Source organism: Astatotilapia calliptera, chromosome 16, assembly GCF_964374335.1.
Source record: "Astatotilapia calliptera chromosome 16, fAstCal68.1, whole genome shotgun sequence".
In the NCBI taxonomy this organism is placed as follows: Eukaryota; Metazoa; Chordata; class Actinopteri; order Cichliformes; family Cichlidae; genus Astatotilapia; species Astatotilapia calliptera.
This window is the reverse complement of record NC_137437.1, coordinates 20933914-21510629: the sequence shown is the minus strand read 5'-3', so window position 1 is coordinate 21510629 and position 576716 is coordinate 20933914. Positions and strand designations below refer to the sequence as shown.

The window sequence follows — 576716 nt, the reverse complement described above, 5'->3', positions numbered from 1 at the left end:
CCAACTCCTTAAGGCTTTCCTGGAGAAATTTGAGGCTGCAGATGTCACCCATCACTATACTGTACCCCAAAGTGTAAAACATGACATTTCCTGTTCCCACTAGGTGGCGCTGTCCTTCGTGTCAAATATGGCAGTTGAAATATGTTCAGGGGCGGAGCCTTATCATATGTGTTCACTTTGGTCAAGGTCAGAAAATGTATGACAAAATGAGAGGCAATAAGATTTTCATGGCGAGTCATCGAAATTCGCCATGGCGCCACGGCCTCATAGTATTGTGAAAACTCAAAAGCTCCGCAATTTAACATGGCACAAGGGTGTAGTTGACACTGACCAAATTTGAAGTTTATGGGACCAAATCCCAAGGAGGAGTTCGTTAAAGTACAAGGCATGGAAACAGTAAAATCAGAGCCAAAATGTCACCTTCAATCCAAAATGGCGGACTTCCTGTTGGGTTTAGGACATTGCCATAATAGACTTTTTTGTTCGACTCTGAACGTTATATAGGTGTACCGACTTTCAAACTTGTAGGCCATACCCATACCGGGGGCTCGCGTTTTTCATTTTTCTAGGTGGCGCTACTGAGCTAATTTTCCCTGGCCATGTCTGAGAACATTAAAATACGTAAATTTTCACCAGACCTGACGCGTGTGCAAAATTTCATGAGTTTTCGAGCATGTTTAGGCCCTCAAAAAGCCGATTCATTTGCCGGAATAATAATAATAATAATAATAATAATAATAAACGGAGCAATTACAATAGGGCCTTCGCACTGTCAGTGCTCGGGCCCTAATAATAATAATAATAATAATAATAATAATAATAAGAAACGGAGCAGATACAATAGGGCCTTCGCACTCTCAGTGCTCGGGCCCTAATTAAAGCTGCAAGCAGCATTATGAGGGCCCTCGCACCCCCGGCGCGTCGAGCCACGCCCAACACCTAAAACCAGCACGTCCGATGTGATGTCACATTGATGGAATTCATGCATTTAACCACCAGTTAACATTTCATTTGGTTCAACCATGAGTATAGTCGTCCCACTAGGTGGCGCTCTAACCATTATAGACAAAGGGCATAACAAACATTTCCGAGCTCGAGTCTCATCACGCCTGCGACCTTTGGGAAAGATTGGACTTTGTGTCTTTGAGTGACAGCATATTACTGCTTTTTGGCGAGTGATTGAAACTCTACGTGCCGCCATGACCACCCCGTTTCCTTGAACGTAAAAAGCTTCGCAATTTAACATCACAAAGGTCTTTAGATTCCACACACTGGAGAATGGTTCAATATGATGAAATCCCTTGGAGGAGTTCGTCAAAGTATGAAGCCTGAAAAGAGGGGAAAATGTCGCCAAAATTACACATTAATTTTAAAATGGCTGACTTCCTGTTGGATTTGGGATATTGCTCCAAGAGACTTTTTTGTACATCTTGATATTTTCCATAAGCTTACCAGGTTTCAGACTCATACATGAAACACAGAGCAGGGGCTGACTTTTTGAAATTTTGTAGGGGGCGCTGTGGAGCCATTTTGCGCTATTCAATGAAAATGATCACATAACAACAAAGCCTTCATACATTTGGAGGTGTGTGCCAACTTTCAAGCCTCTATAAACTTTCCAAGCCCCTCAAAAGCCACTTCATCTGTCATGGTGGACTGCGTTGGCACCAGGGTGCGCCGTTCAGTTTAAAGTCACAATTTTTGCACTGAAGCATCACGAGGGACTGATGGTGATATTCACCGCTTTTGAGGTGGCCACGATGAACCTGTAAAAATCAGTACAACAAAATTAAAGCCATGACATTTCCTGTTGCCAGTAGGTGGCGCTGTCCGTATTTCCGACAATGGGCACATCAATCTGTTCAGGGCGGGTCTGACATCATGCCTGTAAAGTCTGGTACTGATCAGACTGGATTTCATTGAGTTATACTAATTTGTTTCTTCATGGCGTGACATCAAAGTTCGCCATGCCGCTGGCGTCACACCCTTTTGCGAAAACTCACAGTTTTCACTGTAACCCAAGACCAACTCCTTAAGGCTTTTCTGGAGAAATTTGAGGCTGCAGATGTCACCCATCACAATACTGTACCCCAAAGTGTAAAACATGACATTTCCTGTTCCCACTAGGTGGCGCTGTCCCTGGTGTCAAATATGGCAGTTGAACTATGTTCAGGGGTGGAGCCTTATCATATGTGTTCACTTTGGTCAAGGTCAGAAAATGTATGACAAAATGAGAGGCAATAAGATTTTCATGGCGAGTCATCGAAATTCGCCGTGGCGCCACGGCCTCATGGTATTGTGAAAACTCAAAAGCTCCGCAATTTAACATGGCCCAGGTGTGTAGTTGACACTGACCAAAGATGAAGCTTATACGACCAAATCCCAAGGAGGAGTTCGCAAAAGTTCGAGGCATGGAAACGGCAAAATTAGAGCCAAAATGTCACATTCACGTCCAAATGGCGGACTTCCTGTTGGGTTTGCGTCAATGGGCCCACTGACTTTTTTGTTCGTCTTGGCATGATACACATGTGTGCCAAATTTCATACATGTAGCCCAAACGATGTGGTCGTAGGGCTGCATTTTACAAGGCATAGGTGGCGCTGTAGAGCCATTTCCCAGTGCTCATATGTAAAACCATTAAAATACAAAATTTTTCACCAGACCTGGCATGTGTGCAAAATTTCATGAGTTTTTGAGCATGTTTAGGCCCTCAAAAAGGCCCTTGTTTGGGGTGAATAATAATAATAATAATTAAAGCTGCAAGCAGCGTTACGAGGGCCCTCGCACCCCCGGCGCGTCGAGCCAAGCCCAACACCTAAAACCAGCACCTCCGATCTGATGTCACATTGATGGAATTCATGCATTTAACCACCAGCTAACATTTCAACTCATTCATTCATGATTAGTTAGTCGTTCCACTAGGTGGCGCTCTAACCATTATGTACAAATGGCATAACAAACACTTCCGAGCTCGAGTCTTATCACACCTGAGACGTTTGGGAGAGATTGGACATTGTGTTTTTGAGTGACAGCAGATTACTGCTTTTTGGCGAGTGATTCAAACTCTAAGTGCCGCCATAACCACCCCGTTTCACTGAACGTAAAAAGCTTCGCAATTTAACATCACAAAGGTCTTTAGATTCCACACACTGGAGATTGGTTCAATATGATGAAATCCCTTGGAGGAGTTCGTCAAAGAACGGTGCCTGGAAAGAGGGGAAAATGTTGCCAAAATTGCACATTAATTTTAAAATGGCTGACTTCCTGTTGGATTTGGGATATTGCACCAAGAGACTTTTTTGTACATCTTGATATCTCCTATAAGCTTACCAGGTTTCAGAATCATACATAGAACACAGAGCAGGGGCTGTGGTTTTGAAATTTTGTAGGGGGCGCTGTGGAGCCATTTCGCGCTATTCAATGAAAATGATCACATAACAACAAAGCCTTATGCACATTGGAGGTGTGCGCCAAATTTCAAGACTTTTTAAACTTTCCAAGCCCCTTAAAAGCCACTTCATTTTTCATGGTGAACAGCCTTGCCACCAGGGTGCGCCGTTCAGTTTAAAGTCACAATTTTTGCACTGCAGCATCACGAGGGACTGATGGTGATATTCACCGCTTTTGAGGTGGCCAAGATGAACCTGTGAAAATCAGTACAACAAAATTAAAGCCATGACATTTCCTGTTGCCACTAGGTGGCGCTGTCCGTATTTCCGACAATGGGCACATCAATCTGTTCAGGGCGGGTGTGACATCATGCCTGTAAAGTCTGGTACTGATCAGACTGGATTTCATTGAGTTATACTAATTTGTTTCTTCATGGCGTGACATCAAAGTTCGCCATGCTGCTGGGGTCACACCCTTTTGCAAAAAGTCACAGTTTTCACTGTAACCCAAGACCAACTCCTTAAGGCTTTCCTGGAGAAATTTGAGGCTGCAGATGTCACCCATCACTATACTGTACCCCAAAGTGTAAAACATGACATTTCCTGTTTCCACTAGGTGGCGCTGTCCTTGATGTCAAATATGGCAGTTGAAATATGTTCAGGGGTGGAGCCTTATCATATGTGTGCTCTTTGGTCCAGATCGGAACATGTATGACAGAATGAGAGGCAATAAGATTTTCATGGCGAGTCATCGAAATTCGCCATGGCGCCACGGCCTCATAGTATTGTGAAAACTCAAAAGCTCCGCAATTTAACATGGCACAAGGGTGTAGTTGACCCTGTCCAAATTTGAAGTTTATAGGACCAAATCCCAAGGAGGAGTTCGTTAAAGTACAAGGCATGGAAACGGTAAAATCAGACCCAAAATGTCACCTTCAATCCAAAATGGCGGACTTCCTGTTGGGTTTAGGACATTGCCATAATAGACTTTTTTGTTCGACTCTGAACGTTATATAGGTGTACCGACTTTCAAACGTGTAGGTCATACCCATACCGGGGGCTCGCGTTTTTAATTTTTCTAGGTGGCGCTACTGAGCTAATTTTCCCTGGCCATGTCTGGGAACAGTAAAATACGTAAATTTTCACCAGACCTGACGCGTGTGCAAAATTTCATGAGTTTTCGAGCATGTTTAGGCCCTCAAACGGCCAATTCATTTGCCGGAATAATAATAATAATAATAATTAAAGCTGCAAGCAGCGTTATGAGGGCCCTCGCACCCCCGGCACGTCGAGCCAAGCCCAACACCTAAAACCAGCACCTCCGATCTGATGTCACATTGATGGAATTCATGCATTTAACCACCAGCTAACATTTCAACTCATTCATTCATGATTAGTTAGTCGTTCCACTAGGTGGCGCTCTAACCATTATGTACAAATGGCATAACAAACATTTCCGAGCTCGAGTCTCATCACGCCTGCGACCTTTGGGAGAGATTGGATATTGTGTTTTTGAGTGACAGCAGATTACTGCTTTTTGGCGAGTGATTCAAACTCTAAGTGCCGCCATAACCACCCCGTTTCCCTGGACGTAAAAAGCTTCGCAATTTAAAATCACAAAGGTCTTTAGATTCCACACACTGGAGAATGGTTCAATATGATGAAATCCCTTGGAGGAGTTCGTCAAAGTATGAAGCCTGAAAAGAAGAGAAAATGTCGCCAAAATTGCACATTAATTTTAAAATGGCTGACTTCCTGTTGGATTTGGGATATTGCTCCAAGAGACTTTTTTGTACATCTTGATATCTCCTATAAGCCTACCAGGTTTCAGATTCATACATAAAACACAGAGCTGGGGCTGTGGTTTTGAAATTTTGTAGGGGGCGCTGTGGAGCCATTTTGCGCTATTCAATGAAAATGATCACATAACAACAAAGCCTTAAGCACAATGGAGGAGTGCGCCAAATTTCAAGCCTCTATAAACTTTCCAAGCCCCTCAAAAGCCACTTCATTTTTCATGGTGAACAGCGTTGCCACCAGGGTGCGCCGTTCAGTTTAAAGTCACAATTTTTGCACTAAAGCATCATCAAGGACTGATGGTGATATTCACCGCTTTTGAGGTGGCCACTATGAACCTGTGAAAATCAGTACAACAAAGTGTAAGACATGACATTTCCTCTTCCCACTAGGTGGCGCTCTTCATATTCCTGACAATGGGCACATCAATCTGTTCAGGGCGGGTGTGACATCATGCCTGTAAAGTCTGGTACTAATCAGACTGGATTTCATTGAGTTATACTAATTTGTTTCTTCATGGCGTGACATCAAAGTTCGCCATGCTGCTGGGGTCACACCCTTTCACGAAAAGTCACAGTTTTCACTGTAACCCAAGACCAACTCCTTAAGGCTTTCCTGGAGAAATTTGAGGCTGCAGATGTCACCCATCACTATACTGTACCCCAAAGTGTAAAACATGACATTTCCTGTTCCCACTAGGTGGCGCTGTCCTTGATGTCAAATATGGCAGTTGAAATATGTTCAGGGGTGGAGCCTTATCATATGTGTTCACTTTGGTCCAGATCGGAACATGTATGACAGAATGAGAGGCAATAAGATTTTCATGGCGAGTCATCGAAATTCGCCATGGCGCCACGGCCTCATAGTATTGTGAAAACTCAAAAGCTCCGCAATTTAACATGGCACAAGGGTGTAGTTGACACTGTCCAAATTTGAAGGTTATGAAATGAAACCCCAAGGAGGAGTTCGCAAAAGTTCGAGGCATGGAAATGGCAAAATTAGAGCCAAAATGTCACCTTCTCTTCCAAATGGCGGACTTCCTGTTGGGTTTGCGTCAATGGGCCCACTGACTTTTTTGTTCGTCTTGGCATGATACACATGTGTGCCAAATTTCATACATGTAGCTGAAACGATGTGGTCGTAGGGCTGCATTTAACAAGGCATAGGTGGCGCTGTAGAGCCATTTCCCAGTGCTCATATGTAAAACCATTAAAATACAAAATTTTTCACCAGACCTGGCATGTGTGCAAAATTTCATGAGTTTTTGAGCATGTTTAGGCCCTCAAAAAGGCCCTTGTTTGGGGTGAATAATAATAATAATAATAATAATAATAATAATAATAATAATAATAATAATAATTAAAGCTGCAAGCAGCGTTATGAGGGCCCTCGCACCCCCAGCGTGTCGAGCCATGCCCAACACCTGAAACCAGCACGTCCGATCTGATGTCACATTGATGAAATTCATGCATTCAACCACCAGCTAACATTTCATCTCATTCAATCATGATTATAGTCGTCCCACTAGGTGGCGCTCTAACCATTACTGACAAATGGCATAACAAACATTTCCGAGCTCGAGTCTCATCACGCCTGCGACCTTTGGGACATATTGGACATTTTGATTTTGAGTGACAGCAGATTCCTGCTTTTTGGCGAGTGACTGAAACTCCACGTGCCGCCATGACCACCCCGTTTCCCTGAACGTAAAAGCCTTCGCAATTTAACATCACAAAGGTCTTTAGATTCCACACACTGGAGATTGGTTCAATATGATGAAATCCCTTGGAGGAGTTCGTCAAAGTATGAAGCCTGAAAAGAGGAGAAAATGTCGCCAAAATTGCACATTAATTTTAAAATGGCTGACTTCCTGTTGGATTTGGGATATTGCTCCAAGAGACTTTTTTGTACATCTTGATATCTCCTATAAGCCTACCAGGTTTCAGATTCATACATAAAACACAGAGCTGGGGCTGTGGTTTTGAAATTTTGTAGGGGGCGCTGTGGAGCCATTTTGGGATATTCAATGAAAATGATCACATAACAACAAAGCCTTCGTCACATTGGAGGTGTGTGCCAAATTTCAAGCCTCTATAAACTTGCCAAGACCCTCAAAAGCCACTTCATCTTTCATCGTGAACAGCGTTGCCACCAGGGTGCGCCGTTCAGTTTAAAGTCACAATTTTTGCACTGAAGCATCACGAGGGACTGATGGTGATATTCACCGCTTTTGAGGTGGCCAGGATGAACCTGTGAAAATCAGTACAACAAAATTAAAGCCATGACATTTCCTGTTGCCACTAGGTGGCGCTGTCCGTATTTCCGACAATGGGCACATCAATCTGTTCAGGGCGGGTCTGACATCATGCCTGTAAAGTCTGGTACTGATCAGACTGGATTTCATTGAGTTATACTAATTTGTTTCTTCATGGCGTGACATCAAAGTTCGCCATGCTGCTGGGGTCACACCCTTTCGCGAAAACTCACAGTTTTCACTGTAACCCAAGACCAACTCCTTAAGGCTTTCCTGGAGAAATTTGAGGCTGCAGATGTCACCCATTACTATACTGTACCCCAAAGTGTAAAACATGACATTTCCTGTTCCCACTAGGTGGCGCTGTCCTTGAGGTCAAATATGGCAGTTGAAATATGTTCAGGGGTGGAGCCTTATCATATGTGTTCACTTTGGTCAAGGTCAGAAAATGTATGACAAAATGAGAGGCAATAAGATTTTCATGGCGAGTCATCGAAATTCGCCATGGCGCCACGGCCTCATAGTATTGTGAAAACTCAAAAGCTCCGCAATTTAACATGGCACAAGGGTGTAGTTGACACTGTCCAAATTTGAAGGTTAAGAAATGAAACCCCAAGGAGGAGTTCGCAAAAGTTCGAGGCATGGAAATGGCAAAATTAGAGCCAAAATGTCACCTTCTCTTCCAAATGGCGGACTTCCTGTTGGGTTTGCGTCAATGGGCCCACAGACTTTTTTGTTCGTCTTGGCATGATACACATGTGTGCCAAATTTCATACATGTAGCTCAAACGATGTGGTCGTAGGGCTGCATTTAACAAGGCATAGGTGGCGCTGTAGAGCCATTTCCCAGTGCTCATATGTAAAACCATTAAAATACAAAATTTTTCACCAGACCTGGCATGTGTGCAAAATTTCATGAGTTTTTGAGCATGTTTAGGCCCTCAAAAAGGCCCTTGTTTGGGGTGAATAATAATAATAATAATAATAATAATAATAATAAGAAACGGAGCAGATACAATAGGGCCTTCGCACTCTCAGTGCTCGGGCCCTAATAATAATAAACAGAGCAATTACAATAGGGCCTTCGCACTGTCAGTGCTCGGGCCCTAATTAAAGCTGCAAGCAGCGTTATGAGGGCCCTCGCACCCCCGGCACGTCGAGCCACTGCCAACACCTCAAACCGGCACGTCCGATGTGATGTCACATTGATGGATTTCATGCTTTTAATCACCAGCTAACATTTCATCTTATTCAACCAGGATTATAGTCATGCCACTAGGTGGCGCTCTAACCATTATTGACAAATAGCATAACAAACATTTCCAAGCTCGAGTCTCATCACACCTGCGACCTTTGGGAGAGATTGGACATTGTGTTTTTTAGTGACAGCAGATTACTGCTTTTTGCGAGTGATTGAAACTCCACGTGCCGCCATGACCACCCCGTTTCCCTGAACGGAAAAAGCTTCGCAATTTAACATCACAAAGGTCTTTAGATTCTACACACTGAAGAATGCTTCAATATGATGAAATCCCTTGGAGGAGTTCGTCAAAGTATGAGGCCTGAAAAGGGGGGAAAATGTCATCAAAATTACACGTTAATTTTAAAATGGCTGACTTCCTGTTGGATTTGGGATATTGCTCCAAGAGACTTTTTTGTACACCTTGTTATCTTACACAAGCTTACCAAGTGTCAGACTCATAGATGAAACACAGAGCAGGGGCTGATGTTTTGAAATATTGTAGGGGGCGCTGTGGAGCCATTTTGCGCTATTCAAGGAAAATGGTTACATAACAACAATGCCTTCATCCATTTGGAGGTGTGTGCCAAATTTCAAGCCTCTATAAACTTTCCAAGCCCCTCAAAAGCCACTTCATCTTTCATGATGAACCGCGTTGCCACCAGGGTGCGCCGTTCAGTTTAAAGTCACAATTTTTGCACTGAAGCATCACGAGGGACTGATGGTGATATTCACCGCTTTTGAGGTGGCCACGATCAACCTGTGAAAATCAGTACAACAAAGTTAAAGCCATGACATTTCCTGTTGCCACTAGGTGGCGCTGTCCGTATTTCCGGCAATGGGCATATCAATCTGTTCAGGGCGGGTCTGACATCATGCCTGTAAAGTCTGGTACTGATCAGACTGGATTTCATTGAGTTATACTAATTTGTTTCTTCATGGCGTGACATCAAAGTTCGCCATGCTGCTGGGGTCACACCCTTTCGTGAAAAGTCACAGTTTTCACTGTAACCCAAGACCAACTCCTTAAGGCTTTCCTGGAGAAATTTGAGGCTGCAGATGTCACCCATCACAATACTGTACCCCAAAGTGTAAAACATGACATTTCCTGTTCCCACTAGGTGGCGCTGTCCTTGATGTCAAATATGGCAGTTGAAATATGTTCAGGGGTGGAGCCTTATCATATGTGTGCTCTTTGGTCCAGATCGGAACATGTATGACAGAATGAGAGGCAATAAGATTTTCATGGCGAGTCATCGAAATTCGCCATGGCGCCACGGCCTCATACTATTGTGAAAACTCAAAAGCTCCGCAATTTAACATGGCACAAGGGTGTAGTTGACACTGACCAAATATGAAGGTTATGAAATCAAACCCCAAGGAGGAGTTCGCAAAAGTTCGAGGCATGGAAATGGCAAAATCAGAGCCAAAATGTCACCTTCAATCCAAAATGGCGGACTTCCTGTTGGGTTTAGGACATTGCCATAATAGACTTTTTTGTTCGACTCTGAACATTTTATAGGTGTACCGACTTTCAAACATGTAGGTCATACCCATACCGGGGGCTCGCGTTTTTCATTTTTCTAGGTGGCGCTACTGAGCTAATTTTCCCTGGCCATGTCTGAGAACATTAAAATACGTAAATTTTCACCAGACCTGATGCGTGTGCAAAATTTCATGAGTTTTCGAGCATGTTTAGGCCCTCAAAAGGCCGATTCATTTGCCGGAATAATAATAATAATAATTAAAGCTGCAAGCAGCGTTATGAGGGCCCTCGCACCCCCGGCACGTCGAGCCACTGCCAACACCTCAAACCGGCACGTCCGATGTGATGTCACATTGATGGATTTCATGCTTTTAATCACCAGCTAACATTTCATCTTATTCAACCAGGATTATAGTCATGCCACTAGGTGGCGCTCTAACCATTATTGACAAATAGCATAACAAACATTTCCAAGCTCGAGTCTCATCACACCTGCGACCTTTGGGAGAGATTGGACATTGTGTTTTTTAGTGACAGCAGATTACTGCTTTTTGCGAGTGATTGAAACTCTACGTGCCGCAATGACCACCCCGTTTCCCTGAACGGAAAAAGCTTCGCAATTTAACATCACAAAGGTCTTTAGATTCTACACACTGAAGAATGCTTCAATATGATGAAATCCCTTGGAGGAGTTCGTCAAAGTATGAGGCCTGAAAAGGGGGGAAAATGTCATCAAAATTACACATTCATTTTAAAATGGCTGACTTCCTGTTGGATTTGGGATATTGCTCCAAGAGACTTTTTTGTACATCTTGATATCTTACACAAGCTTACCAAGTGTCAGACTCATAGATGAAACACAGAGCAGGGGCTGATGTTTTGAAATATTGTAGGGGGCGCTGTGGAGCCATTTTGCGCTATTCAAGGAAAATGGTTACATAACAACAATGCCTTCATCCATTTGGAGGTGTGTGCCAAATTTCAAGCCTCTATAAACTTTCCAAGCCCCTCAAAAGCCACTTCATCTTTCATGATGAACCGCGTTGCCACCAGGGTGCGCCGTTCAGTTTAAAGTCACAATTTTTGCACTGAAGCATCACGAGGGACTGATGGTGATATTCACCGCTTTTGAGGTGGCCACGATCAACCTGTGAAAATCAGTACAACAAAGTTAAAGCCATGACATTTCCTGTTGCCACTAGGTGGCGCTGTCCGTATTTCCGACAATGGGCACATCAATCTGTTCAGGGCGGGTCTGACATCATGCCTGTAAAGTCTGGTACTGATCAGACTGGATTTCATTGAGTTATACTAATTTGTTTCTTCATGGCGTGACATCAAAGTTCGCCATGCTGCTGGGGTCACACCCTTTCGCGAAAACTCACAGTTTTCACTGTAACCCAAGACCAACTCCTTAAGGCTTTCCTGGAGAAATTTGAGGCTGCAGATGTCACCCATCACTATACTGTACCCCAAAGTGTAAAACATGACATTTCCTGTTCCCACTAGGTGGCGCTGTCCTTGATGTCAAATATGGCAGTTGAAATATGTTCAGGGGTGGAGCCTTATCATATGTGTTCACTTTGGTCAAGGTCAGAAAATGTATGACAAAATGAGAGGCAATAAGATTTTCATGGCGAGTCATCGAAATTCGCCATGGCGCCACGGCCTCATAGTATTGTGAAAACTCAAAAGCTCCGCAATTTAACATGGCACAAGGGTGTAGTTGACACTGTCCAAATTTGAAGTTTATAGGACCAAATCCCAAGGAGGAGTTCGTTAAAGTACAAGGCATGGAAACGGTAAAATCAGGCCAAAAATGTCACCTTCAATCCAAAATGGCGGACTTCCTGTTGGGTTTAGGACATTGCCATAATAGACTTTTTTGTTCGACTCTGAACGTTATATAGGTGTACCGACTTTCAAACATGTAGGTCATACCCATACCGGGGGCTCGCGTTTTTCATTTTTCTAGGTGGCGCTACTGAGCTAATTTTCCCTGGCCATGTCTGAGAACATTAAAATACGTAAATTTTCACCAGACCTGACGCGTGTGCAAAATTTCATGAGTTTTCGAGCATGTTTAGGCCCTCAAAAGGCCGATTCATTTGCCGGAATAATAATAATAATAATAATAATAATTAAAGCTGCAAGCAGCGTTATGAGGGCCCTCGCACCCCATCGCGTCGAGCTACGCCCAACACCTACAACCAGCACCTCCGATCTCATGTCACATTGATGGAATTCATGCATTCAACCACCAGCTAACATTTCATCTCATTCAATCATGATTATAGTCGTTCCACTAGGTGGCACTCTAACCATTACTGACAAATGGCATAACAAACATTTCCGAGCTCGAGTCTCATCACGCCTGCGACCTTTGGGACATATTGGACATTTTGATTTTGAGTGACAGCAGATTACTGCTTTTTGGCGAGTGATTGAAACTCCACGTGCCACCATGACAACCCCGTTTCCCTGAACGGGGGGGGGGGGGGGGGGGGGGGGGGCAAGTGACACTGTTGAAAAGGTTAGACTGAGACAAAAGATCATTTGAAGTTTTTTGAATGTCCCTCATGATTTCAATAAATACCTGTGCCACTGGTTTGTAAGCCACTTTGCTTTTAGCAAACGAGAAGAGGAGAGCTTTGGATTTTAACATTCTGAGGATTCGAGGACATTATTTTAGACCACTATAACAAACATCACAAGAGATTATTTTTGAAAAACCCTGCCCTTGTGCAATTCTTGGTAAGTTTTATTTGTTGTAAATTGAATTTTATTTTTGGTGTAAAACCACATTTTAAATTTCAGTAACAGAATTTACTTTGTATTTAAGTTATTTTTTTATTGTTTGTGGGAGGGGTACCGGTGAAAAGTCTTTGGTTTGGTTTTCTGTTTTAGTGAATTTGGGCCATTAAGCCATTTTGTGGTCTTTTTTGAAAGACTGAAATCTGTGAAAGCTAGGCCGGGTAATTAGCCACTGATTTCTTATTACAAGTAAAGCACAACATGAATATAATGAAATACATGAAGTGTGGAACATTTTTGGCTGGTTTATGTGTGTTTAGCAGATTTTAAGCAGTTTAGTAACTGCTATTTCAATCATGCTTGTTTCTGCTGTCTTTGGTAGTTTTAGAAATGGTTTATATGACCATTTAGCTAAAATTATAAGGCTTCTGTGGATACTACGTGATATTTGCATGGAGGTTTTTGCATAACTCTTGAGCCACAGTACTGGTGGCTATAGAGCGTAAGAGGATAATTGTAATTTTTCACATAGCTGTGATTTGTTGTGCGTTCAATCCTTTTCTTTAAGCAAATTTGAGCAGCAGACAGCAAGAGTTGGTGAGCATTATCTTAATGTCATACATTGACTAATTTACACCTTCATTCTGGATGTGTAAAGCGCTTTGGGGTCCTTAGGGACTAGTAAAGCGATATAGAAATACAGGCCATTTACCATTTATATATATGTTTTGTGTTTTTTGAATGAATGTAATTGCATTACTGATCATTATTGTGAACTAACTACATGTTTATGTGTAAGTAAAGTCTCTTTGATGCTCTCATGTTTGTATATTGTTTGAATGTTGTGTAAAATGTAACTAATTAACCTCATACTTTATCATAAATAGAGAATGGCATATGCTTCCCCAACGAAGTTTGCTGGGATTAATGATCCTGAAGTTGAATCATTGCGTCAAGAATTTCAACTATCAACTGTAAGTAACAAATATTTCTTAAATTTTATTTATAGTGTAGAAAAATTTGTTTTTACGCTACATTACCTGTTACAGAGCTGGGCAGGATGCTGTGTTTAGTGTTTCTTGTGTTTGTTTGTTTGTTTGTTTGCTCTTTCATATAAGTCACTGTTAACCCTTGTGCCATACTGGGGCCTTTTTGGGTCCCCAGGGTGATCAACGTAAGTTTTTTAAAGGATGGCACAAGGTTAAGCTGAGACTTTTATACAGCTGTTGTTGTGATCTGGCACTACAAACATTACATTGTAGCGGCAGCATAGATTGAAGCGAATAACTGTTTTCTAATTTTGTTATGATCCAAAATATTTTGTAATTTCAGTATGCCTGCTTGGACCCAGGGGTCAGCAGAGAGGATCTATATACAAGGTGCTTGCAACTTCATGCCAAGGCAATGGACCTCTTGGTTCGGCAGGTGCGGCTCAGGCGTGCAGCCGAAAGAAAGATTTCTGTTTTAAAAGAACAGCTGGATGCTGAAAAAGAAATGCTGAATAACACTGCCCAGGAGCTGGATGCATTGCAAGCTTCGATTACATTCGCACGTGATGGTAAGTCTTAATGTATTGTTTGGATGGTATAAACAGTGAATGTTGGCTTCAGTGTCTTATTTTAAGAAATGGGACTTAGAAAAAATACTCTATGAATTACTATTGAACGACTGTCTACATACAAATAAACATGAATGCGAATTATTTATTTTAGTTTATGATAAATCATTTGGAGAAAATATTAAATCCATGATTAGTATCATGTTTTGTTTTCTTCATTTGTGATTTTATAAGGATTAGATATATGCAAATGTCTGTTTTACCCATGTATATTTGTTAAAGTTGTTTATAAATACTAACTGTCAAAAAATATTATTTGTTTTTGTTTTGTTCAGATGTGACAGAGGCCACCACTCAGACAGACGAAGACTTGTGACAGATGTTTTATAATAATGCTAAGTTTTCTTAGATTAATATATTTTTTCACATTTGACCCAAAGTGGCATGTTTTAGGTCACTTTGGGTAATTTTTAATTCAGAAATAGGTGTGGTGAGACAGTTAGTGGTAAAGACTATCAATGGCTGTCTTTTGTTTTCATGTGTGAAGGGGAAGCAAGGGGGGGGGGGGGGCAAACTTGAGGTCACACTGTTGAAATGAATAAGTTGTAAGGCTGTGAAACCAAGGTGAGACTGAGTCTCACCTTGGTTTCTTTTGGCAAGGCCATCTTTTGGCAAGGCCAAGGGTGTGGACAACAGCTATGGAAATTAGTGTACTGCTGAATAAAGATTTTAACTACTCAATTCTTTTACAATTGCTTTATAAATACTGTGAATACTCAACTGTGAAAAATATTGTTTTGGTTTGTTTTGTACATATGTGACAGAGGACTCCAGTCAGACAGACAAAGAGTTGTGACAGATGTGTAAATATTTTATAATAAATGTTCCTGTTTTAAATTTTGGTTTTCTTTGACTGTTTATTCATCCTTATGGTATATGTGTTATTAGTTTAAATTCTACAACTCTACAAGTTTAAAAAAAAGAGATGTATGAAGACTAAGAGGAGGATGAAACTTTTTCACATTAAATGTTTAATAATAACAAGTATTGTGAATAGGAAATAAGTTTCTAACATAATTGTTTATGAATCAAGATTTATAAAACACTAGTGGTGTCACTGGTGTCATTTTGGCTTTAAAATAAAAAAAAGCGAACTTATGTTTTATGAACAATTTGATGTTTTGATAATAACTAATAACTCCTTTCAATGTCACTGATAGTTTTAAAGACATTACTATTAAAATGTATAAATTACACTTGAAAGCTGTACACTAGTTGATTGTCAGTGTTTGTAAGTTTTTCAAGCTTTCTCTTTCTTGAAAGCTACTTCCTTTTCCATGTCGAATGGCTATGTTGCAACACAACAGAGAGGAGAAGCTGAAATATATTTTTTCATATTTATGTATTCTTCTCATTCTCTAGTTGTTCTATTAAGATTCCTGTATTTTGTTGATATAAACCTAAACACTATGCTATTGCACTGCCAATGTATTAAACAGAAGCTCAATATGAACAGTAAGGAACAAGACTTGCCGTTAATCCTTAGAGCTATGGAAGATTTGTGTAGATAACTCGTGCTGGTTTTTCACCAGAATGAACTATTCTTCTTTGTTTGTCATTGACATCAATGAAGATGCTAAATAACAGTCTTTTGCTACCAAATTGATTTAACCTTCGTTGTGTCTATTCGTTGTGGGCCTTTCAATGATCTAGCAGTTTGGCAGATTCAGCCTGATTAACTGACAGAAAAACACAGAGACCACACGATAAAATCCACTGCCAATTATTCCAACAGTCTTTCACCATTCTCTGATACTGTACTTCTGAAGGAACTTTGGCTTATGCTGCTTTTTCATTTGACTGTTTTGGTTTTACGATATTTCTGCTAATTTCTTATGATTTGACAGCATCAGGTACTTGCTAAGCTTTCTTACTTTTATATGCTGTCACCCACTGGGACTGTGACCTAAAGTGACCCAAAAGTTTTAGGTCACTTTGAGTAATTGTTAATTCAGAATTAGGTGTGGTGAGACAGTTGGTGGCAGAGACTATCAATGGCTGTCTTTTGTTTTCATGTGTGAAGGGCAAGCAAGGGGGGGGGGGGCAAGTGACACTGTTGAAAAGGTTAGACTGAGACAAAAGATCATTTGAAGTTTTTTGAATGTCCCTCATGATTTCAATAAATACCTGTGCCACTGGTTTGTAAGCCACTTTGCTTTTAGCAAACGAGAAGAGGAGAGCTTTGGATTTTAACATTCTGAGGATTCGAGGACATTATTTTAGACCACTATAACAAACATCACAAGAGATTATTTTTGAAAAACCCTGCCCTTGTGCAATTCTTGGTAAGTTTTATTTGTTGTAAATTGAATTTTATTTTTGGTGTAAAACCACATTTTAAATTTCAGTAACAGAATTTACTTTGTATTTAAGTTATTTTTTTATTGTTTGTGGGAGGGGTACCGGTGAAAAGTCTTTGGTTTGGTTTTCTGTTTTAGTGAATTTGGGCCATTAAGCCATTTTGTGGTCTTTTTTGAAAGACTGAAATCTGTGAAAGCTAGGCCGGGTAATTAGCCACTGATTTCTTATTACAAGTAAAGCACAACATGAATATAATGAAATACATGAAGTGTGGAACATTTTTGGCTGGTTTATGTGTGTTTAGCAGATTTTAAGCAGTTTAGTAACTGCTATTTCAATCATGCTTGTTTCTGCTGTCTTTGGTAGTTTTAGAAATGGTTTATATGACCATTTAGCTAAAATTATAAGGCTTCTGTGGATACTACGTGATATTTGCATGGAGGTTTTTGCATAACTCTTGAGCCACAGTACTGGTGGCTATAGAGCGTAAGAGGATAATTGTAATTTTTCACATAGCTGTGATTTGTTGTGCGTTCAATCCTTTTCTTTAAGCAAATTTGAGCAGCAGACAGCAAGAGTTGGTGAGCATTATCTTAATGTCATACATTGACTAATTTACACCTTCATTCTGGATGTGTAAAGCGCTTTGGGGTCCTTAGGGACTAGTAAAGCGATATAGAAATACAGGCCATTTACCATTTATATATATGTTTTGTGTTTTTTGAATGAATGTAATTGCATTACTGATCATTATTGTGAACTAACTACATGTTTATGTGTAAGTAAAGTCTCTTTGATGCTCTCATGTTTGTATATTGTTTGAATGTTGTGTAAAATGTAACTAATTAACCTCATACTTTATCATAAATAGAGAATGGCATATGCTTCCCCAACGAAGTTTGCTGGGATTAATGATCCTGAAGTTGAATCATTGCGTCAAGAATTTCAACTATCAACTGTAAGTAACAAATATTTCTTAAATTTTATTTATAGTGTAGAAAAATTTGTTTTTACGCTACATTACCTGTTACAGAGCTGGGCAGGATGCTGTGTTTAGTGTTTCTTGTGTTTGTTTGTTTGTTTGTTTGCTCTTTCATATAAGTCACTGTTAACCCTTGTGCCATACTGGGGCCTTTTTGGGTCCCCAGGGTGATCAACGTAAGTTTTTTAAAGGATGGCACAAGGTTAAGCTGAGACTTTTATACAGCTGTTGTTGTGATCTGGCACTACAAACATTACATTGTAGCGGCAGCATAGATTGAAGCGAATAACTGTTTTCTAATTTTGTTATGATCCAAAATATTTTGTAATTTCAGTATGCCTGCTTGGACCCAGGGGTCAGCAGAGAGGATCTATATACAAGGTGCTTGCAACTTCATGCCAAGGCAATGGACCTCTTGGTTCGGCAGGTGCGGCTCAGGCGTGCAGCCGAAAGAAAGATTTCTGTTTTAAAAGAACAGCTGGATGCTGAAAAAGAAATGCTGAATAACACTGCCCAGGAGCTGGATGCATTGCAAGCTTCGATTACATTCGCACGTGATGGTAAGTCTTAATGTATTGTTTGGATGGTATAAACAGTGAATGTTGGCTTCAGTGTCTTATTTTAAGAAATGGGACTTAGAAAAAATACTCTATGAATTACTATTGAACGACTGTCTACATACAAATAAACATGAATGCGAATTATTTATTTTAGTTTATGATAAATCATTTGGAGAAAATATTAAATCCATGATTAGTATCATGTTTTGTTTTCTTCATTTGTGATTTTATAAGGATTAGATATATGCAAATGTCTGTTTTACCCATGTATATTTGTTAAAGTTGTTTATAAATACTAACTGTCAAAAAATATTATTTGTTTTTGTTTTGTTCAGATGTGACAGAGGCCACCACTCAGACAGACGAAGACTTGTGACAGATGTTTTATAATAATGCTAAGTTTTCTTAGATTAATATATTTTTTCACATTTGACCCAAAGTGGCATGTTTTAGGTCACTTTGGGTAATTTTTAATTCAGAAATAGGTGTGGTGAGACAGTTAGTGGTAAAGACTATCAATGGCTGTCTTTTGTTTTCATGTGTGAAGGGGAAGCAAGGGGGGGGGGGGGGGGCAAACTTGAGGTCACACTGTTGAAATGAATAAGTTGTAAGGCTGTGAAACCAAGGTGAGACTGAGTCTCACCTTGGTTTCTTTTGGCAAGGCCATCTTTTGGCAAGGCCAAGGGTGTGGACAACAGCTATGGAAATTAGTGTACTGCTGAATAAAGATTTTAACTACTCAATTCTTTTACAATTGCTTTATAAATACTGTGAATACTCAACTGTGAAAAATATTGTTTTGGTTTGTTTTGTACATATGTGACAGAGGACTCCAGTCAGACAGACAAAGAGTTGTGACAGATGTGTAAATATTTTATAATAAATGTTCCTGTTTTAAATTTTGGTTTTCTTTGACTGTTTATTCATCCTTATGGTATATGTGTTATTAGTTTAAATTCTACAACTCTACAAGTTTAAAAAAAAGAGATGTATGAAGACTAAGAGGAGGATGAAACTTTTTCACATTAAATGTTTAATAATAACAAGTATTGTGAATAGGAAATAAGTTTCTAACATAATTGTTTATGAATCAAGATTTATAAAACACTAGTGGTGTCACTGGTGTCATTTTGGCTTTAAAATAAAAAAAAGCGAACTTATGTTTTATGAACAATTTGATGTTTTGATAATAACTAATAACTCCTTTCAATGTCACTGATAGTTTTAAAGACATTACTATTAAAATGTATAAATTACACTTGAAAGCTGTACACTAGTTGATTGTCAGTGTTTGTAAGTTTTTCAAGCTTTCTCTTTCTTGAAAGCTACTTCCTTTTCCATGTCGAATGGCTATGTTGCAACACAACAGAGAGGAGAAGCTGAAATATATTTTTTCATATTTATGTATTCTTCTCATTCTCTAGTTGTTCTATTAAGATTCCTGTATTTTGTTGATATAAACCTAAACACTATGCTATTGCACTGCCAATGTATTAAACAGAAGCTCAATATGAACAGTAAGGAACAAGACTTGCCGTTAATCCTTAGAGCTATGGAAGATTTGTGTAGATAACTCGTGCTGGTTTTTCACCAGAATGAACTATTCTTCTTTGTTTGTCATTGACATCAATGAAGATGCTAAATAACAGTCTTTTGCTACCAAATTGATTTAACCTTCGTTGTGTCTATTCGTTGTGGGCCTTTCAATGATCTAGCAGTTTGGCAGATTCAGCCTGATTAACTGACAGAAAAACACAGAGACCACACGATAAAATCCACTGCCAATTATTCCAACAGTCTTTCACCATTCTCTGATACTGTACTTCTGAAGGAACTTTGGCTTATGCTGCTTTTTCATTTGACTGTTTTGGTTTTACGATATTTCTGCTAATTTCTTATGATTTGACAGCATCAGGTACTTGCTAAGCTTTCTTACTTTTATATGCTGTCACCCACTGGGACTGTGACCTAAAGTGACCCAAAAGTTTTAGGTCACTTTGAGTAATTGTTAATTCAGAATTAGGTGTGGTGAGACAGTTGGTGGCAGAGACTATCAATGGCTGTCTTTTGTTTTCATGTGTGAAGGGCAAGCAAGGGGGGGGGGGGCAAGTGACACTGTTGAAAAGGTTAGACTGAGACAAAAGATCATTTGAAGTTTTTTGAATGTCCCTCATGATTTCAATAAATACCTGTGCCACTGGTTTGTAAGCCACTTTGCTTTTAGCAAACGAGAAGAGGAGAGCTTTGGATTTTAACATTCTGAGGATTCGAGGACATTATTTTAGACCACTATAACAAACATCACAAGAGATTATTTTTGAAAAACCCTGCCCTTGTGCAATTCTTGGTAAGTTTTATTTGTTGTAAATTGAATTTTATTTTTGGTGTAAAACCACATTTTAAATTTCAGTAACAGAATTTACTTTGTATTTAAGTTATTTTTTTATTGTTTGTGGGAGGGGTACCGGTGAAAAGTCTTTGGTTTGGTTTTCTGTTTTAGTGAATTTGGGCCATTAAGCCATTTTGTGGTCTTTTTTGAAAGACTGAAATCTGTGAAAGCTAGGCCGGGTAATTAGCCACTGATTTCTTATTACAAATAAAGCACAACATGAATATAATGAAATACATGAAGTGTGGAACATTTTTGGCTGGTTTATGTGTGTTTAGCAGATTTTAAGCAGTTTAGTAACTGCTATTTCAATCATGCTTGTTTCTGCTGTCTTTGGTAGTTTTAGAAATGGTTTATATGACCATTTAGCTAAAATTATAAGGCTTCTGTGGATACTACGTGATATTTGCATGGAGGTTTTTGCATAACTCTTGAGCCACAGTACTGGTGGCTATAGAGCGTAAGAGGATAATTGTAATTTTTCACATAGCTGTGATTTGTTGTGCGTTCAATCCTTTTCTTTAAGCAAATTTGAGCAGCAGACAGCAAGAGTTGGTGAGCATTATCTTAATGTCATACATTGACTAATTTACACCTTCATTCTGGATGTGTAAAGCGCTTTGGGGTCCTTAGGGACTAGTAAAGCGATATAGAAATACAGGCCATTTACCATTTATATATATGTTTTGTGTTTTTTGAATGAATGTAATTGCATTACTGATCATTATTGTGAACTAACTACATGTTTATGTGTAAGTAAAGTCTCTTTGATGCTCTCATGTTTGTATATTGTTTGAATGTTGTGTAAAATGTAACTAATTAACCTCATACTTTATCATAAATAGAGAATGGCATATGCTTCCCCAACGAAGTTTGCTGGGATTAATGATCCTGAAGTTGAATCATTGCGTCAAGAATTTCAACTATCAACTGTAAGTAACAAATATTTCTTAAATTTTATTTATAGTGTAGAAAAATTTGTTTTTACGCTACATTACCTGTTACAGAGCTGGGCAGGATGCTGTGTTTAGTGTTTCTTGTGTTTGTTTGTTTGTTTGTTTGCTCTTTCATATAAGTCACTGTTAACCCTTGTGCCATACTGGGGCCTTTTTGGGTCCCCAGGGTGATCAACGTAAGTTTTTTAAAGGATGGCACAAGGTTAAGCTGAGACTTTTATACAGCTGTTGTTGTGATCTGGCACTACAAACATTACATTGTAGCGGCAGCATAGATTGAAGCGAATAACTGTTTTCTAATTTTGTTATGATCCAAAATATTTTGTAATTTCAGTATGCCTGCTTGGACCCAGGGGTCAGCAGAGAGGATCTATATACAAGGTGCTTGCAACTTCATGCCAAGGCAATGGACCTCTTGGTTCGGCAGGTGCGGCTCAGGCGTGCAGCCGAAAGAAAGATTTCTGTTTTAAAAGAACAGCTGGATGCTGAAAAAGAAATGCTGAATAACACTGCCCAGGAGCTGGATGCATTGCAAGCTTCGATTACATTCGCACGTGATGGTAAGTCTTAATGTATTGTTTGGATGGTATAAACAGTGAATGTTGGCTTCAGTGTCTTATTTTAAGAAATGGGACTTAGAAAAAATACTCTATGAATTACTATTGAACGACTGTCTACATACAAATAAACATGAATGCGAATTATTTATTTTAGTTTATGATAAATCATTTGGAGAAAATATTAAATCCATGATTAGTATCATGTTTTGTTTTCTTCATTTGTGATTTTATAAGGATTAGATATATGCAAATGTCTGTTTTACCCATGTATATTTGTTAAAGTTGTTTATAAATACTAACTGTCAAAAAATATTATTTGTTTTTGTTTTGTTCAGATGTGACAGAGGCCACCACTCAGACAGACGAAGACTTGTGACAGATGTTTTATAATAATGCTAAGTTTTCTTAGATTAATATATTTTTTCACATTTGACCCAAAGTGGCATGTTTTAGGTCACTTTGGGTAATTTTTAATTCAGAAATAGGTGTGGTGAGACAGTTAGTGGTAAAGACTATCAATGGCTGTCTTTTGTTTTCATGTGTGAAGGGGAAGCAAGGGGGGGGGGGGGGGGGGGCAAACTTGAGGTCACACTGTTGAAATGAATAAGTTGTAAGGCTGTGAAACCAAGGTGAGACTGAGTCTCACCTTGGTTTCTTTTGGCAAGGCCATCTTTTGGCAAGGCCAAGGGTGTGGACAACAGCTATGGAAATTAGTGTACTGCTGAATAAAGATTTTAACTACTCAATTCTTTTACAATTGCTTTATAAATACTGTGAATACTCAACTGTGAAAAATATTGTTTTGGTTTGTTTTGTACATATGTGACAGAGGACTCCAGTCAGACAGACAAAGAGTTGTGACAGATGTGTAAATATTTTATAATAAATGTTCCTGTTTTAAATTTTGGTTTTCTTTGACTGTTTATTCATCCTTATGGTATATGTGTTATTAGTTTAAATTCTACAACTCTACAAGTTTAAAAAAAAGAGATGTATGAAGACTAAGAGGAGGATGAAACTTTTTCACATTAAATGTTTAATAATAACAAGTATTGTGAATAGGAAATAAGTTTCTAACATAATTGTTTATGAATCAAGATTTATAAAACACTAGTGGTGTCACTGGTGTCATTTTGGCTTTAAAATAAAAAAAAGCGAACTTATGTTTTATGAACAATTTGATGTTTTGATAATAACTAATAACTCCTTTCAATGTCACTGATAGTTTTAAAGACATTACTATTAAAATGTATAAATTACACTTGAAAGCTGTACACTAGTTGATTGTCAGTGTTTGTAAGTTTTTCAAGCTTTCTCTTTCTTGAAAGCTACTTCCTTTTCCATGTCGAATGGCTATGTTGCAACACAACAGAGAGGAGAAGCTGAAATATATTTTTTCATATTTATGTATTCTTCTCATTCTCTAGTTGTTCTATTAAGATTCCTGTATTTTGTTGATATAAACCTAAACACTATGCTATTGCACTGCCAATGTATTAAACAGAAGCTCAATATGAACAGTAAGGAACAAGACTTGCCGTTAATCCTTAGAGCTATGGAAGATTTGTGTAGATAACTCGTGCTGGTTTTTCACCAGAATGAACTATTCTTCTTTGTTTGTCATTGACATCAATGAAGATGCTAAATAACAGTCTTTTGCTACCAAATTGATTTAACCTTCGTTGTGTCTATTCGTTGTGGGCCTTTCAATGATCTAGCAGTTTGGCAGATTCAGCCTGATTAACTGACAGAAAAACACAGAGACCACACGATAAAATCCACTGCCAATTATTCCAACAGTCTTTCACCATTCTCTGATACTGTACTTCTGAAGGAACTTTGGCTTATGCTGCTTTTTCATTTGACTGTTTTGGTTTTACGATATTTCTGCTAATTTCTTATGATTTGACAGCATCAGGTACTTGCTAAGCTTTCTTACTTTTATATGCTGTCACCCACTGGGACTGTGACCTAAAGTGACCCAAAAGTTTTAGGTCACTTTGAGTAATTGTTAATTCAGAATTAGGTGTGGTGAGACAGTTGGTGGCAGAGACTATCAATGGCTGTCTTTTGTTTTCATGTGTGAAGGGCAAGCAAGGGGTGGGGGGCAAGTGACACTGTTGAAAAGGTTAGACTGAGACAAAAGATTGAATTGTGTCTTTTGGCAAAGCCAAGGGTGTGGACAACAGCTATGAAAATTAGTGTACTGCTGAATAAAGGTTTTAACTACTCAAGGGAAAAAAGGTGTTGAGTACTGTTTATTGCATTGTAACTTCACTGGTTACTTTGTGACAGTCCCTCCCCTGTTGGCTTCTGTGATTGGATCATTTGAAGTTTTTTGAATGTCCCTCATGATTTCAATAAATACCTGTGCCACTGGTTTGTAAGCCACTTTGCTTTTAGCAAACGAGAAGAGGAGAGCTTTGGATTTTAACATTCTGAGGATTCGAGGACATTATTTTAGACCACTATAACAAACATCACAAGAGATTATTTTTGAAAAACCCTGCCCTTGTGCAATTCTTGGTAAGTTTTATTTGTTGTAAATTGAATTTTATTTTTGGTGTAAAACCACATTTTAAATTTCAGTAACAGAATTTACTTTGTATTTAAGTTATTTTTTTATTGTTTGTGGGAGGGGTACCGGTGAAAAGTCTTTGGTTTGGTTTTCTGTTTTAGTGAATTTGGGCCATTAAGCCATTTTGTGGTCTTTTTTGAAAGACTGAAATCTGTGAAAGCTAGGCCGGGTAATTAGCCACTGATTTCTTATTACAAGTAAAGCACAACATGAATATAATGAAATACATGAAGTGTGGAACATTTTTGGCTGGTTTATGTGTGTTTAGCAGATTTTAAGCAGTTTAGTAACTGCTATTTCAATCATGCTTGTTTCTGCTGTCTTTGGTAGTTTTAGAAATGGTTTATATGACCATTTAGCTAAAATTATAAGGCTTCTGTGGATACTACGTGATATTTGCATGGAGGTTTTTGCATAACTCTTGAGCCACAGTACTGGTGGCTATAGAGCGTAAGAGGATAATTGTAATTTTTCACATAGCTGTGATTTGTTGTGCGTTCATTGTGAGTTGTTAAATTTGCATCATGCTAATTATGCAGGTATTGAGAAAATTTTGTTATTGTCTCACATTTATTTTAGCCTTGTGAATCTGATGTTTAATTATTTTTGGTAGGTGCACAGGTATAGATTTTAACCTGAGCATAACTGGTCATTAAAAAAACCATGCCATTTATGGGTGGGGTTTTGTCTTTGTCACAATTTTAATTGCTAGGGTTAAGGTTTCTTTATTTCTGTTTCAGTCTGAAAATGACCTTTTTCTGATCTTATGTCAATAATGTTTAATTGTACAATATCTTTTTTGTATTAGGAGATCAAACTTCCTAAGGGACATCACGTACAGATACTTCAGAAGGCTTGCTGTGAACTTTCAGCAGAACAGCTGGATTTGGTGTGAACCAAGGTAAGTTATTAAAAATGCTGACTATAGCCTTACATGCTTGAGGTTTTAACAAGGGTTTTTTGACGTTTTTTGATGCTTCCTGTTAAGAGCAAAAAGTGGAAAGAGAAGGTTTAAAAAATGTTCTCCAGTATTGTTCAGTGGGTCGTTAAGTAGTCGTTCAGTGGGCTATTCAGTCGTTTGTTCAGTCAATGGCAGGGGGGGTGAGATTCTAATCTCAATGCACTCACCCCCCCCACATCACTTGTATAAGTTAATAGTGTGGAGAATCTCATAAAGCCTTTAGGCAATCAAATGTAAATGACAATATTTATGAGTGTCTTAAGTTTTAAAATGGTCAGGTTTGATTTGAACATGACTGGAAGGTCATGTTCCACCCCCTTACTTTAGTGTTCGTAGTCATAATAGAGATTGACAGACCACATGACTTTCATGCATTGCATGCCGGGCACTAGTGGCAAAACAATTAAAGCAATGCATCAAATGCAAGCATTTGCAGCACCGCAAAACATTCATTCTCCGGTTCTAATACCTTCTTGCTTTTACTTTGCCCCCCAAAAGAGGTATGTACAAAAACGAAGGAGAACAATACCGCTCCGTACAAAGACAAACTTGATGAAAAGTCAAAGAAAAGATACGAGGAAAAAAATCAAAAGAGTGAAAGGGTTAGACCCTTACGAGCACACAGAGTGGACAAAAGAGTTAGCGAGAGCCCAACTTTCACCACGCTCAAATTGATAATCATACGGTTCTTGGAGTGAGTGCATACACTCATGAAGTTTTTAGTAACTTCAGGTCACTTTAACAAGCCCAGGTCTAGTTTACCGACAGATGGGTACAGGACCTTGAAATGCACCGTGTAGAATGAAAGACCATCGTACCTATCATAAGTTTACCAGTCTCACAAATCGTCTTCATAAATACACATTCGTTAACCATTTATTAATAGGACCTTTAAGCTCAACGGTAATTAATTAGTAGTGGAAATATTTTCTGGTTCATTACAGAAATGTAGCAGTGACAATAATATTGTATGCTGTAATCGTACTGCGCAATTAGTGATACAAAAAAAAAGTTTTATCCTGTGAATAAAAGTATATGTTTTTGTTAATGTACCATGGTAATAAAAGAAACGAAACGCAATATTGTGTCAGGACAATTCAGTATTTATGCACAATAAACACAGGCGCATAGTGCGACAATTTCTGTTCAGCGCCAGACTTGCTTGTAACCTATATCAACAATTCTGTTATGAAGAATGACATATTAGCTACTACAAAACACTGACCTTTGTGTAAATGCTTGGAGCAAACTAACATGTGAGCTGGAGTGTGGATGTTTGTTTAATATATTTTTTTTCTCTTTTTATTGTAGATGCCAAGAAAAAAGGGTTTTCGCATGCGGCGCACACCAAGAATCACCTCTGGTAAGTCCAATGCTAACCCAAATGTTTGCATTTGTGCAGAGAAGTTGCAAGCATCCATTGTTGCTGGGACTGCTGTTCAATGTGCACCATCCACTTCAGATGTGAATGCCTTAATTGCCTGCAGTGTTGTGGCTGCAATCAAGCATATGATAGCTCCAGTGTGTACATGGAAACCAGAGGATGTTGATGATATATGTGTAGAGGGGTGCCAGTTAGGTAGGTATATAGCTAAGGCAAGACAGGACATTGGCAGCAAGCATAGCGTTTGCAGGCTGATTGGGCAGCACACTGTGTTTGGCCAAAGATGGAAAGTTGATATTGGCCCGCCAGTTTACATAGATTTTGGGCTGTCGGAAGGGGAAGCTGTGTTGTATGAAAAGCTGCAGGAACATCTGTTGAGGGATGGCATGTGTCTGTTGGATCTTCACACTGCAGTTAGTGTCATCATTCATCACAAGAATTATTTTGTTGTTGTTGATTGTGGCACACGTAATGCAGCTGGGCTGGCATCTGAGATTGGCACAGCTGTGGCTGTTTTTAACACATGCCTTGACGACCTGATGCTTCACATCAGAAATTTACAGACGTCTTTAGATGCACAATGGTATGCTGTTAGCAGCATTTCTGTGCAGGCAGGTCAAGTTGATGTTGACGTGGAGAGCAGTGCAGTGTTTGTGGACAGGGATGTTGACACGAATCTTACAGCTAAAGTTGATAACACTTCTGTCAACCTTGAAACTGTTAATGCTGTCACGGGAGTTGGAGCAGAGGATAGCTGTTGCATTATAAAGAGTGTGAGAGGATCATTTCACCAGGCTGATGATCGATTTAAATATGGAGGAGTTCAGTGTATGGCTATAGGTCTGGTTAGCCTGGCAAAACATAAAGTTGATAGCGTCTTTTCATGGGAGACAAAAGTTCTTGACAGAGTTGTAGTTTTAGGTGACCTTTTGTACACCAATTTGAGAGACGGCAACATGATAAGCAACTCATCCAGTGTGTTGTGTGTCCCTGATTTGCCTAAAAAGTATTGTATTGATGGGCAAAACTTTGAGTTTGAGTATGGAGATTTTGTCAGTGGGGATGTTGATGTGCTTGAAGGGGAACTCATTGAGAATGGTGTCTACACTACCCTGCAGACTGGGCTGCAAAAGATCTGTGCCATGTATAATACATGTCTTCTGACATTGTGTGGCAGTACATGTGCAGTCATTTCTGAGAATGGACAATATGCACTAGTTGATTCTCATGCACGCAGTGCTGTGGGTTTGGTCAGTGAGCAGGGAAGAAGTGTTGTTTTGTGCTTCAGGTCACTTGAAGATGTGGTCAGACACATCTGCCAGCTGGCAACGGGCCTGAGTCAGAAGCAAAAGCCTTTTGAAGTAGCTGGTGTTTGTGTTAGGTACCTTATGGTGTCTGATAGTGCCACACCCAAAGACAGTTGTGAAAAAACGTGCAAAACCTTTACACCAGAATCAAGTTGTGATTCAATCCAGAATGAACCAAACATCAGTGATGTTATCATCGTGGAGTCTTTAATAGAGGCAGAGAGTTGCAAAATGTCTGGAAAGACCTTGAGTTGTTCTGAGTATAATTTGGGGTTATTATGTAATGATGCAACAAGAAAGCGCAAGATTTCAGTGGGTCACAGTGAAGCTAAGAAGTTAAAACAGTATGATGTGTCTCAGGTGAATTCAGATGTTGAATTTGTTAGTGAAGTGACAAACAACAAGCTGGTGTTTAGTCCCATTTCTGAGTGGGTTTGTCAGGCTTTGTGCACACAGTTAAATGTGGAGTTTGAAAAAATTAGTGTACCAGCGTCTACATGTGTTGGTTTGTTAGGTGTTCCATGCAAAAATGAAAGTATAGTGGCTGATGGGAACTGTTTCTTCAGAGCTATTTCTCAGGTTGTGACTGGCACACAAAAGCACCATCGCAAGATAAGACTTGCCATTGTGAAAGAGTTGGAGAGGAATGCTGCAATATATAGAAATATTTTAAGATCAGAGTATTCAACAGTTGCAGACTACATTCAGAAATCTAAAATGAGAAATGTTAACAGCTGGGCTACAGAAGTTGAAATCCAAGCAACTGCTAATTGTTTAGGAGTTGATGTATTTACATTTCATGATGAGCGTTGGCTAAAATATGGCTGTAATGGCAAGCTTTTGTCAGAAAAGGGAATCTATTTAGAAAATCGTCATGGGAATCATTATGAGACGGTGGTTTGTGTTCTTAAGCCCGAAGAGCAGACCTGTTATGGCTACTGCAAAACCAGTCCATCTGTTATCGGAAGATACAGCACTAGGTCTCACAGTAAGGATAAAAGTACTTTTGAGAAAACACAGGATCACACATTTTGTGCAGATGCAGTAGTACTAGATACAGATGCTGATGTTGAGGTTTTGAATGATGAAGGTCAGAAAAAGATTAGCTTTAGTCCTCTTTCTAATGGAGTTGCACATACTTTATGCTGCAAATTTAATGTTGAATTTGAGAAGCAGGATAAAAATGTTCATTCTGTGTATGGTCCTTTAGGTGTTGTTTGTGAAACAGATAAGGTTGTAGAGGATGGAAATAGTTTCTTCAGGGCTCTGTCTCATATAATCAGTGGTTCTCAGAAGAGTCATAGGAAGATAAGGCTTGCTGTTGTAAAGTATATAGAGAATAATGGTGAAAAGTACATGAAGTTTGTGGGAAAAGATTATGCTTCAATATCAGAGTATGTTTTAAAGTCAAAGATAAAGTATGTTGGACATTCTGCTACTGACACAGAATTTCAGGCTGCAGCAAATGCTTGTGGATTGGACATATTAATATATAATGGTGACAAATGGAAAAAGTACAGCTGCACGACTCCTGTTGTCATAAATGAAGGGATATATTTAACGTGTCAAAATGGTCATTTTGAGCCAGTAATTTGTGTGCAAGATGTTCATAAGGCTGTTTGTTTTGGTTTATGTAGCAAGACTAATTCATCTGCACAACAGAATATGTGTAGAATAAAAACAAAAGAACAAGCAAAGGATAATTCAGATACCTTTAGTTCAAATACTAACTATTGTTTTTCAAAGTATTTAAAAACTAAACGATGTTTACACAGTCAACTGACCTACAATGAACATGTCATGTGTAAAGCAAGATCAAAACAAAAAAGCATTAGTAAATATAAACAAAACATGTCGCATAAAGAAAAGGTAAAACAAATGAGCATTAGTAAATATAAACAAAACATGTCACATAAAGAAAAGGTAAAACAAATGAGCATTAGTAAATATCAACAAAACATGTCGCATAAAGAAAAGGTAAGGCAAATGAGCATTAGTAAATATCAACAAAACATGTCGCATAAAGAAAAGGTCAAACAAATGAGCATTAGTAAATATCAACAAAACATGTCGCATAAAGAAAAGGTCAAACAAATGAGCATTAGTAAATATCAACAAAACATGTCGCATAAAGAAAAGGTCAAACAAATGAGCATTAGTAAATATCAACAAAACATGTCGCATAAAGAAAACGTAAAACAAATGAGCATTAGTAAATATCAACAAAATGTGTCACATAAAGAAAAGGTAAAACGAATGAGCATTAGTAAATACAGATCAAATGAGTTGCACAGGAAAAAAATAAATGCAATGGCAGCTAGAAAGTATCATGGAAATCCAGAACATAAGATGCGTGTTATTGCTGGTGTCAAATTAAAAAGGCAGCAAATGAAAGAAAAGGCAGAGCAGTTTGATTTTGTGATGGAATTTTTTTTAGATAAAGTAAAAGATGGACCAGATTTTGTTTGCTGTGTCTGCCATAGGTTGTTATTTAGACATCAGGTGTTACATTGTCAAAAAAACTATTATAACAAAACTAAAACTGCAGTACTGATTGCAGAAAAATGTATAACTGAAGACTATTTACACAAATGTAATAAAGATTGTATAAATCCATGTCACTGGTTGGACACAGCTAAAGCTAAACTGTGGATCTGTTATACATGCCATTATAAAATTAATAAAAATGAAGTGCCTCCAGAGTCTGTAAAAAATAATTTAGAAGTGCATCCAGTTCCACCTGAATTGGCATGTTTAAATAGCTTAGAACAACATTTAATAGCTTTACATATACCATTTATGAAAATGCTAGCCTTACCTAAGGGTGGACAAAATGGAGTACATGGACCAGTGACATGTGTTCCAGCAAACATTGTAGAAACCACCAATGTCTTACCCCGTTCTAGCATGGAAGGCTCTTTATTACCAGTAAAACTGAAGCGCAAGTTAACTTATAAAGGCCACTATCAATACCAGTTTGTTGACACTATCCACATAAGACAGGCTTTGCAATATTTAAAAGGGTCAAATGTGCATTATAAAGATGTAGAGTTCAATAAAAGTTGGCAAAATCAGTTTTGTATGCAGCAAGAGGAAGCTGTGGAAGAGGAGAGTGATAAAAATGCAGTAAGCGGTGTTGCATCTTCAAATGTTGATGATGAGCTTTTGCATGACAGACAGCAGCACTGTATGTTTCAGGACACATGTCTCATGCCTGTTGATATTGGACAGGAAGCACTAGATCAATATTTTACTAACATATTAAATCTAGCTCCAGCAGAAGGGAATAATCCTGTAAAATTACTTTCAGATCATGCAAATGAAGCCAAATGTTTCCCCGTGTTGTTTCCAAATGGGTTGAATACGTATCATGAAAACAGAGAGAAGCGTTTGACATTGTCCCGTTATTTTAATAACCGGATTTTACACGCTGATGGTAGGTTTGCACAAAATGTCGAATATATCTTTTTTGCTCAGTATATGTCTGAGATTGAACAGGTTATCTCAAATGTTTCAATAGCATTGCGAAAAGGAAAAGGTGATTGTACATATCAGAATGTTAGCCATGAGTTGTTGAAAGATGAAGAGTCTTTGAAGAAGTTGTTGGAGTTTGATGATGGGTACCGTTTTCTTAAGCCTATTAGAGGTACTCCAGCTTTTTGGCAGGCAGCACAGCGTGACCTCTTAGCTTGTGTTCGTCAGCTTGGTATCCCCACTTGGTTTTGTTCATTTTCGTCAGCTGACATGCGATGGACAAATCTTCTTTATAGTATTTTGAATCAGCAAGGTAGAACAGAAACAGTTGAACAGTTAGAGTGGGCAGACAGGTGTGATTTGCTGCGTCGAAATCCTGTGACTGCAGCAAGGATGTTTGACTTTCGGTGGCATTGTTTTCTGAAGGAGGTACTCATGTCTCCATTGCATCCGATTGGTAAGATTAAGGATTACTTTTACAGAGTGGAATTTCAACAGCGAGGTTCACCACATGTGCACTGTCTGTTTTGGATAGAGAATGCTCCGCAGATTGATAAAAATACAGATGAAGAGGTGATTCAGTTTATAGATGAATATGTAACATGTGAATTGCCTTCACGAGATGAGACTTTATTGGACATTGTCTCATCTGTACAACAGCATTCAAAGCGGCATTCTAAAACTTGCAAAAAAAAGAACACAGTTTGCCGGTTTAATTTTCCCAGGCCACCATCTAGTCGAACATTTATATGTCGTAGGAAAAGTGATGTTTCCGAGCAAAAATGCAAGTGTCAAGTCGATAAGAGAGAAGATGATTTACAACAATGTGCCTGTGAAAGTCAGCGTCAGCAAGACTCTATTAAGATGAGAAGAAAGCAGGCAAGTGATATCTTAACAACAATCAAGAAGGCTCTTTCAGATGAGAGTAGGAGTTTTGAAAGTGTGGAGCATTTGTTTCAGAGTTTAGGTATGAATCAGGCAACTTTTGAGGAGGCATACAAATGCTTTAGTCGAAATACACATGTTGTGTTGAAAAGGAAGTTAAACGAGGTTTGGATAAATCAATATAATAAGCCACTGTTGAAATGTTACAATGCTAATTTGGATATTCAATTTGTAATTGATGCTTATGCCTGCTGTGTTTATATAATTTCTTACATGTCAAAATCTGAAAAAGAGATGGGTTTGTTGTTAAGTAATACTCAGAAGGAAGCATATAAAGATGGAAATGTTAGTGCAAGGGAGGCTTTGAAGTCATTAGGCAGTGTATACCTTCATAACAGAGATGTTAGTGCTCAGGAGGCTGTGTATAGATTAACAAATATGCATCTAAAAGAATGTTCTAGGAAAGTTGTGTTTGTGCCAACAGGGGACAGTGTAGTTAAAATGAGTTTGCCCTTAAAAGTGTTAAGACAAAAAGCAACATCACAGGATTTAACAGCAGAGGACATGTGGATGACTAGTATTGTAGACCGGTATAAGAATAGACCAAAAAACATTGATTTTAATGATATGTGTATGGCCACATTTGCCTCCGAATATCGTGTTTTGAGTAAAAGTGAAAAATCCACTAAGCCAATACAGTTGAACAATAGATGTGGTTTTGTTACTAAGAGAACACGGTCACAACCTGCAGTTGTTCGTTATGCGCGATTTTCAGAGACTAAAAATGCTGAATTGTTTTATCATAGTATCATGCAGTTGTTTTTGCCATATCGTGTAGATCAGGAACTAAAGCCTTCAAACTATACAACATTTGAACAGTTTTACAAGAATGGCGTTGTGAAGTTTAGCGATGGATTTCTGCATTCAGTGAAATCAGTTGTTGATGCAAATAGACGTAAGTTTGAAATAAACGCAGATAAACTGGATAACATTCAAAATACAATTGATTTGGATGGTGTAACAGAAGATGCCTGGTGTGAGCTTTGTCCAGAACAGGAGTTGGAGCGTTTAGAGTGTGAGCAGGAATGGAAAGATAAAGAGCAAATAGGGGAAGAAGACAATGAGAATATTCCAGATTTAGCTGTGTGCAGCCAACAGGTTTCACATTTAGAAAAGAGAAATGACATTATGCCCAGAAGAGACGGTTTGGCTTTAATTAGATCTCTAAATGAGACACAGCTTTCAGTCTTTTATCAGATTAGGCAGTGGTGCTTGGATAAGACAGTAGGCAAAAACCCAGATCCATTGCATGTATTTATTACTGGAGGTGCAGGAACAGGGAAAAGCCATTTGATTAAAGCAATTCACTATGAAGCAGCAAGGTTATTGTCACCAATGTGTCGTCATCCTGAAAATGTTTGTGTTTTATTAACTGCGCCTACTGGGATTGCTGCATATAACTTACATGCAACAACAATCCACAACACATTTAGCATTGGTAAAGATGTCCGCTTACCTTACACCCCTCTGGGTGAAGAAAAGTTAAATTGCCTACGTGCTAAATATTGTGATCTGCAGATCCTGATAATTGATGAAATCTCCATGGTTGATCAGAGACTAATGGCTTACATCCATGGTAGATTAAGACAGATTAAACAAATTGGAGATTTTTCGCCTTTTGGAAATGTTAGTGTTATTACTGTTGGAGACTTTTTTCAGTTGCCTCCAGTAAAAGGAAAACCCCTGTATGTTGAGGATGTTGGTATGAACTTGTGGTCTAGTCTATTTAGGGTTGTTGAACTAAATAAAATAGTAAGGCAGAGCGATGTTGGGTTTGCAGAATTATTAAACAGGTTAAGAACTCACATTAAAGGGGCTCCATTATTAGAAAAGGACATTAAAAGCTTGAAGCATTGTGAAACTGGTGAAGTTAGCTCAGCTTTACACATTTTTCCAACAAACAAACAAGTAAATGAGCATAATATGCAGCAGTTGTTTAAGTTGTGTCCTGATTATGTTGAGATACCTGCTCAGGATTTTGTCAATAGTAAGAAAACAGGGAAACTGGAGTTAAAAACTGGACATCATGCCAAAACATATAACACGTGTTTGAATGAAAAGCTTCTCTTGGGGAAAGGTGCCCGTGTAATGTTGTGTAAAAATGTAGATGTAATGGATGGTCTTGTTAATGGTGTATGTGGTACGGTAACACACATAGTTTATGTTACTGAGGACAAGAAGCTTCCCAAAACCATTTATGTAAAATTTGATGACAATCATATAGGTGCACAAAGGAGGAAAAACTGTGTGTATTACCCAGCAGTTGAAATAGGCTCTACAGGTATTGAAGCAGAAGAAGAAAAGGTAACTGAGAAAGGTGGATTGCGACGGCAGTTTCCACTGAAACTTGCATGGGCTTGTACAGTACATAAGGTACAAGGAGTTACTGTTGATGATGCAGTAGTGTCTCTTAAAAATGTGTTTGCTCCAGGACAGGCATATGTTGCCTTAAGTCGTGTTAGGAGTCTGTCAGGTTTAATAATTCAAGATTTCAATGAAAAAGCTATTTACTCTAAAGGTGGTGTAAAGGATGTAATCGAAAGAATGCCCCAATTTTTGTCTGAAAATACAGCATGTACTAAGACACGTGATTTCACAGTAGTGTTAATGAATGTGCAGAATTTAACTCTACATGTAGCTGATCTGGTATTGTGCACACAGCATTTGCAGCCTAACTGTATTGCTGTTACAGAGACATGGATGTCTGCCGATTCTTCATTAGACACTGTAAAAATTGACGGTTATGGGTTTCAGCATAATCCACGAAGTGCATCTTACACTAGAAGTAACCCAACATTTATTGAAATACAAAGCCAACAGCATGGTGGCGTTGGCATGTATACTGCAGACAGTTTGACATCTGAAATTATAGCTATACCAGATGCCAATTTAGAATGTTTACTTTGCAACTATTGTACATTGAACATTTTAATAGCAGTTATTTATCGGCCTCCTTCTTATACCATGGCACTGTTTAAACAAAACCTAGGAAAGTTACTTGATTGGCTAGATAAAAAAAGTAATACAGTAGTAGTAATGGGAGATTTTAATGACAATGTTCTAAAATCTTCAAGTATTTGCAAGTTTGTCACAGACAAAGGATTCATTCAACATGTAACACAGCCCACCACAGAGAAGGGCACATTAATTGATCATGTGTATGTTAAAACAACACATTATAATGTAAAAGCTGTAGTCTTTCCAACATATTTTAGTGACCATGAAGGGATTTTTTGTACGTTTAAATCCAAGACTCCTACATGACAAAAGGGCAGTGAGCAGCAGTGTGTGTGTGTGTGTGTGTGTGTGTGTAAATTTATGTAAATAATGACCTAAAAGTACAAAAAGCACAGCTAACCATGAGAGAAAAGAAATATTCCGCTCTTCTCCTCTCTTCTCTTCTTCCCTTTTCTGGAACGCAGTGGGGAGGTAGAGCGTACAGCCTAAACCGGCGGGGAGGTGTGGGAAGCCAGACCAGGCGCCCCCCTTCTAGCTCTCCTCTCTGCTCTCTCCTATCTTGTCCCTTTTGTCTTACTTCTCTCTATCACCTATTCTATCCCGTTGAAGAAGTTATCCTCCGTAAATGCTAAAGAGAAAAGAAATATTCCGCTCTTCTCCCCTCTACTCTTCTTCCCTTTTCTGGAACGCAGTGGGGAGGTAGAGCGTACAGCCTAAACCGGCGGGGAGGTGTGGGAAGCCAGACCAGGCGCCCCCCTTCTAGCTCTCCTCTCTGCTCTCTCCTATCTTGTCCCTTTTGTCTTACTTCTCTCTATCACCTATTCTATCCCGTTGAAGAAGTTATCCTCCGTAAATCCTCCGTAAATCATGAAGCAGATGTGAGGAAGCAGTTTAAGAGTCTGAATGCTCGGAAAGCTCCCGGCCCAGACGGTGTGTCTCCTGCCACCCTCAGACACTGTGCAAACGAGCTGGCCCCAGTGTTTTCTGGCATCTTCAACTCCTCACTGCAGGCATGTCATGTGCCTGCCTGCTTCAAGTCCTCTACCATAATCCCTGTCCCCAAGAAACCTAGGATCACTGGACTAAATGACTACAGACCCGTGGCTCTGACATCTGTGGTCATGAAGTCATTTGAGCGCCTAGTTCTCTACCATCTCAAGACCCTCACGGTCCCCCTCCTGGACCCCCTGCAGTTTGCATATAGAGCCAACAGGTCTGTAGACGACGCCATCAACATGGCCCTACACTTCATCCTGCAGCATCTGGACTCCCCAGGAACCTACGCCAGGATCCTGTTTGTGGACTTCAGCTCTGCCTTCAACACCATCCTTCCAGACCATCTCCGAGACAAGCTTTCCCAGATGAATGTGCCTGATCCCATCTGCCGGTGGATCACTGACTTCCTGACGGACAGGAAGCAGCATGTGAGGCTGGGAAAGAATGTCTCGGACTTCCGGACCATCAGCACCGGCTCCCCTCAGGGCTGTGTTCTTTCTCCTCTGCTCTTCTCCCTGTACACCAACTGCTGCACCTCCACCCACCAGTCTGTCAAGCTAATCAAGTTTGCAGATGACACCACCACCCACCAGTCTGTCAAGCTAATCAAGTTTGCAGATGACACCACCGTTATTGGACTCATCTCGGACGGGGACGAGTCTGCCTACAGGAGGGAGGTTGAACGTCTGGTGTCTTGGTGCAGCCACAACAACCTGGTGCTGAATGCCCAGAAGACAGTGGAGATTATTGTGGACTTCAGGAAGCACACAGCCCCACTCCCCCCCATCATCCTGACTGACACCCCCATCACCTCTGTGGACTCATGGCATCTTCAACTCCTCACTGCAGGCATGTCATGTGCCTGCCTGCTTCAAGTCCTCTACCATAATCCCTGTCCCCAAGAAACCTAGGATCACTGGACTAAATGACTACAGACCCGTGGCTCTGACATCTGTGGTCATGAAGTCATTTGAGCGCCTAGTTCTCTCCCATCTCAAGACCCTCACGGCCCCCCTCCTGGACCCCCTGCAGTTTGCATATAGAGCCAACAGGTCTGTAGACGACGCCATCAACATGGCCCTACACTTCATCCTGCAGCATCTGGACTCCCCAGGAACCTACGCCAGGATCCTGTTTGTGGACTTCAGCTCTGCCTTCAACACCATCCTTCCAGACCATCTCCGAGACAAGCTTTCCCAGATGAATGTGCCTGATCCCATCTGCCGGTGGATCACTGACTTCCTGACGGACAGGAAGCAGCATGTGAGGCTGGGAAAGAATGTCTCGGACTCCCGGACCATCAGCACCGGCTCCCCTCAGGGCTGTGTTCTTTCTCCTCTGCTCTTCTCCCTGTACACCAACTGCTGCACCTCCACCCACCAGTCTGTCAAGCTAATCAAGTTTGCAGATGACACCACCACCCACCAGTCTGTCAAGCTAATCAAGTTTGCAGATGACACCACCGTTATTGGACTCATCTCGGACGGGGACGAGTCTGCCTACAGGAGGGAGGTTGAACGTCTGGTGTCTTGGTGCAGCCACAACAACCTGGTGCTGAATGCCCAGAAGACAGTGGAGATTATTGTGGACTTCAGGAAGCACACAGCCCCACTCCCCCCATCATCCTGACTGACACCCCCATCACCTCTGTGGACTCATGGCATCTTCAACTCCTCACTGCAGGCATGTCATGTGCCTGCCTGCTTCAAGTCCTCTACCATAATCCCTGTCCCCAAGAAACCTAGGATCACTGGACTAAATGACTACAGACCCGTGGCTCTGACATCTGTGGTCATGAAGTCATTTGAGCGCCTAGTTCTCTCCCATCTCAAGACCCTCACGGCCCCCCTCCTGGACCCCCTGCAGTTTGCATATAGAGCCAACAGGTCTGTAGACGACGCCATCAACATGGCCCTACACTTCATCCTGCAGCATCTGGACTCCCCAGGAACCTACGCCAGGATCCTGTTTGTGGACTTCAGCTCTGCCTTCAACACCATCCTTCCAGACCATCTCCGAGACAAGCTTTCCCAGATGAATGTGCCTGATCCCATCTGCCGGTGGATCACTGACTTCCTGACGGACAGGAAGCAGCATGTGAGGCTGGGAAAGAATGTCTCGGACTCCCGGACCATCAGCACCGGCTCCCCTCAGGGCTGTGTTCTTTCTCCTCTGCTCTTCTCCCTGTACACCAACTGCTGCACCTCCACCCACCAGTCTGTCAAGCTAATCAAGTTTGCAGATGACACCACCGTTATTGGACTCATCTCGGACAGGGACGAGTCTGCCTACAGGAGGGAGGTTGAACGTCTGGTGTCTTGGTGCAGCCCCCCTTCTAGCTCTCCTCTCTGCTCTCTCCTATCCTAAAGCAATGCATTATCAGGGACTGTAATATCTAGTCCTTTAACTGAATCACAATGGCTGAGTAAGGGAGGGAAGTGGAAAGGTTACACCTCACTTCTAGCTATGCTTTATATGTTAGTCAGCCCAATTCTGTGCACACTCATTCTTAATGACTAACCTCAGCCAATTGCTATTACAGTGGTTTTTTTTTCCTGCATTAAGTGACTTTACCATTAATTAATAAACGCAATATTTTAAAGTTTTTTGTAGATATCTTTGGGTATTTCACAATAATTTACTGGGTTCTTGTGCACATGAGGAAATTCTGTCCATAGACTTCTAAATAACTGTAACTGTTTTTTCATTCATCTTTCAGATACAATGTATGCATCACACATAGAAAAATAAAATGTACAATTTGCTAAAGATAGCAGTAAATATTCACTTTTAAATAGCACATAGTACAGTTGTGCTATCAAACAGAGTAGTCATGCTCACATGTTGTTAATGCAGGTTTTGCTTTATCCACTTAGCCTTAAAAAGCAAAAAGACACTGGTAATGGTACTCCTGGTTTACTGGGATAGGGTTCGACTCCCTGTGGTGTCCTTGCTTATGGCTATAACGGACTAATACATGCTATTGACCATTACATTTACATTAAAGTAATAAACAACCATGTCGATCCAGTTACATCTATATCGAGGGTGCTTCTGATTGATGATTAGTGCTTCGAGTTTGGTTTGTAGCTTGTAATTAGCTTTCTGGTCTGGGCAAATAAAGTCTAATAGCAAAGTGTAAAGTAGGGTTAAGTGATATGTAAAAATTTGCCAACCAACAATTTTAAGTCCAACAATCAACAATATAAGATATATATACATGCATGTGCATACTTTTTGATGGGCGGGGCAATGTAATCATGCACAGACTGATTTGAACGTTTACAACAAAGAAGTCCAAACTAATTGCCATAAAAAATAAAGTCACCAATTTAGGATTTTATTTGACTACCAAAACAGTGTGCTACTTGTGCAGATGTATAATGCAAGCAAAGGAATCAAACACGACTAACTTGCATGAGCATGTATGTGTCCACCATCCAAACATTTTTTCTAACATAGGCTCGTGCCTTTCTTTGTGTCTGTTTTGAATTTCAGTAATTAAATCACTGCACTTCGGCACACTCTGAGGAGAGTGCAAAAAAGGTGGTGTGCAAACAGTGCTGTAATTTCTATCCTGTTAACTGCTTCTATTAGCTCCATCATTATTAGCAAACTTACTTATGGGCAAATAAATAAATCGCCCATATCATCGAATTGCGAAACCTTAGCAGACAGATGGAGAGGAATGACGTAAGAATGCACCAGCAGAACTTTATTCCTTTTGAGGCAGTGAACACAATATACAGCTGAACACTAATATTTCACCCAAAACGGGCTCTTGAGAAACTCTACAGTAACTTTTCTTTTTGTCACTCTCTGTAAACTTTAACTGCAAACTCTCACTCGCTAATGTGCAAACACCACACAAAGAGAGGTTGTCCTTGTCTTCTCTACCACATTGAATCTGTGGCACAGATTATATTATGTTTCAAGGCTATTAATTAATTTGTTTTTTATTTGTTTTTATGTTTTTCACCCAATTCTTGTAGAAGCCACAGCTGAAAGGGAAAGGAACTCCATGTGACTCGCAGACCTCTACAATGAGTACAAAAGTATACAACCTGGAAATTGCAAAAATGTGTCATATTGACCAAAAAAATTCCAAATGGAACACTAAATTCTGGTTGAGGGCACATTTCTAACACAATTTTGTGTGTGTTAGGATGTTACATGAGGGAAATTACAAGGCCTAAAATGTGAAAGAGAATGCTGAAAGAATCACATTTTAAAGTCAAAAACATGCAAAAATGTTTGCATGGATCCCTGACATTAACCATAAAAGATGAATAAAATAGGAAAACAGATCATTTGTATGGCAATATATCAAAACTCACTGTGGCACCATGGCCAAACCACTAGCTAACATTTAATCTCATTCAACAATCATTATTTTTGTCCCACTAGGTGGCGCTCTAACATTACTGGCAAATGGCATATCAAATATTTCTGAGCTTGACTCTCGACTCATGCCTGGGATGTTTGGGAGAGATTGGACATTGTGTTTTGGAGTGACAGCAGATTTCTGCTTTTTGGCGAGTGATTGAAACTCTACGTGCCGCCATGACCACCCCGTTTCCCTGAATGTAAAAAGCTTCGCAATTTAACATCACAAAGGTCTTTAGATTCCACAAACTGCAGATCGGTCCAATCTGATGAAATCCCTTGGAGGAGTTCGTCAAAGTACGGTGCCTGAAAAGATGGGAAAATGTCGCCAAAATTACACATTAACTTTAAAATGGCTGACTTCCTGTTGGATTTGGGATATTGCTCCAAGAGACTTTTTTGTACATCTTAAGATCTTCCATAAGCTTACCAAGTTTCAGACTCATAGATAAAACACAGAGCAGGGGCTGTGGTTTTGAAATTTTGTAGGGGGCGCTGTGGAGCCACTTCGCGCTATTCAATGAAAATGATCAAATGCCAACAAAGCGTTCATCCATTTGGAGGTGTGTGCCAAATTTCAAGCCTCTATAAACTTGCCAAGACCCTCAAAAGCCACTTCATCTTTCATGTTGAACAGCGTTGCCACCAGGGTGCGCCGTTCAGTTTAAAGTCACAATTTTTGCACTGAAGCATCACGAGGGACTGATGGTGATATTCACCGCTTTTGAGGTGGCCAAGATGAACCTGTGAAAATCAGTACAACAAAATTAAAGCCATGACATTTCCTGTTGCCACTAGGTGGCGCTGTCCGTATTTCCGACAATGGGCACATCAATCTGTTCAGGGCGGGTCTGACATCATGCCTGTAAAGTCTGGTACTGATCAGACTGGATTTCATTGAGTTATACTAATTTGTTTCTTCATGGCGTGACATCAAAGTTCGCCATGCTGCTGGGGTCACACCCTTTCACGAAAAGTCACAGTTTTCACTGTAACCCAAGACCAACTCCTTAAGGCTTTCCTGGAGAAATTTGAGGCTGCAGATGTCACCCATCACTATACTGTACCCCAAAGTGTAAAACATGACATTTCCTGTTCCCACTAGGTGGCGCTGTCCTTGATGTCAAATATGGCAGTTGAAATATGTTCAGGGGTGGAGCCTTATCATATGTGTGCTCTTTGGTCCAGATCGGAACATGTATGACAGAATGAGAGGCAATAAGATTTTCATGGCGAGTCATCGAAATTCGCCATGGCGCCACGGCCTCATAGTATTGTGAAAACTCAAAAGCTCCGCAATTTAACATGGCACAAGGGTGTAGTTGACACTGACCAAATTTGAAGGTTATGAAATCAAACCCCAAGGAGGAGTTCGTTAAAGTTCGAGGCATGGAAACGGTAAAATCAGAGCCAAAATGTCACCTTCAATCCAAAATGGCGGACTTCCTGTTGGGTTTAGGACATTGCCATAATAGACTTTTTTGTTCGACTCTGAACGTTATATAGGTGTACCGACTTTCAAACGTGTAGGTCATACCCATACCGGGGGCTCGCGTTTTTCATTTTTCTAGGTGGCGCTACTGAGCTAATTTTCCCTGGCCATGTCTGGGAACATTAAAATACGTAAATTTTCACCAGACCTGACGCGTGTGCAAAATTTCATGAGTTTTCGAGCATGTTTAGGCCCTCAAACGGCCAATTCATTTGCCGGAATAATAATAATAATAATAATAATAATAATAAACAGAGCAATTACAATAGGGCCTTCGCACTGTCAGTGCTCGGGCCCTAATAATAAACGGAGCAATTACAATAGGGCCTTCGCACTATCAGTGCTCGGGCCCTAATTAAAGCTGCAAGCAGCGTTATGAGGGCCCTCGCACCCCCGGCACGTCGAGCCACGCCCAACACCTCAAACCGGCACGTCCGATGTGATGTCACATTGATGGATTTCATGCTTTTAATCACCAGCTAACATTTCATCTTATTCAACCAGGATTATAGTCATGCCACTAGGTGGCGCTCTAACCATTATTGACAAATAGCATAACAAACATTTCCAAGCTCAAATCTCATCACACCTGCGACCTTTGGGAGAGATTGGACATTGTGTGTTTTTAGTGACAGCAGATTACTGCTTTTTGCGAGTGATTGAAACTCTACGTGCTGCCATGACCACCCCGTTTCCCTGAACGGAAAAAGCTTCGCAATTTAACATCACAAAGGTCTTTAGATTCTACACACTGAAGAATGCTTCAATATGATGAAATCCCTTGGAGGAGTTCGTCAAAGTATGAGGCCTGAAAAGGGGGGAAAATGTCATCAAAATTACACATTAATTTTAAAATAGCTGACTTCCTGTTGGATTTGGGATATTGCTCCAAGAGACTTTTTTGTACATCTTGATATCTTACACAAGCTTACCAAGTGTCAGACTCATAGATGAAACACAGAGCAGGGGCTGATGTTTTGAAATATTGTAGGGGGCGCTGTGGAGCCATTTTGCGCTATTCAAGGAAAATGGTTACATAACAACAATGCCTTCATCCATTTGGAGGTGTGTGCCAAATTTCAAGCCTCTATAAACTTTCCAAGCCCCTCAAAAGCCACTTCATCTTTCATGATGAACCGCGTTGCCACCAGGGTGCGCCGTTCAGTTTAAAGTCACAATTTTTGCACTGAAGCATCACGAGGGACTGATGGTGATATTCACCGCTTTTGAGGTGGCCACGATCAACCTGTGAAAATCAGTACAACAAAGTTAAAGCCATGACATTTCCTGTTGCCACTAGGTGGCGCTGTCCGTATTTCCGACAATGGGCATATCAATCTGTTCAGGGCGGGTCTGACATCATGCCTGTAAAGTCTGGTACTGATCAGACTGGATTTCATTGAGTTATACTAATTTGTTTCTTCATGGCGTGACATCAAAGTTCGCCATGCTGCTGGGGTCACACCCTTTCGTGAAAAGTCACAGTTTTCACTGTAACCCAAGACCAACTCCTTAAGGCTTTCCTGGAGAAATTTGAGGCTGCAGATGTCACCCATCACAATACTGTACCCCAAAGTGTAAAACATGACATTTCCTGTTCCCACTAGGTGGCGCTGTCCTTGATGTCAAATATGGCAGTTGAAATATGTTCAGGGGTGGAGCCTTATCATATGTGTGCTCTTTGGTCCAGATCGGAACATGTATGACAGAATGAGAGGCAATAAGATTTTCATGGCGAGTCATCAAAATTCGCCATGGCGCCCCGGCCTCATACTATTGTGAAAACTCAAAAGCTCCGCAATTTAACATGGCACAAGGGTGTAGTTGACACTGTCCAAATTTGAAGCTTATAGGACCAAATCCCAAGGAGGAGTTCGTTAAAGTTCGAGGCATGGAAATGGCAAAATTAGAGCCAAAATGTCACCTTCTCTTCCAAATGGCGGACTTCCTGTTGGGTTTGCGTCAATGGGCCCACTGACTTTTTTGTTCGTCTTGGCATGATACACATGTGTGCCAAATTTCATACATGTAGCTCAAACGATGTGGTCGTAGGGCTGCATTTAACAAGGCATAGGTGGCGCTGTAGAGCCATTTCCCAGTGCTCATATGTAAAACCATTAAAATACAAAATTTTTCACCAAACCTGGCATGTGTGCAAAATTTCATGAGTTTTTGAGCATGTTTAGGCCCTCAAAAAGGCCCTTGTTTGGGGTGAATAATAATAATAATAATAATTAAAGCTGCAAGCAGCGTTATGAGGGCCCTCGCACCCCCGGCACGTCGAGCCACTGCCAACACCTCAAACCGGCACGTCCGATGTGATGTCACATTGATGGATTTCATGCTTTTAATCACCAGCTAACATTTCATCTTATTCAACCAGGATTATAGTCATGCCACTAGGTGGCGCTCTAACCATTATTGACAAATAGCATAACAAACATTTCCAAGCTCGAGTCTCATCACACCTGCGACCTTTGGGAGAGATTGGACATTGTGTTTTTTAGTGACAGCAGATTACTGCTTTTTGCGAGTGATTGAAACTCTACGTGCCGCCATGACCACCCCGTTTCCCTGAACGGAAAAAGCTTCGCAATTTAACATCACAAAGGTCTTTAGATTCTACACACTGAAGAATGCTTCAATATGATGAAATCCCTTGGAGGAGTTCGTCAAAGTATGAGGCCTGAAAAGGGGGGAAAATGTCATCAAAATTACACATTAATTTTAAAATGGCTGACTTCCTGTTGGATTTGGGATATTGCTCCAAGAGACTTTTTTGTACATCTTGATATCTTACACAAGCTTACCAAGTGTCAGACTCATAGATGAAACACAGAGCAGGGGCTGATGTTTTGAAATATTGTAGGGGGCGCTGTGGAGCCATTTCGCGCTATTCAATGAAAATGATCACATGCCAACAAAGCGTTCATCCATTTGGAGGTGTGTGCCAAATTTCAAGCCTCTATAAACTTTCCAAGCCCCTCAAAAGCCACTTCATCTTTCATGGTGAACCGCGTTACCACCAGGGTGCGCCGTTCAGTTTAAAGTCACAATTTTTGCACTGAAGCATCACGAGGGACTGATGTTGATATTCACCGCTTTTGAGGTGGCCACGATGAACCTGTGAAAATCAGTACAACAAAATTAAAGCCATGACATTTCCTGTTGCCACTAGGTGGCGCTGTCCGTATTTCCGACAATGGGCACATCAATCTGTTCAGGGCGGGTCTGACATCATGCCTGTAAAGTCTGGTACTGATCAGACTGGATTTCATTGAGTTATACTAATTTGTTTCTTCATGGCGTGACATCAAAGTTCGCCATGCTGCTGGGGTCACACCCTTTCGTGAAAAGTCACAGTTTTCACTGTAACCCAAGACCAACTCCTTAAGGCTTTCCTGGAGAAATTTGAGGCTGCAGATGTCACCCATCACAATACTGTACCCCAAAGTGTAAAACATGACATTTCCTGTTCCCACTAGGTGGCGCTGTACCTGGTGTCAAATATGGCAGTTGAAATATGTTCAGGGGTGGAGCCTTATCATATGTGTTCACTTTGGTCAAGGTCAGAAAATGTATGACAAAATGAGAGGCAATAAGATTTTCATGGCGAGTCATCGAAATTCGCCATGGCGCCACGGCCTCATAGTATTGTGAAAACTCAAAAGCTCCGCAATTTAACATGGCACAAGGGTGTAGTTGACACTGACCAAATATGAAGGTTATGAAATCAAACCCCAAGGAGGAGTTCGCAAAAGTTCGAGGCATGGAAATGGCAAAATTAGAGCCAAAATGTCACCTTCTCTTCCAAATGGCGGACTTCCTGTTGGGTTTGCGTCAATGGGCCCACAGACTTTTTTGTTCGTCTTGGCATGATACATATGTGTGCCAAATTTCATACATGTAGCTCAAACGATGTGGTCGTAGGGCTGCATTTAACAAGGCATAGGTGGCGCTCTAGAGCCATTTCCCAGTGCTCATATGTAAAACCATTAAAATACAAAATTTTTCACCAGACCTGGCATGTGTGCAAAATTTCATGAGTTTTTGAGCATGTTTAGGCCCTCAAAAAGGCCCTTGTTTCGCCTGAATAATAATAATAATAATAATAATAATAATAATAATAATAATAATAAGAAACGGAGCAGATACAATAGGGCCTTCGCACTCTCGGTGCTCGGGCCCTAATAATAATAATAATAATAAACAGAGCAATTACAATAGGGCCTTCGCACTGTCAGTGCTCGGGCCCTAATAATAATAATAAGAAACGGAGCAGATACAATAGGGCCTTCGCACAGTCAGTGCTCGGGCCCTAATAATAATAATAATAATAATAATAATAATAATAATAAGAAACGGAGCAGATACAATAGGGCCTTCGCACTCTCGGTGCTCGGGCCCTAATTAAAGCTGCAAGCAGCGTTATGAGGGCCCTCGCACCCCCGGCACGTCGAGCCACTGCCAACACCTCAAACCGGCACGTCCGATGTGATGTCACATTGATGGATTTCATGCTTTTAATCACCAGCTAACATTTCATCTTATTCAACCAGGATTATAGTCATGCCACTAGGTGGCGCTCTAACCATTATTGACAAATAGCATAACAAACATTTCCGAGCTCGAGTCTCATCACACCTGCGACCTTTGGGAGAGATTGGACATTGTGTTTTTTAGTGACAGCAGATTACTGCTTTTTGCGAGTGATTGAAACTCTACGTGCCGCCATGACCACCCCGTTTCCCTGAACGGAAAAAGCTTCGCAATTTAACATCACAAAGGTCTTTAGATTCTACACACTGAAGAATGCTTCAATATGATGAAATCCCTTGGAGGAGTTCGTCAAAGTATGAGGCCTGAAAAGGGGGGAAAATGTCATCAAAATTACACATTAATTTTAAAATGGCTGACTTCCTGTTGGATTTGGGATATTGCTCCAAGAGACTTTTTTGTACATCTTGATATCTTACACAAGCTTACCAAGTGTCAGACTCATAGATGAAACACAGAGCAGGGGCTGATGTTTTGAAATATTGTAGGGGGCGCTGTGGAGCCATTTTGCGCTATTCAAGGAAAATGGTTACATAACAACAATGCCTTCATCCATTTGGAGGTGTGTGCCAAATTTCAAGCCTCTATAAACTTTCCAAGCCCCTCAAAAGCCACTTCATCTTTCATGATGAACCGCGTTGCCACCAGGGTGCGCCGTACAGTTTAAAGTCACAATTTTTGCACTGAAGCATCACGAGGGACTGATGGTGATATTCACCGCTTTTGAGGTGGCCACGATCAACCTGTGAAAATCAGTACAACAAAATTAAAGCCATGACATTTCCTGTTGCCACTAGGTGGCGCTGTCCGTATTTCCGACAATGGGCACATCAATCTGTTCAGGGCGGGTCTGACATCATGCCTGTAAAGTCTGGTACTGATCAGACTGGATTTCATTGAGTTATACTAATTTGTTTCTTCATGGCATGACATCAAAGTTCGCCATGCTGCTGGGGTCACACCCTTTCGCGAAAAGTCACAGTTTTCACTGTAACCCAAGACCAACTCCTTAAGGCTTTCCTGGAGAAATTTGAGGCTGCAGATGTCACCCATCACAATACTGTACCCCAAAGTGTAAAACATGACATTCCCTGTTCCCACTAGGTGGCGCTGTCCCTGATGTAAAATATGGCAGTTGAAATATGTTCAGGGATGGAGCCTTATCATATGTGTTCACTTTGGTCAAGGTCAGAAAATCTATGACAGAATGAGAGGCAATAAGATTTTCATGGCGAGTCATCGAAATTCGCCATGGCGCCACGGCCTCATGGTATTGTGAAAACTCAAAAGCTCCGCAATTTAACATGGCATAAGGGTGTAGTTGGCACTGACCAAATATGAAGGTTATGAAATCAAACCCCAAGGAGGAGTTCGTCAAAGTTCGAGGCATGGAAATGGTAAAATCAGAGCCAAAATGTCACCTTCAATCCAAAATGGCGGACTTCCTGTTGGGTTTAGGACATTGCCATAATAGACTTTTTTGTTCGACTCTGAACATTATATAGGTGTACCGACTTTCAAACATGTAGGTCATACCCATACCGGGGGCTCGCGTTTTTCATTTTTCTAGGTGGCGCTACTGAGCTAATTTTCCCTGGCCATGTCTGAGAACATTAAAATACGTAAATTTTCACCAGACCTGACGCGTGTGCAAAATTTCATGAGTTTTCGAGCATGTTTAGGCCCTCAAACGGCCAATTCATTTGCCGAAATAATAATAATAATAATAATAATAATAATTAAAGCTGCAAGCAGCGTTATGAGGGCCCTCGCACCCCCGGCACGTCGAGCCACTGCCAACACCTCAAACCGGCACGTCCGATGTGATGTCACATTGATGGATTTCATGCTTTTAATCACCAGCTAACATTTCATCTTATTCAACCAGGATTATAGTCATGCCACTAGGTGGCGCTCTAACCATTATTGACAAATAGCATAACAAACATTTCCAAGCTCGAGTCTCATCACACCTGCGACCTTTGGGAGAGATTGGACATTGTGTTTTTTAGTGACAGCAGATTACTGCTTTTTGCGAGTGATTGAAACTCTACGTGCCGCCATGACCACCCCGTTTCCCTGAACGGAAAAAGCTTCGCAATTTAACATTACAAAGGTCTTTAGATTCTACACACTGAAGAATGCTTCAATATGATGAAATCCCTTGGAGGAGTTCGTCAAAGTATGAGGCCTGAAAAGGGGGGAAAATGTCATCAAAATTACACATTAATTTTAAAATGGCTGACTTCCTGTTGGATTTGGGATATTGCTCCAAGAGACTTTTTTGTACATCTTGATATCTTACACAAGCTTACCAAGTGTCAGACTCATAGATAAAACACAGAGCAGGGGCTGATGTTTTGAAATATTGTAGGGGGCGCTGTGGAGCCATTTTGCGCTATTCAATGAAAATGGTTACATGACAACAAAGCCTTCATCCATTTGGAGGTGTGTGCCAAATTTCAAGCCTCTATAAACTTTCCAAGCCCCTCAAAAGCCACTTCATCTTTCATGATGAACCGCGTTGCCACCAGGGTGCGCCATTCAGTTTAAAGTCACAATTTTTGCACTGAAGCATCACGAGGGACTGATGGTGATATTCACCGCTTTTGAGGTGGCCACGATGAACCTGTGAAAATCAGTACAACAAAATGAAAGCCATGACATTTCCTGTTGCCACTAGGTGGCGCTGTCCGTATTTCCGACAATGGGCACATCAATCTGTTCAGGGCGGGTCTGACATCATGCCTGTAAAGTCTGGTACTGATCAGACTGGATTTCATTGAGTTATACTAATTTGTTTCTTCATGGCGTGACATCAAAGTTCGCCATGCTGCTGGGGTCACACCCTTTCGCGAAAACTCACAGTTTTCACTGTAACCCAAGACCAACTCCTTAAGGGTTTTCTGGAGAAATTTGAGGCTGCAGATGTCACCCATCACTATACTGTACCCCAAAGTGTAAAACATGACATTTCCTGTTCCCACTAGGTGGCGCTGTCCTTCATGTCAAATATGGCAGTTGAAATATGTTTAGGGGTGGAGCCTTATCATATGTGTTCACTTTGGTCAAGGTCAGAAAATGTATGACAAAATGAGAGGCAATAAGATTTTCATGGCGAGTCATCGAAATTCGCCATGGCGCCACGGCCTCATAGTATTGTGAAAACTCAAAAGCTCCGCAATTTAACATGGCACAAGGGTGTAGTTGACACTGTCCAAATTTGAAGCTTATGAAATGAAACCCCAAGGAGGAGTTCGTTAAAGTTCGAGGCATGGAAATGGCAAAATTAGAGCCAAAATGTCACCTTCTCTTCCAAATGGCGGAGTTCCTGTTGGGTTTGCGTCAATGGGCCCACAGACTTTTTTGTTCGTCTTGGCATGATACACATGTGTGCCAAATTTCATACATGTAGCTCAAACGATGTGGTCGTAGGGCTGCATTTAACAAGGCATAGGTGGCGCTGTAGAGCCATTTCCCAGTGCTCATATGTAAAACCATTAAAATACAAAATTTTTCACCAGACCTGGCATGTGTGCAAAATTTCATGAGTTTTTGAGCATGTGTAGGCCCTCAAAAAGGCCCTTGTTTGGGGTGAATAATAATAATAATAATAATAATAATAATAATAATAATAATAATAATAATAATAATAATAATAATAATAATAATAAGAAACGGAGCAGATACAATAGGGCCTTCGCACTCTCAGTGCTCGGGCCCTAATTAAAGCTGCAAGCAGCGTTACGAGGGCCCTCGCACCCCCGGCGCGTCGAGCCAAGCCCAACACCTAAAACCAGCACCTCCGATCTGATGTCACATTGATGGAATTCATGCATTTAACCACCAGCTAACATTTCAAGTCATTCATTCATGATTAGTTAGTCGTTCCACTAGGTGGCGCTCTAACCATTATGTACAAATGGCATAACAATCACTTCCGAGCTCGAGTCTCATCACACCTGAGACGTTTGGGAGAGATTGGACATTGTGTTTTTGAGTGACAGCAGATTACTGCTTTTTGGCGAGTGATTCAAACTCTACGTGCCGCCATGACCACCCCGTTTCCCTGAACGTAAAAAGCTTCGCAATTTAACATCACAAAGGTCTTTAGATTCCACACACTGGAGAATGGTTCAATATGATGAAATCCCTTGGAGGAGTTCGTCAAAGTATGAAGCCTGAAAAGAGGGGAAAATGTTGCCAAAATTACACATTAATTTTAAAATGGCTGACTTCCTGTTGGATTTGGGATATTGCTCCAAGAGACTTTTTTGTACATCTTGCTATTTTCCATAAGCTTACCAGGTTTCAGACTCATAGATGAAACACAGAGCAGGGGCTGTTGTTTTGAAATTTTGTAGGGGGCGCTGTGGAGCAATTTCGCGCTATTCAATGAAAATGATCACATGACAACAATGCCTTCATCCATTTGGAGGTGTGTGCCAAATTCCAAGCCTCTATAAACTTTCCAAGCCCCTCAAAAGCCACTTCATCTTTCATGGTGAACCGCGTTACCACCAGAGTGCGCCGTTCAGTTTAAAGTCACAATTTTTGCACTGAAGCATCACGAGGGACTGATGTTGATATTCACCGCTTTTGAGGTGGCCACGATGAACCTGTGAAAATCAGTACAACAAAATTAAAGCCATGACATTTCCTGTTGCCACTAGGTGGCGCTGTCCGTATTTCCGACAATGGGCACATCAATCTGTTCAGGGTGGGTCTGACATCATGCATGTAAAGTCTGGTACTGATCAGACTGGATTTCATTGAGTTATACTAATTTCTTTCTTCATGGCGTGACATCAAAGTTCGCCATGCTGCTGGGGTCACACCCTTTCGCGAAAACTCACAGTTTTCACTGTAACCCAAGACCAACTCCTTAAGGCTTTCCTGGAGAAATTTGAGGCTGCAGATGTCACCCATCACTATACTGTACCCCAAAGTGTAAAACATGACATTTCCTGTTCCCACTAGGTGGCGCTGTCCCTGATGTAAAATATGGCAGTTGTAATATGTTCAGGGTTGGAGCCTTATCATATGTGTTCACTTTGGTCAAGGTCAGAAAATGTATGACAGAATGAGAGGCAATAAGATTTTCATGGCGAGTAATCGAAATTCGCCGTGGCGCCACGGCCTCATAGTATTGTGAAAACTCAAAAGCTCCGCAATTTAACATGGCATAAGGGTGTAGTTGGCATTGACCAAATATGAAGGTTATGAAATCAACCCCCAAGGAGGAGTTCGTTAAAGTTCGAGGCATGGAAACGGTAAAATCAGAGCCAAAATGTCACATTCAATCCAAAATGGCGGACTTCCTGTTGGGTTTAGGACATTGCCATAATAGACTTTTTTGTTCGACTCTGAACGTTATATAGGTGTACCGACTTTCAAACGTGTAGGTCATACCCATACCGGGGGCTCGCATTTTTCATTTTTCTAGGTGGCGCTACTGAGCTAATTTTCCCTGGCCATGTCTGAGAACATTAAAATACGTAAATTTTCACCAGACCTGACGCGTGTGCAAAATTTCATGAGTTTTCGAGCATGTTTAGGTCCTCAAACGGCCGATTCATTTGCCGAAATAATAATAATAATAATAATAATAAACGGAGCAATTACAATAGGGCCTTCGCACTGTCAGTGCTCGGGCCCTAATTAAAGCTGCAAGCAGCGTTATGAGGGCCCTCGCACCCCCGGCGCGTCGAGCCACGCCCAACACCTAAAACCAGCACCTCCGATCTGATGTCACATTGATGGAATTCATGCATTTAACCACCAGCTAACATTTCAACTCATTCATTCATGATTAGTTAGTCGTTCCACTAGGTGGCGCTCTAACCATTATGTACAAATGGCATAACAAACATTTCCGAGCTCGAGTCTCATCACGCCTGCGACCTTTGGGAGAGATTGGACATTTTGATTTTGAGTGATAGCAGATTACTGCTTTTTGGCGAGTGATTGAAACTCCACGTGCCGCCATGACCACCCCATTTCCCTGAACGTAAAAACCTTCGCAATTTAACATCACAAAGGTCTTTAGATTCCACACACAGGAGATTGCATCAATCTGATGAAATCCCTTGGAGGAGTTCGTCAAAGAACGGTGCCTGGAAAGAGGGGAAAATTTTGCCAAAATTGCACATAAATTTTAAAATGGCTGACTTCCTGTTGGATTTGGGATATTGCTCCAAGAGACTTTTTTGTACAACTTGATATCTGCTATAAGCTTACCAGGTTTCAGACTCATACATAAAACACAGAGCAGGGGCTGATGTTTTGAAATATTGTAGGGGGCGCTGTGGAGCCATTTCGCGCTATTCAATGAAAATGATCACATGACAACAAAGCCTTCATCCATTTGGAGGTGTGTGCTAAATTTAAAGCCTGTATAAACTTTCCAAGCCCCTCAAAGGCCACTTCATCTTTCATGGTGGACCGCATTGCCACCAGAGTGCGCCGTTCAGTTTAAACTCACAATTTTCGCACTGAAGCATCACGAGGGACTCATGGTGATATTCACCACTTTTGAGGTGGCCACGATGAACCTGTGAAAATCAGTACAACAAAATTAAAGCCATGACATTTCCTGTTGCCACTAGATGGCGCTGTGCGTATTCCCGACAATGGGCACATCAATCTGTTCAGGGCGGGTCTGACATCATGCCTGTAAAGTCTGGTACTGATCAGACTGGATTTCATTGAGTTATACTAATTTGTTTCTTCATGGCGTGACATCAAAGTTCGCCATGCTGCTGGGGTCACACCCTTTTGCGAAAAGTCACAGTTTTCACTGTAACCCAAGACCAACTCCTTAAGGCTTTCCTGGAGAAATTTGAGGCTGCAGATGTCACCCATCACAATACTGTACCCCAAAGTGTAAAACATGACATTTCCTGTTCCCACTAGGTGGCGCTGTCCCTGATGTCAAATATGGCAGTTGAAATATGTTCAGGGGTGGAGCCTTATCATATGTGTTCACTTTGGTCAAGGTCAGAAAATCTATGACAAAATGAGAGGCAATAAGATTTTCATGGCGAGTCATCGAAATTCGCCGTGGCGCCACGGCCTCATGGTATTGTGAAAACTCAAAAGCTCCGCAATTTAACATGGCCCAGGTGTGTAGTTGACACTGACCAAAGATGAAGCTTATACGATCAAATCCCAAGGAGGAGTTCGAAAATGTTCGAGGCATGGAAATGGCAAAATTAGAGCCAAAATGTCACCTTCTCTTCCAAATGGCGGACTTCCTGTTGGGTTTGCGTCAATGGGCCCACAGACTTTTTTGTTCGTCTTGGCATGATACACATGTGTGCCAAATTTCATACATGTAGCTCAAACGATGTGGTCGTAGGGCTGCATTTAACAAGGCATGGGTGGCGCTGTAGAGCCATTTCCCAGTGCTCATATGTAAAACCATTAAAATACAAAATTTTTCACCAGATCTGGCATGTGTGCAAAATTTCATGAGTTTTTGAGCATGTTTAGGCCCTCAAAAAGGCCCTTGTTTTGCCTGAATAATAATAATAAGAAACGGAGCAGATACAATAGGGCCTTCGCACTCTCGGTGCTCGGGCCCTAATTAAAGCTGCAAGCAGCGTTATGAGGGCCCTCGCACCCTGGCGTGTCGAGCCACGCCCAACACCTAAAACCAGCACGTCCAATGTGATGTCACATTGATGGAATTCATGCATTTAACCACCAGCTAACATTTCATCTCATTGAACCATGATTATAGTCGTCCCACTAGGTGGCGCTCTAACTATTACTGACAAATGGCATAACAAACATTTCCGAGCTCGAGTCTCATCACACCTGCGACGTTTGGGAGAGATTGGATATTGTGTTTTTGAGTGACAGCAGATTACTGCTTTTTGGCGAGTGATTGAAACTCTAAGTGCCGCCATGACCACCCCGTTTCCCTGAACGTAAAAAGCTTCGCAATTTAACATCACAAAGGTCTTTAGATTCCACAAACTTCAGATCGGTCCAATCTGATGAAATCCCTTGGAGGAGTTCGTCAAAGTATGAAGCCTGAAAAGAGGGGAAAATGTCGCCAAAATTACACATGAATTTTAAAATGGCTGACTTCCTGTTGGATTTGGGATATTGCTCCAAGAGACTTTTTTGTACATCTTAATATCTTCCATGAGCTTACCAAGTTTCAGACTCATAGATAAAACACAGAGCAGGGGCTGATATTTTGAAACTTTGTAGGGGGCGCTGTGGAGCAATTTCGCGCTATTCAATGAAAATGATCACATGACAACAAAGCCTTCATCCATTTGGGGGTGTGTGCCAAATTTCAAGCCTCTATAAACTTTCCAAGCCCCTCAAAAGCCACTTCATCTTTCATGTTGAACCGCGTTGCCACCAGGGTGCGCCGTTCAGTGTAAAGTCACAATTTTTGCACTGAAGCATCACGAGGGACTGATGGTGATATTCACCGCTTTTGAGGTGGCCACGATGAACCTGTGAAAATCAGTACAACAAAATTAAAGCCATGACATTTCCTGTGGCCACTAGGTGGCGCTGTCCGTATTTCCGACAATGGGCACGTCAATCTGTTCAGGGCGGGTCTGACATCATGCCTGTAAAGTCTGGTACTGATCAGACTGGATTTCATTGAGTTATACTAATTTGTTTCTTCATGGCGTGACATCAAAGTTCGCCACGCCGCTGGGGTCACACCCTTTTGCGAAAAGTCACAGTTTTCACTGTAACCCAAGACCAACTCCTTAAGGCTTTCCTGGAGAAATTTGAGGCTGCAGGTGTCACCCATCACTATACTGTACCCCAAAGTGTAAAACATGACATTTCCTGTTCCCACTAGGTGGCGCTGTCACTGGTGTCAAATATGGCAGTTGAAATATGTTCAGGGGTGGAGCCTTATCATATGTGTTCACTTTGGTCAAGGTCAGAAAATGTATGACAAAATGAGAGGCAATAAGATTTTCATGGCGAGTCATCGAAATTCGCCATGGCGCCACGGCCTCATAGTATTGTGAAAACTCAAAAGCTCCGCAATTTAACATGGCACAAGGGTGTAGTTGACACTGACCAAAGATGAAGCTTATACAACCAAATCCCAAGGAGGAGTTCGCAAAAGTTCGAGGCATGGAAATGGCAAAATTAGAGCCAAAATGTCACCTTCTCTTCCAAATGGCGGACTTCCTGTTGGGTTTGCATCAATGGGCCCACAGACTTTTTTGTTCGACTCGGCATGATACACATGTGTGCCAAATTTCATACATGTAGCTCAAACGATGTGGTCGTAGGGCTGCATTTAACAAGGCATAGGTGGCGCTCTAGAGCCATTTCCCAGTGCTCATATGTAAAACCATTAAAATACAAAATTTTTCACCAGACCTGGCATGTGTGCAAAATTTCATGAGTTTTTGAGCATGTTTAGGCCCTCAAAAAGGCCCTTGTTTCGCCTGAATAATAATAATAATAATTAAAGCTGCAAGCAGCGTTATGAGGGCCCTCGCACCCCCGGCGCGTCGAGCCACGCCCAACACCTAAAACCAGCACGTCCGATCTGATGTCACATTGATGGAATTCATGCATTTAACCACCAGCTAACATTTCAACTCATTCATTCATGATTAGCTAGTCGTTCCACTAGGTGGCACTCTAACCATTATGTACAAATGGCATAACAAACATTTCCGAACTCGAGTCTCATTATGCCTGCGACCTTTGGGCGAGATTGGACATTGTGTTTTTGAGTAACAGCAGATTACTGCGTTTTGGCGAGTGATTGAGAGTCTACGTGCCACCATGACAACCCCGTTTCCCTGAACGTAAAAAGCTTCGCAATTTAACAACACAAAGGTCTTTGGATTCCACACACTGAAGAATAGTGCAATATGATGAAATCCCTTGGAGGAGTTCGTCAAAGAACGATGCCTGAAAAGAGGGGAAAATGTTGCCAAAATTGCACATTAATTTTAAAATGGCTGACTTCCTGTTGGATTTGGGATATTGCTCCAAGAGACTTTTTTGTACATCTTGATATCTCCTATAAGCTTACCAGGTTTCAGACTCATACATAAAACACAGAGCAGGGGCTGTGATTTTGAAATTTTGTAGGGGGCGCTGTGGAGCCATTTTGGGATATTCAATGAAAATGATCACATAACAACAAAGCCTTAACCACATTGGAGGTGTGCGCCAAATTTCAAGACTTTTTAAACTTTCCAAGCCCCTCAAAAGCCACTTCATCTTTCATGGTGAACTGCGTTGCCACCAGGGTGCGGCGTTCAGTTTAAAGTCACAATTTTTGCACTGAAGCATCACGAGGGACTGATGGTGATATTCACCGCTTTTGAGGTGGCCACGATGAACCTGTGAAAATCAGTACAACAAAATTAAAGCCATGACATTTCCTGTTGCCACTAGGTGGCGCTGTCCGTATTCCCGACAATGGGCACATCAATCTGTTCAGGGCGGGTCTGACTTCATGCCTGTAAAGTCTGGTACTGATCAGACTGGATTTCATGGAGTTATACTAATTTGTTTCTTCATGGCGTGACATCAAAGTTCGCCATGCTGCTGGGGTCACACCCTTTTGCGAAAAGTCACAGTTTTCACTGTAACCCAAGACCAACTCCTTAAGGGTTTTCTGGAGAAATTTGAGGCTGCAGATGTCACCCATCACTATACTGTACCCCAAAGTGTAAAACATGACATTTCCTGTTCCCACTAGGTGGCGCTGTCCTTCATGTCAAATATGGCAGTTGAAATATGTTTAGGGGTGGAGCCTTATCATATGTGTTCACTTTGGTCAAGGTCAGAAAATGTATGACAAAATGAGAGGCAATAAGATTTTCATGGCGAGTCATCGAAATTCGCCATGGCGCCACGGCCTCATAGTATTGTGAAAACTCAAAAGCTCCGCAATTTAACATGGCACAAGGGTGTAGTTGACACTGTCCAAATTTGAAGGTTATGAAATGAAACCCCAAGGAGGAGTTCGCAAAAGTTCGAGGCATGGAAATGGCAAAATTAGAGCCAAAATGTCACCTTCTCTTCCAAATGGCGGACTTCCTGTTGGGTTTGCGTCAATGGGCCCACAGACTTTTTTGTTCGTCTTGGCATGATACACATGTGTGCCAAATTTCATACATGTAGCTCAAACCATGTGGTCGTAGGGCTGCATTTAACAAGGCATAGGTGGCGCTGTAGAGCCATTTCCCAGTGCTCATATGTAAAACCATAGAAATACAAAATTTTTCACCAGACCTGGCATGTGTGCAAAATTTCATGAGTTTTTGAGCATGTTTAGGCCCTCAAAAAGGCCCTTGTTTCGCCTGAATAATAATAATAATAATAATAATAATAATTAAAGCTGCAAGCAGCGTTATGAGGGCCCTCGCACCCCCGGCACGTCGAGCCACTGCCAACACCTCAAACCGGCACGTCCGATGTGATGTCACATTGATGGATTTCATGCTTTTAATCACCAGCTAACATTTCATCTTATTCAACCAGGATTATAGTCATGCCACTAGGTGGCGCTCTAACCATTATTGACAAATAGCATAACAAACATTTCCAAGCTCGAGTCTCATCACACCTGCGACCTTTGGGAGAGATTGGACATTGTGTTTTTTAGTGACAGCAGATTACTGCTTTTTGCGAGTGATTGAAACTCTACGTGCCGCAATGACCACCCCGTTTCCCTGAACGGAAAAAGCTTCGCAATTTAACATCACAAAGGTCTTTAGATTCTACACACTGAAGAATGCTTCAATATGATGAAATCCCTTGGAGGAGTTCGTCAAAGTATGAGGCCTGAAAAGGGGGGAAAATGTCATCAAAATTACACATTCATTTTAAAATGGCTGACTTCCTGTTGGATTTGGGATATTGCTCCAAGAGACTTTTTTGTACATCTTGATATCTTACACAAGCTTACCAAGTGTCAGACTCATAGATGAAACACAGAGCAGGGGCTGATGTTTTGAAATATTGTAGGGGGCGCTGTGGAGCCATTTTGCGCTATTCAAGGAAAATGGTTACATAACAACAATGCCTTCATCCATTTGGAGGTGTGTGCCAAATTTCAAGCCTCTATAAACTTTCCAAGCCCCTCAAAAGCCACTTCATCTTTCATGATGAACCGCGTTGCCACCAGGGTGCGCCGTTCAGTTTAAAGTCACAATTTTTGCACTGAAGCATCACGAGGGACTGATGGTGATATTCACCGCTTTTGAGGTGGCCACGATCAACCTGTGAAAATCAGTACAACAAAGTTAAAGCCATGACATTTCCTGTTGCCACTAGGTGGCGCTGTCCGTATTTCCGACAATGGGCACATCAATCTGTTCAGGGCGGGTCTGACATCATGCCTGTAAAGTCTGGTACTGATCAGACTGGATTTCATTGAGTTATACTAATTTGTTTCTTCATGGCGTGACATCAAAGTTCGCCATGCTGCTGGGGTCACACCCTTTCGCGAAAACTCACAGTTTTCACTGTAACCCAAGACCAACTCCTTAAGGCTTTCCTGGAGAAATTTGAGGCTGCAGATGTCACCCATCACTATACTGTACCCCAAAGTGTAAAACATGACATTTCCTGTTCCCACTAGGTGGCGCTGTCCTTGATGTCAAATATGGCAGTTGAAATATGTTCAGGGGTGGAGCCTTATCATATGTGTTCACTTTGGTCAAGGTCAGAAAATGTATGACAAAATGAGAGGCAATAAGATTTTCATGGCGAGTCATCGAAATTCGCCATGGCGCCACGGCCTCATAGTATTGTGAAAACTCAAAAGCTCCGCAATTTAACATGGCACAAGGGTGTAGTTGACACTGTCCAAATTTGAAGTTTATAGGACCAAATCCCAAGGAGGAGTTCGTTAAAGTACAAGGCATGGAAACGGTAAAATCAGGCCAAAAATGTCACCTTCAATCCAAAATGGCGGACTTCCTGTTGGGTTTAGGACATTGCCATAATAGACTTTTTTGTTCGACTCTGAACGTTATATAGGTGTACCGACTTTCAAACATGTAGGTCATACCCATACCGGGGGCTCGCGTTTTTCATTTTTCTAGGTGGCGCTACTGAGCTAATTTTCCCTGGCCATGTCTGAGAACATTAAAATACGTAAATTTTCACCAGACCTGACGCGTGTGCAAAATTTCATGAGTTTTCGAGCATGTTTAGGCCCTCAAAAGGCCGATTCATTTGCCGGAATAATAATAATAATAATAATAATAATAATAAACGGAGCAATTACAATAGGGCCTTCGCACTATCAGTGCTCGGGCCCTAATAATAATAATAAGAAACGGAGCAGATACAATAGGGCCTTCGCACTCTCGGTGCTCGGGCCCTAATAATTAAAGCTGCAAGCAGCGTTATGAGGGCCCTCGCACCCCCGGCGCGTCGAGCCACGCCCAACACCTAAAACCAGCACGTCCGATGTGATGTCACATTGATGGAATTCATGCATTTAACCACCAGCTAACATTTCAACTCATTCATTTATGATTAGTTAGTCGTTCCACTAGGTGGCGCTCTAACCATTATGTACAAATGGCATAACAAACACTTCCAAGCTCGAGTCTCATCACACCTGAGACGTTTGGGAGAGATTGGACATTGTGTTTTTGACTGACAGCAGATTACTGCTTTTTGGCGAGTGATTCAAACTCTAAGTGCCGCCATAACCACCCCGTTTCCCTGGACGTAAAAAGCTTCGCAATTTAACATCACAAAGGTCTTTAGATTCCACAAACTGCAGATCGGTCCAATCTGATGAAATCCCTTGGAGGAGTTCGTCAAAGTACGGTGCCTGAAAAGATGGGAAAATGTCACAAAAATTACACATTAACTTTAAAATGGCTGACTTCCTGTTGGATTTGGGATATTGCTCCATGAGACTTTTTTGTACATCTTAAGATCTTCCATAAGCTTACCAAGTTTCAGACTCATAGATAAAACACAGAGCAGGGGCTGTGGTTTTGAAATTTTGTAGGGGGCGCTGTGGAGCCACTTCGCGCTATTCAATGAAAATGATCAAATGCCAACAAAGCGTTCATCCATTTGGAGGTGTGTGCCAAATTTCAAGCCTCTATAAACTTGCCAAGACCCTCAAAAGCCACTTCATCTTTCATGTTGAACAGCGTTGCCACCAGGGTGCGCCGTTCAGTTTAAAGTCACAATTTTTGCACTGAAGCATCACGAGGGACTGATGGTGATATTCACTGCTTTTGAGGTGGCCAAGATGAACCTGTGAAAATCAGTACAACAAAATTAAAGCCATGACATTTCCTGTTGCCACTAGGTGGCGCTGTCCGTATTTCCGACAATGGGCACATCAATCTGTTCAGGGCGGGTCTGACATCATGCCTGTAAAGTCTGGTACTGATCAGACTGGATTTCATTGAGTTATACTAATTTGTTTCTTCATGGCGTGACATCAAAGTTCGCCATGCTGCTGGGGTCACACCCTTTCACGAAAAGTCACAGTTTTCACTGTAACCCAAGACCAACTCCTTAAGGCTTTCCTGGAGAAATTTGAGGCTGCAGATGTCACCCATCACTATACTGTACCCCAAAGTGTAAAACATGACATTTCCTGTTCCCACTAGGTGGCGCTGTTCTTGATGTCAAATATGGCAGTTGAAATATGTTCAGGGGTGGAGCCTTATCATATGTGTGCTCTTTGGTCCAGATCGGAACATGTATGACAGAATGAGAGGCAATAAGATTTTCATGGCGAGTCATCGAAATTCGCCATGGCGCCACGGCCTCATAGTATTGTGAAAACTCAAAAGCTCCGCAATTTAACATGGCACAAGGGTGTAGTTGACACTGACCAAATTTGAAGGTTATGAAATCAAACCCCAAGGAGGAGTTCGTTAAAGTTCGAGGCATGGAAACGGTAAAATCAGAGCCAAAATGTCACCTTCAATCCAAAATGGCGGACTTCCTGTTGGGTTTAGGACATTGCCATAATAGACTTTTTTGTTCGACTCTGAACGTTATATAGGTGTACCGACTTTCAAACGTGTAGGTCATACCCATACCGGGGGCTCGCGTTTTTCATTTTTCTAGGTGGCGCTCTAGAGCTAATTTTCCCTGGCCATGTCTGGGAACATTAAAATACGTAAATTTTCACCAGACCTGACGCGTGTGCAAAATTTCATGAGTTTTCGAACATGTTTAGGCCCTCAAAAGGCCAATTCATTTGCCGGAATAATAATAATAATTAAAGCTGCAAGCAGCGTTATGAGGGCCCTCGCACCCCCGGCACGTCGAGCCAAGCCCAACACCTAAAACCAGCACCTCCGATCTGATGTCACATTGATGGAATTCATGCATTTAACCACCAGCTAACATTTCAACTCATTCATTCATGATTAGTTAGTCGTTCCACTAGGTGGCGCTCTAACCATTATGTACAAATGGCATAACAAACATTTCCGAGCTCGAGTCTCATCACGCCTGCGACCTTTGGGAGAGATTGGATATTGTGTTTTTGAGTGACAGCAGATTACTGCTTTTTGGCGAGTGATTCAAACTCTAAGTGCCGCCATAACCACCCCGTTTCCCTGGACGTAAAAAGCTTCGCAATTTAAAATCACAAAGGTCTTTAGATTCCACACACTGGAGAATGGTTCAATATGATGAAATCCCTTGGAGGAGTTCGTCAAAGTATGAAGCCTGAAAAGAAGAGAAAATGTCGCCAAAATTGCACATTAATTTTAAAATGGCTGACTTCCTGTTGGATTTGGGATATTGCTCCAAGAGACTTTTTTGTACATCTTGATATCTCCTATAAGCCTACCAGGTTTCAGATTCATACATAAAACACAGAGCTGGGGCTGTGGTTTTGAAATTTTGTAGGGGGCGCTGTGGAGCCATTTTGCGCTATTCAATGAAAATGATCACATAACAACAAAGCCTTAAGCACAATGGAGGAGTGCGCCAAATTTCAAGCCTCTATAAACTTTCCAAGCCCCTCAAAAGCCACTTCATTTTTCATGGTGAACAGCGTTGCCACCAGGGTGCGCCGTTCAGTTTAAAGTCACAATTTTTGCACTAAAGCATCATCAAGGACTGATGGTGATATTCACCGCTTTTGAGGTGGCCACTATGAACCTGTGAAAATCAGTACAACAAAGTGTAAGACATGACATTTCCTCTTCCCACTAGGTGGCGCTCTTCATATTCCTGACAATGGGCACATCAATCTGTTCAGGGCGGGTGTGACATCATGCCTGTAAAGTCTGGTACTAATCAGACTGGATTTCATTGAGTTATACTAATTTGTTTCTTCATGGCGTGACATCAAAGTTCGCCATGCTGCTGGGGTCACACCCTTTCACGAAAAGTCACAGTTTTCACTGTAACCCAAGACCAACTCCTTAAGGCTTTCCTGGAGAAATTTGAGGCTGCAGATGTCACCCATCACTATACTGTACCCCAAAGTGTAAAACATGACATTTCCTGTTCCCACTAGGTGGCGCTGTCCTTGATGTCAAATATGGCAGTTGAAATATGTTCAGGGGTGGAGCCTTATCATATGTGTTCACTTTGGTCCAGATCGGAACATGTATGACAGAATGAGAGGCAATAAGATTTTCATGGCGAGTCATCGAAATTCGCCATGGCGCCACGGCCTCATAGTATTGTGAAAACTCAAAAGCTCCGCAATTTAACATGGCACAAGGGTGTAGTTGACACTGTCCAAATTTGAAGGTTATGAAATGAAACCCCAAGGAGGAGTTCGCAAAAGTTCGAGGCATGGAAATGGCAAAATTAGAGCCAAAATGTCACCTTCTCTTCCAAATGGCGGACTTCCTGTTGGGTTTGCGTCAATGGGCCCACTGACTTTTTTGTTCGTCTTGGCATGATACACATGTGTGCCAAATTTCATACATGTAGCTGAAACGATGTGGTCGTAGGGCTGCATTTAACAAGGCATAGGTGGCGCTGTAGAGCCATTTCCCAGTGCTCATATGTAAAACCATTAAAATACAAAATTTTTCACCAGACCTGGCATGTGTGCAAAATTTCATGAGTTTTTGAGCATGTTTAGGCCCTCAAAAAGGCCCTTGTTTGGGGTGAATAATAATAATAATAATAATAATAATTAAAGCTGCAAGCAGCGTTATGAGGGCCCTCGCACCCCCGGCGCGTCGAGCCACGCCCAACACCTAAAACCAGCACGTCCGATCTGATGTCACATTGATGGAATTCATGCATTTAACCACCAGCTAACATTTCAACTCATTCATTCATGATTAGTTAGTCGTTCCACTAGGTGGGGCTCTAACCATTATGTAAAAATGGCATAACAAACATTTCCGAGCTCGAGTCTCATCACGCCTATGAGCTTTGGGAGAGATTGGACATTGTGTTTTTGAGTGACAGCAGATTACTGCTTTTTGGCGAGTGATTCAAACTCTACGTGCCGCCATGACCACCCCGTTTCCCTGAACGTAAAAAGCTTCGCAATTTAACATCACAAAGGTCTTTAGATTCCACACACTGGAGAATAGTTCAATATGATGAAATCCCTTGGAGGAGTTCGTCAAAGTATGAAGCCTGAAAAGAGGGGAAAATGTTGCCAAAATTACACATTAATTTTAAAATGGCTGACTTCCTGTTGGATTTGGGATATTGCTCCAAGAGACTTTTTTGTACATCTTGCTATTTTCCATAAGCTTACCAGGTTTCAGACTCATAGATGAAACACAGAGCAGGGGCTGTTGTTTTGAAATTTTGTAGGGGGCGCTGTGGAGCAATTTCGCGCTATTCAATGAAAATGATCACATGACAACAATGCCTTCATCCATTTGGAGGTGTGTGCCAAATTCCAAGCCTCTATAAACTTTCCAAGCCCCTCAAAAGCCACTTCATCTTTCATGGTGAACCGCGTTACCACCAGAGTGCGCCGTTCAGTTTAAAGTCACAATTTTTGCACTGAAGCATCACGAGGGACTGATGTTGATATTCACCGCTTTTGAGGTGGCCACGATGAACCTGTGAAAATCAGTACAACAAAATTAAAGCCATGACATTTCCTGTTGCCACTAGGTGGCGCTGTCCGTATTTCCGACAATGGGCACATCAATCTGTTCAGGGTGGGTCTGACATCATGCATGTAAAGTCTGGTACTGATCAGACTGGATTTCATTGAGTTATACTAATTTCTTTCTTCATGGCGTGACATCAAAGTTCGCCATGCTGCTGGGGTCACACCCTTTCGCGAAAACTCACAGTTTTCACTGTAACCCAAGACCAACTCCTTAAGGCTTTCCTGGAGAAATTTGAGGCTGCAGATGTCACCCATCACAATACTGTACCCCAAAGTGTAAAACATGACATTTCCTGTTCCCACTAGGTGGCGCTGTCCCTGATGTAAAATATGGCAGTTGTAATATGTTCAGGGTTGGAGCCTTATCATATGTGTTCACTTTGGTCAAGGTCAGAAAATGTATGACAGAATGAGAGGCAATAAGATTTTCATGGCGAGTAATCGAAATTCGCCGTGGCGCCACGGCCTCATAGTATTGTGAAAACTCAAAAGCTCCGCAATTTAACATGGCATAAGGGTGTAGTTGGCACTGTCCAAATTTGAAGGTTATGAAATGAAACCCCAAGGAGGAGTTCGTTAAAGTTCGAGGCATGGAAACGGTAAAATCAGAGCCAAAATGTCACATTCAATCCAAAATGGCGGACTTCCTGTTGGGTTTAGGACATTGCCATAATAGACTTTTTTGTTCGACTCTGAACGTTATATAGGTGTACCGACTTTCAAACGTGTAGGTCATACCCATACCGGGGGCTCGCATTTTTCATTTTTCTAGGTGGCGCTACTGAGCTAATTTTCCCTGGCCATGTCTGAGAACATTAAAATACGTAAATTTTCACCAGACCTGACGCGTGTGCAAAATTTCATGAGTTTTCGAGCATGTTTAGGTCCTCAAAAGGCCGATTCATTTGCCGAAATAATAATAATAATAATAATAATAAACGGAGCAATTACAATAGGGCCTTCGCACTGTCAGTGCTCGGGCCCTAATAATAATAATAATAATAAACAGAGCAATTACAATAGGGCCTTCGCACTGTCAGTGCTCGGGCCCTAATAATAATAATAATAATAATAATAATAAGAAACGGAGCAGATACAATAGGGCCTTCGCACCCTCGGTGCTCGGGCCCTAATAATAATAATTAAAGCTGCAAGCAGCGTTATGAGGGCCCTCGCACCCCCGGCACGTCGAGCCACTGCCAACACCTCAAACCGGCACGTCCGATGTGATGTCACATTGATGGATTTCATGCTTTTAATCACCAGCTAACATTTCATCTTATTCAACCAGGATTATAGTCATGCCACTAGGTGGCGCTCTAACCATTATTGACAAATAGCATAACAAACATTTCCAAGCTCGAGTCTCATCACACCTGCGACCTTTGGGAGAGATTGGACATTGTGTTTTTTAGTGACAGCAGATTACTGCTTTTTGCGAGTGATTGAAACTCTACGTGCCGCAATGACCACCCCGTTTCCCTGAACGGAAAAAGCTTCGCAATTTAACATCACAAAGGTCTTTAGATTCTACACACTGAAGAATGCTTCAATATGATGAAATCCCTTGGAGGAGTTCGTCAAAGTATGAGGCCTGAAAAGGGGGGAAAATGTCATCAAAATTACACATTCATTTTAAAATGGCTGACTTCCTGTTGGATTTGGGATATTGCTCCAAGAGACTTTTTTGTACATCTTGATATCTTACACAAGCTTACCAAGTGTCAGACTCATAGATGAAACACAGAGCAGGGGCTGATGTTTTGAAATATTGTAGGGGGCGCTGTGGAGCCATTTTGCGCTATTCAAGGAAAATGGTTACATAACAACAATGCCTTCATCCATTTGGAGGTGTGTGCCAAATTTCAAGCCTCTATAAACTTTCCAAGCCCCTCAAAAGCCACTTCATCTTTCATGATGAACCGCGTTGCCACCAGGGTGCGCCGTTCAGTTTAAAGTCACAATTTTTGCACTGAAGCATCACGAGGGACTGATGGTGATATTCACCGCTTTTGAGGTGGCCACGATCAACCTGTGAAAATCAGTACAACAAAGTTAAAGCCATGACATTTCCTGTTGCCACTAGGTGGCGCTGTCCGTATTTCCGACAATGGGCACATCAATCTGTTCAGGGCGGGTCTGACATCATGCCTGTAAAGTCTGGTACTGATCAGACTGGATTTCATTGAGTTATACTAATTTGTTTCTTCATGGCGTGACATCAAAGTTCGCCATGCTGCTGGGGTCACACCCTTTCGCGAAAACTCACAGTTTTCACTGTAACCCAAGACCAACTCCTTAAGGCTTTCCTGGAGAAATTTGAGGCTGCAGATGTCACCCATCACTATACTGTACCCCAAAGTGTAAAACATGACATTTCCTGTTCCCACTAGGTGGCGCTGTCCTTGATGTCAAATATGGCAGTTGAAATATGTTCAGGGGTGGAGCCTTATCATATGTGTTCACTTTGGTCAAGGTCAGAAAATGTATGACAAAATGAGAGGCAATAAGATTTTCATGGCGAGTCATCGAAATTCGCCATGGCGCCACGGCCTCATAGTATTGTGAAAACTCAAAAGCTCCGCAATTTAACATGGCACAAGGGTGTAGTTGACACTGTCCAAATTTGAAGTTTATAGGACCAAATCCCAAGGAGGAGTTCGTTAAAGTACAAGGCATGGAAACGGTAAAATCAGGCCAAAAATGTCACCTTCAATCCAAAATGGCGGACTTCCTGTTGGGTTTAGGACATTGCCATAATAGACTTTTTTGTTCGACTCTGAACGTTATATAGGTGTACCGACTTTCAAACATGTAGGTCATACCCATACCGGGGGCTCGCGTTTTTCATTTTTCTAGGTGGCGCTACTGAGCTAATTTTCCCTGGCCATGTCTGAGAACATTAAAATACGTAAATTTTCACCAGACCTGACGCGTGTGCAAAATTTCATGAGTTTTCGAGCATGTTTAGGCCCTCAAAAGGCCGATTCATTTGCCGGAATAATAATAATAATAATAATTAAAGCTGCAAGCAGCGTTATGAGGGCCCTCGCACCCCCGGCACGTCGAGCCACTGCCAACACCTCAAACCGGCACGTCCGATGTGATGTCACATTGATGGATTTCATGCTTTTAATCACCAGCTAACATTTCATCTTATTCAACCAGGATTATAGTCATGCCACTAGGTGGCGCTCTAACCATTATTGACAAATAGCATAACAAACATTTCCAAGCTCGAGTCTCATCACACCTGCGACCTTTGGGAGAGATTGGACATTGTGTTTTTTAGTGACAGCAGATTACTGCTTTTTGCGAGTGATTGAAACTCTACGTGCCGCCATGACCACCCCGTTTCCCTGAACGGAAAAAGCTTCGCAATTTAACATCACAAAGGTCTTTAGATTCTACACACTGAAGAATGCTTCAATATGATGAAATCCCTTGGAGGAGTTCGTCAAAGTATGAGGCCTGAAAAGGGGGGAAAATGTCATCAAAATTACACATTAATTTTAAAATGGCTGACTTCCTGTTGGATTTGGGATATTGCTCCAAGAGACTTTTTTGTACATCTTGATATCTTACACAAGCTTACCAAGTGTCAGACTCATAGATGAAACACAGAGCAGGGGCTGATGTTTTGAAATATTGTAGGGGGCGCTGTGGAGCCATTTTGCGCTATTCAAGGAAAATGATCACATGCCAACAAAGCCTTCATCCATTTGGAGGTGTGTGCCAAATTTCAAGCCTCTATAAACTTGCCAAGACCCTCAAAAGCCACTTCATCTTTCATGTTGAACAGCGTTGCCACCAGGGTGCGCCGTTCAGTTTAAAGTCACAATTTTTGCACTGAAGCATCACGAGGGACTGATGGGGATATTCACCGCTTTTGAGGTGGCCACGATGAACCTGTGAAAATCAGTACAACAAAATTAAAGCCATGACATTTCCTGTTGCCACTAGGTGGCGCTGTCCGTATTTCCGACAATGGGCACATCAATCTGTTCAGGGCGGGTCTGACATCATGCCTGTAAAGTCTGGTACTGATCAGACTGGATTTCATTGAGTTATACTAATTTGTTTCTTCATGGCGTGACATCAAAGTTCGCCATGCTGCTGGGGTCACACCCTTTTGCGAAAAGTCACAGTTTTCACTGTAACCCAAGACCAACTCCTTAAGGCTTTCCTGGAGAAATTTGAGGCTGCAGATGTCACCCTTCACTATACTGTACCCCAAAGTGTAAAACATGACATTTCCTGTTCCCACTAGGTGGCGCTGTCCTTGATGTCAAATATGGCAGTTGAAATATGTTCAGGGGTGGAGCCTTATCATATGTGTTCACTTTGGTCCAGATCGGAACATGTATGACAGAATGAGAGGCAATAAGATTTTCATGGCGAGTCATCGAAATTCGCCATGGCCCCACGGCCTCATAGTATTGTGAAAACTCAAAAGCTCCGCAATTTAACATGGCACAAGGGTGTAGTTGACACTGTCCAAATTTGAAGCTTATACGACCAAATCCCAAGGAGGAGTTCGTTAAAGTACAAGGCATGGAAACGGTAAAATCAGAGCCAAAATGTCACATTCAATCCAAAATGGCGGACTTCCTGTTAGGTTTGCGTCAATGGGCCCACAGACTTTTTTGTTCGTCTTGGCATGATACACATGTGTGCCAAATTTCATACATGTAGCTCAAACCATGTGGTCGTAGGGCTGCATTTAATAAGGCATAGGTGGCGCTGTAGAGCCATTTCCCAGTGCTCATATGTAAAACCATTAAAATACGTAAATTTTCACCAGACCTGACGCGTGCGCAAAATTTCAAGAGTTTTCGAGCATGTTTAGGCCCTCAAAAGGCCGATTCATTTGCCGGAATAATAATAATAATAATTAAAGCTGCAAGCAGCGTTATGAGGGCCCTCGCACCCCATCGCGTCGAGCCACGCCCAACACCTACAACCAGCACCTCCGATCTGATGTCACATTGATGGAATTCATGCATTTAACCACCAGCTAACATTTCATCTCATTCAATCATCATTATAGTCGTCCCACTAGGTGGCGCTCTAACCATTACTGACAAATGGCATAACAAACATTTCCTAGCTCGTGTCTCATCACGCCTGCGACCTTTGGGAGAGTTTGGACATTTTGATTTTGAGTGACAGCAGATTACTGCTTTTTGGCGAGTGATTCAAACTCTAAGTGCCGCCATGACAACCTCGTTTCCCTGAACGTAAAAAGCTTCGCAATTTAACATCACAAAGGTCTTTAGATTCCACACACTGGAGATTGGTTCAATATGATGAAATCCCTTGGAGGAGTTCGTCAAAGAACGGTGCCTGGAAAGAGGGGAAAATGTTGCCAAAATTACACATTAATTTTAAAATGGCTGACTTCCTGTTGTATTTGGGATATTGCTCCAAGAGACTTTTTTGTACATCTTGATATCTCCTATAATCTTACCAGGTTTCAGACTCATACATAAAACACAGAGCTGGGGCTGTGGTTTTGAAATTTTGTAGGGGGCGCTGTGGAGCCATTTTGGGATATTCAATGAAAATGATCACATAACAACAAAGCCTTAAGCACATTGGAGGTGTGGGCCAAATTTCAAGACTTTTTAAACTTTCCAAGCCCCTCAAAAACCACTTCATTTTTCATGGTGAACAGCGTTGCCACCAGGGTGCGCCGTTCAGTATAAAGTCACAATTTTTGCACTGCAGCATCATGAAGGACTGATGGTGACATTCACCGCTTTTGAGGTATCCACAATGAACCTGTGAAAATCAGTACAACAAAGTGTAAGACATGACATTTCCTGTTCCCACTAGGTGGCGCTCTTCATATTCCTGACAATGGGCACATCAATTTGTTCAGGGCGGCTCTGATATCATGCCTGTAAAGTCTGGTACTAATCAGACTGGATTTCATGGAGTTATACTAATTTGTTTCTTCATGGCGAGATATCAAAGTTCGCCATGCTGCTGAGGTCACACCATTTCGTGAAAAGTCACAGTTTTCACTGTACCCCAAGACCAACTCCTTACGCCTTTCCTGGAGAAATTTGAGGCTGCAGATGTCACCCATCACAATACTGTACCCCAAAGTGTAAAACATGACATTTCCTGTTCCCACTAGGTGGCGCTGTCGCTGACGTCAAATATGGAAGTTGAAATATGTTCAGGGCTGGAGCCTTATCATATGTGTGCTCTTTGGTCCAGATCGGAACATGTATGACAGAATGAGAGGCAATAAGATTTTCATGGCGAGTCATCGAAATTCGCCATGGCGCCACGGCCTCATAGTATTGTGAAAACTCAAAAGCTCCGCAATTTAACATGGCACAAGGGTGTAGTTGACACTGTCCAAATTTGAAGTTTATAGGACCAAATCCCAAGGAGGAGTTCGTTAAAGTACAAGGCATGGAAATGGTAAAATCAGACCCAAAATCTCACCTTCAATCCAAAATGGCGGACTTCCTGTTGGGTTTAGGACATTGCCATAATAGACTTTTTTGTTCGACTCTGAACGTTATATAGGTGTACCGACTTTCAAACGTGTAGGTCATACCCATACCGGGGGCTCGCGTTTTTCATTTTTCTAGGTGGCGCTACTGAGCTAATTTTCCCTGGCCATGTCTGGGAACATTAAAATACGTAAATTTTCACCAGACCTGACGCGTGTGCAAAATTTCATGAGTTTTCGAGCATGTTTAGGCCCTCAAACGGCCAATTCATTTGCCGGAATAATAATAATAATAATAATAATAATAAACAGAGCAATTACAATAGGGCCTTCGCACTGTCAGTGCTCGGGCCCTAATTAAAGCTGCAAGCAGCGTTACGAGGGCCCTCGCACCCCCGGCGCGTCGAGCCAAGCCCAACACCTAAAACCAGCACCTCCGATCTGATGTCACATTGATGGAATTCATGCATTTAACCACCAGCTAACATTTCAACTCATTCATTCATGATTAGTTAGTCGTTCCACTAGGTGGCGCTCTAACCATTATGTACAAATGGCATAACAATCACTTCCGAGCTCGAGTCTCATCACACCTGAGACGTTTGGGAGAGATTGGACATTGTGTTTTTGAGTGACAGCAGATTACTGCTTTTTGGCGAGTGATTCAAACTCTAAGTGCCACCATAACCACCCCGTTTCACTGAACGTAAAAAGCTTCGCAATTTAACATCACAAAGGTCTTTAGATTCCACACACTGGAGATTGGTTCAATATGATGAAATCCCTTGGAGGAGTTCGTCAAAGAACGGTGCCTGGAAAGAGGGGAAAATGTTGCCAAAATTACACATTAATTTTAAAATGGCTGACTTCCTGTTGGATTTGGGATATTGCACCAAGAGACTTTTTTGTACATCTTGATATCTCCTATAAGCTTACCAGGTTTCAGAATCATACATAGAACACAGAGCAGGGGCTGTGGTTTTGAAATTTTGTAGGGGGCGCTGTGGAGCCACTTCGCGCTATTCAATGAAAATGATCACATGCCAACAAAGCGTTCATCCATTTGGAGGTGTGTGCCAAATTTCAAGCCTCTATAAACTTGCCAAGACCCTCAAAAGCCACTTCATCTTTCATGTTGAACAGCGTTGCCACCAGGGTGCGCCGTTCAGTTTAAACTCACAATTTTTGCACTGAAGCATCACGAGGGACTGATGGTGATATTCACCGCTTTTGAGGTGGCCAAGATGAACCTGTGAAAATCAGTACAACAAAATGAAAGCCATGACATTTCCTGTTGCCACTAGGTGGCGCTGTCCGTATTTCCGACAATGGGCACATCAATCTGTTCAGGGCGGGTGTGACATCATGCCTGTAAAGTCTGGTACTGATCAGACTGGATTTCATTGAGTTATACTAATTTGTTTCTTCATGGCGTGACATCAAAGTTCGCCATGCTGCTGGGGTCACACCCTTTTGCAAAAAGTCACAGTTTTCACTGTAACCCATGACCAACTCCTTAAGGCTTTCCTGGAGAAATTTGAGGCTGCAGATGTCACCCATCACTATACTGTACCCCAAAGTGTAAAACATGACATTTCCTGTTTCCACTAGGTGGCGCTGTCCTTGATGTCAAATATGGCAGTTGAAATATGTTCAGGGGTGGAGCCTTATCATATGTGTGCTCTTTGGTCCAGATCGGAACATGTATGACAGAATGAGAGGCAATAAGATTTTCATGGCGAGTCATCGAAATTCGCCATGGCGCCACGGCCTCATAGTATTGTGAAAACTCAAAAGCTCCGCAATTTAACATGGCACAAGGGTGTAGTTGACACTGTCCAAATTTGAAGTTTATAGGACCAAATCCCAAGGAGGAGTTCGTTAAAGTACAAGGCATGGAAACGGTAAAATCAGACCCAAAATGTCACCTTCAATCCAAAATGGCGGACTTCCTGTTGGGTTTAGGACATTGCCATAAGAGACTTTTTTGTTCGACTCTGAACGTTATATAGGTGTACCGACTTTCAAACGTGTAGGTCATACCCATACCGGGGGCTCGCGTTTTTAATTTTTCTAGGTGGCGCTACTGAGCTAATTTTCCCTGGCCATGTCTGGGAACATTAAAATACGTAAATTTTCACCAGACCTGACGCGTGTGCAAAATTTCATGAGTTTTCGAGCATGTTTAGGCCCTCAAACGGCCAATTCATTTGCCGGAATAATAATAATAATAATAATAATTAAAGCTGCAAGCAGCGTTATGAGGGCCCTCGCACCCCATCGCGTCGAGCCACGCCCAACACCTACAACCAGCACCTCCGATCTGATGTCACATTGATGGAATTCATGCATTTAACCACCAGCTAACATTTCATCTCATTCAATCATCATTATAGTCGTCCCACTAGGTGGCGCTCTAACCATTACTGACAAATGGCATAACAAACATTTCCTAGCTCGTGTCTCATCACGCCTGCGACCTTTGGGAGAGTTTGGACATTTTGATTTTGAGTGACAGCAGATTACTGCTTTTTGGCGAGTGATTCAAACTCTAAGTGCCGCCATGACAACCTCGTTTCCCTGAACGTAAAAAGCTTCGCAATTTAACATCACAAAGGTCTTTAGATTCCACACACTGGAGATTGGTTCAATATGATGAAATCCCTTGGAGGAGTTCGTCAAAGAACGGTGCCTGGAAAGAGGGGAAAATGTTGCCAAAATTACACATTAATTTTAAAATGGCTGACTTCCTGTTGTATTTGGGATATTGCTCCAAGAGACTTTTTTGTACATCTTGATATCTCCTATAATCTTACCAGGTTTCAGACTCATACATAAAACACAGAGCTGGGGCTGTGGTTTTGAAATTTTGTAGGGGGCGCTGTGGAGCCATTTTGGGATATTCAATGAAAATGATCACATAACAACAAAGCCTTAAGCACATTGGAGGTGTGGGCCAAATTTCAAGACTTTTTAAACTTTCCAAGCCCCTCAAAAACCACTTCATTTTTCATGGTGAACAGCGTTGCCACCAGGGTGCGCCGTTCAGTATAAAGTCACAATTTTTGCACTGCAGCATCATGAAGGACTGATGGTGACATTCACCGCTTTTGAGGTATCCACAATGAACCTGTGAAAATCAGTACAACAAAGTGTAAGACATGACATTTCCTGTTCCCACTAGGTGGCGCTCTTCATATTCCTGACAATGGGCACATCAATTTGTTCAGGGCGGCTCTGATATCATGCCTGTAAAGTCTGGTACTAATCAGACTGGATTTCATGGAGTTATACTAATTTGTTTCTTCATGGCGAGATATCAAAGTTCGCCATGCTGCTGAGGTCACACCATTTCGTGAAAAGTCACAGTTTTCACTGTACCCCAAGACCAACTCCTTAAGGCTTTCCTGGAGAAATTTGAGGCTGCAGATGTCACCCATCACTATACTGTACCCCAAAGTGTAAAACATGACATTTCCTGTTCCCACTAGGTGGCGCTGTCCTTGATGTCAAATATGGCAGTTGAAATATGTTCAGGGGTGGAGCCTTATCATATGTGTTCACTTTGGTCCAGATCGGAACATGTATGACAGAATGAGAGGCAATAAGATTTTCATGGCGAGTCATCGAAATTCGCCATGGCGCCACGGCCTCATAGTATTGTGAAAACTCAAAAGCTCCGCAATTTAACATGGCACAAGGGTGTAGTTGACACTGTCCAAATTTGAAGGTTATGAAATGAAACCCCAAGGAGGAGTTCGCAAAAGTTCGAGGCATGGAAATGGCAAAATTAGAGCCAAAATGTCACCTTCTCTTCCAAATGGCGGACTTCCTGTTGGGTTTGCGTCAATGGGCCCACTGACTTTTTTGTTCGTCTTGGCATGATACACATGTGTGCCAAATTTCATACATGTAGCTGAAACGATGTGGTCGTAGGGCTGCATTTAACAAGGCATAGGTGGCGCTGTAGAGCCATTTCCCAGTGCTCATATGTAAAACCATTAAAATACAAAATTTTTCACCAGACCTGGCATGTGTGCAAAATTTCATGAGTTTTTGAGCATGTTTAGGCCCTCAAAAAGGCCCTTGTTTGGGGTGAATAATAATAATAATAATAATAATAATAATAATAATAATAATAATAATAATAATAATAATAATAATAAGAAACGGAGCAGATACAATAGGGCCTTCGCACTCTCAGTGCTCGGGCCCTAATAATTAAAGCTGCAAGCAGCGTTATGAGGGCCCTCGCACCCCCGGCACGTCGAGCCACTGCCAACACCTCAAACCGGCACGTCCGATGTGATGTCACATTGATGGATTTCATGCTTTTAATCACCAGCTAACATTTCATCTTATTCAACCAGGATTATAGTCATGCCACTAGGTGGCGCTCTAACCATTATTGACAAATAGCATAACAAACATTTCCAAGCTCGAGTCTCATCACACCTGCGACCTTTGGGAGAGATTGGACATTGTGTTTTTTAGTGACAGCAGATTACTGCTTTTTGCGAGTGATTGAAACTCTACGTGCCGCCATGACCACCCCGTTTCCCTGAACGGAAAAAGCTTCGCAATTTAACATCACAAAGGTCTTTAGATTCTACACACTGAAGAATGCTTCAATATGATGAAATCCCTTGGAGGAGTTCGTCAAAGTATGAAGCCTGAAAAGAGGGGAAAATGTCGCCAAAATTACACATTAATTTTAAAATGGCTGACTTCCTGTTGGATTTGGGATATTGCTCCAAGAGACTTTTTTGTACATCTTGATATCTCCTATAAGCCTACCAGGTTTCAGATTCATACATAAAACACAGAGCTGGGGCTGTGGTTTTGAAATTTTGTAGGGGGCGCTGTGGAGCCATTTTGGGATATTCAATGAAAATGATCACATGACAACAAAGCCTTCGTCACATTGGAGGTGTGTGCCAAATTTCAAGCCTCTATACACTTGCCAAGACCCTCAAAAGCCACTTCATCTTTCATGGTGAACAGCGTTGCCACCAAGTTGCGCCGTTCAGTTTAAAGTCACAATTTTTGCACTGAAGCATCACGAGGGACTGATGGTGATATTCACCGCTTTTGAGGTGGCCACGATGAACCTGTGAAAATCAGTACAACAAAATGAAAGCCATGACATTTCCTGTTCCCACTAGGTGGCGCTGTCCGTATTTCCGACAATGGGCACATCAATCTGTTCAGGGCGGGTCTGACATCATGCCTGTAAAGTCTGGTACTGATCAGACTGGATTTCATTGAGTTATACTAATTTGTTTCTTCATGGCGTGACATCAAAGTTCGCCATGCTGCTGGGGTCACACCCTTTTGCGAAAAGTCACAGTTTTCACTGTAACCCAAGACCAACTCCTTAAGGCTTTCCTGGAGAAATTTGAGGCTGCAGATGTCACCCATCACTATACTGTACCCCAAAGTGTAAAACATGACATTTCCTGTTCCCACTAGGTGGCGCTGTCCTTCATGTCAAATATGGCAGTTGAAATATGTTCAGGGGTGGAGCCTTATCATATGTGTTCACTTTGGTCAAGGTCAGAAAATGTATGACAAAATGAGAGGCAATAAGATTTTCATGGCGAGTCATCGAAATTCGCCATGGCGCCACGGCCTCATAGTATTGTGAAAACTCAAAAGCTCCGCAATTTAACATGGCACAAGGGTGTAGTTGACACAGTCCAAATTTGAAGCTTATGAAATGAAACCCCAAGGAGGAGTTCGCAAAAGTTCGAGGCATGGAAATGGCAAAATTAGAGCCAAAATGTCACCTTCTCTTCCAAATGGCGGACTTCCTGTTGGGTTTGCGTCAATGGGCCCACTGACTTTTTTGTTCGTCTTGGCATGATACACATGTGTGCCAAATTTCATACATGTAGCTCAAACGATGTGGTCGTAGGGCTGCATTTAACAAGGCATAGGTGGCGCTGTAGAGCCATTTCCCAGTGCTCATATGTAAAACCATTAAAATACAAAATTTTTCACCAGACCTGGCATGTGTGCAAAATTTCATGAGTTTTTGAGCATGTTTAGGCCCTCAAAAGGCCGATTCATTTGCCGGAATAATAATAATAATAATAATTAAAGCTGCAAGCAGCGTTATGAGGGCCCTCGCACCCCCGGCGCGTCGAGCCACGCCCAACACCTAAAACCAGCACGTCCGATGTGATGTCACATTGATGGAATTCATGCATTTAACCACCAGCTAACATTTCAACTCATTCATTTATGATTAGTTAGTCGTTCCACTAGGTGGCGCTCTAACCATTATGTACAAATGGCATAACAAACACTTCCAAGCTCGAGTCTCATCACACCTGAGACGTTTGGGAGAGATTGGACATTGTGTTTTTGACTGACAGCAGATTACTGCTTTTTGGCGAGTGATTCAAACTCTAAGTGCCGCCATAACCACCCCGTTTCCCTGGACGTAAAAAGCTTCGCAATTTAACATCACAAAGGTCTTTAGATTCCACAAACTGCAGATCGGTCCAATCTGATGAAATCCCTTGGAGGAGTTCGTCAAAGTACGGTGCCTGAAAAGATGGGAAAATGTCACAAAAATTACACATTAACTTTAAAATGGCTGACTTCCTGTTGGATTTGGGATATTGCTCCATGAGACTTTTTTGTACATCTTAAGATCTTCCATAAGCTTACCAAGTTTCAGACTCATAGATAAAACACAGAGCAGGGGCTGTGGTTTTGAAATTTTGTAGGGGGCGCTGTGGAGCCACTTCGCGCTATTCAATGAAAATGATCAAATGCCAACAAAGCGTTCATCCATTTGGAGGTGTGTGCCAAATTTCAAGCCTCTATAAACTTGCCAAGACCCTCAAAAGCCACTTCATCTTTCATGTTGAACAGCGTTGCCACCAGGGTGCGCCGTTCAGTTTAAAGTCACAATTTTTGCACTGAAGCATCACGAGGGACTGATGGTGATATTCACTGCTTTTGAGGTGGCCAAGATGAACCTGTGAAAATCAGTACAACAAAATTAAAGCCATGACATTTCCTGTTGCCACTAGGTGGCGCTGTCCGTATTTCCGACAATGGGCACATCAATCTGTTCAGGGCGGGTCTGACATCATGCCTGTAAAGTCTGGTACTGATCAGACTGGATTTCATTGAGTTATACTAATTTGTTTCTTCATGGCGTGACATCAAAGTTCGCCATGCTGCTGGGGTCACACCCTTTCACGAAAAGTCACAGTTTTCACTGTAACCCAAGACCAACTCCTTAAGGCTTTCCTGGAGAAATTTGAGGCTGCAGATGTCACCCATCACTATACTGTACCCCAAAGTGTAAAACATGACATTTCCTGTTCCCACTAGGTGGCGCTGTTCTTGATGTCAAATATGGCAGTTGAAATATGTTCAGGGGTGGAGCCTTATCATATGTGTGCTCTTTGGTCCAGATCGGAACATGTATGACAGAATGAGAGGCAATAAGATTTTCATGGCGAGTCATCGAAATTCGCCATGGCGCCACGGCCTCATAGTATTGTGAAAACTCAAAAGCTCCGCAATTTAACATGGCACAAGGGTGTAGTTGACACTGACCAAATTTGAAGGTTATGAAATCAAACCCCAAGGAGGAGTTCGTTAAAGTTCGAGGCATGGAAACGGTAAAATCAGAGCCAAAATGTCACCTTCAATCCAAAATGGCGGACTTCCTGTTGGGTTTAGGACATTGCCATAATAGACTTTTTTGTTCGACTCTGAACGTTATATAGGTGTACCGACTTTCAAACGTGTAGGTCATACCCATACCGGGGGCTCGCGTTTTTCATTTTTCTAGGTGGCGCTCTAGAGCTAATTTTCCCTGGCCATGTCTGGGAACATTAAAATACGTAAATTTTCACCAGACCTGACGCGTGTGCAAAATTTCATGAGTTTTCGAACATGTTTAGGCCCTCAAAAGGCCAATTCATTTGCCGGAATAATAATAATAATAATAATAATAATTAAAGCTGCAAGCAGCGTTATGAGGGCCCTCGCACCCCCGGCGCGTCGAGCCACGCCCAACACCTAAAACCAGCACCTCCGATCTGATGTCACATTGATGGAATTCATGCATTTAACCACCAGCTAACATCTCAACTCATTCATTCATGATTAGTTAGTCGTTCCACTAGGTGGCGCTCTAACCATTATGTACAAATGGCATAACAAACACTTCCAAGCTCGAGTCTCATCACACCTGAGACGTTTGGGAGAGATTGGACATTGTGTTTTTGAGTGACAGCAGATTACTGCGTTTTGGCGAGTGATTCAAACTCTAAGTGCCGCCATAACCACCCCATTTCCCTGAACGTAAAAAGCTTCGCAATTTAACATCACAAAGGTCTTTAGATTCCACAAACTGCAGATCGGTCCAATCTGATGAAATCTCTTGGAGGAGTTCGTCAAAGTATGAAGCCTGAAAAGAGGGGAAAATGTCGCCAAAATTACACATTAATTTTAAAATGGCTGACTTCCTGTTGGATTTGGGATATTGCTCCAAGAGACTTTTTTGTACATCTTAATATCTTCCATGAGCTTACCAAGTTTCAGACTCATAGATAAAACACAGAGCAGGGGCTGATATTTTGGAATTTTGTAGGGGGCGCTGTGGAGCCATTTTGCGCTATTCAAGGAAAATGGTCACATAACTAGAAAGCATTCATCACATTGGAGGTGTGGGCCAAATTTAAAGCCTCTATAAACTTTCCAAGCCCCTCAAAAGCCACTTCATCTTTCATGGTGAACAGCGTTGCCACCAGGGTGCGCCGTTCAGTTTAAAGTCACAATTTTTGCACTGAAGCATCACGAGGGACTGATGGTGATATTCACCGCTTTTGAGGTGGCCACGATGAACCTGTGAAAATCAGTACAACAAAGTGTAAGACATGACATGTCCTGTTGCCACTAGGTGGCGCTGTCCGTATTCCCGACAATGGGCACATCAATCTGTTCAGGGCGGGTCTGACATCATGCCTGTAAAGTCTGGTACTGATCAGACTGGATTTCATTGAGTTATACTAATTTGTTTCTTCATGGCGAGACATCAAAGTTCGCCATGCTGCTGGGGTCACACCCTTTCGCGAAAACTCACAGTTTTCACTGTAACCCAAGACCAACTCCTTAAGGCTTTCCTGGAGAAATATGAGGCTGCAGATGTCACCCATCACAATACTGTACCCCAAAGTGTAAAACATGACATTTCCTGTTCCCACTAGGTGGCGCTGTCCTTGAGGTCAAATATGGCAGTTGAAATATGTTCAGGGGTGGAGCCTTATCATATGTGTTCACTTTGGTCAAGGTCAGAAAATGTATGACAAAATGAGAGGCAATAAGATTTTCATGGCGAGTCATCGAAATTCGCCATGGCGCCACGGCCTCATAGTATTGTGAAAACTCAAAAGCTCCGCAATTTAACATGGCACAAGGGTGTAGTTGACACTGTCCAAATTTGAAGCTTATGAAATGAAACCCCAAGGAGGAGTTCGCAAAAGTTCGAGGCATGGAAATGGCAAAATTAGAGCCAAAATGTCACCTTCTCTTCCAAATGGCGGACTTCCTGTTGGGTTTGCGTCAATGGGCCCACAGACTTTTTTGTTCGTCTTGGCATGATACACATGTGTGCCAAATTTCATACATGTAGCTCAAACCATGTGGTCGTAGGGCTGCATTTAACAAGGCATAGGTGGCGCTCTAGAGCCATTTCCCAGTGCTCATATGTAAAACCATTAAAATACAAAATTTTTCACCAGACCTGGCATGTGTGCAAAATTTCATGAGTTTTTGAGCATGTTTAGGCCCTCAAAAAGGCCCTTGTTTGGGGTGAATAATAATAATAATAATAATTAAAGCTGCAAGCAGCGTTATGAGGGCCCTCGCACCCCATCGCGTCGAGCCACGCCCAACACCTACAACCAGCACCTCCGATCTGATGTCACATTGATGGAATTCATGCATTTAACCACCAGCTAACATTTCATCTCATTCAATCATCATTATAGTCGTCCCACTAGGTGGCGCTCTAACCATTACTGACAAATGGCATAACAAACATTTCCTAGCTCGAGTCTCATCACGCCTGCGACCTTTGGGAGAGTTTGGACATTTTGATTTTGAGTGACAGCAGATTACTGCTTTTTGGCGAGTGATTGAAACTCCACGTGCCGCCATGACAACCCCGTTTCCCTGAACGTAAAAAGCTTCGCAATTTAACATCACAAAGGTCTTTAGATTCCACACACTGGAGATTGGTTCATAATGATGAAATCCCTTGGAGGAGTTCGTCAAAGAACGGTGCCTGGAAAGAGGGGAAAATGTTGCCAAAATTGCACATTAATTTTAAAATGGCTGACTTCCTGTTGGATTTGGGATATTGCTCCAAGAGACTTTTTTGTACATCTTGATATCTCCTATAAGCTTACCAGGTTTCAGACTCATACATAAAACACAGAGCTGGGGCTGTGGTTTTGAAATTTTGTAGGGGGCGCTGTGGAGCCATTTTGGGATATTCAATGAAAATGATCACATAACAACAAAGCCTTAAGCACATTGGAGGTGTGGGCCAAATTTCAAGACTTTTTAAACTTTCCAAGCCCCTCAAAAACCACTTCATTTTTCATGGTGAACAGCGTTGCCACCAGGGTGCACCGTTCAGTATAAAGTCACAATTTTCGCACTGCAGCATCATGAAGGACTGACGGTGACATTCACCGCTTTTGAGGTATCCACAATGAACCTGTGAAAATCAGTACAACAAAGTGTAAGACATGACATTTCCTGTTCCCACTAGGTGGCGCTCTTCATATTCCTGACAATGGGCACATCAATTTGTTCAGGGCGGGTCTGATATCATGCCTGTAAAGTCTGGTACTAATCAGACTGGATTTCATGGAGTTATACTAATTTGTTTCTTTATGGCGAGATATCAAAGTTCGCCATGCTGCTGAGGTCACACCCTTTCGTGAAAAGTCACAGTTTTCACTGTACCCCAAGACCAACTCCTTACGCCTTTCCTGGAGAAATTTGAGGCTGCAGATGTCACCCATCACAATACTGTACCCCAAAGTGTAAAACATGACATTTCCTGTTCCCACTAGGTGGCGCTGTCGCTGACGTCAAATATGGCAGTTGAAATATGTTCAGGGCTGGAGCCTTATCATATGTGTGCTCTTTGGTCCAGATCGGACAATGTATGACAGAATGAGAGGCAATAAGATTTTCATGGCGAGTCATCGAAATTCGCCGTGGCGCCACGGCCTCATGGTATTGTGAAAACTCAAAAGCTCCGCAATTTAACATGGCACAAGGGTGTAGTTGGCACTGACCAAATATGAAGCTTATACGACCAATTTCCAAGGAGGAGTTCGTTAAAGTTCGAGGCATGGAAACGACAAAATTAGAGCCAAAATGTCACCTTCACTTCTAAATTGCGGACTTCCTGTTGGGTTTGCATCAATGGGCCCACTGACTTTTTTGTTCGGCTCGTCATGATACACATGTGTGCCAAATTTCATACATGTAGCTCAAACTATGTGGTCGTAGGGCTGCATTTAACAAGGCATAGGTGGCGCTCTAGAGCCATTTCCCAGTGCTCATAAGTAAAACCATTAAAATACAAAATTTTTCACCAGACCTGGCATGTCTGCAAAATTTCATGAGTTTTTGAGCATGTTTAGGCCCTCAAAAAGGCCCTTGTTTGGGGTGAATAATAATAATAATAAGAAACGGAGCAGATACAATAGGGCCTTCGCACAGTCAGTGCTCGGGCCCTAATAATAATAATAATAATAATAATAATAATAATAATAATAATAATAAGAAACGGAGCAGATACAATAGGGCCTTCGCACTCTCGGTGCTCGGGCCCTAATAATAAACAGAGCAATTACAATAGGGCCTTCGCACTGTCAGTGCTCGGGCCCTAATAATAATAAGAAACGGAGCAGATACAATAGGGCCTTCGCACTCTCGGTGCTCGGGCCCTAATAATAATTAAAGCTGCAAGCAGCGTTATGAGGGCCCTCGCACCCCCGGCGCGTCGAGCCACGCCCAACACCTACAACCAGCATGTCCGATCTGATGTCACATTGATGGAATTCATGCATTTAACCACCAGCTAACATTTCAACTCATTCATTCATGATTAGTTAGTCGTTCCACTAGGTGGCGCTCTAACCATTATGTACAAATGGCATAACAAACACTTCCAAGCTCGAATCTCATCACACCTGAGACGTTTGGGAGAGATTGGACATTGTGTTTTTGAGTAACAGCAGATTACTGCTTTTTGGCGAGTGATTGAAACTCCACGTGCCGCCATAACCACCCCGTTTCCCTGGACGTAAAAAGCTTCGCAATTTAACATCACAAAGGTCTTTAGATTCCACAAACTGCAGATCGGTCCAATCTGATGAAATCCCTTGGAGGAGTTCGTCAAAGAACGATGCCTGAAAAGAGGGGAAAATGTTGCCAAAATTGCACATTAATTTTAAAATGGCTGACTTCCTGTTGGATTTGGGATATTGCTCCAAGAGACTTTTTTGTACATCTTGATATCTCCTATAAGCTTACCAGGTTTCAGACTCATACATAAAACACAGAGCAGGGGCTGTGATTTTGAAATTTTGTAGGGGGCGCTGTGGAGCCATTTTGGGATATTCAATGAAAATGATCACATAACAACAAAGCCTTAAACACATTGGAGGTGTGCGCCAAATTTCAAGACTTTTTAAACTTTCCAAGCCCCTCAAAAGCCACTTCATCTTTCATGGTGAACCGCGTTGCCACCAGGGTGCGGCGTTCAGTTTAAAGTCACAATTTTTGCACTGAAGCATCACAAGGGACTGATGGTGATATTCACCGCTTTTGAGGTGGCCACGATGAACCTGTGAAAATCAGTACAACAAAATTAAAGCCATGACATTTCCTGTTCCCACTAGGTGGCGCTGTCCGTATTCCCGACAATGGGCACATCAATCTGTTCAGGGCGGGTCTGTCATCATGCCTGTAAAGTCTGGTACTGATCAGACTGGATTTCATTGAGTTATACTAATTTGTTTCTTCATGGCGTGACATCAAAGTTCGCCATGCCGCTGGTGTCACACCCTTTTGCGAAAAGTCACAGTTTTCACTGTAACCCAAGACCAACTCCTTAAGGCTTTCCTGGAGAAATTTGAGGCTGCAGATGTCACCCATCACAATACTGTACCCCAAAGTGTAAAACATGACATTTCCTGTTCCCACTAGGTGGCGCTGTCCCTGGTTTCAAATATGGCAGTTGAAATATGTTCAGGGGTGGAGCCTTATCATATGTGTTCACTTTGGTCAAGGTCAGAAAATGTATGACAAAATGAGAGGCAATAAGATTTTCATGGCGAGTCATCGAAATTCGCCATGGCGCCACGGCCTCATAGTATTGTGAAAACTCAAAAGCTCCGCAATTTAACATGGCACAAGGGTGTAGTTGACACTGACCAAATATGAAGGTTATGAAATCAAACCCCAAGGAGGAGTTCGCAAAAGTTCGAGACATGGAAATGGCAAAATTAGAGCCAAAATGTCACCTTCTCTTCCAAATGGCGGACTTCCTGTTGGGTTTGCGTCAATGGGCCCACAGACTTTTTTGTTCGTCTTGGCATGATACACATGTGTGCCAAATTTCATACATGTAGCTCAAACGATGTGGTCGTAGGGCTGCATTTAACAAGGCATAGGTGGCGCTCTAGAGCCATTTCCCAGTGCTCATATGTAAAACCATTAAAATACAAAATTTTTCACCAGACCTGGCATGTGTGCAAAATTTCATGAGTTTTTGAGCATGTTTAGGCCCTCAAAAAGGCCCTTGTTTGGGGTGAATAATAATAATAATAATAATAATAATAATAATAAGAAACGGAGCAGATACAATAGGGCCTTCGCACTCTCGGTGCTCGGGCCCTAATAATTAAAGCTGCAAGCAGCGTTATGAGGGCCCTCGCACCCCATCGCGTCGAGCTACGCCCAACACCTACAACCAGCACCTCCGATCTGATGTCACATTGATGAAATTCATGCATTCAACCACCAGCTAACATTTCATCTCATTCAATCATGATTATAGTCGTCCCACTAGGTGGCGCTCTAACCATTACTGACAAATGGCATAACAAACATTTCCGAGCTCGAGTCTCATCACGCCTGCGACCTTTGGGACATATTGGACATTTTGATTTTGAGTGACAGCAGATTACTGCTTTTTGGCGAGTGACTGAAACTCCACATGCCGCCATGACCACCCCGTTTCCCTGAACGTAAAAAGCTTCGCAATTTAACATCACAAAGGTCTTTAGATTCCACACACTGGAGATCGGTTCAATATGATGAAATCGCTTGGAGGAGTTCGTCAAAGAACGGTGCCTGGAAAGAGTGGAAAATATCACAAAAATTACACATTAATTTTAAAATGGCTGACTTCCTGTTAGATTTGGGATATTGCTCCAAGAGACTTTTTTGTACATCTTGATATCTCCTATAAGCTCACCAGGTTTCAGACTCATAGATAAAAAACAGAGCTGGGGCTGATGTTTTGAAATATTGTAGGGGGCGCTGTGGAGCCATTTTGCGCTATTCAATGAAAATGATCACATAACAACAAAGCCTTAAGCACATTGGAGGTGTGTGCCAAATTTCAAGCCTCTATAAACTTTCCAAGCCCCTCAAAAGCCACTTCATTTTTCACGGTGAACAGCGTTGCCACCAGGGTGCACCGTTCAGTTTAAAGTCACAATTTTTGCACTAAAGCATCATCAAGGACTGATGGTGATATTCACCGCTTTTGAGGTGGCCACGATGAACCTGTGAAAATCAGTACAACAAAATTAAAGCCATGACATTTCCTGTTGCCACTAGGTGGCGCTGTCAGTATTTCCGACAATAGGCACATCAATCTGTTCAGGGCGGGTCTGACATCATGCCTGTAAAGTCTGGTACTGATCAGACTGGATTTCATTGAGTTATACTAATTTGTTTCTTCATGGCGTGACATCAAAGTTCGCCATGCTGCTGGGGTCACACCCTTTTGCGAAAAGTCACAGTTTTCACTGTAACCCAAGACCAACTCCTTAAGGCTTTCCTGGAGAAATTTGAGGCTGCAGATGTCACCCATCACTATACTGTACCCCAAAGTGTAAAACATAACATTTCCTGTTCCCACTAGGTGGCGCTGTCCTTGAGGTCAAATATGGCAGTTGAAATATGTTCAGGGGTGGAGCCTTATCATATGTGTTCACTTTGGTCAAGGTCAGAAAATGTATGACAAAATGAGAGGCAATAAGATTTTCATGGCGAGTCATCGAAATTCGCCATGGCGCCACGGCCTCATAGTATTGTGAAAACTCAAAAGCTCCGCAATTTAACATGGCACAAGGGTGTAGTTGACACTGTCCAAATTTGAAGGTTATGAAATGAAACCCCAAGGAGGAGTTCGCAAAAGTTCGAGGCATGGAAATGGCAAAATTAGAGCCAAAATGTCACGTTCTCTTCCAAATGGCGGACTTCCTGTTGGGTTTGCGTCAATGGGCCCACAGACTTTTTTGTTCGTCTTGGCATGATACATATGTGTGCCAAATTTCATACATGTAGCTCAAACGATGTGGTCGTAGGGCTGCATTTAACAAGGCATAGGTGGCGCTGTAGAGCCATTTCCCAGTGCTCATATGTAAAACCATTAAAATACGTAAATTTTCACCAGACCTGATGCGTGCGCAAAATTTCAAGAGTTTTCGAGCATGTTTAGGCCCTCAAAAGGCCGATTCATTTGCCGGAATAATAATAATAATAATAATAAACAGAGCAATTACAATAGGGCCTTCGCACTGTCAGTGCTCGGGCCCTAATTAAAGCTGCAAGCAGCGTTACGAGGGCCCTCGCACCCCCGGCGCGTCGAGCCAAGCCCAACACCTAAAACCAGCACCTCCGATCTGATGTCACATTGATGGAATTCATGCATTTAACCACCAGCTAACATTTCAACTCATTCATTCATGATTAGTTAGTCGTTCCACTAGGTGGCGCTCTAACCATTATGTACAAATGGCATAACAAACACTTCCGAGCTCGAGTCTTATCACACCTGAGACGTTTGGGAGAGATTGGACATTGTGTTTTTGAGTGACAGCAGATTACTGCTTTTTGGCGAGTGATTCAAACTCTAAGTGCCGCCATAACCACCCCGTTTCACTGAACGTAAAAAGCTTCGCAATTTAACATCACAAAGGTCTTTAGATTCCACACACTGGAGATTGGTTCAATATGATGAAATCCCTTGGAGGAGTTCGTCAAAGAACGGTGCCTGGAAAGAGGGGAAAATGTTGCCAAAATTGCACATTAATTTTAAAATGGCTGACTTCCTGTTGGATTTGGGATATTGCACCAAGAGACTTTTTTGTACATCTTGATATCTCCTATAAGCTTACCAGGTTTCAGAATCATACATAGAACACAGAGCAGGGGCTGTGGTTTTGAAATTTTGTAGGGGGCGCTGTGGAGCCATTTCGCGCTATTCAATGAAAATGATCACATAACAACAAAGCCTTATGCACATTGGAGGTGTGCGCCAAATTTCAAGACTTTTTAAACTTTCCAAGCCCCTTAAAAGCCACTTCATTTTTCATGGTGAACAGCCTTGCCACCAGGGTGCGCCGTTCAGTTTAAAGTCACAATTTTTGCACTGCAGCATCACGAGGGACTGATGGTGATATTCACCGCTTTTGAGGTGGCCAAGATGAACCTGTGAAAATCAGTACAACAAAATTAAAGCCATGACATTTCCTGTTGCCACTAGGTGGCGCTGTCCGTATTTCCGACAATGGGCACATCAATCTGTTCAGGGCGGGTGTGACATCATGCCTGTAAAGTCTGGTACTGATCAGACTGGATTTCATTGAGTTATACTAATTTGTTTCTTCATGGCGTGACATCAAAGTTCGCCATGCTGCTGGGGTCACACCCTTTTGCAAAAAGTCACAGTTTTCACTGTAACCCAAGACCAACTCCTTAAGGCTTTCCTGGAGAAATTTGAGGCTGCAGATGTCACCCATCACTATACTGTACCCCAAAGTGTAAAACATGACATTTCCTGTTTCCACTAGGTGGCGCTGTCCTTGATGTCAAATATGGCAGTTGAAATATGTTCAGGGGTGGAGCCTTATCATATGTGTGCTCTTTGGTCCAGATCGGAACATGTATGACAGAATGAGAGGCAATAAGATTTTCATGGCGAGTCATCGAAATTCGCCATGGCGCCACGGCCTCATAGTATTGTGAAAACTCAAAAGCTCCGCAATTTAACATGGCACAAGGGTGTAGTTGACCCTGTCCAAATTTGAAGTTTATAGGACCAAATCCCAAGGAGGAGTTCGTTAAAGTACAAGGCATGGAAACGGTAAAATCAGACCCAAAATGTCACCTTCAATCCAAAATGGCGGACTTCCTGTTGGGTTTAGGACATTGCCATAATAGACTTTTTTGTTCGACTCTGAACGTTATATAGGTGTACCGACTTTCAAACGTGTAGGTCATACCCATACCGGGGGCTCGCGTTTTTAATTTTTCTAGGTGGCGCTACTGAGCTAATTTTCCCTGGCCATGTCTGGGAACAGTAAAATACGTAAATTTTCACCAGACCTGACGCGTGTGCAAAATTTCATGAGTTTTCGAGCATGTTTAGGCCCTCAAACGGCCAATTCATTTGCCGGAATAATAATAATAATAATAATTAAAGCTGCAAGCAGCGTTATGAGGGCCCTCGCACCCCCGGCGCGTCGAGCCACGCCCAACACCTAAAACCAGCACGTCCGATCTGATGTCACATTGATGGAATTCATGCATTTAACCACCAGCTAACATTTCAACTCATTCATTCATGATTAGTTAGTCGTTCCACTAGGTGGCGCTCTAACCATTATGTACAAATGGCATAACAAACACTTCCAAGCTCGAGTCTCATCACACCTGAGACGTTTGGGAGAGATTGGACATTGTGTTTTTGAGTGACAGCAGATTACTGCTTTTTGGCGAGTGATTCAAACTCTAAGTGCCGCCATAACCACCCCGTTTCCCTGGACGTAAAAAGCTTCGCAATTTAACATCACAAAGGTCTTTAGATTCCACAAACTGCAGATCGGTCCAATCTGATGAAATCCCTTGGAGGAGTTCGTCAAAGTATGAGGCCTGAAAAGGGGGGAAAATGTCATCAAAATTACACATGAATTTTAAAATGGCTGACTTCCTGTTGGATTTGGGATATTGCTCCAAGAGACTTTTTTGTACATCTTGATATCTCCTATAAGCTTACCAGGTTTAAGACTCATACATAAAACACAGAGCTGGGGCTGATGTTTTGAAATTTCGTAGGGGGCGCTGTGGAGCCATTTTGCGCTATTCAATGAAAATGATCACATAACAACAAAGCCTTATGCACATTGGAGGTGTGCGCCAAATTTCAAGACTTTTTAAACTTTCCAAGCCCCTCAAAAGCCACTTCATTTTTCATGGTGAACAGCGTTGCCACCAGGGTGCGCCGTTCAGTTTAAACTCACAATTTTTGCACTAAAGCATCATGAAGGACTGATGGTGATATTCACCGCTTTTGAGGTGGCCACAATGAACCTGTGAAAATCAGTACAACAAAGTGTAAGACATGACATTTCCTGTTCCCACTAGGTGGCGCTCTTCATATTCCTGACAATGGGCACATCAATCTGTTCAGGGCGCGTCTGACATCATGCCTGTAAAGTCTGGTACTGATCAGACTGGATTTCATTGAGTTATACTAATTTGTTTCTTCATGGCGTGACATCAAAGTTCGCCATGCTGCTGGGGTCACACCCTTTCGCGAAAACTCACAGTTTTCACTGTAACCCAAGACCAACTCCTTAAGGCTTTCCTGGAGAAATTTGAGGCTGCAGATGTCACCCTTCACTATACTGTACCCCAAAGTGTAAAACATGACATTTCCTGTTCCCACTAGGTGGCGCTGTCCTTGATGTCAAATATGGCACTTGAAATATGTTCAGGGGTGGAGCCTTATCATATGTGTGCTCTTTGGTCCAGATCGGAACATGTATGACAGAATGAGAGGCAATAAGATTTTCATGGCGAGTCATCGAAATTCGCCATGGCGCCACGGCCTCATAGTATTGTGAAAACTCAAAAGCTCCGCAATTTAACATGGCACAAGGGTGTAGTTGACACTGTCCAAATTTGAAGCTTATACGACCAAATCCCAAGGAGGAGTTCGTTAAAGTTCGAGGCATGGAAATGGCAAAATTAGAGCCAAAATGTCACCTTCTCTTCCAAATGGCGGACTTCCTGTTGGGTTTGCGTCAATGGGCCCACAGACTTTTTTGTTCGTCTTGGCATGATACACATGTGTGCCAAATTTCATACATGTAGCTCAAACGATGTGGTCGTAGGGCTGCATTTAACAAGGCATAGGTGGCGCTCTAGAGCCATTTCCCAGTGCTCATATGTAAAACCATTAAAATACGTAAATTTTCACCAGACCTGACGCGTGCGCAAAATTTCAAGAGTTTTCGAGCATGTTTAGGCCCTCAAAAGGCCGATTCATTTGCCGGAATAATAATAATAATAATAATAAACAGAGCAATTACAATAGGGCCTTCGCACTGTCAGTGCTCGGGCCCTAATTAAAGCTGCAAGCAGCGTTATGAGGGCCCTCGCACCCCCGGCGCGTCGAGCCACGCCCAACACCTAAAACCAGCACGTCCGATGTGATGTCACATTGATGGAATTCATGCATTTAACCACCAGCTAACATTTCAACTCATTCATTTATGATTAGTTAGTCGTTCCACTAGGTGGCGCTCTAACCATTATGTACAAATGGCATAACAAACACTTCCAAGCTCGAGTCTCATCACACCTGAGACGTTTGGGAGAGATTGGACATTGTGTTTTTGACTGACAGCAGATTACTGCTTTTTGGCGAGTGATTCAAACTCTAAGTGCCGCCATAACCACCCCGTTTCCCTGGACGTAAAAAGCTTCGCAATTTAACATCACAAAGGTCTTTAGATTCCACAAACTGCAGATCGGTCCAATCTGATGAAATCCCTTGGAGGAGTTCGTCAAAGTACGGTGCCTGAAAAGATGGGAAAATGTCACAAAAATTACACATTAACTTTAAAATGGCTGACTTCCTGTTGGATTTGGGATATTGCTCCATGAGACTTTTTTGTACATCTTAAGATCTTCCATAAGCTTACCAAGTTTCAGACTCATAGATAAAACACAGAGCAGGGGCTGTGGTTTTGAAATTTTGTAGGGGGCGCTGTGGAGCCACTTCGCGCTATTCAATGAAAATGATCAAATGCCAACAAAGCGTTCATCCATTTGGAGGTGTGTGCCAAATTTCAAGCCTCTATAAACTTGCCAAGACCCTCAAAAGCCACTTCATCTTTCATGTTGAACAGCGTTGCCACCAGGGTGCGCCGTTCAGTTTAAAGTCACAATTTTTGCACTGAAGCATCACGAGGGACTGATGGTGATATTCACTGCTTTTGAGGTGGCCAAGATGAACCTGTGAAAATCAGTACAACAAAATTAAAGCCATGACATTTCCTGTTGCCACTAGGTGGCGCTGTCCGTATTTCCGACAATGGGCACATCAATCTGTTCAGGGCGGGTCTGACATCATGCCTGTAAAGTCTGGTACTGATCAGACTGGATTTCATTGAGTTATACTAATTTGTTTCTTCATGGCGTGACATCAAAGTTCGCCATGCTGCTGGGGTCACACCCTTTCACGAAAAGTCACAGTTTTCACTGTAACCCAAGACCAACTCCTTAAGGCTTTCCTGGAGAAATTTGAGGCTGCAGATGTCACCCATCACTATACTGTACCCCAAAGTGTAAAACATGACATTTCCTGTTCCCACTAGGTGGCGCTGTTCTTGATGTCAAATATGGCAGTTGAAATATGTTCAGGGGTGGAGCCTTATCATATGTGTGCTCTTTGGTCCAGATCGGAACATGTATGACAGAATGAGAGGCAATAAGATTTTCATGGCGAGTCATCGAAATTCGCCATGGCGCCACGGCCTCATAGTATTGTGAAAACTCAAAAGCTCCGCAATTTAACATGGCACAAGGGTGTAGTTGACACTGACCAAATTTGAAGGTTATGAAATCAAACCCCAAGGAGGAGTTCGTTAAAGTTCGAGGCATGGAAACGGTAAAATCAGAGCCAAAATGTCACCTTCAATCCAAAATGGCGGACTTCCTGTTGGGTTTAGGACATTGCCATAATAGACTTTTTTGTTCGACTCTGAACGTTATATAGGTGTACCGACTTTCAAACGTGTAGGTCATACCCATACCGGGGGCTCGCGTTTTTCATTTTTCTAGGTGGCGCTCTAGAGCTAATTTTCCCTGGCCATGTCTGGGAACATTAAAATACGTAAATTTTCACCAGACCTGACGCGTGTGCAAAATTTCATGAGTTTTCGAACATGTTTAGGCCCTCAAAAGGCCAATTCATTTGCCGGAATAATAATAATAATAATAATAATTAAAGCTGCAAGCAGCGTTATGAGGGCCCTCGCACCCCCGGCGCGTCGAGCCACGCCCAACACCTAAAACCAGCACGTCCGATCTGATGTCACATTGATGGAATTCATGCATTTAACCACCAGCTAACATTTCAACTCATTCATTCATGATTAGTTAGTCGTTCCACTAGGTGGGGCTCTAACCATTATGTAAAAATGGCATAACAAACATTTCCGAGCTCGAGTCTCATCACGCCTATGAGCTTTGGGAGAGATTGGACATTGTGTTTTTGAGTGACAGCAGATTACTGCTTTTTGGCGAGTGATTCAAACTCTACGTGCCGCCATGACCACCCCGTTTCCCTGAACGTAAAAAGCTTCGCAATTTAACATCACAAAGGTCTTTAGATTCCACACACTGGAGAATAGTTCAATATGATGAAATCCCTTGGAGGAGTTCGTCAAAGTATGAAGCCTGAAAAGAGGGGAAAATGTTGCCAAAATTACACATTAATTTTAAAATGGCTGACTTCCTGTTGGATTTGGGATATTGCTCCAAGAGACTTTTTTGTACATCTTGCTATTTTCCATAAGCTTACCAGGTTTCAGACTCATAGATGAAACACAGAGCAGGGGCTGTTGTTTTGAAATTTTGTAGGGGGCGCTGTGGAGCAATTTCGCGCTATTCAATGAAAATGATCACATGACAACAATGCCTTCATCCATTTGGAGGTGTGTGCCAAATTCCAAGCCTCTATAAACTTTCCAAGCCCCTCAAAAGCCACTTCATCTTTCATGGTGAACCGCGTTACCACCAGAGTGCGCCGTTCAGTTTAAAGTCACAATTTTTGCACTGAAGCATCACGAGGGACTGATGTTGATATTCACCGCTTTTGAGGTGGCCACGATGAACCTGTGAAAATCAGTACAACAAAATTAAAGCCATGACATTTCCTGTTGCCACTAGGTGGCGCTGTCCGTATTTCCGACAATGGGCACATCAATCTGTTCAGGGTGGGTCTGACATCATGCATGTAAAGTCTGGTACTGATCAGACTGGATTTCATTGAGTTATACTAATTTCTTTCTTCATGGCGTGACATCAAAGTTCGCCATGCTGCTGGGGTCACACCCTTTCGCGAAAACTCACAGTTTTCACTGTAACCCAAGACCAACTCCTTAAGGCTTTCCTGGAGAAATTTGAGGCTGCAGATGTCACCCATCACAATACTGTACCCCAAAGTGTAAAACATGACATTTCCTGTTCCCACTAGGTGGCGCTGTCCCTGATGTAAAATATGGCAGTTGTAATATGTTCAGGGTTGGAGCCTTATCATATGTGTTCACTTTGGTCAAGGTCAGAAAATGTATGACAGAATGAGAGGCAATAAGATTTTCATGGCGAGTAATCGAAATTCGCCGTGGCGCCACGGCCTCATAGTATTGTGAAAACTCAAAAGCTCCGCAATTTAACATGGCATAAGGGTGTAGTTGGCACTGTCCAAATTTGAAGGTTATGAAATGAAACCCCAAGGAGGAGTTCGTTAAAGTTCGAGGCATGGAAACGGTAAAATCAGAGCCAAAATGTCACATTCAATCCAAAATGGCGGACTTCCTGTTGGGTTTAGGACATTGCCATAATAGACTTTTTTGTTCGACTCTGAACGTTATATAGGTGTACCGACTTTCAAACGTGTAGGTCATACCCATACCGGGGGCTCGCATTTTTCATTTTTCTAGGTGGCGCTACTGAGCTAATTTTCCCTGGCCATGTCTGAGAACATTAAAATACGTAAATTTTCACCAGACCTGACGCGTGTGCAAAATTTCATGAGTTTTCGAGCATGTTTAGGTCCTCAAAAGGCCGATTCATTTGCCGAAATAATAATAATAATAATAATAATAAACGGAGCAATTACAATAGGGCCTTCGCACTGTCAGTGCTCGGGCCCTAATAATAATAATAATAATAATAATAATAATAAGAAACGGAGCAGATACAATAGGGCCTTCGCACTCTCAGTGCTCGGGCCCTAATAATAATAATAATAAACAGAGCAATTACAATAGGGCCTTCGCACTGTCAGTGCTCGGGCCCTAATAAGAAACGGAGCAGATACAATAGGGCCTTCGCACAGTCAGTGCTCGGGCCCTAATAATAATAATAAGAAACGGAGCAGATACAATAGGGCCTTCGCACAGTCAGTGCTCGGGCCCTAATTAAAGCTGCAAGCAGCGTTATGAGGGCCCTCGCACCCCCGGCACGTCGAGCCACTGCCAACACCTCAAACCGGCACGTCCGATGTGATGTCACATTGATGGATTTCATGCTTTTAATCACCAGCTAACATTTTATCTTATTCAACCAGGATTATAGTCATGCCACTAGGTGGCGCTCTAACCATTATTGACAAATAGCATAACAAACATTTCCAAGCTCGAGTCTCATCACAACTGCGACCTTTGGGAGAGATTGGACATTGTGTTTTTTAGTGACAGCAGATTACTGCTTTTTGCGAGTGATTGAAACTCTACGTGCCGCCATGACCACCCCGTTTCCCTGAACGGAAAAAGCTTCGCAATTTAACATCACAAAGGTCTTTAGATTCTACACACTGAAGAATGCTTCAATATGATGAAATCCCTTGGAGGAGTTCGTCAAAGTATGAGGCCTGAAAAGAGGGGAAAATGTCATCAAAATTACACATTAATTTTAAAATGGCTGACTTCCTGTTGGATTTGGGATATTGCTCCAAGAGACTTTTTTGTACATCTTGATGTCTTACACAAGCTTACCAAGTGTCAGACTCATAGATGAAACACAGAGCAGGGGCTGATGTTTTGAAATATTGTAGGGGGCGCTGTGGAGCCATTTTGCGCTATTCAAGGAAAATGGTTACATGACAACAATGCCTTCATCCATTTGGAGGTGTGTGCCAAATTTCAAGCCTCTATAAACTTTCCAAGCCCCTCAAAAGCCACTTCATCTTTCATGATGAACCGCGTTGCCACCAGGGTGCGCCGTTCAGTTTAAAGTCACAATTTTTGCACTGAAGCATCACGAGGGACTGATGGTGATATTCACCGCTTTTGAGGTGGCCACGATGAACCTGTGAAAATCAGTACAACAAAGTTAAAGCCATGACATTTCCTGTTGCCACTAGGTGGCGCTGTCCGTATTTCCGACAATGGGCACATCAATCTGTTCAGGGCGGGTCTGACATCATGCCTGTAAAGTCTGGTACTGATCAGACTGGATTTCATTGAGTTATACTAATTTGTTTCTTCATGGCGTGACATCAAAGTTCGCCATGCTGCTGGGGTCACACCCTTTTGTGAAAAGTCACAGTTTTCACTGTAACCCAAGACCAACTCCTTAAGGCTTTCCTGGAGAAATTTGAGGCTGCAGATGTCACCCATCACTATACTGTACCCCAAAGTGTAAAGCATGACATTTCCTGTTCCCACTAGGTGGCGCTGTCCCTGGTGTCAAATATGGCAGTTGAAATATGTTCAGGGGTGGAGCCTTATCATATGTGTTCACTTTGGTCAAGGTCAGAAAATGTATGACAAAATGAGAGGCAATAAGATTTTCATGGCGAGTCATCGAAATTCGCCATGGCGCCACGGCCTCATAGTATTGTGAAAACTCAAAAGCTCCGCAATTTAACATGGCACAAGGGTGTAGTTGACACTGTCCAAATTTGAAGGTTATGAAATGAAACCCCAAGGAGGAGTTCGCAAAAGTTCGAGGCATGGAAATGGCAAAATTAGAGCCAAAATGTCACCTTCTCTTCCAAATGGCGGACTTCCTGTTGGGTTTGCGTCAATGGGCCCACAGACTTTTTTGTTCGTCTTGGCATGATACACATGTGTGCCAAATTTCATACATGTAGCTCAAACGATGTGGTCGTAGGGCTGCATTTAACAAGGCATAGGTGGCGCTGTAGAGCCATTTCCCAGTGCTCATATGTAAAACCATTAAAATACAAAATTTTTCACCAGACCTGGCATGTGTGCAAAATTTCATGAGTTTTTGAGCATGTTTAGGCCCTCAAAAAGGCCCTTGTTTGGGGTGAATAATAATAATAATAATAATAATAATAATTAAAGCTGCAAGCAGCGTTACGAGGGCCCTCGCACCCCCGGCGCGTCGAGCCAAGCCCAACACCTAAAACCAGCACCTCCGATCTGATGTCACATTGATGGAATTCATGCATTTAACCACCAGCTAACATTTCAAGTCATTCATTCATGATTAGTTAGTCGTTCCACTAGGTGGCGCTCTAACCATTATGTACAAATGGCATAACAATCACTTCCGAGCTCGAGTCTCATCACACCTGAGACGTTTGGGAGAGATTGGACATTGTGTTTTTGAGTGACAGCAGATTACTGCTTTTTGGCGAGTGATTCAAACTCTACGTGCCGCCATGACCACCCCGTTTCCCTGAACGTAAAAAGCTTCGCAATTTAACATCACAAAGGTCTTTAGATTCCACACACTGGAGAATGGTTCAATATGATGAAATCCCTTGGAGGAGTTCGTCAAAGTATGAAGCCTGAAAAGAGGGGAAAATGTTGCCAAAATTACACATTAATTTTAAAATGGCTGACTTCCTGTTGGATTTGGGATATTGCTCCAAGAGACTTTTTTGTACATCTTGCTATTTTCCATAAGCTTACCAGGTTTCAGACTCATAGATGAAACACAGAGCAGGGGCTGTTGTTTTGAAATTTTGTAGGGGGCGCTGTGGAGCAATTTCGCGCTATTCAATGAAAATGATCACATGACAACAATGCCTTCATCCATTTGGAGGTGTGTGCCAAATTCCAAGCCTCTATAAACTTTCCAAGCCCCTCAAAAGCCACTTCATCTTTCATGGTGAACCGCGTTACCACCAGAGTGCGCCGTTCAGTTTAAAGTCACAATTTTTGCACTGAAGCATCACGAGGGACTGATGTTGATATTCACCGCTTTTGAGGTGGCCACGATGAACCTGTGAAAATCAGTACAACAAAATTAAAGCCATGACATTTCCTGTTGCCACTAGGTGGCGCTGTCCGTATTTCCGACAATGGGCACATCAATCTGTTCAGGGTGGGTCTGACATCATGCATGTAAAGTCTGGTACTGATCAGACTGGATTTCATTGAGTTATACTAATTTCTTTCTTCATGGCGTGACATCAAAGTTCGCCATGCTGCTGGGGTCACACCCTTTCGCGAAAACTCACAGTTTTCACTGTAACCCAAGACCAACTCCTTAAGGCTTTCCTGGAGAAATTTGAGGCTGCAGATGTCACCCATCACTATACTGTACCCCAAAGTGTAAAACATGACATTTCCTGTTCCCACTAGGTGGCGCTGTCCCTGATGTAAAATATGGCAGTTGTAATATGTTCAGGGTTGGAGCCTTATCATATGTGTTCACTTTGGTCAAGGTCAGAAAATGTATGACAGAATGAGAGGCAATAAGATTTTCATGGCGAGTAATCGAAATTCGCCGTGGCGCCACGGCCTCATAGTATTGTGAAAACTCAAAAGCTCCGCAATTTAACATGGCATAAGGGTGTAGTTGGCATTGACCAAATATGAAGGTTATGAAATCAACCCCCAAGGAGGAGTTCGTTAAAGTTCGAGGCATGGAAACGGTAAAATCAGAGCCAAAATGTCACATTCAATCCAAAATGGCGGACTTCCTGTTGGGTTTAGGACATTGCCATAATAGACTTTTTTGTTCGACTCTGAACGTTATATAGGTGTACCGACTTTCAAACGTGTAGGTCATACCCATACCGGGGGCTCGCATTTTTCATTTTTCTAGGTGGCGCTACTGAGCTAATTTTCCCTGGCCATGTCTGAGAACATTAAAATACGTAAATTTTCACCAGACCTGACGCGTGTGCAAAATTTCATGAGTTTTCGAGCATGTTTAGGTCCTCAAAAGGCCGATTCATTTGCCGAAATAATAATAATAATAATAATAATAAACGGAGCAATTACAATAGGGCCTTCGCACTGTCAGTGCTCGGGCCCTAATAATAATAAACAGAGCAATTACAATAGGGCCTTCGCACTGTCAGTGCTCGGGCCCTAATTAAAGCTGCAAGCAGCGTTATGAGGGCCCTCGCACCCCCGGCACGTCGAGCCACTGCCAACACCTCAAACCGGCACGTCCGATGTGATGTCACATTGATGGATTTCATGCTTTTAATCACCAGCTAACATTTCATCTTATTCAACCAGGATTATAGTCATGCCACTAGGTGGCGCTCTAACCATTATTGACAAATAGCATAACAAACATTTCCAAGCTCGAGTCTCATCACACCTGCGACCTTTGGGAGAGATTGGACATTGTGTTTTTTAGTGACAGCAGATTACTGCTTTTTGCGAGTGATTGAAACTCTACGTGCCGCCATGACCACCCCGTTTCCCTGAACGGAAAAAGCTTCGCAATTTAACATCACAAAGGTCTTTAGATTCTACACACTGAAGAATGCTTCAATATGATGAAATCCCTTGGAGGAGTTCGTCAAAGTATGAGGCCTGAAAAGGGGGGAAAATGTCATCAAAATTACACATTAATTTTAAAATGGCTGACTTCCTGTTGGATTTGGGATATTGCTCCAAGAGACTTTTTTGTACATCTTGATATCTTACACAAGCTTACCAAGTGTCAGACTCATAGATGAAACACAGAGCAGGGGCTGATGTTTTGAAATATTGTAGGGGGCGCTGTGGAGCCATTTTGCGCTATTCAAGGAAAATGATCACATGCCAACAAAGCCTTCATCCATTTGGAGGTGTGTGCCAAATTTCAAGCCTCTATAAACTTGCCAAGACCCTCAAAAGCCACTTCATCTTTCATGTTGAACAGCGTTGCCACCAGGGTGCGCCGTTCAGTTTAAAGTCACAATTTTTGCACTGAAGCATCACGAGGGACTGATGGGGATATTCACCGCTTTTGAGGTGGCCACGATGAACCTGTGAAAATCAGTACAACAAAATTAAAGCCATGACATTTCCTGTTGCCACTAGGTGGCGCTGTCCGTATTTCCGACAATGGGCACATCAATCTGTTCAGGGCGGGTCTGACATCATGCCTGTAAAGTCTGGTACTGATCAGACTGGATTTCATTGAGTTATACTAATTTGTTTCTTCATGGCGTGACATCAAAGTTCGCCATGCTGCTGGGGTCACACCCTTTTGCGAAAAGTCACAGTTTTCACTGTAACCCAAGACCAACTCCTTAAGGCTTTCCTGGAGAAATTTGAGGCTGCAGATGTCACCCTTCACTATACTGTACCCCAAAGTGTAAAACATGACATTTCCTGTTCCCACTAGGTGGCGCTGTCCTTGATGTCAAATATGGCAGTTGAAATATGTTCAGGGGTGGAGCCTTATCATATGTGTTCACTTTGGTCCAGATCGGAACATGTATGACAGAATGAGAGGCAATAAGATTTTCATGGCGAGTCATCGAAATTCGCCATGGCCCCACGGCCTCATAGTATTGTGAAAACTCAAAAGCTCCGCAATTTAACATGGCACAAGGGTGTAGTTGACACTGTCCAAATTTGAAGCTTATACGACCAAATCCCAAGGAGGAGTTCGTTAAAGTACAAGGCATGGAAACGGTAAAATCAGAGCCAAAATGTCACCTTCAATCCAAAATGGCGGACTTCCTGTTAGGTTTGCGTCAATGGGCCCACAGACTTTTTTGTTCGTCTTGGCATGATACACATGTGTGCCAAATTTCATACATGTAGCTCAAACCATGTGGTCGTAGGGCTGCATTTAATAAGGCATAGGTGGCGCTGTAGAGCCATTTCCCAGTGCTCATATGTAAAACCATTAAAATACGTAAATTTTCACCAGACCTGACGCGTGCGCAAAATTTCAAGAGTTTTCGAGCATGTTTAGGCCCTCAAAAGGCCGATTCATTTGCCGGAATAATAATAATAATTAAAGCTGCAAGCAGCGTTATGAGGGCCCTCGCACCCCCGGCGCGTCGAGCCACGCCCAACACCTAAAACCAGCACGTCCGATCTGATGTCACATTGATGGAATTCATGCATTTAACCACCAGCTAACATTTCAACTCATTCATTCATGATTAGTTAGTCGTTCCACTAGGTGGCGCTCTAACCATTATGTACAAATGGCATAACAATCACTTCCGAGCTCGAGTCTCATCACACCTGAGACGTTTGGGAGAGATTGGACATTGTGTTTTTGAGTGACAGCAGATTACTGCTTTTTGGCGAGTGATTCAAACTCTAAGTGCCACCATAACCACCCCGTTTCACTGAACGTAAAAAGCTTCGCAATTTAACATCACAAAGGTCTTTAGATTCCACACACTGGAGATTGGTTCAATATGATGAAATCCCTTGGAGGAGTTCGTCAAAGAACGGTGCCTTGAAAGAGGGGAAAATGTCATCAAAATAACACATTAATTTTAAAATGGCTGACTTCCTGTTGGATTTGGGATATTGCACCAAGAGACTTTTTTGTACATCTTTTTGTATCTCCTATAAGCTTACCAGGTTTCAGAATCATACATAGAACACAGAGCAGGGGCTGTGGTTTTGAAATTTTGTAGGGGGCGCTGTGGAGCCACTTCGCGCTATTCAATGAAAATGATCACATGCCAACAAAGCGTTCATCCATTTGGAGGTGTGTGCCAAATTTCAAGCCTCTATAAACTTGCCAAGACCCTCAAAAGCCACTTCATCTTTCATGTTGAACAGCGTTGCCACCAGGGTGCGCCGTTCAGTTTAAAGTCACAATTTTTGCACTGAAGCATCACGAGGGACTGATGGTGATATTCACCGCTTTTGAGGTGGCCAAGATGAACCTGTGAAAATCAGTACAACAAAATTAAAGCCATGACATTTCCTGTTGCCACTAGGTGGCGCTGTCCGTATTTCCGACAATGGGCACATCAATCTGTTCAGGGCGGGTCTGACATCATGCCTGTAAAGTCTGGTACTGATCAGACTGGATTTCATTGAGTTATACTAATTTGTTTCTTCATGGCGTGACATCAAAGTTCGCCATGCTGCTGGGGTCACACCCTTTTGCGAAAAGTCACAGTTTTCACTGTAACCCAAGACCAACTCCTTAAGGCTTTCCTGGAGAAATTTGAGGCTGCAGATGTCACCCATCACTATACTGTACCCCAAAGTGTAAAACATGACATTTCCTGTTCCCACTAGGTGGCGCTGTCCTTGATGTCAAATATGGCAGTTGAAATATGTTCAGGGGTGGAGCCTTATCATATGTGTGCTCTTTGGTCCAGATCGGAACATGTATGACAGAATGAGAGGCAATAAGATTTTGATGGCGAGTCATCGAAATTCGCCATGGCGCCACGGCCTCATAGTATTGTGAAAACTCAAAAGCTCCGCAATTTAACATGGCACAAGGGTGTAGTTGGCACTGACCAAATATGAAGGTTATGAAATCAAACCCCAAGGAGGAGTTCGTCAAAGTTCGAGGCATGGAAATGGTAAAATCAGAGCCAAAATGTCACCTTCAATCCAAAATGGCGGACTTCCTGTTGGGTTTAGGACATTGCCATAATAGACTTTTTTGTTCGACTCTGAACATTATATAGGTGTACCGACTTTCAAACATGTAGGTCATACCCATACCGGGGGCTCGCGTTTTTCATTTTTCTAGGTGGCGCTACTGAGCTAATTTTCCCTGGCCATGTCTGAGAACATTAAAATACGTAAATTTTCACCAGACCTGACGCGTGTGCAAAATTTCATGAGTTTTCGAGCATGCTTAGGCCCTCAAACGGCCAATTCATTAGCCGAAATAATAATAATAATAATAATTAAAGCTGCAAGCAGCGTTATGAGGGCCCTCGCACCCCCGGCACGTCGAGCCAAGCCCAACACCTAAAACCAGCACCTCCGATCTGATGTCACATTGATGGAATTCATGCATTTAACCACCAGCTAACATTTCAACTCATTCATTCATGATTAGTTAGTCGTTCCACTAGGTGGCGCTCTAACCATTATGTACAAATGGCATAACAAACATTTCCGAGCTCGAGTCTCATCACGCCTGCGACCTTTGGGAGAGATTGGATATTGTGTTTTTGAGTGACAGCAGATTACTGCTTTTTGGCGAGTGATTCAAACTCTAAGTGCCGCCATAACCACCCCGTTTCCCTGGACGTAAAAAGCTTCGCAATTTAAAATCACAAAGGTCTTTAGATTCCACACACTGGAGAATGGTTCAATATGATGAAATCCCTTGGAGGAGTTCGTCAAAGTATGAAGCCTGAAAAGAAGAGAAAATGTCGCCAAAATTGCACATTAATTTTAAAATGGCTGACTTCCTGTTGGATTTGGGATATTGCTCCAAGAGACTTTTTTGTACATCTTGATATCTCCTATAAGCCTACCAGGTTTCAGATTCATACATAAAACACAGAGCTGGGGCTGTGGTTTTGAAATTTTGTAGGGGGCGCTGTGGAGCCATTTTGCGCTATTCAATGAAAATGATCACATAACAACAAAGCCTTAAGCACAATGGAGGAGTGCGCCAAATTTCAAGCCTCTATAAACTTTCCAAGCCCCTCAAAAGCCACTTCATTTTTCATGGTGAACAGCGTTGCCACCAGGGTGCGCCGTTCAGTTTAAAGTCACAATTTTTGCACTAAAGCATCATCAAGGACTGATGGTGATATTCACCGCTTTTGAGGTGGCCACTATGAACCTGTGAAAATCAGTACAACAAAGTGTAAGACATGACATTTCCTCTTCCCACTAGGTGGCGCTCTTCATATTCCTGACAATGGGCACATCAATCTGTTCAGGGCGGGTGTGACATCATGCCTGTAAAGTCTGGTACTAATCAGACTGGATTTCATTGAGTTATACTAATTTGTTTCTTCATGGCGTGACATCAAAGTTCGCCATGCTGCTGGGGTCACACCCTTTCACGAAAAGTCACAGTTTTCACTGTAACCCAAGACCAACTCCTTAAGGCTTTCCTGGAGAAATTTGAGGCTGCAGATGTCACCCATCACTATACTGTACCCCAAAGTGTAAAACATGACATTTCCTGTTCCCACTAGGTGGCGCTGTCCTTGATGTCAAATATGGCAGTTGAAATATGTTCAGGGGTGGAGCCTTATCATATGTGTTCACTTTGGTCCAGATCGGAACATGTATGACAGAATGAGAGGCAATAAGATTTTCATGGCGAGTCATCGAAATTCGCCATGGCGCCACGGCCTCATAGTATTGTGAAAACTCAAAAGCTCCGCAATTTAACATGGCACAAGGGTGTAGTTGACACTGTCCAAATTTGAAGGTTATGAAATGAAACCCCAAGGAGGAGTTCGCAAAAGTTCGAGGCATGGAAATGGCAAAATTAGAGCCAAAATGTCACCTTCTCTTCCAAATGGCGGACTTCCTGTTGGGTTTGCGTCAATGGGCCCACTGACTTTTTTGTTCGTCTTGGCATGATACACATGTGTGCCAAATTTCATACATGTAGCTGAAACGATGTGGTCGTAGGGCTGCATTTAACAAGGCATAGGTGGCGCTGTAGAGCCATTTCCCAGTGCTCATATGTAAAACCATTAAAATACAAAATTTTTCACCAGACCTGGCATGTGTGCAAAATTTCATGAGTTTTTGAGCATGTTTAGGCCCTCAAAAAGGCCCTTGTTTGGGGTGAATAATAATAATAATAATAATAATAATTAAAGCTGCAAGCAGCGTTATGAGGGCCCTCGCACCCCCGGCGCGTCGAGCCACGCCCAACACCTAAAACCAGCACGTCCGATGTGATGTCACATTGATGGAATTCATGCATTTAACCACCAGCTAACATTTCAACTCATTCATTTATGATTAGTTAGTCGTTCCACTAGGTGGCGCTCTAACTATTACCGACTAATGGCATACCAAACATTTCCGAGCTCCAGTCTCATCACACCTGAGACGTTTGGGAGAGATTGGACATTGTGTTTTTGAGTGACAGCAGATTACTGCTTTGTGGCGAGTTATTCAAACTCTAAGTGCCGCCATAACCACCCCGTTTCCTTGAACGTAAAAAGCTTCGCAATTTAACATCACAAAGGTCTTTAGATTCCATACACTGGAGAATGGTTCAATCTGATGAAATCCCTTGGAGGAGTTCGTCAAAGTATGAAGCCTGAAAAGAGGGGAAAATGTCGCCAAAATTGCACATTAATTTTAAAATGGCTGACTTCCTGTTGGATTTGGGATATTGCTCCAAGAGACTTTTTTGTACATCTTGATATTTTCCATAAGCTTACCAGGTTTCAGACTCATAGATGAAACACAGAGCAGGGGCTGTGGTTTTGAAATTTTGTAGGGGGCGCTGTGGAGCAATTTCGCGCTATTCAATGAAAATGATCACATGACAACAAAGCCTACATCCATTTGGAGGTGTGTGCCAAATTTCAAGCCTCTATATACTTTCCAAGCCCCTCAAAAGCCACTTCATCTTTCCTGGTGGACCGCGTTGCCACCAGGGTGCGCCGTTCAGTTTAAAGTCACAATTTTTGCACTGAAGCATCACGAGGGACTGATGTTGATATTCACCGCTTTTGAGGTGGCCACGATGAACCTGTGAAAATCAGTACAACAAAATTAAAGCCATGACATTTCCTGTTGCCACTAGGTGGCGCTGTACGTATTCCCGACAATGGGCACATCAATCTGTTCAGGGCGGGTCTGACATCATGCCTGTAAAGTCTGGTACTGAACAGACTGGATTTCATTGAGTTATACTAATTTGTTTCTTCATGGCGTGACATCAAAGTTCGCCATGCTGCTGGGGTCACACCCTTTTGCGAAAAGTCACAGTTTTCACTGTAACCCAAGACCAACTCCTTAAGGCTTTCCTGGAGAAATTTGAGGCTGCAGGTGTCACCCATCACTATACTGTACCCCAAAGTGTAAAACATGACATTTCCTATTCCCACTAGGTGGCGCTGTCCCTGGTGTCAAATATGGCAGTTGAAATATGTTCAGGGGTGGAGCCTTGTCATATGTGTTCACTTTGGTCAAGGTCAGAAAATGTATGACAAAATGAGAGGCAATAAGATTTTCATGGCGAGTCATCGAAATTCGCCATGGCGCCACGGCCTCATAGTATTGTGAAAACTCAAAAGCTCCGCAATTTAACATGGCACAAGGGTGTAGTTGACACTGTCCAAATTTGAAGGTTATGAAATGAAACCCCAAGGAGGAGTTCGCAAAAGTTCGAGGCATGGAAATGGCAAAATTAGAGCCAAAATGTCACCTTCTCTTCCAAATGGCGAACTTCCTGTTGGGTTTGCGTCAATGGGCCCACAGACTTTTTTGTTCGTCTTGGCATGATACACATGTGTGCCAAATTTCATACATGTAGCTCAAACGATGTGGTCGTAGGGCTGCATTTAACAAGGCATAGGTGGCGCTGTAGAGCCATTTCCCAGTGCTCATATGTAAAACCATTAAAATACAAAATTTTTCACCAGACCTGGCATGTGTGCAAAATTTCATGAGTTTTTGAGCATGTTTAGGCCCTCAAAAAGGCCCTTGTTTGGGGTGAATAATAATAATAATAATAATAATAATAATAATAATAATAATAATAATAAGAAACGGAGCAGATACAATAGGGCCTTCGCACTCTCGGTGCTCGGGCCCTAATAATAATAATAATAATAATAATAATAATAATAATAATAAGAAACGGAGCAGATACAATAGGGCCTTCGCACTCTCAGTGCTCGGGCCCTAATTAAAGCTGCAAGCAGCGTTATGAGGGCCCTCGCACCCCCGGCGCGTCGAGCCACGCCCAACACCTAAAACCAGCACGTCCGATGTGATGTCACATTGATGGAATTCATGCATTTAACCACCAGCTAACATTTCAACTCATTCATTTATGATTAGTTAGTCGTTCCACTAGGTGGCGCTCTAACCATTATGTACAAATGGCATAACAAACACTTCCAAGCTCGAGTCTCATCACACCTGAGACGTTTGGGAGAGATTGGACATTGTGTTTTTGACTGACAGCAGATTACTGCTTTTTGGCGAGTGATTCAAACTCTAAGTGCCGCCATAACCACCCCGTTTCCCTGGACGTAAAAAGCTTCGCAATTTAACATCACAAAGGTCTTTAGATTCCACAAACTGCAGATCGGTCCAATCTGATGAAATCCCTTGGAGGAGTTCGTCAAAGTACGGTGCCTGAAAAGATGGGAAAATGTCACAAAAATTACACATTAACTTTAAAATGGCTGACTTCCTGTTGGATTTGGGATATTGCTCCATGAGACTTTTTTGTACATCTTAAGATCTTCCATAAGCTTACCAAGTTTCAGACTCATAGATAAAACACAGAGCAGGGGCTGTGGTTTTGAAATTTTGTAGGGGGCGCTGTGGAGCCACTTCGCGCTATTCAATGAAAATGATCAAATGCCAACAAAGCGTTCATCCATTTGGAGGTGTGTGCCAAATTTCAAGCCTCTATAAACTTGCCAAGACCCTCAAAAGCCACTTCATCTTTCATGTTGAACAGCGTTGCCACCAGGGTGCGCCGTTCAGTTTAAAGTCACAATTTTTGCACTGAAGCATCACGAGGGACTGATGGTGATATTCACTGCTTTTGAGGTGGCCAAGATGAACCTGTGAAAATCAGTACAACAAAATTAAAGCCATGACATTTCCTGTTGCCACTAGGTGGCGCTGTCCGTATTTCCGACAATGGGCACATCAATCTGTTCAGGGCGGGTCTGACATCATGCCTGTAAAGTCTGGTACTGATCAGACTGGATTTCATTGAGTTATACTAATTTGTTTCTTCATGGCGTGACATCAAAGTTCGCCATGCTGCTGGGGTCACACCCTTTCACGAAAAGTCACAGTTTTCACTGTAACCCAAGACCAACTCCTTAAGGCTTTCCTGGAGAAATTTGAGGCTGCAGATGTCACCCATCACTATACTGTACCCCAAAGTGTAAAACATGACATTTCCTGTTCCCACTAGGTGGCGCTGTTCTTGATGTCAAATATGGCAGTTGAAATATGTTCAGGGGTGGAGCCTTATCATATGTGTGCTCTTTGGTCCAGATCGGAACATGTATGACAGAATGAGAGGCAATAAGATTTTCATGGCGAGTCATCGAAATTCGCCATGGCGCCACGGCCTCATAGTATTGTGAAAACTCAAAAGCTCCGCAATTTAACATGGCACAAGGGTGTAGTTGACACTGACCAAATTTGAAGGTTATGAAATCAAACCCCAAGGAGGAGTTCGTTAAAGTTCGAGGCATGGAAACGGTAAAATCAGAGCCAAAATGTCACCTTCAATCCAAAATGGCGGACTTCCTGTTGGGTTTAGGACATTGCCATAATAGACTTTTTTGTTCGACTCTGAACGTTATATAGGTGTACCGACTTTCAAACGTGTAGGTCATACCCATACCGGGGGCTCGCGTTTTTCATTTTTCTAGGTGGCGCTCTAGAGCTAATTTTCCCTGGCCATGTCTGGGAACATTAAAATACGTAAATTTTCACCAGACCTGACGCGTGTGCAAAATTTCATGAGTTTTCGAACATGTTTAGGCCCTCAAAAGGCCAATTCATTTGCCGGAATAATAATAATAATAATAATAATAATTAAAGCTGCAAGCAGCGTTACGAGGGCCCTCGCACCCCCGGCGCGTCGAGCCAAGCCCAACACCTAAAACCAGCACCTCCGATCTGATGTCACATTGATGGAATTCATGCATTTAACCACCAGCTAACATTTCAACTCATTCATTCATGATTAGTTAGTCGTTCCACTAGGTGGCGCTCTAACCATTATGTACAAATGGCATAACAATCACTTCCGAGCTCGAGTCTCATCACACCTGAGACGTTTGGGAGAGATTGGACATTGTGTTTTTGAGTGACAGCAGATTACTGCTTTTTGGCGAGTGATTCAAACTCTAAGTGCCACCATAACCACCCCGTTTCACTGAACGTAAAAAGCTTCGCAATTTAACATCACAAAGGTCTTTAGATTCCACACACTGGAGATTGGTTCAATATGATGAAATCCCTTGGAGGAGTTCGTCAAAGAACGGTGCCTGGAAAGAGGGGAAAATGTTGCCAAAATTACACATTAATTTTAAAATGGCTGACTTCCTGTTGGATTTGGGATATTGCACCAAGAGACTTTTTTGTACATCTTGATATCTCCTATAAGCTTACCAGGTTTCAGAATCATACATAGAACACAGAGCAGGGGCTGTGGTTTTGAAATTTTGTAGGGGGCGCTGTGGAGCCACTTCGCGCTATTCAATGAAAATGATCACATGCCAACAAAGCGTTCATCCATTTGGAGGTGTGTGCCAAATTTCAAGCCTCTATAAACTTGCCAAGACCCTCAAAAGCCACTTCATCTTTCATGTTGAACAGCGTTGCCACCAGGGTGCGCCGTTCAGTTTAAACTCACAATTTTTGCACTGAAGCATCACGAGGGACTGATGGTGATATTCACCGCTTTTGAGGTGGCCAAGATGAACCTGTGAAAATCAGTACAACAAAATGAAAGCCATGACATTTCCTGTTGCCACTAGGTGGCGCTGTCCGTATTTCCGACAATGGGCACATCAATCTGTTCAGGGCGGGTGTGACATCATGCCTGTAAAGTCTGGTACTGATCAGACTGGATTTCATTGAGTTATACTAATTTGTTTCTTCATGGCGTGACATCAAAGTTCGCCATGCTGCTGGGGTCACACCCTTTTGCAAAAAGTCACAGTTTTCACTGTAACCCATGACCAACTCCTTAAGGCTTTCCTGGAGAAATTTGAGGCTGCAGATGTCACCCATCACTATACTGTACCCCAAAGTGTAAAACATGACATTTCCTGTTTCCACTAGGTGGCGCTGTCCTTGATGTCAAATATGGCAGTTGAAATATGTTCAGGGGTGGAGCCTTATCATATGTGTGCTCTTTGGTCCAGATCGGAACATGTATGACAGAATGAGAGGCAATAAGATTTTCATGGCGAGTCATCGAAATTCGCCATGGCGCCACGGCCTCATAGTATTGTGAAAACTCAAAAGCTCCGCAATTTAACATGGCACAAGGGTGTAGTTGACACTGTCCAAATTTGAAGTTTATAGGACCAAATCCCAAGGAGGAGTTCGTTAAAGTACAAGGCATGGAAACGGTAAAATCAGACCCAAAATGTCACCTTCAATCCAAAATGGCGGACTTCCTGTTGGGTTTAGGACATTGCCATAACAGACTTTTTTGTTCGACTCTGAACGTTATATAGGTGTACCGACTTTCAAACGTGTAGGTCATACCCATACCGGGGGCTCGCGTTTTTAATTTTTCTAGGTGGCGCTACTGAGCTAATTTTCCCTGGCCATGTCTGGGAACATTAAAATACGTAAATTTTCACCAGACCTGACGCGTGTGCAAAATTTCATGAGTTTTCGAGCATGTTTAGGCCCTCAAACGGCCAATTCATTTGCCGGAATAATAATAATAATAATAATAATAATAATAAACAGAGCAATTACAATAGGGCCTTCGCACTGTCAGTGCTCGGGCCCTAATAATAAACAGAGCAATTACAATAGGGCCTTCGCACTGTCAGTGCTCGGGCCCTAATTAAAGCTGCAAGCAGCGTTATGAGGGCCCTCGCACCCCCGGCACGTCGAGCCACTGCCAACAACTCAAACCGGCACGTCCGATGTGATGTCACATTGATGGATTTCATGCTTTTAATCACCAGCTAACATTTCATCTTATTCAACCAGGATTATAGTCATGCCACTAGGTGGCGCTCTAACCATTATTGACAAATAGCATAACAAACATTTCCAAGCTCGAGTCTCATCACACCTGCGACCTTTGGGAGAGATTGGACATTGTGTTTTTTAGTGACAGCAGATTACTGCTTTTTGCGAGTGATTGAAACTCTACGTGCCGCCATGACCACCCCGTTTCCCTGAACGGAAAAAGCTTCGCAATTTAACATCACAAAGGTCTTTAGATTCTACACACTGAAGAATCCTTCAATATGATGAAATCCCTTGGAGGAGTTCGTCAAAGTATGAGGCCTGAAAAGGGGGGAAAATGTCATCAAAATTACACATTAATTTTAAAATGGCTGACTTCCTGTTGGATTTGGGATATTGCTCCAAGAGACTTTTTTGTACATCTTGATATCTCCTATAAGCTTACCAGGTTTCAGAATCATACATAGAACACAGAGCAGGGGCTGTGGTTTTGAAATATTGTAGGGGGCGCTGTGGAGCCATTTCGCGCTATTCAATGAAAATGATCACATGCCAACAAAGCCTTCATCCATTTGGAGGTGTGTGCCAAATTTCAAGCCTCTATAAACTTGCCAAGACCCTCAAAAGCCACTTCATCTTTCATGTTGAACAGCATTGCCACCAGGGTGCGCCGTTCAGTTTAAAGTCACAATTTTTGCACTGAAGCATCACGAGGGACTGATGGTGATATTCACCGCTTTTGAGGTGGCCAAGATGAACCTGTGAAAATCAGTACAACAAAATTAAAGCCATGACATTTCCTGTTGCCACTAGGTGGCGCTGTCCGTATTTCCGACAATGGGCACATCAATCTGTTCAGGGCGGGTCTGACATCATGCCTGTAAAGTCTGGTACTGATCAGACTGGATTTCATTGAGTTATACTAATTTGTTTCTTCATGGCGTGACATCAAAGTTCGCCATGCTGCTGGGGTCACACCCTTTCGCGAAAACTCACAGTTTTCACTGTAACCCAAGACCAACTCGTTAAGGCTTTCCTGGAGAAATTTGAGGCTGCAGATGTCACCCATCACTATACTGTACCCCAAAGTGTAAAACATGACATTTCCTGTTCCCACTAGGTGGCGCTGTCCTTGATGTCAAATATGGCAGTTGAAATATGTTCAGGGGTGGAGCCTTATCATATGTGTGCTCTTTGGTCCAGATCGGAACATGTATGACAGAATGAGAGGCAATAAGATTTTCATGGCGAGTCATCGAAATTCGCCATGGCACCACGGCCTCATAGTATTGTGAAAACTCAAAAGCTCCGCAATTTAACATGGCACAAGGGTGTAGTTGACACTGTCCAAATTTGAAGCTTATAGGACCAAATCCCAAGGAGGAGTTCGTTAAAGTTCGAGGCATGGAAATGGCAAAATTAGAGCCAAAATGTCACCTTCTCTTCCAAATGGCGGACTTCCTGTTGGGTTTGCGTCAATGGGCCCACAGACTTTTTTGTTCGTCTTGGCATGATACACATGTGTGCCAAATTTCATACGTGTAGCTCAAACGATGTGGTCGTAGGGCTGCATTTAACAAGGCATAGGTGGCGCTGTAGAGCCATTTCCCAGTGCTCATAAGTAAAACCATTAAAATACAAAATTTTTCACCAGACCTGGCATGTGTGCAAAATTTCATGAGTTTTTGAGCATGTTTAGGCCCTCAAAAAGGCCCTTGTTTGGGGTGAATAATAATAATAATAATAATAATAATAATAATAATAATAATAATAATTAAAGCTGCAAGCAGCGTTATGAGGGCCCTCGCACCCCCGGCACGTCGAGCCAAGCCCAACACCTAAAACCAGCACCTCCGATCTGATGTCACATTGATGGAATTCATGCATTTAACCACCAGCTAACATTTCAACTCATTCATTCATGATTAGTTAGTCGTTCCACTAGGTGGCGCTCTAACCATTATGTACAAATGGCATAACAAACATTTCCGAGCTCGAGTCTCATCACGCCTGCGACCTTTGGGAGAGATTGGATATTGTGTTTTTGAGTGACAGCAGATTACTGCTTTTTGGCGAGTGATTCAAACTCTAAGTGCCGCCATAACCACCCCGTTTCCCTGGACGTAAAAAGCTTCGCAATTTAAAATCACAAAGGTCTTTAGATTCCACACACTGGAGAATGGTTCAATATGATGAAATCCCTTGGAGGAGTTCGTCAAAGTATGAAGCCTGAAAAGAAGAGAAAATGTCGCCAAAATTGCACATTAATTTTAAAATGGCTGACTTCCTGTTGGATTTGGGATATTGCTCCAAGAGACTTTTTTGTACATCTTGATATCTCCTATAAGCCTACCAGGTTTCAGATTCATACATAAAACACAGAGCTGGGGCTGTGGTTTTGAAATTTTGTAGGGGGCGCTGTGGAGCCATTTTGCGCTATTCAATGAAAATGATCACATAACAACAAAGCCTTAAGCACAATGGAGGAGTGCGCCAAATTTCAAGCCTCTATAAACTTTCCAAGCCCCTCAAAAGCCACTTCATTTTTCATGGTGAACAGCGTTGCCACCAGGGTGCGCCGTTCAGTTTAAAGTCACAATTTTTGCACTAAAGCATCATCAAGGACTGATGGTGATATTCACCGCTTTTGAGGTGGCCACTATGAACCTGTGAAAATCAGTACAACAAAGTGTAAGACATGACATTTCCTCTTCCCACTAGGTGGCGCTCTTCATATTCCTGACAATGGGCACATCAATCTGTTCAGGGCGGGTGTGACATCATGCCTGTAAAGTCTGGTACTAATCAGACTGGATTTCATTGAGTTATACTAATTTGTTTCTTCATGGCGTGACATCAAAGTTCGCCATGCTGCTGGGGTCACACCCTTTCACGAAAAGTCACAGTTTTCACTGTAACCCAAGACCAACTCCTTAAGGCTTTCCTGGAGAAATTTGAGGCTGCAGATGTCACCCATCACTATACTGTACCCCAAAGTGTAAAACATGACATTTCCTGTTCCCACTAGGTGGCGCTGTCCTTGATGTCAAATATGGCAGTTGAAATATGTTCAGGGGTGGAGCCTTATCATATGTGTTCACTTTGGTCCAGATCGGAACATGTATGACAGAATGAGAGGCAATAAGATTTTCATGGCGAGTCATCGAAATTCGCCATGGCGCCACGGCCTCATAGTATTGTGAAAACTCAAAAGCTCCGCAATTTAACATGGCACAAGGGTGTAGTTGACACTGTCCAAATTTGAAGGTTATGAAATGAAACCCCAAGGAGGAGTTCGCAAAAGTTCGAGGCATGGAAATGGCAAAATTAGAGCCAAAATGTCACCTTCTCTTCCAAATGGCGGACTTCCTGTTGGGTTTGCGTCAATGGGCCCACTGACTTTTTTGTTCGTCTTGGCATGATACACATGTGTGCCAAATTTCATACATGTAGCTGAAACGATGTGGTCGTAGGGCTGCATTTAACAAGGCATAGGTGGCGCTGTAGAGCCATTTCCCAGTGCTCATATGTAAAACCATTAAAATACAAAATTTTTCACCAGACCTGGCATGTGTGCAAAATTTCATGAGTTTTTGAGCATGTTTAGGCCCTCAAAAAGGCCCTTGTTTGGGGTGAATAATAATAATAATAATAATAATAATAATAATAATAATAATAATAATAATAATAATAATAATAAGAAACGGAGCAGATACAATAGGGCCTTCGCACTCTCAGTGCTCGGGCCCTAATAATAATAATAATAATAAGAAACGGAGCAGATACAATAGGGCCTTCGCACTGTCGGTGCTCGGGCCCTAATAATAATAATAATTAAAGCTGCAAGCAGCGTTATGAGGGCCCTCGCACCCCCGGCGCGTCGAGCCACGCCCAACACCTAAAACCAGCACGTCCGATCTCATGTCACATTGATGGAATTCATGCATTTAACCACCAGCTAACATTTCAACTCATTCATTCATGATTTGTTAGTCGTTCCACTAGGTGGCGCTCTAACCCTTATGCACAAATGGCATAACAAACATTTCCGAGCTCGAGTCTCATCACGCCTATGAGCTTTGGGAGAGATTGGACATTGTGTTTTTGAGTGACAGCAGATTACTGCTTTTTGGCGAGTGATTGAAACTCCACGTGTCGCCATGACCACCCCGTTTCCCTGAATGTAAAAAGCTTCGCAATTTAACATCACAAAGGTCTTTAGATTCCACACACTGGAGAATGGTTCAATATGATGAAATCCCTTGGAGGAGTTCGTCAAAGTATGAAGCCTGGAAAGAGGGCAAAATGTTGCCAAAATTGCACATTAATTTTAAAATGGCTGACTTCCTGTTGGATTTGGGATATTGCTCCAAGAGACTTTTTTGTACATCTTGATATCTCCTATAAGCTTACCAGGTTTCAGACTCATACATAAAACACAGAGCTGGGGCTGTGGTTTTGAAATTTCGTAGGGGGCGCTGTGGAGCCATTTTGGGATATTCAATGAAAATGATCAAAGCCTTCGTCACATTGGAGGTGTGTGCCAAATTTCAAGCCTCTATAACCTTGCCAAGACCCTCAAAAGCCACTTCATCTTTCATCGTGAACAGCGTTGCCACCAGGGTGCGCCGTTCAGTTTAAAGTCACAATTTTTGCACTGAAGCATCACGAGGGACTGATGGTGATATTCACCGCTTTTGAGGTGGCCACGATGAACCTGTGAAAATCAGTACAACAAAATTAAAGCCATGACATTTCCTGTTGCCACTAGGTGGCGCTGTCCGTATTTCCGACAATGGGCACATCAATCTGTTCAGGGCGCGTCTGACATCATGCCTGTAAAGTCTGGTACTGATCAGACTGGATTTCATTGAGTTATACTAATTTGTTTCTTCATGGCGTGACATCAAAGTTCGCCATGCTGCTGGGGTCACACCCTTTCGCGAAAACTCACAGTTTTCACTGTAACCCAAGACCAACTCCTTAAGGCTTTCCTGGAGAAATTTGAGGCTGCAGATGTCACCCATCACTATACTGTACCCCAAAGTGTAAAACATGACATTTCCTGTTCCCACTAGGTGGCGCTGTCCTTCATGTCAAATATGGCAGTTGAAATATGTTTAGGGGTGGAGCCTTATCATATGTGTTCACTTTGGTCAAGGTCAGAAAATGTATGACAAAATGAGAGGCAATAAGATTTTCATGGCGAGTCATCGAAATTCGCCATGGCGCCACGGCCTCATAGTATTGTGAAAACTCAAAAGCTCCGCAATTTAACATGGCACAAGGGTGTAGTTGGCACTGACCAAATATGAAGCTTATACGACCAAATCCCAAGGAGGAGTTCGTTAAAGTTCGAGGCATGGAAATGGCAAAATTAGAGCCAAAATGTCACCTTCACTTCCAAATGGCGGACTTCCTGTTGGGTTTGCGTCAATGGGCCCACAGACTTTTTTGTTCGTCTTGGCATGATACACATGTGTGCCAAATTTCATACATGTAGCTGAAACGATGTGGTCGTAGGGCTGCATTTAACAAGGCATAGGTGGCGCTCTAGAGCCATTTCCCAGTGCTCATATGTAAAACCATTAAAATACAAAATTTTTCACCAGACCTGGCATGTGTGCAAAATTTCATGAGTTTTTGAGCATGTTTAGGCCCTCAAAAAGGCCCTTGTTTGGGGTGAATAATAATAATAATAATAATTAAAGCTGCAAGCAGCGTTATGAGGGCCCTCGCACCCCCGGCGCGTCGAGCCACGCCCAACACCTAAAACCAGCACGTCCGATCTGATGTCACATTGATGGAATTCATGCATTTAACCACCAGCTAACATTTCAACTCATTCATTCATGATTAGTTAGTCGTTCCACTAGGTGGCGCTCTAACCATTATGTACAAATGGCATAACAATCACTTCCGAGCTCGAGTCTCATCACACCTGAGACGTTTGGGAGAGATTGGACATTGTGTTTTTGAGTGACAGCAGATTACTGCTTTTTGGCGAGTGATTCAAACTCTAAGTGCCACCATAACCACCCCGTTTCACTGAACGTAAAAAGCTTCGCAATTTAACATCACAAAGGTCTTTAGATTCCACACACTGGAGATTGGTTCAATATGATGAAATCCCTTGGAGGAGTTCGTCAAAGAACGGTGCCTTGAAAGAGGGGAAAATGTCATCAAAATAACACATTAATTTTAAAATGGCTGACTTCCTGTTGGATTTGGGATATTGCACCAAGAGACTTTTTTGTACATCTTTTTGTATCTCCTATAAGCTTACCAGGTTTCAGAATCATACATAGAACACAGAGCAGGGGCTGTGGTTTTGAAATTTTGTAGGGGGCGCTGTGGAGCCACTTCGCGCTATTCAATGAAAATGATCACATGCCAACAAAGCGTTCATCCATTTGGAGGTGTGTGCCAAATTTCAAGCCTCTATAAACTTGCCAAGACCCTCAAAAGCCACTTCATCTTTCATGTTGAACAGCGTTGCCACCAGGGTGCGCCGTTCAGTTTAAAGTCACAATTTTTGCACTGAAGCATCACGAGGGACTGATGGTGATATTCACCGCTTTTGAGGTGGCCAAGATGAACCTGTGAAAATCAGTACAACAAAATTAAAGCCATGACATTTCCTGTTGCCACTAGGTGGCGCTGTCCGTATTTCCGACAATGGGCACATCAATCTGTTCAGGGCGGGTCTGACATCATGCCTGTAAAGTCTGGTACTGATCAGACTGGATTTCATTGAGTTATACTAATTTGTTTCTTCATGGCGTGACATCAAAGTTCGCCATGCTGCTGGGGTCACACCCTTTTGCGAAAAGTCACAGTTTTCACTGTAACCCAAGACCAACTCCTTAAGGCTTTCCTGGAGAAATTTGAGGCTGCAGATGTCACCCATCACTATACTGTACCCCAAAGTGTAAAACATGACATTTCCTGTTCCCACTAGGTGGCGCTGTCCTTGATGTCAAATATGGCAGTTGAAATATGTTCAGGGGTGGAGCCTTATCATATGTGTGCTCTTTGGTCCAGATCGGAACATGTATGACAGAATGAGAGGCAATAAGATTTTGATGGCGAGTCATCGAAATTCGCCATGGCGCCACGGCCTCATAGTATTGTGAAAACTCAAAAGCTCCGCAATTTAACATGGCACAAGGGTGTAGTTGGCACTGACCAAATATGAAGGTTATGAAATCAAACCCCAAGGAGGAGTTCGTCAAAGTTCGAGGCATGGAAATGGTAAAATCAGAGCCAAAATGTCACCTTCAATCCAAAATGGCGGACTTCCTGTTGGGTTTAGGACATTGCCATAATAGACTTTTTTGTTCGACTCTGAACATTATATAGGTGTACCGACTTTCAAACATGTAGGTCATACCCATACCGGGGGCTCGCGTTTTTCATTTTTCTAGGTGGCGCTACTGAGCTAATTTTCCCTGGCCATGTCTGAGAACATTAAAATACGTAAATTTTCACCAGACCTGACGCGTGTGCAAAATTTCATGAGTTTTCGAGCATGCTTAGGCCCTCAAACGGCCAATTCATTTGCCGAAATAATAATAATAATAATAATAATAATAATAATAATAATAAACAGAGCAATTACAATAGGGCCTTCGCACTGTCAGTGCTCGGGCCCTAATTAAAGCTGCAAGCAGCGTTATGAGGGCCCTCGCACCCCATCGCGTCGAGCCACGCCCAACACCTACAACCAGCACCTCCGATCTGATGTCACATTGATGGAATTCATGCATTTAACCACCAGCTAACATTTCATCTCATTCAATCATCATTATAGTCCTCCCACTAGGTGGCGCTCTAACCATTACTGACAAATGGCATAACAAACACTTCCAAGCTCGAGTCTCATCACACCCGAGACGTTTGGGAGAGATTGGACATTGTGTTTTTGAGTGACAGCAGATTACTGCTTTTTGGCGAGTGATTCAAACTCTAAGTGCCGCCATAACCACCCCGTTTCCCTGGACGTAAAAAGCTTCGCAATTTAACATCACAAAGGTCTTTAGATTCCACACACTGGAGAATGGTTCAATATGATGAAATCCCTTGGAGGAGTTCGTCAAAGTATGAAGCCTGAAAAGAGGAGAAAATGTCGCCAAAATTGCACATTAATTTTAAAATGGCTGACTTCCTGTTGGATTTGGGATATTGCTCCAAGAGACTTTTTTGTACATCTTGATATCTCCTATAAGCCTACCAGGTTTCAGATTCATACATAAAACACAGAGCTGGGGCTGTGGTTTTGAAATATTGTAGGGGGCGCTGTGGAGCCATTTTGGGATATTCAATGAAAATGATCACATAACAACAAAGCCTTCGTCACATTGGAGGTGTGTGCCAAATTTCAAGCCTCTATAAACTTGCCAAGACCCTCAAAAGCCACTTCATCTTTCATCGTGAACAGCGTTGCCACCAGGGTGCGCCGTTCAGTTTAAAGTCACAATTTTTGCACTGAAGCATCACGAGGGACTGATGGTGATATTCACCGCTTTTGAGGTGGCCAGGATGAACCTGTGAAAATCAGTACAACAAAATTAAAGCCATGACATTTCCTGTTGCCACTAGGTGGCGCTGTCCGTATTTCCGACAATGGGCACATCAATCTGTTCAGGGCGGGTCTGACATCATGCCTGTAAAGTCTGGTACTGATCAGACTGGATTTCATTGAGTTATACTAATTTGTTTCTTCATGGCGTGACATCAAAGTTCGCCATGCTGCTGGGGTCACACCCTTTCGCGAAAACTCACAGTTTTCACTGTAACCCAAGACCAACTCCTTAAGGCTTTCCTGGAGAAATTTGAGGCTGCAGATGTCACCCATTACTATACTGTACCCCAAAGTGTAAAACATGACATTTCCTGTTCCCACTAGGTGGCGCTGTCCTTGAGGTCAAATATGGCAGTTGAAATATGTTCAGGGGTGGAGCCTTATCATATGTGTTCACTTTGGTCAAGGTCAGAAAATGTATGACAAAATGAGAGGCAATAAGATTTTCATGGCGAGTCATCGAAATTCGCCATGGCGCCACGGCCTCATAGTATTGTGAAAACTCAAAAGCTCCGCAATTTAACATGGCACAAGGGTGTAGTTGACACTGTCCAAATTTGAAGGTTAAGAAATGAAACCCCAAGGAGGAGTTCGCAAAAGTTCGAGGCATGGAAATGGCAAAATTAGAGCCAAAATGTCACCTTCTCTTCCAAATGGCGGACTTCCTGTTGGGTTTGCGTCAATGGGCCCACAGACTTTTTTGTTCGTCTTGGCATGATACACATGTGTGCCAAATTTCATACATGTAGCTCAAACGATGTGGTCGTAGGGCTGCATTTAACAAGGCATAGGTGGCGCTCTAGAGCCATTTCCCAGTGCTCATATGTAAAACCATTAAAATACAAAATTTTTCACCAGACCTGGCATGTGTGCAAAATTTCATGAGTTTTTGAGCATGTTTAGGCCCTCAAAAAGGCCCTTGTTTGGGGTGAATAATAATAATAATAATAATAATAATAATAAGAAACGGAGCAGATACAATAGGGCCTTCGCACTCTCAGTGCTCGGGCCCTAATAATAATAATAATAATAATAATAATAATAATAATAATAATAATAATAATAAGAAACGGAGCAGATACAATAGGGCCTTCGCACTCTCAGTGCTCGGGCCCTAACAAGCAGCGTTATGAGGGCCCTCGCACCCCCGGCACGTCGAGCCACTGCCAACACCTCAAACCGGCATGTCCGATGTGATGTCACATTGATGGATTTCATGCTTTTAATCACCAGCTAACATTTCATCTTATTCAACCAGGATTATAGTCATGCCACTAGGTGGCGCTCTAACCATTATTGACAAATAGCATAACAAACATTTCCAAGCTCGAGTCTCATCACACCTGCGACCTTTGGGAGAGATTGGACATTGTGTTTTTTAGTGACAGCAGATTACTGCTTTTTGCGAGTGATTGAAACTCTACGTGCCGCCATGACCACCCCGTTTCCCTGAACGGAAAAAGCTTCGCAATTTAACATCACAAAGGTCTTTAGATTCTACACACTGAAGAATGCTTCAATATGATGAAATCCCTTGGAGGAGTTCGTCAAAGTATGAAGCCTGAAAAGAGGGGAAAATGTCATCAAAATTACACATTAATTTTAAAATGGCTGACTTCCTGTTGGATTTGGGATATTGCTCCAAGAGACTTTTTTGTACATCTTGATATCTTACACAAGCTTACCAAGTGTCAGACCCATAGATGAAACACAGAGCAGGGGCTGATGTTTTGAAATATTGTAGGGGGCGCTGTGGAGCCATTTTGCGCTATTCAAGGAAAATGGTTACATAACAACAATGCTTTCATCCATTTGGAGGTGTGTGCCAAATTTCAAGCCTCTATAAACTTTCCAAGCCCCTCAAAAGCCACTTCATCTTTCATGATGAACTGCGTTGCCACCAGGGTGCGCCGTTCAGTTTAAAGTCACAATTTTTGCACTGAAGCATCACGAGGGACTGATGGTGATATTCACCGCTTTTGAGGTGGCCACGATCAACCTGTGAAAATCAGTACAACAAAGTTAAAGCCATGACATTTCCTGTTCCCACTAGGTGGCGCTGTCCGTATTTCCGACAATGGGCATATCAATTTGTTCAGGGCGGGTCTGACATCATGCCTGTAAAGTCTGGTACTGATCAGACTGGATTTCATTGAGTTATACTAATTTGTTTCTTCATGGCGTGACATCAAAGTTCGCCATGCTGCTGGGGTCACACCCTTTCGTGAAAAGTCACAGTTTTCACTGTAACCCAAGACCAACTCCTTAAGGCTTTCCTGGAGAAATTTGAGGCTGCAGATGTCACCCATCACAATACTGTACCCCAAAGTGTAAAACATGACATTTCCTGTTCCCACTAGGTGGCGCTGTCCCTGGTGTCAAATATGGCAGTTGAAATATGTTCAGGGGTGGAGCCTTATCATATGTGTTCACTTTGGTCAAGGTCAGAAAATGTATGACAAAATGAGAGGCAATAAGATTTTCATGGCGAGTCATCGAAATTCGCCATGGCGCCACGGCCTCACCGTATTGTGAAAACTCAAAAGCTCCGCAATTTAACATGGCACAAGGGTGTAGTTGACACTGACCAAATATGAAGGTTATGAAATCAAACCCCAAGGAGGAGTTCGCAAAAGTTCGAGGCATGGAAATGGCAAAATTAGAGCCAAAATGTCACCTTCTCTTCCAAATGGCGGACTTCCTGTTGGGTTTGCGTCAATGGGCCCACTGACTTTTTTGTTCGTCTTGGCATGATACACATGTGTGCCAAATTTCATACATGTAGCTCAAACGATGTGGTCGTAGGGCTGCATTTAACAAGGCATAGGTGGCGCTGTAGAGCCATTTCCCAGTGCTCATATGTAAAACCATTAAAATACAAAATTTTTCACCAGACCTGGCATGTGTGCAAAATTTCATGAGTTTTTGAGCATGTTTAGGCCCTCAAAAAGGCCCTTGTTTCGCCTGAATAATAATAATAATAATAATAATAATAATAATAAGAAACGGAGCAGATACAATAGGGCCTTCGCACTCTCGGTGCTCGGGCCCTAATTAAAGCTGCAAGCAGCGTTATGAGGGCCCTCGCACCCCGACGCGTCGAGCCACGCCCAACACCTACAACCAGCACCTCCGATCTGATGTCACATTGATGGAATTCATGCATTTAACCACCAGCTAACATTTCATCTCATTCAATCATCATTATAGTCGTCCCACTAGGTGGCGCTCTAACCATTACTGACAAATGGCATAACAAACATTTCCTAGCTCGTGTCTCATCACGCCTGCGACCTTTGGGAGAGTTTGGACATTTTGATTTTGAGTGACAGCAGATTACTGCTTTTTGGCGAGTGATTGAAACTCCACGTGCCGCCATGACAACCCCGTTTCCCTGAACGTAAAAAGCTTCGCAATTTAACATCACAAAGGTCTTTAGATTCCACACACTGGAGATTGGTTCAATATGATGAAATCCCTTGGAGGAGTTCGTCAAAGAACGGTGCCTGGAAAGAGGGGAAAATGTTGCCAAAATTGCACATTAATTTTAAAATGGCTGACTTCCTGTTGTATTTGGGATATTGCTCCAAGAGACTTTTTTGTACATCTTGATATCTCCTATAAGCTTACCAGGTTTCAGACTCATACATAAAACACAGAGCTGGGGCTGTGGTTTTGAAATTTTGTAGGGGGCGCTGTGGAGCCATTTTGGGATATTCAATGAAAATGATCACATAACAACAAAGCCTTAAGCACATTGGAGGCGTGGGCCAAATTTCAAGACTTTTTAAACTTTCCAAGCCCCTCAAAAACCACTTCATTTTTCATGGTGAACAGCGTTGCCACCAGGGTGCACCGTTCAGTATAAAGTCACAATTTTCGCACTGCAGCATCATGAAGGACTGACGGTGATATTCACCGCTTTTGAGGTATCCACAATGAACCTGTGAAAATCAGTACAACAAAGTGTAAGACATGACATTTCCTGTTCCCACTAGGTGGCGCTCTTCATATTCCTGACAATGGGCACATCAATTTGTTCAGGGCGGGTCTGATATCATGCCTGTAAAGTCTGGTACTAATCAGACTGGATTTCATGGAGTTATACTAATTTGTTTCTTCATGGCGAGATATCAAAGTTCGCCATGCTGCTGAGGTCACACCCTTTCGTGAAAAGTCACAGTTTTCACTGTACCCCAAGACCAACTCCTTACGCCTTTCCTGGAGAAATTTGAGGCTGCAGATGTAACCCATCACAATACTGTACCCCAAAGTGTAAAACATGACATTTCCTGTTCCCACTAGGTGGCGCTGTCGCTGACGTCAAATATGGCAGTTGAAATATGTTCAGGGGTGGAGCCTTATCATATGTGTTCACTTTGGTCAAGGTCAGAAAATGTATGACAAAATGAGAGGCAATAAGATTTTGATGGCGAGTCATCGAAATTCGCCATGGCGCCACGGCCTCATAGTATTGTGAAAACTCAAAAGCTCCGCAATTTAACATGGCACAAGGGTGTAGTTGACACTGTCCAAATTTGAAGGTTATGAAATGAAACCCCAAGGAGGAGTTCGCAAAAGTTCGAGGCATGGAAATGGCAAAATTAGAGCCAAAATGTCACCTTCTCTTCCAAATGGCGGACTTCCTGTTGGGTTTGCGTCAATGGGCCCCCAGACTTTTTTGTTCGTCTTGGCATGATACACATGTGTGCCAAATTTCATACATGTAGCTCAAACGATGTGGTCGTAGGGCTGCATTTAACAAGGCATAGGTGGCGCTGTAGAGCCATTTCCCAGTGCTCATATGTAAAACCATTAAAATACAAAATTTTTCACCAGACCTGGCATGTGTGCAAAATTTCATGAGTTTTTGAGCATGTTTAGGCCCTCAAAAAGGCCCTTGTTTGGGGTGAATAATAATAATAATAATAATAATAATAATAATAATAATAATAATAATAAGAAACGGAGCAGATACAATAGGGCCTTCGCACTCTCAGTGCTCGGGCCCTAATTAAAGCTGCAAGCAGCGTTATGAGGGCCCTCGCACCCCCGGCACGTCGAGCCACTGCCAACACCTCAAACCGGCACGTCCGATGTGATGTCACATTGATGGATTTCATGCTTTTAATCACCAGCTAACATTTCATCTTATTCAACCAGGATTATAGTCATGCCACTAGGTGGCGCTCTAACCATTATTGACAAATAGCATAACAAACATTTCCAAGCTCGAGTCTCATCACACCTGCGACCTTTGGGAGAGATTGGACATTGTGTTTTTTAGTGACAGCAGATTACTGCTTTTTGCGAGTGATTGAAACTCTACGTGCCGCCATGACCACCCCGTTTCCCTGAACGGAAAAAGCTTCGCAATTTAACATCACAAAGGTCTTTAGATTCTACACCCTGAAGAATGCTTCAATATGATGAAATCCCTTGGAGGAGTTCGTCAAAGTATGAGGCCTGAAAAGGGGGGAAAATGTCATCAAAATTACACATTAATTTTAAAATGGCTGACTTCCTGTTGGATTTGGGATATTGCTCCAAGAGACTTTTTTGTACATCTTGATATCTTACACAAGCTTACCAAGTGTCAGACTCATAGATGAAACACAGAGCAGGGGCTGATGTTTTGAAATATTGTAGGGGGCGCTGTGGAGCCATTTCGCGCTATTCAATGAAAATGATCACATGACAACAAAGCCTTCATCCATTTGGAGGTGTGTGCCAAATTTCAAGCCTCTATAAACTTTCCAAGCCCCTCAAAAGCCACTTCATCTTTCATGGTGAACCGCGTTACCACCAGGGTGCGCCGTTCAGTTTAAAGTCACAATTTTTGCACTGAAGCATCACGAGGGACTGATGTTGATATTCACCGCTTTTGAGGTGGCCACGATGAACCTGTGAAAATCAGTACAACAAAATTAAAGCCATGACATTTCCTGTTGCCACTAGGTGGCGCTGTCCGTATTTCCGACAATGGGCACATCAATCTGTTCAGGGCGGGTCTGACATCATGCCTGTAAAGTCTGGTACTGATCAGACTGGATTTCATTGAGTTATACTAATTTGTTTCTTCATGGCGTGACATCAAAGTTCGCCATGCTGCTGGGGTCACACCCTTTCGTGAAAAGTCACAGTTTTCACTGTAACCCAAGACCAACTCCTTAAGGCTTTCCTGGAGAAATTTGAGGCTGCAGATGTCACCCATCACAATACTGTACCCCAAAGTGTAAAACATGACATTTCCTGTTCCCACTAGGTGGCGCTGTACCTGGTGTCAAATATGGCAGTTGAAATATGTTCAGGGGTGGAGCCTTATCATATGTGTGCACTTTGGTCAAGGTCAGAAAATGTATGACAAAATGAGAGGCAATAAGATTTTCATGGCGAGTCATCGAAATTCGCCATGGCGCCACGGCCTCATAGTATTGTGAAAACTCAAAAGCTCCGCAATTTAACATGGCACAAGGGTGTAGTTGACACTGACCAAATATGAAGGTTATGAAATCAAACCCCAAGGAGGAGTTCGCAAAAGTTCGAGGCATGGAAATGGCAAAATTTGAGCCAAAATGTCACCTTCTCTTCCAAATGGCGGACTTCCTGTTGGGTTTGCGTCAATGGGCCCACAGACTTTTTTGTTCGTCTTGGCATGATACATATGTGTGCCAAATTTCATACATGTAGCTCAAACGATGTGGTCGTAGGGCTGCATTTAACAAGGCATAGGTGGCGCTCTAGAGCCATTTCCCAGTGCTCATATGTAAAACCATTAAAATACAAAATTTTTCACCAGACCTGGCATGTGTGCAAAATTTCATGAGTTTTTGAGCATGTTTAGGCCCTCAAAAAGGCCCTTGTTTGGGGTGAATAATAATAATAATAATAATAATAATAATAAGAAACGGAGCAGATACAATAGGGCCTTCGCACTCTCGGTGCTCGGGCCCTAATAATAATTAAAGCTGCAAGCAGCGTTATGAGGGCCCTCGCACCCCCGGCGCGTCGAGCCACGCCCAACACCTAAAACCAGCACGTCCGATGTGATGTCACATTGATGGAATTCATGCATTTAACCACCAGCTAACATTTCAACTCATTCATTTATGATTAGTTAGTCGTTCCACTAGGTGGCGCTCTAACCATTATGTACAAATGGCATAACAAACACTTCCAAGCTCGAGTCTCATCACACCTGAGACGTTTGGGAGAGATTGGACATTGTGTTTTTGACTGACAGCAGATTACTGCTTTTTGGCGAGTGATTCAAACTCTAAGTGCCGCCATAACCACCCCGTTTCCCTGGACGTAAAAAGCTTCGCAATTTAACATCACAAAGGTCTTTAGATTCCACAAACTGCAGATCGGTCCAATCTGATGAAATCCCTTGGAGGAGTTCGTCAAAGTACGGTGCCTGAAAAGATGGGAAAATGTCACAAAAATTACACATTAACTTTAAAATGGCTGACTTCCTGTTGGATTTGGGATATTGCTCCATGAGACTTTTTTGTACATCTTAAGATCTTCCATAAGCTTACCAAGTTTCAGACTCATAGATAAAACACAGAGCAGGGGCTGTGGTTTTGAAATTTTGTAGGGGGCGCTGTGGAGCCACTTCGCGCTATTCAATGAAAATGATCAAATGCCAACAAAGCGTTCATCCATTTGGAGGTGTGTGCCAAATTTCAAGCCTCTATAAACTTGCCAAGACCCTCAAAAGCCACTTCATCTTTCATGTTGAACAGCGTTGCCACCAGGGTGCGCCGTTCAGTTTAAAGTCACAATTTTTGCACTGAAGCATCACGAGGGACTGATGGTGATATTCACTGCTTTTGAGGTGGCCAAGATGAACCTGTGAAAATCAGTACAACAAAATTAAAGCCATGACATTTCCTGTTGCCACTAGGTGGCGCTGTCCGTATTTCCGACAATGGGCACATCAATCTGTTCAGGGCGGGTCTGACATCATGCCTGTAAAGTCTGGTACTGATCAGACTGGATTTCATTGAGTTATACTAATTTGTTTCTTCATGGCGTGACATCAAAGTTCGCCATGCTGCTGGGGTCACACCCTTTCACGAAAAGTCACAGTTTTCACTGTAACCCAAGACCAACTCCTTAAGGCTTTCCTGGAGAAATTTGAGGCTGCAGATGTCACCCATCACTATACTGTACCCCAAAGTGTAAAACATGACATTTCCTGTTCCCACTAGGTGGCGCTGTTCTTGATGTCAAATATGGCAGTTGAAATATGTTCAGGGGTGGAGCCTTATCATATGTGTGCTCTTTGGTCCAGATCGGAACATGTATGACAGAATGAGAGGCAATAAGATTTTCATGGCGAGTCATCGAAATTCGCCATGGCGCCACGGCCTCATAGTATTGTGAAAACTCAAAAGCTCCGCAATTTAACATGGCACAAGGGTGTAGTTGACACTGACCAAATTTGAAGGTTATGAAATCAAACCCCAAGGAGGAGTTCGTTAAAGTTCGAGGCATGGAAACGGTAAAATCAGAGCCAAAATGTCACCTTCAATCCAAAATGGCGGACTTCCTGTTGGGTTTAGGACATTGCCATAATAGACTTTTTTGTTCGACTCTGAACGTTATATAGGTGTACCGACTTTCAAACGTGTAGGTCATACCCATACCGGGGGCTCGCGTTTTTCATTTTTCTAGGTGGCGCTCTAGAGCTAATTTTCCCTGGCCATGTCTGGGAACATTAAAATACGTAAATTTTCACCAGACCTGACGCGTGTGCAAAATTTCATGAGTTTTCGAACATGTTTAGGCCCTCAAAAGGCCAATTCATTTGCCGGAATAATAATAATAATAATTAAAGCTGCAAGCAGCGTTATGAGGGCCCTCGCACCCCCGGCACGTCGAGCCAAGCCCAACACCTAAAACCAGCACCTCCGATCTGATGTCACATTGATGGAATTCATGCATTTAACCACCAGCTAACATTTCAACTCATTCATTCATGATTAGTTAGTCGTTCCACTAGGTGGCGCTCTAACCATTATGTACAAATGGCATAACAAACATTTCCGAGCTCGAGTCTCATCACGCCTGCGACCTTTGGGAGAGATTGGATATTGTGTTTTTGAGTGACAGCAGATTACTGCTTTTTGGCGAGTGATTCAAACTCTAAGTGCCGCCATAACCACCCCGTTTCCCTGGACGTAAAAAGCTTCGCAATTTAAAATCACAAAGGTCTTTAGATTCCACACACTGGAGAATGGTTCAATATGATGAAATCCCTTGGAGGAGTTCGTCAAAGTATGAAGCCTGAAAAGAAGAGAAAATGTCGCCAAAATTGCACATTAATTTTAAAATGGCTGACTTCCTGTTGGATTTGGGATATTGCTCCAAGAGACTTTTTTGTACATCTTGATATCTCCTATAAGCCTACCAGGTTTCAGATTCATACATAAAACACAGAGCTGGGGCTGTGGTTTTGAAATTTTGTAGGGGGCGCTGTGGAGCCATTTTGCGCTATTCAATGAAAATGATCACATAACAACAAAGCCTTAAGCACAATGGAGGAGTGCGCCAAATTTCAAGCCTCTATAAACTTTCCAAGCCCCTCAAAAGCCACTTCATTTTTCATGGTGAACAGCGTTGCCACCAGGGTGCGCCGTTCAGTTTAAAGTCACAATTTTTGCACTAAAGCATCATCAAGGACTGATGGTGATATTCACCGCTTTTGAGGTGGCCACTATGAACCTGTGAAAATCAGTACAACAAAGTGTAAGACATGACATTTCCTCTTCCCACTAGGTGGCGCTCTTCATATTCCTGACAATGGGCACATCAATCTGTTCAGGGCGGGTGTGACATCATGCCTGTAAAGTCTGGTACTAATCAGACTGGATTTCATTGAGTTATACTAATTTGTTTCTTCATGGCGTGACATCAAAGTTCGCCATGCTGCTGGGGTCACACCCTTTCACGAAAAGTCACAGTTTTCACTGTAACCCAAGACCAACTCCTTAAGGCTTTCCTGGAGAAATTTGAGGCTGCAGATGTCACCCATCACTATACTGTACCCCAAAGTGTAAAACATGACATTTCCTGTTCCCACTAGGTGGCGCTGTCCTTGATGTCAAATATGGCAGTTGAAATATGTTCAGGGGTGGAGCCTTATCATATGTGTTCACTTTGGTCCAGATCGGAACATGTATGACAGAATGAGAGGCAATAAGATTTTCATGGCGAGTCATCGAAATTCGCCATGGCGCCACGGCCTCATAGTATTGTGAAAACTCAAAAGCTCCGCAATTTAACATGGCACAAGGGTGTAGTTGACACTGTCCAAATTTGAAGGTTATGAAATGAAACCCCAAGGAGGAGTTCGCAAAAGTTCGAGGCATGGAAATGGCAAAATTAGAGCCAAAATGTCACCTTCTCTTCCAAATGGCGGACTTCCTGTTGGGTTTGCGTCAATGGGCCCACTGACTTTTTTGTTCGTCTTGGCATGATACACATGTGTGCCAAATTTCATACATGTAGCTGAAACGATGTGGTCGTAGGGCTGCATTTAACAAGGCATAGGTGGCGCTGTAGAGCCATTTCCCAGTGCTCATATGTAAAACCATTAAAATACAAAATTTTTCACCAGACCTGGCATGTGTGCAAAATTTCATGAGTTTTTGAGCATGTTTAGGCCCTCAAAAAGGCCCTTGTTTGGGGTGAATAATAATAATAATTAAAGCTGCAAGCAGCGTTATGAGGGCCCTCGCACCCCCGGCGCGTCGAGCCACGCCCAACACCTAAAACCAGCACGTCCGATCTGATGTCACATTGATGGAATTCATGCATTTAACCACCAGCTAACATTTCAACTCATTCATTCATGATTAGTTAGTCGTTCCACTAGGTGGCGCTCTAACCATTATGTACAAATGGCATAACAAACACTTCCAAGTTCGAGTCTCATCACACCTGAGACGTTTGGGAGAGATTGGACATTGTGTTTTTGAGTGACAGCAGATTACTGCTTTTTGCGAGTGATTCAAACTCTAAGTGCCGCCATAACCACCCCGTTTCCCTGGACGTAAAAAGCTTCGCAATTTAACATCACAAAGGTCTTTAGATTCCACAAACTGCAGATCGGTCCAATCTGATGAAATCCCTTGGAGGAGTTCGTCAAAGTATGAGGCCTGAAAAGGGGGGAAAATGTCATCAAAATTACACATTTATTTTAAAATGGCTGACTTCCTGTTGGATTTGGGATATTGCTCCAAGAGACTTTTTTGTACATCTTGATATCTCCTATAAGCTTACCAGGTTTAAGACTCATACATAAAACACAGAGCTGGGGCTGATGTTTTGAAATTTCGTAGGGGGCGCTGTGGAGCCATTTTGCGCTATTCAATGAAAATGATCACATAACAACAAAGCCTTATGCACATTGGAGGTGTGCGCCAAATTTCAAGACTTTTTAAACTTTCCAAGCCCCTCAAAAGCCACTTCATTTTTCATGGTGAACAGCGTTGCCACCAGGGTGCGCCGTTCAGTATAAAGTCACAATATTCGCACTGCAGCATCATGAAGGACTGATGGTGATATTCACCGCTTTTGAGGTGTCCACAATGAACCTGTGAAAATCAGTACAACAAAGTGTAAGACATGACATTTCCTGTTCCCACTAGGTGGCGCTCTTCATATTCCTGACAATGGGCACATCAATCTGTTCAGGGCGCGTCTGACATCATGCCTGTAAAGTCTGGTACTGATCAGACTGGATTTCATTGAGTTATACTAATTTGTTTCTTCATGGCGTGACATCAAAGTTCGCCATGCTGCTGGGGTCACACCCTTTCGCGAAAACTCACAGTTTTCACTGTAACCCAAGACCAACTCCTTAAGGCTTTCCTGGAGAAATTTGAGGCTGCAGATGTCACCCATCACTATACTGTACCCCAAAGTGTAAAACATGACATTTCCTGTTCCCACTAGGTGGCGCTGTCCTTGATGTCAAATATGGCAGTTGAAATATGTTCAGGGCTGGAGCCTTATCATATGTGTTCACTTTGGTCAAGGTCAGAAATTGTATGACAAAATGAGAGGCAATAAGATTTTCATGGCGAGTCATCGAAATTCGCCATGGCGCCACGGCCTCATAGTATTGTGAAAACTCAAAAGCTCCGCAATTTAACATGGCACAAGGGTGTAGTTGGCACTGACCAAATATGAAGCTTATACGACCAAATCCCAAGGAGGAGTTCGTTAAAGTTCGAGGCATGGAAATGGCAAAATTAGAGCCAAAATGTCAGCTTCACTTCCAAATGGCGGACTTCCTGTTGGGTTTGCGTCAATGGGCCCACAGACTTTTTTGTTCGTCTTGGCATGATACACATGTGTGCCAAATTTCATACATGTAGCTCAAACGATGTGGTCGTAGGGCTGCATTTAACAAGGCATAGGTGGCGCTGTAGAGCCATTTCCCAGTGCTCATATGTAAAACCATTAAAATACAAAATTTTTCACCAGACCTGGCATGTGTGCAAAATTTCATGAGTTTTTGAGCATGTTTAGGCCCTCAAAAAGGCCCTTGTTTGGGGTGAATAATAATAATAATAATAATAATAATAATAATAATAATAATTAAAGCTGCAAGCAGCGTTATGAGGGCCCTCGCACCCCCGGCACGTCGAGCCACTGCCAACACCTCAAACCGGCATGTCCGATGTGATGTCACATTGATGGATTTCATGCTTTTAATCACCAGCTAACATTTCATCTTATTCAACCAGGATTATAGTCATGCCACTAGGTGGCGCTCTAACCATTATTGACAAATAGCATAACAAACATTTCCAAGCTCGAGTCTCATCACACCTGCGACCTTTGGGAGAGATTGGACATTGTGTTTTTTAGTGACAGCAGATTACTGCTTTTTGCGAGTGATTGAAACTCTACGTGCCGCCATGACCACCCCGTTTCCCTGAACGGAAAAAGCTTCGCAATTTAACATCACAAAGGTCTTTAGATTCTACACACTGAAGAATGCTTCAATATGATGAAATCCCTTGGAGGAGTTCGTCAAAGTATGAAGCCTGAAAAGAGGGGAAAATGTCATCAAAATTACACATTAATTTTAAAATGGCTGACTTCCTGTTGGATTTGGGATATTGCTCCAAGAGACTTTTTTGTACATCTTGATATCTTACACAAGCTTACCAAGTGTCAGACCCATAGATGAAACACAGAGCAGGGGCTGATGTTTTGAAATATTGTAGGGGGCGCTGTGGAGCCATTTTGCGCTATTCAAGGAAAATGGTTACATAACAACAATGCTTTCATCCATTTGGAGGTGTGTGCCAAATTTCAAGCCTCTATAAACTTTCCAAGCCCCTCAAAAGCCACTTCATCTTTCATGATGAACCGCGTTGCCACCAGGGTGCGCCGTTCAGTTTAAAGTCACAATTTTTGCACTGAAGCATCACGAGGGACTGATGGTGATATTCACCGCTTTTGAGGTGGCCACGATCAACCTGTGAAAATCAGTACAACAAAGTTAAAGCCATGACATTTCCTGTTCCCACTAGGTGGCGCTGTCCGTATTTCCGACAATGGGCATATCAATTTGTTCAGGGCGGGTCTGACATCATGCCTGTAAAGTCTGGTACTGATCAGACTGGATTTCATTGAGTTATACTAATTTGTTTCTTCATGGCGTGACATCAAAGTTCGCCATGCTGCTGGGGTCACACCCTTTCGTGAAAAGTCACAGTTTTCACTGTAACCCAAGACCAACTCCTTAAGGCTTTCCTGGAGAAATTTGAGGCTGCAGATGTCACCCATCACAATACTGTACCCCAAAGTGTAAAACATGACATTTCCTGTTCCCACTAGGTGGCGCTGTCCCTGGTGTCAAATATGGCAGTTGAAATATGTTCAGGGGTGGAGCCTTATCATATGTGTTCACTTTGGTCAAGGTCAGAAAATGTATGACAAAATGAGAGGCAATAAGATTTTCATGGCGAGTCATCGAAATTCGCCATGGCGCCACGGCCTCACCGTATTGTGAAAACTCAAAAGCTCCGCAATTTAACATGGCACAAGGGTGTAGTTGACACTGACCAAATATGAAGGTTATGAAATCAAACCCCAAGGAGGAGTTCGCAAAAGTTCGAGGCATGGAAATGGCAAAATTAGAGCCAAAATGTCACCTTCTCTTCCAAATGGCGGACTTCCTGTTGGGTTTGCGTCAATGGGCCCACTGACTTTTTTGTTCGTCTTGGCATGATACACATGTGTGCCAAATTTCATACATGTAGCTCAAACGATGTGGTCGTAGGGCTGCATTTAACAAGGCATAGGTGGCGCTGTAGAGCCATTTCCCAGTGCTCATATGTAAAACCATTAAAATACAAAATTTTTCACCAGACCTGGCATGTGTGCAAAATTTCATGAGTTTTTGAGCATGTTTAGGCCCTCAAAAAGGCCCTTGTTTCGCCTGAATAATAATAATAATAATAATAATAATAATAATAAGAAACGGAGCAGATACAATAGGGCCTTCGCACTCTCGGTGCTCGGGCCCTAATAATTAAAGCTGCAAGCAGCGTTATGAGGGCCCTCGCACCCCATCGCGTCGAGCCACGCCCAACACCTACAACCAGCACCTCCGATCTGATGTCACATTGATGGAATTCATGCATTTAACCACCAGCTAACATTTCATCTCATTCAATCATCATTATAGTCGTCCCACTAGGTGGCGCTCTAACCATTACTGACAAATGGCATAACAAACACTTCCAAGCTCGAGTCTCATCACACCTGAGACGTTTGGGAGAGATTGGACATTGTGTTTTTGAGTGACAGCAGATTACTGCTTTTTGGCGAGTGATTCAAACTCTAAGTGCCGCCATAACCACCCCGTTTCCCTGGACGTAAAAAGCTTCGCAATTTAACATCACAAAGGTCTTTAGATTCCACACACTGGAGAATGGTTCAATATGATGAAATCCCTTGGAGGAGTTCGTCAAAGTATGAAGCCTGAAAAGAGGAGAAAATGTCGCCAAAATTACACATGAATTTTAAAATGGCTGACTTCCTGTTGGATTTGGGATATTGCTCCAAGAGACTTTTTTGTACATCTTGATATCTCCTATAAGCCTACCAGGTTTCAGATTCATACATAAAACACAGAGCTGGGGCTGTGGTTTTGAAATTTTGTAGGGGGCGCTGTGGAGCCATTTTGGGATATTCAATGAAAATGATCACATAACAACAAAGCCTTCGTCACATTGGAGGTGTGTGCCAAATTTCAAGCCTCTATAAACTTGCCAAGACCCTCAAAAGCCACTTCATCTTTCATCGTGAACAGCGTTGCCACCAGGGTGCGCCGTTCAGTTTAAAGTCACAATTTTTGCACTGAAGCATCACGAGGGACTGATGGTGATATTCACCGCTTTTGAGGTGGCCACGATCAACCTGTGAAAATCAGTACAACAAAATTAAAGCCATGACATTTCCTGTTGCCACTAGGTGGCGCTGTCCGTATTTCCGACAATGGGCACATCAATCTGTTCAGGGCGCGTCTGACATCATGCCTGTAAAGTCTGGTACTGATCAGACTGGATTTCATTGAGTTATACTAATTTGTTTCTTCATGGCGTGACATCAAAGTTCGCCATGCTGCTGGGGTCACACCCTTTCGCGAAAACTCACAGTTTTCACTGTAACCCAAGACCAACTCCTTAAGGCTTTCCTGGAGAAATTTGAGGCTGCAGATGTCACCCATCACTATACTGTACCCCAAAGTGTAAAACATGACATTTCCTGTTCCCACTAGGTGGCGCTGTCCTTCATGTCAAATATGGCAGTTGAAATATGTTCAGGGGTGGAGCCTTATCATATGTGTTCACTTTGGTCAAGGTCAGAAAATGTATGACAAAATGAGAGGCAATAAGATTTTCATGGCGAGTCATCGAAATTCGCCATGGCGCCACGGCCTCATAGTATTGTGAAAACTCAAAAGCTCCGCAATTTAACATGGCACAAGGGTGTAGTTGACACTGTCCAAATTTGAAGGTTAAGAAATGAAACCCCAAGGAGGAGTTCGCAAAAGTTCGAGGCATGGAAATGGCAAAATTAGAGCCAAAATGTCACCTTCTCTTCCAAATGGCGGACTTCCTGTTGGGTTTGCGTCAATGGGCCCACAGACTTTTTTGTTCGTCTTGGCATGATACACATGTGTGCCAAATTTCATACATGTAGCTCAAACGATGTGGTCGTAGGGCTGCATTTAACAAGGCATAGGTGGCGCTGTAGAGCCATTTCCCAGTGCTCATATGTAAAACCATTAAAATACAAAATTTTTCACCAGACCTGGCATGTGTGCAAAATTTCATGAGTTTTTGAGCATGTTTAGGCCCTCAAAAAGGCCCTTGTTTGGGGTGAATAATAATAATAATAATAATAATAATAATAAGAAACGGAGCAGATACAATAGGGCCTTCGCACTCTCAGTGCTCGGGCCCTAATAATAATAATAATAATAATAATAATAATAATAATAATAATAATAATAAGAAACGGAGCAGATACAATAGGGCCTTCGCACTCTCAGTGCTCGGGCCCTAATAATTAAAGCTGCAAGCAGCGTTATGAGGGCCCTCGCACCCCCGGCACGTCGAGCCACTGCCAACACCTCAAACCGGCACGTCCGATGTGATGTCACATTGATGGATTTCATGCTTTTAATCACCAGCTAACATTTCATCTTATTCAACCAGGATTATAGTCATGCCACTAGGTGGCGCTCTAACCATTATTGACAAATAGCATAACAAACATTTCCAAGCTCGAGTCTCATCACACCTGCGACCTTTGGGAGAGATTGGACATTGTGTTTTTTAGTGACAGCAGATTACTGCTTTTTGCGAGTGATTGAAACTCTACGTGCCGCCATGACCACCCCGTTTCCCTGAACGGAAAAAGCTTCGCAATTTAACATCACAAAGGTCTTTAGATTCTACACACTGAAGAATGCTTCAATATGATGAAATCCCTTGGAGGAGTTCGTCAAAGTATGAGGCCTGAAAAGGGGGGAAAATGTCATCAAAATTACACATTAATTTTAAAATGGCTGACTTCCTGTTGGATTTGGGATATTGCTCCAAGAGACTTTTTTGTACATCTTGATATCTTACACAAGCTTACCAAGTGTCAGACTCATAGATGAAACACAGAGCAGGGGCTGATGTTTTGAAATATTGTAGGGGGCGCTGTGGAGCCATTTTGCGCTATTCAAGGAAAATGATCACATGCCAACAAAGCCTTCATCCATTTGGAGGTGTGTGCCAAATTTCAAGCCTCTATAAACTTGCCAAGACCCTCAAAAGCCACTTCATCTTTCATGTTGAACAGCGTTGCCACCAGGGTGCGCCGTTCAGTTTAAAGTCACAATTTTTGCACTGAAGCATCACGAGGGACTGATGGGGATATTCACCGCTTTTGAGGTGGCCACGATGAACCTGTGAAAATCAGTACAACAAAATTAAAGCCATGACATTTCCTGTTGCCACTAGGTGGCGCTGTCCGTATTTCCGACAATGGGCACATCAATCTGTTCAGGGCGGGTCTGACATCATGCCTGTAAAGTCTGGTACTGATCAGACTGGATTTCATTGAGTTATACTAATTTGTTTCTTCATGGCGTGACATCAAAGTTCGCCATGCTGCTGGGGTCACACCCTTTTGCGAAAAGTCACAGTTTTCACTGTAACCCAAGACCAACTCCTTAAGGCTTTCCTGGAGAAATTTGAGGCTGCAGATGTCACCCTTCACTATACTGTACCCCAAAGTGTAAAACATGACATTTCCTGTTCCCACTAGGTGGCGCTGTCCTTGATGTCAAATATGGCAGTTGAAATATGTTCAGGGGTGGAGCCTTATCATATGTGTTCACTTTGGTCCAGATCGGAACATGTATGACAGAATGAGAGGCAATAAGATTTTCATGGCGAGTCATCGAAATTCGCCATGGCCCCACGGCCTCATAGTATTGTGAAAACTCAAAAGCTCCGCAATTTAACATGGCACAAGGGTGTAGTTGACACTGTCCAAATTTGAAGCTTATACGACCAAATCCCAAGGAGGAGTTCGTTAAAGTACAAGGCATGGAAACGGTAAAATCAGAGCCAAAATGTCACATTCAATCCAAAATGGCGGACTTCCTGTTAGGTTTGCGTCAATGGGCCCACAGACTTTTTTGTTCGTCTTGGCATGATACACATGTGTGCCAAATTTCATACATGTAGCTCAAACCATGTGGTCGTAGGGCTGCATTTAATAAGGCATAGGTGGCGCTGTAGAGCCATTTCCCAGTGCTCATATGTAAAACCATTAAAATACGTAAATTTTCACCAGACCTGACGCGTGCGCAAAATTTCAAGAGTTTTCGAGCATGTTTAGGCCCTCAAAAGGCCGATTCATTTGCCGGAATAATAATAATAATAATAATTAAAGCTGCAAGCAGCGTTACGAGGGCCCTCGCACCCCCGGCGCGTCGAGCCAAGCCCAACACCTAAAACCAGCACCTCCGATCTGATGTCACATTGATGGAATTCATGCATTTAACCACCAGCTAACATTTCAAGTCATTCATTCATGATTAGTTAGTCGTTCCACTAGGTGGCGCTCTAACCATTATGTACAAATGGCATAACAATCACTTCCGAGCTCGAGTCTCATCACACCTGAGTCGTTTGGGAGAGATTGGACATTGTGTTTTTGAGTGACAGCAGATTACTGCTTTTTGGCGAGTGATTCAAACTCTAAGTGCCACCATAACCACCCCGTTTCACTGAACGTAAAAAGCTTCGCAATTTAACATCACAAAGGTCTTTAGATTCCACACACTGGAGATTGGTTCAATATGATGAAATCCCTTGGAGGAGTTCGTCAAAGAACGGTGCCTGGAAAGAGGGGAAAATGTTGCCAAAATTACACATTAATTTTAAAATGGCTGACTTCCTGTTGGATTTGGGATATTGCACCAAGAGACTTTTTTGTACATCTTGATATCTCCTATAAGCTTACCAGGTTTCAGAATCATACATAGAACACAGAGCAGGGGCTGTGGTTTTGAAATTTTGTAGGGGGCGCTGTGGAGCCACTTCGCGCTATTCAATGAAAATGATCACATGCCAACAAAGCGTTCATCCATTTGGAGGTGTGTGCCAAATTTCAAGCCTCTATAAACTTGCCAAGACCCTCAAAAGCCACTTCATCTTTCATGTTGAACAGCGTTGCCACCAGGGTGCGCCGTTCAGTTTAAACTCACAATTTTTGCACTGAAGCATCACGAGGGACTGATGGTGATATTCACCGCTTTTGAGGTGGCCAAGATGAACCTGTGAAAATCAGTACAACAAAATTAAAGCCATGACATTTCCTGTTGCCACTAGGTGGCGCTGTCCGTATTTCCGACAATGGGCACATCAATCTGTTCAGGGCGGGTCTGACATCATGCCTGTAAAGTCTGGTACTGATCAGACTGGATTTCATTGAGTTATACTAATTTGTTTCTTCATGGCGTGACATCAAAGTTCGCCATGCTGCTGGGGTCACACCCTTTTGCGAAAAGTCACAGTTTTCACTGTAACCCAAGACCAACTCCTTAAGGCTTTCCTGGAGAAATTTGAGGCTGCAGATGTCACCCATCACTATACTGTACCCCAAAGTGTAAAACATGACATTTCCTGTTCCCACTAGGTGGCGCTGTCCTTGATGTCAAATATGGCAGTTGAAATATGTTCAGGGGTGGAGCCTTATCATATGTGTGCTCTTTGGTCCAGATCGGATCATGTATGACAGAATGAGAGGCAATAAGATTTTCATGGCGAGTCATCGAAATTCGCCATGGCGCCACGGCCTCATAGTATTGTGAAAACTCAAAAGCTCCGCAATTTAACATGGCACAAGGGTGTAGTTGACACTGTCAAAATTTGAAGTTTATAGGACCAAATCCCAAGGAGGAGTTCGTTAAAGTACAAGGCATGGAAACGGTAAAATCAGACCCAAAATGTCACCTTCAATCCAAAATGGCGGACTTCCTGTTGGGTTTAGGACATTGCCATAATAGACTTTTTTGTTCGACTCTGAACGTTATATAGGTGTACCGACTTTCAAACGTGTAGGTCATACCCATACCGGGGGCTCGCGTTTTTCATTTTTCTAGGTGGCGCTACTGAGCTAATTTTCCCTGGCCATGTCTGGGAACATTAAAATACGTAAATTTTCACCAGACCTGACGCGTGTGCAAAATTTCATGAGTTTTCGAGCATGTTTAGGCCCTCAAACGGCCAATTCATTTGCCGGAATAATAATAATAATAATAATTAAAGCTGCAAGCAGCGTTATGAGGGCCCTCGCACCCCCGGCGCGTCGAGCCACGCCCAACACCTAAAACCAGCACGTCCGATGTGATGTCACATTGATGGAATTCATGCATTTAACCACCAGCTAACATTTCAACTCATTCATTTATGATTAGTTAGTCGTTCCACTAGGTGGCGCTCTAACCATTATGTACAAATGGCATAACAAACACTTCCAAGCTCGAGTCTCATCACACCTGAGACGTTTGGGAGAGATTGGACATTGTGTTTTTGACTGACAGCAGATTACTGCTTTTTGGCGAGTGATTCAAACTCTAAGTGCCGCCATAACCACCCCGTTTCCCTGGACGTAAAAAGCTTCGCAATTTAACATCACAAAGGTCTTTAGATTCCACAAACTGCAGATCGGTCCAATCTGATGAAATCCCTTGGAGGAGTTCGTCAAAGTACGGTGCCTGAAAAGATGGGAAAATGTCACAAAAATTACACATTAACTTTAAAATGGCTGACTTCCTGTTGGATTTGGGATATTGCTCCATGAGACTTTTTTGTACATCTTAAGATCTTCCATAAGCTTACCAAGTTTCAGACTCATAGATAAAACACAGAGCAGGGGCTGTGGTTTTGAAATTTTGTAGGGGGCGCTGTGGAGCCACTTCGCGCTATTCAATGAAAATGATCAAATGCCAACAAAGCGTTCATCCATTTGGAGGTGTGTGCCAAATTTCAAGCCTCTATAAACTTGCCAAGACCCTCAAAAGCCACTTCATCTTTCATGTTGAACAGCGTTGCCACCAGGGTGCGCCGTTCAGTTTAAAGTCACAATTTTTGCACTGAAGCATCACGAGGGACTGATGGTGATATTCACTGCTTTTGAGGTGGCCAAGATGAACCTGTGAAAATCAGTACAACAAAATTAAAGCCATGACATTTCCTGTTGCCACTAGGTGGCGCTGTCCGTATTTCCGACAATGGGCACATCAATCTGTTCAGGGCGGGTCTGACATCATGCCTGTAAAGTCTGGTACTGATCAGACTGGATTTCATTGAGTTATACTAATTTGTTTCTTCATGGCGTGACATCAAAGTTCGCCATGCTGCTGGGGTCACACCCTTTCACGAAAAGTCACAGTTTTCACTGTAACCCAAGACCAACTCCTTAAGGCTTTCCTGGAGAAATTTGAGGCTGCAGATGTCACCCATCACTATACTGTACCCCAAAGTGTAAAACATGACATTTCCTGTTCCCACTAGGTGGCGCTGTTCTTGATGTCAAATATGGCAGTTGAAATATGTTCAGGGGTGGAGCCTTATCATATGTGTGCTCTTTGGTCCAGATCGGAACATGTATGACAGAATGAGAGGCAATAAGATTTTCATGGCGAGTCATCGAAATTCGCCATGGCGCCACGGCCTCATAGTATTGTGAAAACTCAAAAGCTCCGCAATTTAACATGGCACAAGGGTGTAGTTGACACTGACCAAATTTGAAGGTTATGAAATCAAACCCCAAGGAGGAGTTCGTTAAAGTTCGAGGCATGGAAACGGTAAAATCAGAGCCAAAATGTCACCTTCAATCCAAAATGGCGGACTTCCTGTTGGGTTTAGGACATTGCCATAATAGACTTTTTTGTTCGACTCTGAACGTTATATAGGTGTACCGACTTTCAAACGTGTAGGTCATACCCATACCGGGGGCTCGCGTTTTTCATTTTTCTAGGTGGCGCTCTAGAGCTAATTTTCCCTGGCCATGTCTGGGAACATTAAAATACGTAAATTTTCACCAGACCTGACGCGTGTGCAAAATTTCATGAGTTTTCGAACATGTTTAGGCCCTCAAAAGGCCAATTCATTTGCCGGAATAATAATAATAATAATAATAATAATTAAAGCTGCAAGCAGCGTTATGAGGGCCCTCGCACCCCCGGCGCGTCGAGCCACGCCCAACACCTACAACCAGCATGTCCGATCTGATGTCACATTGATGGAATTCATGCATTTAACCACCAGCTAACATTTCAACTCATTCATTCATGATTAGTTAGTCGTTCCACTAGGTGGCGCTCTAACCATTATGTACAAATGGCATAACAAACACTTCCAAGCTCGAATCTCATCACACCTGAGACGTTTGGGAGAGATTGGACATTGTGTTTTTGAGTAACAGCAGATTACTGCTTTTTGGCGAGTGATTGAAACTCCACGTGCCGCCATAACCACCCCGTTTCCCTGGACGTAAAAAGCTTCGCAATTTAACATCACAAAGGTCTTTAGATTCCACAAACTGCAGATCGGTCCAATCTGATGAAATCCCTTGGAGGAGTTCGTCAAAGAACGATGCCTGAAAAGAGGGGAAAATGTTGCCAAAATTGCACATTAATTTTAAAATGGCTGACTTCCTGTTGGATTTGGGATATTGCTCCAAGAGACTTTTTTGTACATCTTGATATCTCCTATAAGCTTACCAGGTTTCAGACTCATACATAAAACACAGAGCAGGGGCTGTGATTTTGAAATTTTGTAGGGGGCGCTGTGGAGCCATTTTGGGATATTCAATGAAAATGATCACATAACAACAAAGCCTTAAACACATTGGAGGTGTGCGCCAAATTTCAAGACTTTTTAAACTTTCCAAGCCCCTCAAAAGCCACTTCATCTTTCATGGTGAACCGCGTTGCCACCAGGGTGCGGCGTTCAGTTTAAAGTCACAATTTTTGCACTGAAGCATCACAAGGGACTGATGGTGATATTCACCGCTTTTGAGGTGGCCACGATGAACCTGTGAAAATCAGTACAACAAAATTAAAGCCATGACATTTCCTGTTCCCACTAGGTGGCGCTGTCCGTATTCCCGACAATGGGCACATCAATCTGTTCAGGGCGGGTCTGTCATCATGCCTGTAAAGTCTGGTACTGATCAGACTGGATTTCATTGAGTTATACTAATTTGTTTCTTCATGGCGTGACATCAAAGTTCGCCATGCCGCTGGTGTCACACCCTTTTGCGAAAAGTCACAGTTTTCACTGTAACCCAAGACCAACTCCTTAAGGCTTTCCTGGAGAAATTTGAGGCTGCAGATGTCACCCATCACAATACTGTACCCCAAAGTGTAAAACATGACATTTCCTGTTCCCACTAGGTGGCGCTGTCCCTGGTTTCAAATATGGCAGTTGAAATATGTTCAGGGGTGGAGCCTTATCATATGTGTTCACTTTGGTCAAGGTCAGAAAATGTATGACAAAATGAGAGGCAATAAGATTTTCATGGCGAGTCATCGAAATTCGCCATGGCGCCACGGCCTCATAGTATTGTGAAAACTCAAAAGCTCCGCAATTTAACATGGCACAAGGGTGTAGTTGACACTGACCAAATATGAAGGTTATGAAATCAAACCCCAAGGAGGAGTTCGCAAAAGTTCGAGACATGGAAATGGCAAAATTAGAGCCAAAATGTCACCTTCTCTTCCAAATGGCGGACTTCCTGTTGGGTTTGCGTCAATGGGCCCACAGACTTTTTTGTTCGTCTTGGCATGATACACATGTGTGCCAAATTTCATACATGTAGCTCAAACGATGTGGTCGTAGGGCTGCATTTAACAAGGCATAGGTGGCGCTCTAGAGCCATTTCCCAGTGCTCATATGTAAAACCATTAAAATACAAAATTTTTCACCAGACCTGGCATGTGTGCAAAATTTCATGAGTTTTTGAGCATGTTTAGGCCCTCAAAAAGGCCCTTGTTTGGGGTGAATAATAATAATAATAATAATAATAATAATAATAAGAAACGGAGCAGATACAATAGGGCCTTCGCACTCTCGGTGCTCGGGCCCTAATAATAAACAGAGCAATTACAATAGGGCCTTCGCACTGTCAGTGCTCGGGCCCTAATTAAAGCTGCAAGCAGCGTTATGAGGGCCCTCGCACCCCCGGCACGTCGAGCCAAGCCCAACACCTAAAACCAGCACCTCCGATCTGATGTCACATTGATGGAATTCATGCATTTAACCACCAGCTAACATTTCAACTCATTCATTCATGATTAGTTAGTCGTTCCACTAGGTGGCGCTCTAACCATTATGTACAAATGGCATAACAAACATTTCCGAGCTCGAGTCTCATCACGCCTGCGACCTTTGGGAGAGATTGGATATTGTGTTTTTGAGTGACAGCAGATTACTGCTTTTTGGCGAGTGATTCAAACTCTAAGTGCCGCCATAACCACCCCGTTTCCCTGGACGTAAAAAGCTTCGCAATTTAAAATCACAAAGGTCTTTAGATTCCACACACTGGAGAATGGTTCAATATGATGAAATCCCTTGGAGGAGTTCGTCAAAGTATGAAGCCTGAAAAGAAGAGAAAATGTCGCCAAAATTGCACATTAATTTTAAAATGGCTGACTTCCTGTTGGATTTGGGATATTGCTCCAAGAGACTTTTTTGTACATCTTGATATCTCCTATAAGCCTACCAGGTTTCAGATTCATACATAAAACACAGAGCTGGGGCTGTGGTTTTGAAATTTTGTAGGGGGCGCTGTGGAGCCATTTTGCGCTATTCAATGAAAATGATCACATAACAACAAAGCCTTAAGCACAATGGAGGAGTGCGCCAAATTTCAAGCCTCTATAAACTTTCCAAGCCCCTCAAAAGCCACTTCATTTTTCATGGTGAACAGCGTTGCCACCAGGGTGCGCCGTTCAGTTTAAAGTCACAATTTTTGCACTAAAGCATCATCAAGGACTGATGGTGATATTCACCGCTTTTGAGGTGGCCACTATGAACCTGTGAAAATCAGTACAACAAAGTGTAAGACATGACATTTCCTCTTCCCACTAGGTGGCGCTCTTCATATTCCTGACAATGGGCACATCAATCTGTTCAGGGCGGGTGTGACATCATGCCTGTAAAGTCTGGTACTAATCAGACTGGATTTCATTGAGTTATACTAATTTGTTTCTTCATGGCGTGACATCAAAGTTCGCCATGCTGCTGGGGTCACACCCTTTCACGAAAAGTCACAGTTTTCACTGTAACCCAAGACCAACTCCTTAAGGCTTTCCTGGAGAAATTTGAGGCTGCAGATGTCACCCATCACTATACTGTACCCCAAAGTGTAAAACATGACATTTCCTGTTCCCACTAGGTGGCGCTGTCCTTGATGTCAAATATGGCAGTTGAAATATGTTCAGGGGTGGAGCCTTATCATATGTGTTCACTTTGGTCCAGATCGGAACATGTATGACAGAATGAGAGGCAATAAGATTTTCATGGCGAGTCATCGAAATTCGCCATGGCGCCACGGCCTCATAGTATTGTGAAAACTCAAAAGCTCCGCAATTTAACATGGCACAAGGGTGTAGTTGACACTGTCCAAATTTGAAGGTTATGAAATGAAACCCCAAGGAGGAGTTCGCAAAAGTTCGAGGCATGGAAATGGCAAAATTAGAGCCAAAATGTCACCTTCTCTTCCAAATGGCGGACTTCCTGTTGGGTTTGCGTCAATGGGCCCACTGACTTTTTTGTTCGTCTTGGCATGATACACATGTGTGCCAAATTTCATACATGTAGCTGAAACGATGTGGTCGTAGGGCTGCATTTAACAAGGCATAGGTGGCGCTGTAGAGCCATTTCCCAGTGCTCATATGTAAAACCATTAAAATACAAAATTTTTCACCAGACCTGGCATGTGTGCAAAATTTCATGAGTTTTTGAGCATGTTTAGGCCCTCAAAAAGGCCCTTGTTTGGGGTGAATAATAATAATAATAATAATAATAATAATAATAATAATTAAAGCTGCAAGCAGCGTTATGAGGGCCCTCGCACCCCCGGCGCGTCGAGCCACGCCCAACACCTAAAACCAGCACGTCCGATCGATGTCACATTGATGGAATTCATGCATTTAACCACCAGCTAACATTTCAACTCATTCATTCATGATTAGCTAGTCGTTCCACTAGGTGGCACTCTAACCATTATGTACAAATGGCATAACAAACATTTCCGAACTCGAGTCTCATTATGCCTGCGACCTTTGGGTGAGATTGGACATTGTGTTTTTGAGTAACAGCAGATTACTGCGTTTTGGCGAGTGATTGAGAGTCTACGTGCCGCCATAACCACCCCGTTTCCCTGAACGTAAAAAGCTTCGCAATTTAACAACACAAAGGTCTTTGGATTCCACACACTGAAGAATCGTGCAATCTGATGAAATCCCTTGGAGGAGTTCGGCAAAGAACGATGCCTGAAAAGAGGGGAAAATGTTGCCAAAATTGCACATTAATTTTAAAATGGCTGACTTCCTGTTGGATTTGGGATATTGCTCCAAGAGACTTTTTTGTACATCTTGATATCTCCTATAAGCTTACCAGGTTTCAGACTCATACATAAAACACAGAGCAGGGGCTGTGGTTTTGAAATTTTGTAGGGGGCGCTGTGGAGCCATTTTGGGATATTCAATGAAAATGATCACATGACAACAAAGCCTTCGTCACATTGGAGGTGTGTGCCAAATTTCAAGCCTCTATACACTTGCCAAGACCCTCAAAAGCCACTTCATCTTTCATGGTGAACAGCGTTGCCACCAGGGTGCGCCGTTCAGTTTAAAGTCACAATTTTTGCACTGAAGCATCACGAGGGACTGATGGTGATATTCACCGCTTTTCAGGTGGCCACGATGAACCTGTGAAAATCAGTACAACAAAATGAAAGCCATGACATTTCCTGTTCCCACTAGGTGGCGCTGTCCGTATTTCCGACAATGGGCACATCAATCTGTTCAGGGCGGGTCTGACATCATGCCTGTAAAGTCTGGTACTGATCAGACTGGATTTCATTGAGTTATACTAATTTGTTTCTTCATGGCGTGACATCAAAGTTCGCCATGCTGCTGGGGTCACACCCTTTTGCGAAAACTCACAGTTTTCACTGTAACCCAAGACCAACTCCTTAAGGCTTTCCTGGAGAAATTTGAGGCTGCAGATGTCACCCATCACTATACTGTACCCCAAAGTGTAAAACATGACATTTCCTGTTCCCACTAGGTGGCGCTGTCCTTCATGTCAAATATGGCAGTTGAAATATGTTCAGGGGTGGAGCCTTATCATATGTGTTCACTTTGGTCAAGGTCAGAAAATGTATGACAAAATGAGAGGCAATAAGATTTTCATGGCGAGTCATCGAAATTCGCCATGGCGCCACGGCCTCATAGTATTGTGAAAACTCAAAAGCTCCGCAATTTAACATGGCACAAGGGTGTAGTTGACACTGTCCAAATTTGAAGCTTATGAAATGAAACCCCAAGGAGGAGTTCGCAAAAGTTCGAGGCATGGAAATGGCAAAATTAGAGCCAAAATGTCACCTTCTCTTCCAAATGGCGGACTTCCTGTTGGGTTTGCGTCAATGGGCCCACTGACTTTTTTGTTCGTCTTGGCATGATACACATGTGTGCCAAATTTCATACATGTAGCTCAAACGATGTGGTCGTAGGGCTGCATTTAACAAGGCATAGGTGGCGCTGTAGAGCCATTTCCCAGTGCTCATATGTAAAACCATTAAAATACAAAATTTTTCACCAGACCTGGCATGTGTGCAAAATTTCATGAGTTTTTGAGCATGTTTAGGCCCTCAAAAAGGCCCTTGTTTGGGGTGAATAATAATAATAATAATAATAATTAAAGCTGCAAGCAGCGTTATGAGGGCCCTCGCACCCCCGGCGCGTCGAGCCACGCCCAACACCTAAAACCAGCACGTCCGATGTGATGTCACATTGATGGAATTCATGCATTTAACCACCAGCTAACATTTCAACTCATTCATTTATGATTAGTTAGTCGTTCCACTAGGTGGCGCTCTAACCATTATGTACAAATGGCATAACAAACACTTCCAAGCTCGAGTCTCATCACACCTGAGACGTTTGGGAGAGATTGGACATTGTGTTTTTGACTGACAGCAGATTACTGCTTTTTGGCGAGTGATTCAAACTCTAAGTGCCGCCATAACCACCCCGTTTCCCTGGACGTAAAAAGCTTCGCAATTTAACATCACAAAGGTCTTTAGATTCCACAAACTGCAGATCGGTCCAATCTGATGAAATCCCTTGGAGGAGTTCGTCAAAGTACGGTGCCTGAAAAGATGGGAAAATGTCACAAAAATTACACATTAACTTTAAAATGGCTGACTTCCTGTTGGATTTGGGATATTGCTCCATGAGACTTTTTTGTACATCTTAAGATCTTCCATAAGCTTACCAAGTTTCAGACTCATAGATAAAACACAGAGCAGGGGCTGTGGTTTTGAAATTTTGTAGGGGGCGCTGTGGAGCCACTTCGCGCTATTCAATGAAAATGATCAAATGCCAACAAAGCGTTCATCCATTTGGAGGTGTGTGCCAAATTTCAAGCCTCTATAAACTTGCCAAGACCCTCAAAAGCCACTTCATCTTTCATGTTGAACAGCGTTGCCACCAGGGTGCGCCGTTCAGTTTAAAGTCACAATTTTTGCACTGAAGCATCACGAGGGACTGATGGTGATATTCACTGCTTTTGAGGTGGCCAAGATGAACCTGTGAAAATCAGTACAACAAAATTAAAGCCATGACATTTCCTGTTGCCACTAGGTGGCGCTGTCCGTATTTCCGACAATGGGCACATCAATCTGTTCAGGGCGGGTCTGACATCATGCCTGTAAAGTCTGGTACTGATCAGACTGGATTTCATTGAGTTATACTAATTTGTTTCTTCATGGCGTGACATCAAAGTTCGCCATGCTGCTGGGGTCACACCCTTTCACGAAAAGTCACAGTTTTCACTGTAACCCAAGACCAACTCCTTAAGGCTTTCCTGGAGAAATTTGAGGCTGCAGATGTCACCCATCACTATACTGTACCCCAAAGTGTAAAACATGACATTTCCTGTTCCCACTAGGTGGCGCTGTTCTTGATGTCAAATATGGCAGTTGAAATATGTTCAGGGGTGGAGCCTTATCATATGTGTGCTCTTTGGTCCAGATCGGAACATGTATGACAGAATGAGAGGCAATAAGATTTTCATGGCGAGTCATCGAAATTCGCCATGGCGCCACGGCCTCATAGTATTGTGAAAACTCAAAAGCTCCGCAATTTAACATGGCACAAGGGTGTAGTTGACACTGACCAAATTTGAAGGTTATGAAATCAAACCCCAAGGAGGAGTTCGTTAAAGTTCGAGGCATGGAAACGGTAAAATCAGAGCCAAAATGTCACCTTCAATCCAAAATGGCGGACTTCCTGTTGGGTTTAGGACATTGCCATAATAGACTTTTTTGTTCGACTCTGAACGTTATATAGGTGTACCGACTTTCAAACGTGTAGGTCATACCCATACCGGGGGCTCGCGTTTTTCATTTTTCTAGGTGGCGCTCTAGAGCTAATTTTCCCTGGCCATGTCTGGGAACATTAAAATACGTAAATTTTCACCAGACCTGACGCGTGTGCAAAATTTCATGAGTTTTCGAACATGTTTAGGCCCTCAAAAGGCCAATTCATTTGCCGGAATAATAATAATAATAATAATAATAATAATAAACAGAGCAATTACAATAGGGCCTTCGCACTGTCAGTGCTCGGGCCCTAATTAAAGCTGCAAGCAGCGTTATGAGGGCCCTCGCACCCCCGGCACGTCGAGCCACTGCCAACACCTCAAACCGGCACGTCCGATGTGATGTCACATTGATGGATTTCATGCTTTTAATCACCAGCTAACATTTCATCTTATTCAACCAGGATTATAGTCGTCCCACTAGGTGGCGCTCTAACCATTATTGACAAATAGCATAACAAACATTTCCAAGCTCGAGTCTCATCACACCTGCGACCTTTGGGAGAGATTGGACATTGTGTTTTTTAGTGACAGCAGATTACTGCTTTTTGCGAGTGATTGAAACTCTACGTGCCGCCATGACCACCCCGTTTCCCTGAACGGAAAAAGCTTCGCAATTTAACATCACAAAGGTCTTTAGATTCTACACACTGAAGAATGCTTCAATATGATGAAATCCCTTGGAGGAGTTCGTCAAAGTATGAGGCCTGAAAAGGGGGGAAAATGTCATCAAAATTACACATTAATTTTAAAATGGCTGACTTCCTGTTGGATTTGGGATATTGCTCCAAGAGACTTTTTTGTACATCTTGATATCTTACACAAGCTTACCAAGTGTCAGACTCATAGATGAAACACAGAGCAGGGGCTGATGTTTTGAAATATTGTAGGGGGCGCTGTGGAGCCATTTTGCGCTATTCAAGGAAAATGATCACATGCCAACAAAGCCTTCATCCATTTGGAGGTGTGTGCCAAATTTCAAGCCTCTATAAACTTGCCAAGACCCTCAAAAGCCACTTCATCTTTCATGTTGAACAGCGTTGTCACCAGGGTGCGCCGTTCAGTTTAAACTCACAATTTTTGCACTGAAGCATCACGAGGGACTGATGGGGATATTCACCGCTTTTGAGGTGGCCACGATGAACCTGTGAAAATCAGTACAACAAAATTAAAGCCATGACATTTCCTGTTGCCACTAGGTGGCGCTGTCCGTATTTCCGACAATGGGCACATCAATCTGTTCAGGGCGGGTCTGACATCATGCCTGTAAAGTCTGGTACTGATCAGACTGGATTTCATTGAGTTATACTAATTTGTTTCTTCATGGCGTGACATCAAAGTTCGCCATGCTGCTGGGGTCACACCCTTTCGCGAAAACTCACAGTTTTCACTGTAACCCAAGACCAACTCCTTAAGGCTTTCCTGGAGAAATTTGAGGCTGCAGATGTCACCCATCACTATACTGTACCCCAAAGTGTAAAACATGACATTTCCTGTTCCCACTAGGTGGCGCTGTCCTTCGTGTCAAATATGGCAGTTGAAATATGTTCAGGGGCGGAGCCTTATCATATGTGTTCACTTTGGTCAAGGTCAGAAAATGTATGACAAAATGAGAGGCAATAAGATTTTCATGGCGAGTCATCGAAATTCGCCATGGCGCCACGGCCTCATAGTATTGTGAAAACTCAAAAGCTCCGCAATTTAACATGGCACAAGGGTGTAGTTGACACTGACCAAATTTGAAGTTTATGGGACCAAATCCCAAGGAGGAGTTCGTTAAAGTACAAGGCATGGAAACAGTAAAATCAGAGCCAAAATGTCACCTTCAATCCAAAATGGCGGACTTCCTGTTGGGTTTAGGACATTGCCATAATAGACTTTTTTGTTCGACTCTGAACGTTATATAGGTGTACCGACTTTCAAACTTGTAGGCCATACCCATACCGGGGGCTCGCGTTTTTCATTTTTCTAGGTGGCGCTACTGAGCTAATTTTCCCTGGCCATGTCTGAGAACATTAAAATACGTAAATTTTCACCAGACCTGACGCGTGTGCAAAATTTCATGAGTTTTCGAGCATGTTTAGGCCCTCAAAAAGCCGATTCATTTGCCGGAATAATAATAATAATAATAATTAAAGCTGCAAGCAGCGTTATGAGGGCCCTCGCACCCCCGGCGCGTCGAACCACGCCCAACACCTAAAACCAGCACCTCCGATCTGATGTCACATTGATGGAATTCATGCATTTAACCACCAGCTAACAATTCATCTCATTCAATCATGATTATAGTTGTCCCACTAGGTGGCGCTATAACCATTACTGACAAATGGCATAACAAACACTTCCAAGCTCGAGTCTCATCACACCTGCGACCTTTGGGAGAGATTGGATATTGTGTTTTTGAGTGACAGCAGATTACTGCTTTTTGGCGAGTGATTCAAACTCTAAGTGCCGCCATAACCACCCCGTTTCCCTGGACGTAAAAAGCTTCGCAATTTAACATCACAAAGGTCTTTGGATTCCACACACTGGAGAATGGTTCAATATGATGAAATCCCTTGGAGGAGTTCGTCAAAGTATGAAGCCTGAAAAGAGGGGAAAATGTCGCCAAAATTACACATTAATTTTAAAATGGCTGACTTCCTGTTGGATTTGGGATATTGCTCCAAGAGACTTTTTTGTACATCTTGATATCTCCTATAAGCTTACCAGGTTTCAGACTCATACATAAAACACAGAGCTGGGGCTGTGGTTTTGAAATTTCGTAGGGGGCGCTGTGGAGCCATTTCGCGCTATTCAATGAAAATGATCACATAACAACAAAGCCTTCATCGATTTGGAGATGTGTGCCAAATTTCCAGCCTCTATAAACTTGCCAAGACCCTCAAAAGCCACTTCATCTTTCATGTTGAACAGCGTTGCCACCAGGGTGCGCCGTTCAGTTTAAAGTCACAATTTTTGCACTGAAGCATCACGAGGGACTGATGTTGATATTCACCGCTTTTGAGGTGGCCACGATGAACCTGTGAAAATCAGTACAACAAAATTAAAGCCATGACATTTCCTGTTGCCACTAGGTGGCGCTGTCCGTATTTCCGACAATGGGCACATCAATCTGTTCAGGGCGGGTCTGACATCATGCCTGTAAAGTCTGGTACTGATCAGACTGGATTTCATTGAGTTATACTAATTTGTTTCTTCATGGCGTGACATCCAAGTTCGCCATGCTGCTGGGGTCACACCCTTTCGTGAAAAGTCACAGTTTTCACTGTAACCCAAGACCAACTCCTTAAGGCTTTCCTGGAGAAATTTGAGGCTGCAGATGTCACCCATCACTATACTGTACCCCAAAGTGTAAAACATGACATTTCCTGTTCCCACTAGGTGGCGCTGTCCCTGGTGTCAAATATGGCAGTTGAAATATGTTCAGGGGTGGAGCCTTATCATATGTGTTCACTTTGGTCAAGGTCAGAAAATGTATGACAAAATGAGAGGCAATAAGATTTTCATGGCGAGTCATCGAAATTCGCCATGGCGCCACGGCCTCATAGTATTGTGAAAACTCAAAAGCTCCGCAATTTAACATGGCACAAGGGTGTAGTTGACACTGTCCAAATTTGAAGGTTATGAAATGAAACCCCAAGGAGGAGTTCGCAAAAGTTCGAGGCATGGAAATGGCAAAATTAGAGCCAAAATGTCACCTTCTCTTCCAAATGGCGGACTTCCTGTTGGGTTTGCGTCAATGGGCCCACAGACTTTTTTGTTCGTCTTGGCATGATACACATGTGTGCCAAATTTCATACATGTAGCTCAAACCATGTGGTCGTAGGGCTGCATTTAACAAGGCATAGGTGGCGCTGTAGAGCCATTTCCCAGTGCTCATATGTAAAACCATTAAAATACAAAATTTTTCACCAGACCTGGCATGTGTGCAAAATTTCATGAGTTTTTGAGCATGTTTAGGCCCTCAAAAAGGCCCTTGTTTCGCCTGAATAATAATAATAATAATAATAATAATAATAATTAAAGCTGCAAGCAGCGTTATGAGGGCCCTCGCACCCCCGGCACGTCGAGCCACTGCCAACACCTCAAACCGGCACGTCCGATGTGATGTCACATTGATGGATTTCATGCTTTTAATCACCAGCTAACATTTTATCTTATTCAACCAGGATTATAGTCATGCCACTAGGTGGCGCTCTAACCATTATTGACAAATAGCATAACAAACATTTCCAAGCTCGAGTCTCATCACACCTGCGACCTTTGGGAGAGATTGGACATTGTGTTTTTTAGTGACAGCAGATTACTGCTTTTTGCGAGTGATTGAAACTCTACGTGCCGCCATGACCACCCCGTTTCCCTGAACGGAAAAAGCTTCGCAATTTAACATCACAAAGGTCTTTAGATTCTACACACTGAAGAATGCTTCAATATGATGAAATCCCTTGGAGGAGTTCGTCAAAGTATGAGGCCTGAAAAGGGGGGAAAATGTCATCAAAATTACACATTAATTTTAAAATGGCTGACTTCCTGTTGGATTTGGGATATTGCTCCAAGAGACTTTTTTGTACATCTTGATATCTTACACAAGCTTACCAAGTGTCAGACTCATAGATGAAACACAGAGCAGGGGCTGATGTTTTGAAATATTGTAGGGGGCGCTGTGGAGCCATTTCGCGCTATTCAAGGAAAATGATCACATGCCAACAAAGCGTTCATCCATTTGGAGGTGTGTGCCAAATTTCAAGCCTCTATAAACTTTCCAAGCCCCTCAAAAGCCACTTCATCTTTCATGGTGAACCGCGTTACCACCAGGGTGCGCCGTTCAGTTTAAAGTCACAATGTTTGCACTGAAGCATCACGAGGGACTGATGTTGATATTCACCGCTTTTGAGGTGGCCACGATGAACCTGTGAAAATCAGTACAACAAAATTAAAGCCATGACATTTCCTGTTGCCACTAGGTGGCGCTGTCCGTATTTCCGACAATGGGCACATCAATCTGTTCAGGGCGGGTCTGACATCATGCCTGTAAAGTCTGGTACTGATCAGACTGGATTTCATTGAGTTATACTAATTTGTTTCTTCATGGCGTGACATCAAAGTTCGCCATGCTGCTGGGGTCACACCCTTTCGTGAAAAGTCACAGTTTTCACTGTAACCCAAGACCAACTCCTTAAGGCTTTCCTGGAGAAATTTGAGGCTGCAGATGTCACCCATCACAATACTGTACCCCAAAGTGTAAAACATGACATTTCCTGTTCCCACTAGGTGGCGCTGTACCTGGTGTCAAATATGGCAGTTGAAATATGTTCAGGGGTCGAGCCTTATCATATGTGTTCACTTTGGTCAAGGTCAGAAAATGTATGACAAAATGAGAGACAATAAGATTTTCATGGCGAGTCATCGAAATTCGCCATGGCGCCACGGCCTCATAGTATTGTGAAAACTCAAAAGCTCCGCAATTTAACATGGCACAAGGGTGTAGTTGACACTGACCAAATATGAAGGTTATGAAATGAAACCCCAAGGAGGAGTTCGCAAAAGTTCGAGGCATGGAAATGGCAAAATTAGAGCCAAAATGTCACCTTCTCTTCCAAATGGCGGACTTCCTGTTGGGTTTGCGTCAATGGGCCCACAGACTTTTTTGTTCGTCTTGGCATGATACATATGTGTGCCAAATTTCATACATGTAGCTCAAACGATGTGGTCGTAGGGCTGCATTTAACAAGGCATAGGTGGCGCTGTAGAGCCATTTCCCAGTGCTCATATGTAAAACCATTAAAATACAAAATTTTTCACCAGACCTGGCATGTGTGCAAAATTTCATGAGTTTTTGAGCATGTTTAGGCCCTCAAAAAGGCCCTTGTTTCGCCTGAATAATAATAATAATAATAATAATAATAATAATAAGAAACGGAGCAGATACAATAGGGCCTTCGCACTCTCAGTGCTCGGGCCCTAATAATTAAAGCTGCAAGCAGCGTTATGAGGGCCCTCGCACCCCCGGCGCGTCGAACCACGCCCAACACCTAAAACCAGCACCTCCGATCTGATGTCACATTGATGGAATTCATGCATTTAACCACCAGCTAACAATTCATCTCATTCAATCATGATTATAGTTGTCCCACTAGGTGGCGCTATAACCATTACTGACAAATGGCATAACAAACACTTCCAAGCTCGAGTCTCATCACACCTGCGACCTTTGGGAGAGATTGGATATTGTGTTTTTGAGTGACAGCAGATTACTGCTTTTTGGCGAGTGATTCAAACTCTAAGTGCCGCCATAACCACCCCGTTTCCCTGGACGTAAAAAGCTTCGCAATTTAACATCACAAAGGTCTTTGGATTCCACACACTGGAGAATGGTTCAATATGATGAAATCCCTTGGAGGAGTTCGTCAAAGTATGAAGCCTGAAAAGAGGGGAAAATGTCGCCAAAATTACACATTAATTTTAAAATGGCTGACTTCCTGTTGGATTTGGGATATTGCTCCAAGAGACTTTTTTGTACATCTTGATATCTCCTATAAGCTTACCAGGTTTCAGACTCATACATAAAACACAGAGCTGGGGCTGTGGTTTTGAAATTTCGTAGGGGGCGCTGTGGAGCCATTTCGCGCTATTCAATGAAAATGATCACATAACAACAAAGCCTTCATCGATTTGGAGATGTGTGCCAAATTTCCAGCCTCTATAAACTTGCCAAGACCCTCAAAAGCCACTTCATCTTTCATGTTGAACAGCGTTGCCACCAGGGTGCGCCGTTCAGTTTAAAGTCACAATTTTTGCACTGAAGCATCACGAGGGACTGATGTTGATATTCACCGCTTTTGAGGTGGCCACGATGAACCTGTGAAAATCAGTACAACAAAATTAAAGCCATGACATTTCCTGTTGCCACTAGGTGGCGCTGTCCGTATTTCCGACAATGGGCACATCAATCTGTTCAGGGCGGGTCTGACATCATGCCTGTAAAGTCTGGTACTGATCAGACTGGATTTCATTGAGTTATACTAATTTGTTTCTTCATGGCGTGACATCCAAGTTCGCCATGCTGCTGGGGTCACACCCTTTCGTGAAAAGTCACAGTTTTCACTGTAACCCAAGACCAACTCCTTAAGGCTTTCCTGGAGAAATTTGAGGCTGCAGATGTCACCCATCACAATACTGTACCCCAAAGTGTAAAACATGACATTTCCTGTTCCCACTAGGTGGCGCTGTCCCTGGTGTCAAATATGGCAGTTGAAATATGTTCAGGGGTGGAGCCTTATCATATGTGTTCACTTTGGTCAAGGTCAGAAAATGTATGACAAAATGAGAGGCAATAAGATTTTCATGGCGAGTCATCGAAATTCGCCATGGCGCCACGGCCTCATAGTATTGTGAAAACTCAAAAGCTCCGCAATTTAACATGGCACAAGGGTGTAGTTGACACTGTCCAAATTTGAAGGTTATGAAATGAAACCCCAAGGAGGAGTTCGCAAAAGTTCGAGGCATGGAAATGGCAAAATTAGAGCCAAAATGTCACCTTCTCTTCCAAATGGCGGACTTCCTGTTGGGTTTGCGTCAATGGGCCCACAGACTTTTTTGTTCGTCTTGGCATGATACACATGTGTGCCAAATTTCATACATGTAGCTCAAACCATGTGGTCGTAGGGCTGCATTTAACAAGGCATAGGTGGCGCTGTAGAGCCATTTCCCAGTGCTCATATGTAAAACCATTAAAATACAAAATTTTTCACCAGACCTGGCATGTGTGCAAAATTTCATGAGTTTTTGAGCATGTTTAGGCCCTCAAAAAGGCCCTTGTTTCGCCTGAATAATAATAATAATAATAATAATAATAATAATAAGAAACGGAGCAGATACAATAGGGCCTTCGCACTCTCGGTGCTCGGGCCCTAATAATAATAAACGGAGCAATTACAATAGGGCCTTCGCACTCTCAGTGCTCGGGCCCTAATAATAATAATAAGAAACGGAGCAGATACAATAGGGCCTTCGCACTCTCGGTGCTCGGGCCCTAATAATAATAATAATAATAATAATAATAAGAAACGGAGCAGATACAATAGGGCCTTCGCACTCTCAGTGCTCGGGCCCTAATTAAAGCTGCAAGCAGCGTTATGAGGGCCCTCGCACCCCCGGCGCGTCGAGCCACGCCCAACACCTAAAACCAGCACGTCCGATCTGATGTCACATTGATGGAATTCATGCATTTAACCACCAGCTAACATTTCAACTCATTCATTCATGATTAGCTAGTCGTTCCACTAGGTGGCACTCTAACCATTATGTACAAATGGCATAACAAACATTTCCGAACTCGAGTCTCATTATGCCTGCGACCTTTGGGTGAGATTGGACATTGTGTTTTTGAGTAACAGCAGATTACTGCGTTTTGGCGAGTGATTGAGAGTCTACGTGCCGCCATAACCACCCCGTTTCACTGAACGTAAAAAGCTTCGCAATTTAACAACACAAAGGTCTTTGGATTCCACACACTGAAGAATAGTGCAATATGATGAAATCCCTTGGAGGAGTTCGTCAAAGAACGATGCCTGAAAAGAGGGGAAAATGTTGCCAAAATTGCACATTAATTTTAAAATGGCTGACTTCCTGTTGGATTTGGGATATTGCTCCAAGAGACTTTTTTGTACATCTTGATATCTCCTATAAGCTTACCAGGTTTCAGACTCATACATAAAACACAGAGCAGGGGCTGTGATTTTGAAATTTTTTAGGGGGCGCTGTGGAGCCATTTTGGGATATTCAATGAAAATGATCACATAACAACAAAGCCTTATCCACATTGGAGGTGTGCGCCAAATTTCAAGACTTTTTAAACTTTCCAAGCCCCTCAAAAGCCACTTCATCTTTCATGGTGAACCGCGTTGCCACCAGGGTGCGGCGTTCAGTTTAAAGTCACAATTTTTGCACTGAAGCATCACAAGGGACTGATGGTGATATTCACCGCTTTTGAGGTGGCCACGATGAACCTGTGAAAATCAGTACAACAAAATTAAAGCCATGACATTTCCTGTTCCCACTAGGTGGCGCTGTCCGTATTCCCGACAATGGGCACATCAATCTGTTCAGGGCGGGTCTGACATCATGCCTGTAAAGTCTGGTACTGATCAGGCTGGATTTCATTGAGTTATACTAATTTGTTTCTTCATGGCGTGACATCAAAGTTCGCCATGCCGCTGGGGTCACACCCTTTTGCGAAAAGTCACAGTTTTCACTGTAACCCAAGACCAACTCCTTAAGGCTTTCCTGGAGAAATTTGAGGCTGCAGATGTCACCCATCACAATACTGTACCCCAAAGTGTAAAACATGACATTTCCTGTTCCCACTAGGTGGCGCTGTCCCTGGTGTCAAATATGGCAGTTGAAATATGTTCAGGGGTGGAGCCTTATCATATGTGTTCACTTTGGTCAAGGTCAGAAAATGTATGACAAAATGAGAGGCAATAAGATTTTCATGGCGAGTCATCGAAATTCGCCGTGGCGCCACGGCCTCATGGTATTGTGAAAACTCAAAAGCTCCGCAATTTAACATGGCCCAGGTGTGTAGTTGAAACTGACCAAAGATGAAGCTTATACGACCAAATCCCAAGGAGGAGTTCGTTAAAGTTCGAGGCATGGAAACGGCAAAATTAGAGCCAAAATGTCACCTTCACGTCCAAATGGCGGACTTCCTGTTGGGTTTGCGTCAATGGGCCCACTGACTTTTTTGTTCGTCTTGGCATGATACACATGTGTGCCAAATTTCATACATGTAGCCCAAACGATGTGGTCGTAGGGCTGCATTTTACAAGGCATAGGTGGCGCTGTAGAGCCATTTCCCAGTGCTCATATGTAAAACCATTAAAATACAAAATTTTTCACCAGACCTGGCATGTGTGCAAAATTTCATGAGTTTTTGAGCATGTTTAGGCCCTCAAAAAGGCCCTTGTTTGGGGTGAATAATAATAATAATTAAAGCTGCAAGCAGCATTATGAGGGCCCTCGCACCCCCGGCACGTCGAGCCACTGCCAACACCTCAAACCGGTACGTCCGATGTGATGTCACATTGATGGATTTCATGCTTTTAATCACCAGCTAACATTTCATCTTATTCAACCAGGATTATAGTCATGCCACTAGGTGGCGCTCTAACCATTATTGACAAATAGCATAACAAACATTTCCAAGCTCGAGTCTCATCACACCTGCGACCTTTGGGAGAGATTGGACATTGTGTTTTTTAGTGACAGCAGATTACTGCTTTTTGCGAGTGATTGAAACTCTACGTGCCGCCATGACCACCCCGTTTCCCTGAACGTAAAAAGCTTCGCAATTTAACATCACAAAGGTCTTTAGATTCTACACACTGAAGAATGCTTCAATATGATGAAATCCCTTGGAGGAGTTCGTCAAAGTATGAGGCCTGAAAAGGGGGGAAAATGTCATCAAAATTACACATTAATTTTAAAACGGCTGACTTCCTGTTGGATTTGGGATATTGCTCCAAGAGACTTTTTTGTACACCTTGATATCTTACACAAGCTTACCAAGTGTCAGACTCATAGATGAAACACAGAGCAGGGGCTGATGTTTTGAAATATTGTAGGGGGCGCTGTGGAGCCATTTTGCGCTATTCAAGGAAAATGGTTACATAACAACAATGCATTCATCCATTTGGAGGTGTGTGCCAAATTTCAAGCCTCTATAAACTTTCCAAGCCCCTCAAAAGCCACTTCATCTTTCATGATAAACCGCGTTGCCACCAGGGTGCGCCGTTCAGTTTAAAGTCACAATTTTTGCACTGAAGCATCACGAGGGACTGATGGTGATATTCACCGCTTTTGAGGTGGCCACGATCAACCTGTGAAAATCAGTACAACAAAGTTAAAGCCATGACATTTCCTGTTGCCACTAGGTGGCGCTGTACGTATTTCCGACAATGGGCATATCAATCTGTTCAGGGCGGGTCTGACATCATGCCTGTAAAGTCTGGTACTGATCAGACTGGATTTCATTGAGTTATACTAATTTGTTTCTTCATGGCGTGACATCAAAGTTCGCCATGCTGCTGGGGTCACACCCTTTCGTGAAAAGTCACAGTTTTCACTGTAACCCAAGACCAACTCCTTAAGGCTTTCCTGGAGAAATTTGAGGCTGCAGATGTCACCCATCACAATACTGTACCCCAAAGTGTAAAACATGACATTTCCTGTTCCCACTAGGTGGCGCTGTCCTTGATGTCAAATATGGCAGTTGAAATATGTTCAGGGGTGGAGCCTTATCATATGTGTGCTCTTTGGTCCAGATCGGAACATGTATGACAGAATGAGAGGCAATAAGATTTTCATGGCGAGTCATCAAAATTCGCCATGGCGCCACGGCCTCATAGTATTGTGAAAACTCAAAAGCTCCGCAATTTAACATGGCACAAGGGTGTAGTTGACACTGTCCAAATTTGAAGCTTATAGGACCAAATCCCAAGGAGGAGTTCGTTAAAGTTCGAGGCATGGAAATGGCAAAATTAGAGCCAAAATGTCACCTTCTCTTCCAAATGGCGGACTTCCTGTTGGGTTTGCGTCAATGGGCCCACAGACTTTTTTGTTCGTCTTGGCATGATACACATGTGTGCCAAATTTCATACATGTAGCTCAAACGATGTGGTCGTAGGGCTGCATTTAACAAGGCATAGGTGGCGCTCTAGAGCCATTTCCCAGTGCTCATATGTAAAACCATTAAAATACAAAATTTTTCACCAGACCTGGCATGTGTGCAAAATTTCATGAGTTTTTGAGCATGTTTAGGCCCTCAAAAAGGCCCTTGTTTCGCCTGAATAATAATAATAATAATAATAATAATAATAATAAGAAACGGAGCAGATACAATAGGGCCTTCGCACTCTCGGTGCTCGGGCCCTAATAATAATTAAAGCTGCAAGCAGCGTTATGAGGGCCCTCGCACCCCCGGCGCGTCGAGCCACGCCCAACACCTAAAACCAGCACGTCCGATCGATGTCACATTGATGGAATTCATGCATTTAACCACCAGCTAACATTTCAACTCATTCATTCATGATTAGCTAGTCGTTCCACTAGGTGGCACTCTAACCATTATGTACAAATGGCATAACAAACATTTCCGAACTCGAGTCTCATTATGCCTGCGACCTTTGGGTGAGATTGGACATTGTGTTTTTGAGTAACAGCAGATTACTGCGTTTTGGCGAGTGATTGAGAGTCTACGTGCCGCCATAACCACCCCGTTTCCCTGAACTTAAAAAGCTTCGCAATTTAACAACACAAAGGTCTTTGGATTCCACACACTGAAGAATAGTGCAATCTGATGAAATCCCTTGGAGGAGTTCGGCAAAGAACGATGCCTGAAAAGAGGGGAAAATGTTGCCAAAATTGCACATTAATTTTAAAATGGCTGACTTCCTGTTGGATTTGGGATATTGCTCCAAGAGACTTTTTTGTACATCTTGATATCTCCTATAAGCTTACCAGGTTTCAGACTCATACATAAAACACAGAGCAGGGGCTGTGGTTTTGAAATTTTGTAGGGGGCGCTGTGGAGCCATTTTGGGATATTCAATGAAAATGATCACATAACAACAAAGCCTTAACCACATTGGAGGTGTGTGCCAAATTTAAAGCCTCTATAAACTTTCCAAGCCCCTCAAAAGCCACTTCATCTTTCATGGTGAACCGCGTTACCACCAGGGTGCGCCGTTCAGTTTAAAGTCACAATTTTTGCACTGAAGCATCACGAGGGACTGATGTTGATATTCACCGCTTTTGAGGTGGCCACGATGAACCTGTGAAAATCAGTACAACAAAATTAAAGCCATGACATTTCCTGTTGCCACTAGGTGGCGCTGTCCGTATTTCCGACAATGGGCACATCAATCTGTTCAGGGCGGGTCTGACATCATGCCTGTAAAGTCTGGTACTGATCAGACTGGATTTCATTGAGTTATACTAATTTGTTTCTTCATGGCGTGACATCAAAGTTCGCCATGCTGCTGGGGTCACACCCTTTCGTGAAAAGTCACAGTTTTCACTGTAACCCAAGACCAACTCCTTAAGGCTTTCCTGGAGAAATTTGAGGCTGCAGATGTCACCCATCACAATACTGTACCCCAAAGTGTAAAACATGACATTTCCTGTTCCCACTAGGTGGCGCTGTACCTGGTGTCAAATATGGCAGTTGAAATATGTTCAGGGGTGGAGCCTTATCATATGTGTTCACTTTGGTCAAGGTCAGAAAATGTATGACAAAATGAGAGGCAATAAGATTTTCATGGCGAGTCATCGAAATTCGCCATGGCGCCACGGCCTCATAGTATTGTGAAAACTCAAAAGCTCCGCAATTTAACATGGCACAAGGGTGTAGTTGACACTGACCAAATATGAAGGTTATGAAATCAAACCCCAAGGAGGAGTTCGCAAAAGTTCGAGGCATGGAAATGGCAAAATTTGAGCCAAAATGTCACCTTCTCTTCCAAATGGCGGACTTCCTGTTGGGTTTGCGTCAATGGGCCCACAGACTTTTTTGTTCGTCTTGGCATGATACATATGTGTGCCAAATTTCATACATGTAGCTCAAACGATGTGGTCGTAGGGCTGCATTTAACAAGGCATAGGTGGCGCTCTAGAGCCATTTCCCAGTGCTCATATGTAAAACCATTAAAATACAAAATGTTTCACCAGACCTGGCATGTGTGCAAAATTTCATGAGTTTTTGAGCATGTTTAGGCCCTCAAAAAGGCCCTTGTTTCGCCTGAATAATAATAATAATAATAATTAAAGCTGCAAGCAGCGTTATGAGGGCCCTCGCACCCCCGGCACGTCGAGCCACTGCCAACACCTCAAACCGGCACGTCCGATGTGATGTCACATTGATGGATTTCATGCTTTTAATTACCAGCTAACATTTCATCTTATTCAACCAGGATTATAGTCATGCCACTAGGTGGCGCTCTAACCATTATTGACAAATAGCATAACAAACATTTCCAAGCTCGAGTCTCATCACACCTGCGACCTTTGGGAGAGATTGGACATTGTGTTTTTTAGTGACAGCAGATTACTGCTTTTTGCGAGTGATTGAAACTCTACGTGCCGCCATGACCACCCCGTTTCCCTGAACGTAAAAAGCTTCGCAATTTAACATCACAAAGGTCTTTAGATTCTACACACTGAAGAATGCTTCAATATGATGAAATCCCTTGGAGGAGTTCGTCAAAGTATGAGGCCTGAAAAGGGGGGAAAATGTCATCAAAATTACACATGAATTTTAAAATGGCTGACTTCCTGTTGGATTTGGGATATTGCTCCAAGAGACTTTTTTGTACATCTTGATATCTTACACAACCTTACCAAGTGTCAGACTCATAGATGAAACACAGAGCAGGGGCTGATGTTTTGAAATATTGTAGGGGGCGCTGTGGAGCCATTTTGCGCTATTCAAGGAAAATGGTTACATAACAACAATGCCTTCATCCATTTGGAGGTGTGTGCCAAATTTCAAGCCTCTATAAACTTTCCAAGCCCCTCAAAAGCCACTTCATCTTTCATGATGAACCGCGTTGCCACCAGGGTGCGCCGTTCAGTTTAAAGTCACAATTTTTGCACTGAAGCATCACGAGGGACTGATGGTGATATTCACCGCTTTTGAGGTGGCCACGATCAACCTGTGAAAATCAGTACAACAAAGTTAAAGCCATGACATTTCCTGTTGCCACTAGGTGGCGCTGTCCGTATTTCCGACAATGGGCATATCAATCTGTTCAGGGCGGGTCTGACATCATGCCTGTAAAGTCTGGTACTGATCAGACTGGATTTCATTGAGTTATACTAATTTGTTTCTTCATGGCGTGACATCAAAGTTCGCCATGCTGCTGGGGTCACACCCTTTCGTGAAAAGTCACAGTTTTCACTGTAACCCAAGACCAACTCCTTAAGGCTTTCCTGGAGAAATTTGAGGCTGCAGATGTCACCCATCACAATACTGTACCCCAAAGTATAAAACATGACATTTCCTGTTCCCACTAGGTGGCGCTGTCCTTGATGTCAAATATGGCAGTTGAAATATGTTCAGGCGTGGAGCCTTATCATATGTGTGCTCTTTGGTCCAGATCGGAACATGTATGACAGAATGAGAGGCAATAAGATTTTCATGGCGAGTCATCAAAATTCGCCATGGCGCCACGGCCTCATAGTATTGTGAAAACTCAAAAGCTCCGCAATTTAACATGGCACAAGGGTGTAGTTGACACTGTCCAAATTTGAAGTTTATAGGACCAAATCCCAAGGAGGAGTTCGTTAAAGTACAAGGCATGGAAACGGTAAAATCAGACCCAAAATGTCACCTTCAATCCAAAATGGCTGACTTCCTGTTGGGTTTAGGACATTGCCATAATAGACTTTTTTGTTCGACTCTGAACGTTATATAGGTGTACCAACTTTCAAACATGTAGGTCATACCCATACCGGGGGCTCGCGTTTTTCATTTTTCTAGGTGGCGCTACTGAGTTAATTTTCCCTGGCCATGTCTGAGAACATTAAAATACGTAAATTTTCACCAGACCTGACGCGTGTGCAAAATTTCATGAGTTTTCGAGCATGTTTAGGCCCTCAAACGGCCAATTCATTTGCCGAAATAATAATAATAATAATAATAATAATAATAATAATAATTAAAGCTGCAAGCAGCGTTATGAGGGCCCTCGCACCCCCGGCGCGTCGAACCACGCCCAACACCTAAAACCAGCACCTCCGATCTGATGTCACATTGATGGAATTCATGCATTTAACCACCAGCTAACAATTCATCTCATTCAATCATGATTATAGTTGTCCCACTAGGTGGCGCTATAACCATTACTGACAAATGGCATAACAAACACTTCCAAGCTCGAGTCTCATCACACCTGCGACCTTTGGGAGAGATTGGATATTGTGTTTTTGAGTGACAGCAGATTACTGCTTTTTGGCGAGTGATTCAAACTCTAAGTGCCGCCATAACCACCCCGTTTCCCTGGACGTAAAAAGCTTCGCAATTTAACATCACAAAGGTCTTTGGATTCCACACACTGGAGAATGGTTCAATATGATGAAATCCCTTGGAGGAGTTCGTCAAAGTATGAAGCCTGAAAAGAGGGGAAAATGTCGCCAAAATTACACATTAATTTTAAAATGGCTGACTTCCTGTTGGATTTGGGATATTGCTCCAAGAGACTTTTTTGTACATCTTGATATCTCCTATAAGCTTACCAGGTTTCAGACTCATACATAAAACACAGAGCTGGGGCTGTGGTTTTGAAATTTCGTAGGGGGCGCTGTGGAGCCATTTCGCGCTATTCAATGAAAATGATCACATAACAACAAAGCCTTCATCGATTTGGAGATGTGTGCCAAATTTCCAGCCTCTATAAACTTGCCAAGACCCTCAAAAGCCACTTCATCTTTCATGTTGAACAGCGTTGCCACCAGGGTGCGCCGTTCAGTTTAAAGTCACAATTTTTGCACTGAAGCATCACGAGGGACTGATGTTGATATTCACCGCTTTTGAGGTGGCCACGATGAACCTGTGAAAATCAGTACAACAAAATTAAAGCCATGACATTTCCTGTTGCCACTAGGTGGCGCTGTCCGTATTTCCGACAATGGGCACATCAATCTGTTCAGGGCGGGTCTGACATCATGCCTGTAAAGTCTGGTACTGATCAGACTGGATTTCATTGAGTTATACTAATTTGTTTCTTCATGGCGTGACATCCAAGTTCGCCATGCTGCTGGGGTCACACCCTTTCGTGAAAAGTCACAGTTTTCACTGTAACCCAAGACCAACTCCTTAAGGCTTTCCTGGAGAAATTTGAGGCTGCAGATGTCACCCATCACAATACTGTACCCCAAAGTGTAAAACATGACATTTCCTGTTCCCACTAGGTGGCGCTGTCCCTGGTGTCAAATATGGCAGTTGAAATATGTTCAGGGGTGGAGCCTTATCATATGTGTTCACTTTGGTCAAGGTCAGAAAATGTATGACAAAATGAGAGGCAATAAGATTTTCATGGCGAGTCATCGAAATTCGCCATGGCGCCACGGCCTCATAGTATTGTGAAAACTCAAAAGCTCCGCAATTTAACATGGCACAAGGGTGTAGTTGACACTGTCCAAATTTGAAGGTTATGAAATGAAACCCCAAGGAGGAGTTCGCAAAAGTTCGAGGCATGGAAATGGCAAAATTAGAGCCAAAATGTCACCTTCTCTTCCAAATGGCGGACTTCCTGTTGGGTTTGCGTCAATGGGCCCACAGACTTTTTTGTTCGTCTTGGCATGATACACATGTGTGCCAAATTTCATACATGTAGCTCAAACCATGTGGTCGTAGGGCTGCATTTAACAAGGCATAGGTGGCGCTGTAGAGCCATTTCCCAGTGCTCATATGTAAAACCATTAAAATACAAAATTTTTCACCAGACCTGGCATGTGTGCAAAATTTCATGAGTTTTTGAGCATGTTTAGGCCCTCAAAAAGGCCCTTGTTTCGCCTGAATAATAATAATAATAATAATAATAATAATAATAAGAAACGGAGCAGATACAATAGGGCCTTCGCACTCTCGGTGCTCGGGCCCTAATAAACAGAGCAATTACAATAGGGCCTTCGCACTGTCAGTGCTCGGGCCCTAATAATTAAAGCTGCAAGCAGCGTTATGAGGGCCCTCGCACCCCCGGCACGTCGAGCCACTGCCAACACCTCAAACCGGCACGTCCGATGTGATGTCACATTGATGGATTTCATGCTTTTAATCACCAGCTAACATTTCATCTTATTCAACCAGGATTATAGTCATGCCACTAGGTGGCGCTCTAACCATTATTGACAAATAGCATAACAAACATTTCCAAGCTCGAGTCTCATCACACCTGCGACCTTTGGGAGAGATTGGACATTGTGTTTTTTAGTGACAGCAGATTAGTGCTTTTTGCGAGTGATTGAAACTCTACGTGCCGCCATGACCACCCCGTTTCCCTGAACGGAAAAAGCTTCGCAATTTAACATCACAAAGGTCTTTAGATTCTACACACTGAAGAATGCTTCAATATGATGAAATCCCTTGGAGGAGTTCGTCAAAGTATGAGGCCTGAAAAGGGGGGAAAATGTCATCAAAATTACACATTAATTTTAAAATGGCTGACTTCCTGTTGGATTTGGGATATTGCTCCAAGAGACTTTTTTGTACATCTTGATATCTTACACAAGCTTACCAAGTGTCAGACTCATAGATGAAACACAGAGCAGGGGCTGATGTTTTGAAATATTGTAGGGGGCGCTGTGGAGCCATTTTGCGCTATTCAAGGAAAATGGTTACATAACAACAATGCCTTCATCCATTTGGAGGTGTGTGCCAAATTTCAAGCCTCTATAAACTTTCCAAGCCCCTCAAAAGCCACTTCATCTTTCATGATGAACCGCGTTGCCACCAGGGTGCGCCGTTCAGTTTAAAGTCACAATTTTTGCACTGAAGCATCACGAGGGACTGATGGTGATATTCACCGCTTTTGAGGTGGCCACGATGAACCTGTGAAAATCAGTACAACAAAGTTAAAGCCATGACATTTCCTGTTGCCACTAGGTGGCGCTGTCCGTATTTCCGACAATGGGCACATCAATCTGTTCAGGGCGGGTCTGACATCATGCCTGTAAAGTCTGGTACTGATCAGACTGGATTTCATTGAGTTATACTAATTTGTTTCTTCATGGCGTGACATCAAAGTTCGCCATGCTGCTGGGGTCACACCCTTTCGCGAAAACTCACAGTTTTCACTGTAACCCAAGACCAACTCCTTAAGGCTTTCCTGGAGAAATTTGAGGCTGCAGATGTCACCCATCACTACACTGTACCCCAAAGTGTAAAACATGACATTTCCTGTTCCCACTAGGTGGCGCTGTCCTTCATGTCAAATATGGCAGTTGAAATATGTTCAGGGGTGGAGCCTTATCATATGTGTTCACTTTGGTCAAGGTCAGAAAATGTATGACAAAATGAGAGGCAATAAGATTTTCATGGCGAGTCATCGAAATTCGCCATGGCGCCACGGCCTCATGGTATTGTGAAAACTCAAAAGCTCCGCAATTTAACATGGCACAAGGGTGTAGTTGACACTGTCCAAATTTGAAGGTTATGAAATGAAACCCCAAGGAGGAGTTTGCAAAAGTTCGAGGCATGGAAATGGCAAAATTACAGCCAAAATGTCACCTTCTCTTCCAAATGGCGGACTTCCTGTTGGGTTTGCGTCAATGGGCCCACAGACTTTTTTGTTCGTCTTGGCATGATACACATGTGTGCCAAATTTCATACATGTAGCTCAAACGATGTGGTCGTAGGGCTGCATTTAACAAGGCATAGGTGGCGCTGTAGAGCCATTTCCCAGTGCTCATATGTAAAACCATTAAAATACAAAATTTTTCACCAGACCTGGCATGTGTGCAAAATTTCATGAGTTTTTGAGCATGTTTAGGCCCTCAAAAAGGCCCTTGTTTGGGGTGAATAATAATAATAATAATAATAATAATTAAAGCTGCAAGCAGCGTTATGAGGGCCCTCGCACCCCCGGCGCGTCGAGCCACGCCCAACACCTAAAACCAGCACGTCCGATCTGATGTCACATTGATGGAATTCATGCATTTAACCACCAGCTAACATTTCAACTCATTCATTCATGATTAGTTAGTCGTTCCACTAGGTGGCGCTCTAACCATTATGTACAAATGGCATAACAAACACTTCCAAGCTCGAGTCTCATCACACCTGAGACGTTTGGGAGAGATTGGACATTGTGTTTTTGAGTGACAGCAGATTACTGCTTTTTGGCGAGTGATTCAAACTCTACGTGCCGCCATAACCACCCCGTTTCCCTGGACGTAAAAAGCTTCGCAATTTAACAACACAAAGGTCTATGGATTCCACACACTGAAGAATAGTGCAATCTGATGAAATCCCTTGGAGGAGTTCGTCAAAGAACGATGCCTGAAAAGAGGGGAAAATGTTGCCAAAATTGCACATTAATTTTAAAATGGCTGACTTCCTGTTGGATTTGGGATATTGCTCCAAGAGACTTTTTTGTACATCTTGATATCTCCTATAAGCTTACCAGGTTTCAGACTCATACATAAAACACAGAGCAGGGGCTGTGGTTTTGAAATTTTGTAGGGGGCGCTGCAGAGCCATTTTGCCCTATTCAATGAAAATGATCACATGACAACAAAGCCTTCATCCATTTGGAGGTGTGGGCCAAATTTAAAGCCTCTATAAACTTTCCAAGCCCCTCAAAAGCCACTTCATCTTTCATGGTGGACCGCGTTGCCACCAGGGTGCGCCGTTCAGTTTAAAGTCACAATTTTTGCACTGAAGCATCACGAGGGACTGATGGTGATATTCACCGCTTTTGAGGTGGCCACGATGAACCTGTAAAAATCAGTACAACAAAATTAAAGCCATGACATTTCCTGTTGCCAGTAGGTGGCGCTGTGCGTATTTCCGACAATGGGCACATCAATTTGTTCAGGGCGGGTCTGATATCATGCCTGTAAAGTCTGGTACTAATCAGACTGGATTTCATGGAGTTATACTAATTTGTTTCTTCATGGCGTGATATCAAAGTTCGCCATGCTGCTGGGGTCACACCCTTTCGCGAAAACTCACAGTTTTCACTGTAACCCAAGACCAACTCCTTAAGGCTTTCCTGGAGAAATTTGAGGCTGCAGATGTCACCCATCACTATACTGTACCCCAAAGTGTAAAACATGACATTTCCTGTTCCCACTAGGTGGCGCTGTCCTTGAGGTCAAATATGGCAGTTGAAATATGTTCAGGGGTGGAGCCTTATCATATGTGTTCACTTTGGTCAAGATCAGAAAATGTATGACAAAATGAGAGGCAATAAGATTTTCATGGCGAGTCATCGAAATTCGCCATGGCGCCACGGCCTCATAGTATTGTGAAAACTCAAAAGCTCCGCAATTTAACATGGCACAAGGGTGTAGTTGACACTGTCCAAATTTGAAGCTTATAGGACCAAATCCCAAGGAGGAGTTCGTTAAAGTGCGAGGCATGGAAACGGTAAAATCAGACCCAAAATGTCACCTTCAATCCAAAATGGCGGACTTCCTGTTGGGTTTGCGTCAATGGGCCCACAGACTTTTTTGTTCGTCTTGGCATGATACACATGTGTGCCAAATTTCATACATGTAGCTCAAACGATGTGGTCGTAGGGCTGCATTTAACAAGGCATAGGTGGCGCTGTAGAGCCATTTCCCAGTGCTCATATGTAAAACCATTAAAATACAAAATTTTTCACCAGACCTGGCATGTGTGCAAAATTTCATGAGTTTTTGAGCATGTTTAGGCCCTCAAAAAGGCCCTTGTTTCGCCTGAATAATAATAATAATAATAATAATAATAATAATTAAAGCTGCAAGCAGCGTTATGAGGGCCCTCGCACCCCCGGCACGTCGAGCCACTGCCAACACCTCAAACCGGCACGTCCGATGTGATGTCACATTGATGGATTTCATGCTTTTAATCACCAGCTAACATTTCATCTTATTCATTCATGATTTGTTAGTCGTTCCACTAGGTGGCGCTCTAACCCTTATGTACAAATGGCATAACAAACATTTCCGAACTCGAGTCTCATTATGCCTGCGACCTTTGGGTGAGATTGGACATTGTGTTTTTGAGTGACAGCAGATTACTTCTTTTTGGCGAGTGATTGAAACTCCACATGCCGCCATGACCACCCCGTTTCCCTGAACGTAAAAAGCTTCGCAATTTAACAACACAAAGGCCTTTGGATTCCACACACTGAAGAATAGTGCAATCTGATGAAATCCCTTGGAGGAGTTCGTCAAAGAACGATGCCTGAAAAGAGGGGAAAATGTTGCCAAAATTGCACATTAATTTTAAAATGGCTGACTTCCTGTTGGATTTGGGATATTGCTCCAAGAGACTTTTTTGTACATCTTGATATCTCCTATAAGCTTACCAGGTTTCAGACTCATACATAAAACACAGAGCAGGGGCTGTGATTTTGAAATTTTGTAGGGGGCGCTGTGGAGCCATTTTGGGATATTCAATGAAAATGATCACATAACAACAAAGCCTTAACCACATTGGAGGTGTGCGCCAAATTTCAAGACTTTTTAAACTTTCCAAGCCCCTCAAAAGCCACTTCATCTTTCATGGTGAACCGCGTTGCCACCAGGGTGCGCCGTTCAGTTTAAAGTCACAATTTTTGCACTGAAGCATCATCAAGGACTGATGGTGATATTCACCGCTTTTGAGGTGGCCACGATGAACCTGTGAAAATCAGTACAACAAAATTAAAGCCATGACATTTCCTGTTGCCACTAGGTGGCGCTGTCCGTATTTCCGACAATGGGCGCATCAATCTGTTCAGGGCAGGTCTGACATCATGCCTGTAAAGTCTGGTACTGATCAGACTGGATTTCATTGAGTTATACTAATTTGTTTGTTCATGGCGTGACATCAAAGTTCGCCATGCTGCTGGGGTCACACCCTTTCGCGAAAACTCACAGTTTTCACTGTAACCCAAGACCAACTCCTTAAGGCTTTCCTGGAGAAATTTGAGGCTGCAGATGTCACCCATCACTATACTGTACCCCAAAGTGTAAAACATGACATTTCCTGTTCCCACTAGGTGGCGCTGTCCTTGATGTCAAATATGGCAGTTGAAATATGTTCAGGGGTGGAGCCTTATCATATGTGTGCTGTTTGGTCCAGATCGGAACATGTATGACAGAATGAGAGGCAATAAGATTTTCATGGCGAGTCATCGAAATTCGCCATGGCGCCACGGCCTCATAGTATTGTGAAAACTCAAAAGCTCCGCAATTTAACATGGCACAAGGGTGTAGTTGACACTGTCCAAATTTGAAGGTTATGAAATGAAACCCCAAGGAGGAGTTCGCAAAAGTTCGAGGCATGGAAATGGCAAAATTAGAGCCAAAATGTCACCTTCTCTTCCAAATGGCGGACTTCCTGTTGGGTTTGCGTCAATGGGCCCACAGACATTTTTGTTCGTCTTGGCATGATACACATGTGTGCCAAATTTCATACATGTAGCTCAAACGATGTGGTCGTAGGGCTGCATTTAACAAGGCATAGGTGGCGCTGTAGAGCCATTTCCCAGTGCTCATATGTAAAACCATTAAAATACAAAATTTTTCACCAGACCTGGCATGTGTGCAAAATTTCATGAGTTTTTGAGCATGTTTAGGCCCTCAAAAAGGCCCTTGTTTCGCCTGAATAATAATAATAATAATAATTAAAGCTGCAAGCAGCGTTATGAGGGCCCTCGCACCCCCGGCGCGTCGAGCCACGCCCAACACCTACAACCAGCACGTCCGATCTGATGTCACATTGATGGAATTCATGCATTTAACCACCAGCTAACATTTCAACTCATTCATTCATGATTAGCTAGTCGTTCCACTAGGTGGCACTCTAACCATTATGTACAAATGGCATAACAAACACTTCTGAACTCGAGTCTCATTATGCCTGCGACCTTTGGGTGAGATTGGACATTGTGTTTTTGAGTAACAGCAGATTACTGCGTTTTGGCGAGTGATTGAGAGCCTACGTGCCGCCATAACCACCCCGTTTCCCTGAACGTAAAAAGCCTCGCAATTTAACAACACAAAGGTCTTTGGATTCCACACACTGAAGAATAGTGCAATCTGATGAAATCCCTTGGAGGAGTTCGTCAAAGAACGATGCCTGAAAAGAGGGGAAAATGTTGCCAAAATTGCACATTAATTTTAAAATGGCTGACTTCCTGTTGGATTTGGGATATTGCTCCAAGAGACTTTTTTGTACATCTTGATATCTCCTATAAGCTTACCAGGTTTCAGACTCATACATAAAACACAGAGCAGGGGCTGTGATTTTGAAATTTTGTAGGGGGCGCTGTGGAGCCATTTTGGGATATTCAATGAAAATGATCACATAACAACAAAGCCTTAACCACATTGGAGGTGTGCGCCAAATTTCAAGCCTCTATAAACTTGCCAAGACCCTCAAAAGCCACTTCATCTTTCATGGTGAACAGCGTTGCCACCAGGGTGCGCCGTTCAGTTTAAAGTCACAATTTTTGCACTGAAGCATCACGAGGGACTGATGGTGATATTCACCGCTTTTGAGGTGGCCACGATGAACCTGTGAAAATCAGTACAACAAAATTAAAGCCATGACATTTCCTGTTGCCACTAGGTGGCGCTGTCCGTATTTCCGACAATGGGCACATCAATCTGTTCAGGGCGCGTCTGACATCATGCCTGTAAAGTCTGGTACTGATCAGACTGGATTTCATTGAGTTATACTAATTTGTTTCTTCATGGCGTGACATCAAAGTTCGCCATGCTGCTGGGGTCACACCCTTTCGCGAAAACTCACAGTTTTCACTGTAACCCAAGACCAACTCCTTAAGGCTTTCCTGGAGAAATTTGAGGCTGCAGATGTCACCCATCACTATACTGTACCCCAAAGTGTAAAACATGACATTTCCTGTTCCCACTAGGTGGCGCTGTCCTTGATGTCAAATATGGCAGTTGAAATATGTTCAGGGGTGGAGCCTTATCATATGTGTGCTCTTTGGTCCAGATTGGAACATGTATGACAGAATGAGAGGCAATAAGATTTTCATGGCGAGTCATCGAAATTCGCCATGGCGCCACGGCCTCATAGTATTGTGAAAACTCAAAAGCTCCGCAATTTAACATGGCACAAGGGTGTAGTTGACACTGTCCAAATTTGGAGCTTATAGGAACAAATGCCAAGGAGGAGTTCGTTAAAGTTCGAGGCATGGAAATGGCAAAATTAGAGACAAAATGTCACCTTCTCTTCCAAATGGCGGACTTCCTGTTGGGTTTGCGTCAATGGGCCCACTGACTTTTTTGTTCGTCTTGGCATGATACACATGTGTGCCAAATTTCATACATGTAGCTCAAACGATGTGGTCGTAGGGCTGCATTTAACAAGGCATAGGTGGCGCCGTAGAGCCATTTCCCAGTGCTCATATGTAAAACCATTAAAATACAAAATTTTTCACCAGACCTGGCATGTGTGCAAAATTTCATGAGTTTTTGAGCATGTTTAGGCCCTCAAAAAGGCCCTTGTTTGGGGTGAATAATAATAATAATTAAAGCTGCAAGCAGCGTTATGAGGGCCCTCGCACCCCCGGCGCGTCGAGCCACGCCCAACACCTAAAACCAGCACGTCCGATGTGATGTCACATTGATGGAATTCATGCATTTAACCACCAGCTAACATTTCAACTCATTCATTTATGATTAGTTAGTCGTTCCACTAGGTGGCGCTCTAACCATTATGTACAAATGGCATAACAAACACTTCCAAGCTCGAGTCTCATCACACCTGAGACGTTTGGGAGAGATTGGACATTGTGTTTTTGACTGACAGCAGATTACTGCTTTTTGGCGAGTGATTCAAACTCTAAGTGCCGCCATAACCACCCCGTTTCCCTGGACGTAAAAAGCTTCGCAATTTAACATCACAAAGGTCTTTAGATTCCACAAACTGCAGATCGGTCCAATCTGATGAAATCCCTTGGAGGAGTTCGTCAAAGTACGGTGCCTGAAAAGATGGGAAAATGTCACAAAAATTACACATTAACTTTAAAATGGCTGACTTCCTGTTGGATTTGGGATATTGCTCCATGAGACTTTTTTGTACATCTTAAGATCTTCCATAAGCTTACCAAGTTTCAGACTCATAGATAAAACACAGAGCAGGGGCTGTGGTTTTGAAATTTTGTAGGGGGCGCTGTGGAGCCACTTCGCGCTATTCAATGAAAATGATCAAATGCCAACAAAGCGTTCATCCATTTGGAGGTGTGTGCCAAATTTCAAGCCTCTATAAACTTGCCAAGACCCTCAAAAGCCACTTCATCTTTCATGTTGAACAGCGTTGCCACCAGGGTGCGCCGTTCAGTTTAAAGTCACAATTTTTGCACTGAAGCATCACGAGGGACTGATGGTGATATTCACTGCTTTTGAGGTGGCCAAGATGAACCTGTGAAAATCAGTACAACAAAATTAAAGCCATGACATTTCCTGTTGCCACTAGGTGGCGCTGTCCGTATTTCCGACAATGGGCACATCAATCTGTTCAGGGCGGGTCTGACATCATGCCTGTAAAGTCTGGTACTGATCAGACTGGATTTCATTGAGTTATACTAATTTGTTTCTTCATGGCGTGACATCAAAGTTCGCCATGCTGCTGGGGTCACACCCTTTCACGAAAAGTCACAGTTTTCACTGTAACCCAAGACCAACTCCTTAAGGCTTTCCTGGAGAAATTTGAGGCTGCAGATGTCACCCATCACTATACTGTACCCCAAAGTGTAAAACATGACATTTCCTGTTCCCACTAGGTGGCGCTGTTCTTGATGTCAAATATGGCAGTTGAAATATGTTCAGGGGTGGAGCCTTATCATATGTGTGCTCTTTGGTCCAGATCGGAACATGTATGACAGAATGAGAGGCAATAAGATTTTCATGGCGAGTCATCGAAATTCGCCATGGCGCCACGGCCTCATAGTATTGTGAAAACTCAAAAGCTCCGCAATTTAACATGGCACAAGGGTGTAGTTGACACTGACCAAATTTGAAGGTTATGAAATCAAACCCCAAGGAGGAGTTCGTTAAAGTTCGAGGCATGGAAACGGTAAAATCAGAGCCAAAATGTCACCTTCAATCCAAAATGGCGGACTTCCTGTTGGGTTTAGGACATTGCCATAATAGACTTTTTTGTTCGACTCTGAACGTTATATAGGTGTACCGACTTTCAAACGTGTAGGTCATACCCATACCGGGGGCTCGCGTTTTTCATTTTTCTAGGTGGCGCTCTAGAGCTAATTTTCCCTGGCCATGTCTGGGAACATTAAAATACGTAAATTTTCACCAGACCTGACGCGTGTGCAAAATTTCATGAGTTTTCGAACATGTTTAGGCCCTCAAAAGGCCAATTCATTTGCCGGAATAATAATAATAATAATAATAATAATAATAAACAGAGCAATTACAATAGGGCCTTCGCACTGTCAGTGCTCGGGCCCTAATAATTAAAGCTGCAAGCAGCGTTATGAGGGCCCTCGCACCCCCGGCGCGTCGAGCCACGCCCAACACCTAAAACCAGCACGTCCGATGTGATGTCACATTGATGGAATTCATGCATTTAACCACCAGCTAACATTTCAACTCATTCATTCATGATTAGTTAGTCGTTCCACTAGGTGGCGCTCTAACCATTATGTACAAATGGCATAACAAACACTTCCAAGCTCGAGTCTCATCACACCTGAGACGTTTGGGAGAGATTGGACATTGTGTTTTTGAGTGACAGCAGATTACTGCTTTTTGGCGAGTGATTGAAACTCCACGTGCCGCCATAACCACCCCGTTTCCCTGGACGTAAAAAGCTTCGCAATTTAACATCACAAAGGTCTTTAGATTCCACAAACTGCAGATCGGTCCAATCTGATGAAATCCCTTGGAGGAGTTCGTCAAAGAACGATGCCTGGAAAGAGGGGAAAATGTTGCCAAAATTGCACATTAATTTTAAAATGGCTGACTTCCTGTTGGATTTGGGATATTGCTCCAAGAGACTTTTTTGTACATCTTGATATCTCCTATAAGCTTACCAGGTTTCAGACTCATACATAAAACACAGAGCAGGGGCTGTGATTTTGAAATTTTGTAGGGGGCGCTGTGGAGCCATTTTGGGATATTCAATGAAAATGATCACATAACAACAAAGCCTTAACCACATTGGAGGTGTGCGCCAAATTTCAAGACTTTTTAAACTTTCCAAGCCCCTCAAAAGCCACTTCATCTTTCATGGTGAACAGCGTTGCCACCAGGGTGCGGCGTTCAGTTTAAAGTCACAATTTTTGCACTGAAGCATCACAAGGGACTGATGGTGATATTCACCGCTTTTGAGGTGGCCACGATGAACCTGTGAAAATCAGTACAACAAAATTAAAGCCATGACATTTCCTGTTCCCACTAGGTGGCGCTGTCCGTATTCCCGACAATGGGCACATCAATCTGTTCAGGGCGGGTCTGACATCATGCCTGTAAAGTCTGGTACTGATCAGACTGGATTTCATTGAGTTATACTAATTTGTTTCTTCATGGCGTGACATCAAAGTTCGCCATGCTGCTGGGGTCACACCCTTTTGCGAAAAGTCACAGTTTTCACTGTAACCCAAGACCAACTCCTTAAGGCTTTTCTGGAGAAATTTGAGGCTGCAGATGTCACCCATCACTATACTGTACCCCAAAGTGTAAAACATGACATTTCCTGTTCCCACTAGGTGGCGCTGTCCTTGATGTCAAATATGGCAGTTGAAATATGTTTAGGGGTGGAGCCTTATCATATGTGTTCACTTTGGTCAAGGTCAGAAAATGTATGACAAAATGAGAGGCAATAAGATTTTCATGGCGAGTCATCGAAATTCGCCATGGCGCCACGGCCTCATAGTATTGTGAAAACTCAAAAGCTCCGCAATTTAACATGGCACAAGGGTGTAGTTGAAACTGACCAAATATGAAGGTTAGGAAATCAAACCCCAAGGAGGAGTTCGCAAAAGTTCGAGGCATGGAAATGGCAAAATTAGAGCCAAAATGTCACCTTCTCTTCCAAATGGCGGACTTCCTGTTGGGTTTGCGTCAATGGGCCCACAGACTTTTTTGTTCGTCTTGGCATGATACACATGTGTGCCAAATTTCATACATGTAGCTCAAACGATGTGGTCGTAGGGCTGCATTTAACAAGGCATAGGTGGCGCTGTAGAGCCATTTCCCAGTGCTCATATGTAAAACCATTAAAATACAAAATTTTTCACCAGACCTGGCATGTGTGCAAAATTTCATGAGTTTTTGAGCATGTTTAGGCCCTCAAAAAGGCCCTTGTTTCGCCTGAATAATAATAATAATAATAATAATAATAATAATAATAATAATAATAAGAAACGGAGCAGATACAATAGGGCCTTCGCACTCTCGGTGCTCGGGCCCTAATTAAAGCTGCAAGCAGCGTTATGAGGGCCCTCGCACCCCCGGCGTGTCGAGCCATGCCCAACACCTGAAACCAGCACGTCCGATGTGATGTCACATTGATGGATTTCATGCTTTTAATCACCAGCTAACATTTCATCTTATTCAACCAGGATTATAGTCATGCCACTAGGTGGCGCTCTAACCATTATTGACAAATAGCATAACAAACATTTCCAAGCTCGAGTCTCATCACACCTGCGACCTTTGGGAGAGATTGGACATTGTGTTTTTTAGTGACAGCAGATTACTGCTTTTTGCGAGTGATTGAAACTCTACGTGCCGCCATGACCACCCCGTTTCCCTGAACGGAAAAAGCTTCGCAATTTAACATCACAAAGGTCTTTAGATTCTACACACTGAAGAATGCTTCAATATGATGAAATCCCTTGGAGGAGTTCGTCAAAGTATGAGGCCTGAAAAGAGGGGAAAATGTCATCAAAATTACACATTAATTTTAAAATGGCTGACTTCCTGTTGGATTTGGGATATTGCTCCAAGAGACTTTTTTGTACATCTTGATATCTTACACAAGCTTACCAAGTGTCAGACTCATAGATGAAACACAGAGCAGGGGCTGATGTTTTGAAATATTGTAGGGGGCGCTGTGGAGCCATTTTGCGCTATTCAAGGAAAATGGTTACATAACAACAATGCCTTCATCCATTTGGAGGTGTGTGCCAAATTTCAAGCCTCTATAAACTTTCCAAGCCCCTCAAAAGCCACTTCATCTTTCATGATGAACCGCGTTGCCACCAGGGTGCGCCGTTCAGTTTAAAGTCACAATTTTTGCACTGAAGCATCATGAGGGACTGATGGTGATATTCACCGCTTTTGAGGTGGCCATGATCAACCTGTGAAAATCAGTACAACAAAGTTAAAGCCATGACATTTCCTGTTGCCACTAGGTGGCGCTGTCCGTATTTCCGACAATGGGCATATCAATCTGTTCAGGGCGGGTCTGACATCATGCCTGTAAAGTCTGGTACTGATCAGACTGGATTTCATTGAGTTATACTAATTTGTTTCTTCATGGCGTGACATCAAAGTTCGCCATGCTGCTGGGGTCACACCCTTTCGTGAAAAGTCACAGTTTTCACTGTAACCCAAGACCAACTCCTTAAGGCTTTCCTGGAGAAATTTGAGGCTGCAGATGTCACCCATCACAATACTGTACCCCAAAGTGTAAAACATGACATTTCCTGTTCCCACTAGGTGGCGCTGTCCTTGATGTCAAATATGGCAGTTGAAATATGTTCAGGGGTGGAGCCTTATCATATGTGTGCTCTTTGGTCCAGATCGGAACATGTATGACAAAATGAGAGGCAATAAGATTTTCATGGCGAGTCATCAAAATTCGCCATGGCGCCACGGCCTCATACTATTGTGAAAACTCAAAAGCTCCGCAATTTAACATGGCACAAGGGTGTAGTTGACACTGTCCAAATTTGAAGCTTATAGGACCAAATCCCAAGGAGGAGTTCGTTAAAGTTCGAGGCATGGAAACGGCAAAATTAGGGCCAAAATGTCACCTTCACGTCCAAATGGCGGACTTCCTGTTGGGTTTGCGTCAATGGGCCCACTGACTTTTTTGTTTGTCTTGGCATGATACACATGTGTGCCAAATTTCATACATGTAGCCCAAACGATGTGGTCGTAGGGCTGCATTTTACAAGGCATAGGTGGCGCTCTAGAGCCATTTCCCAGTGCTCATATGTAAAACCATTAAAATACAAAATTTTTCACCAGACCTGGCATGTGTGCAAAATTTCATGAGTTTTTGAGCATGTTTAGGCCCTCAAAAAGGCCCTTGTTTGGGGTGAATAATAATAATAATAATTAAAGCTGCAAGCAGCGTTATGAGGGCCCTCGCACCCCCGGCGCGTCGAGCCACGCCCAACACCTACAACCAGCATGTCCGATCTGATGTCACATTGATGGAATTCATGCATTTAACCACCAGCTAACATTTCAACTCATTCATTCATGATTAGTTAGTCGTTCCACTAGGTGGCGCTCTAACCATTATGTACAAATGGCATAACAAACACTTCCAAGCTCGAATCTCATCACACCTGAGACGTTTGGGAGAGATTGGACATTGTGTTTTTGAGTAACAGCAGATTACTGCTTTTTGGCGAGTGATTGAAACTCCACGTGCCGCCATAACCACCCCGTTTCCCTGGACGTAAAAAGCTTCGCAATTTAACATCACAAAGGTCTTTAGATTCCACAAACTGCAGATCGGTCCAATCTGATGAAATCCCTTGGAGGAGTTCGTCAAAGAACGATGCCTGAAAAGAGGGGAAAATGTTGCCAAAATTGCACATTAATTTTAAAATGGCTGACTTCCTGTTGGATTTGGGATATTGCTCCAAGAGACTTTTTTGTACATCTTGATATCTCCTATAAGCTTACCAGGTTTCAGACTCATACATAAAACACAGAGCAGGGGCTGTGATTTTGAAATTTTGTAGGGGGCGCTGTGGAGCCATTTTGGGATATTCAATGAAAATGATCACATAACAACAAAGCCTTAAACACATTGGAGGTGTGCGCCAAATTTCAAGACTTTTTAAACTTTCCAAGCCCCTCAAAAGCCACTTCATCTTTCATGGTGAACCGCGTTGCCACCAGGGTGCGGCGTTCAGTTTAAAGTCACAATTTTTGCACTGAAGCATCACAAGGGACTGATGGTGATATTCACCGCTTTTGAGGTGGCCACGATGAACCTGTGAAAATCAGTACAACAAAATTAAAGCCATGACATTTCCTGTTCCCACTAGGTGGCGCTGTCCGTATTCCCGACAATGGGCACATCAATCTGTTCAGGGCGGGTCTGTCATCATGCCTGTAAAGTCTGGTACTGATCAGACTGGATTTCATTGAGTTATACTAATTTGTTTCTTCATGGCGTGACATCAAAGTTCGCCATGCCGCTGGTGTCACACCCTTTTGCGAAAAGTCACAGTTTTCACTGTAACCCAAGACCAACTCCTTAAGGCTTTCCTGGAGAAATTTGAGGCTGCAGATGTCACCCATCACAATACTGTACCCCAAAGTGTAAAACATGACATTTCCTGTTCCCACTAGGTGGCGCTGTCCCTGGTTTCAAATATGGCAGTTGAAATATGTTCAGGGGTGGAGCCTTATCATATGTGTTCACTTTGGTCAAGGTCAGAAAATGTATGACAAAATGAGAGGCAATAAGATTTTCATGGCGAGTCATCGAAATTCGCCATGGCGCCACGGCCTCATAGTATTGTGAAAACTCAAAAGCTCCGCAATTTAACATGGCACAAGGGTGTAGTTGACACTGACCAAATATGAAGGTTATGAAATCAAACCCCAAGGAGGAGTTCGCAAAAGTTCGAGACATGGAAATGGCAAAATTAGAGCCAAAATGTCACCTTCTCTTCCAAATGGCGGACTTCCTGTTGGGTTTGCGTCAATGGGCCCACAGACTTTTTTGTTCGTCTTGGCATGATACACATGTGTGCCAAATTTCATACATGTAGCTCAAACGATGTGGTCGTAGGGCTGCATTTAACAAGGCATAGGTGGCGCTCTAGAGCCATTTCCCAGTGCTCATATGTAAAACCATTAAAATACAAAATTTTTCACCAGACCTGGCATGTGTGCAAAATTTCATGAGTTTTTGAGCATGTTTAGGCCCTCAAAAAGGCCCTTGTTTGGGGTGAATAATAATAATAATAATAATAATAATAATAATTAAAGCTGCAAGCAGCGTTATGAGGGCCCTCGCACCCCCGGCACGTCGAGCCACTGCCAACACCTCAAACCGGCACGTCCGATATGATGTCACATTGATGGATTTCATGCTTTTAATCACCAGCTAACATTTCATCTTATTCAACCAGGATTATAGTCATGCCACTAGGTGGCGCTCTAACCATTATTGACAAATAGCATAACAAACATTTCCAAGCTCGAGTCTCATCACACCTGCGACCTTTGGGAGAGATTGGACATTGTTTTTTTTAGTGACAGCAGATTACTGCTTTTTGCGAGTGATTGAAACTCTACGTGCCGCCATGACCACCCCGTTTCACTGAACGGAAAAAGCTTCGCAATTTAACATCACAAAGGTCTTTAGATTCTACACACTGAAGAATGCTTCAATATGATGAAATCCCTTGGAGGAGTTCGTCAAAGTATGAGGCCTGAAAAGGGGGGAAAATGTCATCAAAATTACACATTAATTTTAAAATGGCTGACTTCCTGTTGGATTTGGGATATTGCTCCAAGAGACTTTTTTGTACATCTTGATATCTTACACAAGCTTACCAAGTGTCAGACTCATAGATGAAACACAGAGCAGGGGCTGATGTTTTGAAATATTGTAGGGGGCGCTGTGGAGCCATTTCGCGCTATTCAATGAAAATGATCACATGCCAACAAAGCGTTCATCCATTTGGAGGTGTGTGCCAAATTTCAAGCCTCTATAAACTTTCCAAGCCCCTCAAAAGCCACTTCATCTTTCATGGTGAACCGCGTTACCACCAGGGTGCGCCGTTCAGTTTAAAGTCACAATTTTTGCACTGAAGCATCACGAGGGACTGATGTTGATATTCACCGCTTTTGAGGTGGCCACGATGAACCTGTGAAAATCAGTACAACAAAATTAAAGCCATGACATTTCCTGTTGCCACTAGGTGGCGCTGTCCGTATTTCCGACAATGGGCACATCAATCTGTTCAGGGCGGGTCTGACATCATGCCTGTAAAGTCTGGTACTGATCAGACTGGATTTCATTGAGTTATACTAATTTGTTTCTTCATGGCGTGACATCAAAGTTCGCCATGCTGCTGGGGTCACACCCTTTCGTGAAAAGTCACAGTTTTCACTGTAACCCAAGACCAACTCCTTAAGGCTTTCCTGGAGAAATTTGAGGCTGCAGATGTCACCCATCACAATACTGTACCCCAAAGTGTAAAACATGACATTTCCTGTTCCCACTAGGTGGCGCTGTCCCTGGTGTCAAATATGGCAGTTGAAATATGTTCAGGGGTGGAGCCTTATCATATGTGTTCACTTTGGTCAAGGTCAGAAAATGTATGACAAAATGAGAGGCAATAAGATTTTGATGGCGAGTCATCGAAATTCGCCATGGCGCCACGGCCTCATAGTATTGTGAAAACTCAAAAGCTCCGCAATTTAACATGGCACAAGGGTGTAGTTGACACTGACCAAATATGAAGGTTATGAAATCAAACCCCAAGGAGGAGTTCGCAAAAGTTCGAGGCATGGAAATGGCAAAATTTGAGCCAAAATGTCACCTTCTCTTCCAAATGGCGGACTTCCTGTTGGGTTTGCGTCAATGGGCCCACAGACTTTTTTGTTCGTCTTGGCATGATACATATGTGTGCCAAATTTCATACATGTAGCTCAAACGATGTGGTCGTAGGGCTGCATTTAACAAGGCATAGGTGGCGCTCTAGAGCCATTTCCCAGTGCTCATATGTAAAACCATTAAAATACAAAATTTTTCACCAGACCTGGCATGTGTGCAAAATTTCATGAGTTTTTGAGCATGTTTAGGCCCTCAAAAAGGCCCTTGTTTGGGGTGAATAATAATAATAATAATAATAATAATAATAATAATAATAATAATAATAAGAAACGGAGCAGATACAATAGGGCCTTCGCACTCTCGGTGCTCGGGCCCTAATAATAATTAAAGCTGCAAGCAGCGTTATGAGGGCCCTCGCACCCCCGGCACGTCGAGCCACTGCCAACACCTCAAACCGGCACGTCCGATGTGATGTCACATTGATGGATTTCATGCTTTTAATCACCAGCTAACATTTCATCTTATTCAACCAGGATTATAGTCATGCCACTAGGTGGCGCTCTAACCATTATTGACAAATAGCATAACAAACATTTCCAAGCTCGAGTCTCATCACACCTGCGACCTTTGGGAGAGATTGGACATTGTGTTTTTTAGTGACAGCAGATTACTGCTTTTTGCGAGTGATTGAAACTCTACGTGCCGCCATGACCACCCCGTTTCCCTGAACGGAAAAAGCTTCGCAATTTAACATCACAAAGGTCTTTAGATTCTACACACTGAAGAATGCTTCAATATGATGAAATCCCTTGGAGGAGTTCGTCAAAGTATGAGGCCTGAAAAGGGGGGAAAATGTCATCAAAATTACACATTAATTTTAAAATGGCTGACTTCCTGTTGGATTTGGGATATTGCTCCAAGAGACTTTTTTGTACACCTTGATAGCTTACACAAGCTTACCAAGTGTCAGACTCATAGATGAAACACAGAGCAGGGGCTGATGTTTTGAAATATTGTAGGGGGCGCTGTGGAGCCATTTTTCGCTATTCAAGGAAAATGGTTACATAACAACAATGCCTTCATCCATTTGGAGGTGTGTGCCAAATTTCAAGCCTCTATAAACTTTCCAAGCCCCTCAAAAGCCACTTCATCTTTCATGATGAACCGCGTTGCCACCAGGGTGCGCCGTTCAGTTTAAAGTCACAATTTTTGCACTGAAGCATCACGAGGGACTGATGGTGATATTCACCGCTTTTGAGGTGGCCACGATCAACCTGTGAAAATCAGTACAACAAAGTTAAAGCCATGACATTTCCTGTTGCCACTAGGTGGCGCTGTCCGTATTTCCGACAATGGGCACATCAATCTGTTCAGGGCGGGTCTGACATCATGCCTGTAAAGTCTGGTACTGATCAGACTGGATTTCATTGAGTTATACTAATTTGTTTCTTCATGGCGTGACATCAAAGTTCGCCATGCTGCTGGGGTCACACCCTTTCGTGAAAAGTCACAGTTTTCACTGTAACCCAAGACCAACTCCTTAAGGCTTTCCTGGAGAAATTTGAGGCTGCAGATGTCACCCATCACAATACTGTACCCCAAAGTGTAAAACATGACATTTCCTGTTCCCACTAGGTGGCGCTGTCCCTGATGTAAAATATGGCAGTTGAAATATGTTCAGGGATGGAGCCTTATCATATGTGTTCACTTTGGTCAAGGTCAGAAAATCTATGACAGAATGAGAGGCAATAAGATTTTCATGGCGAGTCATCGAAATTCGCCATGGCGCCACGGCCTCATGGTATTGTGAAAACTCAAAAGCTCCGCAATTTAACATGGCATAAGGGTGTAGTTGGCACTGACCAAATATGAAGGTTATGAAATCAAACCCCAAGGAGGAGTTCGTCAAAGTTCGAGGCATGGAAATGGTAAAATCAGAGCCAAAATGTCACCTTCTCTTCCAAATGGCGGACTTCCTGTTGGGTTTGCGTCAATGGGCCCACAGACTTTTTTGTTCGTCTTGGCATGATACACATGTGTGCCAAATTTCATACATGTAGCTGAAACGATGTGGTCGTAGGGCTGCATTTAACAAGGCATAGGTGGCGCTCTAGAGCCATTTCCCAGTGCTCATATGTAAAACCATTAAAATACAAAATTTTTCACCAGACCTGGCATGTGTGCAAAATTTCATGAGTTTTTGAGCATGTTTAGGCCCTCAAAAAGGCCCTTGTTTCGCCTGAATAATAATAATAATAATAATAATAATAATAATAATAATAATAATAAGAAACCGAGCAGATACAATAGGGCCTTCGCACTCTCAGTGCTCGGGCCCTAATAAGAAACGGAGCAGATACAATAGGGCCTTCGCACTCTCGGTGCTCGGGCCCTAATTAAAGCTGCAAGCAGCGTTATGAGGGCCCTCGCACCCCCGGCACGTCGAGCCAAGCCCAACACCTAAAACCAGCACCTCCGATCTGATGTCACATTGATGGAATTCATGCATTTAACCACCAGCTAACATTTCAACTCATTCATTCATGATTAGTTAGTCGTTCCACTAGGTGGCGCTCTAACCATTATGTACAAATGGCATAACAAACATTTCCGAGCTCGAGTCTCATCACGCCTGCGACCTTTGGGAGAGATTGGATATTGTGTTTTTGAGTGACAGCAGATTACTGCTTTTTGGCGAGTGATTCAAACTCTAAGTGCCGCCATAACCACCCCGTTTCCCTGGACGTAAAAAGCTTCGCAATTTAAAATCACAAAGGTCTTTAGATTCCACACACTGGAGAATGGTTCAATATGATGAAATCCCTTGGAGGAGTTCGTCAAAGTATGAAGCCTGAAAAGAAGAGAAAATGTCGCCAAAATTGCACATTAATTTTAAAATGGCTGACTTCCTGTTGGATTTGGGATATTGCTCCAAGAGACTTTTTTGTACATCTTGATATCTCCTATAAGCCTACCAGGTTTCAGATTCATACATAAAACACAGAGCTGGGGCTGTGGTTTTGAAATTTTGTAGGGGGCGCTGTGGAGCCATTTTGCGCTATTCAATGAAAATGATCACATAACAACAAAGCCTTAAGCACAATGGAGGAGTGCGCCAAATTTCAAGCCTCTATAAACTTTCCAAGCCCCTCAAAAGCCACTTCATTTTTCATGGTGAACAGCGTTGCCACCAGGGTGCGCCGTTCAGTTTAAAGTCACAATTTTTGCACTAAAGCATCATCAAGGACTGATGGTGATATTCACCGCTTTTGAGGTGGCCACTATGAACCTGTGAAAATCAGTACAACAAAGTGTAAGACATGACATTTCCTCTTCCCACTAGGTGGCGCTCTTCATATTCCTGACAATGGGCACATCAATCTGTTCAGGGCGGGTGTGACATCATGCCTGTAAAGTCTGGTACTAATCAGACTGGATTTCATTGAGTTATACTAATTTGTTTCTTCATGGCGTGACATCAAAGTTCGCCATGCTGCTGGGGTCACACCCTTTCACGAAAAGTCACAGTTTTCACTGTAACCCAAGACCAACTCCTTAAGGCTTTCCTGGAGAAATTTGAGGCTGCAGATGTCACCCATCACTATACTGTACCCCAAAGTGTAAAACATGACATTTCCTGTTCCCACTAGGTGGCGCTGTCCTTGATGTCAAATATGGCAGTTGAAATATGTTCAGGGGTGGAGCCTTATCATATGTGTTCACTTTGGTCCAGATCGGAACATGTATGACAGAATGAGAGGCAATAAGATTTTCATGGCGAGTCATCGAAATTCGCCATGGCGCCACGGCCTCATAGTATTGTGAAAACTCAAAAGCTCCGCAATTTAACATGGCACAAGGGTGTAGTTGACACTGTCCAAATTTGAAGGTTATGAAATGAAACCCCAAGGAGGAGTTCGCAAAAGTTCGAGGCATGGAAATGGCAAAATTAGAGCCAAAATGTCACCTTCTCTTCCAAATGGCGGACTTCCTGTTGGGTTTGCGTCAATGGGCCCACTGACTTTTTTGTTCGTCTTGGCATGATACACATGTGTGCCAAATTTCATACATGTAGCTGAAACGATGTGGTCGTAGGGCTGCATTTAACAAGGCATAGGTGGCGCTGTAGAGCCATTTCCCAGTGCTCATATGTAAAACCATTAAAATACAAAATTTTTCACCAGACCTGGCATGTGTGCAAAATTTCATGAGTTTTTGAGCATGTTTAGGCCCTCAAAAAGGCCCTTGTTTGGGGTGAATAATAATAATAATAATAATTAAAGCTGCAAGCAGCGTTATGAGGGCCCTCGCACCCCCGGCACGTCGAGCCACTGCCAACACCTCAAACCGGCACGTCCGATGTGATGTCACATTGATGGATTTCATGCTTTTAATCACCAGCTAACATTTCATCTTATTCAACCAGGATTATAGTCATGCCACTAGGTGGCGCTCTAACCATTATTGACAAATAGCATAACAAACATTTCCAAGCTCGAGTCTCATCACACCTGCGACCTTTGGGAGAGATTGGACATTGTGTTTTTTAGTGACAGCAGATTACTGCTTTTTGCGAGTGATTGAAACTCTACGTGCCGCAATGACCACCCCGTTTCCCTGAACGGAAAAAGCTTCGCAATTTAACATCACAAAGGTCTTTAGATTCTACACACTGAAGAATGCTTCAATATGATGAAATCCCTTGGAGGAGTTCGTCAAAGTATGAGGCCTGAAAAGGGGGGAAAATGTCATCAAAATTACACATTCATTTTAAAATGGCTGACTTCCTGTTGGATTTGGGATATTGCTCCAAGAGACTTTTTTGTACATCTTGATATCTTACACAAGCTTACCAAGTGTCAGACTCATAGATGAAACACAGAGCAGGGGCTGATGTTTTGAAATATTGTAGGGGGCGCTGTGGAGCCATTTTGCGCTATTCAAGGAAAATGGTTACATAACAACAATGCCTTCATCCATTTGGAGGTGTGTGCCAAATTTCAAGCCTCTATAAACTTTCCAAGCCCCTCAAAAGCCACTTCATCTTTCATGATGAACCGCGTTGCCACCAGGGTGCGCCGTTCAGTTTAAAGTCACAATTTTTGCACTGAAGCATCACGAGGGACTGATGGTGATATTCACCGCTTTTGAGGTGGCCACGATCAACCTGTGAAAATCAGTACAACAAAGTTAAAGCCATGACATTTCCTGTTGCCACTAGGTGGCGCTGTCCGTATTTCCGACAATGGGCACATCAATCTGTTCAGGGCGGGTCTGACATCATGCCTGTAAAGTCTGGTACTGATCAGACTGGATTTCATTGAGTTATACTAATTTGTTTCTTCATGGCGTGACATCAAAGTTCGCCATGCTGCTGGGGTCACACCCTTTCGCGAAAACTCACAGTTTTCACTGTAACCCAAGACCAACTCCTTAAGGCTTTCCTGGAGAAATTTGAGGCTGCAGATGTCACCCATCACTATACTGTACCCCAAAGTGTAAAACATGACATTTCCTGTTCCCACTAGGTGGCGCTGTCCTTGATGTCAAATATGGCAGTTGAAATATGTTCAGGGGTGGAGCCTTATCATATGTGTTCACTTTGGTCAAGGTCAGAAAATGTATGACAAAATGAGAGGCAATAAGATTTTCATGGCGAGTCATCGAAATTCGCCATGGCGCCACGGCCTCATAGTATTGTGAAAACTCAAAAGCTCCGCAATTTAACATGGCACAAGGGTGTAGTTGACACTGTCCAAATTTGAAGTTTATAGGACCAAATCCCAAGGAGGAGTTCGTTAAAGTACAAGGCATGGAAACGGTAAAATCAGGCCAAAAATGTCACCTTCAATCCAAAATGGCGGACTTCCTGTTGGGTTTAGGACATTGCCATAATAGACTTTTTTGTTCGACTCTGAACGTTATATAGGTGTACCGACTTTCAAACATGTAGGTCATACCCATACCGGGGGCTCGCGTTTTTCATTTTTCTAGGTGGCGCTACTGAGCTAATTTTCCCTGGCCATGTCTGAGAACATTAAAATACGTAAATTTTCACCAGACCTGACGCGTGTGCAAAATTTCATGAGTTTTCGAGCATGTTTAGGCCCTCAAAAGGCCGATTCATTTGCCGGAATAATAATAATAATAATAATAATAATTAAAGCTGCAAGCAGCGTTATGAGGGCCCTCGCACCCCATCGCGTCGAGCTACGCCCAACACCTACAACCAGCACCTCCGATCTCATGTCACATTGATGGAATTCATGCATTCAACCACCAGCTAACATTTCATCTCATTCAATCATGATTATAGTCGTTCCACTAGGTGGCACTCTAACCATTACTGACAAATGGCATAACAAACATTTCCGAGCTCGAGTCTCATCACGCCTGCGACCTTTGGGACATATTGGACATTTTGATTTTGAGTGACAGCAGATTACTGCTTTTTGGCGAGTGATTGAAACTCCACGTGCCACCATGACAACCCCGTTTCCCTGAACGGGGGGGGGGGGGGGGGGGGGGGGGGCAAGTGACACTGTTGAAAAGGTTAGACTGAGACAAAAGATCATTTGAAGTTTTTTGAATGTCCCTCATGATTTCAATAAATACCTGTGCCACTGGTTTGTAAGCCACTTTGCTTTTAGCAAACGAGAAGAGGAGAGCTTTGGATTTTAACATTCTGAGGATTCGAGGACATTATTTTAGACCACTATAACAAACATCACAAGAGATTATTTTTGAAAAACCCTGCCCTTGTGCAATTCTTGGTAAGTTTTATTTGTTGTAAATTGAATTTTATTTTTGGTGTAAAACCACATTTTAAATTTCAGTAACAGAATTTACTTTGTATTTAAGTTATTTTTTTATTGTTTGTGGGAGGGGTACCGGTGAAAAGTCTTTGGTTTGGTTTTCTGTTTTAGTGAATTTGGGCCATTAAGCCATTTTGTGGTCTTTTTTGAAAGACTGAAATCTGTGAAAGCTAGGCCGGGTAATTAGCCACTGATTTCTTATTACAAGTAAAGCACAACATGAATATAATGAAATACATGAAGTGTGGAACATTTTTGGCTGGTTTATGTGTGTTTAGCAGATTTTAAGCAGTTTAGTAACTGCTATTTCAATCATGCTTGTTTCTGCTGTCTTTGGTAGTTTTAGAAATGGTTTATATGACCATTTAGCTAAAATTATAAGGCTTCTGTGGATACTACGTGATATTTGCATGGAGGTTTTTGCATAACTCTTGAGCCACAGTACTGGTGGCTATAGAGCGTAAGAGGATAATTGTAATTTTTCACATAGCTGTGATTTGTTGTGCGTTCAATCCTTTTCTTTAAGCAAATTTGAGCAGCAGACAGCAAGAGTTGGTGAGCATTATCTTAATGTCATACATTGACTAATTTACACCTTCATTCTGGATGTGTAAAGCGCTTTGGGGTCCTTAGGGACTAGTAAAGCGATATAGAAATACAGGCCATTTACCATTTATATATATGTTTTGTGTTTTTTGAATGAATGTAATTGCATTACTGATCATTATTGTGAACTAACTACATGTTTATGTGTAAGTAAAGTCTCTTTGATGCTCTCATGTTTGTATATTGTTTGAATGTTGTGTAAAATGTAACTAATTAACCTCATACTTTATCATAAATAGAGAATGGCATATGCTTCCCCAACGAAGTTTGCTGGGATTAATGATCCTGAAGTTGAATCATTGCGTCAAGAATTTCAACTATCAACTGTAAGTAACAAATATTTCTTAAATTTTATTTATAGTGTAGAAAAATTTGTTTTTACGCTACATTACCTGTTACAGAGCTGGGCAGGATGCTGTGTTTAGTGTTTCTTGTGTTTGTTTGTTTGTTTGTTTGCTCTTTCATATAAGTCACTGTTAACCCTTGTGCCATACTGGGGCCTTTTTGGGTCCCCAGGGTGATCAACGTAAGTTTTTTAAAGGATGGCACAAGGTTAAGCTGAGACTTTTATACAGCTGTTGTTGTGATCTGGCACTACAAACATTACATTGTAGCGGCAGCATAGATTGAAGCGAATAACTGTTTTCTAATTTTGTTATGATCCAAAATATTTTGTAATTTCAGTATGCCTGCTTGGACCCAGGGGTCAGCAGAGAGGATCTATATACAAGGTGCTTGCAACTTCATGCCAAGGCAATGGACCTCTTGGTTCGGCAGGTGCGGCTCAGGCGTGCAGCCGAAAGAAAGATTTCTGTTTTAAAAGAACAGCTGGATGCTGAAAAAGAAATGCTGAATAACACTGCCCAGGAGCTGGATGCATTGCAAGCTTCGATTACATTCGCACGTGATGGTAAGTCTTAATGTATTGTTTGGATGGTATAAACAGTGAATGTTGGCTTCAGTGTCTTATTTTAAGAAATGGGACTTAGAAAAAATACTCTATGAATTACTATTGAACGACTGTCTACATACAAATAAACATGAATGCGAATTATTTATTTTAGTTTATGATAAATCATTTGGAGAAAATATTAAATCCATGATTAGTATCATGTTTTGTTTTCTTCATTTGTGATTTTATAAGGATTAGATATATGCAAATGTCTGTTTTACCCATGTATATTTGTTAAAGTTGTTTATAAATACTAACTGTCAAAAAATATTATTTGTTTTTGTTTTGTTCAGATGTGACAGAGGCCACCACTCAGACAGACGAAGACTTGTGACAGATGTTTTATAATAATGCTAAGTTTTCTTAGATTAATATATTTTTTCACATTTGACCCAAAGTGGCATGTTTTAGGTCACTTTGGGTAATTTTTAATTCAGAAATAGGTGTGGTGAGACAGTTAGTGGTAAAGACTATCAATGGCTGTCTTTTGTTTTCATGTGTGAAGGGGAAGCAAGGGGGGGGGGGGGGCAAACTTGAGGTCACACTGTTGAAATGAATAAGTTGTAAGGCTGTGAAACCAAGGTGAGACTGAGTCTCACCTTGGTTTCTTTTGGCAAGGCCATCTTTTGGCAAGGCCAAGGGTGTGGACAACAGCTATGGAAATTAGTGTACTGCTGAATAAAGATTTTAACTACTCAATTCTTTTACAATTGCTTTATAAATACTGTGAATACTCAACTGTGAAAAATATTGTTTTGGTTTGTTTTGTACATATGTGACAGAGGACTCCAGTCAGACAGACAAAGAGTTGTGACAGATGTGTAAATATTTTATAATAAATGTTCCTGTTTTAAATTTTGGTTTTCTTTGACTGTTTATTCATCCTTATGGTATATGTGTTATTAGTTTAAATTCTACAACTCTACAAGTTTAAAAAAAAGAGATGTATGAAGACTAAGAGGAGGATGAAACTTTTTCACATTAAATGTTTAATAATAACAAGTATTGTGAATAGGAAATAAGTTTCTAACATAATTGTTTATGAATCAAGATTTATAAAACACTAGTGGTGTCACTGGTGTCATTTTGGCTTTAAAATAAAAAAAAGCGAACTTATGTTTTATGAACAATTTGATGTTTTGATAATAACTAATAACTCCTTTCAATGTCACTGATAGTTTTAAAGACATTACTATTAAAATGTATAAATTACACTTGAAAGCTGTACACTAGTTGATTGTCAGTGTTTGTAAGTTTTTCAAGCTTTCTCTTTCTTGAAAGCTACTTCCTTTTCCATGTCGAATGGCTATGTTGCAACACAACAGAGAGGAGAAGCTGAAATATATTTTTTCATATTTATGTATTCTTCTCATTCTCTAGTTGTTCTATTAAGATTCCTGTATTTTGTTGATATAAACCTAAACACTATGCTATTGCACTGCCAATGTATTAAACAGAAGCTCAATATGAACAGTAAGGAACAAGACTTGCCGTTAATCCTTAGAGCTATGGAAGATTTGTGTAGATAACTCGTGCTGGTTTTTCACCAGAATGAACTATTCTTCTTTGTTTGTCATTGACATCAATGAAGATGCTAAATAACAGTCTTTTGCTACCAAATTGATTTAACCTTCGTTGTGTCTATTCGTTGTGGGCCTTTCAATGATCTAGCAGTTTGGCAGATTCAGCCTGATTAACTGACAGAAAAACACAGAGACCACACGATAAAATCCACTGCCAATTATTCCAACAGTCTTTCACCATTCTCTGATACTGTACTTCTGAAGGAACTTTGGCTTATGCTGCTTTTTCATTTGACTGTTTTGGTTTTACGATATTTCTGCTAATTTCTTATGATTTGACAGCATCAGGTACTTGCTAAGCTTTCTTACTTTTATATGCTGTCACCCACTGGGACTGTGACCTAAAGTGACCCAAAAGTTTTAGGTCACTTTGAGTAATTGTTAATTCAGAATTAGGTGTGGTGAGACAGTTGGTGGCAGAGACTATCAATGGCTGTCTTTTGTTTTCATGTGTGAAGGGCAAGCAAGGGGGGGGGGGGCAAGTGACACTGTTGAAAAGGTTAGACTGAGACAAAAGATCATTTGAAGTTTTTTGAATGTCCCTCATGATTTCAATAAATACCTGTGCCACTGGTTTGTAAGCCACTTTGCTTTTAGCAAACGAGAAGAGGAGAGCTTTGGATTTTAACATTCTGAGGATTCGAGGACATTATTTTAGACCACTATAACAAACATCACAAGAGATTATTTTTGAAAAACCCTGCCCTTGTGCAATTCTTGGTAAGTTTTATTTGTTGTAAATTGAATTTTATTTTTGGTGTAAAACCACATTTTAAATTTCAGTAACAGAATTTACTTTGTATTTAAGTTATTTTTTTATTGTTTGTGGGAGGGGTACCGGTGAAAAGTCTTTGGTTTGGTTTTCTGTTTTAGTGAATTTGGGCCATTAAGCCATTTTGTGGTCTTTTTTGAAAGACTGAAATCTGTGAAAGCTAGGCCGGGTAATTAGCCACTGATTTCTTATTACAAGTAAAGCACAACATGAATATAATGAAATACATGAAGTGTGGAACATTTTTGGCTGGTTTATGTGTGTTTAGCAGATTTTAAGCAGTTTAGTAACTGCTATTTCAATCATGCTTGTTTCTGCTGTCTTTGGTAGTTTTAGAAATGGTTTATATGACCATTTAGCTAAAATTATAAGGCTTCTGTGGATACTACGTGATATTTGCATGGAGGTTTTTGCATAACTCTTGAGCCACAGTACTGGTGGCTATAGAGCGTAAGAGGATAATTGTAATTTTTCACATAGCTGTGATTTGTTGTGCGTTCAATCCTTTTCTTTAAGCAAATTTGAGCAGCAGACAGCAAGAGTTGGTGAGCATTATCTTAATGTCATACATTGACTAATTTACACCTTCATTCTGGATGTGTAAAGCGCTTTGGGGTCCTTAGGGACTAGTAAAGCGATATAGAAATACAGGCCATTTACCATTTATATATATGTTTTGTGTTTTTTGAATGAATGTAATTGCATTACTGATCATTATTGTGAACTAACTACATGTTTATGTGTAAGTAAAGTCTCTTTGATGCTCTCATGTTTGTATATTGTTTGAATGTTGTGTAAAATGTAACTAATTAACCTCATACTTTATCATAAATAGAGAATGGCATATGCTTCCCCAACGAAGTTTGCTGGGATTAATGATCCTGAAGTTGAATCATTGCGTCAAGAATTTCAACTATCAACTGTAAGTAACAAATATTTCTTAAATTTTATTTATAGTGTAGAAAAATTTGTTTTTACGCTACATTACCTGTTACAGAGCTGGGCAGGATGCTGTGTTTAGTGTTTCTTGTGTTTGTTTGTTTGTTTGTTTGCTCTTTCATATAAGTCACTGTTAACCCTTGTGCCATACTGGGGCCTTTTTGGGTCCCCAGGGTGATCAACGTAAGTTTTTTAAAGGATGGCACAAGGTTAAGCTGAGACTTTTATACAGCTGTTGTTGTGATCTGGCACTACAAACATTACATTGTAGCGGCAGCATAGATTGAAGCGAATAACTGTTTTCTAATTTTGTTATGATCCAAAATATTTTGTAATTTCAGTATGCCTGCTTGGACCCAGGGGTCAGCAGAGAGGATCTATATACAAGGTGCTTGCAACTTCATGCCAAGGCAATGGACCTCTTGGTTCGGCAGGTGCGGCTCAGGCGTGCAGCCGAAAGAAAGATTTCTGTTTTAAAAGAACAGCTGGATGCTGAAAAAGAAATGCTGAATAACACTGCCCAGGAGCTGGATGCATTGCAAGCTTCGATTACATTCGCACGTGATGGTAAGTCTTAATGTATTGTTTGGATGGTATAAACAGTGAATGTTGGCTTCAGTGTCTTATTTTAAGAAATGGGACTTAGAAAAAATACTCTATGAATTACTATTGAACGACTGTCTACATACAAATAAACATGAATGCGAATTATTTATTTTAGTTTATGATAAATCATTTGGAGAAAATATTAAATCCATGATTAGTATCATGTTTTGTTTTCTTCATTTGTGATTTTATAAGGATTAGATATATGCAAATGTCTGTTTTACCCATGTATATTTGTTAAAGTTGTTTATAAATACTAACTGTCAAAAAATATTATTTGTTTTTGTTTTGTTCAGATGTGACAGAGGCCACCACTCAGACAGACGAAGACTTGTGACAGATGTTTTATAATAATGCTAAGTTTTCTTAGATTAATATATTTTTTCACATTTGACCCAAAGTGGCATGTTTTAGGTCACTTTGGGTAATTTTTAATTCAGAAATAGGTGTGGTGAGACAGTTAGTGGTAAAGACTATCAATGGCTGTCTTTTGTTTTCATGTGTGAAGGGGAAGCAAGGGGGGGGGGGGGGGGCAAACTTGAGGTCACACTGTTGAAATGAATAAGTTGTAAGGCTGTGAAACCAAGGTGAGACTGAGTCTCACCTTGGTTTCTTTTGGCAAGGCCATCTTTTGGCAAGGCCAAGGGTGTGGACAACAGCTATGGAAATTAGTGTACTGCTGAATAAAGATTTTAACTACTCAATTCTTTTACAATTGCTTTATAAATACTGTGAATACTCAACTGTGAAAAATATTGTTTTGGTTTGTTTTGTACATATGTGACAGAGGACTCCAGTCAGACAGACAAAGAGTTGTGACAGATGTGTAAATATTTTATAATAAATGTTCCTGTTTTAAATTTTGGTTTTCTTTGACTGTTTATTCATCCTTATGGTATATGTGTTATTAGTTTAAATTCTACAACTCTACAAGTTTAAAAAAAAGAGATGTATGAAGACTAAGAGGAGGATGAAACTTTTTCACATTAAATGTTTAATAATAACAAGTATTGTGAATAGGAAATAAGTTTCTAACATAATTGTTTATGAATCAAGATTTATAAAACACTAGTGGTGTCACTGGTGTCATTTTGGCTTTAAAATAAAAAAAAGCGAACTTATGTTTTATGAACAATTTGATGTTTTGATAATAACTAATAACTCCTTTCAATGTCACTGATAGTTTTAAAGACATTACTATTAAAATGTATAAATTACACTTGAAAGCTGTACACTAGTTGATTGTCAGTGTTTGTAAGTTTTTCAAGCTTTCTCTTTCTTGAAAGCTACTTCCTTTTCCATGTCGAATGGCTATGTTGCAACACAACAGAGAGGAGAAGCTGAAATATATTTTTTCATATTTATGTATTCTTCTCATTCTCTAGTTGTTCTATTAAGATTCCTGTATTTTGTTGATATAAACCTAAACACTATGCTATTGCACTGCCAATGTATTAAACAGAAGCTCAATATGAACAGTAAGGAACAAGACTTGCCGTTAATCCTTAGAGCTATGGAAGATTTGTGTAGATAACTCGTGCTGGTTTTTCACCAGAATGAACTATTCTTCTTTGTTTGTCATTGACATCAATGAAGATGCTAAATAACAGTCTTTTGCTACCAAATTGATTTAACCTTCGTTGTGTCTATTCGTTGTGGGCCTTTCAATGATCTAGCAGTTTGGCAGATTCAGCCTGATTAACTGACAGAAAAACACAGAGACCACACGATAAAATCCACTGCCAATTATTCCAACAGTCTTTCACCATTCTCTGATACTGTACTTCTGAAGGAACTTTGGCTTATGCTGCTTTTTCATTTGACTGTTTTGGTTTTACGATATTTCTGCTAATTTCTTATGATTTGACAGCATCAGGTACTTGCTAAGCTTTCTTACTTTTATATGCTGTCACCCACTGGGACTGTGACCTAAAGTGACCCAAAAGTTTTAGGTCACTTTGAGTAATTGTTAATTCAGAATTAGGTGTGGTGAGACAGTTGGTGGCAGAGACTATCAATGGCTGTCTTTTGTTTTCATGTGTGAAGGGCAAGCAAGGGGGGGGGGGGCAAGTGACACTGTTGAAAAGGTTAGACTGAGACAAAAGATCATTTGAAGTTTTTTGAATGTCCCTCATGATTTCAATAAATACCTGTGCCACTGGTTTGTAAGCCACTTTGCTTTTAGCAAACGAGAAGAGGAGAGCTTTGGATTTTAACATTCTGAGGATTCGAGGACATTATTTTAGACCACTATAACAAACATCACAAGAGATTATTTTTGAAAAACCCTGCCCTTGTGCAATTCTTGGTAAGTTTTATTTGTTGTAAATTGAATTTTATTTTTGGTGTAAAACCACATTTTAAATTTCAGTAACAGAATTTACTTTGTATTTAAGTTATTTTTTTATTGTTTGTGGGAGGGGTACCGGTGAAAAGTCTTTGGTTTGGTTTTCTGTTTTAGTGAATTTGGGCCATTAAGCCATTTTGTGGTCTTTTTTGAAAGACTGAAATCTGTGAAAGCTAGGCCGGGTAATTAGCCACTGATTTCTTATTACAAATAAAGCACAACATGAATATAATGAAATACATGAAGTGTGGAACATTTTTGGCTGGTTTATGTGTGTTTAGCAGATTTTAAGCAGTTTAGTAACTGCTATTTCAATCATGCTTGTTTCTGCTGTCTTTGGTAGTTTTAGAAATGGTTTATATGACCATTTAGCTAAAATTATAAGGCTTCTGTGGATACTACGTGATATTTGCATGGAGGTTTTTGCATAACTCTTGAGCCACAGTACTGGTGGCTATAGAGCGTAAGAGGATAATTGTAATTTTTCACATAGCTGTGATTTGTTGTGCGTTCAATCCTTTTCTTTAAGCAAATTTGAGCAGCAGACAGCAAGAGTTGGTGAGCATTATCTTAATGTCATACATTGACTAATTTACACCTTCATTCTGGATGTGTAAAGCGCTTTGGGGTCCTTAGGGACTAGTAAAGCGATATAGAAATACAGGCCATTTACCATTTATATATATGTTTTGTGTTTTTTGAATGAATGTAATTGCATTACTGATCATTATTGTGAACTAACTACATGTTTATGTGTAAGTAAAGTCTCTTTGATGCTCTCATGTTTGTATATTGTTTGAATGTTGTGTAAAATGTAACTAATTAACCTCATACTTTATCATAAATAGAGAATGGCATATGCTTCCCCAACGAAGTTTGCTGGGATTAATGATCCTGAAGTTGAATCATTGCGTCAAGAATTTCAACTATCAACTGTAAGTAACAAATATTTCTTAAATTTTATTTATAGTGTAGAAAAATTTGTTTTTACGCTACATTACCTGTTACAGAGCTGGGCAGGATGCTGTGTTTAGTGTTTCTTGTGTTTGTTTGTTTGTTTGTTTGCTCTTTCATATAAGTCACTGTTAACCCTTGTGCCATACTGGGGCCTTTTTGGGTCCCCAGGGTGATCAACGTAAGTTTTTTAAAGGATGGCACAAGGTTAAGCTGAGACTTTTATACAGCTGTTGTTGTGATCTGGCACTACAAACATTACATTGTAGCGGCAGCATAGATTGAAGCGAATAACTGTTTTCTAATTTTGTTATGATCCAAAATATTTTGTAATTTCAGTATGCCTGCTTGGACCCAGGGGTCAGCAGAGAGGATCTATATACAAGGTGCTTGCAACTTCATGCCAAGGCAATGGACCTCTTGGTTCGGCAGGTGCGGCTCAGGCGTGCAGCCGAAAGAAAGATTTCTGTTTTAAAAGAACAGCTGGATGCTGAAAAAGAAATGCTGAATAACACTGCCCAGGAGCTGGATGCATTGCAAGCTTCGATTACATTCGCACGTGATGGTAAGTCTTAATGTATTGTTTGGATGGTATAAACAGTGAATGTTGGCTTCAGTGTCTTATTTTAAGAAATGGGACTTAGAAAAAATACTCTATGAATTACTATTGAACGACTGTCTACATACAAATAAACATGAATGCGAATTATTTATTTTAGTTTATGATAAATCATTTGGAGAAAATATTAAATCCATGATTAGTATCATGTTTTGTTTTCTTCATTTGTGATTTTATAAGGATTAGATATATGCAAATGTCTGTTTTACCCATGTATATTTGTTAAAGTTGTTTATAAATACTAACTGTCAAAAAATATTATTTGTTTTTGTTTTGTTCAGATGTGACAGAGGCCACCACTCAGACAGACGAAGACTTGTGACAGATGTTTTATAATAATGCTAAGTTTTCTTAGATTAATATATTTTTTCACATTTGACCCAAAGTGGCATGTTTTAGGTCACTTTGGGTAATTTTTAATTCAGAAATAGGTGTGGTGAGACAGTTAGTGGTAAAGACTATCAATGGCTGTCTTTTGTTTTCATGTGTGAAGGGGAAGCAAGGGGGGGGGGGGGGGGGGGCAAACTTGAGGTCACACTGTTGAAATGAATAAGTTGTAAGGCTGTGAAACCAAGGTGAGACTGAGTCTCACCTTGGTTTCTTTTGGCAAGGCCATCTTTTGGCAAGGCCAAGGGTGTGGACAACAGCTATGGAAATTAGTGTACTGCTGAATAAAGATTTTAACTACTCAATTCTTTTACAATTGCTTTATAAATACTGTGAATACTCAACTGTGAAAAATATTGTTTTGGTTTGTTTTGTACATATGTGACAGAGGACTCCAGTCAGACAGACAAAGAGTTGTGACAGATGTGTAAATATTTTATAATAAATGTTCCTGTTTTAAATTTTGGTTTTCTTTGACTGTTTATTCATCCTTATGGTATATGTGTTATTAGTTTAAATTCTACAACTCTACAAGTTTAAAAAAAAGAGATGTATGAAGACTAAGAGGAGGATGAAACTTTTTCACATTAAATGTTTAATAATAACAAGTATTGTGAATAGGAAATAAGTTTCTAACATAATTGTTTATGAATCAAGATTTATAAAACACTAGTGGTGTCACTGGTGTCATTTTGGCTTTAAAATAAAAAAAAGCGAACTTATGTTTTATGAACAATTTGATGTTTTGATAATAACTAATAACTCCTTTCAATGTCACTGATAGTTTTAAAGACATTACTATTAAAATGTATAAATTACACTTGAAAGCTGTACACTAGTTGATTGTCAGTGTTTGTAAGTTTTTCAAGCTTTCTCTTTCTTGAAAGCTACTTCCTTTTCCATGTCGAATGGCTATGTTGCAACACAACAGAGAGGAGAAGCTGAAATATATTTTTTCATATTTATGTATTCTTCTCATTCTCTAGTTGTTCTATTAAGATTCCTGTATTTTGTTGATATAAACCTAAACACTATGCTATTGCACTGCCAATGTATTAAACAGAAGCTCAATATGAACAGTAAGGAACAAGACTTGCCGTTAATCCTTAGAGCTATGGAAGATTTGTGTAGATAACTCGTGCTGGTTTTTCACCAGAATGAACTATTCTTCTTTGTTTGTCATTGACATCAATGAAGATGCTAAATAACAGTCTTTTGCTACCAAATTGATTTAACCTTCGTTGTGTCTATTCGTTGTGGGCCTTTCAATGATCTAGCAGTTTGGCAGATTCAGCCTGATTAACTGACAGAAAAACACAGAGACCACACGATAAAATCCACTGCCAATTATTCCAACAGTCTTTCACCATTCTCTGATACTGTACTTCTGAAGGAACTTTGGCTTATGCTGCTTTTTCATTTGACTGTTTTGGTTTTACGATATTTCTGCTAATTTCTTATGATTTGACAGCATCAGGTACTTGCTAAGCTTTCTTACTTTTATATGCTGTCACCCACTGGGACTGTGACCTAAAGTGACCCAAAAGTTTTAGGTCACTTTGAGTAATTGTTAATTCAGAATTAGGTGTGGTGAGACAGTTGGTGGCAGAGACTATCAATGGCTGTCTTTTGTTTTCATGTGTGAAGGGCAAGCAAGGGGTGGGGGGCAAGTGACACTGTTGAAAAGGTTAGACTGAGACAAAAGATTGAATTGTGTCTTTTGGCAAAGCCAAGGGTGTGGACAACAGCTATGAAAATTAGTGTACTGCTGAATAAAGGTTTTAACTACTCAAGGGAAAAAAGGTGTTGAGTACTGTTTATTGCATTGTAACTTCACTGGTTACTTTGTGACAGTCCCTCCCCTGTTGGCTTCTGTGATTGGATCATTTGAAGTTTTTTGAATGTCCCTCATGATTTCAATAAATACCTGTGCCACTGGTTTGTAAGCCACTTTGCTTTTAGCAAACGAGAAGAGGAGAGCTTTGGATTTTAACATTCTGAGGATTCGAGGACATTATTTTAGACCACTATAACAAACATCACAAGAGATTATTTTTGAAAAACCCTGCCCTTGTGCAATTCTTGGTAAGTTTTATTTGTTGTAAATTGAATTTTATTTTTGGTGTAAAACCACATTTTAAATTTCAGTAACAGAATTTACTTTGTATTTAAGTTATTTTTTTATTGTTTGTGGGAGGGGTACCGGTGAAAAGTCTTTGGTTTGGTTTTCTGTTTTAGTGAATTTGGGCCATTAAGCCATTTTGTGGTCTTTTTTGAAAGACTGAAATCTGTGAAAGCTAGGCCGGGTAATTAGCCACTGATTTCTTATTACAAGTAAAGCACAACATGAATATAATGAAATACATGAAGTGTGGAACATTTTTGGCTGGTTTATGTGTGTTTAGCAGATTTTAAGCAGTTTAGTAACTGCTATTTCAATCATGCTTGTTTCTGCTGTCTTTGGTAGTTTTAGAAATGGTTTATATGACCATTTAGCTAAAATTATAAGGCTTCTGTGGATACTACGTGATATTTGCATGGAGGTTTTTGCATAACTCTTGAGCCACAGTACTGGTGGCTATAGAGCGTAAGAGGATAATTGTAATTTTTCACATAGCTGTGATTTGTTGTGCGTTCATTGTGAGTTGTTAAATTTGCATCATGCTAATTATGCAGGTATTGAGAAAATTTTGTTATTGTCTCACATTTATTTTAGCCTTGTGAATCTGATGTTTAATTATTTTTGGTAGGTGCACAGGTATAGATTTTAACCTGAGCATAACTGGTCATTAAAAAAACCATGCCATTTATGGGTGGGGTTTTGTCTTTGTCACAATTTTAATTGCTAGGGTTAAGGTTTCTTTATTTCTGTTTCAGTCTGAAAATGACCTTTTTCTGATCTTATGTCAATAATGTTTAATTGTACAATATCTTTTTTGTATTAGGAGATCAAACTTCCTAAGGGACATCACGTACAGATACTTCAGAAGGCTTGCTGTGAACTTTCAGCAGAACAGCTGGATTTGGTGTGAACCAAGGTAAGTTATTAAAAATGCTGACTATAGCCTTACATGCTTGAGGTTTTAACAAGGGTTTTTTGACGTTTTTTGATGCTTCCTGTTAAGAGCAAAAAGTGGAAAGAGAAGGTTTAAAAAATGTTCTCCAGTATTGTTCAGTGGGTCGTTAAGTAGTCGTTCAGTGGGCTATTCAGTCGTTTGTTCAGTCAATGGCAGGGGGGGTGAGATTCTAATCTCAATGCACTCACCCCCCCCACATCACTTGTATAAGTTAATAGTGTGGAGAATCTCATAAAGCCTTTAGGCAATCAAATGTAAATGACAATATTTATGAGTGTCTTAAGTTTTAAAATGGTCAGGTTTGATTTGAACATGACTGGAAGGTCATGTTCCACCCCCTTACTTTAGTGTTCGTAGTCATAATAGAGATTGACAGACCACATGACTTTCATGCATTGCATGCCGGGCACTAGTGGCAAAACAATTAAAGCAATGCATCAAATGCAAGCATTTGCAGCACCGCAAAACATTCATTCTCCGGTTCTAATACCTTCTTGCTTTTACTTTGCCCCCCAAAAGAGGTATGTACAAAAACGAAGGAGAACAATACCGCTCCGTACAAAGACAAACTTGATGAAAAGTCAAAGAAAAGATACGAGGAAAAAAATCAAAAGAGTGAAAGGGTTAGACCCTTACGAGCACACAGAGTGGACAAAAGAGTTAGCGAGAGCCCAACTTTCACCACGCTCAAATTGATAATCATACGGTTCTTGGAGTGAGTGCATACACTCATGAAGTTTTTAGTAACTTCAGGTCACTTTAACAAGCCCAGGTCTAGTTTACCGACAGATGGGTACAGGACCTTGAAATGCACCGTGTAGAATGAAAGACCATCGTACCTATCATAAGTTTACCAGTCTCACAAATCGTCTTCATAAATACACATTCGTTAACCATTTATTAATAGGACCTTTAAGCTCAACGGTAATTAATTAGTAGTGGAAATATTTTCTGGTTCATTACAGAAATGTAGCAGTGACAATAATATTGTATGCTGTAATCGTACTGCGCAATTAGTGATACAAAAAAAAAGTTTTATCCTGTGAATAAAAGTATATGTTTTTGTTAATGTACCATGGTAATAAAAGAAACGAAACGCAATATTGTGTCAGGACAATTCAGTATTTATGCACAATAAACACAGGCGCATAGTGCGACAATTTCTGTTCAGCGCCAGACTTGCTTGTAACCTATATCAACAATTCTGTTATGAAGAATGACATATTAGCTACTACAAAACACTGACCTTTGTGTAAATGCTTGGAGCAAACTAACATGTGAGCTGGAGTGTGGATGTTTGTTTAATATATTTTTTTTCTCTTTTTATTGTAGATGCCAAGAAAAAAGGGTTTTCGCATGCGGCGCACACCAAGAATCACCTCTGGTAAGTCCAATGCTAACCCAAATGTTTGCATTTGTGCAGAGAAGTTGCAAGCATCCATTGTTGCTGGGACTGCTGTTCAATGTGCACCATCCACTTCAGATGTGAATGCCTTAATTGCCTGCAGTGTTGTGGCTGCAATCAAGCATATGATAGCTCCAGTGTGTACATGGAAACCAGAGGATGTTGATGATATATGTGTAGAGGGGTGCCAGTTAGGTAGGTATATAGCTAAGGCAAGACAGGACATTGGCAGCAAGCATAGCGTTTGCAGGCTGATTGGGCAGCACACTGTGTTTGGCCAAAGATGGAAAGTTGATATTGGCCCGCCAGTTTACATAGATTTTGGGCTGTCGGAAGGGGAAGCTGTGTTGTATGAAAAGCTGCAGGAACATCTGTTGAGGGATGGCATGTGTCTGTTGGATCTTCACACTGCAGTTAGTGTCATCATTCATCACAAGAATTATTTTGTTGTTGTTGATTGTGGCACACGTAATGCAGCTGGGCTGGCATCTGAGATTGGCACAGCTGTGGCTGTTTTTAACACATGCCTTGACGACCTGATGCTTCACATCAGAAATTTACAGACGTCTTTAGATGCACAATGGTATGCTGTTAGCAGCATTTCTGTGCAGGCAGGTCAAGTTGATGTTGACGTGGAGAGCAGTGCAGTGTTTGTGGACAGGGATGTTGACACGAATCTTACAGCTAAAGTTGATAACACTTCTGTCAACCTTGAAACTGTTAATGCTGTCACGGGAGTTGGAGCAGAGGATAGCTGTTGCATTATAAAGAGTGTGAGAGGATCATTTCACCAGGCTGATGATCGATTTAAATATGGAGGAGTTCAGTGTATGGCTATAGGTCTGGTTAGCCTGGCAAAACATAAAGTTGATAGCGTCTTTTCATGGGAGACAAAAGTTCTTGACAGAGTTGTAGTTTTAGGTGACCTTTTGTACACCAATTTGAGAGACGGCAACATGATAAGCAACTCATCCAGTGTGTTGTGTGTCCCTGATTTGCCTAAAAAGTATTGTATTGATGGGCAAAACTTTGAGTTTGAGTATGGAGATTTTGTCAGTGGGGATGTTGATGTGCTTGAAGGGGAACTCATTGAGAATGGTGTCTACACTACCCTGCAGACTGGGCTGCAAAAGATCTGTGCCATGTATAATACATGTCTTCTGACATTGTGTGGCAGTACATGTGCAGTCATTTCTGAGAATGGACAATATGCACTAGTTGATTCTCATGCACGCAGTGCTGTGGGTTTGGTCAGTGAGCAGGGAAGAAGTGTTGTTTTGTGCTTCAGGTCACTTGAAGATGTGGTCAGACACATCTGCCAGCTGGCAACGGGCCTGAGTCAGAAGCAAAAGCCTTTTGAAGTAGCTGGTGTTTGTGTTAGGTACCTTATGGTGTCTGATAGTGCCACACCCAAAGACAGTTGTGAAAAAACGTGCAAAACCTTTACACCAGAATCAAGTTGTGATTCAATCCAGAATGAACCAAACATCAGTGATGTTATCATCGTGGAGTCTTTAATAGAGGCAGAGAGTTGCAAAATGTCTGGAAAGACCTTGAGTTGTTCTGAGTATAATTTGGGGTTATTATGTAATGATGCAACAAGAAAGCGCAAGATTTCAGTGGGTCACAGTGAAGCTAAGAAGTTAAAACAGTATGATGTGTCTCAGGTGAATTCAGATGTTGAATTTGTTAGTGAAGTGACAAACAACAAGCTGGTGTTTAGTCCCATTTCTGAGTGGGTTTGTCAGGCTTTGTGCACACAGTTAAATGTGGAGTTTGAAAAAATTAGTGTACCAGCGTCTACATGTGTTGGTTTGTTAGGTGTTCCATGCAAAAATGAAAGTATAGTGGCTGATGGGAACTGTTTCTTCAGAGCTATTTCTCAGGTTGTGACTGGCACACAAAAGCACCATCGCAAGATAAGACTTGCCATTGTGAAAGAGTTGGAGAGGAATGCTGCAATATATAGAAATATTTTAAGATCAGAGTATTCAACAGTTGCAGACTACATTCAGAAATCTAAAATGAGAAATGTTAACAGCTGGGCTACAGAAGTTGAAATCCAAGCAACTGCTAATTGTTTAGGAGTTGATGTATTTACATTTCATGATGAGCGTTGGCTAAAATATGGCTGTAATGGCAAGCTTTTGTCAGAAAAGGGAATCTATTTAGAAAATCGTCATGGGAATCATTATGAGACGGTGGTTTGTGTTCTTAAGCCCGAAGAGCAGACCTGTTATGGCTACTGCAAAACCAGTCCATCTGTTATCGGAAGATACAGCACTAGGTCTCACAGTAAGGATAAAAGTACTTTTGAGAAAACACAGGATCACACATTTTGTGCAGATGCAGTAGTACTAGATACAGATGCTGATGTTGAGGTTTTGAATGATGAAGGTCAGAAAAAGATTAGCTTTAGTCCTCTTTCTAATGGAGTTGCACATACTTTATGCTGCAAATTTAATGTTGAATTTGAGAAGCAGGATAAAAATGTTCATTCTGTGTATGGTCCTTTAGGTGTTGTTTGTGAAACAGATAAGGTTGTAGAGGATGGAAATAGTTTCTTCAGGGCTCTGTCTCATATAATCAGTGGTTCTCAGAAGAGTCATAGGAAGATAAGGCTTGCTGTTGTAAAGTATATAGAGAATAATGGTGAAAAGTACATGAAGTTTGTGGGAAAAGATTATGCTTCAATATCAGAGTATGTTTTAAAGTCAAAGATAAAGTATGTTGGACATTCTGCTACTGACACAGAATTTCAGGCTGCAGCAAATGCTTGTGGATTGGACATATTAATATATAATGGTGACAAATGGAAAAAGTACAGCTGCACGACTCCTGTTGTCATAAATGAAGGGATATATTTAACGTGTCAAAATGGTCATTTTGAGCCAGTAATTTGTGTGCAAGATGTTCATAAGGCTGTTTGTTTTGGTTTATGTAGCAAGACTAATTCATCTGCACAACAGAATATGTGTAGAATAAAAACAAAAGAACAAGCAAAGGATAATTCAGATACCTTTAGTTCAAATACTAACTATTGTTTTTCAAAGTATTTAAAAACTAAACGATGTTTACACAGTCAACTGACCTACAATGAACATGTCATGTGTAAAGCAAGATCAAAACAAAAAAGCATTAGTAAATATAAACAAAACATGTCGCATAAAGAAAAGGTAAAACAAATGAGCATTAGTAAATATAAACAAAACATGTCACATAAAGAAAAGGTAAAACAAATGAGCATTAGTAAATATCAACAAAACATGTCGCATAAAGAAAAGGTAAGGCAAATGAGCATTAGTAAATATCAACAAAACATGTCGCATAAAGAAAAGGTCAAACAAATGAGCATTAGTAAATATCAACAAAACATGTCGCATAAAGAAAAGGTCAAACAAATGAGCATTAGTAAATATCAACAAAACATGTCGCATAAAGAAAAGGTCAAACAAATGAGCATTAGTAAATATCAACAAAACATGTCGCATAAAGAAAACGTAAAACAAATGAGCATTAGTAAATATCAACAAAATGTGTCACATAAAGAAAAGGTAAAACGAATGAGCATTAGTAAATACAGATCAAATGAGTTGCACAGGAAAAAAATAAATGCAATGGCAGCTAGAAAGTATCATGGAAATCCAGAACATAAGATGCGTGTTATTGCTGGTGTCAAATTAAAAAGGCAGCAAATGAAAGAAAAGGCAGAGCAGTTTGATTTTGTGATGGAATTTTTTTTAGATAAAGTAAAAGATGGACCAGATTTTGTTTGCTGTGTCTGCCATAGGTTGTTATTTAGACATCAGGTGTTACATTGTCAAAAAAACTATTATAACAAAACTAAAACTGCAGTACTGATTGCAGAAAAATGTATAACTGAAGACTATTTACACAAATGTAATAAAGATTGTATAAATCCATGTCACTGGTTGGACACAGCTAAAGCTAAACTGTGGATCTGTTATACATGCCATTATAAAATTAATAAAAATGAAGTGCCTCCAGAGTCTGTAAAAAATAATTTAGAAGTGCATCCAGTTCCACCTGAATTGGCATGTTTAAATAGCTTAGAACAACATTTAATAGCTTTACATATACCATTTATGAAAATGCTAGCCTTACCTAAGGGTGGACAAAATGGAGTACATGGACCAGTGACATGTGTTCCAGCAAACATTGTAGAAACCACCAATGTCTTACCCCGTTCTAGCATGGAAGGCTCTTTATTACCAGTAAAACTGAAGCGCAAGTTAACTTATAAAGGCCACTATCAATACCAGTTTGTTGACACTATCCACATAAGACAGGCTTTGCAATATTTAAAAGGGTCAAATGTGCATTATAAAGATGTAGAGTTCAATAAAAGTTGGCAAAATCAGTTTTGTATGCAGCAAGAGGAAGCTGTGGAAGAGGAGAGTGATAAAAATGCAGTAAGCGGTGTTGCATCTTCAAATGTTGATGATGAGCTTTTGCATGACAGACAGCAGCACTGTATGTTTCAGGACACATGTCTCATGCCTGTTGATATTGGACAGGAAGCACTAGATCAATATTTTACTAACATATTAAATCTAGCTCCAGCAGAAGGGAATAATCCTGTAAAATTACTTTCAGATCATGCAAATGAAGCCAAATGTTTCCCCGTGTTGTTTCCAAATGGGTTGAATACGTATCATGAAAACAGAGAGAAGCGTTTGACATTGTCCCGTTATTTTAATAACCGGATTTTACACGCTGATGGTAGGTTTGCACAAAATGTCGAATATATCTTTTTTGCTCAGTATATGTCTGAGATTGAACAGGTTATCTCAAATGTTTCAATAGCATTGCGAAAAGGAAAAGGTGATTGTACATATCAGAATGTTAGCCATGAGTTGTTGAAAGATGAAGAGTCTTTGAAGAAGTTGTTGGAGTTTGATGATGGGTACCGTTTTCTTAAGCCTATTAGAGGTACTCCAGCTTTTTGGCAGGCAGCACAGCGTGACCTCTTAGCTTGTGTTCGTCAGCTTGGTATCCCCACTTGGTTTTGTTCATTTTCGTCAGCTGACATGCGATGGACAAATCTTCTTTATAGTATTTTGAATCAGCAAGGTAGAACAGAAACAGTTGAACAGTTAGAGTGGGCAGACAGGTGTGATTTGCTGCGTCGAAATCCTGTGACTGCAGCAAGGATGTTTGACTTTCGGTGGCATTGTTTTCTGAAGGAGGTACTCATGTCTCCATTGCATCCGATTGGTAAGATTAAGGATTACTTTTACAGAGTGGAATTTCAACAGCGAGGTTCACCACATGTGCACTGTCTGTTTTGGATAGAGAATGCTCCGCAGATTGATAAAAATACAGATGAAGAGGTGATTCAGTTTATAGATGAATATGTAACATGTGAATTGCCTTCACGAGATGAGACTTTATTGGACATTGTCTCATCTGTACAACAGCATTCAAAGCGGCATTCTAAAACTTGCAAAAAAAAGAACACAGTTTGCCGGTTTAATTTTCCCAGGCCACCATCTAGTCGAACATTTATATGTCGTAGGAAAAGTGATGTTTCCGAGCAAAAATGCAAGTGTCAAGTCGATAAGAGAGAAGATGATTTACAACAATGTGCCTGTGAAAGTCAGCGTCAGCAAGACTCTATTAAGATGAGAAGAAAGCAGGCAAGTGATATCTTAACAACAATCAAGAAGGCTCTTTCAGATGAGAGTAGGAGTTTTGAAAGTGTGGAGCATTTGTTTCAGAGTTTAGGTATGAATCAGGCAACTTTTGAGGAGGCATACAAATGCTTTAGTCGAAATACACATGTTGTGTTGAAAAGGAAGTTAAACGAGGTTTGGATAAATCAATATAATAAGCCACTGTTGAAATGTTACAATGCTAATTTGGATATTCAATTTGTAATTGATGCTTATGCCTGCTGTGTTTATATAATTTCTTACATGTCAAAATCTGAAAAAGAGATGGGTTTGTTGTTAAGTAATACTCAGAAGGAAGCATATAAAGATGGAAATGTTAGTGCAAGGGAGGCTTTGAAGTCATTAGGCAGTGTATACCTTCATAACAGAGATGTTAGTGCTCAGGAGGCTGTGTATAGATTAACAAATATGCATCTAAAAGAATGTTCTAGGAAAGTTGTGTTTGTGCCAACAGGGGACAGTGTAGTTAAAATGAGTTTGCCCTTAAAAGTGTTAAGACAAAAAGCAACATCACAGGATTTAACAGCAGAGGACATGTGGATGACTAGTATTGTAGACCGGTATAAGAATAGACCAAAAAACATTGATTTTAATGATATGTGTATGGCCACATTTGCCTCCGAATATCGTGTTTTGAGTAAAAGTGAAAAATCCACTAAGCCAATACAGTTGAACAATAGATGTGGTTTTGTTACTAAGAGAACACGGTCACAACCTGCAGTTGTTCGTTATGCGCGATTTTCAGAGACTAAAAATGCTGAATTGTTTTATCATAGTATCATGCAGTTGTTTTTGCCATATCGTGTAGATCAGGAACTAAAGCCTTCAAACTATACAACATTTGAACAGTTTTACAAGAATGGCGTTGTGAAGTTTAGCGATGGATTTCTGCATTCAGTGAAATCAGTTGTTGATGCAAATAGACGTAAGTTTGAAATAAACGCAGATAAACTGGATAACATTCAAAATACAATTGATTTGGATGGTGTAACAGAAGATGCCTGGTGTGAGCTTTGTCCAGAACAGGAGTTGGAGCGTTTAGAGTGTGAGCAGGAATGGAAAGATAAAGAGCAAATAGGGGAAGAAGACAATGAGAATATTCCAGATTTAGCTGTGTGCAGCCAACAGGTTTCACATTTAGAAAAGAGAAATGACATTATGCCCAGAAGAGACGGTTTGGCTTTAATTAGATCTCTAAATGAGACACAGCTTTCAGTCTTTTATCAGATTAGGCAGTGGTGCTTGGATAAGACAGTAGGCAAAAACCCAGATCCATTGCATGTATTTATTACTGGAGGTGCAGGAACAGGGAAAAGCCATTTGATTAAAGCAATTCACTATGAAGCAGCAAGGTTATTGTCACCAATGTGTCGTCATCCTGAAAATGTTTGTGTTTTATTAACTGCGCCTACTGGGATTGCTGCATATAACTTACATGCAACAACAATCCACAACACATTTAGCATTGGTAAAGATGTCCGCTTACCTTACACCCCTCTGGGTGAAGAAAAGTTAAATTGCCTACGTGCTAAATATTGTGATCTGCAGATCCTGATAATTGATGAAATCTCCATGGTTGATCAGAGACTAATGGCTTACATCCATGGTAGATTAAGACAGATTAAACAAATTGGAGATTTTTCGCCTTTTGGAAATGTTAGTGTTATTACTGTTGGAGACTTTTTTCAGTTGCCTCCAGTAAAAGGAAAACCCCTGTATGTTGAGGATGTTGGTATGAACTTGTGGTCTAGTCTATTTAGGGTTGTTGAACTAAATAAAATAGTAAGGCAGAGCGATGTTGGGTTTGCAGAATTATTAAACAGGTTAAGAACTCACATTAAAGGGGCTCCATTATTAGAAAAGGACATTAAAAGCTTGAAGCATTGTGAAACTGGTGAAGTTAGCTCAGCTTTACACATTTTTCCAACAAACAAACAAGTAAATGAGCATAATATGCAGCAGTTGTTTAAGTTGTGTCCTGATTATGTTGAGATACCTGCTCAGGATTTTGTCAATAGTAAGAAAACAGGGAAACTGGAGTTAAAAACTGGACATCATGCCAAAACATATAACACGTGTTTGAATGAAAAGCTTCTCTTGGGGAAAGGTGCCCGTGTAATGTTGTGTAAAAATGTAGATGTAATGGATGGTCTTGTTAATGGTGTATGTGGTACGGTAACACACATAGTTTATGTTACTGAGGACAAGAAGCTTCCCAAAACCATTTATGTAAAATTTGATGACAATCATATAGGTGCACAAAGGAGGAAAAACTGTGTGTATTACCCAGCAGTTGAAATAGGCTCTACAGGTATTGAAGCAGAAGAAGAAAAGGTAACTGAGAAAGGTGGATTGCGACGGCAGTTTCCACTGAAACTTGCATGGGCTTGTACAGTACATAAGGTACAAGGAGTTACTGTTGATGATGCAGTAGTGTCTCTTAAAAATGTGTTTGCTCCAGGACAGGCATATGTTGCCTTAAGTCGTGTTAGGAGTCTGTCAGGTTTAATAATTCAAGATTTCAATGAAAAAGCTATTTACTCTAAAGGTGGTGTAAAGGATGTAATCGAAAGAATGCCCCAATTTTTGTCTGAAAATACAGCATGTACTAAGACACGTGATTTCACAGTAGTGTTAATGAATGTGCAGAATTTAACTCTACATGTAGCTGATCTGGTATTGTGCACACAGCATTTGCAGCCTAACTGTATTGCTGTTACAGAGACATGGATGTCTGCCGATTCTTCATTAGACACTGTAAAAATTGACGGTTATGGGTTTCAGCATAATCCACGAAGTGCATCTTACACTAGAAGTAACCCAACATTTATTGAAATACAAAGCCAACAGCATGGTGGCGTTGGCATGTATACTGCAGACAGTTTGACATCTGAAATTATAGCTATACCAGATGCCAATTTAGAATGTTTACTTTGCAACTATTGTACATTGAACATTTTAATAGCAGTTATTTATCGGCCTCCTTCTTATACCATGGCACTGTTTAAACAAAACCTAGGAAAGTTACTTGATTGGCTAGATAAAAAAAGTAATACAGTAGTAGTAATGGGAGATTTTAATGACAATGTTCTAAAATCTTCAAGTATTTGCAAGTTTGTCACAGACAAAGGATTCATTCAACATGTAACACAGCCCACCACAGAGAAGGGCACATTAATTGATCATGTGTATGTTAAAACAACACATTATAATGTAAAAGCTGTAGTCTTTCCAACATATTTTAGTGACCATGAAGGGATTTTTTGTACGTTTAAATCCAAGACTCCTACATGACAAAAGGGCAGTGAGCAGCAGTGTGTGTGTGTGTGTGTGTGTGTGTGTAAATTTATGTAAATAATGACCTAAAAGTACAAAAAGCACAGCTAACCATGAGAGAAAAGAAATATTCCGCTCTTCTCCTCTCTTCTCTTCTTCCCTTTTCTGGAACGCAGTGGGGAGGTAGAGCGTACAGCCTAAACCGGCGGGGAGGTGTGGGAAGCCAGACCAGGCGCCCCCCTTCTAGCTCTCCTCTCTGCTCTCTCCTATCTTGTCCCTTTTGTCTTACTTCTCTCTATCACCTATTCTATCCCGTTGAAGAAGTTATCCTCCGTAAATGCTAAAGAGAAAAGAAATATTCCGCTCTTCTCCCCTCTACTCTTCTTCCCTTTTCTGGAACGCAGTGGGGAGGTAGAGCGTACAGCCTAAACCGGCGGGGAGGTGTGGGAAGCCAGACCAGGCGCCCCCCTTCTAGCTCTCCTCTCTGCTCTCTCCTATCTTGTCCCTTTTGTCTTACTTCTCTCTATCACCTATTCTATCCCGTTGAAGAAGTTATCCTCCGTAAATCCTCCGTAAATCATGAAGCAGATGTGAGGAAGCAGTTTAAGAGTCTGAATGCTCGGAAAGCTCCCGGCCCAGACGGTGTGTCTCCTGCCACCCTCAGACACTGTGCAAACGAGCTGGCCCCAGTGTTTTCTGGCATCTTCAACTCCTCACTGCAGGCATGTCATGTGCCTGCCTGCTTCAAGTCCTCTACCATAATCCCTGTCCCCAAGAAACCTAGGATCACTGGACTAAATGACTACAGACCCGTGGCTCTGACATCTGTGGTCATGAAGTCATTTGAGCGCCTAGTTCTCTACCATCTCAAGACCCTCACGGTCCCCCTCCTGGACCCCCTGCAGTTTGCATATAGAGCCAACAGGTCTGTAGACGACGCCATCAACATGGCCCTACACTTCATCCTGCAGCATCTGGACTCCCCAGGAACCTACGCCAGGATCCTGTTTGTGGACTTCAGCTCTGCCTTCAACACCATCCTTCCAGACCATCTCCGAGACAAGCTTTCCCAGATGAATGTGCCTGATCCCATCTGCCGGTGGATCACTGACTTCCTGACGGACAGGAAGCAGCATGTGAGGCTGGGAAAGAATGTCTCGGACTTCCGGACCATCAGCACCGGCTCCCCTCAGGGCTGTGTTCTTTCTCCTCTGCTCTTCTCCCTGTACACCAACTGCTGCACCTCCACCCACCAGTCTGTCAAGCTAATCAAGTTTGCAGATGACACCACCACCCACCAGTCTGTCAAGCTAATCAAGTTTGCAGATGACACCACCGTTATTGGACTCATCTCGGACGGGGACGAGTCTGCCTACAGGAGGGAGGTTGAACGTCTGGTGTCTTGGTGCAGCCACAACAACCTGGTGCTGAATGCCCAGAAGACAGTGGAGATTATTGTGGACTTCAGGAAGCACACAGCCCCACTCCCCCCCATCATCCTGACTGACACCCCCATCACCTCTGTGGACTCATGGCATCTTCAACTCCTCACTGCAGGCATGTCATGTGCCTGCCTGCTTCAAGTCCTCTACCATAATCCCTGTCCCCAAGAAACCTAGGATCACTGGACTAAATGACTACAGACCCGTGGCTCTGACATCTGTGGTCATGAAGTCATTTGAGCGCCTAGTTCTCTCCCATCTCAAGACCCTCACGGCCCCCCTCCTGGACCCCCTGCAGTTTGCATATAGAGCCAACAGGTCTGTAGACGACGCCATCAACATGGCCCTACACTTCATCCTGCAGCATCTGGACTCCCCAGGAACCTACGCCAGGATCCTGTTTGTGGACTTCAGCTCTGCCTTCAACACCATCCTTCCAGACCATCTCCGAGACAAGCTTTCCCAGATGAATGTGCCTGATCCCATCTGCCGGTGGATCACTGACTTCCTGACGGACAGGAAGCAGCATGTGAGGCTGGGAAAGAATGTCTCGGACTCCCGGACCATCAGCACCGGCTCCCCTCAGGGCTGTGTTCTTTCTCCTCTGCTCTTCTCCCTGTACACCAACTGCTGCACCTCCACCCACCAGTCTGTCAAGCTAATCAAGTTTGCAGATGACACCACCACCCACCAGTCTGTCAAGCTAATCAAGTTTGCAGATGACACCACCGTTATTGGACTCATCTCGGACGGGGACGAGTCTGCCTACAGGAGGGAGGTTGAACGTCTGGTGTCTTGGTGCAGCCACAACAACCTGGTGCTGAATGCCCAGAAGACAGTGGAGATTATTGTGGACTTCAGGAAGCACACAGCCCCACTCCCCCCATCATCCTGACTGACACCCCCATCACCTCTGTGGACTCATGGCATCTTCAACTCCTCACTGCAGGCATGTCATGTGCCTGCCTGCTTCAAGTCCTCTACCATAATCCCTGTCCCCAAGAAACCTAGGATCACTGGACTAAATGACTACAGACCCGTGGCTCTGACATCTGTGGTCATGAAGTCATTTGAGCGCCTAGTTCTCTCCCATCTCAAGACCCTCACGGCCCCCCTCCTGGACCCCCTGCAGTTTGCATATAGAGCCAACAGGTCTGTAGACGACGCCATCAACATGGCCCTACACTTCATCCTGCAGCATCTGGACTCCCCAGGAACCTACGCCAGGATCCTGTTTGTGGACTTCAGCTCTGCCTTCAACACCATCCTTCCAGACCATCTCCGAGACAAGCTTTCCCAGATGAATGTGCCTGATCCCATCTGCCGGTGGATCACTGACTTCCTGACGGACAGGAAGCAGCATGTGAGGCTGGGAAAGAATGTCTCGGACTCCCGGACCATCAGCACCGGCTCCCCTCAGGGCTGTGTTCTTTCTCCTCTGCTCTTCTCCCTGTACACCAACTGCTGCACCTCCACCCACCAGTCTGTCAAGCTAATCAAGTTTGCAGATGACACCACCGTTATTGGACTCATCTCGGACAGGGACGAGTCTGCCTACAGGAGGGAGGTTGAACGTCTGGTGTCTTGGTGCAGCCCCCCTTCTAGCTCTCCTCTCTGCTCTCTCCTATCCTAAAGCAATGCATTATCAGGGACTGTAATATCTAGTCCTTTAACTGAATCACAATGGCTGAGTAAGGGAGGGAAGTGGAAAGGTTACACCTCACTTCTAGCTATGCTTTATATGTTAGTCAGCCCAATTCTGTGCACACTCATTCTTAATGACTAACCTCAGCCAATTGCTATTACAGTGGTTTTTTTTTCCTGCATTAAGTGACTTTACCATTAATTAATAAACGCAATATTTTAAAGTTTTTTGTAGATATCTTTGGGTATTTCACAATAATTTACTGGGTTCTTGTGCACATGAGGAAATTCTGTCCATAGACTTCTAAATAACTGTAACTGTTTTTTCATTCATCTTTCAGATACAATGTATGCATCACACATAGAAAAATAAAATGTACAATTTGCTAAAGATAGCAGTAAATATTCACTTTTAAATAGCACATAGTACAGTTGTGCTATCAAACAGAGTAGTCATGCTCACATGTTGTTAATGCAGGTTTTGCTTTATCCACTTAGCCTTAAAAAGCAAAAAGACACTGGTAATGGTACTCCTGGTTTACTGGGATAGGGTTCGACTCCCTGTGGTGTCCTTGCTTATGGCTATAACGGACTAATACATGCTATTGACCATTACATTTACATTAAAGTAATAAACAACCATGTCGATCCAGTTACATCTATATCGAGGGTGCTTCTGATTGATGATTAGTGCTTCGAGTTTGGTTTGTAGCTTGTAATTAGCTTTCTGGTCTGGGCAAATAAAGTCTAATAGCAAAGTGTAAAGTAGGGTTAAGTGATATGTAAAAATTTGCCAACCAACAATTTTAAGTCCAACAATCAACAATATAAGATATATATACATGCATGTGCATACTTTTTGATGGGCGGGGCAATGTAATCATGCACAGACTGATTTGAACGTTTACAACAAAGAAGTCCAAACTAATTGCCATAAAAAATAAAGTCACCAATTTAGGATTTTATTTGACTACCAAAACAGTGTGCTACTTGTGCAGATGTATAATGCAAGCAAAGGAATCAAACACGACTAACTTGCATGAGCATGTATGTGTCCACCATCCAAACATTTTTTCTAACATAGGCTCGTGCCTTTCTTTGTGTCTGTTTTGAATTTCAGTAATTAAATCACTGCACTTCGGCACACTCTGAGGAGAGTGCAAAAAAGGTGGTGTGCAAACAGTGCTGTAATTTCTATCCTGTTAACTGCTTCTATTAGCTCCATCATTATTAGCAAACTTACTTATGGGCAAATAAATAAATCGCCCATATCATCGAATTGCGAAACCTTAGCAGACAGATGGAGAGGAATGACGTAAGAATGCACCAGCAGAACTTTATTCCTTTTGAGGCAGTGAACACAATATACAGCTGAACACTAATATTTCACCCAAAACGGGCTCTTGAGAAACTCTACAGTAACTTTTCTTTTTGTCACTCTCTGTAAACTTTAACTGCAAACTCTCACTCGCTAATGTGCAAACACCACACAAAGAGAGGTTGTCCTTGTCTTCTCTACCACATTGAATCTGTGGCACAGATTATATTATGTTTCAAGGCTATTAATTAATTTGTTTTTTATTTGTTTTTATGTTTTTCACCCAATTCTTGTAGAAGCCACAGCTGAAAGGGAAAGGAACTCCATGTGACTCGCAGACCTCTACAATGAGTACAAAAGTATACAACCTGGAAATTGCAAAAATGTGTCATATTGACCAAAAAAATTCCAAATGGAACACTAAATTCTGGTTGAGGGCACATTTCTAACACAATTTTGTGTGTGTTAGGATGTTACATGAGGGAAATTACAAGGCCTAAAATGTGAAAGAGAATGCTGAAAGAATCACATTTTAAAGTCAAAAACATGCAAAAATGTTTGCATGGATCCCTGACATTAACCATAAAAGATGAATAAAATAGGAAAACAGATCATTTGTATGGCAATATATCAAAACTCACTGTGGCACCATGGCCAAACCACTAGCTAACATTTAATCTCATTCAACAATCATTATTTTTGTCCCACTAGGTGGCGCTCTAACATTACTGGCAAATGGCATATCAAATATTTCTGAGCTTGACTCTCGACTCATGCCTGGGATGTTTGGGAGAGATTGGACATTGTGTTTTGGAGTGACAGCAGATTTCTGCTTTTTGGCGAGTGATTGAAACTCTACGTGCCGCCATGACCACCCCGTTTCCCTGAATGTAAAAAGCTTCGCAATTTAACATCACAAAGGTCTTTAGATTCCACAAACTGCAGATCGGTCCAATCTGATGAAATCCCTTGGAGGAGTTCGTCAAAGTACGGTGCCTGAAAAGATGGGAAAATGTCGCCAAAATTACACATTAACTTTAAAATGGCTGACTTCCTGTTGGATTTGGGATATTGCTCCAAGAGACTTTTTTGTACATCTTAAGATCTTCCATAAGCTTACCAAGTTTCAGACTCATAGATAAAACACAGAGCAGGGGCTGTGGTTTTGAAATTTTGTAGGGGGCGCTGTGGAGCCACTTCGCGCTATTCAATGAAAATGATCAAATGCCAACAAAGCGTTCATCCATTTGGAGGTGTGTGCCAAATTTCAAGCCTCTATAAACTTGCCAAGACCCTCAAAAGCCACTTCATCTTTCATGTTGAACAGCGTTGCCACCAGGGTGCGCCGTTCAGTTTAAAGTCACAATTTTTGCACTGAAGCATCACGAGGGACTGATGGTGATATTCACCGCTTTTGAGGTGGCCAAGATGAACCTGTGAAAATCAGTACAACAAAATTAAAGCCATGACATTTCCTGTTGCCACTAGGTGGCGCTGTCCGTATTTCCGACAATGGGCACATCAATCTGTTCAGGGCGGGTCTGACATCATGCCTGTAAAGTCTGGTACTGATCAGACTGGATTTCATTGAGTTATACTAATTTGTTTCTTCATGGCGTGACATCAAAGTTCGCCATGCTGCTGGGGTCACACCCTTTCACGAAAAGTCACAGTTTTCACTGTAACCCAAGACCAACTCCTTAAGGCTTTCCTGGAGAAATTTGAGGCTGCAGATGTCACCCATCACTATACTGTACCCCAAAGTGTAAAACATGACATTTCCTGTTCCCACTAGGTGGCGCTGTCCTTGATGTCAAATATGGCAGTTGAAATATGTTCAGGGGTGGAGCCTTATCATATGTGTGCTCTTTGGTCCAGATCGGAACATGTATGACAGAATGAGAGGCAATAAGATTTTCATGGCGAGTCATCGAAATTCGCCATGGCGCCACGGCCTCATAGTATTGTGAAAACTCAAAAGCTCCGCAATTTAACATGGCACAAGGGTGTAGTTGACACTGACCAAATTTGAAGGTTATGAAATCAAACCCCAAGGAGGAGTTCGTTAAAGTTCGAGGCATGGAAACGGTAAAATCAGAGCCAAAATGTCACCTTCAATCCAAAATGGCGGACTTCCTGTTGGGTTTAGGACATTGCCATAATAGACTTTTTTGTTCGACTCTGAACGTTATATAGGTGTACCGACTTTCAAACGTGTAGGTCATACCCATACCGGGGGCTCGCGTTTTTCATTTTTCTAGGTGGCGCTACTGAGCTAATTTTCCCTGGCCATGTCTGGGAACATTAAAATACGTAAATTTTCACCAGACCTGACGCGTGTGCAAAATTTCATGAGTTTTCGAGCATGTTTAGGCCCTCAAACGGCCAATTCATTTGCCGGAATAATAATAATAATAATAATAATAATAATAAACAGAGCAATTACAATAGGGCCTTCGCACTGTCAGTGCTCGGGCCCTAATAATAATAATAATAATAATAATAATAATAATAATAATAATAATAAGAAACGGAGCAGATACAATAGGGCCTTCGCACTCTCAGTGCTCGGGCCCTAATAATTAAAGCTGCAAGCAGCGTTATGAGGGCCCGAGCACCCCCGGCGCGTCGAGCCATGCCCAACACCTAAAACCAGCACGTCCGATCTGATGTCACATTGATGGAATTCATGCATTTAACCACCAGCTAACATTTCATCTCATTCATTCATGATTTTTATAGTCGTCCCACTAGGTGGTGCTCTAACAATTACTGACAAATGGCATAACAAACATTTCCGAGGTCAAGTCTCATTACGCCTATGACCTTTGGGATAGATTGGACATTGTGTTTTTGAGTGACAGCAGATTACTGCTTTTTGGCGAGTGATTGAAACTCTACGTGCCGCCATGACCACCCCGTTTCCCTGAATGTAAAAAGCTTCGCAATTTAACAACACAAAGGTCTTTGGATTCCACACACTGAAGAATAGTGCAATCTGATGAAATCCCTTGGAGGAGTTCGTCAAAGAACGATGCCTGAAAAGAGGGGAAAATGTTGCCAAAATTGCACATTAATTTTAAAATGGCTGACTTCCTGTTGGATTTGGGATATTGCTCCAAGAGACTTTTTTGTACATCTTGATATCTCCTATAAGCTTACCAGGTTTCAGAATCATACATAAAACACAGAGCAGGGGCTGTGATTTTGAAATTTTGTAGGGGGCGCTGTGGAGCCATTTTGGGATATTCAATGAAAATGATCACATAACAACAAAGCCTTAATCACATTGGAGGTGTGCGCCAAATTTCAAGACTTTTTAAACTTTCCAAGCCCCTCAAAAGCCACTTCATCTTTCATGGTGAACAGCGTTGCCACCAGGGTGCGCCGTTCAGTTTAAAGTCACAATTTTTGCACTGAAGCATCACAAGGGACTGATGGTGATATTCACCGCTTTTTAGGTGGCCACGATGAACCTGTGAAAATCAGTACAACAAAATTAAAGCCATGACATTTCCTGTTGCCACTAGGTGGCGCTGTGGGTATTCCCGACAATGGGCACATCAATCTGTTCAGGGCGGGTCTGACATCATGCCTGTAAAGTCTGGTACTGATCAGACTGGATTTCATTGAGTTATACTAATTTGTTTCTTCATGGCGTGACATCAAAGTTCGCCATGCTGCTGGGGTCACACCCTTTCGCGAAAACTCACAGTTTTCACTGTAACCCAAGACCAACTCCTTAAGGCTTTTCTGGAGAAATTTGAGGCTGCAGATGTCACCCATCACTATACTGTACCCCAAAGTGTAAAACATAACATTTCCTGTTCCCACTAGGTGGCGCTGTCCTTGATGTCAAATATGGCAGTTGAAATATGTTCAGGGGTGGAGCCTTATCATATGTGTTCACTTTGGTCAAGGTCAGAAAATGTATGACAAAATGAGAGGCAATAAGATTTTCATGGCGAGTCATCGAAATTCGCCATGGCGCCACGGCCTCATAGTATTGTGAAAACTCAAAAGCTCCGCAATTTAACATGGCACAAGGGTGTAGTTGACACTGTCCAAATTTGAAGGTTATGAAATGAAACCCCAAGGAGGAGTTCGCAAAAGTTCGAGGCATGGAAATGGCAAAATTAGAGCCAAAATGTCACCTTCTCTTCCAAATGGCGGACTTCCTGTTGGGTTTGCGTCAATGGGCCCACTGACTTTTTTGTTCGTCTTGGCATGATACACATGTGTGCCAAATTTCATACATGTAGCTCAAACGATGTGGTCGTAGGGCTGCATTTAACAAGGCATAGGTGGCGCTGTAGAGCCATTTCCCAGTGCTCATATGTAAAACCATTAAAATACAAAATTTTTCACCAGACCTGGCATGTGTGCAAAATTTCATGAGTTTTTGAGCATGTTTAGGCCCTCAAAAAGGCCCTTGTTTGGGGTGAATAATAATAATAATAATAATAATAATAATAATAAGAAACGGAGCAGATACAATAGGGCCTTCGCACTCTCAGTGCTCGGGCCCTAATAATAATAATAAGAAACGGAGCAGATACAATAGGGCCTTCGCACTGTCAGTGCTCGGGCCCTAATAAGAAACGGAGCAGATACAATAGGGCCTTCGCACTCTCGGTGCTCGGGCCCTAATAATAATAATAATAATAATAATAATAATAATAATAATAATAATAATAATAATAATAAGAAACGGAGCAGATACAATAGGGCCTTCGCACTCTCGGTGCTCGGGCCCTAATAAACAGAGCAATTACAATAGGGCCTTCGCACTGTCAGTGCTCGGGCCCTAATAATAATAATAAACAGAGCAATTACAATAGGGCCTTCGCACTGTCAGTGCTCGGGCCCTAATAATAATAATAATAATAATAATAATAATAATAATAATAAGAAACGGAGCAGATACAATAGGGCCTTCGCACTCTCGGTGCTCGGGCCCTAATAATAATAAACAGAGCAATTACAATAGGGCCTTCGCACTGTCAGTGCTCGGGCCCTAATAATAATAAACAGAGCAATTACAATAGGGCCTTCGCACTGTCAGTGCTCGGGCCCTAATAATAATAATAAACGGAGCAATTACAATAGGGCCTTCGCACTATCAGTGCTCGGGCCCTAATAAACAGAGCAATTACAATAGGGCCTTCGCACTGTCAGTGCTCGGGCCCTAATAATAATAAGAAACGGAGCAGATACAATAGGGCCTTCGCACTCTCAGTGCTCGGGCCCTAATAAGAAACGGAGCAGATACAATAGGGCCTTCGCACTCTCAGTGCTCGGGCCCTAATAACAGTAGTGATAAGACACCAACAGTTGCACACTGCAGGTAGATCAGGGATAACATGACAGAAAATGAGTTTTGATCATTTACTTGTGGCTCATTCCCAAGTAATATAACTGTTTTTGATGATTTCCTTTTCTATAATGTGACAGCAAGTTAAAAATCTGATACATTTGGCTTGTTGCTTCTTGAATACTACATCATACTGCATACTAATGGCCCACACAGACTGGCAGAACTCATATAGGGCATGCTGCGTGGTTTGCTGCTGCATCTGCAAGCTGCTTTGCATCCTTCCTCTGGGTTCTACTTTTAATGCTGTGCTCGATTTAATCAATGTCATATCATTTTCATTGGGTTTACATAACGAAAATGACATTTTTGAATAAAGACCTTTGCTCTTGAATCTTGAACTGCTGATGGTAATAACAGACTGATTTTGACAGTAGTGTTCCTGACAGAACTAACTATGGTCACATGCTTTTCATATACACACACCAACCACTGTATTAGGTACACATCTTTAAGTGCTCGTTAGCACAAATATCTAATCAGAGAATCAGAATAGGGATAATATAAATGTGGTATGGTTGTTGTTGGAAAACAGGTTGGTCTGAGTATTTCAGACTCCGCTGATCTACTAGGATTTTTTTGCAGTTTGCAGATTCTTAGCAGTTCTTTGGGCAAAAATGCATTTTTAATGCCAGAGATCAAAGGAGAATGGTCAGATTACTTTAAGCTGGTAGGAAAGCCAAAGTATCTGAAATAACCACTTGTTACAACCAATGTTTGCAAAGGAGCATTTCTGAATGCACATGCCCAGCCTTAAAACAGATGGACAGCAACAGAAGACCTTACTTTGTGCCACTTCTGTCACCTAAAAACAGGAAACAGAAATGTTGCCTGGTCAAATGTGTCTTGATTTTTCCTGTGATATTTGGATGATAGGGTCACAATTTGGCATAAGCATCAGGAAAGCATGGATCTAACCTTGCTTTTATCAATGATTCAACCTGCTGGTGTTGTAATGGTGTGGGGGATATTTTCTTGGCCTTTAGTAACAACTGAGCACCATTTAAACAACACAGCATACCAGAGTATTATTACTGCCTTTGGGATGTTGTGCAACAGGTGATTCATGGATGTGCAGTCAACAAATCTGCAGCAACTGTGTGATGCTATCATAGCAATATGGACCACTCTCTCCAAGGAATGTTTCCAGCACCTACCAGTTTATAACGTTTACTCAATTCAAATTTGCAACTAAGATATACTCGAGACTCTATTATAACTAGCTAATTTGGTGTTACTGTGTCACTGGTGATTTAGGCTCAGTACTGCGGTGCCTAGGAAGTCTCAGAGACATGATATCATGACTGCACACTAACTTGTTGAAAGGGAATAGAATAGAATAGAATAGAATTCAACTTTATTGTCATTGCACATGTCACAGGTACAAGGCAACGAAATGCAGTTTGCATCCATCCAGAAGTGCTTTAGCCATGATATAGATGTATTACAAATATATATTAGCAATAACATAGATGTGTGAGTATATTACAGAAATGGGTCTATTATGGTATGTTATAATGTACACGGTATGAAGTATGTTATGAATATGCTATAACTGTAAGTATGTACAGGCTGTAGTGAGTACAAGCTATGAACAGGATATAAATATGAAAAACTATACAGAAATATGAGCTATACAGCTATACAGAAATGTGAACTATGCAAGTTATAAACAGTTGTAGAATTAAAAATTATCGAATTGTACAGAATGATTATTTACACAGAATTATACAGTAGTGCAGTTAAGATAAGTGAAATATGTGGATAATTTCTGCAGAGGCTACATAAAGTGCTAGTGGTTGTGAGTGGTGGTTCAGTCCATCTTATTATTGTGTGTATGAGGGTACAGTTGTCCATTGTGTGTGTAGCTGGTTGTGGGTGTGTGTATGTCCAGTCCATGTGTTAACGTGGGTCAGATGTCAGGAGGCAGAGTTCAGGAGTCTGACAGCTGTGGGGAAGAAGCTGTTCCGGTACCTGGAGGTCTTAGTACGGAGGCTCCTGTAGCGCCTCCCAGAGGGCAGGAGGGTGAAGAGTCCATGTGATGGGTGACTGGGGTCTTTGATGATTTTCCCAGCCCTTTTCAGACACCGCTTCCTGTAGATGTCCTACATCTACAGGAAGCACTCCTGCAAGCTCCTCAGAACACGCTCTGAGAACACGCCCGGGGATGCCATCAGGACTTGCAGCCTTGTGGACATTGATCTGAAAAAGTCAGATAAAAAAAAACTGCAGTAATTTTTGTTTTCAGTTGCCAATGTTTCATAGTTTTTAAGGACAAACCAAAGGAAATACAAAGAGCTGGGTGGTGGGTGTGCTGTGCGCCTGGTATAAATTAAGTTGTGCAATGTTTTGTGGCCTGTAAGAGACCTTGGTTGTCAAAGATGAAAGTCTCTCTGATAAAAAACAAATATCTTGCTCTCATATTTGGCAGCCTCTGTCTGCCACCAATAAACAACGTGTGTCAAAGACACATTGTTTACATTGTTTTACTCCTGCACTACTCAGTCCAGATTGAAAAGAGTGCAATTTAAACATTATAATTTGCTGATTGGAATAATAAAGATCATTTTCCATCCCTCGTCATCACCATTCCTTATATTATAGCTTTTTGTAAACTAGCCATTTTATTTTTAAGTGTCCCTGATAGGCTGGACTAGTGTGTGGCTTCCATCAGCGTTACCAGGTGGCCTGCAGTCAAAAGAGTGATACTATCTGTGTGTAGCACAGGCAGCCACACACAGAGCAGCGACTATCGGGAGGTTCGCAAAGCTGCTGCTACTCTACATGACACCACAGTGTACAGGACTCTCAGAGCTCAGATGGTTTCTTAAAATATGGCCTATCAAACCTGACATCATCTTTTAGGCATTTTCTGCTTAAGGTCTGCATCCCTCATCGCAGCTTCTGCTTACTGCGCTATAACACGTGTCTTGTGATGACAGAGCAAATCAAAGCAAATCATTTAAAAAGGAAAAAGAAAAATCACAAAACACCGACAACTGGTGTACTTTTAGCCAGACAGCTACAGTAGTTTACATTCCTAATTTCGTGGCTATGGAGGCAGTCCTATTCATCACTCTAAATGGGAAGCTAGTTAAAAAAAAAGAAAGGAAATCTGGACCAGGATAAAAGGCTTTTCTTTGTAAGTGTGTGAATCTTTTCATAGGCTCACTTCTAATGGCATCTGACGGAGATGTGGCTCATTGTCATGCACCCCATGGTGCCACCAGCCTGTGGTCGGCATGCAGCGCTCACTGATGTGAGCTACACCAAGACTGGAGAGAGGATCAAAATGAAAACACTGGTTTCAATATTCTTACAGAATACAGTGAAATAAGTGCCATCCAAATGATCCAAGTTATGGATGAAACCACATGGTACAGATGAGACGTATGCATATTTATCAGCAGCTGCGTAGCATAGAGCAATAAAAAAAAAAGGAAATTCGTAGTAAATGTCATAATTCACTGCTACATATGCAGATATATTGTTGCAAATTTATGAGTCATAACATCTCTTAATTAGCAAGAGCAGATTTCTGCACATTTCTTGATGCAATCTATAAAATAAAAATAAAATCTATAAAATGGCAAAGGGCTGTTTGCAATACAATTATTGCAATAAAATCTGAAAGTGCTTTCTGTGTATTATATTTGCTTAGATTTGTCACACTATTTACCACACAGGAAACCGCTTTGATTGAGGATTTATGGTCACATTTTGTCACATTTGCTGTAGATATTTGTGTTCGTATTGTTAAATAAATAAAGCCGTCATCTGGCTATGACATTACGTTTTTACAGTCTTCAGATCATCTGAAACCAAAAAGCGCTTCAGTATAGGCGTCGCACAGTACATCAGACAGAAATGTCTGTCAGCCTTTGTGAGTGTGACATTTTCTTTGTTTCAGAAATCTAATTAAATTTTGCAATGTAAACAGCTCAGAGGCTTTTCCTCTGGGCCACTCACTTATTTAATCAGGCACTGTGACAAAAAGCTCAAAGATATTTACAGCCTGGGTGAGTAGTTGCAAGAGCAGAGAGGTTTACAAATTCACACTTTAAAGCTCTCCACCAAACACTTGTGTTGGCGAGGTGCCACTTCTCAAGAGGAAGCAGCCAGTGGTTTAGTGCCTTGCTTAAGGGCATGTTGATGTAAGTCTTTCAGAAAGATGAGAGCGTTCACTTACTTAGTCTGTCTTTGTTGCATGTAAATTATTCGTTTTTGTCAAGTCTGTGCAACATCCCAAGTTACTACTCACTTTCCCCATGTTCACGTATATATCTGTATACTTTGAGTTGATGCCCACGGACCTGGACAGTTGCACATGTCTTGTTTTGGCTATGCACCAGGGCAGACTGGATTAGACTGGATCAGATTTAAGATTTAATCTGTTGGTGCTATACTGAATAACACGGGAATTTGTAGCCTCATCTGCCACACTACTCAAAAACAAGTACCGTACAGCTGGAAATGGCTACGATCCCACCTGAATGATTTATTTTCACGGCGGAAGAAAAGTATGACCAGCAACAAACACTCACAGAATTTCTACATTTTTTCATTTGTTCAAAGTGTCTTCCAGCACTTGTTGTAAACACAGACATAGTAAATGCTGTCCATTTACTGTACAAAGTGTTTGTGAGGACTTTCTGTAGCAAAAGAGACTCTATCAATTTACACTGATCTATTTATTCTGAAGACACGTGGACTCGGTTTGAACTGTTCTACAGCCAAAAAAGTGTCCGTCTTTCTTTCTTTCTTCTTAACATGTAAAATCCTGTAGTTTCGGGTAAAAATCGCTTCTATTTGCCAGTGCTGTCAATTCTTCCTGTGCGCATGTGTGTGTGTGTGAGAGAGAGGTGGAGTTTAATATGCTTCCTTTCCTTTTCCTCTCACTGCATGACTTAACCCTGCTATGGATCACAGAGACATGACTTCAAGCTGAATAAATCAGGGTCATCGTGAAAAGAACAGGAGACCTTGAAATATCTCTCAGATTCTCTCGTAGCCCTTTCTCGCTCTTTTCAAGATCTGACAGTGAACATCTGGGAGTAGATGCAACTTTACTATCATATTAGCCGCACTGAAAAATTGATTTAAAAACACATTTATTTTGGACATTTCTTGTGTGATTTTGTGGAAGCAAGAACCAAGAGTGTCTCTTTAAAAAACAGCTGGTTGGAATTGCAGGTGTGAGTTACACATGCTGAGCATGAAGAGGGTCGTGATGGTCTCAAACTCTGACCCACCATCCACAAGTACCAGTCAGGCTGGCGCCACCGTCTGCAGCTTGGCCAAACGAGATGAGCTGGTGGGATGAGAGGTGTCTCCTGTCGTATTTATGGCCTCCTTAACCCTCCTTACCTTAACAAATAGCATTACATCACTGACCCTATTTCAGACCAACCGCAAAGCACAGCGCATGGCCAACACATTTCAACACCGTTTAACTGTCACTTGAATTTGCACCTGCCTGACATCCACTTTGCATCGCGCTGCGGGATTATCAGGAGCAGTGAATAATAAGAGATCCTCCACGTATTTGTTGTGGATTTGTCTGTGCATAATTCTGCGTATCATGACAGGCGGTGGCAGCTGCTGGAGTATGCAGTGCACTCTAATACAAAGTGATGATGATGATGAAACCAGGGTGACCTGATTTATTAGTACCCAAGCATCGGCAGGGGAGTCACAGGAAGTATTTCCATATGGATTTTTTTTTGGGGGGGGGGGGACTTGACATGGGAGGCTTGGAGGCCTCACTCTCTAAAAAAACCCCCAAAAAAAAACCCAGGTCCATCCTTTGCATGTGGGCGGAGGGTCTAAAATAAAATCAGCTGTCACTATCTGCTTGTTGGACAGAAGTGAACACATAATACTGGAGCTGGTCTCCATCACTGACTGGGATTTGCTTTTGGGTTGGACAGACCCCGCATGCCGAGGGTGCAGTGGCCTTTCCTTTGGGATTTTACTTGCTGAGTTTTTATTTTATTGTGTTTATAATTCACCATCTTCCTTCTCTGGTAGGTAATGAGCAGTCTCGGGGAGGTATTTGTGTATGTGGAATGAATACATGATTGATTTTGACTTAAGAAATTCTGAATGCATAGAAACTTTTATGTGATACAGAACATTGTTACATTGTTGTCTTTTTGATACCTGCAGAGGAAACTATGGATTTGTGTTTGTTTGATTCAACACATCAATATTGCCTTCATGCTGAGCACCTTTTCACTCAAAATACAGGACACTGGGCCAAAATATAAATCAAACCGTGACTAAAATGCTGAATTAACGCTGAGGATTTTTTTTTATTAGCTCGAGGAGAGTATACATTCATTACTTTAACTAATTCCAAAGAGACCAAACTCTGAGCTGCTAAGCTGTTTGTACCAAGGCCAACCCTCTAGGAGATATGTCGCCAGCTGAGTGATGAAAAAAGGGAATACTGACGAGTAGTTGGGCATACACTGATGTGTATATATGGTTTATCTTGATGTTTTTGTAAAGGAAAATCGCGTCCCCCATAGCTTTCCTCTATATTTCAAAGAGAAACACGACCCATCACACTTAAGTTTAAAATAGGCGTGATTTATTTTTGCACGGCGCCGAGATTACTTCACTTTCTTGTTATTTGAGCTCTCAGTCAGTGTCATGAGATAGCCTAAGCATGTTTTTTCTACAAATTTTTTGTTCCTATACCGTAGTGATTGAGAGTCAATGGGTCTATGGCCTTGGAGGTATTTCAGTGGGTTTTTTTGTTTGTTTTGTTCTGTTTTTTTTTTTTTCAGTTTAAATGCTATAAATTGAGATTTGAAGTAACAGTAATAGCCTAATTTAAAAGTATTTTTAATGCACTAGCTCATTTACATGTTAACATTCCTCCAAGGCTAAAATAGTAGACTGGTGAGCTACAGATCAAAAATAGTCAGCAGGGAAAATAAACAAATATGCTAATGGAAAAACTAGTCATTAAAAAAATGCAATGATATTTAGTTATTTACTCACAGATTACCATATTAAAGAAGTTTGTCAGCCCACTATTGAGCTTGCATATCTGAATTCCTGTTCTCTGGAGCTTGGGACTTGAATAAGAGATACTTAGGAAATGTGTGGATATAGTTATTAGAATAGGATGCTTATACAATCATAATTCATAAAAGCAAAATCTTTGTGTTGTTAGTGTTATTTCAACTTCCATTGTTAGTAATTGGTCATTATATGAATATTTTGATGTTGTACTTTCAACTGTACAGCTATAAAAATGCAAAATCTATCCTTCTTATTTCCACATCCACAGAAATGAGGTGTGAATGCTTTCTATGTCCCAGACATAGAAGGGATGCTCTTTTCAGCAGCGTTGCTATGTTCAATTTATTATTTGGTTTCTGGAGGCTAATAATGTTCCCAATATAAAACATTTGTAAGTTACCAGGTTATACATAATAATAACTAACAGGGCTCCAGCGCACTCATGTTGCACTCCTGTTTTGACCTGATGAATAATGTAAGTGCTTTTAAAGGGGGGCAGTTCATTAATTAAAAGATACATTAACTTTTCTGCTTATGATCCTCTTAAAAATTCATTGAGATCTAAGTGACCATTTCAATGCACCACCATACACCTGAGGTACACTTCATTTCTGTTCCACTCAGGAGCCATGGGCCAACATGACAGCAAAGCATGATGATGAAATCCACTTTGTAGAGCTGTTTATTTCCTTTTAAATAAATCCTGCACATCCACCAACTTGATGTCAGGCAACAGGTGTGCAAATGTTTTAAAGGACGTCATTTGTGGGAGCACCACCTGCATCGTAGCAGTCCCCTGTTGTCGCCAAGAATATATTTACAAATGAATGATTTTATGTGCTTTCAGTTGGAAATACTTGTACAATATTTCCTAGAAGATCAATATATAATCCATTTATATACAACTTAAATTTGTATATTTATACCCAAACTCTTGTTCTTTATGCACAAATGACAGGACAATCATCAAAGCTTTAGATACTTTTAATAATGCTTTAACTGAATTTTTTGTAGCGTCACTGTGATGTCATGTTATCCTTTAATAATTTGATGACAGCAAATAAAACACACAAATAGCAAATTCTTAAACAGTTGGCTTCTTGTGCCTTAGCTGCTGGCAGCAAAGTTTTAACCGGGGCAGGACTTCCTGTAAGATTTAAACCAGAGGAATCGGGATTCGCTCTGTGGACTCAGAGGTCATCCCACCGGTCAAGTGTGAGGCCATGTACCAGGCAACTGTCTCCAAGCGGGCAGACAACACCATCCCCAGCGGGGTACTTCAGCTTCTGCATGGACATGTATCAGCATGTAGCTATAGTACCTGACAGACCATGCGGTATGCGTAATTAGAAACTACGATTCTGTAGTCAGTTGTATTGCTTTTTTTGCTTTCTTGTTGGAGAGTCTCAAGCTGACTGTGCTGCACTGAGCTGGTATTCCCACCATTATCATTGGTGATGCCATGCCATATTAGTGAAAGACCAGTGCAAACATTTATAAATAGAGTGTAAACATGAGACTGCCATTGCAAGGCTTACTATAGAAAAAATGTTCAAGAAATGCAGTATTATTGTTTGCTTTACTTGGCAAAAGCTTTCACAAATTGTCATGCCATTCTAAAACAATTACATAAACAGAACATAAGTTTGTGCCCGCCTTTGCGTGTGTCTGCAGACACAAAAAGCAAACCGCATTAGCTACACCATGTTTGACGGCAGTCTGTGCTGCATGCATGCCAGACAGAATAACCCTATTAAGCAGCCGTTTGATTTCAGGTCATGTAGAAGTGGAGGCAGCTAACGATATTTCCTGCTTCATTAGGTCATGGAGGAGTTGGGGGTCTGTTCCCTGCCTGGGGGACTTGCAAGTGTGAGGAAACAATTTGAGACCCAGGAAACTGCATCATCACATAATGTAACCCAGTTTCATTTCCATCACAGAACCGTGCAGGTACACATTACGCAGAACAAAGCATTACTTTACTTTCATCAGGCTGATACAAAAAGCATGAAAGCAATGCCTATGATTAAATCATTAGAACATTTTCTCTGACCTGAGCTGTTTCCGTTTTCCATCTGCATCACTGCATGAGGAACTTTGCAAGTAAAAATTCAAAATTCAGACTGAATGTTAACAGTGAGGCTCTTAGTATCTCTTGTTGCACGAGTACCAAAGTGTGTGGGCTTAAGTTACAGACACTGCTTGACATTTTTAACAGCTTCCATGAAAACCTCCCGGGCATTTTCACTTATGCTGTAGCTCGTTTTGCTAGATAGAAACTTAGAAACTTTGCAAAGCAATGGATTTTTTTTCTTCTTTTTTTTGCTATAGAAGAGCATGAGCGAACAGCTTGGCACATTCTTTGTCATCTTGCCTCCATCTGTGATTCATCATTTGAAAGTGCAGTAAGCAATCTGGTCCAACATCTTCTCTGCATGGTATACAGTTGTGTGCTATTATGCTCTGGTTGGATGGAGTTGTAGTGGAATTAGAATGGAGTCAAGTCACATCTGTGGCCATGACAAGGACAAACATATATTCATGTAGATGTGTGTACATGTGGCATGCGCACAGTTTCACCTTGTTTGAATGCCATGCCCTTTCTCTTCACAGGAAATGTCCCATTCAGAGGTGACAGAGTCAAGTGACACCAGACAGGTCCTCCCAGGCAGTCAGCAGCTAAATTTCAATCAAGAAATGATGGTAAATAATAATTCCACTCACTGTTTTCTTGCAGGCAGTGCAATAAGGCTCGCTAATGATCTAAACTCATTGATTGCTTTGTTGAGTAAAAACTGTAACTAATAGAAATCAGTTTGACTGGTTTAATAAATGTGTGTTTAGTAGTCTTTAACAGCTTGAGCAGAGATTAAAAACATTATTTTTAGTGGAAAAATGTGAAGGATGTGAAGGATGATGCTCACTTATTACATTTCTGTCTATCTCTGTGCAGTTTCCCCCCTAATTTCTCTTTACCCGTTCCCATTTTAATTGCTCACAGGTGTCATATAGCGACAACAACTTGGCATCCACTTATGAAAACCATCAAAATGAAACAGGTAGTAATGCTTTTTCTATAGGCTTTTCTGTATCAGCTGTCACTGCTGTGCTGATTAAAACCTTGCCTTTGTTGTTTTTGGCTGTGCTGACTTTTAGAAGAGGATTTCCCCAGGTACACAACAAAAGAACTGAGGGATCACTTTGAAAAAACAATAGAAGAGGCCGCGCCACAAAAACCAATTAAGGTAATGATTTGCACTTAACCATTAAGAACATGAAATTAAGGAATCTTTACTTTGGACTGTTTAATTGGAACTTGGAACTGTTACATTTTTTAAAGTTACATGAAGTTAAAGCTGTGTAATTCTACAGGTTGGGCTGTTTAATTGTCAAAAATACAATGGAAGCATTACTTTATATGTTTATTTATTTAAATGTAAACAAACAAACACCAATGACAGTAAGGCTCTGCAAGGGGTTGGAGGTATACAGTCTCACTCCCGCAACATACCACTGGAGTTTCTGCCTTTATTCTTTAAATGCTTAGAACTGATCTGCTGTCGAGAACTGCAGAAAATAAACATGATCTTGTATTCTTGACATATTAAATGAATAATGTGACAAGGCAATAAAAGTCTGCAGATTTTGGCCATTTGAATATTTTTAATATGAAGCAACAGCAGTAGGAAAAGTTCTGTTTGCATAATCAGTAAGCACTGAGGCAAATAACTGCTGTAGGAGATCTGCAGAAATGCTGCAGTCCTGCATACATCTCCATGTTTAAGTTGAAGGAACCAGAATCCAGTGTGGCAGTGACAGACTCTGTCACTACATTATAACACTACAGGGAGAGACAGTTGCTAAAAAAAATATTAGCAAAATAGAATATTTTTGGTCAAAATATTGATAATAGTACTGAGAAGGTGGTTGATTTAACATCTTTAGATATAGCATTAACTCTTCTTAGTGATTCCTATGCTTAAGGGAAAAAAAAAGATGAACATCACACAGTTCCATTTATTTTAGTAAACTGCCAGTCTGCTGTGTAGTTTCACAACTCGGTCAAGGGTAATTTATATATACGAAATCATGCCAATTTAAAGGAAAGACTTACCCCCCTTGACCCTGACAATATGGGAACCCAGTCACTTTTTAGGTCCAATTGTCCCCTTGGTGCAGGGTGAGGAGAAATTTTTTCCAAGAGGCCATTCCCAGGTTCTCATGTGGCCCCTTGGAAAAAAATTATTGCTCACCATACCTTTAAAGAAATGTGTCAGTACAAAGTTGCTCTGAGTATTCATGTTTATAATATGATGATTTGTTCTTATCCTGATGGGAGTGGTCTATACCAGGATGGCAGTGTTCCCTTCCATATGTTCAAGAGGGGTCATACAGTGCTTTATTGAAATGCATGGATATGATGTAAATCATATATCTTGACCCAATTAAATAACAGAACACTGGCTCACCTAGATACTTTCTTTTCAGTAAATATGTCACTTATCTGTAATTCGTTGTAATTTGATGGATCATTTACCTGTTAATGTCATTTTTGTTCCTTGTAAAGACTGGACGTGACATCAGTCGATCAAAGTGGTCCTCAAGTGCGACTCAAAACAACATAGTGGCTAGTGAGGTGTGTGAAGCATCCCATACTGAAGAACTGCAAGACACAATGGTTGTAATGATGGATTATGAGGACTTTCCACCCCCACCAGCTGAGGATTCTGACTTCCTTCCACCCCCACCTCCAGACTTATTACAAATGCCACCAGACAGCGAAAATGTTCCAAAGTACCAATATGCACATGAACCAGCAAACCTATCCAAATACCCACTCAACAGAGAGGCTTACATCAAGCAGAGGAGTATGAATGAGCTGAAACGTCTTTACAAGCACATTCACCCTGAGGTTCGCAAGAATATTGAGAAAGAGTACTACATTGATTATAACGAAACTGAGAACAACCAGGTAGAGAGCCAGGAGTACATGTATGAAGATGATGTTGGCAGTCCTGATGATATTAATGATGAAGAATATGCAGAATGGGAGGAGATCCTTCCCGGGGACGTGCAGGCAATGCGTTGGAAGTTTGAAAACAAGCCACTGGATGCCATCAGAGATGAAATTCCAGATGACGATGAAGACAATAAGAAAATAACTCAGCAGGAAATCATTCTGGGAAAAGATGTAAGGCGAACAGCATGGATGTTTGAGACCAAGCCAATGGATGAGCTGGGCTCACAAAACACAAATTCCACAGAATACAGAAACAAATTTAATAAATTTGATAAAGGAGATGTCCGCGCTGCAGCTTGGTTGTTTGAAACTCAAACTATGGACACCCTAAACAAAATGCATAAAGAGGAGGATTTGACGAAGGAAATTGTATTCACAGAGGAGGATGGAAATGCTACCATTTACATGATTGACAATAAATTCATGGGAGTCCTTGGGCACACTGAGACCATTGATGAGAGCCACCTGCTGTGTCTGCGGTCAGTGTTAGAGGAGATTAATGGAGATGTGAAAACAGTAACAAGTACATTTGACACTCAGTTCAAATGTATTATTATGGGACAATCAAGTCAGATGCTGGAGATTAAGTCTGTGCGCAAAATTGAAACTGAATTGGAGAGCTCAATTGCTTCACGTTGGCTTTTTGATACCCAACCTCTGGACATCACAAACAGAGAAAATGCTCCTTTGAAACTTGTGTGTAGTCTTTCCATGGAGGACAGCAATAAAGGAGACTGGGGCAGGTGGCTGTTTGAGATAAAAACATTAAATTCTCTCAGTGAGTTGGAAAGCTCACAAATGGAAACGACAGAGATCATGGGAGCTGATGTGCGCAAACACTGCTTAGTGTTTGAAACACAGCCAATGGATTCTCTGAAAGATGACTCCAATGCCAGACCTCAGTCTATCGAGGAGATTATCGGGGGCAATGTTAGATCTGCAAGGCACTTTTTTGAAAGCAGCCCTCAAGCAGTCAGGAAGAACTGCCCAGAGGTTGGAAAACTTAAAAAGGCAGCAATAAGTGAAGAAATAAAAGGGGATGTGAGACACCAAAAGTGGCGCTTTGAGAGTCAACCTTTAGAGGACATAAGAGAAGCGAAGAAAGAGGTCACTCGAACAGTGAATGTCGAAGATGACCTCACACAGGAGGACGGCACAAGCTGCAGGGCAGATGTACGCAAGAACTGTTGGGTATTTGAAACCCAGCCAATGGATACTTTGAAAGATGATGCAAATGCACGTCCTTTGACTAAAGACGATGTCGTTGCAGGTAATGTCAAATCAACCAGACATTATTTTGAAACAATTCCAGCAGAAGAGTTAAAGGAGTTGGCAGAGGTGGGAAAACTGAAAAAGACTGTAGAACTTGATGAGGAGAAGGGTGATGTTAGACATCAGAAATGGCGATTTGAAAGCCAACCTCTGGAGCAGATTAGAGAGGAAAAGAAAGAAGTCGTCCGAACAATTGACCTGGAAGAAATTGATAAAGTGGATGTGTCAAGCTACAAGCAAATCTTTGAGAGCACAGATTTAAACAGCAGGAATGAGTCTCAAAAGATTCTAATAGAGGGAGTAACATCTGGCTCTGTGAAATCAAATACAGAATTGTTTGAATCTACTCCACTGTATGCCATGCAAGACAGCGCAGGTCACTTCCACGAGGTGAAAACAGTGCGTCGGGAGGAAGTTGTTAAAGGAGATGTAACAACATATAAATGGATGTTTGAAACAAAACCGATTGATCAGTTCGATGAAAGCATCGACAAATATCAAATTATCAAGGGCATATCCAAACAGGAAATTGAGTCGGGTGATGTTAAAACTGCAAAGTGGTTGTTTGAAACACAGCCTCTTGACGCTATCAAGTACTTCAGCAACATTGAAGATGAAGAAACTGTGGGTTCAAGTAAACATATTGATGTTGTGAAAGGTGATGTGAAAACCTGCAAGTGGCTATTTGAGACCAAACCAATGGACATCTTGTATGAAAGAGGGGAGGTAAAGGATGAAAACGAATCTGAAGAAATGTATAAGGGGGATGTTAAAACCTGCACTTGGCTTTTTGAGACGCAAGCACTTGATGCTATCCATGATGAGACAGAGACAGTTCTGAACACGCGCACTGTAAAACAAGAGGACATCAACGGAAAAGATGTAAGAATGGCTTGTTTTCTCTTTGAAACAGAGAAACTGGAGAACCTCACTGGAGAGGAGATGGGAGTTTTTAAACGTGTCACAGAGATAGACATTGCATCTGGAGATGTGTCTAGGATGAAGTACATTTTTGAGAATCAAACATCTGATATCACCACTTCTACATCTGAGGAAGTGATGCAAAAGCTCAAGAGAGTTCAGACCGAAGACATACAAAAAGGAAATGTTGTGAGCTGCAAATGGCTCTTTGAAAATCAATCCATTGATGCCATACACGACAGTCAAGCGCAGACGATGAGCAGCCACACAGTGAACGACGTACAAGGAGGAGATGTGGATAAGGGTCGTTTTATTTTTGAGACCTACTCCTTAGATAAAATTCAGGAGGTTTCCTCTGACGTGGACACAGAGCTGAAGAAAATCCAAAAAATTGTCTGTGATGAGGAGGAGAGGGGCAATGTAGGAAATTACACAATGATGTTTGAAACTCAGCCCCTTTATGCCATCCAGGACAAAGAGGGCCACTACCACGAGGTCACCACTGTCACAAGTGAGGAGGTGACACAGGGAAATGTTGTAGGAACGCGATGGTTGTTTGAAACAAAGCCCCTCGATGCTATCAAGGACACAGATGAGGTTTATATAATTAAATCCGTCACACAGCAGGATGTGCAAAAAGGAGATGTCGTCTCTGCTAAATGGAAATTTGAGACACAGCCTCTTGACAAGATTGCTGAAGAAAAGAAGCCTTTAATAAAAACAGTAGAGGACATTCAAGGGGGCGACGTAAGAATGAATAAGCATCGCTTTGAGTCTGACACTTTGTCACAGGGATGTGTTCGAACTGTTAATGTGAGTGAAATTCAAAAAGGTGACGTCAGAACTGCTAAGTGGAGATTTGAAACTCAGTCCATTGACAAAATCAGAAGTATGAGCTCTGAAAATTTGATTGAAACTGTTAAAAAGGAGGAGACTGCAAAGGGAGATGTTAAACATTCAGTCTGGCTGTTTGAGAAAAATCCTCTTGACCACATTAAAGAGGCAGATGAGGATGAGGAGGCAAACATGCCACAAGAGGAGATCCCCAAAGCGGATGTAAAGACAACAACTTGGCTCTTTGAGACGACACCAATTGACGACTTTAATGAGACAAAAGTGGAAAGGACGGAAATCCTGGGCAAGAGCGTCAAGGGAACTCTCGAGGAACTTTATAGTCAGAAAATGGTGAAATCGAAGGGAATTCTCATTGAAACTGATGAAATTGGTGACGTTAGGATGGCAAAATACCAGCTAATGAACAAGCAGGCTCCTGAGATTCAACGAGAGGAAGTAATCAGGGGAGATCTGCAGACTATCATGATGAACCTACTGAACAGACAGGAAAGACAGGATCAGCAGATAGTCATAGATTCAGAAGAGAAAGGTAATGTCAGCTCAACGGTACAGCAATTATTTAGCCAAGAAAGAGTTAGCACTGTTGAAAAGGAGGAAATAATACGCGGTGACATCCAGGAGGCTATAAACAAACTTTTCAGTGAGGATGGATCAGCAAAACATGGAATACTCATCCAGGAGGATGAAAAAGGAGATGTACAGATGACATTATATTCGCTTCTAAATAAACAAGAAAACCTTTCTGCTGAAAAAGAGGACATTGTAAAAGGGGATATAAAGAGTGCTCTTCAAAGGCTGTCCAGCCCAGACAAGTCAGATCGGGCAGTGAAGATAAGGGTAGATGACACTGAAAAGGGAAATGTCAGCTTTTACTCTACGTGCATTGAATCTGGGGCTGTGGACTATCTTAAACAACTCCAGTTAGAGCCTGATGATACTCTGCCTGAAATAGCAAAAAAAGAAGTGATTGTTGGGGGTGACATCAAGGGCACAAAACTCATGCTTGGCTGTAATCAAACTCAAATTGAGCGTACAGTTGAGGATGTTATACCGGGTGATGTTCACAACACAGTCAAGGTTTTCATGTCAGAGCCAGCTGCCTCATTGGAAAGGATCCAAAAGGAGGAAATTGTGAAAGGTGACTTAAGAGCTGCTTTGAATTCATTGTCTGAATCAGTGAATCAGACAGTCATTGTAGAGAAAGAGGAGGTGGTGAAAGGCAACATACCGAAAGCTCTACGGTGTTTGGAAAGGGCTCAGAAGAGGCACAAGGAGGTGGAGAAGCCAGATATCATACCAGGAAATATCAAAGGGACTCTAAGATCTCTTGAGAAATCAGCAACATCAAGAGTTGAAACTGTTGTTGAGGATTTAGTTGCCGGAGATGTGAAGGCAACAATGAAATCTCTGGAACTGGCGAAGCAAGCAGTGAAGGAAATTGAAAAGGAAGAAATTGTGAGGGGTGATATTCAGACAGCAATGCAAAGTCTGCAAGATGCATCCAGTGAGATGAAAAAGTGTCAACAGGAAATAGATGTTCAGGGTGATGTCAGAGGGACGATTCAGCTCTTCATGGAGTCCCCACCTACACAGAGGGTGCAAAGAAGCTCAAGCCTTGAGGGTGATATAAAGGGTGATGTCAAGATGTCAATTAAGTCATTATATGAGACTCAGGAGCAAAGCCAGCTGGAGAAAGAAGAAGTGATAAAGGGGGATGTAAAAGGCACTATTAAATCACTGCTAGAAACAGCGCAGCGTGAAACTCCAAAAGTCCGTCTGGGAGCATATAGAAGAGTCAAGCAGAGCCCACCCATTAAAAATCTTAAAACTGATGCACAAAGAAACATACAGAAGATTAAAACGGTAAATGTTGTTGAAGCACCAAAAGAAAATCACACCATCTCCAATGAAACCATTACAAAAACATACACTATGGAGCAGTCGGCTCAGCAATCAACAACTGTTGTGGACCACAAAACTATTACCCAAAATCACGGCATCAAAACATTAAAGACAGAGTTTCGTAACCTTAAATCTAACCCAAAGGCCATGATAAAACTTGGTAAAAACAAAGTCAAAACTGATGTTTACGTCTTAAAGCCAAAAGCACCAGAAGCTGATCTGCCTCTCCCACCGCCTCCACCGGTGATAGATACTGACCTTCCTCCTCCTCCTCCTAGTCCTCATCCTCCTTCCGCTGATACTGACATCGATCACCTCCCTCCTCCACCACCACCACCACCGCTAACTACTGAGCAGGACTTCCTCCCACCTCCTCCATCTCAACAAGAACTCGAGACCATGCCAGCACAACCAATTCATCCTTCACCAGCAAAGGCAAAAAAGATGACAGTCAAAAAAGTGAAAGCTCCCGTTTTGCATCCAGTGCCAAAGCTGGAACCTAAAGTAGAATTCAGCAAAACACAAGAGGTGGCAACAACTACTGAGAAACAAGTGGAAATGAGCCAAAACACATTAAAAACAACAACAACGCATACATCAAAAACTATTTCACATGAGATCCCTCCTCCTCCTCCAGAGTCACCACAGCCATTAAAGAAAATTTACATTGCTCCCATGAAATTTACTCCTCCGCCATCTCCTCCTCCTTTTATGAGAGGGAAAATGAGCAAATTTAACACACCGTTAATAAAAGCTGAAGAAAAGTACCGGAAGCTGAGGGAGGAAAACACACCACCAACCACTCCATCGCCCACTTTTATATATGACTCAGTCACCTCTGCTCTCCAAATGATTTCCACTGAAGATGCAGAGCAGTCAAATGGCATCAGCTCAGAAATCACACAGGGCAGCAATGCAAAGATACCAGTGAGTGTTCATTCAGAGTCACTGTCATGTAATCTATCTAAGCAGATCATAGCCACAAATTCAACACGGAGTAATGCAAGTGAGAATATCCTCACAGATTCCACAATTTTATCTTCTGCTCAACAGCAAATCGCCTCTAACGAGTCTTCCAAGGTTGTCTCTATTCAAAAGACCACATCCACTTCAGCTGTGAGACAACAGATGCATACAACTATGCAGAAAACTGTTTCCTCAAAACAGTCGGCTCAATCTGTCAAGGTGGAAAAAGTGCAGACAAAAGTAATTGACGTTGCAAAAACAGACAGCACAGCTAGTCGTACAAAGAAAGACTTGAAAAGTCAGAAAACAAAGGTGTCCAACAAATCTGAAGAAAAACAAGATGAGAAAACCACTGCCCAGAAACCTGACATAGAAACAATGCATGACCTGTCCAAAAAGGAAACCAAGGAATCCAAATCATTGGACTATATCAACAAGAGCAAAGCTGATCCTTCACCTTGTATGAAAGAAAGCATTCCTAATCAGCTAACGCAAACAGAAACGGCAGCTGCTAATGCAAATGTTAAAACAGGCAAGCCAAACCAGAAGGCGAAAAAGAGCAATAAACAAGAAAAGCAAGCAGAGGTAAAATCGTCCAGTGAGACTGAGAAACAGAGTGTTTCACAAGATTTCAAAGTGGAACCTGCTGAGGTGAAAGTGATCGATGAACCCAAAGACATAAAGACAGAGTTAAAGCAGGAGATTAAGAAAGTTACTCCCTCTCCTCCTCTTCCACATCCTCCCCCTGTTGGTGTTGCTCCACCTGCTGTTATTGTAAGTACTGACAACCAATCAGAAACCAACAACACAAATCCAGTGAAGAAGAAAAAGAAGTCAAAAAAGTCTAAAGGGGTTGCACAGTTAGGTCAAGGTAAAGATATTCTCACCGACTCAAAGACAGAAGTTATAGAAACCAAGAAAACAACATCTGAGAACACTCAGCAAATGCAAAAGACAACTGCAGTCACCCAGATTCACAAAGTAGAGCACATAGAAGTCAAGAGAAAAGTCGTTACCACAGACAGCACAGATGATCAGGATTCCACACAGCAAAAAACTGTTCAAAAGCATGTAGAAGGATCTCAAAAGACAGGTTTGACAGCTACTCAGCAGAGTGGGAAAGAACCACCAAAAGAAAGTATGGATGTGCCAATTACAGTGACTGGCGAGTCAGAACAAAATGAACCGATTAAGTCCACAATAGCACAAACAGAGGAATCTCAAAAGCAGGAGGTCCAAATGTTAATCTCTCACTTCACAGAGATACAAAAGGCTTCAGAAAAGACCGATGCAAAATCTGCAAAGAGTTTGCTCAATCAGGAAAGAAAATGTGAACTGGAGGGATCTGAAGATGCAAGGGATGCTCAAAAAAGTACAGATATTGTTTCCAATGTAAGGAGATTAGCAGAGGCCAAGCCAATAGATCTAGAAGATGAAACCAAGGACAGGCGTGAAAGTGAGCCGGCATCTGAGAGAGTGGTTTCTGGTGCAGCATCGCCAAAAATATCCAAGATCAGCATCGGTTCAGCCAAAGTTGAGAGCCAAACCAAAAAAGAATCCTCACATGAAAAAAAGAAAGAAGAAGTGGGTCTGTCCAAGTCCGTCGACCTTCGAGCTCCCTCACCCTCACTCAGGACACGTTCTCCGTCACCGATATTCATCACCATCGAGTCCAAACGGAGAACTGACTCGCCCCAGAGAGTGACGCCATCACCCACCCTCCTGCACAGGCCACCCACACCTCCCACACCGCCGCTACGCAGGTGTGACACTCCAACATCACGTATCACTAGAATCACACCTTCTCCAACTTTTGACAAAGCTGAAAATTTGGCTCGACTTAAAGACACAACAGCCAAGCTCTCGCGTGGCGTCACCCCACCACCACTATTGCCCAGCCCAATCCCAGAAAAGAAATCTGAGATTGTGGAGCCGCCTGCTTCGTTCCATCGACAAATCAAAACCGAGTTCCAGGTTATGGAGGCTTCAGGGATACCGATGGCAACGGAAAAGCCCCGAAAGAGTTTATCCGAGGAAGTTCTGCAGGCTTGTGTTAATAATACAGCAGTAGAGGATAAAGGTATCATTTCTCAAGGTTTGAGTGCAAATGAAATACAAAGTAAGTCTGAGACCCATATGCAATTGGGTCAAAATAACCCAGATCTTGGTGAAGCTTCAGAATTATCATCTGCATCTGTCAAAGAGAAGAAAGAGTTTTTTGAAGAGGCTCAAAAAGCAGGAGTTAATAAGATCTATGTGCGCAAGGAACCGATTGCTATTCCTGAGCGACTGGGCCCAGACGTCAGTGAGTGTGAAGCAGAAAATAAGAACAAAGAAAAGGATGAGCTTCCCAGGGCTGACTTGTCGAGTCTTGTAAACAAATTTGCATCACCAGAAGAGAAAACATATATCAGAAAAGAGCTTATCCCACTCACGGAGCGCCTTCACAATGACTCCAAAAGCAAAGATTGTGACAAAGAGAAAGCAGACGGCCTGGAACAGGAAATGCCAGCTTTTGACATCCAGGCTATTAAAAATGTTTTTGAACTCGGTGAGCAAAGTTCTTTATTCAGAGAAGAGATAAAGGATCAGGAGGAGCTTGTGTCAAGCCTGAGTGAAACAACAGCAGACACTTCAAAGCAAGAAAGTCCTCAAGAGACAAAGGGAGGCTCAAGGCAGAGCACTCCCCTCCCTGTGCAGAAAAATGAGGTAGGAACTGTGCCAGCTGAACCATCATCCCTCTCTGAAACCGAATCAATCACAGAGCATTTCTCACATCTTGATGAATTTGGTAACAAGGTCACCGAAACAAGGACAGCTGTCACTGTGCACTCTGAGAGTGTGTCAACCCTACCCAAAGCTCCTTTCTCCTATGCTGATGCAGTGAAAAGAAAAGCTGCTGCAGCGAGGCGAACAGAAACATACGATGAAGATGCTACAGAGAAGTTGCTGAGGAATTTCCATAAAACATGGACGGAGAGCGAGACAGTCTTCAAGAGTCTTGGATACAGTGTTTCTGAGGAAACAACATCGCAAATTGTGTCGCACCAGACGAAGATTGCCTCATCTGGTAAAATAAATGTGTGGCATGAAACAGCAGAAACTAATGGCATGGATTACGGATGGCTTTTCTTTAAAAATCAATTTGTGCCGCTGTGTTGGAAAAGTATAATTTCTACCTGTTGTATTGTTTGGATTGTGCAGGCAGTTTACAGCCAAGCTGCACTGTGAAATAGTCCAAAATTTACTCTTTAGATTTGAGTTCATGTGCATCAATTCTAATCTTTTTTTGTGTGCATGGGCACCATAATTGCTTCTAACACAGGCAATGAGGTAGCATAGTTCATCAAAGTGGTTTAAAAAGTAGTGCAGATTGTTGCAACAGTGCAAATCTCATGTCCATGTAGACAAACAAATAGACCACATTTCTGAAACCCATCTGAGTGTGCTAACATGCTCAAAATAGCAATGCTGGCATGATGATGTTGTTTTATTTGTTTCATGCTAACAAGAGCAAAACAATAGTGCAGCTCAGGTTGACACAAATGTTTTTGGTATTGCATCTGCTTGATCATAAACCAAAAGATTATATGAAGTAAAAAATAAAGGCTTTTAAAGCTTTTCACTAACTATGCTTAAGGACAGCTTAAGTGCTCTTTGTTATAACAGATTATCACACGGGGATGTATGTCAGTGTAAATCCATCCAATCTATTCAGTACAATAAATGCACTGAAAAATGTTGCAATGCAGTGCGCTTCACATTTAATCACTTCAAACATTAACATGACCAGGTTACATTAGGTCACATAAGCTTTAGAAAAACAAAACAAAAGTGTGTGTGTGTGTGTGTGTGTGTGTGTGTGTGTGTGTGTGTGTGTGTGTGTGTGTGTGTGTGTGTGTGTGTGTGTGAGAGAGATAAATTGTTTGGGAAAAGCATAATTCATATGTTCATGCTACATTTTGTAAAGGTAAGCCAGTGGTATGAATACACTATAGAGTATGTTGCCCGAAAGTAGTCACAGACTCTGTTAACCCTGTAAAGCCTGAAACATGAAACAACTGCCAGAATTTGTCAATTTTTTTGAAACTGGAGCATTAATTAAATGTTCTGACAAAATAAAAAATTTGAAAATATAGATATAGTGTTCCCATATATGAGTTTAAGTAAACAAAAAAAAATGTATCAACTGTGATACATTTGGGAATACAGGGTTAATCTGCAATAGAGATACATGGACATCTCTGACTGCTCAGGTGAATAACACTAAATCCTAACCAGTGTTGGTCAAGTTACTTGAAAAAAGTAATCAGTAACTAATTACCGATTACTTCGCCAAAAAGTAATCCCGTTACTTTGCTGATTACTTATTTTCAAAAGTAATTAATTACTTAAGTTACTTTTTAAAAACACGATTTACAACCTGAATAGGTGATAAAGCGATAGATCTTTCAGCCCAATTCTACTTTTTCTACATAATCCATCATACAAAATGTAATCAAATGGAAAAGTCTCTTTTTTTAAACTTGTTTTATTAGTTTTAATCTTTTAACTTTATGCATCAAGCAAAAATTAAATTATATGCAACATTCTCTGACTGGAAGAAATTTGTTTAATATTTTATATGTTTAACCTATTTTCTGCACATTCCAGCACATAAAATAATTTTTTTGTGTGTTTACACTCAGTCTTTCAAATAGATGCAAGTAAAACACAACAGAAAATAAATAAAATCAAAGACTAGCAGTCCTGTTGCTCTATTTTCACCTGTAAAGCAGGAGTGGGGTAGGCGGAGGTTTACCCTGGTGCAGGTGTGCCGCAGCGGTCAGTGGAAGAATCTCTGTGAGTTTCCCATTACGTCGTAGCGCACTCGGTGCTTGCTTGGAAGTTTAGGGGTTTTTTTTCGCTGTAAAAAGAAGTTTTCTTCCCACGCACAACGGACACTAATGTTTTTGTCACTTTTTATGGAATCAAACTTAAAGTAAGGTCAGTACTTCCACGCTTTAAACGCTGCACGCTCATACTCTCTCCCGCACTCGATATATTATCCATTGTTAATCTGCACACAGCTGTTGTCACAAACGTCGCACTCGCTTACGTCACTGTCATGAGACGTTCTCGCAAAAAAAAAAAAATCACAGTTTTAGTAACGCAGCGTTCCTACGGGAAAGTAACGGTAATCTAATTACCGGTTTTGCAATAGTAATCCCTTACTTTACTCGTTACTTGAAAAAAGTAATCGGATTACAGTAACGCGTTACTGCCCATCTCTGATCCTAACAACCACTAAACCATTTGCTCATGTGACTACTATAAAAAAAAAACTACATTCAACATGTGACTACTCTTAAGAATCCAAAGATAATCTATTCTGCTGTTTTTGTATTAGTTTAACTGTAATAAAAATGTGCGATTATGAGGCAACCCAAAGACTGTTCACGATATAACCAATGTGAATTTTATCTCCTTGAAACAGGTTCGAGTTCCGAGGTCGGAGCTGTGCACGGTGTGCCGGAGGAGAGCCTATCCGATGGATGCTCTCATAGTGGACAAAAAAAAGTACCATAAGTCCTGTTTCTGCTGTGAGCACTGCAGGAACAAATTAAGGTAAAGGCTGCCATTCATTCAAATAAATGTTTATAGGGGCTTTCTGAGCACTGCAGTATTGGTAAACGCAATTGTGTTTTAATGACAACATAATGGTTGCCACCATGTCTACAACATACAGTATGTATAGTATCCAGTCTTCCTGTAAAGGAAAAATCAATAAAGTAGGACTTGTGGCTCTAAAATTACATTAAAATAATTGTTAAATAATTGATGTAGTGCATCTCTTAACAGAGGATTTTTCATTTGTTGTGTGTAGCCTAGGAAATTATGTCTCTCTCCATGGACATTTGTACTGCCTACCCCATTACAAACAACTCCTGAAGTCCAAAGGGAACTATGATGATGGACTCGGGCAGAGACTCCCCGCAGGACGTGGTGGACCTATCCCCTCAAATCAGAAACTTGAATGGAGATATTTTGCGAGCAGCATGAGTTCAGTAGAGAAAGCACACAGTGTTGAAAATGAAATGACAAAAATATTTAGTGAAAGCAAACCACACTGCAACAAAATATCTGTAGTTTGGCCCCCACAGGCCAATCCCCCAAAGAAAGCCTTTAAAATAGAGGAAGACATTCAGCTAACTAAACCACAGTGGCCCCCTCCAGAAAGCTCTCCACAGCAACACAGAAAGACTGTTCCCCGGAGTGTTCTTTGAAATAAAGTCACCCAAAGTTTAGTCTAATAAAACCAAAGAAGAGGCACAAAAGTCTAAATGGTGCAGTAAGAGGAAAGAACTGTCCCATAGGTATAATTAAGGAAGGGTTTGGTTGAAGGTTATGCAGCTAAGTGATTTAAAAGGGAACTTGATAAGTAGGAAAATGTGTATAATATAAATGTAAATGGTGTGGAAAGGCAGGTTGTAATAGTAAGTGCTCGAGAGATAGATGCAGACAAAGTGTGAAAAGCAGATGATGTTATGTGCCTTTATCTGTTGTTCTTTTCCCGTGTGTCATTTTTCATTCTTTGCAGTTCATTCACATGTTTTTTGTTTTCCTAATAATCTGATATACCGAACCACATCAATAACCAGTATCAATCGTGATATCAACCTAGTTTCAGTAAGTTATAAAGGATTATGGTTGATTGAATTATGATAAAAACATGACAAATTTAATATCTGCATTAAAATAACACCAAAACTGTGATTTTAAATTAACTTATGTGCTTAATTAGTCATTATTATTGGATTTTAAACTTTATAACTCTCACTGCTCTCAAACTTTTGTTTTTTGTTTTCAAATATAATTTGGCTCAGAACTTGTTTGTTTTCCACAGTCAATTCATCTTGTTTCAAAATGAATTGGATTGTTGCATAGGTCTCGCCATTTTTTTTATACTAAGCGCACTTGAGCTCTCTGAAACAATCACCCTCTTTGGACTCTGATTTTGTACCATTAACCTTTCAACCTATTCACATTTTTTGCATTTTTCTTTTCTTAGCACCTGGTGTGCAGACTACTAAAGTATATCAGAATTAATTTATTTATGATATTGCAAGTATATAATATAAACAAGCAAATTGGTTATTGTCATTTTTGTTTTGGACATTTGTATCCTATTTTGGAAAGCAAATATTTTGCAACATGGGAATATTATTTTTTAGATTACATGATTGTATCTTGCTTTATACAAGAAAATGATGTCATGCTGTTTCACTTACTATATTGCTGATCTAAGAGCAATAAAATGTTGAATTTCATCTTTGCATTTGTCTCTTTCACATTCTAACACAAATCTAATTCTTGAATCAATGTGCTATATGTGAAATGCTACATGTCCAGAGTTCATCCATATCAAACACAAAGAGGCAGCAGTTTGTATTTCTCAGGTGTATGGATATAAAGCATCTACTGTAGACAGAGGAAGGCTAGTAGACTCCTCTTACACTGTCAGTATAATCTCCTTTTTAGCTATGCTTACAAGGAGGGGATTTCAGAGCTCAAAGCACAGGTGTGTCTGGAGTGGACCAGACTACCACTATCATGTAGGGATAACTGGATACTTAAGACTGAAAAAAGGCAAATGAGAGGCAGTTTTAACACATGCAGTGTGATGTAGCAGCAATTGAAAAGAAAGTGTTTTACAATATTGTGAATTTTAAACAAACCCAAATGTGGTTCCTTAGTTCCTGGTTGTTCCCCGGTATACACGATGTGGACAAAAATGCTGGATCGTCTACACATTACACCTACAGGAGCTGCTCAGCCATGGAAACTCATGCCACGAAGCTCCCAGCACACAGTTTCTGTGCTAATGTTAATGTCAGAGGAAATCTGGAACTCTGCAGTTACTGAATTTGCAGAGCATTGGCACATGGTCTGCCACATCATGGCTGAGTTGCTGTGATTGCTAAATGATTCCACTTTGCAATAATAGCACTTTCATTTGATTACGGAATATCTGGGATGGGAGTGATTTAACAAATTCACTTGCTTCTACAATGGCATCATATTACAGTACCAGACGGGAAATTAGTGAGCTCTTTTGAATGACCTATTCTTTCACAAATACACTGTAAAATCTAATTAGTTCCCAGAACTCAAAAAAATTAAGGAAACTCATTGCCTCAAAAAAATTCAGTAAAGCTTAGCTTAAAATGACTAAATTAGGACAACTTATTTATTTTGAGTACTCTGTACAAGCTCATTTGTTCCCAGAACTCAAAACAATTAAGGAAACTCGTTGCCTCAAAAAAATTAAGTAAAGCTTACTTAAGATGACTGTTAGGACAACTTATACATTGCAAGTTTGCAGTATTAAGAATAACTTGATATTTCTGACTGTACAATACTAATTGTTTACCTACTGACAAACATTTCAAGTTCAACTAAATGAAAAAACAATTTGTGGTAACCTGAATATGATTAAAAATAATTAACAACACTTTGTAATGATGTTAAAATGAGCCCAACTTTTATTTTCAAACACAACAAAGTATAACAGCCAACATACTGGACACTGTTCTGCTGAACAACAAACAATAATATTGCCATCACTGTTATCTTACAATGAAACAAAGTCTCAGATGTAATTATTCTGAAAATAAGTTTAGGCCTACCACAAGTTTGTTTTGTACTTACTTATATAATCAAAATAAAATATTTGTTGTTCTGTCACAAGTGCAGTCTCTAATTTAAACAACACATTTGTTTTTCATTCCAACACATGAGCTGGAATGTTGTAATATTTTAAGCATGGCTTGTTTCCAGTCCAGGCATTACTGCCTGAATGACTATCATGGATCGAGGTGATCCAAATGTAAGTGCAGAAGAAAGGTCTTTAACTTCCCTTAAGTACAGTGGCAGTGGATGTGGGTTGGAGATGCAATGAGCTTGAACCTGCAGGCGACCATCTTCACTGACACTTTGATGGAGGACTCATCTCTCCTGTTGTCCTGCAAGCAAACAATCATATTTTTTGGAACATGAACTTAATTGCTTTCTTAAAACATTTTTTTCTGCATTTGGTATAAAACAGACTCCAAAATCTCAGGCTCCCTCCCCACCGGAGAGGTGACATTCAATGTCCCAATTGTCAGTCTGGATAGCCGTGACCACCACCCAACACACAATAATGTCATGAAAGCATCATTTTAAAAAGGGCTATGCAAACATGGCCAAGAACTTTCATTCTAATGATGTGCAAAATGATTTGGGCACAAAACAAATTTTGCTGTTAGAAAACTTGCAGACTTCACTATATACAGTGTAGACCCTCTAAACTAAGTTTAGGGGATGTGATCTTTCAAGAAATGCAGACCAAACTGTTGTTGTTTGTTTACTTACACAGCATGTCTTGTAGAATTAACTGGAGTCACCAGCAACAGCATAGTGCAGTCATATCTCAAGTCTAATAACGGAAGACAGGAAAAGATCAGTAAAGAAACAACTTCCCCAAACCAAAGCACAAATAAAACACTAAGTAAAACAGGATGATCTAAAGTATGATTAAAGTTCAGCCTGATTAATATAAATGTCACTGACAGTTGCTAATATATTGGAAAACCAAAATACTTACTGATGTCTTTCTGTCCAACAACAGGAGTGCTGGTCCCGAGCCTCAAAGACAGTAAGAAGCAAGCAGAGGGAGAAAAAACAGAAAATTTTTCAGAAACTGATTTGATCCTTAATGGCTGTGCAATCATTGTAACATTTTGCTTATGTTGTTAAATAAAGGCTAGATTTGACATTAATAGATGTCACAGATGTTCAAAAGCTGCCACAAAGCATGAAAAAATGGACATCTCTGAAAACTTCGGCGCATCTTTGCAAATATGTGATGTCTTGATAAATCGAGCAGATACTTGAACTTTACACAGCTACATTCTCGCCTGAAAATATCTTAAAAGTTTATTTTATGACCCAGAAAAAGTAATACGTTTTTACGCACAGTACACACAGGCTCCGACAACCGTGGCTGACAAATGCGATCCTCCTTTTCCCCAGACTACCCTTTCTGGGTCACAAAATAACCTTTTAAGATATTTTCAGCAGCAAGAATGTAGCTATGTAATGCTCAAATATCTACTTAATTTATCAAAATATCACATATTTGCAAAAAGTGCTTCCACGTTTTCAAAGAGCTCTGTTATCCACCAGCGCGATAGCTGACCGGGAGGTCAAGGCTTGATAAAAGTCCGCGAGCACAGCTAACTCCTGCGGTCTTTTGCTACTCAGGTTAAACATGATTGATATATATATATATATATATATATATATATATATATATATATATATATATATATATATATATATATATATATATTTATTCACGGTTCGGTTCGATACTTTGGTGTCACGGTTCGATATTTTTTCGATACAAAAAAATGTTCATGCCTTTTTAATTTGGCATTTATTAAAATTATAAATATATATTTTAACTCAAAAGTACAGTTTTTAAATTTAACCCTAACCCTTGTGCGTGTTTTTTATTTTGACAGCGAATGCGCACCTGCGGACCACTTATGTGCAGCCCTGGTTATTTAGCTCGTCATATTGCAGCCACAGAAATTATTTTGTCCATGAAACCATAAAGCTGCACTTTTTGCCTTATAGTCTGATTTGTCATAACTTCTCCGTTTTGTGGTAAGCTTTTCTTTGGCTGTCACTTCTTCACCCTGACCTGTCTTATTTGGCTCAGCAGAACTGAAATATATATCCTGCTGCTTTTACACACGCACTCACACACATAACGCTCAGCGATTCTCTGCGCGATCAACCTCTCACATGTTTAAGCTTGCTGCGGGAGATTTCACTTGTCATGTTTGCATAGTAAGCTAACGATTAATAAGACGATGTCAGAGGAATTGGTGCACAAATTATCATCACTCACAGATCAGTGCTGTCGCTCTCTATACACAGTTCGCACGATTGCAAAGTGAAAGCAAAAAACAAGCGCAAATTCAAACGCGATTTCAATATGTCACATATTGACAGTGGCTCACCGATGCCAATGACATAATTACCCAGCTACATTTCTGAAAGAATGCAAAAGCATTGACATATATTTTTCCTTCCTACAATAGCCCGACGGGCAGGGCAGAGATAGATTTTGGTAGCCCGACTGAAAAAAATCGCTAGCTCCAGGACGTCGGGCTAGCGATATTGCAAGCCCTGTATCTGATTGAGGAATCACTCATCTTTGGAAAAGAGAGTTTATTACAGAGAAATGTCTCTTTCCAAAATAAAAGCTATACTATCTGCTTCTTCTGGGCTATATTCTCAGCAGCATAAGGAGAATCATGTGCTAACAGCTGTCTAAATGACTCGGCTAAAGTTAGTAGCATGCTTGTTGTTTTTGTCTTTGCACTAGGATGATGTCGGTGTAAATGTGCAGTCATATTCGTCGTGTTCCCACTAGTGCTTTCAGGTTAATCTCGTTGAAATGACCTTAACGCCACAACACGGCAAATCTCCGTTAACGAGCTACCGCCGATCGCTCAGTGCATGGGGCTAGACGGCCAACACGTTAACGAGCTAACTGCGCTAACACACTAGTTCCCACCCATGTAATTGAGCATTGCGTGGCACATCCAACATACTGTTTTACTTTAGTCCATGACTCGCTTACCTTCAGGGTCATACGTCACATGAAAACCAAACTAATTCCAAACGCCAGATCTGAATGAGGGTGGGGGGGGGAGGTCCATGTTGCAAGGGGAGCTTAACTTCTGTCTTGCTAGCTTGCCCTGCGCTCTTCCTTCTGACTATGCTGTCTGTTTTGAGCGCTCAGTGGATCTGCGCTCGACAGTGCAGCCTAGGCGGAGTAGTCGAACGCAGATTCACTGAGCGCTCAACACAGACAGCATAGTCAGAAGGAAAGTTGATAAAATAAATTACAAATGTTGTATTGTTCGATACATATGCGTACCGAACCGAAAGCACTGTATCGAACGGTTCAATATCGATACGAATATCGTTGCACCCCTAATATAGATAGATAGATAGATAGATAGATAGATAGATAGATAGATAGATAGATAGATAGATAGATAAAAATTTATTTTATTAACTTTTCTTCTGACGATGCTGTCTGTGTTGAGAGCTCAGTGGATCTGCGTTCGACTACTCCGCCTAGGCTGCACTGTCGAGCACAGATCCACTGAGCGCAGCGCAAGCTAGCAAGACAGAAGCTAAGCTCTCGTTGCAACATGGCAAATTGAACCTCCCCCACCCTCATTCAGATCTGGCGTTTGGAACTATTTTGGTTTTCATGTGAAGCATGACCCTGAAGGTAAGCGTGTCATGGACAAAAGTAAAACAGTATGTTGGATGTGCCACGCAATGCTCAATTACATGGGTGGGAACTACTGCGTTAGCGCAGTTAGCTCGTTAACGTGTTGACGCTGTCCAGCCCCATGCACGGGGCGATCCGTGGTTAATGGAGATTTGCCGTGTTGTGGCGTTAACGTCATTTCAGATTAACGCTGACAGCACTAGTGGGGAACACAATGAATATGACTGCACACTACTCCAACATCATCCTAGTGCAAAGACAAATCGAAGCAGACAAAAACAACAAGCACGCATGCTACAAACTTTACCCGAGTCATTTAGACAGCCGTTAGCACATGATTCTCCTTATGGGGGACCTGATATGTTTAATATGCTGCTGAGAATAAAGCCCAGAAGAAGCTTATAGTATAGCTTTTATTTTGGAAAGAGCCATTTCTCTGTAATAAACTCTCTTTTCCAAAGATGAGTGATTTCTCGATCAGATAGATTTATTATTTTTATTACTTTGTTGTTTCAGCAACATTAAATTTAAAAACTGTACTTTTGAGTTAAAATATATATTTATCATTTTAATAAATGACAAATTAAAAAAGCATGAACATTTTTTTGTATTGAAAAAATATCAAACCGTGACACCAAAGTATCAAACCGAACCGAACCGTGAATGTTGTGTATCATTGCACCCCTATTAGTTAGTTAGTTAGTTAGTTAGTTAGTTATGGCAATGGATTGAAAATACACCCCACCCCAACCCTAACGGCTGCACCTCCCGAAGAATTTTGTCTGGGCTCTTATCTCACTTTTTTATTTCAAACAATCAACAGAAAATTTCACAGACATATTTTTACGTGAGGTTTTTAAGGCTGTAGTGTTAATTTTTAAGTAACACGAGCCCAGCCGCAGCAGCAACGCTAGGCTAACACTAACTAGCTAGCAAGATTATAAACCTGGTGCTAAACTAAGAGAAGCCACAAAATCAGTTTGAATAAGAGTAAACATTTACTCACCAAGTCAGTGTATCAGGTAAAGATCCACAGCAATGACAACAATAATATCTTGAGCTGACGCTTTTCCAGGTTTGCTCAACATATTCCATAAAAAATGATGGTAACAATGAACATGCGGACTGATCCGAGAGGGAGGAGGACGGTGGTGACATGGCATTTTCAAAACACATCTTTCATCCTTCCGCACTGAGAAGCAAAACTTCCATCTTACTTAGTTTTTCTAAGTTAAGACAACTCAAATAAATTTAGTTTATCAGCGTTTGCATAAAAAGTACTGTTAACTTATTTAAATCGAGTTCTAATAACAAATTGATAAAAACTGAGTTCAGCCTATTTAATATTTTTAATTAAACACAATATTACATTTTACAGTGTATTGGTAAAGGCAGACTGCAGAGCCAGGTGCTTGATTTTATATGCCCGTGGTAATGAGAGTGAAAACACCTGAATTCAAAGAGTCATTGGATGAAAACTTTTATCCATAGAGCTTAGGCCACAGTCCACTTTGGTTCCTATTAAACTGCCAAACCGCAAATTTTATTTTATTTAATAAAGAAAAGAAAGCATCTCTGGATAGAAAATGTATATTAAGAAAAAATTAAAAGTGCTAATATCCATCTAGTGTTTCAGCATTATTGCATATGGTGCACTTTATATCTAGGTACACATTTTCAACATTAACGAGGTGCTTATTGGCACGGATTTTAGAAATATACTGGCTCCTTTTTAGTCATTGCAAAGTGCTTCTTGACAGTCTAGTAGTAGTCAAATACTTTAAAAGAAAAAAGAATAGGGAAGATGGTTTAAATTTAATCTGGAACACTTAAAGTGTCGTTTTTGTGTATAAAAATTTATCTGTTGATTATTGTTGAGGGAAAATGGTTATTCAAGTCACCACCTTGTAAGATTTATGCCTTTAAGGCAAAATAGGAATCCAGTTCTTTTTGTACTTGTAATAAGTACAACCTCTATACTTACTACCAAGAAACATTTGGCAGTAAGTAAAGTTATTAGGAGGTTAATAGAATCTTCTTAGTTACCTTATAGAATAATGTCACAATAACTACAGTACTAGACCTATTTGTTACTTCGGGTTCCGTGACTGGCTATGAGCCAGAACCCGAAGTAACATCCAGAGGACCTGGCGAGGTAACATATATTGCTCGCATATCGTTGTCATTGCCAATAAGTTAGTCTTTTGGACTGATAATGAACCTTTTCCCAGGGTTACCTGTTGTGTTATTGTGTTTGAGGGTGATCTCGCTAACCTTGTATTTGTTGTTATATTGTTACCTGTGTTTGCCCCCTGCTTTATCTAAACATCATGGCAATAAAAACAAAACAACAAAAGCACACAAACCTTAAGTGTATCTTTAGAAAGACACAAACTGAAACACAAAATACCTCAGTACTCACTTCATTCACTCAGCTGTTTTATCTGCGGGATGAACGTGTTGTCTGGTTTGAAACAGTTTGCAGGAGTTGACGATGAATTCTCCCACAGCGTCAATCTACCTTGCTACTACAGTAGTATCTCTGAGCAGCCCTCACTCTCTCCCTTAGAGCGGATTGGTGAGGCTTGTATCGGATTGCGCTCTGATTGGTCGTTCGCTTCTCATAGAGCGGTACGTCAGTCCAGTTGCACCACCGCCGTCATGTTTCACCCCCCTCCTCAGTCGAACAACGGTGCTTTTTAGGATGCTGGAGCAACGCGGTATCATATCATCAGGACCACAAGTCTGAGTGGGATGGAGACAGTGAGTGAGGTATGTACAACGAGGACGGTTTTCCTCTTTTCCGTGCCAATAAGCAGTGAAAGATTACGCTTTTCTTCTCTTGTGGGATGCATTACGCAGGGATGGTTCTACTTTTTAAAATTTCTGCAGTATGAGTGGATTCATCCGTCCTCGCATCATCTGTCCTTCCACATTTCCGAGCGCTCATCCGCAGGTTTTCGGGTGTCCCCTCTATTGTTGAGCTTTGGTCTTTGCTTTAGTACGTTCGGGTTATCGGGATACCCGCCTGGGTCTTTAGGGATGCCGTTTGGCGACTTCGGTGCAATCCCAGCTGAGCACTCCCTGATCTCCGTCCTCTTTGGCACGGCTGTCACCTCTGCACTCACCGTTAGAAATGCGTAGTTTGTCCGGGGCAATGAGGACACCAGGTAGCCAAGTTACAATGCACCTGAATCAAAGTTTAAACGGATGCATTTATTCAATTTTTATGCGATTTTTTTTCTCGACGCTCGCTTGCAAAGAAAATAGATCTTGTAAGAAAATATTAAAATTTTAAAGATGGGCTATATTTGTCGTGACTGATGAATAATATAAGCTTTAGGAAATCGTTTAGATATATGGAAAGAAAAACGTTCTGCTGGATATTTTGCCCAAAATATATAAACCTTTAAATAAATGAAATAAAAGTCGTCTTGTATAATTGTTAGTGTTGTATCATAATTGTTATTTATTATCTGTTGGTAGTAAGTGATGCTCAGTGGATCACACTTTGGTGTCCAGTGGCAACATCTCCAAAAAGAAGAAAATGGATGCTCTTAAATTTCCCTCACATCACCTTGTGAAAAGACCTCTTTTTAGTGAATTCACATAAGCTGTGTGAGCTTCCTTAAACCTTAATACCTATGCTTAATTTGAGGCTTTACTTAGTCTCCATGGTAATATTGAAATATCATTTTATCACTTATGTAGCAAACAGTCTGATGAGAATAATAGGAAGGCTTAAAGTTTAGAGCCAAGAGACTGCAAGCTCTTCCTAAGAGTTGTGTTTCTTGCTGCATCTGCTGGGTCATTTTAGATCACTAGCTGGATCAAACGCTAATCCTCTTTGTGATGCAGCCATATGATGGTTTCCATTGCATGTCCATCTGCCCATACAGCCATTAACGCTCACTGCCAGACTGCCTCTGCGTCTAGCAGCGTCTTGTTGTTTACGTTGTATGCAGCTGATCATGTGCCTATACTTGCTCATATAGGTTCGTGTACGTGTCTGTGCTCTGCTTACTCTGACTGCTTTCACTAATCACATTTCTGCAAGGTGTAATTAGTCGCGGGAATCTAAAGCTTTAATCCTTGGTTAAAGTACTGTATCTTTGCTTAGTCAGTGGTGCTTCCCGTGTTACACTGGGCTTACAATCAGCATTTATTTAGAGCACGTGAGTGCATTTTACATCGAGGCTGTTCGAAATAAATGGCAGCATACAAAAGAGATAATGTCAAGCTGACTCTATTATTGAATAGAAATCATCTGTAAAAATAAGGGCATTGTCATATATTAGATTATTAGTGATTCTCAGTGGTTGGAGAAATAGGTATAGTTTAGATAAATGCATTGTATATAAGAAATCTAATTATACATAAAAAGCTATCATGTTTATTATGTTGATCTGTGTAAAAATCACAGTTCTATTCTTGCACGGTAAATTTTAGCCATTCAAAGGGCAACTGAATGAAGTCAGAACAATAGCTCTGTATTTACCCATCCAAAACAGCCAGGACTTAGGCTGGCTAATAATAGGCTGACATGTGCACAGCTTATTTTCTTGCTGTATTTGTGCCAGCTCTTTCTCTTCCCTAAAAGCACAGATTGACAGACTCTTTACCAAGAAATGTACATTTCCTGGCGTATTTGAGAATAGCTCATTCAATAGGAAACAGCAGTTTTTCCCCATAGTCCAATTAAAACACAAATAATAGTAAAGTAATGATCCAAGGAGTAAACAGTAACATGGCCACAACCAAAGCAGCCCCATAACATTTAGGAAAAGGTGCTGTAAAGAAATCAGTGGCTACCACAGGACCACAATCTATGGATCTACAGTAATTTCTTGAGTGTCACTCACTCTGCTACTGTAAATCAGGATGATATACCTGCTTATACAGAGCAAAGTTATGGTTTCATGTACCTAGTATGTTTCTGAGAGTGGCTCTTCCCTATCTTCCTAAGAAATGTAATGCTTTTTTGTTGAGATGTTAAACCAATAACATGAATCTTTTACAGTGTGAGAATCTTAGTGGGTGTTTTGTGTGTAAAAGTGAGCCATTAGTCTATTAATGACCCTTAGTGAAATTGCACCATGTAAGGAGCATGGAATTGACTGATTGAATTAATGAAAGCAACCACAAGAAGCTTGTGTTTTGAAGTGGTGATCATTTGCACATACTGTGACAACAGTCATAATGATAACAATCAGGGATCACCGTGGTACCATTCTAGTACTGCGAACTGCTTCTTTACTGACGTGTGTCTTTTGTTCTAAAATATTCTGGTTCTGACAGTTTGGCTTTTTGCCACTTTGTTGCTGTTTGACTGTGATGACACAGTGTTATCACTGTTGTGCATGTTTTGGGTGGATAGGACTGTTTAAACGTCGCTTCTGGGTCTTAAAAGTGGAAATGCCTAAAAGCTTCTCCTGGACTCCTGTAGTAGCAAAAAAACCCTTTCAGTCGTATAGACGTTTATGGCAAACTCCATTAATAATCATCAAATTGTGTGTTTATAAAATTTTTAACATATTTAATGGATCTGTTGATATATTTATTATTTATTATCATGGATTAAATTTGTTCTTCAGCTCTGAAAATTTCAGTGCTCCCTATAATGCTATCTGGCATACTCTAAAATAGTGTTAAATTTTGATTCTACTTTGATGGCCTTTAATTCGAGAATGTTATTGGATGGCAAATAAATTGAGAACATGCTGCGTTGGCAGCAGTAATCTTTTTTAGGGGTGGACCTTTATTGGCTGTACATCATTATCAGCCAATGATCACTTTCCTGACTGCCAAAAAAACTGGCAACTATCACTGGTTGTGCATTGTATCTCATCAGTTTGCAGTCTGGGGTCGAGATCATAAATGTGCATGATAGAATTTCACTATGCTGTCATGAAGGACTGAAAGACTTTAAAACAAGGCAAGGCAAGGCAAGTTTATTTGTATACAGTGGGGCAAAAAAGTATTTAGTCAGCCACCGATTGTGCAAGTTCCCCCACCTAAAATGATGACAGAGGTCAGTAATTTGCACCAGAGGTACACTTCAACTGTGAGAGACAGAATGTGAAAAAAAAAAAAAAATCCATGAATTCACATGGTAGGATTTGTAAAGAATTTATTTGTAAATCAGGGTGGAAAATAAGTATTTGGTCAATAACAAAAATACAACTCAATACTTTGTAACATAACCTTTGTTGGCAATAACAGAGGTCAAACGTTTACTATAGGTCTTTACCAGGTTTGCACACACAGTAGCTGGTATTTTGGCCCATTCCTCCATGCAGATCTTCTCGAGAGCAGTGATGTTTTGGGGCTGTCGCCGAGCAACACGGACTTTCAACTCCCACCACAGATTTTCTATGGGGTTGAGGTCTGGAGACTGGCTAGGCCACTCCAGGACTTTCAAATGCTTCTTACGGAGCCACTCCTTTGTTGCCCGGGCGGTGTGTTTTGGATCATTGTCACGTTGGAAGACCCAGCCTCGTTTCATCTTCAAAGTTCTCACTGATGGAAGGAGGTTTTGGCTCAAAATCTCACGATACATGGCCCCATTCATTCTGTCCTTAACACGGATCAGTCGTCCTGTCCCCTTGGCAGAAAAACAGCCCCATAGCATGATGTTTCCACCCCCATGCTTCACAGTAGGTATGGTGTTCTTGGGATGCAACTCAGTATTCTTCTTCCTCCAAACACGACGAGTTGAGTTTATACCAAAAAGTTCTACTTTGGTTTCATCTGACCACATGACATTCTCCCAATCCTCTGCTGTATCATCCATGTGCTCTCTGGCAAACTTCAGACGGGCCTGGACATGCACTGGCTTCAGCAGCGGAACACGTCTGGCACTGGGGGATTTGATTCCCTGCCGTTGTAGTGTGTTACTGATGGTGACCTTTGTTACTTTGGTCCCAGCTCTCTGCAGGTCATTCACCAGGTCCCCCCGTGTGGTTCTGGGATCTTTGCTCACCGTTCTCATGATCATTTTGACCCCACGGGATGAGATCTTGCGTGGAGCCCCAGATCGAGGGAGATTATCAGTGGTCTTGTATGTCTTCCATTTTCTGATGATTGCTCCCACAGTTGATTTTTTCACACCAAGCTGCTTGCCTATTGTAGATTCACTCTTCCCAGTCTGGTGCAGGTCTACAATACTTTTCCTGGTGTCCTTCGAAAGCTCTTTGGTCTTTAGCCATGGCGGCGTTTGGAGTCTGACTGTTTGAGGCTGTGGACAGGTGTCTTTTATACAGATGATGAGTTCAAACAGGTGCCATTCATACAGGTAACGAGTGGGGGACAGAAAAGCTTCTTACAGAAGACGTTACAGGTCTGTGAGAGCCAGAGATTTTCCTTGTTTGAGGTGACCAAATACTTATTTTCCACCCTGATTTACGAATAAATTCTTTACAAATCCTACCATGTGAATTCATGGATTTTTTTTTTCACATTCTGTCTCTCACAGTTGAAGTGTACCTCTGGTGCAAATTACTGACCTCTGTCATCATTTTAAGTGGGGGAACTTGCACAATCGGTGGCTGACTAAATACTTTTTTGCCCCACTGTAGCACAATTCAACAACAAGGTGATTCAAAGTGCTTTACAGAGACATTAGAAACAAAAACAAATAAAAAGCATGATTTAAAATTGATTAAAACAAGCAAACAAACAAACTAATTAACAAACAAACAAAACAGTATATAAAATCAAAACAGATAAAATCAGAACAATGGATAAAATCAGTAGTTAAATGCAAGTTTTGAATACAGTTGTATTTCATAATGACTGGAACAAAATGGAAGATACAGAGCAAGAAGACCAAAACAACCACATAAAAACCCAAAAACTAAACACACGCAAAAACATCAGTATCAACCAGGGATGCAGATTGTGAAATTCTGGGATATAAAAATCTGGCTGCTATCCAATGCCAGTACTGATATTTAATTTAGCCTCTTTACTTTGTTTTGTTTTTTCCTTTTTGTGTGTTTTCCCCCCAAGGAAACAAAGAAATATTTTTTATTAAAAAAAAAAATAGCTGTGATGTGTCTTAAGGTTCTTTATCACACTTAAAAAAATGTAACCGGCAAAAAAAATGATATAATCAACATTATTGGCCACTGAGTTCAGTTAATGTCATTTTTTTTCCCAGGTATACCAATATATCAGTCAACCGGGCCAGTGTCAAGTGATACTGATATTTGGATCTTGTATTAAATTAAAAAATGTCAAATAAATTGTTTTAGCTCAAACCTGCATCCATCGATATCAAATGTGAAATGTGATATACTCTCAGTCAATCCAGAGAATATCTAACGTGGCAGATCACCTCCAAATCAGATTTACATATTTCTTCCTCTGGTTTGTAGTGGAATTTATCCATGCAGATGATTTTGTTGAGAATGGCCAAGTTTTGGAATCTAAAATCCCAAAAAGCAAATAAAAAAAAAACAAACCAAAAAAAAAACCTGTAACAATCCAAAAAAAATAAAATAAAATTAGGGATATTTTCTTTCTACCCAACATCATCTGTCAGCCAGAAGAGTGCAGTTAGCTGTCATGGCATCACTAACATCTTGTCAGTGGGAGGAATTTGTTTCTGCACAGTAATTCAATTGGTGTGTGGTCTTCCAGGGGAAAAATCTGTTCCTTTAAAGTTTTTATAACATTATCAGTTCTCAGACATATCGAGAAGTACTTGCTTTATTGATGATCAGACAGGGAGCTGCTGCAAGATTAAACAGAAACCAAATCAATCAGCGCAGTAAGAGGCACACAAAATATTTAAATAAGTTCTACAGTTTTATTTTGAAAGTGTCAGGAAAATCCAACCAATAATTTAAATCAGCAAGGCTGTTATGGGGTCTAATATTTAATGATTTGAGGTACGGAAGATCCTAAATTGAAGTCACTGTCTAATATTTAATGATTTGAGGTACTGGATTGTACGGAAGCTGAAAACCTTCAAGAGGTTGTCGCACATCAAGTTAGGCTGAGAGGGAAAAGAAAAATATGAGCCTGGAAAAAAGAGGCTTCATAATGCACAGGATCAGTACCTTTTGAGGTCCAACTTTAAGAAAGGAGAGCTCAGGGAGAAAAGTGAGGGATGGGTCAAAGGATGAAGCAGAGTTTGCATTGATGTGAAGAGATCTGTAGAGAAGGATGGATGAAGGGAAAGGCTGTATGGGTGAAAGAGAAGAATGGGAAGCCCTCCAGTACCTGAATGCTTACAGCACATATTTGCAAAGTGCACAATTTGAAGTACTTTGCAAGTATTTTGCCCTTAACATTCCCAGTAGCCTGTCCTCTTGGGAAAACACCAAAATCATTCAGAAAAGTTGACCTGTTTAAACTCAGTTTGTTAGATGACATTAATAACAATTTGTGCTTTTGCGCATTAATAACTGTTTTCAAGAACCCCAGAAGATTTACAGCACTTAACATCCCAATCGCAGAAGCCATGTAATCACTCCCTCCAGTAGTAATGCTTTTACTTTAGCTGTTCAAATACCTCATGTTCAGAGTAATGAATTAAAATGTCTAAATCCCAAAACTGTAACATTTTATATGTCCTATTTTTGTGTCTATCCTGATCCATACAGTTATATCAGCTAAAGTAGTTATTCTGCTACTTTTACCACAATAAAATTAATCCTAGGGAAACAACTATATTAACCATAATAATTGTCTTGTATACAATTCCTTCTTTGCAGCAATCTGACTATGATTTCTTACTTTGTAAGACACAGCCTGATACGGTTTCTGTTATGCATGAAAACAACGCTAACATGCATCCATCTATGGTTCGTTTTTTGGCATTGTACTGTGACCACTAGATAACTTTAGGGTCTCGGCCATGTTTGCTGCGTTTTGGTGGAAGAAGTGTGCAGTACGAAGTGATTTAACAAGTGAGTGATGACACAAAGGTTAGAAAATTACATTTTTACCCAGTGTATCAAACCTAATGTATGCACGGTAAAACCCATTCTCAGATGCTAATCACGACTAAAAACTACTGACATTTACAGGAGGTTTAATGCCAGCAGTGTCAGCTTTGCCTCCTCTAGCCAGTGTTGCCAACTTAGCAACTTTGTCGCTATATTTAGCGAGTTTTCAGACCCCCTTAGCGACTGTTTTTCTAAAAAGCGACTAGCAACAAATCTGGCGACTTTTTTCTGGTGTTATTGGAGACTTATTTATGATGACTTTTTGATGTGAAAACAAGTATCACTCTTCTCAACAAGCAGCGGGTGCTGCCGTGGGCACCTTGCCCGTGCCAAAACCCTCATGGGCAGAGGATAGTCCTCTTTCTTTCTCTCCTACAACATAAGTTACAATTACATTAGACAGGCCAATTATGCAAATTAGGCAATGACACCATTTTGCGACTTTTAGGACAACCAATAGCGATTTTTCTTACTGTGGAGTTGGCAACACTGCCTCTAGCTGATACACAACTTCACACAGCTCCCTGCAGACAGGCAAGTAGCATTAAGGTAGCGACTAGCAACTATGGTTAATAACAAAAACAATAAAATGAACATGGGAGCTAGGCAGCATGTGCCCTGGCTCTCTACAACTTTATAACAGATAGGGTTAATTCACATGGTAAACCCATTATTTGTTAATAAAATGTGTTGTTTTTCAAATGCTGAAGCTGAGAAAAGTCTAACATTAACTAGACAGAAAAAGTAGCTGTGTAGCTTAAAAACGCTAATTTGATTAGCAATAAAAATGTGGAGGCAAGTCCACCAGAAGCACTGCAACACCTCAGACAAACTAAGTAGAAATGTTCTTTGTTTTTTGGCACAACCTTTTTTTTAAGACAAACTTAAAATATTTTCATATTTACACCTTACATTTTTGTTAATATTTATTTTTATATATAGAATTATGCTGTCACTGATATCTTTGTTGTATTGTATTAAATATATTTTTTTAAATGCCTCTTAATTTTATGTCTTTTTTTTTTTTGCCTCGGTGGTATAGAAAAATGGCATGGAGTATTTTCAGGTCAGTGTTTGCTTATGACTTTTCTAACAGCTAGCAAATACTATTTGTTTTTCGCGGTTGATGAGATACTTTGTCTTTAGCAAAACAAATCCTACTTATCACCGGAAAATTCCAGCCCAGAGGCAGTGCGGTAGCAGCAATGAAACATAGATTTAGAGGATACAAATTTAAATGCTGATGGTGTTGTTTTTCAGTGGCAATTACAAAGAACAAACAAAATAGATTTCAGAATAAAAAGTTATAGCAAAAATGCTGTTCAATGTCTTTTTAATGCTACAGCTAAACTAGATAAATGCATCACGCAGAAATGTGCCTTAACTTCGTCGGACATTTAAATTTAAATTTTTACATTTTAATATAAAACTCCATTATCTTCACTGGACTTTGACTTGTTTTCTGTCTCCAACATAATTGTATTTTATGGTCCTTTATCACATATAGCACTCTCCTGCTTTTCAGCGTCTTGTTAGTGTGTCTCTGCATCCGAATGTTCCCAGCTTTAATCATTCTGATCCTCCTACAGACCTACTGTAATTACTTTTTGTTTTCAATCTTTCAACAAGACTCTGGAGGAGCCTCTGTGTTTTTTCCCTCTCATTAGTGATATTCTTCTCATTTATGAGAATGCATCAAGAAAAAAAAAAAGCCCGTCATGATTTGGAATGCAATTCTAGATATTTCCTGTTACTTACATTTTGGATTTGTTTTGTGCTAAAGTTGCACAAATTCCTTAATGACAATATTGGTTGATTTCGTCAAGCTATTTATACAGTAAATTCTGATCTTGCCTTGTTTAGCATACCACATAAAACTTGTGGCGTTAGAATAAATCTGATCAGCGTTTCTTTTACTCCGTTTCATAAGTACAAATACTGAGATAGAAGAATTGTATTTTACTGAGAGGTACATAGGAACAATTCCAGGCAGTGACTGGTTTTGAGCTACCTTATTAGAGGAATGAGCCTGAACTGGGGCCTGTTCTTGTGTGACTTGATTTCCCCAGTGACCAGCAGACCAAACCATTTTTATTGCCGTGACAAAAAGAGCCATGAACAAGTTCTTTAGGAACCATGACCCTCAAATGACAAAGAAGAAAAGTTCCAAAATCAGCTTTAGCAGTGCTTCTGCAAGTCATATAGCTAGCAAGATTGTTTTAAGGAGCAGAGCATGAGAAGCATTAACAGTATTTTTAGGCTTACATTAACTGGTGTGCAAATGTTTGTTTTTGGGTGTAGTAATCTAAATCTATTTGCTGGCAGCACATAAAATAAAAACAAAAGCCAAACTAATACAGCCAAGGGAGAAAATACCAGAGCAGAATTAGATTCCTATTGATTTATTAATAATTTCTCATTACTGCCTAAGAAAAAAACATAATGATAAGGTGTGTTATTAATACAAATTAATACTTACTACTATAAATACTAATAGTGCTACTAATATGTTCCACTACTGTTTGTTGCTCATGGATATTTCCACTACAGTCCATATGCATTAAGATGCTCTGTAGTCAACCATAACTAAGCAGTGTTGTAATCCTTCAGCATATATTCTCTGACTGCCAGTCAGTCTCAGCCACGTCCCGGCAGAGCAGCTTCATCGTCTTTAACAGTTTCTGAATTTGTTTCAAATCGGATTTATTTTCCTCATGCTTCAGCAGTTCACAATCCCTACAAATTTATTCTGAAGTAACAAATTACTATGCACAGAGAGCAATTTTTTTTTCCTCTCTACAAATAACCCAAATGACCCTTGGAGGGATTGAATAGCCATCCTTATCTACCTTAGACTCTTGAAAGGATAATAGAATGGATACACTACTCAGTGTTCCTTTATCCAGGATACTGTCATAGGAATTTTGTATTCCTTATCAGACATTTTGTCCAATTCCAGTCTTCAGAGATGTGCCCTTTATACAGAGTAGTATAAAGTGGAAAGCAAAGGTTTTGAAGGTCAGATTACTGATTACCGTTGACGATGACGTATAGTTAGTTAGATATTTCTGTCCCTACAAACATCTTCACGGTGAATTGAGAGTTTGTGTATAATTTGATAATCATTCTATGGACTTATGACTGATTTTTTAGGAATACTTTATAATTCTAATAGTGAGGAGAGCTATGCAGGCAAAATTTCATCCACCTCCGTACTCAGTTAGTGGAGTAAATTTGGTCTGTTTACCAACAGAAACCAGCCACTCCAGACTTATGTTCCTTTATTTAAACTCCAATTGAAGGGACACACTCACACAACGCTCAGTGTGATGTGATTGTGCCCAAATCAGCCAGTTAAACATTTACACTCATTACATCCTTTCTAGGGATAATCTCTGGACCTCATCTTGATTTTGCTGGTTCGGTTTACCCTAATTCACCTTACAGAGTAGAATAACAACACAGATTAAACACAAGATAAAGACTGCCTGTGACAGTCACTGTAGGGAGGGAACCCAAATGCAGGACAGACAGGAGGCAGGGTAGAAGTCCAGAATCCAATCTTTCATCTAAAAAACAAACAATTATTATACCTACAGTTCAAATGAAGAACAGGCAAAAGTCAGCGTCAATAAAACAGTTCACACAGTCATAAGCGAAGAGATAATACGTCAGGGAAAACAAAACAACGAAAACATGGAGGTATGTAAACAACACAAGGAATAGAAGTAAAGTCTGGATAACTTGACTAAAGAAGGAAGGAGATAATCCGTTTAGTTTTAAGTGAACAACAAGATGTATATATATTTACCAGACATCTTGCTACTGGGTTGGAACCCCTTTTGTCTTTGTAGCTGCCCTAAATATTCATGTCATAGATTTAAGGTGCTGGAAGCATTACACAGAGAATATGGTTCATATTGAGATCATAGCATCACACGATTGCTGTAGATTTGCACAATATCTGTGCTGCATATCTATGATGAAAATTTCCCGTTCCACCACATCCCAAAGGTGCTGAAGTGGATTGAGATCTATTGACCGTGGAGATCATTTTATTACAGTGAATTCATTGTAAGTTTGAGAGGATCTGAGTTGTGACATGGCACATTACCATGCTGGAAGCAGCCATCAGAAGATGGGTACACTGTGGTCATAAAGACATGAACACGGTCAGTAACAATACTCAGGTAGGCTGTGGTTTTTAAACTCAAATTCTAGCCCTAAAATCTGAACGTTGTAGTAGTCCATCTACTGCAAGGTTCAACCTGTGCATTTAAAAGATGGTCATCAGCATACTTGGTTGTAACAAGTCATTATTTCAGTTACTTTTGCCTTTCTGGCAGCTTGACGTGCTCCTCTGGCATCACGATACACTTTCACCTTGAGAGCTGCTGCTCGCTGGATATTTTCTCTTTCTCAGACCAATCTCGGTAAACTCTAGAGATGGTTGTCTGGGGAAATCCCAGTAGATGAGCAGTTCTGAAATATTCAGACCTACCCGCCTGGCACCAACAGCCGTGTCATTTATTATTCTTCATTCTGATACTCAACTTGAACTTCAGCAGCTTATTTTGTCCTTGTCTGTATTGTCTAAATGCATTGAGTTGTTGCCATGTGATTGGTTAACCAGATATTTGTGTAAATGAGCAGATGAACAGGTGTATCTAACAAGGTACATCGAGTGTATACTGAGGGGGGTTGATAGGCTAATTGAACACAGGTGTGACTAATCAGGGCCGGGCATACAATCACAAAGGAGGGGGAAAACTGACAAAGACAGGAAGTTAAAGTGACGGAATACACAAAGGCCAAGAATAACAAAATTAAAGAAATTACTCAATTAAAACCAAGACAATATCGTTCCGTCCAGAGCTAAAACTGCTCATGTGTAGATTGGGTGATTGGTAATAATAATCTGACCTTCCACCAATCAACAAAAGACTGATGTATGCATGCTACTAAGTTTCCCCAAAGTAACTCTGTTCCTCCTCTTAACCTAAAAGTAACCTATTCTAATAGTGTGACTTCCTGAATTACATTTTCTCATTCATTAAAGAATCCAAAATATTCTCTGCTGCCTTTTCACAGGATCACAGCTTTGTACTGTTGCCAAAAGCCAAGAACAAAAAACACCACAGCACATTGTTGCATTGTCAAGTCAGCCAACATTTGAACTGTGATTGTATAACAGCTGGTTGCATAACACCAGAAAGAGTTCAAACTTCATGTCGATAGATTTAATTGGTGTTTTTGCTGCTGTTTTCCAAAAATATAAATGTTCCAACCTTGTATTTAAAGTTATGAGATACCAAAATAGATGCTCTCAGCGGTGTTTGAATTTCATTGGAAATAATGAAGTCTGTCAATCTGTGAAGATAAATTATTTACAGATAAAATGTGAAAATCACAGATTGCTTTGACTGGCTGTGCTTGTCCAAGTTACACAATAAAGGCCTGGCATAAGTGTAAATAAATAATAGCAACATATGATATAATGATAAGTTAACAGCCAGGTAAATGTTCTCTGCTCATTTATACATTTTAGCTGATTCAAGGTATAAGCGCGAGCAGGTTAAAACAAAATGATCCAGTTTGAGAAATTCTCCAGGCACTGAAAGCTCAAAGTGACAAAGATCTGTTTGGTTGTTGACCTTGACTGAAGAGCATTTGTGTCTTAAAACATGAACTGAATTCTGACAACAGCCTTGCTTTATCCATATTTATATTGGTGTCATTCAGGGCCCTGTGTGCCAACATGGCAAGCAGACAAAAGAAAGCTGCCCACAAGTGAACAACGCAAAGCCTTTCAGAGAGTGAATAGGTGGTTTCTGGAGGTCTCAACTAGTTAATATTCCAACTATATACAGTATTAATTCAGCTATATAGTGAAATACCGCAGTAAACTAGAAATAATTGATCCAGAGCTGCTACTACAAGAACTATGAGCTGCCTGTGATCTCAGTGCCATTCTTCCCTCTCAGGGCACAGAGTAATGGAACAGCCTGTGAAGGTGACACTAAACCTGCACCTTTCACCAATCAGTGTGCAGCCTGCTTGGAACTGATATTTCCAAGAATCCCCAGACAATTAATGAAGTGGAGCCTTGATGGTGACTGCAGACCTCTAAGTCCCACATCATACAGTATAATGTGCTTTGTTGTACAAGTTGAGGTGTGTCATAAACATATATATATATCCTAAAGCTTTAGGGCTGTCATTGTAGTGGTTGCTTGAAAAGGGGGCTTCTAGCTTTGAGTTAAAGAGAGCAATTTTAGTCAAAGGAATCAAGCATATGATCTTTCCCTTCAAGTTTTTCAAGCACTTCTTCTTCCAGCATGCCTGTGGAGAACTGCAAGGAAGCTAGTGTTGTTGTTGTTTTTTTAGCTTTTCCTTCATACAAACATTTTCCTTCATCAACTCAGTAATTGTAGATGATACATTTTTGAACAAGGTAATGACGCCCCCCGAGTTTTTGTAAAAGTCACTTATTCAGGAGGCATTCTCCCTCGGAGGGCAGATAGGTGGGGAACATGTATTCGGTGATATTATTTTATATTCAGTGACAGTAATAAGAGGTGTTGCATTTGAAAAAAAAAGGAATGAATCCCCGACAAATTAAATAGGCTTCTTCAAATAATGGGGTTGAAATCGTCTGTTATCACTTTGCTGGGGAGATATTGGATGATAGTGTCATGTGGGGAAAACTCTATGTTATGTTTTCTATCTGCTTACAGCAAGTTGAATCATACTAGACCAGGATTAAATATCTGCTCCTGAAGGATATTTGAAAGCTGAAATGAGGTACAGAAAATATGCCAGGACTGAAAGGAAGAATATGAAACAGAAAGAAAAAAAATATTATTATTATTATTATTTTAAACTCTAGCCTCCAGCCAAATGAAAATTTCTTTTGTAAACAGGATATTTTTGAGTTGAATATAGCTTTGCAGCTGTGGTGGGGCATGATTGCCTGGCCAGCCTGGGGTGCTGTAAAAGGCTTTCCTCCAGCCCAGTCACTTACTGTAGGCAGCAGGAAAAACAACTTTGACAGATCAAAGAAGTATTCATTAACATATTCAGCACATTAAAATAGAAAAAGCATGCGTGAGTCTCAGACCACTTGGCAAAGTCACTTTAAAAGCTGTTTGACATAGTCAAAGTCATATAAACAAAGTGGGTAAACTGTATTAAAATACATTTTTTCCCTCAGTCACACAAACAAAAATCAAATTTGCCCTTACTTACAAGAAAAAAGTGACATGACAGTCTTTAAACAAGTGTTCAAATAAATGTATATCTCATGAGTCCAAAACATATCCCAGTCAAAACAGTCAAATCCTTGGGGGGTTCGACTGTTTTTGGGAACTTTTGTTTATATTTGAATATTTTCTGGTTGAATTTTCAGTTTGATTCGTAATATGTTTATATTATCATCTTTATGTTTGTCTTTAGCATTCCTATTTGCAGTCACTATTTTTTTTAACGAGAGTATTAGTTCCCTGAAGTTTTCCCTTCATGTCTGCCTTTCGTTTTCATTTCATCATGTGAAGTTTACTATAGTGTTTGAGTCCCTTTTTAGCTGTTTCCTGATTTAGTTTGGCGGTTAGTTGTCTCGTGTGTTATGCATTTAGTCTTACTTCTCCACTTCGTTATCCTAATTAGTTTAGCCCGTGCCTAGTTCCCCAGCTGTGTCTAATTCCCTCATTAGCCCTCAGTGTGTCTGTGTGTGTCTATATAGCCCTAGTTTCCCTTTGTCTCAGTATTATTTTCCCTCTATTAACACATTCTTCTGTTTTCCTGCCATTGAGTGTGTGGATCTCGGGTTTCTGTTTATGCTCTTTACCATTACACATAAAGAAAGGTTGTTTTTTTTTGTGTGTGTGTGTTTCATGACACTGAGGCAGAACAAGTCAATTGTTATGTAAGTGGAAATGCCAGTCTTTCAGGTTGCCGAATGCTGTTAATAAATAATGCTTAGTATATGGTCTTTAAGAAAACAAAGTTGTTTCCCTGCAGAAATATTCAGTGGGTCATAGTGGGTCAGGGTCATATTTGTTTATTATTATTTTTTACTGATCAGAAGTTAAGATTTCATTGTTTTTATTTTGAAGCTTCTGGGCCTGTCATTAAAAACCCCTAAGATTTACAGCTGACAAGTCTCACTTTAGTGTTTATGTAATGAGAGTTAGACCTGTTCAGCTGTCTTAAACAATAACAACACCAGCGATAACAATAAAAATAGTCATTTTACTTCAGTGTTTTAGGCAGTGTAGTTAGCAGTGGTGCCAGCTGTGCATTGAGAATTTCAATGTCATCCCAGTGCATTCAGGGGATTTAGTCATAGGCACATCAAAGCAAAAAATATTATGTTGTGTGAAGCAGTAGCTAAGAAGCACCCAAAAGTCACCTTGGTTGGAAAATAAAACACTTTCTGAGCAACTGAATAGCTCCAGCTTATTAGCTTACTAGTTTGCATTAGTTTATTTCTTCATGCTTATGTAAAATATACACGATGTATCATGAAAATATGCTTATATAAGTTGTATAGTAGAGGTAGCTGTTTTCTTCTGTGTTGTGTATGTATTGTAAGCCGCAATACTTACACACAAGAAACGAATGAGGCCAGTCCAGAGCCACAGCTATGAAGATTGACTCAACTATTTATACACTGACTTCTTAAACCATAGAGCAGAATTCACAACATGCTATTAATTGTGTGATAAATCCATAAACATGACAATTTTACATTTAATTAGACGTTACAGTAATATTCTTTCAGGGACTAGTGCGCTCTTGTTAACCTTCTTTTTATCCCTTTTCCATCCATTTGCTTTGGAGGTTTTATTAAGTGTCAGGGGTATGAAACTAGAGGTCATCACTTTAATTTGTACGCTAAGGTTTGGGCTGTTTTTGTTTTTTTTGTTTTTTTTATGGGGGGGAGGGTGTTAATGTAAGGTTTTTATATTGGGTTTATATAATTCTGTTGTTTCCAAAACACAAGTCATGACCAGTCGATCTGTGCAAAATGTTATCAAGCAGCAATGAGACTAGTTTCCTTGTTTAGTCTGGTAGCTCCATTTGAAATCCTCCAAATATATCCTGCTCCGTATTTTGTGGGGGCTTTTTAAATTTTTATAGAATAGGTAGAAACCACCATAAAAAGAGAACTTACTAACAGGACCAACTGATACTGTAAAAACATGTTCATGAAGTTAGCAGCCAATCAAAAGCAATCTGGCTTAAACGGACTAAGAAGGAACTTAAAAAAAAAAAAAAGCTTGTTTGATGTATTGGGTGAATTTAGGGGCTACACATGGCTCAGTGTAAGATTATAAGATTAATTTGAACTGTGAGGCATTCAGATCTACTCTAAGAGAGCCCAAGAATAAAAAATGTGGTGCTGAACATGAGCAAAACGGTTCCATTTAATGAACAGTAAGCTTTGATACATACTTGAAATAAGTATTAGTAGCCATACAGTAAAAATTGTTCTCCTAAGGGCCACATGGAGAACATGTTGCCCAGCTCACCTATAATAAGCACATCCCCAGGGATAATATTATGGAAAGAAATATGCATTCACCTGCCACTGCCTCCTCATTAGCCAGGCCCTGTCTGCCCACGAGGTTATGCTGCTATGTAGCGCTGGGTCGAGGGAAGGAAAAGCAAAAGCCTTGAAGCGAGTCAGAGTGAACGTTAAGAAATACTGCAAACAAATTGTTTTGTTTTTTTTAACAATCTAATAAATTATACCTCAATTAAAAGCCAGGGATTTGGAAAATAATTCATTTTAAATGAAAGGTTGGAGCAGCCAAGAGAAGTACTAATGAATTAAAATTAATTACAGTGCATTTACTAATCTGAAAAATGAAGGCTGTTTAATTTTTTTTCTGGTGCTGTGCTGTATTTCTTAATGCTTTGTATTTGTTTGTCAGAGCACATTTCACCAGCTTCTTTGGATTAAAATTGACAAAATGTGGGCGTACGTAGCCCACATTATGTTCCTCCTTGTTTCAGGGCACCTTTTCTTGTGAATGTCCCCTCACTAATGATGTCTGACAGGGACAGGTTGAAAGATAAAGGTTAATCACTCTGTGTCCAAGTGCTTAAAGACCCAAATCCTTTCTGCAGTGCCATCCTTTGTATTTCAGGAGAGTACCTGCAGTACCTCCCCATTTCCCTGCGTAATTGGTTTGTAGAAGGGGAAACGTTTCACGACAAAGTGTAGATAGAGAATGTTTTGATGTGTTTGTAATGACTTCAGAGTTGCAGAGGGTTTGCTCTCTAGAATAACAACTCATTTCTAATTTCTTATTCAATCATTTTTCAAACAGGCCTGCAACTACTGGGACTAATTATGGATTGGTTGCTGTCCTTTTGGATTTCACTGCTGAAAGCTGTCATCTTCCTTTTGGTGGACAAGAGTATATTAAACCTAAGATGTTAAATCTTACATTTGTTTGTTACACCTCTATAAATTATGGCAAATATGGGAGAAGACTGCAGCGGACAGTGAAATAGAATATTTCTCATATAGCATGAAGGAATCTAGAAAGCAAGTATATGAAATGTTTTTTTTTTAACTGGATCAGTGGTGGAAAATGACTCAACTCTACACCCCGTTTTTTTTTTTTTTTTTTTCAGAATTCATTCAAAATAGAGCATTCATTCAATAACACAGTGTAAATGATTTTTAACTTGTTGGATCCTTGGACTAGTTGGACCACGCATTCCCTCAACCTGACATTAGCAATCAGGCTGAGACATCATAGCAAGTTCACAACTAGCTTTCTAAGTTAAACCATGTTGTTTTTCTGCACCTTCACTTAAAAGGGGTGGCATTGGCACCATTTGACTAATCACAATTCTGGATAGTGAATAATGCTGATTTTTCAGAGGAAGCTGAAACTACTGAGAGAAAAAAATATAAAGGGGATAAACACACATTACACATGGAAATAAACACTTGCTACAGACTAAACAGACTAAGTGTCTGTGTTTGACTGTGTGTAAGAAGAAAAGGCTCGAAGGCTGGAAAAAATGCTGACAGACAAGTTGACAGATTTTTCAATATGATGAGTCTATCATTAATGCACGGATGAATTATAATCAGTATTTCATTGAACTGATCTTTAAAAGACAGTTTTCCTTTCTATCCTTTCAGCTGCATCCTCGGTGGTGTTTTAATGATCTGTGAGCAAAGAAGGAATAAATGTAAAAATATAGAATTCCAATGTAAGATTGGTCTACGTGTATATTTGGAACGAGCTGAACAAGTGCAAATTGGTGCTCTGTTCTTAATGCTTATAAAACAGATGACAGCCAACAGGGAGGGGAAAAAAGGAATAAATATGCATTTAAGAATCTAATTCATTACTGATGTTCATTTAAGAAAGACAAAGAGTTGAGATACTATTAAAAATTTCAGACCCTGGTAGGGGGATCTTACAGAAATGCTATTCCCCAAAGAACTAATTGGTCAGTAGGCAGCGATTTCACATCGGTTGATCTCTAATCTGGAGCAGGTTATGTCTGCAGCGTAGGTTACCATGGCGATGTACCCTGGTAAGAAGTGAACGGCCTTCATAGTACAGAAATGTTAACCCTGAAGTTACCTGGATGAGACACAATCCTGCTTCATAGTACACGCTCAGATGGGCCAAACCAACTGATATCTCCAGCTGAGTTTTCCCTGATACCTTCAGGGACGTCTTGGAAAACAGAGGTCAGGGGCCATCACATCAGCAAATAGCATTCTCCCAAACATTCAGGTATTGTTCCCTTGGAGTTTTTCTACATCAGCTAGCTCAGCGAAGAGTAATGTGATTTCACAGTAATTTACAGAGCTTTTGTTGACTCTCTCAAGTGCACTGACTTGTGAAGCGCTAAATTTAAATAATCACAAAACAGAAAAGCAGTCTATCAGCAATGTGTTTTTCAGATTTTTATAAAATGGCTGTAAAAAGTGCTAAACTGTTCAAACAGCAAACATCTACTGTATATAGTAATTCATGCGATGCAGAAATACTTCCAGGTATCAGCTGAAGGTTAAAAATAAATTACTGGTCCTTTCATACAGAGTTTCAGTTATTGGGTTTGATTGATAGTGTCAGTACTCTTGCTGCAATCCATCATATGGATTGCACATAGTTTTGTTGCTCACATTATATGCCATGCATCCAGTAATGCCTCTGTGTGATTTATTGCTCTTATGTAAGGTCTGTCAGGAGATCCTTAGTTTTATTTGAAGTGGAAACAATGAGCATATACTGAAATTTAGAAAAGAGTTTCTACCTTTAAATCTTAGACTGTATATAAAAACGTTAGTTCAGTGGTGCTGGGAGTGTGGTGTACTTTATTTTAAGAATTAAGAGGTGAACAAAGTGTCAGTGTTCAGTTTGCAACTGGCCTGTTTTTGACAGTTTCACTGTAGTTTGGCCTTGAAAAATCATGAAAAATCATGAAAAAACAGTCCCCTCAAAACACGAGCTGATTTTCTTTTTCTTCTTTTATTTGTATTTGCCTATTCTGTGCGAGCATTTACTTACTTTTTTCCATTTCGCAGCCCAAACACACCGCTTTTAATGAAACGTGTGACATACAAGGGTGGAGAACTGACAGTCTGATGTTGAAATGTCCCAGAAAACGCTGCTGTTATTAATCTCTATTTCACACATTGCCGCATACACAGCAGAGCATATATTTGCTATTTTTCACACCACATATAGAAACACTGCATTCAGTATGAGCTTCGATTTAGCGTGGTGTGTTGTTGTGAAGATTTTCTGATGCGTCTTGCACATTCTCTTCACTGTAATCTGTCTCATCGCTGAATTACAGTAAAACTGCCAAGACATAATTACAGACAGTAACTATGATGAATCCAACTCTGTAATTACTCTGCAGTTCAATTTCACTCATCACTGACTGTCACTACCAATTACTATCCTCATTTTAAGACATTTAGACATTTGCACAATGTAGGTGTGTGTTCTTTGGGATTATTTGTACAATCATAACTTACTTTAGAATTGTTTTGTCAACTCATGTTTTCTTTTTTTTGAAACAGAAGTCATGCCGAGTGCAGATTCATCTGTAGATGTCATAATGGGTTTATAAATAGCGAAATTTGAAGTCATCTGTTTAAATAATATACATTTTTGCTAAATAGAAGTAGATCCAATTTAAAAACTAAAGTAAATTTAACACTATGATGAAGTTCTCTTTCTTGTATTTATTTTTTGTTGTATCACTGTGTATTTTCTGTCACGGGCAGAGCTTGTAAGCAATGAGGGCACCAGTGTTTGTTTGAGGAGATCCACCTCAATCAGAAGGGAGGTCATGTTCCTGTTGACGGTGATGATCAAACTCCAGGAAGCCCAGACAGAGAGGGGTGTTGTGGCTTTCTTTTGAGCACATTGACCCTTCTTGGATAACCCTGTCACATCATGATAAAATGCAGTTTTTTACTAGAGGATTGTTCGCAGAGCTTTTACTACAAAAACAGATACATGGGACACATTGATCCATCTTTGTGAAGGAGGCTGTTTGGTCTGTGGTAAAAGTAACTGACAGCCTTGGTTTTGGAGCCTGTAGCAGAGTTTACAGTATGAGTACAGGAGTTTTAGTTTGATGTTTATGCTTAGTAAAAGAATGGAAGAAGGGTGGTGTGTCTATTCACATGTAGGTGGGCTAAGTTGGGTAGTTCAGGCTGTAGAGCAGCTGCTGATTGGAAGGTTGGTGGTTCGATTCCTGGCTCCCCCAGTTTGCATACCAAATATCCTTGGGCAAGATACTAACCCCGACTTGCTCTCCGATGCATCCATCGGAGTATGAATGCAAATGAATGACAGAAAGCACTGTAAGTATAGATAACAGTGCTTGTGTGAATGGGTGTGTATGGGTGAATGCGGCGTGTTGTATAGACCGCTTTGAGTACTCCAGGAGAGTAGAAAACGCTATATAAGAATCAGTCCATTTACCAAGTTGTTGACACGTTAACATCAGAAGAAACAAAACCAAAAGCATCAATATAGCAACATTAAACATCGTGATGGGACTACTTAGGCTGTGGTGGAGTTTCCCTACTACATGCAGCAGTGCCTTAATTCTTCATATCATCAATTCAACAAGGTGCTGGAAGCATTCCTCAGAGATTTGGGGCCATATGACATGATGGCATCACACAGTTGTTGCAGATTTCTCAGCTGAATATCCATGACGAAGCTCTGCCGTTTCACCAAATCACATCCCAAAGGATCTCTATTGGAATGAGATCTGGTGACTGTAGAGGCCATCTGAGTACAATGAACTCACTGTCATGTTCAACAAACCACTTTGAGATCATCTGAGCTTTGTGACTTGGTGCATTATCTTGCTGGAAGCAGCCATCAGAAGATGCGTACGCTGTGGCCGTAAAGGCATGGACATGGTCTAATATAAGGCTGTGGTGCTCAGCTGGTTCTAACGGGCCCAAAGCATGCCAAGAAAATGTCCCCCATGCCATTACAGCACCAGCCAGAACAGCTAATAGCAGGCAGCATGGATCCATGCTTTTCACTTTAATGTGAAAGTCTCCATTGAATAGACGTATGTGTTAATGTGCAGTTGAACATGTGTACCTAATGAAGTGGCAGCTGTAAATGCCAATGGGGTATAAATATTGAGTTTATGACAGCCAAAGTTGATAAGACTACCAGTAACGCTTTAATCTTTAATAAATTCATTGGTAAATGCATATTCTGCATATAGAAGCTTATATTGCAAACTATGACATTCCATAAAATTAACAAAATACCAACATATTGAAACTCAGACGGTCATAAACAGACGAGATATGAAGATAGATTGCTCTTTGTTAGTGGCACTGTTGTGTCTCAGGGGCTGGGTGGAAACAGAACAGCTTTGTTCTCAGTGGTTCATCATTTACATATTTGATTGGGAGTCCTACATATGTAGCTGCTAGAGATTTACCCCTTTTCTGAGGAATAATTGGAGCTAGAAAGTAGATTCTAAAAAAGTAATAGTAATAACTGTAAGGTTTAGGAAATCAGGAGTTCAGTACTCCAGCACAAAGAGTTCAGTTCAAGGGATAAAATGTTTCCCATCTGACTGATGTCTGTGCTGACCCAGTTGCTGTACAAACAAGAGTCTTTGTACCTGAGCCTATTTGTTTCATTTTTTCTAACTCTGCCTGTTCCTCCCTATCTCATTCTCAGTTTGCACTGGTCACAGATTCTCCTGGCACTAGGCAGTTGAACTTGAAATGAACTTTATTTGCAGCACTTAGAGTTGTTATGCACTTTGCTATTATGCATTTTTCTCTGTCACGGCGAGAGCCGAGGCGGAGGCATGTGACAAGTGTTTGTTTGATTGTGTGTCAAACTGCCAAACCATGAGGAAGAACTCATAAAACTTTAGTGGAGATTTGAGTGTTTTTCTCAAAATTTGGAAATTGCATACCGGCCTTCATACAGCTCTCTTGGTGCCTTGCTTTTAATTATTGTATCATGCAGTCCATCTGTTTTCCTGCATGCTTTGATCCATATGTTTTATATTATAAATTGTCCCATTATGTAACCTAACTAGAACTTACTTGAAGTAGGTTTGTTCAAAATTCCTTAAACCTTTACCTCAGTCAAGATTGTACAGTATATATGTATTAGATTAGTATTAGCATATAATTGTATTTTTGAATACAATCTAAGTAATGCAGCATATGCCTGGTCTTAGAGGCACACAGTCTCTAGAGGATCTTAAATTCTCTGTGCTCAGAAGTGAATTTTAGCCATCCCCGTGGGCAAGCTCAGATTTGCAGCCAAACTGCCTGACTGAAACAAATGGCAATGTTTATTGTTAAGAATAAAGGATTTTTAGAAAAAAAAATGGACAAACACCACAAAGTCATATAGAGAAACTAAATATGTTTGCAAGGAAAATAATTGTAGATAAACAATTCAAACATATTTTATCTGCAAGATTTGGGTCTTGATGTACTGCCGCAAAGTCTGGCCTTTCTACACAAGCCAGCAGCATTGTCTTTTATACCCTACATAAAAACACATTTCTCTGAACCTGAAGCTGGCGAGTGATGAATGGCAGGCTGTTGTTGTGTTCTGCATGTTATTCTCTTGGCAGTGGGACTGTAGCCTCTCACTTTTGAAAAGTATTAGACTTTCTTAACCCTGCTGTGATGGATATGAATTTCTTTTCACCTTTGAGTCAGATATCCATCACATCCAGCTTTTTGGAACTATATAGAAATCTCTTTTTTTTTAAAGTAAAACATGGAGTGTGCACATTAAACAAGTAGAGATTTTGGCAAATTTAGGTTTTCTTTCTCAGAGTATAATGCATTTTCTCTTTTGAATTTGATGCATCTCAAATGTCAGGGTATGCATACCTACACGTAAACTAAGGTGTGCACAGCAGCTACTTCTTCTCTTGATATAAGTAAGATAGTTGTCTTTTTCTTCTCAGTCTTGAAAATATGAATCAATAGAGACTGAAGACTGGAAAAATGGGAAACAGTGAGGCTCTGTTAAGAAAAAATAAATAAATCTGTGATCCACAAACAAGCTATTAAATGTTTTTGAAGTTTAAATATGCTGGCAAACAGATGTCTTAACCTAACCTTTGGACAGTGCCTGGCTACCACTTCAGTCCATTAGCGTGTCAATTCAAAGCAAAGTAGCAAAGTTGAGGCAAGCTAATTGTCTGATAATAGCCTTCATAACGATCGGTTAGAAAATGAGTAAGTCAGCACTCGTACATTTGGCCTTATTTCCCAAGAGGTTACCACTGAAGAAAAAGAATAAGCATGCACCTTAAAATGTCTCTCTTTTATAGTTATGAAAGGTAGTTTTAAATTGCAATAGGCTAGCTAGGGAATATTACAAATGAGTATAGTGGCATAGTATAGTCCAACACTATCAGGAAGAGATTGAAATATGACAAATATAATGGAGAAGTTAAATAGAAAAGATTCACCTATTGGTGTGTGTGTGTGATACTGCAATTTCTGATATCGATCTGATGCCAAGTAAATACTTTCAGAGGATATTTATGAGGGGAATCATTATCAAATTTGAACATATCTTAATGATCAGTAAATTACTGTGATTTTTACTTTCCAGTATAAGATTTTAAGACAAAGCACACTTTTCAGCTATTTTGAAACTGGGTTTTTTGGAGACCGGGAATGTACGTGCCTGTTCTGTCTGAGAGATTTACCTCCTCCTCTCATCATTAGTTTTGATGCTCGTTCTGAGACAAAGCTCTTTCTTTTTTTTGTAGTCTTTCAAATCTTTTTACTAGTTGATGGTGTTACCGCAGTGGAGAATTTCCTGTCAACACGTGTCACCGTTTTATGTGTTTTTATTTACATCTGTAAAGTTACTTTCTGATTCTTTCATGCTAATACTGCTCCAGTATCAATACCAGTCTGCTCCTAAAAGGTGATTTTAGGAAAGGTCTGTGTTAGATCAGGATTAGTCCTAGGTGCTCTCTATCATCGCACACCTGCAGACACTGTAGATGCTTTATTGTTCTTATTAACAAACATTTTCTTGCATAGCTTTTTTCAAAAACTAGTTATAAAGTTCCTTGTAGCATACAATAAGCTAGGTCACAATCAAAAATCAGAAAGAAATCAGAAATATAGTCAAAGCAGCAACAAATCTGAGCATAAAAACTGAAAGGAGGAAATAATGTGGCAAGCAAGATGAACAAATACTGTAAAAATAAACAAAAATGGATACTAAATTTACTAAAGTTTGGAGGACAAAGCTGTGGGACTCAACAGAAAATGTCAGATTATTATTTATTTTTTTAGACATTGGGCTTGCGTTACATTGAGGCAACAAGGTAGCAGAGCAGGTTGTCTGCCATTCGTAAGGTCAGTGGGTTGTTCTCAGACTCCTCCAGTCAGGAAACAACTGGAGGGGTCTGTATCCTTGGGCAAGATAATGAACCTCGAGTTTTCCTCTGACACATCCATGAGATTGCAAACATTAGACAGCGCTTAGAAATAAAAGCACTGTATGAGTGTGTATTTGTGACTGGGTGAATAAAACTTGCAGTAGAAAGTGCTTTGAGTGTTCAACTGAATAGAAAGGTGCTATATAAGTACCAGTCCATTTAACATTTATCACACTGTGGAAATAGTTATGAAGGTCTCACCTGAGCCAGGCAGCAGCTCAGTTCACAAGGCGTGACTACAGTAATAATGTAAGGTCATGTAAAGCTTTACAAGTTGTTAAAAAAGATTTAAAATCAATTCTATATATAAAAGGATGCTAGTGCACTGTAGCAAGGATAATAGCGATTTGGTCTGAATTCATCTGGCAGCTGAGATTTGAAGGAGGTGGAAGTGGAGATGGCCTTTTACTTTAGACATGTGTACCAGGAACTATATAGTCCAAATGTGAGGAAATGAAGGCATGGATGACTTTTTCAAGATTAATAGTATTTCTTAGCAGGGAAAAGTGAGATTGCATTTATGTTGCTAGGCGTGAGCGGGACATAATAGCTGCATATCATCTGCATAACAGTGGAAATTACCACTTTATTTACACATTAGCTGACCCAGCAGAGGCATACTGTATGGATGGAGGATAAAATGGTAGCAAGAATTGATCCCAGAGAAATGTGAAGGGGTTCTCAGGATGAGGAGAATTCACAAAAAACACAAAAGGATGTTTTTGATATGTAGGAATGAAAGCAGGCGAGAGCTGTGTCCTTGGCACCAACAACACATTGCATTGCCTTCAAGGCAGTTATTGTACTACTTTCTACCAGTAAATCATTGGGTTCCTCTTTGACAGGCTGCTGTAAGGTCTGTACCTTGAAATCTAATGTGTTATGAATTGACTCTATACAAATAAAATTACATTGAATCAAAAGATGAACTCAAGCTTCAGTTCAATCGAAATTCCTTGAAGTTACACATTAAGTGCCATTTGCCTCTTGGTGCAGCAGTGGGGCAAATCATGCAGTCATCATAAAGAGCTTCTTGAGGTCATATCCTTGAGACCTTTCACAGAGTTTAATGTGAATAGTGTTTGGGAGCAGCTGTTGGCTCCGCACATTTACATTTTCATTTTTGCTGTCCGTTTCCGTGTCCTTGATGCCTTTTACCACAGCCCAAAATGTGGTATTATGGTAATTTACTTTCTCTATTTGCACACCACTTAACAGACTGGGGCTCCCAGCCAAAATGGCTTAGTAGAAGCATATATTATTACTGTGTATACACTTTTGACTTTACTGTGGTCACAAACAAACCTGATCTGCTAAAAAGCAACGTCAGAGGGTGCATACACAGACTATGCACCAAGATCACGGTTTCTGTCACTTTTAATTTGAGCCGTAGGTTTTGTGCACATTTGTGGCTTGACATTTTAGGTGAAAGAACATAACACAAGAATTTGGTGCATCGTTTACAGTGTCTTTCTCGACTTTTCCTTTCATTCATCATCTTCGACTGCAGTGCCCATTGGATGAAATACAAATCCTTGAAGAACACTTCAAACAGTGCAATCTGCTCTCTGAAGCTGCGGGTTTAAAGCACTTTGTGCATCACAGAGGAGCATGATGGCACCAGGTTCACTTTCAATTGTGTGTCTTTCCTTATGATAAGAGGTGGCACACTTCCACCGATGCCTCACAATCTGACATCATTTCCGTTTTAGCGCAGTGAGTAAGCCATTTGAAGTGAATGTCACCGTGAAGTGCTTTGAATATTAGGCGTTCATTTTATTCTAGTCCCTGAAGAGATCCCATGTGGACACGTGGCCGACTGGTTCAAGTACATGTATTTCTGTGGCATGCCTGGAATTATGATTTCTTTCTCAGTAGCTACCGCCATCTGCTTGGAAAAACAAATCAAAACTCCTGAGAACTATCGTTAATGAGGTTTTCACTTGAGCAAGTGCATTTGTGAAGTTCTGTCTCATAACTGTGTTTGTAAATGATGGACTTGGGTGGGTGATACTTATTTTTAGACATTGCAATAGAAAGCAACGAGAGTCACATTACAGGGAGTGCAGAATTATTAGGCAAGTTGTATTTTTGAGGAATAATTTTATCATTGAACAACAACCATGTTCTCAATGAACCCAAAAAAAACTCATTAACATCAAAGCTGAATGTTTTTGGAAGTAGTTTTTAGTTTGTTTTTAGTTTTAGCTATTTTAGGGGGATATCTGTGTGTGCAGGTGACTATTACTGTGCATAATTATTAGGCAACTTAACAAAAAACAAATATATACCCATTTCAATTATTTATTTTTACCAGTGAAACCAATATAACATCTCCACATTCACAAATATACATTTCTGACATTCAAAAACAAAACAAAAACAAATCAGAGACCAATATAGCCACCTTTCTTTGCAAGGACACTCAAAAGCCTGCCATCCATGGATTCTGTCAGTGTTTTGATCTGTTCACCATCAACATTGCGTGCAGCAGCAACCACAGCCTCCCAGACACTGTTCAGAGAGGTGTACTGTTTTCCCTCCTTGTAAATCTCACATTTGATGATGGACCACAGGTTCTCAATGGGGTTCAGATCAGGTGAACAAGGAGGCCATGTCATTAGTTTTTCTTCTTTTATACCCTTTCATGCCAGCCACGCTGTGGAGTACTTGGACGCGTGTGATGGAGCATTGTCCTGCATGAAAATCATGTTTTTCTTGAAGGATGCAGACTTCTTCCTGTACCACTGCTTGAAGAAGGTGTCTTCCAGAAACTGGCAGTAGGACTGGGAGTTGAACTTGACTCCATCCTCAACCCGAAAAGGCCCCACAAGCTCATCTTTGATGATACCAGCCCAAACCAGTACTCCACCTCCACCTTGCTGGCGTCTGAGTCGGACTGGAGCTCTCTGCCCTTTACCAATCCAGCCACGGGCCCATCCATCTGGCCCATCAAGACTCACTCTCATTTCATCAGTCCATAAAATCTTAGAAAAACCAGTCTTGAGATATTTCTTGGCCCAGTCTTGACGTTTCAGCTTGTGTGTCTTGTTCAGTGGTGGTCGTCTTTCAGCCTTTCTTACCTTGGCCATATCTCTGAGTATTGCACACCTTGTGCTTTTGGGCACTCCAGTGATGTTGCAGCTCTGAAATATGGCCAAACTGGTGGCAAGTGGCATCTTGGCAGCTGCACGCTTGACTTTTCTCAGTTCATGGGCAGTTATTTTGCGCCTTGGTTTTTCCACACGCTTCTTGCGACCCTGTTGACTATTTTGAATGAAACGCTTGATTGTTCGATGATCACGCTTCAGAAGCTTTGCAATTTTGAGACTGCTGCATCCCTCTGCAAGATATCTCACTATTTTTGACTTTTCTGAGCCTGTCAAGTCCTTCTTTTGACCCATTTTGCCAAAGGAAAGGACGTCGCCTAATAATTATGCACACCTGTTGATGTCATTAGACCACACCCATTCTCATTACAGAGATGCACATCACCTAATATGCTTAATTGGTAGTAGGCTTTCGAGCCTATACTGTCACGGGTTGCTCTGAGGATCCACTCGCAGGACTCCGGAGTGTGTTGTAACAGAGACAGTTTATTCACAAAAATCTTCACCAAGTGTATTTACAGGCAGTGCGAGGACAGTGCTATATACAAGATGTGCGAGGATGGGTTCCAGGGCTCCAGGGAAAACAAGGGGATCACAAACACGCTCACGCCAACCTCTCTCCGCTAATGACCAGCCACCTCTTACACGCTCCACACGGGGAAACACGGGGACGGGTCCGGGGAATCTAGAACAGAGAGACAAATGTTACTTTCTGAGGCGGAAGTGTGGGAAACTAGGGCTCGACGTGTACTGACAGGAGTCTTCACAACAATCCAGCGTTGAACAGCTGATCTCCTCCTTCTGATATACCAGCTGGTCTGATGAGGCCCAGGTGTGCATGATCCGGGAGGGCGTGGGCCGAGGGCGTGAACCCGCCATGAGTTCCGCCCCGGCAAAACAGGGGAGGGGGAGAGAGATTGCTGATCAGTGCCTTGCCGACCCCACAGGTCGTGACATATACAGCTTGGAGTAAGACAACATGCATGAAGAGGATGATGTGGACAGAATACTCATTTGCCTAATAATTCTGCACTCCCTGTAATTTGGAGGTTGACTGAAAGTTCCCTCTTTTACGTCACATGGAGATGACATGATGTTTCAGAGTAGGTCATGCCTTTTTCTCTTTAGAGACACTGCCTTCTTTTTGGTTTCCAGATCCTGTACAGGAGCCCCAGGGCTGAATCTTTCCATCATTCTCATTTCCTGCTTCCAGTCGTCACAAGGCTCAGCTGGCTCTCAAGCTTGCGTAGACACACAGCCAAATTGGATGATGCAACCATTCAACAAAGAAGCTTAAAATCCATTTATAACATCTTTGTTATACTATATGAAAAGTATGCAGAAAAAGATCCCAATTCAGAAAGAGTATTAGCTAGATGTTTACTATACTTTCTCATGTGCCGCTCTTTCTCTAAGAATTAAAAAAGGCAAAGGTTCTGAGCTTGTGACAGATTTACTTTAATCACTTTTGACTCAGCTTTAGCTTCAACACAGAAACTGATCAGAAATCTATTGTGAGTGCTGAACAGGCTATAGTCTAGGAGAAGTACGTTTAAGTATTGGGCTTGGCAAAGGAAGACAGTGCTTTGGTTCTGGGTGTTGATTCTGGGTCCAAACGTAATGAATGTGAATACATATTTCATGACTGCGCTTGGGGAATGAGGGAGAGGAGAGGGTCAGTGAATTGAAGAAAACCTTTTTAAGGGGAAACTCATGCTCAATCACAACGTTGTTGTCACAAAAGAAACTTGTGTGATTTCTGTCTGTGTGTGGGTGCATATGGTAATAAAAACACTATTTCCATGTTGCCTGTGTGTCCATGTGTGGGTGTGCTGAAATACATCAAATTTAGTATTCGCAGTGCAACGCTTTGCTCAGCTGTCTAACATAAGTGCAGCTTATCACAGGTGTAACGTGTTAAATGCTTGGTGATCCTCCTCACATTACCACAGCTAAGAAGGAGGGGTATAATAGGATTCAGATGTAGGTGTCTTTGGGGTTGATGGAGAAGCTGCAATCTGTCAGATAATGACACGAAAATGCCAGACTCCATAATGATTCATCATTAATGCTGATGTTCCCACAGAAGGGAAACGCTGTGGTGAGGGGAAGGTCACTGCGTAGCTATTTACATTAAATGTGACCTTGTGTTTTGAAGTGGACAAGAGGAAAATCTTTAGAGTGCATTAATGGCATGTAGAAATGATCAGCTCTGCATAATGGAAACTTAATTACTTCCTGTCACATGTGCAGCTCCCACAGCTGCTTTTACTCTATCAATACACCAAAGTCTGGATTGATACCAGACAATTATAGACCCCCATTAACCTGAGAGTGAGAGCGTCATTCGGAGTCTGTTTGGTGTACCACTTTGCGCAACCAATAATGTTTTCCTTTTACTAACCCCTGCGTACAATCAAGTAATTAAAGAATCCACCTAGGTCAGGTACCAAAAAAATACTATCAGGGTTTTTCATTGACTTTGATGTTCTACATAAGTGTAAAATAACATCCTATGTCTCCTGTGTTGGGATTGCTAAGGAATGGATATGATAGCAAGTTCAGCAACTGAATGCTAACACCTACAGAGGAGGATGATTATGCAAGAGTTTGCTAAACATTCCCATAAAACACACAGGTTAGCTGAGCATGAGTTTAGCCTTTTTTTAAGACAGTGTTATCTTTTATGTTGGTGTAAAGTTTACGAACAACTCAAAATTAGCTATGTGCTTGTGTTTCCTATGCTGGTTAGCCATGTGGAGCTGTTAAGGCCCAGTTGTAACCTGAGTTTGGTCAATAATATGAAGTTCAACTAAAGAGCCTGTTCAGATAAATCATGAATTAGAAATACATCAGAATAATTTAGTTTATTTTAAGTTCATATTATGCCTTCTAGGAAATACTATTATTTCTAATGGGGCAATTAAATGGGGGCAGGTAAATAAATAGTCGTAAAATATGATTGAGTAGGGATGTAAAGAAAACATCCCTATTGCTCACTGGAATTATGATGTCAGTGCACACCTGCCTGATGAGTTCATGGTGTCAGGCTATAAATTTAATACAGCATCTGTTCATTTTGTAAATTATAGTCCTTGTTAAAGATAAGTCCATACGGTACCTTGTGGAAGTGCCTGTCCCTGAAAATGCCAAGATGGCACCAGCCAAAAATGTTTAGCTCTAGGCTTCGAAATCGCACCAGAGGATGTTGTCACACTGGCTGCATCCATCTTTTAGATACAGTCTATAGGGTATAGAGTCTCCAAACTATGGATTCAGAGAACGTCTACATCCCTAACTGCCTCATAACTTACAAAATGTACTGTGACATTATATTCAAGCAACCTTGAATATAATATCTGTGGTGAAAAAACATCTGCCATTAGCAGCACTCTACTTTAGCAATCTGTTAAACTTACTGGATCTTTCAGTGTAATAGATGAGTACCAAGTGAACCTCCTGGGTTGATACACCGTGTCAAAAAACATTTGCCTCCTGGAAGCGTTCTAGGAGAAATCTCTTATAACTAAGAGTGATGATCTATGGCCGATTCTCCTCTCTTCGGGGGCTTACAGGGAATACTTTTTTATATACAGCAGAAAAGGACACAGTTCAACTTGTCTTCTGAACTAAGATGATCCGGGTCGCTCAGCAGTTCAGTGGCAGTCTGGATATATAAGCCACCTGGTCAGAGTATTTGTATGAGTGCTATACTGTACCCAAAGTGTGCTTAAGGCAGATCCCTTCATGTAAAACTGATTAACTTGATATTTTGGTATTTCCGCACATAGTGAAGAAAACAACTAGAATATGAAGTTTGTCATAGAAAAAACATTTGGTAATGAACCAGATTCATCACTTATCCAAACCGATGACAGCTCATTTTTATCATTGCTATGACAAGCCAGAATGTCCACTCTGGTTTCTTTATGCTTTAAAATTACTAGCTCATTTATCACATACATTTATAGGCTACCAGCTGACTGGTAATACAGTCATATCTTGTGCAACAGCCACTATGACCTGACAGACCAGATTTCACTTGACACAGAGTTCATTAATATTTCTAGGTCTCCAATTTCCAGATAGTTTTGGAAGAGTCAGTTTGGATTTGGCTTGTCATTAAGAAAATAATGACAGATTATATTCTCGTGTAATGTTGCCTGGTGAACTATTACAAGTGGGAAAGAGAGACTGCTGCTAGTACTGCTTGGCTACAAGTGCAGAGAAAGCTACAGAGGTTAATGACGGTGAAGAATTTGATTGGATTCTATATGATTAAAAACTTTGTCGACTGTTGCTATTAGCTGCTTTCTCTGCTTAACTAAATAACCTCTGTTGACTTTAACAGGATTAACCATGTTTTTTTTTTAAAGGTATACCTTACCACAAATCAGATTAACTAAATGACTCCCGTAGACCACAGGAAACAGTTAGCCAGCAGCTAGTATTACATCACAGCCAAAGCGAAGGTTGTTAATGTTTTCATGCTGTCACTCTTTCACAAGCACAAGCCACATAGGCAGGCACACGATTCCTTTGCAGGTTTGATTTGGTAGAGAGAAAAAAGTACTTTTTTTTTTTTAAGGTGAACGGTCCGTCTCTGAGTTCTCAAAGTAGGACATTTCCTACCATGAAATGATGTAGCTTTTACTGTCTTTTACTGACTAATAGTCACTACATTGACATGAATGTTTTGCCCTTTTCATATTTTAGATGTAATGTAATGAACATACATTTTGTTTTAAATATACAGTTGGTCTGTAGATTATTGGACCAAGATAGTTTTTGAAATGTTGCTGCTGTACACTACCACAGTGAATTTTAAATCAAGTAATTAAGATGTGATTGAAGTGCAGACTGTCAGCTTTAATTTGAGGAGGTAGGCATATCATTATCATTGTCAAAGGGTGCAATTAAGAGACACCTTCATGAAATGTAATACATAGGATTTACAACAAGGTGCAAATTAATTACATTCAAGAACCAAAAGGTCCAGGGTCATCGGCTATATAACTGTATATAGCTATATATCATTTTATATTCCACGCACAAATAGTACATTCACAGAGAAATGTAGCCACAGTTATACGAGTGCAGAAGCATCTGTCTTAGATTGCAGGACAAACAGGACATTTCCTGTAGGTGTATCAGTGAACTCACCACACACTAGAACAGTTGACTGTGAGCAAACATTACGCTACAATTTTGTCGGGGCCAACAAATTAGGGGCTTAACTGTGTGTGTTTTTCCTTTAGTTTGATCACACACGGTGCTAACATGTGTGAACATGCAACTTTACCTTCTGCTAGTATAGGCAGGCACAGCAGTTCCATACACATTAATACAATTATACATGACCACAATCTCTTCCAAGTTGGCCCAGTTAAGGCACTTATTCTCCACGCTGCACTCTGACAGTTACCGCACTACCTGCTACTTGCAGTTTAATTTCCTTCACCCACACAACCTTTTGCATAATTTACTTTCAGGTGTGGTTTTAAGAGCCATTCGTGTTCATTCAGTGTTGTGTTTCGAAGGTTTGGAGTGGCAGGTGGTTAACTCAAGGACAGTCTGTAGCAAGCTGCAGAGATTTGTTCCAGCCTGTCACCTAACACCGTTTTGACTGAAATGAAATAATATCCACCATTATATGCGATTAACTGTTACATAATAAAGTTCGGGTAGTCATTTGTTATATAACATATTTTGTATATAGTAAAGCAAAATTTGTATTTCTCAGACAGAGAAAAATTGTAGTTAAGGTTCATTTTGGGGGCAAAGTCATTCAGAGATAAATTCTGCAATCCTTGAAGAAAAACATATTTTTTTCACCTCGTGCAATTCAGTTATTTTGAAAAGATGGTTTGAGATTGCAGAGTTAGAAAATTCATCCAGTCGATGTATGAAGAACCGATTTTATTATGTGAATACAGAGTGCAGAGTTGATTCAGAGGCTTTGACCTCTTCTCACACAGCGGAGAAACATTTCTAAAGCCAATACACAATATATCACTTGTGTTGTCATTATTATTTGATAATGTCTATTTTGTGCAGTCATTCAACTGGAGAGTCTCCAAAACAATGACTACAACCTTGAGAGAAGTGTTGCAAAATTTATTATAATCCAAAACAGTCACAATACTCCGGCAAGGGTGTTAAATTGGTCGGCTACGGTGTGTGTGAATCGGATTGACAATGCATTGCTAATCAAAGAGAGAAAAATAGATTGAGCCACTGTAACTAATTCATAGCAACAATGCAAAGACCATCAATGTGGGCGGCAGCAACACAATGCAGAAAGTAGCAGCAGAATGCAAAACATCGTTCAAAAGCAGACACAATAAAACAGCCAGCTAAACTGACAGGATTAAATCTTAAAGATCTCTGCGTTTGTGCTGATAGCACACGCAGAGCCCAGATAACACTTTACATAATTAGCATCACCTAAGCTTCAGCTTTGTGCTCACTGGTTGTGGGTAAGAAACATCTCTTACTTTAGGACTGAAGTGCATCTGACATGATACAAGTTCTTGGGTCACAAGTATCAAAAAATGTTTTTGATTAACATATTTTTAACAAGTTTAAGAACAATTGAAATAGAGGGGGAAAAGTATCTATCATGTGCTGACCTACATTGAAACAGTGGCAGTAAAACTCAGCAGCCAACTTTGAGTCCCACCTTTGTTTGTGCAAATGAATCAAACTAAAAGCCAACTGTGTTCATAAGGAAAACGTATGGCAGCCTAAAGGCTTTAATAATAGTAAACATGGAATAATTTTGAACAGCTAATCTGCCCGTGCGCTGCATTTTATTTTAATTATTTATTTTTTTAAATGGATTGGATTCCATAGCTAGGAAGACTAAAGAGCAGCCTTTAATATGTACACACCAATGCTAGCTCAGTTCAAGAAAATTAAGAGGATAAAGCTCCAGGTAATACATGCCGGCAATGACGCACATATTAATACTTGTGAAATAAAACCTGCACAGCGAGGGATTGTCTCTGGGTAAATCTATCTCAGATGTCCTTGTTCATTCGGACTGATGGGGAAAAAAAACATACAAAGTTATATAACGAGTTATCGCATGCACTTGGCAGGGATGGCAAGGCACCTGTGCAGTCTGCCCAACTAAAGTCTATGTGTGGGAAACACAACCTTTAGTTCTCATCAGAGCTAAAATTCACCCCACTCACTTTTTATACTGAACTATGTGCTTTGCAGTCAAGCCCCCGTTTCAGGCAGCGCAGAAAATTGCTTGTGAATTTGTTAACACCGATAATAAACATTAACCTCCTAGGATTTGGCGTCCACATATGTGGACATCACATTTTGGGTTATTTAGACCAAAATACTCAATTTTGCTCTACAAGGGCCTGATATCCACTTACAAGGACATTATACTGCTACTGTTCTATCGAAATTTTAAATGAATATCCTCATATGTGGCTCTCATTTTTCTTAGAAACAGAAATCAGGTAAAAAAAAAAAAAAATCTGGTAATTCTTTATTTTTACGTTTAACGGTTCCCATTATGCTTAAATATCAAAGAGAAATTAAAAATGCATGCCGTGGAAGAGTTTGGGTCTCATGGTAGAACTTTGCCTAAAAAATGATGAAAATCGAAGATATTTTCACAAATTTTACAAAATGTCATATATATCTGGAGAACACCTTTGACAGTATTCAAAATGAATAATAATTTCAAAAAAAGGATTTCTCCTGTGATTTTCTAACAGACATTGAAAATGATACTGTATGCTTTTATTTGGTTTATTCACCCTGTGGGAAGATTGTGGCTTTGAAATGAAGAGAATCTCAGCACCCTTTGCTCTGTCCTTTTGATGCTAAACATGCAGTGACAGCCACTATAGAAGTGACCCACCGTTCTTCCATCTAGCCCTCATTATTCGCGCCATGGCTGCTGCGCCTGCATCCTGTTTCATCTCATTCTGTCCTAAACTTAGGTCTACAGCATGAAACCAGCACCTTGTGTTATGTGTAGCGCGCATAAAAATGTATGGGCTCACGTGTAGTTTCAGGACATCAGAGGTGTCATCAAAAGAGATTACAGGCAGACTTTTTTAAATTTATTTTTTATTTTTGGATATTTGCTCTTCATGTTAAAATCAGGTTGTTAAAAAGTTTACAGGGATCTCAGCATCTTACCAGGGACTGGCTGCTTAGAAAGTGAAGCTGTTCTCTGAATTTGATATTCCATTCATCCCATAAACTAAGCATCATCTTTACTTTTTCATCCAGTTCAGCTTTGACATTTTCATTTTGCAAGTAATCCATCTCAAGTCTCAGTTGGCAAAAGATTTTGTCCAACGAGAACGTTTGAAGAAGGCGAAATGACAGTCGGTTATGTGGCTTCATGTAATAATACGACATGTTTTGCACTTTTAGTCATGACTAATTCACAGGCTCAATGAGCCCCTCAGAGTTTCCCACACATCAAAGTAGAAACAGGCCTAAGAGTGCTTTGCATGTCTTTATTTATTTTATAATTTTCTCATTTGAGTCTCACGCTGTCCTCACTATTTCCTGCACTGCCCGCGATGCGGACGGGCATGATGAGGTAAAATACCTTCAAATGGGTCAGCAGAGAGACCAATCAGCCGCAGCACCATCTGTTCCTCTAATGACTACCTGGCTGCTCTGTGATGTGACACGGTTGGCTGGAGAGGCTCCATAGAAAACGTTCTGTCATTAAGCCTCTGCATTTCCACCAACTCTGCACAACTGATGACACCTGATCAGGCCTGTCTCACTTTTTAACATACAAAATTACAGCCTCAGTTCCTACTGCTGCCGTGCCCCTTCATCACTGGGGACAAAAGGAGTCAGTGATTATTCCAGCGTGTATACAGTGAAACACAATGAACAGTATCTCCCTTTGTTCTCACTTTGTTAAAACTGGAATAGATCCCAGAAAGACGCTGTCGTTTCTTACGCTCTGTCTGAAAATATTTTCAGTAACAACTAATGATCTGCTTCAGGATTTTGGTAATGCTGTTCTTTGACTGAGTAACACAATGTTCTTATTGTTTAAACTAGGATAAAATGAAACAACCTCCAACTATCTTAAAAGGTTTAGATAAATTAAAACATACTTGTCAAAGCTGAAAGACTACGCAAACTATTTAATTATTAACAGATACTTTAAAGGTAAATATTCTAAAAGATTTAGGACTCCTGTTTTTCGATTTATTGTCGATAAAGAACGAAATGTTAAATTGTCCATATACATACATGCTTTCAAGAAATCTACCACTTTGGTATCAAGTTTGTCTCATCTTGTGCTTTAGTTTTACAACCTGGCAGCATTTTATATTGCGACTATAGTGGTACAGCTACTATATTAAGGTGTAGATAGGCAGCTGCAGTAGCTTTAGCAGTAAAATATCATCTCTACAGAGTTTTAGTATTTACAAAAGTTTCAACTGAAGCTTTTTAAAAACAAACTGATTAATGGGATTGAAAAATAATGAATTAATCAAATAGTTTGTGGCCTTTTAAACGACAATAAGCAAAGATGAGATCATGAATGAGATCCTCTTTCCTTTCTTTACTATATAAATTAAAAATTTCAGATTAATTAAGATTTTGTTCAGAGACACAAACCTAACTTTTGTGGTCTCAGCACCCAGTACACAAGTTGAGACCAAGATTGGACAAATGTCAGCGCTATATCAGAAAGAGCATCTGGTGCATCTGAGCCAAACCAAGCTCTGGAAACAAGGCAGAATACTGGTCTTAGTGTTACCCTTAGCTAATGTGTTTTTGTCTTCCCAGCAAGAAGTCAGATTCCAGTTAAGTTGATCTGCACTGACATTATGCCTCGTAATCAAGGAGAAACAAACCCCAGGACTGCCTGCAGCCTTTAGCTTTATATGGATATGGTAAGACATTAAGTGTGAAAGAATCATTATAATTCACACAAACAAGTAAACTATGATTTTCAACTACATAATCCACAGCACTTCCCAGGGTTCCTGATTTACCTCAGCTGTATGACTGACAGTGATTGATTGAATAGTAGAGAAGTTCAGGTAATTTAATGGCTAGTAGACAATGCCATTTGTTCATCCACAAGTACAGTACATCCAGAAGTACAGTACATCCAGAAGTACAGTACAAATGAATGAGTTTCCGGTTTATGAGGACATGGCAGGTCAGCCGATGTGTGTAAGCCTGTGTGCCAGGACAGCCTAGATGTGATTTTTCCCCTGGCTGTGAGTTAATGCCAAAAATCCAGGGCACTCTCTGTAGCACTGAGCACTCAAAGTTTTGTTAGCTTGACAATGTGCAGTTATACAGGTAGTGCAGAATTATTAGGCAAATGAGTATTTTGTCCACATCATCCTCTTCATGCATGTTGTCTTACTCCAAGCTGTATAGGCTCGAAAGCCTACTGCCAATTAAGCATATTAGGTGATGTGCATCTCTGTAATGAGAAGGGGTGTGGTCTAATGACATCAACACCCTATATCAGGTGTGCATAATTATTAGGCAACGTCCTTTCCTTTGGCAAAATGGGTCAAAAGAAGGACTTGACAGGCTCAGAAAAGTCAAAAATAGTGAGATATCTTGCAGAGGGATGCAGCAGTCTCAAAATTGCAAAGCTTCTGAAGCGTGATCATCGAACAATCAAGCGTTTCATTCAAAATAGTCAACAGGGTCGCAAGAAGCGTGCGGAAAAACCAAGGCGCAAAATAACTGCCCATGAACTGAGAAAAGTCAAGCGTGCAGCTGCCAAGATGCCACTTGCCACCAGTTTGGCCATATTTCAGAGCTGCAACATCACTGGAGTGCCCAAAAGCACAAGGTGTGCAATACTCAGAGACATGGCCAAGGTAAGAAAGGCTGAAAGACGACCACCACTGAACAAGACACACAAGCTGAAATGTCAAGACTGGGCCAAGAAATATCTCAAGACTGGTTTTTCTAAGGTTTATGGACTGATGAAATGAGAGTGAGTCTTGATGGGCCAGATGGATGGGCCCGTGGCTGGATTGGTAAAGGGCAGAGAGCTCCAGTCCGACTCAGACGCCAGCAAGGTGGAGGTGGAGTACTGGTTTGGGCTGGTATCATCAAAGATGAGCTTGTGGGGCCTTTTCGGGTTGAGGATGGAGTCAAGCTCTACTCCCAGTCCTACTGCCAGTTTCTGGAAGACACCTTCTTCAAGCAGTGGTACAGGAAGAAGTCTGCATCCTTCAAGAAAAACATGATTTTCATGCAGGACAATGCTCCATCACACGCGTCCAAGTACTCCACAGCGTGGCTGGCAAGAAAGGGTATAAAGGAAGAAAAACTAATGACATGGCCACCTTGTTCACCTGATCTGAACCCCATTGAGAACCTGTGGTCCATCATCAAATGTGAGATTTACAAGGAGGGAAAACAGTACACCTCTCTGAACAGTGTCTGGGAGGCTGTGGTTGCTGCTGCACGCAATGTTGACGGTGAACAGATCAAAACACTGACAGAATCCATGGATGGCAGGCTTTTGAGTGTCCTTGCAAAGAAAGGTGGCTATATTGGTCTCTGATTTGTTTTTGTTTTGTTTTTGAATGTCAGAAATGTATATTTGTGAATGTGGAGATGTTATATTGGTGTCACTGGTAAAAATAAATAATTGAAATGGGTATATATTTGTTTTTTGTTGAGTTGTCTAATAATTATGCACAGTAATAGTCACCTGCACACACAGATATCCCCCTAAAATAGCTAAAACTAAAAACAAACTAAAAACTACTTCCAAAAACATTCAGCTTTGATGTTAATGAGTTTTTTGGGTTCATTGAGAACATGGTTGTTGTTCAATAATAAAATTATTCCTCAAAAATACAACTTGCCTAATAATTCTGCACTCCCTTTATATTTGGGGCATTATATTTCTAATTCATGATCTTTTAGAGCCAGTCAGTCATGTTTGGGATAAATTACAACGCTTAAAAAATATCAGCTCTGCTTTAATCTCATGTTTAAGAAACAAAGTGTTTGTATTTTGTTTTGCATAAAAGAATGAAAGTAACTTACAGTAAAATGTCTTAAATAAGTTGAAAGTCTTTTCTATTTCCCTGAAACATCACAATTATTATACTAAAGTATGAACCACATAAAAATGTTGATATATGTGAAAATGTGAAAGAGTCACTGTCATGAATAAATTATATTATGAAATGTTTAGGTCTTATAAGACTGTAGACATGGAAATGTTTTGTACCTTCCTTTTTATATATTGGACCAGATTTTATTATAATTTGGTAAAAGACATGTAATAGATATAGTTCATGTAGTTCCAAGTATTCATGTGATAACTGACTGAAATTAAAGCTGTCACTGGATACTGAGGCTCACCGAGGTTAAGTATCTCATTCAGTACACTTGTATTTGGAATAGATGGAGACATTTGTCACATTCAGAATTTAAACTAAATAGATATTTATAGGAAATTACAAGATGGGTAAATTCTTCAAATGAGGGAAAATCGCAAGTCTGTTGCCGATATGTTGCTGTCTATATGCACTGAAATTTGCATTAAACAGAAGTTCACATTGACTACTTACATTTAGAAACTAATTAGAGGAGAAACTTGAAACATAAATTTAAAAAATTAGCCCCACAAATAGTGATTCAGTTACTGCATGATGGCAGTTTAACCAGAAAATGACATAGGCACTCAGCAAGCTTGCTTTTATAGGAATATAACCAGAATGCAGCCAGAGGGCAACCAGCTGAGTCAACTTCCATATTGTAATAAGATGTATCACAGATGAGTTAAGCTCAATGTGCAGACTGACCCAGATTGATTGCAACGTGTCTGTCTGTGTTTATATATTAGATGGCAATTACTTGTAACCCTTCATCAGTCTGCCTCAGAGTAATTGATTGCAGTCCATGTGAGTCAGAATCCATTTGTTGAGTGATAGGCTGTTGCATCTTTAACCTCTGGGTGACCAGTTGGTCACCATATCTACTTACAGTCAGTCGTTGAATGTAAAAAAAAAAAAAAAAAAAATGTAAATGCAGTCACTGGACAGGAAGATATTTTTCCCAGTTGCAGGGAAGTTGCCATCCTGTTTTTACTGTAATATGACTAAGCCTTAAAAAAAAAAAAATACTGAGGTGGTTTTGTACTGTCAGATGTCAGATGTAGGAGTTTGAAATCCATAAACCTACTTTTTTCCTTGGTGTCTGTTTAACATAGCATTCCCTTTAGCACAACTAACATTCATCGGTCACTCGATTGAAGTGATATTAGATGTGAATATCAAATATTTAAACATTCAAAAGTGTCATCCCACCTAGTGACTTCATAGTGTACTGGTTTACCTGTTCACCGAACAAGCAAAAGGTCCCTGGTGTGCTTTTGGGAGGAGGCACAAATTCCTTGGGGATTGTGTCAGGAAGGGCAAATCTGCTGAATCGAACATGTGGCTCTATGTGCTACAGTGACCAGGTATGAATACGGGAGCAGCTGAAAGTAGCTGTGAGCAAAATGGTCACACCTGCACGTTTTGTATAAAATTTGAGGAATCCATCCGTGTTTCATTTTTAAGGAAAAAAGACTTGAGCGGCAGATCTGGATTTGGGTTGAATAAGTAAAAGACATCACTGTGTAATTAGGAGTAAGTCAGTAATTAATACTTTCTATTTGGGATAGAAATGCATAACTCAATCCACATGATATCTGAGGAATCAAGCTACCAGTCCAGCAACAGTTTGGAAAAAAACAGCTTCCCGTTTTCACAGAGCGTCCTAAAGGTCATTTATACACATACAACAAAGAAAGTGCTTCCTGGACTTGCTGAAATACATATTTAATAAAAGCTCCGTAAGATAAAAACTGAACCAGCAGCCCTTTATACTAATAAAAGTACTATTCAGCATTTATAATCACACATAGTCACACATAAGTTGCTCATAGCACAGCTTCAGTAGTGAAGGTGATATACAGTAGGTATGGCATTTTTCAAGAAAAGGAATGCCTCTTCCCTTTTCTACTAAACATGTAGAAAAGTGTGGAGTGAGTTCAGTGTGGAGTGTCTCCACGCCCTATAGACCAGTTTACTTTTAGAGCTGTCTGTTGCACAGCACACAAAAACAGCTTGTCCAAACACAAAATGGCCACCACAGGAGGGCCCCTCACTCATTTCAGTTTATTGAAAATTGCAAGAGCCTTAGGCAGTAAGAGGGAAGTATAAAGGGAAGACTCAAAGGAAAGCAAATGCATGCAAATTTTGGTTGTGTAAAGATGCTAACATACTAAAGTGTAGAGCCATTGTACTGTATGAGTAATTTAATATAAATTAATTCTTTTTTTTTTTTAGCACTGAGCGGTCTCAGTAATCAGGGTTTTATTTATCTCTGCTGCTGAGATTAAAGAACTTCCAAGGAGCTTATAAATTATTGAATTACTCGGGTCCTAAACAGCAGTGGTGCACGCTATGCCCTTATCTAATCTAATCATTTTTCACCCGTAAACAAATCTGTAGATATTAGTACAATCAGATCAGCAATCTCATGTATACGCTACAATTATTTATTGCATATTGTACCTTCACTACACCACGTCAGAATAATTAAGTTGCTGGCTATCACAACATTAAATCAGCAGCTCTTGAGCATATGTTTGCAGGATGAGCAGATACAGACACATTATCCAGTTCTATAGAAACAGTAGTTCACAAAGTGGCTGATCTGATTGATGCAGAGCAGCCGACCCCATTGATGTACCATTTCACAACGACAGTCTAATGGGATCATGTTAATTAACAATATCATTATTCTATATTGCATTTCCCTCAGATCAGTAAAGTGCAATAAACTGTTTTATCTATTTTCATAGTCTTCCAGCCGCCTGTGATAAATTGAGAAATTAGTGCGGGTTATTCATTTTATTTAGTTTCTTGACAGTTTCCATGGAATCCAGAGAAACGCTGCATGCTATTTCTTACAAATCTTGACATTTCCACGGCACCACTTTCCTGTGCTGCGGCATTAAATGCCCATCAAACTAACAGCCTGTAAAAACATTTCTGGGATGAATTACAGGTGTAAAAGTGAGCTGTGAATTTAGAAAGCTTTCTGCAAGTCATTGTTTGCTCTAAGTTTTGAAAGTTGTTTCAAATATTGATGAGGTGGTTGACAGATTAAAACTGGCAAGGAGCTGCACCACGACAGCATGTCCTTTCCAAGCTGTAAAGCAGACCATTTTATATTCTGTGTGTTGCATGCTGCACTGGGTGCCTTTTGTTGAAGGGAACCAACAAAGGTGGGCAGTGGCCAGCATTTGTTTTGAGAGAAAACAGAAGCCCCCAGTTGATTTTTTGTGTTTGCTCTGCCTTTAAAATATTCAACTCAACCTCATAGCTAACACCCGATAGCAGAGAAGAGTCCCAGAAGTACCCACTGAGTCGGAAACTTTAAATCTTCATCCCACCTGTCGTTCCTGTGTCAGCGCTATTACGCTTCTTGCACTGAGTACATGCCTGCCTGTCAAGTCAGGGTGAAACTTGGAAATGAATCTTATTGTTTCCGACACCGCTAATGGTTTATTTACAGCCCCAGCAATAGTTTCTGTGTCTGAAGGTGGATCCCTTGGAAAGCTTCATGTTCCGGCTTGTTAATAGGTACATTTGTGTCCCAGAGGAGTGGAGATGCTCGAGGACAACCTCATGCAAGCAAACAATTAGTTGCACTGGAATTAACTGTTATGCAAAATATAACAAAAACAAAAGTGCAGCACAAGACAGAAAAAAAAAAAACATGGTTATGTTTCCTGGAAACTGTATTTATATATTTCTACTTAGCTCGGGTTTTTTAAGTATGTTTTGAGGCAGTATAATTGCTGCTTGGATAATATTCAGTGGAGCCTTTTTTTCCAATGCTTGTCGTTTTTCTCATGAAATTCACTTGAACAGTATCCACTTCATATACCTAATGTTGTACACATAATGTCTTATGGTGTACTAAAAGTGTTCAGTGTTCAGGGCCAACTCTGAACACTATATGATTTGGCAAGTATAAAAAAGAAATATCGATTTCCTCGTCTTCAATTCAGGGTCACGGAGGGGGCTAGAGGCTAACCTAGCAGTCACAGGGTCAGAGACAGGGTACACCATGGCAGTTCATCAGACTATTGCAGAGCTAACACAGAGACAGAACCATTCCCAGTCATATTCACACCTATGGCCGATTTAGAAACATCAGTTAGCTTAACCCCATGCACCCATGCATGTTTTGGGGCTATGGGAGGAAGCCAAAGTAGCAACAGACACAAGGAGACCATGCAAACGTCAGCCATGGATTTGAACCCAAGATCTTCTTGCTGTAAAGTAATGATGCTAACAGCTGCACCACAATGCCACCCCATCATGCAATAATGGCAAACAATACGGGAATATAATTAAGGGCACAGGGTTACTTGCAGTTACTATGATTGCTCTGTTTGTCTCGCAGCACATAGTCGTGTGAAAAAGAAAGTTTTCAAGGTGCCAGGGTCCTGTGGCTCCTCTACCACCAGGGTTGAAAGTTGATATTTAGAGTTTGTCAAATGTGGTGCTGTATTATGGCCAGACGTCTCCACTTTGGTATCGTGTGTCCAAACGACATTGTTGCAGAAGTCATTTGGTTTGTTCAGATGCAGCTTTGTAAACTTAAGCCACGCTTCTGTGTTCTTTATGGAGAAAAGAGGCATTGTTCTCACAACCCTTGCAAACATAGAATACTTGTTCAGTATCTTTTCAGATTTTATTGTCCTGAATTTTAACATTTACTATGTAACTCTTGAGCTTTTTTGCAGACTGAGCATTGCATGTTCTGACCTTGGGGTGAATTTGCTGAGACGTCCACTGCTGGGAAGATTGGCTGCAGTTTTCAATGGCTTCCACTTGTGAATCTTGCTCACTGTGAAATGATGGACTTTAAATTGTTTGGAAATGACCTTATAACCCTTCCCAGATTGATAGGCAGCCACAGTTGTTTCACGAACATCTTTGTTGATGTCTTTTGTCCTTGGCATTGCGTTAGTACACACGTAAATGCTCCAAACCAGCACAGACAACTGACAAAACATCTGCTTTTGTAAAGATGATCACACTTGCTGATGGCCAATTAATTTTGAGTAGTTTTAATTCTCAAGATTGGACAGACGTAGACAAAATAAGGTATCTGGTTAAGTCAGCCACCGTGAATGTTGCCGGCTTAAACAGGCTGGTAATTTCACCTGGAGCAAGCCAGTGGAATGGTAGCTTAATAACGCAGATGGGGAAAAACACATATCCGCCTGTCTGTTTTGTGTCTTCTGCCTCTCAAATTTTAAAACAAGCTCTCATTTACATTGTATATTTAATCATCATCAGTTAGTCTTATTAGTATTTGTTAAGATAAGATAACCTTTATTAGTCCCACACGTGGGAAATTTGTTTTGTCACAGCAGGAAGTGGACAGTGCAAAAGTTATGACGCAAAAATTAGAATACAATAAGAATAAATACAGTACACAACAATATATTCATTTACTTCAAGTTAAGAATATACCCATACGATATCATCTCTCCTCTTCTGAATAAAGTAACAGTGAATCCTGTTTATGTTTTGAATTTATCAAAAGTTTTCATTCAGCTTAATGTTGCATCACTTATTTGATTGCCTGTATAGATTTCCCCCCAGTGTTTGGCTTGCTATAATAGCAGAACACAATTTAGATGAAGCCCTAAGCATAAAATATGCAAATGACAGCATCCCACTAATATTTCAGTCAGGAAGCAATAAAGGCGAGAGTCTGTGGGAAATAGAGAATCTGATTGTTGTGTTCATCTGATTTTAAATCCTCTCCCTCTATGTATTATTTGCTATATGCATGTATATACTTTATTTGACCAAAAAAAAAGGTTTTTTTAGGTTAAAAATCAGTTCCTGACACCTCATTTAGCAGTTATTGCACTGAGGTTGACCCGCAGGAGCTCATCAGCTTGCTTAGCCTCAGGTGAAACTGATTTTTTGGCTTTCACACTATAGATTTATTTAACAGATAAGGGACACAGAGACCAGGTCAGTTCAGTGACTGAATCTTGGTTGCTGCTCTCTAATCTCAATTTGAAATGATTTGAGCTCTGTGACATGGCGTATTATCCTGCTGATAGTAGCCATCATAAAATGGGTACACTGTGTGCATAAAGGGATGGACAGGGCCGGCAACAATACTCACGTAAGTTGTAGTAAGAGGCCCAGAGTGTGCCAGGAAAATATCCCCCACACCATTAAAAGTCTGAACCCCTGACCAATGCCAAGTTCTGCTCCACCATCGGAATGTTAGAGCAGAAATCATAGCTCATCAGACCAGGCAACATTCTTCTAACTCTTTAAAACCAAGTGATATTTGATACATGAGTTTTTGTGAGTTTTTTAAGACTTCTACATGAGCACCGATTTTTTTTTTTTGCCCCAAAAAACCCCCCCAAAAAAGTAACAAATACTATAAAAATGTAAACTCACATATTCAAATTAATATTTATTTATTTGTTTCATTTAATCAGAAGGTTGAATAAATACACACTTTTTTCAAAAGAAAATAAATATTGAAATCTCTGGCAATTATTTCATGGTTCAGGCTTTAAAGGCCTCATCTTCTGTTGTCCATTTTTGTAGAGCCTGTTTAAACTGTTTCCTTTCTCAGCTGACAGGAGAGGCACTCGGTGTGGTCTTCTGTGGTCAGAGTAGTCCTTCCTATCAGAACAAAGCAGCCTGGCCATTCTCCTCTGCCATTAACAGGGAGAGCACTTTCATCTACAGAACTGCTGCGTACTGGATATTTTTTTAAGGCTATTCTCTGTGAACCCCAGAGGTGGTTGTGTGGGGAAATCCCAGATCTGCGGTTTCTGAAATTGGATATTTGCATTAACTCACATATGAATAATTGGATAAACAAACAGATGAGTGCAAATTAGAGCATGCAACTTTCCCAATGTATTTCTTCTGTTATCTTATCTTATGAGAAGGTGAACCCAAAGTGACATTTTATTTTTAAAGAAAAGTTTTTCTGTGCCACTGTTGCAGCACGTTTTTAATTACAAAGTTTAATTTTCAAAGCTTTTTAATTTCAAAATCATATTTTATAACTCTTTTATTTCATAGTAGAAGATCAATTCTAGTTATGTGATTTCATTTCGTATCAAACTTGCTGTTCAGAATGATCCGTGATGAGTGATTACAACTTCATAATGTATGCACTTTATCTGTTAGCATCAAAACAGGAAAGCTAGCTTAGCAAAGCAAAAAGAACTGGCTCTACATATTCAGTGGTTTTATTTAAAGCCTGTTGTCATCGCTGTTGCCACATTATTCAGTAGAGGTCTGTGTTTTCTCCCTTGATATACTAAAGCCATCTGTGTTTCCAGAAGAGCAGCTCTTACAGTACACAACAGTTTTCTGCAATGTAACATTTATAGAGACGGAGTGATGAAAAAGCTTTATAGGCTCATTCATGTTTAAGGGTTCCAGTGTTATAGTTGACAAAAAGTCTTTTCAGCGGAGCTTTTTGCTTGATTTATGTTTAATAAAACCAGAAAAAAGGCTCATAAAATGTGGAGGTTCAATTGGGGAAAACATAAATAGTCCTGAAACGAGTGCATGGTCACTCTTCCATTTTTTCCAAGGATGATGAAGTCTCAGTTACAAGCAAGCAAATGTGGCTTTTGCCAATAAACTGCTGGGCGGGAAGATTTAAGGTTTTACCACTTGCTGTGCTACAATAGTCGTATTATTTTTTTCTCACATCTCCGCTTCATCAGGCGGTCCTGTCACCAGAATTTCATTAGCTGTATCATTTAATTTGTTACTAGCCAGGTCAGGACAAGGAGAGTCCAACCTTCATAAAACCAACAATAAATAAGAAGCAGGAGCATGTTCTTATTAAAATGTAAAGCATGTATTATAATATTATTATGTCCAAAGTCCTGCCATTAGAATGACATATCATTAAAAGTATAACTAGCAATTTTTGAAAGTGTCAAGTCAAATGAAACCCAAAGTAATCAATTTAAATTTTTGGCACAGGCCCTCCTTAATACTCCAGCTTTGTACGAACCAGTTAATTCAATCTGGTAATCTATTAGCTCTGAGACGTCGGTATTGGAAAAACACTTTAGAGACCTGTCTACAGATGGACACGGGGCCATGAATCAAAACATTTTTGTTGTGTGCAGAGGAGTGCGTAATAGCCCTTTTTAGAAACTAGTCCACCAAACAGTCAACCTAGACGCTCGCAGAAAGAAATGTCGTGTTGATGAATGAATGTCTTTGTGCCCTGCTCCTCATACAATTTTACTGGTTGCGATATAATAAATCACGATAAATTGAATCTCTTCTGGTAGTATAGGCTAATTATGCCCCCCGCCACCCTCTCCGTTCCCCTCCCTGTTGTGTTTCTGTCGTGCTTCGTGTCCTAAAGGTTCAGTGCCTAAACACGAAGCTGTGTGCACCTGTTCCTTCCTTATAGACCATTTTATTTTACCATCTTGCTGCCAACTGGGCCAATCTGTTCACACAGAATGGGAAATTTCATTTGTGACAGTGTGACATCCTATGCTATGGAGAATGCTTGAAATAATAGCGCTGCAAAGGTCTGGGAACGCACTTGGAGGCTCTGCTCTGTGCTATAGCAAGAGAAACAAAAGCAGAGACACCCACATATGGCTTCACTCATATGGATAAACTGTATCAATCTAAAAGATGGTGCTCATCATCTTCAATATTACTTTTCTTCATATTGTTGGTACAGTGATTGGATCCTGATCTCACCCATGATTAAAATCCATTTTTCATTATCTTTAGACCTGATACCTTGTCGGACACCTTGTCTCAAACTTGGCAGGTGCTTTTAGGCCTAAAATGCTGCTTTAGACTAGTCCAATTTTAGTCAGTTAGATCAGTTGATTATACACTATACTGTATCATACCTGCAGGAGATGCTCATATATGGAAACCAATGCCATGAAACTCCCAGCACAGGTTTTTCTGTGCTGATGTTAACATCAGAGGAGATTTGAATCAGCCTTACTAGGCAAATGAGTATTTTGTCCACATCATCCTCTTCATGCATGTTGTCTTACTCCAAGCTGTATAGGCTCGAAAGCCTACTACCAACTAAGCATATTAGGTGATGTGCATCTCTGTAATGAGAAGGGGTGTGGTCTAATGACATCAACACCCTATATCAGGTGTGCATAATTATTAGGCAACGTCCTTTCCTTTGGCAAAATGGGTCAAAAGAAGGACTTGACAGGCACAGAAAAGTCAAAAATAGTGAGATATCTTGCAGAGGGATGCAGCAGTCTCAAAATTGCAAAGCTTCTGAAGCGTGATCTTCGAACAATCAAGCGTTTCATTCAAAATAGTCAACAGGGTCGCAAGAAGCGTGTGGAAAAACCAAGGCACAAAATAACTGCCCATGAACTGAGAAAAGTCAAGCGTGCAGCTGCCAAGATGCCACTTGCCACCAGTTTGGCCATATTTCAGAGCTGCAACATCACTGGAGTGCCCAAAAGCACAAGGTGTGCAATACTCAGACATGGCCAAGGTAAGAAAGGCTGAAAGACGACCACCACTGAACAAGACACACAAGCTGAAACGTCAAGACTGGGCCAAGAAATATCTCAAGACTGGTTTTTCTAAGGTTTTATGGACTGATGAAATGAGAGTGAGTCTTGATGGGCCAGATGGATGGGCCCGTGGCTGGATTGGTAAAGGACAGAGAGCTCCAGTCCGACTCAGACGCCAGCAAGGTGGAGGTGGAGTACTGGTTTGGGCTGGTATCATCAAAGATGAGCTTGTGGGGCCTTTTCGGGTTGAGGATGGAGTCAAGCTCAACTCCCAGTCCTACTGCCAGTTTCTGGAAGACACCTTCTTCAAGCAGTGGTACAGGAAGAGGTCTGCATCCTTCAAGAAAAACATGATTTTCATGCAGGACAATGCTCCATCACACGCGTCCAAGTACTCCACAGCGTGGCTGGCAAGAAAGGGTATAAAAGAAGAAAAACTAATGACATGGCCTCCTTGTTCACCTGATCTGAACCCCATTGAGAACCTGTGGTCCATCATCAAATGTGAGATTTACAAGGAGGGAAAACAGTACACCTCTCTGAACAGTGTCTGGGAGGCTGTGGTTGCTGCTGCACGCAATGTTGACGGTGAACAGATCAAAAAAAAATCGATTGTGCATGTTCCCCCACCTAAAATGATGACAGAGGTCAGTAATTTGCACCAGAGGTACACTTCAACTGTGAGAGACAGAATGTGAAAAAAAAAAAATCCATGAATTCACATGGTAGGATTTGTAAAGAATTTATTCGTAAATCAGGGTGGGAAATAAGTATTTGGTCAATAACAAAAATACAACTCAATACTTTGTAACATAACCTTTGTTGGCAATAACAGAGGTCAAACGTTTACTATAGGTCTTTACCAGGTTTGCACACACAGTAGCTGGTATTTTGGCCCATTCCTCCATGCAGATCTTCTCGAGAGCAGTGATGTTTTGGGGCTGTCGCCGAGCAACACGGACTTTCAACTCCCGCCACAGATTTTCTATGGGGTTGAGGTCTGGAGACTGGCTAGGCCACTCCAGGACTTCTTACGGAGCCACTCCTTTGTTGCCCGGGCGGTGTGTTTTGGATCATTGTCATGTTGGAAGACCCAGCCTCGTTTCATCTTCAAAGTTCTCACTGATGGAAGGAGGTTTTGGCTCAAAATCTCACGATACATGGCCCCATTCATTCTGTCCTTAACACGGATCAGTCGTCCTGTCCCCTTGGCAGAAAAACAGCCCCATAGCATGATGTTTCCACCCCCATGCTTCACAGTAGGTATGGTGTTCTTGGGATGCAACTCAGTATTCTTCGTCCTCCAAACACGACGAGTTGAGTTTATACCAAAAAGTTCTACTTTGGTTTCATCTGACCACATGACATTCTCCCAATCCTCTGCTGTATCATCCATGTGCTCTCTGGCAAACTTCAGACGGGCCTGGACATGCACTGGCTTCAGCAGCGGAACACGTCTGGCACTGCGGGATTTGATTCCCTGCCGTTATAGTGTGTTACTGATGGTGACCTTTGTTACTTTGGTCCCAGCTCTCTGCAGGTCATTCACCAGGTCCCCCCGTGTGGTTCTGGGATCTTTGCTCACCGGTCTCATGATCATTTTGACCCCACGGGATGAGATCTTGCGTGGAGCCCCAGATCGAGGGAGATTATCAGTGGTCTTGTATGTCTTCCATTTTCTGATGATTGCTCCCACAGTTGATTTTTTCACACCAAGCTGCTTGCCTATTGTAGATTCACTCTTCCCAGTCTGGTGCAGGTCTACAATACTTTTCCTGGTGTCCTTCGAAAGCTCTTTGGTCTTGGCCATGGCGGAGTTTGGAGTCTGACTGTTTGAGGCTGTGGACAGGTGTCTTTTATACAGATGATGAGTTCAAACAGGTGCCATTCATACAGGTAACGAGTGGGGGACAGAAAAGCTTCTTACAGAAGACGTTACAGGTCTGTGAGAGCCAGAGATTTTCCTTGTTTGAGGTGACCAAATACTTATTCTCCACCCTGATTTACGAATAAATTCTTTACAAATCCTACCATGTGGATTCATGGATTTTTTTTTCACATTCTGTCTCTCACAGTTGAAGTGTACCTCTGGTGCAAATTACTGACCTCTGTCATCATTTTAAGTGGGGGAACATGCACAATCGGTGGCTGACTAAATACTTTTTTGCTCCACTGTATTTGTTTTTTGTTAAGTTGCCTAATAATTATGCACAGTAATAGTCACCTGCACACACAGATATCCCCCTAAAATAGCTAAAACTAAAAACAAACTAAAAACTACTTCCAAAAACATTCAGCTTTGATGTTAATGAGTTTTTTGGGTTCATTGAGAACATGGTTGTTGTTCAATAATAAAATTATTCCTCAAAAATACAACTTGCCTAATAATTCTGCACTCCCTGTAGTCTTTCTTTAGGCTGTCTGCCGCTTTGTGGCTGATTTGCTGTGGTTTCTACTAGAGATGGCACATACCACTTTTTTATGTCCGATACCGATACCATAAATTTGGATATCTGCCGATACCGATATGAATCCGATAGTGTTTTTTTAATCAACAAAAGTGTTTTTTAAAATATCTTGCTGCATTTTGTATAAGTTCATACTCAAGTTTAAAACAACAACTACACTAAAGCTATTCTGTTATACCTGTATGCAAAAAAAAATATTTCATAGTTCAGCAATACTGATCAATCTAATAAACTTAAACCTACACCATCCTCCCTATTCTGGTATTTTAAAGAGTACTTAGCATAAATATTAAGCAACCTAACTAATAGGGTTCCAACTCCCAGCAACAACAAAAATAAATAAATAAAAAATGGGGAACCACCCCTCACGCTCCACCTCATGATGCTTAATCGACGTAATCAACCTTAATTTGATGCAGTGTGAAAAAAAAATGCACAGAAATCAATTATTTTTCAAGAAATATTAAATAGATTCAACAACTTTCTTCAACAAAATTGCAGACTGCACAGATGGTACCTTCCCAAAGTAAAAAGTACTATAGCTTACTAGGGTATATATATTAGACTTAATAGTCACTATATACAGTAATTGACTTCTATTCCTTTTACATCAAATTAAAACTTTGGGTGTCAGATAATTATTTATTAAAAGCTAGACATTTTAAATGAGAATAAGAAAGAAAAGTATATCTTTTCCCTGTTAATGCCCTATCGGCCCCCCTGGCTAAACTTTGCTAGAGCCGCCCCTGCACAGTTACCAGCCGTCAGCTACATAGAAAAAGATCCTCGAGTAGAAAGTAATAATAAATAAATTCTAACAACAGCTGATCAAGCTTAAACGTGCTGCTGTTGTTCAGCCGCTGGTTTCCTCTTTCTGGTGCAAAGTGGGCCAAAAGCAAACCAGAGACAGGGACTCGCGACAGAAAAGCCGATCAGCTGATCGTTAAGCAGTTTCATGATTGAAGTAGCAGCAAGAAGAGGCAGTCGCTCCATATATCGCTTGTTAAGCTTAACGCAGGAATGCTTTACTTCTCTCGGGATAACTTTGTCGGAGATGAAATGCCGGGTTGCTAGCGAAGCTCCACATGCTATCCAGACCACCAACAGGTCCCGCATGCCACAGCCGCTCTATCACGTGATGCCTACTGCTCCGACGTGCTAACGTTCTGAGGTGAGTTACGGCGTGTTGCAAGTTTTGTGAGGTGCTTTCGTGATATTTAATGGATCGGATTACATTTTTTATTTTTCTCCGATATCCGATCCAGTAATTTAGGTCAGTATCGGACCGATACCGATACGTAATATCGGATCGGTCCATCTCTAGTTTCTACTGTAAAGCCTCCTTGTTTCCAATAAAACCGCTGACTGCTGATCACAGAGGGAAGAAGGGAAGACTTTTGAACTAACTGTTACAGTACCATGATCGAATTCATGTAGCTCTTTAGACTGAGCTATTCTTTCACAAAATGCTTGTAGAGGCCGACTGCACGGCCAGGTGCTTGATTTTATATGCGTGTGGTAATGGGACTGAACGCACCTGAACTGAAAGATTATCACGTGTGGTCCCATGTCTTTGTGTATGTGGTATATATAGTGTACTTGCATGCCTGGCAATTTTTTGTGGCCAGGTGGACCCATCCGCAGTGGTTTTACATTACAATGCATGCTCACACGGAGCAGGCTTCAAATGGACTTCAAAGAAGTATAACTGGAGTCACTACTCAGCCATCATGTCTCCAGCTGATTGTATGCATGTTCAGAGCATGTTCACTCCCCCAATTGTCCCGATTACTTCACCTGTGTCTCGTGAACATCACCCGTTGGCCTTTCCCAGATCAGCTCTTTGAGTATAAATAGTCCTGTCTCTCCCTTACTCTTCTGTATCGCATAAATGTAACGCATTACTGTAATAAATTCAGTCATTATATTACATTTGCAATTATGTGGTTACCTGCATAGCAAAAGTTCTTCAGTTATCTGCTTGCTGGGCAGAAAGAAAAACAACAAACTTGTGAATTACACTCTCTAACAACACTCTCTGAAAGAATTACTTTTTAAAATTAAATATCCAAACAGCAGGGGTCATCCATCCCTCTGTGTTCACCTTGAGAAGCTTCTATGTTTTAGATTTGTTACTTTTGCTGTGCATTTGGGCTATGTTACAATCTAAATAAAAGCATTAGATCCTCTCCAGGGTCAACCTTGATATGATCACTTCCTCGAGCAACCATTTGAGAAACATAATTGTAGGACAATCTGTCAATATATGTTAAAGTTACAAGTGGATACTTAAGTTTGTTAATATGACTTTTAAGCATCATGTCACAACAGTCTTATAACAGTCTCTGGGGTTTATTGAGTAGAAAAGCACACTATATATACTGCATTTTACTCTTACTCTTCTTTAAAATATTTATTTTATTAAATATTTATCTTACCACTTTGGCTTATGAAAGCAAAATGTTCTCTAGAAACTGTTGCTGAAGAAGTTGCAGTAGAGCAGAAAGCATATAATTGCCCTGGGTCTCATTAAGATCGTTAAGATTAGATTGTCCTTTGGTTGGATTGTGTTTAACAATCAGGCCTAACATCTGCATGCCTATCACCTGTGCAGCAGTTTACTACAGGCTAAGAAAACTGGCTGTTTGTACATATATATTTTTTAATCTCAGCCACAAAGGTGGATTAAATGATGCACAATCATCCCAACCATCATCAGCACACAAGTGATTTATCAGTTGGTTAAAACACTATCAAACCGTAGAGCAACAAGGCATTATAAAATTCAGTCTCTTTTGTTTTGCCATTCAGAATCCTAAATTCATGCCTGACTCTTTCACTAGTATTAAAAAGCAATTTCTCCCGTATCAGTCTGACTCAGGGACAGATTTACTAGTCATTTAATCTCATCCTGTGCAGGTATGTAAGAGATGCAGACCAGCTTAGACATTTTTATTCTGAAAAGCCGTTGGAGGTTATGCTTTACAGTGAAATGAACAATCACATAATCACTGCCTCATTTGTCTGGTAGACTTTGCTTCAGTCTGGAGAATAAAATTTTAAGGTATCAGACTCAGGTGTCAGCTTTCTATCAGCCTGCTGTTATATATATTATGCATCTGAGCAAGTCTACATGGGCCTTGTGTTTGTGCAGCTCTTTGTTTTCACTGCGCCATTAGCCCCAGAGTAAACAGCCATTCCTCGTTCCTGGCCTTGTTATACTGTCTTCCCTGTGCATGACCCTCATCCCTCCTCTGGGACGAGAACATATTGACGCCTCTGTGTATTTCTCGTGTCTGAGTAAAGTGTTATTAAAGGGAACAACTGTTTACCACTGTAAATCCAATGAGATATAACAGCCATTTCACAAGAGGACCAGGCCAATATTGTGAGAAATAAGTTTGGCTGGAAGACACAAGGGGAAAGTGAGGAGTAAACACATTTTTTAAGATGGCCTCGAAGTGATGATCTGCCCCTATAAAGTAGGGATGTCAACACAGCCGTGTATTGGCGATAACTGTGTTATTGTGTCAATAAAGTGCATATTGTAAATAACTGTGCAGTTGTTCTTTTGAACAACTACGATTGCAACCTCTTTTGCCACCTGCATGCACCTGTACTTTGAGCATAAATTTAATTAGTTTGCTGAAAACAATATACAGAATAAACAGCATTATAAATGAATTTTACTTTTTTATCATTGCATTTTGGGTTGTTGTTTTTTTGTAAAAGTCTTGTTTATATCATAAACATTCATTTTTGACCATAATATCCAATTCGTGACACTGTTTGTCTACAGTTTGTTTTCCCTCACACAGAGCTTAAACAAAAAAAATTGTTATTGATTCATTTATAGCGCCGATTTCTCACAGGCTTATCTTCCTTAAAGCACTAATTCATCTGATAGATTATTTTCTACAAAGGAAAATACATTGTTTTGCAAGTGTGGTCTTTGTTGTGGCTCAGTTGTCTTTTAGTCTAACAGAGTCCTTTTGTATGAGGGTATAGACTGCAGGTAATTACGCTCTATTGGTAAATGGAATTAAAGTCACGTCATTATGGCTATATTTGTCTGCTCAGGTTGCTGTTACAGGCATGGCGCTTTAAGGATGAAGCCTGATGGGAAATGTATTCGGGATGTGTGTAGCGGGACCGCCCGTGTGGGTGTGTGAAGAGAGAGAGAAAAAGGGATGTAAAGAAAAGTAGTAAAAGAAATATAAGAACTTCCTCGGCAGCCAGAGTGTGTCGGTGATGCTCGCTGTGAGTAAACTGTTTTCAGCCCACTATACGCGGTGTTCGTGCCTTGGAGAAGAAATAAAGTTCAGTGAAGCAGTTTTCCCACGCCTCTTTCCATCTTTTCACTAGTGGAGTTGACCTGTACAGTAAGCAGGCTGCCGGTAGTGCCAAAAAGTGATTGTCTGCCAAAAACTGATTTCCGGTATTTGCCAAAAAGTGATTGCTCGTATTTGAACTGCTATAAGCAACTTGTTGGGCTATAATATGTGAAACATGTGTCAAATGCATCCCTCATGGATGACACAAAGTCACACTGAGCCACAAACAACATTCGTGTAACAAGGCGTAATCAGTTTTTGGCAGTGACTTAAAACCTTTATTTATGCAGTTAAAAAAATCTCATTAACATTAAAAATAAAGACGTGGAGGTCCCTCCGGTCCGCTGACCTCCGGCTGAGCGGGACCCTCCTCGGCCGGCAGCGAGAGCTCCGGCAGCGAGAGCTCCTCCTCGGCCGGCAGCGAGAGCTCCGGCAGCGAGAGCTCCTCCTCGGCCGGCAGCGAGAGCTCCTCAGAGTCACAGTCAGAGTCAGACTCACAGAGTCTGTAAACCCTGTCCATAACCTCCCTCCTGAGCCTCTCCTCCGAGACCGCTGGGTCCATGCGTGGCGGGATCATTCTGTCACGGTCTGGCTGGCAGACCGTGGGGATGTGTGGGGAAAGAGGACCCAGGCGCGGTACTCTGTGTATAAACAGTGCGTTTATTTACAGTGATGGAAACAATAACAGTAAATCCCCGTGCTCTCCCGTGACTCCCGTGTCGTGTCTTCCCAAAAGTCCGTGCTCCGTGTTCTCCACTGCCGTGTGTCCACACACACCCCGTGCCTGCTGCCCTCCGAGGTTCCACGCTCCTCCTGAGGGGAAAATGACAGAGGCAGCCGTCAAGACACTTAATTCCAGTAGGCATACACTCAGACTTTAGCTAAGCAGAAGACTAACGTGGAGTCTCATGGAATGATCCCGCGTCGGTGGGAGCTCCAAGACTCTCCTAAGTAGCTCCCCCGACGAGCCCTGATCAGCGGCAGGTGTGTGGCTTCGGGTGTGGCCAGTCCTTCCGCAGGGCCACACCCCTCAGGCCTGCAGGTGGCTGAGCTCCATCCTCCAAGCATCCCCGCAGACATAAACACACACACTCACATCTACAATCATGGAGGAGAGCAGCAGCAATACCAAAATACATATAATAATCATAATAATAATATGATACATGACTGCTCAGGGATCCTGGGTCGCCCAGTCCCAGGACCCTGACAAAAAATGTCTTTTGTAAGAGTAAGTTGGCCAAGAGCACAGCAGAAATGGCAGCAAATATTACAATAGTTCTGTAAAAATATTTTAAGTGGGGATAAAGGACCGGATTGGTTATAATGTAAGTACAATAACACAGAGTTGTAAAGATACTTGAAAAAACAGATAATTTTTTAACTCTATATATAACCCCTTTGTAAACGCTGTTCACCGAAGTCTATTTACCAACATACGTAAAGATATTACACATAAAAAATACACGGAAACATTGGAAATCACTTTTTGGAACAAAACACCTGGCTACGAGCAAGTCACGGAGCCTTCAAGTAACTGCCAGAGGTTTCCTTACTACGGTTCGGGGCCGCGGATCTGGCGCCGTAACACTGCTTTCCAGCTTTGAAGATGGGTATATAGGGCTTTACTGCATTTTGGCCATTCTCCTGTGAAATGCGTAGTGTGATCTACCTTGAACAAAAAGAAAAGTCAGCGAGAGCTTCAAAAAGCTGTGAGACATGATCTACATGTTAACATATCCTTTATAGGGAGCTCAGCCACCTGTGCAAAAGGACAGCCAAATTCCATCTCAGCGTCCACGCAGCAGAATGACTGCTCAGAAAATAAACAAGCGAAAGACATCTGTGGCAGGAAGACTGTATAGCTGTGCAGCACAGAACAAAACAGGGGAGGGGGCATCCCAGGGGAGGGTCCTATCATGGCACAGTGTTTCCTTTGTGTCACCATATCGCGCTGCAGAATCCTGCCAACCCCAGAGCTCTTTTGAGCCCCAGAAGAAGAGAGATTGTAAAGCATACTTTTGCTTTTTGGTTGAGTTTTTTTCTGTTTTGTTTTTTTTAAAGGGCATTTTTCTACTCTTGTGAAATGTCAACCTCCACACTGGGATGATGTACTGAATGCTGAAAATGCTGTCTTTTAGATTATTGCACAAGATCTGTTGCTCAGTGATATGCAGGCACGAGTATTTAATTCAGGTTACAGTAATAAAGTGAATGAAAGGTGTTATTGTTTTGTCTGCTTAGACAAAAAAAGTGATTGGATGTCCTGAAGTAAATGTTTAAAGTTGTATTTTTTTGGCGTTTTCAGTCTTTATTCTTAAGTGTAGTGCAGAGAGTAGACAGTAAAGTGGGGAGAAGGGAAATAGTCTCTGCCTCTGCAGTTATCTTTGATATGTGGGTCACCCACTCAACTATGTAAGCCGTATTGGTGCCCGTGAAGTAAAATTTTATACAGGTGTGCTGTACCTAAGGACAGATTCATATATGTTTTTTTTTTTTCTTCCATCTCAGTTCACTTGATATTTCTACCATACTGTCACCTCACATCCTCACAGCAGGAGGGTTCTTTTCAACAAACGCTGTATGTGGCAGGCTGAGGCATAGACCCAATGTGCAGGACTTGAAGCAGAACTGAACTGAAAAAAGCAGCTTTATTGCTGGACTTAAAGGAAAATTACAAACTAGGAAATTTGGAATGGAATAAATAATCAACTAGGAGATTTAAACATGAGGGAGACACGCAAAATGATGGAGATTGCGACAATGTACAGAAGGAAACAGGGCTTAAATACACACAAGGAATTCAGGGAGATTAAATACACCAGGGAACACAGATGAACTAAATCTGACTAACAAAACTGAACACGACACACACAGGACAAGTGATTGTCACGCAAAACGAAAAAAGAAAACAGGAATTCACTAGCACTGAGACACGGACACAGTGAGATGACAGAGGCGAGACAAAGAGGCGAGACAAAGAGGCGAGACAAAGAGACTCGCGGGAGACAGAGACGAACACAGAGGAAGCAGATTGACAGAGACGCGACTGTAGAAACAGGACGTAAACAAACTCTAAGACCACAGGGATTTGACACAAGAAGCTGGGGAACACTGAGGGAGGAAACTAATACAACTTAGAATAGAATGCTAAATCCAATATTAACATGTGAAAAAAACTAATATTCAAACCAAGAATAACACGATATCCCATTAACCCTTAGAAGCTCCATCACAATTTAGAACAACTTAGCAACATTGGGCAAACAGGCCATTATGACATTTCTTGAAATTCCAGCTGAGGCTTTTGCTTGTGGAGTTTGCTTGGTCTTCTCATCACTGTGTGGGTTTCCTAAGGGTATCTTGACTTCCTCACACAGTCCAAACACATGTTTGGTTAATTAGTTATTTTAAATTGGCCATAACTATGAGCTGGGTAAAGAACTTGGAGTGCATAGTATAACGTCCTGTATGTATGATTTAAAAAAATGTGAGTTGTAATCTAAAGTACTTTCAGTCCTTTCAGTGGTGAGTAAGACTAGAAAAGAGCTGTATAAACAACCCATACTTGTCAGCTGGAGATGTACTAAGAATATCTACCATCCATCCACCTTCCTCCACTTCTCAGGGGGACTAGAGCTTTAGTGTCAGTGGATAAGCTGCTACTGTGTAATAATCGAATAGTGTTAAACTATACTGTTGTACATTTTGCTTTTATCACACTTTTGTATTCTTAGTGCAAAGCCTTTCTTTGTAGGAGAGTTTTCCAATTAGTCATTACAATGACCAGACTCATGTTGGCGAGGTCCCCTCATGAAGCTGAAACATCTCTGACCTAGCCTTGGGCTGTTTGTGGTGTGTTTGTGGGTGCATTGTCCTCCTGGGGAAAGTTGCTGCCCTGGAGCTAAGTCTGCAACATTTTTAAGTGGATGCTGAGTATTAAAGAAACACCTACATAATGACTGCCAGGTCCCAAGGTTTCCCAGCAGAGCACTGCATTGTGACAAAGTGTTATTCAGTTCATCTGCCTGTGGTTTTAAGGTCGTACTTGATCAGTAATAGTTACGTTTGGCCTGAGTAATAAAAGAGATCTGAACACTTTTACTAATGTGCTAAACAAATATACATGAAATTCAAAATGTGACAGTCACACAATCACAACATTTCACCCGATCTATACCAAGCCTGATACCCAGCATTCACAAAACCCTCACACTCATGTGGGTTCCCACTGAATAATAAGTGAGTTTTAACAATGCAGAAAATAAACGTGCCTGACAATGATTTGCTTTTTCCAGACGGCAGATGATTCGCAATTTATCCCACATATTTGCTGCGGTGATATTATTTTATTAGATATTGAGTTCATCCAAGTACTTTTCTTTCGTCCTCCAACTTGATTTACAAAGATACAAATTAGAAATCATCTAGTGAGTGATTTTGAGCGGCTCAGCAGCATTTCCTCATTTATTTGAATTGTTCTTGATAACTAAGTCTGCGCTGTGGGAAATGCTTCTACTGAGTTCAGCTGATTGAAACAAACTTCATTTAAAGATTTTCAGGGACACATGCTTTTTTTTATACTCATGTTTTCTTTCTCTCGCTCTCTTTCAGATGTAAATGGAGAAGCAGCAGTGTCACAAAGAGGGAGGCGGACGTCCAAACAGTTTTAAAGTGCTTTAAAATCCAAAAAAGATCCTTTCTGTCTGAAGTAATCCATTACTGACCATTAATGTCAAACCGCATGCTGGAGCAGCTTAATGCTGCCTCGCCAGGTGAAACGTCACTAATGGAAAGAAAGCCTTATGAGATCCTACTCATTAAAACACACCTAAATGCAGCATAATGCCTTCCAAAGTGTCATGTTTATACCTGTTGACAGTGGTCTGCTGGGCGAGCGCTCTGTGGTACTTGAGCATAACTCGCCCAACGTCCACGTACGTTGGCCACATGTCAGTGCCTATACGGAAGACTGTGAAACCTCATAAAAACATCACCTTCAACAACATCCGCACCCGCCCCCTTAACCCACACGCCTTTGAGTTTGTCATCAATGAGCCCAAGAAATGCGAAAGCGTCACGCCCTTTCTGGTCATTCTCATCAGCACCACCCACAAAGAGTTTGATGCGAGGCAGGCCATCAGAGAGACCTGGGGCGATGAGTCGACCTTCGGCGACGTCCGCATCCTTACGATCTTTCTGCTGGGCAGGAACACGGACCCTGTGCTGAACCAGATGGTGGAACAGGAGAGTCAAATCTTCCATGACATCGTGGTGGAGGACTTTATCGATTCCTACCACAATCTAACCCTCAAGACCATGATGGGAATGCGCTGGGTGGCGACTTTCTGCCCCAAAGCACAGTATGTCATGAAGACAGACAGTGACATCTTTGTCAACATGGACAATCTAATCTACAAGCTCCTGAAACCCAACACCAAACCAAGGAGGAGATATTTCACTGGCTACGTAATAAATGGTGGTCCCATTAGAGATATGCGTAGCAAGTGGTACATGCCCAGAGACTTGTATCCTGAAAGCAAATACCCACCTTTCTGCTCGGGCACCGGCTACGTGTTCTCAGCAGATGTAGCTGAGCTAATCTACAAGACTTCATTACACACAAGACTGTTGCACTTGGAGGATGTCTATGTGGGACTGTGTTTGCGAAAGCTGGGCATACACCCTTATCAGAACAGTGGTTTTAATCACTGGAAAATGGCTTACAGCCTCTGCAGATACAGGCGGGTTATCACCGTCCACCAGATCTCCCCGGAGGAGATGCACCGTATTTGGAATGACATGTCCAGCAAGAAACACTTGAGATGTTAGGGGACACGAGAGACACTTACAAAACAAAAAAAACCACGTTATTTTTCCCTTTTTCTTTGCCTTTTTCACCATTTAAAGTATTATCACCGAATGATGTAAACACCGAGAGGGCTGCTGCGAGTCTATTTCAAGACAGACGTTTCCATTAACATCCATCTACGTCTATATCTCACCTCATGATTGTTAATGAATGCACGAGGCTTGTAAAGTGTGTATTCTCATGCATAATTAAAATGGGGTGTTGTTAGTGAAAGTAATTTGTTCATATACTCCAGGTCCAATTTATGTAGACTATTCTTTAAAGGCATTAAGTCAATCAGCGTTAAGCATTAATTAGTGTGGCCTAACAGTTTGAGTCGGCAACATTTTCTATGCTAAAGTGTCCTTGAGCATGACACTGAATCTCTACCAGCTGCTGACCGAGCAAGCCTGACCTTCTCTAAGATTGCAAGCCAAAAGAAAAAAATGTGGAAATCAATAAAGTATCTACTTACCATAGATTAGATCCCTGTATGATGCACTTCAAAAATGTTTCTTAGAATTGAGAGAAGAGTTCTTTTACAATAAGAATGCAAATGTAACTCTAATTAGAAAAAAAGCGAAACCAGGTCGCATGCTGTGCTCTCACTTTTAAATCATACAAAGCTGAAAACAGGCTGCAGTCAATTATCAATCATCTAACAGAAGCTGAAAGGATAATTTGGCATGAAAACAAGTTATAAGGCCAAATGTTTGGGTTTTAATCAGCCCGCACAGTTAATCAGTCTTTTTTCTCGAATTTTCCTGATGTTTTTGTTTACATTTTGTCCTCATTTCACCACCTTTTTCTCTGAGAAAGCTGTTTGTATATTTCAGTTTTTAGATGCATTTTGTTGTTTTCTCACTCTGACATTTTCACTCTTGAGGTAATTATGTGTTTCAGCTATCAGCTTCTCATTACTGCAGCTGCTGCTCTTGGTTATGTACGCTGTATATCATCAGCTATTTCGGCTCATCAGCCTCTTCCACACATCAAGAGAAATGCAGCATCATGTCGTACAAGTGTCAGTTTAATTGTAACTAAGACCATTACCGACTTGATGAATTATCATATGTATCTGGCGTATCAGTAATTATGGAAGAACTGCTTCTGACATCATCGAGAACATTGTCTCTTGAACAACGTGGTGTTCACAGCCAAATTTCCTTTTCCTTTTATTTTTCTTTCAAAGGTTTTGTAGTATTATAAGCTAATGTGGCATTTACTGTGAAACCATCTATCCCATAAGGGGTTATTGTTATATATTGTATGTTTTTTATATTAAAAAACAAATACTTGAATAATTAAAGTTATAATACTGCTTTTACTCAGTGCCTTCTTCCAGTTTCATCAGTTGGTGGGTGGTGAAGGGTTGCAGCTTTATTGGCTTTTTTTGTGGGGGGGTTTTTGTTTAGAGATTTTGTATTGTGGAGGGCAGTTTGCTTTTTTTAATTTCAATTATTTACTAGACTTGTATAAAAAGAGGAAAGAGAGTGAAAAAGAAAAGAAAAAGAGTGGGTAGGTTACATCATAGTCTATACCCCTTCCTCTTTCAATCTTCAGCCCAACCTTCTCTCAATGTAAGCAAAGTTGGGATTATTTGGGAATATTTTTTTTTAAATAGCAGGGAAAAAAAACTTCCTTATTCTAACCAGTTACAGGCCTAGTCTATACCAAAGCTCTCACCAAAGAACAAGCCTGGAATCCATACACCCACAGCACACTTGCTAGTACCGCCTTTTGTCTTCAGAACTGCTTTAAATCTTTTGTGGCTCAGATTCAACAAGATGCTGAAAACATTCCTCAGAGATTTTGGTCCATAATAACATCATAGCATCACACAGTTGATGCAGAATATTCAGTGGCACATCCACGATGTGAATCTCCCATTTCACCACATCTCAAAGGTGCTCTATTTGACTGAGATCTGGTAACTTTGGGGGCCATTTCAGTAAAGTGAATTGTCATGTTCAACAAATCAGTTTGATATGATACAAGCTTTGTGCATTGTGGTCATAAAGAGATGGACATGGTCAGGAAATAGCATAGCTGGTACTAAAGGGCCGGCAAATGTTGTAGCAGAAATTGAGACTTACTGGATCCATTAACGTCACACAATATAGTCTTCTGCTGATTTAGTCCATCTGATTCAAAGTCCAACATTAAGAGACGCTCCTCTCCGTACCTTGGTTTTAACCAGCGGTTATTTGACTTACTGTTGCCGTTCTTTTAGCTTAAAGCAGTTTTGCCACTCTCTTCTGGTTATTAAGGCATTTTTATCCAGAAAACTGCAGCTCACTGGATATTTTCTCTTTTTGAGACTGTGCTCTCTAAGCCCTAGAGATGGTTGTGGAAGAACAATCCCAGTAGATCAGCAGTTTCTGAAATACTCGGGCCATCTCATCTGGTACTAACAACCGTGCCATGTTCAAAGTCACTTATAAATTCACATTCTGATGCTCATAACTGCTGCTGACATGCAACTGACTGATTAGATGTTTGAGTGAGAAGTTGAATAGGTCTACCTAACAAAGTGGCCTGTGAGTGTGTAATTTATGTGTATGCAAGAACTGTTTTTAACATGTCTACATTAAGGGGTTTTTTTTATTATTTAGCTAGAAAACCAGACAGATCACTATATGATGTCAGATATTCTGTAGTATAGGTTTGTAACATTAACAGAAATAAACAACTGGTCATACCGTACCACATTATGCCACAGTAACTTATACTTTTTGTGTATTAAAATGTAAAACTGTGCATTTTATATTTATGAATTCAGACTTGTACTTTAAAAAGCATATTTGCAGAAATATGGTAAGTTATTCAACTCCTTTGCAATCACAAACAAACATCGATTGAAGTGTAGGAGGTTCATTCTAATAGCAGCTGACAGATTTTTTTTTAAAAATAAAATACTTCACACACTTGTTTTTAAATCATAGCAATTCTTTATTGGTTGCTCTTAATCCGAAACTTGACATCAGCTGATTACAGAAGGAACAGGGGTAATATGTTGAAATGGTACACAGAACTGTACATAGAAAACACAATAAATTACTTCATAAAATAAAGAATTTAGTAGAAGTTAATATTGACCACCTCAATACCTAAAAAATAATTTAGAGCTACTGGACTTGTTTGGACAAACAAATGGCTCGTCACCTTTTCGGCAGTTGCCGTTTGGTTTCATCTTCAAATGCATCGTCATCCAGTACACTTTAGTAACTATGATGTTTCGGGGAACGAAAAAGTTTTGTAGTGCAGCAGGACAGAGCAAGGAAATTCAACCATTGTGTTTTGCTGATTAGCATCTGAAAACCCATCAACAAGAACAGATTATATGACTGCAGGTCCTGTTACGGTGTGTTCGTCTGACGACAGAAGCACATAAATTAACTTGTCTCCCGGGGCTAAGCATCTGTTTGTCAGGTCCACGCATTCAGCCCAAAAGTGCATTTTAGCTTGCCTCATTAAGTTAAGATACTTCACTTGAATTGTGTCATTGCTGAAATAATACACTGGTGGAATGGCAATCAGCAGGTTCCCCCTCTTTGTGCGGTCTCATTTATCGACTACTTTCTTAGGCACAGAAAAATGAACAAGGCACCTCTAGCATTTTGAAGCATTAACACTGTTGAGAGCAGCAAATTATACACAGTAGCATCCAGGTCTCCTTTTTTTTTCCTGCACACTCAAGCAAATGGTTGTTAATGTGAAACAGGTCTTAATATGGAAATACAATTCATTCTCTTTTGACATTCATTATGTTCTTATGAAAATGTGCTTTTTCCCATAAATTAACGTATTCGTACATTCTGACACAGACCTCAGGGAAACTTCTCGAATGAGTGCGTTTGTGAGATGTGAGTCAAAGCAAATTTGTTTTCACTGTGGCAACAAATCAGCATGGGAAGAAAAAACCCTTCTCATTTCAATAAATAATGAGAGCTTTGCTGAACACAGAGGTAATATGATGTAAAACAAAAACGAGTTCAAGAAATAAATAAATAGAACATTCAAAGCTACATCTTAATCACCTTCTTTTGCCACCTGAGTACACCTTTAGGTTCCTCGGCTGTGCGCTGGGCAGTGGAATGTCGTTAAGTTTAAAGATAGGACAGTAAGCAGGGAAGCCGGCGCTAACGAGGGTGGTGGAAGAAATGGGCATCGGGGAAGGTGAGGCGGAGCCAGGAAGTGAGGAAGGGAAGATATTGCAGGAAGTGGTGGAGTGTTCCTCAGTCTGTCTGCCCTGAACTGTCTTCCCTGTCTCACCTGCTACAGTCACGAAGAGAGCATCAACTAACACTGAGCTGCGCAAAGCCGATCAACTTCACTTCATCAGGGATCTCCGTGTCATCGCAGCTGGAAGCCTGCATGGGAAAGAAGACAGTCAGAGGATCATCAACAGAAGCAGGGAGCTGAAACTACTGAAACTGAGTTTAATATGGAACCAAATCTGAGACTCATTTTCAAAATGAGAAAAAAAATGACATAATTTCCCTCACCGGATACAAGCTACGTTTTAAACTGGTAGTAATGGTTATTATTAAGAACTCGTCAGCTTCTTAATTATTTTTTGTCCACATAGCATGCAGTCATGTGGAAAATAATTTTTTCACAGAGCGCGATGCAAAAACTAAGGACACCCACACTGCTTCCATAGGAACTAAGAGGGTAAGTAGAAGCCAGGGGCTGTTAATCAAATTTACTTGATAAATAGAGCTTCAGTTTGCAGGTCTGAAACGTTCAGGTGTGCATTAACACAATGCCAAGGAGGAAAGATATCAGCAATGGTCTTAGGGAAGCAAGTGTGCCTACCCATTAATCTAGGAGTGATTATAAGGCCATTTCAAAGCAATTTGAAGCCCATCATTCTACAGTGAGAAAGATTTTTATGTCCCAGAAAACTCACCCCAAGGTCAGCAATGCTCAGAGAAACTGCAAAAACCCCATGAACTACATCTTACCTCAACAGACTTCAGTCAGCATGTTAAATGTTAAACTTCATGATAGCAAAATTAGAAAAACACTGAACAAGCATGGCCTCTTTGGAAGGGTTGTAAGGGAAAAAGCCCCTTCTCTCTAAAAAGAACATGGCAGCACAGTTTAGGTTTGCACATCTGAACAAACCGCTAGACTTTGGAACAACGTTGTTTGGACAGATGAGACGAGAGAGAGAAGATTGGCCATAATGGACGACCCCACGTTTGGCGAGTACATCAGCACAAACACCTCATACCAACAGTCAAGCACCGCGGAGGAGAGGTGATAATTTGGGTTCATTTTGCAGCCAATCATTGATTCGACCTCTGTACCAAAGAGTCAAAATTTATGCAGATAATTTATGGTGTGGGTGGCATTAAAGCAACTTTATGACTGAACTGAACAAGAGATCAGAATAGACTCATGAACTCACAACGACTGACTGTATTAATAACTGTGCCTCCATGGTGATTACACAACTGCAGAGCCCTCAGAGAGTGTATGGGTGGCTTTGCCAGATAAGGTGCAAATTGGTGGAGCCCATCGGGTGTTGGGTCACCAGTTTAAGCTCTCCATGAGGATGGTTGATTCATTTTCTCTGAGCAGTGATACAAATTACTATGCAAAATATATTAAAGTAATGCTTCAGTCAAGGACATCTGTGCAGCCTAAAATGGAGGTGACTGCAAATGACTGAGAAGAGACGGTTGCTAACCTTGTAGGTTAGCAAAGTTAGCATTAGTCATTCACTGGTGTGGGCTTTTCTCTAATAATTCAAGTTCTAAGCAGCAAAGTCACCAACATTGACATTTTCTACTCAGGAGGCAGGCTCCTGAGCTACTCTATTAAAATTCCTACCAACTATATATAAAAACTAACACCTGACAATGCTTAGCAATGAAATATAAAGTTTTCTTCCATAACACAGAAATTTTAAAGTTTCACGAACTTACAGAAAACACCTAATACAGCAGAATTTTCTCACTGCTTGTATCAGCAGTCATAAAAAAATCTTATTAGAATTACTGGCTTGTGCAAATGGTTGGTTATAATTATAAGAGTGAACAAGAAATATAAGCTAGTCACATCTGACCAATTCCTAATAGTCCTTGTTTTTTACAGGAACATTACGATATGAAATGTTAGGTTAACAAAGATGTTGTTAATCCCATTAATTAAAGTTTTCTACCTAATGGCACACAAGTATTGCTCTCTTTAATAACATGTGTTTACCCACTATTTTGTGCAAAAATAGCTGCTGTAAAAACAATAGTCTATCAGTTATTATCATTGCTGTGGCTGCTGCATGATATCAGATTAAAGCAGTACTGCTAAGCAGTTTGTGTAGCTAGGGTAAACTATATCAGTGATGTGGACTCTGTTATTTACATATCATCTGGTGCGTTGTGTGTTTCATGGTTTCGTTTCGTTTGTCCAATTAAGGTAAGTCTCAAAGCTGCAGAGAATAAAATTATGTGTTAGTCTGTGGAAGGCTCTTTCGTGCTGCTACACAACAGTGCTCCTGAGGCCAGTAAACATATATATATATAGTTTTAGAATCTAGCATAAAAAACCCTGACTGACCTCCACTGGCCATGCACAACTTCTGAGATCATTTGTGAGCTTGATTGGAAGCGAGACAACCGACATCAGAGCCAACCTCATTAAAGCTGAGGTGGGAAAATGGGCTCAAACCCCTGGCAACCCATTGTACCTTTCTGAAAAACAATGATTACACAAAACACCATCCTCCAATAATTCACCATATTTCTTTAACTTGCAGCAGCTTGTCTCACCTCTGTTTTAGGCTGCACAGATCCCCTTTACTGAAGCAATATTTGAATTCATTCTGCATGTTAATTTGTGTCACTGCTCAGAGAAAATACATTTTCCTTTTTTTGAACCAGCCATCCTCGTGAAAAGCTTAACCTCGTGACCCAACATCCAATGTCCTTCACCAATTTGCACCTTATCTGAGAAAACCACCCATACACTCTCGGGCTCTGCAGTTGTGTAATCACCATGGAGGCACTGTTATTAAAACAGTCCGTTTTTGTGAGCTCATGAGTCTATTCTGATCTCTTGTTCAGTTCAGTCATAAAGCAGCTATAGTGCCACCCACACCATAAATTGTCTTCATAAAGTGTTATGAATTGTTCCCCTTGCAGGGGTAATTATTCTCACTCTCTGGGTTTTGTGACACCACCCTCGTAACTCGTAATTCGTTCAGAAAGGCGGAGTTGAGCTGCAGTGAGAATTTAGCACTGCCTGCAGAGTTAACACGTGGAAATGAAAGCATGCCCATATATCTACATGGCATGCCCAGTACAGCCCTCACTCTGGCTCTCCAGAGATTTGTCCACCTGCTGATAAGGCAAATGGCAGAAAGGTCACACTGTAAAATACTGCAACCCAAAGCACAGATGTTGTTTACCCACAACTACACAAAGGTCAATAAAACATAATTTACATATTTTTTTGTCAAATACAAAGAAACTGGCATTATTTCCTTTCTTAATATCACATTCTAATATGTCACACTGCACAAAGGGACTTCTTAAAAGCACATATGGTGTATTCAGATAGCGCAACAAAGATGCACCGTCGTCAAAGAAAATAAAATCACCTAAAGACTCACAATAATCCACAATGTGAAGCGCACAAATAAAAAATCATTCTGATAAAAACAAATTGTGTTTGACTACTCAAATCATGACACTCCTCTCCACAGACAATACAGACTTGATACAAAATTTTATAGTAACCACAAAAGGGAAGATGTGGAGGTCGTATTTTCCTCATTAAGAACTCATTAATGTGGATTCGTTACACAACGGTAACAATACATCACAAAATAAAATCAATGCTGTATTGGATTTTTGTCACAATTGAGATAATAAAACAAAACCTAATGTAGTTATATTATTAAAGTTGAACTGATAAACACTGACTATTGATCTGTTAAGGCTGTTTTTATTTGCATTTGAATGTTTGTTTTTAGTACATCGTATATTTTGTTTTACAATGATGTTGCTATAATGCTATATATTGCCCATTGCACAATCCAGTACTTTACAGTACATATACATGCTCAGTGCTGCTCAGTAATTCAAACAGTCAATCACTTGGCAGCAATTAAATCTACTTAGACTGATGCATGTAAGCCTAAATGGTCAAGATGACCTGCTGATATTCAATCTGAGCATCAGAATCAGAGGAGAAAGGCAATTTAAGTGACTTTGCAGATGGTAAGCTTATCGGTATTTCAGAAACTGCAGATCTACTCAGATTTCCCTGCACAACCTTTTCCAGGATTTACAGAGAATGAGCCAAAGAAAAGAGAAAATATCCAGTGAGCAGCAATTCTCTGTCTTGTTGATGGTTCAGAGAAGAATGGCCAGACTGCTTCAAGCTGATAGGAAGGCAACAGTAACTCAAATAACCACCACAACCAAGGTATGTAAAAGAGCACCTCTGAACATGTCCGACCTCAAAGTAGAGGCGCTATAGTAGCAAGAGAGCACGCCTTGGTGTCACTCATGTTAGTTAAAATTACATAATAGAAAAGAAGACTAAAGAACGGTCTCAATTTCTGTTGCAACTTTCAGATGGTAGGGTGAGAATTTGGTGTGAACGATATAAAAGCAAAGACCAATCCTTCTATCAAGAGTTCAGGTTGGTGGTGATATATTGGTGTGGGCGATATTTTCATGAGCCCGTTAGTACCGACTGAGTGTCGTTTAAACGCCACAGCCTTACTATTGTTTCTGACCACGTCTTTATGACCACCTTCTGATGGCTGCTTCCAGCAGGATCATACACCATGCCACAAAATTCAAATGATTTCAAATTGGTTTCTTGACATGACAATGAGCTCACTGTACTCAAATGGCCTCAAATAGTCACCAGATTTGAATCCACTACAGCATCGTTGGGATGTGGTGGAACGGGAGAGTCCTATCGTGGATTTGCAGCAGAAAAAAATGAATCAACTATGTGATGCCATCATGTCGATATGAAGAAAAGAAACTGGAGCCAGCACAGAACTAGCATGGTGTAGCTAACAAAGTGTGCAGAGTGTAAAATAAATGTGAAAATGTATGTTATATTTAGCCTGAATGAACTTTATCCCTATAACAAAATATCCAAACATTTCAAGTCCAGATTTAGAGAAAAAGGGTAAATAATTTTAATGTCTTCTGTAACATCAATCCTCTAACCTTCTCCTTCACTTCTTCTAAAATAATTTCTTAACATCATCAACTGAACATCTTTTAGTTTTACGCAGAGTTTATGTCTAATAACTCCAGTTCTCGCTAAAGCTTTCCCCAGCAAGCTCTTTATGGTTGGACATCACAAGCCAAGACAAAGCCAGGGCAGCTGTCATGAACCATCAATCATGTGGAAACTCACCAGCTTAAAGGTCAGTACTTTGTAGGTAATTGGGTCATCTACAATCTTTTGAAGGTTAGCAGCAACTGTAATAGAGGAAATAATTGTGTTCAGTAATAACAAACACGTTTTATACTGAGGAAATTTTAGGACAAGCTCCTGCTCCCACAATGAAAGAGCAGTCTAGTGTAAATATGAAGACTAGAAAACCAGTTTTAGTTATTCCAAGATCCAATTTAAATGTAATTCATCCTGGTAATAGGTTTTCTATTAACAAATTATTTCAAGATGATGTTTTCCAGTAAGCAGGCTATGTATTCAAACAACACAATTTATGAGAATAAAGAGGCACAGCATTACCAATAACAACGTCGTGCCCATTGACCAGTCCAGCTGAGAACAGTTCCTGGGAAACCCCATCAGCAGTGTCTTGTGAGAGAATAACATGACAAATATTGGACCTCATACATGCCACTTAGCAGGTGATTGTGTTAGAGACTGAATCAGATGCTGTCCAGAGCCCAGTGCCATTACCCATTATACAGAGAACAATTCAGTCATCTAATGTGGTGATATTATCACATAGGGAACAGCATATTCCTAATTAATTGAGGCTGAGCTCTTACCTCGCCCAGGAGTAAATTCAAACCGGATGTCATTCAGCTCCTTTTTGGAGTTCCTGGAAAAAGAGACAAGGGGATGTGATTGCAGAGCAGTACCTGAAATGGTAGATTTAAATTTGTTGCAGAGCAGAGCGAAGACATGACCTGAGCAGCACAATGTTAGAAACAAGCAGGATGAAAGCAGAAATGAAAATGCCTCCAGTGATCTAAGAGAAGTGATCAAACAGTGAAGAGATAACTCCCCCCAGGTTTCAAGAGTAGACAGTTCAGAAGTAGAAACAGCAAGCAGAAAGTTAGAGCGCATCTCATCTTCTAGAATGACCGTCCTGCTATGAGCTGGGGTGAAACTGCAGCGAACGCAGTCATCGTTTCTTCACACTCTAGTTACAAGCAGTCCATCAGGAGAACATAACCTCATCAGGACACCTCCTTATATGAACCCACCTCGGAAAAACAAGACGACGACCTACCGGGGTCACAGATATACTAGTGTTCTGTTATTCTTATTCACTGCTTCTCGGGTAACAGTCATTTCATCTGTCTGTCGGGCTTTTCATACCATGTGCAAAATAAATAAATAAATGTGCTCTTCATGCAGTGGCCGTGCAGATCTGTATTTCACCCTCCCCATTTGTGTCGTCATTTGTAACGACTGCAGCGATTGTGTTAAAACCATATTTGCCCCCCCATCAAACAATATTTAGTTTACCAAGGAGAGCTGCAAACTAATAACCCAAAGCCTGCAAGGCACTTCACACAGACACAACTGCACCGTTTTATGCATATTTAACAAGCCTCGCTCTCTGCATGTCAAAAACCAAACACACCCTCCCAATTTTTTCAGCTTTTTAAGCCGAAAATTGTCTCTCTCTCCCTGTGTGATGTCAGTGTCACTGCTGCTCTGCAACACTCTGTTTCATCCACTCCACCAATTTCTCTGCATATCATATTTCACTATATTCCTCTTCTGTAAGTCACAATGGTAACTCCTCATTATTAGATTGATAATGAACAATTTCACAATTGTTTACTCTTATATTCTATAAATATTCATAATTCTTCTTTCAAGTAATGGAGTTTTTTTCAGTAATTTCTACTAAGGTGGATAAGCTGTGTCCTAACTAAGTGTTGCGCTTGCTGGTCACGAATGATGTCTGTTTGTCTCTACCTTTGTGCAGTACATACTATGAGTTTTTTTTCTCATTTAAAAAAACCTAACGAGAGTGGTAAGAGTCAAATGAAAAAAGTGAACTTGTGGGCTGCAGAATCAAAACAATGACGTGATGTTAAAACACTGCAAGCAGGGAAAACTTCTTTCTCATAATCACAGTGATAGCAAAACCCCCCACTTTAGCAGCCTACACAATTAAAGGTGTCAATAAATGATGCTAATCACACTGAGGCAGTTTGCATAATAACAGCGAATGAACAGCCTAGGAAAAGCAGCAGCTATTACATAAAATTATTAATTTATTAATGTGTTTCTTTGTTAGAAGCTAAATTACCAAAATCTTCCTTAGAAGCATAATTTGGTGAAAGTAGGACAGTCGCATAATACGAATCATCTCTTCCTTATCAGGTTTTAAAATTCTGTAAATACAACCTCAGATGAATTACAGGACACAACATTTTTCACTGTGGCCTTATTTATCTAACACAAATTAACCCAAGATTTAGAAGCAGTTTGTGAAAAACTAAGAGGGAGACTAACAGCCATGTCGGGATAAACAAATGCACTTAATTGATCATCAGCAAATATGAACACCGCTATACAAGCCTCTTCATTGATGTGGAGCATTCAGGTGTCCCAGGAATCTTCCCCCCAGTGGATTGTGCAATGCTCACAGAATATGCAAAAATCCCAAGAGCTACATCTCAGTTTCTACAGGCCTCATGTAACTTGTTAAAAGTTAATGCTCATGACAGTAAAATTAGAAAAAAGACTGAATTTGTCTCTAAAAATAGCATGCCAGGACAGCTTAGGTTTGCAAAACTGCATCTGAGCAAAGCACAAGATTTCTTGAAAAAATGTCCTTTGGACTGATCAAACCAAAGTGAAGATGTTTAGCCATAATGCACAGCGTCATAGAGAGAAACCCAAACACAGAATATCAGCAAAAATCCCTCATACCAGCACGGTGGCAGGGGAGTGTTGATTTGGGTTCGTTTTGCAGACGAGGGATCTGGGGACTTTGCAATCACTGAGTTAAAGCTTGGCTGAAACTAGAAATTCAACAGATTCCAAGCACAGCAGAAAATCTACAACAGAGCAGCTTAAAAAGAACAGGACGAAGGTGTTTCCATGATCCAGTCAAAGCCCAAACCTCAGCTCAACTGAAATACTGTAGTTCAGCGGTCCCCAACCGTTTTTGCGCCGACAATATTTTCACAGACCGGCCTTTAAGGTGTCGCAGAAAAATACAACAAAATAAAACTAGTACCGGTACCGAAAAAAAGAAGATTTATTCGTAACACACGTGAAAAGACCCAAGAAAACCAAGTTAATGAAAAAAACGATAACAAAATAACGCTAAAAACCGCTAAAAGCCCTGAAAACCATACATTTCACACCCAAGTCTCAACTCTCGCGGCCCAGTACCGGGCCCGGGGGTTGGGGACCGCTGCTGTAGTTGACTGTTGAGAGAGCTGTACGTAAACAAATGCCAGCAAACCTCAATGTTTGTAAAGGGTAGTGGGATAAAATTCCTCATCAACAGTATTAGAAACTGAAGTTGTTGCTGCTAAAGCAACTGAATCATAGGATGCATTTAGTTTTTTGCAAACTGCTTCTGTAGTTTGTCTTAGTGTAATCTGTCATGTGTTGTTGTTCATCTGAGGTTGTATTTAATCAATTTTAAGACTATTTACTTAATGACTATTATATCCTGATATGTAAAACCTTAGAACTTTGAAACTTTGAAATTTGCAGAAAACCTTTGTATTTCCTAATTTATGCATGATCACAGTTTAACATATGTCTGTGATTATTGTAAATGTAAATACATATATTATATTAGAGAATACAGTTCTAAAATACAACTATAATTTTGAGGAAGTATAGCCTCAACTGTAGACTGTAGTAAAATGTAAACAAACATCCAGCTAGTTTGACTGCATTGATAAAATGTGCCTTTCAGCCTCTTGCAGCATCAGCTTGCATTCATTTGCATCCCATGCATTAGAAATCTGTCTTTAAAATGCATTTGTGACATGGGAGCGGCTCTCTTCTGATAAAGGCACGGCCTGACAGCACTACCTCTCAAAACAACTGCATGTAGGGGAAGATTAATATGGTATGTAGTCTGGTTTAATAACTCAGCCAGCTAGTCCACAACCCCGATTTTAGATTAGATCAGAGCCATAAGTCAACACACACACACAAACAGGTCAAGACATATCCATAATGAGTTTGTTTGTGGCAAGAGCATAAGAAATGGGGAGAGTCAGGATTTACTAGCACTTAACTGTGAGTCAGATTAACTTTTTTAAAAACATTTTGCTGTTGAAAAAGAAAAAAAATTCTGGTGGAGCAGATGGATGTAAGCATCTCTTTTCCCAGGGTGGAAGCTGAGAGTGTACATTGCCAAGGCTGATGAGGGAACGTGTATTTCAGATGATTATAAACATGCCCAAAAAAATCGGACTTAAATCTGCTTCCTCTGTAGAAAGCCCGCGGAGAGTGTTTAGAAAATGTTCTGTCTACTGACTCCACCTGGATCATTCGGGATTATCCCTGTATAGCAGACTGAGGATGGAGATACCCCTCTGAAGATTCACACAGTAAAGTTTGCATTTCATCAACAACACTTTTATGTGACAACACTGTGAGCTAAGTTACACACGTGACTGTAAAAAAACAAAAAGAACAAGTGAGAGTACCCATTTCTTCCCAAAAAAAAACAACATACCTGAGGTACAATCATAACATGCACGGACTGCTTATCCACTAATAAGTAGATCATATTGTTTTAATGAACATTTTATTTTACATAATGGAGACAGGCAGAGAAATCTCCGGTGCAATCCATTAAAAATGTCTTCAGGTTTCACCAGTGCACTGCAGCATTGTCGGCTGTCACTGAGGTTTCTGATAATGAAGCCAGCTGGAATTTTTAGATAAGAAAATGCAAATGTAACGCACGCCATGAAGCCATGGCCAACAAACAAAAGTCCCACTATGCTGAAAGTAAATCATTTTTACAGAACAGATAAACTAAATTTTGTAGGAAACTGACTCTTTGAGGAAAGATTGCATATTAATAGAAGAAGAAAGAGGACAAACGAGGAAGTAGTTCAGTTAAATTCATTGAAATGATTATCTGAATTTGTAAATTGTCCTTTAAAAATCATCTAATCTTTTAATATTTATTAAGCTACAACAGGGGTGTCAAACATCAAGCCCACTGTATGGCTTTGGAAAAAAAACTAATTTTTCTTCCAAATTTATGGACTAAAAAAACTGTATTTTCAACAGTAAACGTCGCCAAAGACACCACAGTAAGTAATAGATTAAACAAAATAAAAACTAAATATACTTTTATTGTTAGTATTCCATTAAAATAACAGAAAAAAATATTATTTTGGTTTTTGTTTTTTTTTTACAAATCACTATAAAGGTTTTAGCTGTTGTTTGAGCTACAGTTCAAACTGTATTTTTTATTTTTTATTTTTAAATTACACAACAAGCTGCCAGTACTTCCTTGAAATAATAATTCTTAATGTGTAAGCCTGTCCACGCTCAGAGTAGGGTAACAGCAATACCCTGTAAGCCTTTTAACTGCTAAGGTGTAAAAACTGAGACATAAGGCAATTAACAATTAAGAGGTTTCTCAATAGTTTTACTGGTCCAACCAACTTGAGATCAAATTGAGGCACACTGCAAAACGAATTTGATACCTCTGAACTACAGTAAGCTAGTCTTTATGTCAGCACACGCCAGCTGAATAGTTCAACTTATTGTATTTTCCAAAAAAAAAAAAACCACAAATTACAATTGTGGAGAATATGGCTTCTAATAGTTAAAGACTTTTCAATGAAAACGAGTGAACGCTTTAGAAACACTGATTCACAGAACTGCGGTTCCATATGTAACAAACCCAACAAACCAATTTTCTTGACTAAACAAGATGTGGCTAACTTGTGAAATTGGTAACCAGATTTATCTATCATTAGTAAATTATGATTTCATAATGTGTGTTAGATTAGTCAAGTTGAAGCTATGACCCCTAAAATACACAGAGTATGCCTTTAATGTTCCAGCTCTGACACTGTTTTGTTCCATCCTTGGCTCTATTTCAAACCAGGAGCATTTATGTTGAACATTGACTGGTTTCTCTATGCTATTTCCTTGTCTTAGCTCCAATCCAATGCATTTGTGTCCATATTTGCCTGTATGTATAGTTATGCAGACCATCATCTACATATTGTAGGTGTTAGCTATAACCAGGGGCAATGTCACAAATAACGGCTCTGCAGGCTACTCTTGTTTGTGCTGTTGTTGGTCCTTTAGCTATTCATGGAAAAAAAAACAAACAAAGTTCTTGCAAAGAGCTGAAGCAAAACTAGTGTTAGAAACAATTCTAGTTTCCATTACAGACACTTTCTGTGCTCTTCATGCTGAAGTTATTAGGTCAATGGTGCACTGCCTTGCACATGAAACATTTGTTTAAGTTAAATTAATCTCAAAAGGGTTACAAATCTGCATGCAATCCATGAGCTATTCAGTGCATTTAGAAAAAAATATCAGAACACAGAAACACAAAGGATGCTCAGGTGTCCCAGTTTTCCACTTGCAATTAAATATAGCTTCATGTATCTTTTTGTGAATTTGTGATTCTATGTCAAGTTATCAGCATTAGAAGCGACACGTGCACTTGATGATATGCGACTGTCAGGTGATACGTGCATATTTAACCATCTGTAAGTGAAATATCACAAATATTTTTAGATACTTGTAGAAGAGTGAAAATGATCAGATTTGAGAAACTGAATTTAAGAGGCTTTGTGTAAATTATGATTATTTATTTAATTTTTGATGTATTTTTAAAAATATATGTACATGTCTTCTATTTACTGTGTACATGTGTGGACTGAAGCATGCATTTGTAAGTACTCAAAATTATCCACAGACACTTGTACACATTTGTAAATCTTAGTTTATGCTTGTGGATCTTATCATACACATTTGTGAACCTATTGAGACAAATTTGACTCCACGGGTTTGAGACACAAACACAGCCTTGCAACTGTGCCAAATCACATATACAAATCTATGAGCTGCAGCGACCCTTTGGGAAAGGAAAGATATTTTTTTTGCAGTTCTCCTATTCCCGGTGAACTCAACTGTTGTAGCCCAATTTCCAACAAATCAACATTCGACCTGTGCACACTGTCATCCACATCAAGCTACGTGCTGTTGGTTTTTTGAAGGACTGAAAACAAGTTCATTTGCATAGGCTGCATAAACCTTTATGCAGGAAAACACCTTCACAAATGGACATAAATGCAGTACCATAAATCCTGCATCTGTTTCACCCTGACAAACACAGGGCACTTGCAGTAAAAATAATGTTTCCTGCGTTGACAAGTACAGAGAAATGCTGCAGTAAAGCAGGAACTAATAAAATCCTGCTCTACTGCCTAATAAAATCAATTTTGAGGAATGAAAGGATTTCTTTCATGTCAAAAAAGGGTTAAAATGTGTAATTTTGATTAAAAGATGTTTTTATTGGCTGGTGATGGCAGGAGAAAGACTTTAATTAACTATAAATAGTAGTCAGTCTATCAAGGAAATTTTTCTTTATACCAAATTGCAAAGTTTCTTATGACAAACTCTTCAGGAAATTAATTGTGAACTTGGCTATTAACAGCTCATTTTGTTATTAATGAGTCTGTCATTTATAAGTAAAAAGAAAAGTAAAAATGTGAATCCAGAGTAACCGCTTCATATTTTGTCTCAACAACATCTAAAACACAAAAACATATAATTAACCAGAACTGGTGAGAAATCATGGCCTTATTAATGTGCCAGCGACTTCCACTACTAGCAGCTTGCCTGTGCAGATGGTGAGGTGGATAAATCTTCCAAATGTTAGCGAGACAGAAAGGTTTATTTGCTTCACAAACAACTGTCAAGAAGCTCGCAAGCAATAAACCCATATCTCCAGGCTTAGTCTGACAGAAGCACACACACTACATTTATGTTTCTCTGAAATTTAATATCAAGATGATATTTCAGAAGCTAAGGTGACATTTGTCAACTTCTAGCTACCTTTTATAAACAAGAGTCTTAAGAAAACACAAGGAAATGTCACCTCTTGGCTAAATCAATTTGCATCTGTTCTATTTTGGCTTTTTAAGCTCCAGTGACATTGCACCAAAAGCGTTTCCCCTTTAAACTGCTGACATTGCTATTCTCAGGAGTTCTCAATGACACTGCAAAAAAAGAAAAAAGAAAACCCAGAAAGAGTGAACCAATCACAGCGCTTCTGTTCCTACACCTCTGCTACTGAGGGGATCCTATTACCATGAACTCATGCTAATTAGCTGAGAAGGGAGACCAATTAATTGTTTATTTTTGTCTTTGCAATGCAATTACTTTGATGTATTCACCATCTGAAAACCTTTAAACTTCTCCTAATTGATGAGGGTTTTTTTATGTAGCTTCTCAAAGACTTCGTAAAATAATGCACAAGTAACAACATTCAATATGATTTAGGCTCCCAAAATGACAAAAAGAACAAAGATGAAATTGTCTAATTACTCATTATAGACAACAATTTTTAAAAGATGCATTTGCTACACAGTGGCAGCTCATAAATGACATTAACGTCAGGTCAAGAACCTTTATTCATAATTAGTTTTACTGATTTTTAGTCAGAGTTGGAACTACTCAATTCATTAGTAAATCTGAGTTGTTCATTGCTAGTGAAACCTCAGTAATAATTCAGTTCAGGTTTTAAATTCAACTTTTAAAAACATAGTAAAAAAACAAACATTAAATATTGTGACAAATTCCAGCTAAAGCCTTTATTTAATCGGCCCTCTTAAATCCACTGCTTCTTATGCAGCCTCTTCCTATTTGCGAAAGCCAGAAATATATCTTTCTGCCCCCACAACTCAGGAGCACAGCCAAAGAAAATCCCAAAATATGCAGTCTTTCATCCTATAAAGCCCCACTGATTCACTTTAAAACATACCAGCCAAAAGCTTCTTAACAATGAAAAAGTCAAATAACTCCTAAAGAAACATTTTCTCAGCCAGCACCAAATTGCTTGCAATTGAAATCAGAAAATGCATGTTCAGTAGGACATTAAATATCTAGAAATGACAAATTCTGGTATTCCACTGTTACATCTGCTGTCTGAAACATCAGAAATGATCAAAACACAGCATTTTAAACCTTAAATGTAGATAAAGACACAGAAATATTATAATATATGAGTAACTGAAAGAAGAGGGAGCTTTTCAGTACCTTTTTCTGACAAATGATATCAAACATGTGGATTTACATTTTAGGTATCACATCTATATCTCTACTACACAAATTCACCTAAAAAGACAATGATACCAAGCGCAGTGAATGCTCTTCTCTGTGGACACAATGTCATTTGCTGGCTGAGGAAAAATGGCGTACTACTAAAAACACATGTAACTTCCTTAAAGTTGATTTAAAGCTAAATTCATGTTTAAAGCTGTGAAATGGAAGAGCAGAAAAAGCCAAAACCATCAAATCTCTGCACGTTTTCACCACCAGGTTAGAATAGTCAATTTTCACCAATGAACAGGTAGCCGTCACCTGTTGCATGCAAGATATTGTTTTCTTGGTAAGCACAGAATAAAATTGACACCTGGGGAGAGACCTTCAGGTGTCTATTCAAGCAAGAGCGTGCTCAGCACCGGGCTCATCGGGGAGCTAGAGGGAGACTTTCAGCTGTCCAAAAATGCATATTGGTCCGTCCGATTCAGCATCCATTCTCTCTACTTCTTTTCTCTGTTTGTTTCATTCTGAGTAATACAGACCAAGATATAAACAATGCATTTCCGTACACCACACAGGTAATTGAACTCCCACCTGCTGCCAAAATTATGTGACCAAATCGCAAGCCTGCCCTAAGTCACGGGAATATTTCCATAAACAGCAATGTCTTGAATAATGCAGCAAAAAGAGTGAGGTGCTATAAGCGCAGGGAGGAAGGAGGAAAGCAGATTGTGGAGCACCGCGAGAGGCAATGATGTGTAACACCCCTCCCTCTGACTACAGCGGTAAGACAACATGAGATAAGGGGATCAGCGGTGATGCCAAATCCCTTCTGTGGCAGCCAAAGATCATTAGGTCTATTAGAAGCCTGCATTGTTTAAACTCAGAGATAACAAACTTGCACATTTCTTTGCTTTTACTGCTTTTAGAAAAATAGATCTCACTGACGATTTTTTCATGTGTGTATGTGTGTCTCTCAGTCTCACCTTAGCCGTAGTACCATGTTCACAGCACCTTGAATGAAGGGTGTATTCTCATACGGTTCAACCTGCATGAGAAAATATCTGGTGATGAAGCAGATTAAACATCAGACTGGCAAAAGCATTCACTGTGAAAAAGAGGAGTGAGAGTCACATAAAGCATGCACGAGAGAGCATGAAATTCTGCAAACTTCAAGATGAACATAAACAAGAAATGTGTGCACATACTATGTGATTTTTTTTTTTTTTACTGGAAAATGTCTTAAATTCATTGCAGCAGCAGGGAAAGTCTTAAGGGAGAAGAAAAGGAACAAGACATGAAGGTTTACTGTGTAAGGGTCTATCACTGTCATCAAAACCGTATTACGAATGGGCTTTTTATATGGCAAGGATGAGATATTATGGAAAGGAAATGACTGCTAAGAAGCTGTCAGAGTTAATTCCTGACTGGGACACAAGACTACACCTCAAACTGCTTTGGCTCATTTTCAGACTGACAAAAGCCAAAGAAAATGGGATACAATGGCAGTGAGTTTTCAGATGAGATACACCCAGTCACTGAGCTAGCACTGTCAGGCAGACAACCATTTACTCTGAGTTATTACTGCTGAGAGCATCCCTCCAGGAGACCGACCGTCTCCATGTACGCAAGCACACACACACACACACACACACACACACACACACACACACACACACACACACACACACACACACACACACACACACACACATAAATATACGCCCACTGACACGTCCACAGACAGACACGCTCTAAGTGTGCACGCGCAGAAATGAACACAAACACACACAATCACAGTGGAATCAAGGTCATTGAATCATGCCAAATTGGTGCTGCTGCCGAATCCCTCACCTGAGGATGCTGAATAGACAAGCCTTCAATAGGGACATTGTTGGCATCCTCCTCATTCTAGGAGGAACAAAATGTGAGGCATAATTGTGCAAATGCTATTACATCCTTGGTAAATATCAAATCAGAGCTCATCGTATAAAGACAACAGAGGAAAGTCAATTCAAACCAATCAATGAGGAGCATTTTGTTCTCTTCATGGGACAGGTTAAATCAAATTCGTGGCATTTTTTAATGAAACTGCATAAAAATGCGAGCAGAGAAATAAACATTAATTAAGTGAGTTCATGATTCTTACACAAGCAGCAGCTCAAGTAGGACAGTCAAGTGAATTTAAAAATAAAAATACCCCTTTGGCAACTTATCGAATTGTAAAGCAGCAGAAGGATATGGCCGGTTTGTCTATGACTCTTTTTAGATATTCTAAGATATTTTGCAAGTTCAAATTGGTGTAGGAGAGGAATATCTAACTTACATCTTTGGCGTCATCTTTGACCCTTCGTGACTGGAGGGGGGAAAAAAACATTTTCATATATTTACTGTCAGACACACGGTAATAATCATCTTATATGTTCTGTTTTAGTTTGTCAAAGAGCAAAAAATTTATATAAGCCATACACTGCTCACAGACTGTATGTGTATATATCAATCCATCCACATATGCCTACACCTTTCTTTTTACACTGAAAAGCAGCCCGAAGTTTGCAAAAAACAAACCAAAGCACATCCGTGTTGAAAAGAAGAATATATATATATACCTTAAAAACAACCCTTTTCGTAAATCATTACTGCCGGTAGAGTATTATTTATTGCATCATACATTAAAGCTGGGAGTCTTTATCAAAGGGCTCTTTGATCATAGTTGTCTAGTTCCTCCTGCCTCAAATCCTTACAGCTATCTTCCAGCTCATTACAGCGACCTCATGACAGGCTCTCTCAGAGATAAGCCATCTGCTATCCAAAAAAACTAACCAATCAGGAAGGGGCGGAATGCACAGTGTCTAAGACAGAAGGGAAAGTTGCATAATGGTTTGATCTGCGGGTTGGACATGACATGCAACACCGTAATAACTCATATTCGGAATTTATGTGCAGAAGTTATAGTTCTGTTACAGTTTCAGACTGAAACGAGAAAATATCTTGGCTCTTTTGATGATGATTTTTACTGATGATGATCATAAAAGAGTAAACACATTGATTAATGCCTCCCTCTGTGGAGTCTCACCTACCCTGCCCTGATTTACCGCTGCTCTGCCTTCCTCGCTGCGCTCGTCCATTTCGTCGTCACTCCACTCCCAGTCTCCATTCTCTGTTTTGTGCAAGTGGCCACTGGAGCCGGGGACTCTCCTGACCTGCAGCATTACGACATCCAGCACACGATGTTAATTAAATTATTTGTGCTCCTTTGACTTCATGTGTCTGTACATTGTGCTTTACCCATGAGTCCATTAGCTTTTACAGACCTTTAAATAAGAGCACTGACCTCAGTGATTTACATAACGTGGCTGCGCATTTGTGACATGAAAGGTGAACGTACAAAGCCACATTCAAGTCATTTAGTCTGTTAAGTATGTTTGGTACTGCAGTGGCAAAGGTACTGCTTGGTTCTGAAAAGATCTTTATTATGTAACCAAAAAAGGAGTTTAAAGTTTAGAAGTTTTTCTTGTTAGGACAAACTTCACAAAATCAAACATCCTTTTTTCCTGTGATTTAGATATTAGAAAAGATACTAGTCAAAAAAAAGAAATACAACTGCTGCGAAAAAGTTTTCAATCTTTGCATTACATCGTCATTTTGAAACCCAAACATATGCTGCCCGATTGGTTTTAGTCAACTGCATGATTTTTAAATTGTTTATGGAAGACAAATCAACTTGCACACAGCAGAATTGCTTCAGTTTACAGCATTTTCAAGCCAGTGGTCTTAAAGCACACAAAACAGTGTATGTGCAACATTGTTATCAGTGTCTTCATGCCACGACTGACTGAATCTGACCGAGTCTGGGCTATTGGCAAGTTGGATACTGGCATGTGTGTCTGAGCTGCTGCACACTTCCACGGTGTCCACGAGAGCATTGTCTCTGATGCGACTGTTCTTGGCAGAACTGAACAGAGGTACCAAAATGCGGTCCTCCAACTTGTACTTGTGCCATTCTTGCAGCAGCACCCCACCCTGCAGTTGTTTCAGCAAGACAGTGCCTACCCCCCACACTGCCAGAGTAGCTCGAGCTTTTCTGGATCAGGAGCACATCCAGCTACTTCCTTGGCCAGCATTTATTCCTGATATGTCTCCTACTAAAAATGCCTGGAACTTGCTGGGTGGGCATGTTCATCAGAGGCAGCCACAATCAATGACCACTGCACAGCTGCAGTATGCACTCATCCAGGACTGGAGAGCAATTCTTCAACAACAGAGCCAGACACTTGTACAGACCATGTGCAGACAAGTGAATGCTTCCATCACGCCCAGAGGAGGCCCAAAAACTCATACTAAATGTCTTGTTTATGCATATGGTAATGTAGTTCAAACATAATCTTGCATTTCTTTTTTTGACTAGTATATAACATCTATAGTCACAAATAAACTCATGTTTCCAAATAGATGCAAAACCCATTTAGTTAACTGAGATAAAAAATAAAAACAAACTTAAACAATTTAGTGTACTTACAAAACTAAATTAAAATTTACAGAAAATATCTTTATTTTTAGTCTTACATTTGTCAACATAAACACAAGGAAGCACTGTTGCATATGTTTCTGGAGACCGGCTTGTCATGACTGTGAGTCAGCAGCCTTCATACACGTGCTGTATTATACCATCTGATAAATGTGACTAAAAACTAAATATATATATTGACTAAACCTACACTGAACTAGAAAGAAAGAACTTTTCACCAGTTGCTTATACCATTTCAGTAGGTATAATTTGGCATAGCACAATAAATACAAGAGAAAAAATAAATGACTTAACTATGGTAGTTATAGTAGTTATAGTTAAGTAGTTATACAACTGAAAATGTATCAAGTATAACAAGACAAAAACAGTAAGTATGGCAAATCAAAGCCTAAATACATAAAGCCTATAATTTGTTGCATTTCTACAGTTAAAGCATGTAAGAGAAGCAACATGCGAGATGAGACACAAGGGCACCACAGTGTTACAGAAGGGAGCACACAAAACTGTAAGCCACTGGCAGCAGAGTCATAAAAATTCCCCAGCTCTAGATGGGGTCAAAGTTAAAGAAGCACTACCCTTGTGGTGGTGTCAGGTTTATTTTCCAAACCTGACACAGAACCAAGACTCCCCCAGTTCTGCTCAGGGTCCTTGAGCAAAACAGACACAGATCAATGCACTGGGCAGCCATACATGAAACCCAGCTGACATTCACTCACAGAAAGAAGAATACTGAGAAATGAACCAAAAATGTAGGCTAAAAATAAGATTGAACAGAAACATTGTATGTTCAGAATCTAAAAATGCTGGCGGTCGCTCATAACGGCGTTTTCAGACACTGCGACACACTCTGGTACAAAGCTGTGTTTTGTTTTGTTTTGCTCTTTTAGAAATCAGGCTGCAGAAAGCATTCAAGCAGAAGTCAATCAGTACTGCATCATCATTTGTGCACCAGACCATACATCTGAACTTGATATCAATCCCAATCTTATCACATGTTACTTTTTGTTATGCAACAAATCAATGATTCAAGCACACATTAGTTTTATCTGGCCTTTGAACTAATATAAAGCCTGCTAGTTTCTCTTTTAGACACTCAATACTGGGTGTAAGGGTGCCCTCTGCTGTTTTTTGGACCCACAAACACCTTCATTTTAAATGGCTGGCTATGATCCTGTATAACATTTCTATTTAAAATAAAGCAAAATCCCTCGCAAATGCCTGTTTGTATGTTCTGTAAGAGTCAGTTTCTCCTATTTCTCATTTCCGCAAGTCATTTCTGAATCCTAGTTCCATTTGTTAGATAAAGGAGTAATGTTCTAGCTCCATTATCATCTTAAATTACTTTGCTGGTGACAGAATCTGCCATCTCCTTTTCATTCACTGGAGCAGGTTAATGGAGAAGCCAGGTTTCTTTTAAGAGTCAAAGAGTAGCTGTGTGGCTTTAGGTCGACTTGTTTCATCAGAGAAGAATCCCACATTTGCTGACAGTAAAATACCACATAGGAGAAAAACATTAGAAAAAGAGCAACTGGTTACTAAGGCGTGAAGAGAAGGGAAAAATACAGATCAAAGAGAGGTGCACTGAGAACACGATCTAGACGATTTGAGAGTCTTGAGATAAGATCTAACAAAACCAGGGCCACAAGGTCGCAACATCCTGCAATGACAGTGTTTCTATAATACTGCTTGTGTCTGCAAGCTTTGGGTAATGTTGCTGAGTTTATAATGTAGATGACTCTGCAGGTCAAATCGGGACAAAGCAACAAGGACACTGGCTCTGCAGCCCACACATTTCCCAAAGCAAAGCTATCAAGTGTATCAGACACTACCTGTAAACCCTGCATGCTGTCTGTTTTGTACTTTTAAGAGGAATACACATGTAAAAAATGCATTCATTGCACTACACAGTTGTTGTGCATCACCACTTTGTGATTAAAAGGCTCCACAGAATCCATTTTATACTCTCTGAAAGTGATACCATTTCACACTGGCACAAATATTGCTGTGCAAGTTCAAAGTAATGTGGCTCCAATTGCAAAGCTTGCATAATTTGTGTATCAGTGACCATAAATACAGCCTAAATTAGAAGGTGATGGCTGTAATAAACTTAACTGTCAAACTCTGATATACTGCAGCACTTGTTTATATCCATTTAGCATTCTTTGTTATGACTTCCACATACCACCCACCATAGTCATCTCCCTTTCTATTGATGCCAAGCTATGTTTGTGCGTAAATACGACGTCATACACAGAAATGACCATGTTATCTACGATGTCCTTCCTTTACCATGTCAGTGAATTTCCACCTCTACGCTCACTTGCACTCTGCCTTCTGGCAATTGGCCCGTGTTCCCACTTCTGTCCTGGCCATCCAGGCGTAATGTTATGTGGAGTCAATATCAGCTGTGTCCAAAAGCTGCACTTCCTCTCAGTAAACTGTGACCAGTGGGAAACAGAGCAAGCGAACTGAGCAATAATCTGCTCCTTTCTGTTACCTAACCACAACAATTAATTTCACCCTGTTTGTCTCCGGCGTGACACATGCAAAGAGCTTCACATGAAACCACTGACACACAGCTGTACCGTCTGACTGTTACGTGGCAGTTGCCCATATTTTTACATAATCTACACAACAGGGTGTAAAGTGTTTGAGGTGCTGAAGAAAGTCGCAGAGCATCGCATGTGTTGACTGGAAATGCAGCACTCTGCTGGAGACAGACACTTCAGTCAGTTCCTCCTTGCTGCCATAATTCGCTCATGTTGAGTCAATAGCTGAGTTATTTATTAGAATGTTTACCCAAACATACCTTCTTCGCTCTCTGAGAAATCTTTGGTGCATGACTCAAAAGCTTCTCCACCAGATATTCTTTGTTCTGTGAAAAAAATGGTCAAAATATAACTAAGTTAGACGGATGGAAATCCAAAGGCTGGACGACACGTGAGAAGTACAGTATTGAGCAAAGGTCTTGACACACCTTTTATTTCTTTATATTTTGCAAGGAAAATGAGAAATAAGTGCTGTGATTTATTGAAACATTTGCAAACATGCAAGAAAATACTGTATATAAGGCAAAAACAGAAGGACATTGCTGAAGGACATTTAAAGCTTTTCCTTGGATCCATGACTGACAAGGTTTCATTGTGTGTTTTTCTATTCAGTTATGCTTTTACTGCTTTGGCAGTGTGTTTGGGACTATTGTCGTTCTGAAAAAAAAGCTTTTGTCAAACGGACACTTTCCAGATGGCAAGGCATGGTGGATACAAATCTTACGATACTTTCCTACATATACAGTTCAACCATTTTCAATAAGATCCTCAACACCACTGGCTGAACGCACGATAAGAGCCTCCACTGTGTTTAAGTGTTAAGTGGCTTAACAAAAGAAAATCATCTGAAAATCATCTGAAAATGGTCAGGTAAAAAACTGGACCAAAGATTAGTGAAAAAACCCGCCATGTCTAAAGAAAGAAAGAACTTCAGAGAGCTGGAGAACTATCGCTCAAGTTTAAAACGTATTCGAAGGTCTGGCTCTGTGAAAGCAAAACATAAAAAATGGAGGGGTGGCTAGAGACTTTTGCACAGTACTATAAATGGATTTATTAAGTCCCTGGTATAAATTGGTTACTGGCTATGCAGAAACAGCAAGATGAGGCTGCAGTACTTTTCACAAAATTAAAATGACCTTAAAAAGACTATTTCTCTAACTGCTAATCTACTTGGAAAAAAAGGATTTTGTAATCTTATAACTTTGTTATAAAGATTTTGGCTATTCACCATTTAACTACTTAACTAATCACTATTATAGTAAAAAAAATTCAGGAATACACAGTGCTTATTATAAGAGAACAACATTTAAATAATACTACTATTTCTCATATATATTAAATAATAGTAGCTAGGTTATGTTTTATGTCATTGCTGATTCATCCAAGTAAGTATAAACATCAAAAACGCATAAAAAAGCATTCACTGCGTGTATATCTGACTCGTCGCTGGCATAAATCCAAACAGACAGCAATAATAACAAAAGATAGTGAGATGAGACAAATACCTTGGCCTTTTGGAAGAATTTGCACTTCAAAAGCTCTGCGGCTGTAGGCCTAGAGATACAACAAACAAAGAAAAAAGAAAGCATCATTACAGTTACTGAATGTTAGTCACGATTGGGTCATTTCACTGACCAATAATTGCATCAGCTCTCTCCATTGATATATTTGCCTGATACATAAACATGTTGCTAACCTTTTGACAGGATCCTTCTGAAGGCACATAGATATTAGCTTTCTAAATGATTTGCCATATTTTTTTAAAGTTTCCTTGTCCTCAACACCTGTCTCTAGAGAGGGTGGATCATTCTGAAGGGTAAGCATTAAAACCTGAAAAGACAACAGAAGTGGTCATAACTGCCAACACATTTCACCACCAGTACAAAATCTGTAGATGAGGAAAAGAAACTAAGAGCAGGAAACTGTGGGAAATGTTGTGGAACATAAAGATGAGTATCTCTTAGATGAAACGCTGCCTGTTTATTAGCTCTTAGGTTTCCCAATTACAGAAAGAGCAGCAAGCCAAACTGCTCTCTTTCCACATAAAATTCATCATTACTAAGAAAACCTCAAAGACGTTTATTTAGGAGAAGGTTTATCAAGGTTTATGGCCAGTTTCCTTTTCTTTTTTCTTTGCCAGCACCAGTATATGTTACAAGACTGATTAAATAACACTGAATGAACACATACTTTCATGGGAGGGTAGCGGTGATAGGGGGCAGAGCCTGTTGCCAATTCAATCGCTGTAATTCCAAAACTCCATATATCTGCTTTAAAATCATAGCCCCGAACCTGCAGACACAGAATTACAGTACCGTATAATACCAAAGTAATGCTTAAGGCTTCATGTTAAGGCAATGCTGCTATTGGTTGTCATGTCAAAAATAACAGCATTCCATTACAAAAAGGGCTAGCATTAAGCAGAGACAAGATCAGGCAAATACATTTTACATAATAATAATAATAATAATAACTTTTTTGTATAGCAGTTTTTATGTGTTTTAACAGTCTGGATGAAGACACACATTTATATTTAAGTGTAAATATCCCAACATACAGTACAAAAAACAACACATTCACACTAAGGTTCTTACATTTGTCTATATAGCTAAAAATCATGGGAGGATGATTATGGAAAAGCTGACCTATTATAAAGAGTGTTCTTATGTGCTTACACCTGTCCTTATAGCTCACTGGGTTAAGCAGGTGACCCATATGGCAATAGACCAGCGGTCCCCAACCTTTTTTGTGCTACGGACCGGTTCAATGCCCGACAATATTTTCACAGACCGGCCATTAAGGTCTTGGATAAATACAACAACAACAAAAAATGATACAACCAAGACATATACTGTGGTATTTTGTAAATAATCGACACGCATTCAAAGTGTAATTGTGTAACTTTATTAGCAGCGTCCTCTTGAAACACGTCCTCCTGCCCCTTAATGCTCTCTGATCGTTATGGCAACGCGTAAATATTGCTTTCAAAATAAGACACACAAGTACAACACGAGAAAAGACCACTGCAATAGACTATTGCAGAAGGCTAGGTCTGAATCTGTCCTAGGCCATTTACTGCTCATCTTCCCTCACCTTCCAGTCTAATATCATAATCATAATAAAGGCTAAAAAAAAAAAGGTTTTCAGTAGAAGTTGAAAAAAAAACCCACTTAATCAGCTGACCTGCAAGGCTGTTTCAAAGTGTATGTGTTCCAACCTTAAAAGCTGGATTTAAAATAACAGTTAATAGGCCTTAATAAAAAAACAAGGTCTCAGCAGATCTGTGATATGTGCACGACCCTGACCATGTATGGCCTTGTAAGTGATTAATAAATTGAATCTGAATTTCACTGGAAGCCAGCGAAGAGCTAGCATGGTGGTACAGTGGTTAGTACTGTCACCTCACAGCAAGAAGCTCCTGGGTTCTGTGTGAACTTTGCACATTTTCCCTGTGTCTATGTGGGTTCTTTCTGGCTACACCCACAATCCAAAGACATGCTAATTGGTGATTCTAAATTGGCTGTAGGTGTGAGTGTGAGAGTGAACGGTTGTCTGCCTCTCTGTGTTGCCCCTATGACAGACTGGCGACCTGTCAAGACTATACTCTGCCTCTCACCCTATTACAGCTAGAATAGGCTCCAGCCCCCCAGCAACCCTGAATTGGATAACCAGAAGAAGATGGATGAATGATCAGTGAAGGGAAGCAAGCACAGGGTTGATGTGCAAGTGCTTGTTAGCAGCCTAGCTGCTGCTTTTATGTTTGTGGAGTGTTGAAGGGAGGAAACAAAGGCAGACTGAATGAATCAAAAGTGAGCAGTCTGATGAAAAGATCTAAAAGCAAAATACAAGAACCAAATAAAAAGCCCAGAAAGCAACGCAACACAACCCAAAAGAGTACATGAAAATACTGTACTATGAGGACTTTCTCAGCGGCTTAATGGACTGACATCTATACTAACTCTGGAGAAAATAACTTATGTATTAAGAAACAAACTGGATATGTTTTGGGCCATATGGACAAAATTCTAGAACATTACCGGGCCGCGTTTGTTACCGGCTGCAAGAGTTGAGGCTCGGGTGTAAAATTTATGGTTTTCAGGGTTTATAAGTCTGTTCCCCTGGGTCTTTTCCCGTGTTGTACTTGTGTGTCTTATTTTGAAAGAAATATTTACGCGTTGCCATAACGATCAGAGAGCATTAAGGGGCAGGAGGATGTGTTTCAAGAAGACGCTGCTAATAAAGTTACACAATTACACTGTGAATTCGTGTCAATTATTTACAAAATACCACAGTTTTTGTCTTGGTTGTATCATTTTTTTTGTTGTATTAATCCAAGACCTTAATGGCCGGTCTGTGAAAATATTGTCAGTCATTAAACCGGTCCGTAGCACAAAAAAGGTTGGGGACCGCTGGTCTATTGCCATATGGGTCACCTGCTTAACCCAGTGAGCTATGAGGACAGGTGTAAGCACACAAGAACACTCTTTATAATAAGTCAGCTTTTCCATAATCATCCTCCCATGATTTTTAGCTATATTGACAAATGTAATTTGTGCTAATTTGATATGTCTGTCTGACCCCCCCATTATGATTTTCTTTATTTTTGTTTCAATCATTATGTCTTTTGTCATTATTTTATCTCTTATTCTCTTATTTTATCACAGCGTATTATGTAAAACTTGTTATAACCAATAAATAAATATGTAAAACAAAAAGAAAACAATTGTCTATTGATGCACATGGGGTGTTTAGGGAAGTGAACAACAACTGGAGCAAACTAGACACAGATGTAGACAATCAAGGCAATGAAACTGGGGAGGAAGTAAAACAAGACAAAACGTAAGGGACAACTAAAAAAGTAAAACAGGAACTGAAGCCTAACACCAGATAAAACAAAGAAATGCTGATACATGAAAGAACTAACATAGGGCAACACAGACTTGAAGATATAAAGGAAGGCACAGAACACAACAACATTGAGGGAAGATAACAACCAACCCAAACTAACAAAGCTAAGTTTAAAGAAAATCCACTCTGGGACAACACATCAAGAGCTCAAAAATAACAGAAAATATTGCACAAGGTAAAGGGATGAAAAATATGGAATCAAACCCTAAACCTATAATCAAAAACCAAGGATAGTGAAACCAAACAGAAAACAGTTAATAAAAGACTAGAATACAAAAACCCAAAACAGACCAGTTGCATTTTATTCCAGTACATAACATAAAAGTTTTCATCAGCTCTTGCCTCGACAGAAACAGACTCACCTGTTCCATCACCTCTGGTGCCATCCAGCATGGTGTGCCAACAAAGGTCTTTCGAACTTTGTTTCTAGTCATGTCACCCCCTGTAGCTAGAAATGCACTCACTCCAAAATCTGTAAAAACAAAAGAAAAGCATCAGAACAACAGAGAAGATTTTAGAACAACAACACATGGTAATTGGCTCATTTAAAAATCTGGGTCAAAACCCTGTGTGACTGCTGCAGGGTAAAGAGTAAATATTGAACATCAAATACATCAGAATTGTTCATTTTCATTTTAGCTTGTTTACTGCGTCACAGTATGAAAAGCTGATCTCCTCTGGAATGAGTGCTGCATGCATGCCTATGTAATGAGCTGGTCAAAGCGGGTAGATTCAAAATTTGTGCGCATACTGTGATTTCGGTCTCTGAGTGCCTTGGAAAGTGCCTACAAATAAAATGTTATTATCATTTATTATTATTATTATTATTATTATTATTATTGACAAATCTGCAGTGACTGTATGGTGATATTATGTCAGCATTATTTTTGAATCTATTCCAGAATTTAGGTGCTACTGAGTGGAAAAGTACATCCAACCCAGTACTAGCAAGGTGAATCCAATTAATAACAATTAATAACATAATAACATGGCTAGTGAGTGTAAGCTTTGCAACAAGTCTGTTTAAGAACAAGAACAACAGGCAACATAGTGTGAATCCAGTATCAGCCAAAATAATGCATTCACATCAGGACCCTGAAACTAATTAACTCAACGAGTTACACTTGTGCTTATCCTGCTGTGCTTATTTGGTAACCTGCAGATATTTTGTTTTTATTTTATTACAGAGTCAACTGCTTTTTCTAATTCCTGTAATTGTTTTTATTAAAGGCTATAATCAGTCACTTCAATTAAATATAACAGACAGCATTAAAAAGCTGACAGCTTCAATGGAGTAACTGATTAAGCTGACACACAATAATTAGGAGAGAATTATGATTCTCGAATTTAAAAAAAGAAAACGTAAACATACATTATTGCTCTCTGTTAATTATTACAACCTATGAAATCAATTCCACCATCTTACCACAAATACAGTGCATGCATTTAGTGTGAAAATAACCAAAAAAAGAGGTTTAAGAGAGTGTTACACAGTATTCAACAAACCTGCAATCTGAACAGATCCGTCTTCCCCCAGTAGTATGTTCCCAGCTTTCACATCCCTGAGGTCAACAAAACATTAATGCAGTCAAACAACAAAGTCATGTGGAGCAGCATTGATTCTTCCACTCCTGTTAACGTGTCGCCCTAACCATCACCATATAGAACTATGCCCATGGGGGTCGTAGAGGGTTAAGTCTGACTCACGTTGACCTTGATAACCAGAAAGTGTACAGATCACGGCTGAGCTACAATCCAATGAATGAACGTATTTGTGTTCATTTTCAACATTACCACTTGGTTTTTTAGATAGCGGATCATATTTTCAATCAAACAATGTTGATTAAACAGAGGAAAAAGATATAAACCAATACCTGTGAATTTGTCCGTTTCTGTGTAGATAGTCCAGACCCTCCAGAACTTCGTTTAAAATAGTGGCAATGATAGGCTCTTCTAAAGCTCGATTTTTATCATCTTCTTTGCTTATGTGCTTAATTATATCGAGCATAGATCCTAAAAAGATGCCAGCCAAGAAAAGAAAACATGGTTAATTTTTAGAAAATAATGGGAAACAAAAATCTGTTGAGTGATTAATTTATGTTACATTTCAGTGTTTGTGTATTTGTATATTTTGGTATTTTTAGATTTGTTTTATTGCAGGGAGCAGCTTATTGTATTGTCTTTACAGCTGAAATTACTTAATTCAGTGATTTAAACCTATGGTTTCCTAGTTAGTTACCACTGTTGGGTGTTACTGCGATCACATTACATTGATTTCAGTTCGTGTGCTGGAAAATGTCAGAGTGGTTTACTGCGAAGATATGGACATTACTTTTATTTTTATTGTACAAAAGAGCAAGAGTACAATGGTAAAGTGCAAGCTCTGTACAGAAAAGAAACAACCACATTGTACTGGTAACTTTGGCTCCTAATAGCACTGCACGGACAGTCTGCTAACACAAAACTAGCCAAGAACCCAGAGCGATGATAAACCTGAGTGTATGCAGAACCCAGCCCAGCAGCCAGAGCCTGACCTTCAACAGGTATTAAAGGCAGTGATGAGCAGTCAGGCTCACTTCCTACCTGTGCACATTTGTAAAGCAGAATCACTGTTACGTTTTCAGCTTTCCGTTGTGTTGTCAGATTTTTGTTCATAATTAAACACTAAAAGAAACCTAGGGATTTGTGTTGGTGTACAGGATTGGATCCTTAGGTTTATATTGTTAAATGGTAATTATATAACATTATGTTTCAGGTAATTTTACAAAGTAATGAGAAAGTACGGTAACGAGTTATTACTTTCTGTGGAGAGTAATTAAGTTACGTGCTGCTTTATTTTTTTGGGAGTAACAACCCCGACACTGGTCTACAATTGTTGTCCCAGAGATTGTGATTGCCTGTCTGTGAAAAGCGCTTAATAAATAAAGTTTACTTACTTACTTAGTTTACTTACAGAGATATATAACGGTTACAAAATTAAATAAAAACGACGAGCAAATGTCGTTAATTTTAGTCTTCATGAGTGTGGTCAAATTTGTATTGTGAGGACAATATCTACAAGTGTTCCAACTATAAAGCAAAACTTAATTAAACCTTACCAATTACAAATGATTATACCTGAACTAATAAAAACTGAACTGAGCAAAAACTACTGGAGTCTAAGCAAAACTAAACTGACCTGATAAAAAAATTTTTTTATTAATTATAATGGATTATTATACTGAAACTGGCTTTATAATAAGTTTTGAAATTTCTCAGATGTAACGCTTTTTGTCAACTAGGCATTAACACAGGTTGATACACTGCTGTTCTTTAATCAGATTAAACACAGACCGGTGTAAGGGCATTTAAGACTTATGTTATCACATGAATGGCATGAATGCATCACTAAGCCACCCGTGTCAGGTGAAGCTTACCCCCACTCAGAAGCTTCATGACTAACCAGAGTTCATCCTTCACAACAAAGGAGGTGTAGTATGTGACAACATTGGGATGGTTGCACTGACTCATGGCTTGAATTTCTTTCTATTGGTAGAAGCAAATGACAGGATATTTCACATACAGGACATCTCATTTATTCAGGGCACTTGCTTTATCTTAATAATCTGCAACGAGCTGCATAAACAACAGGAAAGTTAGAAGATTTCTATGCAAACTGCATTAATAGATAAATGAGAACCATAACAATATGTAGCAGAAGTTAAGTAGTACTACAGGAATCGGGTGTGGTGTAAAAAAAACAAAACACTGGGTTGAGAAAACAGCCCGTATTTATTGTACTCACCAATAGTTCATCCATGCTGGTCTGGCATTTTTCCAGGTTAATTCTCTTTATGGCTACACGCTCCTGTCTGGGGGTACAGAGGGCTGCCTGCACAACAGCTGTGGCCCCGCTGCCTGAGAATTAGAGCCACAATGAAGCTATGACAAAGTAAACAGGAGCCAAGTGGGAATTGCATTACGCACAGCTGGAAGACTAAATTCAGCATCAGTTTGTAGCTTTATGGATTTGTCTGGCTCACAGATTCCCAGCTTTTCTGTTTTAGCAAATAACAGAACTTCTATTTTTTTCTTCTTTTTTTTTTATCAATATGATGAGTCGTTTACTCGACTCATTACAAATCAGGCCACGCTGTGTAGTAGCAGAGCTGTTCACACCAAGATGCTGTGACACATGACATATTGCTTACAAACTGTTAGAAGCAGATACACCAGAGAACACATCACAAATTGTGACTTTCTACAAGTTGAGGTGTGTGTGTGTGTGTGGGGGGGGCGGGCGGTCTCACTTACTCATCACTGTCAGCTGCACATAGCGGAGGCGCTACTTCTTATCACTCATGATTTGACTTGTCAGCTCATGTGCACAGTGCATGCAGCTGCCAAAAATATGCATATGGCTTCCCTCTGCTTTTCTTCTATGCATTTAAGGTTAGCAGTATTATGTCTCAGGTGATATAACTCAGCATTAGGTGATTCATGCAATAAAATAAGTTAGGTTTAAGTTTTAAATGTCTTTGTAAAATAAACACTAACTGATATATTAACAATAAGTTAATGCAGATACCTGCTGGTTTTTCTGCAGGATAACAACAACATGGAATATTATAACACCAATGCTTCACACTGCAGCTACATATAAGCTATGCTTACAAACTGAGTCATGTGTCTCAATTAATCAATAACGCATTAGTCCACAACAGAAAAGTTGTGTTAATCATTTGAATCGATAAATGTAAAAAATGTTAAAGTTTTTTTCTCTAATTAATATGAGTATAAACTGGATTTCTTGAATTTTTGGACTTAAGCGATCACGTGTTAACTTTAAACAATCAAAATAATAATTAGAAAACACAGCGGCGGAGTGACTTTTTAGGGCAAGCTTTATTGTTTTAAAAGTAACAATTCCTCTATTGCCATAGTTTTTAATGATCGCCATTACTGCTATTATTAGCTGTATGAATACTAAGTAGCTGTATATTTAGCTCGTCATGTGGACATAATAAGTTATTTGCCACCACAGACGGCACGACGTGGCCTTCACAGATCCGCAGCATCTGTGATTTAAGCAGCTGCTAATAAACTGGACACGTGCCATAAAATCAGCACAGCTGGAGTCAAGCTCGGTGATCGGAGCCCGCCGGAGAGCCACTTATTGAACGTGACAGTTTCACGCGCGTGCAGCGGCCCAGATTTTTTACCCGACTCCGCTTCGTGAGCTGTGAACCGGTAGTCCCTGACTGTGTCTGGTAACATCCGCATTGCAAAGCGTTGCGGGAGGCTGCTGCATATGAAAAAGCCGGTAGGCCCTCGTCGTCATTCACCTCCAATAACCCGCCGCGGGCTGGGTTTCCACGATAGTTACACGGCGTTCAGTACATCCCCGGACACTAACCTATGACTTCCTGCAGCTCGTAGGACTCCCGGGTAATTGGCCAGCTGGTTGTCAGCGGTGGTTGCGGGTGGTGGACAGGAGCTGTACAGTCGCCTTGATCCGCCATGATGAAGATGATGATGCTGCGCTTGTTAGCAGCCTCTCTCTCAGACTGACGGGCAGCGAGAGAGGAAGAGAGAGAGAGAGAGTCAAATTTGACCTCACCTCCTCAGTGTTAGTGTCAGCTGGCAGCTGCAGGAGAGGAAGAGCCGCCTCTACCGCAGAGCGAGCACAACCCGGAAAATAACGGATCGCGTGCGCGCGCGCTCGAGACAGTGACTAGTGATTAAGATGCTTTATTATACACCTAATTTAAAACCTCTGCTAGAAGAATGGTTACATTACATATATTAAGGAAATTGAGTTTGAGTTAAAATAGCAATGAATGTGTTAAAATACTGACGTGAGGATGACGTCGCGTGTGTGTAACTTCAGTAATATGTCCAGAATATGTCACATGCAGTCAGAACTGCTGGTGACGATCATACTACTGTCCAGCAGATGGCGCCATCAGACTGTTTATTGATCTGTGTGCGTCCACTACCCACTACGATAGCGTCACACAGTTGCTGCAGATTTGTTGGCTGCACATCCATGATGTGAATCTTCTCTTCCACCACACCCCAAAGGTGCCCTATTGGATTGATCTGGCCCCAGACAGAATCTGATGGCTCTTACATGCTGTGGAGACACTTTGCTGGGACAGCGTGGATCCACTTCTCACTCAAAAGCAATTCAAAGCTGTTCTAACATATGTAATGGTAATTTTTCTTTTTAATTTTTTTTACCCACTATCCCTCCTTCTTTGTCTTTGTCTCTAACTCATAGATAATTTTTGTTGGTCACCCCCAACAAAAAATCTTAGCATCTTCAAAATCTCCAGCTCCTGTTGGTCTCCATTTCCAAACCATACATCAAAGAAAGTCTCACTACCATCCTGTAAATCTCCCATTTCACTTTTGCTGCTCTCATTGTGATGCTCATTTCCAACCACTCCACCTTGCTTGCACTCTCTTCTTTACTTCTGTCCACTATCTTTTCCTTGGCTGATTGACCACCAAAATGAATTTGCTTTAAGTATGTCTTTGTCTTTTTGGCCTTACCTTTTTTTTCTTTTTTGTTATTGGAATCAGGGTTACTACACGAAATCTGTCAGTAGGTGGCAGAGTTTACCAAGCACAGCGGTAAACGGTGGAGCATGCTCCACTGTGTCAATGTTTATTGTCTTTTTTTTTTCTTTCTAAAAGTCATTAAAGATCAGTTTGAGTTTGACAGTAAAAATCTGTATCTTCAGTATCTGAAGGTGAGTCATCACCAGGTCGGCAGGTTACTACAGGATTCTCCAACAATAAAAGCATCACACCTATAAAACAGGAGTATAAATAAAGCAAACGCCATTCTGTATTTTATGAAAGGGGAATCAGTTATACTGTGTTAGGCTGAGTGTTACCCCAGTGCTTTACCTTGATGACGTCGTGGTATAGCCCCGGCATGTGCGCTGACTGTTTTGCATGACATGTCAGCGCACCAATCAGTTGCAGAGGAGCTGATTGAGTCTACTTCCCTACACTGGAATAGCTGAGGGGAAACGGACGGACGGCGATCGCACACGGATATCTCATCATCAGCAGAGCCTGTGCCGTCAGATCGCATCTGAGAGACCTCCTAGATACAGCGGGCCATCATTTCTCTTTCGACCCGGTCACAGTGTCTGCTGCAGGGAGATGGCCGGTATTCTGGCGTGGTTTTGGAATGAGAGATTCTGGCTCCCTCACAATGTAACCTGGGCTGACTTAAAAAACACAGATGAGGCAACGTTTCCGCAAGCCGAGGATCTCTATCTGGCTTGTCCTTTAGCATTCTGCATCTTTATGATACGACTGGTTTTCGAAAGGTGGGTCGACGCGCACATGCGTTAATCCAGGTGGCTGTGATACGGTCTTCTATTGTCGAAATATTCCGGCGAACGATGCAGCACACCCCTCTGTCCATGTGTGTCAGTCTGGTACCTAAACAATGGCATCTTGTCTGGTTAGCCCACAAATCACTAGGGTGATCATCTTTCTTTCTGCAGGGCCGCAGCGTTACGCGCTGTCTGCATTTGATGCATCTGTCGAGGCACACACATGCACACGCTGTGCGGCCAAGTTACCATACCTGGCCAATCCACTCACCGTCCTCTTAGCCCAAACCATAATTTCTGCAAACCATCGTTCTAAAAACCGTTTCCTTTAACCCATCTTATCGGTGGGGGGTTGTGTTTTGGGGTTTTTTTCACTGCTCTATTTGTGATGTTTTGCATGTTGCATGATCATGTGTCTGACCGTTAAGCCACGATGGTGTCATCACAGCAATGCTTGTCATGAGAGTTTCTTTACAAAGTAGTGAGTGAGGCCTTACATTTCCACACTAAGCCCTCATTTACGCTCAGTAACAAAGTTAAAATGATCCGATGATGTTTGACTTGCTGGTTTTTCGTTCATGAAATATATGTCTGTGTAAGGGGAGTTTTTAATATCAGTATTATTATTTTTGTTCATGTAGACAGCCACGTGTTAACTTTAGCAGCTGACTGTCAACTCTTGTGTACTTTCTCACCACATCTTGACAAACAAGTCACACTGTGGCGTCATTTACTGTTTCTTCATCAATACTACGTGGATACTACACTTCAGCAGTTCAACACATAGGTGTTTTTCCCCTCTGTGTTAAACCGTTTGTGGTCAAAAGATCTTTACAGTACACTGTTATTCAGCACCTGCAGAGAAAGAGTATGCATTACTGACTGCTCCAGTGTCCTTAATTTAAAGAATAAAAGAAAAGAGACTGAGCCCTTTAATATGTAAATGGTGTCATGATCTGTTTTTTGCAGGTTTATTGCCAGACCATGTGCCATGGGCCTGAAGATCCAGACTAACGGGCCGCAAAAAGCACAACCCAATGCCATCCTGGAAAAGGTCTTCACTGCTATAACCAAGGTTGTCCACGTTTTCATTTTTTTCTAATTATCATTCAGTTATAGCTTAATAACTGAACTACATCTAACCTATGGAGTGTTTATATTTTCTTGACAGCACCCAGATGAGAAGAGGCTGGAGGGTCTCTCCAAGCAGCTCGACTGGGATGTGCGGACCATCCAGCGCTGGTTCAGACAACGACGCAACCAAGAGAAGCCCAGCACTCTCGCCAGATTCTGTGAGAGCATGTAAGACAAACTATAATCAAGACATTCCTCACTTAGCTGCACGCCATGTTTCCTCTGCACGTTTCTTTTTCTCTGTAAACATCAGAGTTTGTGCACTGGTGCTTAACTTTTGGTCACAGTTGTTGTGAGTGTAGTCATTTGAATGGGCTGCGCTGTTTTACCACTTATCAACAACACATCTGTGACAGCAGTAAAAGCAGGCACGGTTAATGATTTTAAAAATCGAGCTTGTTTCATGTCTCTGCAAGTTCATTTTCATACGGTATGGAACTGAAGGTAAATTGTGTGGGTGCACATACTCATAAAAAACAAATTAGGGAAATGGAGGCAGGAATGTAAAGGGGAAATTTGAGGGCTGTAGTGACAGATGCTCATTAAAATCTTCACCTTGTTGGAGTTTTTTTTTTTTTTTTTGACAATCAATGTCAAATTTAAAGATATGAGATTTGAGAAATGACACAGAGGACAGCAGAGAACCAAAATAATAACTCGATCTGAAACAAAATTGTCCTGTCCAACTTGAGAATTAATCGGACAAGCATAGAACAAGATAGGAGAAGAGATTTGAATTTAATTGAATTTAAGATAAACTCCTGATACTGTTCAAGTTGTAAGCCAATCAACCTTTCTTTTGGATCTCACTGTCATCTCATGGAGTAATTATTTCAAATAAATCAAGACTAGAACAGCAAGGGAAGAAAAAGAGCATTTTAAAATCTTAAATTGGGATCCTGCTAAGATGAGAGGGAGGCTCTTTCTCAAGAGCTGAGCTGAGGTATGCACAGGAGAAACACACTGGACACAGGCGATATATTATGTTAAATTTCCCTCTCTTCCAGTTAGTGTTATGTTGAGTCTTCAACTGATAATCAGTCAGCGATCATTTATTTCAGCTTTGTGGTCAAATTCAAGCAGAAATGCTGGTGTGGTCCTTTGAAAGCTTATAAGAGGGCTGCTTCAGTTTTGGTTAGTCAGTGCTGTGTCTTACACGGCTTATGAAGATTGCAACATAAATGCTGGTGCTGCTGTTGGATAATAGTCCCAGTGCGAACCAGCAAACCCACTCAGTCTGTAATAGAGAACTGGCTAATCTGCAGTAAAGCATTTGCCATCAGGGAAATGGTAGTTACTTGGCGTGTGATGTTAAAGGCCAACGAGCGAGTGTCGCTGTCAGAGCAGGGTCATGTCTGACACCGGTAGAGCAAATCTGGCAGTTTGAGACACGGGGAGCCTCACATCTTCTGATCTGCCTGAGGCTGCTGTTCACTCAGGAGACCACTGTCGGCTGATTAGACTACTGGACTCCTGTTACAAGCTCAAAGAAGAATCTGAACACAAAAAAAAAATAAAATGAAAAGAGAGATTCGATTTGTGTCTGTATGAAATATGTAAGGGCTTTTTGTACATGCTTTGCTGGCATTCGTTCGTTCAAAGCAACACCCGTGCCGAAACTGTTATCTGCACTCGGCATAATTGATAGCAGACAACACGGGGCTTTGCAATAGTTTGTCCAGGTTGTGAGTCTCAGTTGCCCACAGTGCAGTCCTCCAAACAGGCTGGCTTCAGTGCTTCTAGCAGTGATTGTGCTCTAATTAGGCCCTCATGCACAGCTGTTACAGACTGATAGGATTCTTTGTCTCGCAGTTGTCATGATGGCCGAATTTGTGTCTGTTCTTTTCATTATGCAGACTGGGAGCATGTAGTAGACACATTTGGTCTGAAAATAATGAAGGCTCTGCATGGACTTTGTCTCCCAGCTTTTGTTACCCAGACAGACTGCAAAAAAAAGAGAGAAAAAGTCATCCAGTCAAGTGCAAGTGTACTATTTTTTTTCTTAGCAACAAACCTGCAATAACTTTGTTTATATAGAAAGGAAGAAAATCCATAAAGAAATGAAAACTCACTCAGACTAAGAGGCTTCACAGTAAATTAAGATTTTGCAGTGTACTTGGGGAGTAGAGCCCTTCCTCTTTTCAGTTCTTGGTCGTTACAGGCTGAGGCAGGAGCTCGCTTTGATGTGCTCAACAGCTCCAGTTGTCTGATCTCATCTTGCTCCATTCTTCTTCATCGTTGCGTTCACTGAGAATAAAGAAATTATCATAAAGGATAAAATTACCCACTTTTTTCCTTTGTTTTAAAGACAGTGACAAAGAATGTCTGTTACTAGAGTTAATACTATTAAATAATGATGATTTTTAACCTTATATTATCTATGTCAGGTGTCCCTTAATATTTGATGCATAATTAAATGGACTGCTACTAAATCCAAGTAATTATTTATTTATTTTTGCTTTCCATATTACAACCAATTGAAGTGGATTATTCACGGAGTATTCTTTGGAAATGCACAAATTCCTCCTACCACGTGGTACATAGGAGTGCATAGGAGTGAGGAAAATATGCTTGGTTTAAACTGAATGTATATCAGCCAAGTTTCTTTTGAACACATCCCATTAAATTCAACTTTTTACATTGTGCTTATGCAACAAAATTACATAGAAATGTAGTCAGACTACCTAAAGTCAGCATTTCAAACCATGTTCCAAAGGCAGAATCTGGATATCACCCAAACTGAATTTTCAACAGCAGTCCCTTGATTGATACCCTAATGGTTCAAGCATCCCCTAAGATTGCATGCTATTGTTTCAAATACTACAAAAAAGCAATTCCCTAAAGCAAAATACAAAAGAAAGCAAATCACATGAGCATCTGTATCCTGATTTCATGTGCAGAAATGGCAAGCTGAGGTGGTTATTGCGGTTCTGTCTAGTTTTTGACCAGCACTGACTATTGTAGAGAAAGTTTTAAAATCCAACTCTGCTTTCAGGGGTTTCAAATAGCTCTGTCTTTAACTGAAAATGCAGTTTCAGCAAAGGACATCCATCTTTTCTACATAGTTTAGTTTTCAGTTAATTTTCACGTGGGTATTATTGGTGACGATGCCTCATCTAAAGCTACTTTCACAAGGGGTTCGATTTGGCTGAGTTTTTACACCAGATGCCCTTCCTGACAGTTCCTGGAAGCAAACCGGGGCTTTTTTTGATTGTTAGGAGAATGTGTAAACTACTACATATTCCTCATCTAACAGTTTAAAAACTGTTAGATGAGGAATTAACCAAAATCATTTTCAGATGGATAAACAATACAAACGTGCAAGAATGCATGCACTGAGTGCACGTTGAAACCAGGAGTCAGAGAGAGAGAGATGCAAAACATGACCGCACCAATATAATTGCAAATAAATTAATCAAAGGTAAAGCATATTAAAGCAAGATTAAAACCAAATAAATCAAAGTAATAAGAAAAGAAGCAATCGCAAGACTGTCCAATTTACATCTAAAATGTCAATAACATTTCAAAATGTTTCCTAACTTTTAACTGGATTAAAAGTAGATTATCGAAAATGAATTGATGCATTTAAACTCTCCAGAAATATATCATTATCAGCAGCTGAGACTACTAGCATCCTCATTACTGCTTTCCCTCTAACAACACGTAGGTGTGGGAGTCTCATACACTTCAGAAGCAGTTTGCCAGACTCCAAGCTGACAAGTAATAACTATGATTGTGCTCAGCAGATGCTTTTAGGGCAGCTGAGAGATGGGTCATTTACATGTGCATATCAAAGAAGACAGCTACACACGTTATCCCTCAGCCTGCTCGCCATGTTCCGGCACCACGTTAAAACAAACTGGCACTTAACAAGCTTTTTCATTTCAGTAATTTTTAAAATCGTGTCTATGTAATTAAACCAAAGTAGACAAATATACATAGGTAGGCGGTGCACCTATTACTACCTGAATAATATCAGAGCTGTTACTGCTGATCTAACTGCAATGAGGGGACAAAGCTTCCTGACTGGTGAGTTTTGATAAAGCTGGAGACTCATGCCTAATTGTTATGTTGAACAGTATGAATGCAGACAATTGCAGCGAGCTGGTGCTCAGGCTTCCCACCTGGAGAAGTGACAAAGGTAAATTAAATGAGCCAGTACGATCTGCTTTTTATGATTTTATTCCAACACTAGGCGCTACCTTCAGAATAAAAGCAGCCTCATTACTGAGTTTTTAATCAAATCAAAGTCACCCCTGCAATTATTTCCTCCCTCAAGCAATGTCCTGTCTAAACAGGTGCATTTGAGCTCTCCGTGATTAGTTGAGCTGTCTAAATTTGAAATCCAGCCTTTCATCATACGTAAAAAAACAATTTATTAAAGCGTGATTAAGCACTTATAAAAAGACGGTGTTTGTATCCGAGCATTACCTTAAGCATATGTGCTGTATGAACTATAGTTTTTATGCCTAAATTTGCATAAGAATAATCCTATTAACCACAGCTGATACACAGTATTGTTTAGTTAAAAGTATAATTGGCTAATAGCTTTTCCATCGAGTGCACCAAATACACAGCAGCTCTTAGATAATTAAATTTTAAAAGGTGCCAGTTTGCTCAACTGTCATCATCAATTTGAAAAAGTGTAACTCATAATGACAAAACTCAATCGGTGCCTGACGACAGGAAAAAAAAAACTATTCAAAGGAAGCATTTGTGAGTCATTGTGATTGCACATATATAGCAGTGATTCAGTAGCACTTGTAAAAGACTCTTGCAGGCTTCATCAACCAGTTGCCATGCAACAGTCTTTACTGTGTTTCAGGTAGACTCGTCCAGCTGATTTGCTCTTACAATACTGTTGATCAGACACAAAAAGCAGTTAATGATGGCTTCCACAAGCAGCACATCAATGTGGTAATAATTCCTCTAGTATTCATCGCGAGTAACAGCTCGTTCCTGCACAAAGGAGCCGATGTGGATTTACCTTGTTCTCTTTTTTTGAGCGTTTATGAATCGTGGAGTTTCAGGGCCTGCAGCTGTCCAAAGGTGTTTGATTTGAGGTCAAACAACCACACCACGCAAGCTTTAAAGTATGCAAATGCTTGTTTCACATGACAGGATCCACATCGTCTGTCAGTTAATGTTTTCTTCCGTGTCATAGAAGTCAAGCTCTGCTTTGTTCCTCTGGTTTGATTCGTGGAGTTATACAACTGTATTCAAAAGAGTTTATGCAATCTAAAAATGCAGAGACATACCTTTACACTCAGGCATCTATAGTAACTTATAGTAATCAGCTGAACACAATAACTAGTGTTTGTGTTATTAGACTGACTGTCTATTGGGCTCACGAGATGAGTGAGTCAGTCTAGTTCATATGAGGGTGAAAGTTCATCCATAGTTGTGCGCATGTGTGTGTAACAGATAAAAGATCTGTATATCTAGAATAAAGCACTTTGTGAATGTAAATTGTGGTGTAAAAAGTCAAGAAATACTAGAAATCCCCTGCATCAATCTCAATCCATTTGCCAGCTTTTGCCTTACTTTTTTATTTATTTAAGTTAACCAAATATTACTGCTGTACTAAAAAAAAACTGTGGAAATCGCTGTCCAGCTGTCACCCGTTTGGTGTGCGGAGATGCATTAAAAAGGATACTATAAGATAACAGTGACATCTCAGAGGAATGAAATATTTAATGAAGTCATCACAGTTTCTCCTTGTGGGCTAATTTGTCTCCATTTAGAGACACGAATGAAATAATTGGCGTAATGCAGCTTGCACAACTATGGAAGCTGCATTGGATAGGGGGCTTGCTAAGGGGCCAATCTTGAATCATTCCTCCCAATTGATGACTGGGATAAGTAGGAGGTATTTTATAAGCACATCTTTGATCACTGATGTGTCAGCTGAAGCAGTTTCCTTCTTGTAAGCTCGAAGTCAGACCTCGTGATGACTTTCCCGATCATTGTGTAGCTGTGGTTACTGTAATTTATGTGCAGGGTTACATAAAGCAGAGAAGGGTTGGGAATGGACAGAGTGAGTGTTTTTTTCCCCCCTCCAGACCTCACAAGGGAAGTCAGTGACGTCTTATTTTCATTGATTTGCCCTAGACTGCAGAGTTGAATAAGAAGACCTTACGCCACTTCCAGTTCCTAATTACAGGCATAACAGCCACAATGTGTGCCACAGCGTGTTGCACCAAGGGATTAAACAAAGTAAATAGCATACAGCACGAGTGGTATTACATCAGATTCTGGAAAACATTTTGGGATGCAGGTCATTATTCTCCTCAAAATGGTCTCAGAATGTGTTTTGTTTGGATTCTGTAGAAAACAGAAATCAATGTGCAAAAAAAAGATAAATATAAACAGCTGCAAATATGTGTGCACTGCAGAGCTAGAGGAGGCTGTCTTTAATACTAGTGTTGCTCCAGACTAGACCAAAACTGAAATCCACTGCTGTTAAACACATTTTTACACCCCCAAAAGAAAAACTAAAGATTTTTGTGATCAGATGAGTCTATAGTCATGATCTTTTTATTTGTTTCAGGTGGAGATTTACATTCTACTTATACATATTTACCTACGGAGTACGATTCCTTAAAAAGGTAAGTTTTACTTAAAGAGTTTCTGTAACAGGAGCTGGATTTAATATGGATCTGTGAGATGTGAAGCTATTTTCTAAACCACTTAAAGTATAGCGGTACATGATAAAATTGAATTAAAGTGACTAATTTTATAAAGACAAAAAAAGGAAAAGGGAAGGCAGTAGAGGAATAAAAATGACCTCTAATCAGTCAGGGGGTTTTCTGTGTTACTATAGTGACATGTAGTTTTTAACAGCTGGAAGCCAATGTTCAAAGGAGCTTCTGTTGTGTGTCGTGTTATCCCGTGTAAGAAGAGCCACCTACTTATACAAAAACAAGGACTTGAAATAACTGAGATGATGACATTTAAAGTGGTCATCACTGCTATTTAATTAATTAAGTGACTTTGTCATTGTTGGAAATTGTGGCTTTCCTACGGTGAGTAGTGTAAGTGTGTTATCAATAAAGCATGGCTTTTTTTTTTTTAAATGCCCCTTTTATGACATATACCATTTAACCAGATGTTTAGCTTAACTTTTAGGGTTACCACACCTAAAACTATACCCGTGTAATGATAATATTCATATTGACCATTTTTCATGTCCTGTTAAAAGATATTTTTACCTTCATGAATATGTATGCATGTATGCAGCGCCTTAAGCCTACTATGTGTAGTTTAGGGGTTGAAATGGTGTTTCCTCTTTAAAAAGCCTGAAATTCCAGCAGACACATCAATAAGCCACACTTTGTAGAGTTCATACATTTATGGTAACAAGCCAGTTAAGCAAATTTGACTGAAATATGTGACCGAGATAGGTTTAATAGAGTTCATGCATAAATTCATGAAAATCCGTATATTAACACAATCACAGCAGTGGCTGAGACAGAGCAGGATAAATCTCTCACAGACACAAGTTGCATGACGAAGCACTTTGTGAAAATAGTTAAGTCCCTGGCAGCCGCTGCTGCAGGCTCCAGCCTCTGCGGGATTTATTAATAGAGCGGGTCTGGAGAGGAGTGCAGGAGACGTAAACTCAGCCCCAGTGATGGGTCACTGTTTGCTTATAACACATTTTTTTAGCATCTCAGTTGCCGTCACTCTTCTCATCTTTACGTCACTACTCGAGATTTTTGTCTTATGGTGGTGTGAGCAGAACATAGCAATTTAGCATTTATTCAGTTTTATATAAGCCAAAGAATTACTGCTATCATTGCCCCTCAACAAGTCAGTCAAAGTTTAATAATATTTTTTATTATATTGTTTGATTTTCTTTGTCTAAGGTATAAACATACTGTTCTCATCTCTTGTAGACTCCATGGCTATGGAACACTAAAGAGTGCTGGTACAACTACCCTTACCAGGTAAACATTTACTCTGCAATGTTTACCCATCCTTTGCGATCATGTTACAGCATTCCTGGATTTACTACCTATCAAATATTTAGTTTAACTCTGCTGCTTTGTGTGTTTATGCAGCCACTGACTGTGGACATCCATTATTACTATATACTGGAGCTGTCTTTCTATCTGTCGTTGCTGTTTTCCCAATTCACAGACATCAGGAGGAAGGTAATTATGAGCACATGTCATAAAAAAAACACACATCATGCATGTCCAGTGGCACAAATCATCATTTGTTTGTTAGAAGGCAAAAGAGAACAAGGTTATTTACTTACTTATTTGTTTTGAATCTAGAAAAACGTGTTGTTCTTATGCAAGTGTAAGTAGCACTATCACAGAAAAGACATCCCGATCCTTTTGTGATTAATGTTTAGTCTGTTTTAATCAGTTTGATTGTATCATCACTGTATAAATTAACTAAACTTTAACACGAAGCCGAAACACTTTATTCTGACTAGTTTACAAAAACTTTGATTAACTACATTTAAATAATCCCTTCAGCCAATGACTGAACTTAAAGGTGACTTTATTAGGTACACATTCCTAGTACCAGGTTGGACCTCCTTTTGCTTTCAGTGCTGCCTTAAGTCTTCTTGGCAAAGATTCAGCAACATGCTGGAAACGTTCCTCAGAGAGTCTGGTCGATAGTGACATGACAGCATCGCACAGTTGCCGCAGGTTTGTCAGCTGCACATTCATTCATGTGAATATCCCATTCCACAACATTCCAAAGATGCTCTATTGGATTGGGATCCAGTCACTGTGGAGGCCATTTAAGTATATTGAACTCCTCCACACCATTACACCTCCACCAGAAGCAGTCTGAATCATAAATAAAATGCAGGACTGATCCATGCTTTCATGTTGATTATGCCAAATCTTGACCCTATGGTCCAAATGTTGTAGCAGGAAGTAATTTTGGTGAGGCCGTGTGAGTTGTCTCCTGTTCTTAGCTGACAGAAGAGGCACCCAGTGTGGTCTTCTGCTGCTGTAGCCCATCTGACTCAAGGTTCAACGTCTTACATGTTCAGACATGGCCTTCTGTATACCTTGGTTGTAGCCAGTGATTATTTGAGTTTCTTTTGCCTTCCTATCAGCTTGAAGCTGTCTGGTCATTTTACTCTGACCCCTGGCATCAACAAAGCACTGGATATCTTTTTTTTTTTTTTTTTTTTTGTCCAGCGTGTCTGGCACCTACAACTATGTCTGGAACCACAACCATTGTTCAAAGTCACGCTTAAATGCATTGAGTTGCTGCCATGTGATTGGCTAATTAGATAGTTACATTAACGAGTAGTTGAACAGATGTACCTAATAAAGTAACCACTGAGGGTATAATGTGTCACATTTGACAAAATGATTTGTGTTGATGTGTGTGCTGAGATATATGCACCTACTGGCAGTCAAGACAGTAGTTAAAAAGGAAAAGGAAAAAATCTTTTTCTTCCCAGTGTTGCAATAAATCACTATAACCGAAGATCCGTATATTATTAAAAACACTGTTATAGGCTACATATTTTGCTTATCTGCAAGCAGGTAAATAAGTCTTTTTTTCTCATATTTTCGAGGTTGACTTTTTTCTAATGCAGTGGACTTTCTTGTACACAAATTAATAAATGTATATTTGTTATGATTTATATAAAATCATAACAAATATGTCTTATAGTTAATATGTAAAATAAATGCTTAAGCTAATTTAGGTTCAAACTGCTATTTTACTCAGCTAAAGCAGTTTTTTTTACCTGCTTTTTTGTTTATCAAGTGTGTGTACTTAATAGGTAAATATATAATCCTTTATTTTATTAGCGTCTTATATTTTAGCATTGTTCACAAAAACACAAAAAGGATGAAATTAAATTTTCTGTTTAACTATTAGGACCAAGTTTTTGGTTAAACCCTAGAGCCAGCTTCAATACACTTCTGTATACTACTCTGAGATTACTGCAGTCACACAGAGCATATGTCTTGTGGTTTTATTGTGAAAGGTTTTTGCACGTACATAGAACAAATCAGGTTTCTGGCACAGATCGCGCAGCTACAACAGTGAAACTGCATGCACAGCACCAGGACTCTGGAGGCAGCTCACCTAATGTAAAATCTGCTTTCACAAATAATCAGGTCTATTAAAGTGTACCTATGCTCATTTCCAGCTCCACTTTTCTAGACTTAACTCTACTAAAGCTGATAGCAATCTTTGCTCTTCAAAATAATCCTTCTCCTGGATTATAGCGCAACCCCTCAGTTCACCCATTGTCTGAAACGAGCCATTTTAGCTGATATGTCTGTGGAGCTACATTTAAGCCAACTTTTTTCCTTTGTTCGGATTGGCTAGCTCTCATAAACAGGAGGGGTGTATAGCACCTCGCTTTGATATCATACAGATTCATCAGTAGAAAAAACTGTCTGAAACAGAGCGTTTAAAGCGATCAGAAATTGGTTTAGGCTTACAGGGTGTGAATGCATGTACGCTGAGTGATTTAAAACTTGTATATATCAGTCACTGTAGCTTTATTTGTACGACAGATAACAAAGAAAAAGATAATAGTAAAAAAAAAAATCCCTTTATTCTCTGCTGTGCATTCTTTTAAAGAACCAACTTGGTCTGTGTCTAAGCTGAAAGTCAGTCCATGGAAGCATTCAGTCATCTTCATCCCACTTCATCTTTTTTTTTTATGAAAATGGCCACACTTTTGGCTCATTAAGCATCAATTTGCATGCCTTCCAGCCATGATCGTACTCCTGTCTCCACTCCATCCCAGCTCTGCCCTCTATTCAAACACACTCCGCTCACTGCACTCACAGCAGCAAGCAGCAGCCCTCACGATGCCATGCTGTGTATGCCTTCACTCTGTCATCTCTTTGTTGACTGTTGGCATGTTGTCTGTTTTTGTTTCTCCTTTCAGTTTTTTTCATGCACAGCACTACGCTGAGGAGGTCCTCTGCATCCCCTGCCAATTTCAGTATGTTCCCCCTGCACACTCTTGCCTTGCTTTCACTCTTGCATCATTACTCTTCCTGCTCATCTTCTCTCCTCATTCACTTGCCACTTTGGACTGGTTCTGGGTGCTTTAAGCTGCCATCCTCAGATGATTCAGTAGCTAAAGATTTGTTAGAGGAATGCCCCCCTTGTCCCCGGTCCTGCCGCTTAGTCATCTGGAGCTCTATTCAAAGCTAGAAAACCTAACGGCTCATACCAATATCGTTAGTTGTGTAGTTACAGCAGGGATTGTATTGAAGAAACATAGCTTTTAGCTCACTTTCAACTCTAAAACCTCATTCAACACTTAAATGTTTTAAAACTGCAGCCCTGATATGTTTAAGGAAGATAAAGAAGCACACAGGGCCCAGTTCCTCCAACACTACACCACACTGTAAAAAGAAAGATCTTGCAAACTGTTTTCTCAGTGGGATCTTCCCTTTTTGAGACACAGCTGTGCCTGAGATAGTAGGATGTGTGAATATCTAGTTTGTTTTTTTTTAAACACACTACTGCAGAAACTGTTGATAAATGCTTGGGCGCTGGGGGTGTATTTGCTATTTTTGTTTGCATAAATTGTAATATGTGCAGCATGCAGTAACATTTTAAAACTTCTTTCTATAGTTATGTGACATTTTGCTGGATGCTGTTTCCCCAGGATTTCCTGATCATGTTCCTGCACCATGTGGCAACAATCTCTCTGATTGTATTCTCCTATGTGAACAACATGGCACGAGTGGGAACTCTGGTCATGTGTCTGCACGATGCAGCTGACGTGTTGATAGAGGTGAGGATCCGGGGAGAGACTTAAACACTGTGGATGAATAGATGGGTGTGTGGGTAGAGTGATTTAAACACAGTCTACACAGTATGAACAACACACCATACCATGTAACAACAACTCTATGCATATACTATATGAACAAAAGTACTGGGTTGCCTACACATTACACCTACAGGAGCTGCTCAGCCATAGAAACCTATGCCACAAACGGTACATAGTTTTTGTGTGAAACAGTGGCAAAGTTTATGCATTGTGCATCTCAGCAGTCCCACTCTGTAACTTTATGTCATTAGCCACTTTGTGGCTTTGTTCCTGAACACTTCCACTTTGCAAGTATGCCATTTACAGTTGATTGTTGAGAGTTTGCTTGTGAAATTTCTTCTGAGAGCAAAGAAATTTCACCGTGCCACAATCAGTGAGGTCTTTATAACGATCCACTCTTTCACCAATATTTGTAAAGGCAGACTGCATGTCTAGGTACTTGATTTTATACACCTGTGGCAATGAAACTGAAAATGTCTGAATTCAAAGATGAAGAGGTGTGGTCCAATACTTTTGTCCATACAGTGTAGATTAGATCTAAATTGCATTGCATTGAAGGTATTGTGGTCGTTTTTGTTCTTTAGCACATTCAACTTGAAATACAAAGCTGGCTACTAAACTAAAAAGTCAAAAGAATGAATGAAAAAACTACAGTTGTTGTTTGGAGTTTACATAGACTCATCATTGGCATGAATGTTGTAGTAATTTTGGGCTTTTAATGATTTCTTTGATCTCTTTTCTTTCTGGGGTGGAATGATTGTAAAGCATACATATTTAATGACGTTAAAGAACCAATAACTGGGTGCACAAGTTTTCATTTATTTTGGATCTTCTCTCATCCACACAGGGTCAAACTTATTCATATATTATTCACTGATATTTGGGTAAATGTCCCCATAGCAAGATGCATCTCAGCTAAACACTTTTGGTAGCCAGCAACAAACTTCAGGCATAATTCTGGCCAATATTTGACCAATCATCGTAGCAAAACTGGTAGAGTTCTTTTCAATTGGTCGGGTTTCTTTTAAGTGTAGTCCACTCATTTTCAATAGGGTTGAGGTCGGGGCTTTAGGAAAGCTATTGAAAGCCAGATCCACCCATCATTCCACCCTGGAATAAGAACAGTTCAAAGAATATGGTTAAGATGTAGCCACAGAGATCCCAAATATAAAGGTCTTGGATATTACATGACCACTGTGGTTCATTTCATGGTTTATGTACAAATTCACTGAGTTTGGTAACAATTCCCATTTTGACCAGTGTCCATCAGTATTAAATGAAGAGCAGGATTAGGTTTAGAGGACCACATTGTTTTTTAAGAGAAATGAACATATGTGGTTTGCCAAAATCAACACCTGGTTTAAATGGTAAAACACAAGAAGAAAAAATGCCTGACACACCAAAACCTGAGTGAAGCAATGACCTGGTATGACCTATTGATAACAAGTTTATTAATTTAAAGAAAAAGTCCTGCACACCAGGTCAAAAGCACTCAAAGAGGTAAGTCTAGAGCAAGCACAGAGAAAACACTTTAGTGCTTCAGCTATGGCTCCCTTACATTTGTCAGCAGAACTGGCATGCCAGCATTAATCAATACTTTTACTGCTGACCGAACTAAAAGGGTGAATGTAGGGGCACACAGGAGCAATGTGCATGCATCCAAACACGTTTGAAGGGATTTCTTTCTTCTGCAAGACAACAACCCCACGCATCCAGTGAAAACAACCTGAAAGAGCCTTTCAGAGTAAAGAATAGCCTTGCCAGTCATCTCATCTCACCTGATCTTGTGATCAGTCACCTGATCTCTACCTTTAGTAGACCCCACAACAAGCAAGAGCTGAAGGGATGGGAGAGCGTCACCGGGGACGTGGCTGTATATATGTATGGGCTAATGGCTGATTTTTTTCATTTTTTTTATTTTTTAATTTCCACAAATGTTGAACATGAGGATTTTGTTTGGCTTCATGTTTATCTGCACATTAGTACCCTAATCTAACTACACTATGTGCAAAACAGGCTTCACCTCCCACACAGCTCTTTCAGCATTGATGTAACCTACACACATTTAACACACTTTAATGTAGTGTTTTTTTAATTCAAACTGGAAACATGAGTTTTTTCCATTTTTTTTATGTTATTTACATTAATTTCTGTTTCTTTTTTAACCCCAGGCTGCCAAGATGGCCAACTATGCCAAATGTCAGATACTGTGCAACTTGCTATTTGCAATGTTTGCTATTCTCTTCATAAGCTCCAGGCTGGGAGTTTACCCCATCTGGTGAGTGTTATTTGCTTCTTTGTTGTGTACCATAGTTAGCATCCTTCTAAAGCCAGGCTTCAGGGCAGGTGTGTTAGCCTTTTGCGTTTGCATGCATGTGCTCACACGACTTGCGGAACGTTTTTTTTTTTTTAAGCAGATGCCTGAGTTGCTCTGCTTATTTTGGCAATTCATCTCTGAAAATTTAGCCATCAAGATCTCATTGGCTTTTTTTTTTCTTCTTTTTCTGCACAACAGTTTGCAGTTCAGACAGAATCTCTTTGAATTTGTGTTGCTAAGTAATAGTTACTATGGATACCACAGCTTTAAACTCTCAAAGAAAGCCAAACCTATCAGTAAATGAAAAGCAGATCATTATGGTTATTGGTTTATCTTTGAAAACTGTGTCTAGAGTTTGATGGGATTGTTAAAAACATCAAAGTGATTTCCACTCAAAAAGAGCTTTCATCATTTTGTGGCGCTGCTTTTTAGGTGTTTTACCTTTAATTTATTCGTCATTATAAAGCGGAGTTAATCCATCCAAATTTCTCTAACAGAGAGAAGAGAAGATTAATTAAATGTTTAAAAGATTTAATTACTCTCTAAAAGCTTGAATTAATTTCTTCAATAACTTTGTGAATGGCAGTTATTATTTGCCTTTTTTGACTGATATTTGCAGTCATAAATAAATAAATCCAAAATAAAAACTAAAATAAAATAAATACGTTTATTTTAGTCGTGCGCACGGAAGTCATTCCACAGTCATCTGTAGCCACAGCGTTATCACACCTTTCACAAGTGAAGAGAGACGTAATTTCGTTTTCCAGTCAGGCAGCTGCAGCCGTCTGCTTTTCTTTGAGATGCCATCGATTCTTGTTCAGCACAAAAATGCTGTTTTGAGTTTATAGAATCAAGATTGTCTTCGATAATTAGGGGCTTTCTGGAGAAGTGCTTTGAGAAATATTTGTCAGTAAAGTCTTTTTTTTTCCAGAAAGAAGCTTTTAGCCGGCACCCCCACATCCTCTGCCCTCTGTTCATACTGTAATATAATGCTCCCATATGCTACATTTTAGTCAGCCCCCACCACACCCGTAGTAAAGTTGTCATTACTGTAAAGCTGTTGCCATGGCTTCAGTATCTGGAGGATGATTCACAGAACGAATTGGAAGAATTGTTCCAGGGTTAAATTTAGACCCTTAAAATTTCAATCGTGTGTCATGTGAAGTTAGGCAACACACTGATTTTTCTTACAGTGCCAACTTCAATTAAATTGTAAATTATTGCTCTACTCATATTGAACTATAAATAAAACACTCACATTTCTGTCTCCCTTTTCATGAAACACCTGGATTTTAACAATATGTTTGGAGCAGAGCTTTCTTCCTTTGGCTTTGTGTACTCGCCCCCAGGACACGCCCTAATTCACCAAATGAGGGGGTGTGCTTTAGTTCTTTATGTCAAGTTAATTTTCTCTGTCTCCCTCTGTTGCTATGGAAGGATTTTAAACACCACCTTGTTTGAGAGTTGGGAGATTATAGGGCCCTACCCATCCTGGTGGGTCTTCAACCTGCTTCTGATCATGCTGCAGCTGCTCCACTCCTTCTGGTCCTACCTCATAGTGAAGACAGCATGCAGAGCCATCTCCAAAGGAAAGGTGAGTCACTAAACCCAGTTCTTTTGCAAAATCCTTACCTTTGTATCTAGGTTGCTGTGCTGCTAGTGCATCTATAAATAGTGTATGGTGTTCTGATGGGCCATTTTTTGACTTTCTCTTTCTGTTTTCTATGCTAACCTGCAACATTCAAGGTGGGAAAGTGGAATCCGTTACATGTAAGTACATGACATTTTGTACAACTTTTAGTTTTTCCTCATATTTCTTGCAGCTAATGTGGTTACTGGCTGAAAGCTTCTTATTCATGCTATTCATGGTCCCTGAGGTGGAAAACTCCCTAGCTTTTCCTGTACCACCCTTTTGCAACTTCCTAAGAAATATCTGAACCTCTAGAGGATGGATTCACTCATAATTGTGGACAGACATTTGGGTTCCCTAGACAATCGATCCAATTAGGTTTGGTGGTCATTTAAGTCATTTAACTTTTTAACTGGTGCCGTTGTCATCAAAGCACCAAAAGTAGGAAGAGCTTAGTAAATTGTGTTGTTTTAGCGATTCCCGTCCACTCGAATAAATTAGCTAAACTTTAACATGAATCTCTTTGTTCACTATCTTCTAGTGGATTCGAAAACCTTGCCATGTCAGATTGGCGAGTGTTTCTATTGTTAAGAAGCATGAAAGGCCTCTGTTGAATCACTTTTTAAGAACATTAAGTCCATCATGTCAACAGGTTTTTAAGCTTTTTCAGTAAATCTCACAGCACATGGTCCCTATTGTGTCAAGATCACTGAGACCGACAACAGATAAATTGGTGCTGGCAGTCTAAGGAGCTTGGAAAGAAAAGCGTCTGGACTTCTTTAAGTTTCTTGAAGACGTTTCACCTCTCATCCAAGAAGCTTCTTCAGTTCTAAGGTCAAATGGTGGGGAGTCCCAGATTTAAACCCAGTGGGAGTTTCCCCCCAAAGGACAAAGGACTCCCTGATGATCCTCTACCTAATCACATGAGCCAAGGTGTGAAAGTGGGTGTGGGTCACAATCAACCAGGGTTTCAGGTGAGCTCATTGTGAAACCTGGCCCCACCCTATCACGTGATTTCCTGAGGTCAGATGGCCCAGGATGTGAGTGGGCGTTAAGGTGTCTGGGAAGGGATCTCAAAACTGGATTATAGATGGCAGAGAGTTGGTGTCGTAAACCCCCGCCTCTGTTCAAAGATGGTCGCTCACAGTGGACATAGATGGCTTCTTTCACTCCTTTTCAAACCATCTGTCCTCTCTGTCCAAAATGTGAACATTGGCATCCTCGAAAGAGTGACCTTTGACCTTTAGATGCAGATGGACAGCTGAGTCTTGTCCCGTGGAGGTGGCTCTTCTGTTGTGCCATTCGCTTGTGAAGTGGCTGTTTGGTCTCTCCGATGTAGAGGTCTGGGTGAAGCGTCTTCAAGCAACTCAAATAAGTCCAGACGCTTTTCTTTCCAAGCTCCTTAGACTACGATGACCTGGATGACTGAGAACCTTCACAGACACATTGGTGCTGGCAGTTTAGCTGTTGAGCTCTCACTTTACATAACGTAAGGTCGGCAGTTTGAATCCCATCCTTTAAAGATTTGGCGTTTGTGTTACTTTATTTGCTGCTCACCTTGATTCTCCCATCAAAATGTTAAAATGTCCAAGGCTTTCCTTTATCACCAGTGACAAAACTGATGACGTTCCTGTTAGCCTCAGCTTTAACGTGGCAAATTAAGGTCTGTTACAGTTTTTGGATTTAAAATGTAATACAGTAATAATTTTTTTCCCTTTACTAAAATATAATACTCATATTTGAATACATCTGAACAGCTTTAGTCAATCAAATCTATCCAATAGATCTCCTCTGGTAGAAGCTCTTAACTTTGCCACTGCTATATGCTGTTCTAAAGTCAAAGTTCAGAATTACTTTTAAGCAGTTGTGCTGCTAGTCTGTGGATGTCATCAGAAAACTTTATTAAAGCCAGAAGGAATTCGTTTTTTACAGATGTTCGCTTAAAATATACATATAAAAGACAGAAAATTGAAACTCTGTAAAATCTGAATACTTTATTAAAAATATGTAAAATATAAAAGTTTATTAAAACAATACTATGTATATGCAAATAGTCTGGGTGTCATAAGGAGGAGTTATAAAGTGGGCTGGCCAGCCTGAGATGGAGAGGGGTGTGAAGGATTGTCCAATATTGCTGGTAACTTGGACAAGCATCCTCCTCTCTGAAACCCAGGATGGCACCAGCCACTACAGACTTATCAGACTTATAAAACATCCTGAGCACCATCTAGCAGATGTTCAAGGAGATGGTTTTGACCTTTCTTGTAGAGGGCTTCTGTGTTTTTAATAAAATCCAGTTTACTGTCAGTGTGAGCACCAAGGTAAACCTCGCTGGTATTCTCATCCTCCTCATGTCCACAACCATGTCTCATGATAATTAATAGATTGTTTCATCTTTAAAAATGAAAATCAAAAATGTTGTTATTTAAAAAAATGTGATCAGCCAGCAGACCATCTTATTTCATCCTTTGACATCCTGAGAAAATTAAACAGCGCTCTAAACATTTTAAAAAGGCACAATTATTTTATTGACTCTTGAGGAAAAGAACTGTAATAAGTATATACTGCCATTAAACTCCAGCACAGCAGCTTTTCCTACCACATGCAAAGAGTTGATATTCAGGCACCGAGGTAACTATCTAAAGGATGAGGCTAAAAGATTTCCTGACACACAGCATCACAGTTGGTTCATAAACAGTAATCATGAATTGTAATACGCTGTGAATCAGTTTTTTAATCCCTGTAAATTTTGTGATGCAGGTGTGCGCTGCAGGAGTTTAAAATTCCGGGTTGCTACGAAGGAAAAAACAGAAGAGAAAATGGTTTAACTCATATGACAGTGCACTTGACTAAATTTGAATCTATGAATAATAATGTGTATTTTGAATAAAAGCTTGCAAAACATTAAAGTAGGTTGTTTTAAAAAACAAAAAATCAGTATTGTCCGTGTATTTTCTCTAAATCAGTGTGGCAGATTATCTCAGAAATGATATGATAATCATATTAATACGGTAATAAGCATGGTAAATGTGTGTTTTGAACTGGTAGAAGCAATCAAACCAGAGGTCTCCGTATTTCATGTTTGCGAATAGATGTTATAGCTTCTTCTTCTTTTTCTATTTTTTGCCTGATATTGATTGGCAGCTCCCGTTTCACATGCAAAAGCCATTTATAACACCGTTATGCTTGGCTGCCTCAGATAATGAAACAGATAAGAATTTTAATGAGGAAAAAAAGGTAATCTCCAGCCGCCCCTTTCTTTTCCGCAGGTGTCTAAAGACGACCGCAGCGACATAGAGTCCAGCTCCGATGAGGATGACAGCCCACCGCCAAATCAGAAGCACCACACCAGCGCCACCAATGGGACAAACAAAAGTCATGGCACCAACGGCTACCTGATAGGAGCCCCGTATCCCGACGAGCACTGATATCACAAGAGTGGAGCCACGCTACAGACACCATCAATTCTTCTGTGTGTGAGAGCGTACGAGAGGGTGTGAGAGAGAGTGTGTGTGGTGGGTACATGAACAACATCGCCTGTCTGGAAGTTCTGGATAGATTTAGCTAAATGCAGTTTTGTTATTGATTCTTCACTAATTTCCTTCGACAGTTTACTCTCCTCATCTATATATTTACATCAAACTGCACTCAGTGAAATATCAAAGCACTCCTATTGATACAACCCACTCTCTGTTTAACCAGTGAATGAAAGCCTTTCACTCTATGGTGTAAGCATGCTACTCTAACATACAGTGGTCTGGCATACTGGGGGTGTGTTTTCTCCTATGTTTGTGTCATTCTATGTTATTTATTTATAATTTTTTTATAAATAAGTTTGCAGACTGTAGTTGGACATTTATTCTACATCTACGACATTCTTTGATGTCAGTGTTAAAGATGACATACTCCTGAACGAGTAACAGTAACGAGTATTAGCAAAATGCTAAAGACCTGGGTTTACTTTTAATGCTACACCTCCAAAGATATGCCACAACTCACAAATGGATAGTTATGTGACATTCACTTACACTTTAAAATTCATTCTCCACTCAAACTGTATATGAGATGTCAATAACAGTATTATGTGTGTGCATCAGACATGGCTAGATGCTGTATTCCCTGTTGAAGCATTTTGTTAATTATTCTGGTACATTTCTGGTAAGCGTTACATTAAAGGCCATTTGTCCTCTTTTGAGGCAGACAAGAATTGTTTGAATAGTTCAATAAAAAAAACCCCAAAAAAACATGAAGATTGCAAATATGTGCGAGTGTGTTGAATAAGCTTAATCGTGGAGGTAGCATGGCTCATAACTGCAGTGTACACAGTTTGACTGTGACAATTCAAAATGCCTGCTGTGAAAAGAGGCTACTGTGAGACACATTAGCCTCAGTAACACATAGACAGCATTCAACCTCCTCCCATTGCTTCTCTGTGCACGGTTGCTTAATACCTCAAATTTATACTACTGTAGATCTGCTGGAGCGTTAGGGTGAGGTTAGGAACTCAAATGCTGGACACAGAGGTTGACAAGGTCAACACAACAACAAAAATATTGATTGGGATTCTCAGAAGGAGATAATACACATTGAAATGTTACTTTTGAATAAATATTTTAAGGACATAAGTTATTAAGTAGTTAGAGCTGAATAATGTGCAGATTTGATACAAAAGGTAAGAACAAAATTGAAATGTAAAGAAAAAAACAGAAGCACAAGAAACAAACATATGGAGCACAAATATATTATCTTACGAGGTAAAGAAAAGCCTCTGTGGACACATACAGACCCACCAATAAATGGGGCACAAAATAGGTAAGTATTTAAGTAAAGTTTATTTACAGAGTGCTTTTCACAGACACAAAGTGGTTTCCAACACAAAAAGTAAAAACTAGAAAATGGGGAAAAGAAAAGCAGTAAGCTAAACTAAAAGAAAACAAGAGAAGCATTCATAGTAAAGCAGATAGTAACTGAAAGACAAATAAGTAATACCTGGCCTTGAAGAATACCAAGAAGCAGGATGACAGAGGTGGAGGAAACCAGAAAGGAATAAAAAGAGAAGCACAGCCAAATGAACCCATTTAACACAAAATATAGAGTGAAAAAATCCAGGACTAGGACAATATCTAATACCCCAGAATCCTAATCATTAAAAATAATGCAGTCTAAATAGGTTTTACATTAAACAACTAATACTCCATTAGCAATTTCAAAGTCAAATTAAACTTTGTCATCTCTGCCATATACAGTACAGTATATAGAGAGACCAGATGACGAGGCTCCAGTTCCATTCAGTGCAAAAGACAATAAATATAATAAGAGTAATAAATATACAGTTCAAGACTAAGGTAATAGGATCAATAACAATTTACAATTTGAATGATTTTAAGTGACCAGTGTAGCAGCTTGTAATCATGAGCAGGATAGACAACTGATGGGTCTGACTTGGCTCAGTTCAGTTTTATGGGATGCCAGCTGGTTGTGTGTTTGGATCACTTATGCAGGCCAAACTTACCAGATTTAATTTGCTGTTCAACCTTCAAAGGAAGGTATGTTTCATACCAAGTAGCCAAAAAAAGTAGAAACTGCTAATTACTAACATTTTAAACTGTTATTACCAAATAGACATGAAATAAAACCACACAAGTCCTTATAGAATAATTATTACCAAAACATCACAACCTAACAACCTAAAAGTATTAACTTTACTTACTTTCTTTAACTTTCTCTAAAGGGTTATTAGGAAACTCAGCCGGTTTAATTAGCTTGAACATTATATAAAGTAGTTCTATTTGGTCGTATCCTTTTATTTATTTATGTTTGCTAAAAGCGTGGACAGACCTTTTTGTGGTGTTTAGATATTCCCCCGTCCTGAATCGGTTGCACATAAACCTGCTGCCTTCCAGCTTGAGTTTAAGCTTGCAGCTTCTTCCGGGGTTTTTTTCACCCCTCTCATTGGAATTTTCCTTTGGCGCAATGCATAAAGCTCAGGTGGTTTGCGCATGAGTAACTTTGGGAGGAGGGTGGTCAAAGTTCCAGGTACAAAGTCAACAAACAGCCACAGTCTTAAGATGAAGGAACCTACCACCACCTGCTCTGTGAGTATATATTTTTGACTGATCGCACAACTTCCACATTCAAATCAAATGTGTCAGGTACTCACGGTGTATTATTTATCACTTTTCAGTATCACCAGCTCTATCAAAATGCGAAACAATATTCAAAAAATGGGGAATACTTCTGCAAAGAGCTCATGTCCGTTTTCCAGCAAAGGTACGCTGACTGTGGTTAGAAAACACCTGAGTCGCTTTAGGAGTTACTGTTTGACCCAGTTTTATTTCTTCTTCTTCCTTGCTGCAATCTTTTTCCTGTTCCAGGGCAGAGTTGGAGCTTACTTACTCCAAAGGCCTACAAAAACTCGCGGGCAAACTCATCAGGGCCTCCAAAGGAATGTCAAACAAGTAAGGGTGACACTGTCTTTTGTCAGTTTTGTGTTTAACATGACCTCTTCCTGGGACTGATTGCCATGCACCGTACAGGAATAATAGTGTGATGAGCAAAAACATGCAGCCACCAAGTTAGATGTGATCAAAACACAGGCAGGTGTCAGGCTAATTAGCCCACAGCTCTAACCTTTTCATGCTGGCTCCCCACTCAGTTCCACCCACAGTGCCTGGTGTCATGTGTCAGATGAGATGTACTCAAGAGCAGACGCCCACAGGTAGTTTTCAACCTGAGTTCAGCTCGAGTCTGCGCCAGTCGAATGATTAAACAAATGTTATCTTGAGCTGGAGTTTAAATGCAGATTTATGTCTTCATTTCAGATCAGTAGGAAATGCATTTCAGCAGGAAGCAATTCTGGAAATACGACAAGTCTTAGACGAGCATAATAAGAGGAAGAGGCCTGTATGTAATTCAGTCTTTCCTTTTATCAAAATCTCTCTGCTACAGTTTCCAGTGATAGCACAATATGCCACTCTTTTCTAGCTTGACAGTGCCATTGAAAGAACCGGAAAGCTTGTTACTGCTAACTGGAGTGAGCAACTGAAGGTAAGGGCGTGTTGTAAACATATACAGGGACAGAAATTGGCTTTGGTGGAGCTGCTGAATCATAAATCCATAAAATGACTGTATCTGCAAAAATATGTTGACATGTACAGTCAGAGAATTGCTATAATGTGGATACCTGCAAGAATGCATTAGAATGTATGCAGAACTCACAGGTCTGATATAAGCTTTAATAATATATGTGTTTGAACAGTTGCATGCCATTAAAAGGAGGGTCATGCTGAGGAATTATGATACTTTACGATTTGGTTTGATGGCACATTATAAAGTCTGGAATTGTGACCAACCATAACCATTCCTCCCTTTCAAAATGGGTAGATTTATCATTAGTCACTGTCATGTTTGGCCTTATCAACCATAATGATCATGCATAAAACGACTCTGTTGTGACCGTTTCCAGGAACTGTTTGGCTGCAATGCAAATCTGATATAAAGCTTTTTTTTAACACGTGACACATTCGTTGAAAATGTTTTGAAAAATAACAAAATAAAATAATAAAATAAAATAATAAAGTGTTTTTGTAGCTATGAGTGTAAAATTTCATATCTACAAAAATAAACTCACAAGAAGCCAAGATAAATGATTTATCTTTCAAATTCAGTCTATCCCTTTTGACACACAACATCACAAAGTAGTTGTAATGTTATTTAAAGTTCATACTAATATATTCATTTGATTTCTTCTTTCTAAACTAGATCAAAAAGAAATTAATTGGACTAACAAGAGAACACGAGGATCTGTTCAACTTTGTTGAAAACAACAAACACATCTCCACTGAGAAAGAAAAACAGAAGGTACAGAATGTGTCATACTGTTTTCATCACTGCAGTCTTTTTCACCACGGGGGGGATACTTACTGGAAAAAGCTGTCAGCATGGTTGCTAAAGTTTTCTCTCTGTTCTTGACTCCAGATGCTTAACAGGCTGACTAAGTCAGCAGAGATGCAGGCGCGGGTGGATGAGGAGTACTTTAATATCAACATGGAGGGTCATCAGATGAGACTCAAGTGGGAAAACACATTGAAAAACTGCTACCAGGTGGAGAAAATAGTTTCCTACTTGTCATTTTGTGGGCATTTAGCTGTTCCTCTTATTAAGAGTGGCTCTTTATGAGATAACGGGGCTCAGTGACGTAGTCAAGAGTTTTTCATTAGTGTGAAAGATTTCACTTCTGATTGGTTCCAGGAAACTCTGAAAGCACAGCTTATCTCCCAGGACAGTATGTTCTGTATTTTGAGCACAAAAACCAGACGTGAATCCAGTTGAGAACCTCTGGGAAATTATGTATTGATGCCTAAATGCTGGGGATCTTCCAGGACACCATCCACAGTCTCATCAGAATGGAGTCATAAGCATTACTGAGCCACAGTGTGACTCCGGTTGGATCGGCCTGTAATATCAGGTTTTAACTTTGCCAGTTGGTGTAATCTTCAAGGATGGTTGATGATTATGAGTTCTACTAACCGTGGTTATGTCATTTTGTTCTCAGTGAATTATGCAACATACATTTCAGTAGCGAATTTTTAGCTTACATTTCTTTCATCAAAATCCACTCTGTGCAGCAGTAGACATTGAATGTATTTTCAGAGATTCCCACATTTATTTACACGTGTACACGTTGTTTAATAAGGACACAGTACCAGAACTTGAGGCTGCTGGCTTAAGCCTGTGATCTTTCTTTTACTCTGCACATGGTCTTTCCACACATTATGACCTGAATCACTTGGTGCATTTATTGAATTTATGGGTTAGATGGCAATCATCTAACTCAAGTGCATATATTTGCTGTTATGTGCTCCATGGTTTAAATGGCCAGGAGATTATCTAAACAAGGACTTTCTCACTTTCTGCTCTTTCAGATCATACAGGAGCTGGAGAAGCAACGGATTGAACTTCTAGGCAACATCCTAAAAAGATATAAGCTCCAAATGTACAGCTTTGGACAGACCCTCAAACATGTGAGACATCCTGACCACCATCGTCCAGTAAACGTTGAATCACTGGTACATTAAGGATATTATATCACCTATGCATACTTGTGCTACCTCTAGGGCCAAACACAGATAGAACAGGCGGTCCAAAGGGTGGACACTGATAAAGACATACAAGCCCTGGTGGAAGAGAACAGAAACACCACTGAAGATCACAACGTCGAGTTTTTGATGGCTGATTATTTCGTAAGTCTTTGGTGTCTGAGAATCTGCTGTTGCATTTCAAACCGAAGTATTTTTTCCTGCAGGCGGTCATCTCTGCAGGGGGCATCTTTTTATGTTAGTGTGTGCATGCTGCAGATAAAAAAGTTACTGGTAGGGCCTGACAGAAATCCTGTACCGTGATCTACTCTATATTTACTGTTACATAAATATAGCTATACATATATACAACATATACGTTTTTTAAAGATGTGGCTTCTATGGGAATATGATGGTAACCTCAATGAGATTTTTCTGATTTAATAAAATGTAGTTACTGTATAGGGACATGTACGATTGGGGTGCAACATGCAGCATGTCTGAAAAGTTTTCGGGACGAATTCAAAGTTAACATGCTACTTTTATTCCCTGTAGATTTAACCATCGATGGTAGATTTAAAAAAATGTTTCTGATTTAATAAGTGACCAGATATCTATGCTCAGGAGGAAGACAGCAAATCATTCATGGACAAAGACAGAAGAAGAGAGGCAATCAAGCTTAAACTTCAGCGCCTCGACGAGAATATTACGAAAACAAAGAAAGACTGTGAAGGCAAGCTGTGTTACGCAACTTTTAAAATAAGAAGTAAAATCATTTGCTGTTTTTCTGTCATTCTAATTCTTACAATGTGTCGCAGGAATTGAAAAACTTATGAAAACATACTCTGAAAATCCATCTTTTTCCAACCAAAAGAACCTTGAGGAAACCGAGCAGCAGCTTGATGAGGTAAATAGTGGACAGTAATGCCAGAGTGGATGTGGATTTATACTGCTGTGTGCTGTTTGATGTTTTCTTCAAACAGACCATGAATCCAGGGTTCCCAATTGCTCACTAATGTCAACTCATGTATAGAATACTCTAAAACTGGATCTCCTGGAGGCTACTCATTACAAACTCTCTACATCGCTGTCTAAATTAGAAGGGAAACCAAAGTCCCATCACCGGTTCAGCAACAGTATTCTGAAATGGAAGGACAAGGTAAGATTTCCATTATGCAGCCGCCTTTTGTTGGCACAAAGGATTTGTAGCTAAAATGTGACTGGACTGAATCCTCAGCTTAATAGGAACAGACTTGATAGAGGGTTAACTTTAATCTCTTACTCTGCATACCCCATACATATCTATCAGTAACATATTTAAAGCAGATTAACTGGAACTATAGTGGAATATTGGTTTTACTGGACAGATGGTGCAAGTAAGAAACAGGATCTTTTTGATTTTCCCAGAAATAAAAGCACAGTGTGCACAAGATTCTTCCCAGTATCTGCTACCTTGCATCTTCAGTACTCCATCACCCTTCCTGTCATTCACACACATGTATTCTGTTTTGCTTCTACAGGCTTTCATTCCTCTCCTTCAATACTTCCACCTGCTAGCTTGTTGATTAGAGTTATTTTACACTTAATATTTAGCATCAACTGGTGAATCAGGTTGCTGGGGCAGGTGATTTGCTGGGGCAACAGGCCTGTCGTAGCTGGTAGTTTGGTATCGCATCAATAAATATACTTATGTTTGGTTCACATGTAGAGGCAAAATGTTTTTACTTGAGATAAAATATTTGCCTGTTTTTTTCTGAATGAACAAGATTATTTTTATTCTATATTATTAGGGATCCTGTCCTTTCCTGTATCTCGTGAGTCACTGCATAAACAGCATGAATGCATTTCTGATGAATCATCTTACATTCAAAATCGGCTCATAACATTACCACCTGCAGTACATAAAGACACAAACTGTCTCGATGCAAAGCAAATTACAGCTAAATTACACTAAATTGGTAGGTAGGACAGTTTGCTTGCAGGAAAATGAGCAAATGAGAACTTCTCTTGTTATTTCAAGTTATCTTATTAAATTGGAAAAACACCAGAAATAAAAAGACTGGAATATCAAAAAGGCGAATTTTTTATTTTATATTACATCGTTGTACAGTTCTGTGTTTACGCTTCTGTAAAGACAAATGCTGTAGTTGAAACCCTTTCTTCTGTTCAAGGACTGTGAACATAGTCTAGTTCAGCTGGCTCGTCCAGTCAGACTCAGGAGGACACCCTTCAGATCCCGGCAGTCACTGAGAGCTTCCATCATTTACAAAGGACCACCTCTGTTTGTGGCACAGCAGTCTGTGGATCCTTCAAAAAATGCCACTGACCAGGTCAGTTCTACAAGCCCAACACAGGAAAGTCAAACTGCAGAGAGTGGCAGCACTGTTAATGGAGTCTTGGAGCCTCACACGGAAGAGGACAAAGGACAAGGTAATTCATTTACAGAGCACAGATACAACTGTTTGTTTAAAATTACAACATCTGGAAATTCAGGAAATTAAAGCACTAAAAACAGTTATTTTTAGCAGATAAAACAACCCCAGAGTTGTGCAGTATAGGAAAATGCAAGGCCATTTACAACTTCACCCCTGAGCACGACGATGAACTGGCTCTGAACGAAGGTAAGTGACACTAAACCTGAGTTTACTAAAAACATTTGCGTTTCTTTAAAGCAAAGATTTAAAGTTTAACTGAAAAAATCATGTTTCACAGGAGATTTACTAGACATTTATTCCAAGGAAGAAAACGGCTGGTGGTTTGGCATGCTGAACGGGCAGACGGGCCATTTCCCATCAACCTATGTTGAAGAGCTACCTCGGTTAAGCAGCATTAAATCATCTGATGCCTGACCGACCCTGAATCAAATTCTAACCACAGCGATGCCAAACATTCATTAGAAACTTAGTCTGAAAGGAACAATATCTGTGTATGCACCGATTTTAATTTGGTTAATTATTCAACATTTGCCACATTCAGTTCTTGTATATTTATGAAGTGAGATGTACATTCAGCATCTTAACACTGCCTCCTGGGTATTTTGTAATGCTCCTAGGATTAAAGTTGAACATGACACTAATATCAAATAACAAGTTTTTTCATAATTTATATTACACTCGATACAAGGTCGACTAACACGAGGCTTTAATAAAGAAGTGCTTTATTACATCATTGATGTCTGTAGCACGCGTAAAAAAAGAGATTTGTAACAAACAAATAAAATAAAACTGTTTACATCAATGTTTAAGTGGTCAGTTCCTTATTATTCAGGATTAAAAGGTAAGCAGTTGTCCAAATGTCAATTCACTCGCTGGGCCCACGTCCTCATTTTAGGTTTGACAGCGTTATCATAGATAAAGGTGAACGGCTTGGACATTCATTGAGCTGCGGTTTGAGCAAGGCCTCGAAGGGGACTGGCGTGGTCCCGCTCCTTAAATTCATATACTTATCTCCAACAAGAACTCGTCTGAAATGATGCCAAAAAAAGAAACTTAATCTTTTTAATAAGAAGAATTCACACGTGTTAGCTACTGAGTACAAAAGAGTATTTGAAATTCAAATCTAAGAGTCCTGAAGTTGACTTTTTATTTAAAGATTTGTAATCCTCCACTGATTACTCCATTGAATCCACTGTGCTTTCTTTAGTCCAAATTGCAGGGAGAATGTCACTGCGTGCTTTTCATCCTTCCCTGCGTTCAATTTTAGCGACGCGTCTGAGAGATAAACTCCTTCCTCACATTTGCCAGGAATGCTGGTAAATTATTGGTCTCCTGAAGTCGCTTTTCCAAGGCTGGCAAACACTTGAGCACGGGGTCACTGGAGACAACTGTAAAACAGAAAAAAAAACAATGACTGATTACAGTGGATGCAATAAAAGAGTGAGCCACAAAATATCAGGTTAAGTGTTCCAATGTTTCTCTCTGGTCTTATTTGAACCAATTTTACAAACACATTAAATATCAGTGTGTTTTTTTGGTCTTCCTATAGCTTTTTAAATAATAATAAAAAGCTCATATCTATATTTGTGAATCTGTTTGAAATTAATACACAGAAATACTATTACATTACACAGGGTTGTGGAAAAAAAAAAGTAGAGGTATTTAACTTACTCTGGTATGATCCGCTTTCATTAATCCCCATCGTGATGACATAGGCGCTGTCTGGATCAGAGGGGTTGATGTTTCGAAAAACAAACTGCAACTTTTCACCTTTAAAAGTTCAAAACAAAGTTCTTGAGTCGTATCAGAAGCGGCGTGTGTCACAAGGTGAAATCGCAACAACCAGCTGACCATCATTAAGTTGCACAACACTTTTTCAGTAACAGTACACATGTCCAGAGTTTCTTCACGATCTGATTATATTCACTCTGAGCTGTGCATGTCTTTATCGTTAATGATGATTCATACAAGCATAAATATCAATCAGTTCACCATGGTAACAGGAATATGCAGAGCAGAGCCTTCATTTTAATCCACCGAAGGTAAAAATATTACTTTACGATTATAGTCTTTCTATTCAATGCATTCAACTCAACCATCAATTAACAATTAAGCAGTTTGTAGGTCAGAATTACTCTAGTTTGGATATGTGCATGCAGACAGCTTCAGAAACATAATGAATGTGGTTCCACTGTTTTAACTAGTACTCATGTACTGAGTATTTATTCCATTCCGACAAAAAAAATCAAAATAATTATAATATTGATTATCACTTCTGAATAGCTAGAGCTTTTATCCTTATGGTTGTTTTATTTTAGAAAGTATCATAACCATATCAGTCATGATCAGCCTAAAAGGAACAGCAAGACCAAAACCTCTTGCACAAAAATCTGTTACAGATAACATAAACAAGAGTCGACAAACATATGTGTATCAAAAATGCATGGTTTTTGCATACCTTTAACCAGCTGTGTTTTGCCGAGGATTGTTCGTACCTCCAACCCCAGATGATCCTGAAAGACGAGTCTGGCTTTTTGGAGATTCTTCAGTCTGTCTTTGTTTGCTTTGTATTGAGATTCAATCACTGAAATGTAGGCAGAAAAAATAAGTGTACTATACAATACAGTCACAGTTTAATATTTAATTTATACGTTACAGCATCAGTGTCACAATCACACAATCTTACGTTCTTTTCTCTTGGTTTGTTCTTCTTTAAGCTTCTCAATCTTCTGGATAATGTCCTCTTTCTGCATATCCTTCTCCTGAATCTCAGATATCACTTCAGATATTGCCTGTCGTTTCTCTTTTAAAGCCACTTTTTTCCGTTCGAGGTCTACGAGGCAAACATTGTGTCAGTACACAAGTTGTGTCAGTACAACTAAGTCCAGAGATAAAGTGAAGATGCGGAAGCAGCATTACACACCACCATTTTCACATGTACACTTGAACTCAGCAGTATGACCTACATTTAAGGTACATGCTAATACTGTGTGCCTAATTTACTGAAACTCACCTTTTTTGAATGTCTGTATTGTTTCAAACAATATGTCATCATCCTTACACTTCTTTAAACACGTATCTGCAACAGAAAACATTTATTATCAGCCATATCAGACAACTCTAATCAAGTAAGAAAATATGTATAATGTTGTAATCCCCTGTGCTGGACGATACTCAGACTGTCTTAAAACACTCCAAAAACACAACTTTGGACCTAGTTGTTATTAAACCTGTAAGACTAAATGTTACTCATAATTAATATTCTTTCTTTGACATGTTTGCCTTTATTGGATAGTGAAGCAGTGAAGATAGGAAAGTGAGGGAAAAAAGGGGACAATAGGGTGTCTTAAAAACTAAAAAGTCCATGTGCAATTTATTTTCTATTGAAATAAAGGATATTAATAATGAAAACAAGCTGAACAGATGTTTGTATATGTAGTTCAACATTAAAAATAAATTTTAAAAAACTTACCAATTGCTGACTTCACAAACTGCCTGTGGGATTGGGCCAACTCTGCCGTTGTGTCTATTATGTCTGTGTATGTTTTAAGCTCCTTGTTGTGGATCTCCTCCATTGCACTTGTAAACCTATCGCTCATGTTTGGGTCAGTGATGGACATCGCGGTGCTTTGTTATGAATCTGTGGTAAAACACAAGCACAATTTTCACTGCAGAGCCAGACAACTGTAGTGGTCGGTCAACACTGGCGCAGAACAGAATACAGAAAAAGCTGCTCAGAGTAATTTATTTGTCCAGGATATGAGTGTCGCCCACAATCAAAGACATTATCACATAATGATGAAGATGAAATAGTAATAAAAATCTATAAAGAACATTAGAAAAAGAACATCATAAATAAACAGCAACAAGTAACAAAGTTGTGAATAAGACATGAAATTAATTGCAGTTAATTGGTTTTGATTTAGCGTACAAAGCAGTCAAATAAACTTTTAATTGAATTTTTTATTTTATTGTGAGTTAACTATTTTAATGCTGAACGCGCTCTCAATGCTGCTGTTTATTTCTAACATGAAGTCTGTACATTAGAGCTCTGAAACTTGGAAATGGATGGATGGAAATGGATGGAAACGAACATTAAGGGTTACTCTGTGTGCTCAGCTCTGACACTTTCCTGTAGCCTAAAACGAAGATGAGACCTTGCTTTGTGAGCAGATTAAAATGAAATTGATCTAATCGATTGAACAGGTATTTTTGGTATTCTCTGTATTCTTTGCTCTGTTTACAAAGCTGTGTAAACAGCTTCCAGCAAGGTAAAACAGCCTTAGCAGCAGATTAAAGATAAAGTATAAAAACATTTCTTGCATCATGTATGCATGTAAATCACAGAATCTGATGTACAGCTACTGCTTAACAACTTGCACACATTCCCCCAGCAGAGAATCTACACGGCTTTTAAGACATGCTGTAAATAAAAGAATCTGAGAAAATGTGGCACTTTCGGCCAAAACATCGCTTCGTAATAAACCCCTCAGGCGGCTGTGTGTAATCTAGCAGTGTATTCTTGGTAAATTGTTAATTTTATAGTTGTTAGTGCTCTAGTAAACTTTTTTTTCCTTTGGCTTAACCAATGTACAATGACCCAGACGTTATGGAGATAAAAGCAAGATTAAAAAGTACAACAGTACAGAATAGGCTGTGCTGTACTGTGTTGTATTTACATTAATATTTTAAAAGACTTATAGTTATGCACTGTGGCTGTTATTTCCAGCAAACAATGACACCAAAACATTTCAAAGCATATCAAAGAGTACAGCTGAAACCATCGTCAGTTAAAACAGTTTTAAATGTTTACTGGCATAATTAGTTATTTAATTAGTTCACAATTGACCTGTCGCTAGTAACAGCTGGCTTTATTATTTAAATACAACATCCATCCATCCATCCATCCATTCGCTACCGCTTATCCTTTTCAGGGTCGCGGGGGGTGCTGGAGCCAATCCCAGCTGTCATAGGGCGAGAGGCGGGGTACACCATGGACAGGTCGCCAGTCTGTCGCAGGGCTAACACACAAGGACAGACAACCATTCATACTCACATTCACACCTAGTGGCAATTTGGATTATCCAATTAACCTATCCCCACAAACTGCATGTCTTTGGACGGTGGGAGGAAGCCGGAGTACCCGGAGGGAACCCACGCAGACACGGGGAGAACATGCAAACTCCACACAGAAAGACCCCGGCCTGATGGTGGAATTGAACTCAGGACCTTCTTGCTGTGCGGCAACAGTGCTAACCACCGTGCCGCCCACAAAAATACAACATTATTTGTGCATATCGGACAACCGGTGACGTAACAGCTACACCAAAACCTACTAACAACATTAGCATGCCAATGCTAACGTTAGCCGGGGGAACATTAGCGGTTAGTTCGTCATCGATTAGCTTGCAAATGAAACCAAAGGATATTTTACAAATGTGGCTTAAACTAGTCAGTCCATTAACGTTTCCGTGTAACACTCACATGTTTTGAAGAGAACTCTAGATTTACGTCTTGCTGTTGCGCAGGTCGTTATTTTCAAAAATCCGCGGTCTAAACGTAGGGGGCGGGCACTCAACGACAACCGGAAATTACGTTAATCATTCATATTATTTCCTCTGCTTTCAAATGAGCTAAACACTGTTATGTTTTTAAACCGAGAAAACATGGTTTAAAAATATTAAATAGCCCACTCCTCTTGCTAAATTTATATTTATAATGATATATATAATGTTTTCAGGATGTTTTTTGCTGAAACGATATCCCACCTTGTGGTCAGTATGTGGAAGTTCAGATGGATCCGAAATTCCGTCCAAACTATATAAAACAACATTATACTTTTTTCAGTATTTGTGCTCTGATTAGAATGGGAAGATAGCTGAATGCTAACAGATGTACTCAGTGAACTCTACTGTGCCAGATGCCAGATGGGCTGTGTTTTTCTCTTGCAGCATTATAGGAAGTTCATTTTGTTGCTACGTTCACTGAGAATGAGAATATTAATGAGGCTGAAAGGATCCAGCAGGTTACGTGTAACTGTCTTTCTTCGTGTGTACAATGGCTAATATTTAACAATTGTAAAAGCAATGTTCTGTGAAAAATCTAATGTCTACATGCTCAGGGTGTAAACAGTTTTGTAACATGTCTTAAAATGCTGAGCCCTAATGGCAACATTATTTTATGTTGGGTTCAAAGCAAAGATGTTGCAGTTGTTGCCATGGCTTCATTTAATGATTTATGATACCAGGTTGATATAAAGTTCCTGAGGTAGGAAAGGACTCACGGTGCTTTAGCTGGCATTGAAGAAGAAGCTGTTGCAGTTGTGTACATAGATAGGGAACCACATGGATTTTGTCTACAGCTTTGGTGTGCAGGTTATACAGTACCTGCAGAACAACTACTGGCAATACCATGACTTCATTGATTTTGTGTCAGTAGTGGGTGACCCTCGTAATATTTTCTCTGTTTATTTCCCTCTCTGGTTCCATCTCAGTCACAATGTTGGCACCAAGATGATTTGGGTGGCTGTCATTGGAGACTGGTTCAACCTTATTTTTAAATGGTAAACCTACTCTTAGGTTAGCATTTGTATCTTTATTTTATGTATTTCTGAACTTTATTCTTATATTTTCTTTTGCAGGATTTTATTTGGGCACCGACCATACTGGTGGGTGCAAGAAACACCCTTCTACCACAATGATTCAAAACCACATTTGGACCAGTTTCATATAACTTGTGAAACAGGGCCAGGTTAGTATGCATGTACGAGTCAGGACTTAAAACTATTAAAGTGTAGAAAACTTTATTTAATGTTTTTCTGAACAGGCAGTCCATCTGGTCATGCCATGGGCTCATCATGCGTGTGGTATGTGATGATCACTTCTGCTTTAAATTTTGCTCGGCCTTCCCACGCCTCATCTGTACACAGCTTTCAAAGGTGAGAGGTTATATACATCTTTACAATTAAATTAGTTGTCTTGTCTTTTTTTAATATGTATTATTCCTACAGGTTTTGTCTTCTGAGGTCCTTTTTGTGGATGACTTTCTGGGTCATTCAGATAAGTGTTTGCATCTCCAGGATTTTTATTGCAACACACTTTCCACATCAAGTTATCCTCGGTGTTTTCACTGGTGTGTTCCACTCTGCTGTCAAAAAAATATCTGATATATCTGTTGTTTTGTGTTCGGACTAAAGACCTTTTTTCTTTCTTTAATGTGTAGGCATGCTGATTGCTGAGGCCTTTGATCACATCCCCTCAGTCTACAATGCAAGCTTGAAAGTTTACCTCCAAACCAACATTTTTCTTTTCTCTTTCGCTGTTTGCTTTTATTTGCTCTTTAAACTGTTGGATATCGATCCCATGTGGTCAGTCAGCAAAGCCAAGAAGTGGTGCGCTAACCCAGACTGGATCCATCTCGACACAACGCCTTTTGCCGGTCTGGTTAGAAACCTGGGAGCCTTGTTTGGGCTGGGCCTGGCAGTGAACTCTGAGATGTTCGTTCAGAGCTGCAAAGGGAAGAACGGCTGCAAAAGTATGTTTAAACTCATGTGCGTGACTGCAACGCTCACATTTCTGCAACTGTACAACTTTATTAAAATGCCCACTCACAATGAGGCTCTGTTTTATATACTGTCGTTCTGTAAAAGTGCTTCAATACCTCTCGGTGTGGTTGCTGTTATTCCTTACTGTGTTAATTTGCTCATCAGAGAGCATGAAGAGAGGAAGCTAGCTTAGACTGTGGAGCAGCTTTCAAGTTTTACAATATTACCCCCAACACTTATTGATCAAGGATATCAGCAAGGTTGAATGGTAGTGTTGGCAAACAAGTGTAAATATGTATGTGTATTATGGAGGTAATCACACGAGACTGAAACAGTGTATGTTTAAAAAAGTTGCATTTGTGGGTTTGAATAGCATGTTTTGAAATTTCCATTTGCTTGATCTGTTGCTTACCTGAGTCCATTCTATGGTGTTTGTTTTATATGTAAATCACAATAACTGTAAAGACTGTTCAATTTCTTATTAAAGAGTTTCTTTGGGACATTATACAACCCTGGAATCATTCGGGAGATGCTTTTGCCTGAAGTGTTTTCCCATTTTTTCCTTACGAATATCCATCCTTTTTAGGGTTTATGTCCGTGTTTAAGAGGTTACACACAAATTAGAGCACAAATGGTTTTTGAAAACTTCATTTTGACAGTTTACATCACAACAGCCTGAAACAAAATCAGACCTCCAGATTTTATTGTGACCTGTTAGCCCATCAGTTCTGTGTAAAAGTCAGCTAGATAACAAGTAAGATCCCTTACCACTGCAGCTCAGATGAAAGAACAGGTGAAATTTTAGATTGTCAGAAATGACAGTTTATCGATATTTATATCATGTCAGAAATGTCAGTTATAAAAGTATCATTTTTAGTTTTTAAGCACTTTAAATGTATGGACATACAGCTTGCTCTGCATGCATTGAATAATCTCTTGTAGCTCTCTTCAGGAAAACTTAGATATTAATCAGCCAAAATAAGTGAAGCAGAACAGAAGCTGTGATGTAACTAGATTAGGCAGATTAGGTAAACTCCCCAGCAGAACGTATTTCCACGTTTTTCTCCACCATCCCGGGTTGCTTAGCATCCAGCGGCACCTGAGGCTGGCTCTGAATTATGTAACTGTCCTAAGTGCGTAGGCTCCTCATTAAGCCCAGCTCGAAGAAAAATCTGTGTGCCTGGGTGCTTTATTATCAACTGGTACTGAGGGTGCAGCAACAGAGAACCACTCAGCAGCCTGAACTCTGTCCACTCCAGCTCCAGCATAGTTAATATAAATATTTATGAAAACTAATTTGCCTAAGAAAAGAATTTTCTTTCAATACAGCTACAATTTAAAGGAGAACTTGCTTTAGGTATAAAGACCTCTGTTATTGGTTATGTTTAAATATAAAATGAAAAAAAAAAAAGATTTCAGCACCCATGAGCAAAATATTTCCTCCTTACAGATAAAGTACTCTTTCTGACCTCAAAAGGTCCAAAGGTCCCAATTAAATGGTGGTTAGCGCTGCTGTGTCACAGCAAGACCGTCCTGGGTTCAAATACGTTTGCCAGATGGGGCCTTCTTTCTGGGTTAGGTTAACTGGCAATGAATTGGCTGTAGGTGATAATGGTTGTTTATCTCTCTGTATTAGCCCTGTAGTAGACCTATAACACATTCACTGTGTGCCCTGCCTTTTGCTCTCTGGGAGCTAGGATGGACTCCATGCTACCATCACATGAACTAGCTGAGTAGAAGAAAATAGATGCTTAAATATCCATAATAACTTCTATATGTGAAGTTTAAAACAATATAGTAAGATGTATTGTTTTAAACTGAAGAGAAATGTTGATATTTTGGTAAGAAAAAGCCGTACCAAAACATTAGAAATAGATTACTTTAATGATTGTATTATTATACAATTTTAAAATATATATATATATATATATATTTAAAAAAAAAAAACAATAACTGTGGTTCAGTGATACAAACGTGGCTTAATACATGCAAAAGTCTTTATCCTCATCTTCTTCATTTATAAACACTCATTACAGGCAAATAAATATACAAAAAAGAGCTTTATCGTCACATAATTAATTGATAACAAAAACAGATTCTTGTGCGGTTTAGATCATTCCATTTGGTGTTATTTGGCAAAGTTTAGATGTGGAGTCGGTGGTATCCCAGTACTTATGGACAGATTTTATGGAGTTAAGTATATTAAACGTTTATGTGTCCTTCATAGTTTGGGGAAACCTGGAGATGAGTATCACTATTTATTTGAATATAGACAGAAATATCTGCCTGTATATTTTAGGTTAAGACCAAATGCTTATGAGATGGAGTTAATTAGCATTAAGGATATAATTGTACAGAGTAAACTGACAAATTTTGTAAAGAAATTGTATCTGTATTTGGACATGGGAGATTTGCTGATAGATGTGTTGATTTTAATGATGATGATGATGATGTGTACTGAAGAAAAGAAAATTTGTAGATTTTCTTTTTTTATCCTGGGAGGAGTTTTATGAAAACGAAGTAAAGTTGTGCATTTAAATGAGCAGGATATGAGGGACGATTTTCCAAATGGTTCAAGTTTGCAACTAAACGGCTCTGTAAATACAACAAGCTCAAATAATTCTAGCTGATCGGAGCACCTGTTGTGACCAGTTTGTAATAGGCGCCCCTCTTGGCCATGAGTTTATCATGTGTGCCTTGCTCGATGACAGCTCCATGAGACATCACAGCTATGATGTCTGCAGTCTGGATGGTTGACAGCCGGTGAGCGATGACGATGCAGGTTCGTCCTTTTCTTGCCTCATCCAGAGCAGTCTGCACGGTCTGCAGGACAAAAAATCTCTGTCATCAGCGAGTTCCTTTTGTGTGTCATGGATATATGATATGGATGTTTTGTCAAACTTTCATTTAAAAGACTAGATTAGAGGACTTAAAAGATACCTTTTCACTTTCAGTATCCAGGGCAGACGTGGCCTCATCTAACAGCAGGATCTTGGGGTTCCTGACAATAGCACGTGCAATAGCGATGCGTTGTTTCTGTCCTCTTGACAGCTGCGAGCCCTGGGCACCAACCTGAGTCTCATATTTCTACCAGTTTGAAAGAGAGAGAAAAGCAGCAAGTTATACTCTAAGTTCACCACAAGTCATCTTTAAAATGTGTGTTTGTTTGATTTTTTTTAGGATAGTAAACCTATACTAAGTGCATTTAGCATCTGGAAAACGCTTGTCTGCACATTCTGCCAGTTACCTTCTAAAAGGAACTACAGGCAATCAACGTCACATTCAATTTAGCTTTAATTCTGAATTTATGCTTAGTTCGCTTACTCAGCTTTCTTTTTAATCAAAAAATGACTGACCGGACAACATTTCAAGTCATTTCAGTCCTACTCACATCAGGAAGCGTCATCACAAAGTCGTGAAGATAAGCTTTCTTAGAAGCTTCAATAATCTCCTCCATGCTGACACTGCGGGTGTTATCTCCATATTGTATGTTCTCAGCTATACTGCAGTCAAACAAAACTGGCTCCTGGGACACTATCCCAATCTGAGATCTTAGGAAAGGCACATTGACTGAATGAGATGGGACGCCATCAATCACCTGAAAAGAAAAGGTGACACAGTTACAACAGAGCGAATGGTTTTGCTCACACTGAATACATTTTGTGTATCTGAAATTAACATTTAAATCAGTCAACACACACCACTTGCCCTTCATCAGGGTCATAGAACCTCTCCAGCAGTTGAACGCTTGTGCTTTTCCCGCAGCCGCTGCTCCCAACAAACGCCAAAGTCTGCCCGGGCTTCACAGACACACGGAGGCCCTTCAACACCTGGGTGTCCGGTCGTGTCGGATAGGTAAATTTGCAATTAAGGAAATTTATTTCTCCTCTGAAGTTTTTCTAAAGATGGATGACAAGATTCACAAAAGTAACACGGGCTACATCTTAAAACTCATGAACCATTTCAATGTACAGTTATTGACATTCACCAACCCATATCTCTCCATCTGACTGGCTTATGCTGATTTTAGGAACTCTGTCCAACAATTTGAAAAACTGGGCAGCAGCAGTTTTGGCTTTGGCATAATCTGGAGTGAACGAGGAAGCTCTGCCCAGTGCTGTCCCACTGATCACGACTGCTGAAATCACCCTGGGGAAACACATGACCACAGTGTTGATGTTTGGCAATCACATCACAAAGTTGAACATGTCAAAAAGCAAGATTTTTACCAACCTAAAAACAAACATATATTGCAGACCCTCAGCCCTGACCAGGAAGCCTCCGTATCTAAATGAAGCAGCATAAGCCAAAAAGATGACACACTGAGCAAAGCCAAAACAGAGCCCATAGATGTTGGCTTTCTTCTTGGCAGACTTATAAGGCAATTCAAGTTTCTGCTCATACGAATCCACAAATGAGCTCTCTTTGGCCAAACCTGCAATGGTTCTGATGTTGGCAAGAGCCTCACTGGATACCTGTGGGAGAGAAATCACTTAACCGCAAGAAATTCAAAGCTGCCTGTGTACTGGTGTGATATTAAAATGGAAGATGAGCTTACCTGACCTGCTTCTTCCATTGCCTTCTTATCTTCATTTGCAAAACCTGTCAGCATCTTGGCTTGGAATACCCCAGACAGCCCAATGAGCGGCAGGAAGCACAAAATTACCAATGTTAATTTCCAGCTGAAGTAGAAGGCAATGATGAAAGAGACTCCTATGCTGGTCACTGAGTTAACAATCATGCCAATCTGGGATCCCGTTGCCTACAGAAATTATTCAAGCATGTTAAAAAATATTAAAAAACAAGATTTTAATTGTAAAACCAAACTGTGAAAACAATCCTGTAGTTTCCTACTTACCCCCTGAACCATGGATGCATCTGTGGCCAGTCTGGTGGTCAGAGCTCCAGGACTGTTTATAGGGTTATCAAACCAGCCAATCTCTTGTTTCAACATGGCCTGGAAGCCCACTTTTCTCAGGCGGCGCGTCAGAAGCTCTCCAGATTTAGCAAAAGAATATCCCTGTAATATTAAATGTGCACTGTAAAAAAGCCATAAAATACAGTATTGACCCTCTAACCACACATTGATTCTTACCATTACTCTGTACTCAGTTCATTTTAAAATTGATTTATACAGCACCTAATCAGAACAACAGTCGCCTCAAGGCATTTTATATTGTAAGATAACCCCTAACCCTATTTTATCCAATCTGCTAACCTTCTTCAGAAAAATTATGGCCCTTTTTCCCTTCCCATGGCCCTTTAACATAAACCAGTGACACACTCCGGGGCCTGATCAACCCTGGCAGGGCCTCTTTGGATGACGGTGTCTAGTGATAATGGCCGAAACACCCGATGAATCCAAGGTCCACTACTGACGATGTTTCCCAAATTTTAATATGATAATTTAGATCAGATCTCTAATCCCTAAACCTAACCAAGGAAAAATGGCAGATTATCTTGGGTAAAAGAACGAAAGTTGAGGCACACAACAATGTGTGCCGCTGGTAAAGTTTCTGTGCTGCTTTTCCTCATAACAGCCATCCCCCAAGATTTTCTCCATTTAAAGCAATGCATTGTCAGGGATTGTAACATCTAGTCCTTTTAATGAACCCGATTTATGATGACAATGTCAGACCTTTGGATCTTGTACTGTGGTTTGAATGGTGTTTGTGTGTTTTCTGTTGGAGAGGAAAGCAAATGTCCCCTCACTGGTACATTAAAGATTTACTCTGCTCCACTCTAATTTAATAACGCTACCAACAGTTTTGTTTTGTTTTTGGTATTTATGTTGCCTTTGCTTCTGTGCAGTAAAGAAACCACAGTATAATTAAAACCCACGTTGCCAAGCCCCACCTGTTTTAGCTATCTTGACTCTGTTATGACTGCTTTCATGGCACGCGCAGGCAATTCAGTCATCAGATAGCCACACACATGTAGAACATGTGCAGAAAGGCAGGCGTTGTTCACATGTCGCCTGTATAATTCTTCATTTTTGTCATACCTATCACATTATTGCAGTTCATCTTCTTCTAGAGACATAAACAATTTCTCCACAACTGCTATTCTAGATTATGTTTTGTTTTTAATATGTCTAAAATTGCAACAGCATACCTGTAAAAACTGTGAAATGAAACTAGCCACGGCCACGATGCAGAACAGAACACATATCCCATTGATCTGTTTCCTCTGTTCATTCAAGTCCTGAATTGCAAAAGTCTGTAAAAACAAATACCGGTGAAATATTTTAGCCCATGCTCAAACCAACTGTACATGTAAAAGATGACATGCGTTCTTCATGAGAACAGCTCTTACCCCAAGAATCTGGCTGAACAAGATGGCATATATGGGGTTGACAGAGCCATTGACCGCAGCTCCCAGTGAGCCAAGCAGCATGTAGGGCCATTCCTGCTGATTGTACTTAAGGATACGTGCAACTGGAGCAGGCTCTACATGTTCTTCCACATCATTTTGTTGCTGTTAAAAGATATGTGTAAGGACCATTGTTTTTCATAGAACAGTTATTAATTGTCTTGGCATATTACATAGCACGAGAGGAATCTCTGTACATTTTCTGATTTGATATTCGTGTCCGTAGCAATCTTGAGGCTGCCTGATAGTGCATCAGGGACAAAGTCATTTGACAACTGGCTCCAAGATCGCAGCCGCAGAGAGCTCCTGCAGGTGTAATATAGAGAATATCAAAGTATTTTCTTACTGATGATCTTTTCCCATGATCTCCTTCAAGTGGACTTACTGTACCTTTTACTGGATCTACGGCTTCCACGGCTAAACCCCCCTGCTTTTAGATCAAAGTCTTCTTCAGGAGCTTCACTGATCACATCTGGAAGTAAAACAATCAAGCATTAAAGTTTCCTTTGAGATTTGACAAACACAAGAAATAACTATAACATACTTTAAAGGATTTCCCCTTTGAAATGCATTTAATGTTTGGCCTTGACTGAAGCCATTAATTCAGCATAAGCATAGGTCCAGTTCTTTTGTGGCATTTAAGCTGCATATGGCCAAGACAGCACCACAGCACCAAAGCTGTAAGTGTCATGAACAACCTAAGGCCCAAACCTTTTGCTATGTTGCTATGTGACTGAGAGCTTTGAAATGTGCTCTTTCAACCAGGCAGGAAGGTCTTATTTGCATGCGATAGTGTGGAACAGCACAATAGGAGGTGTACATGGTGTAAAGGGTGCAGAACTTTTAATTATGCGTTATCACAATGTAAAGCAACTACACTCTCTAACTGTATCAGACAAACAACAGGCAGCCAACTTGTTATCCTGAATTTCCAACCGTGCATGACAATCTCTGTCTAGTCCAGGTAAATATGTCTTCAACAGGGAAAAACATACAAAATGAATTTGAGAAATCACCAAAGGTTGGAACATATTCTCTATCAGATTAAATTTAGTTCTAAATTTAAATGTTTAAATTTAATTTAAATGTTCTACATCATATTCTGGACATATTTGGGCATTTGATTTTGTTTAACATTTGAAGATTATACCATACATTTTGATCCACGCATTTTCATTTTCTTGTACCAAAAGTCCAAATCTAGTAATTGACAGACCACATGAATCCTACCACTAGTTGTGTTGGTTTGGCCTTGGCTTTGCAGGGTGACCAGAGTGAAGTAGACGCCTTGCTTCCCCAGTAACTCGCTGTGTGTTCCTCTCTCCACAGCCTGCCCGTGCTCAAATCCTATAATAACATCTGCATTTCTAATCGTGGAAAGACGATGAGCTATAGAAATCGTCGTCCTGCCTGTGCGCACCTGCAGATATGGTTGTTATTAGGGTGTCAGTCCCCTAAACAAGATGCTAATGAAGTCAAAATGTATGAAATATAAAAAATGGCTCACGTTATCCAGTGCTTCCTGGACTATAGCTTCACTTTCATTGTCCAGGGCAGATGTGGCCATATCCAGCAAGAGGATCTTGGGGTTTCGGATGAGCGCACGAGCTATGGCAATACGCTGCTTCTGCCCTCCGCTCATCTGGCCTCCACCTTCACCCACCATAGTTTCAAATTTCTGGAGTATACCGGTAAGAGTAAAATTACAGCACATGACTGTAAAACTGCTGTAACTTCTGCAATTGTGCTGTATATCATTTTTAAATGTACCTGTGGTAGCTCCATAATAAAATTGTAGGCATTAGCCTCTTTTGCCGCCTGGATAATGTCGTCCACGGTTACTCCAGGTCGACCAAATCGGATGTTCTCTGCAATGGTGGTAGCAAACAGCACTGGCTCCTGCTCAACAATCCCAATTAGAGATCGTAGCCACTGGATGTTCAAAGTACGGATGTCATGACCGTCCAAAGTCACCTAAGAAGGATATTTTATTACAAGACGTTACAACAAAGCCCCCAAACATCTCATTGCCTGTGTCTGAAAAGTTTCTCAGATAGTTACCGTTCCTTCCTTTGGGTCATAAAACCTTTGAATGAGCTGGACTGTGGTGCTCTTTCCAGATCCACTTGGTCCAACAAATGCGGTGGTTTCTCCTGCTCTGATCTGCATGCTCAGATTATCTAAAATCTGAAAAAGGTTGTTGACTTTCAGTGCGTGTAAAACTGAAACATGACAGAACAAATATCAAGCAAAGAATGTTACCTTGACGTCAGGCCGGGATGGGTAGTAGAAAGTGATATTGTGGAACTCAATATCACCTTTTACTTTGTCTAATTTGTGACCTTCTTCTGATAGACAATCAATTTCCGGTTCCTGTGAAAGTAGCAACAAATAAACTTTATTCATTATTTTAACATTGACTAATTTGGTTCTTCTGGTTATGTAAGTTAGCTGGTTTTACCCGGTCAATTGTCTCAAAGATACTCTTTGCAGCAGCGCGACCAGAAGCGAAGGCCTCCAGGCACGGTGAGGCCTGGCCAAGGTTCATTGCTGCCATGAGTACACCAAAGAAAACCTAAAACAAACACAGCAGCATTAAAAGTCAGCAGTTTTCCATCTTTGTATTCTACAGAGTATTACCATTTAGAATTTAATATTTCATACCTGAATAAGAGTACCAGCCGTCATCTCCTTAGTGTCGATGACCAGTTTAGATCCGTACCAAAAGGCCAGACCATAGCAGAGGAAAATGATGCACCACAGGTATCCCTGAAACACTCCTATGATTGTTCCTTTTTTAACTCCCCAATTTTGAGCTTCCACAAGGTTTCTGTCATACCTGTGCAAAATTTGTATTTTAGCATCATTACAAATAAAAGTATTAGCATTTATATTGTACTACAAAATACCTTTCAGCTTCTTTTTCCTCCCCTCCAAAAGCTGCTACCGTTCTGATGGATGACAGGACCTCATCAGCCACGGCCCCTGCCTTTGCATAGGCTTTAAGCTCTCGTCCTGTCAGTCTGGCCACAGCCTGCAGGAACCAGGAAGAAAAATGCACAAAATAAAAACATATCAAAGCTTAAACATAACAGGAAAAAAGGTATCTATCCACCAACTGCCAACTGACTATCAAACGCTTACCATAGCCATCAGTCCAGCACCTATACCTATCAGAGGGCTCACTGCTATGACCACCAGAGTCAGCTTCCACCCACCAATGAACCCAACCATGAAGCCAAAAACAAATGTAGAGATCCTCTCAATAAATATAGACACCTGATCAGCAATGGCACTGTTAATCTTGTTGATATCGCTATAAAAAGAAAAAAGCAACAGAATGTGTAAAAACATGTTGAGCAAAACAGTGATAACAGGCTGATCAGCAGGCAGAGAGAGACACAACGTACTCAGATATCCTCGTGTTTAGTTCACCCACAGAGTTGCAGTCGAACCATCCAATCTCCATTCGCATTACTTTTCTGAAATAAGTCTTTCGAATTCTCTGTGTTTGCTTTGCAGCCGCCGTCACCCAGAATGCAATCTAAAATGTGATTTTTTAAAAAAGACATCACATTATACAGACACAAGCCATGCATTTTCAGAAAGGATTTAAACAAACTCCATATTTTTATTCTTTAATTCAGGATTACTCCTTATTCTGGTTCTTGGTGCAGCTCATCAGTTTGTCCACTACCTGAAACAAACCTTTCCCTTTCAGGAAACTTTTCTTCTGATTGGCTGCCCTTTATATTGAGAAGGTGTGAGCAGCACATGGAGGGGGGATGCTGTTCTTACACAGCCATGAGCCTGAGATGACCGTGTTAAAAATACCCTCTCTCATTAACAGCACAAAGGCCAACAGCTGATAGTAAATGGTCTTAAATTGAGTGCTAAGTGGATGTTTGAAATTATTCACCAGAAGCGACAAAAAAGAATCAAAAATTAAAGCTGAGTATGTAACATGCATACTTACCTGAAAGTAACTAACAATCAGAACACCGAATCCAATCCCAACATAGTAATATGCAAACAAGGTCATCTGTGCTTCAATATCCACCCTACCAAGAGAACAAAAATGAGTAGCAGTAACAACAATAACTCTTTACTGTAGCAACAATCTCATCTGGAATAAACAAATGACTTACCCGCAGTAGAGTGTGGTGTTTTCATCCGTTTCATACACGGTGTCGTTAACCCAGTAAATAGTATTGTTGTTGCAAGTCTTGTTGGGATCTTTCAGCTCTTGGACCTCGCGCTCATAATCCACAAATGTGTTTGTCATCATGCCATAAACGAGGAGCATGAGCGGTGAGGCTGCGCCGTGTACAAGGGCACACACACTCCCCACCACCATCATCACGATGTCTTTCCAAGTGGCAAATCGGAACTGAAAATGGGAAATTGTGGATTTGTGCTTGTGGGAATAAAGAATGTTTCGTGCTTATCTACCTTTTTTTTTTTGATCATTCAAGAGCAAAGGTAAGGAAAAGAACAAGCTTTTATAGAGTCATGGAAAAAATATTTACCAGCTGAAAGTATCCAACACTCAGAGCATTTTCTTTTTTCTTCTCTTCCCTGTAAAACATGTAAATAACCTATGACTGTAAATGACAGAAAAACTGCAAACACATAGCATGTTAATGTCTCCCAACCCAAACTTACCCATTTTGACTGTCATCTGAAAAGAAGGGAAATTATAATTAGAGTAATTGCTTAGCTTTTTTAAGCAAAACTATTAGTAAGATATATGTAATGATATTTAGTCCTTTTTTTCCCCACTAAAAGTAACTCACTCACCTTCTTTATCTGCATGTGGGGGTGATGTAAGACTGACCTTCTTCTTCATTTTTGTCGCTCTGACTCAGGCAGTTGTATACTTACTTTCTGTGGATAGAAAAGTTAAACATTGGAATAAATATCAGTGTAACTTAATATACTTTAAATGTAATGTAAATGAGGCAAGTTACACTGTATTTTATTGGCACAAACAGACAGGAAAAAGGATGACATGATCTGCTGAGAATTCAATAATTTCAGACAAGCTGATAGCATGTGGGTTGAATTAACTTCTTTTTATCGTGCTGTCTTGTTCATTGTTTTCAATTTTTATCCAGCTGCTTGGACATACGAAGGACAAGGGAAATATTTCAGCAGCACATTACTCTGCACAGGTCAGGATACCAATATAAATGATAAAAGATTAAAACACAACAAACAACATGAATAAGTATTAATGGGTTTAATAAACCACTCTGGGTCTTAAATCAGTGTATCAGAATCCACATACCTGGACTTCTTGGTGAATCTCTGCTTTCTTACGAAACCCACCAACAACGCTGAGGTTCTTCAGAGGAATGTCCTATCTCACACTCAGGTTAACCTATGCCTCCCCTTTTATACTATCTACTCCTCCATTAGACTGATAAACGTCAGCAATATTTGCTGACATTTGCAAGTCTTTGCAAGACAAATTTTAACTAAGTGAAGTCAGTTTATGCCTCCTGCCTCTAGGCTGATTCCTTTATTTTAAGAACAAATTCTAACATTTTCAGAAATTATAAGGTTATGAAAGAAAAAGAAAAGAAAACATCCTTTAAGGCAAATGTATTAACTTGTTATCAGAAGTGATTGTAAAAAGGGTTTAATGACCGCGGGGACATTCATTATGAGTAGGAGTTCAGTCTGTAATTTGTGTCTTTGTGAAATTTTGATCCCCACCTTTCATTAGCAGTCATTAAAAAAATTCTTTACAAAACTTTTATTATTTGCAAATTTCAATGAACAAGTGAGAGCGAAGAAATAAGCTAATTACAAACTCTTCTACTGCTAATTCTAAAGCTGGTTATGCTTATATGAATTACATCATTAGAATACATTTAAATGTTTGTTAGCCACCTGTCTCCTTTACATAACTGCAACTGTTTTGGTAGCAGTGTGAGCTTCCTCAATTTTGATTTTTAAAAGTGTTGATACGTCATAACAAACACAATTCTATCTCAGGTTGGAAGAACAAATCCTTGTAAATAAGCAGAATCTCAGGGAAGGAGTGAGGATATAGGGGTTAGCGTTTGTGGGATGGTGATGAAGGGCCTGGTTTTGGAATTTGCTCCTGCTTTACAGCAGCTTATTGTTCACAACACCGGTGATTGATAATAGCACAGGTAGGACAGGGCTCCACTCCGTCAGAGCTCCTGTGTTCTTACACTCTTACCCAACTTACACTTACAGCTACTATTCTTAAACGTTTAAATACTTTAAATAATGTAATTGTTAGTGTAAAACATAATGATGAAATGATAAATACTTAAATAGACAGTAAGATGGGGCTGAGGCTCCTGGAAAAGACTATGAAATAATGGAAATTTACCATCAGATAAAAATACCTAAATACAGAAAATTTCTGTATTTTTACGAGATAAGACATTAAAATACACTTGTTTTAGCTTTATATTTACATGAAATCTTGTGAATTTAAACAGGCTTTGTTAATAAAATATAGCTACACGTGTAAAAACAATGAAATCACCCCATAATGTGGCCAAACACTCATCTAGTAAAATCAGTGGAGCCTGAAATTTCAAAAACGTATTGTTATTAGTTGAGCTTTATTGTGTAATTGTTTTTAAAGAATTGTGTTAAAACTTTTATTCCATAATTAATGTAAAAATATATATATCTACACATTAAACAAAAGTCAAAATACTTTTATTAAACTAGTAACTGGGTTTAAAAATACAGCATTTACTGTTCATTTTGGATTATATGAACAGTATAATAGGTTTTTATGTGTGTTCAAACAAAAAGTTAATGGATTTACCCTCTTACAAATATCCAGAAAATGTTATTATAATTACAGTATACTGTTATTTACAAAGCTTATCGAGTAATTACTTATGGATGTCAATATTGAAAGAGCTGAGCTTAATGAAACACTAACTTTACTTTGTGTAATAATGCCTTAACACTACTGCAATATGACATTAATACTGTTGAGTTTGCTTTAGCTGACCTTAAAAACATTTGACAGTTTAAAGAAATCTGCAGCTGTAAAACCACTTGACCACTTGAATGATGATATTGTGTTTTATAACATCAGCTTTGTACCATAAGGACACGCTTCGTTCCTGTGCCTCAACATTTAATTCTGGTAGCAAACAGAAAACGACAGAAAACTTCTCACAATAATACAAATGTATTAGGTTGTTATCATAAGTGATTGTAAAAAGGGTTTAATGACCGTGGGGACATTCATTATGGGTAAGAGTTCAGTCTGTAATTTACAACATCATTGTGTAATTTTGATCCCTGTCCTTTATTAACAGTCATTAAAATTGTCTTCACAAAACTTTTATTATTCATAAACTTCAATGTACAAGTGAGAGCGAATGAAAAAGCCAAGCACTAAATGTTCTAGTGCTAATTTTTAAAGCTGATTATACTAATTTTTTTTTATTGTTGATTGTTCTCAACACAGGTGAATGATAAAAGCACAGGAAGGTCGGGGCTGTCAGAGCTCCAGTGATTAATCTTACATGAACACCTGCTATCAAATATTCTTAAATAATTACTGTACTTTAGATTTAAATGTTTACAATGATAAGTCTTAAACAGTTAGGACACACTTACTTCCTGTCCCCCAACACTTCATTTTGTTAACAAATAGACCACATCAGAAAACTTTTATAATAATGTGCTATAAAAAACAAAACTGTTCTTTTTAAATAGCTTTTAATGAACCATAACAAACACACAGAATTGAAATGAAAAACCCTAAATTTAGAGTCACACTGAACATGGCAAGTTTCCCTGGTGCTGCAGACACTTCAAAGGTGTTTGGACACCTGTTATTTTTCAATCTAGGTGCAACTGACAACAGGTACAGTTAAGATTTGCTGTGAAAAAGTGCAGGTGTAGTCTAGCTCTACCAGGATAACACATAGGTGCAAGGTGATTTTCTCTGTCTAAAAGCGCAGAGAAAATCTAATACATGAGGAATGGAAGACAGGAAAGAACTGAAGAAAGGCATCAACTAAGCTTTGGGACCAATGTCTTTGTGCAAAGAGGAAGACAACAAACAATGCCAGTCCTTTTAGTGAAACCTGTGCTCACAGTCCAACACCATGCAAATTGACCAACATTCCTCAGAGAATACCAGAACTGGCTGGCATGCCAGTCTCTTCACAAATGAGAAGAGGTTCACATATTTCTTAGGGGAAGATGACCGCCAGCCATCTGCTCAAAGTGTTCTTCTTCCCTTTATCATCTTTCCTTTTATCTTGAAGGCAGCTGTTGAATTAAATATAAACATAAAGAGACAAATGACTGCTTAAAAAAGAAGTGAGAATCGTTTTAAACAGGAATAATAATGATGATGCAGTAAAAATGATTAGAATTAACACTGAAAGACTACATGGAGGGAACACTGAAGGAAAAACTTAGTTTATTATCAAGACTGCATTAACCAGTGCTTTTCAAAAGTATCTATAAAGGTTTCCCTGCAAAGTTTTACATTATGACACAAAAGATGCAACTGAAGGTGACAGTGAGCAAGTACCAATCACCAATAGCAAAGCTATTGGTGATTGGTACTGCTATTACTTAGATTTGCTAAGACCACCCTCACCTTAATATCATTTACTAATATATGAAGATTGAAAACAATTATACCCTTGTTCAAACTCCTACATTATACAACATATCTGAATGAACAAACTCATGTAAAATTACAGAAACTTTATTTCTTTTTCTTTTTGTCTTATTTTGCCATTTTACACTCAGTGCATCAAATTTAGATATGCATTTACGGCATAAAACTGGAAATTAACACCTTTATCTTCTAAATAAACATAAAATATTTGGGAAATTATTTTAAACATTTTTTCTTATTTTTACAGTCTTTTTGTGTGTGATAATGTTTTAAAAATCCGTAAAAATGTAAAACAAACAAACAAACAAACATATATATTCTATATATTCATAGTACAGTTTTTTGTGGTATTTTATATTAGACATTAGTCGATATATAGACAGTTTTTTTGTAATTTTATTGATATTTCACACATTCAAAAATAACAAGACATTTCTGTAAAGTGTCAACATTCAGGTAAATTTGGGGGGGGGTCTTAACACTGTTTAGGTTAGCTTAGCACCAGAGATGGGCAGTAACGCGTTACTTGTAACGCGTTACTGTAATCTGATTACTTTTTTCGAGTAACGAGTAAAGTAAGGGATTACTATTGCAAAATCGGTAATTAGATTACCGTTACTTTCCCGTAGGAACGCTGCGTTACTGCGTTACTAAAACCGTGATTTTTTGCGAGAATGTCTCACGACAGTGACGTAAGCGAGTGCGCCGTTAGTGACAACAGCTGTGTGCAGATCAACAATGGATCACATATCCAGTGCGGGAGAGAGTATGAGCATGCAGCGTTTAAAGCGTGGAAGTACTGACCTTACTTTGAGTTTGATTCCATAAAAAGTGACAAAAACATTAGCGTCCATCGTGCGTGGGAAGAAAACTTCTTTTTACAGCGAAAAAAACCCCTAAACTTCCGAGCAAGCACCGAGTAGCTACGACGTGATGGGAAACTCACAGAGAAACTGCCGTATCCTTCCACTGACCGCTGCACACCTGCACCAGGGTAAACCTCCGCCTACTGCAGTCCTGCTTTACAGGTGAAAATAGAGCAACAGGACCGCTGAGTCTTTGACTTTATTTATGTTCTGCTGTGTTTTACTTGCATCTATTTGAAAGAGTGAGTGTAAACACAAAAAATTATTTTATTTTATGTGCTGGAATGTGCAGAAAATAGGTTTAAATGTTAAACTCATTTATTCAACTCAGAGAATGTTGCATATAATTAAATTTTTGCTTGATGCATAAAGTTAAAAGATTAAAAATGATAAAACAACTTAAAAAAAGAGACTTTTCCATTTGATTACATTTTGTATGATGGATTATGTAGAAAAAGTAGAATTGGGCTGAAAGATCTATCGCTTTATCACCTCTTCAGGTTGTAAATCGTGTTTTTAAAAAGTAACTAAGTAACTAAGTAACTAAGTAATTAATTACTTTTGAAAATAAGTAATCAGTAAAGTAACGGGATTACTTTTTTGGGGAAGTAATCAGTAATTAGTTACTGATTACTTTTTTCAAGTAACTTGACCAACACTGCTTAGCACAGACTGGAAACCAGCCTACTGTGGCTTGAACGGTAATAAAATGCACCTCCAAAACCTCCCAAAGCTCAGTAATTAACATATCGTTGCTTGACTGGTACAGTATGTTAGAGCTGGAGGCGGGCTGTGGTTATCACATTACTTCTGAAATGGGAACTGTGAATTTCCGTGGTCCCACTGGTTTCCTGGCAGTGAGACACGAAAGCAACAGTGTAGACTTTGATAGACTGATTATGGTCATTCTCTCCATATAAAATAAAGAAACGGAATGGGTTTGTGTTTCTTCAGGTCCAAGCTCTACACATCAAGAACCAGTAAAGATACAGTTGAAGACAAAAAAAGATTAAAAAATAAATAAATAAATAAATGAAATAAGTGTAATAAAAATTGAGCGAGAAATTTAGTGTCCAGGGGTTGGCGCTCTTCATTCAATTTTCAGTGGAAAAAAAACACAGAGCTCCGGCTGAAGTTGCCAGTTCAGTAATTTTTCCGCTGAACTGGCTGTGCTGCTTCTTACCCCCGCGTTCTCTCCCTTTTGGTGCATTTTGTCACGCAGCCATGGCAACCCTTAGAGTCAACCACTATCCCCGGAAGTTTCGGAGAACTGGCAACAAATTAAATAGAGGAGAGAGAAAAATGAGCTTCTTACTTCTTTTCGGTGGAGGTTCATGCCTCGCTGCGCTGCAGGTCTCATTTCATGTACTGACTTTGGAAAACACGGAAGTGAGTTGTTTTTTTATATCTTTTTTTTTTTTTTTACTTACACTCCATATATGAAGTTTATCAATCTTTCCGCGCCTTGAAATTTTATATTTTATATAACAGGCGGGAAAGTGAACTAAAGGTGACGAATTTAAAGTTAATGCGATAAAAGGCTTGGCTCAGTGTTACACCCAGTAACTTCAGTTACTCGTTTATTCTGATCAGTTCAAAGGTGTGAGGCGCATTCACCCCACCACAGGTAAGGCTTTTGAATCTACCTGCAGCTGAGGAGGATAATCAACTGATTTCATAATCAATGAAGTGTGTGGGTCAAGATGAGTATTATTAAGAGAAATCTTACTGAGGAAAAAGTATCAAATACCCCCCAGGTCCCGGCTTCTAAACTGTGATTATTTCCTGTTTTCCTTCTTTCTTTTGTCTTTCTTTTTTGTTTTGTGAAATTAACTAATTTGAATTTTATTTCTTGTTCTTGACTCTGTGTGAGAATATCACTGTGGAACAACATTAAGAGAGATTTTTTGTTATTCCTCCAGTGTTTTACAGATATGTTAGATCCAAAAATCTAACATAAAGATGAATCCAGATTTTCAAAATTAATTAGCTTGTGCGACTCCTGCATAGCCCACAGGGCATTCCTGCCACACCCAGCTCCAGTCACCCAGGCTGATCCCACCTCCATCCCCACCTTAGTACATTGTTCCACCGGATAAACCTGTCAACTAGTACATTTACTCAAGCATTTCTCCTACTTCCTCATCTTGACTCAGGGGAACATATTTTAAAATCGGTATTTTCAACTTGGAAAAATAAAAATAAATCTGAACCTAAATTGTTGTAATTATGATACACAAATTTCGGCCTTTTACTTTAAGTACTTTACCTAACCTAACCATTCACTAGTTTAAAGACCAGGAGGATCCACAAAAACACAGGGGGGAAACACAGATAACTGGCAACGGTGCATTAGAGCCAGCATAAAATCTGTGTCAGATCAAACATGTGGATCGATCTCCTATGGTTAACCTTTGGGGAAAGAAGGAGAGCACCCAAAAGTAGCTTTAAATGTATGTTCGTGCTAATTTCTTTTATAGTGTAATATTTCTAAATTTACTCACAATAATTTAAATACTTCTTCATCCGCTAGACGAGAGTGTAAAACTTCCCGTGGCCATTTCCTTTGTCTCATTTCTCAAATGACAGTAAAAGTCGTCAAAGTAATATGTGAAATTCTTCACAGCCTTGTGTTATCTCTCATTCTTTGCATTTTGCAGATGTTTAGTTTATCTTTATATTTCCGTCTGCAGTCTCACCAGTTGCTGATTGTGTTTGTAGTCAAAACAGATGATTTAATCTTTCATTCTAACAGGTTCCCTCACAGTGGCGCCATTGTGTATATATGTAAGGCCTTCATGCTACATGCTGTCACCATCTATAATGCATGATATCAGTCTGGGAGAGAAGCATCTGCCAGATGTTATTGTCATCACTTTAATCATCGGGCATTTTTAAATAATTTCACAAATAAAGTATTTCTCATTTACTAAAAAAACCCCAAACCCAAAAAGTTTAGTCTTTTTGGTTGTCTGTGAAGTCTGCCAAGCCCACAGGCATCACGTCATGAGCGTTGTAAAGCATGTTTACGGAGCTTGAGTGTGTCAAGTCACAGCAGGTTGTTAACCTGTAGTAGCATGCTCAGATGGTTTACAGATGTAAAACTATGCATGACAAATAGGAGTGTGAATGTGTGCGCAAAGTCAAGACAACATATTACAGGAATATGCAGAAGAGTAGGTGTAAGGTCATTTCCTTCATTGAAGAAAAGAGCATTAGGTGTACGGTTGGCCAAACAGGAGTGACAGGATGATCCGTAAATCACAGCATGGTTTCGTTACTGTCTATTCCTCACATCCAATGCAAATACAAGTGCTGGTTTTCTTTACAAAGTAGATTCAGATATGACGAGTATTTGTACAAAAGAGCAGCCGGTTAACCAAAGAAGAATGATGGAGTAGGCATTCAAATATGACAGGTCTTTTAAGTAATTAAAATAAGGAAAACAAGTCAAGACTTTAGAGTCATACCTTATTAGAAACCCTGTCATTCTAATAAGGTATGTAATCATATTGGCCAACCGGACTGGCACAATTCAGAACCGTGTCATTGATCTCAATGATTTAATCATCAGATGAAGCTGTCATTTATCAGCAGCCTACACTCGTAGTTTTGACCCCCTCACACAGCCGCTAAGGGTTTTGGCTCAACCTCCTATGTTATTGCACATCAACACCTATTTGTTATAATCGTTTAACCATGACCTATAATATATATGTATAAAAGTTCCCGAAGTTATTTGAATATAACCTAATAATAATGTTCCACCTTCTTCTTGACCTTAGAAAAATGTTTCTGTACATCCTCGGGCTGGTGGCTGTTTGGTTCGTTTATCGCTGGTACAGAGAAACCAAAAGAGTCTCCAACAAGGAGGACAAGTATGTGTACATCACAGGTTGCGACTCCGGGTTTGGTAATCTCCTGGCGAGACACCTGGACAAGCTGGGCTTCCGCGTGATTGCAGGCTGTTACACCGGGAAGGGTGAGGATGAGCTGAAGAAGGTCTCCTCCGACAAACTGACCACCATCCACCTGGACGTCGCCGACTCTGAGAGTGTGAGCAAAGTGGCAGCTTTCATCAAGACTCTGGTTGGACAGAAGGGTGAGTGGCTCAGTGTAAAGTCTCCCATTTTTAACTGATGAACTTAAATGTCAAATATTTGGATTACATGCCAGGAAAAACCAGGATTAGTTAAAGTGGCTGTTAAGGCAATTCATCTGTTTTCACAGTCATTTCTTTATTTTTATCGCAAAAGTAGTCCATCACAGTAATTTTTAATCGCTTTAGATAGGCGTGAGTAGAATAAATATACTAATGAAAGAATTATTCAGTATTGTTTTCTTGAATAAAATGTGAACAAGACTGAAACTTAATGTAAAGGCCTTCCTTTTTCACAGTGAGGACTGTGTCAGTCTGTATACTCCTATCTGTTGTCAGTATAGTCAATAACCCAGCTACCCACCCACCCACCCACTCACTCTGTTTATTCCAGCATGAAGGAAAATAAAACAAACCCTGAACAACTGAACTGTAAGAACAATGAAGCAAAGAGAACATCTCATTATGTTAGTGTTTTTATTCATCTTTAGGCACGAAAAAAATATTTTTGAACTTCATTTTTTTTTAAAAGCAAGTACTTTTCAAAGAATTTTTTACATGTCAATTTCGGTGGACAACATATGTTTTGACTTGTGAATTTGACAAACAAATAAATAATATACATTGTGTGTTGTATTTATGTGCAAGTATACCACCAACGCTGACACAAAGACAAGAAAACAGCCTTTGAATAGCTGTCCACTGTAGTGACCACTATGCGTAAAAGGGTTAATGTATTTAATGACTCAGTGTTTGGATTTGAAGTGTGCCTGCAGGAAGAGCCAGCCTGTTTAACTCATTTCCAGTCATTTTAGGGTTTGGGGCTTGTTTTAATGGTTGATGGCCGCCCCTCCCTGAGCCTGGTTCTGCCGGAGGTTTCTTCCTGTTAAAATGGAGTTTTTCCTTCCCCCTGTCACCAAAGCGCTTGCTCATAGGGGGTCATATGATTGTTGGGTTTTTCTCTGTATCTATTATAGGATCTACTGTACAATATAAAGCACCTTGTGGCAACTGTTGTTGTGATTTGGGGCTATATAAATTGAATTGAATTGAATATCAGACCTGGGAAATGAAAACAAAGTTCTGAGCCCAATTTTTAAACTGGCTTTGAGAAGTTAATGTTATGCAGTGGAAAGTGAAGTGTATCTGCAAATCATTTGACTTTATTGTAGTAGATGCTTAGCTGCTCATATCAGTGATTTTTCAAAGTGTGGATTCATGGAATTGAGTCTAGATTAGAAACCGGCAGAGCATGTTTATCACTTTAAAGTGGGCCTACATGACATAAAATGAGAAGCAAATACACAATGTTCTTAAGAGTGGTTTGCTATGATTTCACAATCAGTCTGGGTTAATGACCCAGAAACAATATCTCCCAGCAATAACACAAAGAATTTAAAAAGTTATGACATTTGAGTTTTCCCAAGGGCCACAGTTGGGGAATATTTTTGACATCATCTCTCTCCAACAGCAGTTTGTAAGGAGATAAAGTTACGTTGAGTATAAATTAGTTAATCTTACTGTTCCAGCCCTCAACAACAGTCCCAATTCTCATGTGGCCCTGTTTTTATGGTATACTATATTTCAACAATAATGATTATAACACGCAGTCCAAAGCAGGGATTTGTGTGTCCGTACTGTGGCTCTCATTGTGCTTCTTGTTGTTGGGTTTGTGTTACTTCAGGCCTCTGGGCTGTCGTGAACAACGCTGGAATCTCAGTGCCGTCCGGTCCCAACGACTGGCTCACCGTAGAAGATTTCAAACCTATGATAGCGGTCAATCTGCTCGGTGTCATCGATGTGACCCTGAGTGTCCTCCCCCTCATCAAGAAGGCCAAAGGCAGGGTGATAAACATCGCCAGTGTGTGTGGTCGAATCAGCCCATTCGGCGGACCTTACTGTGTGTCCAAGTATGGAGTGGAGTCCTTCAATGACAGCCTCCGGTGAGAGCACATCTGACTTTTCAAGCCTGTACATGCGTACCCTGTGAGTCTGCTGACTTGCAGCATCTCATTTTGTGTTTCAGTATCGACATGACACCATTTGGAGTCAAGGTGTTATGCATTGAGCCCGGGTTCTTTAAAACAAACGTGACTGACACAGCTATGTTGAAGAATAACTTCATGAAGCTCTGGGAAAGATTACCTCAGGAAGTGAAAGATGACTACGGGCATGGTTTCTTGGACACAAGTGAGATGCTTTATTTCATTTAACAGATAAGACTTACTCGGATGCATTATGTTTTCAAGCTGTTCATCCATTGCACTCCTTTCCATCTTCAGCCTGACATTGTATCTACTTTAATCTCTTCATTTCATGTGACTGTGCAGAATCAATATGCAGCAGACAAGATTTCGTGCACCAGAAGCTTTCTGGACTCTTTTCAGCTGCATTAATCTTGCCTATGATCCCGACTGATGATCATTAGTCCTTTAATTGAATTGAATCATTTTTACAGAACTCATGTGTGAAACATTTCTCTTTTTAGCGCTTGAGCAGTTGGACGAGAGGTACAGGCAGATTGTAGACGGGGACCTGATGAAGGTGGTCGGCTGTATGGAGCACGCCATCTCTGCCCTTTATCCACGCACTCGCTACTCCCCCGGGTGGGACGCCAAGTTCCTCTGGTTGCCGATGTCGTACATGCCGAGCTGGCTCTCAGACACGTATTTAATTAAAAGTAAACCCAGACCCAAAATATCTGCGCTGTAGTTTCTGTCACGTCAGTCAGTGAAGCATTTTGGGCTAATCTGAAGATTATATGGGCGTGTGTTTATTTTCTTACGATAATTATGACTCTAGACATTATTACATCTATTTAATTGATTAATAGAGCTGCACTCAGAAGAGTACATGTCAGGTAATGAAGAAACCTTTGAGCACTGACAATTAACTTTGTGTCAAGTCATGTAATAATCTTGAATGCTGTGTCATCTCACCTTTGCTAGTAAAGCAAAAAATCCTAACATGTATTCGTCCTACATATCGAAGAGTGTGCTCTGTAACCTTTAGTCAGAGATTTTGTGCTTTCACAATTGATTTCAGTTGAAAGGGGAGTGCTGTTATCAGAACCAGGGCTCATGGACTCTGAGTGTATTACACAAGCCCAAGCGTGTAACCTTTTAGACCCTCCTGTTAAATCGGACTATGACTCTGCAGACTTGTTACATAACTTCACCTTCACCAGGTTTTGATGTAGAAAGCACCTTTCAGTTAATTTATATTCCCAGGGGTGAAGCAGCAGAAACATCTAAAGCTGTAACCATGGTATGTTTGTATTATTTTTATGATTATTATTTGTTCTACTATTGTACATTTAGTGGTGCTTAAATTTGTGCTGTTGGGCTCTTGGTACCCATTGTGATCACCTAGCTCAGCTAACGTCTGGATAAGTTATTGGCTGTTTATTTATTTTACACTAAGTTAATTAGCAGACTTGACAGGAGTGGCTCGATTGAAACCTTTTGTTATGTTTGTATGCGTTTTTTGGGGTTTTTTGGGGGGTTTTTGTTACATTTTACTTTCAGTAGATAGCCTAATGAGATCTGATGCCATCTGGTGGATGAATGAAAATTGTCATGTTTTTAAAAATCTGTTTACCCATAGTGTAGTTTCTAACATGCAGATAGTTTGGCTTTGAGTTTTCACAGGGTTATGTTAATGAAACACAATTGGTGCACAAATAAAATAAAATGTATTGAGAAAATGCCCAAAATCGTACACATTTTTTTCCAACTGCATACTTCCTTATTCCCGCATGTTCGTGTGAGAAACAAAGAGGACTGGATTAAGATCTTTTAATAAAATCTCTCACACCACAATGTAAAAGAACATTGGAATAATTCTTTACAGTTTTATTGTTCAAGTATATCGCTGAGTGTCTATAAAAAGTAATGATCCAGTTTTTGGTAAGTCTTTTATAATCGTGAGCTCTAAGCAGCATTTTCCTGTAGTTTGAGCTAACAGATGTCAGATAAATGGGCTGTAGTTCTAGTGCTTATCAGTTCAGTTTGAGTTCTCAAAGCACTCTCTCACTTCAAGCTTCATTCACTCACACATATACACTTTTTTTTTTTTTTAATGCATAACATTCATGCACACACATCAGGGGCAAGTCAGGATTTAGTATCTTGCCCAACGATACTCCAGCATGCAGACCAGGGGGGCTAAGGATCAAACCACCAGCCTCCTGAATAATAGATGAACTGCTGTACCTCCTGAGCCACATCCGCTCCCTCATATATTCCCCTCTCAAATGAGTTCTAGGATAACATAATGTTACCATATGAAATCTGGTAAAGCAGAAGTAAAAAGTAACACATGAAAGGTCAGTAAACCTGTGCTCACAAATATGCTGATTAAATCTCCAAAAGTTGATTCTGTTCATCTGGACGTAGTGTTTTGTGGGAGAAGCGTTTCGACTGCAGGTTTCCCCGATCTTATAAACAGTACATTTGCATAATGACTGAAACCAGCCCACTGAAGGAACAATGGGCTGGGAGGTCAGTTCCTTAATCTTAGTTATGCAAATCCTCATGACCATTGATCAACAACCACCGACCAAAACCCACTGATCAAAGACAACTGATCAATGGCCATGAGTATCGTTCACAGAGAGTTGGGGAATGGCTGCAATCACAGCATTGTAAGATGGTGAAAGATGTACCCTTAGGCCCCCTCCTCGATTCAGAGATGGTCTTTCCCTTTTCACATAAATGGCCTCCTTGACTCCGCGCTCAAACCAGCGTTCCTCCCTGTCCAGGATGTGCACATCCTCATCCTTGAAAGAGTGTCCACTGGCCTGTAGGTGTAAATAGACTGCAGAATCCTGGCCTGACGAGGTAGTTCTTCTGTGTTGTGCCATCCGCTTCGCCAGAGGTTGTTTGGTTTCCCCGATGTATAAATCCTGGCAATCCTCCTGGCACTTAACAGTGTACACTATGTTACTCTGTTTGTGTCGGGGGACCCGATCCTTGGGGTGGATCAATTTTTGGCGCAGCGTGTTTTGGGGTTTAAAAGCCACAGAAACCTGGTGTTTAAAAAAAATGCGTCTCAACTACTCCGATACTCCTGACACATATGGGATCACTACAGGTTTTCGCTTGGGGAGCGGTTGTCCTTCACTCCTGGATCAGCTGGGGCTTTCTTTAGGTGCCTTTCCAGCTTTTCAGTCATTATGCAAATGTACTGTTTATAAGATGAGGAAACCTGCAGTCAGCTGAGACTGAAGAAGTCACTTGGATGAGTGACGAAACGTTTCTCCCACAAAACGTTACATCCAGATGAACAGAATCAATTTTTGGAGATTTACTTACCTGGATGATTGAGAATGCATCAAGACATACTGATTAAATGTATTCAGTTTAACCTTCCAGCTTTCAGACCTGTGAGGGTAGATGCCAATTTTCTGTTTGGGTGAACTGAACTTCATTTGGGGACATATTAATCAGGTGTGGCCACATTTTCTTAGATCTCAGTCTGTTCTACTCAATACTGGGTTAAGGGCTCACTTAGTTGTGAATGGCTTTAAAAGCTATGTAATTCTGCCATAACCAGTTGAGCCACAAGGGGGAGCTGAAGCTAAATAATAGCAGTGGCGCCCTGGTTTGCTAATGTGGTTACAGGCTTTAACACTGAGACAAGTTTTAAATCTTTTATTTAAGTGTTAAATTGCTTTATTCTTCGATGTCCAGAACTTTTATGTGATGCTCTGCTTTATGAAAAATAAAACGAGGCTAAACAAACATTAAGAGGCCGTGTGTATAATTCAGGTTTCATTACTGCTGCTTAAATGTTTTGAAATGCATCCCAAGTTTCTCCCACCAGGTATTTACAGACCGTCTAGCAGCTTATTTGGCAGGGGTAAGACGATTTCTCTGTTTTTGTATAAATTAATTACTTTATCCAGAGATTAAAATAAAGTAGAGGATGGCATTATGAATGTGTGAAGTCTTTCATTTTAGTTGTAATTTTTGTGTCTTAGGTAATCCTGTCACACCTGGCCCTAACCTGTGTTTTCCTTCTGGCCACGCTCGCTGCCGTCCGCTGGTACATCAGAGATTCCTACAAGGTTGATGGTTTCAGCCAGAAACATGTGCTCATCACAGGCTGTGACAGCGGCTTTGGGAATCTTCTGGCCAAACAGCTGGACCGAAAAGGTTTCCAAGTCATGGCCGCCTGCCTCACAGAGAAAGGTGCCGCAGACTTGGCAGCGGCTGCCTCCCCCAGACTGAAGGCCTTCCTGCTGGATGTTACGGACAGCGCGAGCATCAGGAAGGCGGTGGAGTCTGTGAGCAGAGAGGTCGGAGAGCGAGGTGAGCCGGGCGGACAGCAGGGGGTGCACACTGATAGGGTGCCAGTCAGAGTGAAGCACTGGGAGAGATAAAGCCAAGCTGGTCCATCCCGTCATCAACCCATCATCCTCCTACTGATACATGTAACACATCTTGCCTTTTAAGGGAGAAACCTGCTTCTGACATAAATCAAGACTGTAGACTGAGATCTGACTACCAACTGTGGGACAGCATGTGCTGAAAACAAATGTTATTACTGATGGGCAAAAAGTAATTCCATCATTTGATTTTATCTATGAAAAAGATTTTTACTGAAAAAAATAAAGGTGGCAAATGTGTAAAACAAATGCCATAGATCAGTTTGTCAGGCCCATGCTCTATGTAAGTGGCTCCTAACCTTTTTATCTTATAGATCATTAGAAAAGAACCCATATGTCTGTTTTCACCTGCTTCTCAGATGTTCAGTGTGTCAATGACAGATTTTCACCACATAGATTTTCAAATTTTTCGAAACCCAGGGGGCAAAAACATCTGATTTTCCACAAGAACCAAACAAATTTTACATAAGTTGGGAAAAAATACTATTTTGTATGCAAAAGATGTCCAAAGTCATCTCTGCAATGAGTCTACTCCAGCAAATAGGAATTATAGACCTGGCTTCATCCAACATTCAGATGCATATTAGCACACACACAAGGAAGTTTCATGCCATACTTACAAAATGCCTACAGAAAAGGATACAAACCAAAATTTGGCCAACCTGTGTATGTGGAGCATCTCATACTCTTCTCTAGGGTTGAACATAGGTAGCAGATTGATCAACTTGTACTAAAACCTTGCACAGCAGGTCAGTGTTTGACATCTGGAGATGCAGAGAAGCATCTGCATGGGCTGTAAGCAGTTTAATCTGTCAAGATTACAAAGCAAAAGATTTAAAAGATGAAGGTCAATTCAATTCAATTCAATTCAATTTTATTTATATAGCGCCAAATCACAACAAAAGTCGCCTCAAGGCGCTTCATAGATACAGAGAAAAACCCAACAATCATATGACCCCCTATGAGCAAGCACTTTGGCGACAGTGGGAAGGAAAAACTCCCTTTTAACAGGAAGAAACCTCCGGCAGAACCAGGCTCAGGGAGGGGCGGCCATCTGCTGCGACCGGTTGGGGTGAGAGAAGGAAGACAGGATAAAGACATGCTGTGGAAGAGAGACAGAGGTTAATAACAGATATGATTCAATGCAGAGAGGTCTATTAATACATAGTGAGTGAGAAAGGTGACTGGAAAGGAAAAACTCAATGCATCATGGGAATCCCCCGGCAGCCTACATCTATTGCAGCATAACAAAGGGAGGATTCAGGGTCACCTGGTCCAGCCCTAACTATATGCTTTAGAAAAAAGGAAAGTTTTAAGCCTAATCTTAAAAGTAGAGATAGTGTCTGTCTCCCGAATCCAAACTGGAAGCTGGTTCCACAGAAGAGGGGCCTGAAAACTGAAGGCTCTCCCTCCCATTCTACTTTTAAATACTCTAGGAACAACAAGTAGGCCTGCAGAGCGAGAGCGGAGCGCTCTAATAGGGTGATATGGTACTACAAGGTCATTAAGATAAGATGGGGCCTGATTATTTAAGACCTTGTATGTGAGGAGCAGGATTTTGAATTCAATTCTGGATTTAACAGGAAGCCAATGAAGGGAAGCCAAAACAGGAGAAATATGCTCTCTCTTTCTAGTCCCTGTCAGGACTCTTGCTGCAGCATTTTGGATTAGCTGAAGGCTTTTCAGTGAGTTTTTTGGACATCCTGATAATAATGAATTACAGTAGTCCAGCCTGGAAGTAATAAATGCATGAACTAGTTTTTCAGCGTCACTCTGAGACAGGATATTTCTAATTTTAGAGATGTTGCGCAAATGGAAGAAAGCAGTCTTACATATTTGTTTAATATGTGCGTTGAAGGACATGTCCTGGTCAAAAATGACTCCAAGGTTCCTCACCGCGTTACTGGAGGCCAAGGTAATGCCATCATGGTCATGAGCTGTTTTCTGGTGGTCGTTATTGTGTATCCTGCAGGTCTGTGGGGTCTGGTGAATAATGCAGGAAGATCGACACCCATCGGCCCAACAGAATGGATGAAGTTAGAGGATTTCACAAAGGTTTTGGATGTGAATCTGTTAGGAGTGATTGACGTAACCCTCCAGTTTCTGCCTCTCTTAAAGAAAGCTCGGGGCAGAGTGGTGAATGTAGCCAGTATTCTGGGACGACTGTCTCTCACTGGTGGAGGATACTGCCTGTCCAAATGGGGAGTGGAAGCCTTTTCTGACAGCCTCAGGTATGAACATGTGGTTAAAAACATACTGCTGAGGTGGGGTTTTTTAAGTCATAATTTAAAAAAAAGAAAAAAAAAGAAAGGATTAACACTTGGGTAGGCAAGATGGTTTTGGTGACATTGGACCAATAAAATAATGTGAGTGTCCTGATGCTTTGATAACTCCACACTACAGTTAGTTACGCATCTTTTAAGGGGAGATCAGGAGACTACTATAAAGCGATGTTAGCAGTAGTTGAAAGAGCTGAAATCTTCAATTCACTTTTATTCAGTTTTATTTATATAATATCAAATCATCTCAATGCACTTCATAATCCCCCAAAATACAGAGAAAACGCAAACAATAAGAAGCCCCCTATGAGCAAGTACTTGGCGACAGTGGGGAAGGAGAAACTCATTTTTAACAGCAAGAAACCTCCAGCAGAACCAGGCTTTAAGAAACACTTCCAAAGCTTTTGAATTCATGCCTATTTTCAAATAACAAATATTTGATATTTGTTATCTGTTAATGGACCTTTTGTCCAAAAATGGACCCATTGACCTCTGCCTATAAAAAAAAAAATACATACACATAAAAATACACATAAAAATATAGTAAAGCAGAAATGACATCTACCACAGTCTAATGAAAGTATCAAAGGATTGAAAATACTCACATATTAACTATGCCGCAGCATAGTACTGATGGAGAAGTGCTCAGTAAAATTCTTTCACTTGCTTTCAAGAGACACGCTGTCTGCTTTGTCTGACCAGGAGGGACATGCAGCACTTTGGTATTAATGTGAGCATCATCGAGCCCGGTTTCTTCAAGACTAACGTGACCCGCATTGATCTTATTGACGCTAACCTGAGGAGGCTGTGGTCCCGCCTCCCTCAAGATGTGAAAGACTCATATGGAGCTACATACTTTGATGAGTGTGAGTAAAAGTGCACTTTGTTTAAATCAGCTACAGATCAACTAAACAGATGCTCTGTAAGATCACTTTTATCTGATTATTGATCTCTCAGATGTGAAAGCTCAGACCTTCTCCATGGGACTCTTGTGCAGTCCGGATATCTCTAAGGTGACGAGGTGCATGGAGCACGCGCTGACCGCTCGCTTCCCACGCACACGTTACGCAGCAGGCTGGGACGCAAAGCTTTTCTGGATCCCTTTGTCCTACCTCCCTTCATTCATTGCAGACTTTATAGTCAATTTGATTCTCCCTTCTCCTAAACAAAAGATGTAAATAGCAGACAGCCTTTAACATCGCTGTAAAACTTTGTATGACTGTGTCATTACTTCTCTCCTGTGTATATGTTGACCATGTTCACCCTAAGCTAAAGCTGATTGAGATTTTCCCACACAGCATCTCTAGGGGTTAGAAAAGATGATTCAAAAAAAGATAAAACAGTAGCTCAAATAACCACTTGTTAAAACCAAGATATACAGAAGAGCATCTCTGAACACACAACACATCAAACACTGAAGGAGATGAGCTAGAGCAGCAGATGACCCCACCGGGTCCCATTCCCATCGGCTAAGAAGAGGAAGCTAAGGTTACAATGTGCACGGGCTCACCAAAATTAAACAATACAAGACTGGCCTGTTGAGTCTTGATTTCTGCTGTGACATTCAGTTAATCGGGTCAGAATACGACATAATTAATATGAAATCGTGGATCCGTCCTGTCTTGTATCAGTGTTTCATGGTGGAGGTGGTGGTGTAATGGTGTGGATCTAAAGGACCTAAAGTGTGCCACATATTTAAGCTCATATGTTTGAAATTGTTTAAACACCACAGCCTATGGTGGCGACTTCCAGCAGGACAACACTAACTCATTTAGGATGTTGTGGTAGGGGAGATTCACACCATTAATGTGCAACTGACAAATCTGCAGCAACTGTGTGATGCTATCATGTCAATAAGAACCAAAATCTCTGAGGAATGTTTCCAGCATCTTGCTGAATCTGTGCTGTGAAGAATTAAGGCAGCTCTCAAGGCAGAAAGGGGCAAACATGGATGAACATGACCCTAAATCTTTGTCTCCCTCTATGCATTTGTTTGGTGTCCAAGGCGTAGCCCCCAGACCTCTCTAAGATCTATAGATGGACCGTAACAATAAAGTGATGAAAAAGAGACCAAGTTACAAAATAAGAAATTTATTCATGCACGTCTCAGCAGCAGAAATTGAATCCATTTGGACATTTCCTCACAGATAACATTTTTTATTTGTCCTCATTATGATACAACATAGATCAATCTGTAAAGAACTTATTAGAAAATGTCTACATCTGTATTCTTGGGTTGTATATTGCTCTTTAAGATGATCAACTACATATCCACGCAATAGACTTGGGCACATTCAAGTACTGTTCCAAACTAATTTGGCCATTATTCATTTCAGTAATATCACTAAAAAACAATCGTATCAATTCAAAAGTTGCAAAGGTGATGTAAGGTAAAAATGAGTTTGATTAAGAAGGATAAAAGTATGCTTCGCACACGTATTTAAGCCTATGCATCTGTTTATATTGGAGCACATACTGAAGAGATATAAAATCGAATCTGTCTTGCTTCAATTAAGCCGTGAAATGAGGTATATATTCAGTGGTGAAACAGATATTATTACCCATCGCATTTCTCCAATTTCCTTTGATCATTTTGTACATTCACAATGCAGCTCGCCTTTTATATGTGTTATTTTCTTCACGCCGAACTATTTAGGATCTATTCCAGAATATTTCTGAAAAAAAATCTTACTGTCCAAATTTACAAATATACAACATATTTATTAACATTTCTATCAGCAGCTTCAGTGCAAAGATATACATATCGTACATCAGGATAAAGAAACAAAAAACATTAACACAAAATTGGCATAAGAAATGTCAGAAGGCATAGTCACGGAAGACGTTTTTCTTTGTTCTATAGAAATGTACTTCTCTCCTAAAACGATTTGAGTTTTGTACACAGGCTGCATAAAAAAATAAATTCTGTGCAAAGTGTGTTTCATTTTTCAATTCCCGTCCGCAAGAGAGGGGTTATACGTCACTGTCCTCTTTAACGAGGTTGGCCGTGTCTTTGAAGCTGTCCTCGGTAGGCGAGAAGGTGTTGGGGCGATCCCTCTTCTGAGGTTTGGCAGGGGGGGCAAACGGAGATGGCTCAGGGGCAGAAGAGTCCCCGCTGCTTCCTACGGGCTTTTCATCCCTCATCTGTAAAACAGCACAGACGGTAAAAAAGAGAAGCCCCTCCCCACCCCAACTTTCTGTTTAATTTCTGATATCTTAGAAAATGGCCGGACATACCTCTGAATATGAAGGGTTTTCAAATGTGGTGCTTGGCTTTAATTTTCGTTTGAATAAGCTCCACTTTGACTCCTGCAAACAAAACACAGTCACTGAGGTGGCTCCATGCACGGGTGCTTTAAAAGTATTTAAAGTAGATTTCTTTTGACTTTGTGCACGTATGATATTCACATGGACAGGTTGGGTGCTGACGGTAGACGTGTTTACCACGCCTACGCTCGGGTCTCCACGGTAAGTCGGGTTTACAAAGTTGTTCTCCCGCTGATCACTGCTCACATTCACAGTCACCTGTTTTAAAGCAAAAATGTAGCAGTTTATGATTATAAATCAGATTAATTAAAGGTTCATAAAACACAATCTAAAAAAAATACACAGCGATGTCTTTGTGGTTTGTTTTTTCCTCCTTTGTGTAACATAATAGAGGCACCAGATTAGTGTTATTTTGGCAGCACAGGATCTCCAGTAGTTCCTCTTTATATTGTTCATTTCTATTTCATAATAAATGTATAGTATACACTTTGTATAATAGTCATAAGGAGATACTAACCCCGCCTCAGAGGGTCAAGGCTTAATGTGGTGGGACGTAAGTATATTATCTGCTTCTATTCTATTGTTAATTTGTGAACCTCTTTCTTTTTTTTAATTTTTATTATTTTACTTGGTTGTTAGTCAAAATGATTTTAGAGCCAATTTCAATTCCTATTCGTTTTCTTTAATTAATTTCTACAAGCTGTGTAGGTCTGAAAGTCCATGCTCTAACCTGTAAAGTGCAAAAGATATTCATTTGTGAGTACCTGCGTGGCATGAATAACAGCAGGGTCCCCAGACACGTGACCAGTGGCATACAGTGGGTTCTCAAATGTAATCGGCTGCCTCCCAGGCTCCATGGCAAAATGATCATCCTATGGGGATATTATAATGGTGAGATTGTTGATATAGTTATTACTGAACTTTTAAATATTTGTTAAGCTCTCAAACAAGCACTTCTTGAAGTTGTACGCGAACATGTTCAAAAACGCTGATTTTGTACTTTTAGTGATCCTGGAAATGATTAGCTGCTTGTATGCATTTATCCAAGACTCACCATCTGCATGCCTGTGTCAATGAATGACACTCCAACGTGTGAGGGTCCGAGATCCACATTATCACCCGACCGAAACGTCACCCCATTCCCAGTGTCAGCGGATTTCACCAAGCTGCTGAGGCTGAACAAAAACAAAACACAAACACCTGAACTTTGGTCTGAAATCTATACCGTGAGCTCCATCACAGTTTTAACTGAAAAAAACTGAACCGAAAAGAAGTGGTAGAAACCTGGGTAGTTTGGGCATGGAGGGGATGAAAGAGCCTGTTCGTTTGTAGTTGAGGAAAACTCCAACAGCCAAACCTCCAGTAATCAGGATGATAATGACTGCCAATAAAATAGCTACAGCTAAAGGAAAAAGGGGGTAAATATGCAGATTCATGATACAGGACATTCGCAGTGAGATGCAGATCATTAACGTGACTAATAACATTTTGCTGACAAGCCCATTAGTGTTTGTGACTTTTAGCAGACCTGTTAGTTTATGTTAAACATTGGTCAAACTAATGTGTTAATTAGCTAGCTATTAAAAACTCTGAGATTTCATCCACTCAACAAATTCTGCAAATGCTGAGCCAGAATGTTCCCACCTTAAAATTTTAGGCAAATAAGCAGTAAATAAATGTGACGTCTTCAGCATGCATGCAGGAAATATTGCTTTAAGTAGAGCTTGACTGATATAGGATATAGGATACAGGACTGATGCTGATATTTGGTGATTTAAAAAGCAGCCAATATTTTTCTGTGTGAAACATTTATGTGTAGTTATTTATGAGCTCTTACTAAGATAATATGACAATGCAGTTTATAAATAAACTTCTTTTCATCTCTCAACAAGTCGCAGATTACTCTTTGCGATCTGCTCAGATCAGCTGGTTGTTGCTTGTCGCTTTCCAAACAGTGAGTTAGCGACAAAAGTCGCAGAGTGCCCTCTGGTGGACAAAGTATACCACTCGTAACGTAGTTAAATCAGAATACTTTATTAATCCCTAAGGATATTGAAAGGTCCCGTCTCTTCTTTAAATATTTCTTCTTTCTAATGCCAATAACAATATAGTGGCAAATAGCTGCTACTGGCTAACAATAACACTGGGTCTAGTTTCAATACTAAGACATTAAAAAATGTTAGTTAGCTTATAAGTAAACGACCATACCTGTTCCTGCTGGGGCACCCCTCGACTTTCCCATCTCACAGTAGCTGCCCACATAGCCATAAGGACATCTGCACAGAATCATGATCAAATGCGATAACAATCTTTAGCCGCAGGAAAACCTCACTGGTAAAACAACCCGAAGTGTGCTGGAAAATTCCAAAGATATGAGGTATCACTGACAGCGATGGGTAAAAATGGCCGTGGCACATGAACTCACTTGCACTTGGGCAGGCCCCCTTCATCAGTGTAGCAGGTTCCACCATTCATGCATCTACATGCAAGCGGCATTGCAACAGGAGCCTCAATGGCTGCAGGAGCAAAAGCCAGGCGTACCAGAGAGTCATCAACAATGAAACAATATCACAGCACAGTCTCTCAAAACCACACAGGAGCAGCCAAGCACGAGTGGAGGATGGATGTATTGATGCGAAACCCCAGCTTATGTGAGGGTGCAGACAGTACATGCACTGCGGTTGTTGTTATTTACCTGCGTCACATTCGTTGGAGTCAAACTCCACCGGGGAGGAGCCTTGCGGGCAGGCACAGGTGTATCCACCAGGTCGAAGAAGACACAGGTGACTGCACACATTCTTACAAGGGTTGGAAACTAATGACATCAGAGAGCGAAAGCAACACAGTGAGCAAAATAAAAGTATTTTGGGAAATATCTTAAGCTGGCAACACATTTCAAGACATATTACCACTTCACTAGTCCTCATCTACAAGAGAAAACACTTAAAACTAAGCCCTTTATAATTACATTGGTCCCTGTGTCTGTGCTTAACTACATAAAAATAAGTTTAATGTATTGTGCTTCCTGCCTGAAAATTAACAAATTGCAAAGATTTGGTCTAACTCTGTGACTTCAAATGATTTCTACAGAAACTCAATTTATCTGGATCTCAGTTTTATACTCGCAAGTATGCCTATTGTCAGTGAGGGTTTAGGTTTTTCAAGCTTTATATTAGTATTCTTGGATTGTTTGCCTTTATTTATTCGATAGAACAGCATACAGTGGGGCAAAAAAGTATTTAGTCAGCCACCGATTGTGCAAGTTCCCCCACCTAAAATGATGACAGAGGTCAGTAATTTGCACCAGAGGTACACTTCAACTGTGAGAGACAGAATGTGAAGAAAAAATCCATGAATCCACATGGTAGGATTTGTAAAGAATTTATTCGTAAATCAGGGTGGAAAATAAGTATTTGGTCAATAACAAAAATACAACTCAATACTTTGTAACATAACCTTTGTTGGCAATAACAGAGGTCAAACGTTTACTATAGGTCTTTACCAGGTTTGCACACACAGTAGCTGGTATTTTGGCCCATTCCTCCATGCAGATCTTCTCGAGAGCAGTGATGTTTTGGGGCTGTCGCCGAGCAACACGGACTTTCAACTCCCGCCACAGATTTTCTATGGGGTTGAGGTCTGGAGACTGGCTAGGCCACTCCAGGACTTTCAAATGCTTCTTACGGAGCCACTCCTTTGTTGCCCGGGCGGTGTGTTTTGGACCATTGTCATGTTGGAAGACCCAGCCTCGTTTCATCTTCAAAGTTCTCACTGATGGAAGGAGGTTTTGGCTCAAAATCTCACGATACATGGCCCCATTCATTCTGTCCTTAACACGGATCAGTCGTCCTGTCCCCTTGGCAGAAAAACAGCCCCATAGCATGATGTTTCCACCCCCATGCTTCACAGTAGGTATGGTGTTCTTGGGATGCGACTCAGTATTCTTCTTCCTCCAAACACAACGAGTTGAGTTTTTACCAAAAAGTTCTACTTTGGTTTCATCTGACCACATGACATTCTCCCAATCCTCTGCTGTATCATCCATGTGCTCTCTGGCAAACTTCAGACGGGCCTGGACATGCACTGGCTTCAGCAGCGGAACACGTCTGGCACTGCGGGATTTGATTCCCTGCCGTTGTAGTGTGTTACTGATGGTGACCTTTGTTACTTTGGTCCCAGCTCTCTGCAGGTCATTCACCAGGTCCCCCCGTGTGGTTCTGGGATCTTTGCTCACCGTTCTCATGATCATTTTGACCCCACGGGATGAGATCTTGCGTGGAGCCCCAGATCGAGGGAGATTATCAGTGGTCTTGTATGTCTTCCATTTTCTGATGATTGCTCCCACAGTTGATTTTTTCACACCAAGCTGCTTGCCTATTGTAGATTCACTCTTCCCAGTCTGGTGCAGGTCTACAATACTTTTCCTGGTGTCCTTCGAAAGCTCTTTGGTCTTGGCCATGGCGGAGTTTGGAGTCTGACTGTTTGAGGCTGTGGACAGGTGTCTTTTATACAGATGATGAGTTCAAACAGGTGCCATTCATACAGGTAACGAGTGGGGGACAGAAAACCTTCTTACAGAAGACGTTACAGGTCTGTGAGAGCCAGAGATTTTCCTTGTTTGAGGTGACCAAATACTTATTCTCCACCCTAATTTACGAATAAATTCTTTACAAATCCTACCATGTGAATTCATGGATTTTTTTTTCACATTCTGTCTCTCACAGTTGAAGTGTATCTCTGGTGCAAATTACTGACCTCTGTCATCATTTTAAGTGGGGGAACTTGCACAATCGGTGGCTGACTAAATACTTTTTTGCCCCACTGTAGATTAGACAGAAAAGTGGGGAGCGATCATGTGGGGGATAACACGCGCTGCAATACTGCCACACCCAAAAGCCATTGCCTGCTGTTTCTTAGTTGTTATAGGAGGGTCGCCAGCTAATGCAGGTCACCTGTGTCTTGCAGGCTATAAAAGCTGGCCCAGATAAACTTATTGGTGATCGTTATGTCTTGGTTTGATTATGTTTAATAAATGATTTTATATTTAAGTCAACTTCTTGTGCAGACTCCTTCCTGGCCACCTACTCTGATCCAGTTTGTGACAAATGGGAGCTCATTCAGGATCTTTACATTGTGACTAATATCTTAGGGATATCCACGTAAGATAATAGTTGGTTACTTTAGTTTATTTATTCTGTGGTTAATGTAGGAAGAGAGCAGTAAAAGGTTCTATCTCAAATTTAAATCCAGGCCACTGAAGCATTAAAGCATGTGCTAACATACTTAGCCAGGTGAGCCAAGCTAGCACCCAGCCCTACGTGCTTATTGTGTAGCTTTGCATGATTCACAGTCAGAGTTGTGAGTTTAAGATTTGGGATATCCCCCCTGATGTCCTTTAGATACGGTAATATCTTCCACTCATAAAAATGTTTTTGTTCATAAGCGAAACATTTCTAGATGTAGAAAAAAAATTACAACATTTAGAGTCTCTTGGAGTTTTTTTCATACTGTTTGAAATAGGTTTGAAATTCTGTTCAAAGAATGAATTAAAGAGAACTTAAACTATCAACGTTGAATCCAATAGTCTCTGAATGCCAACACTTCACTTAGACTAGTAAGTGAATGAAAGTAACCATGACTTATTTGGCATCAATAGTAAGTTGCATGTAATTACACTAACATTCTTAATATCCAACAGAAGAGTGAAACCTTTACAATTGTTACATAATTGACATGATATATATTAGATAAATGAGTTCTGACCTGACTGATTGTGTCGGTGCTCCTGGTAAATTCGGATTTGTGTCAGCCAAGGGTTTATGGTGAGAACTTTCACTTTGTTTCCTCTCCCGAACTTGTTTATCCTCCACACTTCACCTTTGTCTTTTGTTGTCCAGTACACATGTCCCTCAAAGACATCCAGACTGTAGGGATGTCCAATGTCTGGGAAAAATAAGAAAGAACACAAACTATAACTTACGCTGAATCTGTCAGGGTTTTATCTGTTTAAATGGTTTCCGCAGATATTAGTGCACTGACCTCCTGATATGACGATTCTCCTGTCTGTGCCATCAGGCTTCATGGATTCAATTATGTTTTCTTTGGAGTCACACCAATAAATTCTGTTTCCATTCAGATAGTCCACAGTCAAACCAGTAGGCCAGCCCAGGTCCTCCTCCTGTACCAACACCTGTCTGTGCTGACCGTCCATCCATGCAGACTCTATCCTGGGGTTCCTGCCCCAGTCTGTCCAGTACATCATCCTGTCCAGAAGCAATCGCAGAAATAACCCATTTTTTCTCCAAACACTTTAAGCTTAAATCTTTATAAACAAATGTTGTATACATCCTCATACCCGAGTGATGGGTTCACAACAATGGCAGCTGGCTGGTTGAGATCAGTGTGGATTAACCACTTCCTGTACCGCCCATCAAGTTTAGCCACTTCAATTCGATTGGTCCCAGCATCCGTCCAGTAAATGTGCCTGTGAACAGTGATTTAAAAAACTGAGTAGAGATCATCATCTACAGCATAAAAGTAAAGCCTCATTCCTGATTAATTACCTGCCAACCCAGTCCACAGCGATACCATCAGGATTGGCAATGTAGCGCAGATTCAGGTCCACTTCTTTCACCGGGTTGTTGCCGTAATCATTGAATGTGGTCATATAGGCACGTTTGATAGAGCCAAACTGAGATCCCCGACCCAGAACTGTCCAGTACACAATACCTGCACACCAGAGGAAGACCTATTTTACTCATATACCCTGCATGCCACAATATTTTAAAGCTATACCGTAGCAGTCTTACTCAGGCCTTGACCATCTGGATCCCACAGGTAGTCTAAGGCTTGGATGTGCTCAGTGTTGTCTACATAGTCTGAATACTGCTCAGAGGACAGGTTATACCGACGAATGCGAACGTTGTCTGGCAAAAGCATCACTGGTGGGTTTCCTATACAGACAGTGAGGTGTTGTAAGTGAGGTTGGGAATCATAAGAATTAAACTAAAAGGTTTATAAAGAGCATTATCCTTTACCTTGAGCAGCACACTCAGTCCCATGGGGCTCGCCAAAAGAAAGAAAGCCGTCAGCACAGAAACACTCATAGCTGCCCTTTGTGTTTTTGCAGTCCTGTGGACACGTCCCATACACCTCACACTCATTCACATCTGAAGAACAACAAAAGACAACACAAACTGAATGCTATAAAACACGTCTGTGGGAGTGTAACTAGTTTTAATACACCACTGACTAACGTGTGTGTTGTTTACCTTCACAGTTGTGTCTTTCTGTTGATTTGGGCTTATATCCAGGTCTGCAGGAGCAGAGGAACCCTCCTCCTGTCAGGTCTGTACAGTTGTGTTCACAGATGTTGGCACTGCATGAGTGCCCACTGGTTTGGTCTGAGAAAAGTGGATTTAATGAAAACATGCTCTGAATGTAAAGCTGGACACTCACAAATGTTAACTGCGTGTTAACCATTATATCATGCAGTCACTTTTTCTTACCAAGTCAAGAAAAGTGAAGTTAAAATATGTATTCTGTCACAGTCCCAGAGTTTGGGGTTTGATTTCTACATTTTCTTTTTCTAGTAGTACGTTGTCATTTTTGGGATTCAGCATTTGGATTCATGTTCCCACTGTTTTTGTAGTGTGATGAGCTTCAGTTTTATAGTCTAAGTTCTACTTCTTGTCTGGTTTTATGGAGCTGTGGATGGCTGATCTTTGATTTACTTACTTTTCTGACTTGCGTTACTTCTCATCTCCGCTTCCCTTTTCGGCCCATTCTGTTTAAATAGTCTTGCCTCCCTCTTTGTCCTTATGACATAATTTTTCTACCTTCTCCACTTTTTCCATTTTATGTTCAGTCATGTTTCTTTCAGCTATGTTTACTTCTATGTTCTGGAGTGTTTAGTGGAGGTTTCAGACTTTGTACTTTCCCAAGTAAAGCGCTACATTTTGTTGTGAGGTCAGCCTGTAGTGTCCTGCATCTGGATCAGTCTGTTTGCCTACACTGTTCAACAGCCCCCAGACTACAATGAGAAATCAGACAGCTTCTGCTACAGATATATTTATATGTTGAATCTGTTTACACATACGGTACTGGATTAAGTCAGTTTAGATTAGAAATTTAAGGGGTCTTTTTGTACTTATTTATCCACTCTGACTCTGTTATTAATTTGCTCTTTGCTGATATTACTTACGACAGCCAAGTTCATCAGATTGATCTCCACAGTCGTCATAATCGTCACAGGCGTACTGAAGAGGGATACACTGTCCGTTACTGCATTTGTACTCATCATCTGTACAAGGTCCATGCGTTGGCTTTTGACCTAAAAGAGGAGAAACATGGTGATTCTCAACAGAAGCTGTAAAGATATTCAGCTCTGTTCAAGTATAGTAGTAAAGAGTAAAAAAATGTGTACTTACAGTTTTCCTGCCTCTCATCAGAGCCGTCACCGCAGTCATCGATTGAGTTACACAGCTCGTGGCTGTAGATGCAGCGGTTATTGTCACAGTGAAAACGAAATGGAGCCTCACATTGGATGTCCACTGTGGACGAACAGAGTAAACCTACTTTAGCAGATTCAACCATTCAAATGAGCAGCACGCTGTACAAAAAAGTGTACACGAGTTAGCGTGCTGTTAGATTTGGCTTTGTGTGCGGTGGACTTGAGGGACTGTGGGTGTTTTAATAACTTCTTACAGCAGAGATGAAGCTCCTCGTCTGAGTTGTCTCCGCAGTCATTGTCTCCATCACATTTCCAGTGAGGCGGGACACAAATGTGGTTCTTGCATTCAAACATGAATTGGGGGCAGTATGTGCCATTGGGATAGCGGGTTGCTGAAAGTCAGAAGCAGTCTATTAAACTAAATCTGTGACTTTCACACAAGAAAATCAATAACCAAACTCACAATCATCTCTCCTAATGATGCCTCAACAATCAGGAAGCAAATATAAAGAATCTAGTTATGTTATCAAAGAGTGGACACAGAAAACCAAATGATGAGAGACACTCACGGCATGACGTCTCATCCGTGTAGTCCAGACAATCAGCATTCCCATCGCATTTGAAACGTTCGGCGATACAGTGTCCACTGCCGCACTGGAAGTAGCCAGGATGACAGGTCCGCAACTCTGCAAATAGGGAATAGCATAGTCAGGTGACAACAGCTAAACTGCATATAGCAGGTTCATCAGCTACACAGTTTCTAGACTGATCAACCTCATAGTTAACCTACAGGTTACATCTACAAACAGCCTTAAATGATTAGTCAAATTATAAAGCTCAGCCTTAATGATGCAGTTACAATGCATAACCTAAATGTGTGGATGAGGCAAAAACAGTGGCATTAGGTCCTGAATTTAAAACACTTAATACTTATTAGTTAATGTGTATTTGAGACATTTTACGAGTTTTTAAGGAACCCCTGACAACCTTTTATTTCACACATATATTCATCAAGAATAAGTTTCTAAAGCAACGACCCGTCTGTCCAACGCTCACTGTAGAAACTCTCATTTGTAGCAGACTGAATAAACTCTTTTTGAAAAACGGACTGTTGGTGGTCCTGTCTGTCTGTGCTTCAAAACTGAAGGTTTTATTGCTTCTTTGTTTAGTGCGGCCCTCTGTTACTCACAAACAGGCCGACCCTGAGCCAAAACAAAGAGCCTCCACTTACCACAGTCCCTTTCATCCGAGTTGTCCTCGCAGTCGTTGTCATGGTCACAGACCCAACGGTCGGGAATGCAGCGCAGATTATCGCAGCGATACTCGCTCTCCGTGCATGCGCGTGGTGCTGGGAGAAAACATGGAAACACAAATTAAACAAGGTGGAATCCAAGAAATGCACAAATATGACTTCTGAGAGAAAATGATGAAAACTACATCAGAGGCTCTTATGTATGTCGCAAACTTTTCAACATAAAATGTTTAATGTATGATTTGCTTCCATATCCAAATATTAAATACTGGATCTTATGTTAACTACAGAAGTACACGCACACATTACTCTGCACTGAGCTCATGAGTTCAAGAAGACAAACTCTCTTGGCGTGGGCAACCAGCACAGCAACACTGTGCTGCTCTGATTAAACACCATTGCTTCCCCTTTGAGTAGCAACATTATCCCTGTTACCTGGCATATTCTCAGACATGTTTAAATTCTTCAGGGCAAAAGGTGACAGACTCCTTCACTCCCTCTTTCTCAAACACTGAGGACAGCCTGTTTCTCCAGCAGTTGATAAGACTTCCTCTCTCACCGCTCCGCTGTCGGCAGAAGTCTCGAGCCTCTTACGAAAACCTCCCCAAATGTCTGAATAAATGATAGCGAGGCTATTCTTTGGGATCAACATCCTGCTTTTATTTGCGCTACACTAAAACCCCACAATAAAAATAGTTAAAGAGACAGCTGTCGGAACAGCCGACACCAAAACACAACCAAACCGCTTTCACACATGAAGTCTGGACAGTTTGGCGGGAAATGTCACGCACATATCAGGAGATCTATTTTCTCACTGTTTACTTGGACTGTGCCATGTCAAAACATCTACGATGGTACTGATGTACATTTTTCTGTGATATAAAAGTGACAGCATAACTTCACTTTCAATGACACAAGCTAAGAGATGTCTGACAGCGAGAGCCACGCGCCAGCATCCAATGACCTAAAAGGGGAGCTACTTCAACAACCTCCAGCTTATCACAATACTTTGTGAAATATGTTAGAAAATTGTTCCTGCTAAAGGTGGAAACAATAAACTTGTTTTACTACTTGAGGAAAAATACCTCGTCATTACTATTGCACTATAACGCTGCTGCCGTTGGCACCTCGTTTTAATAGATTTACACTTCAAATTAGGTGGCGTGGCATCATTCAGAGCAGCTTACGGAAAAGGATGGAACTTTGTTTTGCTTTTATTTGTCAGGGATCATGCACATTACTGATCTAAAAAACAAACAAACATGCCTTGTACCTGATTTAGCTATTAGCTTGGCCTAGAGCAGATGCACACAACAACAAAAAATAATCTTTACTTTATTTTTAAACATTTTTTATACGTGAAATCTCTTTGTTTATTTCTTTTGGCTCCTGAAGCTTCTTATTGATATCAGCTATAAGTGCATTGCATTGCATTTCCAAGCAACAACCTAACAACTGACTAAATTATGTAGCAGTTATCAGAAGTATCATATCACTTCAATTTAATGACAACAATAATTCATTTCAGTTATTGTTTTATATCCACAGAAGTTGAATTATTCATGATTATAAACCACAGCCCTCTTTGCTTGTGTATGTGCATCCCAATAACCAGACTATCCCATTAAAATATAAGTACAGTATAAAAATCCAGATTAAAGGTTATTAAAAAGTGCTGCATTTAAATAATGCTGACTTTTTTTCTACATGATGAAAAAAAAAATCTACATATCTTTTCCTGTACCATTGTCAACATCCTTTGTCCAATATATCCACTGTCTGTCCTCAGCACATCTCTAAACCGTCTCTCTTTGTCTCCAAACCACTCAAACTGAACGTGATCTGATATTTTTAGAAATAGTTCAAAGTGTTTATCTGTGAGGGCCAAGGTGACTCACTGCAGCTGCGCTCGTCTGAACTGTCCCCACAGTCGTCGTCCCCATCACACCTCCATCTCAGTGGGATACAGCGGTGGTTGTCACAGCGAAAGTCTCCGTTAGGATCACAGCTCAGTTCATCTGAAGAGAAGACCAGGGCGCTTTAAAGCAATAATGGCTGTTATACACCAATATTTTTTTTTAAAACTCAAAACAATTGGCTTAACTTTTTCAAACCTCCAGTAGAGGTACAAAAGACTTGTAGAAGCAAGCACAAGAAAACATCTACTACTGTATTTTTATATAGGGATAGTAGAATTTTTTTAAACTAAAATACACTAAAGTATTATCGTATTTAAAATATTTATACAGACAGGATATTTAAAAAAATCTACTAAATACATTACAGTGTGACAAATTTGTCCTGAAATGTCAATTAAAACTTTAAAAACACAAATATAAATTTGCTGTCAGTATACAGCATACATTACATTAGACACGCGTATTTAAACTAATTGCAAATAAGAAACAGTAAACTGAGTGCATTCTTTGTTTAGCATTATTTATTATAAACGTTCTCCGGCACTAGCCTGTCACTATGTCGGCACCAGTCTATGATGTATTAACCATTAAAGTATTCTCACTGTTGAGAAAATCTTATGTGCAGCAGTAAGAGATGAGAAAATATGAGGCTTTATCAGCAAGCACACTGAATTTCTAGACATTTAGGTAATGATAAAATGTCAGTTTGAAATAAAAGAGATCTTTCTTTTTAATTAAACTGCAAAGTGGTAGAAGGAGGGGAGCAGCCTGCCAAAGACAGATGGGTGACCTCTATCCATGCCAGTGTATGTCTGTGGAGGATAAGGCTGCAGGAGATGAGAAGCACAGAAGGGAGAGGAGTGCAGCAGAGCTGGTCTGAGCCATCGCTACCACACAGTGCTGGGGGTCAAAGATAGCGCGGTGTTAGCTAGTCCTGCCCTCTTAGCCCCTCCACCTGGCCCATCTGGTACATTCTTACAGAAAGATTAGCACAGATCTCCACTCCTGCGCAGGCATGGCACTAATGGAGTGAGGGCCTCTGATAAGAGACGGGAGGGCCGCGGCGAGTGTGTTTGGATCGTAGCAAGTACAAAGAGCCTTGTGTGAACCCTGCCCCCACGCAAGGACAGAGCACCAACACACACATATGAGCACGTACAAGTGGACTCAAACCAGTGGACAGCTCATAAATCTGCCGTGCTCCCTGGGAGAGGTAAAAGGTGGGGGAGGGTAAGTGGTGAGATGCTCTCCATCAGCACCTCCCACTATCACACCGTGTAATGTTCCACAGGAGGCTGAGGCGTTGGCTAATTGCCCTTCACTCGCTCCTTCAGCTAATTTCTTGTTTTGAATCTATTTTGAAATCCCTAAAAAATCTTACCTTGGATGTAAAAAAAGAAACATCAGGCAGTAACGCTTTAAACGAAGGCATGAAGTGTGTGTTTAAGAAAAACACAACATTTTCAGATTGCTGCCGCTACAAAACTGGACTAAAACTCACCACAGCCCTGTTCATCACTGTTGTCTCTGCAGTCATTGTGGCCGTTGCAAACAGACCAAAGCGGCACGCAGCGGTAGTTCGTCCTGCAGGCAAACTCTGTATGGTTGTCACATCGATATCCTGGTCCCACTTTGGAGAAAACAGTTCAATAATTAATATATTTTTTTAAATACTAATATCTATGGATACTTAACTTATTTTAAAGGGTAACATTTCTATAAAATTATTACCGATTTAAGTTCTTTAATGTTTAGTTGATATGCTGTAATTTACTTACTGCATTCTTCCAGCGGTTCGTCAGAATTGTCACCACAATCATCATCTACATCACATTTCCAGCTCTGTGGGATGCAGCGTCCGTTGCGGCACTTAAACTGTCCAGGGCGACAGGTCCTGGAGGAGCAGTGTGCAGGGTCCTCATCGGACTGATCGCCACAGTCGTCCTCACCATCACACTGCCACGACTCAGGGATGCAGCGCTTGTTTGCACACTGCCACTGGTGTGACTCACACATGTGTGTAGCTACAAAGTATACAAATGTGTACTTTTAAAATCATTAGGAGATGGGAAGCAGGTAGGAAGACATAAAAGCCTCAAAAAATGAATAAAAAACCTACCACAGAGCACAGCGTCTTCATCTGATCCGTCGTGACAGTCCTGGTTGGCGTTACACAAAAAGTGCGGACTGGTGCAGTTTCCATCGTTGCACTGAAACTGACCAAGCCTGCAGTGTCGAGACGGACAGGTGGAGGGCTCGTCTGAGCCGTCCCTGCAGTCCGCCTGACCATCGCATTTCCACCAAATAGGAATGCACCTGTTGAAGCAGAAGTGAGCATTATGTAAAGCTTTAAACTGCTTACTTATCCCATGTGTTGAATAACAAAGTCCAGTCCTTTACCCATTCAAATGTATTGAATTTCCTACATATAGACTCTGATTTTGAGGAAGGCTGAAAAAATACATCTCCAAACTTTCACATTTTCAAATACAAGGGCAGCTATATAAATACACAAAACCTCGGCAAAAGTATTTAAGACCTGTGAGCATGTATTTTACACAAACACTAGGTGGCACTATTCTTCAAAGGCAGTCTTAAAAAAGTGAATGTATTCAAGTTTTTGAACTGGTGGATGAGAAACTGGAAAGATGAAGAATTTTGGGGAGAATCCCCCAAAAAAGAATAAAAATGCATAAAGTCATATGAAGGCTGTAAGCAGCAGGGACATTTTTGGGTAAAAACATGGTTATAAATAATCTTGTCCTCCCTATTTCCAATAATGTATCACAGTCAATTCAAAAATTATATTTAAAAAATGTAGCAAATAATAAAAAAAGACCAGAAAACATGCCAAAGATTAAAGAAGCTTTAACAAACCGTTCATTGTTAGCACATCTGTATTGGGTGCTGGTGCACATGGGAAGGCATCGGGTCACACCTCCTATTTGAATTGTCAGGAAATGGTCTGGGCACTCACAGGTGTGTTCTCGCCCCCCGTGACGGATCAAGCACAGGTGTGAACAGCCTCCATTGTTCACCGCACAGGGGTTGTTTACTGTTAGAGGAAGAGCAACACTCATTAAAACACTTTGGTCTCTAGAAAAACAGAGACCAGGTACGGTTTAGTCCTTGGTGAATACCTGCAACAGGATTCACTCACCAATAGGCTGCCTGTAAGGATGGTACACGTGGATGTCAAATGGTCTGTGTGTGGTGTTAACAAGTACTTGACGGCCGGAGCCGTCGTATTTGTTGCCTTTCTCCACCGTGCGCGTGTTCCAGTCAGTCCAATATACAGTGTCCTCAAACACAGTCAGGGCAAACGGGTGAGGCAAGTCTCCGTCGTACACCGTGTGTCTGTGCTGACCATCCAAGTCAGAGTATCTGACAGAAGAAATACATTCACAGAGTTACTGGCTTCCTCTTACGGCAGGGTAAAAGAATCTGCCTGTTTTCAGGTGCACTTACTCAATGTAGTTGAGGTGAGCATCGGACCAGTAGAGCCTGTCGTTTGTGTAGTCGATTGTAATACCGTTGGGCCACTCGATCTTTGTGGTGATGATGGCCGATTTGTTGGTTCCATCCATTCCAACACGACCTATAAAGGCTTTGTCACCCCAGTCTGTCCAGTACACAAATCTATCAGGGGGATAAGACATATACATTATTTAACCTCTTGAGGCCCTACATACCTTGTATATAATGTTTTGCACTTTGCCAAAAAATGTAGACTGTTTTGTGTTGTGCTGTAAAATGACCCCACTACCCCGACGTGAAGCTGTATTTTAAACAAGCAAAACAAAAAAACAAAGGATGTAACAACTATATAACCAGGTACGAACTTCTTGTTCAAAACAGAAGCTGAATTTATAGACTTATAAAGTGCAACTAATCACAAATAGCTAGCTGAAATTAAAAATACAACCCAAGCAAAAGCTCAGGTTGCAGGAAGTCAGGGAAATACCCGCTTAGCATTGAGAGTAAGTGTTTTAACCGCAATTGATGGTTATTTAAGTGCTGTGCTACATGTTTTGGCAGCAGGATAACAATGAAACAATAAATGATAATTAAAAGCAACAATAATATTAAGATACAAATAAAACATTTCAAAAAATTCTACAGTTTGGGGATTACTTAATGTTTTCCAGGTACCACAATAACAGTTATTTGCTTACTGAATGCTTCTAATCAGATCACTAATATCTACACTGTGAAAACTTTGGACATGAGTAATCTGGTCCTTGTTACACATCAAAACTAAAGGTAGAGTCTTCAGATAGTATAATTAAAATCAATAAATTCTGATAAATTGCCTCTGGCTTTACACAAAAACAAAAGGTTGTCCACATTTGTGAACAAAGGTGCAAGGAACAAAGTCTTTATAATTTTAAGTGGGCTTGAAAAGAGAAGATCTTCAGTTTTGCTTATAATTTTTTTTTTTTAAAATCTGTAAAAACACACCAGAACTTTGTCTGCTTCTATACTAAGCATAGTGAAAAGAGCCTTAATGGAGACATATGAGGGAAAGTAAGAGGGAAAAAATTTAATAAATTTCTTTAATTTGTTAAGTTTACTGATATTTCAGAAAATCTGCCAACATGGGTTTGGGCTTGAATCAGAATGACCCTTTAGAGTGTGACACGTCAATAAGCATAAATCTGTACCAGATGGTTATTTCTGACCATCTGATAAGCAAACATATTTATTATATTTGGATTCCTCACCCATATTTGGGATGCAACACAACGCCTCTGGGGTTTTCAAAGCAGTAGGTGTTATTGGCATCCACGCAGTGTTCGGCTAGTTTCTTGACAAAGCGGCCATCCAGTTCAGACACTTTGAGACAATCCAGGAAGCTGTCCACCCAGTACAGTTTCCTGGCTACCCAGTCAACTGCGAGGCCCTCCCCATGCAGAACTCCATTAACCACCACCTCTCTGTTACTGCCATTGTTATGCATCCTTTCTATCACTCTGCGGCTCACATCAATCCAATAGAGACGCTTGTCGACGCGATCAAAGTCCGTGGCCACCACACTGGTCAGACCCTGCAGAATGAGAGAATAGGCCACCCCATCTGTTGACAGATTCCTCAGGTAGTAGCGGTTGCTGAAGATCAGGTACGGTGAAATGTTGCTGTTCTGACGGCAGCTGCGCCCATCCGGCTCTCTGAGGAAACCTGGAGCACACTTGCACATGTGGGAACCAACTGTGTTTTCACACAGTTGACTGCACACGCTGGGGGTCTCTGTACACTCGTCGACATCGTCGCACGTTTTGCCGTCAGACATGAGGCGGTAGCCAGGACGACAGGTGCATATAAAGCTAGTAGGTGTGTCGGTGCAATTGTGATCGCAGTGGTGAATGGATGGGTCTGTGCACTCATTGATACCTACAGTTAGAGAAGTAAAAGAGCCCAAAAATTAAAGTAATAAAAAAAAACATTTAACCTTTTAACTTGCTATTAATAAACAATTACCAATTACTATATTATAGTGCTAGATCTATAATCAGTTTGCTAAATTAACATTCTTGGATGTATTTGTTTGTTACAGATAAGTGTAACAATTTTGCAAAAGTGGATACAAGAGGAAGAATTTGCATATTTGTCTCTCTGAAGCTATTCATTTGAAAAATCCTATAGATATAGAATCATCATTTCTATATTAAGAAACAGTTGTTTTACTCCAGAACTTCAGCCACTGGATACATTTAGAACTTCTTCAGATCTTCTTTACTCCAAGTAAAACAAAATAACTGCAATGACGCAATTACCCTTTTGCCACCATAACACTTACAACTATGCTTGAACATTTAACTTTCATCCAGTGACTGTCATTCAAACTCAAAGTCAAATCTCATTTACACTCGGCTCATGTTTGCACACCCTGTCCTCAATTTTTATTATTATTATCATTATTATTATTATGGTAACAGGCATACATTAAGAGTCAGATAACTGTGTGTCACACAACCAGGTCCTTTAGAATCACCAACTGACCTGATAAGCAGGTCTTTGGACAGGTTCAGACCAGGCGGCTGATACACTGCTGTGCTTTTAAGCCGTTTGCTAGATTGGCTACCTCGTGTAACTACTCTAACTACACTATCAAGTACTTAAGGTTGGGTTGGTAAGTGTTCTCTGTGTTCTCTTTTAGTTTAGTCTATGATATGGACTCATACAACGCTTTTTTTTTTTATTCAAAGCACTTTTCAATGTACACATTTTTAACACTCACACACATGCAAACCTGGACAGATACATCGTGGGATACTTGGGATACTCTTCCCCAAGGATGCTTCAACATACAGATGCAAGAGGTGAGGACTGAACCACGAACCTTCTGAATAGTCAACAGCCCTCTCTAAATCCAAGCCTAGGTAAGAATTGTGCAACCAGCAAGGAGTGTAAAATGTCTATAAGTGTGGCTGAACAAATAGTATGACTTCTCTATAACTGAACATGTATGATTTCACACTAGTACAATTCAAAAAGGCAAGTCTAGTTTATATAAATATGTTTTCTTGCCTTTCCCAACAGCCAGATTGAAAATGGCTGCCGTCTTGTGTTTTTGAAAGACTAATGAGGTTTATCAAAGGAGATAATCATAAAAGAGTTTACATACCATATTTGGTGCTTGTATGCACCTGTGAACAATTTCCCTGTAATGTTAAATTATCTGAGGCTCTATTGTTTTACAAAGGTAGGAAAGCTTCAGTTGAGTCTGTTGCTGAGCATTCTTCTCAGTGAGGCTCACATCTCATCAGAGCGAGGAAATGCTGTCAAAATACTTTTCACTCACCGCATCCTTTCTCGTCGCTGTTGTCAGAGCAGTCATCACTCCTGTCACACACCTGGCTCAAGGAGATACAGTGACCATTCTCACATTTGAACTCCCCCGGGGGGCAGGTGGGTGCTGGCGTGTGGCACATGTGCTCCAGCTCATCGGACTCATCCCCGCAGTCGTTGTCGCCGTCGCAGACAAAGTCACGTGACACACAGCGGCCGTTCTGGCAGGTGAACTGATGTTGCTGGCAAGGTTGGTACGTGCAGCCCTGCTCATCGCTGCTGTCTCCACAGTCGTTACGACGGTCGCACCTGATTTGAAGAGCAAAGAAAATGAACTCAAATTTCCAGTCAGACTCATCACAGATGATATCCCAGCGTTCCTTCTAACCTGTAAGAGCTGCGTATGCAGAGACCATTATTACAGGTGAACTCGTTGATGCCGCAGGACCTGCGCGTGCAGTTTTGACGCTCATCTAAAGCATCCGCACAGTCCGCATCGCCATCACACACCCAGTCACGGGGAATGCATTTCCTCTGAGGTGGCCTGTTGTTCACACATGTGAACTCTGCACTTGAACACGTTCGATTGGCTGAAAAAGACAAACAAAACAGGCAGGGGCTTTACAAGAAGTTAAATATTGAATGCGGTGACCCAGCGTCAACCTACATATTTTGTGAATCCAAAAACATTCCAAACTGTATTTCAAAACATGCGGCTATGACCACAAATTCTTTATCCGTCTCATGTGATCACTTCACATTGTTTGAAGTGAGTCTCCTACAGCGCTGAAGTCTTTAGCTTCAGGCATCTTATTTTTGGAGCGCATGTCGGTGAAATATAAGAATCTTGATCCACCTTGAGCCAGGAAGCCAAAGAAAGGAGACATGCACAAAGTAGCGAGTGAAGCAGGAGAAATTAGGAATGTCAGCTCCTTGGACTGGAGACCTTCTACAGGACACTTAGATGCTGGCAGCTCACTTCCATTGTCCCTACAAACAACACTCACCCAGTGGTGTGTACCTAAATCAGTATCCCGAATAACAACAGGAAGCAGGAGGGGGCAATCGAGAAGTGGTGGAGAACAAGAGGATGGTCTTCGAGGCGGGATGGGGCGGTAAAGAAGTGAGAAGACGTAGTAAAATAATTAAGCAGAATTACCAACTCGTGGCTTAATACCTCTGCAGTCAATAGGATTTGCTCTTTAACTGAGTCAACGGTGTAGGGACGAGCCTTCCATTTTCATTTTGAGTTATTGTGTAAAGTTATGTTCAATAGCGTGTGTTTTAAAGCATTACATCACACCAGAGTTGACCTTTAACCTCTTGGATATTAAATCTTATTTAATCATTTTATCTTGTTAAACATTTCTGTGAACTTTTGCTCGATTGGCTGAGTGTGTCCCAAGATTTTTGTGATACTGTAGTTGGGTGAATATAAAGTCAGGTCCAAGATTTGGTTTTTTTAGATCGTGGTGACCTTTGACCTTTGAAAAGCAAATTTTAACTCTAACCACCAATTTTTCCAAATTTGTACCAAGTTGGACATTCTCTCAAGGCACTCGGGCAAGCTCACACTCGTGATCGTGGCAAAATTTAGTCGAGATTTCAGGTTATTATCTCATAATTTTACTCATGGATACCCAGTTGTTTTTTAACTGCTGGACAGCTGCCATAGTTACTAGTGCCAGTCTTCTTCTTCGTGTTCTTTTGGATGCTCCCTTTAGGGGCTGCCATAGTGAATCATCTGCCTCCAGGTGACCCTATCCGATTATTTCTCATTAGCTTATTGGATATAGCAAAGATGACCAACTGTCCTCAATGACCCATGCACGGACCAGCACTTGTATCCATGCTGGTTACAAACACAAAAAGGACAAATAGAAAAAAGAGTGAATGAAAAAGGGGGAAAGGATATAGGACTAAAGGACACATACCACAGTTATGTCTCTGATCTTCATCACTCATGTCACCACAATCATTGTCCCCATCACAGATCCAGGACGAGGCAATGCACCGGCCATCATCGCAGCGAAACTGGTCTGTGTTGCAGGTTCGGATCAATGTGGCTGCAGGCACAAATCACACACATTAAAATGTATATAATACACCAACATGAACACAGTGTGGCGACTTTATAACATATGCCAACTCGTTTCTATCCAATGTAAATATGTTCACTCCCTGTTTTTTTATTTTTGTAATTGCCAATTATCTCAGGTACTTCCCCCATCTGCTTTTCCACTAATAAAGAAGGCACAATACAACACTGGCAAAGCTTTCAAAATAGTCATGGCAACTCCACATTCCCATGCATGGTGAGCTATCTAAACAAAAGCCAAAGTGAGGCTCTGTAACCCCTGGTGGACAAAAGGAGGGGGAGGTGCTGTTTGTCAGAGGACATTGAGGGGCGTCACCACACAGGAATGCAGCACACAATAGGAGGCCTGACTGACCACATCATCAACAAAGAAATACACCACTGACTTGCAGTCCCCGCTACATCACTCACGGAGCTCTCTCACACAGCACACAGATGCAGATTGGCGGAGAGGCATAAACACACAATAACAGAGCAGCTGATGACGGGGAAGGGGGCAGACACACAAAGCCAAAAGGCCCATTTTGGTGGTGAGAGAGTTTTTTTTGCAACACTCACTACAGGAGAGGGGTTCATCAGAGCCGTCACTGCAGTCAGCCCCTCCATCACAGTACCAGTGGGCGGGGATGCAGCGGCCACTCGAGCAACGGAACTCGCTCTGGGAACATGTGGATTGAGCTACGGAGAGGATGCAGAAAGTCATGAAATCTCTTTTTATTTCTAATATCATTCTGGCTCATAATGAATCTTTTTGAGGATTAATATACAGTATGCTGATTTGTAGAATCTGGGAGCTGAAAAGTAAAGATCAAATCATTATGTGACAACCTACTAGAATAATTACTTATTCATATTTTTTAAATTGTTTTCTCACATTGTATTACAGAAAAATGGTTGCAAATAAAAAACTTAAATATCTGAAAAACCAATAAGTGTCTGAAGTAACATTATGATGCCACTTGTACAGCAAACCTACATAATATTCATTATCTAATTGCAGTACCTGAATTCTCTATCCGCTTCCTAGACCATACAGCATTTTACCTCTTTAGGGTTGTAATAATGTAATACAATATGTCAGATGTTATTAAATCATTACGTTGCCTAGCAACCACCCAGCAACGAACTAAAATGACCCATTTTTAGCACATAAACAACATCTGCCTCTCCTATTTTTTATTTCATTCATTCTTTTCCTTTTCTTAATGTGATTAAGTATATCATTTTGCCAACACCACAAACATGCCGATGGAAATGTACTAGTAATAAAAACACAGGAGAATAGCAGAATGAATGAATACATAACATAAAATCCCAATACATCAAATTATAGCTACGTACAATGTAACGCTCCACCTGTCCGGTCCAAGTCCATTTACTTATCCTTACAGAAACTGTGGGCTGGTACCAAAGTTTAAAATAACAATTTGCCTGATGGCACATGCTGACAATTATATTTCTTTAGGTTACTTATACTCACTCTTTTCTTCGTTGTGCCACGGGAAACAAAGGAACGTAATTATAAATGAATAAATGTTTTTTCACTTATTTTTCTTCATAAATTAAATAAATGTTATTAATAACACCCATGTCTTTTCTCCTACTTTGGCAGAGATTTTTAGCAACAGCAACAGTTACCTGATGCAGTTATGCATCAGGAAAAAATAACAACTTGATCCTGATATTGTTGTTGAACTTACCACAGTGTGTAGGACTCTCATCACTCATATCCCCACAGTCGTTGTCTCCATCACACAGATACGAGCGTGGGATGCAAATGTTGGTAGACTGACATTTTGTTTGCTCTGGCTGGCAGGTTCTCTCCGCTGAGATGATCGCAAATGAAAGCACATTTAATGCAAAAACAACTTCCAGTACTTTCCTCTATGTGGCACACTAAGGATACTCACGGCAGTTTCGTTCATCAGAGGTGCCATTGTCGTAGCAGTTGTTGATACCATTGCAAACATAGTCCTTTGCAATACAGCGTCCGTTGTTACAAGCAAACTCTGTGTTTGGGTCACAAGGTCTGAACAGACAGCCCACTTCATCGCTATTGTCCCTGCAGTCATCATAATGGTCGCAGCGGTAGTGGTAGGGCACGCATCGCCCATTGCCACAAGTAAAGACCGTAGGCTCACAAGTGTGGAAGGCTGCCAAACAGAATCGAGATGAGATCAGAGCTCTGGCCAGAAGAGTGAGATTGAAGGAAATGGGGGCTTGTACACTCGACCATTAAAAGCTCATTTTACCTGACAAGGCAATAAAGGATGACAGCAACTGTGGGACTGCATGCAAAGACAAGTATATTGATTCATGTGTTAGTACTGATTTGTGTTATTGCTCAAGACGGTCATTGGAAAAATAATCATAAATATGCAGGAATACACACCAGCGTAGCTGAGGATTGTTTTATGTCCTTGGAAATAAAATTTTAAAGCAGAAAAAGAGCATTTGTTAGAATTAGTAACTTTAAATGATTAAGAGTTGCATTTAACAGAGAGGAGAAGGACCTCAGGAGGGCTCTATAAGGACTGCTGTGAGAGTGAGATTGTTGGTAACCCAATAAAACTCGTGACAAATTTAGGATTACCGTGAACACCTACCACAGACTCTTTCTAACTCGTCACTTCCATCTCCACAATCGTCGTCATTGTCACATTTCCACTGGGCTCGAATACAGCGGCCATTCATGCAGGCAAACTGCCCTGGCTGGCAGCGAGTCCCATTATCAGGGATACAGTGTTTGTTGTCGGCGAGGTACCAGCGGCCCTCTGATGGACACCGACACTCAGCTCCATTAGGTCCTAACGTGACAAAATTGCAGAACAGTTTGTGTTATTCCTTCTCAATTAAGGCACTAGAAGAAAAACATGCTCGAGACAAAGGGGTTTCTTGTACCTGGAGTACAGATGTGGCTGCAACCTCCATTAAACTGCTGGCAGGGACTGTCACACTGCTGCTGCTTTCTGCCAGCTAAAACGTGGATGTCCATTGGTCGAGATGGAAGGTTCTGGATCATAACCCTCTGGTCAGAACCATCGTGTTTGTTGGCTCGGTAGATGCTGCGGGTGTTCCAGTCAGTCCAGTAGATGAACTGGCCAAACATGGTCATAGCAAAAGGGTAGATGGCTGTGCTGACAATAACTTCACGGTTGGAACCAGTAAGAGAGGATCGCTCAATCTTCTGTCTGATGGCAGAGCAAACAGATTATAATGGCAGTTGCTGCAGATTAACAAGACAACAAGATAAAATAAGATTTTTTCAGCTCTTACAAGCTGGCATCTGCCCAATAAAGCCTCTCTTCTTCATAGTCCAGGGTCAGGCCATTGGGCCACACAAGACTACTGTTCACGATCTCTATTCTGAAGTTTCCACCTAAGGTGGCACGCTCAATCTTTGCATGGGTTCCCCAGTCTGTCCAATACATGTATCTGTTGAAAGAGAAAGATTCATTTATAAATGTGCCGTTTAGTCTTACGAACGAAGATAGAGTGCTGTGTAAATCTTACCCCCTGCAGGGATCTAACATGATGGCCCTTGGCCTGGACACATGAGCAATTATAGTTCTTTGGGAGCCATCAACAGACATAGAGCTAATGCTCTGGTTGACATAGTCACTGTAGTAAATTCTTCTGTTTATCCAGTCATAAGCAATGCCATCAGGAGCACCAAGATCTGTCAAACCACAGAGATCACAACGCCATGAGCAACGCATCAACACAACTAAACTTACCAACATGAGTGTAAAACATACCTGAAGCCACCACTACAGGAGCCGAGATGGGAGAGGACAGGCTGATGTAGCTGATCTTGCTTGATCCTGCACCGGAGCTCTGGGTAAAGTAAATCCTTCTGTCCACGATGTCAAAATCCAGTGCCACAGAAGTACGAGGCACATTGACGACAGGGAAGGGCAGCGCATGGTCATCCGGATCGAGTCGCAGACTCCGGACAGTGCTCTCCGTAGTATAGATAAGGTAATCGTCCCTTGACACCACACAGCTTTCTCCATCTGCTCCAAGATTCCCAAAAGCACAGCTGCATTTTTTATTCTGACTGCCTGCATTAGAACCTGGGAGAGCAAAGCAGAAGTGGGCACAGCCTCCATTGGCTTCCAGGCAGGGGTTGTAGTTAAGCGCTTGTGCACTACTGGGCTGGGTTCGCTGGTCAAAGATGGTAATGTCCCTCAGCATATTGATATTGTCTCTAATGACAGCTGGCTGCTCTGTGTTTCCTGGCACTTTGCTTGCTTGGAACACCTTCTTCAGGTTTCTGTCCACCCACAGGATGTTATTCTCAAACACTGTAATCCCGTAAGGAGTTGGGTAGCGGCTGCCATACCTGACTATTTCTGTCTCTCCTCCTTGGGGGCTGACTCGAGCAATCATATCCAGAGAGTCATCGACCCAGTAAACATAACCAGTTTGAAAGTCCAGAGCGAGGCCTCGAGGCGTGATGATCCCTGAAGATACTAAAACCGTGCGATTGGTTCCATCCAAGAGCGCGCGCTCAATTTTTGGGTTCTGACCATAATCAGCCCAAAATAAGTATCTGTTTCTGGGGTCTACAATGATGTGGCGTGGCATGTCCACCTGGGTCTTGAGCAGCACCCTACGGAAAGTTGTGTTCAGGTGGAGCACCTCAACATACGTCTCAGTCAGGAAGGCATTGGTGAAATACAAATTCCCTTAAGAGACAAAACCAGTAAAGTGTGCATTTAATATAGTATCAACTCCAGTGATGTTAAGATAGTTTTGAAAGAAACTGGTCGGTCATGCTTGGTGTAGCAGTATAAGTTACTGGGATGATTGTGTTATCAGTACAACATGGTAACTGGACTAGCATTTATAGTCTTTTTCTAGTCTCGGCTCTTTCACATGTTTTCTGCCGTTCATTTTCTTGAGTGTAACCAGCATTTTGCAGCTTGTTGTAAATCCTGTGTATTTACAATTACTAACCTACCTCCTTGACTGCTCTCGATTAGGTAAGATGTTGTGAAGTTGTTTTTCTTTATCACAGAAGTAACTGTGATATTGTGCATGTTAGTTGTCTTCTGTGGTCTCTCAGGCCTTTTTGTGTTGCTGAGTTGGCCAGTGCATTCACTCTTCAACACTCTGAATCAACTGAATCAACTTCAGATATTATCTCTGCTTCATTTGTCATGAAATAACAAGGCAATGGGCCTCATTTGACCGTGAAGCTACTTGTCAGTCAATTGTCAAAATTATTTTTGAGCCTCTGAAAATAGAAGACTGTGGGTAGAAATGGCCACAATTCCTAAACAGTCATTGCAAAAATTCAGCAAAGCTCCTTGAATTAAAGCTGAAAGTCTGCATTTCAGTGAAGTCTTCACTGTTTTATTTAAAGTCCACTGTGATGGAAACTGAGAGGAAAATAACAGACAGTGTGACTGTCTACAAACTACTACAACTCCATAAGAAGGGACTGTGATCTATTTGTAATGTATTGTACATATATTTATTACTCTCAGATTTAGCCATTCTTATATTTTGCTTGTTTTATGTTATTGTATTTTTAATGCTTTACAGTTATTGTATTTTTTTTCTCTGTTGCTTGTGAAGCTCGCACACAAGAATTTCACTCACATGTACTGTACCAGTGTACCTGCACATGTGATGTGACAATAAAAGTGATGTGATGTGATTTGATTTGATGTGCTAGAAGTTAAATGAATCTCACTGCTGCAGAGTATTGCTTAATGCTAAACAATAAATGACCTCTATAGGAATTAAAGATGCTAAAGCCTAGGTACAGAATACATCCTGTAACACAGATTAGTTTGCTGTAAACCCATCTGCACATTACTTGTGTGGTAAACAAAACATGTGCTTAAATGAATGAACGGCATACCTGCCACCCAGTCGACAGCAATGCCTCGTATCCCGTTGCGTCCGATTCCAGATGTCACAATGCTACGTAATCCTGAGCCATCTGGCTTGATTCGTCTGACCCCGTTCTGTATCGCCACAGTGCTGCTGAAGTCACACCAGTAGATGAAACCAGAAGCCATGTGGACATCAATGTGTAAAGCATTACGGCCTGTAAGAGGATAACCCAGTCATTAGAGGTCATTACTGTCTCTTCAGAGGGAATGAATGCAAACAAACAACAACAGATCACTAATTTATTTAGTTGATTACAACAAAGACTAACCCACATTTTAAAAACGTTATTACTAATTTTATTATAACCTGCATAGTTAATTATGTATGCAACAGTATTACAATCTCTGACCTCTTCCAGCTACTGGCACCATGGCCTCAGAGTGGTCTGACCCTTCTAGACTGAAGCCTTTAATAGCAGACAGAGTAGAGATGACGACGTAAGACTGGTAGGGAGAGCAGGTCCTGTTGTCGGCATTAACTTTAAAACCTGTGGCACATGCACAGGTGAACAGACTCTGTGGCCGAGGCAGACAGAGCTGTTCGCACGCTCCCACGTTGTTTGTGCAGCCATTAGATGTACCTGCAGAGGCTGAGAGCGTAAACAGAATCCAGTGAGACTAAAGAGCAACAGCAAAGATAATATAGGCAGTGAACTGAGGCAGATCTGTGTGTTACTCACTCTCTCGAAAATGAACTTTCAGAACTCTGAGTCCAGACACGTTGTCTCGCATCACGACCTTGTTGGCTCCAGTGGACTTGTCCACACGCTCTATCACCTCAAAGTTGCGGTCAGTGTAATAGAGGTAGTTCTGATAGACAGCCACACCCCAGGGGTGCGACAGGCCTGTCACTATGGTGATGCGGTTGCTTCCGTCGGGATCGCCACGTTCAATCTGCGGCATTTTAGGGAAACCAAAACAAATTAGTGCTTTAAATAAATTGCAAATAATTATCAGGATTAAAGCACCTTAGAGAGAGCTAAGTAAAAACCCACCACGCCAGTGCTTGTTACAGCCCAGTATAACTTGTTCTCTCGGATGTCCACAGTAATGAACTCAATGTGATCAAGATTGTTTGTGAACAGGGTGACGGGGTTCAAGCCATCCATGTCTGCAGATGCCACCTTGGCAGGGATGCCACTCTCGGTTCCCTGGTCTGTCCAGTACAGTTTGCTTAAGAACATGACAGACAGTGTCAGCGTCTGCCTTTGCAATTTAATCACAGATGCAATACACATGCATATCACGTTTAAAATTTTTTAAAAGTTCTAGCAAAACAGAGAAGCACACTGTTATCGCTAAATGTATACTGTTTAAATATGAGGCGCAACAATATCAGCATCTACAGCAATAACACACTTTCTAAGCTGAATGAACTATCTTCCATTTGAGAACTCATGCCGATGAAGTCATAGAGCAGAAACTTAATGAGCACATAGTGTCTTCATGCGGGAGTAAAAAATCTTAGAAATATCTTGTGCTTGACTGCACACTGCTGGGGTTTTAGAGTGCAGTGTAGTATTCAGTAACACAAGTTGAGATCTCTCTAGAGGCCGAGCAGATGGCAATGAGGAGGCTGTTAGAGCTCAGTAGCTGTGTGGTTAAGCGATCTGTGCCAGGACTGTGTTAAATAGGGCTTACCCACGTGCTGGGTCCACGGCAATGCCAACAGGACTACCAGCGCCAGTTGGGGAGCCGTTATTCGTGATTAGGGTTTTCCGGTACTGTACCTCCCCTCTCAGCTTTAAGACCTTTGCCAAACACAAAGAGGTGCAATTATTGTGCTGCACAACTGCATTGCAACACTAGTTTTTTTTTACTGAACATGGCATTATTCGTTTCACCTCAATAGACTGTGTAGCTGGATTGGTGTAGTACAGATTCTCTGTTATCCAGTCCAAGGCCAGCCCAACCGGGGAGCCAAGAATGGCTGCAGGGGCAAACTCTGTCCTGTTAGTGCCATCTGACTTCACCCTGTGGATCTCACCCTGAAGGAGGACAAAGACAGACATATTAACCTCAGCATGAGTCTGTATTATGTCTTCTTAGCAAGTTTATTGGCTTTCTTTTTTTTTTACAATGAACCCTTATGACATGCACAGGATGTCTCTACACAACACTTGAGTTCCTTATTTACTTTTGGGAAAAGGCATAAAGAACTATAAAGCTGTATAGTATTTCTGCACAGTCACTTACTGGGTGCTCCACCCAGTAGATGGTCTGTTCATTGTCATCAAAATCGACATCGTAGCCATTTTGAAGCCCAGCGACAGGAACCATAGCATCATTACTCTTGTCATCCAGGTTCAGGGAAATGCCATAGATGATGCTGTCTCTCACAACGACCAGGAACGGATCCTCAACTAAAGATGGAGTAAAAAAAGCAAAAAACATTAAAAAGACATTAAATGTTTTTTTTCTACAGTATGACAGCAAACCCAAAGCAAAAAAAAAGAAGAATACTTTTAAAATTATTAAACAAATTCCAAGACAGAGCTCAAAAGATTTGCCCCCAGGATGCTTTCAGTGCATGATATCTGGTGCAAATTACACATCCCTAGACATCCCTAAAAAACCCTTATCTATAAAGAGGATTGACTGGTGAAAGCTGGTTGCACAATCTGATTTGCTTTGTCATCACAGATTAAAATCAATGAATGGTTGTAGGGCATTTTCATTCTTGGATAATCGCTGGCCTCAGGGGAAGACTGTGTCCTGTTTGGTTTGAATGGGTTGAAACCTGAGATGAGTTAAGCTGGTGACCTAACTAAGACTCCTTGAACACTGAATTAAAGGTCCCTTGTCTTTTTAAGACCTTGAAAGACACGCATATGATTCTTAATATTTATAACTGGAACAGCAGTTTACAGGAGAATCTAAATGGGAGACTGTTGACAAGTATCTGGATCGTTCAGGTTAGTGTTTTCAAAGATTTATTCTCTTACCAGCATTGAGATAGCTGCAGATAAAGCATGAAAGCGCCATCCTTTCTGCTGTAGCAATAACCACAGCTGATGAAGACCTGAGTATTTCAACATATCTGCTACATCTGATCTGACTTCCTTTTTCATCAAACTGAGTGATGAGTGTTTTCCTCCATGTGGCAGGGCGCATACCTCTGGTGCAGGTGATTTGGTCCGCTGCCAGCATCCAGCCTGAGGGGCAGGCACACGAGTAATACCTCGGTCCCACAGCAGACAGGAGGCAGATATGAGTGCAGGAGCTCCTCAAGCAGTGATTTTCCCCTGCAAGTTGTCAAACAACACATGCACACAGACAGAATCCAAAAAGTCAGGTTCTCTCATCATGTGGCCAACAAAATGGTCAGCATCAGCGGATAAAGATGAAGCAAAGACTAGATCAGGTTCAGTCTATTCATCATACCTGCTGGCTGCCTGGCTGGGTGCACTGCCACCAGACCCATGGGCTGAGGGAGGTTGAACAGCATCACTGTCTGGTTCTCCCCATGCCACTTATGAGCTCGCATCACACGGTTGATGTATCTGTCGGTCCAATACACAAAATCCTCAAAAATGGTAATTGCGTGGGGGTGTTGCAGTACCTTTTCATAGAGAGTAGCAAAAGAAAAAAAAGTGTGTCTCACACATGCTATTCAGAAGAAAACTGATTATTAACATAAACGTTATCATTATAGATGTATCACTAGCATAAAGTCTGCTATCTCATACACTCACCAGGTCACTGGCCAAGACTTGCTTCCTGTTGTTGCCGTTATAATCACAGAAGTCAATGAAATCCAAGTAGGCATCGGCAAAGTACAACAAATTGTTTGGGTAGTCTATGGTTAGACCATTAGGCCAGTATAGTTTGCTGCTTATGATAACAGTTCTTTGCTTTCCATCCATGCTGGCCCTCTCGATGCGGGGGTTCCTCCCCCAGTCGGTCCAGAACATCAGGTGAGCACTAAAACAAAAAACTCTCTCTTAATATCAACTTCTTTGGTGATGAGAAGCTGTGACCATAAAATACAGATTAAAACACAGATCCAAATTCTTCTCACCTGTCTCTCGGGTCCAGCACTAGACCTCGGGGGTTGGTTACATTTTCACTCACTAACACAGTTCGGTGGGTGCCGTCCAGTTTAGACACTTCAATTGTCTCCAGGACGTAGTCAGTCCAGTACAAGTTCCTCCCCACCCAGTCCACTGCAAGGCTCTCTGTCACAGTCACTCCACTGTCGAATATCTGTGCATTAGAGACTCATTCTTAGTTAATGTGCTTGACGGTCAAATCTGACTTCATTCAAAGCTGTTTGCAAACTACACTCACCACGACTCTGTCGCTGCCATTTTTGTGAGCACTCCAGATTCTGTCCTGGCTCGTATCAGACCAGTAAACCCGCTCAGTGACTGAGTCAAAATCTAGGGCGACAATGTTGCGTCCATCTCGAACAAGTGACCGGACTACGTTGGGTTGGGTGGTAATGTCATCTTGTACAATTTGATTCCGACTTGCCACCAACAGGAAAGCCTGACGAGAATCTATAAACATGAATCAAAATCCCTGTTATCTATTTTTCAGTTTCCATTCTTGTGCTAATAAGAGGACTTATCAGCTTTTGTGTGCAGACCAAAACCATACAAAAGACGGTTAAATAGCCCCTACTCAAATGACAATCCTTTGGGAAGGAGCTTTTGTCCAAATAAGGTCCTATTGTATTGCAAAGTCTTTCAGCGGGTTATCTGTTGGGAAGAGGAGCTCATGTCAGGCACGCTCCCCATACACAGCCCTTTGTTTGTGATTATGTCCTAATTACACTGGTGATGGGCAGTGAGTGACATACATGTTATTTGCCTTATCCTATGAAATCAGAGCAGCAAAGAGAGACAGGACAGAAGAAAAAGAGTGTCAGTCTTGCAGTCTAGGGTCTAAGCTCCCCTTTTGATGTGCCTCCTTACAAGAAGAAGCACAGTGGAGAAAGTATGTGCTGTATAGGCAAATGACTAAAAGGCTGATGATCTGCCTTTTTCCTACTTTTATCCATCATGAGATTATGGATAGTTTTTAAATGAGTTGTATTCAGTGCACAGAAGGTTTGAGCTGTATCCATCCTCACCTGATGCCTTGCAGGTACGCTGGTCTGCTTCAAGAGTGTAACCATCCTGGCAGTGGCAGCGGAAAGAGCCTCTCTCATTAAAGCAGTGCTGGCTACATAGTCCAGGGGGATTACACTCATCAATGTCCTCGCAAGTTTTGGAGTCATTGCTAAGCTGATAACCCACAGGGCATGTGCACTGGGCCCCAAATGGACCTTGGATACATCCATGGGTGCAGCCAGCATTGTTGTCTGAGCAGCTCTCCTGATCTGAGTTAAAAGCAGGGAAAAGACAATTAAGTACTGGGGAAAAAAAGTCAATTAGGCCTTTAATAAATATGCAGCAATCTAATAATAAATTTTAAAAAAAGCAGTCACTACATTAATTAGGTATCCTCAGAAATATTATTCTGAGCCAGAACTATTTTTATGCCTGTTTGTGGTACATAATGAATAAACATCTATATAACTATTAAAACACTAAATAGAAATGCTGCATCTGTTGAAACATGAATCAAAACTACAACTGCAGAATTTCTAGCAGTGATTGAGAGTTTGCTTGTTCCTACCTGGCAAAGGTTCATCTGAAAGTTGTGAGAAGGGCAAGAAGGGAAAATCACAGATCATTTTCAAGTTAATACAGGACAAATCACATACATGCTTGATTTTAAAATGAGAATACAAAGACAAACCGATGGCATTCAACACAAAATTTCTGTGAATTTAAGGCCCTCCTGCTTATAGAAAACAAGAACCAGAAAATTGTCAAATTAAACTAAATCAGCTGAGAGATTGATCCTGTTTCGCCATGTGATGTGAAAATGTAATTGAATTTGGTGAGGCCAGACTCAAAAATAAAACAATTAAGTGCTGATATCCAAAGATTACGGTCTAAGCTGAAGAAAGCAGAGAACAGACTTACTGCAAAGGGGAGACTCGTCAGCACCATTGGGGCAATCAGGAGTGTTGTCACACACTGTGGTGAGGTTTATGCACACACTGTGACCGGGACACTGCCACTGCCAGCTTGGACACCGGAAAGGTGGTGTGGGACAGTCTCTTTCATCACTCATGTCTCTGCAGTCGTTGTCCCCATCGCAAATCCAACTGCGGAGCACGCAGTTTCCGTTATCGCAACGGAACAGCGAGGAAGGGCAGGTGCGAGGTGGGCAGGCGTGGTGCTCATCACTGCCATCCTCGCAGTCTGGATGACCGTCACACTCCCATGAAGATGGGATGCAGCTTCCGTCTGATTGACACTGAAACTCACTCTCGTGGTGGCACATCCCTGGGGGCCTGGTAGCTGAAAAAAATTTAAATACATTAGCAAGCTAAATAATTATGCAGGACTTTGCTAGTATAACCTCTGACCACTGGAAGCATTTAAATACTTACGACAGTTCTGCTCATCTGAACGATCGCTGCAGTCAAAGACTCCATCACATCGGTAGTAGGAGTTGATACACTGGTGACCCCTGGAGCACTTAAACTCATTCATAGTGCAGTTGTATACTGAAAAAAATCCAGCCACATACATTAATGCTGATATTTTATATTTCTGAGCTTAGCTATTATGCATATAGATCAATAAATTAAGAAGCTTGGGAAATGTTTGTTGAATATTAAAGAGGATACTGTAATGCATGAATGACCGAACAAATTAATTAATTCCTTATAGGGAAATGGGCTGTATGAATAAGACACCAGTTCATAACAACTTCTCAAAGTAAGAGACCAGGCTGCAGCAAGTCTACAATTAGATCTTCAGAAGTCAAAGTGATCTAGTGAGCAACTAATATTATTAGTTTTATAACTGCAGGCAAAATGAAATTAAACTGATTTTATCAAACACGCACATGTGCTCTAAACACAATGCTTGGCACACTGCAAGTAAGCACCACACTAAACCAGCAAAGTTTATGGGGCTAGCAACTCTGTGTATAATCTAGAACGCTACTTACTGCATCCCTGCTCATCCGCCCCATCCACACAGTCCCTGTCTCCATCACAGACATAGTTAGGATCTATACAGCGGTGGTCTGGACACTGAAACTGTCCCGGATGGCACGTGTTTCCCAGATCTGTCAACGCAAAATGTTAGAAAAAAACATGAGCCTGTGAGTTCATCTCCTTCATTAGTGGGCAATGCATATAATAGTGTACAAGTCTTAGCTTAAAACGATGTTATTTTTAAGAGGAAAAACAACCATGCTTCTTCAAAATCTAATCAGTGGCAACGTGCAGCGAGTCCACAAAAGAGTCAGTGTTCTCCAAAGAAATAAACAGGATCTTATTAGGGAACTTGGGTCTGGTAGGGAGTTGATGTGCATGTTGCCTGAGGAGTTAAATCATTAAAATAATATTTATAAAATATTAATCTTCACTAGCCTACTGACTAGCTTTAACACACTCACACACACATATATATATGTAACGAAAGTTTTTTCAGAGGACTCTATGCAATCCTGTGAAAAACTAATACAACCTCACTGGTTCTATATATATTAAGAGCAAATAGCAAGCAGGTGCTGCTAATCTAATGCACGTAATTAACTGATTATTAGTGAGTATCAAAGGTTTTGCCAGATTGCTCATCTGTTGCTGCATCTGCTCATCTGTTAACACAATGCTGCAATCTGCCCAGGAGTGGAAATCTCATCAAATTCACCCTAAGGTGAGATCATAGAAAACTTAGAGAAATACAAACGCCCTCCCCAAAAAACAATAATTACATCTCAGACTCTACAGGCCTCACTTAGCAATTTAAATGTTATATTTCTTGAGAGTATCGTTAGAAAAAGACTGCACGAGTGTGGCTTGTATGGGTTCCCAGGAGAAAGCCTCTCCTTTTAAAAAATGAACGTGGCGGCATGGTTTAGGTTTGCAAAATTGCATTTAAACACACCAAAGATTTTTGGAACCACATCAAAGATTTTTGGAACATTTGTCAGATAGATGAAACCACAGTGTAGATGTTTGGCCACAATGCACAGAACCATATTTGGGCAAACCAAACACAGGATACCAGTACAGACATCTCCAGCTATCAAGCATGGTGGAGGAAGGGTTATGAATTGGGCTTGTTTTACAGCCACAGCTCTCACCATCTTTTGGTCATCGACTTGACTACAACACCTCTGAAAATCAAAGTATTCTAGAGTCAAATGTGACAGCTGTCTGACAGCAAAAGCTTAGCTGAAATCGAGTCATGCTACAAATCAATCAAGCAGCAGATTTACAACAGCATGGCTAAAAAAGAATCAAGCTGTTGCAATGGCCCAGTCACAGTCCAGGCTTCTACCTGACTGAAATGTTGTGATTGAACCTTAAGAAAGCTGTGCATAAACAAATGCCTGCAACCCCCAGTGAAATAAAGCAACGATGTAAAGAAGAGTGGGCAAAATTCCACCACAATTAGATGAGAAACTGATAAATTCATACAAAAATCAGTTACTTTCCCGTGTGTATTGTGTTGAGATACCATGATAAATCTCTAAGCAAATCCTATTTATGTTAAAGTGTTAGCTTCTTTAACAGCACTTACGGCAATCAACTTCATCCGAACCGTCGACACAGTCATTATCAGTGTCGCAACGCCAGGTGTGTGGGATGCAGCGGTGGTTGGCGCAGGTAAACTGATTGGCAGGGCACGTTCCAGGCACGTGTGTTGGGCAGTTGATTTCATCGCTGTTATCAAAACAGTCATTTTGCCCATCACAGCGCCATCCTGCAGGCACACAGCGCTGATTGGCACAGGTGAACGCAGAGGGGGAACAAGTGGTGTCTAAAACAAAAGAAAAGGTATCATCTTTAATTTAAACCATATTAACATAAGCTGAGTAAAAACCCAAAGGCAAGATTTTTTGTAGGGTTTATGTGGGATTATATAATCAACTAAATTAAAGAAAAAAAATGCATTACTATTAATGCCACAGTTGACTTCATCACTGTTGTCATGGCAATCATCAACACCATCGCATCTGTAGCTGTTTGGGATGCATTTGCCGTTGCCACAGGAGAAAGAGTTGGCCCCGCACTGCAGTGTGGGGGGCTCATTGGAAAGGTCCTCCACACAAGCCCGTTGGTCTGGCGACAGCTTCATGCCATATGGGCAGCCACACACCCTCTGCGAGTCTGGGGCTGGGAAGCAGAAGTGGCTGCAGTCTCCATTAGGATTTGCCGGCCTGTTGCAGAGGTTGGAACCTGAGAAGAGGAGTGGAGGCTAATTAACAGGAATATGACTGACAATTGCAGGCTGAGGCTACGCATGGCAAGCGGAGTGAGAAGAACAGTGAATAAAGGTACTCACCAATCTGAGAGTTGGAGTTGAAAGATTTGACATGCATGATGCCGCTAATGCCTCTTCTGATAATGACCATCTCCCCACCGTCGGTCTTGCGCACACGTACAATGCTTCCCATGCGCCAGTCAGTGAAATATGCATAGCCTTTAAGGGACAGGAGAAATGGAGCACAGCCACAGTTACTTCATCTTTCACCAACATCTGCTAACAACAATTGTCCATTTAACATGATCATCACCAAAGCAAGACATGACAGTTTTTAGTAATCAAAACTCACTCATCATTTAGATCGAATGTATGATATTGTACTAGATAACAGGGTAACTTAAAGCTGATGCCTAACCTTCAAAAATGGTGAGACCAAATGGATGGGAGATCTGGGATATGCGGTCCAAAGAAAGTCTGTTCCGTCCATCAAAGTTGCTGTGCTCTATTTTGTCAAAGAAGGCATCCACCCAATACAGACGCATAGAACTGTGAGGACAGCAAAGCAAAGAAATATCAATTTACAATCAACAGCCACATTGAAGCTAAGAGTGGTTCATAGGAGCAACAGTTTATGGGTAAAAAAGAGTAATGGTATATTGTTCACCTCCAGTCGATAGCTAGGCCATTTGGCCAACCAAGAGTAGTGTTTACAATAGACAGCGCATGTGACCCATCACCCCAAGCTCTCATAATCTTCGCTGGCCGGTACCAGTCAGTCCAAAAAATATACCTGATGAAGAAAATGAATAGCACAACATATTTAATTCAGAAACTCTCCCACTTAAGCAAAACCATTAAACTGCATGACATGTTTATCTGAACTTTTGTCAGCGCAGAGCATTTTTGTTTATTTGTTTGTTTTTTTAAGCCAACTTCTTAGTCTTCATTACAATACTGCCTTTCACATAATCAGCTAATCTCAGCTATTTGGCACAGGGGCCTTATGACTTTGAGGCCAAAGGAAATAACAGCTTGTCCTAAATAATCATTCTTTTTAATCAAGGCAGAGTTTAATTTGTGGATACTTTATGAATGGGTGACCAGGGACCGCACTTTGCATGGGACTGCATGGCATTTTTATGCCTCCTAGCTGTATGAGCTGTATATAATTTAATCTTTAATTTCACATGGGGGACAATATGACATGAAGAGACACAGCAAATGTGAACTCTACAGATATGGTGCGAATTTATGTGAACAGCAGCTGAATGCAGTTTTTACAGTTACTAGTATAGAAAAAGGCAATATATTAGTGCAAGAACATTAGAGCATAAGGTTAGATGGACAAACTTGTAGTTTTACATTTTCCTTCAGTCCACTGTAAAGCCCTGGCAAAGAGAAGATGGAGGCATTTCCCAATCATGTTCACATATGGCTTCTTCTTTGCATCATAGAGTTTTAACCTGCATCTGTGGCTGGTACAGTGAACTGTGTTCACAGACAGTGATTTATGGAAGTTTTTCAGAGCCATGCAATGATTTCCATGATAGAATCATGCCTGTTTTTAGCACAGTGCCACTTGAGGATCCAAAGTTATCAGGGTTATTAGCTATTTTTGGCCTTGTGCACATAAATTTCTTCACATTCTCAGAATGTTTTGATGCTATTATGCACTATAAATGATGAGATATTCAAAGTCTTCACAATGTACCTGGTGCATGTAATGGTGAGCATGAATTTGCTTTAAGGAAAAACAGACAGAAAAATACTAACAATTCGTTGATGTTAAAGTGATTTACCCAATAAGAGGATGCACTACAATGGCTCTGGGGTTATTGAGGTTACGAATGATGGCCCTCCTGGACTTATCAGCTAGCTTCATGACGGATATGCTTCTATATCGGGGGTCAGTCCAGTAGAGGTTCTTTGAAATCCAGTCGTAAGCCAGGTCCTCCACTCCGTCTACTCTGTTGGCTGCCAGTACCTCCCTGCCTGTGCAGATCAAAGCAGTCAGAGCACCGTTTAACATAGAGATGAAAGAGGAACACATTTAAATAAATAGGCTGTCAGCTTCCATTTTCCTCTTCCGGACCGGACAGAAAAAACTAGAGCAACTCCAAAAACAACACCCCTGATCAGAGCAGTGCTGTTTCTTTCTTTCTTTCTTCCTCTGTGTGTGTGTGTGTGTGTGTGTTTGTGTGTGTGTGTGTGTGTGTGTGTGTGTGTGTGTGTGTGTGTGTGTGTGTGTGTGTGACATAGTAGCTACTTTCACTTCATAACAAGAAATTCTTGGTCCTTATTATTTCTATTTTCAGGTCTTTAGGCTGATATCAGTTATATGAAATATGATCTATTTTACACGATCTGTGCTCCTGTCAGTTCCCTCCCCCATAGCAGCAGCCATATCTTTAGTTTAAATTCAGCTAGACAAGATGCTCACCTGTCCCATCCACCTTCTGTTTATAGATAATATCTTTGGCTGTGTCTGAGAAGAAGATGGCATCATCCTCAGCACTAAAATCCACTCCAACAAAGTAGGAGGGGGATCCAGTAACAGGGAGAATGATGTCCTCTTGAGTAGAGAGGTTGAAAGGGATCCCTCTTATAGCCAGCTGGCTGGAGAACAGCAGAAACTGTCTCACGGCTGTGGGTTTGACATCAGCAGACAAGATTAAAGAAAACGGACATTAGTGACACAGAGCTGAGTAGAAAACAGTATAAAACTCATGTTGATTTCTGTATACACACTATTTTTGGCATTTTAAACCAAGAAACATACTAAAGTCTGCAAAAAAACCCCAAACTTGCAACAATTAAACACAGAAATAATCTCTTACCTAAACATCGCTTGCCATCAGCATGCAGGTCGTAGCCCATGCGACATTTGCAGCGGTAACCCAGTCCTCCATTGTCACTCCTGTGGCTCAGGACACAAATCTGCTCACATCCACCTCTGTCTACACTGCAAGGGTTTGGCACTGGACACAAAAGAAAGCAATCCAGGTTACTGGAAAACTTATATAATCTCGGTAGACTTATACTTTACATTAGTAGGAACCATGAGAAGTATGAGCAGCATCAGGACCATCATGATGAAGATTTGTTTCTCTGATGGTCTTACCTTGTGGCTGCTTCAGCTGATGTATCACTGCTACTCCATGTGGGGTCTGAGATGTTCTGTAAACCACTTCAGAGCTTCTATCTGTAAACTTGTTGGCTTTCATCACAGCCATCTTGGTCCAGTCCGTGAAATAGACATTGTGCTCAAACAGACTGATGCCAAATGGATGAGGGATCACAGTACCTCCGTGAACCACTGTTTTTCTATCAGAAAAAACATTAGGGATGTTTATTTATTAGAATATATAAATGAAAAATCTTACTACTTGTTGCATTTGATTAAGTATTTACCTATGCAAGCCGTCATAGGTTGCAGTTTCAATGTAGTCATAGCGGCTATCAACCCAGTAGACGCGCTTAGCTTCTATGTCTAGTGTGATACCAGCTGGCCAGCCCAATTTACTGCTAATGATACCATAGCGGTTGGTTCCATCCATGAAGGCCCGCTCCAGGCCCGGTTGTCCATTCAGTGACTCCCAATCTGAGAAGAACATATACCTATGAAAGGAGGGGAATATATTGAAGTGGGATTATTAGATCACAGCTTCTACATATAAAAAGTACAGCACATGTATTGTCTAACAGAAACTCCTACAAAATCTTTAAAGGATTTTCCTCTTTTAATTAAATCCAGCATGTACAGAATAGCTATATGTCTCCAACGTGGGTGGCTGTACATTAATTTAGGATAAGCAATTTCTCTGTAACCACCTGGCTCTCCTTCCCCCATGAACTAAACTATTGGATTACAATAAGGGTCATCACTTATATTGCTCCTCACTAATCCACCCAGGGCAATCTGCTAATCTCACCTACCTCCCCCCCCTCCACCCCATTATTCCATGCCAATGGAGCACGACAGATACTGAATGTGGGGATTGGGAATGGAAACACAGATGAATGGAAACTGGGAGATGTGCTTACCCGACAGTGGGGTCCACCGCCAGTCCTCTAGGGTTTCCGAGGTTTTCAGTGATGAGTGTGACCCGGTTACTTCCATCAAAGTCCACCATGTCAATCCTGTTGACGCTGGCCTCCACTACATACAGTTTATTGTTCACCCAATCCACTGCCAAATTCTCAGGGTAGTCAACTGATACATTTAAAACCACCTGCATGTTGGAACCGGCCATATCCACGGAAAACACCTGTACACAAAAGATGCCATTGTTTTCAGAATATTAGTCTTTAGGTGGTCACGCTTTAAGAAAAAAATATAGGAACATTTTACAGGCTTCATTCATCTGCTTTCTAGTGAATCTAAATATAATGCTTATCCAGTCTCATTAAAGTAAACCCTAATATTAGCTTTATTTTTTATTTATGTATGTATTTTTAAGACCATAGGCCCAAGATTTTGTCTGTCACCACTGAAATTAAAGCCAGTATGAATGTGGATTGCATACTGGCATACAGTTATAGCTTAAAGCTTTGACAAGTAAGTATTTAAGTGCAATATAGAACAGTCAAGAGTCAAGGAAGCATCAGACAGTGTGTTTGCTTATTTAAGTTTTCTGGCTTTTGACATTTCTGTCAAGTTTCTGTCTCCCATTACTATGAATTCAACAGATTTTTGGAAAACTTGACAGTGTGCAGGTGGTTAGACGGGCACTGCTTTTAGCAGCTCTGCTTCATTTGAAACAAGATCCACACGTCTTAAAAGCAGGATTTCAACTGACCTGTTTAAAGAGAAACTGAAGATGTGGAAATAGCCTGGTAGTTTAACCTTTCCGGTTGCATTCACATGCCCTGTTTGTGCTCTCCCTACTTTTAATCGGACATGCTGCCATGGAGGTGGCTAATATTCACAGATGCCCAGTCAGCGGTAAAGTCATGTGAGAAAGTTTTCACAGGACTCTGTGTAATACTGTGAAAAACTAAGTACACTTTTGCTGCTTACATAGGAATCAAGAGGGTAAGCAACAGCCAGGTGCTGCTAATCTAATGATTATCTGATCATCAGCACGTGTGAGCGCTTCTATAACAGCAGAAGCTTTTTCAGTTTGCTGGTCTGCAGCATTCAGGTGTGTGTTAACACAATACCACAATCTTCATGAGAGCGAATGCCAGCAAATGTACCCCAAGGTCAAACAGAACAATACTCAAGAGCTAAATCTCAGACTCTACAGGCCTCAGTTAGCATGTTAAATTTAAAGTTTATGACAGCATAAACAGAAAAACACTGAACAAGTATCAAGGCTCATTTGGAAGGGTTGCCTGGAAAAAACCTCTTCCCTTGAAACACAGTAGCATCACTGTTCGCAAAGCTCCATCTGGAAACCAAAGCGGAGATTTTGGCCATAATATACAGCACTGAAAACACAGCACGTCATGTTATTGCTACAACAGGAGGCTCTACAAGCTATTTAATCATGGCATAGAGCCCTGTGAAACTCAACTTTTTCAAACAAATAATTGTTCTAGCTTTAGAGGTGATAAGTAACAGAGAAAAGAAATATTTAAAAAACTGTACTTAAATAAAATTAGAATTTCAAATGAATTAATTTGAAGTTATTAATCCCCTAAATTCATCTAACAGCTGTAGGTAGTGGTTACTTTAAAACAAAGAACAACTTTAAAACCTATTGTGACATAATGACTGTATAATTAAGCTACTTAAGCAATCTGACACCATATTTAATGAGTAAACCATGGTTTTTACTAAGGTACCTGGGTTTTTCCTGCAATGGAAACACAGTAAAGGAAAAATGCCTTCAAAAGAAATATATACAGTTATTTCTGAGCATTTGATCAGCAAAAATCTCTATTAGGTTTGAGGAAATGAAACCCTGTCTGCCACAATGTGCGTAACTCCAATCATGCTGTGACTAAATCCTTTCTGGGAAACACTGTGCAGGAAAAACTAGCTGCAATGTTAAAATGCGGGTCATACCAGTACTAAAACCCAGTGGTATAATGTAAAAGGTTGCATACTGGCAAAGCCTATTTTGGTATGTAATAAATACTTTATACACTTTATTTCTTTTTAGTTTACTTAAGTATGGTTTGAAATCTAACAATTTCACTTTATTTTGTATTGCTACTTTACTTTAGTAAAAGTACTTCCTCAAGCACAGTGTCACCCTTTCAGCTAATTGGCTACAGTTTAAAGCAGAGACAAGCCAAGACATAATCTGAACAAAGACATTTTACCCGGCCAAAGAATCCACATTAATGGACAGTGTCACTGAAAACAAATACTGCGTGATTAGATCCTACAGGATTGAATTACAAAAATTGCACTGTGGTATGTGAACATCATACCAGCCTATCAGACAGGTTTCAAGATTAGGCCATTTGGATTCCACTCCATATCTACTTCCCCTTCATTATGACCCAGCCACAATGGGGCCAACAGCTATCCCATTATTATAGTATCAACACTGCTGATATCTTATAGGATGACTGAAAGAATTTGGTCCTGGCCAGCGCGAGTCTAACTCGAGCATTTGCACAAACAAGAAATTGGTCTTACATTCTAAAAGATGAATGACTAACACAGAAGTAAAAGCTCAAACAAAACAATGAATGTGACAGTTCTTTATAAAACACCTTATTCTGGATGGTATCCGTCCAGAAGATCATATTAAGATTGTAGTGAAAATCGACTCCCACTGCAATCCCTCTGTTCTGTGAATTAACTAAAGTGCGCAGATTGTTGCCATGGATGTCACCTATCAGCAGGTCTCTGCCATTAGAAAATATCAAGGAAGGGACTCCAGCTGCAAGGGAAACAAAATACAAAACCTTAGAAAAGAACGCAGCCAAATTTTTTACACAGGTTTCTCACTAAAGCCAAAGGCACAGAGGTCAGCCTCTCGGACAACACTCTTTCTATGTTACACAAAGGCTAGAGACAAACTAAAACAACATTTACTATGCAACAATGCACCACAAAGAAACTCGCACAATGTGTTCAGTAGCTGCCAAAAAGGAGAGGTGTCTATGCTAATAGACCTCATTTGGCTAGATCATTCGAACCTTCAAAATGTGAACATTTGTTATGTATGTTAAACTGTTTAAACAGAGAGAAAGTGACACTTACTAGAGGAATCAGCTCTGCAGTATCTGTGCTGCTCCAGGATGTAGCCCTCTCGACAGCTGCAACGATGGGAGCCGATCCGGTCCTCACACAGCTGGTCGCACACGCCCCACATAGAACAGTCGTCAAAATCTTTAAACAGAAATCAGTATCAGCAAGTGAGGACTAAACTCTTGTTGTTTTATTTGAATACACAAACACACCCGAGAGCCGAATCTCAGCCTGGTCTGTTGCGCTTGCAGCTGCGATCAGAAGCTTACATACACTAATCATGGACATGTATTTTGTAGTTATTTTAGGTTTTTAATAATTTCTTTGAATTGTTCTTCAAACATGCTGGTATGATTATAGCAAATACATCTTTATGGATTCTAAAGAATTAGACAAGAATTAGATGCATATAGTTGAATTTATTCTGAAATTTCTCTAATCCACACAAGGTCAAAAGTATGCATACAGGCTCAAATATACACATACATTCACTTAGATTGTTTAATAAGTGGTGCTTAAGGTTCTACAATGTATTTTAATTTGACAAGTCTATTAAGTTCTTGGTTGTGATCATGAATGAAATGAATGAATGCTTTATTGGCCATATGCAGGTTGCCCCACAGAGGAATAGGACCCCCCCCCCCCCCGACTTACACACACAACAACAAGACAACACAAGGGAATACAGTCGGAGATCGGCAGCGTTAGGAGAATAACACCGAAAAAATTACACAACAATGGGAAAAGTACAAGAGGAAAAAAAGAGACCTCTTCACACGCTGGGCAACCTATGGGAGGACAGCATGAGAACAGGAAACAAAAAAAACTCCTCTGCACAGAGAGCACATTAATGTCCACATCACAACATCAGAGCACATGACAAGCCACAGGGGATGGATAGGGGGATGGGGGGTGATTCGAAGGAACACAGCAGTCGTCCTGCACCATGCTATCATTTCAGCGCGGCACACAGACCCGCTGCTTTCCCCCGCAGGAACAAGCATCGAAGGCGTTTGGAAGGGAGGGGGATGAGTGCGTGCTTATCAGTGTAAGTGTGTGTGTGTGCGTGGCCATAGTTCAGCTGAGACAAGTTGCAAGATCATCCGTTTGAACGACTGTATATAAGCACAAAAGACTGAGACAAAGAAAAAGATTGAGGTATTTGGCCACAATGAGAAGAGGAGAAGTAAATGCGAGGCTTTCCAACCCAAGACAACTGTATCAGTTGTCAAGCATGGTGGTGGTAGCATCATCCTCAAGGACTGTTTAGCTGTCAGTGGTACTGATACACTGCACAAAGTGGATGGAATAAAGAAGGAGGACAACCTCCAAATTCTTGAACCTCACCTCAGATAAACATCTAGATGGTTAAAATTTGGACACAGTTGGGTGTTCCAACAGGACAATGACCCTAAACACGCATCAAAACTGGTTTTTGGAAAGGATAAAGCAGACTAACATTAACACTCTGGAATGGTCTTCCCTATTGAAAGTTTATGGGCTACACTTAAAATCTGAGTCTTTGCTAGGAAACCAACCAGTTTAAATGTATTCTACCATTTCTGCGAAGAAGAGTGGTCAAATTACACAAAAAGCTTATTGATGGTAACAGACACTTATTTATAATATAAGGGTTACAAAGCCATTTCTAAGGCTTTGGGACTCCATTGAACCACAGTGAGAGCCACTATAAACAACTGGAAAAAACCTGGAACAGTGGTGAGCCTTCCCAGAAGTTACCAGCCTACCAAAAGTACTCCAAGAGCGCAGCAAGAACTCATCCAAGAGGTCACAAAAGAACCCAGAACAACATTAAAGAACCACAGGCTTCACATGTCACAAGTTAAGGTCAGAGCTCAAGATTCAACAATAAGAAAGAGACTGGGCAAAACTGGCATCCATGGGAGAAAGAATAAACCCACTCCTCTCACATTTGTCATAAAAACATCTTGACAAGACAAAAGCTTTTAGGAAAATACTCTGTGGATCGACGAAACAAACGCCGAACTTTTTGGAAGGTGTGTGTCACATTACGTCTGGCATAAAACTAACACAGCATTTCAGAAAGGGAACATCATACCAACAGCGAAATATGGTGGTGGTAATATGATGGTCTGGGGCTGTTTTGCTGCCTCTGGACCTGGAATACTTGCTGTGGTAATTGCAACCATGAATTATGCTGTCTACCAAAACATCCTGAAGGAGAATGTCTGTCCATCTGTTCGTGAACCCAAGCTGATGCACAGGACAATGTTCCAAAACACACCAGCACCTCTGAATGGCTTAAGAAAAACAACATGAAGACTTTAAAGGGGCCTAGTTGAAGTCCAAACCTGAATCCAACTGAGATGCTATGGCATGACCTTAAAAAGGTGGTTCATGCTCAAAAATCCTCCAACCTGGCTGAATTAAAACAATTCTGCTAAGAAGACTGAGCCAAAATTCCTCCCTGGTGCTATAAAAGACTCATTGCCAATTATCGCAAATGCTTGATTGCAGTTGTCGCTGCTAAGGGTGGCCCAACCAGTTATTAGGATTAGGGGGCAATTACTTTTTCACACAGGGCCATGTAGGTTTGGATTTTTTCCCCTTAATAATAAACACCTTAATTTAGAAACTGCATTTTGTTTTTGCTTGTGTTGTGTTTGTCTGATATTTAAATTTGTTTGATGATCTGAAACATTTAAGTGTGTCAAACAGAAAAAAACATTGGAAATCAGAAACTCAAAAACGTTTTCACACCACTGTGTATATTTGAGCCTGTGTGCATACTTTTCACCCTGTGTGGATGAGAGAAAATCCAAAATAAATGAAAACTTGTGCACCCAATCTTTGGTTTTTGAAGTTGTTAAAGATGTATTCCATATAATCATATCACCCTGAAAAAAACAACAGTTCAAAATATACTCATACTTCTACCGTCACATGACTTGGTGCATCAAGATGTCAACATAAACTACACGTTTGGCTTTTAGAAACATAGCAAAAGAAACATATTTCTGTCATAGTGAAAAGCATTTAAAAAATCCCAACTCACCCATACCACTGTTTAGTCAAAGATGTTAGTGATAGCTACAGTATCTACCTATACATGTGCGACTGTTGTTGCTGTTGACAATGTATCCAGAAGGACAGGAACAAGTTCCACCACCAGGAGAAGCATGACAGTGATGCTCACAGCTCAGGGAGGCACATCTCCAAATACCTGACCAAAAAAGAAACCTGACTGCTGATATATTCTTCAGTGACACCGTTTGTGAGATTAGATTTCCTAATGTGTACTCAATAGTACACAACACTGGTTGTGTTGATACTAACTGCAGTTGCGTCCAGCAGTGGTGTTCGTTTCATCCTCTCCATCTGGACAGTTAGGCGTCCCATCGCAAAGCTTGTCCAAGGGGATGCACAGGCCAGAAGATGGACATGGCCATTCTCCTGGGTAACACTCCCGTTGTACATTATCTGTAGATAAAAAAAGAAATTCATCCACTTTGCAGGATTATGCACAGAAAGGGAAAGCAACAATAAAAAACAGAGCTGGAAAAAGTTTTAAAGGTGGTACAGTTGTTGGGAATAGAACAGATATTCAGTGGTTCTGATCTAAAGAAAACTGTGGCTGGGTCATTGTCCGGGAAATGGCTGTCACTTTAAATTGACGTAAAGGAGTGGAGTTTTGAGGGGGGTCACATGGGGGCTCAGAGAGCTTCTGCAGCCCATCCTTTAAAAACACACACTCTTCACAGCCATGTGGAGGAATTCTAAAGCACTTTGGGGGGCTGCACAATCTTGTGCCACAAAGAGGCATTTGAATACCACACTTAAGGGAGCACAGGCATAGTATCACTCTAAGCCAAACCAACCATGGTGACTAAAGATGAATCAGGTTTACACAGCTCCCGTTCTTACCCCTTTCAATGCTATTTGTCCAGCTAAAGTACCAACGCTTCTCATTCTAATTTTACAGATAAATCAGATAAACGTTGACTGATTTTTTTAGCTACTGTATACATACCACAGCCTTTTTCATCTGCATTATCTTCACAGTCATCCTCTCCATCACAAAGCCAGACTTGATGGATGCAGCGGCCACTGGGACAGGTGAAGTAGTTGCCTCTACATGTAGGATATGCTGCAGAGCAAGGGGGGTAATAAGACATTTGTTTATCTGCACCAAAATAACTGTAATTAGTGACGGTGACAGTGACGGGAGCCACATACTGCAGTTAAGCTCATCGCTTCGGTCTCCACAGTCATCGTCGTGGTCACAGACGTAGCGTTGAGGGACACACATCCCATTATGACATGAAAACAGGCCCGCATTGCAGCGCTGTGCTAAAGAAATCACAGCAGAAAGAGAACAAAAAAGGGCTTGATTTGTTGATTTTGTCATCTTTCTGGTTGTATTTTTGGAAGACCCCAAAACGTCTTTCACTTCATGCATTAGCACCAAAATTTATTGTCTCCTTACTGCAGTTTGCCTCATCAGAGCCATCACGGCAGTCGAGTATCTGGTCACATCTTTGGGTCCGGTTGTAGCAGGCCCCATTGGCACACCTCAGCTGTGTACACTCGGGATAATCTGTAAGATTAACCCATCATCAGGCAAATGTTATGCATTTAAATCAACCTGACAACTGTGCTCTTTTCAGCCTTTAACACGTGAAAAGCTCTGTGAATAGGAGGGATAAGAGACTAACATTTAACAGCACCACCACAGCCGCCAGCAGTTACCACAGCATTCTTTATGCAACTGTGAGATTACCACCGTGTGCAGTGCTGCGAGTCTACCATGTCGGCACAATAATGGCATAGCAGCTGAACTTCAGCTTGACTAATCCACCAAAGAATCTGCAATCAACCTCTGACAACAAGAAGCATATTGTGGTCCATTCTGTCAGTCAGCGAGCCTCTTAATCTTAACAAATTGATTAAAATGCCACAGGAGCCTGAGATAAAAAAAAAAAAAGTGGGGGGAACCACCTTGGAGAAGACTTACGGCAATTTCTCTCATCGGAACCATCTGAGCAGTCTGCCAGACGGTCACATTGGTACTCTCCTGGGATGCACGCACCATTACTGCAGCTGAACTGACCACTGGTGCATGTCCTTCCAGCTAGGAAGAGATAAAAAAAGTTTGTATTCATCTATGTGCAGTTCAAATTTCATTTTATTGTAGATAAAGGGACTTAAAAGTCATCACCGTATCTTACTTCAGTCCCACAGACTATGTGGGGGGTCATTGTTAATCATTTCAATGTCCAATCCCACATGGCCATAGTTTATGTTTGCAAGAATTCAAATTATTTCAAATATTTCATTCTAAGTATTTTTTAATAAGTTTACTTAATCACTGAACAGCTCCCTTTATAATCTGATAATGATGTAATATACTCACGGCAGTGCTGCCTCTCATCTGAGCCATCCTCACAGTCTTCCTCATCGTCACACACCCATAGGTTTGGGATACACTCGCCGTCACTCAGACACTGGAAATGGTTGCTATCACACGTTACCTGAGCTGTGAGACAGAGCATTTCATTACTTACGCCTCCTGAATGAAATCCAAAAGTACAAATCTTACTGCTGATCAAGTGTATTTTTTTATTACTTATACTTTACTTGTGCTTAGCTACAACCACACTAACGTTACTAATTACTGTACACACAGAAACACTTTATTGCAATATATTTTCATCGATAGCAGGATTTAGTTCCTTCCACTACCGAAAGCACTCACATCTAACAAGCATCGTACATGAAATATTAAAACCTTTGCAGGCATCATATTGGCAAAAAATGCAATTTAATAAGTAACTCACGGCAGTCGTGCTCATCAGAGTCATCGACACAGTCTGACGTCCCGTCACAGTGCCAGTCACCGGGGATACATCGACCTGTCCCGCAGCGGAACTGCCCCAATTCACATCCTGCATGCAATCACAGCTTGAGTTCAACTTAAGCTTTTTTTCCCCAAAATGTGCATTCTATGTTAAATTTCAATTTTAGTTCTATTCCTGTTTGTCATCCTGTCCAAAACAAAACATAAATAAATACAAATAAATTATGAATCAATTGTCTTTTATATATGCATTGAAAAACAGGCCATGGGGAGGGAGGGTAGGTGTTCTCTGATATAGTCTGTTGCAAACAGCATTGATGAGCCTTGGAGACAAACGTGCCAGCCATCCAACCGACAGTTACACAACCTTCACTGCGCTCTTCCCAAGCTTCCTTTTGATGTTCTCACTGAGGGGCAATGGTAGAGATAAGGTACCATGGCTCTACCTTCCCTGACGTTTACCAGGAGAGATTGATTCAAGCAGCATAGTTCAGAGGCAGAGCACTCCATCAGACCCCGTTCAAATAGGAATGTGCAATTTTGATGGGCTCTTTGACAGCCTGATTTATGGTGCATGCTTTTCCTGTCCAGTCAGAAATGTAATTAGAATAAATACTGGTACTGGGTGGTACCGCAGCCATTTCAACCCAAATTCTTTATGAGAGGAAGTGTGAGGTGGTGATTGGTGGTGCATGCTCAGGGTTGGGGGTCTGTCTCTGTCCTGTCTTATCCAGCATTTTGAAAACAACGTTCCCCTTTGATCAAATACCTTCTTGAGAATTTTTAAAAATCGAGAGTTTTTATCTAAAATCTAGGGCTTTAGTAACCTATATCATGCCTTTACAATTTCACAATAATGGTTTTGGCCACAAGGAAACATTTTTATGGTGCAATTCAGCTTTAACTGAGTGAAAAGGTGTCTGCAAGGTCAGAAAAGCCAGCGGGCAGTTGAGTGATGGTACTAAACGCTATTTAAAGGAAACACAGACTATATTTAGCGCCAAGAGTTTATCATTGCTTTGAGTTATGGACTATTTTAATGATAGATTGCTTCTAAAGCAGTTGTGTGGTCACTGCCGGTGCTTCTGCACTAAAATAGTTGTGTAGGTTGCCTTCTTGTCTCCAATTAACTGCTTTACAAACAACTCAACAAAAAAAAGGGCCACATTTTTAACTCTGCCAGCAGCTATCCAGGAAGCAAACCTTTTTTCCTGCTCAGTTTACTAATGATAAAATTGCTCACAAACTTGCTCAAAGGAGGTCGTTGTTACAAGTCAATAATCCTGGAGGTTTCAACTATAGCACGGAAGAAGCGTTGGATGCAGGACACAAGTAGCAAAAAGACTAAATCTATTAAACAAAAACAGCATATATACGCTGATAAAAAGAAGTGTTGTCTGTGCAGGACAACTAGGAGTTTCAAAAAGAGAAAAAAGAATGACAAATAATAACAAAAATATATTGATTGCTATTGACTGTGAAACTGGACGCAATCTTATCAATGTAAACATCTAAAAGAAAGTGATTTTTCCAGAAAAAATGTTTCATTAAGACTTACATAAGAATATAATCGTGATTTGTAAGTAAGTACACTTTAAGGTGACAATTTTTATTGTGACATGATGCTTCACTCGGGAACTTTTAAGCAAGTAGCATGCTGCTTACCCATTGATGCTTGCCAATTAGTTATCTAATGATATTACATGTAACAATGCTTAACTCAGGGAGGGCAAACACTTCTTTTATAGCCTTCTGCTTTGACTACATCTTGCTGGCACTACATTACATCATTTATCTGAAATCAGTTTTCATGCTGAAGATTTACTTGCAATGAAGTTTTTTAACATTTATGTATTTCTCCTTATTTACTTAAAGAGAGAAGTATTTGGAGTACTTCTTCTACCACTGAAATAAATCTAGAGGTGTATAGATGCTATAAATGCACACAGTGACACCTTAAAAGCCAGTATGCCAGGAAGAAACCAATCTACTGGATGCTTTCAAATGCAGCCAGTATTTCCTGACAGCATTACTTCTGGGAATGGTGACAGATACCGTGCACTGATGCCGAACCTTTAACGGCACTATCTTGTGTTAGGTTTCTTCTTACATTCACAATAGAACATTTTTCCAAATCCTTAAATTATGTTGTTAAACTGAGAAAGTCAGTCAAAATTAAGCAAGGACAAAGCAAAGGTCTTATTAAGAATGCTTTTTTTAAGTGAGTGTGTGTGTGTGGGGGCGGTGATGATGAGTGTTTTCTAATGAGAGTTTTAGCTGAGGCTTTTCTGTAATGTTGTTGTTTTCCTTTCCCCTTCCTTCTGGCTTTGTCTTTTCTAATTAGCAACTTAAACCCACAGAAGGAAAGAGCACTGCTCTGTCTGAGGATGAGGATAAGAACGCCCGACAAAGAAGCGCACGAGTGGAATTTTCCTCCGAATGAAGTCCTCCAAACGCCATAAATCCCTCTGTGAAATTACAATGGCACAACAGAGGTGTGAGCAGTGATGCAAACTCGTAACTCTGAAGTGTCGTCCTAAAAAAAAGTAGAGGAAAGTAAGCCTTACAAGCTGCTGAACCAGAGAAGAACATACTATATGCCACCTTCTGACAAAAAGAAAAAAACTTGTCTGTCCACTGCTGTTGTGAAACATCTCTTTCTTGTCACATGGGGTATGTCAAAAGAAGTCTTCACGCTTTCATCAGTGCCGTCTTGTTTTGGTGCAGCCCTCTGCACTCAATGGATGTGAGCGGAGAAAAGTTGAGAAAACGTCTGCTGGCAGCATGAAACGCTGTCAGAGCGAAGTGCTGCTGCCCATTTCATATGGAAATCAATGCAGCAGAATGCAGTCAATTGCCAAACAAGTGACTTTGGCTCTTAGTGCTACACTCAAAAACGTCTAAAAAAAAACAAAAAACGAGGCAGCTTTGGCAGTGGCATGGGAACAAAAGGAAGGCATAAATAGGGCGAGGAATAAAGCCTTGGTCTGGTTGGAATCGAGGAATGCTCAGCTTTTTGATGCATGGACCAACAAAACAGTAAGTGAAAGGAATCATAAATTAAGTTGTCACAACCCAATAACACAGCTACTGGACATCTTACTTCTCCTCTACGCTGTGTGTCACAGCTCACGAAGCAGCTGGTTGGAGGCTAAACTCCATCCTTGGTGTCTTTAACGTGGACTTTAACGGGGGAGCTACCAAAAGGATTTGCTCTCAATTTGTGTCAACTGTGCTCCAGTTTCTCCCGCAGTGTTACTGTAGCATGCAGACTTAGGCTCCTACACCGGAAAGACGCTTGGCCACGGGCACAAGGTTTAAGGTGCACGTGCTGGCTGAGCTTGAAAAGTCTCGAAAAGTTTCAACAAGAAGGAAAACATTTTTATTGACGTCATTACAGACTGGAACTAAAAATAGGTTTCAGTCTGTAATCTGTCTTGCAATTTGCATGTTGTTTACTAGTATATTTAAATAAAAGCAATTTATAGAGCTATTAAAATTTGCACTATGCGCCTAATAGGCTATTAAGATTCCCTGGTAAATGATAATTGGAGATAACAGCTCAACTTGCTGACAAAACACATCCAAAACAGCAGAAATGGCAGATAATAGTTAATAAACCAACACCATGAAATCTTCTCAAACAGTCACGTTAGCTATTAATGCCAGTGTAAGCATTCAGTAGTAGTATCAAGCTCAAGGCCTGGATAATGTTTTCCAGAAGGTCCTGGAAGAAACAGTTATCAAACTAAAGGATTTTTGTGGAGGATCAGGAAGAGATTAGAAAGTACCCTGCCCCCCTCACAGTAAAACAAGCCATCACCAATCTTATATTCTAAGTGACAAAGCAGGCCAGGGAAGCCAGGGAGGCAATGTCCAGCAATATGGTTTAACACGGAGTGGTCATTCATAAATTCAGGTTAAAGATAAATAAATAATATTTAAGCAGTCAACTAATCCAAGCTAATGATCGACATGCACAAGCTGACTAAGTGTGCTGGACGTCTGCTATTTTTCTCAAGTCATCATTTTGTGCCCTTCAGCTGTCATCAGCAAAATTCATCTTCAAGTTGCATGCAACTGCCAAGATTCAAAGGAAATGCCAAGTGATTTTTTTTAAAATGCTACAGTCTCAGTTATACGGTACAGTTATATTGTCTTTGTTTTTTGTTGGGTTTTTTACATAGACAGGCCCGATTTTCTGCCTTTTAGCCAGTGAGGAAATAGGTCTAGGATATTTCATAACAGTAAATAAAAAAGCTGTAGCATTGACCTCACTTTAGGTTTATTTAAAAAACAAAAAAACTTGAAACTGTTTCTCTCTTGGTTAGAAATGATTCCTTTCTGCAGCAGCTGCACTGTAATTAGTTGCTTGATTCACAGTAAGGAGCTTACATACTAAGGGTTGAGCAAAAAGAAAGCAGATTACAATTTGAGAAGTAAGATCTTAGCCGTGTTCCTAACACAACAGACAAGCATGAGACTGTCACGTATAAAGAGCAGTGTGTGAGCTTTTTTTTCATGTGTGTGTGTGTGTGTGTGTGTGTCTCTCTCTCTCTCTCTCTCTTGCATTAGAAAATAAAGCTGGAATCTGAGCCGAATCGGTGGGTTTGCAGCGTAAAATCTGCTCCACTGAATGAGACTTGTACCAGTGGCCCACAGTCCTCGCAGATTGCCTGTAAGTCACATGCTCTTTTCCGTTACCTAGCAACAGTAAAGCTCAGGCAAAAGTTCCTCAAGATAACTTCCAATCGGTGTGAGGAAGGCTTTGTGCTCAACCTTTAAAGTAATACTATGTGTAAAAGCATTTAGCGCCACAGACAGAATTACTTTACCTGGTGGCTAAATTAAAAATAAATAAATAAATAAAAATACAGTATCATCCTGAGTGCAGGCACTAAACCAAAGGCTTTTGAATTAACAATACTATTTCCACCTTCTTTTGCTCTTTAAATTCCATCAAATATGATTGATTTTCAGTTTTCTCATATTTTTTTCCTATGTGCAACAAGTGCAGTGCAGCGCAGCAGTTATGCAGTTCCTCAATGAGTCATTCAGCTAACATCCTGTGTGGACAGAGAAAAAAAAGTTTTAAAAAATCACAGTACTTACCTTCAGAGTGGTGCCATGTAACACAGCATATAAGGACAAAAAGGAATTTAAGTAGCAGTGCTCTCCACATCCTGGCTGGTCCGTCCAGCTCCGCTGTGCAGATGGAGGAGCTGTAAGGACTGGGGCTGGGATGCTGTTGCTTTCCTCTGTCTTTCTTGGCCCGCTAGTTGATGAAAAGGGGCGTGCACAAAGGCCAGGACAGCCGCTCCCCCAACCCAGCCTCGGCCCTCACGATAAATCCCTCTGGGCTCTGGAATCTGCATAATGCCGAGTAAGGTCCGACTCGTCCCAGTGCCAGTGATTTTTCACTCTCAGCGGGCTATCACTTTGATTTAGGGATTGAAATGGGTGCCTACTGGTTCTTGGGGGGAAAATAAAGAGTGGGCGACTAAATAAAAAAGCATGCAACTACAACAAGGCCTTCTAGGGCGTCCAAGAAGGCCCAGGCAGAGAACTTAATCCCAGTATGGTTGGTTAGAGCCCGAGCAAGGGCCATGTTTCTGGCACATATGACGACAAACATGCACTTTGTTAAGAGTCTTTGTAACGGTGCTTTGCAAAAGGAGGTCAAACGATTATTAGATTATCTAATGGTAAACTAACGGAATTATGGTGTAATGATCTCCCTAAAATAAAAATATACAAATTTAGCGCCACGGAAAAATGCAATCATCAAAAAAATAAATAAATAAATAAAAAATATAAACTGCTACTACTAAAATAATAATAATATTTTTTTTTAAAAAAAGAAAACCTACTGTTAACCAAGTTGGCGGCCGATAATAAGCTCAACATCGCCCTCATGCGGCCGAATAGTGGGACTCGATAAATCAGAAGAAAGGGCGGTTCAAAGATGGTTGCCATTAGCGACGGTGCAACCGAAACTACCGAGACTTTTAAAAGATATTTTCAACGAAAAGTGGAAGTTAGGTACGGAAAAAATGTGACTGAAAATCTGTATTATATGAACTCGACATGGCAGTTTCACAGAGCAATGCAGAGGAAAACATGAAGATGGAGGGCAGCGAGGTGAAGGTGTGTTTAAAAAAGCAAAACAAAAAAGTTAGTTCAAACTAATACTAAGTTTACTTTCTCGACAATTCTTAACTTTAAGTACTGCTGTATTACTTAAATGCTTTAAATGAGGAATAAATTTAAGCTAAGTGAGCTAAGTGTGTGAATAAACTGGAAACATGCTAAAAAAGAATAATAAGAGATGGGTAACATAAAAAGTATAAGCTAGCGATCTTTTAAGATGCGCAGAGTATCTAAAACCGTTAATTACCTAAAAGTGTTTAGTCGCAGAAGTACATTTAGCCCAATAGTGTACTTAAAGAAAATTATGAGCAATTGCTCTACAACAATAGCACTGTACTTAGTACATTTAACCGCTATAGTTAATAGTCAGACCTGGGGTGTCAAACGTAAGGCCAGAATCAGCCCGGCGAAGGCTCCAATATTGTTAGGTGTCTTTTACAACTTTGCCTTATTATAAATATCTCATCCCATGGCCATTCACGTAACAGCAAAGTAATTATCTTATAGACTGAAATTTTATACATTTACTTCTTACAATTGAAGCCCAAAGAGTCATGCTGACAGATTATCTTTCAATTACTACGCATGTAGTAGAAAAACTGAGACATACTGTTGAAATTTCTCTTCTTTGTCTTGTATTAAGATATCTCATTGATTAAATGTGTAGTAAATTTCTTTTTACATTGACTAAAATTGGAGTTTCACTGGCTGAGATCAAAGTGGGCTGTTTGTGGCCAACGATGTAAAATGACTTTGACATCCCTGAGTTAAATACACTCACCAGCTGACTTGTCCCCATTTAAAATGGTCAAGACAATCTGCTTCAGTGTTTTAATATGCTCTGCATTCAGAGATGCTTTTCCACAAGTCATCTGGTTATTTGAACTACTTAAATTGCTGAATCATGAATTGAACTACTTAAAATACTTAAATTGCTTTTCGTCCCCATTTTGATGCTGAGTTTTAACTAAGGAGAAGGTTGAATTAACCATGTCTACATGCCTAAACACACAGGCTCAGGATGGACAGCTGCCTGCCTTGTCAGATTGGTGTGAGAGAAGTTATTGCCATGTTTTAACATTAGGTTTCTTCCCTTTGTTCACAGCATATGGACTGCATTCAGAAGTCACCTGGGAAACTTCAAAGTCTTCCCACGGAGGATCTAACAGAGGAAAAGATGTTGAGGTCCAGAGTAGATGAGCAGTCAAGTTTGATCTGCATTCTGAAAAACAGAGCCGACGAGGTGTTTCTCCGATATCAAGCCCTGCAGAAAATCAATGCAGAGCATGAGGACCAAGTGGCACGCTGTCAGAAAGAACTGGAAGAGGAAAGGAACAAATCAAAGATACTGGAGAAAAGATTTATGGATTTAGCTGCCAACAATCAAGCAATTATTGCTTTCATGGAGGAGTATAAAAATCATAACAGCCAGTTAAAACTCGAAAACGAAAAGCTGCAGTCAGAGAATGAATCGCTTTTCTCACAGAGGTTACATGACAGCCAAGTGTTAGTGCAAAAACTGGAGGAAGAAGTTAAACGGCAGATAGAGAAATATGCACACAAGAGAAAGGAATATCGGTAATTAACTCTAATTAACTCTAATGCTTGAATCTATTGAGATTCAATCTCAGACTTTTGAAAAACAAGAATTATTGAACAGTAATAAAAATCATTAAATATATAGTTGTTAATTTCTTTTGAATTGTTTTACACTAAAACTTAAGGGAGAAATTAGCTGGATGCCAGATGGAACTCCTGGGACAAGAAAATCTGCATATAGCCAGGGAAACATCACTAATCAATGAGCTACAGGATGCACACCAGCAGCACAAAGAGGCTGTGGACAACTGCAAAGGTGCGTAGAAAACTATAGGTCTATCTCTACAGTTTACAAAATAATGTCTTTCTTTCTGCAAACAGAACTGAAGCTGCAGCTACAAGAGGCTGAAGAACAGCGAGCTTTGAATGAAATCAAAATGAGAGAAAGGATAACAAGTCTCATGAAGGAGAAGGACAAGTTTTTGTGTCTTTCTATGGAAAGAGGCAAAGTGATACAGGTCAATAAAAAAACAGCATTGTTCTAACTAATAAACACACACAAATGCTCATGAATGAATGAATGGCTTCATTAACATACAAACTGCTCTTAAATGCAGGAGAAACAGGAGGAAATCCAGAACCTGGAGACAAAATGCAAAGAAGAGAAGAAAGTGCAACTGGAGGCATTGGAGAGGTACTAACAGTGCTCACGTTACATTGCTCTAAGACTTTAAAGTTTAACTGACTTTCTTATTTTCTCCTCTACTCCTGTCCTCGTGTCTTAGCCCTTCCCACTAGAGAAGTATCAGTTTTGCCTCAAGCCATCACTTTAAAGTGTCAAATGAGAATGTTTAACATCTGCACTATAAATTTTGTTATGCTACTTACAGCACTGCAGGACTAAGACTTTATGATCTCCAGTGTTGCAGTCCTCATGCTATTCTTTTATATTGATCGATTCTTTTAATTTACAACATGACAAGGTATATCTAAGTTTCTTAATCACAGTGACAGTGAAGGCCAGAAAGTTTGATCATCTTAAATAAATGAAAAAAGTTATAAATAGACAATTAGTTTAGGGACTCCTTCCTCTGTGATTTGTCTATTCCAGTTGTGTGCTTCACCTTTTATACACTGAAGGTAAAAATGCATCCTTCATTTTTACTTCTGTAAGCGAGCCTCTCTCTTCTTAACACACTTTAGGAATTGCGACATCCTTCAACATGGCATACTAAGATTTATTTCCAGGATCACGCACAGAAAGACTGAAGCACAAATGAGAGCGATCTTCCGTTTGTTCTCGACTTTCAGATTTGCACGTGAAGTAGAAGCTGTTAACAAAGATGCAAGAGTGAAGTCCCTCCAGTCTGCTCTCGATCAATCTGTGAGAAAGTTCGAGAAGCTAAAAGAGGTGCATTGAAATAGGCAGTCTGCAAAATTTCATGGTCGCCCAAACTGAGGCTGAGAACATGTTCCAAATGTTTCATTTTCACAGGATTTCGACGCTTTCAAGGAACACAGTGACAGCCTCCTCACACAGGAAAGGGAGCTGAATAGGAAGCTGCGCCACATAATTGGATAAACATCTGGTATGTTTTCTAATCAGTATGATGGTTTTTATTTATTGTGAACAAGTATGCATGTTTGTGGACAATTTCGAGGGAAGGGTGGGGGAAAAAAAAAAAAAAAAGAAAGAAAGAAAAGAAGCCATGGATACAACACAAATTTACTTTTTTATTTATTTTTTTAAATTTAATCTTCCAGAGAAATGGAACCACAACAAACATACTTAGCATGACACGTTAGAAGTTCCTCAAATAGAAATTACACTGTACAAATGTTCATCTCAAAACTTTCCGGCCTCAGAAAGATATCGTTTACGCATGTTCCTCGGCCAGTTTCTCAGCCTTTTGGACTACTTCTTCAATGGGGCCCACCATGTAGAAAGCCTGTTCTGGCAAGGCATCATATTCACCTTGAAGAGAAAAAAAAAAAAACAACAATAACCATTACTATAAAAAGCACACCAAGTTGATGCCATTTAAAAAATGTCTTTATATCAGTGGTGCACTTTACCTCCTAGAATGCTCTTAAAGCCTTTGATTGTTTCCTTCAGAGGGACCAGCTTGCCCAAATGACCGGTAAAGACTTCAGCTACCTGGAAGGGCTGAGACAGGAAACGCTGGATCTTGCGTGCACGTGCTACAGTTAACTTGTCCTCCTCAGACAATTCATCCATACCAAGGATAGCAATGATGTCCTGTAATGACTTATAGTCCTACAAAAAAAAAAAGAAAGAAAGAAAGAAACAGTCATTAGTTTTTGCCTTTTGTATTGATTGTTTGTTATTAATAAATTGTTATGGCATACAGCTTACCTGAAGAATTTTCTGCACACCACGGGCAACATCGTAGTGTTCAGAACCAACAATATTGGGGTCCATGATGCGGGAAGTTGAATCTAGGGGATCCACAGCAGGATAGATACCAAGCTCGGCGATAGCGCGGGACAGCACGGTTGTCGCATCCAAGTGAGCAAAAGTGGTAGCTGGAGCGGGGTCAGTCAAGTCATCAGCAGGCACATAAATAGCCTGCAATACAAATCAGTTTAAATAAACCAGAAAACAAGAGCATGCTGACATGTAATTAGGATTAGCATCCTGGGAATTCTTACTTGTACTGAGGTGATGGAGCCTTTCTTAGTGGTGGTGATTCTCTCCTGCATTGTACCCATATCAGTGGCCAGTGTTGGCTGGTAACCCACGGCAGAAGGGATACGACCCAACAGAGCAGACACCTAAAGGATAATGATATAAATATTAAAGTGAGATGACATAACTATTAGGTCTAACAAAAAGTATTTTTTATTTATTCCATTTCAAACCTCTGATCCAGCCTGGGTAAACCTAAAGATGTTGTCAATAAAGAGGAGCACGTCCTGTCCCTCCTGATCGCGGAAGTATTCTGCAACAGTCAAACCGGTCAGGGCAACTCTCGCACGAGCACCTGGAGGCTCGTTCATCTGACCGTACACCAGTGCCACCTGAGAAACACGATGCAAGAGTCCCAGGAAACTGAAATCCAACAGCAGAGCTAAAAACCAAACTTTTACTGCTACAATACAATGACTACGTATGTTTTAACAGCTAACTTGTTAAAAGGCTCTGACCTTTGAGGTCGTGTCCTTCAGGTTAATGACACCAGACTCAATCATCTCATGGTACAAGTCATTTCCTTCGCGGGTTCTCTCGCCCACTCCAGCAAACACAGAGTAACCACCGTGAGCCTTCGCCACATTGTTGATCAGCTCCATAATCAACACAGTCTTGCCAACACCAGCACCACCAAACAGACCTTTAAGGAATGACGCATACACAATAATAAATTAACAAGGAATTCTTGTGTGAAAAAATAAATATGGATTTAAAAAAAAAAAAAATTAAAAAAAAAAAATCAACAAACCGATCTTTCCACCCTTGGCGTAGGGTGCCAGCAGATCTACCACTTTGATGCCAGTCACCAGGATCTCCTGCTCCACACTCATGTCAGTGAACTCAGGGGCTTCAGCATGAATAGGAGCAGTCCTGCCAAGTAATGTTTGTTATTGTAAACATGCTTACAATTGAATAAGACAGGTGCCATGTGTGCTTTATCATCTGTCAAACCCATTAATAGTAAAGACACATTTTAACTCTTATTTGAGTAAAACAGACAAAAGCTGAGATATTCACAGAGGGTGGGAAAGTTTGAATCCTTTCAATACTCACTGCTTTGTACTAATTGGACCCCTCTCATCAATGGGTTCTCCGATGACATTCATAATCCTGCCCAAGGTCTCGGGGCCCACGGGAATCCGAATGGGAGCTCCAGTGTCAAGAACCTTCTGACCACGGACCAGACCCTCAGTACCGTCCATGGCGATGGTTCTGACTGTGTTTTCACCTGAATGAATGTACAAAGAAAGACATTAAGGACAAATATTCACTCTGGAGCGTTGAGCTGGCTCATTTCAGCACACTCACCGAGATGCTGTGCCACCTCCAGCACCAGCCGGCTCTCGCGGCCTGCCACCTCCAGGGCATTGAGAATGGGAGGCAGGCCCTCATCAAACTGGACATCCACCACAGCACCAATCACAGCTACTATCCGGCCATTGGCCAGCGAAGCCTGAGCAGCTGGGGCAGCATAACCCCTGCCTGAAAGGACAGTGAAATGAATGGCAGCACATGACAGCAACAGTTCATGCTTCCCAGAGAGACCGTGCATACTAAATTAACCTATGCAAGTGAACTGAAGTACATCTAGAGGGCAGGCAAATTAACTGCCTGCCTATAAAATACTGCCACATTTTTAGGTTTTCTTAAATGCACTTCCGTATTCTGTTGTAACTGAAGCACACAGACTAACTAAAACTTTGGAACAGCGAGAGCACAGGGTCTGTGGCAAAACAATGACCCGCTTACGAAGGTCATTCATGGAAGACAGCGAAGTAAAACATATCAGGAGTAAAGACAAATACCTGAAGCAAAAACATGCCTAAATAACTGGTTCGCTCATATTTTAGATCCTTTGTTTGGCTAAAATACCCACTGATCTTCAATGAATGGAGCCTTAATGGTACAGGCCTGTTCCGCCGGGTTCGCATCTACTGGCTGTAGTAACAAGCGACACATAATGCTGACAGTCGGCCACAGTTTTAAACTTTACTTACTGGAATAGAGAGCCGCATTTCTCCCGGGGATTGTCTTCAGAGAGCTGAAGCCAGGCTTCAGAGCCTGCAGAGACCCGCTGCAGCACCGTCCCAAGGCACCCAACATGGTTAAGATGGCTGAAGGTGACGGCGCACTCTGCTTATGGCAGATCTCTAACCGCTGAACCGGGCCCTTCTGAGCATGTGCGGTATGAGTTGATTTTATGCCTTCATACACCGCTAGAGGGCAGAGCCGACATTTCCAATAACATACAGTCGCGATACAGGTAAAGGGAATTAGTCCTTCACAGGCCAACTACTCCCTGTATATAGATTTACTCCAACTGAAAGGTTTGGACTGGATTTTTAACTGGGAGTTTAATTAAAGGGGGAGTTATTGGTCAGCAGATTTTTTTTTAAATTTTATTTATGTATTTATTAATTGGGGTCAACTGTAAATAAAAAAGGCTCAGGAATGCTGATTATGGCTGCAAGTTAGTTTGCCAGCTTAATATTAGGAGTTTAGTTTTATTCACTCACAAAAATGATTCTTCACCCTCTCAAGCATTAATTATAATAATATTGAAGCAATAATTTTGAATGAAGTGCAACTGAAACATATCAAATCAAAGGTTTATTTATTCAAACAATTCATCAAGGAAAAGGTTATTTGTATAAACTATCCATTAAATTTGTGAAAATTCATGATGAGATGAGTACGAAGGAACACCTCAAATCTTATCTGTTGGGGGACTGCTGTTGCTCACTTGGTTAAGTGGATAACCTGAATGCTGAAAAGCTGCAGCGGCTTGGGATCATGGTGATTTCCTCCATGTCATTCTTTCTCACCCTGCCTTTATGTCTGGCTTTAATGTCTGGCTTTGCCTATCAAATGTAGGCGAAGATGGCCCCTACAACTCTTCAGGTCAGATTGTGCTTGCATACATAGGTTGGGATAGTGTATTTTGAAAGAGATACTGTAGTAGTAATGCATATAACTAATTTTACAGCTTATAAAAACACACTGTGTGATGCAGAGATGCTTTATGAAGCCAACAGCCGAGACTGAACATATGACAGTGCTGCGAAATGTGGAACTTGTTTCTGCCAATGAAAATAAGTTGGAGTTTTTATGCCATCTATAAGTTCAAAAGTTTGGAATTATTTGAAATTAAATTTTAAATTTATTAGCCCTGCGACAGACTGGTGACCTCTCCAGGGTGTACCCTGTCTCTCGCCACAAGACAGCTGGGATAGGCTCCAGCCCCCCTTCGACCCTGAAAAAAAATAAGCGGCAGAGAATGGATAGATGGATGGAATTTAGATTTACTCAAGAAAATTCAGACCTCTGGGAAAATCTTGACTTGTGGATGGCAAAAAAAAATTTGGTTCTGGTAAAAAAAAAAGTTTTGTTTCGGACCTCTCCATTTGGACTTTGGGTGCTCTTCCTGTGCACATCTGGTCAACAAGTTTAGGTTAACTGATGATTTTACATTGGTGGTACATGTGAATATGAAAGTGAATAGTTGTCTTTCTCAGTGAGCCCTATAACAGACAGGCAAACATATCCAGGGTGCACCCTTCCTTTCTCGCCAGGCCATTTGGTGACATTCATTGGATAAGCAGTTGCAGATCAGAAATATCGACCGAATTCTTTGTAATCCATTTTGACCACACCTGAACTTTACAGTCATACACCCTACATACGAAGTATACTGATAGGCTGTCCTTTGTCATAATCCAAAGATGCAGTGCGTGTGTTTTTTTCCAAACCATCATTCAGTGTTGCATTCCTTTGTGTCAGAAAGTCTCCTCTAATTACTCCTAGCCTGCAGGTCTGTAATACAGAGCCTCTTCACTTTAAGCACAGCAGGCAGAATGCTCTGTGAATCCTCAAGAACCGTCCTCATCTCTAAACCACACCAGGAGCACAATGAAAGGTCACCTCTGCTTCTGCAATATCATAAGGTCATATTTCATGGTCTGGAAGGTGAAATACCACCTGCAGTTTCCTTTTATTTATTTTCTGAAAATTGAAGTGCCTGTCACTCACTTGGAGGTTTTAAGCTTTATTTGAAGCTTCTGAATAGCATAGCATAGCATAGCATCTTTATTTATAACGCACTTTACATCCAACAATGTTGACCAAAGTGCTACAAATATAAAACAGAGAGGAAACAGTTTAAATTACATATAAAATATCTTAAAATTAAAAATAATATAATTAATAAGAAACATATTAAGAGACATCAACAAGTCCTGCTGTGCTAAAAGCCAAGGTAAATAAATATGTTTTAAGACGTGATTTAAAAACAGATAAGGAAGGTGCCTGTCTAACATGTAAAGGCAACTCATTCCACAATTTTGGTGCTGCCACAGCAAACGCCCGATCCCCTCTGAGCTTACGATTAGTCCTGGGCACGCTCAGGAGGAGCTGGTCTCCCGACCTGAGGGACCGGGAAGGTATGTATGGATGAAGAAGCTCAGAGAGGTACACAGGGGCAGCATTGGACAAACATTTAAAAACAAATAAAAGCAAAGTTAAGCAGAATCTTTCTATCTTTCTTTGTGGAGAATACTTGGATCAAAATTCTATTTGATTGCCACCTTTTTGCACCTCTTCACTGGTTTTCATTGCTTGGCATTTAAGCGAACATAAATCTTGGACCTTTTAACCCATTTTTCCACAGGCAGCACTGTTATGGTCATTCCAAAGCCCCAGTGAGACCGAAGGTGACAAGGAATTTGGCTTTAGAGCCTTTAAATTTTGAACCTCCCACACCCTTATGGAATTTAATTACAAAAACATCACTAAAACCATTCCAATTTTACGAGCTCACAGCAAATACAAAGAATTAAGCATCTAACATAACGCTATTTAACTATAGTGAGTTTAATGACATTAATGATTATAGAAGAATCTAAATGCAGCTAATTAAACTCTGTAACTATAATGATTTCAATCCATTACTTAACATGATGAATATAATTCTGTGTTATTCTGTAGTTCAATTTGTAGTCATTAAAATACCAAGTTCACCAAACATGCACTACATTGCTTCACTCTTTCAAACATATCTCAGCGATCTCTTTGCCTCAGGCAAGCGCAGGAGTGTTGGCCTTGCTCCATTGGATCTGGTCTGTCGGTGCCTCCTTATAAAGGAGGAGTGAATGTCTGAGGGTCTCTTAGTCTCTTCTCCCAGCAGAACTGACGCTACTGCTGCTTCACAATCAATGAAGTGCAACCCACGGTGCTAGTTGTCCTCTGCTGGTCCTCTGCCCACCCTGCTGCCTTTTTTAATTCTGCATTTTTCACGACTCCGAAAACAGGACTGACTGCAGCAATTGCACAGGAAGCTGGCTTGTAAGTCAATGTGAAGAAAGTCTCTTAATACTTTTAAAGATCTACTACCTTTCTAAATGTCACATTTAAGAGTTTGATTTCTCCAAAAAAAAACAACCTGCTACACTCTGATTTGATGTGAAGACCTCTTTTGTACAGTGTAATTTTGACTTTAATTTGTCGTTGCTGTATTCTCTAAGGGGCAAGGATGTTTCTTACACCACTGCTGCTGGCCACAGCACTTTCCAGCATATGGGCCCAAGACTTTTACCAAGCGAGGAAAACCATCAAGAATTCTGGAGCCAAACCTCTTGCTGCAAATATCTACAATGATCAAGGTAAGAAATAAATGAATAAAGAAGACAGTTTTTAAAGTGATGCATTAATATTTCTTCATTCTCAAAACTTAAGCAGTATATTTCAACAAAATAAGAAACACAAATTCATAACCCCAACTGATTTTGCAAAACTTTTTACATCTTCTCAATATAAATTTTTGGATTTGTTACAAAAATTGCAGCATTTTCTCATCAAATTGATTGAGATGCAGTCAATCAGTTAATCAGATAACTTGTTCTGTGTGGTCACAGCCATCCTTGATGAAGACTGTAGCCTGGAACTTGCCTTCCTGTTGGACAGCTCTGAAAGTGCAAAAGACAATCATGAGGATGAAAAGCAGTTTGCCATGAACATGGTGGACAGACTCCGAGGTGTCCGGCTGCAGACTGGACGCAGCTTGAGTTTGAGAGTTGCTCTGCTGCAGTACAGCAGCCACGTTATCACAGAGCAGACCTTCAGAGATTGGAGAGGAGCAGAGAATTTCAAGACCCAAATAGCCCCAATAGTCTACATTGGGCATGGCACCTACACCACGTACGCCATCACCAACATGACCAAGATTTACCTGGAAGAATCCAGCCCCCACAGCATCAAAGTAGCAGTGCTGCTTACAGATGGTGTTTCCCACCCAAGGAACCCTGACATTTTCTCTGCTGTTGCTGAAGCCAAAAACCAGGGCATCAAGTTCTTCACTTTGGGCATCACCCGAGCAGCCAATGAGCCGGCCAATGTTGCTAATCTCCGCCTCCTTGCCAGCTCCCCTGCTTCTGTCTTTCTCCGTAATTTACAGGATAATAACATAGTCGAAAAAATCTCCACTGAAATTGTGAGTATTTAGCATTAAAGCTCATCTCTCAGTAGACAAAACAAAAAAGAAAAGTGATGTATTTGCTTTGAATGGGAGTTGGTACATTGATATGCAAGCTTCATGAAATCTTATAGAGATGAAGTGATGACAGTGCTGTGGAAAAAACAAATGAAAGATGTTCATGTCCGTTATGGATTTATGCCTTTCTCCCGAACCTTTAAAAAGACACACAAAGGAAAAGCCCCCAGGATTTTCTTTTCCGTCTGGTAATCTCTAATTGTATTACTGTTGATATTAAACTGCCTTAACAATTAAAATTAATAATTGGGTTAAGGCGGTTAGATTTCCTGTGGAATAATACATGGTGTGCATATATCCATTTCCATTGCATCTGACCACTTTATTTATTACACACACTCATTCACTCATTGTAACTCATCATTTTAAAGGACTTTAAAAGTTAATAGATAATGCAAAGTTAAGATTTGTATACCCAAATCTCATTATTTCCTAAATTTTTATCAAAACCAATGCATGTAGACACGTAAGTTATGCTGAATCAAGACAACACATCTTGGCAATAACAGAAGAAACCTAATAATAAATGAAGTATGTTTGTACAACTGACAACAAGTCCATTTCTATTTTCTTTGCAGATTGGCTTAGCTGATGAAGATGTAAGTACAAGTTACAAATATTAACTCACACGAACTGTAGATATTTGATATTCAATAAAATGTCATTAAGTAGCTAAATTATTTAATTTAATTGACTGTTAAAAAATGGCTTTTATCACAGTTTAATAATCGTATCTCTGCTCTTTGAAGTGCCCAGTGGCTCAGAGATGTGCTTGTGACAAAGGAGAGAGAGGACCCAGTGGGCCTGCAGTAAGTATGAAAATACACCATAAGCAATGAGTTTTCTTTGAAGTGTCGCACTCATCGGTGAGAAGGATTTCAGAAACATTTTATACGAACCTGATATTTTAGTTATGATTGCTGTGTCGTTTTTGTTCAGACGGGATAATTGCTTTCTTTTTAAATGCAGCTTAGAGGCATTTGCACAAACAAAGAGGATGGGTGGTTCAATCCCACCATCTTAAAGAAGATTAATGAAAAAGGACCAGAGACTTTCATCTTCTATTTGAAGAGAAATATATTTACTTACCCTCATCTAGTTATTATACTAATGTGACATCGGATGTGACCCATGGAAGACAGAAGCATCACATTTAGAGCTTCCTGTAAAACTGATTCTTTGGCCATAGTAAATCTCACTAATCTTGCCATGGTCAATGGGACGAGGATAGAAGAATACTTACACAAGATGATCTGAGCTGTTCTACACACATACTCACATATTTTACTCATAACAACTTTAGTTTAAGCCCTTCTCCTGCTCAGATAACGTGGTCAAGTTATCGGCAGACAGTCATATTACTGACTGACAACTACTGTGAGACCAGGTGCTTTCACCACAGAGAGATTCTTCACATTCTTACACTCAGACTAAGAGGTTCTCATAATTGCTCTTATTGGTAAAATTACCACAAACTAGGGATTTCTGATGAATAATAACTGACACACACTATCCAGGTGCAGCTCAAAACAATGACCTATGGCCATGTGGACAAGATGTTTCATGTTTCATATTTTCAGCGATCATACAGATCTGTCAGAAAGGTCCCTGACCTTTTTCCACACGGTTACTCGGCAACAACTTGGTTGAGGTTAAAGGTCATAGTGTTATCTGCTGAAGTCATTTTGTGCACAGCAACAAGAATGCAAAATTTACAAAACAAATTATCAAATCTCTATCTTGATTTTGTTGCATTTTCCAGGGAAAGAAAGGTCGCCCTGGTGATGATGGAGCCCCGGGGCCTAAAGGGCAAAAGGTGTGTGCCCTTTGATAGATATGTGGACTGCTCTGAATGTTAAGCTCTTAGCTTGCAGAAATATTCATGAGATACTTAATACTTCCGTCTTTTGCAAAAAGACGTTAGGCTTCCCTGAACTTACAAAACTCGTGCTTTTAATTCACTTCTTCGCTTGTGTCCAGTGGAGTACCACAAGGTTCAATATTAGGTCCGATTTTATTTTCCTTATATTCATATTACCTTGCATTTAAAAATATGTGAATAACAATCTGTTGTTGCTCTTCCTTACCTCTAATATACTGGTGACAGCAGGTAAGAAATTAGGTTCATAAGGGTAACTTTAGTGCCTATGATGATAAACATGCATTTTGTATAATAGCAGACATTTTTTCCATGACTATAAATGCTTGCAGAGCTTTCAACCCATGTTTACGTCTTGTAATTAAGAGCTACTTTGTAATTAAAATGTTTAAGAACTACATTTACATCTTTCCAACATTGCTTTACATGCTAGTATTGATTTACATTGTAACTATGAAATGTCTGTGTTGTCTTTCTTAATCTTAACTTTTATTTACTGGCTTCCATTAAGTATAGTGACTATGAGGTCTTTCTAAATTATTTCAGAATTATTATCTGAATTGCTTTAACACACTAATAATGTACAAGTATCCATTTTTGTTTCTAAACCTGTTTCTAATCCCACCTAAGGGTGAAGCAGGATTAAGTGGAGTACCCGGGCGAGAGGGTCCAGAGGTAAATGACACTATTTGTGATCAGCATCTTCATTGTTTCTGAAACTTGTTCACACATGGCGTCTCAATCATGTTTATTTGCAGGGAAAACCAGGTTACAGAGGAGATAAGGTATGAAATTTAGATTAGTAACAGTGGTGGGATGTTTTGGAGCGAATTGAAGCCTGAACTGTTTTTGTAATTTCTGCGCAGGGTGAGAGGGGTGAATGTGGCACTCCAGGAATCAAAGGAGACAGGGTATGACATTGCTCTTGGTATTAAACATTCTAACATTAACTAACATTTTCAATTTAATGGATTTTACTAATTGTGTATATGGTAATTGGGTTTATGGTCTGTTTCCTATGGTTGTTTAATGTGTTTCAGGGTCCTGAGGGGTCAATAGGAGAAAGAGGACCCCGAGGCCTGCAGGTTAGTATGAATTCATGTGTCTTAACATAAATTTAATAAGCAACTTAATAAGCAGACAAAACAGAGCAGCAAAGTGTTATACCTCAGAATCAGTGGGTACTGTCTTCATCACTGTTTTTCATCGGTTTTTAGTTGCAACTCATATTTTCTCCTGTCTTTGTCATCTTGTTCAGTAGTAGCCTTCATGCCTTAGTGTCACCTGTTTGTTTTCTTCCCCTAATTTTATCATGAAGCATCATTTTTTTGTGTTGTTTTGTTTGTACTTGCTGCTTTTGTTTCCCTGTGATCATCTGGCATCACAGGTTTGTGGTGTGGTTGATTTTTCACACCTGAGCTTTGTTTCACTTGTGTCTTGTTTTGTAAATGATGCTTTGTGTGTTTTAAAAAGGATAGACCATTAGGAATTATTGAAGATGATTTGTTGAAATATAGCATTTAGTTGAGCTATTTGGCAATTAGTTAATGATAACCCATCGTAACAGAATGCCTGCAGTGATAGGAATAAAGACAGGATCTCCTGGAGTCTAGACACTGGTGCCGGCGAAGATGAAGATGGAGATTTGGATAGAGCTGTGAGTGACCAGGTTCAGCAGAGATAGGGACAGGGAAGCAGGCAGATGAGTGATTACAGATTTTCCTTATTAAACTTACACATAAGCTTCATTTGAAATCCTGTCAGTTTCTTTTTTCTGGTGCTTAACCATTTCATGTCCTGCATTCTTTTGGATTATTACCTTTGAATTTGTTTTGTTATGCACTTTAGCAATTAGCATTTAGTAACGCTGTTTTTTGCTCCATTTACTAAACAGTTCAAATGTTTGTGTCAACATTTGAACTGCACACCCACAATATTGTGATATTTCAAGTGATGATCAGTCACCGTATGCTGTTCTTATCCAGGGTTTACCAGGACCGCATGGAGACAGGGGACCTGAGGGCCCCCAGGGAAAGCAGGTCTGCCACTTTCTGACAACTTTTACTTATCCTACCATGCACATCTGCTGTGACCTTTGCATTTCCTCTTATGTTGAGTATAAACAAGAGGTTAGAGTTTTTCTACCTCGGTAATAACTCTATAACACAGAAGCCGGTTGTCTTCTAATAGACCCCTGCGTGAAGACTTGGCAATGAGCCAATGTCTTCCCCATCATTACTTCCATTCAGGAGCTCAGGGAAAAAAACATAATGGAAAAGTCTCACTCTAGGCTCTCCCAATGGCCCATATCCTGTGTCTAAATACAGATTATGGGGTGCCCACACCATCTTCAGCTTTTCCAACAAGGCTTGCACTTAATAACACACATGGAAAGTCTGTGTATGCTCAGTGTCTCACCATGTGAGGACCTGTATGCATTTGGAAAGATTACAAGGAGTCTTGGTGGTCCCTATGCAATTTGTGCAAGCACACAAGCAAGTCGAGTAGCTGTAAGACAAGTCTTTGTATTAATTCCTTGTATCAGTTCAGATTAAAACTGTAGACAGAGACTTTATTAAACAGTCTAAGTGATTACATGATTTTGAGCTTATTCTTCTTATCTTTAGATAACAGCTACCATTACCCCAACTTTGAGATTCACCTTTGATGTAGTAATGACCTTTGGGCCTTCTTAACCTTATACACAGGAAAAAATAAAACATTTCAGTCCTTTTTCCATCTTTTTCATACAATGAAACCAAGCTACTAAAGGTTTAAATTAAGTGGTAACAAACGATGAGAGATATAAACATTGTCGTTCAGTACGTCTATATGCTAATGCTTGCAAGTCCAACATACAGTTGTTTAAATAATATGTTTGTGAATACAGGGTGAACGGGGCCCATCCGGCCCTCCAGGAATTCAAGGGGAGACTGGTATTGGGCTTCCTGGACCAAAAGCAAGTCATGTTATGAACTTTCCTCTGAATATTGATCGTCGTGATTGTGTTTGGGTGACTAATTTGCACTAATATTTCTCTTCAGGGTGACATGGGATTCCAGGGCAGACCAGGTCCTCATGGTCCTCCAGGAGTGGGTGAACCCGGCCTTCCTGTAAGTTCAGAAGCATCAGAGTCTGTGCTACAGTTTTATAGCTGTGAAGTCAGTGTTGGTGTTAGTGGGAGATCTGCTCTCTGAAGAAAGTCTGTATTTTGACTTACAGCTAGCTATATTGTACGCTGATTATCTTTACAGGGGGCGCAAGGACCACAAGGTGTTCAAGGGGGAAAAGGACCCCAAGGTGAAGGGTTTCCTGGGCCAAAGGTATTTCTTTAAATCTATCATTAGAGAATAAAAAATTTGGGGTTGTGTTTAAAAGGCAGGCGAGTGAAAGACAAATGATATTTTTGAAAAAATATTAAACATTATTAGTGTATCCTCCACCAAGGCAAATGTCCTACATTGCATTTAAGATAAGATATAATTTATTAATCGCAGATTTTGGAGGAAAAACAAACCTGAACCAAAGCCCATTTTAATAGGTTCTTTCTTCAGCCATGCTCCACTTCTCCCCAATTTTTGATAAATGTGACACTGGTAGTTTTGCATAATCTTGCAAATAGAGGAGGAAAACACTATTTTGAAACCATAAGAAATATGGCAAAATATTGATCTGAACTAATCTGAGAGTGCTTCACCTCTATATCACGACACTGAAAACACACCTCTGATCTCACACTACTAGACAAAATGAGTGCTGCAGATAATCTGCCTTCATTATAATGATCTTTAAACTAACTACTTTCATCATTACCAACTTCAAAATCTATTACAGTAAATATTCCATGAATCATTTGCTGTATCTGAAGGTTACAAAGACATAAATTGTGATTAAATAAGCTCCTCAGCGAGCATTACTAAAAGAAACAAAGAGTGTATGATTCAGTCTCAGGTAACTAGTTGATACACATCTGTCAAAATCAGCCTCTGTTCCAGCTCACTGACTCACAATACAGGCGTTCACTCAAGCGTGTATACACACTCTGTTGTTAAGCCTAAAAACTATGTTTTCCCCATGCTGCCACATGCTGCATTTAAAAACACACAGCAGACGTCTCATTCAAATAGAGATAGCTGGGATTCAACCAAGGGCTTTGCAAGACATGTTAATACTAATGACAGCAGGTCTTACTGTGTAGCAGCAAAGAAAACAACCTAACCACAGCGAAGTAAAAACAGTATAATAACCGAGTAAGAGTAAAAACCTAAAATAATGTTAGCAACACTCTCTTTATAAAGTTGTTGAAGTTTCTGTGTAAAGAATTCTAAAAGCAGTTTTATTTGTTGAGGGAATTAACACTGAAATGTCCTCAAGCAGTTTTAATCGCTTTCAGACTTTCTGGTGATTATACTTTTTACTATACCATCCTATTGAGAAAAAACCTCCTCTCCATTCAGATTTTTTAAATGAACAAACACTAGTTAAGATAAAAGTATTGTACACTCAAAAATTGTCAGAAAGACAAACAAACAAAAACATGTCATTCCTGGGTCATGGGATCATTGTGAATCACTCAGCAACAGGAGCAAACATGCCCTCCTGCCATGCTTTACTGAAACAGTGGGATTTGGCTGTGACCCAATCTTGACTAATGGAATTAACCTGACTTTGGTCTACAGGGGGATCGAGGGCTGCCAGGGCCCAGGGGACCGCGGGGACAGCAGGGTGTAGGCATCAAAGGAGAAAAGGTGGGTTGTAAATGAAGTTAATTAAGAAAATTCAGTGCAACAACAAAGACTGTTCACAACAAAGACTCTAATGAAATCCACAAGGGGAAACTCTAGAAGTCCTTTAGGCTACAATTATAAAAATGTTGTGACTGAGTGAGGCAAAATACAGGAGTGCGTTAGATTAAACATCTGGTTACTGTGGGAATGTTAACGGTAGTGCATACAGCAGGGCTGCACTATATACTATACAGTTAGGTAGCTATAACACAATCTTTCATTGGCTGCTTGTGAGTTAAACATTTATTAACCTGAAAAAAGGTTGATAAACACAACAAATGTGAAAATACAGTATATGAAGATAAAATGAGTCTGGGAACTTACTGTACATAACCATATTCTGTATGTGTGTACAGGATATGATGAAGTGTAATCTATAAAATAAAAATGAGTTTTTGTTTGCATTGCTGTTGATCTTTACAGTCTTTCTCACGATATGAGTTTCCTATACACTATAATACTAATTCTAGCATTTTCAGAAACAAACTAAAACCCACCGGGAGGCTGAGACTGGGCCTGCATACTTTTGTGCAACAATAGTGATTCCCTGAAATCAAAATCAACTTTAAATCTTTATTAATGAAAGGGAAACCAAAAGGACACAAATTTAATGCAAAGTGCACAAAAAAATCTCAGGGATCACAAAAGAGGAAAGGGATCCATTCACCCTCTCTTCTACAGCTAACACTGGGTGAACACATGAATGTTAACAGTAAGTATTTATGATTATGATGGTTTATTCCCAGGGAGAACTGGGCCAACCAGGATTGCCAGGGCCAACTGGACCAATAGCAGTGGGCATACAGGGAGAAAAGGTCAGGGCGACATCTTTATCTAAATGCTATTTGATTGCCTTTATTTGTTCTGACACATATGCTGAGGAATTGGAATGCAGTAGCACCACACATTAAAATAACCCTAGAATCATTATTATTATTGTACAGGGAAATGAAGGACCAAGAGGCCCTCCAGGAGTCAGAGGTCTTCCAGGAGAAGGTCTACCTGGGCCCAAGGTTTGTTAAAAAACCCTTAAGATGCATATTCAGATTATTCGGGTTTACTTGTTTACTTTAGTCACGCAGACAAGATAAGAACTTGATTCCCGGTCAGTCTAGAACTAACTTTACCCTGTCCTGTTATATCAGGACAAAATAATTTAGCTGCTTGCCATAGTTATCAAACAGAGACAGCAGAAAATTAAAACTACTACAAATGAATAAAATAAAAGGTAAAATATTTCAAATTTAGAATTATTATTAAATCTGAAATATTAAGTTTTCAGATTTAAGTTTAATTAAACGTGGTAGGATATGACTAGAATATGACTTCTCTTCAAAGGGAGACCAAGGTTTACCAGGAGAGCATGGAGCTCCAGGAGAGACAGGTGTTGGTGAACCTGGGCCAAAGGTAAGATAAGACATTTCCTGAACAAAGTGTGTCAGGCTAATCCTGGTCTAGCAGCATAAAACAGTACTGAATACAGCAAAAGCTGGATGTGAAAACATTCTGCTGTTACAGGGAGAACCTGGAGCGGCAGGAGTGAGTGGCCTGCCTGGTCTGCCAGGAGAAGATGGAGCTCCAGGGCAGAAGGTAAAGCAGTATCTGACTGATCATTTTAACAATGGTTATGAAAAAAAGTCTTATTATTTATTGAATAAACCCATTCGTTCTTTTAGGGTGAGCCTGGTTTGCCTGGTTTAAGAGGTTCTGAGGGGCCACAAGGAGTTGGCACTCAAGGCGAGAAGGTATGTTTATAATTCAGTAGTCTTGTGTATCCCACAGTTTTCTTAATGCTACTCACAAAATATATTTGGTATTCACTCCCAGGGTGACCAGGGTGTTAGGGGCATCCGTGGGTTACATGGACCTCCTGGGGTCTCAGGACCATCTGGACCAAAAGTAAGAATTTCACAGAACATGATGATAATATCTTACTGTGGTACAAAGCGTCCGTGATAGTGTATACACATTAACCCAAACTTTGAACGAAGCCAAAAAAATGAGTCTTCTACCAGTTGTTGGCAGCACACTTGTTGTTAAAATAAAGACAAGTGTGAATAGGATCTTAAGTTCCTCAACAACTTCCTTCCAGGGCGAACGCGGGATACCAGGCCAGCAGGGCATGCCAGGGCAGCAGGGACGGTCCATAGCAGGTGCAAAGGTAAATAAATTTTCTCTTTACACTGATCTTGGTAAGCATCCACCAGTGTAGTCTGATGCAACATAATGCATCAAAAAACTGTTGCTGTAGTCAGACTTAACTGTCTCGCGTTCAGGGTGATATTGGTCCCGCTGGCCCACCTGGTCCTATTGGAGAAACAGGCCATGGACTACCTGGTCCAAAGGTAAATGCAGTCCTAATTTATTAGACGCACTGATTAAAACACAAAGGTTTGGGCCTCATTGTTGAATTTGTTGTACCAGGGTGATCGCGGCTATCCAGGTTTACCAGGTCCTGCTGGCCCAAAAGGCCAAGGCATCCCTGGCCCTATGGTTAGTATCAACTGCCAAGACATGACAAATTTCTAAATGTTTTTCCTGCAACTCTGTAATTAGTTAATGTTGTGCAAGGTTGCTAAAACTGGAATAATCTCTGTACTTTATCCAGGGTGCTCCAGGCCAGCCAGGACTACCAGGTGAGCCCGGCCCAGAAGGAGTGGGATTTCCTGGACCTAAGGTTTGTACCTACATGCTACGTGATTCTGGGATAATCTAGTTAGTCTGTTATTATAGTTTTTGCATCGCTGTTTTTTGGGAGGTGGGTTTGATATGTATAAGGATGCCTGTTTTATACTATCATGTCTTTTTCAGGGAGACATTGGGTTTAGAGGATTGCCAGGTTTGCCTGGTCCGCCAGGAGAAGGCTTACAGGGACCACTAGTAAGAGCGATTACAGTTTGATCTAATTGTTTTTAATTCTACATGCTAATTCTAATGTTGACAAATTATAATATTGAAAGTTGTATTTTGAACATATTTAATGTATGTGCTGCTTTGTGTAGAATATGGATTCACTAATATACTTGAAATTCTATGTGTTAAGGGCAATGTTGGAAGGCCAGGTCCTCCAGGCCCAACTGGACCTCAAGGAGAAGGTATTCAAGGTCCAAAGGTAAGTTTTTTATATGTTTTGTATATTCATTCATTTATTTTTGTATATGAAAGAGTGAAGCGGCATTTTATTGGTGCTGACATGTTTCACAAGTGAACTGCCTGGCAAACCGGCCGCAGGATAAACACAAAAATAATTTATGACCTTTCTTGAGTTTGGATCTCTTCTGTATGATTCAGTGAATAACACAGTCTAATTTCAGGGTGAGCCAGGATCGCAAGGCATGACTGGGCCTAGAGGGCCTCGGGGAGATGGGCCTCCTGGAGAAAAAGTGATGAATTTACATGCTGCTTTCAAATATTTTATTGATGTCGGATTACTTGGTCTCTGACTGATAATTTATTCTTCTGTTATGATAGGGTGATCGTGGACTACAGGGTGAGAGGGGGATAAAGGGTACAAAAGGAGACATGGGAGATCCTGGAGTCCCTGGTGAAATGGTAAAATAGACCAAAATAACAACGAGTAAATAAATTACTCATATATGTGTTTTTAACAGCACAAAACTGAAACGTGAATGTTGTTTTTCATCCTTTTTCAAATTACAGGGAAGGCCTGGAGAAAAGGGAGAACCAAGCCTCACTGTAAGTTCAGTAATTCAACATTTTTTTGGGGCCATTCAAAAAAGTAAAAACATTTTCCACTGACATATGTTTTCCATATTTTTCAGAGAGAAGAAATTATTAAGCTGATCAAAGAAATCTGTGGTAAGATTGAGCCTTGTCTATTTTAATAATGATTAATAAACAATTGTGTAGAAACAGACAATGTGGCAAAGTAAAATCTGCAATTAAATCTTTTAAATCTGTGTGCAGAGGAGCTTTGAATTCATTACTGTCATGCTGGTATTTTATTAGTTTGCCAAAGCAGCAGCCAAAAAATATATGATTATGCCATTTGTTTGTCTGTATTTTTGAATGTCTGCATTCTAAACCATAGACTTTAAATGCCTTTACAATGCAACACGGAGCACTGACATTGGCACTGATGGAGGATGTGCTCAGTATGTGCCCCTCTAGTTTAAACTTAGTCAAACATCTATGGATGTTTTGAACAAGAAATTAAAATGTTTTGATGACAGGTTAAAGTACTGAGGTGTTAATTAATACTATTCTGTTTAGTAAGCAAAGTGCATGTAAAGACTGCAGTGCTTAACAAATGCATTAGATCATCTGTATACAGTATACATGCACTAGTGAGATAAAACAGAAAATGCTAGAATTGCACTCGCAAAACCTGGAGTGAAGACTTCTTAAACAGGGTTTTAGTAAATTAAAAACTATAATTAGCCATGGTATCTTCAGAATAAATTGGAATAAAAATATTCCACTGACACTTCAAATCCACGAGAACTTGTATTAGCTGAGGCAAGAACTAGCTAGTGGCCTAGTCGACACCTACTTGTCATAAAGTTGCCTGACCCTAGCTTGTTTATCATTTTAATAGCTAAAAGAGGAAAATTAGCTTTAAAGACCAAAATCTGTTTGTACCAGACTGTCAACATGCATATTTTTGTTGTAAAGTTGGTTACTTTGAAATTTGAGTCTGTAGGGACTGACTCAGTTATGGAGCCAGCCTCAAGTGGCCACTGGATGAACTGCAGGTGCCATCATAGCAACCAGCTGCAGAAGCAACACTCCTAGGTTTAAGAGGGTTTATTGTTATTGCAGATTGTGCCAGTATGAGTAGCCGCTGATGGTCTGCCTTTGCCCATAAACTGCACATGTGCAATAAAGCAGTCATGTACTAACTGCACTTTATACCTTTTCAGGATGTGGCATCAAGTGCAAGGAAAGGCCAATGGAACTTGTCTTCGTCATTGACAGCTCAGAGAGTGTTGGGCCTGAGAACTTTGAGATCATCAAAGATTTCGTCACAAGGTTAGTGGATCGGACCACAGTTGGCCGCAACGCCACCAGAATTGGCCTGGTCCTCTACAGTCTGGATGTTCATTTAGAATTCAACTTGGCTCGCTACATCAGCAAGCAGGACATCAAGCAGACGATCAGAAAAATGCTTTACATGGGAGAGGGCACTTACACTGGCACTGCAATTAGAAAGGCGACTCAGGAGGCTTTCTTCAGCGCCCGCCCCGGTGTCAGAAAAGTAGCCATCGTCATCACTGATGGTCAAACTGACAAACGAGAGCCTGTCAAGCTTGATGTAGCTGTGCGGGAGGCTCACGCTGCAAACATTGAGATGTACGCCCTGGGAATTGTCAATTCCTCTGATCCAACCCAGGCTGAGTTCTTACAGGAACTCAATCTTATAGCCTCAGACCCAGACAGTGAACACGTGTACCTCATTGATGACTTCAACACGCTAACAGGTGAAAGTCAAAGCCAGATACTTTAAATATCGTGAGGAGATTTAAAATGCCTAATAATCCCACTTTTTCTTTCATTTTTCCACAGCACTGGAGTCCAAACTTGTCAGCCAGTTCTGTGAAGATGAAAATGGTGCCTTTATTTACAATCACATTACCAATGGACACCGGAATGGTAACAATGGGCTTAGTGTTAGTGGAAATAATGGAGCAACTACTAATAACTATAATAGCTATGGCAACAATGGTTACATTTTTGGAAACAATGGATATGGGAACAGTTATGAAGAAGAAATCCAAAACCATAGACACACCAACAGCCGTGGCCGTGGAGACACTTTCACACTGCCCATCAGTGCCGATCCTCTTCCTGTTCAGGTCTCGTCTTCACTGTTTTAATTACATAATACTTTGTTACTTACAGTAAATGTATTTATTGCAATATTGAAACACTGTGCTGCTGTTTCACACAGGTAACAGAGGATGATGATGGTGAAGATTTAGATTTAAGGGCTCACGTGCGGGGTGACAAGCATCTGTCTAGAGTCAACAAAACAACATTTATATCACCTGGTAGAGAAAGTTCTGTGTCCAAAACAACTGTTGTATCATCTTCATCATCATCTGTATCTGGAATATCTTCATCAACACTGACTTCAAGTTCCTCCTCAAACTCAAATCAGTTACAGCCTGTGGTGATTCCAGTTCAGCCTGGAGGTGAGTACCACACTCCTGTACTGGATATGTCACAGAAAGAAAAACATAAAAACTAAATGAAAATTACCTGCTGAGGCAAATCAATACACTGTGTTAATAAAAAAAAAAAGGTTGTAAGCAGTGTGGGGTTGTAGTACATGGAAATTCTCCAAAGTAGAGTCGTGAAAAGGGAAGATTTCAGGGGACTCTGTGCAGTATTGCAGTCTAACTTGTAAAAGTTTAGTAGCAATAACTTAAAGCAGCTGTTTTCTGTATAACTTTATTAGTCTCTCACATCATTTTGGAATTTTGGCCCAACTGTTACAGTTTTTCTTTAGTATGTTAAATTTGCAGAAATTCATTTGTACACATCTCTTTTAAGGTCCTGTCACAGCATTTCAGTTGAGGGTCAAGATCTTCATTTCCATTGGGCCATTAAAAGACATTGGTTCTTTTCTTTTTAGCCTTTTTTTTTTTTTTGTAGCTTTGCTGATGAGCTTGGTATCAATGTCTTGTTGCAAGAACTAATTTTGACTATACACTTTAAGAAACCTTGAATCTATCAGCGTTAGCTCTGTCGGGAAAGGGCTAAGTCTATTCTTCTAGCACATAAATGTTTTTTTTAGTAAACATGTGTCTCACATACCATTCCCTCGTCTAGATCCCCGCTGTGACCTCAGCTTGGACCAAGGCACCTGCCGAGACTATATCATACGCTGGTATTATGACAAGCAGGCCAATGCTTGTGCACAGTTCTGGTACGGAGGCTGTGGTGGAAATGGCAACCGTTACGAAACAGAAGATGAATGCAAGAAGACTTGCGTTCTGCTCAGAAGAGGTAAAATCTGTAGATTTTAAACAGTAAATGTGCATTTTTGTTTATTGGTGTTTCTTCTGTGAGTATCATTTTGTCACTTCATTGTCCATTTCAGGTGGATAAAAGGAGGAAACAGCATCACTAGGAGTCCAGCTCTACAACCTTCAGCTTTCCTCATTTTAATGAGATGCCTTGTGACTCTTGTGTCACAGTTGGCCTTAGACACAAAAATATTTTTAATAAATAGAAAGACAGCTGACATGTTCCTGGTTTAACAGAAACAAAATCAGATTGACTTTTATTTTATTAAAAAGCTTTTCTTACCTCGGCGATATTGTATTGTCCTTCCTAGGCTTAAACTTCTATGGATTATTCTTATACCTCACCCAGACATGCAGTTTATATATGCTGAATATATTTAGAGTAAAACAGCATTAGTGAAATGTTTTATATGATGCTGATATATGTGTTTTGAGTACTTTTGTGTTTTCCTGTTGGTTTTTCCTGATTCTATTGCAATGTGTCCACATGGGTAAAACTGGCAGCTGTAATAAAGTAACAAAGGTGTTTTACTACATGTGTCCTGCTTCCAGAGGTCTGCTGCAGATCAGATCTTCTTCTTGATGCATTCTCAATCATCCAGGAAAGTAAATCTACAAAAGTTGATTCTGTTCATCTGGACGTAGCGTTTTGTGGGAGAAAGGTTTCGTCACTCATCCAAGTGGCTTCTTCAGTCTCAGCTGACTGCAGGTTTCCCCAATCTTATAAACAGTACATTTGCATAATGACTGAAACCAGCCCACTGAAGTAACAATGGGCTGGGAGGTCAGTTCTTTAATCTTAATTATGCAAATCCTCATGACATTCTCATGAATTTTCTAAACACCAGGTCTCTGTGGCTTTTAAACCCCAAAACACGCTGCGCCAAAAATTGGTCCACCCCAAGGATCGGGTCCCCCAACACAAACAGAGTAACATAGTGTACGCTGTTAAGTGCCAGGAGGATTGCCAGGATTTATACATCGGGGAAATCAAACAACCTCTGGCGAAGCGGATGGCACAACACAGAAGAACTACCTCGTCAGGCCAGGATTCTGCAGTCTATTTACACCTACAGGCCAGTGGACACTCTTTCAATGATGAGGATGTACACATCCTGGACAGGGAGGAACACTGGTTTGAGCGCGGAGTCAAGGAGGCCATTTACGTGAAAAGGGAAAGACCATCTCTGATACTCTGTACATCTTTCGCCATCTTACAATGCTGTGATTGCAGCCATTCCCCAACTCTCTGTGAACGATACTCATGGCCATTGATCAGTTGTCTTTGATCAGTGGGTTTTGGTCAGTGGTTGTTGATCAATGGTCATGAGAATTGGCATAATTAAGATTAAGGAACTGACCTCCCAGCCCATTGTTCCTTCAGTGGGCTGGTTTCAGTCATTATGCAAATGTACTGTTTATAAGATCAGGGAAACCTGCAGTCAGCTGAGACTGAAGAAGTCACTTGGATGAGTGACGAAACCTTTCTCCCACAAAAAACTACGTCCAGATGAACAGAATTAACTTTTGGAGATCAGATCTTCTTGTAAAGATTGAGGTTTTCTGCAGTTTATTCATTTAAGTTATGTTGATTTGAGCAGTCTGTATATCTCAGGTGATTTTTAAAAACATTTTAATAATAAAATCAAAAAGGATGATTGTTTGCTTTGCATCTATTAACTTAAGCACTACAATTGTTTCCACTAATTCCATTTATGTTGATGTGTCTGCAGTAAAATAGGATAATGTCAGTTAGTGGAAACTGGTATAACTACCAATTGTATTTTGCCAGTTTGTGGATTCTGTACTGCCGTTTTATAAAATCCTAATCAGTAAAATTGAAAATCCAGAGCATATGATACCATAAACACACACGCAAATAGTATAGGTTTTCAAAAGTTTTCACAAAAATATTATCCCAATTTAAAATGTAAGCAACTCAACATTATAATTACATTATAATTTCAATATAAAGCTTTGTTGTTTTCCCCTGGTGTTGGTTGTTGTTTGTTTTGTTTTGTTTTGTTTTAATTAGCACCGTCCTCCTTATCATACCTGCTTATAATAAAGCCCTGATTAGTAATCCAGCTAGGCTTAAATTTGAAGCATTTGGCACTATGGTTGAAATAAAACAAATATGGAGAAGAATTGGGGCCATTTTTGTCTGAAAATGGTTAGGGATCAAGTATTCGCCTTAAGCACGGATACACATTTTTGACCTTTCGGCTTGCCGTCTGTTGCCGTGGTGATTATGACGCTGGGATGGCTTTTTGAGATTAGCCTCTTTAGCTGGAATATCGACTGCAGAAGTACATCAAGCTTTACCGCAACGAGCTGTGGGGGTGATAACCTGCAGCCATGGCGTCTGTTTTAGATGCTCTGTGGGAAGACCGAGATGTTAGGTTTGACATCACTGTACAGTAAGTTAATTTGTCACCGCCCGTAGAGGCTAACTGGTTAATGGAGCTTAGCTAAGCTAATTGCCTAGCGTCATTATTTACACCGACACTGTGATGCGAGGTTTTCCTGATAAATATATTAAGTTTAAAGTGTTTTCGTTTTTGCGGTGGCTTTATATCGCACGCACTGAGTGCCAATATTGTAATCCATGCTGTTCATAGGCAGATGAAAACACGTCCTGGAGAGGTGCTCATAGACTGCCTGGACTCAATTGAAGATACGAAAGGAAACAACGGAGACCGAGGTGCTTTTGCTACCTTAGAGACTGCAAATATCTAGACCAGATTTTTTATAGTTTAATTTTTTTCTTTCTTTTCATTTTGAGTTTTTGACCTCAATTCCATTTCAGTGAGTTGTCCAGCGAGGGTTTACTCGTTACATTTGAGTTTTTTATTGCTTAACATTTTTAGTTTTCAGTCTAACGATGATAACCTTGATGCTGAGAGCTACTAACAAAAATAATAACGGATCATGGTGTTCACTTTTTTCCAGGACGGCTCTTGGTGACAAATTTGAGAATCATTTGGCACTCGTTGGCTCTGCCAAGAGTCAATTTGTGTAAGTACACCTGGATGCCTCCATTATTTGACTTTGTGTTGTATGCATTTTTTTTTAATCTATTTGAATTGTTTAGTTAAAAGTTTAGAAAGGATGAAGGGAGGGTCGCTATGAAGAGGATATAGAGTAGAAACACAGTTGGTCCAGATGACATACAGTGGGATGCAAAAGTTTGGGCAACCTTGTTAATAGTCATTATTTTCCTGCATAAATCGTTGGTTGTTACAATAAAAAATGTCAGTTAAATATATCATATAGGAGACACACACAGTGATATTTGAGAAGTGAAATTAAGTTTATTGGATTTACAGGAAGTGTGCAATAATTATTTAAACAAAATCAGGCAGGGGCATAAATTTGGGCACTGTTGGTAAATGGCCTGTATTTGTATAGCGCTTTTCTAGTCCCTAAGGACCCCAAAGGGCTTTACACAATCAGTCATCCACACACACTAGTGATGGCAAGCTACATTGTAGCCACAGCCACCCTGGGGCACACTGACAGAGGCGAGGCTGCCGGACACTGGCACCACCGGGCCTTCTGACCACCACCAGTAGGCAACGGGTGAAGTGTCTTGCCCAAGGACACAACGACCAAGACTTTCCAAGCCGGGGCTTGAACCAGCAACCTTCCGATTACAAGGCGAACTCCCAACTCTTGAGCCACGATCGCCCCGCCCTGTTGTCATTTTATTGATTCCAAAACCTTTATAACTAATTATTGGAACTAAAATCGGCTTGGTAAGCTCAGTGACCCCTGACCTACATACACAGGTGAATCCAATAATGAGAAAGAGTATTTAAGGGGGTCAATTGTAAGTTTCCCTGCTCTTTTAATTTTCTCTGAAGAGTAGCAACATGGGGGTTTCAAAACAACTCTCAAATGACCTGAAGACAAAGATTGTTCACCATCATGGTTTAGGGGAAGGATACAGAAAGCTGTCTCAGAGATGTAAGCTGTCTGTTTCCACAGTTAGGAACATATTGAGAAAATGGAAGACCACAGGCTCAGTTCAAGTTAAGGCTCGAAGTGGCAGACCAAGAAAAATCTCGGAAAGACAGAAGCGACGAATGGTGAGAACAGTCAGAGTCAACCCACAGACCAGCACCAAAGACCTACACCTACAACATCCTCTTGCAGCAGATGGAGTCACTGTGCATCGTTCAACCATTCGGCGCATTTTACACAGAGAGTGATGCAGAGGAAGCCTTTTCTCCGCCCACAGCACAAACTGAGCCGCTTGAGGTATGCTAAAGCACATTTGGACAAGCCAGCTTTATTCTGGAATAAGGTGCTGTGGACTGATGAAGCGAAAATTGAGTTATTTGGGCATAACAAGGGGCTGGGAATCTTGTTAAAGTTGGATTCCTCTCAGTATCAGCAGATTCTGGAGACCAATGTCCAGGAATCAGTGACAAAGCTGAAGCTGCGCCGGATCTTTCAGCAAGACAACGACCCGAAACACTGCTCAAAATCCTACGGGAAGCGTTTAGAGGCTGTAATTTCTGCAAAAGGCGGATCTACTAAATATTGATTTCATTTCTTTTTTTGTGGCGCCCAAATTTATGCACCTGCCTGATTTTGTTTAAACGATTATTGCACACTTTCTGTAAATCCAATAAACTTAGTTTCACTTCTCAAATATCACTGTGTGCGTCTCCTATATGATATATTTAACTGGCATTTTTTATCGTAACAACCAACGATTTATACAGGAAAATAATGACTATTAACAAGGTTGCCCAAACTTTTGCATCTCACTGTACCTGTGGAGGTATGGAGATGTCTCGTAGAGAGGGGAGTGAACTTTTTCACCAGATTTAAAACAATCATGGCAGATGGAGAAGAAGTGTACTGATAGAGATTTTTAAGAAAAAGGGTGACGTGCAGAGCTGTTATAACTACAGAAAGATAAAGTTTAGGATCCATACTATGAAGCTATGGGAAAGAGCTGTTGAAGCGGTTACAATCAGTGACCTCCAGTATGGCTTCATGCTCAGAAAGAACAATAGTGATGTGATGTTAGCTTTGAGAGTGTTGATGGAGAAGGTCAATATAAGTTGTTCTTTGTTGTTTTGGATCAAGAGAAAATATATGATAGGTTGGCCAGAGAAGAACTGTGCTACTGCTTATAGGAAGTCAGGATTGACAAAGTACGAGGACAGTGAGACAGTGGTGAGTTGTACGTTACGAGTCAGAGATTGTATATGTGTGGGAATGAAAAAGGTGACAGGTTTAACAGTGAAGCAGCAGTAGTGAACGTGGATAAGTTTAACTACCTGGGGTCAACCATCCATAGTGATGTACGTTCCACAGGAGAGGAGAAGAAGAGAGTGCAGAAGAGTGAAAGGGAAGGTTTGCAAGATGTCAGTGAGACCTGATATGATTTATGGTTTAGAGACACAGGCAGTGACAAACAGACAGGGGGCTGAAGTTTTTCTTTTTTGTTTCAGCTGTAGGTTACAACACCATCATTAACATCACAACAAGGACAGCCAACTCAGTAAGTAAACTCGTTTTACCTGTGCATTTTGTTTCTGTTTTTAAACTATTTGTTCAGAATGTTTTTACACTTCCTCACATCAAAAATATTTAATTTCATTAACACTTCTTAACTGATGCACCTTAAGTGTGCCAACAGGTTTTTTTTTATCCATTATTCACATAAAGTGGACAAATGTCAAACCTGTAGGACAAATTACGGCAGCATTGTTTTTTTGTTGTTGTTGTTTTTTGGGGTTTTTTTTGACGTGCTAAGAATTAAAGTGTATAAAAGTGTTGGTAATTTAGGAAGTAATTACTCTCTTCCAGAAATTAAGAGGTCAAACTGAAGCTCTCTACATCTTGACCAAGTCCAACAACACGAGATTTGAGTTTATTTTTACAAATGTGGTTCCAGGAAGTCCGAGGCTTTTCACCTCTGTCATCGCTGTCCACAGGTAAAACAGCACTGAGGGAGTTTTTAAATTATCTATCAAACATACATCTTTCTCATTGTTTTAAAATGTGACTTGTGTTGTTACAGAGCCTATGAGACTTCCAAAATGTACCGGGACCTGAAACTGCGAGCTGCACTGATTCAAAATAAGCAGCTTAGACTCCTGCCCCGCGAGCAAGTGTATGATAAAATTAATGGAGTCTGGAATTTATCCAGCGATCAGGTACTAGTGTGACTTTTAAAATATTTGTTTAGTGTTTCTCAGATAATATGCATGCACAGACTAAAATTGAACAAGTTACCACACTGTTTTAAAGAAGTATTTACAGGCGATTGAGATGTTTTTGTGAAGAGCTGTTTGATTGATTTTATTTAATTCCAATACATATCCCAAACCAATAAATATCACAGACAAACACATGTAAGCATATTAAGACGCGCATGATAGTGTGCGTGCAGTAAGTACCAGAAACGCAAAGATCAACTTATTTCCATTGTTTGTTTGTTTTAAGCGGTTCACATTTAAATTATGACAGTTAAAAAAATGTGAAAACATATTATAGAAAATAATCTCTAAATATGTGAAAGTGAGTTTCCTTTGATGACGCTGTTTTAGGGTAACCTTGGAACCTTTTTCATTACCAATGTTCGGATTGTGTGGCACGCAAACATGAATGAGAGCTTCAACGTCAGCATTCCTTACCTCCAGATTGTAAGTACAGTCAAGGTCCTTCTAGAAGCAATTGTTACCACTTGGCAAACATCTTGGCAAAAACTACAGTGTAGGCAATTGTTTCTGCAGTTAATTTAAAGTATCTTTCTAAATAAATAGGAGAAGAACTGTTTGATTATCATGTCAGTGATCACTGAGATACAATAAATACAGAATCGCAACTGAAATCTGATTAAATCTGCTTTAAAAGTTTGACGCTCTGATTGTTAGATTTCTGTTACACACATTACACAACATTATAGTTTAATTCCTAGTTCAACCCAGTTTGCCTACATCTTATCAGAGCATATCATGTGAATGGACACAGTCAGCCAGGAACAAATAATAAGTACACTTATCTGTATCTTTACCTTCGTTAGGCGTGGATATGATTGCCACCACATGGTTAAAATTGTCCTGAACACGATTGGCTCACATATTTCCCAAACAGAACTATATGTTTTTTATTCAGGGAAATGTTTCTCTCATAAAATGTTTCTAGTAAAGCTCAAACAATCAGTCATTGTCTGTAAATGCATTTTATGTGTTTACGATTATAAAACACACTCAGTAGCCACTTTGTTAGGTACATCTCATCAAGTGTAGTCCATAAGAGCACATTTGGGTTGTGGTGGAACTGGAGATTCTCATCACGGACATGCCGCTGACAAATTTGCTGCAACTGTGTGATGATGTTGTGTCAATATAAACCAAAATCTGTGAGCAATGTTTCCATCATCATATTGAATCTATGCTACAAAGAATTAAAGCAGTTTCCACCGGTACTTGCAAGATATACCTAATAAAGTGGTCTGCCACATAAATCAGAAGTCTTATTATTTGTTTCTCTTATGAAATAATGTGTCCTGTTCAATGCAGATCAGGATGGTGTATAACATATTTTATTTCCTCTCAAGTGGTCTATCAGAATAAGAGACTCAAAGTTTGGCCTGGCGCTGGTGATAGAGAGCTCACGCCAGGTAACTTCTATGCAATGTCATTTACAGTCTTCTGATATAATTCTATTATTGGGACTTTCTTCTTTAGTTTTTGGTCTTCTAATATACCAAAATATCCACTTTGTGATTTTTAGAGTGGTGGGTACGTGCTTGGGTTTAAGATTGACCCAGTGGAAAAACTCCAAGATGCACTCAAAGAAATCAACTCCTTGCATAAAGTGTACTCTGCTAACCCCATCTTTGGAGTGGATTATGAAATGGAAGAAAAGGTAGGCATACATACACAATATAAGAATCACAAACTCAAAAATAGCCTGCAAGTCTATTTTTGAGTTCACAGCTGTTAAGGAGATATTTTAATGTAGCTGGCTTTCCCGGCTCTTCAGCTGATCGTGTTGTCATAGCACTGTTTGTCCTAACAACGATTTCAGCCGCAGCCTTTGGAAGAGCTCACAGTGGAACAGCCTCCCGATGACGTGGAAATCGAGCCCGATGAGCAGACCGATGCATTTACTGTGAGTGTGCCTGCTGGCAACCCTTACACTCATCACTCGTCTGGGAATCAAAGGTTTAGCTTTCACACTCTCAGAATAGCTATTAGCTAATATCCTCCAGCATAATGAACAAACATGAATTTATGTTGCCTGGCGCTCGTGTCTGGGAGTCATCAACTATTTACTACAAGCAGAATGCTTTATTTTAATTTACATTAGCTTTTTTAACTACATGTGTTCATGTGTTTGGTTGCAGGCCTACTTTGCAGATGGCAATAAGGTAAAATCTCAATATATATAATAATACAATCATGACAGCTTGCTATAAAACTTAAAAAGTGCTATAAACCTGATTTCTGTTTTGTTTTCCCAAAGCAACAAGACCGTGAGCCAGTTTTCTCTGAGGAGCTCGGTCTCGCCATTGAAAAGCTAAAGGACGGCTTCACTCTTCAAGGGCTGTGGGAAGTAATGAGCTGAGATAACATCAAACACATGTACATATTTTATGTAGTTGTTCTGCTTGTATAGACAATATTGCTTATAGCTCTGGTTAAAAGATGTACAGTTTTGCTGAGTGCAGTTTCCTAAAAAAGAAAAGTAAATTGTGACGTTTACTATATAAAACATTTTCTTGTAGTGAACTTGAATGTAATATAAATAAAGATATTCAAACAGATGGTGGAAAGTAAATTTTTTGATGTCTTTATATCTTTTGTAGCTACTGTGTGTGTAAGGGACACAATGGTCTGAGAACAGGCCTTGAGCTCTTGTGGCTGCAGCTGTTCGCTGACCCCCGGCTGCTTATTTGGTAACTCCTGTGGAAATGCCTCACACACCGACACAGGCTTGCACACTGTAGCGTAGAAGTCATTACTATCACTGAATTCTGACTCACTCCACATGTAGACGTCCCTGCTCACAGCTGTGGTATAGATGCCAGCTGTTTGTGTAAACCTGCAGAGCACTGGATTGCACTGTGGTGCCACTTTGTTTAAAAGGTGTTTTGTGTGGATTTTTTTTTTTTTTAATTTAGTCAAAAGTGAGTAAAATAAGGAGATGATGTGTTTTTCTGTTTGGTACAACAATGTTGTTACTAATCTTTCGGGGTGACGAGGCACATCAGTTGCTTTTACTCCATGACAGCTGTGTGAGCGCACTGCTTTGGCCAACCTGAATTCTTCATGGATGGGGTGTTTGGCTATATTTAGAGGGGCACAGTTATATTGAACTGGCTTCAGACCTGCCTGTCTATAGTTCTGTCTTCACCAGCAAGGACGGTCAGTTTTCCCTTACTTCAATCTACTTCCTGTCCCACAAGAATGGATCCCCAAGGTTTGAGGGAAGATCTTCGTCTGTTTCAGAGCACTTTGCTCCAGGATGGGCTCAAGGAGCTTCTCAATGAGAATAAATTGATTGACTGTATCCTAAAGGTCGGAGACAGAAGCATCCCCTGCCATCGGCTCATTATGGCAGCATGCAGTCCTTATTTCCGGGAGCTCTACTTTTCAGAGGACGGTAAGGAATCAAGCCAAAAAGAGGTTGTTCTTGAGAACCTTGACCCCAATATTATGGAGGTGATTGTGAATTACATGTACTCAGCAGAGATTGACATCAACGATGACAACGTGCAGGATATTCTGACTGCTGCCAATCGCTTCCAGATTCCCTCAGTGTTCACAGTTTGTGTGAATTATCTCCAGAAAAGGCTGAACAAGAAAAGCTGCCTTGCCATCTACAGACTGGGACTGATGCTGAATTGTGCCAGATTGGCAATGTCGGCTCGAGATTACGTCGCAGATCACTTTGAAACCATAGCCAAGGATGATGATTTCTTGGGGCTTGCTCCACCTGAACTCTTTGCCATTATCGGAGCAGATGCGCTCAATGTGGAAAAGGAAGAAGCGGTGTTCGAGTGTCTCATGAGGTGGATCAGAAAGGACAAGGACAAGCGTGTGAAGTCTTTGGTGGAGGCCTTTGACTTCATCCGTTTCCGACTGCTGCCGGAGAAGTACTTCAAGGAGAAAGTGGAGAAAGATGACCTCGTCAAGGCTGATCCTGAGGTCCAGAAAAAAATCAAAATCATCAAGGAAGCCTTTGCGGGGAAGCTACCTGAGAAGAAAAAGGGGCAAGATGCAGAGGAAGGAGAGGAGGGGAAGCTGCCCGGTTACCTGAATGATAACCGCAGATATGGCATGTATGGCAGAGATGTGGTTCTGATGATTAACGACACAGCTGCGGTGGCCTACGATGTCCAGGAAAATGAATGTTTTCTGGCAGCAATGGCTGAGCAAATCCCCAAAAACCACGTCAGTCTGACAACAAAGAAGAACAACCTGTATGTGCTGGGAGGACTGTTTGTGGATGAGGACGAGAAAGAGAATACCCTGCAGTGTTACTTCTACCAGGTAGAAAGTGCTCCTTTAATTCATATTAAAGCAACAATTTGAATCTTTTTCTTAATCTGAAATCATTGTTTGCAGTTGGACAGTCTTGCTGCTGAATGGATCGCTCTGCCACCCATGCCCTCCCCCAGGTGTCTCTTTGCTATGGGTGAATTTGAGAATCTCATCTTTGCTGTAGCAGGAAAAGATTTACAGACCAACGAGTCTCACGACACCGTCATGTGCTATGACACCGAGTAAGTTCAACACATTTTACAAAAGCCTTGCTTCACGGTTCTGCATTGAACATTTCCTATTCCCTTATTATCTGCTTCAACAGAAAAATGAAATGGACAGAAACAAAAAAGTTGCCCTTAAAAATCCACGGCCACTGTGTGGTCTCTGAGAACGGGCTGGTATACTGCATTGGAGGAAAAACCGATGAGAAGTAAGGCTGCAAATACCCCAAATATTTACACGTTAAGTCAAACCACGATTTTCACATGTTATTAACTCTTCCCTGGAATCGTTTCTGTCTGTTAATAAAGTAAAGCAATCAATAAGATGTTTGCATACAACCACAAGAAGTCAGAGTGGAAAGAGGTCGCTGCCATGAAGACACCCAGATCCATGTTTGGCGCTGTTATCCACAAAGGAAGGATCATTGTTGCTGGAGGTGTCAATGAAGAAGGCCTGACAGCTGTGTGTGAAGCCTACGACTTTGGGACCAACAAGTAGGTGCTGCTAATATAAACCATACAAGTTCCCTTTTTTAAACCAGATTTAGATTTTCTGATTTGTAGAAGATATAGATACTGTTAAAAACATAAAAATAGATTCACTAAAAACTGTTTTCACACTACCATTAAAAGGTTTTACACAACCCCCCATTTTTTTCTGTTTTTAAATCAAACATGAGCAGCCAATGTCCAGGAGACAATATTAAACAGTACAAAGGTGAGCGGTAATCCAACTGGAGTAATCTAACTGGAGTAAATAATGATTATTGACAAACTAAAGATTCAGGGCAAAGTCAAAAACTGAAAAGCCCTTCATTTTCATGGAGAAATGGGGCCTGTCATTAAATTAAATTCAGTTGTATTTATATAGTGCTAATTCACAACAACCGTCCCTTCGAGGTGTCTCTCGTAGATTAAGAAAATGATGAAGTTACAATAAAGTAATTTAAGCCTTGTTCACACAACAGAGGCAATGCTAGAGAAACCTGTGTTACTACACCCTCTGATGCCCTGCAGAGGCATTACCTCTGCAGGAAGTAGAACTTTATTTTGATATTAGAATGATTAGAAACATTAGACTGCAAGATAATAACCCCTAAACATTAAAAGAACTGCATGGTTGACTAAAAATGATGGACAACCAGCACTATCTCTGAAAATAACCCCCCTTGGAAGTGTTCTTTTATGAACTGGACAGTAAGATGAAAGGATTTGGTTTCCCTGGGACAAACTGCAGTAGGGACTTTAATGCTCTTGGCAGATTGTTGTGGAGCTTACCCCAGCTGTCACTCGTTGAGAGGTGGGTGCACCCTGGATAAGTCACCTATTTATCACAGGGCTAATACAGAGAGACAAACTTTTCAGAATACATCTACAACCAATTTAGAATCACCAACTAACCTAACATGCATGTTTCTGGGCTGTGTGAGAAAGCAAGGACTTTGCAGACATGACACGAGTGGTATCTGAAAAAAGCGTTTTGATGAGAGAAAAGGCATTCTGTAAGGCCTACAAAGCTCATTTTTAAATAGATCTTTCAGGAAATTAAAAGCACACAGGAATTGCTTCATGTTACATTTATGTGCATCTTCTTGCAGGTGGACACCATTTACAGATTTTCCACAGGAGAGGAGCTCAATCAACCTGGTGAGCTGTGGCGGACTGCTGTATGCTGTAGGAGGCTTTGCTATGGTGGAGAATGAGAACAAAGAGTGTACACCCTCTGAAGTCATTGACATCTGGCAGTATGTTTTTTATTTTACTTTTGCATTATGTATTACAGTTTTCTACATGATATTTATTTTATTTCGGGGGGATAAAATATTTTAATTCATTTATACTTATTTTGACTCTTTTTTTTTTTTAATAGATATGAAGATGACAAGAAACAGTGGACTGGCATGATCAAAGAGATGCGTTATGCAGCCGGAGCCTCGTGTGTCTCTATGCGCCTGAATGCAGCCAGAATGCCCAAACTGTAACAACACATCATGCATGTTCACTGTTACTGATGCAGGATAGAGAATACTCTGTACATGTTTTTATTCAGCAGGTTATTTTTCTCATTTTCACACATGCCTGCCCTTCTTTAATAAAATGTACCATCATGTTATAAAGTTTTAATGACCGAGTGCTACTTTAGGCTGCCAGCATGTGGTTAGAGTCCACACAGAAAAATGGTTTCATTACTCTACGCGTACCTGATTTCAGTTCTCATACATAGTGTCCATGTTGAAAGAAATCTCCGTCCCGGGTTTCTCCGTGGATCGGGTTTCCTCCAAGGCGTGAGCACCGATAAGCAGAGTTTTGTCCTTTCCTTATAAGATTCCTAATTATTCAAAGTAACGCTCAGGTATGCCGTTCAGCTGGGTTAGTTACGACGTCGGGAGCAGTTAGGAGAACAAAATGATACAGAGACTGTTCAGGTTGCTCTCCCACAATCAACTCAAAGGTTTATTCAGTATACAACAGTTTATATAGAGGAAAAAAAGGTTCGTGTGTCAGCAGGTTCTCAGTTCAAACCGGTACAGACCAAATAAGGAAACGTCTTCCTGCCTTCTGAGCAAAGAAGTATCCTTTGTGTAGTTTATCAGTTCAGCTACAATTTATGATCATCCCAGCAAAATACACTCCTAGACATAGAATACAGAGTTCTTTCATTAGTGAATTCTGAAACAAACCACCTGGCCTTTAACAAGCTCTTTTCTAAAGGATAAGGAAGGGAGGATGGGAGTAAGGAAGTGGTCTCGTCTCTGTGGTATTTTCGACCTTGGGGTACCAGCCTGTGAGTCTTACACATTAATTCTTGGGTCACAGAGAAAGAGAAAAACAACTAGTAAATGGGCCTTATTGAGTAACAGTTTTCCTGTATAATATCACTATAAAACAATATCCTGTAAATGCTACCATGGTATCAAAATATCACAACACATGTGTACCTCCAAACCTTCTCTAGCAGAGCTTCTACTTTTAGAAGTCTTGCACAAAATCCTTTCTCTAGATTTCTATTTTGGGTAAAAGGAAGAAGCAGCAAGGGGCAAAATCTGGTTCTGTGACACTGGAACACATTATTTGTGCATTAGTCTTTGATGTGACTCTTCCACTGAAAGCTGCTGTTTGTTGCCTCATCATCCTCAACATTTGCAGAGAGCCCATGAAAGCACATAGAGGAATAAAAAAAGGATAGCCGTGCTGAAAGTGATCTTGAAGAGTAGATCAGTGTTTAAACTTTTTTAAGTGAATCTCATTTTAATTGTGGATGATTAAATTATGTACTAGTGCATTTTACTGTGCTCATGGACCACAATCTGAGAACCCTCGCTCTATAGCACATCTGAGAATTCCCCAACACATGGTTTTCTTTTATAGTATTGAAATCAGTCACAAATATACCATGGCTCTTTGGTATTTTAGACACGGTGTTTTAAGAGGTCAACATCATGTATGCAGAAAAATAAAAGCAACTTTAAAAAAAAAAAAAATCTAAATACTGTTGGATGTGTGATCCCCTGATAGCAAAAACTCAGGATTCCACTCTTGTGTGGCCCTGTGCAATCTGACACGTGTCAGCATAAACATATAATGATGCATTAAAACACTAGTTCTAAGTAACAGATATGCAATGATGTTTAAAAGCTGGACAGTCATTTTTTGCAAAAGTTCACTGATCTAAATATTGAAAATATAAAGCACAAATACAATTTTTCAGATTTTATTTAGAAAAAATCTTATTAATTACAAAAGCACATAATACACAATCTCATTTAAGGTGAATGAGGTAGACTCATGTCAACTTTAGACTATAATTAAATATGTGGGGATTTTCTATGCTGCGTGTTCAGTCACAGAAACTCTGACTTCGGTGCTGAAAGCAACATTTCAATCATGATTTTATAAATAAGGGCTTTTGGGAGGAACGCTATCTGAATATCTTCTTTTTTAGATATTCCTTCCAGGCATCCTGTGTTGAAAGCTCCATAGAGTTCCATTCAAAGTGAGGGATCTGCGAAACCGAAACATCACCAATTACTGCACAGCAGGTGTATTGTAATATTGCTAGTATTTAAACTGGATGCAGTTAGAGAACGACATTTAACATCAACCAGAGTAAAACTGTCTCACCTGAACAACACGGTATCCCAGAATTTCAAGGTGTCTCTTTCTCATCAGGGCTTCACCTTTCATGTGATGAGTGTTTTTGCAGAAGTACTTTGAATCAAGAAAGTCCACAGCGACACTGAGAAAAAGGCAAAGTGAGGATGTCAACATACTAAGTATCCTTGATCTGTGTAAATACAAGTACATATAAGGATCTCCATACCGCTGAGCTCCAGTTGGAAGCTCATCCCTGATGTTTTCCAGTGAGCTTGTGTCCCAGTGAACTTTTCCTCTGTCTGAGATCTGCAGTGTGCTTGGCTCGATGTAGGACAGCGGCTTCAAGTGTTTGTCCAGTTTGCATTCAAAGTCTGAAAAAGACAAAGTGACGTGTCGCGTTTTTAAAAATGAGACTGCGTGACAACATCATGTGCAGAGCTCCTCGAGAAAGAAGGAAATCTGGATCAGGATTTGTTTATGGTATTTTCCTGAGAAAGTAGTTATCAACTTGCGACGTTAACCCTCCCCCATGTTCATAAGAAAGGGGTGGCACTGGCAGCATCGGACCAATCACAATTACTGGCGAGTGTACTGGCAACAGAACAACTGATTATTAACCCTTAAGTTATCTGGATATGACAAAATCCTCCTTTGTAGTAACAGACCCTGTGGTGCTGATTGAAGACTGCTTCCTACCATGTGTCATATGCATGTCGTTTCAGGACCAGAAATTTAATATAACTATATGAAAGGCTTTTAATTAGGAGTTAAACTGATAATATTTGAACTGAATCAGTCCATTCAATACATTTAAAGACTTTTACAAAAGAAAAACAGTGTAAGAAAATACGGTCACCTCATATTACTCACCTATGGTGTAAAAATATGGCGTAACAACTGCCATTTGAACACAATTAAGGCCTCCAAGAACTTCACCCAGCATTTTGTGGATCTGCTGCTGCACAGGACTCACAGAGCCATTCCCTAAAAACAAACAACTCCCATGTAACTGATATAGCATTAAGTTGCAGCAGTTTTAAACCAAGCCTACATAAAAAGAGAAAATTTGATTTCAGGGCATCCTCTTACCTTTCCTATGCAACTGCTGGCAGTAGCGCTCATGAAACCAAGGCACCTGGTACTCCGGACACTCGAGACACACGGCACGGTTGAGCTCCATGAGCCGCAGTCGTGTCCGCATGTTGAGCGCATTGGGCAGGGCTGGAGGAAGCAATATAAACACTTATATTAGTCCCATCAGATTTCACTATGGAAGCTGTGGCACAGATGCTCAAATTTAAGGAAACTGGCAGCTTACTTTCCAATTGTGAATCCAGCTTTCCCAGAAAGTCTATGCTGAAAATTGCTCTGATCAGTTCCTCGGGAAAATGGTCAGCTACAGCCAAGGAGTATGCCAGGAGGACCAGCAGATGTGGGTCAAAGGAGCCTACAAGTACATACAGTGAGTGTAAGCCTAAAAATAAGAAAGAAAAATTATCTGCAATCACACATAATAACTTACTGAGATGAGGAGTGAAGCGCTTAATACAAGCATCATACAGATCGTCTACTTGCGGAGGGTCATAGTTAAGGACAGAAAAGGGGAGGAGTGTGGCGTATGTTGCTGAGTAGTGAATCTTAAAAAAAGAGACATGAAGAATAGAGGATGTCAGTATGCAGTATTTAACATAGTGATCCAATGAATGTCTCTTGAAGCACCTTATGGATGTGTTCAACAGTCACACTGGCGATTCGGTCCATCAGAGGAGGGCTGAGATGATTTATCCTGGTTAGGAAGAAGGCCAGTTCGGAGACGTTGGTCCAGTTTATTTGGTCGATCATCCTCTGCAGCGTGATCATGGTTTCGTCCAGCAGCATTTCCTCAAACCACTCCCCCGAGACGTACTTGAGCTCGTCCAGCAGTAAGTCCAGCCGGTCGGCTGTTTGCAGCCTCTCGTGCCCGCAGCGGTTCAACGTCTGCAGCAGACGCACGTACTTGCTGTGAGTGTTGTGGCGGTAGGACTGATCGTTGCGCACCCACTTGGCCACGGCAAAAGAAATGGTGTTAAGCTCGCTGAGATTACACTGCTCCACTACCGCGTCTACCCGAGAGACCACGGCCTCCTCGAGTCGCGGACAGGGCAGCATGGAGAGCACACGGGTCAGCATGGTCACTTCGTAGGGGAAGACGCTGTGCTCCAAAAACCTGAGAGACAGAAGGGCGTCAGTCTGCATTTTATCCAAATAAACTGTGAAGCAGCAGTTGCGCCTTTGGCAGACACTTACTTGATCAAAATGTTTCTCAGTGTGGCGAAGAGCTCGGGGTTTTGATACTGCAACAGAAAAAGGGCTTGTGTGATTCTGGCCACCTCCACTGACTTGTAGAGGTGAAGGTTTCTCTGGATTACCGATGCAATTCTGAAAAATGATTAGTTATAGTTACTGATTATCTCTACTGTCAGGCTACAAAGGCTCTGATCCAGGAACTGATTATAAGGCACACCACACACAAGGTGAAGACAACACCAGGCATACTGTAACAGGTGGTAACACATAAACAACTCACTTGTTCATTAAGCTATGGTTCCTGCTCTGAATCTCTTCTAGTGCTTCAGCTACAGCCAGTGCCTGCTGTGCATTGAGCTCATCCGCCAACAAGAGGGCAGTGTTCTCCAACCTGTAAAGAATCAAAGTGGATATCAGGTCAGTGGGAACTGCTTTAAAGAGATTTCCCCTCATATCACGCTACTGATAATGAAACAAACCTTTCTCTGATCTCTGGAGTAGCCATAGGGGCCAGAGCAACAAACAGTTTGGTGAAGGAGAAAGGATCGATGCTCGAGTCGATCAGCTCGGTCAGCTTTTGTTTAGCAGCTAGCCTGAAGTCACAGTTGTTGAACTGCAGTGACTGATACAGCCCTAGGATGATGCTGAGATTCTCTGCATCCAGTCTGGGGATGTTACGCAGGAAGATCTCATTGCACCTCTCCAGCAGCGGTCTGTGAATGTACTTGATGTTGCGCAGAAACTGCACCATTCGTCGCGGGATGTTGTAATTCGAGGGATCCGTGGTGTGCAGCAGGTGATCGGCTCTGCTGATGAGAGCGTCCCGCAGCTGGGGAGACACCAGGGATGACACGCTGATCATCAGAGCAGTCAGGATCCTGAAACATAATAAAGCGGGGGGGAGTGACGACACAACAAGAGGTGGTTATATTCAAAAAATTCAAAAATCATGGGTCGCCCAACAAACCTGGCATCATCAATAGTTGGCAGCCTCTCATTCACAATGCTGGTTATGCGGCCCATTAGAGGACTGTGCTGAAGGTGCTGATCATTTAAGCAGACAGCAAATTTGGACAGAGAAGCCATTGGAAACCTGCAAAAAAGTAAATCATGACTGTGTTTTAACCATTACACAATTTTCTTTTTTTTAAATTAGCCAACATTTTCTTACCGGTCTATTCTTAGCCATGCTTCTGAAACCAGTTGCTGAATAAGAGAGTCATGTGGCTCCATATTCAGCCTATTAGAAGGAAAGCATGCATGTTAACCTTTGCAGTCATATAAACTGAATACACTGGATAATGTGTGACCATGTACCTAAGAAAAGCGTAGAGGATATCGATCAACATGAAGTCATCCATGAGATCTATTTTGTTTTCTGCCAAAACCCGAAGAGTCAGGAACTGTTGGTGACTCTTGATGAGGTCCACAGTCCGGAGCATCTCCGGTCTCTCCTTCTGAAATTGCCACAGCAACCGCACAGCATAGTTCACGTGGTCCACTGTGAGCTTAGCCTTGTTCTTGCCCACTACATCAAACACATGGTTTTCAGCAGAGCACACCTGCAGCTGCTCCAGCACCTGGTCTCTGGTCACCGCCCCTCCATGAAGGAGCCTACGGAGGCAGGAGTTCACAGATCGGAGGCGAAACATCATCGCAGGCTTGGGCTCAGCTCTTCATTGTACCTGTGTCCACTGCTCTGACCTCCTCAAAGTGAGCTGAGATCAAACCCCACACAGTTACAGTCTGGAGGGATGAAAACAACCTGCATGACATGGTCTGCGAAAACACAAAAACATTTCAAACTATGCTCAGAAACAAACACTGACTCGGGATGAGGGGCTGACCTCTTTAACCAAGAAGCTGGTGAAGAAACTGTCCGCTCGGAGGCTTTCTACTGGTAACCACTGGACTGAAGTGGAGGCTGCTGCCTCACGTGTTTAAAGAAGCAATCACCTAAACCCCCCAACAACCTCGGACTTGCCCTTACAGCTGCATTCTTGCCTAGATTTCTGTGTATAATCGAGATTCGTGCATCACATATCTTAATACAAAAAGGTAATAAAAACGGCTCAAAGTCAAATTTACCCTACATGTGTGCGCTGAAGTTTTACTTCCGTAGCAGTGACATAAGGCAATGAGTGTTTATTAAACCCTGGATTAGGGCTTTCAGGCAGTGGCTCGTTCAGGTTTATATATTTAAATGATTTCTTGCAAATCAATCAATCAATCAATAGAAAAAGGTAAAATATGATAAAACATATTTTGTTTTATTTTATGAAAGTTTGTTTCTGGTGATGGAAAAAAAACTTTACCCAGGCAAAGCTTTGTCGAAGTTTTGACTTAATGTGTCAAAATCCTTGTTACTTTTGAGTGAATTAAAATTTTGAAATGCTTAAATGCTCAAAATTTATAGTTATCCAATCGAAATTTGAAGATGCTAAACCGTAATTGTGTCTTATGAATAAAATAAACAGTAGCAGAAAGAGCTTCTAAATTGTTAATTATTTGTTAGTCATTCAAAATGTTACTTGTTTACAGTAACCAAAACATTGAACCGACCGTATAACAAAGTAGCTCAAATAAAGTAGAATTGCTCAGTAACATAAAATACAATATAACAAGACAAAATTGCGCAATAAACTATGGATATGAAGTGGTCGCAATTTTTAGCAACATGAAACGGCAAATGTAACTGGTTTTATGTCATTGCAGGAAAGTGACTCGGCAGCCCAATCGAGCATTTGCGCCTGCCAGGCCAGTTTCAGGGTAAAAATGGCCCCACGCCCTGACCGGTGCACGGCTCTGGAAACACATTGACGTCCTCGCCGCGCCATCTTTAGAAAACACTGAGCCCAGCACTGAATGAAACTTCATTTTGCTTGTTTGGGAGAGCTGCTCGCCTTACGGTGCGGTATATTCGGTTTTCCAGGTGATGTACTGTTGCGTCAGTCTTACTTTTATGCGCCGTTTAAACTTGCTGAAAATGTACCGCTCACTTCTTGCAGTAAATTCTATGTACATGTCTGCGGCTAACGATAGGTGACTTGCTAATGCTAATGCTAACGCTAGGCCTGCCGTTAAAAAGATACGGTGGGGGGGCGTGTGAAACTGTAACGTGAAGGTCCACGTTAGTGAGTGTGTGTAAGCGTCGGTATTTGTTATTTTTAAGCATGAAAACGTGTGTCTGCTGTCCGCTCAACCAGTCGACCGATACTTAATCGCGCGGTTAGCTAGCCGAGGCTAATTTGCAGATAATGCAGCTGCTATAAGTCGCATGGGAACTGTATCGGTACTTTGTTTGTATTGATATCATGCAGGCGAACAGAACTTAAGTGAACTTTTATGTTACATTTAAAGAAGCCACCCGTGTGTTTAATTTCTGCTCCTGAATGAAGTTACTGGTAAGGTCTTAATGGTCAGAGTGGGGGTTGTTCGATGTTCTGTCATCCTTGTGTTCATACCTTGTTTCTCATTTTCAGGTGATCATGGGGATCAAGGTACAGCGCCCTCGCTGCTTCCTTGACATTGGAATCAGCAATGTACTTGGTAAGAAGGAAAAAATTCTGGCTGCTTTTTGGTACTTTAAGCCTTGTGTGGTTTACCAAGAAAACACACGTGGTTTATTTTCTTTCGGTCTTCTTTAAGTTTGTGGGGGGTTTGCCTGTACTGAATAGAACAGGGCAAACAGGAGGGTGGGAAGAGAGTGAGGGGACAGACAGCAAGCTGTTAAACCCAAGTCCCCTGCAGTGAGGACTATAGATGGGTTGCATGATCAACCAAGTGAGCAAAACATCACAGTTAATTCATAGTCTGAAGATGAGGTTAATGCTGACCAAAACAAGCTAGTCAGCAGCTGGCAAAGGGAAAAATATGGATGTCAAAAAATGTGACAAGTGAAGGCAATAATCTTTAGCTTTGTTCAACAGTACTCTGTAATCTGCCCTTAAAGACATGAATGGGGTAGTAAAATGTTTCAGTATATGAACACTACACACTGTTTATTAAATTTGCTGAAAATAGCCTCAGTGTAGTCTGGAACTACATCAATGCCAGTTTATATTATATTGTCAGATGAAAGCTCCATCAGGGTTCAACTTGCACACATCTACACAGTCCTTTTATTAACATTATTTCCATTTTTTGTTCAGATCCTGAACTCTAGACCAGGAAAAACTTCTTTTAGAAGTGCTAGTGGATTTTATTTTATTTTTTTGTGCATTTTCTGCAAGAAAGTGAGCAGTCTTGTGTCATCACAAATCTTACCATCCTTACTATTAATCAAGGCATTTGATGTGTACTAGTAAATTTAAAAATTAATTACTTTTTGTGCACCTATAACACCTGTTCTTTTGTTTAAAAAAAAAAAAAAAAGGTGTTTGTATAGATTAAATTATAATGATGAAACTCAGACTGACAGTGGAATTGTTGCCTCCCTAAGATGATGACCAGAGGGGCAACTGGTTTCCTGTTCAACAACGTGTGGCGCTGTGATAAAGAATAGAAAAAGGGACACACGTTGAGCTGATGCCAGTTTCACAACAGGAAGGTTTACTCTTCACAACAGCTTAGAACAGCTTCAGGTATCACCATACTAACTGCAAAGAAATGGCCTTATGTTTCAGTCCAGTTTACCATACATGGCCACAGTTCCATGAGCTAGAGACTGTATAAATCCCTCAATACAACTTTGACAAAACATAAACAAAATGTTGCTTAAATCCATTGATAATATCAGATCCACAATGTATCACAATAAACACATTTGTTTTACAAAGATAAACAAAACACAATAGTGTACTCTGTACTTCATTTTTAACTACATTTACAAACATCGTAAAATTAACTCATTTGAATTCTTGTTCAGCACTAAATTATTTATGTGAAATGTATTTCCACTGTACTGACAATGTAACTTCTGTTTTTTTAAATATAGCTATTTTACTCTTTACAAGGAAATAATGTCTTTGACATAAAACAGACATATTCACTGTTCTGATACAACCTACAACTATATAGAGTGCAATGCTCCTTTAACAGCGTTCACTACTACTGTGCAGTCAGCATTGATCAAACAGTTTCCTTATAACACTTTATAAATGTCTTTGTATTAAACCACAAACTTGTTCTTATAACCACAAGATCAACCAGAAGAATAAAACGTAGTATGAAGCCCATTTATCAGAGTGCATAATACATCAAGAGTTCAGTCCAGAAATCTCTCACAGGTCAGATTAGCTTCCCCACACACACTCCGTATTCCACATTAGCCAAGTCCGCTAGCATTAGCATCATTTAGCCTGCAGCCTTAACCCACAATTCAGACACAACTCAGAATGAATCCATTTCTTTAGCGAGTTGCGCTCATTACCCACATAAACAACATCGTCCGTTTGTAAGGTCTGCAGTATACATTCATTTAAATGCATTTACTAACCTGTGATAAAGAATAGAAAAAGGGACACACGTTGAGCTGATGCCAGTTTCACAACAGGAAGGTTTATTCTTCCTCTGTGCCCCAAAACGCTACTCGATACCACTGCGCGTAATGCGCCCTCTAGCGGCTGGATGTAGGATAGCATCTTAAATGACAGGTACAAAGATACAATCACAACAAAACACAACAACAACTGGGCTGTTTTCCCCAGCTTAATTCTGATACTAGATTTTACTAGAAAGCTATTTTCAACTCTCTACACTCTCCCCCACTTAAAAGAATGTCTCCTGACATTTGTTTCTTCATGTGTGGACCCATTAGTGTATGAGTGTGCAGTCATTGTGGTAGTACGGCTGAGAATAGATGGGGTGAAAGAATGATGGGACGCTGTGTGTCCACATCCAGGGTTGGCTAGCTGAAAGGGTGTTCATATCTGCCCTCCAGTGACAGTATGATGGCTGACCCAGTGCATTGTACGTGAGTCTTTCTGCTGGTCTCCCCCTCCTCTGTGATCTCCTTACAAAGTCATTTTCTCTATTTTCACCATCCATTTCCTCCATGTCTTTTTCTGCTAACTCCTCGGCCTCCACAACATCTTGTTCTCCCCCATATTCTGGCCTGTCAAGAGGACAGAACTCTCTTGCTGCTGCCCGTAGCTTGGGCTGACTTTGAGAATCCTGCTTTGGAATGACAGTTTCCTGTTGCTGAGGGTGCTCCTGTTGAATAGCAGGTCCTTGTTGTTGAGGGTTCACGAGTCTGTAGCATGGAATCTTCCTCCGGAGGTCATGGTGGTAGGTATAACTATCTTCCTCATCCGAGCTACTGGTCGCCGTTTCGTTGACATCTCTTTCAGGTTGTCTTTGCCTTTTTGCTTTTGTCTTTTCTTCCACAGGAAGTTCTTCCTCGAAAGGTAAGTCGTTTACTGGTAGTAGGAGGTTTCTATGAAGAACCCGCATGGCTTTACTACCTCTCTCTGGCTGTACCTTATAGACGGGTCCATCTCCCAATCTCTCCACCACGCGATGTACTACCTTCTCCCAATAGGCGCGCAGTTTTCCTGGCCCTCCTCTCTCTGACAAATTTTTCACCAGTACTCTGTCACCTGGCTGGAGAGTAATACCTCTTACATGTCTGTCGTACTGCTTTTTGCTTTTGGCTGAGGACTGTCGGCTGTTATTTGCAGCTATTTGGTAAGCGACTCGCATCCTCTCAGCCCACTTTTGGACAAACGTTTGGTGGTTTTGTGCCTCAGTGTCTTTCCCTTGGTGAAAAAGTAGGTCAACTGGTAGCCGTGGAGCCCTGCCATACAAGAGGAAAAATGGAGAGTACCCTGTTGCGTCATGTCTTGTGCAATTGTAGGCATGCACGATCTGAGGCAGATGATCTTTCCATTCACTCTTTTTCTCTTCTTGTAGGGTGCGCAGCATTTGGAGAAGTGTGCGATTTAATCGCTCCACTGGATTGCACTGAGGATGATAAGGAGTGGTGCGTGAGTGTGCAATTCCTGATAGTTGTTGCAGTCTTTGGAACAGGCTGTTTTCAAACTCACGTCCTTGGTCGTGATGCAACTTCTCTGGATACCCAAAGCGAGGAATAAAGTCCTGAAATATCTTTTCAGCAGCTGTCTTTCCTGATTTGTTTCTCGTTGGGTATGCCTGCGCAAAGCGCGTGAAGTGATCAACGAGGACAAGGATATACTCATATCCTCCTTTGCTTGGCTCCAAGTGCAAATAGTCAATAGAGACCAACTCAAAAGGTGCACTGGTGGTGAGGGATCCCATTGGAGCTCTCTGTTGGATATTGGGGTGCTTCTGTTTAATACACGGGCATTTTTTTGTCACGTATTCTTCCACATCTTGCTGCATGTACGGCCAATAGAACCGTTCTCGGGCCAGATGGATCACCTTTTCAGAACCTACATGCCCCATGTCGTCATGTAAGCTTTTCAGTACCACTGATTTGAGCTGTTCAGGGAGGACCAGTTGTCGGTTTTGGTTTGTTTTTCGGTAGAGTAGTCCATTTTCTACTTCTAACTTGTTCCACTCATAGAGCAGTCTCCTTGTCTGTTTAGACATTGTTTTTTTATCTTTTTCATTTGGAGTCCAAGCTCTCAGTTTCAAAGAAATAACTTCTTTAATAGCTGGATCTGCTTGTTGTGCAGCTCTAATATCTCTGGGAATGATGCCTGAAACGCTATTGTGTGGTACAGCATTTCCATCATCACCATTTAGTTGCAATGCAGCCACCCAGGGAACATCATCGTTTTGTACCATTTTTGTCCCCTGCCACACCGCAGAGACCACCTCCGGTGACACCGTCTCTGTATGGTCACTCATCTGCTGCTGCAGGTTCACGGGATACCTGGACAACATATCGGCATCAGCGTTCCTCTTTCCTGGTCTATACTTAATGTCAAAATGGAAATCCGCCAACTCCCCAACCCATCTGTGACCCACAGCATTTAGTCTTGCTGAACTCAGGATGTAGGTCAAGGGGTTATTATCGGTATAGACCGTGAAAGTTGGTGCATAATACAGGTAATCCCGGAACTTGTCGCAAATAGCCCATTTAAGTGCCAGGAACTCAAGTTTGCCCGAGTGCAGATGATAGTTCCTCTCTGCAGGTGTTAAGGTCCTGGAGCCGTATCCAATGACACGCAGTTTGTTGTGTTGGCGTTGGTATAATACAGCTCCCAAACCTTCGTTTGAAGCGTCCGTGTGTAACACAAATGGAAGATCAAAATCTGGGAAGGCCAGGATGGGGGGGTTTGTCAACATGTCCACCAACCTGGACACCACGTTCTGATGTTCAGTAGTCCAAGTGACAGGTGAGCGAGAGGGAAGTTGCCCCTTGTTCCCTTTGGTCGCTGGACTTTTTCCCTTAACAGTCTGAGGCTTGATGGCATGACCTGTCTCAGCTGGGTTTTGGAGAATTTCAAACAAGGGCCTCGCCAGTCGTGAAAAGTCTTGGATAAAGGACCGGTAGTAACTGAGAAATCCAAGCAATGTCCGGACCTCTCCAACTGTGCGAGGCTTCTTGTCTTTCAGGGCTAGAACTGCTTCCAAATCCTTTGGATCGATCTGAATCCCTTCTCCTGACACCACTCGCCCGATGTACCGAATTTGTCTCTTAAAGAGCTCACATTTGGCTGGGCGAAGCTTAATGCCGTGTTGTCGCATCCGGTGAAACACTTGTCTTAGATGGTCTACATGTTCGTCAAACGTTTTGGAATAGCAAAGGACATCATCCAAATACGGCACGCAACACTCATCTCTGATGCCCTCTAACACTCCCTCCATGCACCTCTGAAAGGCAGCTGGTGCATTCGTCAGTCCAAAGGGTATTCGTACCCATTCGTAGAGTCCCCAGGGTGTGCTAAAGGCAGTTAGATGTCTTGACTCCTCACTCACAAACCCTTGATGGTACGCACTCCCTTGGTCCAAGATGGAGAACCATGAATTGCCTCCTAGGCTGTCCAACAAATCCTGGATCCGTGGGAGTGGATGGCGATCTGGGACGGTTTTGCGGTTAAGCTCACGGAAGTCAACACACAGGCGAAGACTGTTGTCTTTTTTTCGCACACACACTACAGGTGAGGAATGGGCAGAAACAGACTTCCTAATCCACCCCCTGTTTAGGAGATTTTGGATATACTCCTTCACCTCCTTAAACAGTGGCCGTGGAATGGAATTGTAGCTTTTTTGAACTGGAGTGTCATCAGTCGTATTGATTTTGAGCTGTAAGCCAGGGACACACCCAATGTCTCCTTCATCATGAGCAAACACGTCTGATTCCTCATAAAGCATTTGCCGTACCCTGCTCTGGTCAGGCTCCGGCAGGTGATCTAAATCCACATTTGGATGCCATCTTTCCTCCACACTGCCAGCCTGGCGATTTTCCTTCCCATTACTTTGTTCTTCACTGGTCGGACTTGTTTGGGTAGCGCACAGAAGGGTGTCATTGTGTGGTTCTCCAGGCCCCTGCATAGTTGGATGGATGTTTACAGGTGTGCTTTCAATAATTTCTTCAATGAATCCTAAGACTGCTTTTGGAGGTAAAAAAACATCATGCCTTGTTGAATTCTGGATTGGTATTCTCACTATTTTTGAGGTGCCAGCCGGCACTTCAACGAGCGCAGGAAATAACTCCAACCCATCTGGCAAGTGACTGTCTACATTTGGCTCAAACAACATGACTCCTCCTCCAGGAAAAGCTCTCATGCGGCATTTCACCTGACAGATCTGACTGCGGGGGATCGTGAGTCCCTTCTTTCCAACTCTTAATACTGGACATTCTGACTCTTCCAGGGGTTGCTTTGTGTGAACCACCGAAACAAGACTTTCAGCATTACTCTTCTGAATTCTCAGCGCTTCTGAAAGGAGACTCACTAAGTTGCCGTCATCTCTTTGATCACCATTCCCTGCAATCATCTCTTGTATCACATTAAAGCCTAGTAGCGGGCTGCTCAACCCTCCTCGACTTACTAGCATGGGAACATGAATAGCAACTGAGCCATGTCTGCTACTTGTGATCTCAAGAAAAACTTCTATCCACCCTTCAAACGGCACATCTGTCCCATTAGCTGCAGTGACTTTGAGTGGGTGATTTGAGAGTAGGCTTTCCAGTGGCCTAATTGTCACATTTGGCAAGGCCCTTTGCACCCAAGACTTCTCCACAATGCTTACTTGGGCCCCACTATCCAACAACATTTGAAGTTTGACCCCATCTAGATAACAAGTTACCATACACCTGCCCCCAATCAGCTGGGCAACACGCTCCCTTTTGGACACTTGACATGATTTGGGGGTCTTGGTTGAAGATGGAATTTTATCTTTGGGGTGCAGCTTCTCTGGGACTGGGGACTCTGCATTCTCCAAGGTCACTGGTGGTCCCTCCCCAGCGACCTCACCCGGTTTCCCGACAGAGTTCCCTTTTGTAAGCAGCCAATAGCTCTGTGTCCCTCTTTTCCACATCGGAAGCAGTGTGAGCAGGTGTCATTTCCTTGGGATACACATTGGTGACATTTCCCTTTAACTTCAGGCTTGGTTGACTGTTTTATGTGTGGCAAAGGGTTGTAGGTGTTTTCTGTTGCCACATTCACTACCGGTGTGATGGCTTTCTCCAAACTTTTGGCCAAAGATGACACTTGGGCTGTTAACTCCTGTATAGCACTGCGATTGGCCTGCACCTCTGCCTGCACTTGAATGGCATTCTGTTTGTCACTGTCCAGCTGGGCTGTATTGATACTGATTGCTTTTTGTTTGCATACCTGTCCCAACCTGGTTTTCCTCTCAGTGTCCTCCCTCAGTGATCTTGTGATCACGTCGAGTATAAAGTCATCAGTCACATTCATGTCTGAAATATGTGGTTGAAGATCTCGTCTGATGTATGAGCATTTTTCATTCATCCCCTGGTAAAGCGAATGAAGAAACACTCCCTGCACCAGTTTGCTATCATATTGGAAGTCTGTACCTTGTTTAGAAGCAAACATTATACGCTGCTTGACCCCCATTAGTCTATACATAAACTGTTGTGGGCTTTCTTTGTCATGTTGCTTTGCGTTACTTAGTTCCTGGAACAATTCAGTACTGCTCTTATCCCTAAGGTGTGCTTTAAGGAACCTTTTTAACTCAGCAAGGGTCAGGGTGTCTTTGGTCATGAGCATGTCTTTAAAGGTACCAGGCTTAATTATCTTGAGCACCGTTCTTAAGACCTCAGCTTCTGAGAACCCCTCAGCCAGACCTTCATCAATTTGTTTACATAGACAGTTAAAACTCAAATCAGAAGCTGAGTCTGAGATTTGACCACCATGTATCTTAAATTCTCTATGTGGTAACAATGCAGCCACATCTGTCAGTTTTACTAAACCAGTTACAGGATCAGCAATCACTGCTGTTGGGATACTCTTTTTCATTACTGATGCTACTACTGCTGGTTCAGTCTCTGATACAGAAACAGCATCCCCTTCATCAGATGCTTGACCAAGTTCAACAGTTACCTGAGGTGCTTGCAGGTCATCAATGAGGTCACGAAATGCAAGCAGACGAGACATGCCCTGATCTTCGAGGCTCTTCAGTCGTTTACTTCTCAGAAAGTCAACAATAAAGTCAAAGAGCTCCACCTCAGTTGCATCCTCACCGGGAACATCTTCCACCTCTTCTTCTTGACACAATGCTGCAAGTTTATGTAGCAGGTCCCTGTTAGCGGCTCTGGTCAGCTGATGGAGCTGGTTCTGGATCTCCCACTGTAGGTCGTGCAGAGTGGCCATGTCTGGATACCTGATGTCAATCGTTACTAATGCTGTGCATCAGAGGGATATGGATCCCGCAATTCTTGGCTGATTAGCACCTGACCACCATGGCGCTAATCCCGGACGAGCCCCCAGAATTGTTGCCTCCCTAAGATGATGACCAGAGGGGCAACTGGTTTCCTGTTCAACAACGTGTGGCGCTGTGATAAAGAATAGAAAAAGGGACACACGTTGAGCTGATGCCAGTTTCACAACAGGAAGGTTTACTCTTCACAACAGCTTAGAACAGCTTCAGGTATCACCATACTAACTGCAAAGAAATGGCCTTATGTTTCAGTCCAGTTTACCATACATGGCCACAGTTCCATGAGCTAGAGACTGTATAAATCCCTCAATACAACTTTGACAAAACATAAACAAAATGTTGCTTAAATCCATTGATAATATCAGATCCACAATGTATCACAATAAACACATTTGTTTTACAAAGATAAACAAAACACAATAGTGTACTCTGTACTTCATTTTTAACTACATTTACAAACATCGTAAAATTAACTCATTTGAATTCTTGTTCAGCACTAAATTATTTATGTGAAATGTATTTCCACTGTACTGACAATGTAACTTCTGTTTTTTTAAATATAGCTATTTTACTCTTTACAAGGAAATAATGTCTTTGACATAAAACAGACATATTCACTGTTCTGATACAACCTACAACTATATAGAGTGCAATGCTCCTTTAACAGCGTTCACTACTACTGTGCAGTCAGCATTGATCAAACAGTTTCCTTATAACACTTTATAAATGTCTTTGTATTAAACCACAAACTTGTTCTTATAACCACAAGATCAACCAGAAGAATAAAACGTAGTATGAAGCCCATTTATCAGAGTGCATAATACATCAAGAGTTCAGTCCAGAAATCTCTCACAGGTCAGATTAGCTTCCCCACACACACTCCGTATTCCACATTAGCCAAGTCCGCTAGCATTAGCATCATTTAGCCTGCAGCCTTAACCCACAATTCAGACACAACTCAGAATGAATCCATTTCTTTAGCGAGTTGCGCTCATTACCCACATAAACAACATCGTCCGTTTGTAAGGTCTGCAGTATACATTCATTTAAATGCATTTACTAACCTGTGATAAAGAATAGAAAAAGGGACACACGTTGAGCTGATGCCAGTTTCACAACAGGAAGGTTTATTCTTCCTCTGTGCCCCAAAACGCTACTCGATACCACTGCGCGTAATGCGCCCTCTAGCGGCTGGATGTAGGATAGCATCTTAAATGACAGGTACAAAGATACAATCACAACAAAACACAACAACAACTGGGCTGTTTTCCCCAGCTTAATTCTGATACTAGATTTTACTAGAAAGCTATTTTCAACTCTCTACACAGTGAATGGATACATAACCTCGTCTGTTTTGTTTTTCTCTTCTTCTTGTTTGGTTAAAGAGATTATTGTGTTGTGTGATGATTAACTCGGTGATTCACGCTTCTTGTAACCACTGATCAGTGTGCTCCATTGTACTTTACACAGAAGTAAATTTCTCTGATCTCACTGTCTCCTCACAGTTGGCAGAATCGTGGTGGAGCTGTTTGCAGACATCTGTCCCAAAACTTGTGAAAACTTCAGATGTCTCTGCACAGGTGAAGGAATTTACTCAATAAAACTATTCCACAAATGATGACAATTAACAGCACAGGTTATTAATCAGATATGTGGTTTGGTCCAGGTGAGAAAGGCATTGGGAAGGGAACTCAGAAACCGCTCCACTACAAAGGATGCCTTTTTCATCGAATTGTAAAAGACTTCATGATTCAAGGAGGAGACTTCAGCGAAGGTGAGTTTACAGGACTTGTAAATTTTATATTCGACATGGAAGGATGGTGTTACTTATGAGTTAACAGATTTTTTCATGGTTCATGGTTTTTTTGTTGGTTTTTTTTTTATTTTTTTTTAATCATAGGTAATGGAAGAGGAGGCGAATCCATTTACGGAGGCTTTTTTGAAGGTAAAGAGGCCACTGTGAATGCCATCAGTTATTATCCAAACTGACATTGGCTTCAAGATGTCAGTACAATCTTCTCCTTTTCCCCCCCAGACGAAAGCTTTGCAGTCAAACACAACAAGGAGTACCTGCTGTCAATGGCCAATCGGGGTAAAGATACAAATGGATCCCAGTTTTTCATGTAAGCAACATCTGTTCCTACCTGTAATTGACATCGTGCATTATTAGTTGCATTTCTGAACTTTGAAAGTGATTAGATGCTTCTTTTTTTTTTTTTTTCCCCTTGAATGTCCTGCTTTCACATCTCAGAACAACAAAACCTTCTCCACATCTCGACGGGTAAGTGCCTCCCAACTACATTTTGAATTATTAATTAATCCCATTATGCACAATGCACGCAGCATGTAATGAGGCATTGCTACCACTTTATTTTCTCAGTGTGCATGTGGTTTTTGGTCACGTGATCTCTGGCCAAGAAGTCATTCAAACCATGGAGAGCCAGAAGACGGACCCCAACAGCCGACCGTACGCTGAGGTGAAAGTTTTGAACTGTGGAGAGCTCATCCCCAAATCTAAAGGTGTGTTTAAATAAAGTATATTCAAAGTTTTTTGTTTGTTTGGTTTTTTTTTAAATGAGTTTCAGTCATCATAATAATGCTGTTTATGTTGTTGCAGCAAAAAAAGATGCAAAAAAGAAGAAGAGGGCCTCATCAAGCTCCAGCAGTAGCTCCAGTGACTCGGAGAGCTCCTCAGAGTCGTCCTCCGAGAGCGAAGAGTCAGAAAAAGAATCCAAGAAGCGGAAAAAGAAGGCAAAGAAGCAAAAAGAGAAACAGAAGGAGGACAAGAAGAAGTACTTCATTTATTTTCACCTATTCACTGTCTGCTGTGTAAATGGCACCAAGTGTCTTGCTACTGACCCACAAAATCTTTACAGATCAGAAGCTGAAAGTGCTGAAGAGAAGGAACAAGATGAGTTGGTTACATCTACAGTGCGTCCTGAAGAAATCCCACCCATCCCTGAAAATCGATTCCTTATGAGGATAAGTCCCCAGATAGCCCAGAAGCCAAAAGAGGAGGTTAACAAGGATCAGCGAAATAAAGACGAAAGACCAAGAGAAAGGTGTGTTTGAGAGTCAGCCAATATCACAAATATCAAAAAGTAATACAGTTTGTTCATTTTCACGCCTTCTCTCACCTACAGTACTGGTGCAGCTTACAACTCTCAATCAACATATCACAGAAGACTCGTGATGACTCGATCTGGCAGGAAGATAAAAGGCAGGGGTCCAAGGGTAGGTGGACCAAACGTTTTGCACACTTTACGTCATACAGCACGATTTATTTATAACAAGCTTTGTTTTGTTTTTACTTATGCACAGGCATGTTGAAGATGCTGATTTATGTTTCTCCCATCTAGAGATACCGGACCCCATCACGCTCTCGTTCAAGGTCTAGAGATCGTTTTCGGCGCAGTGAAACTCCCCCACACTGGCGACAGGAGATGCAGCGTCAGAGGATGAGGGCAGTCACAGTAGAGCGATGGATTAAGGGTGACAGGTAAGATGATATCACCTAAAGTCAAAGATGTTGTAGAAGTTCCCTGTAGGCAGGACTTGTTTTTTTTGTTTTGTTTTTTTTACTTAATCCACTTTAAAGCACTTGAGAAGAAATTTTTGTTGGGCTCCATATTTCAGATTTAAAAATCATACATTGCAGTGTGCATGTATGATTTTTGTTATTTTTTTTACGGTCTTTGCATTGCTTTATATTAAAAAATATAAAGCAATTGAAAGGGCAGTAAAAAGGTTGTGAACACTGCAAATGGATCCTGACAATCAGCAGCTTTAGCTCCATTTCCTCCTAAGCTGGTAAATATTGACATCTCTGCTGTGCACCTAGCAGAGATGAAGTGTTTGTCATAAAACGGAGAACCTGCTGAGCCTCGAGCCTTGTACCTGAGATGACCACAGACAAGCTGTTGGTAAACTGCAGTGACCACTGAAAAAGCATGAATATTTAAACTGTTGGAATATTATTCCCAACATGTATGATTTCATTTCTATAACACTTTTTAAAACTTTTAATGGGCCTAAACCATTTCTTTTGAGTTACAGTACCTTTGAAACTCTTAATACATAAAGATGTGACAGACTTTTTTTTTTTTTTTTTTTTTTTTAGTTAATAAATGAGCCATGTGAGTGGCTTTTTTCCCCCTCAGAAATGACAACTCAATTTGACCACTCTCAAAACCCTTAATCAGAATTACTTTGCAGGGCAGGGAGAGTCCTGCTAAATCATTTTTGTTTCAGATATGCACATGTTGTCTTGAGGTGGCTTCCATCACTCTGACTCGTCCTATGAGTTTTGTCTGTTAGAAAAATTAAATATTTTCAATCCCAAATGCATACTCAATATGATTATTATTGACATACACAACATAGAGTTACATGTGGTATATGGTGCATACTTAATAAAATTCCCATATCATATGATATCCCAGTTTCAGACTGAAGAAGTCACTTAGCTGAGTGAGATGTTTCTCCCACTAAAAATGATGCATCCAGATGAAATTACCTGGATTACTGAGCAGGCATCAACATTATATCACATGGTGCATGTACACTCACTGGCCACTTCTTTAAGTACACCTTGCTAGTACTGTTGTACCCCTTTTTACTTTCAGAACTGTATTAGTTCTTCTGCAAGGTGCAGGTCACATTCCTCAGACATTTTGGTTCATATTGACATGACGGCATCACACAGTAGCTGATTTTCCAGCCTTACGCCCATGATGAACTTTCATCACGTCCCAAAAGTGAGATCTGGTGACTATTTGAGTACAGTGAACTCATGATTTGCTGATTGAGCTTTGTGACATGGCATGTTATTGTGTTGGAACAACCATCAGAACATGGGGTACACTGTGCTCATAAAACGACAGGCATGGTTAACAATAATAAGGTGAGCTAAATACACTCAATTGCTGTTATGTGATTGACAGATTATATATTAGCAGCTAAACAGGTGTACTTAATAAAGTGGCAGGTGAGTGGATGTGCACTTGATTATATAACAAAACAACAGAAAAGTTACTTTTTTAAAATATTTTTTTGTCTGCCAAATTGATGTTTTGTCTAACTCCTAAAGTTTATTATTGTTATTATTCTTTTTCTACTATTTCTTTTACAGAGGTGACATGAATGAGGGTCAGGATGAGGCTGCTAAAGCACAGAAAAGAGAAAGACGGACTTCAAGTTCAAAAGCTGAACATACAACTGAGGGTAAAAAAGACAAGAAAACTCGATCTCATAGATCTAAAAGTAAGGAGGAGGATACTGTAGCGAAGGATGAGAAGCATGATAAACAGAAGGCAAAGAAAAAGGATAAATCCCATAGTCGCAGTAAAAGCCGAGAAAAGAAAAGGTCAAAAAGCAGAGAGAAGAGTCACAAGCACAGAAGTGACGAGAGGAGAGGTCGCTCAAGGAGCAAAGATAGAAATGTTCATAAGAAAGAAAAGGAGGCAGAATCTGATCACAGTAAAGATAGAAATAAGGGTCATGAGTCTGACAAAAAGCATAAAGAAGACACAAAAGGTAGAAATGGTGAGAGAACCAGGACAAAGTCCAGAAGTAAAGAGAGAGCTGCCAAAAAGGATGAGCACAGATCAAGCAGCAGAAACAAAGACAGAGGTAGGACTTCAGCATCAAAAGAGAGAGAAGAAAAAAGAGAGAGGGGCAGAGAGAGGGGCAGAGAGAGGGGCAGAGAGCGCAGCAGAGAGCGCAGCAGAGAGCGCAGCAGGAGTCGGGAAAGAAGACACAACAGTGATAGGGAGAGTAAGAGACAAGGAACATCCCGGGATAAAGAACATCGAACAAGAAGCCCAGACAGAAGTAAGGCTAGGGACTCGCACAGAGGCAGGCGCTCGAGAAGCAGGAGTGGCAGGCGAGACCGAAGCAGGGATCGATCCTCTCATAGAAAAGTCAGAGACAGAGAGGCTGCCGGCCAGAGGAGGAGACGCAGTAGCAGTAGCTCTGAGAGTGACAGAGAAGAGAAAAAGAAGAGTCATAGGAGCCCAGATTCTAAAAGAAGAGACAAGTCCAAAGACCGAAGGAGCCCGGCCAGCCAAAGACCAGACAGTACAAAAGGCAAAGATAGAAATGATAGCAAGAGGAATCGGTCGGGGTCTAGCTCCAGCTCTGACAGCAACTAAACGCGCAATGTTCTTATTTTCTACAGCGTATATGTAGTACGCAGTGTCAGCTTTCCATCTACAGTGGGGCACAATCACAGTCCTCATACAGTACAAAATAAACAGTTCTGCCAAAGATAACATGACTGTAAAAGGTTCCTCAAAGCTAATTACTTGACTGTTAAATAACTGTGGTATTCAGATAACAGACTGTAGAAAAGACCTTAAATAAAAAGGCTCATACCTGAAGGTGCAAACTGTAGCATCCTCAACCTTTGGCTGAAGTTTGGACTTTATGGGGATTGTGGGTTTGTCCACCACTGAGTGTGTAACACAGTTAACTGGTAGCTGACATTTTGGAGCCATTCTAGAAACAAAGGATTTGTAACTACAAAGTGTGTGTACTGCACAGGCAGGGCTGTAAACGTACCAGGTATTCTTCTAAATTTTACATTATTTAATCGCGTGAAGTCAGATTGGAGGCAAGTTTTCTTTTTGTTGTTGTTGTTTTTCTGAATTTTACATCATGTGGTAAATTCTGTAATTCTGTCTTGACTTAAAATTTTCTCTGATTTTAGTTTGTTTTTAAAAAAAATTTAAAGAGGGGGAGAAAAAGATTTTGAAGGTATCCTCGAGTTATTTTAATGTCAATCAGCCTGGAAGAAAACACTCGTGTCTTGCATGCTCATCTTTGTCATTGTGTGTCAGATTATGTACACCCATGATGTTTCTTTTGTTTGTTTTTTTTAACCATTTACTGTAATTCTGTTGAAAGAGAAAATGTTAATGCCAAGCTGTTAAGTATAAGATAAAAGCAGTTTGTTTCTGTTCTGTTTGGTTCAAACTGATTTTAAGAACTGCTGGAGGGTTTGAAGAATTAAAAGGCTCTGTTTGATTTTAATTCATTGTTTTTTGTTTTTATTCGTTAAGTGATACCGTTATTAGTGAGTCATTAGTGGTTGTATCACTCTGTCGTTGCAGTGGAAATCCGTTCCCAGGTTATTTTTAGTTTGGATGAGTCATCTTTCCATCATTTCAAATAACAAATTCTGAGTGATGTTCTTTTACTCCCTTCAAAGCAAGGGAGTATGAATTCTGTTTGTCTTAGTCTAGTGTCCAGTTTTCAAGATATCATTTTCAAATTTTGTGTGATTGTTGTTGCCATAACGGCTAAAGCTGATGTAATTTTTTTTCCCCTAAAATGTATAATCTTCAACCTTCAATATATAGTAGGCTTTGGGGAACATGAGTACCGAGATTGGCCAAGCACCCTTATTCTTAGCACCCAAGGTTAAAGTTGACCTTAAAAAAACAAATTCTAGAAACCATATCAAGTACTATATAAAAGGGCATACAGAGGGCTGTGTAACACACTTTTTGTATTATAATACAATGCCCCACAACCTCACATTGATACATTCATGCAACGTGAAACTTCGAGTATCTTAAAATCTCAAGTTTTATAGTTTATATAGCTAAAGTTTGAAGCAGAATTGGCTGAAATTATATGGGTAAAGATTATAAAATGCACTTTTAGTATATAGTGCTTGAAGGTCAAAGTTCAGGATCATACTAATTATGAAAAAGCTTAAGTTTCCTTTGGATCATCTCCAAACTTCAGAGCAATATATTAGTTATCGGGGTGCATAAGCACGTTCCTTGTTTGAGCTCTTTAAAACGTTGTTGTTTAAGTAGAACATGACTTCACAATGACACAAAGATTAATGTACTACACTACATTTCTATATTAACGATGCTGACATCAGCATAAAGCAGCAATGTTTTAGTGTAGCCCTTTCCCTTCAAGGCAGTGGTCATGTGGTTCCCACAGTTTGTGTCGTGGCCCCCTAGTGGGATATGAAAGTACTGCAAGTAGGGCACAAGAGGTTGTGGGAAGTCTGGGGCCTATCTCGGCTGTCATAGAGCAAGACAGGCACACGCTGGACAGATTGTCAGTCCATCACATGGTTACCTGTGCTCAGATGAGCTAGTGGATTCAAGCCAAGGACCTTCTTGCATTGAGACACCAAAGTGAATTACTCTTCTGTTCCTCAATATATTAGTTATATATTAGTTTAACATTGCCATTAAATATTCACATTTTAAAAATACAGGACCAGCAAAACAGTGGTATGAGAACATATTCATTCCTGATCACTGACTGTAGATAAAAGTTATTATACTGTTATTGTTTCTGATCTATTTCTGAACTTCAACTCTGCTTGTATTTTGTCAAAAAAATAAAGGGGAGCAGTGGCTAACAGCCAGTAAATAAACTCATCAGAAGATCAAAATTGACCAATGAAAAAAACAAAGAGAATATATTAAACTTGGACAATGAACAAAATTGTCTTTAAAGTTGAGGTTGAGACACAGAAGATTTCTATATTTTGAAATAAGCCATGGCAGTCTCAACCTTGGTAATGATGGCTTTTTACCACTGGTCTCATTGTTTAGTGGATGTTTACCATGACTAAAACCTTCAAAACATTACGGTTTATTAAATACAACATGGGCTCCCTGGCCGCAGGGAGAGTAAGGAGGCACAATCAGTATCAAGATGTTTTTAGCATGTTTGAAAGCAGGTTCAAAAACCTCTGAGCAGATTAACTCTTGAGTTTTTAGTCCCAGAAAACCTGAGTATGTTGTCTCTGAGTTCAGCTCGTTACTAGGATTCACCATGGCAACAGATAAATAAAGATCAGAGCCTCTATTTAAAATCCAGTGGACTAATACGAATCTTAGTGTGGTCCGTGACATTTATATTAAAGAACCGGATGGAAGAAAAGAGCTTTGTCTACTTAGTGATAATCACAGACAGCTTCAAATACACAGTGCAGTTTACACTCATCATGATAATTTGGGACTTTTATTGATTTCTTTGAACTGTTCTTTTTACAGGTTGAAATGATCGTGCAGCACACATCTTTAATAACCTTAAAAAAAACAAGAACTGAGTACACAAGTTTGAATTTAATTTAGATTTGTCTAAACCACACAGGGTCAAAATTATACATGCACCCCAGCTAATCTTTCTTAAATGTCCCTTAGCAAGTTGCACCTCAAACAGACCTCAAGCTGCAGCTCTACAAGCTGAAGTTCGTTTAAAATGGTTGGTTTCCTGGCATAAATTTGTTTTTTTAAGCATAGTTCACAGATTTTCAATAGGATTCTGGTCCAGACTTTCAGAAAGCTATCCCAGAAGCTTAATGCCAGCCTGCTTTATTCCTTCCAACACTGGTTTTTATGTGTGTTTGGGATCATTGTCCTGCTGGAACACCCAGTTGTGTCCAAGTTTCAATGGTCTAGCTCTGAATTTGAGATAAAGTTGAAGAATTTGTCAATAATCGTCCTTCATTATTCTATCCACATTGTGCAATGTACCAGCACCACTGACAGCAAAACAGCCAGAGCACGATGGTACCACCGCCATGCTTGACAACTGGTACAGTGTTTTTAGGTTTTCATGAGTTTGTTCATGAAACCTGATAGCAAGCAGGTTAGGTTCACACAGCCTGACTCAGGAACAGTGTTTCCCTCATATCAGAGTTAACAAACTCACACTTACTGAACCTGCTTTCTGGAAGTGCACTCAAACTGGATGTAACCTATCACCATGTGAATCCAAGTCTTCTCTTGGCATCCTGAATATCTACAGCTTGGTGAAGCTTTTTGATGTTCTGGGTGGCCAATGACACGTATTTGGGCATCTGAGCTCCAGTGCGGTCCTGAACAAGGTAACTTGGCCTGACTCCACTAAAAACAGGACCGGACCCACCTCCGATCCCTTCCCTCGCAGCTTTACAAAGTGGAAACACGTTTCGCTGAGCCTCTGCTGCAGCATTGATGATTTGCTGTGAATACTGCTGGAAGCGGTTTTCCTCTTCAGCGATGAGTTCTGCATTCTTCACTTCAAACTCATGTTCCTGTTGTCTCAGCTGCTGAAGTCTGGCACCTTTTTCAGCCTGTATTTGCAAGGCAAAGGCAAACGAGTTTCAGTGAAGAAGGTGCAAAGTTTCTGATTAAAACTTACGTTTTGGCCGACATTACCATTTGCGCAGCATTGAAGTCTTGCACCTCTCTTTCTTCTTCTCTGATTTTCTTAACCTTTAGTTGCTGCTTCTCAGTAAATATTCTGTCAGCCTCTTTCTTGGCCTGCAGTGCTTCTTGGGCCTTCTTCCTCTCTATTTTGTCCTTCTCCTCCTTCTCTTGTCTCTGGTAAAACAGTTTGCATTACACACATGATTACATTTTGTCAGCAACAATATGGATTTCTCTACACAGAAAAGACACATTGGAGGATATATATACACTGTGATGGTATATTGAAATAAATAGAGCTTGTGTACCACTTTGGAATATTTAAACATCTGCAACTCAGGGATCTTCTAACCCTAACCCATGTAGTTTACGAGCACCCAAAGCTGTTGAGCTCATAAATAAAGCTCTTAAGAAGACATGGGAAAGTGATTTAAGTCTGAAACAGGATGAAAAAGAATGTAAAATAATGTGTACGAGCAGTAAAAGGTATTTAAGGTACGACTCTTTCAATTTAAGATCATGCATTGCCTTACTTTCTGTATACTGTTGAATACCATTATAAATGTGTCCATTAAAAATAAAGAATGCATTTACAACGAGACATTTATGTGATGAGATGTGTTGGGGCAGGAGAGAGGATTGTGGTTTTTTTCTTGTAAGTTTAAATAAAAACTGTTAATTAGGGGGGATGGCACGACATTAAGAAAAATTGGACTTAGAGGAAACACACTGGATGTTTCATGCTCGGTTTGAGATACCATTAGCTCTCTGTGTACACTGATGGACTTCAACATTGCAGCTTTCTTCTCATCCTCCTCCAGTTGCTGCTGCGCCTGTTTTGCCTCGCTCTCTGCGACAGCCTTTGCGATCTTCTGCTCCTCGCTGACAGCTTGCTCCTGCTGTGTGACCGTCAGTTTGTTTATGATCCTGTCTCTACGTGTCTGGGCCTCTCTAGAGAAGAAAATGCATACGAGTATCCATTATATTTAAGAAGATGTAGCACTGGAGATACTTTGATCCAGAGCTATTTATTGATATATACTGTTTTACTCTGTCTTACCTAAGCAGCTCTTTTTCTTTTTCTTTGCGTAACTTGATGATTTTTTGCTTAGTAGAGAGAAACAGTTTCCTTTGCTCCTCTTCAGCTTCCCGTTTCTGAGCATCCGTGGCTCTTACGAGGTCTCTGTTGGTGATATGCTCCTGTAAAATGCATTAAATAAACTTAATGTCCAGTGAACTAAATACTAGATAAGATTCAGATAAGAGCCTACCTGGCGAGCTTGCATGAGGCTTCTTTTCTGATTTGCTTGTCTTTCTGCCTCCACCCTTTGCTCCAGCTGATGCAGCGCTTGGAGACGCTGGATTTCGTCTCCATCCTTCTTGCTCTCCAGCTTCTGTCGCTCTCTCAGCAGCTCATTTTCTTTTATTCTGAGGAAAAGTAATCATATAATTGTCATTGTCCTGGGGTAGTGGTGTTTTGGGGATTTAAAATTCTTAACACATACAGCTGGAGCCTGATTGTTAGGTCTTACTGGTTTCTCAGGTCTTCTGCAGCAACCTGTCTCACAAGCTTCCTCTGCATTGCCTTCTCCTGCTCCTGTTTCGAGGCTTCATCCTCTCTAGTCTGTACCATATGCAGAAATGCTTTGTCCACATCTATATTGGCACTCTTTCTTCTTTGTTTAAGCTCAATCTGAGCATCCCTCTCCTTCAGCACCTCTGTCAGCAGGAGTGCACTCTGTGGAGGAAGTGTTAATCATTTGTTAGGTGAAATTGTGCAGTTTTATACACAAGTGGCATAATAATGCACAAGCGAGACTAACATGTAGTCCTTTGACTCTGTCGGTTTGACAGTAGAGCTGAGTCTTGGCTTTTTCAATAATCTCCTTCCGCCTCTGCTCCTGGTATTTTGCTTCTTCTAAATCAGCCAGTCTCATTTGCTCCTCCTCAATTTCCTTTCGAATCTTCTTTTCCTGCAGCCTTTTCAGCCTTTGTCCCTGTGACAAGACATAAGTGTACGTAAGATGCAGTGTGTTTTTGTCTTTGTGTTCCAGCTCTTTTCAACCTAGCAAGTGCACATGACTTTATTAGTATAAATCTAATCTTAGGAAATGTCTCTCAACATGGAACTTACATGGAGGGTATCAGGCCAAAGTTTCACCACCTCCTGTGACTGCAGGTGTAGGTTCTCTCGCTGTTTAGCTGCCTCTCTTATTCTCTTCTCTTCTTTATTAACCCCACACAGTTCATCTTGAATCCTCAGCCATTCAGTCTTACGTAAGACAGTAACATGTCGGAGGTCTGGTGGCTGCATAGCTCTAATGGCTTCATCTGCTGACACATTAATAAAGAAATTACCACTGGAACATGTGCTACAGCAACCACTGATCACACCAAGGTTCCTACTACGTCCCTAGAAGATATTATACTCATATAGAGAAAAAAACCACAACACCCCACTTGTAAAATAACTGACTTTCATAGTTGTACTTCTTGGTTGAAGTGAAGTGAAGCAGGATCTTGGAAAGACTTTCAAAATTTAAAATCAAAAGCACTTATAGGCTAATAGCCTCGACAAACAAATAGCTTAAATAAATGAGCATTACATTCGGCTCCATCTAGAGTTTTTGGTTCAATAATGGCTTAAAACGGCTCTGGTAGCAAAGGTTAACTATATAACTACACATAATAAACTTTGAAATATTTGTTTGGCTCTCACCATTCTTACTAGCTCCTCTACGACGGCCGTACAGAACCACCGCTGCCATTCCTATCGGATGGAGTGGCTACTATTATAGAAAATAATGTCAAACACAAAAAACAAAGTAAAGGTTCTCTTTTATTTTATTATAGTTGAAAGCTGGCGTTCATCAGACTGCCCGCTCTACGTAGCCTGAGTTTGTTGCGTCGTATCCAGGCAATGACGGAACCAATCAGAATCATCCTCTGAATACTGATAGGCAGAGCCCTCGGAGGGTCAGCGGGGCTCAGGAAGTGATTAGCCGGTGTTGTGCCAAAAAGTGATTGTCTGCCAAAAACTGATTTCCAATGTTTCTGTGTATTTTTTATGTGTAATATCTTTACGTATGTTCGTAAATAGACTTCGGTGAACAGGGTTTACAAAGGGGTTATATAGAGAATTAAAACAATATCTGTTTTTCAAGTATCTTTACAACTCTCTGCTATTGTACTTACATTATAACCAATCCGGTCCTTTATCCCCACTTAAAATATTTTTACAGAAATATTGTAATATTTGCTGCCATTTCTGCTGTCCTCTTGGCCAACTTACTCTTACAAAAGACATTTTTAATGTTAATGAGATTTTTTTTAACTGTTTAAATAAAGGTTATATAAAAGTCACTGCCAAAAACTGATTGCGGCTTCTACCTTGTTACACGAATGTTGTTTGTGGCTCAAGATGACTTTATGTCATCCATGAGGGATGCATTTGACATATGTTTCACATATTATAGCCCAACAAGTTACTTATAGCAGTTTAAATACGAGCAATCAGTTTTTGGCAAATACCGGAAATCAGTTTTTGGCAGACACCGGCATGTGAACACAGAGAGAAAGCTCTGTTTTTCTCAAATTAGTAGGCAATAAATCCATTGATCTACAACAGTATTTTATACCGCAGTCAAGTGTATATATACACACTCGTATACACTCTGAATTCATTATGTAAAAAACTAGGGAAAATGAATGGCGTGACACACGTTTTTTTGTGATCTTTCCATAGTTATACACAATTTCTGCATGGGGATGCATGTTCAGTTATCTCACTGACACCAAGAGGAGAAAAGTGGTTGTCTAAACTTAGAAAGAACAATCTTGTCTATGGTTTAAAACAACATCAAATATGTAAATTAATTTTTTCTAAGCACCACATTTGTACTTTGTACAAATTTGTTTTTTTCTTACAAACATAGACCAGAACGCTGTGAAGTACAATGTTTGGTTTATTAAAAACAACAAGCAGGTAAAGTTTTTCTCATTGCAGTCTTCAGGCTGAGTCCACCAGTGATTCACGTGCTGACAGTTAGGGCTCAGTTTTTACTACTTTTACTACTCTGATGTGTCAAAATATGCCCACTGACAAAGCCTGTAGTTATGAAAAAAGGTTAAAAGAGTAACTGAAAGTAATAGATGAATGGTTCATAAAGTTTTTATTTACAGTATACTAATTAAACATGATGGGAAATCTGATGACAAAGATGGAGTCTCTGATTTGGACAGTGATTCTGGTTTGTAATAGGACTCCTGGCAATTTCAGATTAAATAATTTTGTTGTCTTTACTCTTGTTTAAGATCTTGGTCAATGAAATCCATTGTAAAATCTGGTCCTTTAGGCATATGCAGCTGTGTGACCATGACAGATGTGCTAAATTTACTGAGCCAGCAGTGAAACATGGCCTGTCATGTGCTGCCTAATGAGTCAGGTGATGAACAGTGTCTGTTGAATTAAGACTCGCCTGACCTGACTTACTGTTAAATGGGGAGAGTTATGGACCAATTTGATCTTTAGGTGATTACATCTCTCAGATCCTTTACTTTGCTACTTATGTTTCAGCTGTTATAGTTTATACTCAGTTATTTGATAGAGTTTTGAAGGTTATTCTGAACTGTGTTTCATACAAGGCTATGCTGGTAAACTCTGAGAAACAAAATATGGATCTAGAAATAAGCATAATCAACACCTCATGATTAGAATTTGTTTTCAATTTGTAGCAGAGTTTCACTGAACGTCGGAGACAGGCTAAGAATAATATTTTTCTACTGTTTGTACTTAGTAAAGGTAAAGTACTTCATAGTACTTACAAACTAAAGATGTATCCCTTTCCAGCTATGAATGCGGTTTATGTGTTTACTTTTATTTGCAATCTTTCAGTTTCATTTTTTCTAATTTGTACAGCATACAATTCATATATTATCCCTGGTATAACTAAAAACTATGCATCGTTTAGAGTCTCGAGTTAGGGATTGGTGTATGGATAAGCTACACTGAGTAACCTTAATATCATCTGATAGTTGCTATACTGCTTGTATTACATTTAATAAGCCATTGCTGCTCTATTGAACTTACAATATTTTACCTTTTTATATATTATTTTTTATTTCAGTTTACACTCATTTCCCTTCAGTATATGTATCTGTTTAGATTAGTTTGATACTTATTGATATATTTTTGTCCTATTCTGTTTTATTCAGCAACATATCATTCTACTTATTGGCACTATTTCTTATATGTATTGTGTGTTTGTCTTAGTTTTTAACTGCTCTAACAAAAGCATTTTCCATCTTTGCCATAAAGGAAACATATCCTATCCCATCATATAAAATAAAAGCTAGCAATCAGTTAAAGAAAATCTCAAGTTGACAAATAAAAGTATGTACAAAATAAAACACCCTATCCAAATAAAATCCAAGTCAATAGAAATTTTTAAATGAGGATTTCATTTATCAAGGGAAAAAAGTTTACAAGCCTGGCCCTATATGAAAAGGAATAATGAATTAACTGTGATAAACCATTGATTTTGGAAAGTTAAGCTTCATTAGCTAATACGAAGCCTTATTGCTGCCAGACTTGTTGAATCCAGAAATCACTTAAATAGAACCTGCCTGACAACGTGAAGAAGGCTAAAAGCTCTCAAAATCTAAAGAAACAGCTGAGAAACAAAGTCATTGACATCTATCCGTCTGAAAATGGAAATGAAAATTACTCCAAATGACTGCGTTCTGCTGTTTCAGGTGCTTCCATGACATGACTCCAGAAGGACATAAAATAACTCAACTGCAGGCCTCACCTGCCTCAGTTAAAGTCGGCATTCATTATTTAATAATAAGAAAGAGACTGGGTAAAAAATATCATCCATGGGAGAACTCCAAAGAGAAACTCACAGCTGAGCAAAAAGAACACAAAGGCTCATCTCACATTCACCAAAAGAAACCTTATATAATATGAGTTTAATTTATATGAAGCTTTGAGTCCCGTTAAATCTGACATAAAACGAATACAGCATTTCAATTAAAAACAAAACAAAACATCACATCAGCATGGTGGTGGTAGTGTGATAGCCTGTGGCAGGACAGTGATATGAAGCACACCAGCTAGTCCACTGAATGTCCCCAAAAAATAAAAGGAAGGTTAGATGGAAGATTGAGATGCTTTGACATGACCTTAAACTGGCTATTCACACCAAACGTCTCCCACTGTGGCTCAGTTAAAGCATTTCTGCAAAGAAGAGTGGGCCAAAATTCCTCCATGTGAAATGTGAAAGACTCATTGCCAGTTATCACAAAAGCTTGATCGCAGTTCTTGCTGCAGAAGTGGCACAAGTAGTTATCGGGTTTAGGAATAGCTTTTTTCACTTAATAGTTTGAATTATGGTTTAAAAACTGCTTTTTGTATTTACATGTATGTGTGACAAATGTGCAAAATAATAAATAACGCTGATCCATTTTAACAGGAGGCTGTTGCTAACCTTGAACCAGCACTACGTGTAGTCTTACAAACCAAAAGCCAGTATTAGCCTCAGTTAGAGTACTTCTGCACTTTTATTTTGAATGCAGGCCATTTCCAGGATTTCCAGTATGCATTGTTCGGATTTGACTTTCTATGCTTTGAGAGCTGCAGGCGGATCCACGTAGAAAGGGGGCGTCTTAAATCAGAGACGACCATTCAAAACCGGCAGAAGGAAAAAAAAAAGAAAAAAGAAGCAACTCCCCGATCCATCCATCCATCTCTTCTCCCAGATCACTCAGCACCCACCGGTGGCCCACCAACGAGCGACCCGCAGAGAAAACACCAAGATGGCCCCGATCTCCATCAAAACCGTGCTGATTAGTGAAAGTGTCGACCCTCGCTGCAAGACGATTCTGGAGGAAAATGGCATCCGAGTCACGGAGAAGCAGAACATGACTAAGGATGAATTAATCGCGGAGATAAAGGTAGTAATGGCACTCTGCGTTATATTGCGTGATTTCTTCACATGCACCCGCTGTCGGGTTTATTTTTTTCTTCCTACCAAGCAGGTTTCTATAAAGTTTAGTCTAAAGCCGCTTTCGCTCTAATCGGTGCGCATGTGCCCCTGCACGCCTAAAAAAGTTTTTGCGGACTAGCAGCCGGCATTTTTTATTCCGTAACACAATTCAACCTGACACGTGTAATTAAATGATCCCGGCAGCCAGTTAAAAACTGATTTATTCGGTTAGTACCGCCCATTGTGAAGCTGATGCAACTCATTCGTGGTGTTGTGACTATTGCCGCACGGTCAGACCTCCTATCTGCTGCAAGTGCATCGGGCGGCCATTGATTCCACTTCTACCCCCAACCCAAACTATTCCATCAATCCCACATTTTCTCCACAGAGCCAATGTGTGTATGTCTAAGAATATGTGAACAAATTCAATTTGTCAGATTAGAAATAATGAGCTGTTCTCATGTAAGCTGAATGGACTGTACAGGGCTGGCTCTAAAACTTCTGGTGCCCTAAATGACATGAGGCCCCTGCAGGGGTGTCTTAACATTATTGTACACCCTGGGGCTGTGAGCCTTTTGGAGCCCCCATAGTCCAAAATGTATTTATTTTTAAAAATTTATTTTAGCCTATTCTCAATAAACATTTCAATGTTGAATGACCATTGGATGGCTGTTTCTCAGCATCTAGTCTTAAATTAAAAAAAAAAAACATAGCTCTGAGATGAAAATGGACTGGTTGTGTTGCTTAAATAATGCCTGTACATCCTTGTTGGGCTTTCTAGCAAGAAAAAGCTTCTGTTCAAGAATTTTTAAATGATTTATTATGCTTTTGTCCTCTAGAATAAAATAAATCAAGAATATACACCACAAGGGTAACACAAAGTGTTCATCTCTCACACTGAGCTAACTGATCTAATAACTGGCTGCAACACAGGCTAATAAATCACCATGCAACAAATGGGATAGAATTTACATGAAGATCAACATAAGCGGCTTAAAAGTGTCCTTTATAGTTAATAAGAATAACATTTGGTAATAGTAGTGTGTGTGTGTGTGTACACGAACCAGATGTTGTTTGGCACTCTGCTGACAACTATTTAACAACGTTATCAGTCAGATGTCATTTTGCAGCATGATCAGTTTTGAATGCTGCAGTTTCAACCATTAAAAAAAAAAAAAATCTTTACGATCTTTGTTTTTTTGTTTGTTTGGGTTTTTTTTTGCTTTTTAGTCTGTATTTAGACAAGAAAGTGGAAAGAAGAGAGGGAAATCTGAGAGCAGGAAAAAGACACACAGTGAATGGTCTTGAAGCAGATTCAAACCCAGAACTCGGCACCTGAAACAACACCTGTCTGTGTCATGTCATGTGCCATGACATGACACAGACAGAGATATAAAATCACATTTTATTGTGGAAAAAAGTTATTTGCATGGTTAACAGGTGTCCCCCTGGCAATGGGAAACTATAGAAGTCCATGTTACATTGTAACAGGGGAAAAACCCCCACTATAACCTGTCTTGTAACATTTCTGGTTGAACAGAGGTAAATCATTTGGCATAAAACAGGCCAAAGATCAGTGTTAGAAATGAGGAATTAATGAGAATTATTTAGTAAGTATATCATATCCTGGCATAGGATTTTTGACTGGTTCACAGTTTTTATGCTGCTCAAAATAACTGACACCCATTGACTCTGTGTGAACTATTGGGTGTATTTAAAACAGCTCTGCTTCTTTCTGAATCTCAGGACTATGATGGCCTCGTGGTTAGATCTGCAACCAAGGTAACAGCTGATGTTATCAGTGCTGCTAATAATCTCCAAATTATTGGAAGAGCTGGGACCGGTGTGGACAACGTAGATGTTCCTGCCGCTACCAAAAAGGGCATTATTGTCATGAAGTAAGCCTCCAGTTTAAATGCAGATTTTTTTCACTGTGCAGTTCCAGTATACCACTGACTTTACTTTATAACTGTGTTTTTCTGCAGCACGCCGAGTGGCAACACGATCAGTGCTGCTGAGCTGACATGTGCTCTGCTCATGAGCCTCTCAAGGCAAGACGAGTCATGTCATTTCTGAACAATTGCCGAGAAGCTCTGTGGTTGTAATTGAAGTGCAGTAATATTCCATTATTACGTTGATCTGTTTTCAGAAATGTGCCACAAGCAGCGATGTCAATGAAGCAAGGAAACTGGGATCGCAAGAAGGTAAAAGCATTTTCGCTTGCTCTCCAGTGTGCTGTTTGAACGGCTGTTTGCACTGGGAGCATCAAGCCATTACTGTTGCATGGTTGGCTCCATTGTCCACTCAGTTGTGAATAATCAGATGGGACACTTGGATCTGTGTACTTTGAGATTTTTGGAGGTGGGTCATTGTTTTGCTTCCGATTTTTCAGTTCATGGGCGCAGAGCTGTACGGCAAAGTGCTCGGAATAGTCGGACTTGGAAGAATAGGAAAGGAGGTCGCCTCGAGGATGCAGTCATTTGGCATGAGGGTCAGCATATGATATCTGCTCACAGTTACTGTGATATTTAAAATAAACAGGCATAAAAAGATGACAGGTTGTTTTCTCCTTAACAGACTATTGGCTATGATCCAATCACTCCTCCAGAGGTGTCAGCCAGCTGGGGAGTGGAACAGATGTCTCTGGAGCAGCTCTGGCCCCAGTGTGACTACATCACTGTCCACACTCCCCTGTTGCCCTCTACTGTCGGTGAGCTAAACACCAATCATATGTCGGTCGATTATAACGGTGGCGCAAAGTCCATCAGCAAGATGTGGAATTTCTCTTTGATGTTCCCAAGGTCTGCTTAACGATGAAAGCTTTGCCAAGTGCAAGAAAGGCGTGAAGGTTGTGAACTGTGCAAGAGGGGGCATCATCGATGAGGAGGCTCTGCTCAGAGCCTTGGAGTCTGGACAGTGTGGAGGAGCAGGCCTTGACGTCTTTGTGGAGGTTTTTCTTTTTGTCAAATTGATTGATTGACTTTATTTTTATTAAATAAAGAGATGTTGTTGCTTAAATTTCACATTGTCTTTATGTTTTTGGCTACAGGAGCCACCTAAGAACCACTCACTGGTGGAGCATCCCAATGTCATCAGCTGCCCTCACCTGGGAGCCAGTACGAAGGAGGCTCAGGCTCGCTGTGGGGAGGACATTGCCCTGCAGATCGTGGACATGGTGAAGGGAAAGAACCTGGTCGGAGCAGTAAGTCCTACATGCTCGTCTTAATACTGTGTTTAAAAAATAACTCCTCAGACCAGAGTTATAAATTTGCTAAAGGGCTACTGAAGTGATTGTTTGGCGGATTTGTGTAAAATGAATCGCTAAAGAAGCCTAAATATTCTCAAGCTTCAAAAGCATCACTATCAACAAATCAGACTTCATACCCACAGTTATCTGTACAGGAAGTAGTGGACTGTTTTACAGACTGCCGTGCAGCAGGTCAGAAGAAAACAGGAACCTAATGGATATCACAGCAGTGGTTATTAGCTTTCTTTGTCAAGCCAGGCTTTCTGCTTCGGGTTCTGTCCACACTTGCCATAAAGTGGGAATTTGATGCATCATTTCACTTTTCATCTGCACCAAATGGACAGCAGAATATGTCAAGTATTATCAGATAAGCAGATGATTATAAAGCTGTGAAGAATATAAAAAATAAAACTGCAGCGCTGTTTCTGGAAATAAGACAAGCGAGCAATGCTCGCAGAAAACCGTCAGTCTCAGGAATTTGTGAGTTAAATTTTTCTTTATTTCTTTTACTCCATGTGCCGTCAGTGCTGCAGTTTATTTTGAATATGACAGCTGCACATTGGACATCTGGAGCTTTAAAACTGATATATTTTATTGTTTGTTTAGTACAAAAAACATAAAGCAAACAGTGGTGATACATACAAAGAAACAGAGACTGAGCAGGAAACAGTATCAGTAGATAATCCAGTTTGATCACATTTGGAGGGTGTTGGTAAAAAAAAATTATAAAAAAAAAAGCCCTCAACTAAAATAAATAATTATAACCTTTTTTTAAAAAAAGAAAAAAGAATGATTTTGTAACAGATTTTAAACTGTTCTCCTTATGCAGGTAAATGCTCAGGTCTTGGCTAGCACGTTCTCCCAGGAGTCGCAGCAACTGATTAAACTCGGAGAAGCCGTTGGATCTGTTCTTCAGTCTTTCAGCGCGTCTAAGAAACCATTCAGTCACGTTCAAATTACTACACAAGGTAACATTTCTGGTTTAACCAGTTTCCTGTAACCAAGCGACCTCAAGGAGAGTTCATCTCATAGGAAGGAAAAATACTAGGAAGCAGTTTTTCCTCCCTCTGCTGGTGTCACAGTGAAACTGTCCAATCAGTCGTGTGGGTTTATAAGCTATTATAGGAATATCATTTCTGTGTAATTTCTTTTGTCTTTTTTTTTCTAAAACAGTTTTACTTTAAAATATTTTGCCTATAATTAAAAGCTTTTTGCACTCTGCTCAACAAACCAGGGGATTGCATGAAGTCCTCCACTGGTTACATGACTTCAGCTGTGCTGGTGGGTTTACTCAATCATGAATCAGGATGTTGCCCGAACCTCATCAACGCGCTGAGCTTAGCTAAGGAAACTGGAATCACGGTACACCGTCAATTTATTCAGGCAAATAAAACATGAGAAAAACAAGTGGAATATATGTCAAATAAATCTTTTTCCTTTATCTCAACTTCTTCAGGTTTACCAGGCCCACTGTGCATCTGCCGGGGCCACTGAAGGAGTGTGTAAGGTGGAGATTGCGGCCAATGGCTGCAGCTACAAAGCCAGCGGTTCAGTTCAAGGTGGAGCACCTGTCCTCCTGGAGCTGTGCAACAGTGTGTTCAGACAGCCCATCTCTCTCACTGGAAATCTGCTGTTCTTTAAGGCCCCTGCGAATCCTCAACTCCTGTCCTCACTGGCTGGTAAGAAAATGTAGACATCAAAACTATAATCTGTGAATATAAAAGATTTCACTGTACACAAATGGCCTCCACAGTCATCAAATCTCAGAGCAGGTTTGGGACATGGTTGAAGCACAGATGTGCTGCCAACAAATCTGTAGCAACTGTGCAATTCTATCATATCAATACTGGTTTGTTTCAGCACCTGTTTGAATCCATGCAACAAAGTATTAAGCGAGAGAAAAAGCAGGTCCAACCCAGTAGTGCAATAGAGTCGCCACCCTCTGGACAATAGATAGAATGCACAAACTCTCCCTCATTGTATATTCAAATGTATATTCAACATTCACAATCAGTAACTGAGAAAAGTTTCTTTTCAGTGTTTTACGAATTAATTTATGACTTCCATTAGTTCCATCAGTTTTGGAGGTTAAGGCAGTAACCTTAAACACAATATAAAGAGTCAAAATTGTTTCTCACTTCAGAACAATTAAATGGAAAGTTTAGGTTGGTGGTAGATAGTTTGCTTGTCTGTTAAAATGTGTGTCTGAAAACAAAGCATGCATTCTTGTTGTTTTTCCTCAACTGCTTCTTTACGCACATTTGTTTTTGAGTTTGAATTTAGATGAAAGCTGGCCCTGAGTTGTGAGAACTAAATTGTAACCTTCACCATGTTTCTTTTCTTTCCATTCACACCTATTTTCTCTCTTCAATTGTTCTTTGTTTAGGAGTGTTGGCCACAGAGGGAGTGGAGATTGAGTCTTTCAGTGCTCCTGCAGACCGCTCTGGGGATCTGTGGTATTGTGTGGGGGTGTCCTCTCTCTTGAGAGATCTCAGTGCCTTGAACTCCGTGGTGAAGGATGCAGCGCAGCTCAGCTTTTAAATGACAGCGCAAAGCACTTACAGAGGCACTGAATAGCATTCAGGATGTGAGATCTGTAACATTTTCAGGAGCGTCTAATATAAATGATCCGGTCTTTGTGTTTACAGCTAACAACTTGTGCAGAAGTTGCAGTTTAAAACCTGCATTTTATAACATTCCAGTGTTTAGATGTTTTTATTAACTTGTAGAAGTAGAAATTAAATAAAAATGTTTGTTGTACGCTGCTCAGTTTGTTTGATCCTCTTAAAGAAGACTTTCTAATATGAACGCCTTATATTTTAATATTTTAAAAATACTTCACTACACAGCTCGAGTTCAGTACGACAGCCCTTCAATAATTCCTCTATTAAAATGTTCAATGTGTGATTTGTGTCGGTTCTATGGGGGTTTTTTTGCCCCACTGTTATTAATTTTTGGTAAGATTACACAGTAAAGGGCTGCACAACACATCCCAGAGCTAGTGGCAGAAAGCTGCTTTGTAGGTTGTAGCAAGCAAGCAACAACACAACTTTTTTTCACATGTAAATCTGTTCCTGTGGCATCATGGAAATCTCACTCACTTTAGATCATCTCATCTCACTACTTTCCACTTCTAAATAAGAATACATTTCAGCTCATTGTCTCAAAACAGAGTAGCCAGAAATAGGCATTTACTTTCTGTAGACCTTCAGAAAATATGAGTCCTACCACATGCAGTGCATATGCTCAGTTCTCTGAATCCTTAAGCAAAGATATATTTTACTCCATCCTCCCAGAAAACCACAGTGGATGCCACAGTAGTATATTTTTCAACAATAAATAAATAAAGAGATTAAATAATGGAATCTGTGGAATCGTTGCATGAAAAACTTAATTCAATCTGTGTCCGCTGCCTAATCAGTCATGCAGTTAGTCCAGCCTACACAGCAATCTGTTTAATCCACAGCAAAGCGCTATGGCTTGTGGTAAATGTCAGATACAACAGTCCTTCTGCATCCATATATTGGATGATGGATTTGAAACAAGCATTTCACATTTGGATTGTTCACTCTTTAACGACCTGTTGTCACTAATTTTCAGTAAAGTTGTTGTGTAATTTTGCATACCTCAGGCTTTTCTTCCTCATTTCCCTTCCTTAAGAACGACTTCTTGACAGCCACCTTGAGACGATTTCTAATGTCACCAGCAGATGGATAAACTTTAGGACCTAAAGCATCTCTCAGGTCCTGTGTCAGGTCTTTGCTGTTTTTCCCCCCCTTCTTTCTTAAGAACGTGACTTTTAGATACTGTTCGTCTGCTGAACACAGAGTTTGATTTTTTTTAGGCCTGCAAGCTTTTGTTTGTCCTTTGCTTGTCCAGTTTCTTAATTTTTATTAAGGACACAGTGAATGGCATGCTGCCATATGCCGTTTTTTTGTCTTAATAGCTCTTTAGAAATCATGCTGTTGTTGCAATGCCTGTCAAACTGTGATGGAATTTTTCATAGATTCAACTAAAGGAACAAATTAGGTGTTTGTACGATAAAGTGGCTAAGGATACAATTTATAATTGGTTCTTTGCTAAGTTGTCTGTTATGTGTATACACAACACTGGTTCATCCCTTGATTGAGGTGGCTTTTTATGCTTGAATGATTCATATATCAATGTTAAAGTGCTTAACAAAACAAAACAGAAAATCTCTATGAAAATGGTGAGGTACAAGAGCTGGACTGAAAATAAGTGAAAAAGCAGCCAATGTGCAAAGGGCCTTCAGAAAGCCCAGAGAGCTATCCCCTAAGACCACCTGAAACAAAATTACACGTCTGGCTCATTGGAAGCAAACTATAAAGAAGTTAGCTCAAGTTTTTTTGCACGTTAATATAAAATTAAAACATTTCACCCGTTCACACAGACTTCTGTGTTACATAAAACCGGTTATGATGTTGTAACAAGAGACAAAGTGCGATTCATTTTGAAAGTTTAATTCGATATTTTACCTCAGTTGGCTGTTTTATCAACATCAGTCGTTTGATTTATAAGTTAAACGTTCAGAAAATACTGAGTGGGACCGTCGCAGTGCTCATTTTAACAACAGTTAAACGATAGAATAAATTCATGAATAAAATCCTTCATTGGACTAAAAAGAAAAGAATCAGCATGTCTCACGGAAGGTAACTTTTTTATGAACATTTATGCAAAACAGTTGCCAGTCAAATCTCTGTCACTTAGCCATTAAGTTATGCATTGAGTCCAGTCTGCACCGCTGTCCCTTTTAATTCAGCATTAAGCGTTAAACTCTCAGGTAACAGCAGTGACCTGCCTCTCTGTTGCTTTATAAACCCAGGCGGCTTGTTATGGGGCACAAAAAACAATCTGTCTTTTAAAAAAAGGTTTTACAAAGGCTCTGTTATTACTAGTTCTAATGCAGTAATATTGTTTCATTATGATTTGCTGAGATTAACACATATTCCGTCTCTGCAGCCCTGTGCTGTTAATCCTCGTTAGGATTAGCTAAAGCCTTTACCGCACTCGAATTGGGTTCAGAATACCATGGCAACGCCAAGAATGGTGAACACATGAATGGACCAGTGCAATGACTTCTTCTTCGTCGTCGTCTTCCCTTTCTCCTTCTTGCGCCCTAGTAAAAAGCGACGCTCATTTGTATACTATTTGTATTCTGTTTGTGCCTGCTGGGTGCACAGAAAATGTGCCGTTCGTGAGCGCGTCACGAGACTGTGGATGGATGGAGGTTATATTTAGACTCTGAGAGAAAACGGTGGGGTTGGGTGATTCCTCTGAAGGAGTTTTGTCAAGGACCCGCTGTTTGAGACTACAGAGCAGAGGAGAGGAGAAGAGAGGAGGAGGAGGGGGTTATGGACGCTGCGCACAAATACCAAAATAGGATCGAGCTGCCTGCCTGCGACTGTCCTGCGTGAGCTAAATTGAGGCTCATGTGTGGTGGAGACGGGAGAGCTTGAGGACAGTGTGGAAGGAGAGACAGAAAAAAAAAGCTCGAGTCATTCATGGAAATAGGGTGAGTGGTAGTCAAGCAGTGTGTCTGCTTGGATACATGGATTAAAGCGTAAATGCGAAGACTCTTCTATGACCAGTCACACTGCAATTAATTATAAATGGGAATGTGACGCCTCGGTATTGCTTTGATGTTCGCCAGCCCTGTGTGTGTGTGTGTGTGTGTGTGTGTGTGTGTGTGTGTGTGTGTGTGTGTGTGTTTGGCTTACATTAGACACATACTTTCTCCATCTCTCTTTTCTAGATATCATGTCACATAAACAAGCCGAAATCTACACATATGACTTCTGTGATGGTGACCATCCGGCAGAGCTCCTGGATGCGCTCAGGCACTTCTACATTAGCGGGCTGTTTACCGATGTCGCTCTGCAGTGTGGCGAGTCGGGACAGGTGTTTCACTGCCACAAGGCGCTGCTGTCAGCCCGCAGCTCCTATTTCAAAGTCATGTTCACAGCTGACATGAAGGAGAGATCAAACAGCGTCATCAAACTGAGCGGCATAGACTACGGGGTGCTGGGTGCTCTGGTGGACTATGTGTACACTGCTCAGGTGTGCATCACTGAGAGCAACGTACAGAGCCTGCTGGAGGCTGCAGACCTGCTGCAGTTCGTTCCTGTGAAGCAAGCATGTGAGGAGTTTCTCATTCGCCTCCTGGATGTGGACAACTGCCTGGGCATGCACGCTTTCGCTGAGCTGCACCTGTGCCCTGGGCTGGAGAGGGAGGCACGCAGAGTGATGCTGAGCAGGTTCCCGGAGCTCATTCAGCAGGAGGAGTTTCTAGAGCTGCACCCTGAGAAGATGAGAGAAGTCTTGGCTGTACAGAGCCTCACTGTGCAGAAAGATGAAGTGTTGATAGATGCTCTCGCCACATGGGTAAACCATGACTTAGATAATCGCATACACCACGTTTCAATTATGCTACATTCCATCCATCTGGATCTGGATGAGATTTACTTTAAGACCACGTTAGACGTGTATAGACAATACTTAAAGAAGAATGATGGGAAATTGAAATCTATAATCATCCAGGCTTTAAGGTCAAATGGAAAAGAGATACCTGCGGCTAGAAAAATGTCTGCCAACATGTATATCATTGGAGGGTACTATTGGCACCCCCTTTGTGAAGTCCACATCTGGGATCCTATCAGCAACACATGGGTGCAAGGAAAGGACATGCCCAACCATGCAAGAGAGAGCTACAGCGTCAGTTTACTTGGTGCAAATATCTATGTGACAGGTGGCTACAAGACAAACACTGTTGAGGCCCTGGACACTGTTTCAATTTATAACTGTGACTGTGATGAATGGACTGAGGGCTGCCCCATGATTACAGCCAGGTACTACCATTGCTCTGTGGCGTTGCACGGCTGCATCTATGCCATCGGAGGCTACCGGGGAGGAGCTCCAGAACGAGACACCGAATTTTATGATCCGTTAAAAAAGAAATGGTTCCCTGTGGCCAAAATGATCCAAGGTATGCTGAAATACTGGGATTGTGTTATCTCCAGGGCTGAAATGATGAGCAGGATATAAATAAATGAAGGCAGAGGAAGCAGTTTCACCACAAGGTCCATTTAGTGGAGTTGTATGAGTTCTTTATGGGCTTCTTATAGGATGAAAAGCTGTTGTTTAAAACACATGGTCATAATACCATCTGCTGATGAAGATCATGTGATTTTTGACTGAAAGCTCCTGAGCAGTTCATACATGGAACTTGTTGTTTCTCAGTTCAAGAATGAGCATTAAAATCAAATGTCATTATATGTTTTTTTTAAACAGTATCATTGACAATCATTTATGTGACTCATACCATTTACGGTAGCAGCTATTTATTATATGTTCTGCACAGAACAACAAGCCGACAGAGTTCACATTAAGAATTGTATCCACCACCCAAAGGGAGCGAGCAGGCAGCTAACATTACAGCTCAACAGAAGGAGACACCATTAATGTTTAGATAGTGTCACACTGTTGCGAACTCATGCTTTTCAGCATGGTTAGATGAACTGTGGGGGTATAGCTTAGCAAATAATTGAGTAGTTCATAACTGAAACTGCTTGAAACAAGGTTTGCAGATTTTTGAACGACTAGGCCACAGTTTCTGCGAAAGCTGCTGAGTTTTTCCAAACAGTGCTTTGATAACCAGATGTCAAGTGCCAGTTATTTCCATTTTATTAAGGAAAAACCAGAATCTGATAGAGCTGATATCTACTAATCTGAACAACTCACACCAAAAAGATTCAGATGGATAAATGGCACTACAGGCCAGAGGAAAAACATGTAATTTTGATTTTGGGTGAACTGTGCCTTTGCACTGTGCGTATATATATATATATATATATATATATATATATATATAACTTTGTATGAATGAAGTGATAAAACACATACTTAAGGTATCATCTTTTTTACGTGATAGACAGTTTGGAGTGTTCAAGTGATGCTTATGATCTCTGTTTTCTTTGAAGGTGTAGGAAATGCTACTGCGTGTGTAATGGGGGATAAAATCTATGTAACCGGAGGTCATTATGGCTACAGAGGAAGCTGCACCTATGAAAAAACACAGGTGTACAGACCAGATGTCAACGAGTGGAGCATCATTACAATAAGTCCCCATCCAGGTATGCGTGCTAAAGCAGACCAAACAGAAGCATGAGTATATTAAATGCTGTTTTCTAAGGTGAACTCCTCTCATTTCAGAGTACGGGCTGTGTTCTGTGTCTCTCAACAACAAGCTGTATGTGGTGGGTGGACAGACGACGATTGCCGACTGCTACGACACAGAGAGAGACGAGTGGAGACCGATATCGGTGATGAAGGAGAGGAGGATGGAGTGTGGGGCCGTGGTAATAAATGGTTGTATTTACGTAACAGGTGGATACTCGTACTCCAAAGGGACTTACCTTCAAAGCATCGAGAAATATAACCCTGAGCTGGACTCGTGGGAGATAGTGGGGACTCTCCCCAGCCCGACCAGGTCACATGGCTGTATTTGTGTTTATGGTGTTTAGTGACACAAATTTTTGTTTACTGATTATTTTGTGCCAAATGGATCTAACAGTGACTCCACTGAAGAGAGCTAATATTCCACACTTCATATTTATCTCACAGCATGTCAGCCTGCACCAGATCCTTTAGGAAGCTATTTGCCAAACTGTGAATATAGTGATGAATACCAGCTTTTCATACAAAACTCAGGGGCCTCATGTTGAGCGTTTTTTGTTTGTTTGATTGTTTGTTTAAAATAGACTGAAAAGAAATGAAAAAAAGAGAAGATGACATTTTATAATCTAATAAGTATTATTTAAAAATCACACTACAAATAGACTTTTATTAGTAGAGGTGTACTAGGTTGTACCTTGATTAAATAAAGTACTAAAATGCTAATAAAGTTCTGTTTGAGTTCAGTGAATTTTATGGACTTAAGAAATTTATTTGGCACTTCATTTGTTATATCTGTTAAACTGTTTGTTAACACAAATATTAAATAACCAGTCACATAGCAGCAACTCATTGCATTTAAGCACGTAAACATGTTCAAGATGATCCCGTGAAGTTCAAACTGAATGGGGATGAAAGGTGATTTAAGTAACCTTGAATGGTTGAGGGTTGTTGGCATTTCACAAACTGCTAATCTACTGGGTTTTTCCCAGATAGCTATCTCTAGGGTTTACAGAGAGAAGATGTCCAGTGAGTGGCAGTTCGCAAGTTGAAATAACTGATCCAAGACAGAATGACCAGACTGCTTTGAGCTGATAGGAAGGCAACAGTAACTCAAATAACCACTTAAAGCGGGGCTAACTTGGCAGCAGAAGACCAGACTGCATGCCACCCCTGTCAGCTAAGAACAGGAAACAGGCTACAGTACAAACAGACTCACCAAAATTTGAACAATACAAGACTGAAAAATGCTGATGAGTCTTGATTTCTGCTGCAACATTTGGATGAAAGGAATTCGGCAAAAACAACATGAAAGCACGGCTCCATCCTGCCTTGTAACAAAGGTTCAGGATTAGGGTCTTACAGTATGGGGAATATTGTTTTGGCACACTTTCAACTTCTTAGTAGCAACTGAACATTGTTTATTCACCACAGCCTTCCTGAGTATTGTTGCAGACCATGTCCATCCCTTTATGACCACAGTCTACCCATCTTCTGATGGCTGCTTCCGGCAGGATAACACTCCGTGTCACAAAAGTGAAAAACTGGTTTCCTGACATGACAGTGAGCTCACTGTATTCAAATGGGCCTCCACAGTCACCTCCACAGTATTTTATTCTTCCATTGTTTTTATTAATTTTTGTTGCTTTAACTTTGCACTGTTCACTTTCTGCTGTGACACAACAAATTTCCCACGTGTGGGACTAATAAAGGTTTATCTTATCTTAAATTCAAATAATTAAAAGAAGACAAGCTACATTGCATTTTTTTAAAGTTGATATCAAAAGAGAAAAATACTGATAATAATAACATCAGTCTTTTCCCAAACTTAGGTGGGTGATATTTACGTCACACATACAACAATAAAAATACAATGTAGATGTCTCCCAAAACAAAGTCAGGAAAGAGGCAAAATTATTTTAAGCTAATGAAATGTCAGCCTTGATAAAAGTCTGACCTTTCTTACAACAATCGGTGCAACTGAAGTCCTACTATAATTGTTTTTAAAAGGTACACACATCAATAAAAAACAACCTAATAAATACGAAAAACAAAAACTTTAAAATGACACATAAAAACTAAACGCCGTGATTAGAATCACAGCGGCATCTTGTGGTTGTGATATATCATCGCAGTTTATAATCCAGGTATCAAACTTAACACACTGTTCGCGTAAATACGTGACTTAGCAAAAACAAAAAACAAACAAAAATTCTATTTTTAAGCGCGAATATGAAAAGCATAAGAATGTTTAACAGGTATAGGAACATGTAAAAAGAATACTGAAGTTTTTGGATACATTTGTAGTCTTACGTTATTTTTATTTCAGGCTTGGGAATCTTCCTGTGTTTGAAAAACAAATGCACATCGATCAGTTTGCTTAAACTTTTAAATAAGAAGGTAATGTCTTGTGATTTTAAAGTGCACTCTGGCTAAGTTTGAATTTAAACATTGTGCACTGATAAATTAAGTTTCTTAATTTTAATTTCTGATTACCCAAATATGTACTAGAGAAAATTATTCCAAAGCATTAGCACGTATACATAATGAAAAAGACCAAATTTCTTGTTGTTCTGCTGCAGGGATCAAGCACAGAGGAGCTTGCGCGAACATGAGTCTTTTTTGGCCCTTGGTGGGCTCCGTAGCACGCAGTTCCACAACGTGCGAGCAGTGAAGTGGGGACTGTTGGTTTGAACAGCTTAAACTGCTTCTAGCTGCGACTTATTATGTAAGTGTAACTTTTTACGATTGTGAAAACAATTTTTAAGGCTTTTTATGTTACCCAGGGAGTGTTTTATAACGTTACTAAAGAACAGAGTGGATTTTCTTCCAGCAGGTTTAAACAGCGTGCTGCAGCTAGAATAGTGTTAGCAGAGTAGCGGTGACTACTTTAATTTACCTACAAAAAAAAAGTAATTCACGCACTAACAAATCACGTAATTTAGTAAAACATGTACCGATAGCGTGGATAGACAAATGAGAAGCTGCTTTTGTTGTGTTGATGCCAAGCGTGGCCCGTGTACTGAAAGAGCTAAGCTAACAAGTTAGCCGTGGAGCTAGATGAGCCCGTAGTTAATTATGGTGACTGAAACACGTCGGTTTAGTCCTGCGATGTGCTACAACTCACAATTTTAGGTTTAGGTTCCCTTTTGTAAGATTTAAAACTGGGCATCTATCTGAAGGTGTGTATCTAAATGTAAATATATAGCAACTAAATGATATTTAATAGTGCATATAACTGTGTAACTGCATTAAGTTATTACTTTGGTTATTATAATCAAGTCTTAAAGATGGTTCCTGTATGGCCTTGCAGATAATTTACAAAAACTCAGACAACAGCAAGGCCTCATACCAGCGTTTAATAATATGACAACGTGGCCAATAGCTAATCATATTTTTTCCCTAGTTCGTTTTGCTTGTATGTTGTTTTTCAGTTTTGGGTTTTATTTATTTATTTTTTTGCTTTGTGTTGTTTGTTTTTTCCGATTTCTTTATACTCTTCCTCGTGCTGTATTTGAACTTTCAGCCAGCACAACATTGATCAATGTCGGCTAGGGAGGTTCGTAAATATTATTTGGTTTGCGGATAAGCTGATGTCAAGCAACATCCCTAGAAAATGGCCACATAGCTGCGCTGTCCTCAATATAGCAAAGGGGAATGGAACTTTCTGTGTTTACAAACATAAAATATCAACATATAATAATTCTAAGGGTGAAAAAGCCGATTTCCCATTAACATGGTTCAGGCTGCCTAAGCCTGGCAGTTTTTAGTCATTTTATACCTTCTGTTTAAAACAGTTGACTCTTTGAGTACTAAAGTCTAATATTTGTTAGAACAACCTGTTGTATAAATTTAATCTTTGCCATGTTTTAGATTGTTTAGATTTTTGATTTCACAGGTTGTCATACAAGTGTTTTTCATGGTTTTTGACCTTCAGATATTTTTACTTGATTCTCAAAAAAATTCATTTCTAACAAATTAAGAGGTACATCAAAAATCAAATGAAATGGAAAATAATGAAAATATTTAAGTGTCATAGCTTTGTTTTATGTGTAATTCATGCAAATTATAAACAATTATAAACAAAATTACAAAACCCAATTTAAAAGTTCTTTAGGATTTGTTCCAGAAAAATCATTTTTAATCCAAATTTTATTCCTTTTAATCTTTAATGTATTAGTAAAACCAAAATCTTAATATATTTGGCCAATAAGAGTGCATCGTAAATTGTAAGTTATCCTATAGGATCTTATGTGTGGGTGTGTGTGTCCAGTCTGTTTTAAAACTTATGACAATCAAGAATTTAGATAAGTGAATTGAAATTTTATTAAATATAGATAAATATTGTGAATGACGTCACCTGCAGTACCTTCACATCCCAACAGAGGGCTGCGACCCACATGTTGGGAATCTGCCATTAATATAAAATTTACATCCATCCATCCATCCATTCGCTTCCGCTTATCCTTTTCAGGGTTGCGGGGGGTGCTGGAGCCTATCCCAGCTGTCATAGGGCGAGAGGCAGGGTACACCCTGGACAGGTCGCCAGTCTGTCGCAGGGCTATAAAAAAAAAATAAAAATTTACAAATTTACAGTTAATACAAAAAAGCTCCCCGAAAAAAACATTTCGATTTTTTTGTTTCATATGTAACATGGATAAAATCTCTTCTTGTAAGATATTTTTATTTAAATGTTTGTTGTAAACATCAGAGAAATCTCTAACTCAGTAGGACACCTTTCTTTTTGTTTTGTTTTTTTCTATGCAGAACCAAAATGGCAGAAAGTCAAGAAGAGATGTCTCCACTGGAGGGGAAAGTGGTGCGACAGATCGAGGTATTTCCAATTTAAAGTTTAAACTCATAATTTGGTATTTACCAGGTAAAACTGGTCCTGATTTGGCTGTAAATGATTCCTACTCAGTACTACTTTGGCGATCACAATCTTCCAAGAGACCGGTTTCTCAAAGAGCAGCTGCAGGTCGATGATGGCTGGGTGACTTTGGAGACGATGCTTAAATTCAACAGGTTTGTTTATTTCTCTTTAATGCTTTCCGTGTCAAATAATTACTGTATTTATTTTATTTTAGTCTCTATTTTTGGCTTTCATTTATTTACCTATGCTTTTTGTTTATTGAGATTTTAAGGGGGGGAACTCTACTCTGAAGTATATAAGTGGGGTTTAAAAGTCCAGGCGCTATCTTCAATTTGTTCATCTTTAGATTACTATTCAGTACTACTGATGTACTTACTTGTGTTTACTGATTGATGAGAAGTCTCTTTAACTTAAGATTTTTAGCTGATTGCATTGTGTATTTATAAATGTCATCATCTGAGGTCTCTAACTAAACTTAGGACTGAATTTTAGATGCACTTTTTAAGGTGTTGTTTGACATTACGAGACGCTGCACTAAAATCTACTTTGTAAATTTGTTAATTAAAATTCTTTCACTGTGAAATTGTATATACCTGTGGGGTATATTTGTTGGTTGCTTATATTAGACACTTTTTATTACAGATTAACTAAATACTATGCTTATCACAACTCGGCATTAAACACTGTGCTTACCTTCTGTGCAGTGCAGTTCTAACACTGCTTTATCTGTTGAAATATGAGCACAGAAAACTGGCCATAAAGCCTGCTAAAGCACAGAAATTAGCCACAGAAAATTAATAAATGAAAGCTGACACATGATGTAAAATGCTCTGACAATTTCTGCTAGTGTGTCCTATCAAGTCCCACGTTTTGTCATCCTCTAGAGGTTGTAGTTTTGGATATTTTGGATGTTGGTGTATATATGTGTGTGAGGATCTTTAAATGCAGCATGCGAGTGCAGCTAATAGGAGGAGACAGTGCCTGTGGCTGTAGTGAATGTTAGTTTCAATGTGTGTTCACATTGTGGTTACTGCATTGTTGAAGTGGCTTTTTTCTCTTCACCACACCTGTAATGACTAAAGGAGGTGTGATTGAGGGCTGACAGTAATTGGCAATTAACTAGCTTAATACCAGTATATTATTTATTATATTTATTGTTGTGAAAAACAGCCTTTTATGGACTGCAGTTCTATTCCACTTAGTGTAAAAATACTAGCACAACATGACATACTGAAGCTGCAGTAACAACCTTCAGTCCACAAGGACAAGGGTAGGCTTTTGAGTATAGCTGTTTGGGGTGGGTGTGCTGGGCAAGAAAAGGAGGATAGTGATGACTAATCGGTGTGTTTGGACCCTTTCTATGATTCATGATGGGCAGGATGAGATGAGAGCATGCTCTCATGCTGTGCCTCAGGTTCACTTGTTAGCAGTCAGGTCACAAGTGGCCACAGCAAGGGCAAATTAACACAGCAGGAGGAATCCATTCCTGTAATCCCTTTATTAAAGTGTATATTTAGAATGTAATGTAGTGTGTGAGTCAGCAAATTACATTCTAATTGAGCTTTATTACTTGAAATGGGAGTGCCCACCCCACTCACATACATAACATGACCAGGCTGAGAGAATTCAAAGAGGGACAATTAGATAAACTGCAGGGTCTTCTCCCTTATAATGCAGATGAATGCATGCATCATTAGTGTTAACACACAGCCCTACAGCCGCCTGTAGCTGAGTGTTTGTTGAAAGATTTGCATTCTTTTCATAGGTTGAAGTCTTTAACCACAGACAGCAGCGTCCTCATTGCAGCTCTGGAGAAGTCAAAGACTGGTCTCTTGGAAATCAGTGAAGACAAGACAAAGATCAGGAGGTCTCCCAGCAAGCCCTTACCCGAACAGGACGATGAATACAAGGATGCACTTAAACACAAATCTGTATACATGGCAAGTTTTTTAGTTTTTTTAGTTTTTTTTTTTAACTGTATGCAAATGCTTTGAGAATGCGTAAATATTTGTTTGTGCTCACAGTGGCATTCAGACAACTTTTATTTTTCTCAAACTAATGCAGCGTAATGCAACAGTGCAATACATCTTTAGCCTACCCACACTCTTATAAATTGTGTAGACAAAATCACAATTATTCTCCACCTTGATTGTATTCCTACTGTTTTCCCTACATTTTGTTTTTTCCTCATCTAGAAAGGTTTCCCTCTTGAAACATCCCTGGATGAGATTCAGGAGTGGCTGAATGGCAAAGGCTCGGTAGTAAACATTCAGATGAGGAGAAACCTGCAAAGGCAGTTCAAGGTACGGGAAACAGAACTTGAGATGTATATAATTTAAAAAAATATTTTTTTTCAATTTTAGGAGACCTTCCCTTATATAATTTTTGTATTTCTGTTTTTTCAGGGATCTGTGTTTATCTGTTTTGACACTGAAGAGTCAGCCAAGCAGTTCCTAGAACGCACGGATATAAAATCATTCAAAGACAACGAGATGCTTGTGTTATCAAGGTAGGCTGTGATGCTTTTTAGGCACTAGCTAGCAGCTATCAATGGTGTCAGTGATTTAATAAAGAATTCACTGATTTAAGAGGTGTGGCAGATGTGTCATATATGTACTTTGATGCCTTTAAATCGGATGAAGTAGCTTGCATAACTTCTATTTTATTTTTTTTTAATCTTTTAAATTGAACAAAGAAACTGAACTGTTTTGTGTGTTGGGCCAATATAGACTTACAGGCCCATCGTACTTGACCTTGTGAATAATGTGACAGCACATCTGCTGATGATGTTTCAGCTTGCTGTGCACTTCCCGGCATGGAGCCTGTAAAGTTTTTACCAGCATTTAAATGATATTAGTAGAGAAGCCGAGAGAATCAGAGATTACACAGGGGTTTTTTTTTTTTTGGTGAATCATACAAAACTACTATATCCCAGAAGAAAAATACAGGTGGTATTTCTGGGATACAGAGAATAGAAAACAGCTGTAACAAAGTTTTACAATTATACTAAACTACATACATATATCTGGATGATAGAGGTGGGAATCACCATACATCCCACGATACGATATTATCACAATACTTAACACACGATATGATATTATTGCGATTTTTTTTGATTTTTTTTTTTTTTTTAATATTTTGCAATATTCAGATTCTGTACATAAAGTTAAACTTTATCAATATTCATTTTGTCTAATATCAAAGTCTCGCACTCAGTCTTTCTCTCATTTCAGTCAGTTTTATTGTTGACAAAGTGAACGGTTTGTATTACAGTCTAGTCCAACTTAACTGAATACAACCATCTGGTACAATTATAGCTATTCTGAACTAAGCAATTTATGAAAACTATGCAGCCCCTTCAGCAACTGAAAAATTTGAAAGTAAATTAAAACAAAATATAAATTTACATCAAATAAAAAAGTTTTAAACTTAATTAAAATAAAACATGTTCTTAAATTAAAATAAGTAAACTGTCATGTTTATTGCTGCCAAAAAAAAGTTAAACACATTTGGACAGTGAAGGAATGTCAGGATTCTTGCTCAGAAAAAGGATCAACATGCTCTGAGCACAAAAACCTTTTTTGTAACAAAATATCGATTTCTGCTGTCCCTGTATCGATACATTATTAGCAAACAAAATATCACGATACTACACAGTATCGATTTTTTCCCCCACCCCTACTTTTCGTTCGATCATGTCGGTTTTAACAAGTAAATGTTTCCCGGCATGGAGCCTGTAAAGTTTTTACCAGCATTTAAATGATATTAGTAGAGAAGCCGAGAGAATCAAAGATTATACAGGGGTTTTTTTTTTGGTGAATCATACAAAACTACTCTATCCCAGAAGAAAAATACAGGTGGTATTTCTGGGATACAGAGGATAGAAAACAGCTGTAACAAAGTTTTACAATTATACTAAACTACATACATATATCTGGATGAGATGCATTTTTTTTAACTGGGGTTTTGCAAACCTTTGAATTTCTCTGTGTGAAACAATGTAATTGATCAGCTCTTTTTTTTTTTTTTTTTTTTTTCAGGGAAGCCTACCATGCCAAGAAGGTAGAAGAGAGAAAACAGTTTAAAGCAGAGACAAAAGCAAAAGTTAAACAGTGAGTACATATTCTTTAGTATCTTTAATCATAAAACTGGATTTTACACTTTGTGAAAAATAACCTTCCTACTTCTGTCTTTTTTATTCAGGGAAAAGGAACAACAGCAGAAACACGCAGAGAAAAAAGAAATGGTAAGCTCTCCAAGTGTTTGTGAGCTTATTCTGCTAATGAACGCACCACTTAAAGAATAAATAGGCTTTGTAATGATGTTTTCTCATTTTACTTGCAGGATCTGCTTTTGGATGAGCAGTCAGGACGTTTACTGAAGTTTTCAGGAGAGCTTGAAGGTGTTTCAAGAGAAGACTTCCATGAATTGTTCTCTGGCATCGAACACATAAAGTGGGTTGACTTCACAAGAGGGGCCAAAGAGGTATGTTCTCCATCTGTTTCTTCATACATGTGGTATAACCTTATCTACTTACATCATTTACTTGTGTAATTCAATTCAACATGTTTTAATTGTAACCATTTGTTTTGTGTGTTTGTGTTTTTATATTTGTGCGGGTTGAGGACATCTGGTGAAATTGTGTCCTTGCAAGAGAGACGAGATGTCTGGGGTTGTTTAGACTAGTGGGGTGATGAATGATAATATCCACATCTGTGGTAATTATAGGAAATTTCCAAGGACAGAAAGCAGTTTTCATTGACAGTACAGAGAGATTTTGTCTCTTGGAGAAAGGGGGTGATGTCTTCCTCAGGTTTCTAATGTTTGCATGACAATAAAGAGACTGATAAACCAGAAAACTGAAGTCAGGTTTACAGACTTTTTTTCCACAACACAACATGGTGGCATGACTCAGGATTGAAAATGAGTAGAGCTGTTTCATTTCAAAGAAATACTATTTGTTTAAATATTTTATTTTTTTCTCCTCCTGATAAGGGCACCCTTCTGTTTGACGGGAAAGCACAGGAAGCGTTAGATAAAGCCAAAAAAGAACACGGAGAGGAACTGAAAATCAACGACAACACTGTCACATGGCAGCTGCTTGAAGGAGATGAGGAGAAGGATGTGATGAAGAAGATAATAGAGGCTCAACAAGGATCATTCAGCAGGTGCAGAGGCAGAGGTGAGATGCATTTCCATGTTGTTTAACATTGTTGACTGCATTGGAATGTAATCAGTTAATGTCAATAAAGATACAGTTCCACAGTGTCATCTATATGATTTAGTAAGGTAGTCTTGTCTGTCGTAAAAGGTGGAAGAGGAAGAAGAGGCCGACGGGGAAGAGGTGGCAGAGATCAAGGCAGAACTCAGTACCAAGGAAAAAAGATGAAGTTTGAAAGCGATGATCACCATGAGGAGGGTAAGTTCAAAATCATTTAGCGCTTTTAGTTCATTCAACTCAAAAATTTCATATCCTATTCATTTTCAGTTCCTAATGGAGTCCCCCAGGGATCTATCCTGGGCCCTCTTTTATTTGTCATCTGTTTCCCATTTGTCATTTTTCTAACAGTTAAACTCATGCAGATGAAGGCACAACATTGCTGCCACCCTTTCCCTCCCTTTGATAGCAGATCTCACGTGAAAAACAGAAAACAAAGTAGTGATATATACTCAAGATATACACTAAACTATAGATGTGTAAGACAATGGGCCACTATATAGAGTCAACATAAAATAATCATGAATCCATTTCGCAGGCTTACATATTCTCAACATAAATAATGAATGGTTGCCAGGAAGCATAGAATTTTCCAGCACACCCTCTGATGGTGAACTTAATCTTCTCTAGATGAATGTGGCTCACCACGTCTCTGATCCACTGGCCAAATGTTGGGGGCCAAGGATCCTTATTTTCTATAAACTTAATATCAGTTTCCGTTGTTATGTTGATGACATTCAACTCTACCGGTCTACTAAACCTACTGCTGTCATCCCACCCACTGTCCTATGTGTTTACCTCCAGAAAATCAAATCCTTGCAATTTTCTCTAATTAAATTGATAAAATAGAGGTTCTCCTCATTGGCACCAAATCCACTGTCTAAATGTAACAGTTTCTCCTTTCCTTCTGGTCCAGACTCTGGGTGTCATTCTTTTCAAGCACACTCGCCTCCATCCATCTCTTTTTACCTGACTGTACTGCCATCCTTGGTCACACCTCGGTTAGGACCCACCTACTGTAGCTCTTTTTGGTCTTTCTCTCAACTTGTTCATAAACGTCAATTGTTACAGACTTCTGCTGCTTGCATCATCACCAGAACTCAGTCACATCACACCTGCCCTTCAAAAGCTCCATCGCCTTCTGCTAAAATATTGCACTTCAATATTCTGCTTCAAAATGTAGTCTTGGGAACATATTGTAGTCTGTGTTAAGATTATTTCTTATCTAATTTGTATTTTCTTTTTTGTTTGTGTTTTTTCCCTTTAACAGCTGCACCTATAAAGAGAGAACGGGAAGATCCCGATTATGGTCCTGCAGCAAAAGTTATCAAAACTGAAAATGGATCTTAGTTATGACTTAAAATCAGTTTTTCTTTAATGAAAACGTTTATTACAAACAGTGAAAATGGAAAATACAGAGACAACTTGAGTCCATTCCAGTGAAAGCTTCAAGTTTTGGAAAATCGTAGGAAGTCCACCTGGATGTCAACCTGGAGAAATATGTTCAAAGCATCATTTTGCAGCCTTTTATGTCCCCGAATACTGTGCCTCTTATATTATTTGTGTACCCATGTTTCTCTTTTGAAGATGTTTTGCATTCACCTTAAACGTTTTCACTATAATTTAATTTCACCAGGAGATTTTAGTTTATTTTGCAAGACCTGTGTGACATCTAGAATGTGTGTGGAGTTAGTTTTCCTACATTGACTGATTGAAAATATCTTCTTTGCTAATTTGTTGTTTGCATATGTGGACTGCAAATAAATCATTTACCAAAAAATGGGGGAAATCTGTCCTGTGTCACATTTAGCTGGAGAACATGTACTGTCTGATGTAATCTTACCGATTTCTTTTTGTGGAACTTGTAAGATGCTGGCAGGTCATATCGCAGTTCTTTAATAAAAGTATTTAGTGAATATTTGAATATTTTAATAATAGAAGAGAAAAAAAAAAGATTGGCCTTATTTTTCTTACCTGCTATGACTTCCATCTTTACTCCCCAGTCATTTGCCTTCTTTTGTATGTGCTGCAATGGGATCATAAAAAACAGATCAGGCATCACAACATTCATACTGTAGATAGAGATGTGAGTTTTGGCTTCATATTTAATGGTCACATTGATAAATTAACTGCTAAGTAAGATGTAAAAGATCAGCTTTCAGAGACCTGAGAGACTGTCAGGGGCTGGTGAACTTACTTCTCGTGTTGACGTTTTATGAAGTGAGTAAACGGCTGTCTTTGCCATGGTTAAAGCAGCTCGGAGGAACTTCATGTCCATACCTTAAACAAAACAGAACAATAAGTAACGGGCTGTATGAAGGGTTAAAGGGATGCTCCTGTGACTACAAATGCACAGCCTGCCCGAAAAGATGTGACAAATTAGGCAGCTGGTGAGTGGACGCTCAGGTGGACAAAACTGTCGTCACTGCCTGTCTGTGGCACAAAATGGTTTAAAAGAAATAAAGAAGCATGTTTGGGGGCTAGTTGGTTCATTCTAAACTTCATGGACTGATCAGCTACTTGTGGACACACACACAGTAGTGAGGTTTTAAACAGTCAGCGCTCCACAGCTGGACACATGAAGTGAAGAGAGTAGTGTGCACATATAATTGCAACAGTAAAGAACTGTGCAAACGACAAGTTGCCGCTAATCCTTACTACCATAACATAAACACGGAATAAACTTAAATGTATTATTTCTTTGAGTTATTTTGCATTTTGTTAGGCTGGGGGGCTTAAGTCTCTAGTGCTTCAGTTATAAGAGGATTTTCAAAATTAGTAAAGAAAGAAACCGTTCATATTTAAGGCATGCGCTCACCTTGGTTGTGTTTTGTCCCAAATGGTGGATTCATTATGACAGTGTCAAACTTTTCGGCGTACGCCTCTGGCTCCAGACGACACATGTCACACTGGATCAAATCCACGTTAGAAATCTCAAACTCCTCTGCGTTTCTTCTGAATATGTCCAGAGCGTCATCGTCAATATCGAAGCCGACGCACAAACTGCAGAAAGAAGGAAAAAAGATAGATACAGCGCAGAGAATAGACTACAGTAAGCCACGGCTATGTTAAACTTATAAACAATGCTCTCACCCTGCGTCAAGCATCGCAGCTCCGATGCTGAGGACTCCGCAGCCACATCCCAGGTCTGCTACGAGTTTACCCTCAATGTCATCAAATGTACTCTGGATTGTGTAGAGCATACATGCTGGGGGGGGGGGGGGGGGGGGGGGATAATGAATACAAAATATGTGCTGTTACACGCTCAACTGATCGTCACTGTTACCGTCATACCTGCAATATGAGCACTGGTTGGATACTGCTCAAGAAGGATTTTTGGCTCTTCAAATGTGTCCACCTGCTGCAGACAGCTTTCTAATTCCTTCAGTTTCATCGCTTTTAATGTCCCAACTTTGCGTGCAACAGTGGGTTAATTTAAATTTCCTTCTTTAGTTTAAATCACATTGAGAGGATAATTTGAGCCATGATTTCTACTGAAGCTAAGAAGTTCCACGGGGTAAGCAGCTGTGCACGTCAACCAAAACAATCCGACGATAAACCGTGGTAGCGCACATGTTCCTACCCGCGAATGGTGTTTATGACACTAATAATAATATTAGTGATTAAATTAATGATGACAATATTGTTAAACCGTTTTACAAAAAAAAAAAAACTTTTAGTTTAATATCCACACTTTTATAATAATCTGTCATTTCCCTTTGTTATCAAAAATTTACAATGTTTAAAAAAAAAAAAAATACATATTTTTTGCTACATAGACACGCAGATTGCTCTGTGCGGACAGTTACTCTATGTGCTTTTTGTTATCTGCACATGTAGTATTTTATTATTATTATTATTAGTAGTAGTAGTAGTATCTTCTTTTGATTACACAAAAGATAATCTGCCTCTATCTCCTTCTACCTCCAGTATCCTGTTCTGTCACCCCAACCATCTGAATGTTCTCCTTTACTACATGAATCCACTCTTTGAATCCTCTCTGTGGTCTTCATCTTTTATCCATTATCCCTTCTCTACACATGTCCAAACCATCTCTCTATTTTGCTATTCCGGTCACAGTGAAAACCTCAGCTCTGACAACTCTAGCTCGCTCTCCTTCACTTCTCTTGTGCACTGTCCATTGTTTTGGATGGTTGACCCTAAGTATTTAAACCCTTCTGTCTTCAGTACCTCCAGTCCTTGGAGCTTCATTCTTACACCTATGTCCCTCTCATTCACACATGTGTTCTGTCTTGCTTCTACTTCTTTTATTCATCTTCTCTCTAGAGCAGGCCTCCACCTCTCCACCCTCTCTTCCACCTGCTCAATACTCTCACTATAGATCACGATGTATTCTGCAAACGTCATGGTCCATGAAGAGTCCCGACCACTGGAAACAAGCAGGGGCAGTTCTCACCATCTCACTGTCATCATACATGTCCTGCACCACCCTTGCAAAGTTTTCTACCACTCCTTACCTTCTCATGTCGTATCAAAATTGAACATATATTAACATAACATAACATTATATTATATTATATTATATTATATTATATTATATTATATTATATTATATTATATTATATTATATTATATTATATTATATGTACCTTACGTCTTATTGCTTAAAGCTAATTTATGTGATAGATATTTTTTACACACTTAGATTTTTGTTAGTTCTT

At 40.6% G+C, this 576716-nt stretch overlaps 24 protein-coding genes across 48 annotated transcripts; 15 read left to right on the top strand and 9 right to left on the bottom strand.

The window, feature by feature from the left end:
- Positions 1–225205: 225205 nt before the first annotated feature.
- Positions 225206–257306, bottom strand: LOC145420947 (uncharacterized). 5 transcript variants are annotated; one of them, XR_013902190.1, is made up of 5 exons: positions 256605–257306; positions 235438–235563; positions 233481–233579; positions 227038–227140; positions 225206–226067 (listed from the first exon to the last, which is right to left on the bottom strand). XR_013902190.1 is itself a non-coding variant. In XM_080290435.1 (3 exons), exons 1-3 carry the CDS (start codon positions 256607–256609, stop codon positions 225849–225851), a joined length of 327 nt encoding a protein of 108 aa, XP_080146561.1. In that variant the 5' UTR covers positions 256610–256934; the 3' UTR covers positions 225206–225848. The 5 variants fall into 5 exon arrangements, 1 of the variants encoding a protein (XP_080146561.1); XR_013902191.1 differs by lacking the exon at positions 235438–235563; XR_013902189.1 differs by lacking the exons at positions 225206–226067; positions 227038–227140; positions 233481–233579; positions 235438–235563 and adding exons at positions 250339–250841; positions 251233–251296; positions 251465–251505.
- xirp2b (xin actin binding repeat containing 2b) lies at positions 229218–249146 on the top strand. Its single transcript, XM_080290436.1, has 8 exons — positions 229218–232174; positions 232722–232850; positions 233514–233603; positions 233902–233959; positions 234057–234145; positions 235468–244906; positions 247313–247443; positions 247703–249146. The coding sequence occupies exons 1-7, from the start codon at positions 232124–232126 to the stop codon at positions 247402–247404; spliced, it is 9948 nt and encodes a 3315-aa protein (XP_080146562.1). The 5' UTR covers positions 229218–232123; the 3' UTR covers positions 247405–247443; positions 247703–249146.
- b3galt1b (UDP-Gal:betaGlcNAc beta 1,3-galactosyltransferase, polypeptide 1b) lies at positions 256822–320823 on the top strand. Its single transcript, XM_026145252.2, has 2 exons — positions 256822–256954; positions 318260–320823. Exon 2 carries the CDS (start codon positions 318491–318493, stop codon positions 319475–319477), a length of 987 nt encoding a protein of 328 aa, XP_026001037.1. The 5' UTR covers positions 256822–256954; positions 318260–318490; the 3' UTR covers positions 319478–320823.
- A 1604-nt stretch (positions 320824–322427) lies between these two features.
- On the bottom strand, positions 322428–355662 carry stk39 (serine threonine kinase 39). 2 transcript variants are annotated; one of them, XM_026145248.2, is made up of 18 exons: positions 355357–355659; positions 353746–353858; positions 353378–353486; positions 351836–351974; positions 351468–351523; positions 350324–350433; positions 347244–347345; positions 346750–346883; positions 346559–346607; positions 345314–345379; positions 341057–341179; positions 340303–340332; positions 339831–339887; positions 338963–339024; positions 329501–329553; positions 329235–329303; positions 328896–328960; positions 322428–323869 (listed from the first exon to the last, which is right to left on the bottom strand). In XM_026145248.2, the coding sequence occupies exons 1-18, from the start codon at positions 355460–355462 to the stop codon at positions 323795–323797; spliced, it is 1518 nt and encodes a 505-aa protein (XP_026001033.1). In that variant the 5' UTR covers positions 355463–355659; the 3' UTR covers positions 322428–323794. The 2 variants fall into 2 exon arrangements, with proteins under 2 accessions (XP_026001033.1, XP_026001034.1); XM_026145249.2 differs by lacking the exons at positions 339831–339887; positions 340303–340332 and having other exon boundaries at positions 355357–355662.
- A 99-nt stretch (positions 355663–355761) lies between these two features.
- On the top strand, positions 355762–378017 carry cers6 (ceramide synthase 6). 2 transcript variants are annotated; one of them, XM_026145251.2, is made up of 11 exons: positions 355762–356156; positions 358268–358373; positions 358470–358600; positions 364983–365040; positions 366331–366381; positions 366496–366588; positions 370056–370184; positions 372395–372501; positions 373978–374134; positions 374287–374310; positions 377440–378017. In XM_026145251.2, the coding sequence occupies exons 2-11, from the start codon at positions 358290–358292 to the stop codon at positions 377596–377598; spliced, it is 993 nt and encodes a 330-aa protein (XP_026001036.1). In that variant the 5' UTR covers positions 355762–356156; positions 358268–358289; the 3' UTR covers positions 377599–378017. The 2 variants fall into 2 exon arrangements, with proteins under 2 accessions (XP_026001036.1, XP_026001035.1); XM_026145250.2 differs by lacking the exon at positions 355762–356156 and adding an exon at positions 356164–357289.
- A 465-nt stretch (positions 378018–378482) lies between these two features.
- nostrin (nitric oxide synthase trafficking) lies at positions 378483–386484 on the top strand. Of its 2 annotated transcripts, none has more exons than XM_026145318.2 (16): positions 378483–380265; positions 380355–380440; positions 380545–380628; positions 380826–380888; positions 380992–381073; positions 381155–381217; positions 381932–382030; positions 382148–382273; positions 383095–383193; positions 383287–383412; positions 383872–383980; positions 384066–384154; positions 384281–384406; positions 385419–385677; positions 385776–385868; positions 385960–386484. In XM_026145318.2, exons 1-16 carry the CDS (start codon positions 380170–380172, stop codon positions 386094–386096), a joined length of 1737 nt encoding a protein of 578 aa, XP_026001103.1. In that variant the 5' UTR covers positions 378483–380169; the 3' UTR covers positions 386097–386484. The 2 variants fall into 2 exon arrangements, with proteins under 2 accessions (XP_026001103.1, XP_026001102.1); XM_026145317.2 differs by having other exon boundaries at positions 385773–385868.
- Positions 385313–391299, bottom strand: spc25 (SPC25 component of NDC80 kinetochore complex). Its single transcript, XM_026145326.2, has 7 exons — positions 391167–391299; positions 389155–389322; positions 388696–388761; positions 388369–388515; positions 388141–388266; positions 387354–387452; positions 385313–387070 (listed from the first exon to the last, which is right to left on the bottom strand). The coding sequence occupies exons 2-7, from the start codon at positions 389300–389302 to the stop codon at positions 386946–386948; spliced, it is 711 nt and encodes a 236-aa protein (XP_026001111.1). The 5' UTR covers positions 389303–389322; positions 391167–391299; the 3' UTR covers positions 385313–386945.
- Positions 387461–393732, top strand: LOC113008138 (glucose-6-phosphatase 2). Of its 3 annotated transcripts, XM_026145323.2 has the most exons (6): positions 390478–391456; positions 392176–392244; positions 392323–392432; positions 392508–392619; positions 392692–392813; positions 392904–393732. In XM_026145323.2, exons 1-6 carry the CDS (start codon positions 391401–391403, stop codon positions 393416–393418), a joined length of 984 nt encoding a protein of 327 aa, XP_026001108.1. In that variant the 5' UTR covers positions 390478–391400; the 3' UTR covers positions 393419–393732. The 3 variants fall into 3 exon arrangements, with proteins under 3 accessions (XP_080146560.1, XP_026001108.1, XP_026001106.1); XM_080290434.1 differs by lacking the exons at positions 390478–391456; positions 392176–392244 and adding an exon at positions 387461–387724; XM_026145321.2 differs by having other exon boundaries at positions 390478–392244.
- Positions 393733–395090: 1358 nt separating this feature from the next.
- abcb11a (ATP-binding cassette, sub-family B (MDR/TAP), member 11a) lies at positions 395091–404970 on the bottom strand. Its single transcript, XM_026145445.2, has 28 exons — positions 404888–404970; positions 404398–404484; positions 404263–404278; positions 404127–404175; positions 403746–403987; positions 403574–403658; positions 403008–403141; positions 402742–402913; positions 402507–402631; positions 402262–402436; positions 402059–402172; positions 401860–401970; positions 401659–401784; positions 401368–401571; positions 401105–401275; positions 400828–401017; positions 399988–400069; positions 399795–399903; positions 399541–399702; positions 399340–399444; positions 398084–398245; positions 397784–397987; positions 397459–397700; positions 397218–397374; positions 396927–397124; positions 396617–396823; positions 396166–396312; positions 395091–396048 (listed from the first exon to the last, which is right to left on the bottom strand). The coding sequence occupies exons 2-28, from the start codon at positions 404444–404446 to the stop codon at positions 395848–395850; spliced, it is 3939 nt and encodes a 1312-aa protein (XP_026001230.2). The 5' UTR covers positions 404447–404484; positions 404888–404970; the 3' UTR covers positions 395091–395847.
- Positions 404971–409967: 4997 nt separating this feature from the next.
- On the top strand, positions 409968–416927 carry dhrs9 (dehydrogenase/reductase (SDR family) member 9). Of its 2 annotated transcripts, none has more exons than XM_026143787.2 (5): positions 409968–410502; positions 412899–413215; positions 414897–415155; positions 415239–415402; positions 415701–416927. In XM_026143787.2, exons 2-5 carry the CDS (start codon positions 412903–412905, stop codon positions 415922–415924), a joined length of 960 nt encoding a protein of 319 aa, XP_025999572.1. In that variant the 5' UTR covers positions 409968–410502; positions 412899–412902; the 3' UTR covers positions 415925–416927. The 2 variants fall into 2 exon arrangements, with proteins under 2 accessions (XP_025999572.1, XP_025999573.1); XM_026143788.2 differs by lacking the exon at positions 409968–410502 and adding an exon at positions 410712–410740.
- rdh1 (retinol dehydrogenase 1) lies at positions 416360–423413 on the top strand. Its single transcript, XM_026143786.2, has 6 exons — positions 416360–416479; positions 419039–419074; positions 419196–419526; positions 421576–421834; positions 422585–422748; positions 422840–423413. Exons 1-6 carry the CDS (start codon positions 416360–416362, stop codon positions 423058–423060), a joined length of 1131 nt encoding a protein of 376 aa, XP_025999571.2. The 3' UTR covers positions 423061–423413.
- A 544-nt stretch (positions 423414–423957) lies between these two features.
- On the bottom strand, positions 423958–479745 carry lrp2a (low density lipoprotein receptor-related protein 2a). Its single transcript, XM_026143784.2, has 81 exons — positions 478960–479745; positions 473828–473935; positions 473404–473526; positions 473005–473121; positions 472477–472587; positions 472227–472340; positions 472021–472137; positions 471327–471470; positions 471094–471213; positions 468021–468149; positions 467528–467697; positions 464900–465123; positions 464267–464473; positions 463977–464179; positions 463693–463833; positions 463296–463499; positions 462655–462847; positions 461520–461645; positions 461271–461401; positions 460934–461071; positions 460546–460827; positions 460169–460408; positions 458586–458705; positions 458020–458136; positions 457547–457927; positions 457194–457208; positions 456646–456894; positions 455859–456070; positions 455590–455774; positions 455264–455492; positions 454953–455130; positions 454685–454813; positions 453765–453931; positions 453413–453556; positions 453210–453319; positions 452564–452741; positions 452249–452462; positions 451919–452158; positions 451535–451723; positions 449418–450350; positions 449173–449338; positions 448936–449094; positions 448561–448850; positions 448266–448466; positions 448052–448078; positions 447912–447947; positions 447570–447812; positions 447360–447485; positions 446218–446337; positions 445496–445627; positions 443950–444151; positions 443575–443870; positions 441497–442163; positions 440241–440411; positions 439933–440156; positions 439650–439827; positions 438892–439088; positions 438551–438796; positions 438274–438402; positions 436752–436871; positions 434833–434949; positions 434171–434287; positions 433856–433993; positions 433579–433701; positions 433353–433481; positions 432421–432552; positions 432187–432318; positions 431959–432102; positions 431713–431878; positions 431505–431633; positions 431189–431412; positions 430913–431092; positions 427845–427964; positions 427575–427665; positions 427358–427425; positions 426434–426551; positions 426204–426324; positions 425914–426021; positions 425291–425407; positions 425120–425191; positions 423958–425026 (listed from the first exon to the last, which is right to left on the bottom strand). The coding sequence occupies exons 1-81, from the start codon at positions 479027–479029 to the stop codon at positions 424856–424858; spliced, it is 14049 nt and encodes a 4682-aa protein (XP_025999569.2). The 5' UTR covers positions 479030–479745; the 3' UTR covers positions 423958–424855.
- Positions 478384–483907, top strand: zgc:172182 (coiled-coil domain-containing protein 89). 9 transcript variants are annotated; one of them, XM_080290429.1, is made up of 8 exons: positions 478384–478525; positions 481103–481575; positions 481722–481852; positions 481918–482054; positions 482154–482230; positions 482740–482947; positions 483032–483125; positions 483653–483907. In XM_080290429.1, the coding sequence occupies exons 1-7, from the start codon at positions 478484–478486 to the stop codon at positions 483116–483118; spliced, it is 1155 nt and encodes a 384-aa protein (XP_080146555.1). In that variant the 5' UTR covers positions 478384–478483; the 3' UTR covers positions 483119–483125; positions 483653–483907. The 9 variants fall into 9 exon arrangements, with proteins under 9 accessions (XP_080146555.1, XP_026000540.2, XP_080146553.1 ...); XM_026144755.2 differs by lacking the exon at positions 478384–478525 and adding an exon at positions 479781–479994 and having other exon boundaries at positions 482848–482947; XM_080290427.1 differs by lacking the exon at positions 478384–478525 and adding an exon at positions 479781–479994.
- On the bottom strand, positions 483267–486428 carry LOC113007807 (ATP synthase F(1) complex catalytic subunit beta, mitochondrial-like). Its single transcript, XM_026144754.2, has 10 exons — positions 486247–486428; positions 485558–485731; positions 485303–485477; positions 484998–485119; positions 484705–484889; positions 484420–484578; positions 484210–484332; positions 483914–484126; positions 483613–483814; positions 483267–483511 (listed from the first exon to the last, which is right to left on the bottom strand). Exons 1-10 carry the CDS (start codon positions 486350–486352, stop codon positions 483414–483416), a joined length of 1557 nt encoding a protein of 518 aa, XP_026000539.1. The 5' UTR covers positions 486353–486428; the 3' UTR covers positions 483267–483413.
- Positions 486429–489404: 2976 nt separating this feature from the next.
- On the top strand, positions 489405–504982 carry col28a2a (collagen, type XXVIII, alpha 2a). The gene is made up of 36 exons (XM_026144753.2): positions 489405–489589; positions 489769–489906; positions 490159–490733; positions 491372–491392; positions 491543–491602; positions 492556–492609; positions 493303–493347; positions 493431–493457; positions 493539–493583; positions 493713–493757; positions 494658–494711; positions 495563–495631; positions 495717–495785; positions 495927–495995; positions 497352–497420; positions 498206–498274; positions 498404–498472; positions 498798–498866; positions 498978–499049; positions 499136–499204; positions 499287–499358; positions 499552–499620; positions 499736–499804; positions 499884–499952; positions 500068–500136; positions 500271–500339; positions 500503–500571; positions 500774–500842; positions 500931–501011; positions 501120–501155; positions 501242–501278; positions 502343–502900; positions 502986–503275; positions 503371–503614; positions 504255–504431; positions 504526–504982. The coding sequence occupies exons 2-36, from the start codon at positions 489777–489779 to the stop codon at positions 504531–504533; spliced, it is 3666 nt and encodes a 1221-aa protein (XP_026000538.2). The 5' UTR covers positions 489405–489589; positions 489769–489776; the 3' UTR covers positions 504534–504982.
- Positions 504983–506671: 1689 nt separating this feature from the next.
- bbs5 (Bardet-Biedl syndrome 5) lies at positions 506672–513248 on the top strand. Its single transcript, XM_026145906.2, has 12 exons — positions 506672–506871; positions 507073–507155; positions 507404–507469; positions 509923–509972; positions 510281–510408; positions 510495–510630; positions 511024–511119; positions 512037–512099; positions 512213–512347; positions 512510–512593; positions 512829–512852; positions 512948–513248. The coding sequence occupies exons 1-12, from the start codon at positions 506810–506812 to the stop codon at positions 513047–513049; spliced, it is 1029 nt and encodes a 342-aa protein (XP_026001691.1). The 5' UTR covers positions 506672–506809; the 3' UTR covers positions 513050–513248.
- Positions 513249–513802: 554 nt separating this feature from the next.
- klhl41a (kelch-like family member 41a) lies at positions 513803–517309 on the top strand. Its single transcript, XM_026144762.2, has 6 exons — positions 513803–514977; positions 515053–515210; positions 515294–515401; positions 515502–515687; positions 516791–516937; positions 517063–517309. The coding sequence occupies exons 1-6, from the start codon at positions 513892–513894 to the stop codon at positions 517172–517174; spliced, it is 1797 nt and encodes a 598-aa protein (XP_026000547.2). The 5' UTR covers positions 513803–513891; the 3' UTR covers positions 517175–517309.
- A 1579-nt stretch (positions 517310–518888) lies between these two features.
- fastkd1 (FAST kinase domains 1) lies at positions 518889–523560 on the bottom strand. 4 transcript variants are annotated; one of them, XM_026144953.2, is made up of 16 exons: positions 523421–523560; positions 523136–523319; positions 522891–523030; positions 522745–522813; positions 522541–522666; positions 522053–522451; positions 521854–521964; positions 521574–521705; positions 521007–521493; positions 520810–520924; positions 520606–520734; positions 520377–520508; positions 520158–520271; positions 519514–519658; positions 519315–519429; positions 518889–519195 (listed from the first exon to the last, which is right to left on the bottom strand). In XM_026144953.2, the coding sequence occupies exons 2-16, from the start codon at positions 523226–523228 to the stop codon at positions 519112–519114; spliced, it is 2391 nt and encodes a 796-aa protein (XP_026000738.2). In that variant the 5' UTR covers positions 523229–523319; positions 523421–523560; the 3' UTR covers positions 518889–519111. The 4 variants fall into 4 exon arrangements, with proteins under 4 accessions (XP_026000738.2, XP_026000737.2, XP_026000735.2 ...); XM_026144952.2 differs by having other exon boundaries at positions 522891–523352; XM_026144950.2 differs by having other exon boundaries at positions 522891–523319.
- Positions 523561–524358: 798 nt separating this feature from the next.
- On the top strand, positions 524359–540377 carry ppig (peptidylprolyl isomerase G (cyclophilin G)). Of its 3 annotated transcripts, none has more exons than XM_026144956.2 (13): positions 524359–524482; positions 525056–525122; positions 534851–534925; positions 535012–535119; positions 535246–535290; positions 535381–535468; positions 535597–535626; positions 535726–535865; positions 535963–536137; positions 536222–536407; positions 536489–536579; positions 536705–536844; positions 538477–540377. In XM_026144956.2, the coding sequence occupies exons 2-13, from the start codon at positions 525062–525064 to the stop codon at positions 539495–539497; spliced, it is 2160 nt and encodes a 719-aa protein (XP_026000741.2). In that variant the 5' UTR covers positions 524359–524482; positions 525056–525061; the 3' UTR covers positions 539498–540377. The 3 variants fall into 3 exon arrangements, with proteins under 3 accessions (XP_026000741.2, XP_026000740.2, XP_026000739.2); XM_026144955.2 differs by having other exon boundaries at positions 524369–524505; XM_026144954.2 differs by lacking the exon at positions 524359–524482 and adding an exon at positions 524951–524977.
- Positions 540378–542940: 2563 nt separating this feature from the next.
- On the bottom strand, positions 542941–546418 carry cfap210 (cilia and flagella associated protein 210). Its single transcript, XM_080290425.1, has 9 exons — positions 546237–546418; positions 545652–545848; positions 545341–545514; positions 545050–545255; positions 544789–544945; positions 544578–544717; positions 544276–544468; positions 543527–543691; positions 542941–543441 (listed from the first exon to the last, which is right to left on the bottom strand). Exons 1-9 carry the CDS (start codon positions 546283–546285, stop codon positions 543088–543090), a joined length of 1635 nt encoding a protein of 544 aa, XP_080146551.1. The 5' UTR covers positions 546286–546418; the 3' UTR covers positions 542941–543087.
- Positions 546419–550139: 3721 nt separating this feature from the next.
- Positions 550140–556515, top strand: phgdh (phosphoglycerate dehydrogenase). Its single transcript, XM_026145878.2, has 12 exons — positions 550140–550471; positions 552250–552401; positions 552489–552554; positions 552653–552707; positions 552896–552994; positions 553081–553213; positions 553305–553453; positions 553553–553705; positions 554580–554718; positions 554985–555112; positions 555207–555429; positions 556137–556515. Exons 1-12 carry the CDS (start codon positions 550334–550336, stop codon positions 556289–556291), a joined length of 1590 nt encoding a protein of 529 aa, XP_026001663.1. The 5' UTR covers positions 550140–550333; the 3' UTR covers positions 556292–556515.
- Positions 556516–558807: 2292 nt separating this feature from the next.
- klhl23 (kelch-like family member 23) lies at positions 558808–562691 on the top strand. Its single transcript, XM_026144892.2, has 4 exons — positions 558808–559283; positions 559524–560753; positions 561748–561900; positions 561980–562691. Exons 2-4 carry the CDS (start codon positions 559529–559531, stop codon positions 562288–562290), a joined length of 1689 nt encoding a protein of 562 aa, XP_026000677.1. The 5' UTR covers positions 558808–559283; positions 559524–559528; the 3' UTR covers positions 562291–562691.
- A 1837-nt stretch (positions 562692–564528) lies between these two features.
- ssb (small RNA binding exonuclease protection factor La) lies at positions 564529–573950 on the top strand. Its single transcript, XM_026145087.2, has 12 exons — positions 564529–564668; positions 566708–566774; positions 566862–566965; positions 568579–568753; positions 569009–569116; positions 569219–569322; positions 570857–570928; positions 571020–571062; positions 571161–571301; positions 571812–571998; positions 572128–572235; positions 573305–573950. Exons 2-12 carry the CDS (start codon positions 566715–566717, stop codon positions 573382–573384), a joined length of 1182 nt encoding a protein of 393 aa, XP_026000872.1. The 5' UTR covers positions 564529–564668; positions 566708–566714; the 3' UTR covers positions 573385–573950.
- On the bottom strand, positions 573402–575595 carry mettl5 (methyltransferase 5, N6-adenosine). 2 transcript variants are annotated; one of them, XM_026145089.2, is made up of 7 exons: positions 575329–575595; positions 575128–575242; positions 574853–575037; positions 574232–574314; positions 574009–574060; positions 573878–573927; positions 573402–573524 (listed from the first exon to the last, which is right to left on the bottom strand). In XM_026145089.2, exons 1-7 carry the CDS (start codon positions 575426–575428, stop codon positions 573483–573485), a joined length of 627 nt encoding a protein of 208 aa, XP_026000874.1. In that variant the 5' UTR covers positions 575429–575595; the 3' UTR covers positions 573402–573482. The 2 variants fall into 2 exon arrangements, with proteins under 2 accessions (XP_026000874.1, XP_080146550.1); XM_080290424.1 differs by lacking the exon at positions 573878–573927 and having other exon boundaries at positions 575329–575587.
- Between the last annotated feature and the right edge of the window lie 1121 nt (positions 575596–576716).

Coding starts and splice junctions, on each gene's coding strand:
- cfap210 (XM_080290425.1), bottom strand. CDS start 546,285: ATGGCAGCGGTGGTTCTGTACGGCCGTCGTAGAGGAGCTAGTAAGAAT. Junction 545,849..546,236: donor TAGAGGAGCTAGTAAGAATG/GTGAGAGCCAAA, acceptor ATGTGTCAGCAG/ATGAAGCCATTAGAGCTATG. Junction 543,442..543,526: donor ACTTCAATGCTGCGCAAATG/GTAATGTCGGCC, acceptor TTGCAAATACAG/GCTGAAAAAGGTGCCAGACT.
- abcb11a (XM_026145445.2), bottom strand. CDS start 404,446: ATGAAGAAGAAGGTCAGTCTTACATCACCCCCACATGCAGATAAAGAA. Junction 401,572..401,658: donor ATGACCCAAAGGAAGGAACG/GTAACTATCTGA, acceptor TATCCTTCTTAG/GTGACTTTGGACGGTCATGA. Junction 401,018..401,104: donor TCCAGGAAGCACTGGATAAC/GTGAGCCATTTT, acceptor CCATATCTGCAG/GTGCGCACAGGCAGGACGAC.
- col28a2a (XM_026144753.2), top strand. CDS start 489,777: ATGTTTCTTACACCACTGCTGCTGGCCACAGCACTTTCCAGCATATGG. Junction 491,393..491,542: donor TTGGCTTAGCTGATGAAGAT/GTAAGTACAAGT, acceptor TGCTCTTTGAAG/TGCCCAGTGGCTCAGAGATG. Junction 491,603..492,555: donor GAGGACCCAGTGGGCCTGCA/GTAAGTATGAAA, acceptor TGCATTTTCCAG/GGAAAGAAAGGTCGCCCTGG.
- lrp2a (XM_026143784.2), bottom strand. CDS start 479,029: ATGTGGAGAGCACTGCTACTTAAATTCCTTTTTGTCCTTATATGCTGT. Junction 440,157..440,240: donor GCTCACCTCAACTACATTGA/GTAAGTGCACCT, acceptor TTCTTCTGTCAG/ATACTCTGACTTGGATGGTC. Junction 426,552..427,357: donor GGGTGCCCCAGCAGGAACAG/GTATGGTCGTTT, acceptor TTTTTCCTTTAG/CTGTAGCTATTTTATTGGCA.
- ssb (XM_026145087.2), top strand. CDS start 566,715: ATGGCAGAAAGTCAAGAAGAGATGTCTCCACTGGAGGGGAAAGTGGTG. Junction 571,302..571,811: donor TCACAAGAGGGGCCAAAGAG/GTATGTTCTCCA, acceptor CCTCCTGATAAG/GGCACCCTTCTGTTTGACGG. Junction 571,999..572,127: donor CAGCAGGTGCAGAGGCAGAG/GTGAGATGCATT, acceptor CTGTCGTAAAAG/GTGGAAGAGGAAGAAGAGGC.
- b3galt1b (XM_026145252.2), top strand. CDS start 318,491: ATGCCTTCCAAAGTGTCATGTTTATACCTGTTGACAGTGGTCTGCTGG.
- bbs5 (XM_026145906.2), top strand. CDS start 506,810: ATGGCGTCTGTTTTAGATGCTCTGTGGGAAGACCGAGATGTTAGGTTT. Junction 507,470..509,922: donor TCTGCCAAGAGTCAATTTGT/GTAAGTACACCT, acceptor TTTTTGTTTCAG/CTGTAGGTTACAACACCATC. Junction 512,853..512,947: donor ACTTTGCAGATGGCAATAAG/GTAAAATCTCAA, acceptor GTTTTCCCAAAG/CAACAAGACCGTGAGCCAGT.
- LOC113008138 (XM_026145321.2), top strand. CDS start 392,027: ATGGATTTTGTCTACAGCTTTGGTGTGCAGGTTATACAGTACCTGCAG. Junction 392,245..392,322: donor TTCAACCTTATTTTTAAATG/GTAAACCTACTC, acceptor TTTCTTTTGCAG/GATTTTATTTGGGCACCGAC. Junction 392,620..392,691: donor TCTGTACACAGCTTTCAAAG/GTGAGAGGTTAT, acceptor TTATTCCTACAG/GTTTTGTCTTCTGAGGTCCT.
- fastkd1 (XM_026144952.2), bottom strand. CDS start 523,228: ATGATGTTTCGCCTCCGATCTGTGAACTCCTGCCTCCGTAGGCTCCTT. Junction 520,735..520,809: donor GCGCTTCACTCCTCATCTCA/GTAAGTTATTAT, acceptor ATGTACTTGTAG/GCTCCTTTGACCCACATCTG. Junction 520,509..520,605: donor GCTGGATTCACAATTGGAAA/GTAAGCTGCCAG, acceptor TGCTTCCTCCAG/CCCTGCCCAATGCGCTCAAC.
- klhl41a (XM_026144762.2), top strand. CDS start 513,892: ATGGATCCCCAAGGTTTGAGGGAAGATCTTCGTCTGTTTCAGAGCACT. Junction 515,211..515,293: donor GTCATGTGCTATGACACCGA/GTAAGTTCAACA, acceptor CTGCTTCAACAG/AAAAATGAAATGGACAGAAA. Junction 515,688..516,790: donor TACGACTTTGGGACCAACAA/GTAGGTGCTGCT, acceptor ATCTTCTTGCAG/GTGGACACCATTTACAGATT.
- LOC145420947 (XM_080290435.1), bottom strand. Junction 226,068..227,037: donor TCCGTCAGATGCCATTAGAA/GTGAGCCTATGA, acceptor TGACTTTTTCAG/ATCAATGTCCACAAGGCTGC.
- ppig (XM_026144954.2), top strand. Junction 535,120..535,245: donor AGGAGGAGACTTCAGCGAAG/GTGAGTTTACAG, acceptor TTTTAATCATAG/GTAATGGAAGAGGAGGCGAA. Junction 535,627..535,725: donor CCTTCTCCACATCTCGACGG/GTAAGTGCCTCC, acceptor TTATTTTCTCAG/TGTGCATGTGGTTTTTGGTC.
- cers6 (XM_026145250.2), top strand. CDS start 357,120: ATGGCCGGTATTCTGGCGTGGTTTTGGAATGAGAGATTCTGGCTCCCT. Junction 358,601..364,982: donor GCCAGATTCTGTGAGAGCAT/GTAAGACAAACT, acceptor TATTTGTTTCAG/GTGGAGATTTACATTCTACT. Junction 372,502..373,977: donor CTGGGAGTTTACCCCATCTG/GTGAGTGTTATT, acceptor TTGCTATGGAAG/GATTTTAAACACCACCTTGT.
- zgc:172182 (XM_080290426.1), top strand. CDS start 479,935: ATGGCAGTTTCACAGAGCAATGCAGAGGAAAACATGAAGATGGAGGGC. Junction 481,853..481,917: donor GGCTGTGGACAACTGCAAAG/GTGCGTAGAAAA, acceptor TTCTGCAAACAG/AACTGAAGCTGCAGCTACAA. Junction 482,948..483,031: donor AGTTCGAGAAGCTAAAAGAG/GTGCATTGAAAT, acceptor TCATTTTCACAG/GATTTCGACGCTTTCAAGGA.
- rdh1 (XM_026143786.2), top strand. CDS start 416,360: ATGACTCTGCAGACTTGTTACATAACTTCACCTTCACCAGGTTTTGAT. Junction 416,480..419,038: donor CATCTAAAGCTGTAACCATG/GTATGTTTGTAT, acceptor TTCTCCCACCAG/GTATTTACAGACCGTCTAGC. Junction 419,075..419,195: donor TAGCAGCTTATTTGGCAGGG/GTAAGACGATTT, acceptor TTTGTGTCTTAG/GTAATCCTGTCACACCTGGC.
- phgdh (XM_026145878.2), top strand. CDS start 550,334: ATGGCCCCGATCTCCATCAAAACCGTGCTGATTAGTGAAAGTGTCGAC. Junction 552,402..552,488: donor AAGGGCATTATTGTCATGAA/GTAAGCCTCCAG, acceptor GTTTTTCTGCAG/CACGCCGAGTGGCAACACGA. Junction 552,555..552,652: donor CTGCTCATGAGCCTCTCAAG/GCAAGACGAGTC, acceptor ATCTGTTTTCAG/AAATGTGCCACAAGCAGCGA.
- spc25 (XM_026145326.2), bottom strand. CDS start 389,302: ATGTCCATCACTGACCCAAACATGAGCGATAGGTTTACAAGTGCAATG. Junction 388,516..388,695: donor AATACAGACATTCAAAAAAG/GTGAGTTTCAGT, acceptor TTTGCCTCGTAG/ACCTCGAACGGAAAAAAGTG. Junction 387,453..388,140: donor CAAAACACAGCTGGTTAAAG/GTATGCAAAAAC, acceptor GAACTTTTAAAG/GTGAAAAGTTGCAGTTTGTT.
- nostrin (XM_026145317.2), top strand. CDS start 380,170: ATGAGTAACTTTGGGAGGAGGGTGGTCAAAGTTCCAGGTACAAAGTCA. Junction 380,441..380,544: donor ATGTCCGTTTTCCAGCAAAG/GTACGCTGACTG, acceptor TTCCTGTTCCAG/GGCAGAGTTGGAGCTTACTT. Junction 385,678..385,772: donor GGAAGAGGACAAAGGACAAG/GTAATTCATTTA, acceptor AGTTATTTTTAG/CAGATAAAACAACCCCAGAG.
- LOC113007807 (XM_026144754.2), bottom strand. CDS start 486,352: ATGTTGGGTGCCTTGGGACGGTGCTGCAGCGGGTCTCTGCAGGCTCTG. Junction 484,333..484,419: donor TTACCCAGGCTGGATCAGAG/GTTTGAAATGGA, acceptor ATTATCCTTTAG/GTGTCTGCTCTGTTGGGTCG. Junction 484,127..484,209: donor GCTCCATCACCTCAGTACAA/GTAAGAATTCCC, acceptor TTTGTATTGCAG/GCTATTTATGTGCCTGCTGA.
- stk39 (XM_026145248.2), bottom strand. CDS start 355,462: ATGGCGGATCAAGGCGACTGTACAGCTCCTGTCCACCACCCGCAACCA. Junction 351,975..353,377: donor CATGAAGCTTCTGAGTGGGG/GTAAGCTTCACC, acceptor GCATCTTTTTAG/GATCTATGCTCGATATAATT. Junction 339,888..340,302: donor TCAAAGATGACGCCAAAGAT/GTAAGTTAGATA, acceptor TGTTCCTCCTAG/AATGAGGAGGATGCCAACAA.
- klhl23 (XM_026144892.2), top strand. CDS start 559,529: ATGTCACATAAACAAGCCGAAATCTACACATATGACTTCTGTGATGGT. Junction 560,754..561,747: donor TGTGGCCAAAATGATCCAAG/GTATGCTGAAAT, acceptor TTTTCTTTGAAG/GTGTAGGAAATGCTACTGCG. Junction 561,901..561,979: donor TACAATAAGTCCCCATCCAG/GTATGCGTGCTA, acceptor CTCTCATTTCAG/AGTACGGGCTGTGTTCTGTG.
- xirp2b (XM_080290436.1), top strand. CDS start 232,124: ATGTACCAGGCAACTGTCTCCAAGCGGGCAGACAACACCATCCCCAGC. Junction 233,604..233,901: donor ATTTCAATCAAGAAATGATG/GTAAATAATAAT, acceptor AATTGCTCACAG/GTGTCATATAGCGACAACAA. Junction 244,907..247,312: donor GACGAAGATTGCCTCATCTG/GTAAAATAAATG, acceptor TCCTTGAAACAG/GTTCGAGTTCCGAGGTCGGA.
- mettl5 (XM_026145089.2), bottom strand. CDS start 575,428: ATGAAACTGAAGGAATTAGAAAGCTGTCTGCAGCAGGTGGACACATTT. Junction 574,315..574,852: donor TGGGACAAAACACAACCAAG/GTGAGCGCATGC, acceptor GTTTTGTTTAAG/GTATGGACATGAAGTTCCTC. Junction 574,061..574,231: donor ATAAAACGTCAACACGAGAA/GTAAGTTCACCA, acceptor ATCCCATTGCAG/CACATACAAAAGAAGGCAAA.
- dhrs9 (XM_026143787.2), top strand. CDS start 412,903: ATGTTTCTGTACATCCTCGGGCTGGTGGCTGTTTGGTTCGTTTATCGC. Junction 413,216..414,896: donor GACTCTGGTTGGACAGAAGG/GTGAGTGGCTCA, acceptor GTGTTACTTCAG/GCCTCTGGGCTGTCGTGAAC. Junction 415,403..415,700: donor GCATGGTTTCTTGGACACAA/GTGAGATGCTTT, acceptor TTCTCTTTTTAG/CGCTTGAGCAGTTGGACGAG.